We start from the raw sequence: 562,840 nt of genomic DNA on the forward strand, positions 1-562,840 counted from the left end.
TAACTGAAAGACGTTTATCCTTAGACCCGATGTATAAGCGCTCCTCACTGGGGGCAATAGCGGCTGCACCATCTCTTGATCAAACGAGCACACCCAGTCTTCCCATAGAAGTTGGAATAGCACACCAGCCAGATAGATTAGTCACTGTGGAGAGCATCGCAACGCCGACACCGCCGAGAGTCATTACCTGGCCATTGAAACCGGCAAAAGCTTCAGCCGCCACCGCCAAGAGTCACGAGGGCATCAGACTCCGCGCCGCCGCTCCGGGGGACCCCAACACCCGGCAGGCCTCGCGGCGGCGCGTGCAGGTGACGCAATACGCGCCAGAGAGCGCCAACAGCAGGGATAAAAGTAGAGGGATCCCGGCAGAGCAGGGGAGAGCATCGCAACGCCGACACCGCCGAGAGTCATTACCTGGCCATTGAAACCGGCAAAAGCTTCAGCCGCCACCGCCAAGAGTCACGAGGGCATCAGACTCCGCGCCGCCGCTCCGGGGGACCACAACACCCGGCAGTCCTCGCGGCGGCGCGTGCAGGTGACGCAATACGCGCCAGAGAGCGCCAACAGCAGGGATAAAAGTAGAGGGATCCCGGCAGAGCGGGGGAGAGCATCGCAACGCCGACACCGCCAAGAGTCATTACCTGGCCATTGAAACCGGCAAAAGCTTCAGCCGCCACCGCCAAGAGTCACGAGGGCATCAGACTCCGCGCCGCCACTCCGGGGGACCACAACACCCGGCAGGCCTCGCGGCGGCGCGTGCAGGTGACGCAATACGCGCCAGAGAGCGCCAACAGCAGGGATAAAAGTAGAGGGATCCCGGCAGAGCGGGGGAGAGCATCGCAACGCCGACACCGCCGAGAGTCATTACCTGCCCATTGAAACCGGCAAAAGCTTCAGCCGCCACCGCCAAGAGTCACGAGGGCATCAGACTCCGCGCCGCCGCTCCGGGGGACCACAACACCCGGCAGGCCTCGCGGCGGCGCGTGCAGGTGACGCAATACGCGCCAGAGAGCGCCAACAGCAGGGATAAAAGTAGAGGGATCCCCGCGTCGCGGGAGCGCGCGGGAGCGCGCGGGAGCGCCTGGGGCTAAGCCCGGGCAAAGGGCGGGCCCTCTACGGCCCTCATCGGCTGGAGGAGGCCAGGCTAGGCCATCTCTCTAAAATTCACCTTTGTGCACCAGGGAGTAGTTCCTATTAGTTCATAGATAGTGGGGGTGTAAAAGCTCTTGGTTGACCGCCTCCTAAATCCTAGCTATCCAGACGGGGGCCGGCAAACCGGCCGTATAGCTGACACCGATTCGCCCAGGAGCTCGGATAAGGAAGGGGTCATTGCTGTAAAGCGGATAGCGGATAAAACACTTCTACGAACCAGGAAACAAGTCCGTTGGAGATCTGCACAAGGCATTGAAGTAAGACTTCTGTTTTAATTCTTGAGAACAATACCTTGTTATTTTTATTGAGTTGTGGGTGCAAGACTATCACACATCTTGTATAATTATGCCTAAAAGAAATCAACATATGGTATCTGAAACACGAAAGAACACCATGGAAAACTATCTTGTCCAAGTGGTTAATAATATAAACAGTAAGCGCAGACAATCATTGGGTCTGTCCCAGTCACCTATTCTCCATTCCTTGAGCCCACCCACTTCCTCACAATCAAACGAGTCTTTGCTATTAGACTCCAACAACGATGTCCATGAAACAGCTCCCTCAGTAAATGTTAATATTGACACCAGTACAGCGAATGTGGCGGACATTGAGCAACATGCGGATAACGACTTAGATGCACAGGTTGTCATTGAGGTTGTAGATAATGATGATAAAGAAGAAGTGGAAGATGAGGCACCTGAAAAGCGGTCTTCAAGGGCAGTTAGAGCCTGCCGCAGATTACAAAGTAAACGTGGGGGGCCACGTTCAGGAAAAAGCAAGGTTATATCACCGCAAAAATCAAAAAGTACCTGCAAGAACAATGAGGAGAACAATCTGAGGGAAATATTGGACGAGGACCTAATGTCAAGAATAGCGGAGCTGTTAGAAATAAAAATTCAGACAATTATCAAGCCACTTATTAGCAAGATTGATAAACTTTCTGCAGAGATAAAGAAATTGGGAGGTACCCAAAATGTATTAGCGATGCCATAGGAAATGTTTTAAGTAATGTCAGTAAGGGCCACGATTGCCCAAAGGAAGACAATAAATCTGGGTCAACATCAGACATTACCCCACCAGGGCCAACTCTTCCAGAATGCCCACAAACTGGCCATATTATTAATGACCTGCCATTAGAAGCTCCAATTGTTCAATTAATTGATCCATCACATGCCACAGTGCCCCCTACTCTAGAAGATAATTCCACACAATTTGTAGTTGAAGCATCACCACTAGTGTTAGTGCTAGCTAATACACCAACCCTACCACCGGGTCAAACTGAGTCAGCCTCGTCACTAACAAGCAAGGCATTATACTGGCTGTCAAATAACATGCGGATAGCACAGGGGGGAGAACAACGTCTGGCTGATGAAATTAAAATGGCAAGGAGGGTCGGATGGATAGGAAATAAGCAAAAAAAATGGAAGGGCGACTGTGTGATACTAAATTTTGCTACTCCAACTGCTCTCCCTGATATTCTATCCAACATACTTCCACCACAAAGAAGAAGTAGTTCCATAATCCCCCTTACATTGGAATTTTTTTATAATGAATCGCAAAAAGCCAATAATTATAAGCCCCCAAAACCAGCTTGGTTAGTGAGAGATAATGGATGGGGCGGGGGACCTACAATGTGTGACATGAACCATGTTTCCAAAAATAGGGCTGGCCCATGGCAAGTCAACCAACACAACACCCCTCGTCACATTACTCCAGGACAAAACTTGAATTTAATGGGTAGACGAGGGCTCGGTATACCACCAAATAACCGTGGAATTTTAGGTAGTGTTGGTTATAACGGAGGATGGCCAGGTATGCAGCAGAATCTATTGTACCCTAACACCCCGGCACCCATAGGTAATGGCAACTATAAAGGAGGATGGCCGGGTACCCACCAGAATCCACCGTTTCCTATCACACCTGCACCTAGATGGAATGTACCTGTAAATGGTTGGGGTTTTGGGGCCCCATCTTATAATTGGGGAGTCAGCACCTCAAACAGATTTGAAGCTCTAGCTGGTTTAGCCGATTGTGATTGACTTGATGGAGGGGTTTCGACAATGTCATGTGGCGCAAATCATATATATTCTGGTTTGCTTTCTGAAATTGCACCAAAACAGATTGTACTTGTCGAAAATCCTCAACAGTTATTGCATCCTGTAGACACAATGGCACGAACACCACATCTAGATGTAATTGGATCAATGACTCCACAGCAGGTAACAGAGGAACTAGGGGTTTTGGAATTAACAAAAATTATCTGTTGGAACATTGCAGGTCTGAAAAAAAACCTTTCAGATCCGGCCTGGCATGATTATCTGGCTAGTGGGGATTTAATTATGTTCCAGGAAACTTGGGGGCTCGAGAACTATTTTAAAGTTGGTTATAGATCCTTTTTCATCCCCGCAGTAAATATAAATGGGGGAAGACCTTCTGGGGGCCTAACAATTTGGGTAAAAATTACAAGAGGCCTGTCCTTCAAGCAAATTGATACAAATAATCCCGACCTGTTATTACTTGAGTTAAAAAACATTACGGGTTGTAGCATTTACGTGATCAATATCTATAGTAGACCACATCGATCATGCAGAGAATCACCAGTTGTAACCCACCTGAGTAATATTGTGGCAGGGTTTGATCAAAACGCAAAAATGATTATAGGTGGTGACTTCAACAGAGGTTTTGAGCCTCTCATAGGTCTAGAAGACATCTATAAGGACGAGGACAGTGCCAACAATATCCCTTTAGTTGACACAAATTATAAAGCACCCTGTACAGCGAGTGCCTTACAACTATTGAATCTGACTCTAGAATCAGGCCTACGTGCCTGCAATGGGCGGTTGCCATCAGACTCCCCCAGCAAACCAACATTTACTAGAGGGGTGAACCACAGCTATTTAGATTATTTGTTGGTTTCCTTGAATTTATGGCCCATGACCATCGACTTAATGGTGGATGACCGCACAGAAAGTGATCATTATCCCCTGATCTTATCTGTCCAGACTCAGATCTTTAAAACCCTCGATAAAAGCGTTAGTAGCACAGTATCCTTGCCACGGGACCCTCTAGTGGCAAATAACCGTAGATCCCTGAAGTGGCCAGTGGTATTAGACAATACAAAAATCATTAGCCAAATCTATAATGTATTTGTGAGGCATATGTCTGCCCTGTTAGGAAACAGTACTGTCATCCAAAATCCTCGTCTGGTAGAATCCCATGAACATCTAATTAACCAACTTGGTGAGATCCTGACCAGGGCGGTAAAAAGATCACATAACGCCCGAAAGAGCAAACAAACCGGGATTACCTGTTATAACCAGGAATGCCGGAAAGCTAAAGCAGATCTAATCACAGCAGTCAGGGGGGATTCAGTGGATATTGTGAGAACTAAGAGAGTTCAGTACAAAAGAACCTTGCTAATGGCCAAAAAAGAGTGGGACGAAAGGGTTTGGTCAGATCTGCTGGACGCATGTAAGTGCAAAGACCAGACCTCCTTCTGGAGCCTCATTGCTAGAGGCACCAGGGGGGCGACTGAATGCAAAGATAAATTTCTAGAGGAGAAAACATGGGTCGAGCATTTCACCTCGTTATATTCTTGCGAAAGCCCAAGTGAGATTGAAAGCTGGGATAGTTTGCAGGCTCCTCTCGTAGTCCATGATACACCTCTTGTCTTCTCTTTGACAGAAACAATTCTAGCAATCAAGGCAGTTAAGACTGGGAAAGCGCCAGGCCCTGATAAAATGCCAGGTGATCTTTGGAAACACGAAAATTATATTTGGGCTCCTTATATCAATTTATTATCCAATGAAATCGCTTGTGGAGCTCCTGTTCCAGAAACCTGGAAGGGGGCGGAGATTGTAACACTGTTCAAAAAGGGTGACAGGTCTAATCCTTCGCACTATCGGCCTATCAGCCTAATTGACGTGTTGCAAAAAACTTTTGCCCGACAAGTTCTTGGTCGGCTCTCCTCTTGGATTGAAGAACATTCTATTTATACAAAATACCAGGCAGGCTTTAGATCAAAGATAAGCACTGTAGACCAGGTTTTTAGATTTTTATGTTTAGTCTGGAAATATATGATTATAAGAAGTTCCCACATATACGTGGCTTTTGTTGATTTGAAGGCAGCTTTTGACATGGTTCCAAGGGCAGCCCTATGGAAGTCACTAAGTAAGATGGGCGTCCCTGTGAATATCCTTCAAATTTTAATTAGACTCCATGAGAATAATTATGCACGAGTTAGATGGGGACCAAATGGAGAAGTCAGTGAGAAAATAAAAATAGCAAAAGGGGTAAGGCAGGGGTGTGTAATGGCACCTACCTTATTCTCCTTGTACGTCAATGACATTCCCGATACTCTTTTGGGCTGCGAGCATGACTCTCCCAAATTGAGCGGGCAAGCCGTTCCGGCATTGTTGTTTGCAGACGACACGATTTTAATTTCTCAGACACCTAGGGGGCTCCAAAACCTTTTAAACACTTTTAGTTTGTATTGTCACGACAAGGAATTAGAAATTAATTCCTCAAAAACAAAAGTTATGACAATCAACCCTCATAAAGGTTTTAAGATAAATAATGAACCCATTGAAGAAGTCCCCAATTTTAAATACCTGGGCATTATTTTAGACAGCCACGTTACATGGAAGACACAATTGGAGAACTCAAAACTAAGGCTGACCCAAAATCAGTGTCCGATTTTAAAGAGGCATAAGAATAGCCATTTTAAAGCAGTCTCACCAGCCATTGAATTATTCAAATACAAAGTACAATCTTCTTCACTTTATGGCGCGGACCTTTGGGCCTATGCCTCAAAGGATACTTTTCGAGTGAGGGAAAATTCCTTCATTAGGCAACTTTTAGGGATACCTGGGTCAACACCACTGACACCCGTATTATGGGATCTTAACTTTCGACGTACAGATGACTATGCTTCTCTTCGTCCGCTCCTTTATTGGATCCGTTTATGGTCCGTTGAGGAGCTGACTGATTATAGAGAAGCATTGAAAGAGATATTGGCCATAAGGAATATTACGCATTTGCCATGGTTAGAGTACGTCAAAAAATGGTTTGAAAAACTAGGGTTAAGTGACTTTTGGTTCGATCCTGATTCCCTCACAAATAGTTCAAAAAAGATCTTGAAGCAAAGGTACTGGGATTACATTAGAGACTCAGTGCTATCAAACCCCAGAACAGGGACTCTAACTTCGAAATTTTTCGAAATTAAAATTACTATGCAATTAGAGCCCCTTATGGATGAAATTTACCCTCCACTGGCCAAAAGCCTATACTTAAAGTTCCGGTATGGTATTTTACAATTAAAAGAAAGGACAACCAGCTGGAACTGTAATAAGGGGTTGGCCGGGGCCGCCGGCTCTAATATATGTGAGCTATGCGAGATGAGGCTGAAAGAGGATGAGTCCCATGTTTTATTCATATGCCCAGCATACCTTAGAGCCAGGAAAAAATGGCTCAAACCAATCTGTAAAAGGCTAGGCTTCAGACAAATTAAGGTTGGATTTAGAATTTTTAAGGGAGACACTGCACAACCGATTGAGTTCAGCCTAAGCCGTTTTCTCTTATGTGTAGCCTTGATTAGGAGGATGAAAAACCTAAAAACCTAATGAAATAGGCTACTTCACCATGTTTCTGAGTCATTGTCAGCTGCTAAATGCTGTTTGCTTCACTGTCCTGATGTGTATTCTTCTTTTTAACAAAAAAACAGATGTTTAATTAATTTTTTTATCAAATTTGTATACTCAGTGTTCTGTATACTAGAGGGGCCAATCATGATCTAGTCAATTTTAAGTGGATGACTTCAAAAATGAATTGAATTTTAGGTATTTTATGCAAAGGAAATGTGTTGATATTTTTACCCACTGCTACTGTATCATTATGTATTATATTATATTATGATGTATTATGATTGAATGTCTGTATCTTACAAGGTTTTTTAAACCGAATAAAGATTGAAATGAATGAAATGAAATCTCTAATCCTACCATTAGTAGAGAGATCAAAAATGATTAGCGATAAGTTAGAACTGCTCGAACAGGCAACTCAGGTAAACTCTGCACTTTTGAGCAAATTGATTGAGAGTAGACCAACTGATCTCAATAAGGGAACCACGGTTCCTTTTAACCATCAAACTAGACCATCTGAAACCTCTGTTTCACAAAATGAGTCACCACGAAGGACGAATGACATTCCAGTGGGTGTCAAACCATCACCAGGTAGATCTAAGCCCCAGGTAAGAGGGGAAGGTGAGGAAGGTCTGGGAGTTAGGGACAATATGAGATTAAAGGATATAAGGAGTATGCCAACTACTGCCACTCCACAGAGAGCAAAAGGTATTGGTAGTGGTCAAATATTGGACCTCCCCCCGGTGTCAACACCATATGTAGCTGTATTAACAGGTGTGCCAGAGCTGAACCGCGATAAAACAGAAACATATCATGAATGAAAAAATAAAACCATGTATTGGCTAAGCAGGAACAGACCCCTAAGATCGGATCTGCATGGCGAAATATTAAACGTTTGCAGAGTTAGCTGGGTGGGCCCTAGAATAAAGGACATGGATGGGGACTGTATCATCGTACATTTTAGAGATCCCCGTGTGGTACAGTATCTAAGTGGTACTTATCATCAAAGGAAAATGGGGGGTATTTGTTGCTTTGATTTAAGATACTTCTATCCTCCACCGTTTCCCACTTTTAAAGGCCCCTCCCGTTATAGTACGCAGCGAGATGGCTTCAGCTTCCCTTTGGGAAACGGGTTTAATGTACCAACGAGTAACCGTTATGATTGCCTGTCTGGGCAAGGGTGTGTAGATTGACCGATAGGGGAGAAAGATAATGAGAAACCCCCGGAAAAAATACCACCGGAAATGGCGATGGACAAATATGTAACTCCAGGTTTTATCCAGCAATTCCCAGGAACTAGAGCGGTTACTGAGGCGGTACATCTAGGTAGAGAGAATAACATTGAAATTACGGAACAAAGGTCTAATAAACTCCATAATGCTGGCAACTCAGTAGTTGAGGGGACCAGCAGCAATGAGACTAAGAAGGATACTTGGTCTATTTTGTATTGGAATGTTGCTGGTTTGAGGTCCAAGTTGGATAATTATAATTGGGTGAAACTTGTTAATGAATACGATATTGTCAGTCTGCAAGAGACTTGGATGGTAGATGCGCACCATTTGTTTTGTTTTAAAACCATATTTACTTCTGCTATTAGCTCATTACGAGGCAGAGCCAAAGGCGGGCTTTGCACTTATGTATCCAACCTTTTTAAATATGATTAAATTAAGGTTTTATATAATATTTGTTTTTATCATGTAGTTAGGATTCATATTGATAAAAAATTATGCTTATTGATCGTGGATTTTTATAATAATGTTCCCTCAGGAGATGTTCCAGTTGTACTGAAAACCCTAAGAAATTATATTTGCAGTTCGATAGGCAAGGATACTAAAGAGTCTATTGTTGTGTGGGGGGGTGATTTTAACTGTCCACCTTGCATGAGGGGAGAGAGGGGGGTTTGTGGCCTTACACTAGATAGAGACAAGAATTTGACACACTTTAAACATTCCGAAATTGGGGACCTCTTGAATGAAATCATTTTTACATGTGATTTGGGGTTCGCAAACAAAATGTGTCAACCGGAAATGCCATTTTCCCCTACTTTTAATGGCAGAGGGGTATCCTCGATAATTGATTTTATTTTAATTTCAACAAATCGTAAAGATAATGTCTTGAGATATAAAACGCTAGAGAATCCCCTAAGTGACCACTTCCCTTTAAGGGTAGAAGTTGTAAAACCATCTTCTGCTCTTGTGAAAGATCAAGAAACTAGGCGTTTCTCGCACAATGTCGCCCTGCAAAGACAGAATGGATATGCACTGAAGTGGTCTAGGGTGGTGCCAGAAGATTTTCTTTATAAATTAATTAAGACTTGTAAACCTAGTTTTGATGTTTGCTTGAGTGAGACAGGTGAGAACACTGATATAATTAATAATTTTAATATTATCACCGCACAAATAAAGGCCGGACTATGGGTTGAAGCAAAGAACTCAAAAGGGAAAAAACCTAGCTGGTTTGACACTATGTGTACCAAGGCCTATTCTAAACTTAAACGTGCCTTGAACTCCCCTGTCAGGGATACTTTTTTGATTAGGGAACTGCGGAGGGGATACAACGTGGCTCAAAAAAGGAGAAAAGATGCTTTGAAGAAGGAAGCTTGGGAAGCTCTATGTGATGCCTCACAATCCCGTGATATGACAGTTTTCTGGAAGGCAGTAAATGTTCCCTTTTTTAACGATAACTCTAGGGCTAGGATTGAGATTGTCATTACCAAAGATGAATGGGTAAGTTTCTTTGAAATTCTTTACAGCATACGTACCACAATTAAAGACATGTCTGACAAGGTATTAAAGCAGTGTGCGCCTAACTTATCAAAGAAAGCTACTGACTTGAATTTTACAGTAGAGGAAGTGATGTTGAGCATTAAATCTAGCTTGGGGGGAAAGGCTCCGGGCCCCGATGGGGTGCCAGTGGACATTTTTAAGAATAACATGAATTTATGGGCGCCACTACTTACTCAACTTTTTAATGCCTCTTGTTCTGTGGGATTGGTATCAATTTGGTATGAGTCTATTATAGTCCCATTTTTTAAAAAGGGCGACAGGACTAGTTGCGCGTGCTATCGCCCTATATCATTGCTAGACTCGACAGTTAAAATCCTTGGCAGAGTAATTTTAAACCGTTTACAGACATGGGCAGACGAGCATAAGATAATAAGTGACCTCCAACATGGCTTTAGGGAAGGTATCAGGACTGTAGATCAGTGCCTCAACTTATATATCCTCCTGGAAAAATACACTAAAGCCAAAGGTGGTAGGATGTTTTTAACTTTTGTAGATCTTACATCCGCCTTTGACTGTGTGACCCACAGTAAGTTGTGGGTAATTTTAGAATGTTTTGGGGGTGGTGGATTACATTATTCAATTCCTCAAGGATTTATATAACGGCACAAGGGCCTCGATTAGATTTGGAAAAAATGGTGAATGCACCAGGATGTTTAGATGTTTAGCATTGCTAGGGGTGTACGCCAAGGATGTGTCCTGGCTCCATTTTTATTAACTATTTATATTAATGACTTAGAGAAAATCTTACTGCAGGAATGTCAGGACATGCCACTGGCTTCCAACCGTCCAATACCAGCATTAATTTATGCTGATGATGCAGTATTGGTGGCCAGGACTCCACTTGCAATGCAAAAAATGATTACATCATTTGCTACTTTTATGACCAACTTGGATTTGAGAGTCAATTCCAGAAAAACTTTTTGTATGAATTGTGGTCACGTACACTTAAACTGAAGAAAACAATGTACATTGACTCCAAACCATTAGATCTTACTGAAACTTTTCCCTATTTGGGTATCTTGTTTGACTGTTCTGGTCAATGGTGCAACGCAGTAAAAGCTAGGCGGCTGCTGTTTTTAAAATCTATTGTGGCGCTTAAATCGTTTAGTAAGAAAATGGGAAAGAAACCTATTAAATAACTCCTACTTATTTATAAAGCAAGTTGCATTGCAATTGCTACTTATGGGGCGGGAATTTGGGGGTTTATTAATGTGACTATCCTTCAAGTAATAGAAAATAAATTCCTAAGATATTTGCTCTCAGTTACGGACAGCGTGTCCACTTTTAATTGTCATACTGAACTTGGACTGCCGTACCTGGAAGATATAATCAAGGTACAGTCGGTCCTTCTGTGGCATAGGGTTTGGTCCACAGAGGAATGCTCTTTTAATCATCTCATTCTGAGGGACGCTATAAATCTTGATTGTGCCCACAAGATGAGATGGCTACAGTATATTAAGACATTCCTTGGGAATATTGGCCTTTCGAAGTATTATGAAGAACCCTTGATGCTGAGTTTGATCTCAAGGAAAGAGTTGAAAAACTATGTATAAATTACTTGGAGGAATGTAGGGTAAACGTGGAATTCAATAAAAAATCTGTGACCCTACATCAATTGATATTGACCACATATGTCACCCAACCATACATTAATTTACAAATGAGAGACTTTGAAAGGTTTTTGTTAATCCGTCTTAGATTTGGTATTTTATTCAGGTTGTTAAGTTTCCCCATAGTGAACGATTGGTCTAGGCTAATTTTTTATTTTTTTTTGCAGAGTTTTATATAGCGCGAACTAGACCCGAACCGAATCAGGTATCAGAGCGCTTTACATATTTTTCCAGTTACGTTACATTTTTACGTTTTCCAGTTACTTTCATTTTAGGCACGGGGAGATTAAGTGATTTGCCCAGAATCACAGGAGGTTTTGGCGTCGTTACCGAGACTCGAACCCAGTTCCTCCAGGTCCGAGGTCGAGTGCCCTAGCCGTTAGGCCAAATTACTAAGTGTCCTTGAGACGACCTGTCTGATCAATCTGATATTCACATTTTATTTTTTTGTAAGTTTTATACAAACCCCAGAAAAAGGTGGATACTGCCCATTTTAAAGTATATGAATTTTAGACAATGCCGACCTGCCTTTTTAGCAATTCAGAGGTTAGATAACATTCTTACTGTCGCATCACTCTCTCCTTTTCTTAAAAATGTTTTTATTTCACGGAAAACAATAACTAATTAAGTCGTATTGAGTTATTTGTATGTCACTTATATGAAGTTGGATACCTTGATTTTTATTCCATATTGTATAGTTACTTGATGTTTAATAGATTATGTCATTTTATTGTACTTTCATGGTTATTGTGTATTATAACCAAATAAAGATATCTGAACTGTACTGACTGTCCTGCATCGTTCCAATTGCTGCTCTCATATTTTTAAAGAACGTGCCCTTTGCCATTTGTAAGCCTTGATGACTCCTAATAGTACTATTATACAAATGACAGCTATTATGATAGGTTTCAAGATGTATCCCATTATTCCTTGTCCGAGGCTTCCAAACCAGCTCCCAACCTTTCCAAATCCCTTACCAATTTGCTCCCAAAGTCCCTCTGCAGCCAGTTCACGTCAATCTTGATGTATCTCTGAAATGTTACTAATGTACTTCCTTATATCCCGACTATTGTCAGGAATATAAGTACAGCACTGTTGAACTTTCAATAATTTACAGACTCCTCCGGCTTTTGCTAATAACGCGTCTAATGCAAGACGATTTTGAAGAACCATAGCCCTTATCTAAACCATCTCTCCATCAACAAGTAATAGAATTTGAGCAGTGTTCACAGAGAGCTAATCTACCAACGTTGCCAACTTTCTAATTTTCACATAATTCAAAATCACATCCCCAACAATTTCTCCCACACTTGCACCACGTTGTCCAATGTGAGATCTTTTTCCTTCCAAAGGCCATAAATCATCTACATGGAAGATTTTTGGGAACACCACAGCCAAATAGCACGTACCATACCAATTCTTGGGCAATTTCACATAAGCACTTTTTCCGCACAAAGAAACCACATTTGGCACTATGGTTAATTTATCCAAGAGCGCCTTCCTTATTGATTCCTCAATTAAGAAAATGTGTTCACAATCACTCTCACCCACAAATATCTTGTCATAATATGTTGAAGGGTGTCTAATGCACAGTTTCCCTTTTTGCTGGAAATCTAAAGCTGTTGGACCAGAACTCCCCTTTGCTTTATGATCTAATTCTTCCTGGGTCCATGGAATAACTTTATGCTTTGGATCTGGTCTAAATAAAGTCTGCCTATGCCGATCTTCTATCTGATCTACAAACTTCTTCTCGATGCCAGATAACATACAGGTTAGATTGTGTCTATAGGCATAAGATGTATCTAAAGTAATAGTAGGCACGAAATACGTAGACATCCTCTCTACCTCCTTATAGTAATCATGCTTATTCATTTATTTGACAATTTGAACTTCTGAGAGTACCACATCATAATTAGAGAAGTAGTACTCAAAATGTGCTTTACTATAAAACATGCTCAACAACACACTACATGTGATGCCATACGTCAAGTGTAAATGATGGTATTGAATACCTTCTTCTACTGATGCTGGCAATTGCATACACACATAGCAGTCTTTCGCTTCCATTGTATCAACATATTCATACAACAAACAAGCATATGCATTCAACGTGAAATCACTTTTTGACAAATCTACATGTAACATTCGACTAGTTTCCCTAATCATATCTCTGTCTTTTGCGGATGCACTCTCTTCTACATCTAAGGCTGGTGGGGTAGATGTCCCCTGCTCCCCATTCTTTTCAGCATCTTGAGACCCAATCAAAGATGAAACAATTACCACAGTTATGACAATAAGCACCACAACAATAAGAGTACCGATTATGCACTTCTGCTTGAGACCTGAACTTCCAGGCTCCATCTTGAACCACTGTTGGATTTCTTGAGGCGCAAACAAAATCAATACAGTCTCTTTTCCTCTTTCTTTGCCTTATCCTATTATTTACAATCCCTTTTATGTTCTGTTTTCCATTCGATTATTGCAATTGTCAGTCCAATAACACTAACCCATTGAAGAGATTTAGTCAGTCCTAGCCCTTAATGCTTCTTCTATTGAAAGTCCCCAATTTACATCTTCTTCCACTTGGGCCTAGGTTATCTTCTTTCTAAAGGCTAATAAGTTCTTCTTTACAGTTCAAGCTTCATCGTTTATGATATTTGATCCAAGCATAGTAAGGACAAGCTGAAGAATTTCTGTGCATATCTCTCCCATTTCCTGTGAGGTGGGCTGTCATCCAAAGGTAGAATAAGCAACTTGGTTAAGGATCAAAAATCGCAAACCACTCAGCCTTGGTGGATCAGGGACGGTCAGAGTCAGGATTCCAAAAGCATCAACTCCGGGGACCAGTAACTGGATATCAATCGTCAAGGAGCTCCCTCCTTGACTCACGGTACCGGTCCCCAGCCTCCCGGAGCCCTCCGATCTCTGCATCTACCACCAGGTATGTCCACTCGGGAGATGCGTATTTTTGAGATGGCACTCTCTGTTCTAGTTCATCTTAGACCATCCGGTCTCTCTTCGGTTTCACTTTGATTGGATTCAGATTTTTCAGGAATAAGAGTGAAGTTCTTCTCATATGCAAGCCTTATGTTCAGCCTCTCTTTTCTTGCTGGCCACATTTCTGCTTCAGCACCTGCACTTCTCTTTTCCTCTTGATCTGATCCTTCTTTACTAGGTTCTTCACTCTGATCTGGTTCAAAGTTCACTTCTTCAATCTCATCTATCTCAGAATCTGAACGCAAATCTGGAGCAGTTTGATCTCTTCTTTCCTGCTTTGTTGATTGACCAGCTTCACCAAGTGTTCTTACGACTTGATCTGTTCTTTCATTTACTGTTGCATTTTCAGTTGCACTTCTCGGAACAAAGGGAGTCGTTTCCTCCACAGGCTCTGGAACTCAGTGGATATGAGAAGCGTGTATCCAGTTTGGCAATCCTCCGCACTTTAAAGGTGTATTTGTGACCAAAATCACCTGGTATGGTCCTCGCCAGCGAGCATCAAGGCAGCTCTTCCTCACGTGCTTTCAGACAAGCACCCAATCTCCAGGGTTAAGGTCATGTAGCAGGTCTCTCGAGGTAGGGGCAGTCGCAGCCTCGACCTGATGGGACACAAAATTAACCACGTCAGCCAGTCCTCTACAATAATCCAAAACCAAATCATATGTGATGTTTATCAATGCTGTAGCTGGCACCATAGGCAATCGCATAGCTCTTCCCATCAATATCTCATGGGGAGAGAGCCCTGTCCTCCTATCAGGAGTACTACACAGACTCATCAGTACCAATGGCAGTGCATCTGGCCAGTTCAAAGAAGTCGACGGACAAACCTTTGATACCCTCATCTTGATTGTGCCATTTATCTACTCCACTAGACCAGAAGCCTTGGGCCTATAGCTACAGTGTAATCTCTGATCAATTCTCAAAGCTGTATACAACAACTTCATTATTTCGCTATGAAAATGCGTTCCTCTATCTGTTTCCACTGAGGTCGGGAATCCAAACCGCGGACTCAGCTTTCTTAACAGAAGTTTTGCCACTGTGAGACTGTCATATTGTCTAGCCTCAACCCAACGTGAAAAGATACACACCACCACCAAAAGATATCTCAATCTATTGCACCCTGGCATTTCAATAAAGTCCAACTATATCCTATTGAAAGGACCTCCTGAACTTCCAATGTGACTTTTTGCAACCACAGTCCTCTTTCCCACATTCATTTGTTGACACGTAACACACCTGTGACACACTGTTTCCGCACACACACGAAATCGTGGGTTAAACCAAGTTTGCCTAAACACTCACCATTGCATCTCACCCAAGATGAATTGCTTTATGAATCTGCCTTGCCATTGGGCTCAGTAAACAATTAGGTAATACTGCTCTTCCATCTGTTGACACCCAAATGCCATCTTCTCTCTTTCCGCAGCCTGCTCTAACCCATGATGCAGCTTCCTCCTCTGAGACCTCATCCTGCAGCCGCTTCACCTCATCCCAAGTATTGGCTACAGCTAACATTATGCTGAGCTCGGTCTCTTCTGTGCTCTCTCCCATATATTCTCCATTGAAAACACAAGCATGTACAGCACAAAAACGAGCTACTTCATCAGCATAGCAATTTCCTTTTGTAACAAAGTCCTCTCCCTTTCCCTGGGCTGCACATTTTACTACTGCAATCTCCTTAGGTTTCTGCAAGGCATCCAATATTTGGCACACATAGTCTCCAATACAGATTGGGGATCCTGAGGACGTCAAAACACCCCTCTGGGACCATAACTGCCCGAAATCATGAACCACTCCAAACCCATATTGGCTGTCTGTATAGAGAGTCACTCGGACTCCATTCGAGATGGTACAAGCACGTATCAGGGCAATAATCTCGGCCACCTGAGCAGAGTATACTCTTCTCAAACATGCAGCTTCCTCCACCCCCATGATGGTGCACACACTAAACGCTGCTCTCAAACATCCTTCATTGTATCTTAAGCATGAACCATCAACAAAAAGGACCAAATCAGATTCAGGCATTGGTTCATCGACAATGTCAGGTCTGGGTTTGGTAGATAGCTCAGTAACATCTAGACAGTCATGCTCTTCACAATCCTCTCCTTCCTTTTGCGGAAGAGGCAATAATGTAGCAGGATTCAAGGTGGTACAGCGTTTCAAAGTGACATTTTCAGAAGCCAATATAATTTGCTCATACCGTGTAAGTCTGTTATTCGTCAAATACTGTGTCTTGGTTCTTGTCATTAACAGCTCTCCTGAATGTGGCACATAAACAATAAGTGTATGCCCCATCACTATGCTTTCGCATCTCTCAATGCTGACACCTGGTGCAGCAACGGATATGAGATCTCCGGGTAACACAGAAGCTACTGGATCTAATGTAGCTGAAAAGTAAGCCACTGGTCTATGGGCACCTACATGTGTCTGTACAAGGACTGCTAACGCACATCCCTCCTTCTCACAACAGAAAAGCAAAAATGCTTTGTTGTAATCTGGCATTCCCAGAGCTGGAGCGCGACATAGGCTCTCTCTCAGCACGATGAAGGATCTCAAACAATCGTCATCCCATGGTACCGGATCACTTACGTCCTTTTGAGTTAACTTCAATAGTGGCTTTGCTTGTAACGAAAAATGTGGTATCCACTGTCGACAATAGCCGACCATTCCCAAAAACATGCAGACTTCTTTCTGTGTTTTCGGAGTTCCCATTTGCAGAAACGCCTCCATGCGATCTGGTGACACTCTTCATTTTCTCTTTTCAATCCGATGACCTAGATACTGAACTTCAGCCTGACAATACTGAAGTTTATTTGGGGACACCTTATTTCCCTGCCAAATGATTCAGCAAAGTCACAGTATCAATCCTGCAAGCATCTCCAGTCTCTGAAGCGACCAAAAAGTTGTCTATATACTGAACCAGAATTGAGCTCTGGGGCATCACCAGCCCTTCAAGATTCTTTTTCAAACTTTGACTAAAGATAGAAGGGCTTTCTGTATATCCTTGAGGGATACGGCACCATGTTAACACACAATTTCCTATCCTAAATGGAAATAAATATTGACTCTCTTCGTGCAATGGTATAGAGAAAAATGCCTGACATAAATCTATGACTGTAAACTATTCTGCCTCACATGGAATCTTAAATAATATAACAGCAGGATTCGGTATCACAGGACAACCGGGAATCACAAGTTCATTAACCCTGAGTAAATCCTGCACTATTCTGTACTTGCCACTAGGCTTCTGCAGTCCCATATAGGTGAGTTACAGGGACTTCCTCTTATTTCCTTGAGAATACCTTGTGCAATCATAGACTCGATTACAGGTCTTATTCCAGCCACAGTTTCTGGAGTCAATTTAATCGGTGGAGTTCGTGGAAATTCAGCAATTGGTTCGACCTGTATCTTAACAGGTTCAACCGCTCAAATCAATTCTATCTCCTCTCCTGTAAAATTCCACACTTTTGGAGAAACCGAGTCTCTGAAATCATGTGGTAACTTCTCTTTCGTGAGAACCACAAACATTTCTGCACAAGAATTCATGCTGGCTATTTTAAAATCTGCATCGTCATCATAGGTTTGCAGCTCCACACCCATCGGAGTGCAAGACATGTTACAATTTAGTTTACACAAAAGGTCTTGTCCCACAGACTGGGCTTGAATCATACACTATAAATTTATGTTTGTCTCGCACAGTCCTATTGTCACAGGTAATTCGTCCGTTAATGGTTTAGTCATTCTCTGATTGGTAACTCCCACCACTAGAATTGATTGTCCTGAAAGGGATAAACTTGGAACCACTTCTGTCCTTACTGTGGAGCGCGCAGCTCCGGTGTCTAACTAAAAGGTAACAGGATGACCATTAACCTCTACATCTACAAACGGTCCACTCTGATCTGCTTCTAAGGTTGCACCCAAAGTGCATTCCTCCAGCACCCCCTCAGTCACTCATAAGGATCTTGAGTTTGGTCAAACCTGTCTTTTATTTCAAAATAGGGCATCTGATGGTACACCTGATGATTTGTTGGAATTCTCGGAGGCTGAGGTATCAGCATTTGCGGCTCATAACCTCCCTCATGCATGGACCTAGGTCTAGTCATGATGTTCAAACCCTCGGACATCTGTCCTGCTCCCTCATACTGCGTTTGATTTGCCGGATTTAATCAACACTCGCGCTTCCAATGCCCGATTTTATGACAAAATTGACAAGCAGTAACCCTCTTTTAATTCACCACCCAATCACCTCCTATACCTGCATCCATTCCTCTACTTCTTCCCTGTGCTGGTTGGGCTACCATATTTTGATTCATTCCCCTGCCACTTCCTCTTCCTCGAGCCATTGCTCCTCCAACCCCTTGCATCAGATCAGACCTTTCGGCATTCCTCACCTGCACCAACATCAACTTGTCTTTCATTTGTCTTTCATTTTCTTTTGTGCTGACTCTACCTGATCACTGCAGTATTTTGCATAACGCAGAATTTCATCCACTGACTTATTCTGCCAACATATCAGGTGTTGCTGTATCATCAAACTAATATCAGATTTGAATCCCAACACAAACTTCAAGACAAACTATTCCATATCTTTCTGCTCAATAGTATCCAATTGACTATGCTGTTTAAAAGCCAATAAAAGTCTCTCATAATAGTCATGTACCGACTCTTTAGGATCTTGAGTGGTGCGATCGATTTTAAGCCAATCAACAGTTTGAGGAGCTACTTTGGATTGTAACCATGTAATCACTTGCTCATGCTTCTTCATTACCTCAGGTGAAGGATCATGATTCACTGGATCTCTAGCAGGTTCTGTAGCGGGCCAGTCTATTGCAACTTTACATGCTGCCCACAAATCAACTGGGACCACTATATCAAACAAAGTGTTCAAATCAATCCATAACACCTTTGAAAGCTTTACAAACCTGTCCAATTGTTTATACCACTCAGAAGGTTTCTCCCTCAGCCGAGGAAAATCATTAGTGAATGCTGCCAAATCACCCCTGTTCCATGGCACATGTACATACCCCCCATTTTTTTACTTCTTCCAGAGGGAAATTTCCTATCACTTTCTTGGCACTTTTCTTTTTGGCCCACCTTTCTTCCCATTTGTCTAATTCCCTCCACGGTCACATCCCTATCATCAATTCTCTAATTTGTGCCTTTAATCCTGTTATTCTCTTGTCTTCCAAGTCTTTATCAGTATAGTTCAATCTGCAGCTTCCCTGTATCAATTTCGTCTTTGTCAAATCCACTTCATACCTTCGTGCCAACTGTATCAATGCTTCATGAGCTTGCTTTGCCTTTCCGGTAACATCTTTAGCTACAAATAACAACTTGCTTGGGTCATATGTTTCAATTCTGTCCACTGGCAGATTCCCTTCAATCACCTCATCCATTTCTGCTTTTAATCTTACCACATCTAACAATGGTACCTTCATTGCGACTTGTAAAATTCTCTGCCATCTTTCACTCCCTGATTCCTCCCTATCACAACTTTGTGTTCTCCTTTGAGCCCCACTGTCATCTAGTCTCAAAACTGGGCAACTTTCTCTCTCACAACTACCAACCACTACTTACTAAAATCAACCTAATCCAGAAGGAGCGTTTTAGTGTTACACAAAATCTTTGTTATCACATTTCAGTCTCAAAAGTCCAAAAGAGGATCTTCCAGATGTATGATGTGCAGTTATTTTCTTTATTCAGTCAAATCATCAATGTCAGCCAACTTGTAAAACAGTTAATACTTTTAACAACCAATCGTTTCGTCCCCATCCGGGACATTATCAGGGCTGTAAAGTAAAAAATGCAAAATCAAAGTCCGAACATAAACATCCAAACTGTACACTACGGATTAAAAACATATAAATAAAAAAGTGCAGATTGTATCAACTAGAGCATTAAATTCCTACTCTGCCTATATAACAATCTTTGAAAATGTCATTGATCTAAACAACTTAAAAAAGTTACATTAGTACCAATGACAAAAGCACATAGCGAAAAAAACATTAATTATAGCTGAAGGTGGGTTCCAAACATTAGATTTCGATCCTAGTTTCTCTCTAGCTATCAACTTCCCTGTGTGAAGCGGGTCTAAGAACGGATTTCTAAACCTCATCATTATAGTACGTATATGCACAGAAGGCATTCCCCTGTGTGAAAGGATACTCTACCAGTCACAAAAGTTGAGCAGTCTCACCTTCAAACAATTTGAATCCGCTTAGTCGATGTCTAATCTTGCACCTTGTTCTACTGCAACTACTTGGTATAAAAAAGTAATTTATCTGTCAAAACAATAAAAATAAAGTATATATAACTCCTATTACTTTGACACCACTCCAAACGTGTATACCTGAATAACCCTCAGCTCACCTCTTAGTCCCTATTTGTTCACTTCCCAAAAACTAAACCGTATCCCAGATAAACGGATTCCCTCTTAGCACCAAATACTGCTATCCATCTTCAATGTGCGCAACAATCCAACTGTATGCAAGAGGAATAAATATCAATATGTTGAAAACCTCTGTTTCTCTATTAGGATAAAACTAAAAATATATACAGCTCTATTCCCCATCTGCTCACCTTTTAATCAATTCTTATTCAAAAATCCGAAACCAACACCATTTCCCAGATGCTCAAATTCTTAGTGAGCTCAAATCCTGCTCACATTTCTCGGTGTATTTCGAAATTCAGCTGCATGCCAAAAAGAATATTAGTCATTTCTGTGAACGCCCTTATTTCTCTAAATATACAATGAAATATATAGATGTCAGAATGCTTCCATGCTCACTTCTTTCATAAGTTAGTTTCTATTTCTCATGCCATATGTCTGGAGAGTAATATTTCTAAGTTCCCAGATTCTTTACAAGAGCACGGTGTATCTAAACCAAAAAAAAAAATGACAAAAAAGCATTAATTTTGTCGCTCAACCTCACTCCCTATTTCTGAAAACAATGTCTAGTTTATAAAATCAAGCCAGTGATGCCTTGAAACCACCCGACCTCTTTCCATTTGGGTCCAAAATATCGCAAGACATCTCCCTTCCGGCTCGATAAATCCAAAATGAGTTATGAAGCCCGCCAAGCTCGACTTTAAATACCCTTTTGACCAGTCAAAACCATGTATATCAACACATGCTTCTGTACAGCTCATGTTTTCTTCGTTACTGGTGACCATCGTGAACGGGACAGGGGTGGGAACCGGGTGGGGGGTTGTTGGGGTGTTGGAGGGAGGGATCCGGGAGGTTAAAAGCAATACATCCTATGTAGGTTAACTGCCGATTGCGGCCATTATGATTCTTGGTTCTGTGCTTACAGCCTCTCCAGTGTCTGGAGCGCTGTGAATGTTTTCGCAATCCATATTTGAAAATGTCAATAAAATCTGGTTTTGAAAAAAAAAAAACATGTATATCAAGTATTGCAACCCAACCCTCCAATCACCGCAGTTCGTCTGTTGAGGGCCGAGATGTTTCCTATCTGGTCCACTAATGCCATCTTGCTTTTCTTGATCTGCGCAGGTCCAATGAGTATACCTGCGACCCTGCAACCTCAGGTCTTAATCTAAATACGGCGTCCCCTCTCTGGTCCGCTCGTGTATTTTTCCTTTCACCCAGACAATGTAATACTAGGTAATCAATTCTACTTAAAATTAGTTTTTAAACCAAGTTGTTCGACCCGTCATTCCTGCATAAAGCGAAACTGTATTCCTGTTAAGGAATCATATCGCTTCTTTTGCTGGCCGACGTCATGGACAGATTTACAATATGCCGAAAACCCAGAAATACTAGATGAAAATTGTGCAACCAATCAGCGTGTTTCTATCAAAACTAAAGACCAATCCAAAAGTGTTTACCTCACCACTTTCATGCTACCATATAACTACCGAGCTATTATCAACAACCAACGTCTATTGCTATACAGCTCTTTATATTGAAAGTGTTAAGCACAGTCACTCGACCCGAAATTGCTACAAACATCCAAACTCCAACCCTTTAAGGAATCGCAACGCCTATATTACCTGCGTGCATCACAAACAATTTACAAAGTGCCGAAAAACCGGAGATTGTGGAACCAATCGGCGTGCATCAATCCATTTCATAAAAACACTGCAAACGGATTTGTCTCTCCGCTTGAAGTTTCATGATTCGTCTCTCATTGCTCATATACATTAATATACCCACGTGTAGGTATTGTGCCTAAATCTAAATATCTGAATGCTGCTTCGTTGTTTCAAGACATCACTTATCCAAAGCCAATTGAATCATGTATTACTCCAATACTACAAGTTTTCCCAAATCTAGTTGCCAATAATATTCACCTACAGGGTGTCCTAAGACATCATGATATGTGGAACCAGTATCATCACCACCTCTGCCTAGCGAGTAGAATAATCACACCTTGCAGCACGCTCCTCTTGCGACTATTTCATTATGAAATATATTCATTCAAAAATCATGTAAAGTGATATGGGGGCTACTATCTTACTTTCCTCGCCAATATAATACATTACGTAACAAGCAATCAACTGATCCAATACATGGCTTGTTCTGATGTATACCTTAAATCATGCTAGTCCAAGAAAACACAATTCCAAACACACTACACATGTATTGCATATTTCCTCATTACCACTAGTAACTCCAATCCTGACAAACAAAGGAAAACACAGTTCTAAACCACTCTACACCTGTATTCCATAAATTCCTCGTTATCCCTAGTACCCATCACCCTAACCAGGGCAATGATCTCCCATTCTCTACTCAAGACAACTCTCAGATGAACATCGGTTCTTCAATGCCGCTAGTACCTGTCACCCTAACCAGGGTGATGGTCTCCTCATCACTACTCCACTTTTACAAGTTGGCTGACATTGATGATTTATCTGAATAAAGAAAAGAACTGTACATCATACAGATGGAAGATCTTCTTTTGGACTTTTGATATTCAAATGTGATAACAAAAGTGTTGTGTACCACTAAAACGCTCCTTCTGGATTAGGGTGATTTTAGTGAGTAGTGGTGAACCATAAGAAGTTGAGAGTGTCCATGGTAAAATGATAGGTTGCAGATAATTAACAAATAGCTTTCCAGTGCACACAGGTGTGGACCCCCATTATCTTGTTTAGTTTTGACTGTTCTACAATGGTTACCCTCGCACAAATTATGTGGTTCGAACAATACCCTGGGTGTTTTTCATCTCCTCCTCATCTCTTCTGTCCCTATTATTGACTCCCTTACCGGTGGACCCCACATTCTGATGTCCGACCTAGAGTTTGCCAAAGTTCCTGTTCGTCTTGGTTCCGATCCACCGTCCATTCCCGACTGATCAGCAGTAGCTGGCAGTGGAGTGCTAGCTTCCACTGGTATCTGAGCCAGACCCGTTCCACTCATTGTCAGACTCCCTCCAGATATAGTCTCTTCCCCTTCTCCTTTTTGCTGTTGACTTCCACTTGTTCTCTCTCTCTAGGGTTATATATTGAAACCACAGGCCCAATAGAAACTGGTACTGCGAGTGCTTCTGGCAACCTCATGGTACATGCATTTTCTCCTGGCTCCGTATCTGCACATCCTGGTCCTCCAGACCCATCTGGGATTCCTACTCTCACTGAAATCCTCCCTGTAACTCCTGCTGTCTCATCCTCTGAACCCATTCGTTCCACCCCTGAAGTTTCCTCTGGTTGCTGCGTCCTCCCCGTTTCCAACCTAGAGTCACAAGGTGGAGGACGTTCTGCTAACAATCTATCAAGAAAACTGTCATCTGTATCACTTTCCTCCTCTGTCTAACTCTTTCCTCCAGACCCTCCTTCTAACAACCGAAATGGATTCAATCGTTCTCCTTCTATAGGGTCTACTCTCCATCTCTTCAGCTGTGCATCCCACCTGGCATCTTGATATGCCTTCATTGCTTTCTTCATTCTTCTCTATGAAGCTACTCTTCTTTTCACCATTGCTGCTCTCATCCATGCATCTAATGCCTCAAATTGTATTGGTCTGGGCTGAGGTTTCAGAGAAGATATTACTTCCCTCAGCTGGTACAGCACCTCCATACAAAATGACCCATAGCGACGGAAAGCCAATTCTCCCTCTTTCTCTGTAATGTTATGGCAATTTTGAAGCCACACTATAGTATGGAGTCCTACATGTGTTGCCATATAATGTGCTGGGGTATCCTCTGGTGGAGCTTCTTCTCTTACCCGCGTCACCACCCCTGGATCGCCTCTACACAAATCTCGCAACACCTTAAAACATCTAATTGTTAAAAAATGAATTATTTGTAACCCAATATTCACTGTTTAACTTTGGATGAACTTACACCAATCCCAGCGCAGCGTTACACCAACCGACCAATCCCAGCACAGCACACACTGACATCACTACTCCCTCTTTGCAGCGGCTCACCCTTCTTTACAATTTCACCACGTCCATTCGCTCACACATTCATACTAACAAGTAACTGTATATCCAAAAGCTATTAAACCAACTAACTGCTCCTAACGCAGTCACAATAACTTACAGTTACGTAAAACAAGTAATTGTCCGTCTGCTAAAAGATCGATAGAACACTCTTTCAGGACCATTCATCCACTGTTACCCCCGACCTGCATTGGTCACTCAATCGCCGTAGTCCACCCTCAGTACCTGGAGCTTCCGATCCGCGACGGACTCCTACGTTCACACAAAGTTCCCTGTGACAAGTGAATCATTGATAGCGCTTCACGACACCCACAATTTTGATCAGACAATTCCAAATACAAAACAATTCCAGGATCTTGGACTTCTCTTGAGTCCACTCACCAAAACTTCCTGATCCGCACGTGTCCGGACCAGTAAACCGATAAACCCACACTCACTCAACTTGCATTCCAAATTCGCAAGACATCACACAATTACTTTATCACCGCAATCTAACACACCACACAGTTTCATACTCACGCTACCACTGTTTCTGCCGCACCATCAACGTTTGCACTGTATCCAAATCCCTATTGTTTTTCCAATCCTAATTCTAATTTCTCTTTTCCCCCCTCACCTTAAAAGGCTAAACCATCCTCTGCTACCATTTGATTACGCTACATTTTACTCCTTGCCTTTCCTACTAACGCCAACTCAGATGGTCTTTTTATAGCCTACGAAAAGTGTTTGAGTGGAGTAAAACAATTTCTAGTCATACTTCCAAATTGGTCATGCTTTTAAAGGACTACAGACTTCGACTTTCAGTTTGGTGGATTTATTATAAGGCCAAAAATAATTGAATATAAACACACCTCAATATCAGAGTATCCAGATACATAAAGATAAATACAGAACCAAATCTATGAATATAATTCATTCGGCACAAAAGGCATAGTAGGATGAACTCCAAAATCAGATTACAAGAAGAATAGAAACTGAGTCCAATTCTTTTTTCATTTGAGAGAAAAAAACAGAAGTATCTTTCCCTACTCTACTCTCGATGAGAGTCCTACCTATTTTCCCATTATCCTATCCCAAAGGTGTCAGCACGTGTTGACTTCCTAAGAAGTACTCACGTCAAAATGGGTCTGATTGCTTAAAGCTATGGAGCTCGCTCTAAGATGCTCCTTCTCCTCCCAAAAGTAGAAGTCCCCCAATCTGTCCCTGCACATCATACAAAAAGACAATGTTCAACTCACAATACGTCACATGATAAACTTTTCCATTTACACCATCTTTCAGTGAGTTTCCACAGTAGCTTTAATTAAGCCAACTTTTCTTCCAGTGCTCTTGGTTCTCAGATAGGCCAGGCACGGAAGGGGTCCTCCCTTCTCGCCTTTCAACCTTCTTCAAAGACATTCCTGGTATGTCTTAAAATCTAAGATTAACCAGGTTGAATTCCTGCACCTGCAGTAGGATGAGAACACACTGTCTTCGAGCAAAAAAAAGATGAATTTAATGACAATTCTTGAGCAACCAAGGAGATACGAAACTCAAAGCTTGAAGTTTTGGCCTACAATGCAGGCAACTTAAACTAGATCCACACAGCTAAAACGTGCTGCGCAGCCCAAGGTTATATTCCAAACAAATTTATTGTATTTCAATATCCATTTGCATTAAATCAACAAACACATGACATCAAAAAGGGACATCCTATCCATACAGTCAGTTCAAAAACATACAGTACTGTATGTTTTTGAACTGACTGTGTGGATAGGATGTCCCTTTTTGATGCCATGTGTTTGTTGATTTAATGCAAATGGATATTGAAATACAATAAATTTGTTTGGAATATAACCTTGGGCTGCGCAGCACGTTTTGGCTGTGTGGATCTTATTGTTGTGTAAATTATCCTGATCAGCTACCCTGTTCTGTTTATCACGTGTCGAGATCCAGGCTGGTCAGTGGTAGGATCCAATACCTTCATTTGTATACAGGCAACTTAAACTAGTCACAAATTACATTGCACGAGTAATATTTCATCCTGTAAATTATACACACAGGAATTATCGGTTTCCTTTAATACATACAAAGTCCTACTTAAATGTGTACACTACCTTTCAATGCTAATGTAACTTGAATAAATGCACCTTAATAATCATGAAACACTGCAAACGATAAAAATACATGTGAGTGCGTTTAAACCATGAGTATAGTAAACCCATACAATTTAGATTGCTGTAAGCGCTCTAGCACGTTAGTGAATACATTATTACACGGAAGGTGTACTTTAGGTAAATGCTATATATATATATATATATATATATATATATATATGCAATGTAAATGTGCATGAGAACTACATTCCTTAATTTATAAATTAAACATTATTATGCATATTCATGTGAATTTCTAAGTTCTACAATGAATACTCTTCAATCGTATATTTAGTTCATCATTTCTTGTTAATAAGATTAAAACACACAGTAAATATATTATGCTAATGCACGTAAATATTGCGCTTCAGTGACATAGAGGGGTGGGCTTAGGTTGCGCTGCTCCACCCATTATGTAATCGCTCTCTCACTCTTTCTCTTTATATATTTACACTAATTATCTTGTTATTGAGGTAAACTGCCTAACTACCCCTTTTTAACCATGTCGGAAATTGGGATCGGTACCGGTATGGAAGGCAGACAAAATGAACAAAAATGAAGAGTGATAGGGTTCCAAACTTTTATTTACTCTATGCTTGTGTCACAGTGTTCACACTACAGGCTTTCTGGTTGGGTTGATCCCGTCTTCACCAGGGCTTTTCTCAGACGTGGGGGTTCGAGCTTGGTTCTGTCTTCTCCCAGGAATCGATATAGGTTGGGGAATGCTCCGGATATGGGAAGAAAAGAAACAATATTGGGTTTAGTGATTAGGAAGTCTATGCTTCCTGACTCGGGGAACAGGAGTGAGGGAAGTAGTCACCGCTAAGCCAGCACCAAGTGGACCCTGTCGTGACTTCCCTCTATACCGCAGCCTTCCCTCCTCCAAGCCCAGTGAACCCCTGGACTCTCGCCTGTACCTTGGCAAGCCACCCCCCTCCTGGAGGGTGGCTGGATGATATGCGGTCCGGTTGGCCTCCCGGCTTGCTGTTCTCGTCTGCGGCAACGCCTCTTGATGGGAAACAACCTTAACAACGCCAGCATCACATCGCAATGCCATTTCTACGCAAGTCATTACATTGACTTGCAGTAGATGGCGTTATAACATTAGAAATAGTACAGTTACGATTCCAACACTTTCCCTGCTGTTACGTAGGATGGAGTTGGAATAGTAAATTATACATTTCTAATGTCAGCGTGCTATCTACTGCAAGTCGATGTATTGACGTGCATAGTAATTGCACGCTTTGTGATGACTCGCGTTGTAACAAGTCATATTCCCTCTCGACTTTGTGTCTTCCTCTACGGCAGCTCCTCCGGTCTCGTCAGGTATCCCGCGTCCTTCTTCCTTCACGGTCCACACCACGAACTCTCTTCCTCTGGGGATTCCAGCTTCCATATTCAGCCAGAGGCCCGGCCTTCTTGTCTCGCCTGCCTGATCCTCCGATTGGCCAGCTTTTGGTGGCGTCATGGGCCACGCCCCCAAGGATTCTTCCTGGTGTTTCCCCCTAAAGGGCTCCAGACCTGCCTGCATAGATGGCGACATGACGTTCGTAAATGTCCTGTCAGTGTCAAAGGGTAACAAGGTCTGCAGTTCATCATTGGACTCGTGACACACGCCCCCCTCCCCTGGATTTCCCCGATCGGGGGAAAGAGGAAACCGGGACAGGTAGTCCGCGTTGCCTTGTTCTGTGCCCTTATGGTAACGTACCTCAAAGCGAAAGGGTTAAAGAGCCAAAAACCAGCGAAGACCCTGTCATTAGTACCCTTGATCCTCTGGAGCCAAGTGAGGGAGCATGGTCAATATACAGCAAAAAGGACCTTCCCTTCAGATAGTACCTGAGCTTTTCTACACTCCATTTCAGGGCCACACATTCCTTCTCTATTATGGGATACACTGTTTGCATATGGAAGAGTTTTCTTCTGATATATAGAACAAGACGTTCCAACCCCTCACTATCTAGCTGGGAAAGAACGGCTCCTATCTCCACCCCGAGGCATCTGCCTGAAGAATGAAGGGTTTCTGAACATTCAGAGTGAGTAACACAGGTGATGTGGTCAAGGAAGTCTTCAGAGCCATGAAGGCCTGTAGTTCTTGTTCAGAGGGGTTTCTGATGCGGTTAGCTGTAGTGGACTTCTTGAGCAGATCAGTAAGGGGGGCAGCTGTCCGGGAAAATAGGGGAATGAACCGCCTATAGTAGCCGACCAAACCGAGGAAAGCCCTGATCTCCTTTTTCATGTTGGGAAAGGGGGTGTCTTGGATGGCCCTCACCTTCTCTGACTGTGGTTCAATCAACCCTTTCCCCAACAAGTACCCCAGGTATCTGACCTTCTGGAAGGCAAATCTAAACTTGTGGGCATTGATATGGAAGTTGGCCTCCCTTAGTTCAGTGAATATGGCCGAAAGGTGGGACCCATGTTCTTCCCACGTTCTGCTGAACACAACAATAGCAAATAGGCCGACAAACACCCGAGTTGCTTTTCAGGATTGTGTCCATAAGCCGCTGAAAGCTAGCGGGGGCACCATGGAGCCCGAAAGGCAATACTGTGAAGTGAAACAGACCATCATGAGTAGAGAATGCTGTCTTCTCTTGGTCTTTCGGGTGGAGAGGGATCTGCCAGTAGCCTTTAGTGAGGTCAATGATAGATATGTATTGAGCCTCACCCAGGCGCTCAATCAGCTTATCCACTCGGGCAGGGGATATCTGTCTTTTTTAGAGATGCAATTCACCGCTCTGAAGTCAATGCAGAAACGGGTACTCCCATCAGGTTTCCAGACAAGAACGATTGGTGAACACCAGTTGCTCTTTGAGGGCACCACCACTCCCAATGCTAGCATATCTGCCACCTCGTTTTGCAAAGCCATTCGACTGGCCTCGGGGACCCGATAAGGTTTTTGTTTAACCACAACACCATCAGGGGTAGGGATCGAATGGGTGGTTAAGGAGGTTTTGCCATGCTGGTTGGAAAATATATCGGAAAATGAGAGGAGAAGAGCCTGCAACTCGGCTTTCTCCGTCGTATTAAGCTCAGGACTATATATGGTTTCGTGGACTGTGGTTTGCATTGGGGTGGCAAATGAAACATACAGGGATTCTTGGGGACCGGACCAAACCATTTCTTTAATATATTAACATGATACATCTGGGTTTTTTGGGGGGGAAAGACGTAGCAGGTAGGTAGTCTTCCCGATTTTCCTTAAAACCTCAAAAGGACCTTGCCATTCTTTCCTTAGTTTGTGTGAGGAAGAAGGAAGAAAAATTAAAACCCAGCCACCGACCCGGAAGTCCCTCAACTTTGTTCCTTTATCATATTGTTGTTTGTGCTGCTTCTGTGCCTTTTCTAGATTGTCCTGGGCCAATGTCATCAGTTTATGAAGTCTCACCTTCACCTGGTTTGGGTAGTCCAGTATGGCTGGTGCTTCAGACACACCCTGTTCTTCCCAGTTTTCTTTTGTAATCTCTAGGAGGATGCGAGGCTGCCTACCGAATAAGAGTTCAAATGGAGAGACACCCAAGCTGAACTGGACTGTGCTTCGAATAACAAATAATGCCAAAGGCAGGAGCTAATACCACTTCCTCCCATCCCCCGACAGGAGTTTTTTTAACGTAAGCTTCAAATTCCCGTTATACCTTTCTACAAGGCCATCTGTCTGGGGTGGTACACAGATGTTTTTATGTGTTTAATATCTAATTGCTTACACACTTCCTTGATGAGACGGGGCACAAAAGATGTGCCTTGGTCTGTCAGCATCTCTTTCAAATTTTAGATATTGTGAAACTTTTATGGTTTTCTGCACGTGAAACCGAATAAAGATGATTTTAGAATAGACATATAATACACATTTACAAAAGTTGTGTCTCATGCTGGGTTTGGTGAGATCTGAATAAAGAAGGCAGAATACGGTTTTGGAGTAAGGATTCTTTTGCAATCAGGCTCTTTGGTGCTCAAAATGGAGAAATGTGGGCTTAAATGTATTCTTGAACAGAGGAGAAGCAGCTATCACAGGTATCCAGTACGGTGACCATCGACCATCTCCTTCCAGGTATGGAAGTAGCGAGAACAATGAAATCACCCCCAACCCCCATTTGCCCTATATTCCAAATAACAAAGAGTGAGCATGTTAGGCAAGAGAGTCCAGCACTCATTGCTTCCACATATAAAGACATACATCTGGCCAAATTGTGAATTTCATGCTTCGTCCGTCCATGTATCTATCTTGCTTAGTGCCCACACCATCAGTGCTCACTTCGCCCTGCGCGCATACACTTACATACCAAGGAAACCATGAGACATATTTGTGGGAAAGCAGTGGTGCAGGTTTATTTCGTACAACACAGGTACTGGTAGGTGGGTCATCTTACAGGCGATCCAAAGCGGCAGCCTCTCGCTGACCCGCATGCCCAAGGAGCCATCTTGCACGGCGAGTCGATGCTCAGACTGTGCAGTACATTATCACTTTATTTTGTTAGACTCCCGCCCCCCCTGTCAGGGCGGGAGATGAGGCACACCCCCGGTCGGTTCAGGCCCCCCGACCGCCCGAAGGACGAACGGGGCGCCAACGCTGTTTCCTGGAACCCCCTCGGCTCCAGGTTCTTGGCTCGGGCACCCTACTGTGCCAGGCAGAGGTATTTAGACTGTATCCTTCTGCCGCAGAGGTACCCCTACTGTCCATCTGCTTCCAGATCGCCCTGCAACATAAAACATGATCATTAAAGTATTCCAAACTGTGCCAACCGCTCTGCAGCTGGGTCAGGGTTCAGGGTGGGTTACAGCGCAGAGCAGCCACGGCGCGGGAGAGGAAGGCCGAGCCTAGCTGCTGGCCAGGTATATACCTTGGAAGCGCCCTCCCCCGTCCACAACGAGCCCTCCCCATTGGCTGTTGGCCGGGGGGGGCGGCACCGGGGGGCGCGCTGCAGGCTGCGCTCGCCAGATGTGTGGGACTAGGGCGCTGTCCCCCCATACTCCCCTTCGTGTCGTGGTACCAGCGGCATAGTGCCCACACCATCAGTGCTCACTTCGCCCTACGCGCATACACTTACATACCAAGGAAACCATGAGACATATTTGTGGGAAAGCAGTGGTGCAGGTTTATTTTGTACAACACAGGTACTGGTAGGTGGGTCATCTTACAGGCGATCCAAAGCGGCAGCCTCTCGCTGACCCGCATGCCCAAGGAGCCATCTTGCACGGCGAGTCGATGCTCAGACGGTGCAGTACATTATCACTTTATTTTGTTAGACTCCCGCCCCCCCTGTCAGGGCGGGAGATGAGGCACACCCCCGGTCGGTTCAGGCCCCCCGACCGCCCGAAGGACTAACGGGGCGCCGACGCTGTTTCCTGGAACCCCCTCGGCTCCAGGTTCTTGGCTCGGGCACCCTACTGTGCCAGGCAGAGGTATTTAGACTGTATCCTTCTGCCGCAGAGGTACCCCTACTGTCCATCTGCTTCCAGATCGCCCTGTACTCCGCCACAGCTCTGGAGGAGGCCCCCGTCGATGACAGAGCCCCCCCACCTACCCACTTACCAACACCCTGCCGCCGACAGGGCTTCATGTAAGTCTAGGAGAAAGACATCCATTCCCAGCCCAGACAAATGTACTCCGTCGCTTTCATAATATCCTTCAGTCCTTTCCTGTATCAGCGCATGCCTAATGAAACCCAGGCCCCTCCTTTCCATGAATTTCTGCATGGACCTGTTGACCCTCTTCCGGCCTTGCTCTATTGCTACTACCGACCGTGCTCCCCTCCAGGCCTTGCGGGGCACCATCTCAGACCATATTATCTCCGTAGCTCCCAATTTGTTAGTTATCGCTGTCACATCCTTCTGCATGGCCTCCAACAAGGCTCTCCTCCCCACCTTGACCAGGTCATTCCCCCCTAGATGGATAATCAGGATGCTGGGAGGACCGCCCCGTTCTGCTAGACATTGCTGCAGTCTGCCCTTTAGCTGACCCCATCTCATTCCCGGTAAACCCAGCCATAGAATTCGAGTCCTCGCTAAGGTCAGATCCCATCTCTTGCGCCTCGCCCACTGCTCCAACCTGGTAACGTAAGAATGGCCCATCACCCACACGCGACAATCAGCTGCAAGGAAAAGACACCATTGGCATTACTGTTTTATTTAAGTTTGACACTGCACTCCAAACAAATTTATTTTCACATCTACAAATCAATCGCTGCACTGCAAACAAATTCGTTCTCACATCTACAAATTAATCGCTGCACTTCAAACCAAAATCGTTATAGGGAATACTGACAATACTCCAATTACTGTACTTCCGACCGTTTTATGGAAACATGCCTGCTTCCCTAAAGCCCCTCTTCCCTACCCACGTGGAAAGCACGGCCTTCTGCGGCCACCGGACTCAGAGGCGGACATAGCGCCGGTAGCAAGGGGATGACCACCTTCCCACCCTCTTGACGCCTTCCTCACCCAGCCCAGCCCTGTAAGCAGCAGTAGCCGCCCCTATCCTAAAAGAATGACTTGAAAATTTTTGCCCTGTGTTGGTGGCTGACAACCCTGCTCTGGCCATCGCTGATGCCATCACTCGCTCTAACTGGAATTTGGTCAATGGTGTGCCGTCTGCATGAATTAAAAAGGTGCCTGCTAGCAGAGGCCTTATTTTCAAATAATCCCTAACCAAGGTGACCGGGCAATACCTGGGATCCTCAAATGCATGTAAGGTGATGGACACGCCCTTCCCTGCTTGATCTGTTTTGGATTTTCGAAGCCACAGTACCAATGGATCCCTGGCGCAGACGTCCATCATGGCTAAAGCCCTCCCTGATCTGTCAGATTTGGATTTGGCCACCAGTTCGCTGGCCCTAAAGGCCCCAAAGAATGCTAAACAAAAGGCTGTCGAGAAGAGCTGGGCCTCGAATGCCGAATTCGTGACAGATGGTACTGAGTCCAACATGCGTTGGAGAGCTGGGAATTCAATTCCAGTCCTTTTGTCGGGAATCCTCACTTGGTCCCTGGCCCACCCTTTCAGTGCTGCCCTAATCTGGAATGAGCATGTTGGCTCCTGTTCACCATTCAATTGAGTCTCGTGTTTCAGCGCTGCCAAGTGGCCGCACACCCAGGAGTGTGACTTGCCAGCCTCCCTTGCCCATACAACAAAAGTCTCGACTTGTTCCACTGTATTCAATGCTGATGCTCCCAGGGACCGGATCACATCGCTGAAAGTTGTCTGTTGGGCCGCATATCTTCTCCTAGTCGTAAGGGCCAGGGAACGTTGCCCCATCCTCTTCAACCGTTCCCCCACTGAAGGAGCCGCCAAAGGGTAGGCGGGAATGGTGTCATCTCCTCCCCCGCCTGCGGCCAGGCTTCCCGGAATCGTGACAGCTGAAAGCGAGAGAGAGCGTCAGCTGCCACATTCTTGACACCCTGAACATGCCGAGCCCTGAACTCAATGTTGCTTCCCAGCCCTGCCCTCACTAACTCCCTCAGCAGACTCAAGACTAACGGACAATTGGCACTCAGGCCATTGATGGCTTGGACCACCGCAAGGTTATCCGACCAGAACACTACCTTTTTGTTGGCCAACTCACCTGGCCATAAATGCAGTGCCACCACAATGGGGAATAGTTCCAGGACCGTTATATTTGCAGTTACTCCCTTCTTGCGCCACGCATTGGGCCACTTCATGGCACACCATTTTTCTCCAAAAATTACCCCAAATCCTACTCGACCTGATGCGTCTGAAAATAGACATAAGCCCTGGCTACTTTCCCAAGGGGCCCTCCATATCACTGTGCCATTGAAATTCTTCAGGAACTCTTCCCACATTCGTAGATCTGCTTGCAACCCCGGCCCCAGTCTTATGAAATGGTGCCCCTTTTTCACGCTGGCCGTCGCCTTTGCCAACCTGCGGGAAAATACCTTACCAGCCGGTATGACCCTTGCTGCGAAGTTCAATTTGCCCAACAGCCTTTGAACCTCCTTGAGGGTTGTCCTACCCTTGCCAATCATTGCACTGATGTCCTGCCTCAGATCATCCACTTTCTCCGCTGGGAGTCTGGATTCTCCTTTCATTGTGTCCAGTTCTATGCCCAGGAACGTCAAATTCTGAGCGGGCCCTTCAGTTTTTCCGGGTGCTAATGGAACACCTAAATGTTCCATCATGACTTCAAAGGCCTGTAGGGCCTCTGCGCATTCCTGGGAACCCTCCCTGCCAAAAAAGAGGAAGTCGTCTAGGTAGTGGGTGACTTGGAGAATACCATGCCTGTCCGTGAGGGCCCATTGGAGAAAAGAACTGAATGCCTCAAAGTAGGCGCATGAAACCGCGCAACCCATGGGCATGCAACGGTCGTAAAAGAATGCCCCCTCCCACTTGAAACCCAGCAAGTGTTGACTGTCTGGGTGAACTGGTAAGAGGCGGAACGCTGACTCGATGTCTGCCTTGGCTAACCACGCTCCCCTGCCTGTTCTTCTGATCAAATCAATGGCCATATCCAGCGAGCAATAGGAGACCGAACATGACCCTTCCTCTAACCAATGATTGACTGAATTTCCCTCCGGGTAAGATAGGTGGTGGATCAACCTGTATGCCCCTTGCTGCTTCTTTGGAACAACACCTAGTGGTGACACTAAGAAATTGTTTAATGGGGGTGAAGGGAATGGACCTGACACCCTCCCCATGTCAACCTCCTTCCTGATCTTGTCACTGACCACCTGTGGTAAATCCCTGGCCGATTTCAAATTCAAGGCGTCCCTGGGTCCCCGAAGGCCTTTATAAGGAATTTTAAAGCCGTCAACAAACCCATCGACCAAAAGCATTCGCTCTTTCGCTAACGGATATACTCTAAGCAAAGGTAAGATGTTCTGCAACACAATGGGGGATGGACCTTTGGTATGCTCTGTCCCCCTCCCTGGTTTCGAGAGTACGTCATTGCCAGGCACCTTGCTAACTTCAGTTCGTCCTCTTTCTTGTAGCTCTATGAAAAGGGGGTATTCAGCGGGAAAATTAGGGCCTATTTCGTTGGTATGATCGGTCTGTCCTGTGACAAGTGGGCTTTTAACGTGATCTGACCATTCTCTATGCTGTGAAGGGAAATTGAAGCCTGTCTCGTTGTTATGCTCATTCTGTCCTTTGTGCTGTTCGGGTAACCTATTGTCGTGCGCTGTCCGCTCCTTGGGACGAAGCGGGGGGGGTATTAAGTCCGTTGGTGCAGGCAATTGCTGCATGTTGTGCACCGCATTTGCTGCATTCATGGGCAAACTTACAGGCCCTACCCCAGGTACATACTCCATTATTGAACATTCTGCAGGTCCCCGAGTTGAAACGTCTTTGTTCAGCTCCGTGTCCCCTCCCCCGCCCCCCCCGAAAGGGCTGTTGAAAGGACCTCCTTGGATACTGCTCCCACTTTTGCTCCTGCTCCCACTTTTTTGTCTCGCCTTCGCTTTGCGCTTTATGCAATGTCTCCCTTTTGCTATTTCCAGTCCTGCACATATGTTTAAACCAGAGGTGGATGTCAGTGTGGTCCCACCCTATATCCGGGCAACTTGCCATTGCCTTCCTGAATTCCTGATCGTAAGAAAACCACCCCATCCCTCCGGACTCCCTTGCCCCTTGCTGAATGGAGTTTGCATACTCCATCAGGGCCTCGCTCTGAGCTGGGTCCTTCTGTACAATGATAGCTGCCAATATGTTGAACGCCTCTGTCCAATTTTCAATAGTTTTTTCCGGCCAACGCTGGAATCTAACCTTATCCTCCTCTTTCTTACCCATCCTCCTGGTGTCTGCACCCGCATTGTCATGCATTAGTAAGGTCAATATGTCGATATATTCCCTCCTCCATATACCTTCTTTAGCAGCCTGTGGTACCTGCCTGGCCAGGGAACCCCCGCCTTTTAGCTTTGAGCCAGGTTTCGCCATGCCCGCTGGTGAAGCTGAGGATGCCCCTCCCGATGTTGGTTGAGCCGACCCCCCTGACCCCGCCCCCCCCACTCGTAACCTTCGTCGTGCTAGGTGCTGCCCCCTCTCTGGCCGGTACTTGACCCGCAGCCGGCGGCATGGCCGGGGTGGCACCCTCGTTTATGGTGGGGGTACCACTTTGAGGGACGATGCTGGGGACACTTAGCGGGACAATGGGAGTGGCAATCTGTTGGGGTACTGCTGGCACACTCGCCGTATTGATAGGGGCGATACTTTGAGGAACAATGGTGACTGCACTCTGTTGGGTGACGGGCAAGACACCCAGAGTGTTAAGGCTGCTGACGACCGGGTTTGTAGGCGGCAGCACTGGTGAACCGGCCAGCAACGGTGGCCCTGCTAGCAGTGGCAGCCCTGCTGGCAAAGTCTGAGCCCATACTTGACTCACTGGATCCGCCACTGTCAGTACCGGAGGTGGGACCAACCCTTGTGCTGCTGCCATGGCGTCTAGACGTCTTTGAAACATAGTCATTAAACCCAACATATCATCCACTGTCTTACCCACTTGGGCCAAGGTCGTAAATTCTGCAGCTGTCTCGTGTACCACGGCAGGTACCGCGGGCATCTCCACTGGCAATTCTTCAGCGGGGGGAGGTGGTAAAGCCGTCCGACTGTTACGTGCTGCTACAGCAGCGGGGGGCGGTGGTAAAGCCGGCTGACTGTTCCGTGCCGGTGCGGCCGGAAATTCCTTCTGGGTGCCCTTCCGCTTGCGATTGGACCGACGTGTTCCCTCTCCCGAGGTGCCCGGTGCCTCGTCGTGGGCCCCAGGTCGGCCAGCCTCCTCAATCCTACGCGCTTCAATGAAACCTTGTGCCCATGCTGGCCCTTTAGACTGCGCGACCGCTAGGAATTCGGCCCACAGCCCATCCTGTGGCAAAGCGGCGCCACGGGTGCTCATCGTGAAGGCTTCTACCCTTTCGGGTTCCTACGGATGAGAAAGTACAAGGGGTGAGGCACCTATTACTGCGTCCGCTATCCCCCCCACAGCCTCATGCCTCCGTAGCATGGTCTGCTGACCGCGACCAGCCGTCCCGCTGGCAGCCACCTGTCCTTGTCTCCACGTTTATTTTCGTGCATTACCTGTTCTACTTTCAATCCTAGCCGCTGCCAATCCTTGACGCCTTCCCGAGCACAATCTGTAAAACAACACAGCGTTACTCAACATCTCGCACATCTGTAAGACACCTGCGTACAATCTGTGTAACAGTCCTCATCACTCAACATCAAGCCGTGTCACGAGCGAGCACCCCTGTAAAGAACCTGGTCAATCGTGTACTCCCTTGCATAACCCCGTGTGGTAGACCTGTGTTCCACGTACCACTGCCTTACATGCCACCTTTATTCCCTGGTGTGGCTCGTACTTCCTACCCTCCTACCCCGCCCAATGGGCTGGGCCAATGGACCTTGACCTCCGCAATTACCTGTAGATCTACGCCCTCCTCCTAGTGAGCTGCTATTCCTCGCGTCGTGTTCAAAGTTTAATCTGAAAGAAGAACAAAACCGTCAATTGTCCTGTACAATACCCTTGTCTCACCGTCTTTCACCGTTTAGTTATCCGGCACACCATGTCCTTAAAAAGATGACATACCATATGTACTATATTACTGTAAATTGACTAGTGTAGGCATTGCCTAGCTGGCACTTATACCCGCATGACCGGAGTTGCGGCGCGTTAACTCATTAATACACGAGTGAAAGGCCAGCCCCCGGGGACCACTAGCAGCACACATGACACCCAGGCCATCGACATAAATCCCCTCCTCGCCGGTGCCTCGACTTGTGCTGCCGCCTTTCACCACAGAACCAAAAGGTTCCCTCCCCTTGGGCACCGTCCTTGAAGGGGCTAAATATTCATATTTAGTAAGAGCAGGCGTGCGAACCCCCTGGCCGAGTGGGGTACACTGAATCGGTCATTAAGAGTGGGCTGACGCGCTGTCTGCAGTGTCCGGCGCCACGGGGCCTGGGAGAGATGCATAAAATGTGAAAGTGATCACTGTTCTTGAGTCTGCACAGTTAATTCACCAATAGTGAAGCACGCGATGTGACCAAACTAATAAACCCATTCCAATGGCTGCAGAAGGCTTCACCCCGTTCTTCAGGCGGGACAAGGAAAGAACGTCTGCTCAGCGTAAAGTACACCTCCACGCAAGGTGTAAACATCTTTACACCGATATTGACTATTTATATCGAGCACCGTACAAACTGAAATTTGTGTGGTACCAAATGCTGTCTAACTCAATGGAAGACGCGTTATCGCGCTCAGTAAAATGAACCCTTGAGTGAGCCCTACGAAGCTCTGCAGTATTGGGTCACATGTAGATGTCTCTAGCTAGCACCCTAACTCAGTGGTCAGCCTGAACAGGCCTACAACTCTGGGGCATAACGTGGTACCTGAAACTCTACAGTAAAACGCGAACCCACTGAACTGCCATACGAAGAATAGCCCCTCGGAACACAGGTTCGGTTTAGTGCTGTTTTTATGCTGGACCCGGGCTCCGGGCCCTGTACCCGCCCCTTCATCTCGTAGTTACGCACATCCCCCACTTCCATTGACCCTTTCTGAAGAGGGCACCAACCCCGACTTTCATGCGCGCCAGTAAAGCGCCGCCTGCAGTAGGCCACTGACGATATATTTACGAGGTTTTGAAACAAAGAACAAACGAGTGTGAACCTCGCATAAGTTAATAGCGGCTATAACCTGGGTTCTCCCGACGGCATCAGGGCTATTTGCCAATCAGCCTAGTGTTCGCACCCAACGCCCGAAAGGGAGAGACACCCGAGGCCACGCCACTAGATGGGGGGCCCCCGTGGGCCAGAGCCTAACGTGCGTGGCCCAGGGGGAGGCGAAAGCGTCGGAGCCCCGACCCCGGCCTCCATACACGCCGGTAAAGTGAAACGTGCAGGAGGCCGCAGAGGGCACTGCATTCACTGAAACGAAGCTCTTAGCCGTTCTTCAAACTGGCGGCGGTCGGGGGGCGGGGGGGGGTCGGCAGCTACTGGTGCTGGGCCGCGCGGTCAGTGAAGCATACCGGAGGCCACAGAAGGCACTAACCCGCATTCAATCAAGAGGCGGTAAAGCCGGAAATTAACGCTCTAAACGAGGAGCGACTCTCACCGCCCGCCTGGTAGCAACTCAGAAGTGCTAAGCCGCCCGCATGCCCATGCGGTCGAGACCGCCGCCTACAGCTGGATTCTCCCGCCTAACCCGTTCACCCGCCACCACTAACCTCCCCTGAGGGCAGTCACTTTAAATTAAAAGTAACTTCAATCTGGGGAACAGGAAATTGTTGCAAAATCTAAGTAGGGTCTGGTGCCTCGTGGCCGTCAATGGCGGCGCCCCGACGTTTCGCCGGCCAGTGCACCCTGCGTATCTCGTAACCTGATGGCAGCAACAGCTGTACGCACATGAAAGAAGACCGCATTGCACCCAGGGCAGTCACTTTAAATTAAGGCAACTTCAATCTGGGGAACAGGAAATTGTTGCAAATCAAAGTAGGGGGTGAGTAGGCCTTGTTCTGTCAGACTCACACTTATCCCGCGCGCGCAGAGTGCAACACAAAGAATGGGGCACGGGCCTATTGTCGCGATGCCAATCACAACTTGTTTCACGAGAGTCGCGCTCAGCAATAACAGCTCCCTCCAGAGCGGAGGGGGCCCAGACACGCCGCTAACACACCCACTGCAGCTACTGACCCTTGCAAGCAACTTCAATCTGGGGAACAGGAAATTGTTGCAAATCAAAGCAGGGGGTGAGTAGGCCTTGTTATGTCAGACTCACACTTACCCCGCGCGCGCAGAGTGCAACACAGAGAATGGGGCACGGGCCTATTGTCGTGATGCCTCATCACGACTTGTTTCACGAGAGTCGCGCTCAGCACTAACAGCTCTCTCCAGAGCGGAGGGGGCCCGGACACGCCGCTAACACACCCGCTGCAGCTACTGACCCTTGCAGTACAGAGGCGCCGACTTTGCTGCAGGCCGCGCGAAAGAAATCTGCCTCATAGCGGGCCAAACCAGGGACCCCTCTATTTCCACTCTAACGCTCTCCCACCCGAGCTGTTCCGGCCTCGTCGGCCGCCAAACTTTGTAACCCAGGATACCCCATTATGCAATAGACGTGCGGGCAAGGCTGCACCAACGGGACGCTGGACAACCCCTACCCTGCTCAACCCGCGCCAATTATTCGACCCACCGAGCGACAATGGCGGCGGGTGGCTCATGGCCGGCAATGGCGGCGTAAAAAAGCATGGCCGGCCAATGCGCAGAGCAGCCACGACGCGGGAGAGGAAGGCTGAGCCTAGCTGCGGGCCAGGTATATACCTTGGAAGCGCCCTCCCCCGTCCACAACGAGCCCTCCCCATTGGCTGTTGGCCGGGGGGGGGCGGCACCGGGGGGCGCGCTGCAGGCTGCGCTCGCCAGATGTGTGGGACTAGGGCGCTGTCCCCCCATACTCCCCTCCGTGTCGTGGTGCCAGCGGCATTCTCTCTCTTTCTTTCTAGCCATCCATCTCTCCACCCCCCCCTCCATCTTTCATTTTTTGATTTTTTGTTGCGTGTTCCCCCTCCACAATTCTATACCATATTATTGCCTTGCAGATTGGTTTTATGAGCTTTTGTTTGGAAACTAGTGCAAAAAAAGTAAACGAGATTTACGCAAGGTTTTAAAGGTTTTATATTACACATATTCTCCACTGGCACCGCCTCCGCCCCAGAGTTAACACCCCTCCTCCAACACCTTCGCTTAAGCTGGTATAGAGGGGCGGTTCATGACGCTCATGCTTCCAGGGCATTATGTGGACATTGTGGAGCGAGATCAATTAGGGATCCTAGACAGTAAGTATCAGAATCAGGAAGCAGCACAAGGGATATTTTGAGGTGGTGAGTAAGTTACACATGTTGAATCGGAGGTTCCAAGCAGGGATATATCAGGAAAGAATTTTAGTAAGCAATGTAATACTAGAATTTCGGTCTGCATTTCTAGTAGTAATGAATATAAAGATTTAACTGTGTTTATACGACTTTGGCTCCCTCTTGAGTCACAATAGCGTAAGTGCAGTTCCTGTTTGTAAAGAGAACAGGCATTTGCAATGCAATAGGTCTCGCATTTTAGAAACTTTGACCTATTGGCTTGTAAATGACAATGCATTTTTTTTGTACAGGTGTTTTTAAACACATAAATAAATGGCATTGTCATTTACAATGCCAATAGGTCAAAGTCTCGATGTTGCGAGACCTGTTGCATTGCAAATGCTTGTTTTGAAGATCGCGTCCAAGCAAATAAGAGTTCAGCTGGCAGTTTTGTTCCCTGAAAGATTAGCTTTCAATGTGTCAGTCTTACAGATTTCATAAAGACCTTTAGGAAAAGCTGGGCTATGCGCAGTGGCACGTTTGCTTTCACAGCCAGTCCCGCGGTTGGTTCCCAACACACAATCTCGCAAGCGGTCAGTCTAGTCCTCTTGTTCATGACTTCATTACACTGTTGGCACTGTCCCTTCATGTCACCCACCGCTCAATACGTGCTTGGAAAGAGGACAGGCAAGACTGCTGTCTGCGCAGCGCACTTCTCTAGCCCTTCGTGTAACTCAATTTACGCCACTGCTTGGTGAGAAGTAAAGAAGATGCGATATACTTGAGGTGTTTTAGTTCCAAATGTGCTTTCCAGTGTCCCTGTCTGAGCTGCAGTAATATAGGCAAGGTATCTGAGATGTGTCTATGTGCCACGTCGCGATCACTTTATTTAGTGCATTTTTATAAAGCGCAGACATTACCCGAAGGTGTCAGATCACTGTACAATAAAGCCAGTTGCGTTACAAGAGAAAAGTGATACATAATAGAACATTACAAAGATAACAGGTGACTTAAAATGAAGGGTGCACAAACACAAAATCCAACACAGCATGCAGGGGTGAGGAATGTACAGGAAAAAATACAAATTTACAATGAAGAGCGAACTTCGTGAAGGGGCCTGAGAATGAAAGTATTAGTTCTGAAAGTGTCTTTGGAAGAGAAGAGATTTGAGGTCAGCTTTGAAGATCCGGGATACAGGAGGTGGCACGGAGCAAGGGGGAAGCGAGTTCCAGATTCTCACTGCATTGCCTGAGAAGGATTTCACCATCAATCTTTCCCTTTTGAAGATGGGGCGCTCAAGCAAAAGCTTTTCCGCATTGCGAGAGCGTCGAGAGCCTCCGGATAATTTCAATTTATTTGCCAGGTAATGAGGGGAGGATATGTGCAAGGCTTTGTGTGTGATGCAGGCAGTTTTGTAAATAGATCTTGCCTCGATCGGAAGCCATCGAAGAGAGGACAGGATATGAGTGACGTGGTCGCTTTGTTTAGACCCTATAATGAAGCGAGCTGCTGAATGGAGGATGGATTTGAGAGGGGAGAGGTGGGATTTGGGTAGGCCCGTCAGAAGAGAATTGCAATAATCCAGTCTTGAGAGAATAGCGATTATACCAGGGTTTCTAAGTCTTTCTCCGGGAAGAACCGACGGATCCCCCACAGAAGGGGCAACTGGTAACGTGCATTCTTGGCAATAGAGTTGATGTGGGAGATTAGGTTGAGTCTTTCGTCAAGAATGACACCTAGGGATTTAGCGCTGTCGATAATGATCGGGTTGTTGTTGAGTAAGTTCAACTGATCCATCCACGATTGAACAGGAGGGGGTGAGAGAGAGGTAGCAAGGAGGAGGAATTCTGTTTTGGCGGTATTTAGAATGAATTGGTAAGATAACATCCAGTTGTGAATGGAGTTGAGAGTAGAGTAGTGAGAGATCGTGTCCAGAAGACACCTAGAGGTAGATTTGAGTGTCATCCGCATAAAGATGGTAATGGATCCCAGATTTGCTTAGGAGGTTCCCTAATGGTTCCAGGTACAGATTAAACAAAGTGGGTGCCAGAATAGAACCTTGAGGGATGCCTTGACCTACAGCCAATGACGATGAAAGACTGTTCGCTATCTTGATCATTTGGGATCTGTTCGAGAGGAAAGAAGCAAACCATTAAAGCACTGTGCCATCCAATCTCATTCTCTGTTGTAGAGTGTTGAGGAAGGTGCTATGATTAACAGTGTCAAAGGCTGCCGAGAGGTCTAGAAGAATCAGAAGACACGATTCCCCAGAGTCAAGTATATGCAGCGCATCATCAATCCCTTGCAGCAGGGCTGTTTCAGTGCTGCAATTTTGGTTGAAGCCAGATTGGAAAACTTCGAGGAAATTATTGTCCATAATATGTAGGGAAAGATGTTTCGCAACACATTTTTGGGTGATTTTCGAAAGAAAAGGGAGGTTGGTGATAGGGCGGAAGTTGTTGAGGTCGTTCGCATCAGTAGAGGTTTTTTTTAGAAGAGGGGTAACCTGTCCTGATTTGAGGGCAACACAGATGTATGTGACCCGAGGTCCCTCCCTCAGGTAATAAAGACAAAAATGTAACATAACTGTCACGTTGTCATCTGTGTTACATCCCAGGAGTTTATTTTTACTTAAATGCGCGGAGAGTGTATTGTCCTCAGGCAGTTTCGCTGCTTCTTTCAAGTGCCTCCTGTAAGTGTGGGGGCTTCTCAGTGCTGTGCGATGAGTGCTGCTGGCAGCTGTGTAGCAAGTGTGTGCATTTTTGTTGATGTAGAGGGTTTTCCACTTTATATACATACATTTAAAGCCGTGCTTACATACATCTATAGTTGCGCATATTTACAAGTGCACTTCGGTCGCAATGCACATAGATTCAGACACGTATTACTACAGTGCAAAGCACAGGTTTTTAGCACAGTATTGTCAAATAAACACCTTAATGACCTGCGCGGCTTCACACCAGGACCAGGCCTGAAATAGCAAGAGTTTTCCCAGCTTCAGCTTGAAGGCGCGTTTGAAACTAGTGCGAGTGAAAAAACTGTGTGACATACATGCAGATGGCCAGAGTTTAATAAATTGTTTATCACTAGTGTATCACCAGTCCAGACTTTGCTTCTGGTGAGTCGTGGCCCCCCCCCCCCCCACTCACTGATGTTACCGCTGTATGGCATGAAGTTAAAATGCCAGCTCTTCCTTTCAGCCTGAACTGGAGGAAGTGACGCAGGTTTGAGATCCTGTTCTGGTCCGGAATGGCCCCTGGGCCCACCTGGGTTACTCACTGAGGGTGAAGTGATCTTTGACAACAATAGAAAAATGCAAACACAATTCTGTACATCCTATCACACGGGTAGATAAAGATGTATGGATTCATAGTGATGTCATCAATGATGCGATATGGGATGTCACAAGTGATGTGTGACAATACTGCACTGCAGAGCGTTATGGATAAAGAGCTTAACCACATGCAGTGAATTCTAGCATTTTTGCCCCTGAACATTTTATCCATCACCTTCCTCTACCAGTGATTTCTTTCAGGGAGTTTGAGTGTTTTTTTTAAAAAACATGTTTAAGTCTTACAAACAAAATAATGAAAATGCGTTTTGTGTGGCTACTGAACATCTCATGGTGCCTTAATGACTCCTCTGTAATTCTCGTGTCCGTAGTTAACTCAAAAAAGCCAAGTGAGGGATTCACTAAACCTCATCTCCATCTGCAAATATTACATTTATTTCACCACTTTGTATCAGCCCCAAATCTCATTGTTTCTTTTATTCCATTTAAATCTCCACCTCAACAGTGCCCCAGTGAGTTTAAGGAAATAAATCGGGATATTGGGAAACCTTAAAGGTGAAATGTCAGCCGCCATTGCTGAGTTGGCATCCCGCGAGTAAAGAAAAAAGTGAAAGGGCACTCCAAATATCAAAAGCGACCGCCATTGCCGAGTTGGCATCTCGCAAGTGAAAGAAAACGCGAAAGGGCACTCCAAATATCGAAAGCTGTTGCCATTGCCGAGTTGGCTTCCCGCAAGTGAAAGAAAAAGCAAAAGGGCACTCCAAATATCAAAAGCGGCTACCATTGCTGATTGGCACCCCGCGAGTGAAAAAAGTGAAAGGGCACTCCAAATATCAAAAGCGACCGCCATTGCCGAGTTTGCGTCGCGTAAGTGGAAAAAAAGTGAAAGCGCGCTCCAAATACCAAAAGCGGCCATCATTGCTGAGTTGGTGTCCCGAGAGCAATTGTCCCCATCAGTGTCCATAAACAAAATAGTGCTCACTCCCTAAATAAAGTCGACCGTGTAACAAGCCAAGCAAAAGGTCCAGTCGTTATGGGTGGTAACAAATGGAGACAGGACGGTACCAAGGTGGGACTTAGAAGCCTTATAATGAATTGGAAGCCATCATTTACCAAGGACAATGACACCAGCCAATGAAAAATATGGGTGGTGAGTCAGCGAGGCTTCCAAAACCATACTCAACTACAGCATGCCTCGCCGAGTGAGCAGCGCATGCGTGCTGCCACAAGGCTCAACATAAAAAAGATCAAATGGGTCTGTATTTGAGAAAATCTAAAACAGATAAAATCTGACACAGGATACAGGACAGTGTGTGTGCCCGGTGAAAGCTTGGCAGATGTTTAGGTAGGCAGGAGAGTTAGGTCGGACTCGGTATTTTGTCACTGAGATGGGAGAAGTTTATCAGCTTCACAGATGCTAGTGGTCATGCAAAAAGCGTTGACATGCATGGGAGAGAACCAAAAGGAGTTTGGTACCCATTCATTTGGGATTAGTGAAGCATCAGAAGCGAATAGGTTAGGATATTCAATGGGAGAAGTTATAAGGCTGGGTAGATGATCACCTGCATGTTGTTTGCATTATATTAGGGATCTTAAAGGGTTGTACTTAGTTCAATCATGTGTAATATGTTTTGTTTTGATTCCAGGTTGTGTAGCGGGACCCAGCACAGCGATTTTTTCTATTTGGATTCTCAGTCATTCATTTATTAAATTGGAGACGAGGCAAGCTGAAGCTTGTCCTTTTGGGAAGAACTTAGGATATGATTGTCAGAGATTAAGACTGTATGGTATGGTGGGGGGTAATTGTTTCTGTGTTTACTCCAAATAGCAGATTGCCCTGCGGGTGGTGCGCTACAGCAGGACCGGTGGGAACCATGATCCTCGCCCCCCCCTCGGTGTGATGCCAGGGCATTAATAACTTCTCCCGGGACGGACGGGTGCCTCGCGGGGAGCGGCAGAGACTTTGTTTAGCCCTTTGGTGACCCTCCGTTGAGATGCCTACCTTGATTTTTGGGGTCCTCCTGTGAATCCTGTTGCGTCCTGGTATGCCCCGGCCCTGCGGTGAGATGGGGAAGGAGGAGGCCGTAATGGCTGGAATGGCGGATGGCGCCCTTTTCCGCGCCCCCCATCCGGGCAGAGAAACCGCTGTACAAGAGAGTCCCGGGGGCCGGAAACGTGAGGAAGGGCCCACGTCCAGAGATGTACTGGCTGCTTTAACAACCCTGCATATGTCCCTGATCCGAGCGGCCCGGGACCTGGGAAGGAGGATGGCCGCCATTGTTGTTCCACCGCTCCACGTCGACTTGGTTCAATCTTGTGTAGGCGCCGATCTGCCCGCCTCTGTGCCACTGACGAATGCCTCCGCTACGTTTACGTCGGTAGAGCCGCTGATAGACTTGGTTCATGTGATTACTGTGGGTACACCGATTGCACGTGTGATTGACTCATCGGGGCCATTGTCTGCTCGGCGAGTGACGGAACGACATCGATCTGTGTTTTGGGCTGCATCGGCGGCATTTCATCGCGTGCCGCATTGTGTGATTCTTTTTCCATGGCTGGCGAAACTATGTTCGGATTGGAGGTTATTATCGGTGTTGATATTGACACAGGCAGATTTCCGCCATGCATCTTCGGCGGGGTTCTGGTGGTTAATTTCCCATGGAGCAACAACAATTCTAGAACCTCCTGGAATATTTGGACCCTTCATTCTATTTTGTAGGCCGGTTGAGACCGAGACGTACGTTGGTGCTATGGATAGGCGAGGCCAGGGGTGAGACCGTTTGGGACATGGTGGGACTCATTGTTGGTTGATGGTGATTTAAGGGACACTCAGCGGGGTTATAATTGATTGTGATGTAAGTGGTTACTCTTTTTCGTAGTCCTTTTTATCATTGCTATCAGATGATTATTGCATGCGGTGGTGGGAAGGGGCCGGATGGCCGGTTCGATGGCCCTTCTCCAATAATTTTCCTCTCCTTTTTAGGTCTCGCTGGTAAACTGCATCCGAAGGATGCGTGTCCAGCTGGAGACGTATAGGTGCCTGTCTCGGGGGAAGGAAGGACAAGAGGGTGCCACGCGCTTCTCTTGTCCTGGATTTCACTGCGTGCACGCGCACCCCCACTCACGCATGCGCACATCACAGCCACACGCATACACAGCCACACGCATACACAGGCACACGCATACACAGCCACACGCATAAACAGGCACACGCATACACAGGCACACACCCCCCCCGTCGCCGCACCTACACACACACTAGCGCACCTACACGCACACACAGAGACCCCCCCACACACACACCAGCGCACCTACACACATGCACGCACACATACAAAGACCCCCCTCCCCCGTCGCCATCGCACACATACATACACACACCAGCACCGGACCCCACTCACCGGCTACACAGGATTTCTCTTCTCTGGGGCGGCGGTAGCGGGGCTCTCCCGATCCCTGGGAGCCCCGCCCGACAGCGCCTCTGTTCACCCGGTCCCCCATCTCGGGACCGGGACTCAAGGTCGGGACCGGGACTCAAGGTCGGGACCGGGACTCAAGGTGGGGCGGCCCCGGGGCTCTCCCTAGCTCACGGGAGCCCCGGGCCGCGGGAGGACTCGGCCTCTTTGCTCCATCCCGGCGGGCAGCCAATCATAGCCCAGCAGCAGGCGGGACTTCCTTCTCTCTTCTGGCCCGGCCCACGTCTTCTCTCCCGTTGCCAGGCTTCCTGCCTCAGGGGTCCGCCAATGGCAGCGCGGCCCCGAGCAGGGAGGCGGGCACAGCGTTTCCTCGGGAATCCCGGGCCCGTCGGCGGTGATAATTTATTTGTGTTTAATTGACCTGCCTTTAACGTGATATACCTGGAACGCCGAGTCACAGCTTAAGAGCACTGTTCCAGTAGTAGGGGAGGATGCTGAAATACGCCCAGCAGTGGTCAAATCCTGAAATTGCTCCCCGGTATCCCTTGGGGTGTCTGTCCGGCCAGAAATTATTTTACTATTAAGATTAGCCCTCCTACCACTCACTGTGGCCTTTTTTGATTTTTTCCCCCACTTCCTGGTAATGGTGATGGCTACGGCCGCTGTTTGTGATGTATTGACCACCTGTGTACTACTGGCGGTTTGAGTAGTTTGACTGGCAGCAGCCCCAATTACTTGCAGATGATCCTCCATTGGAGCAACTGACCTCCGGACCGCGGCAGCTACGGCCTTGTCAAGCTTACCGCTACCCTCCTGCACGGCTTTTCCTCTCTGAACCGGCTCCTGGCAAAAGAAACTGCCAATGCTGTGTTTCCCCCTAAGGTGGGCTAATGCGGCCGCCATACGCCCTCTTCGGAGATCCAGGGCGGCCTGCAGCCAGCAAGGCGGTACGGGCAGACGTTCCCCAGCCTCCTACCTGCACATTCCCAGCTGCGCGTCTGACACAGAATCCGGAACATGTCGCGGCCACGAGACCGCGCCCTCCTCACAGGTAAGGAGCAGCAGGAGCGCAACAGGGGTGCGATGAAAAGACGTCTCTTCATCTTCATTTTCGGCAAGTCCAGGCTTAGCGTAAGTTTCCTCCGTCCCGGGATTTAACTAATCAAGTGGCCTTGATGGGAGCTCCGGGTGCTAGCGGCTAACGTCCAGCCGCCATGTTCCCCCCGACAAGGGGTCCTTTTTGTTAAAAAACAGTCAAGAGCTGTGGTGCTCCGTTCTAGTTTTAGCATCGACTAAAGCGATGGGGCAAAACATTAGTCATTGTTAAAAAGCTGCTAGCCAAACCACTAATAGTGCAATTCTATTTGTAAATAAGTAGAACCCCTACATATGGTGATTAAAAGTTTCAAGGTCACACAAAGCACAGGACAATAAGTGAACAATGTGCAAAATGCCATATTCGGCCGCTGTCAAGTTGTGCTGCGGGGCAGGTAGCTGTGTGCCGGCCGGGGTTGCCGAATTAGGATATTCATGGGTTAAAGGTAGTTTTTCAAAATAATACACTACAGTACACTGGCTGTTGGCTGTGACTGACTGTGTGTGTGCCTGTCAGCCTGAGGCCTGCTCAGTGCCTGACTGACTGCGGCGGCGTCCACGCGTCAGCTGACTTTTATTAACACTTCATTTTAGTGCCCTTCCATTTCCGTGGCTTTGCAGCAGTTTGATCAGCTTCGAGTTTCTCCTCGCTAAAATGGGGAGAATTTGTGAGATTTATGTTTCCTTCCACTTTCTTGCTTGATTTTCCTCGGGACAAAGTTTCACTCATAGTCGTTGAAATGTCACTCATAATTACACTGAAATTATAAAAATGTCACTCGTACAAATCTGAAACCTTGGCAGCTATGGGCTTTCACTGAAGGCAGGCCTGGGGGCCAACTTGAATTACCAAGGCTCAAGCCTCACGCAGCCTTCAGCCAGCTGTAGGCCACAGACATCGCGGCCTGGAGGTCAACTTGAATTGCCATGACCCGCGGTGGCTACAGCCTGCCTTCTGCCATCTGTACACCAGAGTCTCCCTGCAAATATACAACACGAAACTCCAGAAATAGTTTAAGACCATACTTTCGAGCGCGGAACCAATCTACTGCTTCTGAAGGTGTACAGTGGACTCTTCAGCAGGCATTTGATGGCAAGATAATTTTTTCCTAAGTTGATATGGTGACGTGCATAGTACGATGTGCAAACCTATTACTTTGCAAAGGAAAGGTTGCTGTTTTCCCAGAATAGAAATCCCAAATACGGTGACTGTTTCATAAATTAATGTAAAGCAAGATCTGTATTACATTTTATTACCTCTTCTGCTTTTACATTCACAATCCTGAAGCACTATGGCATTGAAAATCGTAACCTGCATTAGAGTTGTTTGCCAATATCACTTGAAAGGTAATTCTTGCTAAATGCATGCACAAGAAACTATTTAAAACAAACAGTGCACATTATATTTTATTCCCCAGCATCAGTCCACAGACCTGCAGGTACCGAAACTAACTTTCTGTCGAGTGCTGCTCTCTTTGATACTCTATCTGTGATTGACGGTCATGCTGACAGCTCTTACCCCCGCAGCGAAGGGGCTAAGCTATTAGCATTGTAAATGTTTAAAAACAAAAACATAAATAAAAGGCATTGCCATTTACAATGCCAATAGCTCTAACTTTAATAATGCGAGACCTATTGCTGTTTTCCCAGAATAGAAATCCCAAATACGGTGACTGTTTCATAAATTAATGTAAAGCAAGATCTGTATTACATTTTATTACCTCTTCTGCTTTTACATTCACAACCCTGAAGCACTATGGCATTGAAAATCGTAACCTGCATTAGAGTTGTTTGCCAATATCACTTGAAAGGTAATTCTTGCTAAATGCATGCACAAGAAACTATTTAAAACAAACAGTGCACATTATATTTTATTCCCCAGCATCAGTCCACAGACCTGCAGGTACCGAAACTAACTTTCTGTCGAGTGCTGCTCTCTTTGATACTCTCTCTGTGATTGACGGTCATGCTGACAGCTCTTACCCCCGCAGCGAAGGGGCTAAGCTATTAGCATTGTAAATGTTTAAAAACAAAAACATAAATAAAAGGCATTGCCATTTACAATGCCAATAGCTCTAACTTTAATAATGCGAGACCTATTGCATTGCAAATGCTTGTTCCTTCTTCTTCTCTATATTTCGGGTTTCTAATTAGGGCGACAGGCACGCTGCTGGGGGGGGGGGGTAGGCCGTAACCTTCTGCAGGGGTGCAGGTGGGGGGTAGGGGGATGGGATTGTTATTTTGTCCTGTCTTTGTCTTTATGGCCCTTTGTCATGTCGTCGCCTTCTATGTTTCCTATAGTGTGTTTTGCTTTGTGGGCTGGGGCATAGCTTGCAACGAACTGTATGTGTTTTTATAACTGTCCTGACTCAAATGCCCTACCCCCATTACTTCGAATGCATGTGCACTGCTGGCGGGTTTTCTGCTTCTTGATTACTATTGTAGGAGCGTGTATGATTGTACGACATTGATTTAATCTTATTTTCCTTTATTGTAAAATTAACCTTCTTGGATCCTTATTTTCACATCGTGCATTTCCTCTTATGTTATATCCTGGATGCTCATCAGACCTCGATTTCCGTGCCGCTGTATTTTTCTATAATGTGTGGCTCTCTTTTAGATTTGAATAGCGGCCGGCCAGAGTGGTTGTAGGCCCATGGTTGTATTTCCTTGCTGACACAATAAAGGTTCTTTAAAAAAAAAAAAAACTGGCCTGGTCACTCTGCACCCTCTCACCCGAAACTTATCAGGAACAGTGAAAAAAGACTGGGGGGCAGATTTACAACAAAGTAACGCAGCACAGTGCAGCATGTCATTTTGCTGCGCTGTGCTGCGTTAGTTTGGAAAGCACAGAGATGCAACATATTTACAAGAATATGTCGTATGTCTGTGCTTCCCCTGCGCTGACACACAAACTGCAGCCATGTGCAGGCGCAGGCACCCTTGCACCATGGTGCAAGGATGCCTGTGTCATGGGGAGATTGTTTTTGTGCAGGAAGGAACACCTTCCTGCACAAAAACAATCACAAGAGTCTTTTTCCTCTTTCAATGCGCGCTTCAGAATGCAGCACGCATTGAAAGAGGAAAAAACAAGAAGAAATGAAAACATTTCTCCTCGTTGCGCCACGCTATGCCACCTCTAGCGTGGCGTAGCATTCACACGCATCTCCAGATTTACGATTTCTCGTAAATCTATAGATGTGCTTGTTCCATGGGTGTTGTGTGGGAACACCCACAGCAACACCCATGGAACGCCCCTTCCACGCACTGTGTTGCGTGTGAAGGGGCCATATTTACAAGGAGAGGAAAAGTCAAGCAGGGTGGCTTTTCCTCTCCTTGTAAATATGGAGAAGCCCCCTACGCCACCAGTACATCACGAAAAGTGACGTAGTGGTAGCGCAGGGGGCTTGTAAATCTGTCCCAGACTGTCTATTGTCTGACTGTCTGGGGACGTGACACGCTTCTGTGGTATGAACATCTGTGACAGAAATGAGCCAGGGGCCCTTAAACACATTCTGCACCCCCTTCACGTTACTGGTCCTGTCCCACCTTTCCTCCAGTATTTCTATAAACTGACGTTTTTTTCTAAACCAGGGCTCCAGGTCTACGCATTTTAATGACTGATTGCGTCCAGAAAGCTGGGTTAGATTGGAGGAAGGGGCTTGTTAAGAAACAGTGAAGCCTGTGTTTGTGCAATGTCCTGGAAGCGTGGCCACAAAACACTGTCACACAGAAGCAGGAATGATGAACAGCTCGTGAAGTGAGGTGTTGTTTGAAAGGTGTCGGGAGCGTTTAAGGAGGGGCTACATCTAAAGAGAAAAAAAACAAGAAAAGGCAGTGGCTCAGGTGGCGGCAGGCTCCTCGTGAGGCCTAAAATCATGTGAGGCACTTGGGATGAAAGAGGGCTCTTTCACTGGAGGAGCCCGAGACCCTCACATGATGAACTGCGCCGAAAACATATCAGGAGGGGGGTGGCTGAGATCTGAGATGAAGAGAGCTGACCAAGGTGAGCCAGGGATACAACATCCCTGTGGAGCGAGAGAGATTCTTGTGACAACCTTAATGGTGAATAGCCCTAATGGGGGGGGGGGGGTCTGCTGAACCCCTCACTTTTCCTGGGAGAGGAGGGGGAGATGGACCCTCACAGGAAGGGGAGCAGGAAGAACTATTTCCTGGAGGGGGAGGGATTCTCGACAACAAGAGACATTTCGTAGGTGTGTGGAGGCATATGAGCGTGGGGAGATGTGAAAAACCATCCGGCAATGGCGATTGCCAAAGCCGACTGAAAAAAAATAGTGCTACCGACTAAATTAAGGAGACAGTGTAACACCGTAAGTAAAAGATCCAGCCCTGATGGGCGGTCACCAAAGGAGACAGGGCGGTAACAAGGAGGGACTAAGAAGCCTCCTATTGAATTGAAAGCCAGAATTTACCATGGACAATGCCACCAGCCAATGAAAAATATGGGCGGGCTTCAACGGCACTTCCACATCTAAACCTACTACAGCATGCCTCGCAGAGCAAGCAGCGCATGCGCTGCAACACTAGGCTCAACCTAAAAATCAGGAGACCATGTTGAGCCAACAGCGATCCAGACACTCGAAGGAATTTGAGTGTTTCGTGCAGCATAGGGGGGCTTTAGATGTGGATGGACGCAATGTTGGATTGGGATTTAAAATCGGCCCGGGCATGCTAAAAGAAAGTGGCCCACATTTGCATATTCCGTTTCCCCAAAACAGTGCTTTGGCAAAGTTTTATAAAAAGAAGGGGGGGGGTCTCTGACAGAGGCATGTTTTCTTAACTTCACTAGGATATAAAAAATGCATAGATTAGTTCACATTGGTGAAACACACCTGAAAACAAGTGAGGCCACTTCTGCTCTGGCCCCCTTTCCCCACTCAATATGCATGCAATAATGAGCCGGCCCAGCGAGAGAAAGGAAGTGACACTTTTGCCCTTTGATAAAAGGGAGGTAATGGACGCCCATCTGCCTCCAGAAAGGCTACTCAGGAACCCACTGGGCCACTGGCAACATCTGAACAACACAGACACCGCCCAACTCGCCTCCCAGGCTGCCCAAAAAAGTAGCACACAGCTGGAACTCGGATACCAGCCCCTCGGCCATTGCCCGAGTACCCTCTTTACCAATCCGACCCTGGGGACGTACTTGAGTCAGTATTAGAGTGGTGCATTGCTTATGTTTTGTGAGACCAGACTACTCCATCCTGATAATAAGAGGGGTGGTAGAATTCGCCTTGCCACTGTGCTCTTGTTTTCCTACATTATCCAACCATAGAGATGCAGTAATTGCGCAATCTGTCACATATCCTAGTTTTAATCAGCTTTGGATATACATGCTCTATATTACTTCGTTGGTCTCAAGTGCCAGCATTTATCTGCTGTATTCTTCCTTATATTGCGACAGTACTAGCATCTCTTAAAATGTTTGTGAGTTGAGAGGTGAAAAGACAACTGGGGACATATTTACTAGGGTATTAGGCCACCGGAACGTCACTTTTTCTGACATTCTGGTGGCACAATGCCTTGCTCCATATTTACAAAGCGTTAAGCCACTTTGCGTGGCTTACCACCGCTTTTGTAAATAATATCCAATTTCACAACAACACCTATTGCACTTCCCTTTCATGCAGATACTGGCACGAAAGGGTACCATATTTACAAAGCGGCGTTAAGTCACCCAAAGAGTCTTATCACCACTTTGTACATATGGAGCGGGGCACTGCGCCACCTGAACATCGTTAAAAGTGATGTTCCGATGGAGCAATCCCCTAAGAGTTTCATTTAGTTAGTGTAGTCGTTTTGGGGACTTTGACGAATTGTGTCCAGCTTACTGAAATTAGGGTCCAGAGGAAGCAGCTGAAGTAGCAAAGTTTATATGTATGATGAATAAAGGCAAACCTGTGGACTGGAACCTATGGCTGGTTATCAAAGCATATAAACAGAGTTATTACTTGCTTTATTGGCCACAGTTTCGGTTGCTATACCACTTCATGAGGGAATGGGATAGTGATGGGACGGTTATGCTGATTGGCGATTTCACCTACTGGGCCAATGACATTCTCGGCGGCCCCCAATCGGCTGAGCTGACCGAGCTACTTTTAGGATTAAACCTAATCCAACACTCATATTAAGGGACACATTCTTGACCAGGTCTGGACTGTGAATATCACTATGTCTCCCGTCTCAGTCTCACCATGTACCTGGTCTGATCACCATATAATCCACTTCACTATTCAAGATAGTGTTGTGAATAAAAACCCTAGTCTAGCAGGATGTACTCGTAGAAACTGGAACATGATCAACAAATCTTTATTTTTTGATTCCCTCTCGAACTTGACTCTTCCGGGCAATCCCTCACTCGACGTGACTGATGCACAGCTCACTAGCTGATTACTTGTTGCCAGTGACAAGTTTGCCCCCCTCAGGAAGATCCCCGCCCCCCCCGCCATGATGCTCAGAAATGATTTTCCACTGAGTTGAAACACTAAAAACTAGCCCTAAGAAAACTGGAAAGAAAGTGGTGAGGCAACAACGAACCTGAAGACAAACAGTCCTAGTTAAACTTCTTAAAAATGTATAAAAAATCTATCTTAACGGCCAAAGTGGCGCATTTTTCTTCTAAAATTCTGTCGGCTACCAACCGCTCGAAAGAGATTTTTCATATTGTGAATGAGTTATCCAATCCCGAAAGAACCTTATTTAAACCCCCCTCAAACTTTTTGCAACACATTGAATCTCTTCTTTATTGATAAAATCAAAAAAATCAAGTCCAGTATTCCGGTCAGTCAAAGGTTGTCCCCTAGCCCCCCCCCCTTTACTAACCACAGCACATTCTCGCAGTTCCCCACAATATGTGGCGCCTCGGCCAGGGCGACTGACTCCGGAAGCTGGGGATCACGGTTCGATCCCTTGCTCCGGCGGCAGATTAGTCCAGCACCATGTGACTCTGGGCAATAGCTTGCTTAATCTTCCCGACGGCCCCCAGCGCCTAGAGACCCTAACGGGTGATTGTGCGCTTTACAAATGTGGATTATTATTATTATTATTATTATTATTATTATTATTATTATTATTATTATTATTAGAGCGTACTTTTATTAATCTTCTTTCAAAAGTCAAATCCGGCTCACCCACAGACTGTTGCCCTCCTACCATTTGAAGGAAATGTTTTACTGCCATTCCCAGTCCTGCTCTGAATCTCTTAAACAAATCTCTATCCCAAGGCACTGTCCCTGCAACTTTTAAAGAGGCTATTGTTGTTCCTCTCTTGAAAAAGATGGGCTCTGACCCGCTAACCCTGACAAATTACCTCCCAATTTCTCTCCTTCCCTACCTGGCCAGGGTATTGGAAGCTTATGTCACAGGCTGTCTCACTGACTTCTTGGAGGAATCAGAATTCCTTGATTCCCATCAAGCAGGCTTCCGCCCAGCGCACTCTACCGAGGCGGTAATCCTTACAGTATTGGATACCCTCCGTAGTGAGGCCGATAGTAGCTCCTCACAGGCCCTCACCCTGCTCGATCTCTCCGCTGCCTTCGACACGGGCGACCACTCTCTTTTGGTCCACCATGAGAGGGATGCTGGAATCTCAGGCCCTGCCTTAAGCTGGATCAACTCTTTCCTGGAAAGTCTCTCTCAGGCAGGTCGCACTGCTCAGTTCACTGCCCCCAGAGTTAAAATCTCTTGTGGAGTCTCTCAGGGCTCCTCCCTCTCTCCCCTGTTGTTTAATCTCTACCTCCTCCCTCTTGTCTGAGCCCTGAGGAGCACGAAGTCTGCACCTTCAATTACGCAGATGATTTTCAACTACATTTTGGCCAGTGGGGTTACATATGGCCTCTGTGTGACATGGCTGCGGCGTTCGTTCTGTGATAGAATTTGTCTTTGGCCCATGCCCGTCTCCCCCGACGGCGAGAAAGAAAGGAAAAGTGGGAAAAGAGAAATGAAGGGCTGTGATGCTGGGTGGAGCACAGTGCACGGATTCGATTGAGAAGGTTGAGGCCTACCTCACGGCTAGTGGCTTACGGTTGCTTGTGTGTGGACAGGTAGTTATCTAGGGAGAGCCACATTTCGCTCTTTGTGTGGGTTTTGGGTGTGTGGTTGGAGGTTATGGTGTCGGCTCCCCGAAGGAAGGTGATCCAGTTAAACCAGACCTTGAAAGACGCCTTCCCTGTGTCCTTCCAGTTGTTTAAGACCGTCTTAACCGCCGCTGTGAGTAGGAGGTCTATCAGGTCTCTGTCTTCTCTGGATTGGATTGTCGGTGCCATGAAGGCAGTGGCCAAGCTGTGAAAATCTAGCTGTAGGGAAATGCCCAGTGCGTTGTTCATGAATTCACTTATTCTGTACCAGAATCTTTTTACTTTAGGGCAGTGGAAGATTAGGTGGGCGAGGTCACCTCTCTGTTTATCACAGTTCCAGCATTTGTCATTGTCCCGTACACCTATCGCCGCCAGGCGGGCGGGGGTCAGTATGCCTTGTGTATGAGCCAGAATTTGGTTTGGGCTAGGGTGGTGGTGACTTTCTTGTGTGTTGTTGACGTCCAGAGGTTGGACTTTTCTCTCTCGCTGAGTCTCCTGTCAAGGGTGATTCCCAGTACTCTATGACTTTGTTGTTTAGTTTGGATGTTCCTGGGCTCAGTAGTTTGTAGAGGTGAGATGTTTGGTGTCCTACTTTATTTAGATTAGTTGCATATTGTAGGATTGGGGGGGTCTGCTTGTTTAGATCAGCCTTTGTGATTGCCACTTTTATCTTAAGGAAGTTGTATAGCTCGATGTCTTTTAGTTTGTATTCGTTCCTAATTGAGTCAAAGGTGGTGTGTGTCATTAGGGTATTCAGTTGGTTCGTAGTGGATATGCTGTGTTTGTACCAGGAGTGCATGTCTAGCGTTTTTTCACGGTACTTAATCTTAGGGTTGAACCATATAGATTCCCACTCAGTGTTCCTAATGCTTGTATCCATTTTCTTGCCTATTTTAAGGAGGGTGTTCCTGGTGTTCTTGAGTATGGGGTTATTGGCGATCTCGGGGTGTTTGGTCGCTGTGAGTAGGGCAAGGGGGTCGAGCCCCTTCAAAATTCTCTTTTCTAGTGAGAGCCATGCTGGGGTGTACTCTTGTTCGGGTGTTAGCCAGTACAGCCCTTGTTTAGCTATACAGGCTGTTTGGAAGGTTTTAAAAATTGTTAGGTTTAGGCAGATGATTTTCAACTAATTTTTTCCATAAGTAATTCTTCTGAGTCTGTCCACGCTTTGCAATCCACTATGCTGTTCATCAGCCAATTGATGAACGAGAACCATCTGAAACTTAACCCGGACAAAACGGAGTTGGTTCTAACTGGTGGCACTGATAAAAATCCTTGGGGACCCCAAACCATCCCTTCTAGCTTGGCTAAAAGCCTTGGGGTGGTCATCAGTCAGGATCCTACTCTGAAACCCCAGATTAGATCAGTGATCTCCACATGCTTCTTTCAACTCCGAAAAATAAAAAAGATCTGTAGATTCCTCACCCATGATGCTCGGATTCAGGCGATCATCGCCTTGGTCATGTCGCATGTCACTATGCCAATTCACTATACTTTGGCATCCCTCTCTCCCTCTCAAAATGTTTACAGATGGTACAAAACCAGGCCACGCGTCTGATTGCTCACCAGCCTAGGCATCATCACATCACTCCCCTCTTGAAGCAACTTCATTGGCTTCCGGTTGCTCAGCGGTGTGCCTTTAAGATTGGATGTCTTATTGTTAAGTCACTCAACAGAAAGAGTCCGAAATTTGTCAACAACATGATTAACAAATATGTGCCCACATGTAACCTTTGCTCAGCACATAAAAATCGACTCCTCATCCCCTATTTTAGACTGAAGTGCACCGGTGGTTCCAGGTTTTTCATCTTGGCCCCCACTTTCTGTAATTCCCTCCTCTCTGAAATCCGCTTCTGCACCAACCTTCTCGGCTTCAGAAATCTTTTTAAAACTTGGCTCTTCTGACAGGATTTCTAAATCCTCTCTCTGAGACTTGGATTTCAACCGAACTAGCGCCATGAAACCTCTGTGGTGTACGCGCGCTCTACAAATTTATATTGACATGACATGATCAGATAATTGATAACAAATGAAAGAACTCGACGGAGTGTAACTAGAAAATGTCCACATCACCTGGCAGTTCTGCCACATGATTAATGAGGTTCAGACACGTGTTCCTTCTGCACCCTCCCTGGCAAATAATGGTCATTGAGTAATCTTACTTGTGTTTTACTGCATGATGGCAGGCAACAGATCTGCTCACAGGCATGCAGTGAAAAGGTGTGCATCGGCAATGAGAGAAGACGTGAGCCTCTGTCCTAATGGTGAGTGAGAGCAGGGCACATTGAGGTGGAGGCCACTCCTCCTGAGTCCGCCCTAGAAATAAAGACTATCTTAGGCCGGGTGAAATTTCCAGGGCCCTGGGGCTAAAACCAGCTCAGGAGGGGGGAGTGGGGGATGCAGCCCCTCTGCCCTTTATTTCAAGTGATGGCCCGCAGGGATGTGGTTCCCAGGGCCTAATAAGACTCAGGGAGAGGAGATACATGGCCCCCCTCCTCTTTAATAAAAGAAAAATGTCCCTGAGGATGGGGTCCCCAAAGTCTAATAAGGCTCAGGGAGAGGGGACACGTGGCCCGCCTCCCTTTAATAAAAGAAAACGCCCTGGAGATGCGGTACCTAGGGCCCAATAAGGCATGGGGAGGGGGCCCATGCAGCCTCCCGCTTTAAAATGAATATGGCCTTCTGTGATTGGGTCCCAAAGAACGAAATGAGACTCAGGGAGGGGGGCCAGATGGACCCCTCCACTTTAAAATATATATGACCTGGGGGATGGGTCCCCCAGGGCCAAATGAGGCTCGGGGAGAGGAGCAACATGGACTTTAAAATATATATGGCCCTGGAGGATGGGGTCTCCAGGGCCATAATAGGCTTGGGGAGGGGGCAATGTGGCCCCCATCCCCTTTATATGACAGTAGGTAATAATAGGGTCTACCATAAACCGACAGACAAAAATTCCCTCCCCTCTTTTGAGAGCTTCCACCGCAAAGCCCTTAGGGAAAATCTATCAGTGGGGCAATTCTTCGGTCTCTCGTATAATTGCACGGACATAACTACCTTCAATCAAGAAGCTGATCTTCTGACAGAAAAACTACAGAGTAAAGGATACCCTACAAGAGTAGTAAAAAAAAGTTAAGACGAGAGCTGTCAATTCCAACAGGGACAACCCCTATTTGAAAACATGGAAAAAAACGACCATGAGCAAGCCAGTATGTGTAACCACCTTCAATACAGCCTCGGATCATATAACACTAGACCCAATGTCATAAAACCGACTAATACACAGCATCCAGGTGTACTACCCTCGGTCACAGGACATACAAGATGTGGCTCATGTGATGTATGTCACCTAACTAAGAACACAAAAAGTGTAGATGTGGGCTTACATTCTCCGTGGGAACAGAGGACACATATAAACTGTAACTCAGAACACAATATTTACCTCATCGCATTCCCCTGTAGAAAACAATATATAGGCATGACCACGCGAACGGTAAAAACAAGCATCATGGAGCATAGAAGCACCATTAGGTGTCAGAAGACAAATACTAAACTAACAAAACACTACTTGGAAAAACACCACACAGAAAATGACATAGCATGGACCATATTAGATAAACCGAGATTTTATTCAAACTCGGGTGACAAAAAGAGAGCACTCTTGTATCAATCAATCAATCAGGGCAATTGTAAGCGTGCTACTCAACCGTAAGGGTTTCAAGCAGATCAGTTAGCTGAAGAACCAGGTATTGAGGGTCTTCCTGAAGGTGCTCAGGGAGGGGCTGCATCTGATGTCTGCTGGTAGCTCATTCCAGGTCTTGGCTGCAATGTGAGAGAAGGATCTTTCGCGTGCTCTGGCTCTGTGGATGTGCGGGGTTTCGGCCAGTGCGAGGTTGGAGGTTTCCTTTGGGTATGTGGAAGTTGATTCTGTCATTGAGGTATTTGGGTCCATTATTGTGTAGGCATTTGTTGGCGTGAGTGAGGTTTTTGAAGGTGACTCTTTTCTCCACGGGGAGTCAGTGGAGACTTCGTAGGTGTTGGCTGATGTGTTTATGCCAGGGGATGCCGAGGACGAGTCTGGTGGCAGTGTTCTGTATTGTCTGGAGTTTGCGAAGTAGAGACTTGTTGATGCCTGCGTAGAGTGTGTTTCCATAGTCCAGTGTGCTGGTTATGAGTGCATGTGTGACTGTCTTCCTTGACTCAGTGGGGATCCATTTGAAGGTTTTGCGGAGGTTGCGGAGGGTGTTGAAGCAGCTGGAGGGGATGGCGATGGCCTTTCGGTTCCTGATGAGTGATGAGTGGAGTACGATGCCGAGGTTTTTGGGGTAGTCTTAGGGGGTAGGTGGGCTTCCGAGGGTGGTTGGCCACCAGGTGCTATCCCATGCTGAAGGGGTGGTTCCGAGGCTGAGGACTTCCGTCTTCTAGGCGTTGAGCTTCAGGCAGCTGTTTGTCATCCAGACTGCAACGTCCTGCATTCCTTTCTGGAAGTTGAGTTTGGCGGTTGTGGGGTCTTTGGTGAGGAAGAGGATAAGCTGGGTGTCATCAGCGTAAGATACGATGTTAAGGCCGTGTTGTCAGACGATGGCTGCGAGGGAGGTCATGTAGATGTTGAAGAGGGTCGGGCTCAGTGATGACCCCTGTGGGACTCTGCAGGCGATTTTCGTGGGGGCGGATAGGAAGGGTGGCAGTCTGATCTTTTGGCTTCTTCCGGTGAGGAATGATCGGATCCAGTCTAGGGCGTTTCCTTGTATACCTGCGTCATGTAGTCAGGCTACTAGTGTGCGGTGGCAGACAGTGTGACTCTGATCTCTCCATGAAGACACAGGTGCAGTCAGTGGCTGGAACTTGTTTTAGGATGTTAAAAATGATGAGGATTTTTTTGGTGTTGTTACCAGTGGGTGATAGAAAGACAGTGGTCCAGGCCTTGATATTGTCTAGGCTGGATTATGCGAACGTACTTTATTTGGGCATTCCCGAGTACTTATTAAACCGTCTTCAGATTGTCCAGAATTCTGCTGCTAGAGCAGTCTCTATGGTGGGACCTAGAACCCACATGACAAACCTTCTGAAATGACACCACTGGTTATCAGTTAGCAACAGAGTGGTCTTTTAAGGCACTTGTGTTGGCCTTCAAGGCGCTGAATAACAGTGGAGCCCAGTACATCAGGAAAAGAATTGCACCCTATTACCCTGCCAGGACTTTGAGATCATCTACCCAACATTTGTTGTGGGTGCCTAAATTCAGCCTGACCAGGAGGGGCGGTCGCTCCTTCCAGGTGGTTGTGAGCAGAATATGGAATAAGATCCCACTGTCTTTAAGGCAAGAAGGAGACCTGTGCTTACGCCGCCAGCTGAAAACGTGGCTTTTCCAGCAATAATTTAGAGGGAGTATTAGGCGGAGGAAACGCTGGGCTCTCCCTCTGGGGTCTCTTGCTTAACTGCTGTAGCGCCGGGACACTCCTTGGAGTAGCCGTGCGCTTGTATAAATACCCTATAATTTTAACATTAACATTAACAGTGTCGGAGGCTGCTGATAGGTCGAGTAGGATGAGGGCTGCGGAGTGGCCTTGGTCCATCAGGGTGCGGATGTTGTCTGTGGTGGCGAGTAGGGTGGTCTCTGTGCTGTTATTACTTCAGAATCTGGATTGGGATGGGTCGAGGACGGCGTTCTCTTCAATGAATCGTGTCAGTTCCCTGTTGACTGTTTTCTCTGCAACTTTGGCTGTGAAAGGGAGGAGCGAGATGGCCGATAGTTCTTGACGTCGGTGGGATCAGCTGTGGGCTGGTTTTGACTTCTGCATGCTTCCAGTCGTTTGGGAAGGTGCCTGTTTTGAAGGTGGTGTTGATGGTGCAATGTAGTTTGGGTGCGATGGCGGCCACGGCTTTGTGGTAGATGTGAGGGGGCAGTGGTCGGTGGGGGCTCCCGAGTGGATGCCTTTCATGGTCGAAGCGGTGTCTCTGGCCGTGATCGGTGTCCAGTTGGAGATGGTGGGCTGGCTGGAGTCTCAGGGGGGCGGGGGGCCCTCTGTGGCGTCTGGTGGATGGTCGACAAAGTTGTCGTAGAAGTTTTTGATCTTGAGGTGGAAGTGGGTTCCAAGCTTGTCGCAGAGGTCTTGTGATGGGGTGATGTCTTTGGCTTAACTGCATGGGTTGGTGAATTCTAAAATGACGCTGAAAAGTTCCTTGGAGTTGGTGGAGTTTGAGGATTTTGTTGTGGATGAAGTTCCTCTTGTGGCTCTGATTTGGTTGTGGTAGTCAGTCATGGCGTCCTTGTAGGTGGTGTGGTTTTCGATTGTCTTGGTGTTTCTCTAGTTCGTCTCAAGGCGTCTGCAGGTGCGCCTGGCTTCTTGGAGAGCAGTGGTGAACCAGGCGGCTTTCCTAGGGTGTTGTTTGTAGGGGTACATATCGGGCGAGCTCGTCGGCGCAGTTCGAGATCCAGGTGTGGAGTTCTATGGCTGCATAGTTTGCGTTGGATGCCCAGTTGTGATTGTCTCGGTGAGGGTGGAGTTAAGTTGCTCATTGGTATCCTTGCTCTAGTTCCTTCGTGGTGGGCGTGAGGCTGGTTTTGGGTGCCTTGGGTTTGTTGACGGCGAAGTGTACGCAATGGTGGTCGGTCCATGGCGGTTGTGTTGTGTTGTGTTGCTGAAGTGCACGCTGTTACCTGCCACGAAGAAGGGGTCGAGGGTGTGTCCTGTTCTGCAAGGTCGGTGTGTTAAGAGAACAGAAATGGATATATAGACTCAAGAGTCATGTTAATGGGTTAAATGATGACTTCCCATGGAACACCCTCAACAGTTTAGAGTGAGGGTGTCTCCGTATAGACACTGGACACTACTGTTTAAAACACTTGTGTGTTTACCCTACACCCCGTTGCTCCTGTACCCCATTAGACATCTCTTACACATGAAATGCACCGAATATTGCTATCACAGCTATACAACTAGTGTTTATTTCCATAGGTTTCTTCTGGACAATACCTCGTCATTCAGTTCGTTTTTGAGATGTGATTTCAAATAACAGCATTGTACAGGGTCACGTTGGGTCCCTGAACCACTTTGACAGCATGTATACTCGCTTAATGGTAGTGTATAAAGTTTTCCCCCCAACAGTGACCGGAAAAAAGTGCTGGGTCTTCGGTTGCTTAGCAACGAGGTGACTTAGGCATGAGACGCTGTCACATGACATGGCCACGCAACGCTGCGTACGTCATGTGACCGGCAGTCCTACCGACATGAGAGACACCTCAGACTGGCGTCCAGCTACCTCCATGGCGGTAACTGGACAACGGGTCCGGCAGAGCACCACCCTTGACGAAGTACAGAGGTGTAGGGGTGGGTACACGGCAGGATGGAATACTGACTTGGGGCCACTCACTCCATGAGCCAGACGGGCCCCGCAGGGATTAATCACACTTCTGCGTGCGGTGCCTTTGATCGCATATTGCACTATATACTGCTATTTACCACATTTAGGCTATCAGATATACCGCAGCATTTCTATACTAGCGTGGGTTCGAAATGAATAGATAACAACTAGCAGTTCTAGCAGCTTCGGGCCATGACTTTTAGGATGTTGTTCAACATGGCGTTCCGTAGCCACAATAGGAAAGCCTAAAAGGTCTAGGAATCTCAACGCATACACTTATCGATACAGACCTTTTGGGGCCGTACAGGCCAAAACTATGTCTCATGCTACTGCTTAACCCTTCTTCTCCATGTTTTCATTCTCCCCCAGACTTTGACTATAGGGGTCTCTCCCATTTACCCACCAGTTTTAGCATGATCACAAATAAACTCGGTGAGTTGGGCTTTTTGTTGCTCAGTATCTGTGGGCACTACAAGAGCGTTATTGACTTCTGTCCTACTAAGTACAACTTTCCTGCAAATATTCAGAGGGGAATTTTCCCCAGGTTGAATGATACGTTCTACTAGGTACATTTGCAAGATTTGCATAACCAATTGGGTCTGCATAGATACAGAGGTGAACATACGTGCTGCATAGTGTTTGAGAGTTATGTATGGATACTTGGAGTGCTCGAGGCACGTAACCAACGCATAGGTTACTTCACTCTCTGTGTCTTCCCCACAGATTAACGGATGTGAGTTACTCAGGGTGACCCTCCCTCTGGAAACTACTGGTTCCAGGGACACCAAACTCCGGGCACAGAGGGAAATAAGTTATTGGGATCAGAAAGGTCCTGAGGAATGCCAGTGTGACCCATCATTGTGGGCACTTGAAACACAGCAGAAACATATCGACACTTTGGCCGTAAGGAGGGGTGTAGGAACTCCTAGTTCTTTCCTATCACCACTATCCTTCACGTTTTTAGCTCTTGCGGGGCCAGGAATAAATTGTTGAGCGGAGACACCACCGTACTAGTTTTAACCTTCACTGCACTTTTCTTTCGGTGATCCCAGAAATATATCTGTATATCATTTGTTCCATGTTTGTTATGTCTTCCCCTCCCTTTGCTCTACCCCAGGCGTTGGTCTGTGCAGGAGTGTATTGAAGCAAGCTCAATGATGAAGCATATCACAATATTATGAGTGAGGGCAGTATTTCTTCACTGAGCACGTGCCACCTTCTTAAAATCACTTGCTACTCCTCCATGTGTGTTACAGTTGTGATTGGGTAGGCCGGAGTAGTGATAATTTGCCTTTCCCCCCCTTCCGTTTATGTGGCAAGTAATAGTTACGACCATGTCTCCATAGGAAAAGCATTTTTTGACTTGCCTATATCTTTGGCGCCGTTTGACAGAATTTTCCCGAAAAAGTGCCCCGGTGATTCTAGCTGTGCATGGAAAGTTGCAGGGCAATCTGTCAAGTGGGACTAAGAAAAAGAGTGTGGGGGGAGGGCAAAAAAAGCATTTTTCCCATGTCAGTTCCAATAGGTATTTTGAACATGACCACAAACCGAACTGCTGGACGGAATTACACCAAATTTGGCAAAAGGTTGGATCTTGGCCCAGAAAGAGTGTTTTTTGTTATTTGGTGTAAATCCATTCAGTAGCTTTTGTGTTATTAAAAAAAAATTGTATATATAGGTTTGCGGATCCTCCGAGGATTTGACAATACCCGTGCTGAAATCTGATTGGCTGCCAACTCTTAAACCAGGAAGTGTTGGCAGCCATCTAGGGCTTCAACCGAATCCCAAAACAAACGTTAAACAAAAAGTAAAGGGGGCAAAATAAGAATATTCTGACCCCTAGCACTGGTCAAGGGGTCCCCCTGGCGCCCTGACAGGGCAAAAAAATATTTTGTAAAAACGTTTTGCTGCAAAATCGTGACAGAGTCGCGAATCCACGTTAAAAAAAAACAAAAGCACTGTCTCCCACGCTTGTTTAGAGTATAGCCCCCGGATGGGTCACGTCCTAGAGGCATGTTGGAACAAAATAAATAAATTGACAAGACTAGGTTAGATACCCAATCTTGCAGTAGGAAACGGGGAGACAAGCAGCAATGTGCATAGAAACATGCGCAACAAAACGTTTACTGTTCCTATTTCTAGATGGCAGCCACAGTGATGTCCAACAATACAAAAGCAAGTATTTGTATTGTTTTTTTGTGAGGGGCTGAGGGCACACTGTACTGTGTTAGCTTTAGTTGCCCACTCTATAAGCCAATAAAATCTTAAACTTGTCACATGAGCCCCTACTCACTCATTGCACCTGGAGTCTCGATGAGATGGTCCAAGTCCTCCCGCACCGTCAGTCTCCTTGGGAGGAGCCGAGCCCTCATTCACCCGCCGTCCTGCAGACTCAAGGTCAGTTGCTCTTCTCCCCCATGGACCCACCTCCAAGGTACGATTATAGCTTAAAGTTTGTGAAGAACCTGCAAATCTGTAAGTGTACTAATCTCCCTATGTGTGCATTTAAATCAGTTTGTCCAGTTTTGTAGGTGTGTATAATAATTATATACCCCTTCCATCCCTTCGACCATGCTGTGTTTCACTTGTCATCATTTCTTTTAACTTGGAATCTTAATTTGTTCTTTCCCATGGACTTGTGTTATTCTCTAACATATAGTGGAGCAGAAAGCTAGGAAGGGCAGAGAGGTGGGTATGTGCCAAGTGGCTACCCTTGAAGTTACCTTTTTTTGGCACCCGAGGCGTTGAGTTGTCACCATGGTAAGATGATCTCGGTGCTTACATTGATGGACAGTGTTCTCCACTCATCTCCTTACAGGTGAGGCGCACCGGGCATCTCCCGCTATGGCAGACGCTATTCTAGTGGAGCGTCACACTAAGGAGTATCAATAATGTAGTGCAATTGTATATGTTTAACATCACACACTGTATTATATGTTCATCCTCAAGCGCTATGAAGTTGCATCCATGTGTTATGTTGGCACTATACGAAACAAAAAAAACATGTCTTTAAAGGCGCTATATCCTATTATGAATATCTCTTGGCACCACTGTCAGAAGCAATATCCTTCTTCCGGGTTAATAATGGGCAAAACTCTGTGTAAGCAAACATTCTCATGGTGTCAGTGAACAATGAACCACCCACTTGTGACCATCTGAAATCATTTTTCAATGACCCTCAATGTGATGGAGGTCTGATTTAAAAATAATATAGAACTGGATTAAATCTCCAATTTGTCAAACTTAACAATACACAGCAATAACAAAATGTGAATTGTGAGCTATTTTTGAGTTAATGTTGCCAAGAGGAATGACTATGCCCAATAAGGAGGTATCCAAAATTATGGTAGCCTGCAACAACGGAGGACTAAAGCAAAGACCAGCCAATAGGTAAAAGGCTCAAATCTCCAGTACATGTCTGGAATAACAGAGTTGTAAATCTGCACCGGACAAGAGAATCCCCTGTTGCGGCAGCCACTGCTTTCTCAGGCACAATGAATGATCCTCATTCGCCAACTGGAGTGCATCACCAACAGGATGCATGTGATCATCAGGCCTTAGAGGCATAGGACTTGCAGAACCTGTAATCACCAGGATCACATCCAAATTATCTGCAACCCTCTGACGCTCTAGGATAGAGAATAGATTTAATTTACTATCCAACACCTTCCCTACTATCCACGGGGACTCGAGTTGGAATAGTAAATTAAACTATTCACTGTCCAGCACCCCAAAGCGCTATGCGTTGTAATGGTATGCGTTGTAAAAACTGCGTTGTAACGGCATGTGTGGTAAAAGCATGCATTGTAACGTCATACATCCATTCAGAGAGGCTAGAGAATTTTGGTGGCTCCGAGTTTTGAAAACCCGGACCCCGAAATGCTGAATGAGTGGGCTGAAAGTAATTTAGCGGCCTCTGCAACACTTGTTCAGATCCTAGTTAAATATGCTGAAAAAGACTTAGGGCCATACGTATCAAGCAAATTAGCATTCGCAAAGGCCGAAATTCGCAGAATTTCGGCCTTTGCTAATGCTAATTAGCTAAATGGTATGTATGAAACATTTTCTCAGCAAAATAAGGAATCGCAAATTTTGCCATTCCTTATTTTGCGATTGCACTTAAGGAATCGCAAATTCTGCGATTCCTTAAATGCAATGTATCAAAGAAATATTTATGCAAAAATGCCCATAAGGATTCGCAGATTACCACCAACTTCAAGTTGGTGGTAAGTTGCGAATTCTTTTAAAAAAGCAATTTATTTAAATTCCAAAGGTGCCATATGACGCTCATACATGCCCTTAGGGCATGTATGTGCGCCATATGCCCACACATGTCATTTTCAGGGGTGCAGCAGGGTGTTCTTGTGACACCCCTGCACCATTGAAAATATTCGCAATTTGCGATTAGCAAATTGCTAATCGCAAATATCCCCTTCATTCCTATGGGCCTCCTGGCCCATAGAAATGAATGGGAAAATTGAGATTAACAATTTGCGAATCGCAATTTAGGAATGTTAAGGAATCGCTAAAAAGAAGCAATTTCCTACATACATACAGTTTTGCGATTTCTAAATAGAGATTCCTTAAAAATCGCTATTTAGGAATTGCTAAACGGTATGATGATACATATGGCCCAAAGCTCGTATTCAGCAACACATTGATGCACTGGGAAATGACTGAGCAAATCATCAGGAGCAGATCACTAAATATCGCACTGATATGGAGATACGCCTAAATAAACATGAAGACAGCATAAAACATCGATAAATACCGAAATTCACCAGGGATAGGTTGGACTATGAGAGAGGGCAGATTTTTAAATTTGCCAAACGATTTGAAAATATGAGGAGGCAGCAACAAATCGAGAGCAATCGAGATAAGCAGGAAAAATGACCTGAGGATACAGAAACAGAGCTAAGCTCAATGGAAACCGACACAGAGGGCAGTGTACAATCACTGGGAGCAGTGGGTGGTATTACTACAAGAACATCCACTATAACAGAAGAGTTGTTTTTTTTACGGCAAGAATGGCGCCAGGCTCTAAGACCAAGAGATCAAAGAGTGTAAAAAAAACAGAAAAGAAAAGCAGGAGGCGGAAACAATGGCAACAAAATGGGACAATACAATACAAGGAAAACATGGAAAGCAAAATAAGATATGTGCTGAATAGTAGGTTCATCATTAAATCAGCGAATATTAACCTAAAGAAATCAGAAAAAGAAAACCCGCTACTTGGCTTATCTTACTGTCCTGAATACCCCTAAATTATGCACAGACATGGATTGATGTCTTCAAATTTATGAGAAAGTTAATATTACTGAAAATGCACATTCTGACCAAGAAAATGAAACCCCCAAAGATAGAAGAAAACATAGATCAAGATGAAACGCTCGCCATTCCGTGGACACCTGGGACATTGTGAACCAGCAGCAGCAGGGGGCAATTGTGAACGCCGTGTCACTAGAGGCACCAAAGGCAACACATACTTCTCGCGTCTCCCGCTTCGCGGGAGACGCTCGCACCTCAAAGGATTGGATAAGCAGCAACAGCGGGCCATTTCACAAGGGAGGACTACGCGCCCCAGCAGGCAGCGGGGCTGAGAGCCGCATTGCCGCCACGCCCTTGACCCACAGGCAGATTTAATCAGCCCTCCATTGACGTCCCGCGGGATGCGCGCGGGCGCGCGCCGGGCGAAGCCCGGACCAAGGGCGGGCCCGTTTGAGCCCGCTCGAGACTGAGAGAGGCTGGGCTGGGCCCTATCTCTTAGCTCCTCATTCAAACTGGTCAACCCGACTCCTCAGTAAGTAAACATTTGTTTTGTTGTATGGGCAAACTGTTAGCATCACTAATTGAGTCAAGAAATAGCAACACGGGAGGGGCGCGTCAGAAAAGCCACTGGGGTGGGAATGGGTGGACGTTCCTTCCGAGTGTTGGCGGCCAACCAATGGAACACTCTTCCCATCGAAATTAGGCTGGCCAAGACTGAAACTATTTTTAGGAAGCTTCTAAAAACACATCTGTTCACCCAGTAGACCTGTCACTGCTTATCTGCCACTCTCTCCACAGCGCGGGGATACGCCGGGATGGCGTCACCAAGCGCTTTACAAGCCCCTTTATTATTATTATTATTATGTGGCAGGAACATTAGACCAATTTATCACAAGGGCTTCATCTGTCTTGGCTCATGAGATCGCTATTACTGAGCGGAGACTATCCATGGATCCCCTTTTTGCTAAAAGGTCATCTTTGGGAGAGATAATGAATGTCCGTTCCCCCCATGGAAATTCTCTGTCCTCTCCACCTCTAATCCCATGTACGTTGAGTACAGGTTTGCAGCAGAATAATACCTCAGTAAGCTCCAAGGAGGATCACCTACCGCACCGCTCAGTGCTGGCAGGTGACGTACTACAAAACTCTCCTGATAATACTGTATCATGTGCTGCCCCGGTCCATAACCAGCCCAGTAAGCCGAAGGATCATGCGCAGGGGGCAATTTCTAAGAGGAAGCGAGGAGGAACGCAGCAAAAGGGAAAGAACCCGAAAGTACCCAAGTTGAGCAAACCGGAGGAAACTCAAAAGATGGACCTTGTATCAGCTGAAGTGCCATGCCAAACCCCCGAAGTAGTAAATGAGGGAACCTCAGCTGAAAGTTCTACTGGTTTGCCAAAGCCCAATGATGAATATTGGCTAAAAGTGGGTACTGTAATGAATATGGCCTTGGACCCGTTATTAAGGAGATTATCGTCCATGGAGACAAGGCTTGTGGAACTGGAGTCCTCATTGACCTTTGTTGTGAGCTCTTTGAACTGTCATGCAGTGGGTGATGGATTAGGTGGAAAACCCCAGAGAGATGGGGGGAGTCAGTCTGTGGTATTGGCAGGACCCAAAGTAGCAACAACTGTTGGTGTAGGTCTCCCTCCAAATGCTCAAAAAAACACCAGGTTGGAAAAACCCACCACAGTAATATCTGATGGCTACAGAGCCTCAGGGCGGCCCTAGCATTGCTTATGGAGAACCCCAGAAACAGCCCCTGCCAAAGGGTTCCACCCAGAGTGGATACCAGAGTGAAAAGGAGACAGAAAACCTGAACTACCATTTAGATCTCCCCCCTGAGTGCTTGCTGTATGTTTCTGTTTTGACTGGCGTCCCAGCACTTAAGCAAGGGCAATATGAAACCTATGAACAACTAAAGAACAAGACAATCCATTGGTTAAATGTTAACAGACCACTCCCCCGTGATGTACAGTCAAAACTTGTATTTGTAAGAAGGGGGGGTTGGGTAGGACCAAACCAGAAAAACACCCGAGGGGATTGTATTGTGGTTAACTCTAATGATCCAAGGGCTGTCGAACATGTCTGTTGGGGTGAACAGCCAATCGCACAAACACTTATACAGGTTAGGGATTTGAGTTTCTTTTACAGACCACCACACCGTATGTATAACGTAGGGAATTTTGAGTTTGTGAGGGGTAGGAGAGGTCACCCACCTAGGAGGAGAATGTTCTCAAATGGAGAAAATGGTGGCCAACAATTCGTATTACCTCTGCATAATAGATTTGCTCGGCTCGATTCAGTGGATTGACTGACTCTGGTCGATGCTGACCAACCCGTACCTCTGGTTGAATCGATTATTGGAGGGGTAGCATTGTGTGGAGATTTATGGCAATCCCCTGGATTACTGGGGACAGGGGATCCCAATAAATCGGGAACACTGAGGCCGGAGGAAAAGGTGATGCCACGGATGATACCTGTCTGAGGTTGAGCGCCCATGACAGCGGAGAAGTAGCTTTTTACAATTTAGAAACTGGGCCGCCTGATGCAGAACACAATCATCGTGGAACTACTACCGAGATTGGTGACCCTGGGATTGCTCCCGACTATACCAACCATGGGTCCACTGATAGAACCCAGGTACAGGGAATGGGTGCCCTTAGAAATCTTTCGTGGAATATTGCTGGTCTCAACTCTAAACTGGAACAGGTAGATTGGGGGGAATACATTGACTCCCGTGAGATTTGCTTGTTCCTGGAAACTTGGGCGGTAGAGCCACAACACAGGGCTGGCTTTGTAACATATTGTGAGGGGGCTGTGAAGGGACCCAAGGGTAGACCTTCTGGGGGCCTATGTTTATGGGTGGCTTTACACATAGGATGTAAGGTCAAAAGAATTGAGACAAATTCCCCAGACCTAACGTGTATTCTCCTGTCACGCAAGAATTCATTCAAACTGGTCATCAGCAATATCTAGTCCTGACCGGTTCAGTATGGTGGGACTTCAACCACTATAGATAGCTTGGTAACCCTTTTGAATAATTTAGTGGGAAATCTAAATCTCATAATTTGTGGAGATTTAAATTGCCATTTTGAACCACTGAATGATATCATGCACCCAGTCACCAGCGAGGAGGACTCCATCTGGGCAATACCTGCCCCAAATATGTATCCAATTAAACGATGGACCCCTTTAATTATGCAGCTAACTTCCCTAACTCTGCGTTTTTCACTAAGGGCCTGTAATGGCCGGTTTTCTGGTGATAATCCAGGCCGGCCTACCTTCAAGAGGGCTGGTCAGGCCATGGTTATAGATTATATTTTTATTAGTGCAGAGTTATGGCATCTTGTTGGGGACTTTAAGGTAGGAGAACGATGTGAAAGTGATCATAAACCCCTAGTCATTGAGCTGCAATATCAGTGGGGCGACTCGAGAGGAGATAATATTGAGCCTCACCAAAATAATTTGGTTATTGTAGAAGGAGGGAGATGGGTCAGATGGGCTAAGCTAAATCACTCAGAGGAATCTATGGCAAATATCTATGCTAGTATTATACCTGTTCTGGAGAGATCCAGAGCTGTTGCGGTAAAGACAATACACCCCAGTTTTCATAGTGAAATAGGTGTTTTACATCAAGAATTGACCCTGGTTTTGGCTGGTTCCTTTTTTAAGAGCGGTACCCCTAACTACAAACCAGGTGGCACTAGGAAATCGTGGTATTCGAAAAAGTGTAAGGCAGGGAAATTAAGTTTGTTGGCCGCCCTAAAGGGGGCTGATCGCATCCGTATTAAGGAGGCAAGGGCGACCTATAATAAAACAATTGTAGATGCGAAGACTGAGAGGGAGACAGAAAGATGGTTGGAGATCAAGAAGGCTTTGGACCAAAAAGATAGCAAAGGTTTTTGGAACTTGGTTCATTTTGGGGATGTGGAAGGTAGAACTTCACTTGACCCCAATATTAATGAGGATGCCTGGTTCTCACATTTCAAGGAATTATATTCTAGTTCCCACTCAGATGCAAGTTTTAAACATGCTCCAGTGTGTAATTTTAACCTCCAAATTCTTTGCGAGGCCCCCCCCATTTTCTATGGCCGAACTGATGTCTGCTTTAAAGAAACTTCAGTCCAACAAAGCACCTGGACTGGATAGAATTCCAGGTGACCTGTACAAAAGAGAGCATACAATTTGGGCCCCATCTCTTTTATCATTATTTAATGCTATTAAATATGGCCTCCATGCACCGCCGACGTGGGCAGGCGCAGAGATTGTCCCAATATATAACAAGCATTTACAATGCAATGGTCTCGGCATTATTAAAGGTAGAGCTATTGGCATTGCTCATGACATTTGTTTTCATTTTTTTTTACATAAATAAATGGTATTGTCATTTACAATGGCAATAGGTGAGCATTAGAGAGTAGTAGAGAGTATTCGCGGACACAGAGCCACACACACACACACACAAGGTTCAAGCCCCCTACACTAAGAAACATAAAATCTCAGAGCTCTGCCCACTGCTTACGCAGTGCGACGGAGTCCTTGACCTAAAAAGGGTTCCCATTGAAACCCTCAAATTACAGGCCAATTAGCCTTATTGACGTCTCTCAGAAACTTTATGGGAGGCTGTTACTAGGGAGACTCCAGGACTGGATGGAAGACTGTGATATACTTACTCCACTCCAGGCTGGCTTTAGAGCCAAGATGTCAACAGTTGACCAGCTGTTTAGGCTGCAGATGATATATTGGAAGCATGTGGTTTTAGAACAGGGGAGCCTTTATCTCACATTTGTGGACTTGAAATCTGCGTTCGACATGGTTGATAGAAACCAGTTATGGTGCATCCTATTGACCATGTGGGTACCACCCCATCTTTGTTTCCAACTGCAACGCCTCCACGAGGGTACCTATGCCAGAGTGAGATATGGTAAAGATGCTCAATTAAGAAATCATTTCCCCGTCGATAAGGGAGTCAGGCAGGGCTGCGTGCTCGCGCCGACCCTTTTCTCGCTCTTCCTTAATGGACTAATAGATGACTTACTCCTTATGAAAGACCTGGACTTCCCGAAAATATCATCCCGCAGATTTCCTGCACTGATGTTTGCGGACAATACTCTGCTCCTCTCTAAGTCACCTATGGGGCTGCAGCGAGTCCTCAGGGAATTCTCTCAGTTTTGTGAAAGGAGAAAACTGCTAGTCAATATTATTAAAACCAAATACATGGTTTTCAATGCCAAACCAACCACTTATCCACATCCACTAATGGACGCTGTTCCGCTAGAGAGAGTCCACATTTTTTAATATCTTGGCATAACATTGAATGATAAAATGGCTTGGGCCCCACAAATCGATAGGGCGAATTTGAAGCTTACGCAGGCAATAGGGGGACTATGGAAAGTTCAGAAAGGCTGTGTCTTAGAAGCAATCAGCCCCCCCCCCCCCCTGGAAATTTATATGGTCCAAGCACGCTCAGCCTCTATGTATGGCGCAGAACTTTGGGGACATAGTAAATCAACCAAACTGACCCTCACAGAAAATAAATTTACTAGAAGTATTACGACCCTTCCAACAAATACCCCACTGGTCCCCCTTAGGATGGACCTGGGCATCCTACCGGTAGCGGACTTAATCTTGAGCCGTCCCCTGTTATACTGGCGTCGGCTATGGAGTACAGCTGAGTCGAGCCACTACCGGGAGGAACTCAAAGCTATATTAGTGTTATATGGGGCCATGGGTAGTATTCCTTGGTTGTCTTTTGTGAAGGACTCGCTCTGTGCCATCGGCAGGGAGGACCTCTGGGATTCTCCAGAGGAGTCGTGCTCAGCCACTTCAAACAAAATGTTATCCAAAGAAATTAGACATCACAATTTGGATAGCCTAATCCGAGCAACCAGTGGTTTGAGTTTGACCAATGGGTTTATGAACTTTAAAACCCATTATGAATTTGAACAGGTTCTAGACTCTATAAACCCTTTGTCCATGAGGAGGCTATTCCTTCAATTTAGATACGGGACCCTGCCACTATTTGCAACAACTGATAAGTGGTCAGATGAGGCCCGTTACCTTTGCCCCGGATGCCAAGTGGCAGAAGAAACAGAAATTCATGTATTTTTTTTCTGCCCGACATATAAGCGGGCTAGGTCCAAATGGACAATACAACTGTGTAGGAACTTGGGCATTAGGGATTATCATAAAAATTGAATACAATTCTAAAACTGTCTTACCATTTGAAAACCACTGATAGTCTGTGTGCCAAACCATGGTCTATATTGTAATTGGTCTTGAGCTTTTAGTTTTTATGAAAATGTCTAGTCGATTTTTACTAACTTCTGTGCTTTTATGACTGTAATAGTCGCAATAAAGTTATTATGAATGAAACCATGACTATTGCCGAACTGGCCACAATAAGGACGCTGATTGAGCTAGAAATTGAAGAGGCCAATGTGAGTGAACAAATCATAGACTTGGAATTATTACAGAAGCATGATCTTTATATATGGGGTACTATCCAAACACCATATAGACCACCATCTAAAACACTCCCAATCATTGCAAAGGATGCCATTGATATTTTTCATGATATAGTCACAGAAGGAATTAAGAAGATTCACACAGAAGCAAACAACAAAAGAACATCAACAACTGTGAAATACAGGAATGTAGTTAATAAATTACAGAAGAATAATCAAGTTGTTGTAAGAAATTAAAACTAAGGCAGGAATCTTGTACTTTGGCCACAAAATATGTATCTACAGGAAGCATATAGTCAGCTGAATGACACTAAATGCTATGAGAAATGCAACCGGGACATACTGATTCATAGCTAACAAGAATACAGCAAGGAACTTGAAGGGTGGTGGAATGATGGCCTTATCACCCATTATGAACTTCAGTTCTTATGCAGTGGTTACTGCTGTGATGCACATGATTACTAAGGTGCACAAAAATGCCACAACAACGCCATGATGTCCAATAATTTCTGCCCAGTGCAGTTTATTGGAAAACACATCAATATATATTGACCTTTTTTTCCACAACATGAAAAATCTTCCTTCTTATTTGAAAGATAGTAGAGACTTTCTGAGGCAAATATATGACATTCCAATGGAGGGCGATTATGTTTTAATGGCGTTATACATCACATCGCTATATACTAGCATACGCCATGAGGATGGCTTAAGAGTAATGGCCCACTTTTTATAGAGTAGGAGAGTGAGTTTATATAAGCATACACAGATGACCCTTGCAATGGCTAGGAGGGGTTTGGAATGCCATTTTCGTCTTGTTTGGGGGAGATTTGTTTAATCAAATCCAGGGCACTGCAATGGGTACCTGTTTCACCCCAAGTTATGTATGCTTGAATGTAGGCTGATGGGAGGAACAGGTGCTCCGTCGGGACCATGGAGGCATCTGGGATGCACATATAGTGTACAGTCTAGGTTTATCGACCATCTGCTTGTTGTGTGGAAGGGGTGTATTGAGTCTGCTGAGGGATTTGGAAGGATTATTAACATCAATGCCCTGAACCTGCACTTTACACATGGTATAAGCAAAACAAATGTAACCTTTCTTGATTTAGAAATATTTTTTCAAAACAAGAAGTTAGAAACATGGTTGCACAGAAAGAAAACTGTAGGCACTATCACACTGCATGCAAAAAGCTTTCACCCCATGCATAAAATAATGAGCATGCCATATGGGGAAATGCTGCGAGCAAGGATAAATTGCAGCACACAGAGTGACACACTAAAATGTCCGGAAGAAATTAAGGAGAGGTCACTACAAAGAATGTACAGTTTAAAACAATAGTGGAAGCTCAAAAATATGGAAACAATTTGTTTCCCAAACTAATGAAGAAGTGGGCCGGTGAGAAATCGGACATAGGATTTATAACTACATACAGTGTTCATGATAAGGAGTTGTCAGCTTTGATGAGAAAAAACTGGCACATAGTCAAAACAGATACGATAATAGGCACATTGGTACCAGAGACACCTCAGATGACATATAGATGAGCATCCTCACTGAAAGCTCAAGATGTAATGCTTGTACCATAGGCCAAAACACAATGATATATAAATCACTGTTTAGCACAGAGCAAATCAAAATAAGAGGAATATTTAATTGCAGAACATAATTTGCCATTTATGTTTTGACTTCCACATGCAATCTGAGATATACAGACAGTACTATACTCCCTGTATATAAAAGAATCCTTCAGCATATGTGTGCTATTGTAAAAGGAGACCAAACGTATTCAGTCGCAAGACACTGTGCAAAGTACCATAATAATGACCCAAATCAGATCAAGTACTTTGTGATCAATGCTATACCCCCCAGAAGAAGAGGAGGGGGTCGAGTCAAAATACGGAGGGAGCTATAAATGAGATCCATAATAAACCTAAACTTTAAGGTACCTATTAGCCTTAAAATGGATGAGGACCTGCACTCAAGCCTTTAGAGGAGACTGAAAAATAATTTGTGGAGGAATAAGCCCATGAGGGCTTTAGAATAAACCTTGACATCATGAATAAATTATGTGTAGGATGATGATGCAGTGATTTTTAATTGTTGTTGCCGATTATGTTCCTTCTTTTGATTAATAAACAGTCCTTTTAATTTAATTTTGTGTATATTTGCAGTTGTCATGTATTGAATCAATATAAAGCTTTGGCATAATTATATGAGGCCGCACACAAAAAAGATTCTAGAATGGTGACTCACATGTTGATTACCCACTTGGGGTAATAAATATATAGGACATATGCAGAGGAGAGGCATGGGAGATGCCCGCAGGATTTCAGAGTACTTGCACAATAATATTGTACACAGTAATGACCATTAGTCGGATATAATGTATTGAAATAATCCATATAGGCGAATAAATAGACAATAATTTCTTAGGAGCAATAATTGCAATTGAGTTTTATGCATGCTTTATCAGAGAAATGATTTTATCTTGAGGCACAGAATCATAGTGAAACAAAAAATGTATGCCATGACTGCACAGATGTGAAATATGAGGATTGTTTTAACCAAACTCGAAAGTAATAAATCAATTATGAGCTAGGAATGTAAAAGAAATCTGAAGGCAATAACGTGTAAAATAACAGAGGAAAACAGAAAAAAAAAGTAACTGACATAATGAATTGATCTGTAGTATTGCTTCCATGTCTATGCTCTGAAAATATATATATTTTTAAATGAATGAGAAGTATGTAAAAGCACCGTTAGTAGCATGCCCATGTCCTGTGATCAAGATGCTGAGTTGGTTGAAAAGCGTAATGGCAGATGGAGGAAAATAAAGAAACACAACTGCATTGTGTCTTCTAGAAGAACATATATATGTATGTGTGTTGATATATATATATATATATATATATATATATATATATATATATATATATATATATATATATATATATATATATATATATATATATATATATATATATATATATATATATATATATATATATATTCCACAACTACCTTCACAGGTAAATGAAAACGCACTCGAAGAATTTCTCCTTTCACAGTTGTTTATTGCACCCTCGCTCTTGCAGATACCAACGCGTTTCACCGCCAACAGACGGCTTGATCACGGTCAATACTACTTCTCTCCCAACCACCTATAAGGTGTCATTGTGCAAAGTCACGTGATTATCATTTTTCCATGTCAATGTTAGGGAATTCTGGGTGATGTAGTTTGCATCCCATATATATGTTAACAAAAACAATTTATTTTCGCACACATTACAGTGTATTTCTTTTGCTTTCAAATATGCCACACATAATTAAACCCCGCTCGCCCTCTAGTGGGCTAACGTTTACTATTTCAACCTATTTCATGCCCTCCAGTGGGCTTGAGGCCAATTTCATGTTATGCATGACTCTCCCATGTGTATAACCAATAAATGATTGCAATCTACCGTTGTCAACCCATTCCCCTGTGTGTTATAGGCTGTTACTGAATTCCATTGACATTACCTAGAAATCCAGCGAATTATTTTACATATATACAAATATACAAATGAAGTCTCCCCTTGCGATACTGCAGTGACACAGATTCTTATTTACAGAATTGTTTATAAATGAACATAAAGTTCTTCGCTCTGATTAAGACCTTCCGGATGCAATGTTCTGAAGTTTAGTATTTGTCGAGATTCCCTGCATCTCAATTTGCGTTCCCTGTCCCCACCTCTCACATGAGGGACAATGGTTTCTAGTGCATAGAATTTTAGAAGCTTCCAGTCCCCGTTGTGTGATGCTTCCATATGCTTTGCTACGGCGTTGGCTCTGTCTTTATTCGCCGTTGCTCTTATGTGCTCCAAAATTCGCAGCTTTAACTCCTTCTTTGTGCTGCCAATGTATTTTAATGCGCACGGGCACTCGATCACATACACAACGAATTCTGTTTTGCAATTGATTAGTTGTTTGATCACCCAAGTTTTCTTGTTGGGTAAAGTCACTTCTTTTTTATTCACCGCAATTTGACATGCCTTGCATTGCTGACATTTTTGAAAGCCTTTTGTTTTTAACCATTGGATGCCCTTTTTCTTAGTTTCTGGGTTTTGGTGGTGGCTGTGCACTAATTTATCCTTCAGACTCGTAGCTCTTCTGTATGTTACCTCCGGATGTTTTCCCATGATTTTTCCTACGGTCTCATCTAGATGCAAAATTCTCCAATTTTTCCTAAGGATAGTCACAATTTGTTTTGATTCCTTTGAATGGTCCATGATGAGTCTCACTTTTTGATTTTCGGGTTTCTTAGGTTTGATTTGCAAAGTGTCCTCCCTTTTTGTCTCATTTGCTCTTGTCCAGCATTTTTTGATGACACCTTCTTTGCAAGAGCGAGGGTGCAATAAACAACTGTGAAAGGAGAAATTCTTCGAGTGCGTTTTCATTTACCTGTGAAGGTAGTTGTGGAATGTGATTTCGGCAGGGCTCTGCCGAGGAAAACGCACCGGTGAGAGAGCGCCAGGGGTCACCTAAGCTGAGCCAAGTTGTGGAGATATATATATATATATATATATATATATATATATATATATATATATATATATATATATATATATATATTCTCGCTTCCTTCTGACCACAAATAGACGGAGCACTCTCCTGGGCGGGTGCAGTTGCGGTCCTGGTCCAAACCGCCATATATCGAGCTCACACCTTTTACTTCTCTTCAAAGGATACCGCACTCACGGGGATGCTATTTCAAATTACTTTATTTTGGGCAAAACAAACGCGTTTCGGCGTGGCGCCTTCTTCGGTGTTCACAGAGCCTGAGTGTTAATACATTTAAATACATTTCCTTAGGAGTAGAGATTGAGAAGGGACTACAGCGTTATGAGTGATCTCAGCGCCATCTTTGAACGGTGAAAAACGTACGTGTCTTATTACACATTTGTACATATTTACATAAAATATTTCCACTTACGTTCTGTTGTTATATTTACATTTGTATATACAATTGTACAGTTAGTAAGGCCGTGGATCGGCTTAGGTCCCAAACTCTAATCATTTTCGATCTCTCCTACTTGACCATTACTGCAATGTAGGGTTAGAGTTGACACCGAGAGGAACGTGGTAAATGCTCTTTGACTATCTGTCGATGTTAGCTATGTTGCAACAAGCCTGTTGCAATGTCCCAATCGTGGTTCAATCAGGCCGTGTATCGGCCACACGTTCCTCTTCAGTGGTCATTCACCTCTACATGACTAATGTGTCATATATTCCCTGATGGTTAGGGAATATAGTTTCTCGTACATGTATGAAGCCCTAAACTGTAAAAACAGAAACCCAAATACACAAACCAAAAAACAAAAACCAGAAAAATCTCCTATACTTTACATTTTTACTTTGTTCATATATTTACAAATCATGAATTTCAAGTCAATATTTACTATGTGCAGAACCATTAGATACTGCTTATGACCTCACATATTACATCACTCCCGACATGGTCAGTGACATCAATGATGACATCTCAAATGACATCACTGATAACATTATCCAAAGAATCTCTCACACCCCAATATAACCTTTCATTCACCCACTCCAACTTCCACACTACCATTCTCAAAACCATTGACACAATCATACCAGTACGTACACACACACTCACTGATTCATAGGTCTACACACACATCCACTCAGTCACACATGCAGCCACTCAAACACTGTCAGTCACCCATAGAGCTACTCACTCACCCGTAGAGTCAATCACACAGCCACTTACTCACCTATGCAGTTATACTACACACACCAACTCACTTATTCATACAGATACTAACACATACTCACTCACCTATACAGTCACTGACACAAGCACACACTCACAATCACTCACTCACACATACATTCACTTATATTCTCCAACACTCACCTATACTGCCTTTCACTTATGCAGTTACTCATCCATATACCACTGACACATCCATTCACTCACCGACATAGCCATACGCATACTCACTCACCCATACAGCCCCTCACAGAGGCACTCACAAACCCACCCATACAGCCACTGACTCACCCACTCACTCAATCATGTAGGCATTCACACACACCCTCATCCACCTACACAGACACTTATACACCCAAATAGGTACTGAGACTACCAATCAATAACCCATACAGCCACTTATGTATCCACCCACCTACACATACAGCCACTTACACACCAACTGACAGACGGATATAGACATACACACAACTTAGTCACTCACCCATACGTTCACTGAGACAAGTATAATCACTCACTTATACAGTCAGTCACGCACCCACTAAATCATCCAACAGGCACTCATACACCTACTAATTCATCAATACACCTTGGTGTATAAATATTTAACACTCATAAACTTTTTATAAACACTCACAGTCACCTGATGATGCCATCAGTAATGTCATTTGAGATGTCATCAGTGATGTTACTGACCATGTCATGAGTGATGTAATATGTGAGGTCATAAGAAGTGCATTGCGGGGGCACAAGTTATAGTTAGCTCAGCTAACTAGAAGTGCTGAATTTCTCTGATTTTGTATGAATGAAATATCAGCCTAACTATAACGTTGCTGTAACCTTTGTTTTTTTCAGGGAATTTCTAAGGTTTTTTAAATGCTAAATCCTAACTATAACTTTCTATAACCTTTGTTTTTTTCAGTGAATTTCTAAGGTTTTTTAAATGCTAAATCCTAACTATAATGTCCCTGTAACCTTTGTTTTTTTGGTAGGGCTGGATGAAAGAAACCTTTGCAGAACTGATGTCGCTTTTCCCTCACACTGTCTTGGTGTACTCTAATATATGCCAAAGACAGAAATGGAAGTGGTCAAATCAATTCTGTCCACAGACTGACAAAGCCAGGAAACATGTGAATAAAACTGTTTCCGCAATCCTCAGAGACCATCGCATGGGCTGTATCTGTAACAACATTTTAAGTTTTGACATTAATGGAATTTATAGAAATGATGAAGGCAACAGGGGTTTTCTAAGTAACCAGAAACTCTGCATCCAGTCTTTTATATATCATCTATATACACACAACTAACACAACAGCTCTAGTCAGAGCCACCTTAGTACCTGAAATATTGTGAAGTTTTTTTTTCTTTTTCAAAAATCAGTTGTCACAGTGAATACAACTTCATTTACATATCAGCAATGCACATTTAGACTTTAGAATAGATAGAAATTTACAATTCCACTGGTATTCCCAACATTCTGTATTACAAAAATCGAAAGGGCTTGTTTCAGGTTAAGTTTTTTTCTAAAGGCTTTTTTTTCTTTATTTTGTGACAATCTTCGTGACGACATCGTGATCCCCAAGGACACGACGTGAAAATCGGAAATCAAAAGCAGACATTCAATGGCCACCAACAAATCCCAAAAATTTAATTTAAAAAAATCCTTCCTGAACATTGCCCTACACATAATACTAAATATATATACTTCTATCAAAGCATGTTCAAACTCATATTTTTCCACTACGTTTCTTTAAAAACCATGTTTCAGGACGTCGCGATGACGTCTTTAACCACAACGATCGTGCCTTTTCCATAAAGTGTAAAACACATATATCCACACATATTAAAGTATTTTACACACTAGGGGTTTCTTACAGGGTTCTCTAAAGTCATGTTTGTCTAGAGAGTTTATATAAAAAACCATCTCTAAAACCTATTTTTCGTTTTCGCACTGACTCCGGAGACCGCGATGACGTCGGTAATCGCCATCCCCGCGGAGACATAGCAAAAACGGATAACAAAAGCAGACATTCAATGGCAGCCAACACATCCAAAAATAATATGTAAAGAAAATCGATTCTAAACATTGCCCTACACATATTACTATATAAATACTTCTTTCAAAGCATGTTTAAACTCATATTGTTGTACTAAGTTCCTATTTTCTGTTTTTGTGGTTATTCCGGATGTTGCAATGACATCGTTAACCCACCTTTTCCTTAAAGTGAAAAACACATATTCAGTATTTTACACACTAAAAGTTTATTACAGTGCACTTCAAACTCATGTTTTTCTAGTGTATTCCTAGAACAACCATCTCTAAAACCAATTTTCCGTTTTCACGGTGAGGCCGGAGTTCGCGATGACGTTGGTAATCGTGATCCCCATGGTTACGTCATGAAAGCAGACAGCAAAAGCAGGAATTCAATAGCCACCACCACATTAAACAAGCATTGGCATAGCCAATAGGTCTCGCCTTTGGGACCTTATAAGTGTTTAGCCATGCAACAGTTGATGTTGCACCAAGGATATTGTGCTGCATAATTAAATACTTATAAGGTCCCAAAGGCGAGACCTATTGGCTATGCCAATTCTTGTTGTTTTTTGGACTGCAGTTTTATTACATTCCATGGCCTGGTTCTTACCACGACAGCTGCCTCCCAGTTTAGCTGCTCTGCCATTTCTTTATTAAAGATAACTAGATACTTAAGAACTAGCCTATATTGAGGAAATTAGAGGCAGGCTTTTACACATGTGTTGCAGGGTCCCATGTGCTTTACTCACACACACAAACGTGCAGAATGTAATATGCATCTGATTACGACTGCTGGGCGTGAGAAGGGGCCATGGTTCATGAGAGGTGAATCTTTGAGTGGATCATGATCAGGGCCGCTGGAATTGTGTGATTTTGCGGCTTTTCACGCATTATTAAGGATTTGCCGCATCTACCACATAATCCATTATCTGACTCATAATCTGCAGATTGTAACAAAAAAAGTTGTTTTTATCTCTAGTCAAATCAAAGGTTACTTTAAAATTAGTGGCAACATGTATTTTCACGCATTGGAAGACTCTTTTCAAAGGTTAGCTGGTCCTCTACCAGATGCTTATTTACGCATTTGGAAGTAAAACTGGTACTAATGGGGTTAAATATTTGCCCAGACAGTGTAACCATGTAAACAAATTACAAAATAATGATGTAATACTGTAAGAATGTGCCCCATTATACAGTATAACTTGCCTTTTTTTGGTGCAGAATTTAGTCAACCCTGCCGCATAATATGGTGCTCCTGTGCCTCATAGTTTAAGTGACCCTAGTTTTGATGCCACTTCCATCCCCTAACAATAGTAAGCATTATCATATTATGGTGCACATCTGCATGTATAGTTTTATTTATTTATTTATTTATTTATTTATAGGGTGCAACATTCATCCCAGAGGATATCACGGCGCTAAGGATTACGGTGATGGGTAGGGTCCGCGGGATTGATGGGTCAGAGATCAATCTTTGGGGAATATGTGTGTTTTAAGTTTTGCCCTGAAGATGTTGTATTCTTTGGTCAGCCTGAGTTCAACTGGAAGCTCGTTCCAATACCGTGCTGCCAGATGCGAGAAGGTACGGCCTCCTGTTCTAGATTTGTTTATCTTTTTTGTTTCGGCAAGAGCGAGGTGTTGTGATGTTAGTGATCTGGTGGGAGTGTAGAAGCGTATTCTGTTCTGGAGGATCATAGGGCCTGTGTCGTGGAGTGTCCTGTGGGCATGTCCAAGGAGCTTGAATCATGCTCTTTGACGCATGGGCAGCCAGTGGAGTTGTTTTAGGCAGTCTTTTGCTGAGCTGTATTTGTCTTTGTTGCACACATGTTTTGCTGCCGCATTCTGCGCCACCTGTAGTCGTTTGAATAAGTAATCTGGCATGCCCACAAAGAGGACGATGCCATAGTCCAGTCTGCTGACTAGCAGGGCCTGTGTGACTGTATTCCTGCTTTCTAGGGGGATCCATGGGAATAGCCTTTTTAGAAGTTTCAGGGTGGCAAAGCTTTTCCCACTTAGAGTTCGTATGCGGGCCTGCATACATAGTTTGTCATCGATAGTTACGCCCAGGCTTTTGGCACAATGCTTGGGTGCAGGGGCGTCTCCCAAAGAGGAGGGCCACCAGGAAGTGTCCCAGATATGTTTGGCTTCCGCGAGGAGCAGGATCTCGATCTTGTCTGCATTTAGCTTTAGGAGGGGGTCTGCCATCCAGTTAGCCATTTCGGTGAGGCAGCTGTTAAGTTTCGTTTTGGTGTCTTCATACCCCTTCCCGATAGTGATTGTTAATTGCGAGTCATCCGCATAGGAGCATACACCAAAACCCCATTTTGTCCCAATTTGTGCAAGGGGTGAGACATAGGCATTGAACAGCGTGGGGCTGAGGGATGCTCCCTGCGGGTCACCGCATTACAGTTGTTTAGGTTTGGATGAGAAGGTCCCTAGCTGTACAGTTTGGGTTCTCTTGCTCAGGAAGGAACTGAGCCATTCAAGGGCTTTTCCGTTTATTCCTTTCTCATGTAGATTTTCTAGTAGAAGATGGTGGGAGAAAGTGTCAAATGCTGCCGACAGGTCTAACAGGATCAGGGCCACAGCTTTGCCTTGGTCCAGAGAATTTCTGATATTGTCCGTGACGGCTAACAGCGAAGCCTCTGTGCTACTGGTGGCCCAGAATCCCGTTTGAGAGGGGTCCAATAGGTTGTTATCTTCTAGGTATTTGGACAGCTGTCTATTGATAAACTTCTCCAACACTTTGGAGAGATACGTAAGTTGAGAAATAGGTCTGTAGTTGACCAGGTTCGTCACATCTGTGCCTGCTTTTTTTAATAGTGGGGTTACTATGGCTTGTTTCCATGTCTCCGGGAAGATTGCTGCTACTAGGGAGTTATTGAAAAGCTGCGTGATAGCTGGGGTGAGGGTGGGTAAGATCTGTCTGAAGATAAAATGTGGGCAGGGATCAAGGGGGGATCCAGATTTGATTTCATTCATGGTTCTGGCAACTTCTGCTTCTGAAATCGGAGCAGAGCTATTCAGTTTGGCGTTGTTATTGGAAGAAGGATCTGATTCTCCCCTGCTAGTAGGGACCACAGGGGTGTTTAGGTTAAATGTTGAGTACATTTTCTCTACTTTGTCTGTGAAAAAGTTACTGATCATTTCACAGTTCTCTGTTGAAGGGTGCAGCATTTGGGACATGCAGGTAGGTTTGCATAGCTCTTTTATGATTTTGTATAGCTCTTTGGTTGAGCTGCCATTTTCATTTATTCTTTGTGCAAAGTGTGTCTTTTTGCATTTTTTATGGAATGATTGTACATTTTGAGGACAGTTTTGTAGAATAGCTTATTGGCATCTAGTCGGGACCTTCTCCAGGTGTGTTCCCTAGTTTTGCATTTCTTTTTTAGTGCTTTGATTTCTGGCGTATACAATTTTTCAGAGGCGGTTCGTTTTATTGATTTAGATTTAATTTTGGAGGCACATAGGTTCAAAGTGTGGGTGATCTCTGTTTTGAGATTCAAAGCGCCTTTGTTGGTGTGGGGAGTATCTAGATGTTCTAGGTTGATGTTTGTTGGCCAGTGGAGTATGAATGTTTCCGAGGTGACAAGTTTCCATGGTCTGTAAAATTCGGGCGTAGGTAGAGAGGGTCTGGTGGGTAATGAAGGCCGGGCAAATGAAAAGGAGACTAGGGAATGGTCCGTCCATGTCACGGGTTGAATCTCCTCAATCGAAGTAGTTTCAATGTTGGAGAACAGTAGATCCAGTGTGTGGCCTGCATTGTGTGTAGGGCCTTAGATCCATTGTTTGAGTTGGCCGCCAAGATGGCCGCCATGTAGGAGCCTCCAGCTGGAGCTCCTGGTTTCTGGGATCACCTTTTGGTGGATATCCCTTGTTAAATCACACCAACACTGGCCTGCCTCCTGTTTGGCTCGGGTATATCGACTGGGCGCTTTCCTGGATGGATATTTTCAGTGAGGGATAGCTCCTTACCTGAAATGTTGTTGGGGACCTTTGAAGACCCTGATCTACAGCCAAGCGACCTTGTGACCTGTTCGATTTGATTCCTGCACGATTCCTGGACGGAACACTTGGTGCTTGGGGGACCTGCGAGCTGGACACATCGCTGCCGGTTCCACGTTGGGTCTCGCATTTCTGAATTGCGAGTGGATCCTGCTTTTTGTTTGATGGCTGCCAGAGAAAACAGTGGTTGCAGTGGACTCCTAAAATGGCGGCGACTTGCCCCTGGCTATCGGGATCCTGGCGAGCATTAATGCTAAGGATGGATCGTTCGATGTTCACCATCTATGCTCTAGCTGACTGCTGTTTCCCGTCTTGCTCCGCCCGCTGACCGTCTCACGCCACACGCCGTCTTCCCCCGCTCGCCGACCATCTCACTTCATTCGCAGCGGGGGGTGCCTGTGTGGCTGTTGATCTCTGCTCTGTGCTCGATCCTGTAACGTAATCACACATGGGGAATGACTGCCAATCTGGGATGTCGCGCTTGCCGCATTCATGCCCCGGTCTGATGAGGTTGTACGTTGCTGCTTTCCTTCCTCGGACTGGCTGCGGAGTGAGGTTGAGATCGAGCATGTTGCCCTGTCTGCATTGCCATGTGTTGCCCTGAATACGTTGCCGCTTTCCTTCCTCGAACTGGCTGAGGGGTGAGGTTGAGATCGAGCATGTCGCCCTGTCTGCATTGCCGTGTGTTGCCCTAACTACGTTGCCGCTTTCCTTCCTCCGAGTGGCTGCGGGCTGATCGTGCACATTGTCCTTGTTTCACATTACCGTGATCCTACCCTGGAGCCTGTTGCTGGCGGGAGAAGCAGGAGGGCTGATCGCGTATTTCACGTATCTCGCCCTGTTACTTTCCATCGTTTGATTTTGCACACTGCTTCAGTCCTGATCTGGATCCTTCCATGAGACGTGTGTAGCAGGAGCTGTCTGCTCCTCTGGCTATCCTTACTGAGGTGAGATTTTAGTTATTAAAAGTGGGTTGCTTTCTGCCATTAAAAAGACCTCTGAATTAGGCACAAGAGTCGGATGCCTGACTTTAAAATGGCACCTGCTCGTGACTCATCTCCACTAGTATTAAACATGGACACTTGACTAGAATCTACAATCAAGCTGCCTGGATTTAAAATGGTGCCTGTTCAAGACCTCAACTCAATTAAATTTGGTCTATCTTCACACTGTTTTCAACAATGAAACAGGTCTAAGTGTCTAGACTACTTCTTGGATATATTAAAGGCACTTTTTAACTTTTTAAGTTTTAACCTTTATTAATCTATATCCTCTGGACTAATGATATAATCTTCTGAATTAATAAAAAATAAAAAATAAAATGGCTTTAGACCTGGAACCCGCAGGCCACAATGCCTACACAATTCTTTACCCAGCTAACCTCACTAAAAATGCAACTAAGAAATTCAAACACCGGCTTATGGTAAAAAATACGGAGACTCTTATCTTAGACACTTACTTCTGCACTAACAAGGGCATTATTGCTAACGACCTTTTCTTCCACACGAATAAATGTGCCCAATGGAGAAATACCTTTCATGCTATGCTACATATTTCTTCAATGAAGAAATCCCCGTATGCCATCGAATTGACGGTTATTGCCTCGGACCTTTACCCTTTGAATGCCACCAATACTATTTCAATAATGGTAATATTCTTATACAATCCTCTGACGAGAATCTAGATATCTTAGACAGGCTCTTCCCCACTTTCAAGAAAGCAGTAAACAATAGGGATAACACATTCACTGCACCCTTGAATCGCCAGGACTTAGATGTCTCCTTAACGCCCCCTTTCAGTATACCTTATCAGACTCTCCCAACCGGACAAATGTCAACCCTATCTTGGTGCCTATCCCTCCAGACACCTCTACTACAGTTATACATGGGTCTCCTGACCCTTGCGTGTTAGGTTTGCTTTCAGCCCCTATCATCACTAGGACTGAAACCAGTAATCACCACCAACTAGTCCATCCGGCTGATACCACTCCTGGGTTCCTCAGTCCTGAAGATACAAGCTTAATCCTTGATACCGATCACATCTTGTCTAATACTCCAACGTTATCCTGGCCCTCCTCGTTGGATAGCACCAAACTGGAGGTCTCCAACACTGTCCCCATCCCCCCTCCTTCACACACAGGGGATTGCCTAGACTCCACTCACCTACTATCTGCTGCGTCTTATGGGGGAACTCTTACAACTGCTACACTCATTTCACCTATACAATCTCACATAGTGGATTGCCTAGACTCCACTCACCCACTACCTGTCACAGTATCTGAGGGAACCCTTACAATGGCTACATTCATCTCGCCTATCCAATCGCAGAATTCAGTGACCCTTCCCCAACCTCAAGGGAGAGACCCTAACGGGCTGCCTAGCGACTATACCACTCCTACAATGGATATGCATAATGACACTACGGGCAATTCGCCTTACCAAACAGTTCATACACCAACACCTTTTACATACTCTCCCATCTCTGTCCTGATCAATCAAATCAATGAGTTAGCTACGGCCTATCTCATTTTAAGGACGATATGCTTAATCTTTCAACCTTTACAAAAGATCTTCTTATCTTACACAGAGCCACCAATGACACTGTGAATCTTATCCGCCTCCAAACGAGAAACTACTGCTCTACGAATGCCCCCATTGACAACACTATTCAGCACAACCAAAACTATGTCCAACCTAGTAGACTCATACCCACAGTCACACTCCCTATAACCACCACTCCTGGTAGTTTATCCTCCCTCTCGGGGCCAAAGAGTTCAAGCGATAATCTTTCAGACAGCGACATAGATGTCCTTCTTACATCCCATGCCCTGGACTCTTATAATAGTAAGTCCCACTGCAACGTTATTCAAACCATTGTAACCAACCCCCTCAGAGAACCTACACTCAAAAACAGAGCTGTTAATAGAGTTAACCTCACAAATATCAATTTAGAACAGACTACCTCAATCCCCTCGATTAACAAGCTTAAGTGTGGGTTTTTAAACTGTAGATCTGCCACCAAACATGCTACTGATATTTTCAATCTCATTTTAGATGATGATTTAGACATTAAGGTCCTCACAGAAACTTGGCTAAATAGCTCCTCATCTCCCATTCTCGATTTATTGGTTCCTCCCTCCCATGATCTAATCCGACTTGATAGGATTGGGAAACTTGGTGGAGGGGTAGCCTGCATTTATCGTAACTCACTATCAGTCAAACAAGCGGACTCCATTGAGCTATCCTCGTGTGACTATCTATACATTAATATCTCAGATGCTAAGCGTATCACCAGTAAGTTACACATATTTTACCACCCCCCAGGTGACAATTTGACTTGTATTGATGAGATTATGGAGATCATGACATCCAATTCCAACTCTATAGTTCCTCATATTTACTTAGGTGATTTCAACCTCCATTGGAACAAAGCAAATGATCAAATTGAAGGTTGCTTTAAAGAATTTTTGTCAGAATAGGAGTTATACCAATTCTGTGACAGCCCAAAGCATAACAAGGGAGAGACATTGGACCTCATCATTGCAAAATCAAACATCATCCTACTGGAATCCATCACTCCTTGCGATTGGTCTGATCATTACTGCATCCTCTTCTCCATCAATATCGAAGCTATTCAAAAAAGGGGACAGCCCTCAAAATCAAGGCAATGGAAACTGAATCTACAAAATATCAATCCCCTCATGACAGTCATAACTGATGTACATGACCTTACAACCTTCTACAATGGCACGATACTCGAAACTCTGGACTCCACAGCGCCGCTACAGAAAAAGCAAAAATGTCTCCTCTAAGATTTCCAAGCCGTGGTTCAATGAAGATCTGAACTTGGAGGGTAGGCATCTCAGAGCTGCTGAACGTCTTTCGAAATCGGCTCCTAACACTGATAACCTGGAGCACCTTAGAAGGTTAAGGAATTCTTACAATAGGAAGATTCTTAAGGCAAAGGCAGACTTTTTCCGAACTCAGTTGAACCAAGCTAGCAACCGACCAAAAAAACTCTTTGAAATCTTCAAGCAACAATCATGCAATACAACTAACTATAGTGAGTTAAATGACCTGGTCACTCCTACATGTGACGTGCTTGCCAATTTCTCCCATGAAAAGACTAGGGCTATTGAGCAAGACATCCAATCAAAGTTGGGCCCCCCTCAACCTATGGTACAAGATCCCAAATTGGGCACTTTATTCGAAGTTCATTTTAATAACCCAAGGGATGTCATAAAAAATAATACCTCTTGGCACACCTTCTCGCCAATCTCTCAAGAAACTATCGACAACATTCTCCAAGTAATCAACCCCTCCAATCATTTCTCGGACCCCTTGCCTCCTGCCCTGTTCAAGATTTTAAAAACATCTATACTACCGTTATGGTCAAAAATTGTAAACGCCTCCCTGAGTCAAGGTGTCATTCCGGACTGTCTTAAAATAGGACAGGTCACTCCTATATTAAAGAAAGCTGACGCATCTCCATCTGATCCTAACAACTACCGTCCTATAACCAACATCCCCACCTTGGCTAAATTATTGGAGAAATGTGTTCAAATTCAATTATGCAATCACATTCACAACTTCCACCTCTTAGACTGTCACCAATCTGGATTCCAAAGAGACACAGCACAGAATCTGCACTCACTCACATTATGGATGATATACTAACTATGCTTGACTGAAACGAATCATACCTTTTGATACTTCTTGATCTGTCCTCCGCCTTCGACACGGTCAAGCACGACGACCTCTTGTCTCTATTGGAAAGAAGGATGGGCCTCTCAGGCACTGTGCTGCAATGGTTCTCCTCCTTCCTGAATAACAGATCTCAAAGATTCAAGATGCAGAATTCACTCTCGCAACCTTCCATGGTCACACTTGGTGTGCCTCAGGGATCGTCCCTCTCACCCATTCTTTTCAATCTCTTAATGGAGCCTCTGGCGAATGCATTGAAATCAGCAAACATTCTATATCACCTGTACGTGGGTGACACCCAGTTATACCTGAAAATCACCTCACCAGATGACTTCATTGCTCTTAACACTGCGCTCCTGAACACGCAAAGCTGGCTCACTAACAACCACCTGATGTTGAACACCCAAAAAACTGAATTCATTCTCATCTCACCTCCAAATCACACTCCAAAGATAGACCTCTGGTTAAAACACCTAACCTCCTTTGACTGTGTCCCTCTCATCATAGACTCAGCAAAATCCCTAGGTGTCTCCATTGACAAACATTTGAATATGCAGTCGCACATCTCTATTGCCACCAAGGGAGCTAATCACAAGATGAGTATATTAAGGAAACTCAAACCCTTCCTCCCTCCGGCTGCTCTAAAAATTGCAGTACAAGCACTAGTATTGCCAAGAATTGATTATGGAAGCACCACCCGCTCTGGTCTCCCTAAATACAGGTTTGCACCGTTGAGAGCAGCCCTGAATGCTGCGGCTAGACTGGTATCAGGAACCAAAAGAAACAGTCACATTTCACCAACCTTGAAAGCACTGAATTGGTTGCCTTATGAGGCAAGAATACACCTTAAAGTGGCGTGCATGACGCACAAAGCAATTCACAACAATACACCCAGTTACTTGGTGCTAAAGTTGGAAAAATCTGGAGGCTGTAGACAACTACGAAGTGCGAGCACTTCCCTTCTGAAACCCCAATCCTTCCAGAAGAACAGAACAGGCTGTAGAGCTTTCTCAGGGATTGCACCAAAGATTTGGAACTCTCTACCACCACTAGTGGGTGGAATCACCTCCTTTACTGTTTTCAAAAAGGAAGTAAAAAGACTACTAATGAACACATTCATGTCCTAAGTTTAAGTATGGGATGTATTTCAGTTTATGACTTTTCATCACAACCCTTGTTGCTCTATAATTGTATGCAATTTAATGCTAGCTGGATGTTGATCCGCTTGATCATCTATACTTTTTTATATCTACTATTAATCGTTCAAAGTTATAATATGTATGTCTGGTAGCACAATTTCCTTACGTTCAGTAACTGTCTAATGTAAAACATTCTGCAGAATCCAATTTTGGTCCTCTATGTTTTCTATGTATATTCTTTTTTATCTATATTTTCTTTACAAACTGGCAAATTTGTTATTGTGGACTGTAGACTACCTCATCCATTAATATTCTTCTATTGCAAAGAGCTCTGATACCCTCGTGGGTCACGTTCGCGCTATATAAAACTCTATAAATAAATAAATAAATAAATTGTTTAGATGTGTGGCCGCTAGGTTGTCTGGTTTATCAAAGTGAATATTAAAATCTCCAACCACCAGGAAGTTTTTATATTTGAGGCAGGCGGTGAATAGTTGTGTGAGCAGCTTTGCGCTGAAATCGGCATGGTAGCCAGGAGGTTGTAGATCACTGCTCCCCCTAGTAGGGTGTGATTACCTTTAGATACTTGGAATGCTAATAATTCGTACTCACCAAGCTGGGCTGCTGTAATGGGGAGGCAGTTGAGGTTATCCTTAAATATTTTGGCAAGTCCCCCTCCTCTTTTCCCTTGCCTATCTTGTCGTACAATTTTATATTTCAGGGGGAGTGCGTTAGCTATATCCGGGCAGTTGTTCTCATCTAGCCAGATTTCGGTTATAAAAACTAGGTCAGGGTTCAGTTCGTTAATAGTGTCCCAGATCTCAAAGGAGTGTTTAGGTAAGGATCTGGCGTTAAAGTATAGGCATTTGGTACTTAGGTCATTTTTCCCTGTTTTGGGTGTTAGTTCTACGTGTTCTAGGATGCACCATTTGCTTTTTAAACATGTGAATGGTCCTTTGATGTATTCAGGAGAGGCTTTAATGCATTTTGCATGGTTGCATGGGGCATATATGTTGAGCTCAATGAGGGCGTTTCTGGAGTAAGTTAGCGAGTTTCTGAGGTCTGCGCTGCGAGTGGCAGGGGTCCTGGCCCCTGGTCCAGGTTGGGCATTGACGGGGGCAGATGGGCTGGCCTCAGGCACGCCTTTGGTGCGCCAGCGGCACGCCCGCTGCGCACACGCCGGCACATCAGCTTAAGTAGCGTGTGAGGCAGAGGGACAGCTCCGCCCCCCTCTATGACCGGAAACCCCCTGCGCGTGCTAGTGTTTTGGGGCCAGATGTAGGTAGGCTCTTACCGGTCGGTACCGGCCGAAATCGGCCGTTACCGACCGGTAAAAGCCTTTTCCTATGTAGGAGGCTATTTTACCGATTCGGTAAATAACAAATCGGTATTTAGCGATTCGGTATTTACCGAATCATCATTTACCGATTCGGTATTTACAGGATCGGTAAATGAGATGTAGGAAGCACTGTAAACAGTGCTTCTGGGCTTTAAGAATTGGTTATTTACCACCAACTATTAGTTGGTGGGAAATAAGGAATTCCTATGTAAATGAATAAATGTGCATTTACACTTGTGCCATGTGACAGACATACATGCCCCTAGGGCATGTATGTATGCCACATGTGCACAAACATTGGTTCAGATGCTCCGTCCATCACCACCCCCTTTTGTACCGCTTTGGCCGCCATAAGTGTGGCAGGGTATGTTCAGACGTGAGTTCCTTGCTCACTTTGCCACTGGATTCAAGCAAGCCGGGCTGAAGACGGCTGGAATGCCAGAAACCGGTCCTCGGAAGTTTGTTTCCGGTCCAGGGAAGGCATGGCTTGGCAGTAAGGGCTGGACTGTTCCCATGAGGCACAGGGTCAGACTGATTTGCATATAGCCATGTCTGAACTGGGGTGGCAGAGTGGGCTAAAGAACGGTGATGGATCAAACCCAGATCTTTTGACTGGGTGTGAGTGTTTGATTGGTTCAGATGCTCCGTCCATCACCACCCCCTTTTGTACCACTTTGGCCGCCATAAGTGAGGCAGGGTATGCTCAGACGTGAGTACCTTGCTCACTTTGCCACTGGATTCAAGCAAGCCGGGCTGAAGACAGCTGGAATGCCAGAAACCGGTCCTCGGAAGCTTGTTTCCGGTCCAGGGAAGGCATGGCTTGGCAGTTCGGGCTGGACTGTTCCCATGAGGCACAGGGTCAGACTGATTTGCATATAGCCATGTCTGAACTGGGGTGGCAGAGTGGGCTAAAGAACGGTGATGGATCAAACCCAGATCTTTTGACTGGGAGTGAGTGTTTGATTGGTTCAGATGCTCCGTCCATCACCACCCCCTTTTGTACCGCTTTGGCCGCCATAAGTGTGGCAGGGTATGCTCAGACGTGAGTCCCTTGCTCACTTTGCCACTGGATTCAAGCAAGCCGGGCTGAAGATGGCTGGAATGCCAGAAACCGGTCCTCGGAAGCTTCTTTCCAGTCCAGGGAAGGCATGGCTTGGCAGTTCGGGCTGGACTGTTCCCATGAGGCACAGGGTCAGACTGATTTGCATATAGCCATGTCTGAACTGGGGTGGCAGAGTGGGCTAAAGAACGGTGATGGCTCAAACCCAGATCTTTTGACTGGGTGTGAGTGTTTGATTGGTTCAGATGCTCCGTCCATCACCACCCCCTTTTGTACCGCTTTGGCCGCCATAAGTGTGCTAGGGTATGCTCAGACGTGAGTCCCTTGCTCACTTTGCCACTGGATTCAAGCAAGCCGGGCTGAAGACAGCTGGAATGCCAGAAACCGGTCCTCGGAAGCTTGTTTTCGGTCCAGGGAAGGCATGGCTTGGCAGTTCGGGCTGGACTGTTCCCATGAGGCACAGGGTCAAACTGATTTGCATATAGCCATGTCTGAACTGGGGTGGCAGAGTGGGCTAAAGAACGGTGATGGATCAAACCCAGATCTTTTGACTGGGTGTGAGTGTTTGATTGGTTCAGATGCTCCGTCCATCACCACCCCCTTTTGTACCGCTTTGGCCGCCATACGTGTGGCAGGGTATGCTCAGACGTGAGTCCCTTGCTCACTTTGCCACTTGATTCAAGCAAGCCGGGCTGAAGACGGCTGGAATGCCAGAAACCGGTCCTCGGAAGCTTCTTTCCAGTGCAGGGAAGGCATGGCTTGGCAGTTCGGGCTGGACTGTTCCCATGAGGCACAGGGTCAGACTGATTTGCATATAGCCATGTCTGAACTGGGGTGGCAGAGTGGGCTAAAGAACGGTGATGGATCAAACCCAGATCTTTTGACTGGGTGTGAGTGTTTGATTGGTTCAGATGCTCCGTCCATCACCACCCCCTTTTGTACCGCTTTGGCCGCCATAAGTGTGGGAGGGTATGCTCAGACGTGAGTCCCTTGCTCACTTTGCCAGTGGATTCAAGCAAGCCGGGCTGAAGACAGCTGGAATGCCAGAAACCGGTCCTCGGAAGCTTGTTTCCGGTCCAGGGAAGGCATGGCTTGGCAGTTCGGGCTGGACTGTTCCCATGAGGCACAGGGTCAGACTGATTTGCATATAGCCATGTCTGAACTGGGGTGGCAGAGTGGGCTAAAGAACGGTGATGGATCAAACCCAGATCTTTTGACTGGGTGTGAGTGTTTGATTGGTTCAGATGCTCCGTCCATCACCACCCCCTTTTGTACCGCTTTGGCCGCCATAAGTGTGGCAGGGTATGCTCAGACGTGAGTCCCTTGCTCACTTTGCCACTGGATTCAAGCAAGCTGGGCTGAAGACGGCTGGAATGCCAGAAACCGGTCCTCGGAAGCTTGTTTCCGGTCCAGGGAAGGCCTGGCTTGGCAGTTCGGGCTGGACTGTTCCCATGAGGCACAGGGTCAGACTGATTTGCATATAGCCATGTCTGAACTGGGGTGGCAGAGTGGGCTAAAGAACGGTGATGGATCAAACCCAGATCTTTTGACTGGGTCTGAGTGTTTGATTGGTTCAGATGCTCCGTCCATCACCACCCCCTTTTGTACCGCTTTGGCAGCCATAAGTGTGGCAGGGTATGCTCAGACATGAGTCCCTTGCTCACTTTGCCACTGGATTCAAGCAAGCCGGGCTGAAGACGGCTGGAATGCCAGAAACCGGTCCTCGGAAGCTTGTTTCCGGTCCAGGGAAGGCATGGCTTGGCAGTTCGGGCTGGACTGTTCCCATGAGGCACAGGGTCAAACTGCTTCGCATATAGCCATGTCTGAACTGGGGTGGCAGAGTGGGCTAAAGAACGGTGATGGATCAAACCCAGATCTTTTGACTGGGTGTGAGTGTTTGATTGGTTCAGATGCTCCGTCCATCACCACCCCCTTTTGTACCGCTTTGGCCGCCATAAGTGTGGCAGGGTATGCTCAGACGTGAGTCCCTTGCTCACTTTGCCACTGGATTCAAGCAAGCCGGGCTGAAGACGGCTGGAATGCCAGAAACCGGTCCTCGGAAGCTTGTTTCCGGTCCAGGGAAGGCATGGCTTGGCAGTTCGGGCTGGACTGTTCCCATGAGGCACAGGGTCAGACTGATTTGCATATAGCCACGTCTGAACTGGGGTGGCAGAGTGGGCTAAAGAATGGTGATGGATCAAACCCAGATCTTTTGACTGGGTGTGAGTGTTTGATTGGTTCAGATGCTCCGTCCATCACCACCCCCTTTTGTACCACTTTGGCCGCCATAAGTGTGGCAGGGTATGCTCAGACGTGAGTCCTTTGCTCACTTTGCCACTGGATTCAAGCAAGCCGGGCTGAAGACGGCTGGAATGCCAGAAACCGGTCCTCGGAAGCTTGTTTCCGGTCCAGGGAAGGCATGGCTTGGCAGTTCGGGCTGGACTGTTCCCATGAGGCACAGGGTCAGACTGATTTGCATATAGCCATGTCTGAACTGGGGTGGCAGAGTGGGCTAAAGAACGGTGATGGATCAAACCCAGATCTTTTGACTGGGTGTGAGTGTTTGATTGGTTCAGATGCTCCGTCCATCACCACCCCCTTTTGTACCGCTTTGGCCGCCATAAGTGTGGCAGGGTATGCTCAGACGTGAGTCCCTTGCTCACTTTGCCACTGGATTCAAGCAAGCTGGGCTGAAGACGGCTGGAATGCCAGAAACCGGTCCTCGGAAGCTTGTTTCCGGTCCAGGGAAGGCATGGCTTGGCAGTTCGGACTGGACTGTTCCCATGAGGCACAGGGTCAGACTGATTTGCATATAGCCATGTCTGAACTGGGGTGGCAGAGTGGGCTAAAGAACGGTGATGGATCAAACCCAGATCTTTTGACTGGGTGTGAGTGTTTGATTGGTTCAGATGCTCCGTCCATCACCACCCCCTTTTGTACCACTTTGGCCGCCATAAGTGTGGCAGGGTATGCTCAGACGTGAGTCCTTTGCTCACTTTGCCACTGGATTCAAGCAAGCCGGGCTGAAGACGGCTGGAATGCCAGAAACCGGTCCTCGGAAGCTTGTTTCTGGTCCAGGGAAGGCATGGCTTGGCAGTTCGGGCTGGACTGTTCCCATGAGGGACTGGGTCAGACTGATTTGCATATAGCCATGTCTGAACTGGGGTGGCAGAGTGGGCTAAAGAACGGTGATGGATCAAACCCAGATCTTTTGACTGGGTGTGAGTGTTTGATTGGTTCAGATGCTCCGTCCATCACCACCCCCTTTTGTACCACATGTGCACACCAGCACTAAACAGGGGTGCAACAGGGTGTCAAAGTGACACCCTGCCACCCTTGAATTTTTCCCAATTTTACCGAATCGGTAATTACCGATTCGGTAATTGGCATTCATTCCTATGGGCCTCCAGGCCCATAGGAATGAATGGCAAATACCGAATCGGTAATTACCGATTCGGTAAATACCGAATCTTAACGATTCGGTATTTTTTCACGATTAATTACCTACATAGGATTTACCGATTCTAAAATACCGAAACTGTAAAATTCGGTATTTTAGAATCGGTAAAACCTATTTACCTACATCTAGCCCTTGCTCTCCACACCCCCCACACAAACAGCAATCAGCTGTAAGTAAAGGTATTTACAGATAACCAGGGTTTAAAAGATTAAATGAACATGATGAGATATAACCAGAATGAACATGCCTTGTCACCAGTACCTCAATTGTTCTCCTTAGTACTGTCACATGCGACACATGAAAGAATAAGTAGTGCGTTTTTTAGGTCAATTACGGTATACTGTGTTAACATTGAATTTGGCCCTTGCACTTTAGTAATAAATGTGTGAACGTGTTTTCTGGTAATTGCTCCAAGCAATTGTGCCGCTGCCAAGGGGTGGTGGATGTGTGCATGTGTGTGTTTCCTATAAAATCCCCACACACCACAGAAATGAAAACAAACGTGGCCTAATAGCATTAGTTGAAGCAAATGTATTAATAAACACACATTTTAACATTTATAATTAAAATGCAAAATTCAAATCTCATGAAATTACAACAATATAGCAAAAGTGATGTGGGGAGGTCACTGTTTATGGCCTCACAGATTACGTTACAACCGTGTGACACAGCATTCGGCCTCTTCAATGGGGGGTTGCCCATGGCACAAATGTAACCCTTTCCATCCTGGCACTGGTAAACACACATGAACAATGCCATAGCCTAAACCATTTATGCATATGTGCAATTAGTAATATGAAATTTTTGAAAGGGGCACGTGACCCACTCGAGGATTCATCTCTCGGGAGTTATGGCCTCTCCCCCACTCAACAATGGTAATAACAGCAGCTTACATTCTGTGCATCAACTGAGTGTGTGTATACATAAGACAGACCCACCGGCCATCAGACAAACCGATAGCAAGATTATCAAGATTGAAAGATAGAAAGCAGACAGACAAATATTTATTTACCGGTTTCAAAAAAGAAGCAAGACGGGTCCATCAGAGGCCGGCAGAATGGCGGAGGGGGTGTTTGTTATCTGAGGCAGAGGGCACGAGGCTCTGTGCACTACCCAAGACGCCAACAGAGCTGCCCGGGGTTTTTGCTGAAATTATTACAAATCATTGCACAAGGAGGTCGGCGTAGGCAGCCCCGGGTGCTGTGTGCTCCAGATTTGAAACACAAAGGAAGGTCCCGTGGCTGTGCACTGAAAGGACCACTTGGCAGTTACAAAGCCTCCTCTCCACAGCAAAGACACACATGCACAGAGGCAGCCGTGCACGCTCGCAAACCACATACACTCATTCAGAATCTCACTGATACAAGCAGACACACAGGCAGACACAATGACAGACACTCAGAGAGCCAGACACGCACTCATACACAGATACAGACTCGCACCTAGACATGCAGACACACAAGCAGACACATTTACAGACACTCAGAGAGGCAGACACACGCACCACACATACGCCCAAACACATTTACACACTCGCACCTAGACACACAGACACACGTACAGACACATACAAACACACATACAGACACTCACGAAGGTACACACACAGACGCACGCACATAGACACACATACACACACTAGCTGAGCCACAGACACACACACACACATACAAGAACACACAGGCGCAAATACAGACACGGGCACATGCACAGACAACCCACATACAGATACACATCCAGTCTGGTAGAAAGGCACAAACACATGCAGACACACCCAGGAGAGCCCGAGGGGAGTTCTGAGTGTGAAGGCTGTGTGTGAAACAAAAGAAGGACATATTAAGGTGCAGTTCTAAGGGTGAAAAATTAATTGGGAAATAAAGATTCGAAGTGTAAGAGTGAGTATATTAGGGAGAAAATACAAGGGTGGGGATGTAAGGTGGGAAGTATTTCATGCGAAATACAAAGTTGGAGAAAACTGAGAAAACAGAGGCAATAAACGTATGGAAATATAGCGGTGTAAACGTCACTGAGGCCGAACGGGGCTCGGGTCGGCATTGCGGTCGGGAAAGAAATACAAGGATACAAATCTAAACAAGGAAATCAAATGGGGCAAAGCCTACAGCAGAATTCTAATTCAGGGAATGGGAAACATAGGGGTGAAAATACAATTTATAAATTAAATATAAGTCGTGACAAGACGGCTAAAGGCCGAGAGGAAAGCCAGATGGCGCGGTGCGTGAAGTGGCTGGTGTGAAAGAGCAGCAGTGAAGGGGGCGGAGAGGAGGCTCTGAGGGAAAGTGACGGCTAAAGGCCGAGTGGAAAGCCAGATGGCGATTGCGCGCGTGCAAATGAGCTTAACTGCAAACGCTAGGCCAGCAAAAGCGTGTGGTAGCACTTTGAAAACCCACTTACTAAATGTCTCGCATGAGACAGCGCGTGCGCTGGCTCAGGCGAGACCGAAAAATTATAACTATATAATTAATTCTTATCAGCACTGTAGATAACTCACTGTATAAATAACTCTATAAAAACATTTATCAATATCTCAATATCTCTAAAACAATGCATATTAATGATTAATTGATTTTTTAAAATATTTGCAATGACGTTGGTAGTGGTGATATTCCTGCGATGGTACACAGGGGGTAGGCGCTGGCGGTGTCACTGCAAGTATCGCGCACGATAAAAAAAATCAATTTTGGACAATTAACTTGGGTCACTAACTCCCCATTTCTCAAACATGGAGTCAGAGTATCTCTGCCCTGACCCCTTATGTGGGCTTTCACACAGATGTTCAGCCTTGGGAACTAACCCTGATAGATAAAATGGCGGCCGCAAATTTCTATTCAGATTGCATCCAGCCAATCAGAGCATTCCCGTTGGCACATGTAGTCGTGATTAATCACAAAACCACTGCGAAATATCCATGGCCAGAGATATCCCTATAATTTAAACTTACATTTCTCAACAACTACTGAAAGAATTTACAACAAATAAGCAAAAGGCACTTCCTTGAACCAACAAATGCCCCCCTGCCAACTTTGGTGTAAGTCTGTTCAGCGGTTCGGGCTGTAGTTGTCGCTAAAGGTTCCTATCAGAATTAACATTACAAAAGCAACTTTATTTCATACTCCAAATCCTCAGTCCCCACTGCACAGATCACCCCCAAACTTTCCATAACAAAAGTACGCAATGTGACACTTGTGTGGGTAAATTTCATGCAGATTGGTCAACTGACTCCAAAGCCAAATCAGAACATGCTTTTCTTAAGAAAACTAGGTCTAACTATAACTACCTACCAGTGCCCGCCAGTAGGTAGTTATAGTTAGGACCTGGTTGCCTTAGGAAAAGCATTATTTTGTTTGCTAATAACTTTGTAACTGTTTGACGAATCTTCACGAAACTTTCAAACCTAGTTTGCCACTCACTTTAGCTGCTGTCTGGAAAGTGTTGGGGTGACTCATCAAGACAGCCATTTTGGGACTCAGACTCAGGCCAGTCCTCAAAAAAAGGTTTAAAAAAAGAGAATGGGGCAGGATAGGAATGCCCTGACCCCCTAGGCCTGGTGCTGGGGTCCCACAGAGAACCCGCCAAGGCGGAAAAGCATTTAAAAAAAAAAAAACATTTGCAGCAAATCTCAGCAAAAATTTGTAAAAATTAAATATGAGCGGTCCCGGGAACCACCACCTCCACGGGGTCAGGCCGATTTTGTGAATTGAGAGGGAGATATGCAGCCCCACTTCCACGCCGTTTTCAGCCCCAGGACCGACCACCTACCCAGGGCCAAGCCGATTTTGTAAAGGGGAGGGAGCAGCACAGCCCTGCTCCTGCTCTATTTTCAGCCCCAAGGATCACCACCTTCCTGGGGCCAGGCCGTGCAAATACAAAGGAGGGGGGACGTGCAGCCCCACTCATGGAGTCATTCATGGCCCTTGGGTTTGCCACCCCCACAGGGCCGGCACCCTATGTCCCTAGGAGCCCACCGACAGAACACTGATGTTTGCTTTCGATTGGCGGGAGCTTTGACAGCTCCCTCCAAGCAAGAGAAAACATAAGTCCACTACCAGCAGGCAGTAACAGGAAAACTGCTCTTGCACGCAGGGAGCAGCATGGAGTCGGGGAGCCGGCACAGACTGCGGGGGCATTCAAGCTTACCTGCGGTCCAAAACAGTGAACACTGGGTGCCTTGGGTGGGGCCAGGACACCCAGCATGAAGTGGCAGGGCCAAAGGGAAGGGGTCTCTAGGGACAAATTCTGCCCGGGGATGGGAGCTGCATGTTCTGTGATCCTAGGCATCCCACCTTACTTTACTATGTCTCGTTTTCTCTGCCCAGTCATTGTGAGATTATCTTGAGATCGTTTTATTCCATGTACCATCTATGTATACCTTCCATAGTATTTATTTTTACAGGCAATAATGTTGCTTGACAAATAACAATAGTGGACATGATAAATTCAGTTGCTTAGTTCACCCATGACAACCTCGTCTGGGCACTGAGAATTCTTGAATGTTTCTAAGTTCATGTTTAGAAAATATTAACTTTAATAAATGTTACTCATTTTTTTCAAATGTTAATGATTCTTTATCATTGCCTTCCATGAAGTTTGTTGTGATTTACTTGCCAAATCTTTAATCTTGGTTCTCTCTAAGAATTGGTTCCCAAACTTTTTAGGACCACGACCCATACTTTTAGAACAACAAACTTTCGAGGCCCACCTATCCTTAATGGACATAAAGTGGGCGATATTTTAATGTAACTAAGGCATTGTGTTTGCTGCTGATATGAAAAGCAGCAGTTTTTCAGAAGACATAGCCTGACATTTGACCCCTGTCTTTGAAGTGCAAAAAATGTGACGAAATACAGAATTTAAGGGCAGCAGACTTTCTAACCTCCTACTCCTGAAGAAATCATGAAAAGAGGCTGGGGCTAGATAGATCACACCCTCCACAAGCATGCATCAAACACCACCAGGCAAGCCCTGACCTGGAACCCTCAAGGGAAAAGGAAAAGTAGAAGGCTAAGAAATACCTGGTGCAGAGGCCTCGAGGTTGACTGCAAGGAGATGGTTTACACCTGGAATCAGATGGAAAGAGAATCCCCACGACAGAGAAGGCTGGAGATTCCTGGTTGATGGCCTATACCCCAGGAGGGGTAGTAGGTATAAGTAAATAAGTAAAGCATTGTGTGGTAGTGCCATTTATAGACTGCCCTTGAAACGATCAATACATTTGCACAGACATACAGTTTTACTGATAAAACTATATTGCACACAAATTGTAATGTGTGGAAATACTGTTTCAGTGAAAATTTATAATTTGTGCACCCCCAAGTAAAGTGTCTTGATTTGCAAGACCCCAGAAGACCACTCAGCCTTCAAAACCGCTGTCACTGCACACCACCACCTCATCAGAACAACCAAGAAAGTGGCCCTACAGGAAAGGATCAATGCCAACGCACTCAATAGCAAAGAACTTTTTGCTGTGGTCAAAGAATTTGCCAAACCCAGCTCACAGACAGCAGACATCCCACCCTCCAAAGATCTCTGTAACAACCTTGGCACCTTCTTCCACCGTATGATTAAGGATATCTACGACAGCTTGCACAGCTTCGATACCCAAGACCCTCTCACCTAACCTGAAACCACTGCACCCAATGACACCAGACCCCAGCAGACCCTGCTCAGCTGGACTCCCCTCACCACTGACAACACCCTCAAGATCACGAAGAGTATCCACTAAGGAGCACCCTCGGTTCCTTGCTCACACCACATCTTCAACAGATCCGGCACTGTTAGCACCCCGAACACTGCCACACAATCAACTCCGCCACTTTCCCCGAAGTCTGGAAACACGCAGAGATCAACGCCATGCTGAAGAAACCCTCTGCGGACCCAATGGACCTCAAGAACTTCAGACCCATCTCTCTGCTCCCCTTCCCAGTCACAGACGACATCCGCACCCTCCTCGACCGAGCAAAAACTGCAGCCCTCATCCTCCTGGACCTCTCGGCTGTCTTCAACACTATCTCTCACCTCACCCTATGCACATTACTCCAGTAGGTCTGCATCCGTTACAAAGCCCTGGAATGGAGCCGGTCCATCCTCACCGACCGAACACAGAGAGTCAGACTATCACTGTTCCACTCTGAATACACAGAGATCAGCTGCGGAGTGCCTCCGGGCTCCCAGTGGCGTAGCAAAGGGGTGTGGGGGGAGAGGCGGTGCGCCCCGGGTGGCACGAGTTCTGGGAGCAGTGGCCTCCCAGCGCTCTTACCTGCAGTCTCGGGGCGAGCACACTCCGAACTCCCCACTCTTCAATCGCCCGCCGTGGGGCAGAAAACAAACCCGAGATCTTACCAGCACTCACCCTCCCGGCTCTTCAGTCCAGCCACCATGGGCGGCAAACTCAGGGACCGCCATGGGCAGCCAAAGTGCTAGCTACGCCACTGAGGGCTCCTCCCTGAGCCTCGCTCGCAGCCATCATCAGGAACAACCACTGACTCAACATTGCCCCCTACACCAACGACACCCAGCTGATCCTCTCCCTCACCAACTAACCCACAGTTGCCACTAACAACTTCCACGATGGGATGAAGGCTGTTGGCACCTGGATGAAGGACAGCTGCCTCAAGCTCTACTCAGAGAAGACTAAAGTCCTCATCTTGGGCTCCACCCCCTCCGCCTAGGACGACTCCTGATGGCCCGCAGATCTTGGATCCCACCACACATTCACAGACCATGCACGAAACCTTGGCATCATCCTGGACTCCTCACTCACCATGAACCATCAGATCAACGCCGTCTCATCATCCTGCTTCCACACACTACGCCTTCTCTGAAAGATCTTCAAGTGGATCGCTACCAAGTCCAGAAAGACGGTCACCCACGCACTCATCAGCAGCAGATTTGACTACGGCAACGCATTCTATGCCGGTATCACCCAGAAATGCCTCAAGAATCTGCAGAACATTCAGAACGTCTCCAGCAGACTCATCCTCAATATCCCCAGCCACAGCCACATCACCGGCAACCTTAGAGACCTCCACTGGCTCCCAGTCAACAAAAGAATCATCTTAAAGCTCCTGATACATGCCTACAAAGCCCTACAAAGCCCTACTCAGTGCGGGACCTGTGTACCTCAACCACTGCCTCGCATTCCACGCACCCACCAGGGACCTCTGCTCCGTCCAACTGTCCCTGACTACCATGATCCCACGTATCCGCAAGACCCGACTGGAGGAAGATCCTTCACCAACCTCACAGCAAAGACCTGGAACCCCCTGCCTCCCTACCTCAGGCAATCACCGTCACTGCCTCAATTCAGGAAGGACCTCAAGACCTGGCTCTTCGACTGAACAACAGTGCCTTCGGCGGATCAGCAGCCCCATCAGCACCTTGAGACCCTTACAGGTGAGGAGTTGTGCTTTACAAGTCACTTGATTGATTGATTGGTTTTGATCCTATTAAAATCTTTGTTTCCATCACATTTAAGAATTACACAACATTTGCTTACGTTTTTGCTTTCCTAACTGCAGAATGTGTGCATTTAATTTAACCACAAAAAGAGGGCCATGTTAAAGAGGTCATTCCTCTAGCCCATAGAGCCAACACTCATTCGGGTGTCTGCCTCACTGAGGTCCCTGCTGCTTTCAAGCAGTTTGAGCCTGCTTAAGGGTGCCTGGGGAATTGAAGGGTGTTAGTATGCTGCTCCTACATATAAAGAATGACCACTAAAATAGGCAAAAATGTATGAGTGTTAGTGTGTGTACTTGAGGGTATGTGCATGCTTGTGCACATCAGTGTCTGTGAATGAAGGAATCTCACCTTGTGGTGGCAGATTCAAATCTGAGTAGGTCTACTCAGCCTTTCATCCTTCTGAAGTCAATAAAATGAGTAATAGCAAGCTGGGTAACAACAAACATGTTGCTCTGTGTCAAGATACCCCAAGTGGTGTACATGCTTTTTCACAAACATGTATGTTATGTGTGCATGTGAGTGTGTGTTTACACACAAGTGCCGTAACTGTATATATAAGCACAAGTATCTGTCAGATTGCGTCTCAATGGCTGAAACAGCACTCAGGATTTCAAATTGAGTGCATTGGCATTTGCATTCGTTTGTCAGTCGCAAATAGCTAAAGGAATGACTTCTCCAGGATGAGTTTTATGTGCATCTATAGGGTACCTCTTTGTTTGTCAAGTTTATGCAAAATGCAAATCAACTATTTCGTGCTACACTTTAGCAAGAAATGCGTTGCCTTATCATTTTTTGACACAAGGACACATTTTGCACTACAAAATAGCGCCAAAACACAAAACAGTGGCATTTGCCTGGCTTTTTGTATGGTTTACAATTTCTCTGGTATTCATGTAGGTGATATAGCATGTTATCACTTAGAGGTGTGCAAAGTTGTTGTTGTTGCTAGTGGATGATTCTATCTATATATTAATTCTAACAAAAATATTCATTAATTTTCCAAACTCCAAAATAATTTCCCTAACTTCATCCACACCATGTCCTATTTAGTTGGATACACTGTGTCGCTTGTTGGGCATTCTTAGACCCCCCCACCCCCCAACAATATTATTGATTAAGCAAAGTGAGACACGTTTGTAAACACCAAAAACCATGTTAAAAAAAGCAGCTTTTCAGAAAAACATTGCCTTACATTTGATCTCTCTCTTTGAAGTGCAGCAAATGTGATGAGATAAATACAGAGGGGAAGATTTACAAGCCCTTTGCGACACTTTTCTGCCGCCGTTGCATCACTTTTGTGACGCAACGGCGGTGTAAACCATGCGCCACGTTGCGACTTATTTACAACATGACGCATCTAGGCAGATGCGTCACGTTGTAAAGCCCTGCTCCACATGAAACCTGCGTCAGGTTTCATGTGGGCGTTCTGTCGCAGGGTGGGCGTTCCCTCGCAGGAAAGCCCCGTAAAACTGATGCAGTGAAATCGACAAGATTTCACTGAGTCCGTTTTACAACGCTGCTGCGTCAAATCCTTGCACCTGCTTGAAGCAGGCACAAGGAGTGACGCATAATGTTAATTATGGGCGGCACCTGTGCATTGCAGCAATGTGCCACCCATACGCCACAAGATGCGTCACGCACCTGCCCCTTATTGCACCATGGTGCGCCGCATTGTGAATGTGGCGCATCCGTGGTGGCGCAAGGGGGGATTGCGTGACGCATCTGTTCTGGCGCATCCCTGCTGATTTGCAGAGATACACCAGAAGTTGTAAATCTGCCCCAGAATGTAAAGGCATCTTTAGTGTTTTGACCTGCTCGAACCACCAAAAATAGTCTCGAGATCCCCAGTTTGGGAAACACGACTCTAAGAATTTAGCTGACTGTGCATCTCTCTAAAAATCTCTAGAGCACATAGTTTTACCTTTATAATGAAATAAACAAGAACACACCTGCATTGCATTAGTCACACACGGACAAACATTGGAAGGGCTGTATTTATATTTGCTCCTACGGTTTTTTTTTGGACCTTTGCTCTCCCGGTCACTTTCTCTACCATGCTCTCTGCCCCGACCTGTCCTCCGACCGCCCCAGCAAGTTCAAGTGAAAATGAAACTGAAAGCCCTGTCCGCCGAGCGCCCCAGCAAGCCTAAGTCAAACAGAAACTGATTGCCCAGTTACTGGGAGAATTCGGACGCAGCGGCCTTTAGATGCCAGGCGGCTCCGATATCGGGGCAGTAAACTGCGGCGTTAATTTCACTAAAACCTCCGCCGTCGCTCAGAGACCCCGGACCATGCTACGGGGACTCCTCTCCTGGAACTGGAAGTATCCTGCTGTTTGCACCCTCGCGGTTTTGCTGATTCTCAACCGCAGGAGATTTCGTGGCTGGATGTCTTTCCTTTTCGCCTGTTGCTATCGGTCAGTCCGTCCGGAAAACTCCCCCTCTCAAGGTGAGTCGTTTGCTTTGCTTATATATCTTTATCTACCAATCCCGTTTCCTGCTTTTTCACTGACAGCCACATAATGATGGTCCGCCTGCGAGAAACAGTTACTTTAATGCAAATATGATTTTACTGGGATCTCCTTGGAAGTAAGAGCGGATCAAATGGCAGTGCGCTGTTCTGTGAAATAATGGAAATCGGATTTTTGGAATGAGCAAACGAGTTCTATTTAATTAAGGTCCTCTCTGCATACTCGATCGTTCAAGCCTCTTCCTGGTTGGGTGGTGCTGAAGGTGCCGGGGCAAACACAAACATGTTTCAGTTTCATTTTCAGCGCATGAAAGGGGGTATGGTCAGATTAGTAAATAGGGCAACGTTATAGTCTACTAAATCCCACACAATATGCATTGTACCACAAGTATTCTGAACTCACATATTTGAAGGTACTTAAGATCACACAATTTTGTTAAGCGGGGAATCCGCGATTAATTCGGGCTTTCTTATTTCCCTTTGTACAAATCAGCCTCTAAAGGTATCTATTTGTCTCCTATTTTTACCTCAAGTGTTAATGCTTTGTTTTTATCTTTTTGTGCATGAGAGTGTAGCAAAGGAGGCATGCAGAAGCTGGTTATGAGTTGGAGGTCCCAAGGTGACCTCCAGCAGAACCAGGCCGGCCGTGGTGCAAAAACTAAGGAAACTTCACTATTTACATGGACACCATCTACAGGAGAGGTTGTGTAGGGAAACAACCTTTACAACGCAACTTTTACAACGCACTACCATTACAAGGAAACTTTTACAACGCAACATCCATTACAACGCATGCATTTGCAACGCAACCATTACAACGCATGACACTACAACGCACACCACTACAACGCATGTCATTACAACTCAGTCATTACAACGCATACCATTACAACGCATAACATTACCATCCAACACTTACCCTACTGTTGCACCCCCTGGAGTTAGAATAGTAATTTTTACCCCTTCACTATCCAACACTTACCCTACTGTTGCACCCCCTGGAGTTAGAATAGTAATTTTTACCCCTACACTATCCAACACTTACCCTACTGTTGCACCCCCTGGAGTTAGAATAGTAAATTTTACCCCTACACTATCCAATACTTAGCAAACATGCAATGTAATGTAATGCGTTGTAATGGTATGCGTTGTAAATGTAGTTTTTAAAATTTTGTTGTAATGGCATGCGTTGTAATGGATGTTGTGTTGTAAAAAATGCGTTGTAAAGGTATGCGTTGTAAAAGTGTGCGTTGGGACGTCATCCATCCGGTTGTGTACTATTTGGGTAGCAGTCAAGCAAACAAAAAAATACTTCACTTATTATCCACCTGCTGGCAAAAGTGCCGACCTGTGCATTGAGGTCAGCAGCCATGCAAATAAGCGTAATTGTTTATGTGGCTGCTGGTTATATATCATATATTTTATAACATTTAACCAGTGTCCTGGCAAGTAACAGGAAATTTAATTATTTACCCAGCAGCTGCTTAAATAGCAGAAATAAGGTACTATGTGGCCAGTGGCTTTGCAAAAAACGTAACAAGAAAGAGCATCATTTACATAGTAGTTGGCTATATAGTAGACAGCGTGACAACTTGGCCAGTAGCCATGCAAATAGCAGAGGAACTTAGCTACTTACACAGCTGCTGTCTAAACAGACATATTTTGTTGTATTATGCCTTATGCAGATTTTAACAGGTACTTATACCTAGTAGAACTGTAAACAAGGAGTGAACATAATTGGCATCCATCTCAATATGAACATGAGGGCCCTGTTGTATTATTATTTCATTTGCAAAAAGTAGTCGCAAATTCTGCACATAAGTTTTGCGAATGGGATAGTATTTTGCAAGCCGACATATGCACTGTTTGGTTCAAAAAGAACTGAACCGCAGGCGGTTGTAGAACGACCTGCCTAATCAATAATAATTAGGCAGGTGCCAATTTGCAATACTCATTGTTTGCCAATAATCACAGAGATGCCATTTTTTTCAAAGCAGTGCTGGCTAAAAAGAAAAGTTTTCAGTTTCGGAAAACTCCTCCCCTCTAAGGCTGCAAACATGACCTCCAAAGGGAAAGGGATCATAAGGGGACCACTTCCTAAATCAGTCACCACCACAACTCGGGGTCGCTATCTCACCAATGGTTTGAGACAGCACTTGCAGTCACAAACTATCAATAAATTCCTTTCCGAATTGGAAAATGAGGGAGGAACCCCTTTCATGAATCCTCTATTGCAATTTATAAACAAACGCAAAAGTCCTTTTACTAGGCTAAATAATTTCTAACTCATAAAAAGGATTTTGGACATAATGATAAGCACTTTTGTGGTCACAAACCGTGGAATTTGGCGACATAAGACCCTTAGTGCTAAAACTGGCTAAAGGGCCCCAATGTTTTAAAGTTTCCAGGTTATTTTGATACCTGGCCATGGTTTTGCTATTCTTGTACTTAATAATCCTTGTTCGTATCGAGATTAGGTGCCTGCTGGGCCAGATCCTTATGATTTGTTTTCTCCTGGGCTTAGTTCTCATGTACCTGTTTCACCAACCATCCTAGCCTTGTTCTCCTGGGTCCTGGTAATCTTGGTCCTTCTTGTCCTATTGTACTTGCTCTCATAAACCTTGCCTTTTGGCCATCCAGGCATTCTTGGTTCCCCTGCTTGTGGCTCATCCGGCTCGGTTCCTTTCTGGTACACTTGGGCTTGGTCACCTAGTCCTGGTTCATCTAACCCTGAACCTCCAAGCCCTAGTACCGCAGATTCATGTCCATTTAGACTGAAGTGTTTTGACCCTCTTGGTCTTTGTTTTTCTGGTTTGGGTTGCCCTGCTCCTACTGGATCTTTTCCTATTCATTTTAGTCCTACCGGTACTGCAGCCATTCATCTTGGACCCCTTGATCCAGGTTCTCCTGAGCCTGGTCATTTTAGTCCTGTCCCCTTGCTCTTCCTCACTTGGTAATCAAACTTTTCTTTTTCTGTTTTTTAAACACATTCAGTTTTCCTTTAGAGTAAATGGGCTGTTTTTACAATAAAAGTATTGCTTTAGTTAAAAGAAATCACAGACATAGTGGTCTGCTGACCCCAGCAGGCCACCATCCCTGTGATTTTGCGATTCCCAATGGGTCGCAAACTGCGACCTACCTCATTAATACACCAGAGGTAGGCCTATTTGAGAATCACTGGGAATCAAAAATAGTGTTAAACAAACTTTAGTACATTAGTGCTTGCGAATTGCCAAAATTCTCTTTTTGGTAATCACAAACACTAATGTTAGTACATATGGCCCAGGGAGTCTTGGCGCTGGCAGCACAACGGAAGGGAGATTAGGACACCTAGTCATGGAGGTGTGAATTAAAAAGCCAGTTTTGAGATTCTTTCTAAAAACTGACAGGGATGAATTGGTCTTTAAGTGGTGGGGAAAGGCATTCCACCGCTTGGTTGTACCATACACAAAGCTTCTGCCCCCCCAACATGTTCTTCTGAATTTGGGCACCTTAAAATTGACTGCTGAGGAGGATCGAAGTGGCCTAGCGGTAATGTATCTGACCAGTTTATTTTGACAGTAGTCTGGGCCTTCGCCATCTAAGGCCTTAAAAGCAATACAAAACGCCTTGAAGTCTATCCTCTTCTCAACTGGCAGCCAGTGAAACTCCACTAATGCCTTCGAGCTTTGTCTAGGTATTCCAAGCAATAGACGAGCTGACGAGTTCTGCAAGATTTGTGGTTTGTTCAGGAGCCGTTTCAGTAAGTTAATATATAGAGCATTACAGTAGTCTATTTTAGACAAGGTGAGGGCAGTTAGTACTAGTCTCCTTAGCTCCAAAGGAATAAAAGGTAAGCTCTTTCTCAGAACTTTGAATGTAAAAAAGGCGCCTGAGGTAATGCTGTTCACCTGTTTGTCAAATGACAGATGGCTGTCAACGGTCTTTGGAACTGAGGTTAGAATGAAAGCAAGCTCCTCCGGCCAACAGTCCAGAGACTAGAACAAGGTATTGTTTCCCAGCATTAAAACCTCAATTTTATCAGAGCGAATAAAACATTTATGTAACATTCTTTAAGACCATACTCCTTGTTTTCTCCAGATAGACAAATACTCCTAAGCTGCAGTGCAAAATATCTATGTGCCATATCCTGAAGCTCCTGAATAGAAACCTAATTCCTACATTTTTCTCTATATAGTACAATAACATAAATGTTTTTAATGAAAATTGATTTAGCTGTTTTTTCACCTGCAATTAATTCATGCACTTTTACCTTTGTACAAACTATTGTACATTTGTATATGCATTTACATTCAAAATGTCTCACACATATTGCACCCCCATTACAAGATGGCCACCACCCTAACATTGCCTGTTATCTCTTTAAAAAAAAAAATACCGGCTCGATATAGACCTCGTTCACACTATTTATCCAACTGCAGTCAACCTATACATCATTTCTGCTGTTTAGCCTGCAGCTGGCTAAACAGCACAGATAATGTACGTTTTTGCTGGCCACTGAGTAATTTGCAGAGTTCAAGGACCGCCTCAACTACAACGCACACAACAGCAAAGAGCTCTTAAACATTGTGAAGGAACTCTCCAACCCCAGCCCCAACACCAACGACATCCCACCATCGCAAGACCTGTGCAACTCCCTTGTCTCCTTCTTCCACCGCAAGATCGCAGACATCCACGACAGCTTCAACAACCAGACCAGCATGACAGCCAACAACACTTCAGACCCCACGGCCACCACCCACAGCAACCCCCTGCTCACCTGGACTGACATCAACAACGACAACACCATCAAAATCATGAGTGTAGGAGAGTAGGGTCTGCTTTCCTATGGTCACCCCGTTTTTTTGCTTTTTGCTTCACTGGTTTTCGACTTAATGTGGTTGTGGGCCTGCTAATCAGACCCACAGCCCTGATGTTCTCTCTCTAAATTCACATCATGTACTTTAGGTACATCACCAATTGGGATTTGGGTCACTCTTATGAGTCCCTGTACAGTGTACTATAGGTACGCAGGGCATAGGTGCACCCAAGGCCTCCCAGGGGCTGCAGCATATCTTTTGCCACCCCTGGCTGGCCATCCAAACTGACACAACTGGCTGATCACTCAGCTGGGGCAAGGTCGTGTAATCACCACTTGCTTAGATATGGTATTCCTATGTCTAACCTTAAATCTGGACACATATGCACCTATAAGAGCCTTCCTCCAAAACCGGTCTCAGAGATTCCTAATTAACGGCAACCTGTCCGCTCCCACTCCAGTCACGGTTGGAGTCGCTCAAGGATCAACGCTGTCTGCCACCCTCTTCAACCTTTACTTAGAACCGCTTGCCAAAGTTCTACGCACTGCAAATATTTCCTACCGTATGTATGCTGACGACACCCAGATCTATATCAAAATCTCATTCCTCAAGGAGATTCTCTCCCTGAACAAGACCCTGAAGCTAACCGTCCAATGGCTCGCCTCCAATCAACTCAAACTCAATGCAAAGAAAACATAATTTCTGCTAATTTCCCTTCCCAAAACTGACCCTGAGATTCCGAAATGGATTAAGGCCATCACAGCCTTAAACTGCCTTCCGACCATCATGGAGTCGGCCAAATCACTGGGAATAACCCTGGACTGCAAGTTGAACATGCAGAACCACATCAACTCAATGGCCAAATCAGCCAGATTCCATCTGAGCTACCTATGGAAACTGAAACCCTTCCTTGACGCTCTCGACCTAAAAATGGAAGTCCAAGCACTAGTCAACTCTAGGCTGGAATACGGCTGTTCAACCCTCTCGTGTTTACCCAAGATCTCCCTGGCACCCTTAAAAGCCTGCCTCAACGCGGCCGCTAGACTACTCACCGGCACAAGGAAATTTGACCACATTTCTCCACACCTGAAAGCGCTGAACTGGCTTCCTCTCGAGGCCAGAATACAGCTTAAGCTGGCATGCATCACATATAAGGCTTTACACTCAAACTCCCCTGCATATCTCGCACAGAAACTTGTGGTATCCGGAGGAAGCAGAAATTCATGGTCCGCCACAGATCTCCTACTCCAGCCGGCACTCTTTTGAGAAAAAAAAACTTACAATCGGGCTTTCGCTGAGGCTGCTCCAAGAATATGGAACTCTCTCCCACCCGCCATCAGAAGAATCCCCTCTCTTGCACGCTTCAAAAAGGAGGGCAAATCCTTCTTTATGGGTAAATTCCTCGCTTAAACTTGGCCTACTCTTGCCTCCTTCTGATGACCTACTCACCATGTAACTGGGACCTTGTCTTGAGTAAATGGATTGCAAAATGTCTATGTTATCCCTCCATCCCTTTTGTACCCTGCACCCCGCCCCCTCGCTATTGATGATACACTATTATTATTTCATGCCTTTACAACTCTGCGACTCTGTAAAGCGCTCTGATACCCTAACGGGTCAAGTTCGCGCTCTATAAAACACACAAAAAAACAAAAAAAACTCCTAAGGCAGGCCTTAACAATCCTGAAGGCAGAGTGCTTGGTTTTATGTGAGATGGTGCTCTAGCATGAGCTGAGCTTGTCTGCAGCTTTCGGAACCATGTCCTTATAGTTGTTCCAGGATATTGCCATACCATATACTCTTAAGTGCATTATAATCCTCGCGGTTATTACTAACTTTGGTTTGGCTTTATCAAAACATGTCGTGTAAGGTGTCATACGCTTTGGAATACTACCCCCTCGCCAGTTCTGGCGACGGGGGTAGCATTCCACCCTTCTAGAGGGAAAAGACATGTTACTTCCATTAATCCCGGTTAAAGTTAACCAGAGCCTCAGCATCACAAAATGGATGCTGCTGCCACAGACACAAGTCTGACCTCCTGCTGCTGGGAGTCCTTCCAGCGAGAGAGGCTTGGACAATAGGTTTCCTGTCACAGGTAGGTGCTAGCACCACCCCAGACAGGAGATAGAGGATTGGGGCAGGGAGGGCTGAATGAAATGAGACACTGCCTGGGGCACACAAGGTGTCCCATGCATAGTCCAGTTCAAACCGGTCCTGGGGCACTCCAGCCCCAGCTCTGGAACAAAACTGGACAAAGGGAAAGGGGTGTAACCACCCCCTTCCTGGGTCCTACCCATAGGAGGGACCTAGCAGGTAATCCAGCCCCTAGATTTGGTATATAGGTAGGAGCTGTGTCCTTAGACTTTAGATAATCCTGACTGAAACTCTGATCCGAAACTCAGGACCCTTCGACATCCTACTCGACGTAGAAGACTGAAGAATCTCCCTTGTGGTCAAGGAGTGACCACCCTGTGCAAGCAGGCACCATCAAGCGCTCAACGGTTTGCTTTGTCGTTGCTCCCGCCGGAGCTTGAACACAGAGCCTGACAAGACCCGGACTTCCAGACTTCCTTCAGCCAGATCCACAGCCACAGCAAAGCTGAGGCCCGTGGAGGCGACGCGAGAAGTGGGACCGGCCATCTTGGAAAGCCAGAGAATTGCTTTCCGTGCAACTTCTGAGGCACCCTCGAAGTTGTGCATTGGGGATTGAGAAGCTCCAGCTCCGAGCACCAACTGCACCGAAGATAACCCCTCCTCACTCACCGAGTGCTGCGTGGGGCCCTTTTGCATTTTCCTGCTCGACGCGTCTGTCCGGTCACTTGCCCATTGGCTAGTGGCCTCTGCGACTACGAAACTTTGAATTTCCAATGCTGGTCTGGTTGCTCCAGACTGGCCCTTGCTCCCCTGAAAAGGAGCAGCCCATCAGACCTTGCTGGTCTGATCCAGAAGCCATCTTCGATTCCTGCGTTGGTTGCATTTGCCAAGGCCTGTTGATTCCGAATCGAGAACCGTACTGCCATCAGCGAGAGCCTTCGTGGGACAGTCCGTGCCCAGCTCCTGGTCGTCGTCGACACCTCCTGGTCCATGTGGCAGCGGAGACGAGCTTCACGACAGCACCTGATCGCATCCCGACATCGCCTGGTTCCTTCCTGGTTCCTTCCTGGTCACTGGCTAGTGACCCAGACTCTGTCCCCTCTGGTTTCAGGTACTCTTCATCCTCGATCCACCCTTGGAACCAACCGGACTCTTCTCTCCTGGTCACCTGCAGCATCTTTTCTCCAAGGCTCCATAGAACTCCACGACGAAACCCGACACACTTTGACACCTATGCACCCGCTTCCTGTGGGTGAGGTAACGCGATTACTGCGGTGCTCCTGTGTAGGTTTACTCTCCTACTATCCTAGTTTCGAGTGGTTTAGTTCTAGTCCAGTCGGAGGACTCCTAACTCTTTACCTTTCTAACTTTACGCACCCATTGACTTCAATGTGTGCAGGCGTGTGCATTTAGACACTGCACCCGCATCCCGTGGGCCTCCTGCTCCCTAACTATTGTTAGTACAGTGTAGCCCCAGCGATTCCCAAGGCCCTAGGCCTTATCATTGTTTGTGATGTGGTTATTATACCACTATTTTAGTATATGGTTTAACGGGCCACCAGGGCCTATCCATATGTGTGCAACTTATTGTATGCTATATTAAGTAATTTGTTATGCGCTTGTGCTTTTGTTCTCATAAAGAGTACAGAGGGTTGTTTTAGAAATAAATACATATATATTTTGAATATATAACCTGTGTGGTGACCTTTCATTTGGTATTAAAGGGATTGCATATGGTAAAACAGCTGGCTTCACATGCCCTCTTGAGTTTAGCCTAAGACTGCTTTTTTCCATGCTACCACTAAGATAGCTGGCCTATAAGGTTGACTTTACAACCATCACCATAAGGGTTGTTTGGACTGGTGCAAGGTGCTCACTAGAATAGTGAACATCATATACCAGGCCAACTTCTCACAATGAGCACCAACTACTCCGGCTCCCCATCAGACCCGTGCCCTCACCACATCTTCAACAAAACCAGCGCCACCATTGCACCCCATCCCCCATCTCCGCAAGGCCATCAACATCTCCTTCGAGACCGCAACCTTCCCGGAGAGCTGTAAGCATGCCAAGATCAACGCCTTGCTCAAGAAGCCCAAGGCAGACCTGAGGGACCTCAAGAACTTCCGGCCCATCTCCCTGCTCCCATTCCCGGCGAAGGTCATCGACATCGAGAAAACCGTCAACAAAGATCTGACCCGCTACCTCTAGGAGAACAACATCCTGGACCCGTCCCAGTCCGGGTTCCATAGCAACTACAGCACTGAAACGGCCCTCATCGTCGCCACCGATGACATCATGGCCCTGCTGGACAACGGCAAGACAGCGGCTCTCATCCTCCTGGACCTATCAGCCGCCTTGACACGGTATGCCACTGCACCCTGCGCTCTCGCCTCCAGGACTCAGGAATCCGAGGCAAAGCACTGGACTCGACCACCTCCTTCCTCTCCAACAGAACACAGAGCGTCCGTCTCCCCCCTTTCCGATCCGAAGCCTCCAAGATCATCTGTGGCGTACCCCAAGGATCATCCCTCAGCCTGACATTGTTCAACATCTACATAGACCTGCTCGCCCACGTCGCCAGACTTCATGACCTCAACATCTTCTCCTACGCCGACGACACACAGCTGATCCTCTCCCTCACCAAGGACCCCCTCACCGCCAAAACCAACCTCCACAAAGGAATGAAAGCCGTCGCCAAATGGATGAAGAACAGCCCTCTGAAGCTGAACTCGGACAAGACAGAGGTCCTCATCCTCGGCTCCACCCCCTCTGCCTGTGATGACTCCTGGTGGCCGACCGCCCTGGGAGCAGCACTGACACCCACCAACCACTCACGCAACCTGGGGTTCATCCTCGATTCAACACTCTCCATGACCAAGCAAGTCAACGCCATCTCCTCCTCCTGTTTCAACACCCTCCGCATGCTCCGCAAGATCTACAGATGGATCCCAACCGACACAAGAAGAACGGTCACCCAGGTCCTCGTCAGCAGCAGGCTGGACTACGGAAATGCCCTCTCCGCGGGAGCCCCGGCTAAACTGCTGAAACGACTGCAACGCATACAGAACGCCTCTGCACGCCTGATCCTCGACATCCCTTGCTTCAGCCACATCACACCCCACCTGAGAGACCTGCCCTGGCTCCCCGTCAACAAGAGGATCACCTTCAAGCTCCTCACCCACACACACAAGGCACTCAACGACACTGGACCAGCATACCTCAACAGACTACTCATCTTCTACAGCCCGAACCGCCAGCTCCACTCCGCCGACGGCGCTCTGGCCACCGCCCCTCGCATCCAAAGAGTGACCTCCGGTGGCAGATCGTTCTCCTACCTTGCCGCGAAGACCTGAAACACCCTCCCGATCCTCCTACGGCAAACCGAAGACCTACTAACCTTCAGGAGGCTACTCAAGACCTAGCTATTCGAGCAGTAGCAGCAGCACCCCCCCCCAGTGCCTTGAGACCCTCACGGGTGACTAGCGCGCTTTACAAATGTCTTGATTGATTGATTGATTGTTTGGCTGGCAGCACGGTAAATAGCCACTTCCTTAGACCCCTTTCCAGGCAGTGCTTTAAATGTACTCAGTGCCTGACCTTCTTTAATTTGGAAGGGATAGTACTGGCACTTCTCAGCACAGCTCCAATGTTTTTAATTCAAGGTTGCTGACACTTCTCAGCAGCATACAGGGACTCTGGGGCAAGGAGTACCTGAACTTGTATATTTCCATTTCAAACACTCACTCTCGGCTAAAAACCATGTAATTTCAAGACACTGTGGCCTTATTAATAGACTCGAACAGTAATTCTGGCCCAGAAATTCCATTGCTCCGTTCTCCGTGCAACATGTCATTGGGCCTCTGGTAATAAAACTGCCTTGCCTCTCTCCAGTGTACTCCTGAACTTGACCTCTCTGGGTAGGCTAACCATGAGCAAGGACATGAGGGAAGTAGCAACTGGTAGGAATGCCAGTAGATGCTTTTTGTCCCATTTTTTTTTCTTCTGATTTTATGTAGCGCAAACTAGACCCGAAGGTATCAGGTATCGAGCGCTTCCCATGAGCACCAGTTTAATTACAGACGGACACATTCATTTTTGTTAGGCAAGGGGAGATTAGGTGATATGCCCAGAATCACAAGATGTTGAGCGTCGTTGCTGAGACTCAAACCTGGTTCACCAGATTTGAGGTTGACCACCCTAGTTATTAGGCCACAACCTCTCCCCATTGCTGCCATGCATCACACACTTCAGTCAGCCCTCATCTTTTATGTAAGAGCACATTGCATTCTGAGACATGTAGTTTCACATTCAACATTTTAAGGCACCTATCACAGGAAGCAATGTTGCCTAAAAAGCCAAATGACCTGACTTTTTTCGCATTCATGATCTAAAAAAACTTGAAAGATGCTAAATAGGGATCACAGCTCCCCCAAACACTTTCTATTTTAACCCTTTCGGTGAGCAGGAGGGTCGAGAGCTGTCCTGCGCCACGGTGCTTGTGTGCGAAGGACGGCTCCCGGCCGTCGTGGCACATGAAGCCACAAATCCCTCTGGTGCAAGCACCAGAGGGATTTCTTTTTCTCCCCTGTAGCCTTGGGAGCTGGGGAAGAGCTTCCCCGGCTCCAGAGGCCCCCCCACTTCCCCCCCCGTTTCTGTGAAATGATGATCAGCGCGCACGTCGCGCTGACGTCATTTCACAGAAACTGAAACTGAAATGAACCTTTAGGCTCATTTCAGTTTCCCTTTTGACGTGCTCAGGGGGCTATCTCAGCCCCCTCAGCACGTAGAAAGACGGGAGAGGTATCATTGGAAAGGGGAGAAACTCAAATGTAGCTGAAAAAATCACTTTTTTCTCAAATTTCTGTCAGGGAAAGTTCTGGAATCTATGTGGAGCCACAAATTTCCTACCACTCAGTGTTCCTCCAGGTTTCCCGATAAAAATGATACCTCACTCGTGTGGGTGGGTCAAGTACCCGCGACAGGCAAGGGCCCAAAACCTATTGAGGAGACATCAAAATAACCTACCACAAAACAACCTGGTTTTGCAAGGGGGGGTCACCTGGGTTTTTGGCCCCAGGCTCGGCGGCAATCTTGGGAAACTACCAAACCCACACATTTCTAAAAACTAAACACCTAGGGGAGTCCAGCGAGGTATGGCTTGCATGGGTCCCCCAACATTTTATTGTCCAGAATCCCCTGCAAACTTTAAATTTAGTTGAAAAAAATCACTTTTTTCTCAAATTTCTGTCAGGGAAAGTTCTGGAATCTACGTGGATCCACTAATTTCCTACCACCCAGCGTTCCCCCAGGTCTCCCGATAAAAATTATACCTTACTCGTGTGGGTGGGTCAAGTACCCACGACAGGCAAGGGCCCAAAACTTATTGAGGAGACATCAAAATGACCCATCACAAAACAAACTGGTTTTGCAAGGGAGGGTCACCTGGATTTTTGGCCCCGGGCTCGGCGGTAGGGTGACCAACTGGCATTGGTGCAAATTCAGGACGGTGAGTGTAAAAATTCAGGACAAAGGGTCAAAATTCAGGACACAAATTCAGGACAGGAGGTCAAAATTCAGGACAAAACTTCAGGACAATAGGTACGTTTTATAGACACATCAGAGGTCGCGCAATAGTATGTAAGTAAGCCCATTCATTTCCAAACATATTCAACCATTTGCAAACCTATCCATCATGTATCCTCCATCTATCATTTCACTCATCCATCCCTTCATCCATCCCCTCATCCGTCCTTTCACTCATCCTCCATTATCCATCCATCCTTCCACCCTTTCACCCTATCCATCTGTACACTTATCCATCCTCTCTTCATCCCATTCATCCATTCACTCATCCATTCAGCCATTTACCCTTTCACCAATCCAGCCATCCTTTCACTTACTAATCCTTCCACCCATCCACTCTTTTAGTCATCCATCCATCCTCCCTTTCTCTCTCCATTGACCCTTTCACTTAGCCATCCTTCCTTCCATCCATCCATCCACCCACCCATCCATCCATCTACTCATCCACTAATGAATCCATCCATTGACCCTATCATTCATCCATCTATCATTTCACTCCTTCACACATCTATTCATCCTTTTGTCCATCTACCCTCCCTTTCACTCACTCATCCATCCTTACATCCACCCTTTCACTCATATGTCCAGTCATTCACCCTTGCACTTATCAATCCATCCATCATTTCACTCATCCACCTACCCACCCATCATCCACCCAACCATCCACCCACCCACCCACCATCCACCCACCCACTCATCCACCCACCCACCATCCCATCCACTGATCCATCCTTTCACCCACCCACCATCCACCCACTCATCCATCCATCCTTTCACCCACCCACTCATCATCCATCCATCCTTTCACCCACCCACTCATCATCTATCCATCCATCCTTTCACCCACCCACCCTCCATCCATCCATCCTTTCACCCACCCATCATCCACCCATCCATCCATCCTTCCCCTCATCATCCATCCATCCTTTTCCCTCATCATCCATCCATCATTCTACCCACCCACTCATCATCCATCCATCCTTCCCCTCATCATCCATCCTTCCCCTCATCATCCATCCATCCTTTCACCCACCCCCTCATCATCCATCTATTCCCTCATCATCCATCCATCCATCCATCTTTTCACCCACCCACCCCCTCATCATACATCCATCCACCCTTCCCCTCATCATCCATCCTTTCACCCTTCCCCTCATCATCCATCCTTTCACCCACCCCCTCATCATCCATCCATCCATCCTTCCCCCTCATCATCCATCCTTCCCCTCATTATCCATCCATCCATCCTTTCACTCACCCATCCATCCTTCCCCTCCATCCATCCCCTCATCCATCCATCCCCTCATCCATCCATCCCCTCATCCGTCCTTCCCCTCCATCCATCCATCCTTCTCCTCATCCATAATCCTTCCCCTCATCCATCTTTCCCCTCATCCATCATCCAGCTACCCTTCCACCCATACATCCAGCTATTTACATTTTCTCTCCATCCTTCCCCTCACTCATCAATCCATCCATCCTCTCTCATTATCCATTTATTCAATCTTTCATTCATCCATTCACCCTTTCACTAATTCATCCAGCCATTCACCCATCCCTTCACTTACTTACTCGCCCACCTTTCCATATTAATTTTGAGCTGAGCCCTTTTGAGAAGAGGCCCATCAAGAACTTCACCCTCGCTGCAGGGGCCGTTCCAGGACTGGGACAGAAGCCACCCAGGGCGGAGACAGGATCCACCACAGGGGGGGACAGGAGGCATCACAGGCGGGGGTGGACTGGAGCCACAACATGGGGGACAGGAGCCATCACAGGCGGGGGTGGACTGGAGCCATCACTGAGGGGAGGGCAGGAGCCATCACAGGAGAGTGAAAGGGATCCACCAGGGTGGGTACAGGGGTGGGCATGCAGTATTCTAGTATCATCTTGGGTTCCTCGCCCCCTCTTGCACAAGACAACGAGAAGACAGGCTCTCTGTCCAAAATGCCACCCCCCACTGTGATGTACAGTACTTACAGGAGATACTCTAAGAGAACTGATTGAACTGATTTTCCTCCGTACTTTGTTATTCAGTGTGGGTGCGATTGCGCCATTTCTTTATTGTATTACATTATAGACAGCATGTTTGAAGAACCGAGGTTTGCATACAATTTAGTGAAGTAATTAAGCTCGGTGTCGAGAAGCACGGGCTGCTGCCTCGGTGTAAATAATCTGGCCGAGTCTAGGATGTTTGGGGCCCTGGGTAGAAATGGAATGTATAAGCCCCTCTCTAAATAGCAGAGACATGACACATTCAGAGCTGTTTGCATCTGAATGGATGCCCCTGATCCTGAACCTGCAGCCCCTCCTCTCAGTCACCTTCGAAGCACCTCTTAACAGGTCATCAAGGGGCTGGAGGTGTGAGGGTTGCCACCCCGCTGTGCCTCTCCAATGCTGCCGGGTATCTGAGGAGCTTTGGTGCAGCATCGGAGTGAAGAAGGGAGGTGGGTGCAAGCTGTGCCGGCTTTAGGGTGGGGTAACCGGTGCCCTGTTAAAATGACGGACAAATGGCGTCCGTTAAAGAATCCTTCACGGACAACGGACAGACGGACGAAATTACGGACTGTCCGTGAAATTTACGGACGGTTGGTCACCCTACTCGGCGGCTATCTTAGGAAACTACCAAACCCACCTGGAAACTAGACCCCCCGGGAGTCCAGCAAGGTACGGCTTGCGTGGGTCCCCCAACTTTTTCTACCTAGAATCCCCTGCAAACCTCAAATTGTGCTAAAAAATCACTTCTGTGTGAGAATGTTCTGGAATCTGCATGGATCAACAAATTTTCTCTCACCCAGCGTTCCCACAGGTCTCCCAATAAAAATTGTACCTCACTTGTGTGGGTAGGCATAGTGGCTGCAACAGGAAATGGCCCAAATCGTACTGTGGAGACTTCAAATTTACCTATAACAAAACCACCTGGTTTTGGGGGGCACCTGGGGTTTTGGCCCTGGGCACGGTGGCCATTTTGGGAAAGTACCCAAACCCAAACATTTCTAAAAACTAGACACCCTGGGGAGTCCAATGAGGTATGGCTTGCATTGATCCCCCAATGTTTTCCTATCCAGAATGCCATGCAAACCTCAAAGTTAGCTGAAAAAAGCACTTTTTTCTAAAATTTCTCTCTGGGAAAGTTCTAGAATCTACGTGGATCCACATATTTTTGTTTGGAATCAATGTGCCGTCACCTATGTCCTACCCCACAGCGTTCTCCTGAGTCTCCCGAGTAAAATGATACCTCACATGAGGGGCGATAGATAGATAGAGTGAGGGAGATAGATAGAGTGAGGGCGATAGATAGATAGATAGATAGAGTGAGGGCGATAGATAGATAGATAGATAGATAGATAGAGTGAGGGCGATAGATAGAGTGAGGCCGATAGATAGATAGAGTGAGGGTGATAGATAGATAGATAGATAGATAGATAGATAGATAGATAGATAGATAGATAGAAGGATAGAGTGAGGGCGATAGATAGATAGTTAGTGTAATTATGTGGCATGTAATTATGTGGCACTGAGTGGTATTTGGATTGTATGTTGCATGGAGTGCAGTGTAATTATGTGGCACTGAGTGGTATTTGGAGTGTATGTTGCATTGAGCGCAGTGTAATCAAGTGGCGTGTAATTATGTGGCACTGAGTGATATTTGGAGTATATGTTGCTTTGAGTGCAGTGTAATTATGTGGCGTGTAATTATGTGGCACTGAGTGGTATTTGGAGTGTATGTTGCGTTGAGCGCAGTGTAAATACGTAGCATATAATTATGTGGCACTGAGTGGTATTTGGAGTGTATGTTGCATTGAGTGTAGTGTAATTATGTGGGGTGGAATTATGTGGCACTGAGTGGTATTTAGAGTATATGTTGCGTTGAGCGCAGTGTAATTTTGTAGCATATAATTATGTGGCACTGAGTGGTATTATGAGGAGTGTATGTTGTATTCAGTAGAGTGTAATTGTGTGATTATGTGGCACTGAGTGGTATTGTTTGGAGTGTATGTTGCATTGTAATTATGTCGCTTATAATTATGTGGCACTGAGTAGTATTGTGTGCGGTGTTTGTTGCATTCAGTAGAGTGTAATTATGTGGAGTGTAATTATGTGGCACTGAGTGGTATTTGGAGTGTATGTTGCGTTGAGTGAAGTATTTATGTAGCATATAATTATGTGGCACTGAGTGGTATTGTGTGGAGTGTATGTTGTATTCAGTAGAGTGTAATTGTGTGGCGTGTAATTATGTGGCACTGAGTGATATTGTTTGGAGTGTATGTTGCATTGAGTGCAGTGTAATTATGTGGCGTGTAATTATGTGGCACTGAGTGGTATTTGGAGTGTATGTTGCATTGAGTGCAGTGTAATTATGTGGCGTATAATTATGTGGCACTGAGTTGTATTTGGAGTGTATGTTGCATTGACTGCAGTGTAATTATGTGGGGTATAATTATGTGGCACTGAGTTGTATTTGGAGTGTATGTTGCATTGAGTGCAGTGTAATTATGTGGTGTGTAACTATGCGGCACTGAGTGGTATTTGGAGTGTATGTTGCATGGAGTGCAGTGTAATTATGTGGCGTGTAATTATGTGGCACTGAGTGGTATTTGGAGTGTATGTTGCGTTGAGTGCAGTATAATCATGTGGCGTGTAATTATGTGGCACTGAGTGGTATTTGGAGTGTATGTTGCGTTGAGCGCAGTGTAATTATGTGGCGTGTAATTATGTGGCAATGAGTGGTATTTGGAGTGTATGTTGCATTGAGTGCAGTGTAATTATGTGGTGTGTAACTATGTGGCACTGAGTGGTATTTGGAGTGTATGTTGCATGGAGTGCAGTGTAATTATGTGGCATGTAATTATGTGGCACTGAGTGGTATTTGGAGTGTATGTTGCGTTGAGTGCAGTATAATCATGTGGCGTGTAATTATGTGGCACTGAGTGGTATTTGGAGTGTATGTTGCGTTGAGCACAGTGTAATTATGTGGCGTGTAATTATGTGGCAATGAGTGGTATTTGGAGTGTATGTTGCATTGAGTGCAGTGTAATTATGTGGAGTGTAATTATGTGGCAATGAGTGGTATTTGGAGTGTATGTTGCATTGAGTGCAGTGTTATTATGTGGTGTGTAATTATGTGGCACTGAGTGGTATTTGGAGTGTATGTTGCATTGAGTGCAGTGTTTCTTACCTTAGAAAAATGCAAAACGCAGCGGGATCACCCTGCAATAAAAATCCCACAAAAATATGACACCTGTTAAACTGATCTCCTTCTGCATTCTCAGGCCCAAACTTAGAGCTGCTGCCTGTGAAACCTGGAGAGCCAGGCTTGAGTCCTGGCTCGGCTCAACATCCAGTTATTCTGGGCAAGTCATCTAATCTCCCAATTCCTGGAATAAATGTGTCATTTGGAGAGGTTCTGTTGTAAAGCACGCTAATGCCCTTGGACCAGGTTCATGCATAAAAAACTGCAAAAAGCAAAAACATTTTTGCACACACTGTCATAGACATTTTAAGGCATGGTCAAAGTGGCCTTTGGCCCAGTGCCCCAGCCCTTCAGGGGGGCCCTGATAGATTAGAGCCAGTTCTGCTCTGCAGAGGCTTGCCTTGATAACCTTGTATAATTCTTAAACAGATTGTTTTAAATAACGTTTGCCTTTAATTTATTTTTTAATGTAAATGATATGTGAAAGTCTATTAGATGTAACAACATAAGAAATGCGGAGGAGTGTGTTTGTGCACTGTCAGTGACCTGGCCAAAGTGAGCATGAGAGAGCTGACACCGGATCATAAATTCAAAGCTGTCCCGAACAGGGGCCCCCAAAATACGTTCGGCCCTGACCCCAAAATCCTTAAGATGTCCCTACACACTGGTTATGCTGTGAGCCGGCATTGGCTCTTCATGGTAAATAAGCAACCACCAGCGGTGCTTCACTGCCCTGAACCGGAAGTCACATTTTTTTAGGGAAGAAGCTTAAATTACCCTCATGTGGATGTGGCGTAACGGCCAGAGCTGCTGACATTGGAGCTGGGGAGCCAAGAATTGTAATACTGAGATACTCACCCCCTGTATCTGCTTTTCATGAAGGCAGGGGAGAATAACGCTGCGTGTTTGTTGTTACACGCAGACACCCGGCTATGAAAGTCGGAGGGGGTGATGGGGCAGGCAGCAGCTGACTTGACACCGGTTCGTGATGGGGGTCGGCTGTTTGCCTCCCGTTTCAATGCGGCTCCCACGCGGCGGGGGTGGACGTGCTGTTCGAGCCCGGAGTTACGGGGATGTGACTGGAGGCAGGGGACCCACCGGGGCTTTATTAATACAAACAATGCCGCCTCTGGTAGGCCTACAGTAAGAGGGGGTTTAGTTCTACGAGACCATTGTCAAAATTGTCTGTGCTTTGGGGAGGGGATTAGACACGCGCAGGGCTCATTCTACAAAGTGTTTTGCAGGTCCAATAACATTTAACTTTGTATTGTTCTCGCGTTTTATATTAAAGAGCAATTTAAAAGATAAAAGTAATCGTGTTACTTTGGGCGGGATCTGGTACTTTCTTCTTCAAAAACTGTCCTTCTTGAGGGGAGGAGCTACGCTGCAACCAAGATGGCCACATAAGCTCCCGCCTCCGCCGATCTCCGCCAGGAGCTCATGAATCCTGATACTTATCCTGAACTCGAACCAGACTCCCGTACGGCTGATGGATTGCTGAGATTAAAGATGCAATCCCCAGATTTCCATCTTCTCGACAGATGAAGTTATGCCGTGTTTTTATTCTCGGCCTAACCCAGTGTGGAAGCCGGGGCCTCGCTTTCTCACCCATCCGGGTTGGAGTTGAACAACATCGGCTGCGAGACCAGGCCGGCATCCGGTCGCCCGGAGTGGAAGAATATCCCGACCGGATTGGATGGTGGTGCGCTGGTTGGGTTGCCTGCAGGGACACGGCGGCGAGATGCACTGGTAGCTGTGGGCGGGTATCCGTTGCCTGGTGGCCTGTTGGGCCCCGGGGCTGGCGGACTTGGGTCCTTGCTGGCGGCGATGGTGTTGAGACCGCGACATTGACGAGTGCCCACTGTTCACGTCGGCCCTGCTTGGGCCTGCTACACCGGAGAAGTCGACCTCCGGGATTAAAAAGATCTGCTCTGTCGCTTTGTGAGAGGAGATGGAGCGAGAGGAAGATGCGCCGTCGCTGCAGACCGTAATGACCGCCATTGGGACGCTTCACTCGCAGATCACCGCCGCCATCTATAAAATGGTCGTAACAGCCGAAACCATGTGTTTGAGACCGGACACCGATCCCTTGATGGCTTTGAAACATGTTGTTTTAACCGCGAAGCGTGAAATGCCTGACACAGAGGGCCCCGTACGGAAACCAGACCTGGTGTGTTTTGTCGGCCCCCGAACAACAGTCAGAGAGCCCGGAATTACCGAAAACTCGCCATACTCTATCCCGATGCCGCCCAAGATGGACACAGCCAACCTCATACTCCAGGACAATTTCCACGGCGATCTCCGTAGTGATTTCTTATTCTTTCCTCCCCAGTTGGTTCGAATATGCTTTTGTAATTTATTGTCGAGGGACAGACATTTCCATCTGATTCGAATATCATTGCTTTGGACTCGATCCTACTATACTGACTTTGACTCTTTTGAACGCTTTGACTTTCCTCTTTGAGATGGCGGCCCGAGTGGTGAAAACTCGCACAAAAAATCGTAGTGGCCAGGATTGAGTGTTATCGTCTGGGTCTGAAACAAAGGCTTTATTTGACACAGGACTTGTAACTACAATGATGCGGGAGTCAGACGGTTCTCTTGTACCCCCCCCCGTTTGTTTTTTAATTGCGGCTTCACATTGTCTGACTATATCTAGGGGGGTCTGCTTCTGGCGGGGAATATAGGGGACCGGGAGCCTGTATGACATCTCCTCCTCCGCTCTTTTCCTTCTTTTAGGGTTTAGTTGTTGGGCGACAGGCATGCTGCTAGTGGGGTTAGGCCGTAGCCATTGCAGGGGTGCAGGGTGGGGGGAATGGGGGGGGTTATTTTGTCCTTATTTAGTTCTATGCCCTTTTTTCTTTCCTTCCCCTTTTACGAGAGGCGATATGTCTATTCTGAGTCTATTTTTCACATGTCTCTGTGTCTACTTTGGTCCTATTTATCCTGTACACGTGGGTGGACGGGCCTTGCTAGTGCGAGCATAACGGGGTTGTTGATTATATTGATTGTCCGTTCTATGTATACCTGCTCATGTTGACGCCCCACGCTCCTTGTACTGATTGTGGCACATTGGCCTATTTACCTACGTACCGATGCAATGTATCCTATTGTGTGACTCCTGATATGTGTAATATTTCCTTTTGCTTTTTCTTCTTTAAATAAAAAGATACATAAAAAAAAACTGTCCTTCTAGACCTTCTCGTCAGAAAGCGACACAGTGTGTAAATTATACCGACCTCTTAGTGAATTGGATTTCAATTGAAAAGCCTCTGTGTAAGCGAATGGCCTGCTTCAAGCAGGGGGTGGGGCGGTCCTTCATAGATGGCCTGGATGGTCGTGGAAGATTTCGTCATAAGGTATGTACCCGCGACTGACTCTTTTAAGCACTGCAATCCTTTTGTATGTCTAACTCTGCCCAAAGTTTAGGAGTCTTTCATGCAGGGCACAAGTCCTAAACAAGAAGAGAGAAGTGAAACGGAAACAAGCTCTCGGCAGATGGTCCTGTTTATGACCTGCGGAGCTCGTGAAGTGGCTGGTGGCAAATGGAATCAGAGGGGCCGCGGTCGCTTTGATGTTCTAGTCTTGTCTTGCTTTGTGGGAGGGGAAGGGGGAGCGGATTACTTTGAAGTGTAAACCAGCATGAGTGCGAATGGTGTGCGATGTGCACGCGCTCGGACACATGCACTGTAGGCAATCCGCCTAAAAAAGCCTTTGGGAGCATTTTCTGAACCCACTACATAAGTCTCGCTTCGCGCTAGCGCATGCGCTAGCGGAGACGAGACCTAAAAAATGTATAGGTTTGCTAGGCTTCCCTAGGTGCCCGCAGAGCTAGTTTAAAAAACTACAGCTATGCACTTTGCAAAAAAAAAGGGTAATTTTTCACTGTGAAAATGTGGTGTGTCCACGTTGCAAAAAAAGAGTAATTTTTCACTGTGAAAATATGGTGTGTCCACGTTGTGTTTTGGGCCGTTTCCTGTCGCGGGTACTAGACCTACCCACACAAGTGAGGTACCATTTTTCTCTGAATACTTTGGGGAATGCGGGGAGGGTGGAAATTTGTGGAACCACGCAGATTCCAGAATTTTCCACCACAGAAATGTGAGGAAAATGTGGGGTTTTTTGGTCACATGTTTAGGTTTGCAAGAGATTCTGGGTAACAGAACCTGGTGAGAGCAGTCAAGTCACCCCATCCTGGATTGCCCTGGGTGTTTAGTTTTCAAAAATGTATAGTTTTGCTAGGTTTCCCTAGGTGCCGGCAGAGCTAGGGTTCAAAAACTACAGCTAGGCACTTTGCAAAAAAAGGGTAATTTTTCACTGTGAAAATGTGGTGTGTCCACGTTGCGTTTTGCACCGTTTGCTGTCGTGGGTACTAGGCCTATCCACACAAGTGTGGTACCATTTTTCTCGGAAGACTTTGAGGAACGCGGGGTGAGTGGAATTTTGTGGGTCCACGCAGATTGCAGATCTTTCAACCAAAGAAATGTGAGGAAAATGTGTTTTGTTTGACAATGTTTTAGGTTTGCAAGGGTTTCTGGGTAACAGAACTTGGTGAGAGCCAGTCAAGTCACCGCATCCTGGATTACCCTGTGTGTCTAGTATTCACAAATGTATAGGTTTGCTAGGTTTCCGTAAGTGCCTGCATAGCTAGGGCTCTAAAACTACAGCTAGGCACTTTGCAAAAAAAGGGTAATTTTTCACTGTGAAAATGTGGTGTGTCCACCTTGTGTTTTGGGCTGATTCCTGTCGCAGTCACTAGGCCTACCCACTCAAGTGAGGTACCATTTTTCTCGGAAGACTTTAGGGAACGCGGGGTGAGTGGAATTGTGTGGATCCATGCAGATTCCAGAACTTTCCACAACAGAAATGTGAGGAAAATGTGTTTTTTTTGGACAATTTATTAGATTTGAACAGGATTCTGGGTAACAGAACCTGGTGAGATCCAGTCAAGTCACCCCATCCTGGATTCCCCTGGGTGTCTAGTTTTAAAAAATGTATAGATTTGCTAGATTTCCCTAGGTGCTGGCAGAGCTAGGGTTAAAAAAATACAGCTAGGCACTTTGCAAACATGCATTGGCATAGCCAATAGATCTTGCCTTTGGGACCTTATAAGTGTTTAGCCATGCAACCGTTGTTGTTGCACCAAGGATATTGTGCTGCATAACTAAATACTTATAAGGTCCCAAAAGCGAGACCTATTGGCTATGCCAATGCTTGTTTAATCTGGCTACCAAATGTATAACAAGCTCTCCAGGAAACACTTCTTAGTAGGGTGCTGTAAAGCCAGCTTGTACAGCCTCTTGACAGTGGTGCTCAGGATTACAATGCTTACCTTAATTAGTTAGAGATTTGTGGCCCAATTTTTGGAAACAGGTTTAATTTACTCTTGTAAACGAGGCATCAGTCTTTTCTTAAATTATACCTGTTAGAGGTATTTACTAACGTTACCTTCACAAAGAGGCATGACATATGGCTGTCCGAGGAAACTGTTGTAGGTGTTTGAAAAATAGACACTGACAACAGTTTACCAAGACCAGTTTTGCATTTACTACAAATATGCGTAACATTCAGTGGTCTAGAATTTGAATTTTTTTACCTATTAAATTAAATTTGTAATTGGTTATCCATCACTTTAAAATGATTTCTCTTCCTTTTTTTATTTTTTATTTAAATTAATGTATTGGTCACCATCAATTATTAATTCATCATTACAAAAATGGAGAAAACAAAAGCCATTCAATTCCATTCAAATGTTCTTGATAATATATTACTTGCAGGAGTACATATTACATTAGACAATATTGGAAAAAAAGAAGTTAACAAAGCCCTCCAGAAACTGAACCATGAAAGAGCAAACAAACAACAATTCGCTGAATCTATATTACTCCCTATTCCCATCATCCCAATAAATAGCATGCATGCTATCAGAGCTGAAACAACTACCAAATTCAAAACCACTGATTATGGCTGGGGTCCCTCCAGTCTTGTCTTCCAGTCTATTACTGGGGCCCAGATGAGTTTCCCTAGTTTCCTAGCTTTCCACCCTTTCTTCTTATATAAGCCCTTTTCAAAACTATATATGGCTAAAAGCCGTGAAAAGTAGGAGGGTTAGGGTCCTTCCATGCGGATGCAACACAGATCCAAGCAACAACCATGGCAAGAAATATAAACTCACGATCAGCTACTTGAACTCCCTCCCTGGCCATACCTAAGACCACTAATTCATTGGTTAAGCTTATTTGGATCCTCAGAGTCTGTCCCATGAAAAGCTCTATCGCCCTTTTCAAAGGGTCCAACATGGGACAAGAGGCAAACATATGAATTGTGTCAGCCTCCACGCTGTGACAGCGCGTGCAACAGGTGCCCATAGTCCCACCCCATTGAGCTATTCTTGCTGAGGTAAAATAAAGTTCAAAAATAGTTTTAAAATGTTGGTCTTGAAGATTGGCCACCTTTAGCACCGTGCACCCTAGCTTAAGTGAGGCTTTGAACTTGCTCCCTTCAATGTTCAACTTCCCCCGCCATTTTTCGGAATTTTTTTCCAGATCGTCATTCTGAGATTGGTTAAGCTCACTATAGATCTGTGTGATAGAACACCCCTCCAGATCTTGCACCCTTTCCATAACTGTATCTCTACCAAATGCTCTGAGCCCCCATCTTTTCCTTACCAGGGTCAACCAGATCTGTAAGAATTTAAAAAACTTCCCTGCGCTCCTGATTGAACAAAGTAGTTATACCATCGGGGTCAGTGATATCCCCAATTGTTTTAACACCTAACGCATCCCATAGCCTCATTACACCATCATGAAAGACCTCGGGTAAAGATGGATTCCTAAATAAAGGTGTGTAATAATTCATTCTGCCCAGTCCCAGCTTCTTCCTGACAGTAGTCCAAACCGTTATTGCAGCTCCCAGAGTCTTACATTTTACTTTGTTATAATAGCTGGCCTCGTTAAACCCTAGAAGCCAGTTATGGGCTTCACCGTTTAAAAGGAACTCATATACATACGGTATAATATCATCGCTCCTCCACCAGTCAGTAATCCTGCCACCCAGTAGCACACGGATATATTGCAAAACCGCGGCCCAATAATATGCTCTTAAGTCGGGTACCACCCAGCCCCCTCTCTCCCTAGGGAGGGACATACATTTGAGTGCCCTTCTCGTCTTCCCTTGAGCCCAAATGAACCGATTTATAATTTTCTCCATTTCTTTAAACCAAATATTATCAAACTTCAAGGGAATCGTTCTAAACAAATATAATTTTTTGGGGAGGAATAACATTTTAATAATATTGCATCGTCCCACAATCGTAAGATGTAAATTATTCATCCTATCAATATCTCTCTTTGATTTCTGGATCACTGGAGCTAGATTCTTTTCAACTAATTTGGTTAAGTCCGATGTAATAATAACCCCTCAATATGTAGCAGTTTCAGTCACTCTTGGATCTACCAGGTTAGTCTTATCATTAACCACAATTTGTGTCTTCCTGCGGTTAAGTCTATAGCCAGAAACTGCCCCAAAGCATTCCGCCTCATGTTCTATTTCATCTAGAGCTGCAGAGGGGTTTGCGGACGTAATAACCCAAGATCTTTGTCTCAAAGCCATTAAGCCATATTGGAAAAATGCCTCTGTTCAGCTCAATTCTCCTGAATAAGGGATCAATGTAAAAGGCAAAGAGGAGAGGAGAACAAGGGTACCCCTGCCTAGTTCCTCGCATAATGTCTATTGGATCGCTCCGTCCTCCCATCACCCGGAGTCGACTCTTCGGATTCCTATACAGCGCCTGTATTGCCTTATGCACCCCATACCAATGCTTACATTCTCCAGGACAGACCAGAGAAAGCCCCACGAGACCTTATTGAACGCTTTCGCCGCATCAAGCAGTATAAGCGCCATAGGGTCCCGTGTGACTGAGGTGCCATCAAACAAGGTACAGACTCTCCCAATATGCTCTGCCGTACCCCTACCAGGGATAAACCCGTGTTGCCAGGACGAGATCACCTTCCCTATAATGGAGCTAAGGTGGTTGGCTAAAATTTTGGAATAAATCTTTGTATCACTATTCATAAGGCTGATCGGCCTGTACGAGCCAGGATCTTTAGGGGGTTTTCCTTTCTTTAAAAAAATGATCATAGTGGCTTCTCCCCATGACTGTGGAGGTGTATGTCCACTCTGGACCTGGCGCATTACAAAACACAAATCTTCCCTCAAAAGTGGAAAAAAGTTTTATAAAATCCTAATGGAATTAAATCCGGCCCAACTGCCTTGCCTGCTGGCAAATCTTTAATTGCTCCCTGGATCTCATCATCCAAAAAGCTAGCCTCCATGGCTGTAGAATCATCTAGAGAGAATTTCTCAACTGGAGCCAACTCTAAATAGTCCCCTACCTCTTTAATATTCCTGACAATATCCTCCCTATACAGGTTTTGATAATACCCATGAATCAAAAGACTCTCTGACTCTCTGACAAAAGTGATGAACCAAGTTAAATCAGGTTCTCCGGCGGACCCTTGCCCCCCGCAGATATTTAAACAAGCATGGCCAGGGCTGGAGGAGGATATTTTATCACTCCTAAATAGTTCCCTTACCTCGGGACTAGTCCCCTCTACTCTTAAAGAGGCGAGACTGATCCCCCTGCTAAAAAAGGCCGGTGCCGACACCAAGATTCTAAAGAATTACAGGCCCATATCTCAACTGCCTTTTTTAGCTAAAATACTGGAACATCACGTGCTGGCTACCCTCTCGCACCACCTCGAGAGTAATGCACTACTCGAACCCAACCAAGCTGGGTTTAGAGCCCACAACAGCACGGAACTAGTCATGCTATCAGTGCTAGATGACCAACGCCTTAAAACAGATAATAAAGATCCCTGTGCCCTGGTGCTACTCGACCTCTCCGCGGCATTTGATACGGTCAATCATGACCTCCTTCTGTCGCGGTTGGGGGAGTCTGGCATCAAGGGCACGGCCCACGCCTGGCTGACCTCGTTCCTTGGTGGACGGGTCCAGAAAGTACAACTGAATGACCTGGTGTCAGAGGCTGCTAAAATTACATGCGGCGTCCCGCAGGGCTCTGCCTTGTCCCCCTTGATGTTTAACACGTATCTGCAGCCCCTCATTTCATCGCTGAATCAGATGGACTGTAATATATATAATTATGCTGACGACACCCAGATCATCATTCAGATAGGCAATTCCCCTATGGCTGATCAAAAACTGAAGAATATTCTAAAATTTACCGTCAATTGGATGACGGCAAACTTTTTAAAAATCAACCCGGATAAGACGGAGGTTCTTCCTATCACAACTTCATCTAGCCCCTGGTGCGACCTCCTTTGGCCCTCAGAATTAGGTAACCCCCCAATACCGGCAACAGCAGTAAAAAGCCTGGGCATAATCATCGACACAAATCTCACTATGTCAGCCCAGGTCTCGGCGGTGGTGGGCACCTGTGTAGGCCTCCTGAGACAACTGCGCAAGCTAGCTCCCATTTTAAAGGCAGACACCCTCAGAAGAGCAGTGTCAGCCTTAATTCTGGCCCGATTGGATTATGGCAATGCCATGTATCTCGGCATCCCGAAAAAACTCACCAAGAGACTTCAGATCGTCATGAATGACGTGGCCAGACTTATTTACAATAAACCAAGAAGGACACCAGCCACCCCTCTTCTTCGGGAGCTACACTGGTTGCCAGTAAATCAACGAGCCAAGTTCAAAGGCCTATGCATTACGCAGAAAGCCTTATATGGGCAAGCCCCGAAATACATCAAAAAACGCCTTGTCCCGTATGCCCCCAACAGGAACTTACGCTCAGCCAACGCCGCTCTATTGATCTGTCCTAGGATCAAACGATCCACTATCGGTGGTCGGACATTTTCCCACACAATGCCTAAAGCCTGGAACCAACTGCCTGAAAATCTGCGCAAAGAAACCAGACTCCTGCCTTTTAGGAAAAAGCTAAAAACCGTGCTTTTCCAAGAGGCATGGGGTAATATCTAGTCTGTTTTCCCCCTGCCAGTATTCACTCGCCTGTCAAGCGCTTAGAGACCCCGGGGTGATAAGGCGCTCTACAAGTCTAAAATACAAATACAAATATATGACAGATATCCTTAGAGGTGGTAGCAACCCCCCGTCTACCGATATAATATCCGAGATATCCCCTCTGGTGGCTATCTGTCTTGTACTTACCGCTAAAATATGTCCAACTTGTTCGCTAAATTCATGGTGGGTTTGTTTCCAGGCCAAAAATGTACCTGCTGCTTTAGCAGCCATGATGTCCCCAGCCGCAGCTTTTGCTATATTAAGGCTAGAGCCATAATTAATCTTTGTATGGTCTCCATCTCCGATTTTTCCATCTTATTCCATTTTAAAGAGTAGCTCATGGTTTCCCCCCTAATGCCAGCCTTCAGGGCATCCCACACTACTCCAAAGTGAGCACTCCCCCTATTAACCTCAAGAAAATCTTTAAGCCATTTGTTCATGTGTGCAACATATTTTACATCCTGCAGTAAAGCTCGTTCAAAAGACCAACTCGTTGCCTGCGACTTACCAACCAAATTTTGAACCGCTAGCACCAAAGGGTTATGGTCAGAGGCCACTTGTGGGAGCTTTTTTACAAAAGGAAAGAAGAAATAGAGAGATCAAAAATAAATTAATCTAAGCGTGCTATGTGGTGCTGAATAGTATGTGCTACCCACCCCCAGAGGATTTAGCTGCTCCCAAACATCTTTGAGCCCATTGTCATACATCATTTGAACTAAAGCCCTATGGCCTTTCTTTTTCCGACTTACAAATTAAGTTGGATCCCCCCTCCACAACCCGTTTGAGCCATTGATATGGAAGTCCCCACACATGATAATAGGAAGAGGCCAATTATCTAATTGCATATTTACATGATTAAACATTTCAGAGTCATCCACAGTCGGTCCGTAAATTGTACAAAGCGTAATGTTAAATCATTGCGCTTGGCACTCCACTATAGCCCACCGGCCATAAGTATCAGATAGACATTTTTTCACTGATATCACACTTCCTTGAGCGAGTATTGCCACACCCCGGGTCCTAGTCCCTTGCAAGGTACATGCTATTAAGTGAAACCCCAAATGGTCTGAAAGACACTTTCGAGACCCCTCAATGTGCGTCTCCTGTAAACAGACGATATCAACACGCAGGGACTTAAGATATTTTTTCACCATCCTTTGTTTAGCGGCATCATATAACCCACATACATTAATAGTTGCTATTGGCATCCTATGTATAATTTGTTATACTGTTTATAGCCTAACACTTGGTGCTTAATTTGAACTCCCATTATTTCAGAAAAGTGAATTCCAGAACTGTTTCCCAAGATGGTGTTTTTTCCCCATTTTCCCCCACCCAAATCCCCCCTCTTAACTCCCCCCTGCCCTCCCTGTCCCCAAGCCCCTCCCTCCCTCCTCCCCCCACCTACAATATGAAGCAAGCAGACCTAAGGTATCTGTGATGGAGCCTGAGGGCCGACCCCCCTTTGTTGCCTTCCTGTCTATTTTACTAGATGCACCACTGTTCATTATTATCTATGCCCTCCTCCTCATGCCCATCTAAGTACCCCCCTTTCTTTATTTTAAAAGAACAGTGACTTAAAAATGCCCATTAAACCTTCCCTGTATCCACAATTTGTGAGTACCCCATTAAACCTCTATTTAAGATTTTAGGGAATCTATATATGCCTTAGCCTGAATCTCTGAGGTGAAGACTCTGGAAGTGTTCTTGTACATGATCTTTAACCTCGCAGGGTTCATAAGTTACGCTTGCGCACCCATAGCTTGGCAAGGCTGGATCAGCTCCCTTAGACGCCAGTGTCTTTCCACAGTAACATGACAATAATCTGGCTTCGTGAAGAAGGACTGATTCTCAAAGGACCGTTTAGCGTTCGGGCGAGCCTTGGAATAAACCTCTTTGCGAAGCAGAAAGTTTCCAAAGTAAATTAGGATTGCTCTTGGCATTACAGATCCATCTCTTCTCGATTGTGAAATCTTCCTAAGCATCATGGGAAAGCGATGGACGCGTTGTATCTCACCCTCCCAATTCCAGTGATGGAGTTCTGGAAAGGCTCCCTTCATCAACCTCAGAATATAGGCCCTCACGTCCTCTCCTTCTATACCTTCTTCAATCCCAAGAATCCGGAGGTTGTTGCGCCTTTGCCGATTTTCAAAATCCTTCATTTTCCATTGTAGATCTGTAAGCTGTTTATCATATGTTTCCGTCTGTACTTGGGTTTTTGCCAGGTTATCTTCTAGTGTGCTTGTACGTTCTTCCACCTGAGTCAGTCTAACATTTGAATCTGTACACGCCTTAGCCATTTTTCTTACTGTGCCCTGGAGTTTCTTTGTTGCCAGTCTGTTCTTCTTTCTGTCCATTTGAGTCTCCTCTTGCAGTTGTTTGATTAAGTCAAATATCATTTTTAAGGAGGGTGCAGCCTCCTCATTGCTACACCCTCTGTCCAGTATGATCCGGATAGACACTCCTGGTAGCTGAGTAATCCCATCCATTTTAGAGTGGGGTCCGTATTTCCTCTGCTTCCTCTACGGTGCCCCTCTCCACTTTTCTGCAAAGATTGAGCATCTCTTTGCTTTTTCAGAAGTTTCTTTTTTTCTAACAATTGTGTCCTTCTGTGGCGTGTCAGGGCTGGAGGTGGAGCTAGAGAGCTAGATGTTGCTGCTATCCTCTGCTTCAGATGGGCTAAATTCAGATCCATCCGTCACAGAAAAAAACTTGTCTCCCAAGTCTAGCGTATCCTTTGGGCCATTGCTAACTGCAATCCCCTGTATTAGCATACTCATGTTCCACTGATCGGTGCCTACTGGATCCTCCAACAAAGGGGATAATCCGGAGATTGTGCCCTGCTGTATTTTTTCCACTACCGGTGCCTGGCCTGAAACTGGGTTTTCTTGTGGACTACAATTTTCCCTATTTTGGCTGACCTTGGCTGCAGTATCATCTTGGGGCTCATTCCCTGGAGCAATTGCAAGCTGTATATCACAGGCAGGATCTACCGGGTGAGAATGTATTTGGTCTTGCTTGGACTTCTGCATCTCCTTTCGCCTGTTTTTCCCCCTTGTAGAGGAGTCAATTTTAGAAGCTGGCGGGGTAGTGGGGAAAAAGTCTATTATACTGTGACGCCTCCCCGGGTCCTTTAGCCCAGATTTTGTTCCTTTACCCCCCCATATGGCTGCTGTTCATTTCCCCCTTCTTAAAAGTCTCAATGCTCTCACCTTTCTTTAAATCGTTGTGAGTCCCGGTGCCTTTTACCTGGGCATTGATGCTCGAGCTTATTGGACCCACTATTCTGGCTCCTTTAGATAACACTATTCCAGTGTTATTCCTGAGTTCTGCATTTGCCTGCAAGTCGGGAGCCTTCCCTCGCCCTCCTCGATTGCCTTTGGGGGCATTCTGTCAAATTCTGCTGGTTTGGTGCTCCACACCGTCGCGAGCCGATCGGCCTCTCCAGACGTCTCAGCCTCGGCGTCTCCAGCACCTCCTCTGCGTCTGTTCTCAAGCGCGATGCTCCGAAGCTCTCTCAGCCATGCTCGGGCTGCAGCCAGCACCACTTTCAGGAGCTCCTCCGCCAGCACGAAGGGGTCAAAATCACCTATCCACAGATGGTAAGTCATGAGGGGGGGTCCAATCCGTTAATATCGCGGCTTTAATTGATCAGCATCCAACTCTCAGCCAGAACTTTTCACGGCAGCAAAAGGTGATCAAAGCGGCCATCAGTCAGGCACCATCTTGCTTCTAAAATGTTTTCTCTTCCATGTTCTTTCATCACACGTGAAATCTGGAGTTATTGGTCACACACTTTCTGCAGCAATTACATCTGTATCCTACAACTGTAACTTAAGTCTGCAAAAGAAGGTGTGAAAAGCACATAAAATATATGTATTTACCCAGTTACATCTGAGAGGATGAGCCCAACATTTGAATGGCATTTCCTTAGCTAGTCACTCCTCTGAAACACACCAGGGAATGTCCACAGGCGACACTTAAGAGAAAACTTAAGAGTACATAAGTTAGGCATACTGCAGTAAATTGCGCACTCTTAGTTCGCCAACATACCTACTTTTTTGTAACTTTTGCAAACACAATGTGACTTAGACAAGTGTAAGTTACGCCCATTTATAAGCACAATTCATCTGTAAGTCTAAAAAATGTTTTTCTAAATCATACCATTTGAGATTTTTAAATAAAAATTGATAAATCCTACTACTTCCTTCCTGTAGTCCACCAAGGAGCTTGTGGATTTGCACTTTGTTACTCACACTGCATTAGTTTAGCACAAGTCACATAAACATTGGGAAACTGTTTGAAAATTTACGGTCAACATTTTTTAATTGGTTATTGTTAACGAAAAATGTGGACTCACTAACTTTAGCCCTAAATATATGAAACGGAATAACACTATTTTAAAAAGGTATCTCAAATAACTATTAAAAAAAATTCTTTGATTGAAATAACTTCAAAGTAAAGTAGTCCTTAGATTCAAAAGACTATTTTGTACACCAAGAGAAAAACACTACTTTGGTGTTGCCTTTGTTGCTGCATGTAACAAAGACAAGAAAGTCAGGATAATTTAATGTCACAATTCAATATTATGATAAAAACAAGAGGTGAAAGTGTTCAACCTTCTCTACACTGAGTGAGTGTCTGGGGAACAGAGAACTGTATTTCCTCATTAACAGATCGTAAACTCAAATGACAGAGGGATACATGGTTTAACACAGCTCCATTGCAAATACTATACTGGTGCATTTCATTATTAAAAACAAAACGTGCGTTACATTTCTCTCCGCCGTGAGTTCTGTCACCATGGAAAAATAGGCAATTAAGGAAAACAAAATGAAGGCAAGCAAAACCGACAGCGTTCTGGTGACATTAGCCACGTGCACAACATTTTTACAGGCTCAATTAACAGTGACAGGTAGTCAATCATGAACAGGCAGGAAATATGTAGAATTAAAGTGAGGATGAAGTGTTCTGCAACATTCGGCCTCATTTCCAGGCACTACGTTATTTAACGGACTAATGCTAAATAATGTGAGCCTCTGCCACTTTTATAGTCATGATTTCTGTAAACAAACGTCCCTGCACCCCCAGAATATTTACTGAACTGTATATTCTAGCAGTACTAAGATCTTGGCACTCACTCAAACATGTTTGCTATGGGGGAAGAAACAGGTCAGGATGACACTACTTGTGGTCGGTAAATTTATCGAACGAAGAAAATAAAATGCTACGGTCTCGAACAGACTAGGAATAGAAAAAGGCCCTACCGTGATATCACACTAAATCACACATAGTAAAAACAAGCCCGCGAGTGGTGTCCGTGAGCAGCCCATCTCTCTTTCCTTCTTTCATTTAGTTGCTTCCCTGTGAAATGGATCCAACAATGAGAGAAGCTGATGAGAAGGGAGTGGGAGAAGAGAGGGGCTAGGGGAGGGGATTCACGCGCTGTAAGTCTTAATGAGTCATTACAGAAAGCCAGATGGCCTGTGCACGTCCACACGCTCGTGAGCGCAAGCTAGAGGACAGCAAAAGCCTTTGGGTAGGACTTTCCAAAGCCCATTACTAAATATCTCGCAGCGTGTGCAGCGCATACGCTGGCTTAGCGAGACCTAAAAAAGGGTCATTTGTTCACTGTGAAAATGTGGTGTATCCAAGTTGCGTTTTGCGGCGTTTCCTGTCGCGGGCACTAGACCTACCCACACAAGTGAGGTACCATTTTCCTTGGAAGACTCTGGGGAACGCGAGGTGGGTGGAATTTTGTGGATCCACGCAGATTCCAGAACTTTCTACCACAGAAACGTGATGAAAATTTATTTTATTTACAATTTTGTAGGTTTGCAAGGGATTCTATGTAACAGAACCTGGTGAGAGCCAGTCCAGTCACCCCGTCCTGGATTCCCCTGGGTGTCTAGTTTTCAAAAATGTATAGGTTGCTAGGTTTCCCTAGGTGCCGGCAGAGCTAGGGTTAAAAAATTACAGCTAGGCACTTTGCAAAAAAAGAGTAATTTTTCACTGTGAAAATGCGGTGTGTCCACATTGCTTTTTGGGCAGTTTCCTGTCACGGGCACTAGGCCTACCCACACAAGTGAGGTACCATTTTTATCGGTAAGACTTAGGGTAACACAGAATTGTAGAGCAGCTGTTATTGCATAATGACTTTCAATGCATTTCTGCCTTCCAAATAAAAGACAATGTGTAAAAAAGTAATTTTAAAAATGACCTATAATTCTCATGCTAGAATGGGTATTCCCAATTTCTGAAATGTGCAAACATCTACTGTTTCTAAACTCTATATTTTGTTCCCATTTCAGAAATACATAGATGTCTTTCATACCGATTTTTCCATGTATACATTTTCCCAGAATAATTGCTATGTACCCTGTACATAATAAAAAAAATTGCAAGTCGCTGCTCAGTTTTTGGCTCTGGATTCGTAGTGTTCTTAGTGAACCTACAAGTCCTATATATCCCATATATGTATTTAACCAGAAAGGTCCAGCGGATCAAACAGTGTATTGCTTTCAAACAGCTGTCATGATTAGAAGAAGTTACAGGTGAAAACGTTGACACAAATGGCTGCTTTTTTTCCAATTCATTTTCTATTTTTCATATATTTAACTGCTAGTTTCTAAAGAAACTTTGAAGGATCTACACAAATGACCCCTTGCTGAATTCAGAATTCCGTCTACTTTTCTAAAATGTGTAGCTTTCCAGGATCCATTACTGCTATCATACCCATTTCTACCATTAACTGGAAAGAGGTTGAAAGCACATTAAATACCACAAATAGGCTATGTCCCAGAAAAATGCCAAAACTGTGTCAAAAAGTTTGGTTTTCTGACAAAAGTCTGCTTGCCCCCGAAAGCTGGGAAGATGGTGATTTCAGCACCACAACCCCTTTTCTGATACCATTTGCAGGGAAAAAAACAGACGCTTTCATCTGTAGCCCTTTTTTCCCATTTCCCCTCTCCAACAAATAAAATGTTGCTGTATTGTGACTAATTTCTGGGTCCCCTCCAGGGAAACCCACAAACCCTGGGTATCTTGGAATCCCCATGATGCTGGAAAAAAGGACACAAATGTGGCGTGGATACCTTATGTGGTCAAAAAGTTACAGGGGCCTAAGCGCGAACTTCCCCAAATAGCCAATAGCCAAAAGAAAGGCTTAGCGCAGGGGGGGGGAAAGGCCTAGCAGCGAAGGGGTTAAGTAATTGTATGCAAGTTTGTCTCATGTAGATCCTTAATTGTAACAAGCCTCCAGCTTTTATAGGCCAAAGTTGAGCATGCCTTGTTTAGGGAGAGACATGATATCTCACTCTGAATAATGGGAAGTAACTATTTCAGTCCTCTGCTTTCATTGTGTTAATATTTGTTAGGCCAAGTGCTTTAATTGAACTGAGCAAATTCGAACATCACCTGAATGCCCCCAACTTGTTAAATAAAAGAGGAGAGTAAAATGAGGGACCCTTGTAGGATTGAATCATCTGGTATCCCACTGCTAGGTGGTATCACTTTTCTGTCTGTCTGGCATGGAGTGCAGGTAGAGACGGGTATATGTGGGACAAGAAGGAGGGACCAGAGTTGATTTATTGTGTAGCGGGTGATAGGAGAAAGCAGCAAGACAGATGCAATGCTGTAGACTACAATGTACTTGTAAAACAGTGGAGAGGACATCCGCCATGTTTGTGTGCACAATACTAAATAAGGCAGTAAGTATTTTCTTGTGGTGATTGTAAATATGCCTGGACTGGGAGACAGTTCAATACACCAGGCTGTACTACTGGGGAAAGTGCTTACAATATCCCACAACCTCTTTTAATATATATCCCCAGCACATAAGTAGGCCATCTAGCCTGCAGTTTACATTGCACCCTTCCATTTTTAATGGTGATTTTAATACTCTAGTGTCTTAGCAGCCCATTCACTGTGCTCTCATAGACATCTTGGCCAAATACATGTTTTGATTACTGTTGTGTGTTCAGCATCTTCCGCTCCTGCTGGTACCAGTAAGGTGAACAGTTAAGCCCACAGTTATATTAACCTGTTAGAGAACATCAGTAGATAAAATCTTAACACACTGTGGCACTCAAATACATCCTCTAGGTGCGCAGATCTACTATTGACGAAGATGGCACAATTATGTCTCTGGATGCACGTATGGTGTACGACATGGTTGAATGGCCATTTCTTTTTTCAGTCCTTTGCCATATGGGGTTCGGCCCCAAGTTCTGCCGCTGGATGAAACTGCTTTATACTGAACCCATGGCACAGTTGTTGGCAAATGGACCCATCTCGGCTGACTTTCCCCTGGGTAAGGGAACAAGACAAGGCTGCCCTCTGTCACCGCTCCTGTTTGCGATAGTACTAGAACTGCTGACGGCCTGGATACGGAAAGATCCGGTTATCTGTGGGCTCAAATGGGCTATGGGGTGGGAAGATCGCATCTCGCTTTATGCGGATGATGTGTTTCTATACTTGGCTTCACCTTTGCACTCGCTTAATTGCCTATCGAATATATGTGCAGCGTATGGGCGAGTTTCAGGCTACACAATAAATTGGGCAAAATCACTCATCTTTATACTTCATGGTCCCCCCGCGACTCCCGTGAAACTGCGAAATGCAGATAGCTGACAAGGGAAACCTTGGCATATATATAGCACATCAAGACACGCACTTCACTGAAGAAATCCTCATGCAGCCCCTGGCGCCTTTCCGTCGAGATGCCAGCCAATGGGGGTCACTGCCACTCACACTACTGGGTAGGGCAGCTCTCTTTAAAATGATGGCGCTCCCCAGATTCCTAGACACACCATTCCCAGTACCCCCGGCATACTTCACTGCGATAAACACCGAAGTAAATAAGTTACTGTGGGATGGAAAGTCAGCCTGTATAGCTATGCATAAACTGGTAAAGAGCTGGTACGACGGAGGCATTGCCCTCATTAATATAAAAATGTACTACTGGGCATGCTACATACACCACAAGATGAACCGGCCTTTCACATGGACAGGCATCTCCTTGGAACAGACGGGATGATGAGGGAGCTATATAATAGCACCAGAACAATGGCCCTTACAGGACCAACGGCGCATACAATCAGGATATGGCATGAGGCGCAACGGGCACTGGGATGGAAAGGGGTCACGACGCAGGCAACACCACTATGGGACACACAGAAGCCAGTTAAACTAAGAAACACCAATGGATTCAGATAATTGGACCTCATAGGTATCTTGAATGTGGGAGACCTGTGGAAAAAGGGTGAGGTCATCCCGTTCACGCACCTACCACACAGTTATGGCCTAGCATTGACAGAACCCTTAAGATATCTGCAGATCCGACATGCACTCATGACATTGATCCCACCGGGCACGCAATTGCCGGAGTCCTCGCCCCTTGAAGACAGATTAATTACAGACCACATGACTAAAAAAGCCATACCCCTAACATACAGGAAAATAATAAACAACCAGCCAGACCCCACGGCGGCCCTTAAAATAAGATGGGAGGCTGAATTGGGAGATTTGGATGAAGCGGATTGGCAAGAAGCAATTGCATCCCCCAAAGAAGTGGCGATCCCCTCTAGACTAAAACTAATACCACTTAAGATTTTACACCGCACCTACTATACACAAACACTGATGACCAAAATAGGTAAGACAGATACACCACTCTGCCTATGACAGTGTGGCACACCGGGCACGTTTTGGCACATACTCTCGCACTGCTCAGAAATTACATCATACTGGGAGGCAATCATGCACACAGTTCCCCAAGTTACGGGGGTGATGATTCAACCTGAACCAAAGAGATGTCTGCTTAATATTTGGGAGTCCACAGATCTTAACCATGCGGCTCAGGACTGGGTGGCATTGGGTATGACAATAGCGAAAACAAATATAACACAGCTCTGGGGCTCCAGATCAACCCCTACCCTTTGACGATGCTGCCAGGACATGGACAGTGTAATGATAACGGAAAAATCAGTATATTTGCACAGGGGATACGCCAAAAAATGGACCAGGGTGTGGGGAAAGTGTAATACGTTTCGGGGCAATATCTGTGAACCCCCACAAGAAGAATCGTTATCAGAGCACAGTGACTAGCTACTAAAATGAGAACATGTTTTTTTATTTCAAATCGTTATTATTGAAGAAAAAGAAATAAAATACAATACAATAAAATACAATACAATAAGGCATCGAATACAGAGATTAATCAAATGCGCTGTTTGACAACGATACAATACTGCTATAAGTCCAAGGCACAAGTGGCTGTTGATGCCTGAAAGCAGAACTACATGGAAGCAAATAAACAATAATAGAATAAAATAAATAAATGAATGTACAGTTACCCGCAATTAAAAGCTGCCAACAGGTAGAACAGGCCCAGGGGTCTATAATCTGTAAACGAAGCATAGTAGTAAACGAAGCATACCAGTAAGTAAGTGGGTCATACACTCGGTTACACGTTAACAGTGGTTCAAGCATGACATACTAGGGTGCCGAGTAAGGTTACAGTATTAAGTGTCATATCACGGGGGTCAAAATTAAATGAAGACACGTCAATTGCTGTCCATAGTCTCTTGTTGGATGATCGCCAGGGGGAGGAGTGTAATGCCGGATTATCAGCTCCTCTCAGAAAGGTTAGCCAGTCCTGCCAGATTTTAACCCCTGACGCTAAAATGAGAACATTTAACTGTACAGTTAATATTGAAATAGACAATGATGAGGGTGCAAAAGAAAACCCTAGACATGCAATGTTGGAATTAACAATACACTGCTGTTTATTTGATGTACTAAACTATGATGTATGCATTAGTGATTATTTGATGTAATGCATCACTGTTTTATAACACAAAATGCCAATAAAAAGTTAAACAAAATATATACATCCTCTATATTCTTTGCATGTCACAAAGAACATATTTCACATTACATAATTGAACTATGACGTAGCTAAGGACAACGCTAAGGGCAATGCCCCGTAAACACCTATCTTGGCACCCTTTGTTGTCCATGCAACGTTTTAAACCAACTCCATGCTGTGTTCTCTCCACTGTTCCGAACCAGAGTGTGCCAGGTTCCCACCTTTGATTAAGGCATTGGCCCACAAACTATGCACCTGCACCGAGTTTCTCAGTGGACATGCTACCCAAAACCTGGCCCACTGACTCTACATCACGCCCAACTCAACAGTGACCTCAGCACAATCAAAAAATGTGTACACCATAGGCAAAAATAACATACCCTTTTAAATATGTACAGTAGCTGTGAACCTTCCACAAGGGCCCTATTTTACTTGTTAAGTATGGCTCTCACTGAGAGCCATTAGTGTCAATGTCACTTTCTAAATGTGATAATTCACAGCTTTTATATAGCAATGGTGGGTTACAACATCATAAAGGAATTTGAGCCTGCTCTGGCTGGGAAACATCCTTTACCATGCATCAATTACAATGCGGTATGTTACATCGCAGTTTTGACTACGCAAGTCGTTATATCGACTTGCACTGGAGGGCACTCTAGACTAAGGAATAGTGTAAATTACTATTCCAACACCTTCCCTACTTACGTAGACTGGAGTTGGAATAGTAATTCACAATTTCCCTAAGTCAACTCCCTCCAGAGCAAGTCGATGTAACGACTTGCATTGTCAGGACCGCGATGTAACATACTGCGTTGTAATAGAACACATTGTATCTTCATACATCCCTCTGGCTGGGCTCTGTGCAAGCCTGTCAGAGCAGTTTGGAATGCGGGGAGCACAGCATCTGAAGGAGAGGCAATAGAAGGCACAGAGAGTGATGGGTGACAGGAGGTCAGGTATTTCTTTTTAGGTCGAGCCTAGCGGCAGCTCGCATTCACTGCTCACTCTGAGAGGTATGCAGTAGTCGAGTATGTTGTGGAAGCCTCGCCTTCTCTCTGCCCATATTTTTGATTGGCTGGTGTCATTGTCCTTGTTAAATGCTGGCTTCCGATTGATAATGAAGCTTGTTAGTCCCTCCTTGTTACTGCCCAGCATTATTTATTTTTTATTTGCAGTGCGGTCCGCTTTCACTTTAGCGGCCGCACTTGTTTATTTAATTAATTTGCCGCTGGCCGTAAGGGAGTGTTTCTACTCACTAATCTAACAAGCATTTGCAATGCAATAGGTCTCGCATTTACGCAAGTTTGAGCTATTGACATTGCAAATAACAATGCCTTTTATTTTATTTTTTTTTTTTTTTTTTTTTTTAAACCTTTATTGTACAGAAAATGCTCACAAATACGGGCCTACAACCCAGCGGGCTGGCCACCACATATCAGAAGCATAATTAGCAGTACAAGAGTACTAACAGGATATGACAATACGAACACAGGAGACATAGGCCGAGAGCCATAGAGCAACCAGCATGGACAGGATACGTGAAGGTTGATTTTCTATTATGGGAACGGGAAATACAGGATCATGACGGGCCGAGAGGCAAGCAAAAAAAAAGGGGGGGGGCCGTGGTGAGCCGGGAACAGGCGATCGCCGAAAGTACAGGATAAAGCCGACAAGGACTAAACATATTGGTAAAACAATTCCAACGGAAGTACCACTAGGAAAGACAATTGTGCACACCGCCCAGCGCCCACCCACCACAGCTACAACCTGACTGAACAAACAGACGTAAAAAGAGCCCATCGTATAAAGCAATACATTACACACCCCAATAAAAGGAAAGAGATCCCCCACAAAAGGGGGAGGGAAAGGGAAAAAGAAAAAGGAAGGGACACCTCCCCAGACACGTGCCCCCTGGCGAACTAAGTAGGAGAACATCAACCGGTACGCAGCATCCATGAGAAATCAGTGAAAGGAACACATAGTTAGCCGTAATCACAATAAGACCGGAAGGCCAATGAATCAAATACACCCCAGGGGAACACAAGATAAGAGGGAGTCCCGAAAAAGAGAATACTTAAGAGCCATAGAACAAAAAAAAGGAGGAAAAAGGGGGGAAAAAGACCCCCCAAAGTGACAGACCCCCCCACCCACCCCGCGAGCCCACCCTGCACCCCTGCAGAAGGCTATGGCCTACCCCCCAGCAGCGTGCCTGTCGCCCTAATTAGAACCCGAAATATAGAAGAGCAAAGGCGAGACGGAAACAAAGACAAAAAAGGGGGAGGGGAAAAGGGAAAAAAGGGGAAACAAACATACGGGAGAGGGCCATAGAACAGGATCATCAGCGCCCACCCACCCGCCTGAAAAAGGACAGAGCCCTCGGGAAGTCAAAGAAGTATAAGGATACACTCCAGGAGCACCACGAATGCAAACATAGTCATACCGTTACATGCCGATCATCTAACCATTACAAGACTACCGTACACAGAGGCAAGTTCGTCTCAGCCCTGTCCTTGTTTGTCCAAAGTTGTAGTCGTCCGATTCACCAAGAACCAGACCGCGAGGAACAGAAGGCCAAGAACAGGGAGAGCAAACGGCAGTCCAGATAAGATACGTGGAGTAGAGCCCGGATGATCCGGAAAAGTCAAAGAACATCGCAAGCAATGCAGGCACAGTGTCAGGGACAGTTCGAAGAAAGCCGACCCAGCGGGGCCGGCACAGGAGCCATGGTCGGTCATTCGAGGCGAAGAGAGGCAGAAAGAATCATCGAGTCCAGTCCGGTCGGGACCCGGCCCCCGGATCAGTGGCGCCGGAGATAGTACAGGACGATGAAGGGCAGCGGAACTCCGCACACCCACCGAAGCGGCAGTCGCCGGGCCCATACTTCCCAGGATAGATCCAGTCGCACCCAGCAACGGCGAAGCCGCACCCAGTTTAGGGGGCCCGAATGGCCCGGAGAGAGGATCCACCTCCAGGGTGACAGCGGGTGCGGCCACAGAAGCTCCCCAGGAGTGTAGGGCGGCAAGGATATCCGCAAGTGTAGGAAAACCTTTACAGTATCCGGCACCCGGGCCATGCGGCGGGCCTCCAGCGCTCGTCCAGGCCCGGCTGCGACATTCAGGGTTGGCCGCCATCTTGGAAGCCCGGGGGGGCCGCGGCGTCCGTCAACCCCCGTCCGGGCAGCAGCGAGGCAAATGAAGACCAGCCGACCGGCAGCAGGGCACCTCCAGAGCAGGAAGGAGGGCCACCAGAAGAAGGGGGATCGCTGGCTCCCCAGTGCCGCCGGCCCCGTTCTCCGAGTCCGGGCGGAGGGAATCAAAATGGCCGGACCGGGGAACAAAGGGGGAGCAAGCCGAATGTACGGTCAGCCCCGACAACGGAAGGCAGCGCCTCCACCCAAGGCCACCGGTCCGCCGGAGCCGGCCAACAAGTCACAGCCGGCCTATACGCGCAACGGCCTCTACGACCGCGTCCACTGCGCCATCAAGGGCCGATCATCGCGCTCCGCCCCGTCCGGGCGCCGCCGAGAAGATCCAGGCCAGCCCGCTCCGGAGGCCCAGAAGCGAGCGGGAGCGCCGTTCAGGATCCACGGCACCCCAGGACGACCAGAGCAAAAGGTGAGTGCCTGCAAGGTATCTTGAACGCTACAGCATAGCAAAGAGGACTTCCCGGGGCAGGATAACAGCAGGATAAACGATAAAAACAGGCAGGCGAGCGGAGCCGAGCTAAAGCGCGGCCATCTCGGACGCGAGCTTGGCTCCTCCCCCTCTGTTTTCATTTTTAAAACAAATATGAGGCATTGTCATTTATAATGCCAAGAGCTCAAATTTGCGTAAATGTGACACATATGGCATTGCAAATGCTTGTTTTATGTGGGACAGAGAGAAGGACTCCTCTGCGGAACAGTTGAAAGCAGGATAGACGATTTGGGAGGGCCATACATAACATAAAATTATACATGGGTAAAATCTGTCTTAGGGGAATGTTATCCACCTTTGGGTTCTGAGTCACATCGTAGACAACTCGAGCTATTAGATGCCACTCAGAACCCCTTGTTGTAAATATCACTGTAATTCACTGTTACCCATTTATAGTTCAATATATTCTGTTTGGGTATTTGTGTACAGTGCCACTGCACCAGAAGGTAATTTGAATGCCTTACACAAAACCGTAGTTCCATATGCTCAATATGTTAGCAAATAACAATTTAAATTCGACATGTGAAACGGAGGTGGGAAAGAGAAGGTTAAAAGGAATGTGACCCAGGAAGATGTATTAAAATAGAAAAGGAGAGAGGATATGAGGAAGGGGTAGATGCAGAGAGTGGGTAGGAAGAACCAGGAATTATGGAAAAGAAGAGGTTAGAAGAAACAGGGCAAGCAAATAGTTAATCAATAAATACCCAAAAAGATTAAAGTCAGACACATTGGCAATCGGAATGATAGAGTTGGTCAGATTGTTGCTTAAGTATCTTATGAATCAGGAAATTCTTAAATCCTCTTCAGAAAGGCATGGTGTCGGGAGTCATTCATAGTTTGATCGGAAGAGTGTTCCATAAGGTAGGTGCAGATCCTCAGAAGGTGTGTTTGGGTTAGCCTCAATCTGAAATTTGGTAATTCAAAAGTGGGGATGTTCTTGTTTCAAGAGAGTTTGTGATCCCCCAGAGACAGTCAGTAGGTCAGATAAGTTGCACAAATTGAATAAGCGAAGGGTTTCGAGCCTGAGAGAATAAAGCTTTAACTGAATCCAAGGTTGTTATGGGTTCTAGTGATATCAATTAAAATCAGAACGATGAAGTCAAACTTGCTTTTCTGTGTGAGAAATAAGGCAGTGGAATGAAAAACTGCTTTTAGGGGTGACAACATACACAGGAAGACAGATTTGGATGGTTTTACCAGTGTGGATTCTAAAATGATGGGCACATGTGCAGCTGCTTTCAATTGGCAGTTAGCAACATGGGCAATTGTGCTCACAACAGAAACTAAAGAAAGAACTTTATCAAACTGTAGCAGAGGGAGTTAGTGATTTCCTTGAGCTTGTTGACGAGGTCAAGGTTGATCCTTTTGTAAGATCTGACCATTATGCTAATGGTTCAGTGTAAATTTCTATTCAAATTCAATAAAATGGGGAAATAATTTTGAGGATCATATTATAATCAAAACAGGAAATCAGTTCTGTATAGAGTGAGGTTGATTAGAGAGAAAGAGCTTTATCAATGTGAAAATCTAGAGATTTAACTGTTATAGAGGGAGTTAGTGATTTCCTTGTGCTTTTTGACGAGGTCACGGTTGATCCTTTTGTAAGATTTGAACATTAAGCTAATGGTTCAGTGTAAATTTCCATTTAAATTCAATAAAATGGGGAAATAATTTTGAGGATCATATTATAATCAAAACAGGAAAACAGTCCTGTATAGAGTGAGGTTGATTAGAGAGTGATGTGATTGCAGAATGAATCTGCCAAATAAGTTGCACCACTGATAAAAAGAAAAAGAGGCATGTAGTGCTCTTTTTATCACGAAAAGTCCCTGTTAAGTTTTTTGTGAGCCATACATGTGAGTAATATAGTACTGTATGTATACTTTGAAAAATCTAATAAGCTGCAAATGTTTGCTGATGACTACTGTGTTCTGCCTGATAGCCCCAATTTTCTTATATAAACTGAGATGACCAACAGCTATCTCATGCTTTCTGTTGTCTCACCAAAAATGGTAGCTTGCACAGGAGTCAAGAATCATAGTGGCAACAATAAACTCTGTGTGCTAGCGAGAGGAGGAACGCAGGGCTTCCCCCTTTTCACCCTAGACCACTCATGCATGTTTAATTGCTAAGGACTGACCACTCTGATTTCAAAACACATGGATCTATCATCTTACAACTTACCGTTGCCATGGTTTAAAGGTATAGTGCCAACCCAACCTTAATCAATTGTCCTCTTATCCTGACTTGGGGCCAGCAAGGCCAAAGCATCCCTCAGACATATAGGTGTTACAGATGCCGGAAAATCCTGATTTTGGCCAACAACTGTTTCCAAGATATGGGTCCCTTAAGACTTTGAAAACCCTGGGTGGTCTCTGCAGGATACAAGTCAAGTCAAGTCAAAATGTATGTTTATTATGACCATAGTCTTTAAACAAGCAGTGAGCATAACGCAATATGGAGTATACAGTAACTTCATAAACTTATTTTTAAAATTTTGTCAGTTAAAAAAAAAAAACTTACATTTCATTTTCATAAGATACAGAGTCCAAACTACAAAATACAACTTCCAATAAAAATTACATTTACCTTAAAACTTAAGTATAGAATTTAAAACCTATTCACTTTCTTACCACCATAACAGTTTCGATCGGTTAAAATTCATACAGTACTACCTATTATTCCTTGGTTCTCCGTGTACTCAGGGCCACTTTTAAGAATTTCCCCAGAGCAATTACAGTATCAATGAAGGGTATTTCTGCTAGAAGGCTGGCTGCCTGCGACCTTGTTTTTATTCCATATTTTAGGAATACCGGGCACAGCCACAGTTTCCTCTGCTCTAGGAGTAGCAGACAGTCCAACAGGATATGCGGCAAGTCTCCCTTAGTTCCCAACTTACACCTACAACGCCCTTCTTGATCTAGCATTTTTGTTTTGAGATCTTTGTTTATTAGCCACGGGTTAATCCCAATTCGGTACCTCAGGATCTCTTGCCTAAGCCCGCGGTTAGGTAGTTTATCAAGGTTGGGGAACCAATCTTCATTGGGCCAAGCATTTAACATATGTGCCACTGATTTTTTCTTTGTTAAATAGCCTATATCGATTGCTTTAGAAACTTCTTTCCCTCTTTGCTTCAGCTCCCCTTTGGTACTTAGGACTTGAAACGTTTCCTGGTCCCAGTCAATCTCTAATGAGTTACAGATCCCTTTCAATTTATCCCTACTGACCTTTGCCCATTTTAGCTCGCTTCTCAGAATTTCTTTGCGACACCAGTGTGCTACTTTTTGGCTTTCGGGGTCTTCCAATCTCTTCCAAAATCTAATCACTGCCATCTGGGTTTGTATCTTCCAGGATTTTGTGCCTATTTCTGTCCTGATGGCTTGTATCATTGAAGATTGGGGAAGGGACAGGAGCCTTTTTAAGCAATTCCCCTCTATCACGTCCCAGGATCCCTTACCGCTCAAATAAAGGATCTCAACGCCATATAAAACTTGAGAAGGTATCATTGCTTCGAAGGCTCTCAGCATAGGTTGGTGTGACATCTCTCCATAGTCCCCATTAAACTTTTTTAGACCACATATGGAAGAGAGTGCCTTTGCTTTTTGGGTTTCCAGGTGGGAGTTCCAGTTTAAAGCCCTACCGAACCATAAACCCAGGTATCGATATTCATTAACTGTCTCCAGTTTGAGCTCTCCTATATACCATGTGAATTTGCTTATCTTTTTCCCGAAGCATAGGGTTTTGGTTTTATCCAAATTAATAGTTAAAAATTTGCTGGCACAGTATGTATTGAAGGCGTTAAGCTTCCTTTGGAGCCCCCTCTCAGTCTGGTCTACTATTACCAGATCGTCCGCGTACAATAAGCAGGGTATTTTATTGCCATCCATTTTTGGACTGGCACTACCCTCCACCTCTAAATGTGCCGGGAGATCTGACAGGAAGATCGAAAAAAGCTGTGGGGCCAGCACACAGCCCTGTCTTAATCCATTGGCAATGGGTATTTTTGGGGTCAAAGAACCCACCTTATCCTTAATTACTTGCCCCCAATTTTCCCTGTGGAGTTCTTTTATTATTGTAAGGAGATCCTTAGGAATATTCAACCTCTCTAATATCTCCCATAGACAGGCCCGATCCACAGAGTCAAAGGCTGCTTTGAAGTCGACGAAACAGCAGCATAACTTGCCGTTCTGTTCCGTCGACTTCATCGCCATCGCCCATAGGGCAAATCCGTGGTCAATTGTCGAGTGGCCTGCTCTAAATCCACCCTGTTCTGTGGGTATTATTTAAAACTCGTCTACCCATGCATTCAGTTGTTTCAGTACAATTTTAGAAAACACTTTCTCACCTATATCTAGGAGATTAATCAACCGGTAGTTTTGAGGCGCCTCTTTGCTCCCTTTCTTGTGGATTGGCCTGATTATGGCCCCCTTCCAGGTTGGTGGCATCACCCCATCTTTTAGGACTACCTGGAACATCTTGGCAAGAAATCTTGCCCACCAATTAACATCGGATTTCAGAATTATAGCAGGGAGATTGTCCGGAACTGCTGCCCTGGTTAACTTAAGTTCTTTTATTGTGAGCTCAACTTGTTCTTCCTTAAATTGAATTAATAGGTCATCTGAGATTTTTTGCCATATTTTGGTCTCCACCTCCTCTGTGGGAGTCCTTACTCCGTACAGATCCCTTATGTACCCTTCCCATGCAGCCTCACTCACCACACAGTTCATTTCTCCATCTGATGTTCCCGCTACAGACTTTACTAATCTCCAGAATTGCCTTAGATTTTTATTCTCTACGGCTTCTAATAGTTCTAACCAGCATTTTTCTCTATATTCCCTTTTTGCCTTGGTTACCATTATCTTGAATTCTTTTTTCTGCTTAACTAGCAGGTCCTGTCTCTCTAGTGTAAAGTTCTTTTTTTGTCTTCTTTGTACTGCTCGTATCTCCTTTTTCTTGTTTTGGCACACCACAGAGAACCCTTTACATCGGTTTATTTGTTTTACCCTTGTGGGTTTGTTCCCTTTTAATTTTATCTTTAGGCATTGAACCACCTCTTCTAATTTCCCTATAAACCATTCCAGTTTTTTATTCTCACAGTTTTCAGGTACAATTTTTATTTGCATGGCCTTCAATTTTTCTATATAATCCTCAGTAAGACGTGTCGTCACCCGTTTGGGGTATTCGACCTCCTGGGTGATCACCCTTTCTCTCTGTAATTCCCTTCCCCCTGATATTATTATATGTAGGAGTTTGTGATCACTCACTTCTTTTTGTTCTAACCTAAAATCCCTAATCTGGGTGAAATTCCAGGCCTGTAAGAAAATATATTCAATTGGGCAGTTCTGTTGCCCTTGGATGAATGTCTTTCCTGCTGGTGAGTCTGTCTCAATTCTCCCATTTACGCAGTGAAAGCCCCTACCTCCTAAGGTGTGCACTAGACCAAGGTCTTGTTTCGAGATTTCCCCAATTGGGAACTTAGCCGGGTTTATTCCATACACCTCTAACTGTTCCCTATTCCAAAGGTCTGCCTTTTTTGGGTTTAGTTTATGGTTAAAATCCCCCATTATTATTATTGTATCTGCGGGATATTTTTCTAGAGTACTGTCCATATCTTCTGTAAAACACCTCATTCCCCTTTCATACTCCTCCCCATTATCCCACTGCATGTATACATTCATTAAAATCATCATTTTATACTTCTGTTCCACCTTCATTAGTTCAATTCTGCATGATTGTACCCATTTACATTTTGTATTCAACAGTTCTATTTCCCTCGTAACTTTTGTTGACACCAATGTCAGCAGCCCCCCCGAGGGCCGTCCATGATTTTTCTTTATGGCTGGCTGCTGTATTTGGACGTATCCGTCAAATATAGGGGTGTCGTCGCATAGCCAGGTCTCTTGCAGGCAGGCAATGTCCACTTTGTTTATAACTTCCTTTAGGTATTCCCGTTTTTGCTCATTGCCTAGCCCATTTATGTTCCAGGTTAAGAGACCTAAATCTTGCGACCCCCCTCCATCCTATTCTACATCACTCAAACCTCCATCATCTTCCATATCCAACGAATTACCTACGTTACCTTCTCCCATTGGAGTACTATGTAACGACCAGTTACCCCATGAGGAGTCGTTCCTTGAGTTGTCTATTACGATGTTCAGGCAGCTTAAATCCTTTTCCGTTTCTCTATAGAGAATCACTTGTCTCTTCTGTAGCCCGGCATGCTGTTTTAAGAAATTATTATCGTTGGAGGATTTTATTTCTCTCTCTGGGATAATCCTTATTCCCTGTTGAGTTATCTCATTTGAGGCTTTCTGGATTGCCCTTTTTACCAGGTCTGAGTGAAGGGTGATTTTTGTTATTTCCTTTCCATACCTATTTTCTACAAAACCAACCTGCTGGAGGTCTTTAGTGCCGATCCCCCTCAGACTGCCGCATTTTTCAAATGCGGACAAAATCGATGCCCTATTTAGGGGTCTGGGTTTTCTTGTCGGCTTCTCTTTCCTCTCAGCTGGTACTAGGTCCAGAAATAACCAATTGTTCTTGTCTCTCTCATATAGATTCATGTTTGTTTCCTGCGCCAGTTGACTGGCGATTGTTCTCCCTGTTTGCCGACCATTCTTTCTCATATTGGGTTCTTCGTGTACCTGAGGTCTTACTGTCCTTTGTTCAGTAGCTCGTTCATCCATTAGCCTTACTACCTGTTTCGTCGAACGGATGGAGGGGGGATCTCAATTGCCTCCTTACAACTCTGCTTTTTCCTTGGTTTTCTCGGGGTCCTTAGGGTCTTTGGGTTTTTGCCTCTACCTGTGTGGGTCTATTTGTTATAAAAGTCGGTGCAGATGCATTTAGGTCTAACTGTACCTCCCCCTTCGTTGTTTCCTTCCCTTTTCTATTCCCTGCTTGTTTCAGTTGCTTGTTATTTCCTGTCCTGTTCGTGATCCCACGTGTGACATACCCCCGGCGCCTTTTTATCAGCATTGGTCTTCTTGATATGTATACATTAGCTGCAGGCTCTTCTGCCTCCTTTGCTGTTTGTTCAATAGGCTGGGGAGCTCTTTCCAGAGGTGCCCTACTTTCTTCTTCTAGTATTATCATATCACTTTTCTCCATTGAAGGGGTTGTACCCATTGTCATTACCTTGCTTGGCATTTTACTCTTTATTTCTCCTAGTTCTTCTTCTATTTGCTTTAGGTGTTGTTTCTGAGCTTTCATCAGTCCGTTATTTGAAAGACTCACTTCCAGGATTCCTTGTAGTGCCTTCTGGAGTAACAAGATTAACTCCATCAACGAAGATGTTGGGGTTTCAGAGATTACCGAATCCTGTATAGTGTTTCTGGCAGGATTTACTGGGATGCTAGACCTTATGCTCTCTTGATGAATTGGGGTTTCTTGCTGTGGATAGGGCTGCTGGAATTGATCTGGCGCGCCTCCCCAGATAACACTCTGATTCTGGCCTTCGTTTCCCCTGTGACCTTCGTTTCCTGGTGTCAGCTGTGAGAACAACTTGGGAGATGATGATAACCGAGGCGCCGAAATTTGGTGATTTTGGCTTTGCAGAGTCAGGTTTAGTGTTTTATGGTTCTCCCCTTCCCCTTCCTCTTCGATATCCAGATTGACTTCTTTATGGTATTCTCCCTTTTCTAGCCGTCTTTGACTTTCGTCCGGCTTGCCTGAAGTTTCACCAATTTCTCCACCAATTTCCACTATTTCTTCATCTATCTCCGATGTTATCGCTGGGTTTAATGATTTATAGTGTTTACCCACAAACTCCTTTATGGTCTTTGTCACTACCGTGTTCTCTTTTTGTTTGTTAGTTATTTGGTTGCCGCCTCTTTTTGCCTTCTGGGCGTTCTTCGTTGCTTTTTTAACTTTCCTTTTCTTTCTTTTCCCCTTACTATTATCCAAGGATGATACTTGACTTTCCTTGCTCTCTTCCAGAGAATTTGAGCCCTCCATTGATTTACTCCTCCCTTGTTCGTCCCCTGTACGTAATTTTGTCCCTTTTTTGGGTACCATTTCTACCATTTCTAGGTACAAAACTGTTGATCAATTATAGGTGAACACTTAATTATTGATTTTTACTTTCTTAATATTTAGCCACTTACCTCTGTTCTGCCTTAAATTGCCTTGGGTGCCTTCCGCCCACTTTCCTTGCCACGATTACACTTTCTGTTGTTTTTGGTAAGGACCTACTTCACTGTGGGTCTTAGGCTTACTTGGACTGGTGCTTAAATTCCAAGGTTTTCTTTAGTGTCTTTTGCACCTTTAGGAGCCTCCGTTACGCGGTTATGTCTCCCTATTTCCCCTTGCAGACTCTGCTGAATCTCTGATCCAGCAAGAAGTCCAAGTCTGCTAAAGGGGGATAATAGGGGCTAAGTGGGGTCTGGGTGGGGATAGCGTTCGTTGGCGTCCTCCGCTTTCACGTTTCTCCTGCCCTTTTCGTGACTCTCGGCAGCCCTCCGGCTCACGCCTCCTCTCCCCCGAAGCCTCCGCTGTAATCCAAGGCGGGGGCGAAAATTACAGCGGTTTGCCCTCTCCCCGCTCACCGCGGGTGAATTTTACAGCAGTATGCCCTCTTCCCGTTTACCGCTGGTAAATGACGGCGGTCCGGCGGTCCGGCGGTCCGGCGGTCGTCTCAAACGGACGCAGGCGATCACCGTGTCCTTCCTGCTCTTGCCCCTGATCCCGCTCGGCTACTCAGCTGCTCTGTGCTCGCTGCACTCGGACTGATGGGGCGTGGCGTGCTAAACTGAGATGACCAACAGCTATATCATGCTTTCTGTTGTCTCACCAAAAATGGTAGCTTGCACAGGAGTCAAGAATCATAGTGGCAACAATAAACTCTGTGTGCTAGCGAGAGGAGGAATGCAGGGCTTCCCCCTTTTCACCCTAGACCACTCATGCATGTTTAATTGCTAAGGACTGACCACTCTGATTTCAAAACACATGGATCTATCATCTTACAACTTACCGTTGCCATGATTTAAAGGTATAGTGACAACCCAACCTTAATCAATTGTCCTCTTATCCTGACTTGGGGCCAGCAAGGCCAAAGCATCCCTCAGACATATAGGTGTTACAGATGCCGGAAAATCCTGATTTTGGCCAACAACTGTTTCCAAGATATGGGTCCCTTAAGACTTTGAAAACCCTGGGTGATCTCTGCAGGATACAGTTTCTGTTAACAACCAGCAAACCTGTTCCAGTTTTGGAGTCATGAGTTCCTTTCTGTCTAGTGGATTCACTGGATATGTGGTCGGCACAGCACTGTTAGCTCAGGGCCAGTGAGCAAACCTTCTTGAACCCACACCTGGGGAAGAACAATCAGAAGGGCTGAGGGATGGAGTGTAAGCACCTTTATTGGACTAGCTATGAACTAAACTTAAAGAAAAATGAAGGGACCTAGAAGTCTGTTAAAGTCATCACAGTCGTATCCCAATAGATAACATTGTCAGAGACTCATATATTAACCGGAATATTACACTTTCATACGTAAGCCCAGGAATAATGTTTGGGGTCCTATCACAGTTCCTGAAAGCACAAGAACCTACTTTTCTGTGTATCTCTTAATTTTAACACTCGCAACCATTTTCTAATAAAGACATGTATCTTTATCAAAGAAAAAGCTCTTATGAATCAATGTTTTTTTTATAACTAATACTATATATATATATTCACACACACACACACACACACTCACATATACACACATACATATATTTCCTCCTAAAACATTGCAGTTTTGCCGACGTGCATCAGACCACTGGTGGTGTATGGAAGGGCACCACCACTGGCACCTTCCAAATGCCATTCTACCTCCCAAACTCCCATATGAGAGAGAGCCAGCACTGGGGAAAAGGAGAAGTTTAATCTATTTCTTAAATCAGGCCCCTCCAGACCCAGATAACAGGGGGACGCGTTTGAGCTGAGCAACAGCCTTTTAAAATCTAAAAATGTGCCATTTTGTTTCCCTACATATACTGCCCATAAAATAGACATAGACAATAATACCCTTTGGAATTTTTGTTTGCAGCAATTATACCTGCTTAACATGTAATGAATATTTGTATATACTTGGCCCTATTGCCGAGTATGGAAACAGTTTACAAGTTAATGCCGTTTTCAACATGTCACAGTATACGTGGTGTCCTAAATTTTTCCAACAGCCTAGGTCACATGATGTTGTATTTATTTATTTATTTATTTATTAACAGTTTTCTATAGCGCGTACAAGACCCATGGGTATCAGAGCGCTTAACATCACATGGCATGGGTTTCATACACAAACCCAAATGGGTTAGTATAAAACAGTAGATGAAAAATGTCTCCAAGCTCACAGGATCCGCACAAGTTTAAATAATTCATAACATTCAATTGACGTTTTTCCGAATGCAGTCCGATAAACAAACTGCTTGTTGGTCCGTAGCTGCAACTTGACACAATGTAACAACGGAACATCTTTGTATCCAGCTGCGCCTTGATTTTCTGTTGCCATTTCAAAACACCTCTACAGAAGTAGTTCTATCTCTGTGTTCACGGTAAGGTTAAACTTCATGGTAATGGTATTTAGCTGCCATACTGAGTGTTCTAAATCCTGATATGACAAAGTACATCATTAAAGGGACAGCACAGGTTATAAGCTAAATCAATGGCCCTGGCGAAGTCTGATCCTCCAAAAAGTGTCAGGGGCTGGAGCCCCCACTGCTCGGCATATCCCTAAGCGATGCCCAGCTCCAAACATCTGTAGCAATCCTTGAGCACGGAAGAGGGCTTACTGCAGAGGAACAAAGGCACCCACCAAGAGAGTTTCTCGACTCACAGCACTGAACCTTCACCTTTGCCTCAGCTGACACCTCATCTCTGATCACCCCAATCCGTGTTTGGGGGCGCGCCATCCTCAATGCTTCCTCCTATATTTATATGTATATTACCTATTGGCAGTCACCAGTTGGTAGTTATAGTTAGGACCTAGTTCTTATAGGAATAGCATTTTTCGTTTTGTTAATAATTTTGGCACCATTTGACTAATCTTTACGAAGGTTTAAAAGCTAGTTTGCCACTCACTTCACCTTCTGTCTGAAACGTTTCGGGGTAATTCCTCAAGCGGCTGCCTAGAAGAAGGGGGGGGGTCCCAAAAACACATTTTCCCCATGCAATTTCCATGGGGATTTTAGACAAGACTACAGCTCCAACCGCTGAACGAATTACACCAAATTCGGCAAAAAACTAGATCTTGGTTCAGAACGAGTGCTTTTTAGGTCTCGACTATTATATCCCGCAGGGATAAATAGACGAGAGTAATAGTAGGCAAACCAAGCTCTGAAACCATTGCGGATTTCGTACAGTTCATGTGGTGCACTCGTGCGAAACGCGCGTCCACATCAAACCCATCAGCCTCCCTCCCACAGGCATCTGAAGCTTCCTCAGCGCGCGCTCGGCCTCAGGCATTCACACCAGCGCGTGCTCGGCCTCACTTCTCCTCCCCCCTAATTCACCCCTGCAGTTTCACTTTCACGGCCGCAAGGCCGTGCTCTCACTTCAAAGGAATGCGCACCCCGCCCCCGCAATGCCGAGAGCATTTCCCGGCCATTTTTTATTTCATTCCCCCAAGCGGCATCTGGTTCCTCGCACACTCAATGGTGAACGTGCATGTTGCGTCTCTCTTGCCCCATCCTGATTTCCGCGTCATAAAGTACGTGCCTTTAACTTGGTTTTTTTTAAGTTTTTTATTAGTTTAGCACAGTTACTTAAAACCATTGCTATAAAAACAGCATTAGCACATATTTAAAAAATCAGCAGTAACACATTTGTCATGTTTAGGATAAAAGGAAGAAAACAGAAACACAAAACTGAGAAACAGCTCACTGAGCTTAGTGACCATTGTGCTTCTAAGAAAAACAGTCTTGTAGTTGCCGATATAAACATTTTGCTACGCAAAACCAAAATTAAAGATAATAAAAACGAAAAGTGCTAAACCACGGGGAAAAAAAAGTCTGTGATGAGTTTTTGAGGGGGAAGACGTGGGAGAGCGGGGGCCGAAGAAGGTGACAGAAGATTGTCCAAAAGTCTCACAAATTTTCCCGACCTTGCAAGCACTTGGATGTCAGTGGGTGCGAAACAAAGAGCTGAAGCCTCCCAGCATGTCCTAATGCCCCATCTTAAATACAAGGGTTTTAAGAGAAACATTCTTGGGGCAGCTAGGGCCGGGCAACAACACAGGAGATGCAGCCATGACTCAGAGTGGTAATTGCACAGTCTGCAAGCCCCCCCTCCCTTGTTGGAGCCCATCTGTTAAAAGCCGTTGAACGCAAGCCAAGAAGTTGCATTGAACATAATATTCTTCCGTGCCACTGCATTTAAGTTTTCCTGGAAATAGGCTTGCGGTTTCCCGGGAAGATACGAAGAGTTCAGTGGGAGCAAAATGGAAGATGTTTTACGGAGTGCAAATCCATGCGATGGGAAATTAATTTGACCTGTCTGTTGATGGTATTTTTCCAGGCCGAGTATGGAATGGAATCTAAAAAGAGGGATGCGTTGTCCATCTCTAGCACTCTTATGGCCTTTGCAATCTGAGTGTTCCAAGGGTTGCCAGGACTGGAAAAGGTTTCTTTTAGGTGGGATTTTAAAGTGTTGTCACCGGCTTTTAATGACCGTATGAAATATTTCAGGGTATCGGCCTCGCAGTGAACTGATTGTCTTTGTAGGCCCAGCTCCAAACGCAGTCTTGCTCGCTGAATGAAACTTGGGAGGTGGACATTTTTTTTATAGGTGGAGATTTGGGCGAGATCAAGACTGGCAGAGCATGGCCCGGGAAAGGCCTGATGCCCATAGGTTAAGGCAGGAAGAAGAGTAGCTTTGATCACCTTCAGAATGGCTTCTGCAGAGGGACTGCACAGGGACAGGTTCAACCGAGTCTGGGAGTATGTGATTGCTCCTGCTCTCTTTTGCAAGGCAGCTAGATGAGCTGCAGGTCTAGACGTCTCGTTGAACCAGACTCCCAAATAATTATATTTTACGGTTGTGTTGATCCTGGCAGGCCCGATGTTCCACCTTAAGCTTTTCTTATTCTTACATCTGCCAAATATCAGTACCTTGGTTTTAGCCTGATTGATTTTCAAGGCATTAGCGATGTTGTATATATGGAGCGTACTTAACGCTCGTTGGAAACCCGATTTGGCTTGGTCCATTATTACAATGTCATCCGCATATTGTAATATATGCAGAGACTTTTTACCAGGACTGAGTTTGGCGGGAGGAGATTGCTGTTCTCTAAAAATGTTCCAAGATCGGCTGTATAAAGATTGAATAAGAGAGGGGCGAGAACGCAGCCTTGCTTTAGCCCGTCAGCGACACTAATTCTTGAAGAGACTGTCTTTGGGCCGGTTTTGATTTGCACCCATGTGTTCTTGTGCAGTGAGATGAGTGCTCTTAGGAGGCTCTGCGGGATCCCCCACTTATTAAATTCCCTCCACAAGGTGTTGCGAGAATCTTTGTCAAAAGCCGCGCTGTAGTCAACAAAGCAGCAGTAAAGTGGAAGATGTTTTTTTTGGGCTGCTTGTTGACTCAGGATGGCTAGAGTGGTGATATTGTCTATTGTGGAGGCCGATGCCCGAAACCCCGTTTGGTAGTATGGTATTATGTTATTGTCAGCAACCCATTTTTCAAGCACCCTAAGAAGACATCAGGCGTATGCCTTTGCCTCAAGATCTAACAGTGTGATGAGTCGGTAATTAGCCGGGAGCGTGGGGTCTCCTTTCTTGAATATGGGGCATAAAATCGAGCCTAACCATGAGTCTGGTAGCTGGCCAGTCCTGAACACGTTGTTGTATAGAGGAGTCAAGAGGGCCGCCCACTCTTCCAGGGCACATTTAAATACCCCAGCCGGAAGACTGTTGGGCCCTGGAGCACCGTCGTTTTCATATTTTGCAGATGCTTGGAGACCTCGGCTGCAGTGGTCCACTCATGAGTTTCTGTTTGAGTGGATTCAACACGATCTCCTAGTCCGATCACCACTGGGTCCAAGGTATCACTGCGATATAGTTGGGACACGTGCAGGGCCCAATCTTCTTCACGAACCGCGTTTCCTCTCATCATGTTCGTGGAACGGAGTTTGTTCATGTAGGTCCAAAACTTGGACTGGCTATTGCCCTTAAGCAGGTTGAATATTTTTAGCCACTCAGAGTATTCTTTTAGTCTCTTGGTTTCCCATAAGGATTTCTTGAAGGTCTTTCACAGCAATGCCACATTATTGGCAGTATGTACAGTTCCGATCAGTTTGTGCCTCCGCACAGCCCTCCTGAGGGTCTTTCTTTGGGAGGCTAGTGCTGGATCATGAGTTTGGTTCGGACGTGGCCCAGATGATCTAGGCTGAACCACGCGGCCTACCAATAGATCCTGTAATTTGACAATGGCATTATCCCACAGGTGATGTAATTCTGTGGGGGCCTCTAGTCTAAAGCTAGGTATTTCGGCCTTAAGCCAAATTCCCACCTTGACAGAGCCTAGTGAATCCCATTTAATTCTTCTAGCCAAGGTGTGGAGTTCGGCCCGCGATGATTGCCCCACTTCTGTTGTTTCCGCGGCAACCGGCGTTTGCAAATGCAATGTTACCGTTAGGGGGTTGTGGTCGCTCTCCATACAATCTAGAATTTCCATCCTGGCCAGATTATTGTCCAAAAGCGGTGATAAGAAAATATAGTCAATAGTTGAGATGGTTCTAAACGTGGGCAGAAAATGGACACCCGGGTGCTGTTCCAGTATAATTTGCTGAGCTGACCGGAGGTTGTAAGTTGTTAAAAAAATGGTCATCGCTTCCTGCTCTTTGGTTTTCCTTGCTAGGAGACTATTAGTTGCAAGGTCTTTGATGTTAAAGTCTCCTAATAACAGTATGTGTGAATTCCAATAGAAGATCTTCCAGATGTTTTACCAGTAGATCAGTTGCAGTTGATTTTGTGGTTTTCGCTATATTATGGTAACAATTGAATAGGAGAATCGGGAGGGCCCTACCTGACAGTGAGAGGCCGGTGATAAGTACTATCTGCCCTGTTGTCAGGTTCCAAGGAATAGGTGTGACCGTTATCTTGCAGCTGTGCTTAATGTAAATTGAGAGGCCCCCAGAGGGTCTTCCGTAGGGGTTGGCCTGGACGGATCGTTGAAAAAGTTCGTGATAGCCAAGCAGAGGCGAAGGAGATAGAGACCAAGTCTACTGGAGACATATGATATCGCTTTTGTTCAGGAAATCCAGGGCTGATTTTGCGGCAAGAATTGACTTTAGCCCAGCCACATTCCAGGATGTGATGGTTAATTTAGGGTTGAACCGGCTGGCGCCTCTGTTAGGAAGGGCGCTGCTGGACTAAGTTAGTAAGAGGCTCAAGGGCAGAATAGCCGTGGCGGATATCGTTTGCGTAGAAGGCAGAGCAGTTAGGTTAGCAACTTATCAGACGTTGGTTGTTATGACATGCGATGTTTAAGAAATTGTCTATTTTCGCTTCCGGAAGCCAAGCATGGGTTGCGCCCCGGGACCCCTTCAGTACGCTAGTATGCTGTTTCACTGGGGCCTGGGGGAGGAGAACGTGGGGATATTTTTGATGGGTAGGAACCCACATTTTGATGCCCCAATTTTCAAATAAATTGGCTTCCCTGAGGATTGCATTCCTAATGGATTCCTGGGACCACGATGTAGTGGTGGCCTCTGAGCCCCCTTTTCCTGGTATTGTAAAAAACTTGACCGATATAAGGTCTGAGGAAGTGACCCCAGACAACGCTGGAACACATTTGAATAGACGGATGAGATTGCCTCTATTGAGGACGTCATATGAGCCCTTACGCTCGTAGTGAGGAAAAAAGACTAGTTCTGCTCCCTTTTCCAGGTTCTGGTGATTCTGGGTCCTAGCTGGGTCATTTGAAGGTGCTGGCGCCGTCAGAAGTTGGAAGCGAACTTCAGGTGGGTGATTGTTCCCCCCCGAGTGGCTTACCGTTTCTGATACTTGTGGCAATTGGGGCGGACAGGGCCTCTGCATGTGCACAGTGGAGAGCCAACCGACTCTAGATGGATCCTCAGATGGATGATAAGCACAGCGGCTTGTTGCGTCGCCCTCTATTGCACTTTGCGGGTCCGCTTTCAATGGTTTTGCCATTACCTGACAATCAAGTGGACTCTTCCGTGTTTCTGATGTTGCTGCAGCAGACTGTACGTTGATGGTCTGATTCCTAGGTCTTTGATCGTGAATAATTGATACTGTAATTTTGTTAGACAATGGATCATTCGCTCTTGGTGGGAAATTTAAGTCGATGGCTGTTGTGGCCCCAGGACCTCCCTGGGTTGATAGACCGGGCTGTTCACTGGTGGCCTTTAAACCCACGGCAGTCAAGCTTGTTTCAGTAATTTTTGTTTTGGATTTTGAAGGCAAGTTGAAAATAGGAAAATAAGGGAGGCCCCTTGATTTAGTGGCGGGCAAACTGAGTGCTGCTGAGCCTTCAAGCCCCGCTCTCCTTATCGCTAAGCGTTGTTTTTTGGATTGTTTTTCTCCCTCCTTGACAGTGAGGTTTTCAATGAGGCATTAGGAAAGCTGTGGGCCATGTCCATATGGACAGTGTCGGAGCAGACAGATCGTGTAGTTAATAATTGCGTTGATGTTTGACTAGTAACATCAGTGTGTTCAGAGCCCGCTTTGGGGGGGCGGGGACTAGTCCCCGGAGTAAAGCGGGCTGGACTTGTAGTGACTGGGCCGACACAGGGGGAAGTATTTTTTCTCTCTGGGGATGGACGGGGTACTATGGCTGAGCATGAGGGCTCTTCAATGGTGAGTGAAAGATGAGGCTCTCGTGTGGGCTTTAATGGTCCTTCTCCATTGTTATGGCACTTCACACTTTTCAAGATTGCACTCAAGATTTCGGGGAGAGACGAAAGTTTGTTGATTATTGGAGAGCAAGAGCAAGAATTCGGAGTGCCCGTTAGCGCCACCAAGCCTTCAAGAGAGGATATCCTGGAGCCCAGGTCCGATAGTGCTGAGGCCAGAGTTTGCATTAGATCGATCTGCAGCTCCATTTTCTGCGACTACCATAACGTGGCTTTAGCTATTGCATCTTGCTTTGCATGCAGGGATGTCAGTGAGACCAAGATAGAGTTTGTGGTGTCCGAGGAAGTAAACACTGGAGAATCCTGGTCCTCCGTTAACGTTCTAAGAGAGTTTGAGAGCGTGCTAAGGCCCGGTGAGTGAGCAAGTGAATCTTCGATTCGGCTTCTAAGGAGGCCAGGAATCGGTTGGATAGTTTGTTAGGTAAGGAAGAATCATCATAGTTGTAACTCTTATTTGAAGATGAATGGTCATTATGTCCAATTAAGGGAGCCCCTGAACATAAGATTGGGCTGTGTTGAAGTTGGGGCTTTAAAGTTGGATTAGCCGCGTTACAGTTATCAGGGTGATCTGGTGATGTCAGCTGGGCGCTGCCATAGACCTGGGCTTGGACTTGCAGCTTGGTTGAAGTGTTTAATACAGTAGTATTTAAGGGGTCAGAGCTCAAAACAGGTGAGGATGAGTTTCCCAGGGCTGCAAAGGAGGCGCTCAGTGAGGCAGAGAGACTGTCCTGGGTCGTAGAAGCAACCTCCTGAGAGAGCATATGGAGCTGGTGGGCCTCATGTGAGGCGAAGGATTTAGGCGAGGACAGAGAGGGTTTCTCCAGCATTGAGGTTTTAATGTGAACTGGGCTAGGAGAGCAATAGTTTTCGCTCTGAGTGGCTGCATTAAAATCCGCGTCGGGCCGTAGTGGATGAGTGGAAGGAGAGCCCTTTTGGAGAGGATGATCCGAGATTGCGATGATAGGCCGCCTGGGTGTAACGTTGTGTCTTGAGGTGGTGGCGACTCCTGTTGAACCTCCCCGGGAGAGGCGGAGTGGAGAGTGGTACCCTTTCTCCGTGGTAGTCTTCTAAGCGGCTTGATGTTTTCCATGGTGAGTCCACAAGGTGTTGTTTGCGGGCTAGGCGGGACGAATCTTAGAAACCTCCTAACCCCTCTCAAGAGTGTTGGATGCCCAGAAGTAATGAACTGGGGCTGCGAGGCTGCAAAGACAGCGACAGCCCGGGGGCGGTCTTAGCAGCTGGCAACAGGCTCTGGAGCGAACCTCCGAGCGACTGAGGTAATGCCAGCCTCAGCCAACAACCTGGTCAGCAGATTACACCCCCCCGTGCCTTGCCGCCTTGGTGCTGGCTCACAGACTCGCAGATGCTCTTATCCCTCACTCCTGGCTCCTGGTTTCCCCTGGTCTTTCTCAGTTCATCGGCGGTGAAGCTGGTAAGGGGGCCAGGCGCGATGAGGCAAAGCTGCTGCGGTGTTGTTATCACAGCGCTTAGCGTCACGCCCGCCAGCAGCTGCTGTTCCTCTCGCACTTGGCCAGTCGGCTATACTGCTGTGCTGCGACCAAAGCGGGTGCGGGATCGGCTCCTTAAACAGGCTGGTAGATTTTGGTAGGGGGACCAGGTGCGGCGGGGCAAGGCTACAGCGGTGTTGTTGTTACAGCGCTTGACTTAGCGCTCACACCCGCCTGTAGGTGTTGCTCCTCGTACGCGTGGCCAGTCCACGGCACCTCTGCCGGAAAAAGCGGACCCAGCTCCCCGTCGGCAGAGAGAGCAAAGCCAAGCCGACAGCAGATGGGAACGGATGGGAGCCAGTGTTTTTATTTTGGATCCATTTCACTCCAGTCTCTTGCCCCTCGTTCACTATCCCTCCTACATTTCCCCATTCCACCCCATCTCTGTCCTTCCCGTCTCCCATCCAATCCTCTTTCTCACCCTTCCGATTTTCTTCTCCTAAGTCCCGCCCACGTTTCTTCCGCCCCTCTCTCTCCTCCTCCCTACCTTTGCCACCCCTTTACTCCCCCGCCTTTCTTTCTTTCTTTCTATCGGCATTTCCCCCAATAGCTTTTTAGTTGCAGGCTGTTATATCTTATGCCGCTTTTACTTTGCCAATCCGCCAGGCTCCGGTTTTGGTTCGTGGTTTCTAAACGTTTAAATTGCTTTTGTTTTACCAGCAGCAGCTTTTGTCGCAAGTTCGCTCATGCTACTGCTCTTGCCAAAACAACTAACATACCATTACGGTTCGCAATACCTCGCCACCCCGTTACTCCCCTGCCCCTCTTTCTTTCTATCGGCATTTCCCCCAATAGCTTTTTAGTGGCAGGGTGTTGTATCTTATGCCGCTTTTACTTTGCCAATCCGCCAGGCTCCGGTTTTGGTTCGTGGTTTCTAAACGTTTAAAATGCTCTTGTTTTACCAGCAGCAGCTTTTGTCGCAAGTTCACTCATGCTACTGCTCTTGTTTTAGAATTGAAGATGTTGGGTTTACTTTTTGTGAGATTCATGGAGTGGTGGTAAATGTAAGAACTTTTGGCCAGGCTATATGACTGTTGACTTGAATGGCAAAGAAGTGATCTTTGGACAAGACTTCTAGTTTGTCACATATTTCCAAGAAGCTTCTACAGGAGGCAACAGACTTATTCTCCAACGAGACTTTGAAGTCCTAAGTTACTAGGAGGAGGTTGTGGTGAAGAGCAGGGATCTGAAGCTTCCCCCAGCTTGCGCTCTGCCTCACTTCTCCTCCTCCCTAATTCACCCCTGCTGTCGCTTCCCGGCCGCTTTTCATTTCATTATTCCCTTGTTTTTGGCACCACACAAATCTCAATATTCAATGACCTGGTGATTATTATTGTTTGTTCCCGTTACAACCGAACTATATTTACATTTTGCCATTAGGTATATAAAACTACAAACATCTTGAAAACGTAAAGGCAAGCAAGACTAGTGTTGTATAGACTAACGTTCTAGCACTTTATTTTAAGGCCCATATGTCAACTCATACATCAAGTGTATATCGTGTTGTGTGACTAATGGCATTCTGGGACCCCCTCCGTTATATGACTCACTAATGTGGTCTGATCTGTTGGAGGCTCCCTCTGTCTGCTGAAATGACACTTCACCACCACAGCACCACTCAGCACCACCACAGCACCACTCAGCACCACCACATTATCACTCAGCACCACCACATTATCACTCAGCACCACCACAGCACCACTCAGCACCACCACAGCATCACTCAGCACCACCACAGCACCACTCAGCACCACCACAGCATCACTCAGCACCACCACAGCATCACTCAGCACCACCACAGCACCAATCAGCACCACCACAGCACCACTCAGCACCACCACATTATCACTCAGCACCACCACATTATCACTCAGCACCACTCAGCACCACCACAGCATCACTCAGCACCACCACAGCACCACTCAGCACCACCACAGCATCACTCAGCACCACCACAGCACCACTCAGCACCACCACAGCATCACTCAGCACTACCACAGCACCACACAGCACCACCACAGCACCACTCAGCACCACCACAGCATCACTCAGCACCATCACAGCACCACTCAGCACCACCACATTATCACTCAGCACCACCACATTATCACTCAGCACCACCACAGCATCAATCTGTGCAACAATTTAACAACAACTGGTTCAAATATGTTCTCTCAATGTTTCAAGCTTTATTACAAATGTCACAAAAAGATGTTAATATTTCACTTCTGTTCTTGGATTTTCGTCACAATAAAATACACTGAACATAATCTTCACAAAAGTTATTTACAAAAGTTTAAGCTATTGCCATTATAAATTACAATCACTTTTATTTAAGTATTAATTATTTAAAAAAATTAAAAGCCATTGTTATTTGTAATATCAATACATCTAAGTCACGTAAATACAAAACATGTTGCATTACAAATTCTATAGGTGTCACATTTGCGAAAGTTATAACTATTGGCATTGTAAATGACAAAGCTATTAATTTAGCTATTTTCAAAACCAACACATAAATAAAAAAATTGTCATTTACAAGACCAATAGCTCAAACTTTCCTAATTCGAGACCTATTGCATTGCAAATGCTTGTTGTCATTAATCTTCTCATTAGGGCAAGAGGGAGGCAAATCCAATTTTGTAACTGGTTGGAAGGAGAGGAGAGAATGGAGCCATAATGAAAGTGTAAACATCTCTTCAATTGATGTGGATTTTTTAATCCCAAAGTATGTGGTTGTCGAAACGCATTGATTGTCTGTATTGTCTGCTTTAAATAAACATTGATTGAATAGGATTTGCATTTGCCTTTGATTAAGGTAATAACCTGACAGAGAGCCACACCTATGTGTTTCCTAGTGAATAGCTTTTTCTGCCTTGTGCAGATTCGAAGTGATCACAGCAACGTTGTCTGCATATTTGGCAATCTTACATTCAGCCCAATTCAATTCTGATGGAGGGATATCATTTGAAGACGTTAAATGCTGAAGAAATTGTTCTGAATATAAGGGAAACATTATAGAAGATGGGGTCAACCCTGCCTCGTCCCAAGGAAGATAAACATTTTACATGTTTAATAATGCCCATGTAGGTAATTTGAGCTGCCAATCACAAATACAGGGCTTGGGTTCTCGATAAAAAACGAGGACCAGACCAAACATCTGCAGTGTCGTACAAAGGAATGGGCATGACACTGTCAAGTTCCTTTTTGGCATTTAACATAATCATCACAACAGAGAGAACTAAATAAGAGGCAATATCGAAAATTGAGTTGGCAAGATAAGTATGTTGAGTGGTGTCTGTAGTCGGGATAACGCCATGTTGCATAGGGCAAACAAACTCACAATCATGGTTGGAAGTCTGTTAGCAAGCACCTCAGTATACATTTTAGAGTCACTGAAAGTCAATGAAATGGGACAATATGATCTGCACAGCTTCAAATCCTTGCCTTTCTTCAAAGAAATTAATATGTACTTTTTTTTACCAAGAAGAAGGTTGGGAAGGCCTGAAACAAATAAATCTATGAATTCCAAAACTACCAAAAGGAGAGGAAGAACGTATTAAATTCCAGAGGAATGCAGTCCATACCTGTAGCTTTTGGGTGGCTAGTCACTCATCCTTGCATAATTTGGTGTGGAATGTATGGAAAAATTGGCTTATGCTGTACTCTTTTTTTAGGACTACAAAAAGGGGGTCTCTGCACCAGCTCAGAGAGACATTTCTCAGAAACAAAACTCTCCTTTAAACTGTTTTTCGAAGGCTAGAGCAGGGCAAAAAACTAGAATAAGCCTTGCTGTCCTATAGCCTGCCTTAGTAGCTTGGCTTTTCAGTGTGGCGAGGGATGTATGACAGTACAACGCGATCATTTTGATCGCGGTACTGTACATCGCGGTTTTTACAACGCAAGTCGTTACAACGACTTGCCTGAGGGCTCTAGATTGAGGATTAATATGATTTTCTATTCCAACTCCAGCCCACGTAACAGTAGGGAAGGTGTTGTAATAGAAAATCAGACTATTCCTTAACCAAGAGCGCCATCCAGCGCAAGTCGTTGTAATGACTTGCGTTGTAATGGCTGCGTGTAAAGGTTGTGCGGTGTAAACACCGCGTTGTAAACAATGTTTCCCGTGGAGAGGGGCCGAAATCTGACTAACAGCACTGAATCCTGCATGGAGGTTGTCTCACTCAGGTGATATGAGGACTTTCAGCCCACTAGTCCACGAGATACCCAAGAACATTTGGACAATCTCAGTTGAGTGCATGCTGAAAGCATACCGGAACTTCGAGCATAGTGAGCATGCATTTTCTCATACCCCGCCATAACTATCACTGATTAAGTGGGGGCCATATTGGACCCTTTCCATTCTGAGAAAAACACAGAATATTTTCCCTTTAACCTATAGATTCTGTGTACTAGCAGCTGAGGATGACTGTCCTAATCCCCGAACAATTGGATTTGCATTTTACTCCCGTATGGTTCAAGAGTTATAATATTTTAAACACCTTTTCTAACACTAAGACCCTCATTAGAGTTGCCCTTTAATTCTAATGGGGCAGTACAGAATCTGTGGGAACACGTCAAATCTGTTGATTTTCAATAGGAGATTTCAGCTTCTAATTCCTTATTCTTTAATGGCCCTTTAGGGTCAAATTCGTAATGGGACAATTTCCCCTCCTCCGAGTTACTGGTACCCCAAGAATTGGTAACTTCGTGGGTAGAATAATACTGGCCTATTTCCTAGGACACTTGTAATGAAAACCTAAGTTGTATATCAAATAAAAGAGCTCAACAGCACATGATGAATGCTCAGTGCTCCTACCTATGATCATGAAAATCCCATTGCCAGCATTCAGGATACATAAAGAAATCACCCCTCAGTGACTCTCTTTATATCACAAGAAGGGATTACCCTACTCTCCAGGCCCTAGACACTGCCAATGATATACTTGGTCATGAAAAGCTGTGTTTTCTGTGTCTTTGTCAAGGAAAGTCATTGTAACAAAATTTCTCATACTGCCTGATCATGCAAATTGTATGGTTGGTAGATCAGTGCTAGGTATGTCATTGTAACCTCGAATTTGAGATACGGGCCCTTGATATTTCCTGAGGTACATATTATGGGTGCTAGACCAACTACGACTTTGACCGTCTGGACGCCAACTGGTCTCCACTGAACTGCCTGTGGTACCAAACGTAGGAGGCCAAATCTCAATTGGAGCATGGCAGTCAAGATTTTGAATGGCTTGGCCATCCACTGAACGTAGGACACACAATGGTTTACACGTTTCAATAGTTGGGAGTGGAAACTGGGAATTAGAATTTGTAGGGAAATGTCTCTTTTTGCATAATCATCCTCAAAGTCTTGGACCGATGTTGCTAGTTATTTGACTCTGAGAGCGTACTTAGGCCTCCTAACCAGACCTCCGTGCCAGTGTCTAACCCATTATAAAGTGTATGTTGAATTGGATACCCACAATTAGCATATGTTGACTTAATTATTAGTTTCATACTATATTCGACTAAACGTACCCATGCATGTAAGACAGTGTCCACCCAGGGCTGCGGCACTGATTGTGCCAACCTGTGCGTGACATAGTAAAAAATGGCTCCCTGTCTGCCACTACAGCCTGCAGTAGCAGTTTTAAAGCTGCTAGTACAACTTCGCCATGTAAACCAATGGCAAAGCCTCCAACTCACTTAACAGTATTTGTAAGTCTCCGCTAAGGAAGGCCTATGGTGCCCTAGGGAAGAGAGCTGTGTATTATTAAGTAGAGCATATACGTTTGATATATGACCTACCAGTAAAACTTCCAAAATTGGCAATTTTGCTTTGGAAAAGTTAGTTGTGTAGGAAAACACAAGGGACACCCTACTCACATGGAACCAGGGTACTTACAAATTAGACAAAAAAAACAATGGTTCATGTGGGCACTTAATGATTAATATTACAATATATATATATCAGCACACTCGCAGTTAAATGGGGCTTTAGAAATGTCAGAGAAAGGACATGTAACACAGAGTGTGTAGAGGAACAAACTGTTTTATATATGAAAATTCACATTTGTTATACATTTTTAGTGCATGAGTGTCCCAGTTGAAAAAAGGCGAAACCTATGAGTATCGATTGTGACTTTTGTGATATAAAAATATGGTTTCAATGTTGATACAGTAACGACCATTCAATGGATACACAATAAATATTAGCACCCTCCTAGTATAATAGTAGGGACTTGGAATTGGTTCGCTTCAAGTTGTCATCATGAACCGTAAATCAAGGTGATTATGGAGAAAGGACTTAAGAAGGACTGCCCTGCTTACCCTTAGATCTGGCAAGAGATGCTGCAGCGACTGCTGGACTGCACCTGCCACACCTTGGGCTACCAAAGAGAGGACTATGCCTGTGGGTCCTGGCTCATGGAAAGTTGCCCGAGACCTGGACCAAAGGTGTGACTCCAGTCGGCTGACCCCCTAGAACCAGCACCAGGGCCATCAAAGCTGAAAAAGCTCCATCTGGCTAGCCAGTAGCCACCATCTTCAAATCGCCATTGATGGCCTCTGGACAACCCAGGAGACTAATCTTCAACATCCAAAAGGAGTGTTGTCTAAGAGGAACACAAGCATTCACTAAAGAATACCACTGGACCTGCTCTGTCCTGGACCAGTAGCCCAGCCACAGCTAGCCTTCTATTGGCTCAAAGAGGACTTCGAGGGACCGCCACTGCTCTGGCCATGGTCTCCTCTCCTTACTGTGAACCAAGGTATAACCGCAAGGGCACCTTGCTGAACCACACAGCACCCAGAGCATCTTTCAGCATCCTGTTTCCCCAGTATCAGGACCACTCCATGGAAGTCTATGTTGTTCTTGATGTAAAGTGTGGAATTGGATCCGAGACTGCTTTGGTGACCAAGTAACTGCCCACATAATCCTTAGTGCTCCCATGGCGTTCTCCCTTTCGAATGTATTCACCCCACCTGAGCCAGAGTAGTCGAGCACAACTCTTTCAAACTTTTCAAAAGTTTCTAAACTTTACGGTTACCAATGCTTGTTTACGCTTTGGCCTAAAAAGGTTTGATTTACGGTTGATATAAAATTCTATATCTACAGACTGCTGTAGTGAATTTTGCTCATCTTGGTGTTTAAAAATTCATAAAATATCTATTTTCATAAATTGGTGTTGTTCTTTCGTGTTGTGTACCTTTCTTATTTAATTGTTTGGTCCTTCTAAACACTAGTCTCTTTGTTTCAGCCCTGCAGCTCGAAGCCACCGCTACCCAGGGTTGAGCTAAAGCTTTAAAAATGATCCTTGCTGGACCAAAGACAGTTCTGTGCGTGTATTATACGTTATGGTTGCACACCCATACCATATAAGGCAACAACACATTTGTCACAGGATCAGTGCGCAGCCTCAAATTAAGAGCCTTATAACCGGTACAGATAAAAAAAATGAAAACAAAACTCTTCTAGAATCGAGGTCCTGGCTCAGCCAAAAGAACCTGAGGGCAAGCCCTGGGGTCGTTGGAAAATCTTGGTGTCCATATGGTCCTTGAAAGAGACACATATTGTCTCTCCTAAAATCAAGCTTTATTACAGTTGATTAATATACCTTAAATATTCAGCACACTTACAGTCCTGGAATATGGTCTACAGCTCCACGACATTCTAGGAACACAGGTGCTGATTAAGTTGGTTCTGGTCTGCTCGACCACAAGAACCTTGTGGTTTATTGGTGTCTCTGTTCCTCCAGAATTCTTCAGTGTAGTCTACTGTCAGATGGACCTTACTTCTGGAAGTTCATGGTCATGGGCATTCAGATCTCCCAACAACCTCGCCTTCCTTCAGGTCACAGCTGTGATGGAAACACTGGAAACGTTGCATCTAACACAGGAGAAGCCATGCAGAGCCTTACATTGCTCCTTCCAGTGTTAGACATGCCTTCCAAAACTTCAAGGATTCTGCTGCACCCAGTCGGCCGCTGCAGTTAACAGCGGTGGGGATTTCGATAGACGACCACGAGGAAAAATTAAATAAATAATAAATTTTCCCTCGTAGTCGTCTCTCGAAATCCCCCCCTCACCTGGCCTCACCGCTCATGACGGCTGCACCCAGGATCCTTGAAGTATTGCAAGAAGCCTGCAGCTCTAGGGGTTGCACTGGGATCAGCAGAATAGGGGTTGTCCAGGGCTGCCTGCTTTTTGCATTTTGACTAGCCCATTATCTAAATTCAAAGATCCTGGGACATTGTGCAGCCACCTCTCTAGTGCACCCAGGGGGCTTTAAGAATAACATGTATGTACTAGAGGGAAGGGAGGTAGAGGCCAGAGGAAAGATCAGCTTTTTTCTGGTTGAGAGTCCTAGAGAACCTCACGCCAAGCCAGAACCAGACACTTGGTTTGAGTCTGTCTTTCTTTAGCCTTCAGTGGACTGCCCACCTCTACTCAATGGTTTGTGAATGCATTTGTGGTCCCAAACCATTGAACTGAAACTGACACACCCAACTTTGGTTGGTATCTGATTTGAAGTGGAACCAAAACTTATAAAACATCTGCCACTTTGATGAATGGATGTTTACTGATTGTAAATAGTTTTTTAGAGGCACAGTAGTTGCTCTTTAAAATGTGGAGAGATCTCCATTATCGATAGGCATCATCAATAAATAGTTCCATAGGTTGAGCGAGCCCATCGTATGTAACAAAAGCCCACCTACAAAATTCATATTTTAAATTACAGACCTCTTAATTCGCCCCGGGCTATATACTATGTATGGGTAGCTAATCCCATATTTTTACTTTCCATAACGTTGATCCCAACGTTTTAGAACGGGACAAACTGTAGATTAGAAGTCACAAAATGAAGAGCTAAAACGCGAATTGCACAAAACACGCATGGACCGCGGAAACGTGAGAGCTCTTCAGTGTTTGTGAAACGTAGGCTGGCATATTAATAAAATGTTACATATTATTAAAATGTTACTATTATTACATTCTCCTCACCGGCGCAGCACCTGCGCAACACGCATTGGCACACTGAAAGAAAACAGAAAGTAGCTTTATGAAAGTGACGTATTTGCTTCAACAACCATGTGTGCTTTGTAGCGATTGGCTGCTCCTCGGACAGCCTCCTCCTCCTCCTAACAACAACAGACAAACCGCCGAGTTAACTTGAAATGGCTGCTTCCCTTGTTATGGGTGGGCGTTATAGCAACAAGGTGCAACGCCGAGGACGCAATAACAGATTTTGAGGGGAGAGTCGAAGTGAACGCAGAGAAGAAAGCGTCAGCAGGACGGGAAGCTGTTTCTGTTGCTGGTCGGATAGGATGACAATGAGTACGTTGGGGGAGATGTCAGTGAGTGCGAGACATAGCTAAAATGAACAAAATACTCTGTAACAATTTTGTTGAACTTTCATTACAGATGATTTCATATGAGATATAATCCAAACACCTTGCACGAAAGATGCAAATAATTTGACGAGTAATGCATTGATCTGATAGGAAAGCTCAGTTATTTAATACAATCACTTCAGGTGTATGTATATAGTGCTATGAAGTTCCAGGTTGTGACCAGAAGCACTGAGATTAGCCAACTGCACACATTTGTTCTGGAGAGAAGGCTTGTTTCTTCTTCTTTATATCTGTTTCCATTCTGTCACTTCACTGTGCCTGAGACCCTCTTGTCTCCCTAAGCTCGACATTATCAAGAACAGCTGTTTCTTTAACAAGAAACACGGGAGCTGTGTTTCAGTGAAACTGGGAAATCACGGGATCGCCCGCCCTCACTTTGACTTTATTGCTGTTAGTGCAGCACTTGCATGGTGTATGGCATCATGGCCTGATTGGCAGTCAAGGGATCACAGCAGTGAAATTGCTCAACTCCTTCTGTTTTGCTGTATCTCTCTGTCAGTCTCTGCTTTATATTGTCCTTTAAGATGGTCTTAATACTAAGCTCTCAAGTTTAACAATTCTATGTGTGAGTAGATCATGTTTCAAATGTATTTTATATGAAATTTGAGACATCAGTCCTGGTTAATAATTGGATAAACACAACTAAAAATCGCAGCATGCAACACAACTGGACTAGAGGATCCACTTGCACAGGGAAATGGAAAATTAAAAGGTCTGTTAATAAAACTCAAACAACCTTGTATACTTTGCATTATGTATTCAAGTTCCTTTTGATCACGAACCCCAAATGTGGCAACTGACATGGTTCTTCCTTGTATAACACAATATTGGCACTCTTGAAACCATCACCTGGTAAAGAGCCTATAGCTCATTGTGGACACATGGTAAGCTGGACATCCATTCATAGGGTAAGTTTCCAGCACTCTGTGAAGGCTCTGCATAATTATAAAAAAGTTGTAAATTGAGGTATATCCATTATGCAATTTGATAATATTCACTTTACTGAAGTCCCAAGGATGGAAGGCTGAATTAGGCTTATGTGCTTTGAGTGTAGTTCTCATTGACCTTTTCTCCTGCTCTTAGATTGTGAAATGTATGCATAGGTATTCTGTGCATGAATACTTACTTTGATAGAATGAGCCCCGGCTAGTTGCGCTTCACCATGGAAATTGTCCATCAGAGGGGGCAAGAATTTTAACAGTGATGAAGTGTTAACTTTCTATTACCATTCTGACTGGTGTAATAGACACCGTTCTGGAACAGCTTCAAGCACTTTTCGACAGACCTGCAAAAATGTTAATGAAATTATGTTGGCTCTTTGTAGCATTGCTGCTTTACTTTCAGGCGCTTAGTACTATCGGAGGCCCCCTTTTCAGCAGGGCCACTTCACTTTTAGTGAGGTAGTTCCCGCGGTTGCATGTCAGGATACTGTAGACCGAAATATTGACTGACATAAATATAGTGTCCTAAATATTGTTTACTAACATATTTTCCCATTGGCTGTAGATTTCTCAGCACATCCACCATGATTCAGTTAGATGTTTTGAAGAGGGCTAACATGATTATTATCCCATAATACACTTATTAGTGCATTCCTTCTCTTTTTGCAAAACATAACAAGGACCTCTATGGTCTGCTATTCTTTTTAATGAGGTTATAAAATTATAGCTGTACATTGTAGCAATATTTTCACTGGTACAGTACCAACAATTCTCAGGTGGCAGAGGTGGCGGTGATCCTTTCAATGGGACGGTACAGCAATTGTTAGCAGGGTTGTGCTATATGGGATAAAGTATCCTTTACCATACATTATAAGGATATTGGTAATCCTTGGCAAAATAGAAGAAAAAGCATTTGCAAGTCAATAGGTCTTGCATTTGCAAGAGTTTAAGCTGTTGCCAATGTAAATGACAATGCCTTTTATTCATCTGCTTTCAAAATTAACACATAAATAAAAGGCATTGTGATTTACAATGCCAATAGCTCAAACTCTTGTAAATGCGAGACCTATTTAATTTAAAAGAGGCTGCCGCCATTGTCCCGGGCTGGTTGGAAAGTGAAAGTGCTCATGGTGTGCTGAATGTTGCAGGAAAGCATGTTGTGCCTGCAATAAGAGAAACTCACTAAAGAAAATAGTGCTTACAGACTAAATAAGATGTGCTGTGTAACAACAGAAGTAAAAGGGCCAGTCCTCATGGGAGGTTACAAATGGAGACAAGGTGGTACTAAGGATGGATTAGTAAGCCTATTAACGAATCAGAAGCCAGCATTTACAAAGGACAATGACCCAAGTCAATGAAAAATATGGGCGGAGAGTGGGCGGAGCTTCAAGTCCGAACTTGAATACAGCGTGCCTCATAGAGCAGCACATGCACTGCCCAGGCTCGATCTAAAAAAGCTTAGAGCGGAGTTTCTTTATAAGGTCATGTAAGCTTTAGGTGACATGCAATATCCTTTCACGGTACAGCTGAAGGTATTTCATGTCTTATTATACATGATCACAACATCACCTTTCCCACAATCTGTTTAAATCCTTGGTGTCTTGCTATGTCATCTGAAAGAGAGGCTATGTTTGCAGACATGAAGAATAAAATAATCTGTAGTTAGATATTATACACACCAAAAAGCAGTTAGTAATTTGTTGCAAACAGACATTTGAATTAGTTTATTGTAAGTCAGCTTAAAAATTATGTAGCTCAGAATATGTAGCAATATGCAGAGATTCTATCTTTACTGTGATTACCTATATGATAGAATAACTAAACACAAATGCTATAAATATCTCTGTGTTGTTAATCACTGTTTGTTTTAGAAAAACAGATGCGAAGAATGAAAAGATGTTTTTCCTTTTTAGGTCTCGCCTATGCAGCGCGCATGCGCTGCATAGGCAAAATGACCTATTGCTATCGCTTAGGCTTTTCAGCCAAACACTTGCACACGTTCCATTGCTTTCAATGGCAGCGCGTGCACGTGAGGCCCTTCACTTGCGGGAGCGAGCGCCGCCATATGGTAGCAATTATCGCTCCCGCAAGTGAATCACGCAGCCCCCCTCCTCCCCCCTGCTGCCACACACGCCTCCCCTTTCTGCCGCGCGTGTTAATGTGCTTACTTCCAACCATCACAGGACTGCGTGGCATTTCGCTTCAGTGACACCTAATGACGCATGGCCTGTCTGGCCCCGTGACAAGAACGTGCAGCTGGCTGTTAATTACCACTCGCGCTCTGGTCGTTGCTATTGAAGCCATTTGGCAAAGCCTGAGTCAGCATTTTCTTTCTGTCCTTCACCCTTGCCTGCATGCTGACGGACAGGCGCGTGCCGAGTGACCACAGAGCATGTCTTACCTATCTATGCCTGTCACGCGCTACACATTGAACAGCAGCAGCGCGAGGGCTGATTGCACCAATAGCCTCTGTGCGATGGCTCTATTGATTTTTTTAGCAGTGCTTGAATTGTGGTGTTTTGAGTCGTCTTTGAAACTGAGTGCTCAGAAAAAATCTTGGTATGATCATTGGCATGTCTAGGCGTAATTTTAAGGGGGCTCTCTTTGTTACATTTGCACTTTTTTTCTCCTCATATCCTTCTGAAACACTTAGTCTACCTATCTCACACCTCATCTCTTTCCTCTTCAGAACTCTCACACTCTGTCTTGGAGGTGCTTCCTTGCATCACCTTCAGTTCACCCCTCCTTATGCACCCGCTCGCTTGTATGCACTGCGCTGCATTGTCCCTATCACCCTGTCAATATTTTGACAGTTTTGTATCTTCTTCACACACATATACATGTGATCATAATTACAATCGACACTATGGAGGCTATTGTTATGTCACAGGAGAAGTGCAAGCATTTCCAAACGGATCTGCTGCAAATTCTACACAACGCAACTCAAAATCCGCAACCGAACCCAGCGCGAGAGCAGGGTCAGCTTTTAGTTTCTTTTCAAGACACTCTCTTCCATTTTGCCAAAAGCAATGCACGCCCTCGGATTCAAAGTTGCTTATGCGTGTTTGCATTGCGCCAGGGTTGCAGAGCAGCCTTCCGTCCCCGTAAGGTGCCTTCTTACCATCTCGCTGTTTATTTTTGCTGGCTCCTTTTTTCTGCCTGGTTCTGTTTTTCTACGAGGGGCTTTCCCCCCCCCAGTCCTCATCTCAAGAGGCCCTAACCTCTGACAGGCTGCCGGCTTGCTGGCTTCAAGCCTGTCCCTGCAGCTCGTCTCCCTGTCAGTCCGTGTTTCTTTCGCCCCATGTTTGCTCTGCAAGCCTGCGCCCTGCCTCCCAGGACCGCCACCGCTCTCTGTTTCCAACACCAGATGGGAGCCTGTCCTCGTGAAGCCCGGTCGGGAGGGCGAATCCCTCGCCTCAATTTGTGTTCTTGTGCCTCCTGCTTGCAGCCTTCTCAGGCTGCCTGTGCTGCGATCACCTCTCTTCTCGCTGCTGTGTATCCCAGCCCCTCTCCTTGCACTCCTGTACCCAGAAAAACAACTGTAACTTCCACACTGGTGCCATCCGATGCCCAGTTTGCTACAGATGAATGCCCTGTTTCCTTAGTTTGGAAGTTTGGGCATTTCTTTGCATTCTAACTCTTGCATGCAGTCTCCCACACAGGCGCTCCTGCCTCTCTGCATGCACTCGGCGATCTCGCTTCACAGGACAGCCCTTATAACTCCTGTTTTGCCCACTACCCTGGTCTTGTTTACCATGTTTTTGGCTGCCTTTTATTAGCCCCTACCAGACTTCCGCACCACGCGTTCCTGCATGCACAGCTATCCTCCTGTATGCTTATTCTTTCCACATAGGCACTTTCTCGTTACTGTACTCTTCTAGTGTAAAGTTAGTTTTCCGTTTGTGCTCCTTTTGCTAAGAACTGTGCATACCAAACTTAACAATCATCTTACTGCCTGATGTGCCCCTGGCATGCCTTGATGCCCCACCCCCTCGCAGCTTTTAATTCTCACATTTTAATCGCCTTGGTTCACATTCGCAAAGAAGACTGTTTTAGTTGTGGGTTTTGCAGTTTGTATTTTCTTTGTGTGGCCTAGAAGTATGTATGAGGCACACATTATTGGCACGTCTCATATCCGCTGAAACAGTGAAATACACTATGGTTGGATGCAAGCTTTTCCACGTTATGCCTATCACTACGGTGTGTGATATTTGGGAGATGTGATGCAGTGACTCATTTTTTTGTATCACACGTCCAACTTTGAAGGTGTAATGTTATTTCAAAGGGGTTTGAGGTGAAATGGTCGCCGCTTTCTCTCTCCCCCTCTCTTTCTCTCTCTCTCCCTATCCCTCTCTCTTTCTCATTCTTTCCCTTTCTCTCCGGGCCTCACGCACTACGGAGGCTATTGTTACGTCACAGGAGAAGTGCTTCCCATCACTTCAGAGCTCAGATGGGCGCTTAGCTTCATAATGTGTCCATTAATGTGCATGTTTCGATGTATTTTAGAGCATGGGGTCACACAAAAAAATAGCAGTTAGCTTACATCTTATTTCTCAGCCTGATACCTTGTGTTATTCAGTTTTTGTGCATACAAAAGATAAAAAAACACTTCAGAAGTCACTCACCTACCGTACGTACAGTCGGAAAAAAGCATGCTTTAGTACGTCACAGTCCGGCAGCCTATGAAACAATGTACAGGATTATGTTCTTTTGTTTGCAACCCACTTGGTTCTGGGCGCTTGAGAGGGTTCCCTACTACAGCTAGAGAGTTGTGCTAACGAATTATTCCTGGCTTGAGGATGCAGGAGGAAAATGCATTTGCAGTATAATAGCAGAGGGTGGGTGATTTATCAATGCAACTGCAATACCGTAAAAAATAAATTAACCAATTCAACAGTAAAACGATAGCAAATAAATTAATTACAGAAGTTACCGTCGTGGCTAGTGCAGAACTACGTTTGAAGGAATTGTGAGGGAGCATGTTGTTGAGTAGTTTGAAGTGGCTTGCTGAAGGGTGGCATACCCTGTTAGTCCAGCTGTTGTTAAGTGGGAGACTTGCTAGTGTTGTACAAGACTTGTTAAACCCATTAAACATAACATAAATAAAAAGCTTATTTACATAGGTACCCAGTGGTAAAATGTGTGTGCAAAATGTAGTCTTGTTAACGGGAAAAAGGCTGGCTGTTTCAAGCTGCAAGCATATGGTGGCATGGCCTCTAACTGAAACAAGTCTTGGCGTAGCCAATAGGTCTCGCATTTGGGACCTTATAAGTGTTTAGCCATGCAACAGTTGATGTTGTTGCACCGAGGATATTGTGCTGCATAACTAAATACTTAAGGTCCCAAAAGCGAGACCTATTGGCTATGCCAATGCTTGTTATTACTGAAACTGCAGCAGTAAACATTCTCTCCTACCTTCCTTTAACCATGGCTGCGAGCTACAGCGGGAGGCTCTATAATATCAGAGCTCGACTGTAATAACTTATTACATGTGACTAGCGATGTCATTGCTTACCTGTAAACAAGGAAATTAGTAACCTTTATACTGGGATTGCAGGCTCCGGTGTATTATACCTTCACAAGACAGCACTGACACTTATACGCAAGTATACTATACTTTTATTTGGAGAGCAGTGCGCTTCTCAGGTGGATTTACTTATAATAAAACTATATCAATACTGGTTTACAAGATAGGTATATTTGCGACAGACCATTTTGCAGTTGCTCAGTAGTGCTAAAATAATTAATTGTAAATTACTAGCATTTTTCAGTACTTGTATTATGATTTTAAATGTTACAGCACAATACCTATCAGTAGGCGTTTTGTGCTTTAAGACAGACAATTGTTGTATCTGCCCTTTACAGCATCATTGCTAGGTTTATAAGAAGACAGTGTAATCCTTGCACGGTGTGGAAAGTTTGGCTTTCACTGTTTCATCCCTAGTGGACTCTTAATCTTTGCACCCACTATAGATTAATGTACATGGTTTCTGATTATGTGGTGCTCATCCTACATTCTTTGTAGGACGCCAGAAAAATGTCAGCGTAGATGTTCAAATCTCTTATTGTCTGGGAATATAAACATTAAGGATGGCACAATCTCTGATTAAGACCCTGTTACCAACCAGTAGCACCCCTTTCCTTGTAGTAGGGGTTCGAGTTAGTTTTGTCAGGTGAGTTATTTGATTTAGGTATGCTCTTAAAGGTGGGTTAGTGGCATCCTATATGATGGAATAAGCAGCAGATTTTAGGTTCACATAGGGCTAGATTACATGCGTAGACAAAGCCCCATTGCAACAGAATGTACCTTTATTTTTTTAATTGTGTTTGAACATTGCCAGGGGTAGAACTCTACTCTCCAGAGCTGAAAGGCCTTCTACTTGAGTCATACCTGTCAGAGTCTCTAGTTCCACAATTCTTTTCTGTCTGTCTTTAGGTTGCCTCCTCACTTATATCCCCTTTCACTGCAGTATGAAGATTCCAGGAATATTATTTCCATGTAACCACTTATTCAGTAAGTGGTAATCCTTCACTCTTGGAAGTGGGGGGAAGCCCTGACTTCCAGATCACCACCAGCAAACTTGCAGATTTTACTAGTTGAAGGCCTACACTATGGCCGCTGTTAGCCTTGTTAGTACATGAAAGCACTAACCGGTTGGATACAAAGTTCTAGGTTTAGTTGCTTGATTATCTTTTGCTCTGAGGATGGCATAATTTTGAGAAGTGTGTTAGTATGCGTCTGTGATTATAGTTGGAAGAAGGCTCACAATTTGAGCTTGACTGCAATTTTCTGTATTAAGAACATTTTATCCCATGTGAGTTATATACACTGATTCACGGAGTAAGTTAATTGTATATTTTAGTGAAGAAACATTATCTACACAGGGATCCTGAGATTTCACAAAACCCTGAGTAAAGGAAGAATTTTGTCAGTACATTGTCCATTTAGGATGACCATAGGACGATGTCTAGCATAGTTCTATGTGCTTTAATTGAACTCACGATTACATTACAACCCATAAGCCATACAGAATCCTCCCCAGTGAATAACGGCTGGAAAGTATTGCTAAAACAGCATAATAAATATTCTTGCTCCAATAGCTGGGTGGATGCGGTGTAAAACATATAAGTCTGTAAGGGGCAATTATCCATTGGTGGTCTGGCTACCAAGCAGACAGACAGGGTGATAAACTTTGTGGACCTTTCTCCTATCTTTATCTTTAGCTGTAACTGGGAACTGCATTGGACGCTTTCTAGGGAGAGTGGGGGTGGCTGTAAAGAGGAGTTTGTATCATCAGTTGCCATGTCCATGCTGAATCTAATGCTTGGCTTCAGGTCAGACATAATTTCTAATCTTCCCTTGCAACAACCATCTTTAACTTGGCGATGAGTAGAAGCCACTCTGAGGAAAGAGCATGTTCCTTGTATTAGAAGTTGACAGTGCCAGCCCCTAGCACGTTAGAGCCTATAGAGAAAAAGGTTTTTTAGGGTACAGGGAAATACTAGGCGCACAGCACACGTTAGTGTAGATTTATAGGTGGGTCTGGGTGCAAGTAGGTGAGGGGAAAAAAAGCCCTAAACCCCTCCAAGAGTGTGCGGAGCACACGCAAACAAGGCAAACACAAAAACCAAATGCACTCCAAATACAGTAAAGAGAGAGATGCCTCAATGGACATGAAATGTACAATTGACAGTGATTGAAGCAGAGGAAAGATGGTTGTTGGGTGAATCCTCTTTTATTGCATGAATGGCCAGCCGACACGTGTTTCGTCGTCAAGCGGTAACAATGCTTGCACGACTCATCAGGGCTGTAGCGAAAGAAGGAAGGACCACAGGTCGCTTAGCCGGTGATACTTCCGACCCGGCCCTTGCTCGGGACCAGGCAGTCGAAGGTCAATGGATGTTGCTCCAGATCCAGTGGGAAAATATGGTAAAAAAGAAGCTCAGAGTAAGGAAAACAGTGCTCCAACTTTCTTAGTGCGTGGATGCCACTAATGGTAGCAAGCATTCACCTCTAGATACAGGAGTATCTCAGTGGTTGATTCCGTCTAAGTAGACATTAATCTTGAGGTTGCTCGGTAGTGGCGGGATCCGAGATCGGGACGATGGTCAGCGGGGAGGGTGCTCCCAACAGCAGTTCCGGGTACGACAACCATCTTTCCTCTGCTTCAGCCCCTAGCACGTTCTTCATAGGATTCTCACTGTAGCCCTGTTTATTGGAAACTTGGAAAGAGGTGAACTCAATGGTAGGATGTGGTGACTGAAAGTGGGAATTGATGGTACATGGCAGTAGTATTCAGGTATCCTCTTTTGCATGCACCTGATATTTTATTTTTTTTAAAAACATTTTTATTGGCATATTGCATCATGATAACAAACATCAAGCATGTCAATGTCGAGCTACACACCCATCCCCCCGCCCCCTTATGCACTTTTTCCTTTATTAGATCAAAAACATGGTCCACAGAGTCCAATGGATCAGGTAAGTCTTCAGCCCAAATCCTACTTCCGATCAACCTCAGCCCCCTCATCTCGTTCTGCCCCTTAGGAGCTTGGGAGTTCTCGCCCCCTTGTAACTCATAATCCTCCATCAAGCCCATGATAGCATCTCCATTTACCCCATACCCTGCCAAATTTCTTGGGGCACCCCCTCGCCTTATACGTAACTCTCTCAGCGGCCATGTAGAGGTCCATCCCCCTCCTCCACTCTTCTATTTGTGGTGTGTCTGGTGCCCCCCACTTCCGGGCCACATCTCTCTTGGCTACCACTAAAGCCAGTACCAGGAAGATCAGCAGCGGTCGAGCCAGATCCACATCGTTCGTCATTCCCAGTAGGGTCAGTTTGGGATCTGAGGGTAGTGTGGTCTCTAGCACCTCCCCCAGCTCTGTCAGGACCGCCCCCCAGAAGAGTTGAATATTCGGGCATGTCCATAGAGTATGAAAGAAATCCCCTATAGCATTGCCACACCTCAGACAGCCCGGGTCAGTTATTCTCCCAATCTTGTGCAGTCGTGCTCTATCAAAATAGGTCCTATGAATGACATTAAATTGGATGAACCTTAGGCGCGATTTAACCGCTACCTCCCTGGAATGCATGAGGACCGTGCCCCAATCCACTTCGTCCATTTCACCTACTCTCGCTCCCATGTAGTCCGTAGGTTCCCCAGTTTATCTGGCCTGTTATTCATTATTGATTTGTATGTGAGCGACACTGCCTTGCCGACTATCCTTTCCTGTAGGAGGTGTCCCTCCAGTGGCGCATATTCTGGAAGCGCCTCTGTCAATGCCCTCTCCGCCCTCCATGCATTTCTGAATTGCATGTATTTAAAGTATTGTGTGTGGTGGAGTCCATATTCATTGCGTAGTGAGGGAAACGACTGTAGCATTCCATTCTTCATTACATCCCCCAGAGTCAACATGCCTATATCATCCCAACCTTTAAATCCCTTCAATTTATTGAGTTCCTGCAGCCAGGCGCATTTCCACAGTGGGGTTTGTTTTGTTAATTTACGTTCCCACACTATCGCTCTCGTCACCCTCATCCATATCCCTACAGTAAGCCTCGTTGCAGGCAGCAGTCTAGCCCTACCCTTGCCTCCGTATAGATAATGCAAGTATGTGTGTGTATTCAAAGTGTGTCTTTCTAATGCAAAGGTGGGGTGGGTGGCAGGGGCGTGTATCCATTCATTAATGGCTATCAGGTGCTCTGCCCAGTAATAGGCCTCTAAGTCGGGCAGGGAGATCCCCCCATTATATTGGTGCCTTTGCAACGTCGAGAGCGCCACCCTAGGCTGTTTCCCCATCCAGATAAATGTTCGGAGTTCCGCGTGTATAGTCCCGAACACCCCGCTCTGTAAGGGAAAGTATTCATTCTGGAATGCATATAAAAACCTGGGCAGCGTAATCATTTTAAACATTGCCGCCCGACCGAGGAGCATGAGGGGAAGCAGTTTCCATCGTGCTCCATCATCAGTAAAGTTGCGTAGTATGCGGTGAATGTTCCTTTCAAAGGAGAGCGCCCTGTCAGTCGTAATGAATACCCCGAGATAGGTAAACCCCTCCGTTGTCTTTACCAGACGTTCTGGAAGCACGGACCCCCCCTTCCGTCGTTGGGGATTATATAAGATGGATTTATGCCAGTTGATCTGGTAGCCCACATGGGACCCATACCGCTCTAGTTCTGAGAACAAGGCAGGTATGGTAGTCTCCGGTTCTGTAACAAATAGCAGGACGTCGTCTGCATATAGGGAAAGCTTCTCTGTAGTCATGTCTGACGGTCGCACGCTGAACCCCCTAATGTTCTCGTTCTTGCGGATTGCACATGCCATGACCTCTATGGAGAGGGCGAACAGTAGTGGGGACAGGGGGCATCCCTGTCTGGTATCGGGCCGTATAGGAAAGTCCCTTGACAACTTGCCATTGACTCGGACTCTCGCCCTCGGATCTGTATATAGGAGGCCTACCATCTTTCTAAATTTGGGTCCAAATCTGAAGCGGTCTAGCACCCCCTCCAGAAAGGGCCAGTAAACCGCGTCAAACACCTTCTCGGCATCGAGGGAGAGGAACCAATGCGGATCCCCTTTATTGCATACCTCCATTAGCCAGTTATGGGTTCTCCTCAGATTGTATCTAGTCGCCCTCTCAGGGAGGAATCCCGTCTGATCTAAATAGACCAGTCCTGTAATCACCCGCCGAAGGCGGAGGGCCAATATCGTTGCATAGAGTTTTGCCTCCACATTGAGGAGGGAAATGGGGCGATAGGATGAGCATTCATCTGGGGGCTTGCCTTCTTTAAAGATCGGGATAATCGTAGCCAGCCGGAGGTCTAACGGGAATGTTCCCTCCGACTCAGCATCCACAAACAGACCCAATAAATGACGGGTTAAGAGATCCGCCATTTTCTTAAAGAATTCCGCCAGGAAACCATTGGGGCCAGACGCCTTACCTGCCCTGAGTTTAGCCAGTGCCTCTCTGAGTTCTTCCTCTGTTATGTCTGCCTCCAAGTCCTGTCTATCTGTGTCATCTAGGGCCGGCAGAACTATATGCGCCATGTATTGCAGGGCGTCTTCCTTCGTCCCCAGTGCTCTTGCCTCGTAAAAGGCCCCATAATAGTCTGCAAAGGCGTTAGCTATCTGGTCATCCGTTTGGGCCCAGTTTCCCCCACCATCTCTCACCCTCTCCACCCACCGTGCATCTCTCTCTTTCTTCCTCAGCCATGCCAAGAGCCTCCCGGACTTATTCCCCACATCGTATAATCGGTGTAGGGTCGCCAGAGCCTTTGCTTTCGCCTCATTCGTTACTAAATGCTTATACTGGACCCGTGCGTCCGATAGTTGGTGACTAATTCCAAGTTCTCTAGTAGTCAGGTGCTCCTGCTCTAAGGCCAGAATCTGGGCCTCTAAGGTCATTACCTCTGCATGTACTTTTGTTCTTATCTTCCGCCAATCGATTATGTGCCCTGTCTCGCATTACCACTTTCAGCGTCTCCCATAATGTCACCCTGGAGGCCACCGTCCCTTCATTTTCGGCTACATAGACCTTCAGGTAAGCCCGCAAGCCTCTTAGTATGTCCGCATTTTGGAGGTCCCAGGCCGTCAATCCCAATACCGCAGGTCGGTTTACATTCTTTCCTCCCACCTTGAGCAGCAGTGGTGAGTGGTCCGAGATACCTCGAGCCCGATATTCTGCCACGTCAGTGATGCACAGCGCCTGCCTAGCCATAAAGATATAGTCAAGGCGGGAGTACACTTCATGCACCCCCGAGAAGAAGGAGTATTCCCTACCTTCTGGGTGTAGCCAACTCCCAGTATCCACCAGGCCTACTGTTCCCATAGTGGCTGCCAGCAAAGTCGGACCAGGCGGCCTATCCCTGTCTCCTGTCCTGTCCGCCCTCAAGTCCATTACGTCATTGAAGTCCCCTCCCAGGACTTGGATTGTGTCAGACGTGTTGAGGAGTATGTCGACAAGCCCCCTAAGCGTGGCTGCCTGTAGTTTGGGTGGGGCATATGCTGATATGAACGTGTATTCCTTCCTCTTCCAGTGTCCCCGTACCCCCACGTATGTCCCCTGCGGGTCTATCCAGGTCTGCGCTATATGTATAGGGGGGACCTTTTTTAATCATGATTGCCACTCCTCTTGAACCAGATGTGAATCCTGCATCTGTTCCTGTGTCCCTCTCGTCGGTGGGGAAGGGGAGAGGCGGGTGTGGCCGCCCCCTCAGATGGCTCAGCTATCGCCCCGTAATGGCCAATGCTGGGTGGCGGTGTCCGGATATACTGCCGGTTTGTCCCTGGTGCACCCGTTGTTAGCAGCCTTCCCCCCCTGTGGTGCCAGGGTTCCATGTAGTGGTGGTGGGGGTGTGTGGGCGCATCCGTCCTGCGGTGTGCCCTTCAGCTCTTGATCTCCACAAAGGCAGTCTCCTTATAAGCTTATCGCCAATCAGGCCCTCAGGAGCAGGCCGCCCAATATGGGGCCTGCCCCGGGATGGTGGGGCGGGAGGGACAACTCATTGGGACCCCCGCAGGCCTCCCGGCTGGATCTCACCTCCCGAGGTCTCGCCTCAGCAGTCCCTGATACTCCGTCCTTCTGGCTCCCGCAGGATAGGTCCGAGCGGGGCAGCGGGCCTCCGAGCCCTGTAGCCCCGCAGGTAGCAACACCCCCGTCCCGGCTCTCTGCTGCGCCTCGCCGCACCCGGAGCTGGCTCTCAGCAGTGGTCTTCGCTTCGACCTCAGGGGCCCCGCCCGACGGGGCGCGGGACCGTAGATGGTGTCCTGGGGTGGGGGGGTGGGGGTCGGCAGCCAGTTACAGGATTCCGGACGACCGCAGCGCCCCTCGGCGATCCCGCCGGCCTCCCGAGCCTGCCGGGCTGATCTCCTCATTTCTGGTCTCAGGGCTCCGCCATCTTGCAGATCAGGCCGCGTTCTCCACGGTCCAGCGCGGCGCGTCGTCTCCCTCTCACCTCCGCTGCATTCAGGTTGCCGGTGGTTCCCCCAGCCTCACAGGACTTATGGCATGTCCCGGATCGCCTCTACGGGGTCTGCGGACTGGTTTTGAATGTCGGATTAGGGCGAGCTCGGCGGAGCTCACGAGAGGCACAACCTATTCAGCCACGTTGCTGGCCACGCCCCCCTGCACCTGACATTTTTGTGAGTTCAATTGTGAAGCTCTGTCTCTAACTGTAAACAGCTACAATTGCAAAAATGGTTGTTGGGAGTAAGAGAGCAGGTACGAGCTGTAGCTTTCTTATCAAGTGTCACCAATACCATATTGTAGGAAAGTGAAGTCTTATATAGTGATGCTGGTTAGACTTCACTATACAATACTCTCACAATTTTCCAAAGATGGTCCTTGAATTCACAATATTAATTCCTTAGCTCAGTTCTGGTAGAGTGGCAAAGAGCAGTCAGGCTTTACTAGGAGAACATGTGTTAAGCATTTCAGAGTACCAATATGGATGATAAGTATTTGACAAGATTCAAAAGAAATCCTGCACCACTTTATGAAAATAAAGTAGATTTTTATGTACATTTAGACAACAAATCTGTTGTACTTGAATGGGTGTATGGTGGAATTTACTGTAAAAACTTGGAGTGAAGGACTAGGACTGCCTGCATTCCATGTTCCTGATGACCTGCAAGTGTTCCAGTGAAGTCAGTTACTTGTGTGCTGGCTAAATGATAGCTGTGCTCTTGTAGGAAGCAACCTTGGACAAAATAAGTACTTTACCTCACCCTGTTTGCTGTGCCATCATTCGGGGTTACAAGTTACAAGAAAAAAGAAGTAAATTGGATAAGTATAACTGAAGTAATAGATTGTAGAAGCAAAATTAAATTAGTGCAAAACAATACTGCAACACTTTAGCGTTGCGGTCAATGGGAAAAAGCACTAGTGACAATCAGACACTTTACGGGTCGAGTTGCATGGAACCCACGGAGGGTTAAGGTTATGCGGGTCCCAGGACCAAGCCACGACAGTTGGTTTGATTTTACCCGGCTCAAGAAATCCGGGTGACGCTAAATGATAGCTGTGCTCTTGTAGGAAGCAACCTTGGACAAAATAAGTACTTTACCTCACCCTGTTTGCTGTGCCGTCATTCGGGGTTACAAGTTACAAGAAAAAAGAAGTAAATTGGATAAGTATAACTGAAGTAATAGATTGTAGAAGCAAAATTAAATTAGTGCAAAACAATACTGCAACACTTTAGCGTTGCGGTCAATGGGAAAAAGCATTAGTGACAATCAGACACTTTACGGGTCGAGTTGCATGGAACCCACGGAGGGTTAAGGTTATGCGGGTCCCAGGACCAAGCCACGACAGTTGGTTTGATTTTACCCGGCTCAAGAAATCCGGGTGAAGAGATGTCCTGGCTGTCCTGGGTGCTGAAGCGGGAGCCTCGGGTGAACTGGTTTTACTGCTGACCCGGTGCTGGTGAGAAATGGGGTGCAAACAGTCGACAATGGGGCCACGGCTGGTGTTAGATTAAGGTATTGCGGTGTTCCCTCCAGTTGCAGCTTTGAATTAAGGTTGTGGTTGCTGAGCTGGCTGCCAAAAAAGCCTTGGCAGTGGTAAGGTCGGCAACAAATAATTTCGACATCTGGTGGTCTGAGGGAAAACGGTAGCTTCCTTAAACGTGCTGGAGGTCAGGACTACATTTTCCACAATGCACAGGACCAACCACCTTTGGGCAATCCCTCGGAGGACCGAGGGATTGCTTGGTTCCAATACGTTGTTTTTACCTGTGGTATGCAGGGGACTAGTGCCACTAGTCCAGAGGAGTCTGGAGTGCCTTTAGCCCTCAAAGGGGTCCCTCATTCTGAGGGAGCCGGTCTTTGTTTCAGGACGAGTTGCAGTTGTGCTTTTCCAGGAATGTTGCCACAGGTGTAGAGTGTCACACCTTTGGTTGTGCAGCTCCTGTTGTTGCAGACTCTGGCTCTTCTGTGTTCTTTGTTGCAAGTCAGATTAGAACTGAGGTTCAGGTGCCAATTTTTTTACCTAGATTTAGGGGCGTTAGGGGTGTAGGTGGAAGTGGCCAATGGGCTTCTAGCCCCAGCGGCTAATCTGCCCCTGAGGTGACCTCATCTCCGGGGTGTGTCACCTCATCTACCCATAACCCTCAATTCTGCCACTTTTAAAAATGGCAGAAACCTTCCTTCTCTCTTCTAAACATGGGTCAGGTATAGGGTCATCTAATAAGGACCTCTAAATCGGGGGCATAAAAGAAGAAGCAGAAAGTGTCAGGATGATCAGGCTTCAGTAAAAGTCTAAAAGTAAAGTAAATACGTGTTTAGCATAAAGCTTCACACTTGCAAGATCAGGGCAAGCAGAGAGGTCTGTACCTATCAAATCTAAAGGGAATCTCTCCCTACCCCTAATAATGAGAACACCAATAAAAATAACAGAAGATTCAGAAACGCCTTATCTCCATTTGCACCACCAGGGACCAATCAGTTCACATCATATCGAACTAACACTTAGTTTCTCAACCTTGAACATGTTGCCATCCTGGTACATGATGAACAAAAGGTCTCTTTTGACCATTGTTCCTCCACGTTTGCTGCCCAGTTTCTCTCCAAGCCTCTCTATCAGCCGTCTAATACAAACAATAAGCCTTTCTCTAGCTAATTTAGAGCTTTATAATAAACCTTCAAGCAAAAGATAAAATATGTTGGCGAAACAAAATACATTTCAACTGAGGCCTGTAGTCAGGCTAATTTAAATGAGCATTTAATGTGCACTTTGAATACACGGTTATACATTCACACGTGTAGCTTAGGACAACTGCAAAACATGAGCAAATATATCTTGGTGTGTAAGTGTAAAACATGATTAAAGAAATACAGGGCTTCTTGTTTAAACTGCATATTAGTGCACACATATATAAATCTCTAGTCTACAGTCAATATATTTTAATAATGCATTTAAATGCTTCACACATGTTAGTAAAGTTAAGGTACACAGTCAATATAATGTGAAATGCATGTATATAATTGCATCTCAGTGACTTGTAAGGGTGGAGTCTAAATTGCGCTGCTCCGCGTCTTAGACCTTTCTATCAGCAATCCTCTCATCCGAGTCCAGGCTTCCTGGTTTTCAACCAAGGCTACAGACTGGTCAAAAGATTTTGGGCCAGATGTACAAAGGTTTTTTGCATGCGCAAACAGGTTTTAGACCCGTTTCCCCCCGCGACTCAATATTAGGAAGGGGTTTTCCAAGGGCATCCCTTCCTAATAGTGACTCCTTAAGCTACATAAGAATGTTTTGTGACCCCAATTGCGGTCGCAAAACACTTGCAGTTTACCACCCTTCTCAGAAGGTTGGTAAAGCATTTGCAAACGGGAAGGGGTCCCCAGTGGACCCCTTCCCATTTGTGAATGCATGCGCGAATATTTTTCAAGGGCAGGCAGTGGTCCCAGGGAGGACCACTGCCTGCCTTAAAAACATTAAACGGCTAAGTTTCATTTTTCTTTTTTAAATGCATCCTGTTTTCCTTTAAGGAAAACGGGCTGCATTTAAAAAAAAAACCTGCTTTATTTAAAAGCAGTCCCAGACATAGAGTTCTCCTGACCCCAGCAGGCCACCATCCCTGGAGTGCCAGCCATACCCAATAGGGTTGCAAATTGCGACAGCCTCCTTAGTGTGCATTAGGCATGCAATTTGTGACCCCATTGGGAATCACAAACAGTGTCTTAGACACTGTTATGCATCCCAATTAGCGAGTCGCAAATTGCGAGTCAACTCGCTAATTGGCGGGTCGTACATCCGGGCCTTTGTCTTTATGGATGAGACTATTATTTCAGTCACTTCTCCCATTAATGAGGTCGGAGGACCTTTCCTGGGGGTTTTCCCCCCTAAGTTCCCACCAGTTTTCTTCTCTGACTGCGATTCCTTCTTTGGATTTTCCTAGTCAATCCACGCAGACTCCTCAAATACCTTTGTGCAGTGAATGGGATGGCTTATCCCTATGCCCCCGCAATACTCCTTTTGAGTACTGACTCACCTGCAAGTTTAGCCTGCAGTTCAGCTTTCATAGCCCTATGCTGTATCTAGCAAACAGATAATGACTCAGCCACAGCCATTCTCTCTGCCCTGTACCTAAGAAATCAATTTGCCTTTGCAGCATTTGCTTGCTTTATAAAGTTCCCTGTCATATTCTGTTTTTCAGGGACTCTATACCTCAGCCACACCTCATTCACTAACACCCATAGCTTTCTCTTGCTATGCTATGAGCACTCCCACTGGTACTTTGAATTTGGTAGAGTGGAACTTGCAAACGGTTTTACCCTTAACTTATGAAAGAGAACTCCAACTCCAGGCCAACTCCATCTCTCGGTCGACAGATCTTTGCCACCGTGCTAGAATGGAGAGCAAATCAAAATCCTCAACTTACAACAGTTTGAAGTTCAGAAATGATGAGATGGTTGCTAAGTTTTAAAAGTTGTATTTTTCATTAAGGAATTAGCAATAGTTAATGTTTAAAAAAAATTCAAATTAATCAGAAATTCCCAGCTACAGAATTATCAAGAAAAATTGGTTAGAGGGAGCATAGAAAATGACAGCGTGTTACATGAGGGAAGTATTCTCTATCCTAAACTAACAGGACCTAACCTAAGATGAAACCCATAAAGAATTCCTTTTGGACAAGATCAAAGATTCGAAGCATCATCAAATAGTTGCAAAAGAGAGAGAACTCCTCATTAAGAGTAGTTAGAAAAAATCTGCAGAGTTCCCTGACAATTGCAGTAGCAACCATAAATCCAAGGAAAAGGACATTTAATCACTGAAGTAGCGATGATTTAACATAAGGAAGTACGTCTCCTCGCAAATTGTAAGGAAACAAAGAAAAATCACTGTTAGCAGTAGCTCACAGCAATTCAGGCAAACACAATAAAAAAACAAAGGAGGATGGCAGGGTAGGAGTGCATAGAAAGAATGCATTGATTGATGTATATATTGGTTTGAATAGAATTGTATAGCATTCCTTCTCTAACTAGGAACATGTGTTGCATAAAAATATGTTGCAAATACAGGTGATAAAATGATCTTTAACCAATGAAAAAGGATCTTCCTATGGTCCATCACCTCTCCTCTTTGTTCCCATGGAAAGCATGCGAGTTGACATACGGTTAAATTAAGACTTCTAAAGCTTTCCACAGTTGATACATTTAGTGAATGTTCTCACGAGAACCCTCAGTAAGCCTATTCTATTAGTTGTTTATAGTGCCACTATTCAATAGACTAGTCTAATAAATAGAACATTTTCTATTTGCAGTGTCCTGGTTAGATCATGAGAAATGTTTTCTACAACAAGCTTTAATTCTACTAAACATTTTATTAATTATTCATACATAGTAGGTGACTCGTTTTAATACGATGAATTCATATGGTGTGAAGAAAGAAAAAAATACATGTTCTCGAAGCTGCACATTTTCTGACAATGACACATATTACAGTTAAATCCTGGAATAGATCAGTAGTTCTAAAAGGCATTTTTATTGAAGGGAATTAGAAGGAGAGGAAGAAAATATATATATGAGGCCTAGTCATGTAAGCACGTTGAAAATAGGAGCTTTCTGTCGGCTAATAAGCTGCACATTTGTTTTTAAACATTTAAGAAATGCACATTTCTAACGTTTTGTTTTTGTTAAGCATTCTCAACGTTATTCTCCCACGAAACAAGGTAGAGATTCAAGTTTAGTATGCCTGAACTCAGAATGTTAAAATACATCTTTTAGTGAAGATGATTTTTACATTCTGTGTTTGAAAATACCACTTTTAGAAAGTAAGTATTTTCTTGCTCATTCATCCCGTGTGCCTATGCTGGAATGTGGATTGCCTGTCTGGGTTTCGGATGACAGAAGGCTTGGCAGCAGGCGGGCTCCAGATAGTCTAGGTAGGGTCAGGAAAGGGCTGCAATGGGGGAAGAGGGAGGAGATTTCCTTGCACCTCAAAGAGCCTGGTCTGCCTCTGACAATGCAGTCACCACCTCCTGCCAGGAAGTCACACCAGAGAAGCCAGAAATGGTTCTGGCTGGGCACAGATACCCTCTGCCTAGAGTATCAAAGGATTTTTGGATACAAATACTGGGGCCTAAACCCCTGAACTTTAGAACTCATCTGGATCAAGAAGACTCCCAAGAAGAAGAGCCGGAGAAGCTGCGAAAAGGAAGGACTGCTTTGCTGGGCTGACCTTCAGTGGCTGCTTCTGTCTTGGGCAGTGGAAGGCCTGAACTGGACTTTCTGCAACCCAATTTGTGAATCTCTCCAAGGGCTTGAGGTAGAGCTTGCCCCCTGTTCATGAAGTCTCAGGAACAACAAAAGACTTCAAGCTCTTCTGCCCGCAGCACTGGGGACTGTGTGTTTTGTGCTGCAAACAGAGAAAAAGCAACTTGACATCTACGACGACGCTGCCGACTCCGTGTCCTGAAGGCACTGCAGAGGGCACCACCGCAACACGACCTGGTCTCACCGTCGTTGCCTGTTGACGCCGCCACCGAGCCGCTGCTTACATCGCAACTTGTGGGCATCGCCTCGCTTCACGCTGAAGAGTTGGCATCGCAGAGAGCAACACCGTGCCATGACCTTGGTCTCACCGACGACGCCTGTTGACGCCACCAATGAGCCGCTGCTCGCACCCCGATCTGTGGGCACCGCACCCGCACCACACCGCCTCGCTTCACGCCGAATCTTTGGGACCGCAGAGGGCACCGCCACAACGCCGCACCACGACCTTGGTCTCACCGACGACGCCTGTTGACGCCACCAATGAGCCGCTGCTCGCACCCCGACCTGTGGGCACCGCACGCTGCACCGCCTCACTTCACGCCGAAGCTTTTACACCGCAGAGAGCACCGCTGCAATGCCACAACGTGACCTTGGTCTCACCGACTGCGCCTGTTGATGCCGCCACCAAGCCCCTGCTCGCACCATGACCTATGGGAACCGCACTCTGCACTGCCTCACTTCACGCCGAAGCTTTGGCACCGCAGAGAGCACCGCCGCAATGCCGCACCGCGACCCTGGACTCACCGATGCCTGTTGACGCCGCCTCCGAGCCGCTGCTCGCACCGCGACCTTTGGGCACCGCACTCCGCAGCGCCTTGCTTCATGTGGACGCCTCGGCCTGCCTGATGCCACTCCATGCCAAAATCAACGCCGCTGCTTGCACCGTGGTTCAAGGGCACCGCTCGTAAGTCACCTGACACACCGCCACCTTGGCCTACCGACGTCGGTACCATCGACTACAGCGCTTCAGCAACAACGATGCTGCTGCTTGCACCGTGACCCGCTAGCACCGTGGCGAGCACTGCCTTCATCTCGCACCGCGACCCTGGTCTCACCGACGACGCCATCTGATGCTGTCACCGAGCTGCTGCTCGCACCGCGACCCGGGGGCACCGCACCGCTGCACGTCGCACCGCAGCACCCGATGCCTTCCAGCGCCAGCGCTCTTGATTCCATCGGAGAGGAGCTCGACCTGCAACACGAGTGACTTCAAGGATCTCAACGCCCTGCATTTCTCACAGGTACTGTTTGCGGGTCTTCCCGGTACCGTAGCTGGCCCGCGACCCCGCGACTAGTCAGAATTGTTGGATTTGTTGTTCACGACGCCGTGATAGCCCCGGACAGAGCTATCGGCATCAAGGAACTGTGTTTGAAACTTATTTTGATAACTGCAGATTTTTAAGTATAGTATTGTGGATTTTTATTGTAATTGGTCTTGCCTTAAAGTATATATACAAATATTGGCTATTTTTCTAAACTGGTGTGGTATCCTTTTGTAGTGCGTACACTGTATTACTGTTGGTTATGTGCAAATGCTTTACACATTGCCTCTAAGATAAGCCTGACTGCTCGTGCCAAGCTACCAAGGGGATGAGCAGGGGTTATTTTAGGAGTGTAACTCCCTTATCCTGACTAGAGTGGTGGTTTGTGCCCCACTTTGACGCAAGTCTCAGCTAGCCAGAAATCCAATTTTTAACAGTCAGCTACAACTGTTCTGGATATGGAGGCTGCATTCATAAACTTTGTGTTGGAAAGGTTTTGAAAGAATCATAAAACATGGAGGGACCAGACTGCCTGGCTTACAAACACACAATTCACCCAGATGATAAATGCACTGCATAGTGTAGTTGAAAGTGTTTATTTTTCGCTATTGTTGTCGCAGCCAGTGCTGTTGATCTCTAGACATGTATTTCAGGACATATATGTCCTTCTTCAGTAGAGAGTAGCAAGTTTAGTTTTGGGGGTGTACCATTGTGTTGAAGTAGTGTGGTCAAGGAAAAGGGTCACTGTGCTCAGTATTTGATTTTGAATGTGCTTTATTATTGGCAATACAGGAAATCACAATAATTTTTCATCTCTTTCGTGTGTTCCTCTTCTTGTAGGGTCTTACTCTTCGGTCTCCTCTGTTGAGCCCCATTCGCGGTTGCCCCTCGAACACAAAGGAAAAGGCTCAGGTAAGTGTTTTCTTTTTACAATTTACTCAGGGGGGAAAGTGTGAGGGATAAATGATAGTTATGTAAAATGTGTAGAGAAGGGATGGAGGTTGGAGCAACCAAAGACAAAATAGAGGAAATCTGTTCCCTTTTTTTATTTATTTCTTTCTCACAAATGTTTTACTTTTCTGCATCCCTTTTACCACTCTTCCTTCCCTCTCGTCCCTCTGTGTCTAAGCCCCTTTTCAAATGCCCGTAGGCGTCCACGCACCTGGAAGAGCCACTTCCCTCCAGGGCAGTGGCGTGGTGATTCCACAGTTACAATCTGTTCTCTCTCTGCTTCGGCTTTTCTTCCTCCTCTGGGTGCGGGCATTCTGCTTGCCGACAGACTGCGATTCTCCTTGGACTTCGGTTCTCTTTCCTCAAAGGTTGTTGGGTCCTCTTCTTTCGTTTGGTCTTTTCCGCAGAATCCTTCCTTTTGCGATTCCGTCCCGTGCACAGTTGAATCCGCTATCTACTAACCCACGGGTACTCATAGTACGGCCCGCGGGCCAACAGCGGCCCGGCAAGCCTTCCCTGGCGGCCCGCGGACCTTGCACATATTGTACCAGCGTTTTAATTATTATTATTTTTTTTAAATAGTGTCTGCCAACACAAATTGCAGAAGCGCGACTCGGAGACTGCTGCTCTGTGGGGGCCGGCCGGGCGATTCCTGCCGTAGTTAGAGTGGAGCAGGGGCGCTAAGAGGTGAACAACAGAGCCTCATTAACATGTTAATGGTCTTTTAAAGACCTGTTAATGCGCTCGGTGCGGCTGTCTGTGTGTGTGTGCTCCAAAGCTGTCTCAGCCCGGGCTGACACAGAGGCAGGGTGAGATGACAGAGGGAAAGGGAGGGAGAGGGAAAGAAAGTGAGACAAAGGGAGGGAAAGGGAGACCGAGTGAGAGAGGGAAGGAGGAAAAGGGAAAGGGAGGGTGAGGGAGGGAAAGGGAGTGGCTTTACTGGCTACCCTCAACCAAAGTTAAAGGTTTGGAACAAGAATGAACTATAACTGGTATAGCCTGCAGGATTGGTAAATTAGAGCTGAAAGTAGGCGATAAAGTTATCATGGCAGCATTACGAATTTTAAAATGCTTATCTTTACTCATATTTAACTATGTGAAGTTTAGGAGGGTGCCATGTGCTTTACTGCAGAGTCCCTTGCACTTGAGTCTACTGCATTCAAGATCCTATTAGCTTTGATTCAAGAATAGTTTCTGCCTAATACTAATACACTGGTAATAAATGTGAATTCTTCTTACTGCAGGCAAATTATGGAACAAATCAAGGAGTGCGGAATCCCTGAAGTTGAGACAAAGTGAGGGAGGGAAAGGGAGACCGGGTGAGGGAGTGAGAGGGAAGGAGGGAAAGGGAAAGGGAAAGGGAGGAAGGGAAAGGGAGGGTGAGGGAGGGAAAGAGAGTGACAGTGAGGGAGTGAGGGAGGGAAAGGGAGGGAGGGAAAGGGAGTGAGAGAGGAAAAGGGAGACAGAGTGAGGGAGTGAGAGAGGGAAAGGGAGACAGAGTGAGGGAGTGAGAGAGGGAAAGGGAGACAGAGTGAGGGAGTGAGATAGGGAAAGGGAGACAGAGGGAGGGGGACAGAGTAAGGGAGAGTGAGAGAGGGAGGGAGAGGGAGGGAGAGAGAGAGAGAAAGAGAGCGAGAGAGAGAGTTGTCTGGTGGCTCAGTGGACGAAGGTGTCCGCTGCAGGGACCAGTGATCAACCTCATGGTCAGTTTTTTTTGGTTAGTCTAGCCCCGCCCCCGCCCCCTCCCCCACTGGCTCCGCCCCCACTGGTGCGGCCCTTGGACACAAACCACACTGTAAATTTGGCCCCCGAGAGAAAGTTTGTGAGTACCCATGTACTAACCCAACGCCCCCTCCGCCCCGCCTTCTTGAAGCATGTCATCGTCCCTGGCGTCTGCCCTCAGCTCCGTCTTAATAGGGCCGCCTGCTGTTTCCCCATTCTCCGCTTCTTGCTGACAATAAAGCGGCCAGGTGGAAAAAGGGGACTGTAAATACAGGAGGGGAGAGATGTATGAAGGAATGACATCGCGTTCCGTCTCCTCTATCCCTCTATCTAATACAGGAGCCATCTGACAGGGGGGTACTGGCAATGCTGCTCCCAGTTTTGCTACTTTTCTGTACCACTCCCAGAGCGCAGGTGCATCCCAGAGCACATCGGCCCCTCTACTTAACAAAGAGCCAGTCACAAAAGGGGGAGGGAGCACGCTGCCTGGCATATCAGCACACACTTTCTCCAGATCCACTGTGGGAAATGCAGTAATTTTTATCAAACTCGCTTCAGTTGAAAGTCTTTAGTGTTCACTATTGTTGATGCAGCTCCGTCTTAGTAAAGAAGGTACATTACTAACTTTTTGTACCAAGTGTATTTTAATATTCAATGAATATTGACATTTAATTCCTATTTAGATGTATTGGGCCAATTCACCAAGGCATGTCAGAATACTTTAAAGATCCCGTAGAGCAGGAAGGACTCTCTCCTCCATAATTAGAGCTATTACTTGCATGCGCAGGCTCACTTTGCAAATTTCTTGTACCACGCTATGCCTTTCCAACTGCTCATCTTGATCGAGATAGATATTGCCAGCCCAACTCCTCATAATACGATTCTGTGCATTTCCATCATTCGACCTGTGAATGTGCTGAATACTGTGAGATATACATTTTTGGTCTGGAACAGATTGGGACACCAGGACAACCCTTATGTACAAGACCATGGTAGGTAGGTGTTTTCAGCGCTAACTGCTGCAGATTCTTGGCGACCTTTATCCAGTAGATCGCTGTAACCCATTAACCCCTATTAATGGAGCCCACACACTGTTGGATACTTTTCTGTACTACAGACTTCATGGAACACCCAAAGCTACTACTTCTACATTTCCCTCCCTGCCTCCTGCACTCACGGCATTGATAACACTAATTGACTCCTCATCCTCCCCCCCAAAAAAATTGATGTCCCAGTTATACTCCGCTATGCAGACGTAGGCACCCATATGCGCTCATAGGCCCAGGGTGTAAAGCAGGCCTGGTTGTAAAATTCCGCTCCATTTGTGGAGTTTTGCCCTCCCGACGTAGAGCGCAGAGTTCCGTCGAGATTTGTCAACGTGGGCGGTTGCGGCAGGTCACTACCACTCGTGTTGAGAAGCCCGCTGCTCGCGTTGAGGAAGCTGATGCTCAAGCATAACATATACTCAAGTGGCATAAAGAAGCAGCGCCCTCTTGCGGTTCGTGCTGATTTTACAGTGCGGGACAAACTACTGGCGCTAAAAATCAGCATGAGCTGCATGACTTATAGCACTCCGCAGCTTGCAGAAATCCTTAGAGCGCGGAGCAGTTTTTTCGGCACTTCACGGAGTTCCACGTAGCAGAACTCTGCCCAGTTCTAGTGAAAAGGAGTGTCTACTTGCAAACTCCCTTGACCGTTGAGCAGTGACATTTCTGTTGTGCACAGACCTAAACTCCCTCCCCTAATTACAGACTGATATTAATTCACATCAAATTCTTGCACAGAATTGACCACACTCCTGCAGCGCTCCTCAGGTTGAAACTGTCTGATAATTCGAATTGCATTAGATGTAGAGATTTAGATGCTGCCTTTCTCCAACTACGGTTCGGAACCTCAATGCATTGACCGTGCTGCAAGCCGAAAAAGAGAGTGGTGATTCACCGATGGAAAGGCAGCCCCCCTCCGGTTAAGGGATGTCTTTTGTAGTGAACAGCTGAATATGTATTGGATTCTGATGCTGGCCAGATCAAGGCCCAGTGACATATGGACCCAGTTTTGTATTTATCTTCTACAGCACCCTGAGATAGTGACTGAGGTGACAGCGGCCACCACACATCATCATGATCCCCCGTATGACACAGATGTGAGAATCGACCTGCCCCATGAGGATGAGGCCCCAGTGAGCTTGTCACTGCCATTATATCATTGCTCTGCGTAGGGGTTAGCCGTGGTTTTTAGAAACAGCTGATGTTTAAGACTTGATTGTTCCTGTGTTTTATTTAATAGATATTGGTTGCTGATTAACACTGTCTGCAGGGGTTAGATGTTTTTCTTATTCCTAATTTGAAATGTCAATAAACAAATTAAAGCATACTTTAAAGAGTCCTGCAGGAATACTACTTGACATACTCCAAGGTGCCTTTATGACTAGGTACCAATAATTCCAATGATGGTGCTAGGTACAGTGCATTCATGCCAGGCTAAACAACGCTGCTTTTTTAATGAGCTAGAGAAGAAAAACTCGCAAATGTGAACATTTATTCAACTTCTGTGTAGGATTATGATTGAGGCGCAACCTACCTGTTTTCAGAACTGTACCCTTGTAGTGTGTTTGTAATCTAGTCATGCTTGTACTTCTTATACCTTGTGCCTGGGAAAGGGCTGGCACAGCTTTTAGTGCTCAATGTCTCCTTATAATGGAAAACATAAAATGTAACATTTTTCCATTTTTGTACAGGATACCGGGGTTTGCAAAACGAAGGCTCAACGTGCTACCTGAACAGCATCCTACAATGTCTCTTCATGACTCCAGAGTTCACTAATAGCATCCTCAGGTATTCAGAGTTCATTGCTACCTGCCGTGTGGCATGCTATATTTTTCAGTGTCCTCTTCACACACTGTGCCCTCCTTTTTGGGTGCATCGTACCTGGTCACACTGAAAAACAAATTCAAATTCAGCTTTATTCGATTTTTTTTTTTATACAATAAAAATCGTAAAAGCACAATTAAAAGAAACATTTCACTTTTATTGCACAGTAAATTAAATAAATATATATCAGGCAAACAAGAGTTACATAGCTTTAAATCTTTACATTGTATTCCTGTATCTAATAACAGTCTTTGAACATGAGGAAATAGCCATTATAATCCATTGATTTTCTAAAGATTGTAACTTCAGGTAAGCTATTCTGCATTGTCTTAAGTCCATACTCTTCAAAAGTGGTATTAAAAACCTTTTCCTAGGAGAAGTATAAAATTTACAAAATAAAATAGTATGCATCGTGGTTTGGGTTGAAATGTCATCACACGGACATGGGAGTAGGTTTCTCGACCAGTCATTAACTTCTGGAAAGGTAATCAATCTATGGAAAGTCTCAAAGCGAAAGCGGGTTAAAAGCATAAAAACAAAACTTCCCTGTATCTGTTCTAAATAGGGTTGTATACCTGGGCATATTGTCATCAAGTGGTTATCCATGACAGTTTTTTTTAACTCTCTCTTTGAGCCATTGCTTATTCTCTAGATAGGTCAAACAATCTGTTTTTAAGGTTTTACTAAGGATTGTTACCATGATCTCTGGAGTTTCAAAGAATTCAGAATGGCCAATTTCATTCGCCATATTTTTTGTTTAAAGTTTATTGAAAATGAGATTGTAGCATACATAAGGAGAATAATCGTATACATTATAAAACAAAAATACAATCTATTATTGATAAAAGGGTGGAAGGGAGAGGGAAAGGGGGTATATCTTAATAAACAGTATGAATAAGAAAAATACCTGAATTGTAAATCTATTACATCAACAAGAAACATTAATGAGTAAACTATGGGGCATAAACTCTAAAATTGCAAAACATTGAAAAGGTAAAAGGAGTAATAACAAACAGCATATCCGGAAATGAAAATAAAAAGACAACAAAGGATTTATGGAGGTTTCCGGACTGGGTAGTAACAAAGGTGGCTGAAGATAAAGCTATATCCGTTAGGTAGGAGGAAAGAAGAAGCCATAAAAGATCTCTCTTAATGGAAAAGATAAAGGAGTGACATTGTTCGTGTCTAATCTGTGATAGAAAAAAACGCATTCCACCAAGCTCTGAAAGAAACGTTATCAGCTTGTTTCCTATTTGAAGTTATTAAATGGAGGGCTATTGCTAGTAATAAGTCAATTAATGATGGGTTAGGGGTTGGAGGCGGCCAGGAAGGTGATAAGGAGCCTAAAAAGATGTTGAAAAAAGGGATTTGGGTGTTGAAAATGTTATTAATTTGGGACCAAACTAATTGCCAAAAACGAGAAAGAGAGGGGCAATCAAAAAGCATATGTCTTAGATCGGCTGAGGGACCTTTACATGACCAGCAGGCTAAGGAAAAGTCTCTGGAGAATGAGGCCAATCTGGCTGGGGTGAAAAGGAGGCGTTTGTGAATAAAGTAAAGAGTCTGAGAAGTATTAGCTGCTCTTGACGTTTTATGAATTTTTAACCATAATTTGTCCCAAAAGGGGGTAGACCAACATTCTGAAAGATCTGTTTCCCAGGCCAATTCAGACTTCACTTTAACCCTGTCAGAGGAGAAGAACAATTTTTTTTATTTTTATTTTTTTAAATTTTATTTGTCAACTTTTTTATTGAGCATACAATATTTATACATTACATGCATATCCGTAAGGCAAGTGTCAGCAAAGTAACGCTCAGTAAATTCCACCAACATAACAAAGCCAAAGGTCATGCTGATCAGTATAAGGATATGAGCACCATACATAATACAGAATGGAATGAACTTCTTTCAAGTGCATCAACCCCCCCACCCCCAGCATTCCAGAGTATGATGTTAATGTCCGAGCATAACAAGGAGTCCTGATAACAGTGTTCTCAGTTACGTGGCTCATTCAGAGTCTGTATCAGTACAGGTCAATAAGTACTCCCGCAGAGGGGCCCAGACATCCTTGGGACGTGACGAGAGTGGCAGCTCTTCTGCATAAGTTTCCAGCTGATCCCTACAATACACCATGTCCTTTAACCAGCTGTCCACTTTTGGGTGCATCCGACCATCCCACGTGAACAGAGTACGCCTTTTCGCCAGGAGCAGGGACAACTGTATAAACTTCCCCACCATACCTTGAGGCTGAGGACCGTGACCTAGCAGACACAGCGTCGGGGTATTGTGTAACGCTACTCCTGTCATATTGGTAATAAGAGCTAGAACTTTCTCCCAGTATTAAAAAACCTGCTGGCATTGCCACGCCATATGTATGAAGTCAGCCTCCCCCATCCCACAGCGTTTACACTCATCAGTCGCCCTGAGGCCAATTCTCCATAGCCTGTGTGGTGTATGATACGTCTGGTGGAGAAATTTGAGGTGAATAATACGGAGCTTACTGTTGGGTGTTAGGCACCTCGTTATCAAGCATATTTTCATCCATTCCTCCTCTGTTATGGGGGGATCTGCCTTAGTATTCCAGCGTGCCAAACTAGCTGCAGCGTTGTGCGGGGTGTCTTTCTGTATGGCTCTGTACAATTTGGTAACTAGCTTCTTTCTCGTTGGGGTCGTGAGTAGCAGTTGTAAAGCCGACAATGTTCGTGGTTCATCCGGGAAGCAGCGGTAGTGTTCCTTGATCGCTCGGCGCAATCGATAGCAGGTAAACTGAAATAGTAGTGTATGGTTGTGTATGTAAGATAAATCATCCCCTGTAAGGTATGTGCCCTCTGGGAACAAATCACTCATATGCTCAATACCCGCCTCACGTAGTGCCAAAATAGAACCCCGATCTTGTGCTATGGACAATGCGGCATGTCCCTCTAGGGGCAATGCCAGCGCATATAAGGGGAGTTTGTGCGTACGTCGGCCAATCGCCTGCCAGACCGCCGCCGTAACATCAAGCGTATTAATCTCTGTCCTGGGTGTACGTCTATGTATGTGCGTAAGGAAGCCCCGCAGTGGGATAGGGTGGGCGTCCCCTGCTTCCACTGCCACATGTGGAATGTAGTCGTGTGGTCTATACAAATAGTAGGCATAATGGGCTTGACAGCAGAGATAGTATAGATAAAGGTCTGGTGCATTAAACCCACCTCTGTCGTACGGTAGCGACAGCGTACGCCAGCTTATTCTCGGTTGCTTAGTACCCCAGACAAGGCGCAACTATTGCGTTTGAAGAGTTTGAAAAAAGTGTTTAGTCAATGGAACCGGTACATTGCAAAACAAGTATAAAAACTTGGGTAGGACTACCATCTTTATAATGGAAATCCGGTCCGATAGTGAAAGCGGCAGACGGAGCCATTGGTCTATCTGTGCGACCAGCACTGTATACGCCGAACCATAGTTATCGGCAACGACCGTTGCAGGATCCCTATGAATCCAAACGCCTAAATACGTCACAGGGTCCGCAGACCAAACCAGTGGGTACTCGACTGTGGGGGGGTGCGGTTGCTGCTGTCAGAGGTATGATGACAGATTTGTCCCAGTTTATATTAAGGCCAGAGAACAGGCCGAATTTCACATATTCACGGAGAACAGGGGCCAAGTATTGTTGCGGTTCGCGGATATATAGGACCATATTGTCCGCGTACATTGAGATCCCTACCGGTCGATTGTGAAAGTTGAGAGCAGCCGCTCTATGTACCTGCCGAATTTTGCATGCCAGAGGTTCTAGCACAATGGCGAAAAGGAGTGAGGATAGTGGACATCTCTGGCGCGTGCCCCGTCCAACATCAAAGGGATCAGATGTGTCCCCTCCCACTCGAACCCTCGCGGATGGTCCTGTGTACAGTACCTGAATCCAGCGCAAAAAAATTGGGGGGAAACCCATGCGTCGCAGAATGTGCAACATGTATCGCCATTCAATAGAATCAAATGCCTTGGCGGCGTCTAATAGGACCGCCACGGCTTGTAGATCTGGATTCAGGACATGCAGCAAGGCGAAAATGGTACGCAAGTTAAGGGATGTAGAGCGTTCAGGAATTAATCCAGCCTGGTCTGGGAGCGCTAGTAATAGGAGAAGAAAAACAAATTGCTATATAGAGAAGCAGCCGATGAATTAATCGATAATAAAGGAAAGAGATTAGAACATCTGGTAGGTATGTTAGGGTGAAGTGGTAAGAAAAGAAGATATTGTGAAGGAGGAGGGAGGAGTGAGTCATACTGAGATATACAGGAAGGTAAAGAGAATTTTAATTGAAGATCTGAGAAGAATAAAGGAGTACTATTAAATACCAATTGTGAAATCCATAGTAAACCCTTGAGTCTCCAAGTTTTCCAATAAATAGTACGGCGCTTGATGCGTAATAAGTGATTGTGCCGGATAGGTTGTTGTTCTAATGAGATAGAAGAAGGATAAGAGGGTGGAAGAAGGGGAATCAATATTTTACGTGTATGTTAGATCACGAGGGGACGGAAAGAAGAGATATTATTAGTAAAAACAAGAGCTTCATTAAAATGGAAAGGGGCTATTAAGTGTTTTTCAATATTCAATGAGAGAGGAGGATGAACACAATGATCCGGAGAGAGCCATCGAGAGGACTGTCGCAGAGAAAAAGCATAATGATATGATTTAAAATCAGGAAATTTGAGACCACTATAGATTTTGTCAGCTTTGAGAGCACTAAGAGCTATTAGAGGAGATTTATCTTTCCAAAGGAATTTGTTTAATATAGAATCAAGTTTTTTGAAGTAAAAATTAGGGATGTGGACTGGAATCATAGACAGAAGATAGAGAATAAGTGGGGAGAGCATCATTTTAATAGAATCTAGGCGACCCCACAGAGAGAGGAAAAATGGATGCCATCGGTCAATAGATGTAGATAGAGTTTTAGAAAGATTATCAAAGTTTTCTTTTAAGGTTTCTGGAATAGTGGGGGGAAACCATAAACCTAAATATTTAATTTTAGAGGTTTACCAAGAGAACCCAGTAGAGATAAAATCCTGTTTCAAACAAAGAACATTTAAAGGGGGAACTTCACATTTATCCTAATTAAGTCGATATCCCGATAATTTATTAAAGGTATCAACTTGTGAAAGAAACGCCGGAAGAGAAGTATAGGGGTTCGAACAATATAGAAGGATGTCATCAGCGTAAACAGACATTTTAACCTGGGCAGTGTCAATGTTAAAACCAGTAATTCTGTCATCTAATCTAATTTTCGTTATAAAAGGCTCTAAAGCACTAATAAATAAAAGATGAGATAAAGGGCAACCCTGACGAACTCCTCTGAAAAGAGGAAAATATTCAGAGGATTTCCCATTAACAAAAATAGAGGCCTTAGGGCTGAAATATAAACATTCGCCATATTTTTAATATAACTAAGCCAAGGTATATTAGCAGCCCTATCCAGTTTTAAACAATCCATAATGACATCATGATTAAAACCAGTCTCAATTGAAGCCCACACCTTGTGCCCTTGTGCAAAAGAGGGTTAATTCTAATGATATCGGAAATAAAAGGCAAACCAAGGTCGGAGTGGCAATTAAAAGTAGCAGAGGAGCTAGGAGCCAAGTAAAAGCATTTTCACAGCATTGTATATGTTGAACATCCGCAAATCCCCAAATACCTGCCCCGTAGATAGCTGTTGATAGACATTTGGATTTGTAGATAGCTAGTAACTCAGGGACAGGTCTGCAACCTAGTTTCCTAGAAAAATTAATCCTTGCACCTATTGCTCTTGAAAACATTAATTTTCTTGCCTGAATAGCGGCAGTCCAAGACCCAGTCCGATCAAAGTTAATCCCCAGAGAGGAGAATTTATCAGTGCTTTCAATTTTATTATTATTATTAATAAAAATGTCACATTTGTTACTCATTTTTTTCCACAATTCATTGTGTATGTCTTACTGATATTCACGTCTAGACCCCTATCTTGCATAAAATTAACAAAGTTAGTGAAAGTTCTTTTTAACCTTAATTGTGTTTGCGCCATTATAACTGCGTCGTCCGCATAAAGTAAGATCGGGACGGGAGTATTTTTAATGATCGGATAATCCTGCCGGTTTTCAATCAAATATTGGCCAAGACTATTCATATATAAAGAATAGAGAAAAGGGGCAAGTATACAGCATTGCCTCACTCCCTTTCTTATACGAAACTTAGCTGAGCACTCCCCCTGCCTCCCAAAACGAATCCTTGCCCCTGCCTTCCTATAGAATTCTTCATAACTAAAAGCAGAGGTGGATCAACTTCCATACCTTTAAGGACACGCCACAACTTTTCATGTTTTACGCAGTCAAACGCTGAACTAAGGTCAACGAATGACAAAAAAAGTTTTCCCTCCTTTGCTAATGTATATTTACTTATGATCAGGGTTCAATTAAGTCCTTGCTCTATCGTACCAAGCCCCGCTCGGAACCCATATTGCAGATTAGATAACACTCCTGTCTCTTCAGCCCATAATTGTAATTTATTTAAAATTACCCTCCCTACTACTTTCAGGAGGGAATCTAACAGGGAGATTGGACGATAGCACCATGGATCGTTTCTATCTCCCTTTTTAGGTCTCGGCCTGATCCAGCGCGTGCGTTGGTCTGGCCGAGCATTCAGTAGGTGCTCTGGGAAATGCTACTTTGCGGCTGCCGTCGGGTGCTCTCACTTTCTTAAAGAGCTCAGCAACAGCTCGCGCTTGTGCGGCGAAAGTGAGAGCACCCGATGGCAGCTGTGCACATCAAGTGCACGCACACAGCTCCCGTTTCCCCCCTTGATCGCGATCACTTTCACTTTTGCTGCCGCGCGCAGCTGATGCTTGTTTGACCCGCCTCCTGCTCGCGAGCTTTCTTGGTGCAGTGGACAGGCTTCCGGTGAGGTTTTAGATTCGGGTCGTTGCAGCGGATCTTGTTTTAAAAAAAAAAAGTCAGAATAGACCGGGTTCCAATGACGACCCCCTCAGGCACAGCATTTATTAATTTCTTGATGGCTTGCGGCTCTTACTCAGTACGGCCCTTTTGAGGTATTCAGCCGGCATCAGCTCTTCGCTCTCACTCCCGGATCAATGACTCACACATTTTCATTTTCAGGGGGCTTTAAAACGCAGCGCTTCCGCGGACTCCCTGTCCAGCGCAAATACAACATAGTGTGCAGAATATGTTATTCTGTTTGTTGGCATGTGTGCGAATCCTCCTCTCCCTTCCTACCCCTCTCGCTTACCCACCCCTTAGCTCTAAAAGAGATGATAAATAGATCCCTAAGGCATTATTGACTTTTACATATACTGCACTCCATGTGACTTTATCGAACTATCATCTAAAAATAGCTCCCACTTGCCTGTGTACTAACATTGCTATCTTTTTTAACCCCTTACCTATCAATCCACACAGTTATTGGCCTGGCAGTCATGGCAAAGTGCATTTAGAATCACTCAAAAAGCACCCAATTTGAGTTTTTTGTTTCAAATCTGTTTATTGAGAATACAAATCGAAAAAAAACAATACAGCAAGCAAGATTATCAGAAGACAGAAAAAAAGGAGAGGAAGAGAGGATCAAATAGAGAAAAGAGGAGAGGGCGAAGAGCAACATTAAGTATTTCAAAAGATCGGTGAGTGAAAGCTTAGGAAGCAAGGCCGTGGTGCGTCACAAGGCCATCATTGATCAAACGCATCGCCCTGGGAGAGGGCAAGGCTACCCTGCTTGTGGAAAGTGGTTAAGTGATGGAGGATTACAACTAAAGGAGGGAGCTGTGTAATGTATAGGCGTGGTGAACAAAACGTCCAGCATCTAGAAACTGACACCCTCTACGTAGAAATGGCATGGCAATTTCAGTTTTTATCCACATTTAAAAATCAATACAGACAAGAAAATAAATGGTTTTTTGTGTGTATTTATCTGTAAAAATCAGAAAAACGGAAATCAGGGAGCCTCAGTTCTGTTATGTTACGTTATTAGTGTGTATAGTGGAGTGAGAGCAGAGTGTAAAATAAACTAAACATACTCACTTTTACCGATGTTCTGCCAAGGTTAGGACTTGTCATGAGGGTGTCAAGGTCCACTCACCTGAAAACTAGGACCTCTGCAGGTACAACGTGACTCCAACAATACCCTGATCACATAGACATTCACCTCAGACTGAGCTCAGATGATTTTCAAAAGGAGAAAAACGGTTGGGGAAGGAAGAAACACTCGAATCTGGAGAGGCTTCTTTGGTTTCATCTATTCTAAGTAGGGCTCTGGCACCTTCAGAGGCTTAACTAACATGTTCCCTTTGTTTAAACATTCACGGATTCATTATACCACTCACTGCTCAGATTGCATAACAAGTTGAATATACAGGAAATAGTCGAATATTTAAGAATCAGCAATCTTTATTCAGTTTATAACAAACCATAAAAGATGAAGCAAGTACAACTACAACACAATGACTCTAGTTTCAAAATGGTAAGAGATTAAAACATAATAAAACGCCTACCATTAAAAATATATCCCTCCTTAAAATGCCTTCATTTCAATAACCATAAGTAAAAAAGCAAGAAAAATACACCACACGCCCAAATAAATCTTTACTCAGCAACGAAGAATTGCACTACATCACCATATCCTGCTTACAACTCTCCATTGTTTTCCTACTATATAATGCTTGTTTAAGAAAGGAACAAACACTGAAACAAACATCATGGCTAGCTAAAAGCTGCAGGTACAGTGATGCTTCATTACACTTCGCAATTTCTGGTGTACGAAACCAGATAAAATAATACCTATAAAATGTATCTGATTTGACTAAAGTGAGCGGTGTGCAAATAAATCAGGCAAACCTAATTTTCTAAAAGTTCTGTATACGTAGTTCAACTAAGGGATAGAGAGGGCTCTTTTAAGTTTGAGATAGTCTTGGATTACCTCTCTAGTAAAATGAGCCTTAGTGTTGGGACAGACACTTACACATAACAAGAGTGGGGCTAACCTTATCCTTTCAGAAACATAGGGTAGGTTCAGATCTAAGTGGAAGATAAAATAATAACTTGAAGGCAGGAGATTGAAAAGGCTCCTGCAAATACGCATTTTTTCAATGGGTTTTGATAACCCCGGTGCCATAAAAGGCCACTGGGCACATTGCTGATTATTTTAGGAAATAGCGAAACTGAGTCCTTAAGAATGCTCTGTAGAAGATTCAGAATGGCACCATCCTGTGTGCTCAATTTAATATGTGAGATGTTAATCTGTGGCTGGAAAGCACCACAGAGTTAAAAGTAAGCCCAAGATAACAGAAAATGATCACACAACTGAAGTACCTATTCCTGACTGTCAACGTGGCCATACTTCTCTTCCCTGAGTCACACACCATAATATAGGATTTGCGAAAGTTTGTTGCTAGTTCCAGACTTCCCATAAACAAGACAAAAAATTCCACTAGGCTGTGCAAGGTTCTCGGGGTCTAAGCCATCAAGATGGCATCATCGGTGTAGAGTAATGCAGGGACAGATAGGTTAGCAATTTTGGGGACGGCATCAGTAGAAGCTCCCAGGTGAGGACATAAATTGTTGTCATATAAGATGAACAAAGAAGGTGCCAAAATGCATCCCTATTGCAACCCCGGGCCAAAGGAAAACTATCAGAGGTATCACAGCCTGTACCGTAATGCACCTTGGCAGCTAAATTCTCGTGCAGAATACACGGGAAGTTTACAAGGGTGTCCTCAACACCCATATCCAGCAACTTTAGCCAGATCTTAGTCCTGTTAACAGAATCAAAAGCAATGAACAGTCCATAAATGCTAAGTACAGTATGTCTAAATACCTGACAACAAAATAAATGTACCAAAAACTCTCACCTGAAATCGTGAAGTATTTCATTTTCTAAGAGTACTGAAAAATGGAGGAGGAGGCACTCATATACTCTTAAACAGTAGACTGTGTCTGGCAATCGTATATTTGTCCATGATCAATTCCATATTCAGACACTATTCCACCATACCCAGCCCAGAGCAAAAACTGTAAGGAAAAGGGAAAAGGATATTATTCTGACAGGACCAGGTGTTGCAGGGATCCTGCTCCTACACAGAACTGTGCACAGAGACTCAGGACCTCAGTGAATTAGGGTGTGCAAACAACTCATCTTAGTACCCAAAATCCCCTACCAGACTAACATCAGTGTCACATTGGCTCTTCGTCCTATAACAAAAATACCAATGCTTAGACAACCCAGAACATGCGACTTAGGTTTCCTAAGGCAATGTGGAAAACAAGAACACTCTTTCGTTATACTCTCATACCAGTCCAAAACAGGGAGTAAAAAAGAGACACGAGCAAGTTCTCATGCGCAGCACCATACCTAATACAAGCAGACATATTATTAGAAACAAGATTTTCAGCATAGTTACTATTCCATAAAATACAAAGGGAGAAAGCATGTTATAATGCTAAATGGAAACAGGTTAAATATATACCTATATTTCACCCTCCATTGCTAGTAGGTTATTTTATAACTAAAGAAAGTCTCTTTGGGATTACATAGGCGGCCCCATACCTCTGGTATTTAGCAGAAGTGGATCACATCAAATTCTGCACAAGCTCTCAGCATACAAATGTTCTCCAAGTGTGTCTGATCATGACGACGTAGTGCATTATTAAATGCGCCAATATCAGAGGTGGCCAGCGCTGCACATGTGTTATGTCTAGAACGTGCGCTGATCAGTCCGAACAACAACCAGTGTTGAAATAACCTTGAAGGCCTCGGCACTCACTGTTCAGACTAAGCTTACCAAGCAAGGCTACTAATGTAGAAAAACATATTATTCTCGTGTGAAGCAAAACACTCTGCTAAACTCTAAACAATTAATAAAGTGTGTGCCGTGTGCAAAAGGCAGCAGAAAGGAAAAATGGCGTTTAAACTTCTAATAAGCTCATGTCAACTGAACACTGTGTGAATGCAAGGCTCAGCCCCACGACACAGGCTCTTATGCTCTTGAAAATTGCAGTGCCAATAATCTTGACTGTACTGTCAATGCGGGAGATCGGGCGGTAACGTTTAGGCAAATTCCGATCTCTTTTCTTAAAGTTAGGAACAATAACTGAAAGCACCCAGGACTAGGGGATGTTAAAAGTTAAAGAATTATTAAATACCTTTGTAAGCAAGGGGCCCAGGGGGGCAATGTTACATTAAAACAGGTCCATGGGTATCCCATCCGGCCCTTGAGCTTTCACACCTGGGCTTTGTCTTATCTTATCTTCAACCTCAGACAGAATGATTTGCAAGGGAGGTGTATTACCCAGCCTAATCCTCAATATGTCCGTTAGTGATCTGCCTTCCACTACTTGATAAATGGAACTAAAGTGGCCATAAGTGCACTGGGTAAGGTTGGGCTGTCCCCCATGAAAAAACTGAACCATGTCCACCAAATCATTCTCCAATACGTAATAGCTCTACACTACCCTTCTGCTCTCACGAAAGCCCTTATAAATAGTGGGACTCTCGGTTCCCAACTCCTCAGTGTTTTTAATGAAATTGGCATTAAAATCTCCACAAACAATGTATTTTGGTTGCACTGTTGCTAGAGATGTTGTTGACTTCAGATTACTTAGAAAGCTAAACAGTTCCCCAAAGTATACACAAACTGTGTTAGAGAAATCATTGTTATAGAAATTAATCAAATTAAATAAAAAAGACTCCAATTGTCCTTAATAAGCAAAAATTGGAAAACGGCTCAGCCCGAGTTGATCACTGTCACTTTAACATTGAGATTCCGTTAGAGCCAACCCAATACTCCAGTCCTGGCTATACCTTATATAGATGGTTCAGAAGGGCTCAAATAACAAGCAAAACTGGAACAAGAGAGTGATTAGGTGGTCCAAGTATCCTGAAAGACGATAATATCGTAATCAGTAATGAAATTGAGCTAGTCTTGGTCTGTTATCTTGCCCTTAAGACCTGCAACATTCCAACTTAGGAGAGAAAAATGGCACCTGGCACTTGTAGATGCCAAAGGGCCAGTCCTTATTGAAACAACAATCCCTTTGCTATGCACCGATGACAGTAATAATTACAAACTTGCTACTGGTCAGTCAATATCAGATAGAACTTCAAGGTTATCAACTGGCACCAAGAACTGATTCCTATTGCGCTCCAACAGAGTGGCAGGTGGTCCCGAATGCTGTGATGCTAAAATCTCAAAAGATTGGTTCTGCAGACTATTAAGGCCTCCTTCACTAGGCTTAAATACCTGCTGATTCTGATGCTAAGAAGTAGCCGAGTGCTACTAAGGCGATGGAGCTCCTCATAAGGCTATTACTCAAGTTGCCAAACAGAAGCCTTTGTACCAGCTGTGGGGATCTAAAATTAATAATGAGACAATCTCCATGAGCTTCTACAGATCCTGGACAATCTAACCAATCCTCCTGCTTAACAAAATATTTTCTACCTTATGAAATGGGAAACCCCTATAATGGACAAGCCAGTCTAAAACTTTGTTTGTCAATTCCTCATGGTACTCCACCTTGCTTTTCCGATAAGGACGGCAACATAAGGACAGGCTGCAGACTGAAGTTTGATGTGCACTTGACTGGGAATTCAATTAGACCTCTTACCCTCTGTGTCTCTCCAATCCTGTTAATCCAGTAACCGTTCCTCCCCCACACAACTGGTGAGGGCTTGTTAAGCTGAAGCTTGCAGAGTCACTAGATGGAATAGATCCAGGTCCCTGGAGCACTAAATTCGGCTGGTGACTGATTGCTGGAGCACCCTGGGCTTTCCGACAGTGAGTAAATATATCAGTGGGAACCCCAATATCTGATAGAGATGTCTAGCCGCAGATTCCTTACTTTAGAATTCTCCCCAGGTGCCAGACTGGATATGGAACTTTTTTCAGCAATACCCCTCTGTGTCAGATTAGGGCGTTGTGTGACTCTGTATCAATATCCCCATATGTAACGAAACCGAAGTCCATGTAAGCCCCTCCACGACGCACTGACGTCCGTTTCTTCTTTTCCAAGATTACAACGCGGAACCAGAGAAGCGGTTACATCGGGCTGTTTCAGGCCTACTTTGATGTTTTCATCATTGAAACAGTTGCTTTTCTGTTTAAACGTTGTGGGTCTTGTGGACAGAAAATGTCGTCCATAGACTCTCACTTCATTTGTATGTGGTACTTGGGAGAGCACCATGACTCCAAGAAATGCGCCTCCTGTCATCTACTTAGACTCAAGGCGATGTTGAAATGTGGGATAAAGCTCTTGTCGGTACATCTATTGAGTCACTATTGATAGAGCGCGCGAGGTCACCCAGCCAATGATTTCGCCGTTTCCGGCTTCGGGCCCATATACTTTCAATTCACACTATTCATTGACCAGGCGACTTCACGGGCTGCTACCAATTTGTGTGTGTTCCCTACCGTTATTACTCAGTGTACCCGACTTACCATCCACCGACACGGGTACCTATGACCTCAACGGATCAGGGGCCTAGCTGTAAAAGGAAAGGCAGCAAATGCAAATTCAAATGACATTCAATACTGTTGTAAATGACCACGGACAACTGGAAGTTTTAAAAGCTTTATCTAAAGTTCGTTTTCATCAAGCATTAAACTTACAAGAATAAGGCAATCAATAACCAAGATAATGAAAAGTACATAAGTATAGAGAAATAAAGTCAGGGTAATCATAGAAACACTAATATGAGATGCAACAAGTAACGCTATGCATTCAGGGCAATAATTCTTTAAACAGTTTAAGTAAGGCCGTTCTAGACCATATCAGGAAATGACAAACTGCAATGCAAAATATGATTTCTAAAAGGTAGGGTAACATGGGAACATATCAAGAAATATGCAAATGACTTTACGTTTCAATAGTTGCGGCAAAGCATGGACAAATCAACATATGCAAAGGTGTCTCTTTATTAAAGCAAAAGACAGAAAATAGAAAGGTGCAAGTTTAAAGAACTTAGAGCAGTATTTACCTAGACTGGTGTGGAAACCAAACCCTGGCCAAGGGTCAGTTAAGGACAGGAAACCCTCAAGGAAGGATACCCCTCAAAGGACAGCAGGTGCAGAATGGACACCCAGGACAGGACAGGATACCCACTGATTAGGAATCAGGACAGGACCTCAGGACAGCAAACCCTCCGGACAGGACCGCTCAGGACAGGACCGCACCCGCAGTTTGGAAGCAACGCCTGCGCTCCACCCTCTCTGCAGTTATCGATCAAGACCCCGATTGGGTCAGCGAACTCCCAGCAAAGTGCTTCGCCAGCACCTTTAAGGCTCAGTAGAACCTTAGTCTATGGTCAATTTCGGACAGAGTGCTCCGCAGCGCTCTGTATCTTCAGTCACCTATTGAGTACGATGGGTCAGTGACAGGTCAGCTAAACCAGACAAGTCGGACAAATTCCCTAGGTGAACCCAGGGTAGATATACTCTTTTGGGACGGTGTACCACCCCCCAATGTTGCAAAGTGTCAGAATCCCTCAATTTGGATTGGTCCTAAGGTAGGCTTTGGGTAACACACCAATCATAACACACTATTTGGATGCTTCATTTACATATCTGGGTACCGCCTAGCGAGATTGGGGTTCCCATGAGAAACTGCGCAGAAATACAATGACAATTGTACAATGTAGCGGAACAGGGACAAATGACTTCGTCCAGCCGAGTTCGCAGGTCAGTTCTCAGGAGCATCTTGCCCATCACTGCCAACTGGCGGTGTTCCAGCAGCCAAGGTTGTCGGTGCCCCAGAAAGTCGCACATGCGTAGAAGGGACCTCCAAGATGGCTTTTGGTGCCGTCAGACCCCCATTCCCCGCGGTACATGAAAAGCAAGCGAAAACAAATTAATACATAGAAATAACATTATGAAAACACATCACAGGGTTTGTACTTTCAACTTATTACTAAGAAATATACTTATGCAGTCTAAATGTTAGCTACACATAACAGGTACAAGAGCAGTGGCACGAGCAGCACCACGTTATAGGCAAAGCTATGTATTACGCATGCGCATAAATTTCCCTCCAACTCTGCAGACACGTCAGGACACGTGAGTGTGGCTGACGCATGCGCAGTAACTAAATACAAGCGGCGGCCATGTTTTAAGTACACGGATTAAATGCATTAGAAATACACATAGGCAAGCTTCATAAACTTTACTCAAACATAAAATAAACGTTAGTAAGACGTACAATTTATTACCTTGTTACACATAGACGAGGTTCATGACTTCGGCAAGGTCGCAAAATATGCGAAGCTTTGCTTCATCACTACACAATGCATTTGCGGGCCCGGACCAGTAGCCGTTCCCGTGGACATCACTCTCCATCGTCGCACCACAGTTGGTCTCCACACAGGCAGTCGAAGTTGAGGCTTCCCCAGACTTCACCGCACAGCATCCAACTTTCATTCCTCCTTCTGCTTGCCAGTTGTAGACTCCATGTGCAAGTTTGCCCGCATCTCCCTGTCTACGCTGGAACCAGAGTGACTCCAACCCAGATGCGGACATAATATTGCGCTCTGCATGCCCTCTGTGGGTCTTCACTTTCCCCGGTGTGCCTTCAGGCCCCAAGGAGGTGAGATGTGCCTCAACTGTGTCCACACCAGTGGGTTCACTCCCAGCTTCAGTTAGCCTTCGGGCTAGATGGTCGTCTCCGTCTCGGCACCTTTGCACAAGCCTTTGGGTCCCCACCTTTGGCGTTTGCATCTGATCAGCTGACTTTTGACAACGACAATGCTGATTGACACTGTGCAACTCCCCCTTTTCCGACTTCGATGTGTCGCCAACTCGGGGTCGATCGACGTCGAGTCCAGAGCAAATGGTGCTGCCTATCTTGGACACCCTTCTTCATCTTCCTGGGGAACCATTCAGTATTTTTCCTCCTGAGGAACACTGTCTGCATCTTCCTACCTCGAGTGAAATCACACTCGACCACTGTGCACTGTTGCAAAACTCTTTCAGTTTTATTTTTCAACTGTGAAAATATGTTCTATTTTCGAAACAATAGACACATTTAACTTGTGCAATTTCATTTTCAACAAATCAATACATTGTTTTAAAAAATTTTGATTGTTCGATATTTACTTTCTTGACATTTAACAGCAGAACTGATATTGTAAAAAGATTAACAGAAGGAAAACATGACTAGTTTTACAGGCATAAACATTATATTGCACTCTTTCAAAAATGCCCGATGCATTTCGAGCCTGAGGTGGCTCTACTTCCGGGGCCTGAAATCTGAACACATAAAACACATTGTTAAATAAAAAATGTAAATAAAAAATGTCAAATAAAAAAAGTACGCTGAAGGAGCATTCAAGGTACATGACAAGCCAAATGTCAAGAAAGTAAATATCGAACAATCAAAAATGTTTAAAACAATGTATTGATTTGTTGAAAATGAAATTGCACAAGTTAAATGTGTCTATTGTTTCGAAAATAGAACATATTTTCACAGTTGAAAAATAAAACTGAAAGAGTTTCGCAACAGTGCACAGTGGTCGAGTGTGATTTCACTCGAGGTAGGAAGGTTCAGTATTAGGCACGTGAGGACAAGCGTGCTACCACCGTTAAACGCATATGAGCAGTTAATCAAAACATTTTTGTTAAAAAATACCTTATACAGAGCCCATAGATAGGTGTGCTTCTCCTTTATATTTTTATTAGGAACACTGTCTGCATACCATATCTGATGCTGCTCACTCTCCTGTGGAGAGTAGCTGGCTAACTGAACTGGGTGAAGCTGCCCCAGTCCTTTTTCCCCATCCTGGTCTTGCTACAGAGGCATGCCCCTCTTTAGCTGATATACCGATCCCCTAATTGGCGTTCTCCACCAGGGTCAAATGGGTGGAGCCGGTGCTTCCCAATATTGAAGTACTATATGACATTTTGTGGGGCGTTGGGCTAAACCCGATACAGGGGCACCAGTGGATCGATCTATGTCTCACAGACACAGTCTGGCCCCTAGTGATCCGGCCTGTCTCCTCCTGCACCCTAATCCTCATAGTTTGGTGGTGCAAGCTGCTTCACCCTCGTATGATATTGAGTCTCTTCCTCGTGTTCTGTCAGACAGAGGTTCCAGGAGACAGGATGCCTGTGGCACGCAAATTCTCAATTTTTGCTATGCATGCCATTACTACATCTTGCATTCTTAGACACTTTTTCCATACATTGTGGGATTCTTTGACACAACTGTTGCCATTGCTTCCAGAGGACACCCAGAGCGAGCTTACCAAGCTGATCCAAGATGGGCAACAGGCGGCTCAATTAATGATTAGATGTGGGATGGATACCACTGATTAGGTAGGTCAGGGCATGGCTTCTTCAGTGACACTATGTCATCGTGCCTTGCTTCACACCTCCGCTTTTTTTGAGGCTATTGAGACCACTTTGCTTGCCATGCCGATTGATGACACCCACCTTTTTGGTGCTCATGCAGACTCAGCTTTGCAGCATTTTCGTGACAGTCATAGTGGAACGGAAATGAAGTTCTGCTCTTGCTCCTTTCTGTCTTCCTAAATCCAACCATTTCAGCTTGTGTGGGGGATGTTGGCCCTTCATTTCTTTATCAATTGAGCATTCCATGGCGGTGTCCATGATTGTCTATCCCACCTATGGTGACACCCGGTGTGGTATTCCTTCTTGTTGCAGGTATTATTCTTATCCTTCTTACACTGTCTATGACAGTTTATGGTTCCGCACTACTTTATCAGAGCCACTTGTGGTCTAGAGTTTACGAGCTCTGACTCACATCCTAACGGCTGATACTTTTTACCTCCGCACTTCACGTTGTTGAATAACGTTTAGTATCCCTTATTGGCACCTTTCACTTTTCTCCCCTTGGAGGGGTTTCTATATAGCTTGTTCAATGAGATTCCTTTCTCATGCATCTCTTGCTTCTCCTTGATCTATACAGGGAGCAGCACACTTTCTGCTACCCTTCTTGTGTAATTCTGTTTAGCTAAATGCTCTAAATTTCCACTGGAGCAGTGGGACGTGTGCCACATTCTCTACTCTGTTGGCCACGTTAATGGCCGGGCCATTATTTCCCACTCAGACTTTCTTTTCGCTATGTGTCCCTCATTTCTTTAGCAAAGTTCTCACTCTTCTTCAGCAGGGTGCACTTTTAATGGACTACTCTGGTGCATACTTTTCATTCTCTTTTTGTGAGTTTCATAACGGTGTTTTAAAAACAAAATTAGTTTTCTTCCCCTTGTCCTGCTGATCGACTCGTTTGGGGTTTCCTCCACATTCTTTATTAATGTGATAGTACTTAAGAGCTGCTTTTTTCTACCACAGGTCTTGCTGTCCTTGCTCTGATTTTTCCTGTCAGGACATCTATCACTTATTGCCCACATGCAAGTCTTTTTCCCTTATTGCCTCAAACACCCCCTTTTTCGGATTTCATACTGGCATGTGGCATCGAGGCATCAACATTTTTATCCTTGCAGAGACACTATGTGGTCTATTTTTGTGTGATAATGGCTCATCCACCTTTTGGTGGATTCCTTGTTACTTGAAACTGGTCCTAGAACATTATGGTTTCATCCTCTTGGACTTCATTTCCTTGTTTGCTTGCTTGTCCCCTTTGGTAACTCTCTCTTTGGACAACTCTCTTCATTTTGTTCTGAACGGTGTCCTAATATCCTACACTCAGGGGTTAGTCATTACACCCATGCGTTATCTTTTATTGCTGGGGTTTCTTCTTCATAAAGAATATCCCTCTCTATTTTGTATTTCACTTCTTAACCTTATTCTGGGGTTTCTTCACCCATTTGCCTTGGTATAATCAGGGCTGTAGGAGTGTTACCCTTATACTTTTGGTAATGTGGATGTCCCCTCTTTCCTGTAGGACATTTTTTCCTCTAATCAACAATTGTTATTCTTTATCTTGCATCTGTTCTGTTGCTTAGCTTTCAATGCTTGGTTAAATCTTTTGACCTGTTCCCCTTGTGGGGATTTAGCGCCCAATGAGACGGGAAACGGCGTTTACAACGCTGCTGTTACCACGCAGGTAGGTAACAACGCGGTCGTGAGAACGACCGCATTGTTACCACGCGCATCACAAGTTGTTTCTACAACTTGTGCTAGGTGGCGTGCAACACCAGGGAATGTGTTGGATTTTAAATCCAACACTTTGCCTGCTGTTGCGCTAACTGGAGTAGGAATAGTAATTTATACTTTTCCTAAGTCCAGTGCGCCATCTAGCGCAAGTCGTAGAAGCGACTTGCGATATAATGCCATGCGTGGTAACAACGCAGTCGTTTTAACGAACGCGTTGTAACCTACTGCCTGGTATTTGCTGGCTTAGTAACATCATACATTCCTTTGAGACTACGTGTTTTACTTTCGTCCGATCTTCAGTGGGCTCCTGCTTTATTAGTTATTCATTACCATTGGATGATAAGGCTCAATACCTTTTCTAGGCCTCTTTGGGGTAAAATTTTTATTTTCTTTGAATGTTTGTTTTTCAAATGCTAATAAAAAACTGAAACTATAAAGAAATATTGTAACTGATTAGGAAAAAACATCCAGTTGTGACAAAATGTTCATCTTTAACATTTTGTCACAATGGCTGATTTACAAAAGTATAATACCATTACATCCGGTAGACACTTCTAGTTGCAGGGATATGTAGGATTTGTAACTTTTTTAAGGATTCAAGGTACCCAGAGACAACAACTGAGCTTCACTTACAATGGTTTTTCATTGTGTACCGAGCATTAACAAATTCATATGGTGAAATATGTAGATTGAAAAATGAGTATCAAGGAAATCTATGTATTTCTGAAATGGTCCCAAGATATGGAGTTTAGGAGCAGTAGTTATTTATGGGTACTCATATTAGCATATGATTTAGAGGGTATTTTTAAAAATGTTTTCTTTCTTACAAACTGACTTAAATTTGGAAGGCACAAATGCAGCGAAATCCAATTGGTGATAACAAATGTTCTACTATTCTATGCTCCCACATGTCTTCCAATAAAAATAGTACCTCCGTTATGTGGGTAAACCTTGTGCCTGCAACAGGAAACAGCCCTAACTGCAATATCGATAAATCTACTTTTTTCCATTAAAAACTGAATCTTTTTTTGCAAGGTGAGTACCTGAGAACACTGGGCCCTGGCTCAGTTACCACCTAAGGAAATCTAGCAAATCTGCACATTTTTTAGAACTAGATACCTTGTGGAAACCAGGGTAGGGGTGACTTGCATGACTCTCACCAGCCTTTCCTACCCAGAATACCTTCAACTCTCAAACTTTGACTTAAAAACACAAATTTGTTCTCATTTTTGTGATAGAAAGTTCTGGAATCTGGGGGTAGACAAAAACTTCATTCCACCTAGCATACCCCCAAGTCTCTTGATAATAATGATACCTCACTTTTGTGGGTAGGCCTAACGTCTGTGGGAGGAAAGGGCCCAAAAGGCAACATGGACACAACACATTTTTCCACTCAAAAATGACCCTTTTTTCCAAACTGTGTAGTTGTGGATCTTGGGCCATAGCTCAGCTGGCACCTAGGCATACATGACAAACTTGCACATTTTTTAAAACAAGACACCAGGGGGAATCCAGGTTAGGGTGGTTCTCACCAGGTTTGTTTCTAGCCAGAATCCCTTGCAAACCTCAAACATTGACTAAAAAAACAAATTTTCCTCACATTTCTGTGACGGAAAGTTCTGGAATCTGCTCGAAGCCCCAAGTTTCCTTCTACGCAGCATTTCCCAATTTTCTTGATACAAATGGTACCTCAATTATGTGGGTAGGCCTAATGCCCGCGATACGAAATGGCCCAAAAGGTAGGATCGATGCATCACATTTTTCATAGTAAACAGATGCTTTTCATTCAATGTGGATAGCTGTGGATTTTGGGCCCTAGCTCAGCTGAAACCTAGGCAAACCTGCACTTTTTTAAAACTAGACAACTGGGGAAGTCTAGGATGCATGGCTTGTGTGGTTCACATAATTTTACCCAGAAGAGTTTACAAACCTCAACATTCTGCTACAAACACACATTTTCCGTAAATTTATGTGTGGAAAACTTCTGAAATCAGCAAGGAGCCACAAATGTCCTGCCACCCAGCATTCCCCCCAAGACTCCTGATAGAAATGCTACCTCACTTGTGTGGTTAGGCCTAGTGTCCATGACAGGTAAGGGGCCCAAGCACAACATAGACACATTACATTTTTGCATTGAAAACTGACCCTTTTGTTTTTTTGCAATGTAGGTAGCTGTGGATTGTGGGCCCTAGCTCAGCTGGCACCCAGGCCAACCTATTAAACGTGCACCTTTTTGAAAAACAGACAACCAGGGGAGTCTAGGGGTGCATGACTTGCATGGCTTTCATCATAAGCCTTTGCAAATGTCAAACTTTGGTAAGAAACACATTTTCCTCACATTTCTGCAATAGAAAGTTCTGGAATCTGCAGAGAGCCACACATTTCTTTCCACCCTGCATTCCCACACTTCTCCTAATAAGAGCGGTACCCCACTTTTGTGTGTTGGCCAAAAGATGACGACACAAAAGGCCCTAAAGCGCTACATTGAGAGATAAGCAATAATGGTAGCTACTGTATTTGGGGATTTGCTGTGGGACGACCCATGCAACCCTTTGAATCATAGACATTTGTTTAAACTAGACAACTAGGGGAGTCCAGGGTGGTGTCCTTGCATGGATCTCATGAGGTTTTCTTACACTAAATGCCCTGCAAACCTCAAACTTCGCCTGAAATGATGCATTTTTCTTCCATTACTGTGAGGGCAAGGGCTCCCATTGACCTTTGTTTAATCTGTTCCTTTTAAATAAAAAAATATATTTTTATTACAGAAATGACATAATAACAGAATCAAGCATGAAAAAGAATAATACAGTACATGATATCTATGTAATTACTCAAATTTACTATTTTCAACCACCCCCCACCCATCCCCTCCGCCCAAAGGATCGCTACAGGAGGATCGGAAAGCACAATAAATAAAAAAGAAAAAGAAGAAAAGAAAAAGAGAGACAAATTTGAAACAGCAACTTTAAGATTCAGCAGGGACTAGGTCAAAAAACAAAAAAGAAAGAAAAAACAAGAACCATCCATTTCATCAGAGGTTTCATCAGACTTCACATATCCTTAATTTTCACAATTCAGCCAATTGGTTAGAGGCTCCCATATCAGTTCCCCCTCTCTTCGAGCCCTCGGACCTCTCCTCTTAAAGACCAGTAACTCCCACTTCCCGACATTTATAAATTTGCTGAACCATTCATGTACTTTCGGGGGAGCAGGGTCTAGCCACACCGTTGCTATACACAATCTCAACGTAGCCATTGCTACAAAAAATAGCTTCCGCTCTGGTTCAGTCATATTTAGATCTACTACCCCCAACATTATAGCCTGAGGTGATAGTTGTATCATGTATCCAAACACTTGTTCTAACCGTTGTTCAATATTGTTAAGCAATGAGATCCAACAGGGGTAGGATGAAAACATATGAATACTATCTACAGCAAACTCCCCACATCTGGGGCAGTTAACTCCCACCACCCCGCCCCATTGTTGTATACGATGTGGGGTTATGTACAGATTAAGCCAGGTCTTAAAACATTGAACCTGGAGGTTTGCGGATATAGTAGCGGTATGACTAAAACCTAATGAATCTTCGCATGCCTCCTGTCCGGCATGTAATCCAGTCTGCCAACGGCTAAGGTGCTTAGCTAAGTTATCACTCCTTCTTTCATTTACCATTTTGTAAATCATAGAGATAGTCGATTGCCCCCCCCCCCCTTTCAACAAGCGGAATACAGGTCCAGCTAACAGTTTTTCTGAAGAAAAAATCTAGAATCTGTAAAAATTTAAATAAATGCCGATTACTAATACCAAATTTCTGTTTTATACATTCAAAGGTCAGTACCCCTGTTTCCGAGACAATATCTCCTATTATAGTAACTCCTTGTACAATCCATTCTCTAAAATAGCCATCCCCAAAAATTTCCGGTAGGAGAGTATTTCCTGTAACAGGGGTATATAAGTGTATTCTCCCAATATTATATAGTTTCCGCACGGGCGTCCAGACTTTGAAAGCCGCCAACAAAACCTTAAACCTCACCCGTTTGAAATAAGCTAAATCAATATGTCTGAATAAAAAACCCCTAGCCTCTTCCCCATAAATTAAACGATAAATTGATATATCAGACCCATCCAGATCCTCACCATCTAGTAATTCGGCAATATGACTCAGCGTTATTGCCCAGTAATAAATCTGGAACTTTGGTAGGGACCAGCCCCCCCTCTCTCTAGGTAGCGTCATGTATTTCATAGCTCGCCTAAGTCGTTTACCGGCCCATACGAATCAGGAGATTATTCGTTCCAATTTTATAAACCAAATTTGATCTAACACTAAAGGAATAGCTTTAAAAAAATACAGAATCTTTGGTAAAAAAAATAATTTTAACGACATTGCATCTGCCCATCAGTGTTAACTGCAGATTGTTAATCCGGCGCGCATCGGTTTCGATTTTGCCTAACAGAGGTTTTAGATACATCTCAACAATCTCCTCAGGTTTAGAACTTATCTCTATCCCTAGATATTTTGCCTTACCAATAGCCCGTGGATCCACCAGCGAGATTTTATCATTGCATATTATTTGAATTTTAGCATCATTCAAATGATACCCTGACAACCTACCAAACTGTGATGTCATAGTCTGAATTTCTGGCAATACAGTCCGCGGTGAATCTGTCAAGATAGCAAGGTCATCCGCATAACCAAGAATTTTAGTGTCTCCACCTTTGGATCTAACCGGATGGATCAAAACATTAGAAATACATTTTTTAATTGAAGGATCAATATAAATTGCAAATAATAAAGGGGAACACGGACATCCCTGCCGTGTACCTCTTAAAATATTAATTGTACCTGTCTGAATTCCCATAACCAAGATTTGAGCCATTGGTTGTTTATACATGCTCTGAATAGCACGGATGATTCTTTCCCCAAGACCATAATGCCTCAATATGGCCCATAAAAAAGGCCAGGAGACCCTGTCAAAGGCTTTCTCCGCATCTAGCAGAATTAAAGCCATAGGGTCTCGCGAAACCTGAGTAAAATCAAATAACGCAATTGTGCAGCGTATATGATCAATCGTTTCTCGCCCAGGCACAAATCCATGTTGTTGAGAGGACACAAGCTTTTTAATCACCCCCGATAACCTATTTGCAAAGATCTTGGCATATATTTTTATGTCACTATTGATAAGCGTGATTGGGCGATAAGACCCCATCTCAGATGGACTCTTGTCTTTCTTTAAGAATGTAACGATTCTAGCTCTTCGCCATGATTCAGGAGGGGCATCCCCATTTTGAACTCTACGGAGGTCGGAAGGCCTTATAAAGTTCGCCCGGAAATAATCTGGACCAACAGCTTTGCCAGCAGGGAGAGAGTCTATAGCTTGCCAGAGTTCATCAATTCTAATTTCTGCATCTAATATATCACGTTCTTCCGAGGATAATGCGTCGACCTTGATTTCCTTAAGATATTCCTGAATTTCGACCTGCAATGCCTCATTATCGCCAATATCCTCGTTATATAATTTTTGGTAACATTTTTGGAAAGCAAGAGCTATGGCCCCCTCCTCAGTCACTAGACCAACATCCGGGTCCAAAATATTTGTAATGCGTGTGGCAGACTCTCTTTCTTTAATTCTTACAGCAAACATATGTCCTGCTCTTTCGCTGTTCTCAAACATTTTAGATCGCCAAGCTACAAATTTGCTTGCCGCTTTAGCATGTGACAGTTCTGTTATAGCTGACTTTGCTATAATGGTCTGTGTTTGGGCTGCATCGCTATCCCCGCCCTGCCGTATCACTTGGGCCAGCTTCATCTCGGCCTCCTCTAAATCTTTATACAATCTCTGTAATTTGGTCTTTTCTTTCTTCTGACCTTCCCAACCATAACGAGTTGTTTCCCCCCTTATCCCGGCCTTAAGTGTATCCCAAACATTTTTAATACCTGTACTGTCTATATTTTCGGCTAAAAATCTTATAATCCATGGGGTCATAGATTCAATGTACTTACTATCCCTAAGCAGGCCACGATTAAACGTCCAAACGTCTGGTTTGTTCCTACAAGATTGTATATTAACCTCAAGCAAAAGCGGATTATGATCCGACATTACTCTTGGGAATCTGATAATACTAGAGCCTTGAGCGAGAGCAGATGAGATAAAAAAATAGTCAAGCCTCGAACAAATTTTATGAGGTTCAGGAAAAAAAGTAAATCCTGGGTCATTCCGATTAAAAAAAGCCCAGGCATCAATCAGGTCGTGAAGATCTATCATGTGTCGTAAGGCCCTATAAACTTTTGGCTTTCTGCCTACATATGCCATCCCTTATTGATTCATAAGTTCAAAATCCATATTGATATTGAAATCACCGCAGATTATAAATGGTGCCGGCCAGCCTACTAACTCGAAATTCAGCCATTTATATAATTCTGGGTCATCGAGTACAGGGCCATATATAGAGCATAGTGTGATATTTTTATTCTGGAATTTGCCGTGCACAATGACCCAGCGGCCAAAACTGTCAACAGAAGAGCAAATTTTTTTAACCTTCCCCCGTCGTGCTAAGATAGCAACTCCTTTGGTCTTAGCCTCCAATTTAGTCCATGATACCAGTTGATAACTCTCAAAATCTAGAAGTTTGTGCCGACTGGCTTCTATGTGCGTTTCTTGAAGGCAGATGATATCTGCCCGCAAGAATCGCAGATCTTCTCTTATCCAACGCCGTTTGTTCGGGCCATTAAGCCCGCAAATATTTATGGAGGCTATTCGGATGTTAGCCATGCCTCTGAAAAAATTTTCCTAAGAGGAAAAAAAAAAAACACAACCGGCCCTTTGTATTATTCCTAATTCAATTGGCTAATTTCGAAAAACAGACTCCAATCCTAACCTTCCCTCCCCCCATAGCGCATCTCCCACCCTGACCCCCTCCCCCCTCACCCCCCCATCCCCAAACACAGGCAAAACAGGTCCATAGGCCCATGTGATGCCTCCCACTTCTCGAGTGTCCCCCGGTCACTCCCTGTCTATATATCCTCCTAGCGAAGGAGCGAGAAAGAAAACCCCAAAAATCAATAAATCCAAGAAGAATCAGTGAAAAAACAAAACAAATGTGTAAGACATCTTAGCTTTTAGAAAATCAAGTCCCAAACGATGATGAAATCTGGGTTCTATACTAAGAGTCCCCAAGCCATTAGCCATCAGGAAGTTCTTTCAGGTATTCTTTGGCCTGTATTTCTGAAGAGAAAACCTGTATCTTGCCACGAAAGATGACCTTTAAACATGCAGGGTTCATTAAGAACACCTCGCATCCTTTCTTTTGAAAAGAAGTCATCAGTAGACCAAGTCGCCACCTCCGTTCCACTGATGTGTGGCAAAAATCTGGGCGCACAAAAAAGGTATGACCCTCTGCAGATCTTTTGGCATCTGGATGTGCTTTTTCAAAAATAGCTTGCCTCAATAAAAAATTGCCGAAGAATATCAGAATAGCCCTCGGCTTTGCTTCAGGATCGGAGTTCTTTTTCAGCATGAGAGGAAATCGGTGCACTCTCTGTATCTCAGTTTCCCAAGACCAATGAGAGAGCTCAGGAAAAGCAGCTTGAAACAACTTCAGAACAAATCCTCTGATATCTTGACCCTCAGCCTTCACCTCAATCCCTAAGAGTCGGAGGTTATTCCTGCGAAGCCTATTTTCGGAATCTTCTAGGTTCCACATTATATCAGCCAGTTTCTCATCATTAGCTGTAGTTTTCGTTTCGGTATTCTGTAGCCCGGACTCAAGCTCGACAATCCTTTCCTCAAGGACCGTGGTCATGGCTATAACCTCTGAGCATGCCTTAGTGTTCTCTGGATAGCCCCTTGTATCTTCATTGTCGCTAGCTGAGCCCTCTTATGCTCCTGTCGTGCCTCACTTTGAATAGATTTTAACATGGCATAAATCAAAGTGTTGGAAGGGGGTGAGTTGGATTCGCCCCTGGAGCCCTTCCGCTCTTTTTCATGAGTCCTTGGTCCTCCAGATCCCGCAAGACTGATAGCGGCCTGTGCATAGTCCCACTGAAGATTATTACTGGTCGGAGAGCCATCGCTATCATCATTCCTTGGTCCCTGTATGGCTGTCAGCCTGGATTTGCTATGGCGGGGTGTGGTCTTTTTCAGTGTGTCAGCTGTATTTGGGGGGCTTTCACTCTCTGCACCAGAAGTAAGATTTTCGTTAATAGAGTCCTCAGTAGATTCAATGTCAGACTCCTCGGCATGAGAGAAGAAGCTATCGCCATCTAGGGCCTCCGATATGCTGCCAGCCTCTAATTCAGGTTTCCCTCGAGCAGGGGTTGAGAAGATAAAGGAGTCCCCCTGCTCCAGTAACTGACTCTGAGGAGATTTTTCGGCCGCAGCATTATTAGACCCCTTAAACCCCTCAGCACCGCTGGATTCATTGCACGTAATAACTGAGGCCTCAGGTAGTGTCAACAGCGTGGTCTCGCTTTTTGCTCCTACAGCTATCTTAGCTTTTTCCTGCCCCCCAGAGTCTTTTCCGCCCCCGCCTCCGTCTCTCTGCACATCCGGGGCCATCCCATTTTTATCAATACCAGTAATGGTCATGCCGGCAAGAGGGGTTTGCGAGACTAATGGAATTTGTATACATTTTTTAATTGCAGTTACTTTCCCTGAAAACATCTCTGGAACGGTTACTACCTTCCCCCGTCCCATGCCTTCAGCTGCACCTGCCATAGTACCCGATTTTCCACAATCCTTTGCCCTGATATCATCGCTCTTGCTGGGTGGAAGTTTCTCCACAGGTTTCTCCACGGGTTTCCCTTTAATCAGCCCCGCTTTTTTGGCACTCACCGCCATTGCCCTGAGTACTGGTTTCTCCGGCTTGTCCTGCTTCCCCGCTCTCTCTGGTTTCTCCGCAGCCGGCGGAATTTTCTTTGTGCTGACAGCTGCCCCTTAGTTTTGGTGACTACTGCGGGAACATTCCCGTTCTTGCGGGGGGGCATTGAGTTTAGCTGACCGCCGAGCGCGGCTAACTCACTGTAAGCTTTCCGCGCTCTCTCTGCTAGCCACACCTCTCTACAAGCCGCACAGACCGCAGCCAAAACCTCTGTGTTTCGCGGTCCACCAACATAGATCTTCTTCGCGGACAAAAACTCCTTAACAACTTCCTTGAGCTCCTAGAAATGCGTCCAGAATCACTGATCCTTCACCGCAAGTAACTTTCTCCTTCTCGATCCAAAGACCATCCAATACTGCCGACTCGGACAGGGAGTGACGTTCACTCGATTCAAGTGGCCGCCATCTTGCCTCCAACTCTCTGTTTGTTTAATCTGTTCCTGTAGCGGGCACTAGGCCCAACCATTCAAGAGGCAGCGTTTTTATCAGCACAAATATAGTAATGCAGAGTGGTAGGAATTTTGATATGTGCATGGGCTTCTGGATAATTTACCTGGTGAGAGTAATGCAAGTCATGCACACCTGGACTCTCCTGGTTGTCCAGTTTTTAAAAATGTGCGGGTTTGCTAGATTTGCCTAGAGGCTGGCAGAGCTAGGGCCCACAATCCACAGCTACTCACATTGCAAAAAAGAGTGTGTTTTCACAGCAGAAATGTGATGTGTCTATGATACCTTTCGAGCATTTTCCAATTGTGGGCACAAGGGCTATCCACACAAATTGGGTTATTAGGTGGAAACAGGTGTGAAGGCTGGTTCATTGACAATTTGTGGATCTCAACTCCAACACAAAACGAAAATAAATGAGTAATCTTAGCCATGTACACATTTCAGGATTTGCCCACATTCTAGGAAAGTGAACAGAATCAATGCAACTTATATTACGCTGGACACCTGTGGGTGTTTAGATTGCATAAAAAAGAAGAGTTCTTAGTAAAGGCAAGATCCACATTTTGGCTGATAGACAAAGGCTCAGTCTCCCTGGTGGAGGACTTAACATCTGCCAGGTTGAGAGTACTCCGCCTGCCAAAAATGAGAAATGACCACCAAACTGGCCTTCAATCCCAAAACAGTGGCAGGAGCCTCCATCATTGTAGTTCCTGTCAATGCCTTTTTATGTTTGATGCACTGCTCCATCAAGAATCCCTTCCAGTTTCAGAAGCATCAAAGGTGTTTTGACCACACAAAATCAGAGGGTCATCTTTAGGACAGAAGCAATTTAATGAGCAAGACCTAATATCTGAAAACCAAACGGACAAAAAGAGGGCACTGAGTTTGTAAGAAAAAGAAGAATAAATATAGAGGAACCAAACCACAAATAGGCCTTGTAATACTTACGTTATTACAGTACACAAATTAGACTTGCAACATATCAAAAAAGAAGAATAGCTCACCCATAAAAAAACAGGAAAATCCATCAAAGCCATAAATCGGCTTGTTCCAAAGATTAGTAACTAAACACATGGTAAGTCACTTAAACGTAAATAAATCATCTAAGAAAACAAGAATCTACCACTTACTCACTCCCAAATCTCACCCTCAAAACATCAGACCACCAAACAATAATATGGATTAATTACTTAATAACTAAACACCGGATGAGAACTAATTTAGAGTGATCTGCCACCAAGATAAGCAAAGAAATATGCAATTTACTCAAGCCTAAGAAATAACCCTAAAAAAAATAAAGACATCAAACCATAATGTGTAACTAATCCTATAAAAGGAAGAAGGAAACAGCTGGTTGCAGCTTGTGGGGTTATAAAACCAAGCAAAATGGCCCGAAGAGCCAGACCTTACCAAGTAGCTCTCTAATTTAGCTATTCTAGTGTGGCCATGTCAAACTGGAGAACTCTACACACACAAAAAGGCCAAAGCCACGCGCCCCCCAAAATAAAGAGTTTGTAGGCAGTGCTGATAATAAACATAAAAGAAATATTACATTTACCAAGAATGCCTGAAAAATTGGTCCACAACAGCGAGAAAAAATAATAAAGACGTTAGCGTTTCCGAAGAAATAATTAACAAATAAGTAAAAAGACCTAAGAAGGTGCCGGACTTGCAAAATTGCCTCGCTCACAACGTCACAATAAAAGAACAGATAAGAATAGAGTATCAAAGAGTGAAATAAATCATCTGATGGTCGCTCTCAACATCGACTCATAGTTGCTAGTTAATAAAGCATTTTGAACAACATGTATAAGGATTTCACAGAAGTAGTTCTTATAGAAAAAGCAAAAAATAATAAAAAAGGCATGTCATTCACCCCAATTCAATTGAATATAGACAGAATAAAGATGTACAAATACTGCTCATACATGCTCCTTATACAAGTTCCTATGGCACCATCACAGAATTGCATTTCTCCATTGTATTGAGTTAATGTGTTAAGACGCTATGCTTAGCCTATGAAGCTTTGAATAACATGGGACCAGTTTTCTTAAAAAGTATTTTCGATTGGTATCATCCTGGTAGGCGTCTATGCTCTACTGACGCTAGGCTCGTGATGGTTCCTAGGATTCGCACCTCCAGTTGGGGGGGGGGGGTCAAAGCATTGGTTATGGTACGGCCAAATTGTGGAATACGCTTCCAATGCATATTAGGTCAGCATGTTCACTAGCCTCCTTCCGAAAGAGTCTTCAAACCTGGCAGTTCCAGATTTAGTTTCATGATCCCTTGGGCTTACTTTTAGTTTCAGAGCCAAGACACCTCCGCAAATTCGCACATTATCTCAACAGAGGATTAGGCACGTTAGAGTCTGTTCTCCCAAGGCTAAGAAAAAACTCTGTGCCCTGTATTGTATTTGGGATGGGGCAGGACAGGCATGTTACGCTTTGCATCTCGTTGTGAAAGAAAATCAAATTACCCCACTTTATCTTCTTTGGAAACTCACAACTGAGTGCTGCAGTCTGCTGTCAACATGCTTGCAATTTTAAATTTTCACTGCATGTAATCTAACGTTTTATTTATTATTTAAGCATCTTACGTTTTATTTCTTCTAGTGAATGTGATGAGCCTATGGAGATTGCTAGACCTGTCGACGAACTGCAGGCACTTTTTATTAAGTTGCGATTTGGAAATTGCCCTCCTTCGACAAGGAAACTCATGAAAAGCCTTGGGATAGAGAGTGGTAATAATCTTTCATTTTTGTAACAATTGATTTGATATACAACTTTCATGAGCTTTAGTTTTGTGAGTGCCTCTTCTCTGCACTGTACTATTCAATTTTCTTTTCCACAAATGATAAGGAGCCTTTCCACAATGCCATGCAAAAGACATTAATATCAAGGTGTCTAGTAATGTTCACACCACCACAGCACTGGACTCTCTACTAAGTAAGGCTAAACAATGGATAGGTTCCAGTGCTAAAAAAAGGAATTCTATGTCCGGACCGGAGGCGAGAATTATGCTTTACTTTCTTCGCTTTCTTTGTTACAGCAGCCATTTCTTCATTGTTTATCATTTTCAACAATAAAAAGCGAAAAAACTACCAATCTAATGAATCCCTAGGAATGGTTCAACAATAGCAGTCCAATCAGGCTTGTCCAGGTCGCTTATAGTCCCTTCTGTATGTTGTGACCTCCTCTTTCTTCACTGCTTGCAGCCACAGATAAGTCCCGCTTCTCATGCCTTCATTATTGCAGTGTGAGTTGTTTCCTAATTTATAAAGATAAATGTGTGTTTAGCTGCTGTTTACAAAAGTATGCAGCTCTTGTGTGTTTATGGCCGCTGGAACGTGTCTCGCATCCCTCCGTGGCCGCTGTCTTGGTGCGGGTCCGCGCTACTGGTCGGTCCTCTGCCCTCTAGGTAGGTGGTCTTAGCTGATCGGTGCTTGGCTCCCGATGCGCAATTCCTGTGAGTTTCTCGTCAGTCGGAGCACAAATCACGTGCCGGTAACTGTCAGCATTGGAGCCTTGGCTAGGGAGTAACCCCCAGTAAAAACTGGAGTCTTCTAAAATTTCCAAAATATATTTCTGACACCCTTGCAAGGGTTGGTATTGTGTGTGTGAAAAACGCCACCCTTGAGTCTGCATTTATTTGTGTGGCCATGCAAGCCTCTCCGAGGGAACACACTACTAGGCTACTATTCTCCAGTGATTTATTGGTACAGGGCGTAAGTGTTCTCAGGGTTTAGACCCCTAATCTTTGCAGCTCTGCCCACACCAAACCTTTGACTGGCTCCCCAGTCCCACATTTGCATCCCTCTGACTGCCCACATTTGCCCTAGCAAGTGCCTTGTAGCACTATTTGCGCAGATTTAGGCATAGTTCCCTGTCTAGTTACCTACCTGCTTTGCTCCCTTCAACTTCTATCATGGAAGGTTCAGGTGACATGTTTGAAGACTCCTTGTCTTACCTGCCTTGGGATTATAACTTCTATGAGGCCGTGGACACCTCCATTTATAGGGCTGTTGACAAGGCCATGGGTCCCATTGAGCAGTGCCTTGCGCAACTATTTGTGCCAAACGACCCCATGAGGCACAGAAAACTACCTACTCCATGACGCCCCAACCCTTCTGGATTTGGACAACATGCCAGCGAAGCCCCCATGAGGATGGCGTAGATCACGATGCATTCCCCCTCCTTAAACCACCTTTCATGACCCAGAACCTCACAGCCTTGACTTCTGACACAATGGAACTTCTGGAACTTGTGTCTCCCCTCTCACCCTATCAGCAGAATGGTGACTCGCAATCCAATGAGGAGGTTGGGTTTTCCAGACTCTGGTGACCTTCCCAGCCCCCTCAATCCCCTCCCACTGCTGAGACATGGACCAATATGTTGGACCCCAAAGAAATTCTTCAATCGGTTTAGAGGCAGAGGCTTCAAGGGGCAATCCAACCCTGCTAATTCCGGTGATTGCTCTTTCTTCTCCTTGGGTACAGGTGGGAGTAGGAGGCAGCCTATCGCTTTCCTCCACATTTGGAAGACTATCACAACAGACGTGTAAGTTCTGCAAACTGCAGGGTTTCCAGATAGAGTTTTTATGGTGCTCCATTTCAGGCTGTCGGCCCTCGACCAATCCAATTCTCTTCCCAGGAGGCTTCACTTATAGGTGCGGTGGGCCAGTAGCTCTTGGTAGAAGGCGCTATTCGGCCACCCCTCGGATTTGTCAGCAACCTTTTTCTAGTAGACAATACCGAGGGGGAATGGCGGTCCATAATCAGCCTATGAGAGTTCAAGGAATGGCTGGTATACCGCCATTTCAAAATGAAGGGTATCCACCTCCCGCGGGATGTGCTGTAGCCAGCCAACTGGATGGTCAGCTTGGATCTCAAGGACGGCCATCTGTCCTCCCCAATCTTTCCTCCTTACCGAAGTTTCCTCCAGTTTATTTGGCGGCAACAGGCATTCGAATATTCCAATCTTCTATTCGGGCTCTCCTTCACCCTTTGGCGTTTTACCAAGGTTCTCAAACCAGTGGTGGAACACTATCGGGCGCAGGATGTGAACGACATGCTTATCATGACCCAGAGCTCTTGTCAGCTGTTGCTCCAACTGCAGACTGTAATAGACATGCTGAAAAGTTTGGGGTCCATGGTCAACGAGTCAAAGTCCTCTGCAGAAAGCGATCTTCTTGGGGTTCGTGATCAACTCAACCACATCCACGCTGAGTCTACCATCTTGGAAGATCATGAAAATCAGACATGAGCTGAGGAGAACCCTGGTGAAACGACGCACTTCGTTTCAGCAGATCACCCACCTTGTGGGTCTCCTTTCATCTCCCATCCAAGCCACCTTCCCGGGTCCTCTACACTACCGGGCCCTTCAGCGGCTCGAAGCCTTCCATATGCGCAAGGGGCTCACTTACTCCCAAATGATATCACTCACGGATGACGCAAGGGAGGAAATCTCCTGGGGCTTTCTCATATGGGTGCCTGGAATGGAAGACCGATTTTTGGACCAGCCCCGGATCTCGTCAAAGAATCCAAGGCCAGCAGATCAGGCTGGGTCACACAATGTGGTGATGTGTCCACTGGGAGTTCTTGGTCCCTTCAGGAGCTGACCTTGCAATTGCTTGCAACTCCTTGCCTGCTAATTTGCAGTCCGATGTTGGAAGAGAGACGTAATTCAATCATGTGTTCTTCTCAAGATGGACAATGTCTCTGCAGTCTGATACATCAATCATCTGGGGGGGGGGGCAGACATGCCAAGGTTCTCTCCGACTTGACAAACAATTTTTGGCAGTGCTGCCTGGAACATCAGGTCTCAGTGACAGTGGAGTACCTTCCTGGCCAGGCGAATCAGGTGGCAGACTGGCACTCCCGGCATTTATGAGACTCCAGTCTGTGGAAGCTCCATCTGTAGGTGTTCGCCGATATCCAAGAACGGTGGGGCAGTTTTCGGTGGGCCTGTTTGTATCTCAGTTGGATCACTAGCTACCCAGGTTCTTCAGCTGGAGACCAGATTCACAAGTGATGGATACCTTTCTGCTGGCTTGGGCTTCAGAGCAAGATTACCTGTTTCCTCCTTTCGTAATGATCACTCGGGCTTCAGCCCAGATCCGGAGACAGCAAGTGGATGGGGTGATGATCACGCTGACTTGGAGGTCTCAAGTATGGTTTCCGGTTCACCTGGAACTTTCCTGGGATTCTCCATTCTGACTACCCCTGTTTCCTCAACTTCTTCTCAGTCTGGATCGGCTCCTACACCAGTTGGTGTTGGAGGTCTCCCTAGGGCTGATGTCTTGGCGGATTACAGGGGCCGCTGGTCAGTCCTGTGTTTTTTGAGACAGGCTAAGGCGCTCATATCCAGAGCATGGGCAGATAATACCATCAAGCGGTATAAGCCAGCTTGGACTAGATGGACATGTTGTTGTCTGCAAAGCAATGTAAATTCCATGGTCGCAGACATTGTTTAGGTCTTCAATTCCCCGCAACTCTGGCAACTGGTGGTTTGGCCCATCTGTCCTGTAGGACGTTTTGTTCTGCTATCTCCGTGGGTTTCATCCCAGTGGAAGAACACCCTTTTGTGTGCCGTCTTCTTAGAGGGATTCGGTTGTCTTTTCCTCTGGAATTGCACAATTGGGTGCTCTGGGACGTCAACCAAGTGCTCAATCTGTTTTTGTCCTGGCAACTCAATAGGTTCCTTTCCTATAAGGAGCTTTCAGTGAAATTGGCTATGCTTTATGCCTGGTATCCTATAGGTGGGTTTCTGATGTTAGGCACCTGGATATAGCAGGCAGAATCTTTTCCCCATCAGGGGTGTCCTTTAACATTAGTAGACGGGCAAAGTCCAACACCAGGTCTATTGTATATCCAGCTTTTCAGGTATTGTATATTCAGCTTTTCAGGATTCTCTGAAGTCATGTGTGGTACAATGTCTCAAACCATATGAGGAAATGTCTGCGGAGTTTAGACCTCCCGGTGAGAGACAACTCACATTGTGAAAACCACATAAGACAGCGTCCTCCCCCACCATTGCCCGGTGGGTGCGTTGGGTGATGCAGGAAGGTATTGACCTAATGGTCTTTGAAGCCCATTTGGCTGGAGGAGTTATGGCTTTACAGGCTTCGCTTGGAGTGTGCCTAGAGGACATCATGAATGTGGCAGATTGAACCTCTACCTTCAAGAGGTTCTATTTTAAGCCAATGCTAGATGTGGCTCCTTTGGTAACAAGGAAGCTTCGAACCAGCATAATACACGCCTCCGGTTCTGACATAGAATGAAAGTTGTTTCTAACTAACGTGTAGGAAAGTTTCAGTTCTATTAAGGACGCGAATGCGAGGATTATCCCACCGCAAGGTTTTTCTCTTTATGTGAAGTAATTTTACCAGTTAATGGTATTCTTTAGAATGATGTTTTGTGGTATGACTTATTGTACTGGGAAGAGATCTATATTGATGACTCTCTTTGCTTATAGGATGGGAGGGTACTAAACAGGATCTATGAAGTCAGTACTGAGGCTTGACTCACTTAACGAAAGAGGAGGTCACAACATAGAGAAGGGTTTGTAATTGACCTGGACCAGCCTAACAGGATATTGTTGGGACTAATGTGTTATATGATTATTATTTACAGAATTTGTTAAGCGCATTGCTACCCAAATCAGGCTTCCCAGCACTAGTCGTCCCTGCTGGAAACTATCCTAATTACATTTTAAAGATATATGTTTTTAATTGCTTTAAGGAGCTGGACAGATTGGTGTCAAGTCTAAGACTGATGGGCAGAGATTTCCACAGTTTTGGGGCGAGGTAGCCAAAGGACCGGCAACCACTTCTACCCATCTTAATTCTCGGAACAATGAGAAGGCCTAGCTTGGTTGATCTGAGTTCTCTGCATGTCTTGTAGGGTTTTATAAACTAATAAATAATCTGTAGACCTGATTTTATTTAGTCGGTTGCATCAAGCATAGTGCCTTGAATTGGACTCTTTTTGCCCATTGGCATCTAGTGCAGGATGACAAGTGCTGGGCGAGCTGATTGGAGTCTACGTACACCCAGTAGCAGTTGGACTGCAGTGTTCTGGATGATTTACAGCCTGTTGATCACTGTGATAGGGTTGCCTAGAAATAGAGAATCCCCATAATCAAGGCTCAATAATATCAATTCAAACACAAGGAGATGATGGACGGAGCGCTGAAACTTTTCAGACACCCACCACCAGTCACAGATCTGGGTTGAATCCATCATCGTTCTTTAGCTCACTTTGCCACCCCGATTCAGACAAAGCCATATGCAAATCAGTCTTGACCCTGTGCCTCATGGGTACAGTCTGGCCTGAACTGCCAAGCCATGTCTTCCCTGGACCGGAAACAAGCATCCTGGGACATGTTTCTGGCTAACAGCCGTCATCAGCCAGGCTAGCTTGAATCCAGTGGCAAAGTGAGCAAGGGACCCACGTCTGGGCATACCCTGCCAACTTAGTGGGAACAAAGCAAACACGAGGAGATGATGGACGGAGCGCTGAAACTTTTCAGACATCTACCCCCAGTCACAGAACTGGGTTGAATCCATCATCGTTCTTTAGCTCACTTTGTCACCCCAGTTCAGACACAGCCAAATGCAAATCAGTCTTGACCCTTTGTCTCATGACTACAGACCAGACCGAGCTGCCAAGCCATGTCTTCCCTGGACCGGAAAGAAGCATCCTGGGACCGGTTTCTGGCTAACAGCCATCATCAGCCAGGCTAGCTTGACTCAAGTGCCAAAGTGAGCAAGGGACCCACGTCTGGGCATACCCTACCAACTTGGGGTGAACAAAGCAAACACAAGGAGATGATGGACGGAGCGCTGAAACTTTTCAGACTCCCACCCCCAGTCACAGGTCTGGGTTGAATCCATCATCATTCTTTAGTTCACTTTGCCACCCCAGTTCAGACACAGCCATATGCAAATAAGTCTTGACCCTGTGCCTCATGGGTACAGTCCAGCCCGAACTGCCAAGCCCGACTGATGGTGAGTGCTTTCAATGTTCAACACTCCGTCTATCATCCCCTTTGGTTTTGCTTTGTTTGCCCTAAGTTGGCAGGGTATGCCCAGACTTGGGTCCCTTGCTAACTTTGCCACTTGATTCAAGCTAGCCTGGCTGATGACGGCTGATTAGCCAGAAACCGGACCCAGGATGCTTGTTTCCGGTCCAGGGAAGACATGGCTTGGCAGTTCGGGCTTGACTGTTCCCATGAGGTACAGGGTCAGACTGATTTGCATATGGCCATGTCTGAACTGGGATGGTGGAGTGAGCTAAAGAATGATAATGGATTAAACCAGACCAGTTGACTGGGGGTGAGTGCTTGCAGTGTTCAACACTCAGTCCATCATCCCCTTTGGTTTTGCTCAATAATATCAATCCCTGTACTGCTGATCTTCGTAGCTCCATTGGGAGCTATTTGATAGTCTTCTTCAAGACTCTAAGGAGGCCGTAGCAGGTGGCTTTGACTTTTTTCGCTTGCAGGGCCATGGAGAAATGACTATCCAAAGTAACACCCAGACTTTTCACCTCCATTTGGGGAAAGGACGGTTTCCTAAGGATGGAGGCCATGTAAGTTGGTCCCATAAAGAAGGGATATTACCAAACACCATGACCTCCGTTTTCTCCCCGTTTAATTTGAGGTAACTGTCTGTCATCCACTTGCTCTAGGCATTAATGAAGTTTTTGTGATACCATTAGGAGAGAGGGAAATATTAATTGAAGTGTTGTCAGCGTAGGAGACCACAGTGAAACCAAAGGAGCATATAATGTTGAACAGTGGACGGACATATACGTTAAAATGTGTGAGGCTGCGGGAGGACATCTGTGGCACACCACACTCTGGCTGATACATCCTGAAACAAAATGGCCCTTCGCAGACTTGAAATCTCTTCTTGGATAAGAAAGCTGTTAAGTTAAGCATTTTTGATTGGTTGGACTGGTATTGTTGAACCATTCCCTGGGATTCATGGGACTGTGTTTCTTTGCCTTTTTTTGTTGAAGATGATAAGAAATGATGAAATGGCTGCTTTAATAAAGAAAGTGAAGGAAGAAAAGTGTAATCCTTGCCCCTATGTCCTTAATAGAATTGTTACTTCCCAACACGTTAGTTAGGAACAATTTTCATTAATCACATTTGGTCATAAACGAAAAACACATCCATTTTCCACTAGCATTCCCACGGTCTTCAGGCAGACCCTACAGTCATAAAGCTGAAACCCTGGGCTTTATACTTGGTTCTAGCATGTTCTGACTCATCAAGTAAAATCAGTGCTTAGGCGTTTCTTTCTCCAACTGAAAAGGTTTTATAAGTCCTTCCATTCATTTGGCTGTCCAATAGAGCTGTATTGGTGGGAGCATTAATAGGCTGGCCTTCTGCAATACTGCAATGTCTTATTTGTAGGTCTTCGGGCACGTCTGATAGATTAGTTAAAGCTAGTGCAGATTTCGGCAGCTAGGGCAGTCTTCGCTTTAATAAAAAGAGATCCTGTAGTTGAATGCTGGCAATCACTTCACTAGCTTTCGGCGGAAGCATACAATAATTTCAAATTAGGTAGTCTGTCCTTTCAATGTCTCAGTAATTTAGCCCCTGCTACCTCTCATTCAAACTCAAAGAGTGCGTACCTGTCGGGGAGATGTGTTGAAACAAGTTCCCGGGTTTTGGCTCATGGCGTGAGTTGGCCGTTCTCTTTACTTCCAAGCCTCCTGTTTTACAACTGGTTTCCTGAAAGACCAAAGAGATATCACCCCACTTGCTGTCTTCCGCAAAAAGCGGAAGTACAGCTTGCTTGGTTACTAAATTCTTCACGGCCTGTACTAAGGGATCCTTGGTGTAATGAGCACTACAGTAGTGCCATCAGTCACAAGGATCTGTATGTTTGGGATAGGCCTATTTCCATAGGGAAGAGAGAGGACCATGCGTAACATCATTGTTAAAGTTACAATTGAAAGTCCTTTTCACATTCCTCGCCAACAGAGTTCTAAAGGGTGCAAAAGGGCAATAGTCAAAATGGTACCCCTTTTAATAAGGGTCACTACCATCCGCATGAGGTCGAAAGGGTTACACCCACAATTATAGTCCTTTCAAAAGTGTGCCATTAACTTCCCCATAACTAGGCTACAACAAAGTTAATGGTTGGAGATATCTGATAGGTGTTGTTGGGTACAGGCCTTATTACCTGCACCTCGGTAGGGTGATTGCTTACCAGTATAACACTGTGCACATGTTTGTTGTCTGTCATGACTTGCCCCAACTCCTTTGGATTGTATTTGGTGTGCATGAGAGAATCAATATTATTCAAGGAGGAGGCACTCCCAGGTAGTTATTGAGTGAGGTCAGCCCCCGTCAATAACTGCCTGCTAGTGCCCTTCCCATTGGACAATATTTCCATCGTAAGTCAGATGATAAAATTTGGGGTGAAATTAACAAAAATTTTGATGTTTGATGAATGGCAACTAATTTTGTGGAAGGTTCTACAAAGCCTACCTTTTTAATTTATTTTTTGTGCTAAGGCGCTGACATTTTTGTTGCATTGAAATGCATTGTAGTGACAGGTTGGCTCTGAGGGACACAAAAAAGCAACCGGGGGTTGTAAATTAAAAAAAAGAACAAAAACACTTCCCTACAGGCCGGCCAGTGGCTGGCTGCCGCCTCTCAGTCCACTCCCACTGCCTTTCGCTCCGCGGAAGCCGGAAGGACCCAGGCTCCTGACTCCCCTAGCCAACACAACGCTGAAGGGCAGGGTTGTGATTGCTCTGAGCACCGTGGATCGGTGCTTAGATGGATAATTGGGGTCTAGGCATGTTCTGCACCCAGGCTGTAATGCAGCCTGGGTGCAGAACCTGCAAAGTGCACATGACTCTTATGGTCGACCCGAGAGGACCAGGTAAACAGCTAGGTGCACTTAAGAGCGGTGCAACCACTCTTCCTTCTGGCCCCTTCTCTGGCAGTCTAGCCCTAGAACTGTGATGAGTTCCAATGTGATTTTAACATGTAAAAATGCTGATCCCTGGCAAGGATTTTCCCACTGGAATTATAGAAGTAGCTAAAATGAGGCCATGTTTTCTTAAATTCACAAATACCTTCCTCAGACATCAGAGAAAATTCTGAAAAGCTAAGTAAAACATGTACCTTCAACGGCTGCAGCAACGTGTCAGTTGATTCCCGAGCGTCATACTGCTGCTTCACCTCAAGAATTAATAATGAATGACTAGAGTGCTAACATTCTATATTCCTGACAAAGTGAGCAACTCCTGAACTCTATGTTGCTGGAACAGGAGCTGTACAGTCGAAATATTTGCCTACATAGGAGACCTTAGTAAATAAAGAACTAAATTAGAGAGTTTTGTGTTATCATAGAAATTATGGTTACATCTATAGAAAGCTAAATGTGCACACTTTTCTATACATTTTCAAATATCTTCCTCATTCACATCAAAACAAAGTATGGCATGCTGAGTGAAACATGTAGTTCAAACTCCAACAGCTGTTTGTTGGTTGACTCCAGTGTTTTACTGCAGCTTTACCACAGTGTTCTAAGTAACAACTAGAATGCTAACATTTTTTCTTCAAGATAAAAGTGAGGCAATCCTGAACACTGTTTTGCTGGAATAGAAGATGTAGAATTTACCGTCTCTCTTATGTAGCAGGTCGACCTGAATGAGCTTGAAGGTGTTAATGCAGTTATGAAACCATATGGCTTGAAACGTGAGGGAAAGTATTGGTTTTAGTCAGTTATGGCAACATATATTTTAATGGACTAAGCAACGTTATGAGGAAGATCCCTACCTAAGTCCAGCATCCCTTTTCGTATCTGTTTACTGAGGCTACCTATCCTCATTGTCGCTTAATACCTCTTCGGTTTAAAAATAGTAATATTTTTGGTCTTGTGTTGACTACGAATCTGGTCTGTGAGAATACTTGAGCCTTAACGAAATTCATTAGACTTGATTAACCTAGATAGAGTTGGTGCTACTCAATGGCTTTGATATATTAAGACATTGCTTCACTCTTGGAATTTAAAACCTCTGTAGGAAGATCATGTGTCTATTGTTGGTAGATTTAGCAGTACGTTGAAAAAGAAATACTGGTTATTGTAATGAATTGGTGAATTGCAGAAGCCAGTAGCAGAGGGATTATTTAACATTTCTGCTTTTCAAAGGTACTACAAAGTTTGAGCCTTATATGGATAATATCATGCTACTTGGAGCAAAAACCTGTGCATACGATTCAAGTTAAGTATATTGTATGTAAAAATCTTCACTTCGAAATGGCTTTTAGATGCTGATAGAAGGGATTTATATCAGTCAGTCATTATACTTTTATTCGACACATGTATCATAAAAAGTACAAACATACAATACATACATGAATATAAAAACCATTTCACCATTACAAAAGATACATATGAAAATCATATAGGAATATTGACTGAAGACACATTATTTAACAACTTTAACCTAATAATCCAGGCACATGATAAAAACTTTGCAACCCCGCAAACGGTAACCATACAGGAGGTATTGGAGATGATGATACGTAGGGCTGATTTGTAATCCCTGACTCCAAGGTTCTTTAGTACAGGTTATAACCATTTGTTCCTAGCTACGGTATATGCTTTGCAGGCAAAAAAGAAATGGCCTAATGATTCTTCTGGGCAGGTACAACCCGGACACTTTCTATCCTCTTCCCTCCTTCTACCCCATCTAAACGTAAAATTTTTGAGGGGCAGTGTGCCATGTCTAAATTTCAGATAAAGGGTCCTTTCCCGGGGAATCTGGATAAAGTCCAAAAACAATTCTAGCTTTGTGGTGCACTTATGGGATAAAAAGTTCTCAGTTAGTTGCCCCCAGTTTGGGTTATGCAAAGCCTTAGCCTCTATCCAGTCCCAATAAAGTTTTTTTACCATTTGTTTTGGTGGAGGGAATTGGGAAGCCCATGCATCGCTTAAGCCCACGCTAGCTGTAAGTTTTTAAAAAACATTTAGCCACTTAATCTTGCCCGAGGTGTTTAGTTTTAATATTTCATCAAACACTGTGGCGTAATTAGCTAATTCGGGAGTCCTCCTGAGGCGCACCCAATATAAAAGAGGACGTAGCTGGACAATGTCCCGAATGGACCTCCTACCCAAATCTGCAAATAATGGTTTCAGTGGGGTAGAGGCTGGAAGCGAAACCAAATCTCTCATGAACTTATTCTCAGTTAGCACATGGGTATTGGTATTCTCAATGCCCCATATTTCTGAGCCATAGACCGCTGAGGCTATTGCCTTTCCCTCATAAACTGACAGGGCGGGGGCTATTGGTCTGCTCACTGAGAGGCGCTGGTTCTTTAAAATAGTGCCGGAAACTCTTTTAAGATTTAAAATCATTTTACTTATATGGGGTTCCCATTTCATATTATTGTTAATTCTAACCCCAAGGTAGTCAAACTCTTCCACTACTTCAAGAGGTGATCCATTCAAAAACAAGTGTATATTCCTATGATTTCTCTTAGCGGTCATAACCATTAGTTTCGTTTTTGTAGTGTTTATTGTAAGTCCCCGTTCCTGACAAAAAACACTGAAGCGATCAAGAAGGATTTGGAGACCTTTGGGGGTTTTAGATAACAGAAGGGTGTCGTCGGCAAAGAGGAGCGATGGTGTTTTCTCCCCGGCAATAATAGGGGCATCTGCCGGTATCTCTTGCAGATGATTCACCACTCCATCAATGAAGAGAGAAAACAAAGTGGGGGCCATCACGCACCCCTGCCGCACCCCTCTGTTGACAGGAATACTCTTTGTAAGTTGCCCCTGCGTCCCCCACCGAATCCTAGCGAAAGTACCCTCGTGTAATTTAATAATGAATTGTAACAAATAGGATGGGAATCCCATATCCAATAAAACATCCCATAATTTGGCACGGGGTATTACATCAAATGCAGTTTTTAAGTCTATAAAGGCCAGATAAAGGCTCCCTCTGGCTATTGACACTGTTTTCCAAAAAACTGCACAAAATCTAAAAACCTGATCCATTGCTCCTACGTTACTTCTGAAACCTGCCTGGAAATGGGACAAAATGTTATCTTCCATTAGCCAGCACTCAATCCGATTTATGATGACCCTGCCAACTACTTTTTGAATGACATCAATTAAACTAATTGGTCTGTAGTTGGCAGGGTCCTCTCTCTCACCCTTTTTAAAAATAGTGACGACTTCAGCGCCTTTCCACGAATCAGGTACTTGGTGGCCGGACTGAATGAGATTCATGATATTTACAATAAAATCAGCCCAAACCGTAGGGTCATGCAACAATAAGTCCCCCGGGATTCCATCCGGGCCAGGAGCCTTACCCGGAGTTATTTTATGGATAGCATCCTGGACTTCACGGGGCGTAACCATCTCATTTATAATGTCTCCATTTGGTTGGACCAAACAACCAGTATCTAATACGGGAGAAGCTGGCACAGCTTCCAGGCTACCTTCGCCATATAACTTGGAGAAATGGGTTGCCATTGGCACTCAGTGATGTGGTTTGGAATAGGCTCAGCACCACGCCTGTCAAGGATATTTATTAATTTCCAGAACACAGTGGCGTTTTTCCCATGGGCTGCTTCCTTTAGTGCCTGCCAATGTTCCTCTTCTAATTCTTTTTTGGCTTTCGCAATGCTGTTGCGATAGTCTTGTCTTGCAATTCTAGCAGCTAGTGTGTCCTTGTTTTTTATGGCCAGGGAAAGGACCTTTCTTTTTTCCCTACAGGAGACTGTATACCAAGGGGTACCCTTCCTTTGGGTGTGTTTAATCAATGGGTAGCCCTTAGTTTTTTTTGTAAAAAACGTGCTAATCTCACATATTAGGTTCTTGTACTTGGCTGCTGTCGTAGGCCCCCGAGAATGGAGGAGAGTTGGGGTAACTGGTGATAAGTCACTCGATGCAGCCAGAACTAGAGCTTTAATATTTTCAAGTATCCCTTCATCACACCTGACTACATTCCATTTGAGCCTACGGTTGCAGTTGGAGGGAACTAATTCTTTAGTAATCAACTCATTAGGAACACTGTTACCAATATTATCACCCCAAAACATACCCATACAAAGGGGATTATGGTCGCTATCAATCCTCTGATAGACCTTCATATCCACAAGGTTAGCCCATGACCAAACATCTAAAAGGATGTAATCAATCCGTGAAGGGCAGCCTATTCGATTAAAGGTCATTGCGCCCAAACGATCTGATGTAGTACGACCATTTAGGGCCCATAGGTCGTGGGCAGAGACCAGGGCATTTAGCTGTATAGCTCTAGCAGACCACTTCTTAATTGGAGCCAAAGTTAAAGATGGAATAAACTGGTTCCCTACTTTGTTATGAGAACCCAAGAGGTCCTCCTCATCCAAGGGCTCAAAGGTGCAGTTAAAATCACCCCCCACTAGTACTGAAGATTTGGGGGGGAGGCAGTATAGCCTATCATCTAGCAACTCCAATATGGGTGAAGATTGACCACCCGGTAGACCTCTGGCGTAAACACAGAAAAGATCCAGGACATTTCTGCCAGACTGGCTTTTAACAGTGATGTGCAGTATGTCGTTGGAGGGGATATGGTTAACGATGACAACACAATTCAAATCTATCCTTATCCAGATAAGTAAACCTCCCGATGGACGCCCCTTCCCTGGTAGGATCGCGGGAACAAAAAATGTGGAATAACCATGCTTGTATTCTGGCTGAACACACCAGGTTTCTTGGAACATACAAATGTGATAATCCTCTAAGAAATTATTCCAAGCAGGATTAGACAGATTTTTCTTTAAACCTGCTATGTTCCAAGACAGGATTTTGATAGGGGAAAAGGACGATGGGGGGTCTTTCGAAGATGTCAAAGTATCAATGTCCCCTACCAGGGTGTCTAAACTGGTACTATCTAGATTGGGTGGTACCTCCCTGGTGTTGGAAATAAGACCCGTGCCCAGGGGAGTAAGCACCCCTCGCTCGTTGGGAACATCGGGGGACTGAGATGATGGTCAGTCCACCCCTTCTAACCCACTGAAACGGTTGTAACAAGGGAATAAGGGATAATTAAGCTGCGGACCCCACCCTTCCCCATTCAACTGGGAATCACCCATCCAATGATGCCCCTTCCTCCTAGGGACTAAATTCCAGCCTTCCTCAGCAGCCACTCCCCACTTTTGGGGGTTCTGGTAGATAGACTTAACGCTCCCATTACTCCCTCTTCCTGGCCCTTTGTTGGCCGGCTTCAACCAACTCCATCTGACATCCTCATGGCCCTCTTGAGCATAAAAAAAAAGACAGCGGTTTAGCTGATACCACCGACTTATTATCACATGGAGGAGAGGAGCAAATAAATTCCACCAATCGTGGATCCTCAAACGTGATAACGACACAATCGCCCTTTATACTTTTCTTCTTCCCACCTACCCAAGGGGCCCTTTCTACCATAAGTATGTTTTTATTTAGACCTGGAGGTGGCGGGTAATTTTTGTCTAGCCAATGGCATATTTTATTTTTAATTGCCCAGAAGGGCTCAGAAGTAGACGTGGGCAGTTCAGGAATACCAGTTAAAACAACCACAAACGGACATGCATCAGGGGGTAAATTGATGCTTCGTCGTGTGTTGGATTTTCTGGGCTGTGGCTGGGGAATAATAGGAGCTGGGATACTAGGAACCTTTCTCTTCACAACACTGGGACATGTGGAAGTAGGGGGTTTATTGATACTCTTTATATTGGTCGCCAGCAGTGGAGTATTGGGTGAACCGGTTGAAGGTACCGAAGTAACCCCCGTGGGTGGATTTTTAATGATGGGCACATTGTTAGAAACAGAGGATGTTTCCACAGAGGTGCGAAGGCCGGGGTGAATCAACTTGGGATCTTGTCGCAAAAGAATAGTATCTAGTTGATGTTCTATATTAGCGAGCCTAGTCTCCAAAGGCGAGAGCAATGATTTAATAAGAGTAGACATAGAATTCATTAAAGAATCAAGCCCGCCCTCAGAGTTAATTGAAGAGTCATTGCTTCCGCTAATATCCAAGATACTGGCCAAACTGCTATCATGCGTTATGTCATCTGGAACTGTGGTATATAAATAAATAATACCGGATCTAGGTTTGACTAGGCATAGCAATAACAGATAGCTCAATAAATAAGAGTCAAGATTCGAGGTAGTAGGAGTTTGCAGGTTTATTACAGCATAAAGGACAGGAACAGGACAACCTGCATAGGAATAGGATGGCAGAGCCCGGCAGCTGCCGGGGCTGGATCTGGGATGAGCGCGCTCTCTCATTTAATAACAATACACGATCATATATACTAAAACAGTTGCATTACAATACATACGGTAGGCGGAGCAGTGGGTGGAGCAAAGGGTGTGACGCGTAGTAGTCGCGAAAGATAAGGGTGAAAGTAGGTGTAACAAAGGCGTATACATAGACATGTGATGCAAACGTAACAGAATTTGTCATGAATGGGGCGGAAACATGGAGGGGGCTACCTAAGGAGCCGGGACCTCTAACCTAGTGGTGCGCGCAAACTGACAATGACGTGTTACTAGGAGAAGCTGGGGGCTACGAACTCTGTGCTAGGAGCAGAGACTGAAGTCTGGAGAGTCAGGGCGACATGTACCTAAACAGTATCTAGTATCTGATGTTTAGAGAACATGTTGATAGAATCCAAAAGTTATCGGGGTAAAGGCGAACAGACTCTAAGACTGGAGCATGCATTATTCTACATGTAGTGCGTGATGAAGAATATTAAATGATCATTAATACAGTATTTCTCCAACATGGAGACGTAAAGGCTAGACTATGATGGTAACTATTGATGCAGTTCAGTAGCTTTAGGAATGCAGAGAAGGAGGACTAACTGATAACTGGAATCATAACATACTCTTGGCAGACTCAGAGGCAGAGCCAGGCTGAACCGGGCACTGCAAGGCAGGAAGTAAGTGAAGGGTCGAGGATACAGGTGGGGGCTGTATCGCTCCTCAGCGAAGGCTTCAGGAGACAGGAGCTGAATCTGGTGTCCAGGCCCTTTTGAGGCCTAGAAACGGGAACTTTACAATGGAATAACGTGTACACTGAGAAACGTGGCAACGTAACTTTAAATAGGCCTGATATTCGTAGTATTCACGAGAACTGGAAACTGGCATACTAGGGATGGACACAACTGTAATTGCGTCTTTAATCGAACATGGGGAATACATATGCATATTAATCATGCACAGATAACATATGATGGATGACGCGTAGGGACACAGAACATGGCAAAATTTACTTTTCCACAGAACACCCAATGATAATATATGGGGGGTAGAATCCAACATATCAGACTCAAATTGATCGATAGGGGCCAGGAGAATCCCTTCCTCCGTCATCCCAACACCCGAGTTAGCCCCCCCAACATTTGGGCCCATGGCCTCTTGTGAAATTATAACAGGATTATCAGTTAAAATGTTCGAGGTATTTAAAGCTGGCATAATAATATCAGAACCACCCACATGTAAAGGTTCATTATCACGATGAATTACCACCACTGTTGCTACTGATTTATTTAAATGGGGATTAACAGTAGATGGTATACTCGTAGGGGGAGGATTAATAGGTAATGATAATAAGCACATAGCAGGGGTTTGGTCATCAACTGACTGGCTAGAGAGAGGGGCAGAATTATTTATTCCTTGGGGCGGGGAATGAATTAGAGCAATGTTGCCAAGTGATGACCTTTTCGCTTGAACAAGATCCATTGAAACCCTCCTTTCCATAAGGGAAATTCCCTGATCAATCAGAGAATTAGTACGCGAAATAAAGTTGTCTAGAGTGCCAATAACTTTTTTAGTTTTAGCATTACCAGCTCTCTGGCTGCGAGTTTTACAAGTGGACATCGCTAGAAAAAGGGAGACTGGCTGGAGATAGAAAAAACAAATGCTAGCCAAAAACCCAATAGCCAGATAACACTAAAATAAATAACACCAAGAGGCCAGCTGTGTGTAAATTAATACCAAACAAGTAAATGGTTTGTGAACTTACGACCCAAGGTCAATAGCCATAACTAAACAAATGCAGGAAGAGATAGAGGGGCATGCCCAGGCCAGGCACTGCAGGCCACGGAGGGCCACAGAGGGCCCGCCCTTGTCCCGGGCTTCTCCCGGTGCACTCCCGCGTGCTCCCGCGTGCTCCCGCGCAGCGGCACCTGGATGGTAAATTATAGGAGGAGCGCGAGAGGGGAGGAGCCTGCAGGGAGAGCGTCTCAGCTGGTGGTAATGGAGACGGGCAGGCGCTCCTGGGACTTGAAGTCCTGCGCCTACCCTCGCTCGCAGCCCTGCACCTACAACCGCCCCAAGGTGGAGTTTGGGCGTTAGGTAGGTTGTCCCCCAGCAGCGTCACAAGAAGCACAGTCACCAAGGTCCAGAACGAAGCGGGACCCGCGAAGCGGGTACCGCGAGTAGTGACGGTGAAGGGAAGAGCAGTCCGGGGTGAAAGTGCTCGCAGTCCCCAATCCTTGGCAGGTAACAGAAGAAAAACGATCCAACGAGGCCCCAGGCACAGGGGGATTTAACAACGCTGAGGCGGGGGAGGAGCCTGCAGGGAGAGCGTCTCAGCTGGTGGTAATGGAGACGGGCAGGCGCTCCTGGGTCTTGAAGTCCTGCGCCTACCCTCGCTCGCAGCCCTGCACCTACAACCGCCCCAAGGTGGAGTTTGGGCGTTAGGTAGGTTGTCCCCCAGCAGCATCACAAGAAGCACAGTCACCAAGGTCCAGAACGAAGCGGGACCCGCGAAGCGGGTACCGCGAGTAGTGACGGTGAAGGGAAGAGCAGTCCGGGGTGAAAGTGCTCGCAGTCCCCAATCCTTGGCAGGTAACAGAAGAAAAACGATCCAACGAGGCCCCAGGCACAGGGGGATTTAACAACGCTGAGGCGGGGGAGGAGCCTGCAGGGAGAGCGTCTCAGCTGGTGGTAATGGAGACGGGCAGGCGCTCCTGGGATTTGAAGTCCTGCGCCTACCCTCGCTCGCAGCCCTGCACCTACAACCGCCCCAAGGTGGAGTTTGGGCGTTAGGTAGGTTGTCCCCCAGCAGCGTCACAAGAAGCACAGTCACCAAGGTCCAGAATGAAGCGGGACCCGCGAAGCGGGTACCGCGAGTAGTGACGGTGAAGGGAAGAGCAGTCCGGTGTGAAAGTGCTCGCAGTCCCCAATCCTTGGCAGGTAACAGAAGAAAAACGATCCAACGAGGCCCCAGGCACAGGGGGATTTAACAACGCTGAGGCGGGGGAGGAGCCTGCAGGGAGAGCGTCTCAGCTGGTGGTAATGGAGACGGGCAGGCGCTCCTGGGACTTGAAGTCCTGCGCCTACCCTCGCTCGCAGCCCTGCACCTACAACCGCCCCAAGGTGGAGTTTGGGCGTTAGGTAGGTAGTCCCCCAGCAGCGTCACAAGAAGCACAGTCACCAAGGTCCAGAACGAAGCGGGACCCGCGAAGCGGGTACCGCGAGTAGTGACGGTGAAGGGAAGAGCAGTCCGGGGTGAAAGTGCTCGCAGTCCCCAATCCTTGGCAGGTAACAGAAGAAAAACGATCCTGCCTGTAAATGTAATGGCATAATGATATTTAAGGAAGAAATTAATTTTTTCTGTATGTTATAAAATGGGTGTCACACAGTACAGTGACACACTTGGGATATTTAAATGTGACACTGATGATTGATTGTTCTTGGACTCTCCAGATTTTACTAACCATAGTTTTTGAGTAAGCACTTTAGTACAACAATTATTAGAACATAGGAATTTAGAGCACTTCCTTGATGTCAATGGAGAGCTCTAGGCTTCTAATGACTGGTAGAAGCCCATAGCATCAACATTCCAATGTTTGTTCTCAGCTGTTGCTGTGAACAAAGACCTCACGGAGCCTGAGGGGATTTCATCCTACTCGGGCTCTGTGAGGCGTTTGTTTTACAAATTAGAACATTCTACCCTCTAGTGGCGGAATGTTCTAAAGGCCTTTGAGTCCTCCGTAGCGGGCTCTACCAGCCATTAACCCGTTCCGTGCTCGTGTCGGCCAACCACCGTCGCGAGCCCTACCTCGCTAGTGCTGCGCACATCCTTTTTGCCGAAGCAGCCTCGCCCACTCATTAATTCTCCCGCACTGTAGGAGAATTTGCGCAGCGGTTAAAGGCCTGTGAATCTTGTTAAAAGCCCTCGCCTTCAGCTCAGGCCTTTAACGCTGGGCCAGGCCTTTAATGGCTGGTACAGCCTGCTACGGCGGGTTCTAAGGCTATAAAAGTTTCTGATCTGATTAATAAATGAGCACAAAAAATAAAGTAGCAATTTTATCTTTGTTTTTTTTTTAGTTAGAGCACCTGGATTTGTATTTGCATTTTAACTTTTTATTACAGAAGTGATGAAATTGTATGTTTGATGCATTTAGAGGTGCTTGTTACAGGTAGAGCTCATATTTAAAAAGACTAGATCTGGGCTCCAGTCGGTAGTGAAACCCTCCAGGTGATTTGCTGTTTGGACATTAAACTTTGTTTTTTTCCGCACTTAAATAGTTGCATCTGTTTGCATGCATGTGCACTAGCTTAAAAAATACTTATTGTGAGTTAAATAGGAGAAAAGTAAAATTATATGTTTATTAAATATTATTTTTCCATTTAAATTGTGCTCCGGTTGCCTTATAATCAACTAGATAATTAAAGTATTTAAAAATAATTAACATTGAAAATCAAACAAAACAGTCAGGATGCGATTTTAAAACAATGACAACTTTCATAGAGTACAGTCTTCAGAAACACAGAAAAATGTGCATATGTAACACAAACAAAGAGAGAGGAATGTTTTCGGGGATTGGTTTATATCAGGAACTTGTAGCAGCAGAGGTGACAAACATTTTATTGTGCATTTTCTGATTATTTGAATTATGTAATCTCCATATGCAATTGTTATGGGGAGAAGGCGTAGTGATATAGGAGTTGATTCTATAATGAAGCTTGTCTCAAGTGCTCTCTATGAATCTCTTTGGTAATTGCCAACCCGCTTGGATCCAATCAAAATGGAGCAATTTTTTGTAATATAGTGCTGTCTGATTAAAGTACTGCTTAGGTGCATGAGAAATGAAATACCATTAGGTTGAATCCTCTTATATGTATGTAGCTCCGAAGGGGGTTATTTAGGATTTGGCGGTTGTCAGAATGACTGTCTCCCCTTCGCTCTCTTCCAATTTGTTCACTTCATTCCCCCAAATGCAATCGCATTCTTAAAACAAGAGCTTGTGTCTGGGTTGAAACAAGTAAACTCGGATACATCTATTTGAATACAGCAGAAAGTTTATTTTGTGTTAACCTTCCCTGAGCCAAACCAGTTCCAGCAGGTCAGTTTGTGTCCTGAGAGAAGCAACACTTGAAGAAAGGATTTGACCACGGTCATGTTTAAACTTGCACTGCACATTCCGCTTCCTGTTTTCTTGAAGATACTAGGGCCTATAAATAGCGTCTGACTGGACTAAGGTCTTTTGGTTCCCAATACAAAAAATGAGAGTAAAAGTTCTCTTGCTAGCTGGTTGCCTTATAGCTGTGACTCACCTTAGCACATGCACACTTGAAAGAAATATAATTTTGGCTGATTGGCTCCTTCCAAAATTGGGGCCAATTTCAAATCTGAGTAGCAAGTTGGTTGGATCTTAACTTTTACCATACTGGACATAATCTGAACCTTTTGAATTATTCAATTCTCACCTTTTACGTGGAACACCCTGGAGGGATAGGAAATATTCACCAGGGCTGAAGAAATGGCTCTGCTGCTTCATCGTGAAGAGGAAAAAGGAAAGAAATCGCCTGGTATTTACAGAGTCTGCTTTCAATAACTGTTAATTAATTTGGGAATGGCCCTGGGAATTTAGAACTCCCTGCCCCTTGAAATCAGATTTAACCCTTCAACTACATCATTCAAAGAAGAAGTCAACGTGCTTTTGATGAATACATTTCTACCCTAGAACCCATTGACTCTTATATCTGGGCACCGAGATGATGCGGTGTCTACATACATGGCTATTACTCTCCTGCTATTTCCTTTTTGATAACTTATTGGCCTTTTCCTGATTTACAATGTGCACTGTCAGCATATGTGTTTGTTGGTTGTTCTACCTGTTTTTATTTGCGTGACAATTTTAAAAGCGCTCTATTCTGTAGTAGGGGAATCTCTGTGATAATCATAATCATCAGAATAGTCCCGCCCATGTGTGTGGACCCCGGAGCACTTCATTAGATATTATCTTCTTAAGTTGTCAACTTCTGCAGACATGCATAGACACTTGAGAGATAAAAAGACAATAATGCAGCCAAACTAGCTAGGCTACACTGGCCATTACTTCATACTGAAGTGAAAAAAGATAGCCAATAGCCAATTAACTGTTAAATGTAACCATTTTACTGAGTTTCACACATAGAAAAACTCCCCTTCACAAAAACTCGTTGTTCATGATAGAGATGAAGGGTGGGACAGACAAGCCCCATAGGCTGCCATTATGTGTCTGTAAATGGATACCGTGCCTTTACGAATCCCTCCAGAGAATCCCGGTATCCCATGATGCACAGCCAGAGGCCAGTTACTTTCAGTTCTTTTTTCCGACTCCTGCTAGCTGGACCCTGGAGCATTGAGCTCTACCTTTATTGGTATTTTTCAATCTTTCTAGCTTTAAAGTGAGTTTTTTGAACTTCACTTGACATCTTTGACGTTTCTCTTTCTTCTGCTATACTTTTTGCTCAGTAATTCCACAGTTTGCTTGTCACAATGCCATCCTTATTTGACAAGTGCCCTGAATGTGGGAGGAAAAAGGCAAAGTCTGATTCACACAAAGTGTGTATTCTGTGTCTGCCTGCCTCTCATATTCCTGATATCTGCGCCATTTGCAAGACCTTTTCTAGGCGCACCCTGTGTGACAGGGAGAAAATTCGACTTAAAGGAATGGTGCAGAGACGACAGGCAACTTCTTCAGGGACTTCTGGGCCAGAGAGGGTAAGTCCTCTATCACGTTCCATGCGCCGGCCTCTGGGGGGCTCCCCAGTCGAAAACAGGCTGAAAAACGGCGCCTGTCCCCTTCAACGTTGAAAACTGCTACAACGACGTCGAGAGCAGGTATGACGACAATCTGCTCCTCGTCGACCCAGGGCTCTGGATCGAAGCGACGTTGACGCTCCGCGTCAAGGGGAAGGACGGCGAGATCTCGGCTGAGGTCACTGTCGAGGCATCGATCCACGTTGAAGTATCACCACCGTCGATCTAGTTCAAGGCATCGGCACTCGGCGTCGAGGCGACACGGCCGATCACTGACTACATCGACAAGAAGATCGCCGTCGACAAGGCGATTAACGTCGACAAGAAGTTCACCGACGTCGAGGAGACGCTCAACGTCGACGAGAGGATTGACGTCGGGAAGCCATCAAAGAAGCTCAACGCCGAGGTATCACTCCCAGATGTGCTCAATCGTGAGCCTGTCATCGTCGACAGGGAGTTCGAGACGACGCTGACGCTCTCCGACGAGCAATCCATCGAGGTTGAGCAGGAAGTCTAGGGCACAAAAAATAAGAAGGTTGTCCGCCTCTTCGGACTCTGAGTACTTCTGTACTTATTCTCCTTCGAGGACACCTCAACATACAGCACCGCCTCCACCACCTTCTCCGCCTCCTCCTCCGCCTACTTCTCCTCCTCCTCCACTAGTGTTACCTCCGTCTCTGCCTGGGCTGACAGCACCTTTGCCAGTGCCCCCACATGGAGCCCAGCAGATCAAGATCAAGACCTCGTCCGAGACGTCGTTCTTGTGAACGTCACCGTTCTTCCACGCGCTCTCGTCAGCCCCACAGCCATGGGAATTCACTCTCCCGGTATACCAGGGACACATCTTCTACGAGTACAGGCCTGTACTCTCCCACGCTCACTGACTTTCCTCCTCATAGAGTGTCACCTATTGATGATGTCACCACCTTTCAGGAGGTGTTGGTCAAAGGGGCTACTAAACTCAATATCCCCTTGTCGGCTCCAGTACCTTCAACTTCTGTATTATTCGAAACACTCCATCGGAGGCAGTCATCTCGCCCCTTACTTCCATTGGTACCTGGCTTGCTGGAACCAGCTATTGAGCTGTTCCTGACGCCTTCTTCGGTAAAATCTGCGCCTTCCCGGCTAAAGAAGAAGTACAGAGCCCGATTCGGATCCTGTCTTCCTCCGGATGGACCCCACCCCGGACTCTGTCATTGTGGTGGCAGCAAAAGAGCAACATGCTACGGCTCCAGCGTCTTCTGTACCACCTGGACAAGGAAAGCCATAAGCTGGATTCGGTGGGTAGGAAAGTCTGCAGCTCTGCAGCCACATCAATGAAGGCGGCTAGCTTGACTGCCCTTCTGGGAAGGTACGACTGCTCCCTGTGGGAGTCTCTCCACCAATTTGTAGATCTCCTACCCAGGGACAAGATGGAGGACTTTCAGGAAATACTAAATGAGGGACTGATGGTCTCAAACCAGGTCATTAGTGCGGCGGTGGACACGTCACTCCTGTCGGCCCACGAATATTGTCACGGCGTGGCTCTTCGAAGGCAATCCAGGCTTCACCTTACCTCTTTAAAACCGGATAATTAGCAGTGAATAGCGAACTTACCATTCTCTGGTTCGACTCTTTCGGTTCACATGCAGATGAAGAGATGGCACGGATCAAATCAGAGATGGAAACCATGAAGGCTGTCGGTTTGGAGAAACCAAAAGAACAGCATAAGACCTTCCACCCGTTCCAACGGCGATACTCCTCCCAGAGGTTCCAGCGTGGGCAAGGCCGTCAATATGGTCAACAACAGCAACAGTTTCAGCGACAACCGCTTCATAAACGACAGTCACAAGGACGGTTCAACCAGCAGTCTACAAGGAACAATGCCCCTGCTTGTCCTAAGTCCTGAAGGGTTACTTCCCCCTCTTCTGTTACCCACTCCGGTGGGGGGAAGCATTACAAATTTCCTGGCAGAGTGGCAGAACATAACTCAGGACAATTGGATGCTGAGTATTATTTGCAATGGATACTCTCTACATTTTATCAGCCCTCCTCCATCCATCCCTCCGAATCACTCCCGCCACATGCTACTCGAGTTACAGGTGGAGGCATACATCTTGTTAGAGAAAAGGGCAATAGAACCTGTTCCTCTTGCACAGAAGGGAACAGGACTGTATTCAAGATTCTTTCTTGTCCAAAAGAAGGGCAAGAACGAGTTCAGACCCATCCTTGACTTGCGACAGGCAAACAAGTGGATTCGCAGAGAGCAGTTCCTCATGTTATACTTACATCAAATCTACTCTCCGCTCCATCAGGGAGATTGGTTATGCCTAATAGATCTGCAAGACACATACTTTCATCTGCCCATAGCAAAAAAAAATCACAAGTTCCTGTGATTCACTGTTGGAAACAATCATTATCAGTATGCAGTACTTCCCTTCGGCCTGAAGTCGGCGCCCAGGACGTTTTCCAAATGCATGGCTGTAGTAGCAGCGCATTTAAGGAGAGACAGGGTGTTCGTCTAGCCATATCTGGATGACTGGCTGATCAAGGCATCAATGTTTCAAAAAGTGCAACGACATTTCAATCAAATTTCGGCTCTACTTCGGCGTTTGGGCCTTCACATCAACATCACGAAGTCTGTCTCGACTCCTGTACAGTGCCTGCAGTATCTGGGAGCCTCCATCGATACTCGCAAGGCAAGCGTGTGTCCTTCGGAGGAGCGACGCTTATCAATCCTACGGAAGGCTCAGGTTCTCATGACCATACTCTCCCGGATGTCTTCTCTCCTGGGTTCCATGGCGTCTTGTATCTTCCTCACTCCAAATGCACCCCTCCACTTGCGGCCTCTGTAGGAATGTCTGGAGGATCAGTGGGACCAGAGACGGGGGGATTGGGAGGACAGGATTCAGCTGTCGCAGCAAGCCCTACAGTCCATAAAATCGTGGTGGTCGCCTCACAATCTCCTCCGAGGGATTCCGTTACACAAGGAGATACTGACACAGACCATTGTGACAGATGCGAGGCGCTGCGAGGCCTCAGGGCAGTTATGCGCTATACAAATGCAATTTTTCATTTCATTTTCATTTCATTTCATTTCATTTCAGATGCTTTTCTCCAAGGCTGGGGAGCGCATTAGGACCACCTTCAGATATAGGGCACGTGGTCCCAGAAGAAGGTCACGTACCACATCAACTTTCTGGAACTCCGAGGGGTTCATTTGGCGCTGAAAGCCTTCCAGCTGTCCTTTCGAACCAGTTCCCTGCTTGTCCAGACGGACAACACAACAACGATGTACTATCTCAACAAGCAGGGGGGCTCAGGATATCGCCCGTTGTCTCGGGAAGCACAGAAAATCTGGAATTGGCTGCTGGCCAGGGACCTGACCATAACGGCAACTCACCTTCCAGGTGTGCAGAATGGTCAGACAGACGCTCTCAGCTGGCTCATTCAAGAAAATCACAAATGGGTCTTAAACGACGAGGTGGTGCGAGACATATTCAGAAGATGAGGTACTCCAGAGGTTGATCTGTTTGCCAATGCAGAAAATAGCAAATGCCGCAACTTCACCTCCAGGTTTTACCAACCAGGGACGCTGGGGAATGCACTATGGATCAATTGGTCGAACAGCTTTCTATACGCTTTTCCTACCATTCCCCTGATCCCTACAGTGCTGATCAAGCTCTCTCAATCGAGAGCCAAAATGAGAGTCAAAATGATCCTCATCGCTCCAGAGTGGCCGCATCCTACTCCACCGATCTTTTCTGCCGCATCTCTGCCTTCCGTGCTGGCCGGACCTTCTCACGAAGTTCGGTGGACAGATGGTGCAGCCCAACCTCTCGTCGTTGAATTTTCGCAGCATGACTCCTGAGTTAGTACAGTATGGGCACTTGAATCTCCCTCAGGACTGGATGGAGATATTGAAGGAGGTTAAACAACCATCTCCACGGACTTCCTATTCTTATAAATGGAAGAGATTCTGCTTCTGGTGTGCGTCTAAGAACGCAGATTCTACTTCCTGTAAGGAAGATGTCATCCTTCCTTACTTGCTACATTTGGCTCGATCTGGCCCCTAATTTCTTTCTATTAAAGTTCATCTGGCGGCCTTAACTGCCTATAGGAACTGCCCTTCACAAACTTCCTTTTTCAAAATCCCAGTCATCAGATATTTTTGCGAGTTTTTGAAGAAGGTGTTTCCTCTCATTAGGCTTCCTTCACCCCGTGGGAGCTTAATGTAGTGCTTTCTCGACTGATGCAGGGGCCTTTAGAACCCATTCATAAGGCCTCTCTCCAGCATCTGTCCCGGAAGGCAGCTTTCCTTGTAGCTGTAACTTCGGCCCACAGGGTGAGTGAGATTCAGGCACTCTGTTGTCAAGACCCTTACACAGTGTTTCATTCTTCTAAGGTAGTTATGAGGACTCACCCTAAATTTCTTCCGAAGGTGGAGTTAGAATTTCATGTAAATCAAACAATTTAATTACCTACATTCTTTCAGCATCCTTCCTCACCTGCTGAGATATCCCTTCACATTCTCGATGTTAGAAGGGTGTTGACGTTCTACTTAGATAAGACTAATGAGATCCGTAGATCGGATCAGTTGTTTGTGAACTATGGCGCTGTCAGGACTGGCCTTGCTACCTCCTAGCAATCCATCTCCAGCTGGATTGTGTCCTGTATTCAGTTGTGTTATCAGAAAGCCAACAAGTCTCTAGTTAGTAAGCCTAGGGCTCACTCTACCAGAGGTAAAGCTGCTACAGCGGCTTTACTCCGTAATGTCTCTATTGCAGAACTCTGTAGGGCTGCCACTTGGAAGTCGGTCCATACCTTCACTAAACACTACTGCCTGGATACGGATGCCAGGGCAGATGCTCAAGTTGGGCAGGCTTTACTGAAGAATTTATTTGCACAATAGTGGGTGTGTCTGTTTCTTCCACCGCTGGGGTTCGTTTTTCGGGATAGGCTTGCTATTCTATTCAGATGATTATGACTATACACAGGGATCCCTTACTACAGAAGGAGTAGTTTCTTACCTGTAACTCCAGTTCTGTTGTAGGGGTATCTCTGTAATAGTCATAAGCAACCCGCCCTCCTCCCAGGTGGCTGCAACTGTGGTACCCAGAATTCAGCAGGCCTTGCTGTCTATGCCTTCAAAAAGAACTGAAAGTAACTGGCCTCTGGCTGTGCATCATGGGATACCGGGGGTCTCTGGAGGGATTCTTAAAGGCACGGTATACATTTAGAGACACATAATGGCAGCCTATGGGGCTTGTCTGTCCAACCCTTCATTTCTATCATGAAAAAGGAGTTTTTGTGAAGGGGAGTTTTTCTATGTGTGAAACTCAGTAAAATGGTTACATTTAACAGTTAACTGGCTATCTTTTTTCACTTCAGTATGAAGTAATGGCCAGTGTAGCCTAGCTAGTTAGGCTGCATTATTGTCTTTTTATGTCTTAGGTATCTATGCAGGACTGCAGAAGATGACAACTTGGGAAGATAATATCTAAAGAAGTGCTCCAGGGTCCACGCACATGGGCGGGACTATTCTGATGATTATGACTATCACAGAGATACAGAACTGGAGTTACAGGTAAGTAGCTACTCTATACCCTCTAATGTCCTGTTTGCGCTATATAAAACTTTATAAATACATTACTTCATTTGTGTGCAGATCCTTCCCAGCACAATTTTTTATCCAAGGGATATGGAATTGAACCTGCTTCTTGTGTTGAACAAATTCCTACCATAAGGTCTGGCCCTGATATTTGATATTTTGGAAATTGATCGGCTGCTGTTTTAACCATTCATCGTCTTCTTCCTTCATCTCAGTAGCTGATTCTACAATGCTCCAGCTTTAAGCTGTGCTTGTCAATCCATCGACTGCTTGCAGCATCTAACCTGCTTAACCTCTGTCTCTTTTATGGGTAAACATTATGCTGTGCATGCCTGTTCCTGGTGTGCTTTTATCATGAAGAGTACCCCAATGAACTGCTTGGCTTGCATGTAGAGTATGGTTAGATGGGTCTCCTTGGAGACACTGCATTTCATAAATAGTAGGAACAGTCACATGGTACATGCCCATGCCACCGTCTCTAGTTTTTGGAGGAGCAGGAGTTGGTGCTGGTCACCGATTACTGGTGGACCATTCCCTGAGCAAATGTAAAAGACCTATTCTTCTGTTTATTTGAGGAACCAACATTTGGAGAAACTCTCCTACCTCCTTTTAGATCACACTGGGATTTGCCTCCATGGTGGCCACAGATTTTTTTCTCTGGTGTTCTGAGGGTGACACTGAAAGCAAGAGAGACTTCCTCAGTCCCTCAGACTACCAGCTGCAGAACAAGGGCATTTATGATTTGGTGGCTGCCTCATCTAAGCCATCCATGGCCATTGATCCACAAGTTATTAAGCAGAGTGAGGAGATTTAGAGAGAGTATTTTTAAGAGTCTGCAATTGCACAAGTCCTTGTGCCAGAAGTACTTTGTCTCCAGGGACAGTGTTGTCCTTGTGTCTGGGAATGACCAATGCTTAGCCTGGGATGTTGATGGTGGTTTTCCTGAAGGTTAAAACGATGACCTCTTAAAGGAATAAGGAATTCTGGAGATGGAGTGTAAGAAAATGTACCAGTCCAGTGGTCTCGCTCTAAGAAAGTCATAAGCCACTGCCATCGTCGGTAGCCACAGGTTATATTTCTGGCGCAAGTTTGATGATTAGCTCTTTTTGCTCTTGATTTCTACCAGAAAAAGTTGAAGTTCATGCTTAACATGCACAGGAAAACTGCAGGAGAAAAGCGGCTGATGTCTTGAGGCTTCATAGACTCTGATACCAAATCCTCGCACTGAAATACAGACATCCTAGAAAAAATAATCAACTTCTGCATTGATGTAAAAACGTATTCAATACCTTAACTGATGATGTTCTTCACTAGTGCAAGACAGGTTCAAAATAACTGAGAGACATCAAAGCGATATGTACAAACCCTCACCGTATCACCAAGCAAATCAAGGCCTTCTAGTTTTCAAGGCTAGGAAATCCTTTTGCTTCAATACACCACTTGGAGCCTCCTCATCCACAGGTAATGGTTAGTCGAAGAGTAGATATTCCGGAAGGAAGAGCAAGCCTACCCTCAGTCCAAAAGCCTTATTATAGTCCTTGAATTCCCAATGACTTCCCCAGGATCAGCCACCATCCTCAGCACCTTTTCAGAAGGTCATCAAATTAATAGGTGAGCTCACCTATAGATTTTACTTTGAATTTGGTCTCAGTCTTCAGTGATTTGTGTTTTATTATTGAAAGGAATTTATACTTTGTTGGTGGAACTACTTCTTCCACGAGTATCCTTGACATATGACTGGGTGTAGGCATGAAAGTTACCTCTTTGATTTGATGCACTTTGATGCCACTTGTGCTGGGTCTGCTGTCCATCCTACCTTGAAAAGGCTGTCTGTGGATCGTGTCTAGTTGTCTATCCTTGGGAATACATAAAAAGGCCTGTCCTGCTGTAGCATCCCCAGATGTATGTCACCCTGGTGTCTTCATTTTCTGATGGACTTCTTTGATCTTTGAGATGAACCAATATTGTCCATCAAAGGAAAATGTCATCAAATCAGTGTGAACCGCCAACTGAAATCAAGCTTTAGCATGGAGTCAGCACCCTCCTCACCACAGATAACGATGGCCCTTGCCTCGTGACAATGCTGCAGTTCTTGGTGACTTTTAACATCGTCACCTGTTCTAACCTCATCCTCTCCCTAAAGTCTTGTTTGCGATTCATCAGCAACAACCTTCACTGATTCTCCTCCCTTGCACAGGTTGAAGATGACAGAGGGCAAGATGGAACTATGGGGGTCTTTACACAATAGGGCTCTTTTGAAACTTAGAGGTGTCCAAGTAAACGCAATTGATTCTGTCATAGACTTCCATGCTGTGAATGATTTCATCATCTCGTGATGCACTTGGGGCATGCACGTTTAAAACAGAAACAAGATGTTGACCTATGGTTGAAGGAAAGTACCATTTTCTTTATCTCACATGCAAAACACTACACAAATTTGATCCAGAGAAGTCTCCCAGTTGCCCTAGATATGGCAAAGAGGAAGCAGAATTGTAATCACACGGTGTGGCAATGACTGATGACAATCTATGTAGAAGGAGGTAGGAGGTGTCTACTTACTTTTAGAGATTGTGACCACTGGCATGGGTAATGGATTAAAACACTCAAAACAAAGTCTGTTGATACATGTCTTGCGTTATCCAGGCTGTTGTGTTAGTGACTATTTGTATGGCTTTAGCCTCAGACCTCTGCTCTGCCTCTCCTACTCTGGCATGCTGATCTAGATGAATGTGTATCAGTTGAATATTTACCAACACAAGGGAGGGTTCTGGCAAGAGACAGCTGTACAACAATTAAACGGACTTCCTTAGGTCTTTACTTATTTTTTATTAATTTATTTTTGAAATTGAAAGTGACACAGTCTCAACGGGCGAGTGCTGAAGAAGGGTTAATCCTTCGAAGCAGACCTACTTCCAATGTTAGCTCTCTGATACATCCTGTTTAGTCCAGAGGCTTGCTACCTGGACAAGGGAGTAGGGCAGAGGGGCAGGGACTGAGCCATTCTGAAGATGCTTCCTGAAAGATAACTGCCCTAGTATGTCTAAATAAAGGTTGAATTATGGTCACTCGGGGTGACCAATATATAACCACGGGTAACCATGGTTGTTCCTTCAATATTAAAAATGAGGAAGGACTGCAAAAATTATATGGAACAATCACACATGTTTGTGTAAATGTGAACACATTTACTGTGGAATCAACACATCAAATTGTAAGAGTAAGTATGTTTTAAAGATGTTGATGCAAGTGATAAGAGTTCTTTGCTAGTTAGTATTGCATGTCTAAGAAATCGAAAACAAAGTTTAGAAGATTTGGGTTGTCCATTAAAATAATGCGCACTGCCCCTATCCCAAGAAAGTAATATGTTTTCAGCTGAATTGAGAAACATCTGAGGCAAGGATGATATGATCCAATAGCATACATTTCTTCTTTTTTTTAATTTTCTTTTTATTAAACAGTTGTGATAGTACAGTGGACGGCTGAGAGGTCACATAGAAATCAACTCCAATGAGAAAAAGACACATGACCTTGCTTTAAATAAAATACCTGCAATACACAGTATTAGGGAGGAAGGAGATCGATGTCTAATTCTGCTCTGTGCAGTTCGACGGATGGAGATACACATATTTCACCACGTGATACATTCCATTTAGCCCATTTGTGGTCCCATTTCGTGGGGCAGCCCCTGTGTTTAAAAACATCCTTCTCTGCGATCATCGCATTATCCATGTCGTTAGCCCATTTTTTGTATTTAGGCAGATCACCGGTCCCCCACATTTGGGCAATATTCCTCTTGGCTGGAACAAACCCCAATGAAGCCCATGTGCGATCAGTGTGAGTCAAATCAGTAGCCTCCCACAGTTCAATAAACAAAGTCACGGGGAGTGAGTATTATTCTTCCCGCATAGCCTTGTAAGTGTAGAAACAATTTTCACCCAGTATGGCTGAAGGGTTGGACACTCCCAAACCCAGTGGAAAAATGTACCCTCAGTTGTGCACCCTCTAAGGCACCCAGAATACGGCTGACTTCCCATTTTAACCAGTGTATGTGCCACTAGGTAGACTCTGTGTAGGATCTTGAGTTGAATCAGTCGTAGTCGCATTGGAATTGCAACTTCTTTGGGGGAGGAGAGGGCTTCATGCAGTCATCATCTACAAAATACCCACGGTCTGATTCCCACAGCTGCCGGAGACGCATGAGTAGGTCAGGTTTTTTGTTTATTAATTTGCGGTATGTAAGCGATATAGCCTTGGTTGTCAGGGGGTGGTCTGTTAAGAGTCGGTCTTCTAGCGGGGATGCCTCGGGTAGAGCCTCACCACTAGCCACCACGGAGGTCAGTGCATGACGGATTTGTAAGTAGTGGAACGTCTCTGACCCTGCCAGTTGGTATTCTGCTTGTAGTTCACTGAGTGGGACCATCTCATTATGCTTCCACAGATCGCCAATGGAAGAGATGCCAATTAAGACCCATGTACTGAGTTGTTTGTATTCCCACAGGGGAATAAGCAGTGTCAATTTCTTATGCCACCCCAGCGTTTTTTTCGCTCGGTGCCAAAGTGCAACTGTCTGGGCCGTGGGACCAGTGAGGCGTTGGCTTTTGGGATTTGGAGTAAAGTGTGCGTCGAAACTCCCCCTGAGTCATTATCCATTTGTCTGTGCGGTAATCCGGTTCAGACGGAGGGGCAAAGACCCACTGATTGACCACTGCAAGTCGGGAGGCCCAATAATATTGTTTTAGGTCGGGCAACACGATTCCTCTGTCGTACCCTCCCCTGTTCAGTTTGTGTGTAGCAATGCCTGGATTTTTCCTATCCCATAAAAGAGTTCTGACCTCACTCTCCACACTGACAAAATAGGCGTCTGGGACCTTATTGGGCGTATTTTGCAGCGCGTATAAGAATCGAGGCAGCGCCAGCATTTTAAACAACGCTGCGTTACCGAGTAAGGGGCAGTGACCACCAGTGGAGCATATCGCTGTGGAGTCTGGTCAGCGGGGCCTTAAGTTGGTGTCATACAATAGGGCAGAGTGCTGTGCAACATATATACCAAGGTTAAGGAACCCCTCGGTAGCCACTGTGATGTTGGTGCCCCTTGGCATCCATGGCACTGGACCCTGAACCATTAAAAGAACAGATTTTGTCCAGTTGATTGTGTATCCCTGGTTAGCGCAGAATATTGCAAATAAATGTAACATCCTGTGGATCGAGGTTGATGAAGCTGCTATGTATAACAGGACATCATCAGCATAGAGGGAGATTCTATCTTTGTGATGATCTGTCCATTTCAACCCCCTGATCATGGGGTCCCTCCTGACCCCGGTCGCCAAAGGATCTAGTATTATGGCGAACATAAGGGGCGTTAGGGGGCAACCCTGTCTAGTCCCCCTCTCTAGACGGAATTGTCCGGAGGTATGCTGATTAACGACTACTTGGGAAATAGCATACATTTCTTGGTTTTGGTTTACAAAGTGGTAGACTGAGACAAGCAGTTACATGATGGTGTTACATGAGGTCATGGGTATGGCAAAGTAGTGTACCAGAGGTGATAATGAATTGCACACTGATATGGGTAGATACAGAAAGGAATCCTTGAATTTAGTACAAGGAGCTTTCCCAGAGGCACTGCTGACCCTGACCTTTGCCCATTGTTTTTCTCTTTGCAATCCTTATCCTTTTTATTTTTTACTAGCAGCCCGTCCCAGCGTTGCCTGGGGCAGAAAGAGGCTGGGGGCAACATTTGAGGCTTGCGTGCACTAAGGGCTCCCGTCCGTCCCTCTGTGCACACCCGCTCCCGCCCCGACCCCCTCCCGCCCCGACTCCCTCCCGCCCGACTCCCTCCCGCCCGACTCCAATGTGCCTTTACCTTACCTGAGCCGCCGCTCCTTCCCGAGCTCCTCACTTCACCGTCGCTCCATGTCCGCCGCTCCTCTTCATCATGACGCACCTGAGCCGCCGCTTCTCCCCGCGCTCCTCACTTCACCGCCGCTCCTCCTCGTCATCACGCACGTCGCGGCCAGCGCTACGTCGCGCGGCCGGCGCTACTTTCAGGGCACTACTTTTTTTTAAAAGTTATATTTTTAAATTGACGTTTTTTTTTATAGCCTATTTCCATCTGCACACCCTGACAATTTCTACAATGTATCGGGTGTGTGGATTGGCGCTGTGGTTCCCGAGTTTACCTGGCTCAAAGGTTTGTGTTCTCTCTTTATAATAGTAGTATAGAGTACTAGCAGCCCGCCCCGATGTTGTCCGGGGCAGAAGGGGGCTGGGGGCAGCACCGCTGCAGGAGACGTGCAGCAGAGCGGCCATCAACGGGAGCAGCAGAGCGTACTTACCAGCTCCCGCGCCGCCGCTCCTCCCCGCATGTCGGGTGTGTGTCCCTTGCTCCTTCCTGCGCTCCCACCAGCATTGCCGCTCCTCCAGAGCGTACTTACCAGCTCCAGCGCCGCCGCTCCTACCCGCATGTCGGGTGTGTGTCCCTTGCTCCTTACTGCGCTCCCACCAGCATCGCCGCTCCTCCCCGCGCTGGGCACTCCAATGTTGTGTGTCGGTCCTGCGCCATCGCTCCTTCCCGCATGTCGTGTTTTGTTCCCTTGCTCCTTCCTGCGCTCCTGTCCGGACAGCGAACGTCGCGTTGACATGACATCACGTCCACACGCCATTGCGCCTCTCGCAAGCGTTGTGACGCCGCCGAACGCCGCGTTCAATCACTGTATCCATATGCCCATACAGACTACTTTTCCCCTAACGTCCCCCCCGCCCCCTAATGTATATGGTGTGGTTTTCTATAGCCTATGTCCATCTCCTGGACCTCCCCTTTCCAACGCTGTATTGGGTGTTGTGATTGGTGATGTACTTTTCGAGTTTACCTGGCTCAAAGGACACAGTTCTCTCTTTATAATAGTAGTATAGATAAAGATTCAGGCTACATTGAGTCAAAGACAATAGTACCTTTTCTTTGCTCAAATAAGAATCATATTTTCCTGTGATGTGCATAAAAACAACTAAAATGTTTTTGTATACCTCTTCCAAGGAAACCTGCCTGCTAAATACTGCTCCACCTAGTTATAGGTGACCAATGAGTAAATTTACAAAGGGTAGTAGTGCTTGCATAACCTTACAAACCGTCTGAATCTATAAATCATAGGGTTTGCAGATGCTAAACACTATTATCTATGTACTGAATGAATTTAGCGATTTGGAAAAGTGTTTACGTATTATTAAATGTGTTTAGAAATGGATACTGATTTGTTATTCGGAAGGGGCTTGTTGTATGGAATGAACTTCCCCTGCAACTAAGATGCATCAAAACTACTCTTCTATTTCAGAAAAAGCTAAACTCCAGAATTGGTATGCTACGTATCAGTGTTTTGCGACCGAAATCCAGTATCAAAATAGTGATATTTTACTAACTCCTCAACGACGGTGATGACTCCATCGCAGTGGGGAAGAGGTCACTTTGGGATTCTTTGTGCACATAATGTTTGTTTAAGAATAGTCAGTTTTCAGTGGGACCACTGCCTTCACTTAAGCTAAAAAAAGATTTGTTTAAAAGTAGCCTCAGAAATAGTAGTCTTCTAATGCAAGTATGGCAACCATCCCTGTGATTGCAGCAAATCACAGAGGATCGTAATATGCAACCTACCTCATTAATATTCATTAGGTAGGTCGAATTGCGACCATCTACGATTCGGTATTTTGTAAACCAACCTATTAGTACATGGGTTGGTTTGCAAAAATACCACACTAGTCGCCAAAACACTGGTCACAAATTGCAACCAGTTTATTTTAACTAGTGTTTGACATCCTGCCCCAAGTCTTACTATATCCAGCTTTCATAAACAGAAACACTGCATGCAATTTTACTGGCTGGAAAATCTGGCCTCTAAAACTGATTAAGGTCCAGTCTGCATAAGCAGTTCTGACTTAGCCCCTGCCTTACTCCCTACTAACGCACAGGGAGCGCATGCAATGCTCTCCACTGCTGGTCCACTTCTTCCCCTCCCCACTGCTACCTTACCCACCCCAACACTCCATCTGTCTCGCACCAGTCCTCCCACTCCAATTTATCACCAGCTTAAGGTGGGTGGTAAACGGAAGGATTAATCCCTTTGGAATTGTGAATTCCATGTGGAAATTTGCCTGGAAAAACTGGGTCTCTACAGTTATTCTCCTTTCAATGGAGATTAACTTGTAATAGCGTATTTATGTGTGAGGTTACTGTCCAGAAACTTTTCTGTCCAACTTTGAATTAGGGCCATTTTGGTCTATTCAAATTAAATGAGACCGCTATTTATTTTTATTTAAGCCAACATTTTTATTGCAAGCATATGGCCACTGTGTTATATGGTTGTAGTATATGGTTGTAATTAAAATAATTTGACCATTGCAGCAGTTTGCCAAAGACAACCCTATTGGTTTTGGAAGAGTCTTTTTTCCTATGTCAGTTTACGCTTGTCCTGACAACAACTACCTCTTGTGAAGAATGAAAGGAAACCATCTTGTACTCTGGACAAATTACAGACTTTGAAACGCTTGATTGATCTATCATTATGATCCATGGCTGCCAAGAATTCTTCTCCTCTATTTACTCACAACGTTTTTGCATGTTTTTCCAGGAAAACAGCAAGACGTAGAGGAGCACTTCCGACTCCTGCTGAACAGTATTCCTGAAAAGATGGAGGCCCAGAAGGTAAGTTCAACTTTCATGGTGAGGTTTGATTTAGTGCCTTTTGCTAGATGTTATAAAGAGGAAAAAATGGCTTCTTAGGTCTTGGTGGTCAGGAGAGTGGGCATAGCCTAGAACCCACTGCTCTCACCAGTGAGAAGGGGCCTTCTGAGAAAGCAAGGTAATGATAATAGACACGGGGTCTTTGAGCGGCGCACTGCCTGAGAGACACTCCACCCACCTCCCACCCCAAAAACAAAAGCATCTAAGGCTGCTGGTGATGTCTTGTGGATGTTGCAGAACCTTGATGGATTTCAGCTGAGCACTGCCTTTATGAATGTGCTGGAAACCCTTTCTGTGCATGTTTTCCACATTAGACATGGTGTCCCAATGCATGATATTTGCTTTTTAACAGTGTACCAAGGGAACTGAGCCAATATTTTGTGACAAACTGTAGAACCAGGTAAGTAGACATCTGAGATTAGCATCAGAGTTGATTAATGTGAGTAACAGCGTGTTCCAAATCCTCATGTACCACTGCCTTTCCTTTACAAAGTTGAGTTCCATGACATTATTAGTTTGTGATATGCTATGATCATCCCTAGATATAAATACCTATTTATATGCTTGTCAGTTTTGAAGTCTGGCTTGACAGCGCAGCTCACTATTGACCTATTGTTACCAATTCCTTAAAAATAGAATGAAATTTGGCTGTTTCCAGAACAGTACTGCACTTACCTCATGCTGTTGGATGTTTAGGTTATTATTCTGCCTCACGTGGCACTCAATGGTTATGAGACTATTTTGTATCTGAAAAGACACATAAGGTTCTTTATCTCATAGATACCCTGGATACAGAAATTTTTAGGTCTCGCCCTGGCAAAAGCGTGCGAAGCGCGTTCTCGCCGCGAGACCTATTGTCGTCAGGTCAGCTTACAACGAGGCAAGAGGAGACAAGAGATGGGCACGCGCAGCCTGCCGTAATCGGATCAGGTCGCGCGCACGTTCACCATCTCCTGTCTCCTTTAGCTTCCAACACACACAGGCACACCTCCCCCTGCTTTTGCACATGCACGCGCACACACACACACACACACACACACACACACACACACAGACACACACACACACGAGCGCACCTACACGCATGCACACACACGAGCACACACATACAGAGACACACACCACACCTCCTCCCCCCCGCCGCCACCTTCGCCCCCACACACGAGCGCACACGTACAGAGATCCCCCCCACCCCAACCCCCCCACAACTAACCCCACTCACCGCATCGGCGCCATTCCTGACTCTGCAGCCTCCGCGGGGCTCTCCCTCGGGCATGGGAACCCCACCTCACCACTGCTCCTCTCTGGGCCAGCCACTCCGTGGGCGCGGGCTTCAGAAGACAGAAGTCCCGCCCCACAAGAGGTTTCGGTTTCGCTTACGTCTTGTCTGAAACGTGGCTGATTTTAAGTGTTGCTTCTGAAGGGAGTGATGTCATCTAAGAAAGGGAAGGGGAGAAGGTGGAAATTCATCCTTTTGATAGAAACCCCTCACTCACCACCTAGTGGTGACATGCTTCATCATCGGGGTCCACCTTGGCGTCCTAGCGACACCAAGGTGTGCTGCGACACCTGGACTACAGTGGAGCGGGTTGTGGCTGTAGGTGCAAAAAAATGTTAAAAATTGTCCTGGTTGTACTCAGAAAAAGTAGTTTTAATTATAGAGCAACTGAACAATGTTTTAAAAATATATACAGGCGAGATCCTGGTAGGGAGGGTTACGACCAAGGGATCTCTATATGTGTTGAGTGGTCAACATGTTTCTACCATAAGGGCTATTGCCCAGTATTCGTCAGGACCAGTAAAAACAGGTGGACAGGGGGTGCGTGCTCCCTAAAAAGCACACCCGTCCTTGATCCCCTGTGTGCCTACTGGCAAAAATAGCCAGTGGTGGGTGCTGCTCAATAAAATAAGTGAGCTGGCGAATAAAAAAGAGACCTGTGAGGAGAGAAGGGTGGATAAAGAACAATCAGGTATTGAGTGATAGACTTACTCTCCTGTAACGTCTTGCAGTCTCTCAGTGCAATGGAAATATAGTGCCAAAAGAAAGGGGAGTGGGTCTCCAGATATACATAATACCGTGGTGAAGGAGTGAGATACTAGTCAACATCTATGCCAAAGGATAGGTGCACGCGAGTTGCATGCGGTGCTAGCACGACCCAAGGGGGATTGAGTATTGAGTATAAGATACTTGTGCTACACGGAACAGGTCTGTCACGTGGTGCCTAGGCTACTCGCAAGGTATTAAATGACAGGGCGGTACCTCTACCATTGTAGGTGAATGTACGGTGGGGTGATTTAAGGCATAGTTGTAACTCGGTGGTGCTATATACATTTGTCAGCATCCGACTCAAACGTGTAAGTGAATAACATTAAATTAACATACATAACGAACACACATGTAACACTGAGGGACACACTTGAGCTCAAAATGACATGGGACTGGGCTTACTCGAATAAGAGTACTCTGCGCTTCAACGGGCAGGGCGTAGGGTCAATGCCTGTATAGTAACATATTCTGTAAGAAACAAACAGAGCGCGAGCGTTGTAAATCTCTGCGCCGCTCAAGACGCTGTGTGGGTGGTGAGCGGCGCCCTCGTGGACCCGGTACTGGGAAGTGTACCCGGGACCTGGTATCGTGAATCTACTTACAGTTGCAGGCAGGAAAGATCATGGTCGACCTACTCCTCGCGTCCACTGCTCGGCTAGTGATTTCGAGGGCAGCTGGACGCGGTAAAGAGGAGTCGGCCGCTTCCGGGTTTGGGCGCGGCCTGGGCGGGTTGGGGGCGGGGCTAGCAGTACGCGGTGGCGTGCTGTCGGTAGCTAGGCTACCGTAAGGAGACAACCAGCAGGTTAGGTTGTGTCACAACACTGGGCAGGTTGGGTAGGCTCGCGGAGCTGCTCCGCAGTGCTAGTATGAATGAAAAGAAAAGAAAACAAAGCGTGAGGTTCACGTCAGGGCATACAGTGTAGAAAAAGTTATTTACACAGCATGGGGATTTCAGAAGGGTAAGAGAGTAGACAGTGTGGAAATTATTATTTGCACTGCGCGGTGAGGAAAAACATTGGATGTGTGACCAGTACTGGGTCAATGGTGGGCGAGATACCACAGTGTCAAAAGGCAGCCTCATTACAAGGTTCTGAAGGTGATACATTAGCAAATTAACAAATTAACAGTACTGGATCATGTGGGGAATGGCCCAATACAGGGGCGCCAATGCGGCGCAAAAGGGCCAAGGTAATTCATAAACAGGTCTATGGTATTTTTTAAGGGTGTGAGGAACACTAAGTTAAAAGCTCAGTAGAGCAAAGCTTGGAAATATATTAAGAGTACCAGGTGGTAAAGCTCTGTTCTTAATTCCTGGTCGTAGTGACCAGGGAGATAGAGTCTCACTTCAGCACCGAGTTCCATGGGATATTGTCGTTGAGCCCAATTTTGTGAGAGGAAAGACGATAAATCCATCGCTGCTCTTTTTCAAACAGTCGTGCTTGTGCATTAGGACCTGGTTGGATTTGCTCAATTACCGTCCATCTCATGTCGTTGGGGGTGTGATGGGCTGTGAGAAAGTGGTCAGTAAGCCTGGTGTTCGTTTTTTTGCATCGAATTGTGCTACGATGTTCCGCTATCCGTTGTTTGACCTTTCTTGTCGTCATACCCACATATGGCTTGTCACAGCTGCATCGAATAAGGTAGATTACAAATGTGCTGTTGCAGTTTGTGTGTGATCTCTGTTGCCAAATTTTGCCTTCCTCAAGGTTCAAAGTTTTAGTGTTGTTCGTGAGGTGACAGACGCTGCAGTCACCACATCTGGAATGTCCGGTCACTGGGGGAAGGCCCCAAGCGTTGGTGATGGTTTGGTCGGTTGTCGCCATGTTCATTCTTGGTCTGGTGTTGACCAAGGTGTCTTTTAGGCTCCGTGCTTTTTTGTAAGAAAAAAGTGGTCTGTCCCAATTGTGATTTCCAGTGTTCAGTATTTGCCAATGTTTTCTGATACTTTTACTGACCTGGTTTGACACCGCATTGTATGTGGTCACGCATGTAAGTGGAATCTCCTCCTCTGTTCTAGGTGTGTCCTCTAGCAGGGCTTGTCTTGGCTGATTTCTGGCCCTTTTCTGACATCTCCTTGTGATTTTTTCGGGGTATCCTCGGTTAGTTAGTTTCTCCGTCAGGTCTGCTGCCTGTGTTTTGTAGTCCTTCAACTCGCTGCAGTTCCTCCTAAGTCTGAGATACTGACCGTAAGGTAAATTCTCCCTCAGGGGGCGAGGATGGAAACTGTCAAATCTCAACAGGTTGTTCTTCGCGGTGGGCTTGAAGTGGGTTTTAGTCTTGAGCTTGTCAGTGTCTCTTTCGATCTCAATGTCAAGAAAGACCATTCTGTCTTTGTCTACACTATGTGTGAACCTTAGGTTAGGGTCACACGTGTTAAGCCACCTGATGAACTCCATTAGTGTTTCTTGCGGTCCTTGCCAGATGGTGAAGACGTCATCTATGTACCGCCTCCAAAATTTGATGTGGGTGCTGTAAGGGTTATTGGGGGTGATGACATATTTTTTCTCGAAGTCATACACGTAGAGGCCCGCTACGCTGGGAGCAAAGACACTACCCATGGATGTCCCACCTATTTGGAGGTATAGCTTTCCATCATGTTCAAAAAAGTTTCTTTTAAGAGCGAGGGTTGCACATTCTACAATGAACTCTGTTGGTGTTGTATGATCCCATGTGGAATTGTCCAGTGTTTGTTTTAGTACTGTAATGGTGGCGTCTTGGGGTATGTTAGTGTACAGGCTCTCTATGTCTAGACTCACAAGGATGTGGTCCGGTTCAATCCTGATGTCTTCCAGCATTGTCAGTAGGCTTTTAGTGTCCTTCAGATAGGTTGCAGTATTTTGTACAATGGTTTTAAGGAAGTAATCACAGAAGCGTGACAGGGGTTCCAAAAGCGAGCCTATGCCTGACACGATTGGTCTGCCAGGTGGTGGGATCTTGCCTTTGTGCATCTTTGGGACTATGTAGAAGTAGGGGATCTTACCCTCCGTTTTGCAGAGGTAGTCCGCTTCTTGTTTTGAAATGTGGCCTGAGGCCTCTGCTGCTTCCACCATATTGGTTATTTCCACCCTTAGGTCGTCAGTAGGGTCGGCTGTGAGCCTTCTGTAGTTGGTGTTGTCTCCCAGAAGGCGTTGGCATTCGGTGTCGTAGTCGGCCTTGTTCATTATTACCAGCCCCCCGCCCTTGTCGGCTGGTTTTATTATGATTGAATCGTCATTTTTCAAGTCAGCTATGGCTTTGTTCTCCGCTTGGCTGTTGTTATGGTATTGTTTGGTGACAGCTAGTGCTTCAACGTCATTAAATACAGCTTGCTCGAAGGTGTTGATCTCCACCGGGATTGAGTGTGGCGGAGGCGTGAAGGTGGACCGCAATCTAAGGCCCGTTTCATTTTTGGTTTCGTCAGATTCAATGGTGGTGGTTTTTTCAAAGTATGCTTTCAGTTTAAGTTTCCGAAAGAAAGCGGCCAGTTCACAATGTAATTTGAACTTGTCCAGGGCTGCAGTGGGCACAAAACCTAGACCTTTGTTTAGTACATTAGATTCTGTAGTTGTCAGTGTACGTGAAGATAGGTTGGTTACTAGCTCCTCGCTGTGCTGGGGCCCGCTTTGTTGGCTCCCGATTTGCTCCTGGTTACGCTGCCTGTTGTATCTTCCTCTTCCCAATGAACATTGTTTCCTCGTCTGTTGCGTCCCCTCCCGCGCCTGCCTCTGCTCTGAAAAGGAGGGCGGGACTCCGCGAGCCTACCCAACCTGCCCAGTGTTGTGACACAACCTAACCTGCTGGTTGTCTCCTTACGGTAGCCTAGCTACCGACAGCACGCCACCGCGTACTGCTAGCCCCGCCCCCAACCCGCCCAGGCCGCGCCCAAACCCGGAAGCGGCCGACTCCTCTTTACCGCGTCCAGCTGCCCTCGAAATCACTAGCCGAGCAGTGGACGCGAGGAGTAGGTCGACCATGATCTTTCCTGCCTGCAACTGTAAGTAGATTCACGATACCAGGTCCCGGGTACACTTCCCAGTACCGGGTCCACGAGGGCGCCGCTCACCACCCACACAGCGTCTTGAGCGGCGCAGAGATTTACAACGCTCGCGCTCTGTTTGTTTCTTACAGAATATGTTACTATACAGGCATTGACCCTACGCCCTGCCCGTTGAAGCGCAGAGTACTCTTATTCGAGTAAGCCCAGTCCCATGTCATTTTGAGCTCAAGTGTGTCCCTCAGTGTTACATGTGTGTTCGTTATGTATGTTAATTTAATGTTATTCACTTACACGTTTGAGTCGGATGCTGACAAATGTATATAGCACCACCGAGTTACAACTATGCCTTAAATCACCCCACCGTACATTCACCTACAATGGTAGAGGTACCGCCCTGTCATTTAATACCTTGCGAGTAGCCTAGGCACCACGTGACAGACCTGTTCCGTGTAGCACAAGTATCTTATACTCAATACTCAATCCCCCTTGGGTCGTGCTAGCACCGCATGCAACTCGCGTGCACCTATCCTTTGGCATAGATGTTGACTAGTATCTCACTCCTTCACCACGGTATTATGTATATCTGGAGACCCACTCCCCTTTCTTTTGGCACTATATTTCCATTGCACTGAGAGACTGCACGACGTTACAGGAGAGTAAGTCTATCACTCAATACCTGATTGTTCTTTATCCACCCTTCTCTCCTCACAGGTCTCTTTTTTATTCGCCAGCTCACTTATTTTATTGAGCAGCACCCACCACTGGCTATTTTTGCCAGTAGGCACACAGGGGATCAAGGACGGGTGTGCTTTTTAGGGAGCACGCACCCCCTGTCCACCTGTTTTTACTGGTCCTGACGAATACCGGGCAATAGCCCTTATGGTAGAAACATGTTGACCACTCAACACATATAGAGATCCCTTGGTCGTAACCCTCCCTACCAGGATCTCGCCTGTATATATTTTTAAAACATTGTTCAGTTGCTCTATAATTAAAACTACTTTTTCTGAGTACAACCAGGACAATTTTTAACATTTTTTTGCACCTACAGCCACAACCCGCTCCACTGTAGTCCAGGTGTCGCAGCACACCTTGGTGTCGCTAGGACGCCAAGGTGGACCCCGATGATGAAGCATGTCACCACTAGGTGGTGAGTGAGGGGTTTCTATCAAAAGGATGAATTTCCTCCTTTTTGCCAAGAACCGGTCCTCCAGATACGTCTGTTCTTCAGATTCATAGTGGATACTCCTCTTTTTGTTTTTGATATATTTCCTCCCAGGGGAATAGGAGAAGTCTCTAGTTCACTTTTGGGTGAACGAACTCCCTTACTCTCTTCTTTGTTTGGAACAAGGGGAGAAGGTGCACATCTCTAATCCTGTGATGTTAGAGCGGGTGGAGTATTGCAGTCTAATTTAAGTCACAATAAGAATTATTTTACTGTCAGAAAAAGAGAATGAAGTTCCCAAAGAAAAGGGACACATTGCAGCAGTTCTGCGTCCATTCTTACCGGCTGCCCAGCACAAATATTACAACACACAATTGCGGGTAAAGAGTCTTGCTTTAATTGGAGGCGCGGGTGACTGACGTTTTTGTGGTGTGATCGGCTGGTCGGTGCGTGGAGCGTGGCCGGTGTCTAAGATCCGCATTGTAGTTTAGTTGTCCCTTAACCTGTCTCTCCGGTGAGGGTGCACAACTCACCCGGATGACAGTAGAGGCGGCGCTCTCACCCTTCCAGCTCTTCAGGGGTTAATCGTGCCGGGGAGGGAGAGGGATGTGCTCGGCGCTGCCCCCCTGCCCTCTCACAGTCCACAGTATGACACACTGCGCTCAGAGCTGCTGAGTAAAAGGTCCCAGTAGTGTCCAGTGAGCAGCCCCTGACTTCAGCAGCCCAACACCCTGCCCACACAGGCATATTAGAGGAGAGATGAAGGTGTCCACATGCTACCTGACCCTCTGCCCCCTCCCCAAGACCCCCACTGGCACTCCCGACCTAGGAAGCCTCTGGCCCGGAGACGCCGCAAGGTGGGCATCAGCCACTTAGGAACCAACGTGTTTGACTTTTTGTGTGGATAGCGCTCCGTGTGCGTGGAAAATGCTTCAAGGCACTTATATGTGTAAATAGCCGAAATATCGCAAGGTTTCCCTCACTTATAGCAGTACTGATTTGCGATGCGAGAGAACTGCTGATAGATAGCTGCCCCACTCTGTTTCAGATACCCGTGAGGTAGGTGTTGCGTTTCAGAACTTGCAAGCCACCCCCATGCCAAAGAGAATAGCGCTGAGCATTGGTTCCCCTGTGTTCCTTTTGCATTCTGCCACCTATACATGCACCATTGTAAAAGCGGAACTACAAGAACCAGAATGCACTTTAAACACCAGGACTTCTAGTACCAATATTATGACTGGCTTATCTTCTCTGTGTAGATATCAGATAAGTTGTTTTTGTGTCTCTGCTTTTGTTCCTTCCACATACCTCAGTGGCAGGATGTAGGCAAACTACCCAGAGGGTTCTTCCATTCACCAGCGCTATTTTTGTGCTAACGAGGAGCTCAACACAATTACAGTATGGCCAGTGTGTTTATTTTAATGACAAAAGGCACATTTTTCCTGCCTCCAGCAGCCCCTTTGCTTTCTTCTGCTTTCCTGTGCCGTGGAGGTTTTTGCCCCTGTTCTTCTTTTACTGAGCGGGGTTTATTTACCATATAAATCCATGTGCACTGGTAACTCTGGCTTCTACAGGGGAGCAAACCGCCTTGCACTCTAGTTTGTATTTTTATAGCACGCTTTTGCAATGCAATGTGTCTCGCAGTTACAAGAGTTTAAGCTATTGGCATTGTAAATGACAATGCCTTTTATTTATGTTTTAAAAACAACACAAATAAAAGGCATTGTCATTAACAATGCCAACAGCTCAAACTCTCATAAATGCGAGACCTATTGCATTGCAAATGCTTGTCTTTAATATTGTAGTTAGGACTTAAAATATAGGTCAGACTTACTGTGCTAGTGACATCACTGGCTTCGCGCAAAAACATATTTAAAAGAAGAAGCTAGGCAAGAGTACTTTATTATCCATCCTCCATCTCAATGATAAGTAATATGACAGCATTTCCCGTCGTCAAACTAATCAGGAAGTGACATCACTGAGTTTTTGCCAAAACCATCTTTAAAAGAAGCAAGCCAGGAAAGAGGACTTTGTTCCCATCATCCATCTGCACCAGAAGTGGCATCACTGGTTTGTAACAAAAACCATCTTTAAAAGAAGTGACATCACTTCCTGCCTTCTCACTACATCAGTCAACTCTTCAGGGCGTCCCATTGACCAGGCAGCCCCATTGAAGAAGGAACACGATAAGGGCATTGCCTGTTTGGGCCTGGTAGGACAAGGAAAGTCCTTGGGCCGGATACCCTGTTCCAGTATAGTCATGTGCCTAACACAGCCAGTCCACATAATCACACTTAGCCATAGGGGACCCAAAACACTCACATAACATTCACGTAACACATAGACCCAGCATAGTACATATCCCACTAACTTCCACACACCCTCACACTACAGAATACACATCCCAATTCTTGCTCAATTATGTTTGCTCAGTAGTACTCCATGCATCAGACAGTGTAGACCTCATCACCTACCACAGGTGTGACTCATCTTCATGCCAGAAACATGGTTAACCTTCCCTCCCCCATCCATTGTTGATGTCTTTCATCTCACAGGCTACAGATTTCATCATGTGGACCATGCACTTAAGAAGGGAGGTGGCCTCTCCATCATCCCTAATTCATCAAGGTCATGCATTGTAAGCAGACAAATACAACTCAACTCCATGGAGCTAGAGATATGGCAATTCCTACACTTGAGAACTCGAAATGCCACCTTCTATCCCATCTACAGGCCTCCTGGGCAGAACAAGGACTTAATTGATTAATTCTCATATCTCCTCACCACCTCGTCTACCTAAATGCCCACACCACCGTCTTCAGTGACTTCAACCTCCTAGAAACACGAGCTCAAAAAAACATGACTTCTTCTTCATCCTCATTGACACACTCAAGGTGGTACGCCATGTCACACAACCAACACACTCCAAATGCCACATCCTCAAGCATGTGTCTCTACGCCATCAACAATCCAGTGTAAGTCACCCATACACCAGGACTGGACCAGCCGCTTCCCCATCTCTATCTCCCTGCTCAGTGTCATATGAACAAACCAAGGTGAACCCAGAAGAAAAGACCAAACCTTTAGATCCTTCAAAGACTTCTCAATAGACAATGTAATGCTTGAACTCCTCTCTGCACACCCAAAGCAAACAACCCTCTAAACAACTTCAACTCTTTTTGAGAAAACTATGTTAAAATCCACATGCCAATTGAAAAATGCAAGTGCAAGCCAGAGCCTTCAGCACTGAGGTACTCTTAAGAGCTTTCTGACAATAAAATGATCCATCCACAGACAAGAAAGAAAATGTAAGAAAACATCAATTCTGAACACCTCATGATACTAAAGTCCCTATAGGCAAAATGCCGACAGCTCATTACATCAACAAAGCAAAGTACTTTACCAATACCATCAGGGAAGCCACCAGCATAAACAGAACACTTTTCAAGACAGTTTAGCACTGCACCAACCCTCAGTCAGGCCCGCTTATACCTCAATCCAGAGAAAAGTTCAACTTCTTCACGCTCACAGGGTTTGATCCAATATGACTTGTGGGGAAGTATCAGGAAACAATCAAAGCAAAGAGATCGAAATTTGCCATAGATTCAACAATTCAATAGACACATCATGAAAATTCAATCATGTTGCACATTACAATAATTTATATAACATTACAATTCATTTACATTTTTCAAGCCCCGAAGAGAAGATTTAATATAAAAGACACTTATGACATACTCCAGTTATGCACATCAATACAGATACCAAATAAAAATCTATGTACATGACACAACTTATGAGTTTTAAAATATAAGTAAAACAAATGCTCCTATTCCTAACCCTTTGTGACCAGAATAATTAATAGAAAATATGTGTCACAGGCTTCCGAAAAAATATATATAGTTCTCTCCTTAGTTTGTAACAGTCAATGATATCCCAGGAAAGGAGAAGGGGAGTTCGTTTGGAATCTGTCACCACTTTGATAGGCACAGAAATTAATTCAGTTATTATTTCCCCATAGTAAGGCTTTTAATGTTTTAAGTAAAGGCACTTCTTCACACTCTTTATGAATTATCAATGACACATTCAGACCTCCATTAAGGCAGGATTTTGTTTATATGGGATCATCCTAAGAGCGTTTATCCAATTGCAAAAAATATATTTTTTAATCAATGTTAATTTAATTAGCTTTTTATATAGTATTTTTTAATAACCAAATGTTATTACATTTTAGTTTTACACAGCTGCATCCACATATAAGTACAATCATGAAATAACTTGCCACTGGGTCCGATCCAGGGCTCTGGCAGTTCCCCAACCACAATATAGCTTTACAAAAGCAGTCCTAATACGCACACCATTTTCCCCATGTCTTTTCAAGCTTTTGAGGGCAACCACAGGCTTTGTAGATGGGTTGCTCTTGGTGCACACACCAGTCGACACCCCTCCACCACACCTTAAGGGAGGGGGCCTCTGGGTACCTCCAGCTGCGGCCTATATCTCTATAGGCCACCAAGGACACCACCCCAATAAATCTCCTCTCGGCACAGGGCTCACTGATTTCCTCCAATAATCCCAGTAAAGCCTCTGAGACCCAGTTCAATGTTATGCTCCTCCAGGACCACAGAAATCTCCCATGTCACTCCCTCCCAGAAGGGCTTGAGTTGCGAACAGGACCATGTGATGTGGAGGAGTCCGCATTTGGGGTTTGACAGCGTGTACAATTGGCCTGCTCCCCCTCACCCATCCACTGCATAAGGGACGGAGTTAAGTATGCGGCATGAAGGTAGTTGACCTGAACCATTCGTAGCCTGGAGGCAGGCTGCGCAACACCCATTGGGCTCACGGGGCTTCAGCCCCCCCCCCCGTCGTGTGTGTCAGCCTGGGCTGACACAGCTTTGCAGGCTGGCGGCCATCTAATTGCAGCCGCACCGAGTGCTTAGCAGGTCTTTAAAAGACCATTTACGTGTAAATTAAGCGTTTGGTGTGTTTTCACCCCTTCTTTCAGTTACTCTGTCTATGGTTGGAAGGATTACCCCCCCGAAATATTTTTCAGCCCCCCCCCCGAAATTTGGCTCTAGTTGCCCGCCTGCCTGGAGGAGATAGCCAGCTTTCGCGTACCAACAGCCCCGGACTGGCCGCAAGGGTGGGGGTGGTTTTGTGCCCCTGGGGGCCGTTTTCGTTACAGGGACGTTTTTGAAGCGTTGCTGCAAAAACGGCTCTGTAACAAAATTGTCCGAAAACCGGCGCTGGCAAAGAGCGTGGTCGAACCCCCAAACCGCCCGGGTGGGAGGGGGGTGGGGGGGGGCGACCGAGCACTTTGCCAGGGCCGGTTTTGGTTCCCAGTCCGGCCCTGCGTACCAAGACCTGAATCTCTCCAGTCCTCCTCATCTAGTTGTCCCAGCGAGCACTCCCACCTATGGCGTAAATGTGTGTAGTTTTGCGGGCGTTAATTATCAGGGACCGATATTAAATCATTGAAATTGCTCCTTTACCCAGTTTTATATAGTTATTTTAGAAGTTTGTAGGATACCTTTTTCGTTGTGAATTGTGGTAGTAGCCGTAGGTTGATGGTTACCTCTGTTCATGTATTAAACTTTGTGGACAATGTATAAATGAAGTGAGTCTGTGCAAAGCCAGGCTAAGACACGGTGATAAAGGAAGGCAAAACGGCATTCAGCTTGTTACTTTGGATTTTCACAAATACTTTAAAATTAGATTTAATTCATGACATACAGTGATATAGCTCAAAGACCAATAGATCTTTACCAGGTTTTTAGCAACATATTTATGGAATAGGCTATAGTTAGAGAAACAGTCCTTGCTCAAGTTCCCCATTACAGTAGATTAAAAGATGTCCACGCCCAGGCAATTGTGGTTTGGGGATTTGTCAGGAATTACTTGATTTAATGGTTGCAGGTGTCTCATCCAAGGTAGGTTCCCTATCAAGGGTTTCGCAGAATTATTTTCAGGTTTTGGTAACGGAGCCGAGCCTATCAAGAACTCTATTTCTGATTTGGTTCTCAACAGTGCTGGACATATATAAATTTGCAAAAGGTGTGGAAGCTTTTAATGATATTGGTTTGGGAAGGAATGTCGTGATCTCAGGGACGAGGGAACCAACAACCGTTTTTGCCTCCAGGTTTAGCTACAGATGTCAAAAGGAGGCCCACAAACATAAAACCAGACTATCATAATCAGATTGACTTTTCCAATATGGATCTGAATTTGCAATCCAAGTAAGTCCATTTTAAAAATAGCAGGGCCCTGAACCGGTAGAAAGCCAGTAGACACCAAAGTTTCTATCCTGGGCTTCACTTTAACTGATCCAAGTGTGCACTAAACACACATCTATCATATGTAAAAAATATCCTTTATGGCAAGTCGCCTGTTGGCTATGTTATGTTAGGGGTTTTTTGTAAAGCGCACGTACGCCCGTGGGCTTCATGGCGCTGTTGAAGGAAGGAACATAACGTAACAAATCTACTGCGGATATGCTTGCTTATATAGCCAGGTCTTAAGAGAGAGCCTGAAAGTCAAAAGATCTGGGCTTTGCCTGAGAGTCAGCGGAAGAGAGTTCCACAAAACAGCAGTTGGTGGTGAAAACAGCTACCACCCTGGCGTTTCCTGTTGTAAGAAGGAACAATCAAGAGGTCTTTATTAGAGGAGCGAAGATTCAAAATGGGCTTGTATCTGGTGACCAGCTGAGTGATGAACTGTGGCCCTGTCTCCTGTAAGCTCCTGAATATAATGCAGCTGGTCTTAAACATTATTCTTTGGGGGACAGGCAGCCAGTGTAGTTGTTCAAGGCCTGGCCTGATGGATTGCCACTTAGGCTGTTTAAGAAGCAGCCTAGCTGCCTGATTTTGCACTAGCTGCAGTCGTTTAAGGAGACCGAGAGGAAGGGCCAGATAGATGCTGTTGGAAAAGTCCAGCCTAGAGAGAACCAAGGCGATGGTGACTTGAATAAGAGCTGAGAAAGTTAAAACCTGCGCTATTTTTTTAATCTTTCTTATCTGATAGAAGCTGGAAGAGACGACCGCGCCAACTTGGCCCCTCAGTGATAGGTCCGAGGTCAAAATGACTCCGAGACTTTTCACCGAAGAGGTGATGGGCGTCGGAGGTCCAAGACTAATAGGCCAACAATGTGGGCCCCAACTGATACTACTGGTCCCGGGGACAATTAGCTCGGTTTTCCCCGGGTTGAGCTTAAGATGGTTAAGGCTCATCCAGCGTTGTATCAGTTGCATTGTTGCTTGGAATTCGATAACAGAATCGGGTGCATTCAGGGGAAAGATAAGCTGCAAATCATCAGCGTAGTTGTAAACTGTAACTTTAAATTGCTTTAGGAGATGCAGAAGGGGGCGCATGTAAAGAATAAAAAGCAAAGGGGAAAGTGAGGACCCCTGTGGGACCCCGCATGTGGAACCAGTTCTAGAGGCGGTAAAAGAGCCCAGTCTAACCGACTGAGTGCGGTCCGAGATGAAAGAGGTTATCCACTCAAGAGCTGTGCCCCTAAGGCCGGCCTGCTCGACACAGTTGATTAAGATGGAAAAATCAACCGTGTCGAACGCGGCCGACAAGTCAAGTAAGACCAGGGCCTGGTGGATGCCCTTGTCTGCATTAGATCTTAATGCATTTTGGACGGCTAGGATGACCGTTTCCGTCGAATGACAGGGACGGAAACCTGCTTGGTTGGGTTCAAGATAGCCGCTGTCCTCTATGAATTTAGAGAGATAGGTAGAGGTATATGCCTCCAGTAATTTTGACAAGTATGGGAGCAAGGAAATAGGCCTATAGTTGACCAGGACTTGTGGGTCTGCACCCGGCTTCTTCAGCAGAGGGATGAGTAGAGCTTGTTTAAATCGAGATGGTACCCTGCCGCTGATAAGAGAAGCATTTAGTGCGGGAAGAATACTCTGAGGTATGGCTAGGCCTATGTCCTTATATATGTGTGGGGGGCAAACATCATCAGGAGAACCTGATTTAACTCGGTTAAAGAGTTTGGACAGCATTTTAGCGTCAATCGGTGGAAAAGCCTCAAGCGTAGAAGGGTTAAAAAAGGAATCATCCAAAGGAAGTGGGACTGGAGAGTTGATTATGCATTGTTTTATGTCCAAAATTTTATTGATAAAGAAAGAATTTAAAGAGCAGCACCATGCTTGGGTAGGGACCACCGGGGGGACCGTTCTGTCGCTGTCGCAGAGCTCATTCACCGTCTTAAAGATGTCTTTGGATTTATTTTGTGAGTGTGTGATGAGCTCAGAAAAGTAAGTTGTTTTCTGTGCCAGGATGGATTTCTGGTAGACCTTGCGAGCAGCACAGTAGGTCACCCTATCCTGTTGGGAATAGTTGGTCCTCCAGGTCCTTTCTTTCTTACGGACTTCTAATTTTTGCGCCTGAAGTTGTGGGGTAAACCATCTGTGAGTATTACTAGCGCGAGACCGAGGGGGCTTGACCCAGGGGGCATGGATGTCTGCAGCCCCTGTGATCCAATGTGAGATAGATTCCTCCATGGCATCCGGATGTTCTGAAACCGGAGGTAAAGTTACAAGTAGCGAGTCTAGAAACTCCGGGGAGCTAATACTTTTCCATTTTCTTATTTTCCCCATTTTCTGAGGCTTCTGGGCCTTATTACTACTGACCGTCAAGGCAAACTGTATTAGGTGGTGATCCGACCAGATACAAGGCTCCACAACCAGATTAGATTGAGTAAGGTTGTAGGACCAGATCTGGTCGAGGCTATGGCCTTTACGGTGAGTAGGGGAGTGGATATGCTGCTGTAGATTAAGGTCAACAAGAAGATCTTTTAATTCCCCTGCCTGAGCATCCAAGTCCATAGCGTCAAACCAAAGATTAAAATCCCCTACTAGAAGGGTTTTGGAATAGGTAGTTACTAATGGGGCAAATTGTTCCGCTAAGGCAGAGGGAAACATGGGCATGGAAGAGGGGGGACGGTAAATCAGAACAGTAAGGATGGCTCCGCAGTCCGTATCAATTTTAAAGGCAATGTTTTCAACGCCAGGTAGGATAAGTGAAGGCAGCAGCAGAGGTGTAAAAGATTTTTTTTAAATAACTGCGACTCCGCCGCCTTTTTTTCCTGGCGGACGGTTGACTGAGTGAATGTGATAGTCGCCGGGGAGTGTGGCCAGGATGTCGGGAAGAGAGTCCTGGGTTAGCCAGGTTTCTGCCAGTAATAATAGATCGGGTTTTTGTTCTGTCAGTAATAAAAATAGATCTATTTGGTGTTGTACCATTGAACGTGTGTTTAAAAACAAGCAGTGAAAGGTTTTTTCGATAGTGGTAGTCACAATTTTATGAACTTGTGGGGCAGTATCCGGGAGTGGCTCAAGGTCCACAGGAGTACACTTAGCAATGCCATAAGAAATAGTACGTTTAAACACATGTGCAGCTATGGTGGGGCATTGATGGTCAAGAGGTCTTAGGGCCATAAGTTGTAGGCCTGAGTAAAAGTATTTTTGGGCATGGTGACTGGCCCCTGGCTCCGGACGCTCGCGAACGAGCGCAGACGAGCTTACCTTATGCGCACCTTCGGCGCGCCATCGGCGCGCCCGCTGCGCTCCCGGAAGCACATGGCCTTATAAGCACTGCCTCTGTGGTGAGACTAGACCGCTAATTCCGGTCTATCCACTCCCAAGATGGCGCCTCCCCTCCACGCTAACGGCACCAGCCGCGGTGGTAGGGCGAGGTTACAGGTAATGTGAAGCGGTAATTGCAATTAGTATAAGTGCAAAATAAGGAATAAGTAAAAACTAGTAGTACACTTTAAAATTTTACAAATGCGCAGCCAACATTGCAATCATGCCAGCGCCGATATAAAGTGCAGGATAATAAGCACGATATCAACAGAGTGATTTTAGATGCAGCGTTCCGACCAACAGACCCCCAGGCACTGCCACTACCTGGAAAGCCTCCAGATCAATGCTGATCAAGTGACAGAAACCAGAGGTCAGAATGGATGGCACTGCAGTCTTCTACTTCAGGTTTGACAAAAATAAACTCTATAATTAATTTCTTTAAAAGCTGCCTTTGGCGAGCTCTTTACAAAGAAAGTTTGGGCAGGTTTTTTTTCAGTTTCTACAATGTAAGCAGTTGAGTCAGTCCACTGGGTGAGGAGATAAAAGCGGTGGAGAGAGATGGTCTACTTAGGTGGGGAGGGGAATGGTGTTGGTATAAAAGTTATGCCCACATGGTACTACTGTGGTGCTGGTGAAATGCTGAATAAAAGGTGGTGTGGAATCATTCTTCAGCGTTCCAATTGAGAACTACTCAATCTCTCAACATCTCACTTTCTTGAAAAACAGCATAGACAAACAGCAAATGAAAGGTGGCATCTGTTTTTATAGGTTTTTTCTTTTGCATGGACCAGGCCCCGTCAAGTGGGTATCCAACCACAATTTTAATTTTAACTTGGCTGAACTGGCCAATAGAGTTGTGGAAAGGGTTTAAACAAAAAGGCAAATAGTGCTCTAGCAGGGCTGACTAAAAGGGTAGCAAGGGTTCTGGGTGTCATTCCTAAGTCTTCATGAACACCTAAACTTTTCATTAGTGCTTCTTGCCAGGCAGAAAAGTGACCCCACGTACATTTGAGGATGCACTTTATGGGTGATATTGCCATAGGGCTACTGAACTTCAAACTTGTACTCCGAAGCTAGTCCATTACGTCTTTCCTTTTGCACTCAGTGTTTGTATATGGTCCAGCCCTCCTGCCATACTTTGTGTGCACAGCCTACTTCAGAGCAGTCCATTGCTTCGATCTGGTACAATAGCAGGATGTGTCTGGATCCTGAAAATATGGTTCTCTAAAGGGTTGTCGATAATGAAGCATCAATGCACTTTTTGTACATAGTAGGATAGGAATAGTATTATTACAATGTGATTGGATGCAAAACTGGTAAAACTTTAATAAAGCACCCTTAATTAGATATGCCAGATGTGAAACATAAAAGCTTAACACACAAAAGCTTTGGGAGTGCAATCATTTTTATGGGTGCTGTCTGGCTCATTATTGACAAGGGAAGATTATACCAGTTGTTGAGGTTGTTGGTGATTTGGGCAATTATGGGAGGAACATCGAATCCCATGTCAGCTGCTTGGAAAGGGCAGCAAGTAAACCCAAATATTTCAAGTGATATGTTCGGATTTCTTTTTGGTTGCCATGATGCGTCTTTGATTGTGTCTGTGAGTGGTACGATTTGTCCCTGTTTACCTTAGCCTGACGCATTCTCATACAGTTGTAGTATTTGCAAGAGCCATAGGACTGTTAGCTGCGAGGCATGTATAAAGAGGAGCATTTCATGAGTGGTGGCTGCTAACTTCTAAAGTGCCGTGGAATAATAGTGAATATTATAAAGCGACTTACCTTGACCTTGCAAGCACTGCCAGTCCCGACATTACTCATGCTGCTTCGTGACGCCTGCTTGTAAAGATGTAAACTAGCCAGGGAAAATAATCCCGAGCTCCCCAGCCAATCCAAGAACTGCTCTTATGCTGCATATAATACTAAGCAGCATAAGAGCAGTGCTACGATTGGCTGGGGCATGCAAGCACAACGCTCCATTGAAGACTGATGGAGATGTGTCTGCGCTGACACAGCTCCATGGTAGCCTTCAGTGTGGAAGCCTGAACTGCGAATGTCAGATTGGCCATAGCAAATATAACGGCCAATCTCACATGTGCAGCTCAGTTTCAGCCTCAGCTGCTGGGCCAACGTACAGTAAGCTCTGTAGCCGCACCCACAATGAAATACAATAAATGGAGGTACAGCCATAAGGGAGTAATTATTTGTCAAAAATAGCCTGGGACCGTAGTGGCTCATAGCAGTAGGAGGTCAACGACACTGTGCCACTATGAAGAAACCGCTGTTGCATGTCATCCACCTAGAGGGAGTCATGGTCTACGGGGAAACTGCCTCTTTTGAAGCTCCATATTTGCTCATCTTTGTGCAACCACACTCCCTAGGGCTCAATGGTCAGGACAAAGAAAAGATGGGAGAGATGTCATCCCTGTCTGGTATCTCTCTCTTTGGGAAGGGGCCGGATAAGAGACTCAAAATCTCACCCACCAGGACTAAGTATAAAGTTTTAATGTCTGGTAGAAAGTGTTGGCCAAAATTATTTTTTCTCTAAGACTTGGAACAGGAAGATCTACCGGATGGCATCAAAAACATCCTCAAATATCAAGCAGTAGGTGGGCGTGTGTACCAACCTGTTCCTGGTGTTGGGCCATCCTAAGGTGCAGTCTCAAAAAGCAATGGCAAGTAGCTCTTTTCAGCATGAAGCCATTTTGGTCATGGTGAATCATGGAAGTTATAACTTTTATTAACCAATTTTCTAGGACCTCACCATATATTTTTGCCTCAACATTAGAAGATCGGGTGATTGGATAAGAAAACCTCTTGGGACTTCCTGGGTTTGGGATTTACTACTATGGTGACCCTCAGCAAGTCTTGTGGTAGACAACATTTATGATTTGCCTATGTGAATATTAAATGGAGATGGTGGTTAGTCAAGGATAGAAACTTCTTGAAACCCTCGGCTTGAAAGTCATTGGGTCATGGGGTTTTCCCAGATTGTTGAGCGATGGGGGCTTCTTCTATTTCTTGTAATGACATGAGTCGATTCGATCGATGTGAATCCGGCATAGTGCACTTTGTCATATCCGCATCTGCATAGGAATTTACACTTAGTCCCTTTAAGGTGGGTCTCCTGGACGAAAAGTATGCTCGTGATATGTCTTTTGACAAACTGCATGATAGAAGTTCTCTTAATCTTATCGTTGAGACTGTTGATGTTTCCCATATAGGATCTTAATCATGCTGAGGTATGACATGACTTGAGCCAGGCAGGGTTAAGCAGCATTAAAGTGAGGTGCATCGCTTTGAGTTTTGGCGTGACCTTGGAGAAGAATCAGAGCTGTTGCTGGACCCTGAGGGTGTATCCCAGGAAGATCATAATAGCATTAGGATCAAAAGGTGGTATGCTTTTCTTCCAGGCTGCCCGGAGGATAGTGTTGCAGTCAATGTAGTTGTGGTAGCGAACAATGAAAGGTCTTGGTAGAGAGACCCTCGGGAGGGGTGAGATTGCTTTGCAGCCTGCGACCTCTCTACCTCAAAACATTGGGAGAGGTCTTCCACTGATTCCCAAGATAGACGCTATGTAGTAATGAATTGGGTAGGATGAATTCCCTCTATCTGCTTCGACACTCCTATTATCCAGATATTATTTTAGCGGGAATGCTGCTCTGTGTTTTCCACCGGATGTTCAAGTTTGCTAGTGATCCGTAGGAGTTGCATGACCTTGCCTGGAGCAATGCGTATAGCGTCCACTGCATCTGTCACCTTTTCAACAATATTACAGAGATCTTGATGGAGGAAAGTAGGGTTCAGACTAGTCCAGCTGAACTTGGTTTCTATGAGGAGTGGGTATCTCTGATAACTTGAAGGATTGTGGAAGCAGACTCACCCATCACTCACCTGGTCATCAAGGTCCAGGCTGAAGTCCACTGGTGTGGTGGGCTTGGTGAATTTGTCAATGTCAGAGCTATACCAGGAGAAAGTGTGGAAGTGGGGGTACCACCTGTGACATGCCATGACATTGTAATGTTCTGGTGCTTTCTCACTTGTGTGCAGTGCTGTCTCAGGGCAGTGGCTACATAAACTGACCAAGTCCATGGGCTCTACAGGCTTCTGGGGGTAACAGCACTTTCCATCTTGCCGAGCCATGCCTACCTAGACATATCTTTATACATATTGTACACAGCCTTAGGTAATGGTGGGATTAGGATATACGCTACAATGGATACCTTCTAAAAATTCATTCAGAAGTAGATAGAGCCTGCAAATGCCCATGTTCTTTTTGCTCTACAGTGACAATGGTTTTCTTTCTAGGTTCCTCAAACATAGCCATTCTCTTGCTTGCTTGATTAGGGTGCACCCAAAACCTTTACACTATTGACAATAGCTACAAAGGTTCTTGGGGGTAGCTGAGAATAATTTGTCACTAAAATGTCCACTGGCACACCAGCAACTCTGACTTGAAGAACATAACTAGGTGCAATACTGACTTGTCTAAATTGTTAGTCCCTGGATGTGGCTGTGTCAATGATAGCCACAAGGCTTCTTGAGTAGAGTCCCTTCTCCGATTATATGATTCAGAGACCGGTATCATTGAGTAACAGTCTCTTCCTTGACTTGGCAACCTCTTGCTGGGCCCAGCTAGGATGGTACCAAATGGTGCAACAGATCTGATGTCTTTTTCTGAACTGTGGATCTCAATCACAGATTAACTCTGCTTCTGACATCACCCGGCTCACTGCAATGTCCCAAAATGGGATGCCATCCTCTGTGTAACTTCTCACAGCTATTAATGTTGGTACCCTCTCATGGATGTTAATGTGTATAACCGACTAGCTATCAGACACTGTTTCTTGTTCCAATTAATGAACTCCTGACCTTCTTACACATTTGGGTACTTTCATCCGACACCAGTGGACTGCCAGATATTGCTTGTCAGACTCAAGTTGTCTCTTACCTGTAGATCTGAATGTTGCTGTGAGAATAACAGGAAACCCACCATTCTCCTTCCCTGTTGACAGTGCTGAAGGTATCCAAGACTGTGCTCAGCACGCATGGCAAAGAGAGAAATTGGGTATAGGAATAAGAGAGAAGGCACACAAGAAACGTCTGAAGTCCCACGGTACACCTGGTCAGATGAAGGTTTTCGCTGCTTTTCTGCAGTCTTTCACGAGTGACAGCTTATGTATACTAGACAGAACAAGCAATCACTGTTACTATCTGTTCTTACTACAACTTAAAATACACACACATATTAATTTAATTGGATTCCACAAGAAGGGTAACATATTATAGTAAATGAGACATACGCAAGATCCACTCTAGTAACTGATCCACTATGGTAAATATCCAAAATATCAATGGCATGATACCTTCATCTTCCTAGAGCCAAAAGAATAGTCATGAGACTGGACTTGTTCTGAGGTTCTGTAGCAATTGTTAATACTCCACAACTTGATATACAGATCTGAAACAAAATCCACAACTTGATATACAGAACGTTCACGTAGTATTTGCATATAACACTGTGGAGGCCTGAGAATGGGTTCTTACAACTCAACTTTGATTATGTGACAGAATCGGAGTATGTAGGTCGAGGGGACAGTACAGGGGCCCTACAGGAGTTGCACATTCCAAACATGTAATATCTAACACTTCATAGCTATCAGTAACCTTAGGCCTCTGAAGACAATGTTGTGAGAGGTCGACTAGCTCAAGAAGGCAAGGAATATCTTATAAATAAATCTACAGAAGAAATGTCAGGATGTGTTGCAAACAAAGAACTTTTGGGAATATGTTCTTGGTTCTTACTTTAAGATAATCTCAACTGGAGAGGCAACAACACAGGAGAAGAGCTGAGCCCAGCACTGAAACACAGGGGAAGAAGAGACCAAACAAAGGCATCCTATCATCAGTAGGGAGGAAAACCAACCACTTGGCCTCGCTCTCAGTATGGCTATTAAAGACTGCAGATTCTCAAATTCTGAAGTAGATCTTTGAATCCCATGAAACTTGAATACTACAGTTAAACCTAAATTCCACTCTAGTCTGCCTCTCAGGTGGGGCATATGGTTGTGGCTTTTGGGGTGCCTGTCTGGGGACAGGATCGGCTTGGCTGTGCTGGTGAGTAGGGGATCACAACTGGGAAGCACATATATCACACATGTGTGATATATGCATCCTGGGTGGTATGACTCCTGTTACACCACGGCAAACAAAATCCTGATTGGCAATGCCCAGCAATGGGTGGCAGGGCAGCTAATAATGGACATAACCACAAGTGGATGGAAGTGGGGGGAGCACCTTTGACATGCCATGACACTGTAATTCTCTGGTGATTCCTCACTCTCACTCGTGTGCAGTGCTGTCTCAGTGGAGTGGCTACATAGATTGACCCAGACCATGGGCTCTACATGCTTCTGGGGACAACAGCACTTCCATTGACTTCAGGATGCTGCCATTGTCTTCTTTCTCCTGGTAAAGATCCCATGTCTCCAGGGTAAGTGTGGTTTGAGGCTGAATTGTTTCGTTGTCTAAATTCACCAGTTAGGCTTACCAACACACTCAACTCAGGTCATGGCGTGTTTGTGCTGCACAGCATGTTGCTCTCTTTTTTCCCTCTTTTTTTTATGTACTATTGGGAAATTGGTGGTTTGAGCATGGCGGTTGACACAAGATATTCAGGGCAGAGATGTCTGCATTGTAAAGTATAGTTTAAAAAAAAAAAAATTATATTGCTAGAAAACAAATATTGAAAGTATTTCTATATTAATCTAAATTCATTTTAAATGTAGAACACATTTTGTTAAATGCCACAACACTATTGATTCAATTGTAAATTAAATCTTCAATTAATTGAAATACATTAAATTAAAATCTTTTTTTGGAACTTTAAATTAGAAAATGCATTTCCAGTTGTACATTTTTTTACATTAAAAATAGGATAATAAAATATTTTATTAAATAATAAATATGTACTATTTATATATACTTTTTAACATAAAATGATATTTATTTATATTTTTAACTTTTGTAAATAATATAATTTAATCTAACATTTCCTAAGGGATTTTATTTTAATTTGATAACTCCATTATTTTCTGTTGCACGGTATTTCATTTCCAGTGACTTGCCATGTGTCCTTCTAGCATAACTATTGTTTTTTGCGGTAGTAGTAGCCTACGCTCAGATTTTGTGAATAGCCAAAAGTAGTAAAGTTACTCAAAAGTGTAAATTTCTAAACAAAAAAAAGTGTGTTACCATGGTAAATCTGCCCACAAGTTTCAATGTTTTAGGATGTGGCTCTCCTAGCATAAAAGAGTTGCTCTGTGACCTTTCAGCTTTGCATAGCTTCGTGCTTCAAACCATCATTTCTTCATGATGCTGTTCTTAAGTGATTAATTTGAGCACCGCACCAGAGCCACGTTCTTAATGCATTTTTGTGTGATAGTAATTCGCAAGCTAGAAATGCTCAGGTGAATGACAATTTCTTCATAGCATTGGTAGCATATTGGTTGTTCCTAACCCAGGGTCGTCATCTTCTGAATCACCCGTTGAACAGCTCTTCGGACTACTGGACATTTATTTCTTGATTATTAGTCCTGCTATTAGTACTGCACCACCCGCTAGTATTAACGGAACCGATCCAGATAAAAAAGCAGATGTAAAGTGCCCTAAGATTTGTGAGGCTGATGCTAAATTGCAATGAATAACATTGAATATTCCTTTACCAGCCTCTTTAATATATGTAACTAGCCCTGTCATGATTGATGTATGCAGAACTGGTTCTAGGGTCTCAGTGAAACCTGGTGGATAGGCTGTATAATTTGCATTAACCTATTTGCTATTTCTAGAGCATTGTAATAATTTGCAGACATCAATGTTGCACCCTCCTTTAATATTAGTGAAAATATACTAGCCTGGATGTCAAGGCTCCTGTGGTTGGTAGAGCACTTCATTATCCCAGCATTCAACTCTTTTACTCATAGTAATCATAAAATATTATACTTTTCTTAAAGAACAACTTGTTTTCCCAAATCTGGCTCAGTGTGAACCATTTTTTTATCATTATGTATCTTTCAGCAATTTTGGGGGGGCAAAACCTCAGTTTATACTTATCATTTAAATCAGTTGAACTGCAATCATTATGTGTATTTGTTTGTATACAAGAGACAAACTGTAACCGGCTAAAGCCTGCTGGCCGGGGAGCATTGTAGGCAGGGCCAAGACTGTTGGCTTATTCAGTCCATTGCTGCTTTAAGGCGCCCTAATGCGTTTGATCAAGTTCTTGTCAATAAATGTAAAGTTCTGCTAGAACCGTGGGAAAGGCGTGGCACCTCTGGTTCTGCAGTTTTCCAACTCACTTTAAGGAGTGATACTTACTCACAAAGTGTTCTCATGCCTGATGGTCTCACAGGGCAAGCACTGGACAGGAGGCTTTTGTTTGGGCACCAATATCCTGTCACCGTTTGACCTTTATCCGCACAAAACAGAAGAGAAAATCAGGAACCCATCTGAAAACAGAAACGTTTACCATTGTTTAGGTCGAGCCTGGGCAACACATGCGCTAATCTGCGGCATGCTGTATTGGAGTATGGAATAGATGCCCCACCCACTCTCCGCCCACATTTGTCATTGGCTTGTGTCATTGTCCGTAAATGCTGGCTTCTGATTCATTAGTAGGTTTGTTAGTCCCTCCTTAGTACTGCCTTGTCTTAACTTGTAGCGTCCCACAAGGACTTACCCTTTTACTTCTGTTATACGGTATGTCTTTTTTAGTCTGTAAGCACTATTTTCTTTAATGAGTTTCTCCCACTGCAGGCGCAATATGCTTTCCTGCAACATTTGGCGCGCCATGCATGCTTTCACTTTCCGAGCAGCCGTGACAATGGCGTCTGCTTCTTTGAATAGGATTCGTATTTACGAGAGTTTGAGAAATGGGCATTATATATGAGAATGCCTTTTATTTATGTGTTAATTAGAAAAATAAATAAATAAAAGGCATTGTCATTTACAATGCCAATAGCTTAAACTCTCGCCAATGCAAGACCTATTGCATTGCAAATGCTTGTTAATTTTATAGGGGAACACTTCTTATTCCTTCTCTAGGGACAATAAAGCAAATTTACAAAGGACTGTGAGTATTCTCATGTTCTACTCAGGAAAATGTTGATACCCAGTCTTTTGCAAACTTCTTATATACTGAGATCAGGAAAGGATCAGTTTATCCATCACAATATTAAGATTAAACTGTGAGTGCATGGCTACAAAGTTGTGCGTGGGTCACAATGGTACTCTGAGATCTCCTGAGAAGTATGTGAGGTTCTTGTGTAGGAGTGATCATGGTATCAGTATCCCTCTTCCAACTGCTTCCTTAAATTGGTGTCATAATCACAGCAACAGAACTCCTTAAATGTGTGCTCTTGGGTATTCTCGTTCCTTCTGTGCCACTGTGTTATTTCAAAGCATACTAGAGGATAAGTGCAGAATATAGAAGAGTTTTGGTAAAAAGATATCCCTAGCTGTCTTCCTTAATATGCCACAATTGACTGTTTAGGAGGTTAAGTCAACTGCTGCCAATATCTCTTGGTGTTCAGGAAATGTCAAGACATATTACTATTAAAATTGCTCAGGTGGTTAACGCACTTGCTGGACAAGGTGGTATGTGTAATCTTTGGCTATTGACTTTGCTTCAAGATTTCCACAAATGTGCATCCTTTGTAAGATAGCTAAGTAGGTTAGTGCAACGTTTGGCCACATTTCTTTATCTTTTTTTTAAATCTTTATCATCTTTATATCGACAAGAATGTCATAAAAGAGGTCACAATGCATCGACAATAACATTTCAGCTCAAATCATTACATTTTAGCATGAAAAAACCAAGAATACATCGTGTCAATAAAACTATTTCATCATGATAAGATAGAAAAGCATTATAAACAATTAAAAAGAGAGTCGACTCAGAGTGCCTCCCCTCACTAATAACCTTCAAGCACCCTGAAGCTATACAAAGGTACACTAAATCTCATTTTACCACATAATTCCTTCTGATGTTCCACATAGCAGCTAAAAATGTAGTTACAGCAAAAACAATTACTGGAGATAAATCAGTTTTTAATATTCGGTAGGAGTGAAAACACTGCCTAATCCCCAAGTTTTTGCAAATTGGAACAATCCACTTCTTCCTGGGTGTCTGATAGGAGGGGCAGAAGAACATTACATGCAGATCATTTTCTAGCTCCGCGGTGCAGGCTGGACAATTTTTAGAAGTAGGTGGGCACCATCGGCTAGTAAGGGCTCTAATTGGCAGAGAGTCGTGTCTCCATTGGAGATACAACTTCCTAAGACCAATAGGACTGATATCATCAAGAACAGTCTCCATTTTGTGGTAGTCTTTCATTGCTAAGAATGTGCTTGATAATGTCCCCGTTTGGGCATTCGATAAGCGGGCAGACAGATTGTAATCATAGAACAAGTTAACCAGCTCTTTACGGGATATGCTTCTACAAGCTTGTTCCAGTAGGGGGCAGCCTAGCCTCTCAAATTCCTGCCTTATATATTTTAGGCAGGGAAGTTTCCATGCATTCGGGAGATTTAACAGCTCCGAAAGTTCTTGCCTATAACTGGCGAGTTCTGGGGTTACCCAGAGTCGCCTCCAAAAAGTTAAGGGCTTAAGGCCCAACTCCTCTTTTAATGGTCTCAGTCCCAGATCGAGCCTAAGGGGGAGCAGGGGTGTACTTGTAGGCAAAGATACCAACTGCCTAAGGAACTTATTTTCCGTGACGGTAATTGCAGGGGCACAGTTGTGACCCCACAGTTCGCCACCATAAATTACCGCCCCACGTGCCTGCATTTTGTAAATTTCAAGAGGTGGGCCAATAGGTTTTAGCATGGATTTATTTAGTAGTTTAAGAATGCCCCCCGCCTTTTGAGAGAGCTTTAATTGAGATTTAATCTGGTGTTGAGCCCAGGTCAGACCCAGATACTCAAACGTCTGCACTCTTTCAAGCCGGGCACCTCCTATAGCAGGGTTTGGGAGTGATGTTTTCGGGGGATTGAAAATAATGAATTTCGTTTTAGATGTATTTATTTCTAGCCCCCAATCATGGCAGAAGGTGACAAAGCCATCCAAGACTCGCTGTATACCCATCGAAGTCTTAGAGAGTAACAGGGTGTCATCTGCGAACATAATCGCAGAGATCCCCGACCCAGCGAGCCTTGGGGCATCTCTGTTGGGGACCGCATTCAGATGGGGGATTACTCCGTTGACGTAGAGGCAAAACAGGGTAGGCGCCAAGACGCAACCCTGCCTTACCCCCCTGCCAACGGAGAAGCTAGATGACAAATTGCCTTCTCTCCCGCACCTGACCCTTGCGAAATTCTGAGTATGGAGTCGTATTATGATGTTCAGAAGGGGGACTGGGATGCCTAAGTCCCCTAGAACGCTCCAAAGTTTCCTGCGTGGGACCAGATCGAAGGCCGCACGGAGGTCTACGAAAACAGTATATAATGAACCGCCCTCTATCTTGACCGTTTTCCAGAAAAGCATAGTTTATCTGAAAATCTGGTCTGTGGTGGATACGTTCTTTCTAAAGCCCGCCTGATACGGGCTTAAGATTTCAGAGTCCTCTATCCAGTCCAAGAGGCGGTCCAGAATCAGCCTTGCAAAGAGTTTCTGGGATACATCTATTAGGCTGATTGGCCTGTAGTTGGCTGGGAGCAGAGACGACCCCTTCTTGAAGATAGGGACTAACTCTGCTCCCAGCAAAGTACTTGGGAACGCCATACCTCCAAGGATTGCATTAAAAATCGTTAGTAGATAGGGAGCCCAAATCCCGGGTTCATGTTTGTAAAGATCACCCGGAACCTTATCCAGCCCTGGGGCTTTACCCGCAGGGAGCTTAGATATAGCAGCCCGGACCTCACCTAGAGTGAACCTAATCTCGGGTGAGCCAAGGACAGGGCTTTTCAATATGTCACCTGGAAGGAACTCCATACGGGAATTGTCCCCCTTATACAGGGTGCTAAAGTGTTCTTCCCATACCTCTGCTGCAATGTTCGGCACTACTGCCAACTCTGGTTCAACCGAACCAGTGCTCACAATCTGCCAGAACTTCTGTGCATCTTTAACCGCAAGGGCTGATGTTAACTTCGCCCAATTTTCATTCCCCCACTCGATCTTAGCATGATGGATTAGCTGCCGGTATACTTGGCTCCTGCGCTTTATAAGTTCCCTGTTGTTATTCTGTTTCAATGCGCCAAGGAGTTCTCTTTTCGCCAATCTGCAAGCCCTGTTATTCCAGGTTGGCTTCCTTCCAGCCCTTCTCCCACTAGGACCTGGGGGATTTAGGATATCTGAGAGACTGTTAAGTAATACCTTATTAAGTTCTCCCAGCCTTTCATAAAAATCATACGTAGGATGCTGTTCAATAAGAGCAACTACGTCAACTAGTACTGGGATAGCCCGGGCATACAATTCGCCTACTCCATCTGGATTTTTGACCAGCTTATCCCATCTTACCCTGCGTCTGTTACTTGACAGGATGGCCCTGTTAGGTGTGCCAGACTGTAAAGATGAGCTGCCCTTATAGATACCTGCAAAGGAAAAGTGCAGAATCAAGGGGTTATGGTCACTCTCTCCCCTGGGTACAACCCTAAATTCTAGTACTCTATTCCAAGCACTGCACTCAACAAAAATATAATCAAGTCGAGCCTGCCTCCCTGGTTTGTTAAAGGTGGACATAGGCGGGTTGTCAGACTTTGTACGGCCATTACATGCCCTGATAGAATGGGTCAGCGTCAGGGACGTAATTTGAACGGCCAGAGGAGCCCATGGCCTTGCCGAAGGGCCTGCCACTTGTGGAATTTTCCAAACATCATCCTCCTCCTGATTTACGCCATCCAGCAAACCCTCAAGTGGTTCAAAGTGGGAGTTGAGATCTCCTCCCACCACAAGCGTGGCTCCCTCAGGAATCTTAGTTAAGAAGGAGGATAACTCTTCAATGGCTCCCGACTCAGAGGTGGGGCTCACAGGTCTAGAATAGATATTGACCAGTGCGAGTCTGGAGCCATTCTGCCGCTCTAGAATCACACATTGCACGTCCTCTGATGCTGTGTCCATAATTCTAGCACTGCAACCCAAATGGGTTGCTATCCAAATTGTTAGACCCCCCGACGGTCTACCTTTTCCCCCCCACCTTGCGGGGACTGAGAATGAGGCAAATCCTAGACGGAATTGCTCCTCCCGCGCCCATGTTTCCTGGAAGAGACAGATGTCATTCAGGTCTATAAATGATCCTCAGTCAGGGCAGGCCAGTTTGTTACAAAGGCCCGCTACATTCCAGGAAAGGATTTTTAATACAGATGAGCTGGAGGGGCTGCCGGGAGGTTGCATAGAAGGTTCTTCATTGATAGTGCTCGCCGGGCCAGGGAGTAAGTGTTCTAGGGAAAGGTGACCACTATCAGGGATGTCCGTCACTGTCCCCAGCTGAGCTGAAATAGCCAGGGCTATTTCCTGGTTATTACAGAGATTTGTATGGGCCACCCCCCCCCCCCTTCTCTTCCCCCAGTACCTGTGTCCCACTGTGGTCAATCTATCTGGTCAAGGCAGCTATACCTGTTGATATATGAATAATCATCAGGGATAGGTGCATCATATCAGATAGGCCTGTGCCTTCTGCCTTGGAAACTTGTTCCCACCCTTGTCCATCCTTCATCAGTCCCTGGATGCAATCGGGTGTTTGGAGGTGGGTAGAAAAAGGACAATGGCAACGGTTGAATGGTTGTGTTTCCCGAACTACCCAGCCAATTGCAAATATGAGAAACGATCTGTGGATTCCTAAAGTTTACCAGGATGCAATCACCCTTAATTTTCTTCGTGGTGTATCCCACCCATGCAACCCTCCTAACCATCAGCAGTTCACTTCTCATGTTGGGGGGAAGGGGCCTATAGATGTTCAACCAACTGATCACTTTATTTTTTAGGGAATCAAAAGTTTCTAGTGCAGAGTTGGTAAGCTCAGGCACACCACTTAGAATTACCATGTGGGATGCCGCCTCTGGGGGTAGGTTAACTACATTTTTCCGACTTAAACTACTTGAGTCCTGGGCAGAACGGTCACCAGTCTCCGTGGGGATCCTTGCCGGCCTAGTTAAGTTCTTTGGAACTACCGACTTGGAGTTCTGTGCTAAGGGCAAAGGGACTGGTTGCCTAGGGGAAGGTACTAAGATAGGGATTGGTGGATTGGATGGAGGTACGGTTGCTAGAGTGGGGGGGTTAGGTTTCTTGGCAGTTAGCAGACTAGTTGGATTAGCTAGAAGGGGGATCCCCCCCGTTCGACGGAGACACTCTTTGGATGCTACCCATACTTCTCAAGTGATCCTCGATACCCCTGGTGCCCGTTTCTATTACTTGTAATCTAGTATCAATACGGTCAAGTCTGGCCATCAGGGGATCTAACAAATTCTTCAGAACATTAGTGCAAGCATGGTAAACTGTTCCCCCCCACCAAAGGACCCCTCCCCAAAGATAAAAGTAGCAGGCTGCGCTACCACCCGTGTTTGTAAGGGCTGGGTGGAACTGCCATTTACATTAACAGTTGAAGGGGGAGCACAGTCCACTATATGGGGCGTGATCTCAGGGTTATTAAGGGGTAGGTCTAATTTGGCCCTTTTTCCTCCCTTAAACTGCCTCCCTCTTTTCCTTTTTGGGACAGCCCCTTCCCTCAGTCCTCGTGAATGGGATACATTTGGGTCACTCCCCTCATCTGAAATCAAAACTGCCTCAAATGTTGAAGCAGGTACAACCTCAGGTATGGTCTGGAGTGAATCTCGATGTGAAGATGAAGTAGACCTTAGCTCTCGCAAGACAGACTCAATCGTTTGGTCAATACTGTCCAAAAGAGCTATATGAGAAGCATCAACCTTTTCAGGGGTTCTAGCGTTCGCAATTAGGCCCAAAGAGGATCGTCTAGCACTTTTCAATCCCATCCGAGAGCCGTCTTTCTAAAACAGTTAGTTCATTGTTCACCACAGAGTTAGCTCTAATGAGGAAACTGTCCAAAGTACCTGCAACCATGGAAGTTGATGCCGTGGCTTTGCTTCTCATTTCCCTTGAAGTCATTATTCTTATTCTTTATGGAAATCCCAGCCAGGTCTGTTAAAGTGCGTAATAATCCTCTGGGTAGGCTAGCCGCACGCCAAGAGGGGTGGCTCGGTCCGGTCTCGCCCGTGCTCGAACAGGCTTAAACGGGCCCGCCCTTGGCCCGGGCTTCGCCCCGGTCTTCGTCCCGCTAGCGCGTCAATGGGCGTGTCTAAAATTGTTGGTGGGAGGGATACGGGAAGAGGCCCCAGCTGCGGCCAATGATCTCACCGCAAGGCCCGCTGGACCTCGCAGTCCCGACCCGGCTATTCCCTTGGGATTGCTCTGCTCCTTCTGGCGCTCGAAATACCTTTCCCCGGTCCCCTGCTCCGTGAAGGGAAGGAAAGGCAAGATGCACAAAGTCCAAGCCTGCGAGCGGCTCCCGCGAAGCGGGGGCCGCGAGGCGTTATGTGCAGTAGGGCGAGGGTGCGGGAAGAGGCCCCAGCTGCGGCCAATGATCTCACCTCAAGGCCCGCTGGACCTTGCAGTCCCGACCCGGCTATTCCCTTGGGATTGCTCTGCTCCTTCTGGCGCTCGAAAGTCCTTTCCCCGGTCCACTTCTCCGTGAAGGGAAGGAAAGGCAAGATGCACAAAGTCCAGGCCTGCGAGCGGCCCCCGCAAAGCGGGGGCCGCGAGGCGTTATGTGCAGTAGGGGGAGGGTGCGGGAAGAGGCCCCAGCTGCGGCCAATGATCTCACCGCAAGGCCCGCTGGACCTCGCAGTCCCGACCCGGCTATTCCCTTGGGATTGCTCTGCTCCTTCTGGCGCTCGAAAGTCCTTTCCCCGGTCCGCTGCTCCATGAAGGGAAGGAAAGGCAAGATGCACAAAGTCCAAGCCTGCGAGAGGCACCCCACATTTCATTCTGTATACGATAGCTCAAAAGGCTAGTGCATTTACTACATATATTCGTTTGTAAATTGCAGATCACAGGTCACAGCCATGGTAAAGTAGCTCAGTGAATTATGCACATGCTGCAAACAATTACATGTAGCCTGCCAGGCTACTCAAACATGTGCTAGTCTAAGGTGGGAAGATGGTGACTCTTGCATAGTATTAAACACGTCTTATTACGTCCCCCCCAAAAAAACAATTCAGTCTGTAATCTCATACCATTTTTCATTGAATTGAACACTCTCAACTGATACATGTGTTGATCTGCATGCTACAGTTCGAATCCTGGTAAGCCATACCTAGTTTTCCATCACTCAAATGAAAGTAAATTGGATACCATTAAATTGGGTAATAATAAAACCTCTCCGTTACAGAATTTATAAACTACTGAGATGCAGTCTGACACCTTTTATAGTATGTTGTCTACATGCAAGTTTAATAATAATGCAATTGCACTCAGAGAAAGAATTACGTGGATTTCTACACTATACACAGACCACCATACCCTACATAAATATACATTGTGATATAGTTAAAAATCATTTGAATATCTCAGTGTACCTATTGAGAGCTTTTACAAGCTAAGATTGTTTCACCCGATGGCCTGCTCCTGGGCCTGAAGAGGAGGTGTTAGCCTCCAACTATGTTCCATTTGACCACTGATTTCTACTTCCAGTCCAGGAACAACTCGGCAACAAATATTACTGATTTTCTGCGAAGTCAATGCATTTGTAGCTTTTTATTGCTGGAAGCTGAACATATTTGTATATGCCTCCTACAGACTGCGCTGCAGAGCACATGTGGCACACAGTGAAGGTACAGGCATCAATGCATGGACATAGTGTTACCACAGTGAACTAGAACCCAGGCCTGGTGACTCGCTTAGCACCTCATTGCTTCTCTCAATGCTGCAAACAGTCGAGGTGTGTGCACCAAAGCACACTGAAATAAGAAATTCTTGGGAACATTGGTCCTGAGCATGGGATTTTCCAGGAATAAAATAGAGCGTTCGCCAGTTTATGTTTTCAATGAACAGTAATCAAACCATAAAACATTTAACAGCATTGAAATGTATCCATGGATTAAGTCTATTACACTTGATTATTCAAATACAGATTTATTGTGGACAATTCAAATTCCTGTACTGAGACCAAGTAGACTAAGTACTGTTTACTTTGATTTGTTGATCATTGGTGCCATAAGGTTTAGATATAATGGAATTGTTGCTAAGGTTTCTTGGCACTCAGTGCAATTTATTGAATCTCCAACGAAAATTGCAATGCAGATATAGCTTTGTATTGATCCTGTTCCTGCTTAAAGCGTTCCAGTGTTTCTTCCACAATTGTATAAGCAGACGATGTCAATTTTTTAACTGATATATTTTTCCTTTCAGAATTCTGAGTTTGCATCTGTTATTCTGAGTGTACCCTAGGGGGCATATTTACAAAGTTGTGGAGAATCGCAAAGTTGCTGCGATGCCTTGCTTCACCTGGAGAGAGCAGATCTGCACCATATCTTCAAAGACATGGAGCAGTTCTGCTCTCTCCATGGGCTGGTGTACTTTTGGCTGCTTATCGCCAACTATGGTGCAAGGGTGTCTCCATTTTGGCCAGGATAGTTTGTGTGTACGAAGTGGTACTTGCACAAAAACTATCCTGTGACGCTATTTCCTCTTTGTATATGTGCAGCAAAGCCACGCAAATTGACATTCTCATGGCTTTGTTAACACCAAAAAGGAATTGGCAATGGGCTGTGTGATGCAACTGCCATACAAAACCTTTGTAAATGTAGGCCAAAAATATTTTTGGTTTCTTTCTCCCTAATCCTTCTGGCTGCTTCCCTTTCATGATTAGCTGGTTTGTGCTTGAGTTTCATGGCTGTCCATGATGTCTTTGACCTATTCTTTAGTTGTGGCCACTCACATTCATTTGTTCATTAAATAATTCAGTATGTTGTGTTAGTTTGGCACAACTTTCCAATTATAGATGTGCTGACATGAACATTACCATACCTGGGATCTACCTTATTTGCTTGTGGTCTGCGACTCCTTTAGCAATCTTTGATGGCATTCATTTGTTTGCAGGTTCCAAATGCTTCTTACTTCAGTCAGTCAACTTCTTAAAAGTGTATTATGAATAGTTCTTACAGCACTCCTGGTGGGTAATCTTTTCATCAAAAAGTTGTGTTTTTGAAAATGTGCCCATCAGGCCGGCCTTTTGTTCTTAGGCCTTGGAACAATATAAAATGTAAATTATATGTCACTTGCAATATAATCCCAAGTCGCACTGTGTAGCAGGGCCGGCTTTAGCCGGTGTGGCCGCATGGGCACTGATCTGGAAGGGGGGAGGGGGTGCTGTGTTTAGCAATAACATCAAATTTAAAAGCACCTGCTGTAGAGATCCTTGTTCCTCCTGCTTTCAGACGGCAATACAAATGTCATAATAATTTGTGATTAATCTTCCTGCTAGAGGGAGGGATCTGAGTTTTGTCTAGTGGCAGTTTTGCCTCACCATAAATGTAGTGCAGAGGGTTACTACGCCTGCTGCAAAGAACAGCTCTGTTTTTTACGTAAATAGCTGAGTGAAATAGTAAAACTAGCCCATGCCAGTGCTTTAACCGCATGCGTGCGGCGGCTTTTCCCGCTGTATGCGGCATTTTTTAAATTACCGCGATACATGACGAGCTCAGCTCGTCATCAGCACATGGCAGGTAACGCTGATGACGAGCTGAGCTCGTCATCAGCATGGAAGGGGTTAAAAATAATGAAATGTATGTGATAGAGGGGCCATGGAGAGATGACGGGCCCTTTTGCCCGGGTGGTAGTGAGGGAATCCGAGGAGGAGGTCATGTGGTTGGGGTGCCAAAAGAGATTGTTGCATCGGGCGCAACCAGCAATAAAGCCGGCCCTGCTGTGTAGTAAAGGTAAAGCCTTGTAAAATAATAGTTTTATGCTTCAGTATCAATTATCAAAAGGAAATGTATCTAATCTTCCTGTTTGTTTCACACTCTGTTAAGGAATTATGTTCCAAGACTATTAATGTTTCTGTATTCTATATGAGGAACATCTTGGCCTTTGAATGCATTCATGAAGTTCCCACTGCATTTCGGATGTACTGTCCTTCATCAGGGTCAATACATCTTACATTCATGATCAAAATCTAAAATGAAACATAATATGAGTAAAAACATATAGTCACATTCAAAATGTATACACTTGTCATCTTGATAACTGAATTTAAGATCTTAAAATAACCCATGTAAAAAGAGATGCAATGAATGCAAAGTATGTTGCATATGACAATAGCCTGTGGTACCTATACTAACGGGAAATATTAGACCAGTAAATGCCATTGTTTGAGCACTATATAATTCTTGGGTGCTCCTGTGCATTAAATTAATCAGCAAAAAATAAATGTTGGGAAAAATGACCATGCGAGTATTGAGTGAAAGCGAGTATTAGTCATAGACAGTCAAAGTAATAACTAATAAATAAACAGACTACGGGTGGGCTTTCGCACCATCATCGGAATTAACCTGTAAAACAGAAGTGCAAGGGGTAGGGGTTAAGAGAAGTTAGTAATGATGGATAGTGTATTTTAAGTGGATATCACAAAAAAGTCCCAAAACAGTCATTCCAAATGCAAAATTATGCATTCACCGTATATGGTTGGATGCCAACACTGGGCAAAATCACTAGGTGAGGTCACTCCACACCAGTTGTTATTCCGTGCCCAAGTTAACGCTGTAGTAGGCATCTGTTTCACGCTGTTGCGTCTTCTGCGGAAATGTTTATTCTTTTTGTCTAGAGCTGCCAGACAACAGGTGGTTCAAGCCCCTAATATATCCTGGCTGGACTACGGGAATGGCTTCTATCTGGGCATGCCTAGTTATTTGCTGGACAGGCATCAGCTTGTCCAGAATGCAGAAGCAGCCCATACCGTCTTTGAGCTCCCTCGGAATGCGCATGTGTCCCACCTTCTGAGGAGCCTCCACTGGCTCCAAGTAAGTAATAAGACTCTACTCGTTAACCAGAAAGCCCTATATAGGACAGCACCAGGGTATCTCAAACGCAAGATTTCATTTTATGCCCCACGAAAAATTCTCCATTCCTCTAACCTGCTGCCAGCTAACATCCCTAATATTAAAAAATCTAGGACAGGGGGCAAGGCTCTCTCCTACCTTGGACCTTCTCTCTGGAACAAAATGCCCCTCCATCTGAGAAGCATTGACTCTACACTTCTGTTCCGGAAAAAAAATTGAAAACTTGGCTCTACTCATGCCCGTAATCCATCCTTCCCCCACTGCTACCCTTCTGCTTTTTAGCACCAGGACACTCCCTGGAGTAACAATGCGCTCTATAAAAACTCCCACATAGACATACACATAAAGGCCTGATTCACAAAGGTAAACTTGTACTTTTGTGTAAGTTTACAGTTGTTTGCTGTTCACAAAGGGCATTTTACGAGTAGAATCTTTACGACTGCTGAGTCTCATCACATAAAAAGATAGGACCGTTCTATCTTTTTATGTGCGGAGACTTGGCAGTCGTAAAGATACTACCGGTAAAATACCTTTGTGAAGATATTCTGGTACATGAAACACCAAAGATAAAAATATCTTGAACAATGAAAACACCTCTAAAACATACTTCCCGCCAAGAGCGACTCACCTTGTGGTACTTCTGGGAATTGTAGTTTTTATTTTTATTTTATTATTTATTTTTTTATTTTAGAAAATAATTCTATTACAATTTATCCATATTCTTTAGATATAAAAGAAAACACATTGCATAGTTTATCTAGCAGAGAGAGCGAAAAAAAAATGCAAGAAAAACGGATACGAATAGATTACATACAGGAAACGAAAAGATACTGATCCTAATGTTAACACTACATAAGTCGATCAAACACACTGACTCACGGTTCCTGGGGGAAAAAAATTAAACGAAGGAGAGCACATTAGAAAACAATACATGTCAATTAAACAGGGACTGAGTAGACCAGGCCTTGATAGGAGACCAGATCTTTTCCCCCCGCATCCTTGACTTAAGCCCCCTAGTAGCATAAATCGCGGTTTCATAGTTATAAACTGCCAGGAACCTAGCGAGCCAGTTTTGGAAACACGGAGCATCTTCCTCTTTCCAGCGAGTAGCCAAAATAATGCGATATACAGCAGGGACGATAAAAAGCATTACTACCTCACTGTGGTGCAGTCTCAAAGTGCAATCATATCCCAGCATAAAAATAGTAGGTGATTCCAGCAGTTCTCGTCCAAACACCTCCCTCCAAAACTCCCAAATAATTTTCTTTAAAAGCCCTAAGCTGTCACATTCGTAGAACATATGCACAAGAGTCGCAGGTCCACTTTTACACCTAGGACAGCTGTCGCTATCAGTTTTCCCCCAAGCATACAATTTGGCCGGTGTATAATAAAGATTATAAACTGTTTTGTACAGCTGGGCCCTAAGATTGGTGGAAAGTAAAAATTGGGAGGCCATTGCTAATACCTTGTCTAAGTCCACATCTGGATTGCCTAATTTGCTAGCCCATGTTGCTTCCGTACGTTCAATATCGTCTGGTGCGTTGGCAAGTAGTGCATTATAAAATGTCCCTATTCTAGAGGAAGATTTCTGAATATCTTCCAACAGGGGTATTCTGTTCCAGTTTATGTTAGGAAGCAAATGATTAATGCTTGATCTAACTTGAAAAAATTTAAAATAATCGCTGCTAGGTATACAATATTGAGTCTGGAGGAAACTAAAATTAAGTTTATTCTCGGAACCTAGAAGATCAAAAAGAGATGTAATTCCATAACTCTCCCAATTGGCAAAAGTCCCATCATTAATGTTTTGCGAGAAGAGAGACGATTGCCAAAGTGGGGAGTATCGGGTATATTTAGGTATTTGCAAATATTTTGTTATTTTAGTCCAAGCTTTGCAAGCCCCTGTAACAATCTTGAATTTGACTTTTTTATAATATCCAGGGTTGTAGTGTCTGAGTAGAAGTCCTCTGGCTTTAGAACCAAGGGCCAACTGGTATATTGATGGAATGTCCGCCCCTGCTTCATCCTGTATAGGACTAACCAAGGGAGCAAATTGCTGTATATATGCAGCCCAATAGTATAGGAACAGTTGAGGGATAGCCAGGCCACCACGATTGTAAGGGAGGGACAAGTATTTGAATGATCTTCTTATCTAGCCATATTGCCAGATGAATTTGGAGATTTGGGAGTTGAGAATTTTGATAAATTTATCATCTACTAATAGGGAAATGGTACGGAATAAATATAGGATTTTGGGGAAAATAGTCATTTTAATATAGTTCCCCCTACCTATGATGGTGAGATGAAGACTATTTACCCTGGCAAGATCCTGTCTTATTGTGTCGATAAGGGGTTCATAGTTAAATTTGACGATGTTTTGAGTTTCGGCAGTGATCTGCACTCCGAGATACGTGGCCTTATAGACCCGCCTAGGATCAGAGCAAAGCGTGTTTTGTGTACATAAAATTACTGTCTTATTCCTATTTAAGGAGTATCCTGTGTAAAACCCAAATAAGAGTGCAGTTGCCTCTATCTCTACTAGGGCTGTCTCCGGATCGGGTGTTAGAATGGCGACATCATCCGCGTAGGCAAGGACTTTAGTCTCAAAGATGCCTGTTACCACAGGGTAAACTCTGGGATTGGCGAGAATATTCAGAATCAGGGGGTTAATATACAAAGCGAAGAGAATTGGCGAGCATGGGCACCCCTGTCTCGTTCCTCTTGTAATACTTATCAAGCCTGATTCCTGCCCCATTAAATATAGTTTTGCTGTTGGATTACAATACATAGCTTTAATTGCTCTTATAAATAAAGCCCCAAAGTTATAATGTTCCAGAATGACCCACAAGTATTCCCAAGACACCCGATCGAATGCCTTCTCGGCATCGAGGAGGATCATTGAAGCTTGGCCCCCTGTTGCAGATGTGATGTCAAAGATCGTAATTGCTCTGCGGGTGTGATCGGTATTGCCCTTCGTAGGGATAAAACCATGTTGCCATGGTCTGACCAGTTGTGCAATGACTCTACTCAGTCGGTTGGCCAGGATCTTGGAATAAAGTTTAGAATCAGAGTTAATTATTGAGATGGGACGATATGAAGCAGTGGAGTCGGCAGGTTTGCCTTTTATAGCAAAGATAATAATACTGGCATCCTTCCAGGACTCTGGTGTTCTTCCACTCCATTGTATCCCAAGAAAAAGGTCTAATAAAATGGGGAGTATTATTTTACCTAGGACTTTATATAATTCCAGGGGGATTTTGTCGGGGCCAGCTGCTTTCCCGGACGCCAGTTCCGACAAAGCAAGTTCCAGCTCTAAGATGGTGATTTCGTTCTCTAGATCATTTTTAGTAAGGTTATCAAGGCTTTTATCTGGGCAGGATAGAAAACTAGTAAGAAAGGTTTTAACGTCTTCACTGTTGTGGTCCTGATCCTCTTGATATAGGTTCTGGTAATACCCCTGGAACACTTTAAGTATGTCTTCTGTTTTGGTGTATTCTACGTTGTTCTCTTTTATTGAGGAGATTGCATTCAGAGAGGCCTGCTGTCTGGTTCGTAGGGCTAATTGTTTCCCTACTCTTTCACCATTCTCGTATAAATTCTTACGCTGAGATCTATAGGATTCTGCCGATTTTTGTGTTAACACTTTATTAAGCTCTGTTTTTCAGATTAAAATCTGACGTAGTATATATGACCCATCTATGCTCCTATTCTCGGCGATTGCGGTTGTATGTTCCGTTTCTAGGTCAGCTAGTTCTGAGATTTTTCTATAGTGCTCGGAGGCTTGTTGCTTCTGTAGTCTAGCTACATAACTAAGGGTTTCCCCCCTAAGAGCAGCCTTATAGCTGTCCCAAACTATGTTTCTGGAGGCGCTAAATTGATTTATATCAAAATAGCCCTGGGTCCAACTTCTAATATACTTAATATAATCACTATTGGCCAGCAGTTTCCGATCGAATGTCCAGTTGCGAGTCTTCCGGGCTATAGGAGACATATTTACTGTCAAAGCCAAAATATTGTGATCTGATATCAGCTTCGGGTATTTTGTAATGGTGGCTTTATTTGAAATATTTCTAGTAGTGAAAATATAATCAATCCTGGTGTGTTTATTGTGAGGATGAGAAAAAAATGTGTATCCTGGATCTTCAGGAAGTTTTAGGGACCAAATATCTACAAGATTATGACTAGTTATTAGTGAGCTAATTGCTTTGAATACCCTTGGTTTGCGGCCAGAATAATTTGAGCTGATTATGTTGTTGAGATCTGAGCCTAATGAGATATTAAAATCCCCTGTGAGAATTAATGGGCTGGGCCATCCTGCTAGATCAGTTTCTAATGTCTCAAGTATAGATGAGTCATCCAGGTTAGAGCCATAGACCGAACATATTGTCACTCCGAGAGTCAGTTCGACTATTGCCCATCTACCATATTGGTCCTGGGCCTATTTAACCGGCTTGCCTAGAAACCTTTTACCTAGGATAGCAACACCCCGTGTATTAGCTGTATGTGTTGTGGTTACTAGGATATCATACCCCTGGATTTGTAAAAAAACTCCTATTGTTCCAAGTCAGGTGGGTTTCTTGTAGACATATAATGTCTGGTGAGTGTCGCTTAATTATTTCAGCAAGTCGGCCACGTTTATCCCTATAAAGGAGCCCCGCAACGTTCCAACTCCAAACAGTTATCCCCTCCATTGAATGCTGGATATTATTCCCTTGTATCTTATCGCTGAGTTTATGTTTGTTTTAAAAGAAATGACCTTATAAGAGAAGTGCTTTATTCTTTGCATTGGAATTATTTTCTGTTTTTTGTGTTTTCTCCCTTCTCCCACCCACCTCCCCCCCCAGCTCTGTCCCGCCCCCCCCCTCCCATCCCCTCCCTCGCTCCCACATTGAGGCAAACAGACTCCATCAGAGTCTTAAGAGCGATGTATGTGATCACAACAACCGAGCCCCCCCCCAACGTGCTAACAAAAGAAATCACTTATTACAAACCGAGAAGAAAAAATAAGATGGAGCTCGACTATAACACCAGACCAGCTACATAAACTTTGTTTTCGTTGTTGCTAACTCTTAATGAGCCACAATAAGCATACACCTTGAGGTGATAAACAGTCCACTTCATGCTACCCTTCAGATTGCTTAAGATCGTAAACTGGCTAACATTGAGCTTCAGTGTCATTCAAAAAAAAAAAAAAAAAGGCCACAAAATAAAACAGTGAAGGAAATGAAAAAAGGAAGAACAAAAACACAAAAATTGGCAATGTGGCCTATTAATGTCATGTAGTTCATCTGTACACAATGCTGAATCGGTACTTGCGTTACCCTAGGTTCCTAAACCAGCAATTCACTTTACCCCCTGCATCATTTAGGCTTCTGCCTATGTTAAACTATTCAAATATTCTTGGGCTTTGATTTCAGAATCAAAGAATCTTGTCTGACCCCCAAGAATGACTTTTAAGCGTGCGGGGTTATTGAGGTAAACCGTCGCCTTTTTATCTTGAAAAGGTTTGATGAGCTGGCGTAGCCTCCACCTCCTCTCGACTGTGGTGTGACAGAAATCGGGTCTCGAAAAATAGGAGATGTCATTCAAGGTACGTTTGGTCTCCGGTCTAGCTTTCTCAGAGACCGCCTGTCTCAGCAGGAAGTTCCCAAAATAAACTAGAATAGCCCTGGGGTAGGTGCCAGGTTTCGCGGGGGTTCTCAGTGTGAGTGGCATACGGTGTGCCCTCTGTATCTCAACATCCCAGTTCCATTTTGACAGCTCGGGAAGGGAGTCTCGTAGCAGGCTAATAACAAAGGAACGAACATCATCCCCTTCGGCTTTTTCGGGTACACCCAAGATGCGGAGGTTGTTCCTGCTTTGGCGATTTTCAAAGTCCTCCAGCTTCCATCGAATGTCCCCAATTTGTGCTTCATTGGACTCAACTCGTTCTCTGATGGCCACCACCTGTCTCGTTTGTTAAGGTTCTATTTTCTACTTCGGTTAACCGATCGCCAAATGATCCACATGTCTTTACTAATTTCCTCACTACACCTTGCACCTTTCGAAGTGCTGCTTGTGCTTTTCGCCCATCCTGGGAGGTCTCTTCCCGATGGGCTGCAATGGCCTGTAGAACAGCATCTATATATGGTGGGGCTGATTCCAAGGTAGGGGCAGTAGTTGCGCCATAAGTGGGGAGAATCAAGGGGGTTAGTTGCTCAGTGTTCAAATGATCCCAGTCGAGGCCTCCCCCATGAGTCTTGCTGGTCCGTTTTCTGCCTGCTTTTTGCTTGGGTTTCACAGTCTGGGCATCGTCCGCTTCAGATTTGCTATCAGATTCATCCGTGAGACACGATGTATCCCCCCATTCATCCTCAAGCTCGGCATCGTCAGAGAAGGAAAAAAAGTCTGTGGTCTCTTTTTCTGAGTCTTTTTCCAAGACCCCGCGAGTGGTGCACCCATTGCCAGCATCTATGGGGAAGTCAGTAGTGGTGTCAGAGAGCACCTGTATTGGGGTACCCCCTGCTGCTGCCGTATATGTAGCTTGCTCACTGGTTCTTCCAGCGCAGGGACTCGGGCATGCACTTTGGCCCACTGCAATGGCTCTATCCGGGATTGGAGAGCCGGGACTACCCCCAGGGTTTTCTTGAGCCTGTATTTGCACTTGGCCGCTACTTGTTACATCAGTTACGCCAGTGTCTTTTCCAAGATCAATAATGTCGTCAGCCCCCCCCCGAGCTGGGGTTAACCTCCGTTGCCTCAGGCCCCCCATTAACATACATAGTCACAATATTGCTGTGTGTGTGTAGGATTGGCATATTCGATAATTTGCTCACCTCAATAATCTCTGGTGACTCTGCTGAGCCATCCGGAGCTCCTTCAGTTTCAGTTCGAGGAGCAAATCCGGGTTCTGAATCAATTTCTTTGCTATACCCAGCCGCTATTGAGCTCTCAGTAATGGCAGTCGGAGTGGGGCTGTTGCTGCAAGGTACGGGTGAGCCCTGGCACTGCCTCTCATGACCCGGATGCAAACCCTTCCGCATCAGGTCCACGATTGATGGCCCGGTTGGTTCCTTATGAGCGGTTTTCTTCCGGGCCCCAGCCGGATCCGACATCACGATCTTCTCCGCCCTGGATGCTTGTGGAGGGGCAGAAACTACGGGGACACTGACTTCTGACGCCCGGCATCCCGCTCTTCAAAGCCGGCATTCTGTTTGCCCACGCCGCGGCGTTCGGCTGCCTCCCTCTGGGTTTGTCTGGGGGCCCTTGCGCGGGCGGCTGCGGAGGGTACTGGCGGAACCTTAGGAGCCATCCCTGTTGAAACTGGAGCCGATGCCGATGTTGAGACTGGAGCTGTGGCAGGGGTCAGGTTCGGGCCTGCGACTGAATGGTGAGTGCTACATATGCATATGCAGCAGGCAGGGTCTCTTGGCGGCTGCTGCTGGAGGCGTATTAGCAGGATAAAATGCTTTAAAACAGCACGCCCGATATAACTGTAAAGTGCAATCGCTGGATGCATAGGGGGAACCGGACCCGCTATGGCGAACCAGCAGGGTAGATTCCAGAATTCCAGAGTTTCCAAGGTGGTGAGGGCTGGTTAGGATTTTTTTTTTCTACTCCTCCTTTCGTAGTTCAAAGTGGCTAAGAGTTTAGCATGTTCAAGGCTGGCAGGTTACTTTGCGGAAGCCGCTATGAAAAGCAGGAAAACAGGAACTCCATAGCATGAGGGGAGAGGACCAGGAGTGTGATCACCGCGATCCTAGTCAGATCGCCATCTAGCCTCCCATAACTGGTATTTTCGTTCCTAATCCTTTCCTTCCCTTCGGGAATTGTAGTTTTACAGAGAAAAAAACGGAGTTTGACTTAAACCTTTGCTCCCACTGGGAACTTAGAAAATTCGCCAGTTGCAGTAGTCAGAAAGTGATATATGTATATGGTAGAATGTCCCTACAGAATCAAAACTGACTGAATTACGACACGTAAGGTGAAAACAAGTATCATCTGTTGTAAACAAATACAGCAAAACACACAGTCCATTTCTTAAAACACAAGCGCAGTCACAGCCGTTTATGTGCTAATTCACATGTTTATCAATCAGATGTAGCCAGTTATAGAGACTAAATTAATTATGTGCATCAGAATTATAGACAGGTGTTCAGCATCTGGCAGTAGCATTGCGACATAAAGTGATGAATTACTTTTCAACTGAGAGGTAATTATAAAATGAGGTGATGCAGCAGTGACAGATGCAAAAAGCCATACATTTGTAAGGCGCCCAGACATGAAGAGATATGAAGTATCTCAGCTGGTAAGTAGATTTATATTTGAAAGTGTTTTATCTGGAAAATGTGTTTCTAATGTGAAGTGACTTTACTGTGCCTCTAATCTGCAAGTAGAGTGGAATGGAAAGTGATGCCATGCCTCACAGCGTTAAGATAAATGTGTAATGCTGTGAGGCAGTTTCAGATGTTGTCATCTTTCATCGCATTTGAAATAAATATATTTTATTTACATTTTTAGATGTTCAACATACAAGTGGTCCATTCCATCATCTGTGAAAAATGCAAAGAAAAAGACACTATTCCATATACCTGGCTGAACCTCCCAGTGTCCATACAGAAGGAAAACCCATCCGTGGTAAGGCACATTTACTAACACATTAAATACATTGCACTCTATGAGGAGGGATAGACATTACGACTATGTCTCTCCTCCTCATAACAGTCGTTACATATTCCGTGGAGAGTGCATATTCTAGAAAACAAGTATCTCTGCTTACATTCTGGAATTTTGAAATATTTAGCTTTGATACTCTTTTAGGGTGTATTTATACCCAACCCCTCATGAGAAGTCTTTGTTTTCTATTCTATGATATGTACAACGCCTCACTGGAGGCTGTATATGGTTGAATTTTCTCTTGTGTATATCTAACTTCCATTTTGTTTTTTAGGTCTCGCAGAGAGACCTATTGCCACCCATCCACAAAGCTGAGTTTTACGATCCGGATTTGTAGAAGTGCAGGTGCTCGTGACCGCGCTTCTATCCCCCTGCCTTGCTCTTCAAAGGCTCCCCTTACCATTTGCTTGATGGCCGGGACTCTCTTCAGGCAGCTGATTGGCTGTCCTCAAGGAGGATTCCCAACAGTTTTCGAGCTCGTGGACGAGCTTGCCCGATCCTTCCCCCTGCCAGCAGCATTTGGCACATCAAAGGCTTCGCTGCCACGCCCCCCGCCGTCACTTATTCACGGCCGCAGGCCGTGCCTCCCTGTGCGTCACTTATTCACGGCCGCAGGCCGTGCCTCCCTTCTACTTCCCCTGCTCTCTTCCCCCAGTCATTGTTTGGTAAATGTTCCTCTTGCTCTGGTCCTGAGTTGCGTTTATGCTCCGTCTGCTATAAAGAATGCATGCACTCAGCGCTGCCTGTCATTAGAGATACTTGGAAACATGTCACCGCTCATTTCGGTAGATTGCCCTCGATTGAGCCAGCCAGTCCTGCTAAAATAGAGCTATGCGCTCTTTCTATCTGTTCTGGATCTTCCCAAACTCAGACTAGTGACCTTTGCTCTCCAACTAAAACGGATGTGCGTATATTGATCCCTTTACTCTTCAGCGATTACCCTGAATCGCCTTGCAGCCCGTTCTGCTCATAGCTTCTTTTGTGTGCAGATTTTATATAACGCGAACTCGACCCGCAGGTATTGGAGCGCTTCACATGAGCACCAGTTATGTTACACAAGGACACTTTCATTGTGTGGTAGGCGCAGGGAGATAAAGTGATCAGAATCACAGGATGCTGAGCCCACGCCGAGGCTCCAACTCGGTTCCCCAGCAGCATTTGGCACATCAAAGGCTTCGCTGCCCCGCCCCCCGCCGTCACTTATTCACGGCGGCAGGCCTGCCCTCCTCTTGCTGTCTGTAGTTCCTTTCACCCCCGCCGTCGTCCTGCTGTCCGTGGTAACTCTCACTCATTGCTTCTGTTGCATATGTTTAAACTTGCTGTTATATCGGCCCTTGTGTAGCACTAGCAACGGACTCCAACCTCTCATCGTGAAAATTAGTACAGAAGGAAAGATAGCTCAGAAGAGGAACGTTGACAACAGAGAAGTGTCACAGACTCAACTCAGCCGTTCACCCTCATGAGGATGATGAAAGGAGTACCCATAGTTATTTTCATAGCTTTCAAGATGTCATGTTTTGATGCCATGCCACATACCACTCACTTGAAATCATTTGCAATTTCTGCCAGGTATTGGAGCGCTTCACATGAGCACCAGTTATGTTACACAAGGTCACTTTCATTGTGTGGTAGGCGCAGGGAGATAAAGTGATTTGATCAGAATCTCAGGGTGCCCGCCCCCGCCGTCACTTATTCACGGCCGCAGGCCGTGCCTCTCTTCTACTTCCCCTGCTCTCTTCCCCCAGTGCTTGTTTGGTAAATGTTCCTCTTGCTCTGGTCCTGAGTTGCGTTTATGCTCCGTCTGCTATAAAGAATGCATGCACTCTGCGATGCCTGTCATTAGAGATACTTGGAAACATGTCACCGCTCATTTCGGTAGATTGCCCTCGATTGAGCCAGCCAGCCAGTCCTGCTAAAATAGAGCTATGCGCTCTTTCTATCTGTTCTGGATCTTCCCAAACTCAGACTAGTGACCTTTGCTCTCCAACTAAAACGGATGTGCGTATATTGATCCCTTTACTCTTCAGCGATTACCCTGAATCGCCTTGCAGCCCGTTCTGCTCATAGCTTCTTTTGTGTGCAGATTTTATATAACGCGAACTCGACCCGCAGGTATTGGAGCGCTTCACATGAGCACCAGCCATCTGTTCCACAGCCTTACTCGGATTTCTCCTCCCCCTCCCCAGCCAGCTTCCCCCAGGCCGTGTTCCCTCCCACCTTTCCTCCTCTGTCCCTCTCTTGCATTTAATATATATGAGACAAGTTTGATGCTTTTGTTAATTTTAATAATTTTTTAGCTTTACTGCGCGCAAACACGCCGACTACAACTTCTCTGTCAGTCAGCTGCACGTTTTTTATTCCACACCCCCCCCTCACTCTCATGGTCCGTGACTCTCATCTGTATCCGTTATTGCATGTAATATATATGAGACAAGTTTGATGCTTTTGTTAATTTTAATTATTTAACTTTAGTGCGCGCAAACACGCTGACTACAGCTTCTCTGTCAGTCAGCTGCACATTTTTTATTCCATCCCCCCCCTCACTCTCATGGGCCGTGACTTGCATTTCTTTGTACATTCTCCCTTCTTGGTGCTCGCCTCAGTTTTTACCAGACACTCTCACGTCACCCCCTGTCCCCCTGTTTTCCTACGGCCTCTTTCATTCCCTCTTATCCACGATTTTCTTCTCGACCACCACCAGAGCATCACTCAGCACCACCACAGCATCACTCAGCACCACCACAGCATCACTCACCACCACCGCAGCATCACTCAGCACCACCACAGCATCACTCAGGGCCTCCACAGCATCACTCAGGGCCTCCACAGCATCACTTAGGGCCTCCACAGCATCACTCGGGACCACCACTATCGGCCTCCCTCTATCTATCACCCTCCCTCTATCTATCTATCGCACTCACTCTATCTATTGCATCACTCAGCACCACCACAGCATCAATCTGTGCAACAATTCAACAACAACTGGTTCAAATATGTTCTCTCAATGTTTCAAGCTTTATTACAAATGTCACAAAAAGATGTTAATATTTCACTTCTGTTCTTGGATTTTTGTCACAATAAAATACACTTATCATAATCTTCACAAAAGTCATTTACAAAAGTTTAAGCTATTGCCATTATAAATTACAATAATTTTCATTTAAGTATTAATTATTTAAAAAAAATTAAAAGCCATTGTTATTTGTAATATCAATACATCTAAGTCACGTCAATACAACACATATTGCAGTACAAATGCTATAGGTGTCACATTTGCGAAAGTTAAAACAATTGGCATTGTCAATGACAAAGCTATTAATTTAGCTATTTTCAAAACCAACACAATAATTAAAAAATTGTCATTTACAATACCAATAGCTCAAACTTTCCTAATGCGAGACCTATTGCATTGCAAATGCTTGTTTACAATATGATGGTACATTTGTTGTTTTGTATAGAAGTCTGTGCTGCAGTTGCTATTTTCGGTCTGTCACTGACCAAGCCCATGGGTAGATCTACCTTTGGGTTTTTTAAGACTTGTTGTGAGGTTTTATGTAATGCTAACACCTCCTACCAGTTGCTTCTGATGGATGGTTCTAACTGCAGATTCCTCTCCTTAGAATATCCCCCAGGCACCAGTCTGTATCCGGAAAATTTCTTAGCAGTGCTCCCGTCATTTTGGTACAGTTGTAATCACAAATTTATTCTGTCGGATGTTTGTTTAGAGGAATTATTTAGGAGTGAGAAATAGGCCAGAAGAAGGTCCTCTTCCTGTACAACCCATGAAAATACAATCCACACATGTTAGGAATAGTCCACAAAGAATGGACTATGTATTACATCAGTGGTAAACAGCATTAACAAAGCAAGTGTTCCAAAAGCTAACATGTATATGCAGATGCATAGTGCTTGTGAGGAGTGCAAAGTAAGTGAACAATGAGTAAAAACAAAATGGTAAACAAAATGCCTAGAGAATATTTCATTTTAGTACAGCAAACTCTAACATTTTGAAAGTGTTCCTGAATCACACATATAACATCCAGGCATCAGTTAAATTTAGTGTTGACTTTTCAACCCTTGGTAATTTTATCCTTAGTAAACCAGGTCCTAGTGTGTATCTTTCAGTATGCTGTGTTATACCTTGCATGTGTAATAAATACTTTTTTCTTACCAAAAGTAAGTATTGGACTGGGCAATCCGATTATTTGGCTCACTGTTTGTATTTTGAGATTTGGTCCTCTTCTTATCGTGCATCTACCTCCCCCCAGAAGCCTTGGAATCCTCGACCCACGCTACCACTGAGAGTCAAGTGCTGACTGGGTAGTACTTAGCCCCTCTGGAAAGTGTCCAGCTTTGAGAACACGGTGGCTCCATTGAGACGAGCGATCATATCACTGATATGAGGTCCAGGATGTCTTTCCCTCTCGCTGGCGGTGTTCGGGGCACGCATGTCCACATAGAGGCGTACTTTGTTATTTTAACCTTTCTTGGGTACGACTACCACCGGAGACACCCATGGAGTGGGCCCTGTGGATCTTTCAATGATGTCCGTCCGCAGTAGGTCTTGGAGTTCTTCGTCCACTGCCTGTTGTAGGTGAAATGGTACTTTTCTATGGTGTTGTGCTACTGGGGGCACCCGATCATTAATGTGCAGTTTGACCTTGAATTGGTTAAGTTTCCCGAGACCCTTGAATAGGTTTGGGAATTTGTTGACGATGTCTGGGCAATTATCCACGGTGTATAACAGTTCAACAAGTTTGAGGCGCTCCCCTGTTGGCAAACTGAGGAGGCAGTCCGCTGCATCGGGACCTTCAATCACATGGATACGGGCTTGGATCTGTCGGTTTTTGTAAGTTAGAGTCGTGCGGAACTGTCCTAGGCAGGGTAGGGGTTTCCTGGACATCCATGTGTAGACTCGAAGAGCGGCTGGTTCTAATTTTGGCTGAGGCTTCATACTGTTATATTCCATGGCACAGATGTAGTTTAAAGATGCTCCTGAGTCTAGGACAAAGTTCGCCGGTTGACTTCCTATTTGAATGTTCAGCCGTGGATATTTTTTGAGTCTGTCGGGTTCTGACACCATGAAGACATACTCGTCACAGTCTTGTGACACAGGCGTGGGAGAGGACGATTCCTGAGACGTTGACCTCCGAGATTTCCGTGAAGCAGTTGAGTGAGTGCTTGACCTCGACGAGCTAGAAGAGCGACTTTCCCTCCCTTTTACTGCTCTGATGTGGTGTAGGGTTCCTGAACTTGACTTGGCTGTCCTTGTTTCCGACCGGCGGGTTTAGCAGTGATTTTCTCTCCCACAACGATGGCATCGTTGTCCTAAGGCAGGACATTGTCCCGAGTGTGGGTAGTCTTGACCGCATCTGTAACATTTTGAGGCGTATGATAGCTTCGGGCTCCATGGCGTGATGGGGTCGCTCGGGTCTTCTGCGTCAGTCTGTGCGACTTGCGGCGGTCTGAATAGCGTTTCGAGTCCACGTGTGATTGCATCCGAAAGGCTTGCTCTTTTTTCTCTGACTTGCTAGCTTCCATTCTCTTAGCGTGGTCTTCGGCCTGATCATTGATACGCGTGAGTTCTTTGATCTCTTCAAGTGTGTAATGTTTCTTCAGCAGTCTGCGAAGCAGTGATTCCGATTGGCATCCCTCGATGATACGCAGTCGTAGGGCGTCTTCCATGTTGAACGCATCGAACTCGCAATACCGTGCTAGGCACCGAATGCGAGCAATGAAGTCGCACATCGGTTCATCTTTTTCTTGGGAGGCAAGGTTGAACGTGTACCGTTCGTAGTCCAGGTTTCGTTTATGCATGAACTTCCGATCTAGGGCTCCTTTCACTTCCTCATATGAAATGGTCGTGGCGGCAGTTAATTCTTTGATAATCTGTGCAAAGTCTTTTCCTATCAGGTTTCGCAATGCTATGAGCTTCTGCTTGGAGTCTTGCACCTGGGACCCTGTCATAAAGTCCTCAAAATCCTCTGCCCAGCTCTTCCACATCGGCCCCATGCTGTTCCCAGACGTTAGCTCTAGGGGCTCTGGCGGGCGTAGATATGGTACTCCCATCATCATCGGGTGCGGTTGCGGGACTTGCTGGGTGGACCCTGTGGCTTCTGTGCGCGAAGTATCGGGTTCACCAGGCATCTTGAGTGCCTATTTGCGTTCACTTGACTTTGTAACGCCTTATTTCTGTGGATTTGAGGGTTTTTATGAGGTTATTTGCACTTGCCTGACCTCAAGATGGCTGCCGTAGTAGGGGCCAATGTAATCCTATGTCCAGCGCCGGACTTCAAAATGGCCGCCGATGGGGACACAGGTCTTCTTTTTTGCTCACAGGCTGCTCTCACTTCTGGCAATTATTTTTGGCAAGAGTAGTCACTGTTCAGACTCATCATTTGCGCGCTGCTGCTCGTGGCTGCTAGCTCTTCTGTGACTCGCCGTTTTAGTGCGATCGCGTCTTTTTTCGCGCCTTTTCCGCACTTTCGGGCCGGTTCCTGGCGTAAGCAGACACACGCTGCAGTCGCAGTGAGGGGGCAAGCGGTGGATCAGTGAATCCCACCCTCGTCGCCAGTGTCTTGTTCTGGCCCCCCCAATAATACTCGGACCCGGAGCTAGGGTTTCAGGCTTCTTTATTCTCACACTGCAATCCCCTAACTGACTTCCTGTCCTCCTGGTCCCTCCCTATCCGTTTCCGCCTGCCCTGTATGCAGACAGGGTCAGGCAGACGACACACTGTTCGCCTCATCATGTTAAAGTTCAAATACCTTGATTGTTGGGATTTCGCCTCGCCTAATGCTCTTGCCATGGTCTGCTGCAGTGTTTTGGTACTGATTGTGCGGAGGGTAGTGGAGCTATACTGTGTAAATCACTTCCTGCTGGGTTAGCAGGCTAGTTGTTTGGGGGGAAATAGCATTAAAGCCGATGCTGGGACAGACGCGCAGTGGGCATGCCGCTTGCGTGCCAAAGGCAAGCCCGTCTGCACCTTTCTGCGACCGGCCGGTGCCAGGGGCCTGGGCATCTGCTCAGTTCACCTCAGCTCCCCTACATTATAGCTCAATGGAGCTCAGGAACCTGGTCAGACTAACTCCACACCACCGTTGTGACCTGTAGATCTATTGCAGGCGATTCCAAGCTGTGGTGAGTGTAGTTTTATGCTCAGAGCAACATTGGAGCACAAGTCAACACGATCTCAGCATTTGTCTGCCCTTTTTTATTCTGTGAACTGCCGCTCATTAGCTAAACACAATATGGAACTACATGACTTTACAACCGACCACTCCCAAGATGCCATGTTTTTAACTGAAACTTGGCTGTCACAAACCACAGCCCCAGATGTCCTTACAGCCATACCACAGGAACATGCTATTGTCAGACCAGATAGACCTATTTATCGGGCTGGTGGGGTTGCAATAATCTATAAGCAAAGCTTCCAGTGCACCTTCTCAGAGATTGCCATATCAGGTTCTGAGGGGGCGTTCTTTTCGCTTGCAATAGTAGGCAACCTTACCTTAACAGGGTTATTAATATATAGACCACTATGTTGTACCTTTTTGCATTCTGATATGCTACTCACCACATAATACTTCGCTGGTCAGCCTTCCAATGCGCGCAGATGGACTAAAGTGAGCTTTTATGCAGCTTTTATGCAAGCACTGAAGAAGAATTATCTGGTGCTTGATCACAGCATCGACTCAGCACACTCACAAGTGACAGATTGGATGAAGGGTGCACTAGAGGAGATAGCAGGAGATACTGAACATACTCTTAGAAGGATGAAGCCATCATCCACTTGGTTCAATGAGGAGTTAGGTACTCCGAAGAAAGAATGCAAGCGCCTAAAACGCAACTGGCGCAAAAATTGTAATCCTGCTGAGTTACTGCTGTGCCCTAAAGAAGTACAACAGACAGATCAAGATTAGACGGTGTAATTTCTATGTAGCAAAAATAGATATGGCGCAAAACTCTTCTCGTGGACTATTTTCCATAGTTAAGTCACTCTCTTCTTTAGAACGGGTTTCGGCTGTGACCCCCCCCCCCCCGACCAAAGACAGTTGTAACACCATTGCTCACTTCTTCTGTTGTCTCCATCTATACCTTCTTCCCTGATAAAGCTATAAACACCCCATGCCTCCAACCATGATGTGAACCCCTAATGTTCTGGAGTATGGTACAGTCTGCTTAGCCCCTGTGCTATGTGATCTTTTAAACAGCTCTTTCAGGATCGGATAGGTTCCCAAATCGTGGTAACATGCTGCCATAGAGCCACTACTAAAGAAACCTTTGTTGGTCACCAACAAACCTGAGAATTTTAAAACTATCTCACTGCTCTCTTTTGTGTCAAAAGTAGCAGAAAAATACTTAAACTTACATCTTTCTGCATGCAGTCTGGCTTTCGACCTCAATACAACAAAGAGTCAGCTCTCCTGTTGGCCTCCTTTTCCATCCACCAGGCAGGTGATAGGGGAGATACCACCACTTTGCTACTACCAGACCTTAGCGCAGCATTTGACACTGTGTCATATAGGCTACTACTTGATTGGCTATACGATCATTGAATTGATGGCACACATTACAGTGGATAGCTTCTTTTCTACAACATCGATCTTTTCAGGTGACACAAAAAATTTTTTTGAAGGTCTTTACACTACAGCAGGGAGTACATCAGTTCTCTTCCCTGAGTCAAGAGAGCTCATATTGGAGGGCGTTCTTTCAACTACCTGGCAGCCAAGATGTGGAACTCCTTACCCCTTGGGCTCAGGCAAGAAAAATCCGAAATAGTTTTCCACAAGAATTTAAAAACATGGTTTTTCAGGTTCATTTAGAGTAGGATTCTCACATTCATGTTCTGGTTTATAGGACTGATACCCCCGCGCTGCGACACGTCACCTGACGTAGCTATGCGCTTTATAAATCTCAATATTATTATTATTATTATTAAAAGATGACTTATCACTTCTTAACCTTCAATTGAAACAGTTGCACCTTTCATATTGGACACAGATAAGCTGTGTTACGCAAAGTGACAGCCTCCTACTGAATACATTTTATTTCACTAGTAACTGTAAGAAAGGCTGTGTTTCTCTGTATTTATGTCTATAATTATCTATACCGTGGAAGCATTCTGTCAATGGAATAATACCACTCAAATCAAAGGGCCTTAGAAAAGGCTTCACTCTCGCAAACCTTTCTGTTCCTCCCTTCCATATCTCCGCCCCATATTTTTTCTCTTATGCTTGCTTAAGGGTTATTCTGATTGTTTATACTTGACGTTCTGATGATCACGAAATGTCTAATTGTTAAATCTTATCAGAGATTTCATTAATGTTTTAAACTTTGTTGTATCTAATATAAAACAATTTAAAAGACCAGTGACAACAAAGCTTTGGAGGTATTTTGAGGCAAAGGCTCATCAGCCTTCAGATCTTTTTTAAAGTGAACCTGATCATTTTTATGGGAAATGCGACCTATAATGCGACCTATATGTGGCAAGGTTTACGCCTCTCTTTAATTTCTGCGTTGCACCCACTGTAATTTTACAGCATTATTCAATTTGGATTTTAAAATATGCAAAGCATGACAGCCAAAGAGAAGCTGAAAAGGCAAAGTAGCATTTCCACATAGAAAATCTACAGCTCTGATGAGAGGGAGTGAACCTGCTCTAGAGTCATAGTCTTCATCTCTGTGTGATAACAAGAACATTACATCTCACAACTGTGTACTTCGACCAGATACATCGTATAAAATGGTTTGAGATTCATCATATTAGAGGTTAAAGAACTTCAAACATGTCTAAACTGATGTGGCCGCTTTGGAGTCAGTCTATCAGTTAACGTAATTGCAAAGGCGCACATCTGAACTTAAGCAATGAAACAGTCAAAACAGGTCTCCTACTGCCCAGTATACCTCTAACATGTTGTTTGCTCAAAAACTGACCAGCTGTAAGGTCTTGAATTTGAAACATACTTTTTCCTCTTACAGCAAGAAGCTATCAACTGTTTTCTTAAGAAGCATCGATTTGAGAGTGACAATCAGTGTTACTGCGAAATCTGTGGAAAGAAGGAAGATGCCATTTCGGTAAGTGTGGAGTTTGACTAATGCGAACAGAATCTTTGTTATTACCGCTGACTGGGAGGTGCAGCCAATCCTAAAGGGAGGGTGTCTAACTTCCCCCTTGGGCGGCAGACAAAGGGCACAGCAGCAACATGGCGCAAGAGTGCGTCAAGGAAAAGGCCAGTGAGTGACCAGGAAGTTTGTGTTCAAAGGGCCCAAACAAGAAAGAAGGGCGTGGTCGCAAGCAGGGCCTAAAAGGCGACCGGGACAAGCAGTCCCCAGCTGCCCGGACAAGGTCCTTGGGATGCTTCAGGGCAGGGATCCTTGAAGGCAGACTAAAGGGTAAGAAATGGTCAGTATTGAGCGGACATGGCACTTACAGTCCAGGCATGGCCATGGGGCCACACACGCCAGCCATTCGATAGCAAGTTGAAGCTTCGAAGCTGCGACCCACAGTACCACGTAAGTGACAGAAATAGAGCCGTCATGAGAGTTGGAGAGTGATTTATGACAACCTCGAAGAGACATCAGGACTTGAATGATGATGCATAGCAGAATTAAGCAAGTTATGGTTATTAATAAGTAATACATTATAGGATTTACACTGTATAACCTGTTATGAAAATGCCTTATGTTTAGTTCAAGATAAGCCAGAATGAGCATGTTGATGACCGATGTCATCATGACAAGTGTGTACCAAATTAGGATGTGAATAAACTGCGGCCATTCTAACACCACAAAAAGGTCTTGGTGTACATAATTGATGGGAAAAAGGACCGGCTCAAGGGCCTGTGAGTTGCTCGCGCAGCTGGGAGGAGGAGGGGGGTTACCTGTTGCATGAAACAAGTCAGATCAGCTATGATGTAGCACCTAGTGTTTTTTGGGCAGGTCTTAATTTGAGCTGGTGGTTGTCGGAGGGGGCCACCATCACTTATTTTTGGGGACCAACACTTATTTTTCCTCATCTGCCTTTTCCCGAGAGCAAGAGAGGAAGACACAAACAAAGAGGAAAGAGGGGGAAAGATAGAAAAACTGTCACAAAGGGAGAGAGCGGGAACCTGCAAGAGTGATAAAAGGAGGCAGGGAGAGTCTTGCATTGATTTAAAGGGGCCTGAGGTGGATTTAAAACTATCAGCCTTGGCAGGGCTTTAGGTGGGATATCAAAATTGGGGGAGGGGTCTCTCAAAAGGGACTTGACTGATGTAATTAAGAGTGTGGCTTAAAAACACTTAAGCTAAAAATCTGTGCTTAGCATTGTGTGCCGCTCGACTGGTATTTCGCTGCTTCTGTCATTGAACCCAGATACATAATACAACAAGTAACATCACAACTACAAGCCAGGACTATTGACTTTGTCAATGGTTGGTACTTGCCTAAAATCAAAAAGCAGCACCTCTGGCTTCGTTGTATATAATATTGAAAAAGCTTCAGTTCTGACAGGATGAGACTGTGAAAGAACTATAACAAGTTTCTTTGAAGTTACAACAAAGGCAGTGAAGGGTGGTACTGCTGCAGAGGCAAGATTTTGTTTTTCCATCGATGGTGAGGGTAAAAATGATGAGTCTGATAGGGACCCCTCCCAGCACCTACTTTTTAGATCTGCTGGTGCTGAGCACATCCAGGACCTGGCCCACGTAAAGCCCTGAGCCTTGGTATTCAGTGCACTGTTGATTAAAAGTGCTGGCTGTGGACTTCTAAACAAAGCTATGGGCACCAACACTCTTTCTTTTACAAATTAAGCACTGCTTGTGAGTCTAGTATTGATCCATGTTTGGTCCAATCAGACCCCAGATGTTCATCAACTGGGCTGATATGCACTGATTTGGCATCTTAAAACTAGCAGTAACTTGTTTCAGGCACTAGACTCTGGGCAGGGTTGGACTGGGCAAAAATTGTCCTGGGCACTAAAATGACAGTGGCACCAGGTAGCTAAAAAAGTGGCCCACTTTTGTAAATCAGGCCAGTTTTGAACTTGTAAAGATACACTACATGACTATTTTGCAAGGTATGGAAGACTACATGCATTTGGATTTTCTGCAGACAATTTTGTTTTAATGTCAGAGAAATCAATAGTTAAAACCGGCCCACCTAAGTTAAGCCCACAAACTGCTAATAAATACCGGGCCACATACTGATCTGTAAACTTTTACAGCAGTGTGAGAAAGACTATCTTCCTCCATAAATGGACTGGAGGAAGAAGGCAGAATTAAGCCACAGAGGAAATACCATTTCCTACCCATTGTGGTTCTGTGCTCCAAGGGATCCTAATTTAGTTGTAGATTGCCTTTGTTTACATTTTCATCCCCAATGATGTCCTTCTGTACATGGTGCATGTGCTTCAAGCATCCTGAGCCTTGTCACAGTTGCTGTTGTCCACCCTTTCCAGTTCATCATTTCCAGTTCATCAGACTGCAAGCTGTCTTGTGAAGAGCACTGTACATCTATATTAGGACGTACCTGACAGCTGCAGACATTGGATATGTCGAGCTTTATCACTATACTATTTATTATCAATTTTATTAATTTATTTTGTGTGTATTTATTTGTAAAGACTTTCACACCATTACTGTGGTTTCATATAATAACAATAATTTTCCTTTAAACATTACAATTGACTTTACTTTGTTAGAATATCTAATTCTCCTAATTGGTGATTCGACCCTGTAAAACTATGAGAATGAGAGCCTCATCTCCTGTGATTTGTCCCACTTAGAACTATTGCATAAGTTAAAGGTAAAGGGCTGTATGTATAGAGGTTAGCGAATTGCATTTCAGCCTTTGACCTCAAGGTACATTTTAGGTCTTGCCTAGGACAGCACACATGCGCTGTTGCTTGCGAGAAATTTTATTTTATAAAGAGCTTGGAGCCCTTCCATTACTTACCATTCACTTTTTTTATTCTGACTCCTCTACTAGGCCTCCTAATTGGCCTGATGTGCCAGCTTCACTCCCTCTTTTGAGAGGAGCATGGACCAAGTACTGATTGTTTCATATTGATTAGTGTACTACTGCTGCTGCGATTGAGGTGCTATTTTTAATTCTTCTTCCCTTGTGCTTGTCGGTATTTCTCTTTCCCCTCCCACACCCTGTTGTCCTTGTTGCCTCTTCCCTTGGCACCCCCTTTTCTATGTTGCTTCCTCCCCTCCCACCGTCCCTGTCCATGTTGCTTCTTCCCAACTCCCACCCTTATCTGTTTTACTTCTTCCCTCTCACCAATGCCCTCTAGTTGTTCGTATTGCTTATTCCCTCCCACCTAAAAGTTGTTTGTGTTGCTTGCTCCACCCACCATAAGAAAAGAAAACACACAATGACGTGGTTAGCGAGGACCACACCATAGCACTTTCTTTGAAACGTTTACCCATGCTGGCACCTCAACTGTCCACCTCTACAATATGGCTGAAAGACATTGGCAAAAGCCAGTATCTGTTGCACAGGTTAGACCTATTGGCTTTGCCAATGCTTGTTATACATACGTTGTTTCCGAATGGTCTCATTGACCGTTCGGTTCTATTTTCACTGGAGCATAGTATGGCTACATATTCTGTGCTCCGTTGTGCCTGAGCAAACAAGCTGTGGAAATACTGTTACAGAAACTAGAACTGCAACTTTACAGCAGAGAAACGAATCTGCAGTTTACAGATACAGAAAATGCTACAGCCTGAGTTGGTTTGTGCTTGTCGGGGGTCGGAGGTCGCAGAATGTAAGACTAGTGGGAATGGGTTACAGACTTACACTAGAGTCACTGCCTGCTAGATATAGGATTTCTGCCTTTCAGATATTTTGATAATGCTTCTTTTTCACTCAGTGTTCATGATCATGTCTTTTCTAATCTTTCATTTGTCCCAGAGTAAGTACTTTGAGTCACTCCCCAACGTTCTTGTCATACTCCTGAAGCGATATGAAATCTACAGTGGCCGTTTTCAAAAGATGTATACTTTGGTTTCTGTGGAGAACTCCTTGAAAGTTCCATTGGAAAACCAAGTAAGTGAAAAAAGAACACTGTTTTCACATGAAGGCATTATTAAGACTTTGTGATGTTATTACACCTGTGCTCTTTGGTGGTGTTCAAGATACAAACAGTTGTTTCTTGGGGTTGCTCTGAATGTAATGCTTGTAGGAGAGAAAGTGAAGACTGGGTTTAGTCAAAAGTCAGTCAGCCAACCAGCTGATCCTTTCTGTGGTAATTCTCAAAAACTCTGATATCTTGCATTATGTTTAGAAAGAAGAAAATCATGCATACAAAGGCCCAAGAACTGCAACGATTAATATTATTTAAGACTGATGCATCCAGGCGTTTCAGATTAAGAAGTGTGTCCGTGAATAACAGTACATTCAGCTTGTTGTCCACTGTCATTTTAAGTACTTGGCATATGCTTTGTATTTACTAAAGGTTTTTTAGTGTTTGTTTATTTTTAGATTTTTTTCTTCTAAAAGACATGTACAATAAAAACAGTTCATCTGAACTGTTTAGAAATCTCCCCCTCCCTTTCCTGATTTCATTAGCCACCGCTCCTCGACTCAGTAAATGTCTCTGGATCATAGTCCTGACCACTACCCTTCTACAGGGCTCCATTATCCCTGGTCATCTTGGTGGTTTCTAAATATCCATACATATACATAACATAATAGATAATATGGACATCGGTCTGTCAGGTAAATTAGAATATTCCTAACTTGTAATTGTAAATGTATTTTGTATAGCACTAACGATCCCTGACGAGGCATAGCGATTTTCCATGAGGATTAGTTGTGCTTAGGTTTGTGATCTTAATTTGAGGCGTGATTAGTAGAGTTTTGAGTAGGAATAGAATGATAGGAAAGGAATTGAAAAGGGGAAGTAGTAAGTTTTTCTGTAAGTAGTGATTGTGTGTGCTTGTTAGTCAGTGGCATGGCTAACAAGGAGGGATGAAAGTTTGAGATGGATGTTTGGGAGTTCTTAGTGGTGAGAAAGGTTCGGGAGGAGACAGAGGGAGGAGGAATGGGAAGGACGAAAGTTTTTTTTATAGCAAAATGTAAATCTCTCTCCCTCTTGTAAAATGATGTTTGCTTGCTTAAACCCCTCTATATAAATACAATGATGCAGTAATCTCCTATATCAGGTCATCTACACATTAGAATCATAGGTTTTATCACACTAGTCTGTTCCTCGAAAATCGTCAATGCAAGGGATAGTAAAATGGAAGTTTGTGCTTGAGGGCGGCAGTCCCACCTGAGATATACAATTAAGCTAACATTACAAGAACTGTATAATGTCGGAGATCTAAACTCGCAAGTATTGCCGTTCAAGGGCCGGTTTTGTGCCTCTTGATCTACATTAAACTGAAACGTAGGCGCTCTGATCCCTGTAGTCTTACAGTAAAGGTTTTCGGTATTTGAAATGTATTACATTCCTTTTTGTTTCCCATATTTTAACATATTTAATATCCATATGTATTTTCTGATAATTAAGTCATTGTTGAAATCAGATTGGGATTGTCCACTTTAAAATGAGGATTCAGGGTTAGGGTGTTGATCCCCTTGATCAGTTCTGCTTTGCCCAACCATCCATTCAGCAGTGCGAACATTTGCAGCTTTCTTGCAGAGGCCCACCATTATGAATTAAGAATTGAAATTTAATGTATGGGGGGTTGCTCTACAGACAAGTAGGGGGATCCTGATTAAAATGTATGCCATCCTAAGGAAAGACTTGTTCAATGTTTCATTAACCATACAGGTTTCGTTGCTTCTCCTATTAGGCCTTCAGTTGGAAACTTACTGACATTTACTTAGTGGATTTCCTACTGTTATATCCTGCTGTTAGTTGTAATGCATCCTCTCCATAGATTCCCTGTTCCTAGGTGTTCAGCCATGATTGATGCCATGGACTGGTGATGAGTGCTTGTAGAATGGTCAGTTAAAGAGAGTGGGCTGAGCAGTGAGGATGCTGCTGCTGGTGGGGTATTTACTATGTCATTTCTAACCTGTAACCTAAGCTATAACTTCTTCAATAAACCTACAACCTGTTATTCTACAAGAACTGCCCACCTAGCTCCTACTTACCAAGAGGGTATCTTTTATTTATAACACCTAATATTTCTCTATTTGGTCCTGTGGGCAAATGAGTGCTAGTAATTATTTCATAGAAATCCTCAAATTTCATTTAAAATTTCACATGAAGAGTACGGGCAGGTTTGGAGTGGCATGCTACCTTATAGACTTCTCAGTTTCTGGTTTTTCACAGCACAGCATGTCAGGATCCTACCCCGTCTGCAAGCCACAAACGTAGAAGGTGAGCAAACAAATGTGTCCTTTTTATTACTTTCTGACATGGTTAGTTGACGAGTATATCCTGCCACTTCTTTGAATCAACAACATAAGAACCTGTCATCACTAGAGTCAATTTGTTCCACAGATCCAGTCATATCCATGCTGTACTGCAAACTGTTGCAGTGTCTTCTCCATTTCAGCTCTCCTCTTCACATTGCATATCTACTTGCCATATCTCACCCTTTTCTTTCTGGGTTCACCTTGACTGTCTAGACGTAAAAGGGCGATCAGCCCTTCCCGTGTCCTTGAGGACGTTTGAATTTGTCCATTTCGCCACAACATGCAACAAGCATTTACAATGTAATAGGTCTCGCACTGACATTATTTTGAGCTATTGACATTGTAAATGACATTGCTTTTTTGTTTTGTTTTTCTTTTGTAAAACATAAATAAAACGCATTGTAATCTAATATGGCAATTGCTAAAAAAAAGATTAAATGTGAAACCTATTGCATTGCATTTACTCTAGTGTGAGCAGGAAAACAAACACCATCAGAAAACCAGTGAAACGCAAATAACAAATGTGGAAACAGCATTAAACGGAAGAACACATACACACAACAGTTTCTCCCTCTCTCACTCAGGCACACCCAGATACACAGGCCAGTGCACATAGGTAGGCCCATGGTGACTTCATTTTTTCCCCACACACATGTACAGATGGCCACAAAATTGTCAGTCAGTCCCCAGCTAAACACTTCTAGCCAGTTCAGACATGTTGCAGGTCTACTTTAGAAAAGTGGTGTTTGTGCTAGCCGGCGCTACAATAGGAGCAGTACTGGAACTGAACTGCTGTGCAGGGAAATGACAACATGTTTCTTGAAAATAAAGCAGTTCCTGCACCTCACAGGATCAGAGCCTGTGTTGGGGAGAGTAAGTTGGTAGTATGGAAAAGGAAACAAACATCAAAGAAAGCGGCGAGCGGCAGTGAAGAACAGCGAAGGTGTTCACCGGTCCTGGGCTTGGGATACTTTTTCTCAGATGTGAGTCAATGCAACTGATCGATGCACATCTATCTGAAAAATTACCAAGTGCAATATAAAAATATAAAAGAAGTAACAAGGAACCCATGGAATGTAATTGGTGCCCGCGCCAAAATGATCTAACGGAAATAATACGGTCTGAAAGTCAGGGGCGCATGGGAACTTACAAAGTATTATCACACATTACGAATATGTTCAAGATTTGAACATCGGAATTCTTATGGAACTTTGCACCCAGCACATATTCGTTATGAGTTCAATAACTTATTTAAACTCTCTCCTGTGTGCTATTTCCCAGGTCTTCCTGTAGCCGCTTTGAGTCAAACTGGATTGGTTCATCTGAGCCTGTCCACAGATGCTTAGTTATAGAACTGCAGTCATTTGTTCATTGACTGAAATCTTTCGAGTTGGAACGCGGGATCTGCAGCTTGGCTCCAGATCTGTTAAGCAGTTATACTATCTTTCCTGATATACCAGTGCCTCTGCTGTACTGTAGGGCTGGGGCAGTGTCCGTCGGCAATGAGTGGATCCCAAGTCAGAGAGAACCCTCCGTGTGGACCTGCAGGAGGCACGCTGACGGAAGGGGCGTAAAACATGTACAGTGGCCGCGGTCTCCTGACTGCATAATGCAGCAAGGCCCTGTCCCCCACCCAGTGTCCTCGAGTTGGCCGACCCAGTCTACTCTGAAATAAAATTGCCGGCGAACGGCATTGCCATTATTAGTTCCTGGGCTTGTCCTGTCTCAGCTTGAGCCGGGGAAGCAAATAGGAGTGGCATTGAATGAAAGAGGAGATAGTGTAATTGGATTAATCTAAGCCTTGCAGACATCACAAGCACCCGGGCCGCCATGCACAACTAACGCCAAACCACCTCCTCCAATTCTCCTACCTGTCCCTCCCATCTCCGTCTAAGTGGCTACAGTGTCACTGGGACATTACTGACTGGAGAGCGTTATATCTGGGAGACATACCCTCTACCCAGACTCCCCATCAACAATTGCACCTCCAGTGGGCTAAAATCGGGTAAGTCTATTAAACTAGTGCGGTATTGACCAAAGGCATGTCTCAGATGCAGGTATTTTTTGGAATTGAGTATGTTTGTAGATCTGCCATACATCGCCCATCACTGTAATCCCAATTAGCCCTCCAACCATGCCGTATGATCTAGCCAACGTCCCCTCCAAAGAGGGGTTTGTTAGGTCAGTCACCCATCCCTGCTGGTGAAACTATTGTCTGCACTTCACACAATGAATATTACTCTGGTAACCTCTGGGACACAGAAGGGGACCAGCCGACCGTACATGTGATATATCACCCCATCAAAACGAAGGCCTGACAGCTTGAGCTGATCCACGGGTCTCTCCAATCACCAGTTAACTAATCATTGATAACCGGAAAGGTGAGAGTCCCAGTAATATAGGTGGATCACCACTGCGCTCATCCCCCTTGCCATCATACACCCTGTGACAACACTAAACCTGAGCGATGCACTGGGATGATCCCGCCACAGAAATGATCTGAGCACTCCAGCCAACTCAGTGAACCAGATATTGGGGGATTGGAGCGGGAAGTTCTGCAGAATATAAAGAAAGCGTGGGGTGTATCATCATCTTGATCAATGCAATGCAGCCCAGGATGTTAAGAGGGAGATTGTTCCAGGTGGCTGGTCTAGTTTTAGTCCCTTTAAGAAGGGGACAAGATTTAGTCCGCTCCGGGACTTTGCTATATGGACCCCTAAGTACTTGATGCTCAGATGGCAGATTGGTATGTCAGATTGCCACTCGTGACGTGTTATACAGTTTAAAGGTATCAGAAGGGACATCCCTTTGTTGACTCAGAGACCCCAAGGCCTCTTCGAAAAGTTAAAGGATTTCAAGGAAGCTCAGGCCCAACAATGCAGGGTCAGTTAGGAAGAGGAAGACATCATCCATATATATAACGCAGTCTTGTCCTCCCGCATCCTACTCCATCTCCAGCCCCGCATCTGGGCCTCGCAACGGATCACACTGGTTAAGAATTCAATTGCGAGGAAGAAGAGGAGCAGAGACCGGACACACACCTGTCAAGTCCCACGACGGATTGAGTATTCACAGGAGAGCAGGCCATAAATGGGGACCACAGGCATCAAATACAAGTGCGAAGGGGGCGGGCCAAAACCCATATGGAGCAGCACCGACTCAAAATACGTCCAATCAATGGCATTAAAAGAATTTTCGCAGTTGATGAGCAATAAGGCTGCCACCTCCTTAATGTTGCTAATGTTAGCAAGTGCCACAATCACAACGGATACAATGTCTGGTTCTTCTGTTAGGCATAAAGCTGCACTGATCTGGGTGGATCAAGGAGTGAAGGACCGTTGCAGCCTAGCTGCCAGGATTTTAGCTTCTACTTTGATGTCTGTGTTAATTATGGAGATAGGGCGATAGGAGGCATAGTTCACCAGAGGGTGGTGCGATATGTCGAAGACTACGGTAGTTGCAGGGTAAAGCTCTGGAGGAAAGAACCCGTGTTTCTCCCTGTCTGTTTATAGGCGGTGGACATGTGGGGTGACAGTGTCTAGAAATTTAGAATAGTATTCGAGAGGGAAGCCCTCTGGCCCTGGAGTTTTAACACTCTTGAGTTCCGGGATGGTCATCTGAATCTAGTTGTAGTCCTTGTTACACTACCCAGGCATACATCTACTTACGTTAATCAGTATATTTTTCCTCTTGTATGTCTACTATTCACAAACTATTCTAGTGACGGAAAACCCAATATTTGCTGGTATACTAACAAGGCTGAATTCTAAATGAATTCATTCAAACATACTCCAGTCTGTCTGTGCCTTGATATCTGTAATCTGCTGACTTTCAATCAACCCTTAGGAGAGTCAGACTGTTCATAGTTACAGTGTAGCTATCCTTACCTAAGAAGGGCAAAATTAGGGTTAACGTGTATTTAATTACCATTTTTGGTAAATATCTGTTGATTACCTCTATAATTATTGTGTGGGAAATCTTCTAGAAAAACTTTCCCTTTTTGTTTTGTCATTCAGCCCTTTTGTGTGTAAAATGTAAACTCTTTTCATCCAGCAGTATTATGGTTGTTCCAGCGTGTATCTTCATCACTCCCACTGTCAGAAGAGTCTGCCACTTTTGAATTCTGGAACTGTTGGACTTGGCCCTTTTTGCAGGGTCATCTCTGAACTTTTTGCCTTCCTCCTGTATTTTGTCTGACCTGTTTTTGTTGGTTTTATGACTCTGGGCACTTTACCGCTGCTGATCAGTGCTAAAGTGCATATGCTCTCCCTATTGTAAGTTAATGTATGGATTAGTGATTCCATGATTGGCTTGTTTGGTTTACTTGTCAGACCCTAGTACAGTGCTCTGAGAGTGCCCAGGGCTTGTAAATCCAAATGCTACTGGTGGGTTTGCGGCAATGGTTGTGCCACCCACAGAAGCAGCCTTGTAAAATGTGTCTAAGGCCTGCCATTGCAGAGCCTGTGTGCAGTCTGGTACTGCCATGCTGACTGGGCAAGTTTACCCACTTGCCAGTCCCTAAACCTTTCCTTTCCTTCATATCAGACACCCCTATGGTAGGCCCAAGGGCAGGGTGTATTATAAGTATAAGGTAGGACATGCCCTGGTGTGTGTGGCATGTCATAGTAGTGAATTACAGCCATTTTCGTTTTTTACTATTGCAAGGCTACCTGTTCTCCATAGGCCAGAATGGGCAGTTAGATTATTACATTATATAATCCTAACTGACTCAGGGAACATGGCAGAAATTCGAGTTTAGTATGCCTGAACTCAGAATGATAAAATACATCTTTTAATGAAGTTGCTTTTAACATTCTGTGTTTGAAAATACCACGTATAGAAAGTAGGTATTTTCTTGTCTAACTATCCAAACCTGCCTCTGCTAGGTTGTGTATTCCTTGTCTAGAGTTTGAGTGACAGGGCTAGGGGATTCCAGGAGACAGGGTGAGGCCGCCCAGTGGTGAATAGAGAGATCAGCATCTAGATGGGAGGAAGGAGTTGCACCTGGGACCTGAATAGGATAGTGCCTGCCCCCCAGAGGGCTGGCTCAACCCCCTGTGGTTCTTCTGATGTCTCTGCCCTGCACTGTGAAAGGAGAGAAGGAATCATGTCAACAAAGTGCTCCAGGGCTGTGCTTTCCCTCCACAATGCTGGCTCCACCTTCTGTGGGGCGTCTGATGTTTCTGCTCTGCACTGTGAAAGGAAAGAAGGAGTCATGTAAACAGAGCGCTCCAGAACTGGCCTTGGACAAGGCAAAGGCACCTCTGCCCTCACAGGACAAAGGAGTTTGGGGTATAAATATTGGGACCCTGATCCCAAGAAATTAGATCTCTTTTGGACTACAAGAAGAAACCTTTGCTGAGGAGAGGAACCTGAAGAAACTGAGGAGAGACTATCCCTAAGCTGAAGTGCTGCTTGGGGGATTGGCCTGCAGTGGTTGCCTGACTGCCAAAGAAAGGAGAACAAACTTTGTGTGCTTTATTTTCAACTAGTGAAGGATCTCCAAGGGCTTGGAACAGAGCTTACCTCCTGCTGAAGTCTCAGGGACAACAGACTTCAGACCCCATCTCCCCAGAGTTCTTTGGAAGTGCCTGCTGCTGTTTTGGGCCTTCTGAGGGACTGAGTGTCGCAAGGAGCTGGAAGCGCGATTCAAGAGGAAGAAGCTTGTTGCAGCCGCTGCCGTCGCAACTCTGAAGGAGGGTGTCGCCGCTGTAGCTGGCGCATTGCACCGCATCGAGAGAAGCTTCTCGCAACGAAGAGGAAGCGTGTCGCTGTCGCTGCTGCCGTCGCATGTTGGATGTCACCGCTGTAGCTGTCGCACTGCACCACATCAAGAAAAGTGTCTCGCATCCACGGAGAAGCGTGCCGCCGTCGGAGCTGCTGCCATCGTATCTTGGATGTCGCCGCTGTAGTTGTCGCATTGCGAGGAAGCGTCTCGCAAACGTCGGAGAAGATTGCCACAGCCGAGGCTGTTGCCGTTGATACAAGGGTGTCGCTGCTGCAGTTGACGCATCGATCCGAGACTTCTAGCATCATCGGAGTAGCGTGCCGCATCTGGAAGATCTTCACGTCTTTATTTCTTTGCAACGGAACTTTGCCGCATTTCCATTGCTGCAACACTTTTGTTGTGGAAGCGCAACGCATTGTAAGGTATATTGACGCAAAGTGTCGCATCTGGAGAACTAAACTGAACTAAGCTAAAACTACCATTTTAAGTATAGTATTGTGGATTTTTGTTGTTTGGGGTCTTGTGTGAAGTCTTTCTAAAGAATACTTATTTTTAATATACAACTGTGTGGTGTCCATCTGTAGTGTTGTCACTGGGTTACTGTATGTGCTCACAAATGCTTTACACACTGCCTCTGAGATAAGCCTGTCTGCTAGTGCCAAGCTACCAAGGGTTGAGCTGGGGTTATTTTAGGAGTGTACCCCCTTACCCCGACTAGAGGCAAGGGCCCCTATTTGTCACAAGTACCTACCTGCGCCAACTAGAGTCCCCCAAATCTAACAGGAACCTAGTTTAATTCATTTGAATGTCCTTGGCAATCATGATAGAGCCATTGGAGCTTTTTCAGTTCACTTGGTTTAGGCCCTTGAGTTCTGGACATCACATGTGCAGTAGGCAATTTCTTCAGAAGTGGTTTGTAGCTCCATGTTGCACCTTTACGCCAAACAGCCTCATGATTCGACTCTTGTTTAAGACAGAAGATTTATGTTGAGTACATTAGAAATCATGTTTACAGAAAAAGTAGAAGGACTTAAATTATGTGTAATTTCTTGAGATGTATACTGCTAGGTAAACATTTGTTGACTTGATTACATCAAAGCCAGGGATCAACAGAATATTTTTGCTCTTAACATTAATTACTACTCTGCATAGTGCTGCTAAGAAGTTGATCTATGACTTGTTCAACATTCTAGGCTTCTGCTGAGTACGAGCTCTTTGCGCTTTGCCACCATTCCGGTGGACTTACTAGTGGTCATTATACGTCAGAGATAAAATCATTTGAAGATGATAAGTGGTACCTCTTCAACGATAGATATGTGAGGGTAAGAATATTATGAATTACTTTTTCTTGTTTTTGATTTGTGTAACATTTTGCAAGTTATAATGCCACTATACAAATTGCCCTTTGTTCCTTTATGTGTTAGATTTAATTGTGAAAGACTAATGCGCATTTTCAATCAAATTCTATTGTCCGAGTCAAACGAGCAAACTAAACTTTGGCTCCAATTTGTGTGAACGTTTTTGCAATACAATGAAGGGTTGTACAGTGTTCTGTGGGAGGCAACTCTAGTGCTGAAATCCCTCTTACCTCATTAAGTCTTCCCTATCAAAGACAAATGAGCTCCTGCTTCTCAGTAAATTAGAGCGAGAGCAACGCACGCTCTTCCATCAGCGATTTTCCTTAGCATTGTTGTTGGGCAAAGATCAGTTCACTTTGGCGTGTTATTATTGTTTCAGTGAGTCCAAATCCTACTAGTGCACAGTAGGTGCAAAATACAACCACTAGTTTCCGACCTTAGTGAGCAAACTAATTTCACACCATGGGCGACCATCACATTGTTTGACGATGCCATTTGAATTCCTGCAGATGGAGATAAGGTGTTCCTGTACCAATGCCGATGTAAATTCGACCATCATTGCTCCTAGAAAATATTTAGCGATCTTTTAAGCAGTCTTCTAATTTGTGGTAGCAGTTGTGTACATAGCTCGTCGATCATAATAACTTCTGCAGTCCCTCTTCACATATGTATATTGAGAAAAACCCTCTCCAGCAGGATTTAATTGATTGATGTTATTTTATTTCCACCTAAAATGATTTTAGAATAATAAAAATACTGTGGAGTCTCGTAAGGAAATTAGAAAAAAGTATGCAATGGTGTGGTAACTTGTGAGGTGAATTTTTGTGTTAAAAATGGCTGACAAGTAAGGCCAACTGTGATTCTTAACTGCAGGAGCCAAAGAGAAACATTAAAGACCTACCCCCAAGAAGGATAAGAACTAGACTAATTTCAATGTTTAAGGCGTCCACAGGAGAGGATAGGCTAGGCACTTGAAAAATGGCCAAAGGAGGCAGTCCTGGTCATGCAGCCCAGAAAAATAGGTGGAAAACTGGACACTTAAATTGTTGAGGAAGACTCCAGACAGAATCTCAAGCTACCTCAAAATCTAAATTTTTGAGATACAGTTAGGTAAATATGATTCATTGCAGATTAATACAAAACCTTCAAGAATCATTTGAAAAGTTATTTATTTTTATATATGATCTTAATCTTAATACGCCCTGAGCCATGAAAGAAATTCTTACAGAATCTGAAATGATGACTAAACTGAATAAATATCTGGTAGAGGCAGATGACCAAGGCTTGGCTGAGGGCAAACTTTGAAAAGGCACTATTGGCCTTATATTTCTGCTTAGAAACAGATTATTCAAAATAAAGCAATTGAAGTGGCAACCAGTTTTAACGGATAAGTAAACTGTGCTGTTTTCTTTTTTTTTTTTGCAGAGTTTTATATAGCGCGAACTAGACCCGAACCGAATCAGGTATCAGAGCGCTTTACATATTTTTTCCAGTTACGTTACATTTTTACGTTTTCCAGTTACATTCATTTTAGGCACGGGGAGATTAAGTGATTTGCCCAGAATCACAGGAGGTTTTGGCATCGTTACCGAGACTCGAACCCGGTTCCTCCAGGTCCGAGGTCGAGCGCCCTAGCCGTTAGGCCAACTCCTCTCCCCCTGCTGTTGAGATAATAGAAGCCTAATCTTTCAATGTCATGGTTGGGGCAAACATTTAAAAAATAATTATTTCACACCTCAAGCCTCAAAATGAACTGCAGATCCCACAGTACAAAATCTTAGAGTAGCAAGCAGATGTCCTTAGCTCTCATTAAAGTTATCTTAACTTCCCCACTACTATTAAAGGGGATATTTAGCTTGGAAGGAATAACCTTTGTTGGAAAGGTGCAAAAATTAACCAGACTGTGGTTTGTACTTTTACATCAAACTTTCATATTTTCGGAAGTCATATCCACTATCATGGGAATTCCGGCATGCTAGTGTCCCTTGTAGTCATAAATAGTTTTTGTGGCCATCATAGCCATGAAAAATATGTAAAAGCAAAAACCGAAATGCCTTAACACACCAGTGTGATAATAATTCATTATATTCAACTTACTGTCACTTTGATGAGTTAATTCATACAGTGCAGCATTTAACATACATAACATTCCCCTAAATGGGCAATATGTAGCCTTCCCCAAATAAGCTTGACTCCAAAAAGTGAAATTACCATCTCCCTTCTTCCTTATGTAACGGTATGCTAAACTATCTCTGATCCTCCAGGTAACCCTAGAAAATGTACTAACATTAGGACCTGTGCACGGTATACTTAAAGCCAATAAGGTCTGAAAACCATCTCTAAAAGCTGTAGCATCCTCCCCAGCCCAGGTACATGTAAATGATCAGGCCACACTCGGAGCTTGATATTACACAACTTTATTTTTCAGCGTATAACCGTAAACTGAACATTCTACAGCTATCACCACACCCAAGCACTTGCGACACTGTTCTATGGAGTCTGTCAGGGACCTAAAGGGTCCCGTCATCTCTAACTCACAAGACACTACATCTCTCCCTTTGTTAAATAAAAAGTACAAATAATACATATATACATCACAACTCTTCAATAAGTCATTTTGGTACACAAATCAAACACCCAGATCTTGTCATGTTAGGCTGCGGAAAAGACAGGTGCTTGAAATACGAAGAGTCTCTCTTAATGTACTCTCTTGAGAGTGCTCATAAATCTTCAGACAACACCATTCGCCTGTGGCCAGAGAGTTGTCCTTTTCTGATTTTTGACATGTAGATGAGTGATAAAATGTTTAAATTCTTGACTATGGAAAGGCGAGCCATTGTCATATTTCAAAATTGGAAGAACACCCCAAGTTGCAAAAATACCATCTAATCGCTCAGTGACTCTGTCATGAGTAGTGTTATGTTCCATAGAGGTGCCCCAATATAGGCTATGGGAGTTACCTAACCTTTCACCTATATTCTCCCCTATCATTACACAACATAACAGTTCTTGGGACTGACCTTTTACCCAGTTACGGCACTGCTTACAGGATGTAGGGGTTTCCCTGAAAACTAGCCTCATCCATTATGCATGAGTATTCTTGGAAACTCAGCAGGGCTACCATCTCCTGCATAATAACTATGTACGAGCGCCATTCCTTCTGTTATCCTAGTCCGTTGTGACACCTCAACGTATATCCCCTGAGGGTACCACTATGGGTATATATACACCATATCTTGCTGAGGTAGTGAAAGGAGAATAAGGACTTCCATGGCGACACAATTGATATGAGACGCTGAGGTTCCTGCACGCAGACCCGCCAGCTCGCAGTCGTCTAACATCCTTTGCGTGCTGACTATCTCGAGACCAAGACAGGGTCCCACAGTCTCTTACTTCAGGTAATGGGGTTGACTTAATCCTAGAGGGATTCTTGGCTTCACACCCACATAAAGGCTAGGTACACTTAGGTACATCTAGTTAGGGTTGCATCGTAACTGGCCATACCATGAAAGGATAGCAGAATAGTTACATCTTGTGGGGAGAAGTGGATGACAGTGCTAGTAATTTATTTGGATCTGAAGTGATTCCCCCATCAGAAAAAATATGACTGAAGAACTTGAGCTTTCTTTTCTGAAAATCACACTTTTCTGCATTTAAGGTGAGACCTGCATCAGCTAATAAACAACACACTTGTCTGAGTGCTTTATCATGTTCTCTCTTGTGGCCCCAAAAACGAATATGTCATCACTGTAATTAAAAGCATTTATAACTGGCTGTATTATGTAGCTAAGGGTACCCCAAAACTAAGTGTTTTATATCTAAACAACCTAACTTGAGTTGAAAAGATAGTAATGTACCTGCAATTTTCTTCCAGTTCGAGTTGGTGATACCCTTTGTTCAAATCAAGGCGAGAAAATAATTTAGCTCCATTCAAATGCATAATCATGTCAGCAGTGTTGTGACCTGGATGTCTAGGTCTTTCAATCACCTTGTTCTCTTGGTGCAAATCAACGTAGATGCTCACGGGTCCCCCACTATTCTTCTTCGGCACTACCACTATGGGGGACACTTATGGCCTTGGACCAGTGGATCGCTCAATTATGTCATGTTTGGGCATATCTAAGTAGGCGAAGGACACTGTTCACTTACCGTCTGCTCCTGGTGCTTCTCCGTGCGGTAGACCCGAAGAAATGCCCCGATTGTTTGGCGGCCTCTACTGTGCCGAGACCGGGATCTCGAGTGGGAGGAGTATCCGGCCCCGACTGCAACAACAGCGGCCTCTGGCTGCGGAGGGGAGTCGGTCAGCGGGAATCTGAGATCTGCCGGCCAACGACGACAGTGCCGGCCTCCTCCGAATAGCAGATTGCTTTGCGGGAAGTGCGATACCTCAGGACCGGAGGGAAACCATGATCTTCGACCCCCCCCTCAGTGTGATGCCAGGGCATTAACAGCTTCTCCCGAGGCTGACGGGTGCCTCCCCGGGAGCGGCAGAGAATTTGTATAGCCCTTTGGTGACCCTCCGTTGAGATGCCTGCTTTAATTTTTGGGGTCCGCCTGTGAATCCCGTTGCATCCTGGTGTGGGGCCCGGTCCTGAGGTGAGATAGAGAAGGAGGAGGCCGTAACGGCTAAGATGGCGGATGGCACCCTTATCCGCCCCCTCCACCCGGACGGAGAAACCGCTGTACAAGAGAGTCCCGGGGGCTGGCATCATGAGAAAGGGCCCACGTTCAGAGATGTCCTGGCTGCATTAACAACCCTGCAAATGACCCTGATCCGGGAGGCCCGGGAACTGGGAAGATGGATGGCCGCCATTGTTGGTCCGCCGTTCCACGTAGGCTTGGTTCCTTCCTGTGTAGGCGCCGATCTGCCTGCCTCTATGTCACTGACGGATGCCTCCGCTACGTTTAAATCTGCGGAGTCACGGATAGCCTTGGTTCATGAGACTGCTGTGGATACACCTGTTGCGCAGGTGATTGACTCATTGGGGCCCTTATCTGCTCGGCGAGTGACGGAACAGCGTCGATCCGTGTTTTGGGCGGCCCCGGCAGTGTCTCAGCGCTTGCCGCATCGAGTGATTCCTTTTCCATGGTTGGCGAAACTGTGTTCGGACTGGAGGTTGTTATCGGTGTTGGTGTTGATACAGGCAGATTTCCGCCATGTGTCTTTGGCGGGGTACTGGTGGCTGACGCCCGATGGAGCGACGACACTTCCCGATTCTCCTGGAACATTTGAACCCCTCATGCTATTTTGTATGCCGCTTGATAGCGAAATGTACATTGGTACTATGGATAGAAGAGGCCAAGGGGGAGATCATTTGGGACATGGTGGGGCTTATCATTGTTTGACGGTGATCTAAGGGACAATTAGCGGGGATATCATTGATTGTGCTATACATGATTACTTTTTCTTCGTAGTCCTTCTACCATTGCGGTCTGACGATTATTGCATGCGATGTGGGGGGGGGGCGGGTCGATGGTCCTCCTCCACCATTTTTTCTTCTTTTTTCTCTCTTCTTCTCTATATTTCGGGTTTTTCTTAATTAGGGCGACAGGCACGCTGCTGGGGGGGGGGTGGCGGGGGGGGGGGTAGGCCGTAACCTTGTGCAGGGTGGGGGGTAGGGGGATGGGATTGTTGATTTGTCCTTTCTTTGTCTTTATGGCCCTTTGTCTTTCTCTTTTCGATGTCGTCGTCTTTTATGTTTCCTACAATGTGTTGCGCTTTGGGGATGGGGCGTAGCTCGCACTGCACTGTATGTGTTTTTATAACTATCCTGACCCAAAGGCCCTATCCCCCATTACTTCGAATATATTTACACTGCTGGCGGGTTTTCTGCTTTTTGTTTGCTTTCGTAGGAGCATGTATGACTGTACGGCATTGATTTTATTTTATTTCTCTTTGTTGTAAAATGGACCTTCGTGGATCCTTGTTCTCATAGTCGAAGTTTACATATGTGTTCTATCCTGGACGCTCTTCAGACTTTGATTTCCGTGCCACTGTCTTTTTCTGTAAATGTATTGCTCTATTTCTGACTTGTTTAGCGGCCGGCCTGACTGGTTGTAGGCCCATATCTGAAAGAAACAGGTTAGTATTAGATTCCTTACCTTAGAATATCCCCAGGCGTCAGTCTGGATCCGGAAACTTTTGCGTAGCAGTACCCCTGCGCGTCGGTAGGCGTCGTCGGCAGGCGTCCCCTGTGGCTCCGCGTCGTCGGCGTCGTGCGCCGTGATGACGTCGCTGGAGTATATAGACGCCGCCTCCGCGCGCTGACGTCAGTTCTTATTTTTTCCGCGCCAGTTAGCGCAGATCCGAAGAGCAGTACTCCGGTCTTTTGACCAAGTTTTTTGATTACTCTAACTCTTTAGGTGCCGGTAGGATGCCCGGTTTTAAAAATTGTGACGGGTGCGACCGCCTGATGTCGGTCACCGACCACCATCGACTCTGCCTCCGGTGTCTGGGCGCCAACCACGACGTGGAGTCCTGCGTCGACTGCCGGGCCTTGACGGGTAAGGCTAGGCGGGAGCGGTCCCGCAAGCTACTCGAGCTCCGGATGTCGGCCCCGCGTCGGGAGCGGTCCCGGTCCGGCCGGAGGTCGAGGGAGCGGTCGAGAGAACGGTCGCGGAGCCGCCACGAGCGCTCCGGAAGTCGTCACCATTCCTCCGGTTCCTCAGGTAAGCGAAACAAGAAGTCGGGGCGTCGTCATCGCACCCCCGACTCCCCCCGACGCTCGCGCGATGCGGCCGGGGGTTCGGGTGGCCTCACCCCCACGGCTCCGCGTGGGTCGCCGACGCTGCCTGCTCCATACCCGCCGGTCCCTGGGCAAGGCGCGTCGCGTGAGGAGGTAGAGGAGTTCCTCATGGCCATGAGGGCGCTGTCTCCTCCGGCGGGGCCTACGGCGCCTGCGGGCCCGGTGGTCCCGTCCGGGGGCACGAGCGGTTCGGGTGCTCCGGCCCCGACGCCGCCGGCGGCTCCGGCCCCGGCGCCGCTGGGCCCTTCAGGGTCGACGCCGGCTGGTCAACCGGCCTCTCCGGCACCGATTCCATCGGGGCAACCCGTGGTGCCGCCTCCGGGCGGCGCCGTGACTCCGACGCCGGTTCCGGCCGGCGTCGGGGCTCCGGCGCCGGCTCCGGGCGGCGCCACTCCCGTTCCCTCTCCAATTCCGGACGCGGAGTCGGACCGGCGTCGTCCGACGCCGAGTCCGGCGCCGATGGGGCCCATTGACCCCGAGGAGCCGGTCTACATCGTTGAATCCGTATATGGTGATGATGAAGATTATGGAGAGGGTTGGGAGGGGTCTGAGGACCCTCTGTCACGCGAGTGTCAGTACGACGTGGACTGGACAGGTGACTTGGGTGATGCCAGTGGTCTGGACGAATCTCCTAACCCTGGTTTTGTCTCGCCTCCCACTGTGGCGTCGGAGGCTGGGGCTGCTTATTCTGTGGTGTTGATGAGGGCTGCCAAGGCCTTGAGCCTAGAGCTCCCCGTCGCAAAAGTGAAGCCTAACATCCTCACCGAGGTCTTCAAACCGCAGTCATGCCCACAGGAGCCTCTGCTGCCGTTCAATGAAGCCTTGACGGACGTTCTTTTGGGCACGTGGTCCAGGCCCGCTTCAGGTTCGCCTGTTGATAGGAACGTTGCCAGGCGCCACCGTCCGTGTTCGGACGACCCTAAGTTCCTGTCCACCCATCCCACCCCTGAGAGTCTGGTGATCCAGGCCTCAACTTCCCAATCCGCGTTCCCGTCTGCCCCGCCCGACCGGGAATCTAAGAGGTACGACCAGTATGGCAAAAAGGTCTTCTCGTCCCTGAGTCTGGGACTGCGGTCTTGCAACACCGCATGCCTCTTGGGCCGCTACACCCACTCTCTGTGGGATACGGTCGCGGAGTGTCTGCCGCAATGCCCGCAGGAGGTACGGGACAAGCTCGGCCAGGCTATGGTTGAAGGCCGAGACGCGGCGAGGTATTCCATCAGGTGTGGTCTTGATACGACCGACTCGCTGGGCAGAGCGATGTCCACGACGGTGGCGATTCGTCGCCACGCCTGGCTGAGATCCGCCAATTTTTCGACGGATGTCCAAAATGCCTTGATGGACATGCCGTTCGATGGCAGTCACCTGTTTGGCGACAAAGCGGACAACGCGCTTGAGCGCTTCAAGGACTCCAGGGTCACGGCCAAGTCCTTGGGTCTTTCGACCCAGCGCCAGCAAACGGGTTCGTTTCGCTCCTTTCGTGGCCAAGGAAGGGGCGGTCCCACACGTGCTGCCAGCCACGCACCGCAGAACACTTCTCAACGCGGTGGCGGCCGTGGATTCCGCCGTGGTGGCGGTCGGGGACAGCGGCGAGGTCAGGCCACACCTCCCCCCGCAGCAGCCTCCAAATCCTCCTAGTCCGAGCTTTCAGGCCCATGTGACGCCAGTGGGTGGCAGGGTTCGCCATCACCACTCCCGCTGGCGCACTATCACATCGGACAGGTGGGTGCTGCAGCTCGTCCGAAGGGGCTACTCCCTCCCCTTCGAGACCACTCCTCCAGCCATGCCACCGCAGAACCACCGTGTGTCGGGGGACCACTTGACACTTCTGCAGGAGGAAGTTACGGCCCTCTTGGCCAAGGGGGCCATCAAGCGCGTTCCTGGGCCAGAAGTAGGGTGTGGTTGCTATTCCCACTACTTTCTGGTACCCAAGAAGGACAAGGGGGGCCTGCGTCCTATCTTGGATCTACGGAACGTCAACGGCTTCCTCCGGAAGGAGAAGTTCAAGATGTTGACTTTGGCTCAGGTCTTGGCTGCTCTAGACCCGCTAGACTGGATGGTAGCGTTGGACTTGCAGGATGCGTATTTTCACATCCCCGTCCTGCCGGCCCACCGGCGTTACCTACGGTTCACGGTAGGCCACGAGCACTTTCAGTTTATCGTGCTCCCCTTCGGCCTTACCAGCGCCCCACGAGTGTTCACGAAAGTGATGGCGGTGGTCGCAGCTCATCTGCGCCGGTTAGGGGTTTCAGTCTTCCCCTACCTCGACGACTGGTTGTTGAAGGCGGGCTCGCCCCAGACAGTCGTCCACCACCTTCAGATGACGGCAGACCTCCTGCACGAGCTGGGGTTTTCCATCAATGTGCCGAAATCACACCTGTGTCCCTCTCAGAAGCTCCTTTTCATCGGAGCGGTTCTCGACTCGGCGCAGTTTCGGGTTTATCCTCCGGAACGGCGGGTCCTGGATATACAGGCTTTGATTCCCATCTTTCAGCCGTTGTCCCGGGTCTCGGTCAGGTTGACGCTGCAGCTTCTGGGGCTGATGGCCTCCTGCATCCTTCTGGTGCATCACGCCAGGTGGCGGATGCGGGCTCTGCAGTGGGACCTGAAGTTTCAGTGGGCCCAGCATCAAGGCAACCTATCCGACCATGTCCTGATCTCGGAGGGCACTGCGAGACAGTTGCAGTGGTGGCTTACGGACCGCGATTGGGTCAGAGGCAGATCCCTCTCCCTTCCCCAACCGGAGCACGTAGTTGTGACAGACGCATCCCTCCAGGGCTGGGGAGGCCACTTGGGAGAGGCGGAGATCAGAGGCATCTGGTCTCCGGCGGAGTCCCGGCTCCATATCAACATGTTGGAGCTGCGGGCGATTCGCCTAGCACTGAAGGCATTCCTCCCCTTTGTCAACGGGAGTGTGGTGCAGGTGTTCGCGGACAACACCACCACCATGTGGTACTGCAACAAGCAGGGCGGAGTGGGGTCGTGGACCCTTTGCCAGGAGGCTCTGCGCCTCTGGCAATGGCTGGAACGTCAGGGCGTGACTGACGGTTCAACACCTGGCAGGTTCTCTGAACGCCAGGGCGGACGAACTCAGCCGTCGGTGCTCGGTGGATCACGAATGGCGTCTGAACTCGGGCGTGGCGAAAGGCCTCTTTCTGCAATGAGGAGAGCCTTGGTTAGATCTATTCGCCACAGAAGAGAACGCGCAATGTCATCAGTTCTGCGCGTTGGAGTTTCCAAGACGGCACTCGCTCGGCGACGCCTTTCGGCGCGAGTGGAGTTGCGGTCTGTTGTACGCCTTCCTGCCTATACCACTTCTGCCCAGAGTGCTGAAGAAGATCAGGCGCGACCGGGCCCAAGTTATCCTTGTGGCTCCGGACTGGGCTCGAAGGTACTGGTATCCCGAGCTACTCAGCATGTCAGTCGGTCCCTCGATCCACCTGCCCCTTCAGGAGGACCTTCTGTCGCAGCAGCAGGGGACGGTCCTCCACCCGAACCTGTCCAGTCTCCACCTCCATGCTTGGAGATTGAGCGGCGACAGTTGAGGCCATTTGACTTGCCTCCTGAAGTCTGTGATGTGATTCTGGCAGCCAGGCGTCCCTCCACAAAGTCGGTATACGCCTGCCGGTGGAACAGATTTGTGGCATGGTGCACAGCAAAGGCTGTGGATCCCCTTTCTGCCCCTCTCTCCGAGGTTCTCCTCTTTCTTCTCTCTCTTGCCCAGCAGGGCTCTGCTCTGGGCACTATCAAGGGCTACCTTTCTGCCCTTTCCGCCTTCTTAAGGCTACCTGATCAGCCATCTTTGTTCAAGTCCCCTATTGTAACGAGATTCTTGAAGGGCATCACGCACATGTATCCACCTGTTCCGTTCGTGATGCCTCAGTGGGACTTGAACCTGGTTCTGACTTTCTTGATGTGCGCTCCCTTTGAGGCGCTTCATTCCTGTCCTCTCTGTCTCCTGACTTTAAAGACGGCCTTCCTGGTTGCCATCACCTCTGCCAGGAGAGTGAGTGAGCTCCAGGCTCTTTCTGTCAAACCTCCTTTCATGTCCATTCATCCAGACAAGGTGGTTCTGAGAACTAGACCTTCTTTCCTGCCCAAAGTAGTTTCTGCTTTTCACATCGGGCAGTCCATCACCTTACCCTCCTTCTTCCCGCCTCCGCATCCTTCAAAAGATGAAGAGCGGCTCCATCGTCTGGACCCAATACGTGCGCTTTCATTTTATATGGATCGCACACGCCAGTTCCGGGTGAATGACCAACTGTTTGTTGGCTACGTGGGTGAGAAGAAGGGAAGGGCGGTACAGAAACGAACCATCTCTCGGTGGGTCGTCCTGTGCATCAAAGCATGCTACTCTTTGGCTCGGAAGGAGCCTCCTGTTGGGCTGAGAGCCCATTCCACTCGGGCCACGGCGGCTACTACTGCCCTGGGCCGGGGAGTCCCCTTGCAGGACATTTGCCAGGCGGCTACGTGGGCCTCGCTGCACACCTTTGCGAGGCACTACTGCCTGGACAGTCAAGTCCGGAGGGATGGCTTCTTTGGCCGTTCGGTCCTCCAGGACTTTCTGGTGTAGGATTGTATTGGTTCGCAGACCCACCACCGGGGTTGGTATTGCTGGGGTATCTATTCTAAGGTAAGGAATCTAATACTAACCTGTTTCTTTCAGATGAACAAGTTACTTACCTTCGGTAACGATATATCTGTAAGAAACAGTAGTTAGTATTAGATTCCTTACCGCCCCGCCCATCCTCCCCGTTCTGCGAACTGATACCTAGGGTTAAGGACATCCCTTTCAGGGCCCTAGTTTCAAATGGCACCAGTGTTAGTTCTCACATGGCTCTGCGTGTTCTGGCGCGGAAAAGCTGTGTGCAAAGAACGGACGTCAGCGCGCGGAGGCGGCGTCTATATACTCCAGCGACGTCATCACGGCGCACGATGCCGACGACGCGGAGCCGCAGGGGACGCCTGCAGACGACGCCTACCGACGCGCAGGGGTACTGCTACGCAAAAGTTTCCGGATCCAGACTGACGCCTGGGGATATTCTAAGGTAAGGAATCTAATACTAACTACTGTTTCTTACAGATATATCGTTACCGAAGGTAAGTAACTTGTTCGTTTGTATTTCCTTGCTGCAACAATAAAGGTCCTTTAAAAAAAAAAAAAAAAAAAAAAATATATCATGTTTGGCTAGGGACTAAATTTGTTTCTTCAAAGGCTTTTATATGTAACGCAAATCAACGATGTCTTTAAGCAACAGGACGGAAGTCCTCGTTTATGTGAAGTTGCACTTTCATTGTCTTAAGGCTTTTGATTTCATGAAGCAAGTTTGGAAATTGATTCACCACATGGTAGGCGTAACTGTTGTAGTTAACAGAAGTTAGTCCCATGTCAGCATCAGTGCTGAAACTGAGTAAACATGCATTTGATGCAGTGCCTTGCAGTACATGTATTGGTGCGTGTACTTTAGTCTTTTTATGGTTCAAAGTTGCCATAAATGAACCTTGACTTTGCAGGAGCGTCAAAGCAGCGCATGAGTACACTTTGGTTTTCAACAGGGTTAAACGGGGCACTGGAGACAGTTCATTGTACCTTTCAACTGGCATAACGTTTATCGATGCACCACTGTCTATGATAAAGAGTATCTAGTACCCTTTCACCTTTAGTGTGATTCTGGGACAGTGTTCAAATTCATTTCACACTTACACTTGTCGATCTCATTTTGAGTGCACTCTTCCTTGCAAGAAGCTAATCCTACATGCACACATCGCTCAGTGGTAGACATTGACATCAAACACTCCTCTTCCTCACTGTCGTTGACAATGACGGTGGCTAACTTTTAAACAAGGAATTTTACGACAATTTACATTGTTTCTACTTGCCTCAACTGATGTTGTTGCCTGGCCTTGTGGGTGTGGTTGGAACATCTCTGGAACCTGCTGGCATCTATTTTGTTTTCTTGACATGACGCACTTAATCCTGCCTCCATTTTGTTTTCTCGACGTGACGCAGTTGATCTTTCCCTCACTTTGCACACCACTGCAAAAATGATTCTCTTTCCCACGTCCTTTACATATCTGTCCAATGGCAGGACATTTACCTTCATGTGTAAAGGAAAATCCCCATCAAAAACACAACTTCTTTTTCTTTGGAGATAGTACTTTAGGCCTTCTACCATGTGTTTCGGCTTGCTTTTCACACTCAGTGCTAATTTGTTTTGGGCTGCTTGCCTGTCAGCTCTTCCGCTCTAGCAGACATGTGTAGTCGCTCCAGGTTGAGTGTCTCTTTAAGTATTTGTCCTCTGAAGCAATCAGAGAGACAACCATCTGAGACGCATGGCCTCTTCATCATTAAACTTGCAATGCTTCATAAGTGAATCAAGTGCATCTACAAACACATCCATCATTTCAACAGGTTACTTCCTTTCCTGACTGAAAATGTACCGTTCACAGTCAACATTTCGCATTGGATGTAGCTTGGTGTTTAGTTCCTCTTTGATTAGACTATATGTCACTTCACCACCATGTGGTATGTTATTTATCACGTTTAACCCTTCACCAGCTACATTCTTCAGATATCTCTTGATCTTTTTGTCATTTACTTCTTGCAGTGCGTCAGTGAAATCATTAAATGTTTCAAACCAGCCATCCATCTGTTGCCAATATTTTGCTTTTTGGTAGTATCAAAGGTAATAGGTGTTTTTAAAAATGTGGTGGCGTCATAACCTGTTATGGACCTTACTGGCGAGAGTATCTGCTGTTCACCTGGACTTGCACTATTCATATCAACTGTAAGTCCTTGTGACATGCTGGCTTCAGGCTCATTGTGGCCAATTTGTACTTGTATGTCTTCCTTTCTCTCTCTCATTGGAGCCTTTCAACTTCTTACCAACTTTAGAGCCATGCGAAACACACTCTGCACCTTCTGTGGTGTCCCCTTCAGGGATCAGCAGCTACGTATTACCAACCCCTGGGCTTCTATGTAGGTTGCAGCGCCTGGTGCGGAGGTAGGATGGCTTTCTTTACTCCGGCTCTGGTACGCATAATTGTATTCTCTGTATTTATCTGCTTCTACTTGCAGCGTTCTCATGCACCTGGCTGTCACTGCTTATTGCACTTTCTGTGCCTGGTTTCTACTGCCTTTAGCTTTTCTTGAGGTTAGAAATGTTTTCACTAATAGTGCTTCTTTGCACTTTGCTATCCCTGCCTTTAGCACTTTACTGTACCTGGTTATCGCTGCCTTTGTGGTTGTCATACTGCATAAATGACGGCTCTGTGTTTGGCTGTGGCGCAGTATCTCTTGTCTCAACTTTATTTGCAAATTTCTAGCCAATGACAAAGAAACTTTGGTTAGGCTTTAAGTTTTTTTCAAAGGCCTTTCAGTTGTTGGAGTGGTGTTTTTACTCCACATACACCTACCTTAGATGTTCACTTCGACTGAGGCACATGTGGCACACATGAGCAATTTGCTGGACCATGGCAAACTGTCCAGGAGAGCACTCTCGCTTCTTCGGATTGTGGGGTTTACGGAAATCCTACTCGTTGCCAGTTGTAGCATCCTCCCCAGTCTGAGTACATATAGTGGATCACACTACACATTGAGCTTGATATTATGCGTCTTTATTCCTCAGCGTGCACCCTTAAACTGAACATTCTACCGCATGAATTCTGTCACTCACACCCAAGCACTTATGTCACTGTTCAACAAAGTCAGTCAGGGTTCAAAAGGGTCCTGTCACCTCAAATTCAAGAGACACCACAGAAGCCACAAAGAAAGCAGTACAGGGCACACAAATTGCCTTCTAGGAGGATTGAAGAGTAAATGCATGCATGATTAATTTTGAAATCAGATCACAAGAGTTTTAGGGAAGTTGAGAGTCCAGATTAAGTGCTTGAGAGCATTTATATTCATAGGTGCTAGAGACCCGATCTGAGTATAATTCTATGTTAAAGAAAATGCACAACCTTGACCTAGATGGGATAAAAGCTACAGATGAAGTTATTGAGTTTGGTTAATTTTTGCCTTAGAGAATCAAACAAAGGTATCCATTTGAACTTTACCCTAGAGGTATGCTCAACCCACCAAAGGTATTGCTTGTTATACCATACATATGTGATCTTTAGTTTAAAACATCCCAATGATATCACCTTAGATTTTGTTTTTTTATGCAAAATTGTTATTGATTCTAACTTTAACATATAAAGCAGCACCACATGGGAATTTCTTTAGTCAAGCATCCCTTCCGCCTCAGAACTTTGTAATTGTTTTTCCAAACCTGGACTACCACCATTGCAGCCAGGTAGAGGGACTTAAGGGAAGGGTTTCCATAATGCTGATGTAATAGGGGTGTTTCTTTCATTGCCAGTTTCACCGATGCAAACGCAGGGTCTCCTGTGGCACAGAACTACCATTCTTTGATGACCATAATGTAGGAAGCTTTATAGTAAGAGCCAGTGTCTGGAGCAGCAATGCCACCGGTCTACATCAACTTGTAGCTATTAGATAGCGCAATTCTTTGAGATTGGTGGTTCCACAGGAAGTCCCACAAGTGCAAGACTATTTTCATGAACAAGGAGTTTGGCGGGGGAAGGATTCCTTTTGCATGAGGTATAGAAGGTGTAGCAGGACGACCATTTTAATGATGGAAGAGTGGCTCAGAATAGACAGGTGGTGGTGTGGATCATAAACTAAGGTCCCGGGTCAGCTGTTATAATTGGGGCTGCATTTGTCCGTCCAATGTCCTCTGTGGGTAACCTGTAATATAAATGGGCAGGTATTTAAGCCATCCACTAAAATCTGTAAACTAGTGGGTCATTCTAGAGCCGATGGGACACACCGAAGACTTGGATTTGTCAATAGTGAGCCCCAGGAATCTACCCAAAATGTGAAGTATCTTAAGGACCCAAGGCCCAGATTCTTTTGGATCATGCAGAAATATTAAGATGTCAGCTGCGTATAACGATATCCTATTGAAGATTTCTGGCGCCCCTTTCAGCCCCCTGACAAACACATCTAGTTTCAGCCAACTCGATCACGAGGATGAATAGTGAGCATACCAGGAAAGAATAAGGAGGTAGATCCCGCTCACACTAGTGCTGTCAGGTCGGTATATAAAAGCCAGTCTTTGCTGATAAGTCTAGGGCCAAAATTGAGCTTAGTCGGAAGATAGAACAAAGAATCCCAGTGTATAGAAGCAAAGGCTTATGAAAATCAGCCAGAAGAAGAGCATGCTTCCCAGGCAAGTTTTCACCCAAGACCAGCGGCGGCCGCCGTAAATGAAGAGTGGTAAGGCAGGTGGGAGAGGTTGTGCGGGGGGGCTTATACATTTTTTTTTAAAACAGCAGCGCGAGGATTGTTCTGAGTAGGCAGGAATGATGCCCTGCTCAGACCAGGGAGTCTGTTGGGTTTCTCCAGCCAGGCTGCTCAATGCAGCTGGGCTGGAGAAAATCTAAGTGTGCATGTGTGTTTTGGTAGGCATGAGATGGCCAGCCAAAACACATATGTGCACTTGAGTGGAGTGCACTGGCACTCCTCCTACTCCCTCCTATACCTAGGCCCTACCTCTCCCAACACCACTGGCTAAGCAAATGTAAAGTAAAACGATGTAAGGGCAACATTTTATTTGATATTTGCTGGCTCTGAACCAGGTAGTGAGGCAACGCTCCTCTGCCATTGCGGAGGAGCCGCCACTGGCCAAGACTAGTGCATTATGTCTATGGCAGATATTGTGTCTCTTAGCGCGGTAAGGTATGATGCCGACTGATCTGGGTAACCAAGTAGCAAATATTCGGAGCAGACGATTGGCTAGCACCTTGGCCGAGGTTTTAACTTCAATGTTTAGAAGTCATATAGTGCAAGATGAGGAGCGGTCCGGTAGGTGTACGGGTTTTATTATGACCACAATTTCTGTGGAACGGAGGTCCAGAGGGAGCGGCTCCATTTGCTGAGCTAATGTAGATACCACAGAATGCTGGTTGAGGAGTTCGGAGTGATTTGTTTTAAAGAATTCAGGCCGGAGCCCGCTGGGGACCAGGGTCTTACCAAACAGACGTTGTCAGCCATTCCGCCAGGGTTGTGGGTGTGTGTGTATATTTAGATATCAGTTGAACAATACATTTGAGGCCCAGTAAAACAATCGTTCTGTAGTATAGACTGCAGTACAATTTCTTAGCACAGCTCTGCCTGACAAAGAGCAAAATAGTATCTAACTGCTGGCTTGAGAAGATCGCTGTCACAAATAAACAGCCACCGTGAAACAATTGTTTAAGGGGAATACTCCCAGAGGAAAACAGGTTACTATGCGTTACAAAACATGATGACAATTTCCAGAAATAATTAATTCACTGATTGAAGCACTTAGTTGTGGGTACAATTTGTAAAGTTGTATTTAAAAGTTTGGCAGTTTATCAAAGTATGCAGTATGTTTATTTTTTTTAAATCCTGTAAAAAGTTTTTTTTTTCATGGGCTGGTCAATAGATCGGATAGGGTGGAGGGTACTTAGGTTCTGGTTTACAGAGCAATTCATACATAGTGTTAAAAGTTATCAACAGAATTGTAATTTGCACCCCTCCCTCCTCCTAAACAAAAGTGCCCTATCCTAACTTATGGCGGTTTGATTCACACCTAATGATGCCACATTTAAGAGATCACCTTTACTCAGTAACTGTAAAGCATGTTAAAAGAAAATAATCTGTTGTGTTCCATAGTTTGCCATTAACCAGAGATCCAGTCTCCAGCATCTTTTGGGTGCTAAATTAAAGTACACAATGTTACTGATTAACTGTTGTTCAGAGAGGTAACAAAAAGAGTAACAGCCTAGATTCTAGTGATGACTTGCTGGAAGAATATTAGGGAATTTGTAGCTACCAGGGTAGCTACAAATTCCCTAATATTCATGTGTTAGCCCTTATTATGTGAGCCATGTGTTAGCCCTTATTATGCGAGCCATGTGTTAGCCCTTAGTATGTGAGCCCCAGAGGAAGGTGTGGTATTTATCGCGCTTAATAAAGTCTCATTCTGCAGTGGTAGAAATTTATTAGGTGCAGTAAATACAAACCTTTGCACGTTTTGCACCAAAAATGGCATATAAATTGTAGATGTCGATGGTCATCACCCCAGAATCTGAAGGTTTCCTTAAATACTGCATCTTTTTTCCCTGTTTAAATCAAGCAGGCTTGATCTGCAGAAATTTAACGGGTAGATGTACTTTATCAGAACCAGTCATAGTGCGGCATACAGCATCACACATTAAATATCACACTGAAATGCCATGTGACCATTTAAGCATGAGGCCAATGAGTGTTGAAATAGATTATTATCAATATTTATTCTGCATTTTGGGTTTTGGATAGAAATATTGCACTTAGTGTTGTGCTACCCTAATTAAAACTGATTACCACCAAAGTCATCAGGAACTAAAACATGAATGATAGGTTCTGCAAATTTGGAAGGTTACACCATGTGAAATTTTGTTTTCTCCTTGTTCTCCAACACTGTTTTCCACTAACAATGACCTTTCTTGTAGAAAGATGAGAGCTTAGTATTGGTTATAAGGTAATAAAAATGTTGGTAATGTCAGAAGACCATATAAAAAAGAAAAAGCTTTCAGGGCAGGCTATTGTTTTCTTTTGTATAAGGTTTTTCTTGCAAAATTGTTGTCTCCGGTAAAATATCATATTGTTGTACATACTGTCCAAAGGAAGCCGCTACCCTGAATACCAGATTTGAAATCTGGTTAATCGCTGAGTCGATGTCACTTTAATGACGTGAAAAGCATAACTATTTTTTGCTTTGATATCACATGGGACATCTTCCCCTGCCTCACCTGGAAAAAGTGGTGGAAGAGCAGACCCAGATCCACTGCTTCCACTAGGTCCCAAATACTGAATGCGACAGTGGAGCAAAACCATGGCAGCCAGGGGGTTTCTCTCCTCTCCAGCTCTCCAGCCTGGTTAAGACTAACAGCGTGGCACCTGCATTCTGCTCTGTCACTGGAGGCGAAGGACACAAGACCCATACCTAAAGTGCCGAAGGCGGCAATGGAGAGTGGCAGAATACTATGTTGTGGAATATATGGGCAGCAGCTGAGAGGAGCATCCCGAACTGTGTTGGAGAGGCTGCCATGACACCAGGGACTGCATTATAGGAACTTCCCTAGGGGAGCAACAGTCATGCACCCCAGTTGTTTGCGCCCCCAGCCAGGGCACTTTGGTATTACTGAAGGGGGAGCAGGAGCTATCATAGGAGCAGTTTGTATGGCATTTTCAAGTTTTATACTTGTGTCGGATATTGATGCATAACTTTTATTCACATGGAAATGACTGTATTTTTATTTGTTTTTCAGGAATTGCCTCCAGGACAAACAAAGAGCAGGTAATGTTAATTCATGTCATCTCATATGTGCCTAAAGGAGGGACATACCCTCGTGGGAATCCAGTGTGTGTGTCAAGAAGAGAGGATGTGACTGTAGTAGGTAATAGGAAGTGATGTAAGGGGTCAGAAGAGCGCTCTGAAAGACAATGTGCCACTTGAGCTTTGGAGAAAATCTGTGAGTTACGCAATGGGAAAGAGGTCACAATCTTGATGTGAGCTGTAACTGATTTCCCATAAGGCCTAAGCAATCTAACCTACATTTAACCGTTTTTTTTTAAAGAATTACTTTAGCTCGCCTTCTGAGCATCTATGAAACCTCAGAAGAAGGATGGCTTGTGTACAACAGATAGCCACAATAACAGTCTGGATTGCAGAAATATTCAAGCAAGTTATAAATCAAAGGGCTAATTAAAGAAAATAAGTTAAGTCACATGCTAAAGAAAATGGGTACAATTAAAAAACAATATATGGCTAAGAATACCAAAAATAACCAGTGAATTAAATCAGGTTTAAAACAGACCTAAATCACTCAAAGGTCTTAAAGTACAGTCTCAGACAGCATATTTGCGACCGTTGAGTCGGTTAGTGGGAAGCAAAAAACAAAGTTGGTTCAAATTTGTCATCTATGTGGTTCAAAGTGTTTTTTAGTTTGATGGCCATGGCTTGGCCTGAGCTTGTCAACAAGCAGCACCTCTCTTTGGTCCCAGGCTCTTCTCAGGCCCCACAGCACTCAGGCTTCTCAAGGTAAGTACCTCTGACCCAGGATAAATACCATGAGCTAATATAAATTCAGACATGCCATCCATAGCTTTTTGTATTTCTCAGCTAGTTGTTAGTGCATGCAGGTTCTTCTGAGGAGAGGGGTCTAGAATGTCATTGTGAGCCCGTGGCAGGAAGCTTAACTCTCCTAGTTTATGGCGTAGGAGATAAGTAATGGAGGCACAATTTCTTTTTTTTATATGTATAATTTGTGTCCTCATATCACCACAGATGTACCTCAGACCCTTTTGTTTTGTTACCACCAGTGTCTTTTACCCATAATACACCCAGATCTCTGGAGTCAATTATCAAATCTGAGTTGTACACAACTCTCCTAATGTAGTTAGGCAACTTTGTGTTCTACATAAATACAACACATTCTTCTTTTTATATCCTCTTAAGCTCCAAGCAGCTTCTGTCCTTGTGGTGGACCAAGCAACAATGTTAAAAGTGTGTCTCTCTTTTCTCATTGGAAGTGATTTCTAAATTAGTCCCAATAAAACTCTGGTTTCCCATTCCCCTGTGTGCAGGGGCAGCCATATTGAATGGCTAAGTTAGAAGTAGGCGGATAGAGTAGAGGTCATCGAGGTGATGGAGGACTTCATGTCTGCTATCCCAACTTTATTCCACCCACCAGACTTAAAGTTCACCGCCGTCCCTGCGGTGAATTCTGTGGGTTTCTATGAACTGCTGCCATGGCAGTTCCTGCAAAGGCATATTTATTTATTTATAAAGTTTTACATAGCGCGAACATGATCCCGAAGGATACCAGAGTGCTTTACACTTTGGGGGATAGGATGGTAATAGTAGCAGTACAATCGTCATAGGGGGTACAAACCTGGACAAATCACATATGCATATCAAACAGGAGGTTACAATCGAAAGGGATAGTAAAGGTAAGAAAATAATACTAGAACATAGTGAACTGGGAGGGGAGCAAGTAAAAAATGAAGCAGAATAGCACCAAACACAGTATTTAGAGTGTATGTCCAAGCATTAGAGCAGAGGGTCCGAGACCCTTTTAAGGTAGGAACTTGTTCATGAGGAATCTTTTCACTTCCAATTTGAAGGTAACCATTGAGGAGATTCTGAGTATTTCCGGTGGGAGAGAGTTCCAGGTCTTTGGCGCAGAGCTGGGGAAGGCTAGGTGGCATGTTCTCTTTTTGCGAAAGATCTGAGGATTCAGGAGGAGAGATTTAGCACTCCGAGAAGCTCTGCCCCCTCCTGATAAGTCTAGGTTTTGCGCTAGATAAGTGGTAGTTTTGAAGTGGAGGGCTTTGTGAGATAGACAGGCAATCTTTAGCTTAATTCGAGCTTCATAGGGCAACCAATTTAGGGATTTTAAGACTGGGGAGATGTGCTTGTTTCTTTTGGTCCCCGGACCAATCTGGCCACCGCATTAAGTGAAGCCCATAGGGGGACCAAGGCATATTTGGGGAGGCCACAGAGTGTAGCACTGCCATAGTCTAGCCTTGGCAAAACAAGTGCTTGGACCACTTGCTTGAAGTCAGCTTGTGGGAGGAACGGTTTGAGATTCCGGAATATCCTCATAAGGTGACTCACTCCCTTACACACATTGCTGAAATGAGATTTCATGTTTAGATGCTTGTCTAGGGTGAGTCCGAGAGATTTGGCTGAGTCAACAATGAGGGGGGAGCAATTGAAGGCAGTGAGGTGGTTCATCCAGAGGTCCATCTTGGGGATGTGATTCGAAGGAGAAATGAGAAGGAATTCTGTTTTGGAGGTGTTGAGCAGGAGGTGGTTCTCAGTTAACCAGTTCTGAGTCTTTATTACGGCAGAGTTGAGTGCTATGAGGTTATTCGAGGATGAGATTTTCAGATAAAGTTGCGTATCATCCGAATACATATGGAACAGAATGTCCGCGGGGTTTAGAGCATTAGCTAAAGGTTCCAAGAATAACTTGAAGAGTATAGGGGATAGGGCGAACCCTTGGGGGACCTCCATGGAAACTAATGATGGCTGGGAGAGAGAGTGGTTCGCCTTAACTCTTTGGGATCTGTGGTGGAGGAAGGACGAGAACCATTGCAGCACCACACCAGAAAGGCCCATCCTGTGCTTCAAAATGGATAGGAGGCTGTCGTGATTAACAGTGTCAAACGCTGAGGAAAGATCCAGGAGGATAAGGAGGCAGGATTCATTTTGGTCGAGCATATTTAAAATGTCATCCATAACATGCGTGAGAGTCGATTCTGTGCTGTGCCCACTCCGGAAACCAGATTGGTGTTGATCCAGGAGCTGGAAATTCTCGATGTGGGCACAGAGTTGAGATTGGACGCATTTTTCTAGGAGTTTAGCAAGGGTGGGAATGTTAGAGATAGGACGGAAGTTGTTAAGGTCCGTACTATCAGCTGTAGGCTTTTTCAGGATAGGTGTTACCTGAGCAGCTTTTAGACAATCCGGTATCGTACCTTGTACGAGAGACGCATTGATAATCTTTGTCCTTAAGGGGGTGAGGAACTCCTTCAATTCTTTGAAGATGGACGGTGGTAACGGGTCGCTAAAATGATAAGAAGGGTTGATACTCTGAAGAATCTTGTTGGTGTCTTTTTCGGTGAGGAGAGTGAAGGTGTCCCAAAAGGCATTGTTCTTTGTGCTCAGGCCAGTCGGTTCGAACTTCTTGGATAAGGTCAAAGGGGGCGCCGATGACCCGCTAGCAAGAGTGTTTTCCTGGAGTCAAGGTCAATATTGATGAGTCTGGATTTCTCATTACAAAAAACTTGTTAAAGTTTTTTTTCTTCCAAAAAGAAACTCCCAGAGCGAGATTTTTTTGGGGAAAAGAAATAAAACAGGGCCCCACACACCATGGGTGTTTTCTCCCAGGTTTTAGGGGTACTTCCCCCCCCCTTTTTTTTATATATACTGTAAACCGCAGAGATATTCTTCGCAGTGACATACAGTTGCAGGGAAAAATAAGCCATCCGATCATCCACTTTAAATAGAGAGGATGGTCAGATAGTTCACCTCCAATGGCCCATACTCCCTCGTGCTGTTGGTGAAAGGTTTAAGCGACAGAGTAAACTTCACTCTGTCGACTTAACCCTAGAGATACGCCCGACTCAAAATACAGCAGGCCAAACTAGAGTTTTGCAAACTGGGTACTCGTGTCAGTATTGAAATGGAGTACCCTGTCCGCCAAACTCTAAATCAGCCCTAAGTGCCAGTTCTATGGTAGTTGTTTGTGCCTGATAAACCTCTGACCTGGTAGCCCATCCTCTAAGCGAGGCATGATGGACATGGCCAGGTAAAAAACAGAATGCCCCCAGATGCAGGGAGACCACTCTCTGAAATTCCCGGCCATTTTGTTTTAGTTTAAAGAAAACAAACTCCTGCTTTTCTCAAAACAAAAAAACCAATTACACAGCTGACAGTATATTGGTTACTTTTCTCAGTGGTTGGTTTCATCTGTTGATAACCAAGAATCTAAGATATTTTTTTTGTGCTTCAGATAATAAATGCTCTGCTTGATTCAATCCAGTCAGTCAGTCAGTCAAATATCTTTATTCGGTTTATGAGCAAACCATAAAAGCAAGAAAAAAGGGTATATATAAACAGTTGTAAGTACCTAATCCATTCAACACAATCAAGACTCATAAATATATATAAAATCAATCAATAAAACCAGTAAAAACAATTTCATTTTAGACTCAATGTTAAAAAGGGAATGTACATGATATAGTGTTTAAGTTAATTTCCTCAAGATTCTTACAGCTGCTGATAAAAAATTAGCAATGTTAAAAGTTTCCCAGACATCAGTCAACATTTGCAAATGGAGAAGGGCTGGTCTCACTTGCACAAAGCCCTTGTTAATTAGAATTGGGAGAATAAAACATTTCCTAATGACAATAAGGTGTTCACAGAAAAAGAGGAAATGTATGGTGTCTTGTTGCGAAAAATTATCGCAAGTACACGGGCCAAGGTCGTCTGCCCTCTTCCAACCTTTCTGTTCACCAAGAAGAAAATGGAATTGGTTAAGTCTGAATCTGGTCAATAAGAAACGATGATTATTGTTTGTGACATAGCCTAGATACGGTTCCATGGATAGTGTTGTTTTACATAGCTGGTGGGCCCTTACTGTCACCTTTACCAGCTCTCTCTCTTCCCTATCCATGGTGGCTATGCGCAAGTACATTTCCTTAGACCATTTTATATCTCCCTTCACTAAGGTTTCTGGGGAGTGATATAGTTCTGGTCGACCCAGTTTACCTGCAAGCTTCTGAATGTATTTGAGCCAGGGTATGCTCAGCCCGCGGTCGAGTGACATACAGTCTTTCAGGATGGTGTGGTTAAGCACTAAGTCAGGGTTTAACCAGGTGGCTATCCATTTCAAAAGAGGTGCCACAGCAATAGCATCTTCCACAAATTCCAAGCTCCTGATGGACAATGTAATTAGCTGTTGTCTTAGGGACAGATAAAAGGTTCTTTAAAAACCTTTCTTCAACCGTCTGTATGTTCTTAGTATTTTTTATGCCCCACAACTCGGCCCCATACATAGCTAGTGAAATGCACTTGGCTCTGTATATTTGGATAAGGGCCTTCATTGGTCTAGCTCCTAACTTTCTGGCGAAACCCAGTACAGCCAGGGTAGCCCTTATCAATACGATTTTTTTCGCTGTGATTTGGGTTACCCAGGATCCTTGGTCGTCAAATAGTACACCCAGATAAGGGAATGACGTCACCCTAGTTAGTATGTGTCCCTCGCAATAAAACGTTTTAACCTTTGGGGATTTCTGTCCATTAACCATTATGTGCGATTTTGAGAAATTTACACTAAAATCTAATGATTACATAAAGACAGAGAAAGAGTCTAACATTAACTGAAGTCCCACCGCCGTCCTTGCTAGGAGGGCGGCATCATCCGCATATAGAAGTGCGGGAATCAGGCGTTTCCCTGCACGAGGGATATCTTTACAGGAGGCAATTAGGGCCGTATCTAGGTTATTGATATATAAGGTAAAGAGCAGGGGCGCCAAGATACACCCCTGCCTAACTCCATTAGATATGGGTATGTCTTCTGTACAATTACCCTGTTGGTCATACCTCACCGTTGCAGATAAATCCCTGTGCAGGTCAGCTAGGAAATAGACGATGTTTTTGTCTACACCACAGGTTAGGAGCATGGACCACAGTTTCGACCTATTTACTCGGTCGAAGGCCGAGGACAGGTCCATAAAGGCTACTAATAGTGGACCTTTCTTTGCCACCGTATATTTACCTATTAGTAGTTGCAAATTTAAACATTGATCCGTGGAGCCCATCCCTTTTCTGAAGCCATACTGGGTCACAGAAAGCGTTCCAGATTCCTCCAGCCAACCAGTCAGTTGGCCAAGGGCCACCCTACCAAGCTCTTTCACCGAGGAATCGATTAGGGATATCGGGCGGTAACAGCTCGGGTCATTTCTATTTCCCTTCTTATATATGGGTATAATGACAGATCTTGCCCATGTAGAGGGCAAGCCCAATTGACAGGCATTTACAAAGACAATATATAAAATCTTCGACCAGGTTTTTACATCAGATTTAAAAAGGTCTGCCGGGACTCCATCCGGCCCTGGGGCCTTGTTACTCGTCATTTGCATAATAGCCTGTGTTACCTCTAACTCTGTAAAGGACAAGGAATATTTCTCCATGTTTAAGACTGGGCCTTCCAGCATTCCATTTCCATCATAAACTTGTTTGAAATGACTGTGCCATTCTTTTTCCTGGATACCACAATCAAGCTCACTATTGCTTTTATCCTGGAAAAAGGGCTTATTCACCACAGTCCAGAATTTGGCACTGTTTTTGATTACATCTATTGATAAAAGCTCGTTCCAAGCTTCCTCCCTGATTTCATTTCTTCGCTTTTTTTGTACTTTTTTATAAGTGTTCCTAAGGGCAGCAATTTCCGCTTTATCAGGCGGGACGGCTTTCAATGCTACCATCAACTCCTGATGGGCTATTGAACAGTTGTGATCAAACCATTTTTCCCCGTTCCTGGGTTGCCCCTTAACTGTTTTTTTGAGGTCACTATCGACCTGGGTGCATATTCTGCCATAGGCTAATAGGACCTCGTCCCCTATGACACCATCTTTCAAACAAGTGGTCATATCTTCCCCAACCTTTCCCCATCAAATTTCCCTGAAATCTATCGGCACCACTCAGCACCATTTCAGGCGTCGAGCTTGCTCGATAGGTCTTATATCATGGATTCCAGCTGGCTGGTTGGATTTAACTTTTTTCTTTAGATCGTCTGTCAGAGACACCTTGACAGGGTTATGATCTCCATAGGTAGACCAACTCACATTATACTGGCTGACCCTACTTGCTATATTTACACTCACAAAAATATAGTCAATTGTTGACCCGGAACCTCTTCCTTTATAAGTTGGGATGTCTCCTGTAGACTTGGTAGGGTATATCAAATCATTACTTGCCACCAAGTCTTCCAAGTACAATCCCTGCGGGGTGTGTTCAAAATGGATATGATCTTGGTTCGCTGGACCTAAACTGTCCCGTACAAAACAGTTACCATTACAACAGTGAACATTAAAATCTCCAAGCACAATAACCGAATAACAATTGGTACTGTTAACATTATACAGCTCCAAGAAATCGTATAGACTGACTAAGTGTTCATTTAAAATACTGTTTTAAAGGAGTTATAAAAATTGACAATAAGCCAATTCCCAGAGGATTTAGTAAGAATTTCCACAGCTAGGCAGTGCGGTGTACCTGTCTCCACTTTAGTATAAGTCCCCTCAAGTTTAAGTGAAATAAGGGTTAAGAGACCCCCCTTCGCCCTCCCCATAGGGTAGGCAACTGCTGCCAACCAGAAAGCCACATACCCATCCAAGAAAAAGGTATTCCTTGTGTCCCAAGTTTCCTGGAGTCCAATGATGTCACAGTCAGTCAAACAGTCCCTCCACTTTCCATCATTTGCTTTGCTTTTCAACCCGGCGATGTTCCAGCTGAGGACCCTCGTTCCTGGACGTGGGGCCCTCTCTACCACCATACCATCAAAACAATCAGCTTGACCGTCCCCTACAGTGTTCATAACATTGAGGTTTCCACCCCCACAAATGCTCGCTGAAATTCCATTTAACCCACGTTCCTCCTCCACAGACAATGGAGAAGCTACAACAACAGGTATGGAGTGGTCCCGGCCGTGTTCAAGTCAATCATTTGAATCTAGATCGCTCAGGGGTTGGTATCGATTGAATGTGGCAACCCCGCGGCCGGTGAACCCTTCAGTGCCAATTCCTCTGCCCCTACATAAATCGTTAACGGGCTGCTGAGTTAAATTTCTATAAAAGTACCCCAGTGAGCGAAGTGTAATGCCCTGATCGGACTGTGGCAGCGAGGAAGCTCTTAGCAAAGCATTATTGACAAGGAGTGGATTACTAAAGTTTATAATGACACAATCGCCACTGATGTTCTTTTGGGATTGTCCTATCCATGCGACTCTCCTGGTGGTTAATATCTCATGTGATAAAGCTACTGGAAACCCACACTCTCTGTTTAGCCACGATACAGTTTTATTTTTCAGAGAATCGTGGGATTCTTGCTTATTTAGATGACCAGCCTCTATAAAGGGTGGTACATTTGTCAACACTGCGACAAACGGGGCACATTCAGGAGGTAAGTCTGGCTGTGCACTAACAGTGCAACCAGTCTTTACTTCTGCCGGCCCTCTTTTACTCCCTAGACATGGTGCTGGTGGTGTATTTTTGCATGCAGTTTCCAGGGATACAGAGACTGCTTTTTCTACTGTACAGGATCCCTCATTTGTGGGCTTTGTTGTCTCTTTAATAACCCTAAGGCCCTTTTCAACAGTTTTATCAGCTTTATCAATAGGGGGTCCCAGGAGGCTGCCTAATCTCACAATTTCTGCAGACAGAGTGACAATTTTGGCCATTAGAGGTTTAATTAACTCAGTGATTTTCGCCTCCATAATGCCAATCAGGCAGTCTAATTGCTCTGTATCTAATTTAATCATGGCATTATTAGTTGCTACCTCATTTAGAGTTTCCACACTAACGAGTGGCGGGTCAGCTCTTTTATTGATGGTTCGGCCCCCCCGTTTAATCTGGGTGTGCTTGCGGGACCTCAACACTCTGTGTTACCGGTGCCGTGGAGCGCTCGGCTGGAACATCATTTAATTCACCCGTGTTGACCTGAATCTGCGATAAATCTGTGAGTGGGAGAGCCGGATCTGCCATATTTACTGAATCATTTTGGGCAGCGTCACTACTATCACCCTGAGTTGAGAGAGACAATTCCGTGGGCGAAATAGGCGATGTAAGAGGGCTGTTTCCCTGGCCTAGTGATTTTCGTCTTTCACTGTTTATTTTAGTCACAACTTTCACCAAATAATTATCTAGTGTCGCTACTGCAGGAGGTGTTTTGCCTATTGCGGATTTCTTCATTTTTAGAAGTTGGAAAAAGGCCTTTAGGGGATCTGATGTAAGGCAGAGGTAGAAGAGATAGGAGCACAATACAACAATTTGAGGTATTTCCACTCCTTATCCTGAGTAACCCACACAAATACTCTATTGGAAATGGAATTCTCACACAACCCGTAATGACAAGGGTCAGTTACGCAATACAGGAACCGAGGTCCATGGCCCAGCCCTGCCTCCTTAGGCCTCTGAGGGCCACAGAGGGCCCGCCCTTGTCCCGGGCTTCTCCCGGGGAGCTCCCGCGCGCGACTCGGGGGGCGAGTGGTGTTCCAGGCTACTTGTAGCGCCTCCGGGCGCGCTGCCGTCGTCAGGAGTGCGCGTCACAACCCCCAAGCCTGCCGGGAATTGTAGTTTGGCTGCAGGCGAGTGGTAGGTCCAGCCGTTCCCCTCACGGCGTCCGGTGGCGTGTGCTGTGCCGTTTCCCTCACGGCTGCCAGGTAAGTTCTGTGCCCCCCATTTTAGACACTTTAGGTTAAAAATAGTGAGTGCTATTTATATTGCCCATTCAAGGTGTTTTTCCTAAGGTAAATGTTCACCTTCTATTCTCGTTATTTTCGCCTGGCAGGCTAACTAGTTAACTAGTGATAAGTAATTACCATGGGGAGTCAATACAATTTAGTAGCAATTGCCATGGCAGGTAAAAAAGAAAATTCAGGCATGCATCAAATAAGCAAATACCACTATATTTAAAAAACAACTTCTAGACAGAGTTTGGGGGCAGGTACCACAACCAACTTAATAAGCCCACTGTAAAACACAGTTTAAAGTTTTAGTGTGAAAAGCACCAAGAAAAAAGTAAAGAACCAATCAAAAGTCTCTGTTCACAAGACTGGGACCTAGGTGTGATTTCAGGCCAATTGCAATGGATTTGAGGCGGATACACCAAGTTGGTTGTCTCGTCCAAAGGTTTTACCTTCTGACATAGTCTTTTTACCGGAAGTCAGAATCTTTTAGTGGGTTACGGTCCAAGGCTAGGCCCAGTAAGGGTCCATCAAAGTTGGATAGATCATAGTTTAGCTCCCCCAACCAAGTTTGCTTTTGACACTAAAAGCTCAGAGCATTCAATTTCTCATCCAGCGAGATCGCTCCACAGGTAGGATAGATTCAACACTTTTCTCCGATACAAAGTCTTACCTTTGAACTTAGTCACTTTTTTGAAATTCAGAATCCTCCAGCAGGGCAAGGCTAGAAGTTGTAGCTAGGCAGCGCTCCCGAAGGTGAATACCTTCATTGAGCGGTTCCTCTGAACGAGGTTTCAGTGTGGTAACTTCTGCCTACTTTGGGTGCAGCCTGCCTGGGCACACTTCAGTACCTTATACCCGGGTCTGGTGTCTTAGTGGACTCCTTCTGAGGTCAATAAAATGAGTACCATTGACTTGGGAAACAATAAACATCTGTTATTCAACGCCAAGATAGCCTTCTGGGTGAAATGTGTGCTTTACAAATACACATGTTATGCTATGTATCCTGGTCCTCCAAAGGTTTGAAAAATGACTAGTTCCCAACTTTTTCAGACTTTTTGCACAGTTCCGTGCGAGGTGGTAGAGGTGTCCGATATAATTTGTGCACTAGCTAATCCTAACTCTTTTCTCGCTGTTCCCCTACCTCCTTTTGCAGTATTTCCTTTTTGTGTTACTGTCAAATTACCCAGGAGCCCCTGTTTCAAGATGGAAAAATGTCAGCTGCCATCATGTAGGCCTGTCTTTCACTCCTAAGCCACTCCCATATTTGGTTGTATGACGGAACAATGAGTTTCTCAACCCTGCATACCTAAACAATGCAGTCTGTATAATGGCCGTGTCTTAACCATTCATTGCTTTACCACTCATGCCTTTACCGCAAATGTTCATAGTAAACCCATGCATGGTAATGAGGTATGCATGGTTAAGGTTACCACTCCCCTACCCACCGCCCTATGGTCAGACCCCCGCCCTGAAGTGCAAATGTCCCTACCCCCTCGCAACCACCACGCTGTGTCCTCCCCTAGACCTAATGCCTTAAACCCTGTCCTAAATACAGCCCTGCCCTCCCCTAAGCCCAAATAATTTACCCGACCTCTCCCTGAAAACGTCCCGGCCCTCCCCTAATCCCTAAAAACTACCCCCCTCCCTGAGCCCTACAAACAACCCCCAAAAAATACCCGAACCCTCCACCCCTGAAAACTACCATGAACCTCCCCACCCCTGAAAACTACCCTGAGCCCCCCTCTACCCCTGAAAACTACCCGAACCCCCACCACCCACGAAAACTACCCTGAACCCCCACCACCCACGAAACCGACCCCAAACCCCCACCCCCCCCTTAAAACTACCCCGAACCCCTACCATCCCTTAAAACTACCCCAAACCCCCACCCCCATAAAATTATCCCAAACCCCCCCCCACCCTTGAAAACTACCACAAACCCCCCCCCCCCCGACCCAACCCCACTTACCTGTCCGTGTCCGTTTCCCTACGCTCCTGTTGCCCCGCCCATTCAGAACACTGGAGCACATTTGCCTTAACAAAGCATGTGCGGGTTTAAGGCAAATTCATTGTTCAGGCAAGTGTGGTTACACTTGCGGGCTTCCGGAACTCGTGGCTCTTGCATCTTAGTTCCGGATGTTTCTCCCATATTTAGATAAGCTCTCCTCCCACATGACAGGTGAAAGAGGTTTTCCTCCTACTGTGACTAAAGCCTGTCTGTTTAAGAGTAAGGTCTTGGGGAATGATTAGGAGATGCCCTCCCTGGCATCTTCAATTCAAGAGGCAGTGCTAAGGCTTCCCTTTGTTCTGCCAATTTTTCTGTTCACTCCCCTCTGACATCAAATTTCTGATAACTGGTCAGCAGTTAACACCCACCCCTTTCCTGGGCTGAAAGTCAGGCCATTATAGTGTGAGGGAGGTTTGTTAACTCCCCCAGTCAAGGATGTGTATTCCTGGTTTGGAGTGGCACAACTAGTTTTAAGACCATTCTTGTTTCAGGCCGCTTAAAACATTTGTATAAAGTCACTTTTTTGCTAATGTTATCAATATCTGCATACTTCCGCCAAAAGATCTGTCGTAATGAGATGGAACCTCGCCTTGCCCCTGTACTTTGATGCTTGGGAACAAACCCTCATCAAAAGTGCAAGGGCCGAGGTTACGACCCTTCACCGAGAGGAAGTGATGTGCCTGCACAGCCATCCTGCAACTCATGAATGGGAGGACTTGCTGTCCTGATTGACTAACTGACTGACCTTTCGGCATCCACCGACTCCTTGCCTTCTGGTACTAGCCCCAATTCACCCCTCTCTGCAGCTGTTGCTGTTGCTGCTTTCTCCCAATAGGAAGTAGTAGGAGACTACAAAGAACCCCTTCAAACCACCACCCTTGACGATCTTTCTTCCATCCTTAGACTCCCTCAAGGGAACAGAAGACTCCTGTGGCATATCTCATTCCCCGGAATGGTTAAGACCCACCCTCCCAACCACTCTGCCCCCCTAGACACTCCCCTTATTCTGTCCCTTATGGTTGACCCGCTGTTCCTACCTGTTTGGCAGATTCAACAATTTGGGCCCCTTATCCCCCAAACCATTGTGCCTATCGGCGCCTTTCATTTCTTTGCAACCACCTAACCCCTGAAGACTTTTACTTTACCTTGCCCGTTGGTCATTAGTGTGTTGTTGCTTCAAATTTCACTTCTATCCCGGTTCTGTAAATTTCATGATTGGGATGCAATGTGGTCTGTGTTGCTTTTTTTGTGTTAAAAAAATGCAATACAAATTGTTTTAACAAATGTTATCAAAATCTGATTTCCACATTAAATCATATTAAAAATATTATGCAAGAAATAAATGTGAAACATTTTTGTAGCCTTCTCCTTAGCACTGATATGGAAATACCATTTTAAACCCATCTAAACTTGCTTAGAAAACAGTGTACAAGGCCTACACAGTGAAATAGTTTTTGACTTTTATTTAATTGTGCCGGCGCACTGATCCCAATATGTGGTATGTTCTGTTTTCATATATTTGCAAGCGGCTGTGTGGGATTTCAAGGTAGAGTTTCTGGGTGTCTTAAAAATATAAAAAACAATCGGTTTTTCCTGTGTAGCAAATGCATTTTTACCTGGCATGTGTCTCCACAGTGCATTTCAGTTGCATCCCTGCCTAAGTACAGCAGCACTTTTGGCAGGCATATTTTATGACAAATATGTGGGTGGTGTAAATATATGCATCTACTCATGTGTGACATTTAGCCTTCCATTCCATGGGTTCACTTTATGCACCATTTACAGTGGACATATAGGGAAGTTATATAGGCCAAATAGGAAGCTCCAATGTACTGCACATTTTAGAGGATTAGCACAGCCCTTTACTATGGTTTAGTACTTATATAGAGTCCAAAATAAATTTGTTTGAGATAGTCCCTACAAGGTTGAAAATCTGTTGTTTTGGGAAGTGATATTTCCCTTTCACACTGTTAAGTTTTTGGAGTTCTAAAGCCAGCAAAATAGGAACCAGGATAAGGTGAAAAATCTTTAGTGACTGTGTGAAAAAGGTACATATATTACAAACTGTTTCGACCAGTATGTTTACTTATTTTTGTCAGTGTTTTTTCCTGTAGCAAGAATGAGTAGTAATTGTAATGCAGCAGAATGGCTTTTACTGGCAGTAAATATGTATTTTTCTGTAATAGATGGTATTAACTGCTGGTGTGTTAATACCAATTGCCATAAGAGGAAAGTCTACCACCTCCAATCAATCAATGATCAGGGTTTGTATAGCGCCACTGCTCACCAGTGAGGGTCTCAAGGCTCTGGGGGGCTGCTGATCCATCCGGGCACTTGGGTTCAGTTGAAGAGCCAGGTCTTGAGACACTTCTTGAATTGGGTCAGCGACAGGGATTGCCTGAGGTGGAGAGGCAGGGTGTTCCAGGTCTTGGCGTCGAGGTAGGAGAAGGCTCTTTCTCTGGTCCTGGTCGTGTGGATCTGTGGCACGGTGTCAAAATGGACGCAGTTGTGCTAGGTCCAGAGGAGTTTGGAGGAGTGCCTGAAGGTGACATTTTCGCTGGCGGACAAGACTGGGTCAAGTGTGTTGTTAGACCTGGCATCTTTGGCGTAGTTTCCCCAATCTTTTTGCCTCTACCTCCTGTATTTTTGATGCTGTGCTGGATTTCGTTTTTGCTGGTTTAGATGCTTTGGACACTCTGCCACTGCTGATCAGTGCCAGAGTGTAAGTGCTCCCTATGTAAATTGTTATTCTGATTGGATATACATGTTTGGCATATTTGTATCACCATGAAGTCCCTAGTAAAGTGCACTGGGTGTGCCAGGGCTGGTGATGACAAATGCTACTAGTGGGCCTGCAGCACTGATTGTGCCACCCACAGGAGTAGCCCTAAAATGATGTCTCAGGCCTGACACTGCAGTGCCTGTGTGCAGTTTAGAACTACCATGTCCTCCTGGTCAGTGTCCGCACTGACCAGGCCTAACCCTTCCCTTTTTGTGCACATCAGTCACCCCTATGGAAGGCCCAAGGTACCCCCCTGGGCAGGGTGCAGTGTATGTAAAAGGTAGAGCATGTACTAGTGCAGGTGACATGCTCTGGTAGTGAATGGCAGCCATTTTCGTTTTTTACTACTGTAAGGCTATCTTGCTCCATAGGTTAACATGGGGGATGCTGGCTACAGTGTTAACAGCATTTCTTCCCTTAGGAACAAGATAGGACATAAGTATCTAGTATCCCTGAACTCAGAATTTAATAACACATCTTTCAGGAAAGGTTGTTTTTAAATCCTGAGTTTGAGAACAGCACTTTTAGAAAGTTGCTGTTCTCTTGTCTGACCCTTCTGTGTGCCTGGGCCTGTTTGTGCATTGACTGTCTGGTTTGAGAGTGACAGGGGCTGGGGATTCCCCAGGAGGCTGGATGAGTCAGCACTAGGCTGAATGACTGCAATTGCAACTGGAGTGGTGGGAGGAGTTAGCACCTGGGCCTGAATAGGGCTGTGCCTGCCTTCCACAATGCTGGCTCCACCTCCTGCTGGGCGGCTGAGGACCCTGCCCCTCACTCTGAAAGGAAAGATGCAGCCAGCAAAACAAAGTACTCAGGATCCACCCAGAATTGGTTCAGACCGGGCTCATGGCCCACATGCACCAAGAGAACAAAGACTTTAGGGGTATAAGTACAGGACCCCTGACAACAGAAAATTAGATTATCCTGGAATCAAGAAGGAACCTCTGCCAAGGAGAAAGCTGAAATTGGAAAAAGGAAGATTGTCCTGCTGTTGCTCTGCTGGACTGACCTGTTGCTTTGCTGCCAAGGAGAGGGGAAGGACTTTGCTGCTGAGCTGTGTCCCCTGTCTTGAAGGAATCTCCAAGGGCCTGAGTAGAGCTGGCTCCCTGTTCTGAAGTCCCAGGAACAAAAGGACTTCACCCCCAGCTTCCCTGAACTCTGCTGAGAGAGTTCTGTCCTTCCTAGAGTGCTTGATCCAGTTGTGGGGCCTCTGGAAGTTGTACCTGTGCTGGGAAGCTTGAAACTAAGCTTGAGAGACTTTTGCAATTGAAAAGTGTCGCATCGCTCGCTTGCGGAGCGCATCCCCGCATCCCCGACAGTGCGAGAAGATTCCTGCCGCTACGAAGGCCGAGATCGTCGCAGCGCCTTACGCCGCTGCCAGAGCCGTCGCATCCTTCGTTTGCGGGACGCACCAGACCAGTGCGGGAGAATCGAACATCGCTGCGAGTATCGTCGCAGAGCCTGTCGTCGCTGGGTAAGATCACCGCACCGCTTGCTTGCGGACCGCATCACGTCGCTGCGAGCATCGTCGCAGAACCATCGCGTCGAGGAGCTGCGAGAGAGAGGATCACCGCTGGACTGCGCATCGTGGCCCCGGAGATCGTCGCAGCCCCTACGAGAACGTTGCATCGTGCCTTTGCGAGAACAGACTTCCTACGGAACCTACGCACCGGAATCCATACAAGTGGCCTTCCTCCCCATACAGACCGGATTCGTCGCAACACGCCCGCTGCTGCAGCGGGGCTGTCGCAAACGCCTCCCCAGGGTCTCAGGAGCAACGCATCGCTTGTTTTCCACCGCGCCAGCTTCTGCTTTTGGAACTTTGTTGCAACTAAAAGGTACTGTGAGTAAACGTGCCGCAACCGTGAACTTTTCACGCATCAGTAGAGAATTCTATCGCAACGTAGAGAATTCTATTGCAACCTAAAGAATTTTAACGCAACCTTAAGTACTCTTTTGAAACCATATTCTTGAACTGTGTATGTTAGATTTTTGTCGTTTTGGTCTTGTGTAGTTTAGATTAAAATACCTTTATTTTTCTAAACAGTTGTGGAGTCAGTTTGTGGTGTTTTCACTGTGTTACTGTGAGTGTTGGTACAAATACTTTACGCATTGCCTCTGGTTAGCCTAGACTGCTCGTGCCAAGCTACCTAGAGGGTGAGCAGGGGTCATCTCAGAGGGTTATCTCCTTGCCCTGAATAGAAGCAAGGGTCCCTATTTGGACAGTGGTACCTACCTCTGCCAACTAGAGACCCCCAGATCTAACATTTGTGTCCTGCTGAGTGTGTAGGAGAGGTGACTAGCTGCTTGATTCTTACATTGGTGAGGTTCTCCAAAAGGGATGCAGCTACCTGTTAAGTAATATTGGTCCTTAACAGTTCTTTTGGATGATAACATAAGGAAATGTGTCCATACAGAGGCCACACAGGGCTTACATGCTCAGATGCCATCTGGGATACATTAGTTTAATACCAATTGGTCATGCCATTTGATTCTTATTCATACTTCGGCAATAGAGCTGGTATTCTTCTAGACTCAGATTCCTCACCTGTTGACTATTCCCCAGGCATCTGAATGGATCCGAAAGTGCCTGTAGGTTGCACTGTGCGTCTCAGGACTGATGATATTCCACTCCAGACATGACATGCACAGCCTATATAGGCTCCCCTTCCATACGCTGATGCCGGATTCTTTCTTTCTATGTCACAAGATGAAGGTTCTGTTGCTCCCTCTTGTTCTTTGAGGCTCTTAATACCTCCAAAAACTTAAGTGTGGAAGGGAAATATCACTTCTCAAAACAACAGCTTTTAAACCTTGTAGGGACTATCTCAAGCAAATGTCTGTAACAATCCTTCATCAGGTTTACCTGTTGCACTTGGGGTTTTCTAAGGCATGTATTGAGTGCGCCTTTGTGAACCAAAAAGCCATATGAGACTGGGAGGCGCAATTTTACATCACCAAGCACTGGAAGACTCAATGACAGGACTGCTCCAAGACAAAAGATTGGTCCCTATCTACATCCAGAAGTCTCAGGAGTCCTTCCAGAGGTAGGTCTTCATCTCAAAGTTGTTGGGTAAGTGGAAGAAAAAACACAAGAAATCTAAGTTGGACTCGGGCCCTTCCTGCTACCCTCCCTCTCCTGAGACGCCATGGGGGTGGCGCAGCACTTCTTGATCTCACTCTGCAATTCGATTGATGTAGCAGCCTATCGGGCACAACACGAGTTTCCTGGGCTGACTGCCGCTCTAAAACATATCGAAGAGTTCAGCGAGGCCTTGCTCAGACTCTTTGGATGCTTGCCAACTCCCTCTGGTGTGCCCTTGGGCCCAATGGAGCCAAGACGTCCTTCATCTCGAATAGCGTTGACACGTTCGCCCTCAGCGCCAGTTAGACCCCCTGAGCCCACAACCTGGTCACCTCCAACTCCATCTCTGGCGTGAAATCCATGCCAGCTCCTGGAATTTCGAACCCGATGCCGACTCCCATCGATGCATGAAGACAAGGTGCCTATTGTACTCTCTGACTCCAAGTTGGCACCTTTTCGACCTTGAGGCGCTGCTTCCTCCACCTGAGCCATCACAAGGGAGAACACATACTCTGCATTCCAGATTTTGCATGGATTCGGACCACCATTATGATGCAGGTGGGATCACTGACATAATATCGACGGACAGAATATCTACTAGCAAAAATATCGATAACAAAATATCGACAGACAGAATATCGAGTTTGTATCTACCAACAGGTAAGTACAAAAATATCGAGTACAAAATATCGTTTGCAAAAATATAGTTGATAAAAATATCGGCTTTATTCAAAACAGTGTTAAATTAAATTAATAGTAAAAATTAATTACTAAAATATACTTAAAAATACTTAAATTAACTTATAATATTTAAATAATTAATGAAAGTTATAAAAAAAATGTTTACAATCATATTTGTTAAAACATATATATATAGTAACATAATATAATTAAATAATATCCAATATTATTACCGTACGATAGCAGAGAGTGCAACAGTAGGGAAAGGGTTGGATAGCATAGGGGTAAAAATGACTATTCCCACTCCAGTGGGTGCAACAGTAGGGAAAGCGTTGGATAGCGTAGGGGTAAAAATGACTATTCCCACTCCAAATAGTGCAACAGTAGGGAGAGCGTTGGATAGCGTAGGGGTACAAATTACTATTCCCACTCCAAATAGTGCAACAGTAGGGAAAGCGTTGGATAGCGTAGGGGTTAAAATTACTATTCCCACTCCAGTAAGTGCAACAGTAGGGAAAGCGTTGGATAGCGTAGGGGTAACAATTACTATTCCCACTCCAGTGAGTGCAGCAGTAGGGAAAGCGTTGGATAGCGTAGGGGTAAAAATTACTATTTCCACTCCAGTGGGTGCAACAGTAGGGAAAGCGTTGGATAGCGTAGGGGTAAAAATGACTATTCCCACTCCAGTGGGTGCAACAGTAGGGAAAGCGTTGGATAGCGTAGGGGTTAAAATTACTATTCCCACTCCAGTGGGTGCAACAGTAGGGAAAGCGTTGGATAGCGTAGGGGTTAAAATTACTATTCCCACTCCAGTGGGTGCAACAGTAGGGAAAGCGTTGGATAGCGTAGGGGTAAAAATTACTATTCCAACTCCAAAGAGTGCAACAGTAGGGAAAGCATTGGATAGCGTAGGGGTAAAAATTACTATTCCCACTCCAAAAAGTGCATCAGTAGGGAAAGCGTTGGATAGCGTAGGGGTACAAATTACTATTCCCACTCCAAATAGTGCAACAGTAGGGAAAGTGTTGGATAGCGTAGGGGTTAAAATTACTATTCCCACTCCAGTGAGTGCAACAGTAGGGAAAGCATAGGATAGCAGAGTGGTAAAAATTACTATTCCCACTCCAGAGAGTGCAATAGTAGGGAAATTAAATACTTCATATATTATTTCAATAAATATAAATTAATATCTATAAAAAATGTATTGAAAGTAATTGCCAATTTAATATAATATAATAATTAATCAATTAAAATTACAAATTAAAATAAATTATTACAATTATTTACCTATTCATACAAATTATTTACAAATTAACAATTAATAATTTAACATTTGAAAATTAATTAACAATTAATTCAAATTAAATACAATTAAATAAATTGATTTATTTAATTAATTATACATAAATTACTTCCCACCCTATTTCCCTATAAACCCACAACCCACTACAGAAAATAAATTAGTAAAATTAACATAATTAGCAATTAATCAATTAAATAAAATTAATTGGCCATTCAAATTTAATTAATTACCCATAAAAAATGAATTAACAATTATTTCTAAAACCATACCAATAAATATTTTAACATATTTAATTAATTATAAATAAATTACTTCCCACCCAATTCCCCTATAAACCCACAACCCGCTACAGAAAATAAATTAGTAAAATTAACATAATTAGCAATTAATCAATTAATTAAAATTAATTGCCAATTAAAATTGAATTAATTACCAAATATAAATGAATTAACAATTAATTAAATAAGAATACCAATAAATAAATTGACATATTTAATTAATTATAATTAAATGACTTCCCACCCTATTCCCCTATACACCCACAACCCGCTACAGAAAATAAATTAGTAAAATTAACATAATTAACAATTAATCAATTAATTAAAATTAATTGCCAATTAACATTTAAATAATTACCAAATATAAATGAATTAACAATTAATTAAAAAAGAATACCAATAAATACATTTACATATTTAATTAATTATAATTAAATTACTTCCCACCCTATTCCCTTATAAACCCACAACCCGCTACAGAATTAAATTACGCAAAAATTAAAAATACAAATTTCATTAATTAAAATAAATTATAACATAAATACACACTTTTCACACATATAATAACATAAAAAACACTATAAAAAATTCGATATTATTAAAAATTCGATAATTTTAATAACCTATATTATATACTTCGATATTTTAACTGTCTATATTTTTAACATTCGATATTACATTAATTACCTTAAAAACGATATTTTTGATGTCTATATTCTGTCTAGTCGATATTTTGTCCATTCTATATTTGAAACTCGATATTATGTCCATTCCATATTTTGTAGTCGATATTTTGACTGTTTACCATGCAGGTGATGAGATAGGTCAGCCATACCTGAAGGAGAATTGGTACGATGAGTTACAAGAGGTTAGTGGCCTTCTAGCTCCCCCGAGTCGGGGCACCTCTCACTCCCTGATCCTGCCACTGAGGAGACCACTTCGTACAACTTGGTAATGCGTGGGATGGCAGACGTCCTTGACCTTCAACTCCTCACCTTATAGGTCAAGACCAATGTTCAATCAGATGTCCTTTGGCGGGACAAACATCCACTGAGACTCTCTTACCCTTCAATGAGGCGCCCTTATAAATACTTTGTTGGGGGGCATGGGTCAAACCTTAGTCTGCCCCAGGCAACCTCCAGATTGCACAACGCCATTGTCCAGTGACAGGTAACCATGCAGTTTTATCTCAGCCCTGAAAGATTGGTGGTGCAGGCATGTGGGCATGCAAGACTTACCCCCAACATGATTCCAACTACACCCCCCTGATTGGAAGTCTAAAGGGTGGAGATGTTTCTCATCTGGGCGATACAAAAGGGGATGATGGACGGAGCGTTTGAGCAAATCAAACACTCACCCCCAGTCAACTGATCTGGGTTTAATCCATCACCATTCTTTAGCCCACTCAGCCACCCCATTTCAGACATGGCTATATGAAAATCAGTCTGACCCTGTGCCTCATGGGAACAGTCCAGCCCGAACTGCCAAGCCATGTCTTCCATGGACCGGAAACAAGCATCCTGGGACCGGTTTTGGATTCATAATCCTCTTCAGCCAGGCTATCTTGAATCCAGTGGCCAAGTGAGCAAGGGACTCACGTCTGAGCATACCCTGCCACACTTAGGGCGAACAAAGCAATACAAAAGAGGATGATGGACGGAGCGTTTGAGCAAATCAAACACTCACCCCCAGTCAACTGATCTGGGTTTAATCCATCACCATTCTTTAGCCCACTCAGCCACCCCATTTCAGACATGGCTATATGCAAATCAGTCTGACCCTGTGCCTCATGGGAACAGTCCAGCCCAAACTGCCAAGCCATGTCTTCCATGGACCGGATACAAGCATCCTGGGACCGGTTTCGGATTCATAATCCTCATCAGCCAGGCTATCTTGAATCCAGTGGCCAGGTGAGCAAGGGACTCACGTCTGAGCATACCCTGCCACACTTAGGGCGAACACATCGATACAAAAGGGGATGATGGATGGAGCGTTTGAGCAAATCAAACACTCACCCCCAGTCAACTGATCTGGGTTTAATCCATCACCATTCTTTAGCCCACTCAGCCAACTCATTTCAGACATGGCTATATGTAAATCAGTCTGACCCTGTGCCTCATGGGAACAGTCCAGCCCGAACTGCCAAGCCATGTCTTCCATGGACCGGAAACAAGCATCCTGGGACCGGTTTCGGATTCATAATCCTCATCAGCCAGGCTATCTTGAATCCAGTGGCCAAGTGAGCAAGGGACTCACGTCTGAGCATACCCTGCCACACTTAGGGCGAACAAAGCGATACAAAAGGGGATGATGGACGGAGCGTTTGAGCAAATCAAACACTCACCCCCAGTCAACTGATCTGGGTTTAATCCATCACCATTCTTTAGCCCACTCAGCCACCCCATTTCAGACATGGCTATATGCAAATCAGTCTGACCCTGTGCCTCATGGGAACAGTCCAGCCCGAACTGCCAAGCCATGTCTTCCATGGACCGGAAACAAGCATCCTGGGACCAGTTTCGGATTCATAATCCTCATCAGCCAGGCTATCTTGAATCCAGTGGCCAAGAGAGCAAGTGACTCACGTCTGAGCATACCCTGCCACACTTAGGGCGAACAAAGTGATACAAAAGGGGATGATGGGCGGAGCGTTTGAGCAAATCAAACACTCACCCCCAGTCAACTGATCTGGGTTTAATCCATCACCATTCTTTAGCCCACTCAGCCACCCCATTTCAGACATGGCTATATGCAAATCAGTCTGACCCTGTGCCTCATGGGAACAGTCCAACTCGAACTGCCAAGCCATGTCTTCCATGGACCGGAAACAAGCATCCTGGGACCGGTTTCGGATTCATAATCCTCATCAGCCAGGCTATCTTGTTTCTCATCTATCAGCTTGGCCCTTTGATTTGTTACACGTCAGCTGCTCCATGGGGCACTCATCCCATGCCCTTCGGGATTCTGTGGCTCAAGTTCTCCCAGGTGTTCCTGAAGATCTGCGACCTGTCTTCACCCAGGCCAGCTATGATGCGAGCAAGTTCCCAATTTGTTGTGGTTTAGACACCAGCAATTTCATCAGGCGGCCCATTGGTACTAGTGTTGCCTTTTCCCCCCATGCTTAATGGTGGTCCAGCAATTTTTCAGTGTATGTTTAGTCATTCCTCATGGACATGCTCTTAAATTGAATTCACTGGTTTGGGGACAAGACTGATTCCGCTCTCTGGCAGTTCAAGGCAAGCAAGGCAACGACACACTCCCTGGGCCTGTCCGCTTCAACTCACCAGTTGCATTAGCCCTGCCACTCCTTTTACAGCTTCAGCAAAGATGCCCCAGCCAGCCTATCCAACCTCCACAAACTGCCCAGCAGTTTTGTGGCCAAGGCCATGGTGCCCATGGCCCCAGCCATCAAGGGAACTCCCAGTCAACTAACCCAGCAGTCCAATCTGCCAAACCCGTTTAGCGTACCCTTAGTGGAGCACAGGATTCAACCATTCTTGCCAGTTTGGGAGGCCCTAACATTAAAGAGGTGAGTTCTTCAAATCGTTTGGCAGGGATATGCTCTACCTTTCATTCTTCCACTGTCATACCTTCCACTGTCCCCCCCCCACCCCCAGCAACTGAAGGAGGACCTTATCTCCATTTTGTGGTAGAAAGTGCAAGCCCAAAGAGGCTATTGAGAGAGTGCCCACGGGATGTCTATTTCGACATACCCATCCTGCAGACACATCAGACCTACCTGCGGTTTGTGATGGTACAGGAGCTTTTTCAGTTCACTCTGCTCCCCTGTGGTCTCACTAGTTCCCCTCAGGTGTTCCCAAAAGTGATACTAGTAGTGGCAGCACACCTTTGGAGGTTAGGTTCACCAGTCTTCCACTACCTCGTTGGCTATCTGTTGAAGGTGGACTTGTCCGAGACTTTTGTCAACCACCTCCAGACTAAGATGAACCTCCTGTCATCCTTTGGGTACAGTATGAGCATGCTGAAGACACACCAGACTCCTTCTCAGACTCCTCCCTTCATCTGAGTCATTCTGGACATGGTTCAGTTTTGTGTCTTTCACCTGGGAAAGAGAGTCTAGTACATTCAGACTATAATCCCGGTCTTTCAGCATCGGTCCTAGATTTCAGTGAGGGTGACTCTGAGGTTGCTGGGACCGAAGTCCTCCTGCATTCTGATGGTGAAGTACACCAGGTGGCATAAACAGACTCTGCAGTGAGATCTAAAATCTCAGTGGACCCAACATCAAGCACACCTCACCGACAACATTCCGATTTCGGAGGAGATTGCAAAAGATCCACAGTGGTGGTTACTGTACCTCCGTTGGGTCAGCAGCAGACACATCTCCCTTTCCCATCTAGAGCTGACATTGGTAATCGATTCATCGCTTCTTGGTTGTGGTGGCCATCTGGGAGAGGTGAGGAACCGAAGCTGCTGGTCTCAAGCGGAGTTCCAGCTCCATATCAGCCTTCTGGAACAAAGGGCCATCCGCTTGGCATCACAAGCTTTCCCTCTATCCATCATTGGGAAGCTGATACAGTGCTTACGGACAGCACCACTGGTACTACAACAAGCAGGGTGGGGAGCGATCACGGACCTTGTGCTAGGAGATCTTATGCCTCTAGAAATGACTGGAACACCAAGGATTTTCCTGGTGGTAGACAGGATAATTGAATGCCAGGGCAGATGAGCTCAGCTGTCTGCACCTTGCAGATCACGAGTGGCAGATACATCCGTAGGTAACACAATGTCTATTCCATGCATGAGGGGAACTTTTGGTGTTTTGTCGCCGGCTGGAATGCGGAGTGTCAGTGCATCTGTGAGTTGGCGTTTCCATGACTTCTCTCACTCTGAGACACGCCTTGCCTCAATGACTCCTGTATGCCTTTTTGTCAATGCCACTCCTGTCCCAGTTCTCAAGAAAATCAGGACCGACTGGGTCCAAGTCATCCTAGTGGTCCCAGACTGGACACCCAGAGTAGGGTATGCAGATCTCCTTGGCTTGAGCATCTTACCCCGATTGGCCTGTCCCACTGGGAGGATCTTCTGGTGCAGCAGCAGGGCAGGGTTCTGTCTGGGCCTTCTCAATCTCCACCTTCATGCTTGGAGAATGAGAATGGACAGCAGAACACCTTTGGCCTTTCTCCAAAGGTGGGTGATGTCATCTTGGCAGCCAGGCATCCTTCTGCAAAAACTGTATACGCCTGTGGTTAGGATACATTTGTGTCTTGGTGTGGTACTCCGCTGATGGACCCCTCCAAGCACAGTTATCTGACGTTTTGTTATTTGTTTTGTCTCCAGCTTGGCAAAGCTTAGCTCTGGGCACAGTTAAAAGATACCTTTCAACTCTTTCGGCTGCTTAATGGTGCTGAATCAGCCCTCACTGTTTAACTCTACAGTTTTTATTTTATTTTTGAAAGGTTTACAACATTTATTTCCTCCCTCTCCCTTTATCATGCCACAGTAGCACCTTAACTTGGTCCTCACATTTCTGTGTGCACTCCCTTTGAGCCAGTTCACAGCTGTTGCATTCGACTTCTCACCTTCAAGACTGTTACTAATCTCTATAACATTGGCAGCATGTAAGTGAGCTTCAAGCTCTCTGTGCCAATCCGCTGTACACAATGTTCTTCCCTGACCAGCTGCTTTGTGGACACAGGCAATTTGTGATGTTGTTCCATGCCAGTCAAAACATCACCTTTTTGGGATTCTATGCTTCACCACACCCCTCTAAGGAGGAGCGATTCCACCATTTGGTCCCCAACAGAGCTCTAAGCTTTTATATTGATTTTACCAAAGAACACTGAGTGGACAATCAGCTCTTTTTGGAGTTCTCTGGAATGAAAAAAAGGCAAGGCTGTGCAGACAAGAACCATCTCCCGCTGGATAGGGCTCTGCATTAAGTTCTGCTACACACTGGCAAAGAAGCAACCTCTAAAAGACTGTATGCACATTGTACCAGGGCCAAAGCTGCTACCACTGCATTGGCACACGGAGTCCCTGTCCTGGACATTTTCCAGGTGGCTTCATGGGCGCCCATCTATACGTTCATGAAGTACTGTTGTCTGAACAGTCAGGTTTGTTGAGAGGGTCCTGCAAGACTTTCCGGTTTTAGTTCATTCCCAGACCCACCACCAGATAGGTGATACTGTTTTGGTATCTATACAAAAAGTGAGGAATCTGTTGCTTGAAATTTGTATCAGAACAAAAACGTACTTACCTTGGGTAAGGCTCTTTCTGGTAGAGACTGTATCTAGCCGCAGGTTCCTTACCAACACTCACATTCTCCCCGTTCTGTGATTCGACTCTATCCATTAATAATAACCCAAGTGTAGTAATCTGCACAATTGTCACACTGCAAAATAGATATAAAAATGGGAACCCAAAACCCATTGTTGTTTGTTGTTGTTGTTTCTTCTACCATGGAGGGGTATTCTGCAAGTAAGTCATGGATCACTGCACAAAAAGGGTTGGTTTCGCACTGACTGCCAACACCCCAGAGGCAAGGAAACAGTACCTGAGTGCGATCTGAAAGAGGAATTACGAGGCAGTCCTGGGTGCCAGGACATTCTGCCTATTAGAGAGGAAAGGAAATGCCAAACCTGCAAGAGGAACATATGTAACTGACCGTGGTGCTGCCAAATCGGGAATGCGATTTTCACCACTTAAATATGTTGTACCTGCCAAGGCACCTGGAGCAGTGTGCTTCAGAGGTTGCACCTGCTTGTGGCCTGTGTACACTGTGAAAGCAGCACTGTCTTTAGGTCAGGACCAGACCTGAAGACTTGGGGCCATTGGTATAAAGAGTTGTAATGTTTGCAAGCCCTCTGAATCAGCAAATCATGGGGTTTACAACTGCAAAATCTAATTTTCCTATGTACGCCTTTAGCAATTCAGAAATGTTTTTCTGATTCACTAAATGTGTTTAGAAATGGATACAGTATTTGCAGTGGGCATGTTGTAGGTGTCCCTTCCAAATACCAAATTGGTATGCCATATTTCAATGTTTTGCGACCAAAATCTGGTCACAAAACATTGATAATTTACAGACTCCTCAAAGTAGTTGCTAACCCGTTTACAAAAGGAAAATGGTGGCCTTGTGCACACTTCCCTTTTGTGAATGTAAAAAAAAGTTTTTTTAAGAGGAGGCAGGGGTCCACCTTGCCAGTGTCAAAAAAACGTTTCTTTTTATCTGGATCCCACTTTCCTTTAAGGAAAGGCTGCATAAAAAAATTAAATATATATATATATATATATATTCACTGAAAAAACCATAGGTTTCACACACGTTATAGTTAGGAATTAGCATTTAAAAAAACCTTGCAAATTCATTGAAAAAACTATAGGTTTCATATCAGTTATAGTTAGCTGGACAATTTACTCATACAAAACCATTGAAATTCCCAAGTTATAGTTAGTTGTACTCACTATAACTGGCGCGCCCGCAATGCACTGCTAATGACGTCACATATTACATCACTCATGACATAGTCAGTGACATCACTCATGACATCACTGATGACATCTCACCAAATGACATTACAAATCTCGCAAGGGTACGTCGCACGTGCACGCATCGTGAGAGCTCCGTCCGCGCACCGTAAATGCTTCGAGCGCTTACCCCCAAAAGTTTTATAAACTTAAACACGTTATATCTACGTATTTATTGTACAATGTAAAAGTACACATTATGTGGGATAATAAAGAAAATGTTTATTTAAAACTTATAAAGACTGTATATTACTTTATTAAAGCAATTACGAATCTCGCGAGGGTGCGTCCCACGTAAGCGCATCGTAAGATGACGTAAGCGCTCCGTAAATAAAACGTAAACGCATCGCGAGATTACGTAAGCGCTCCGTAAACGCTCCGTGAGCGCACCGTAAGATGACGTCCAACCATGTGACCTCAAAACAAGACATTTGATTGGTTTATAATACTTCCTACTCCAATTGTAGAAAGACCCCTCCCATGTTCATCATTCTTCTTTGGCTTTCAGAGAAGCAACATCTTTTTTCTACAGCTCCTGGCTTGAGAAAATTCTTTGCAAATGGCTCAAAGAGAAGAGTCTGAACATTCTTCTTCAGAAGAATTTGTTGAAGAGGACCCCCGCCCAACCAAGAAAAAGGAGTCCATAGTGTGGAAGTTTTTTACCTTTCCAGAAGGTTTAAAGAAAGTGAATGCACCGCATGTCACATGCAAAATCTGTGACATGGTATTGTCTAGAGGCAATCCAAATAAAAAGTACTCTTTTGGGAGTTATAGCATGGAACGCCATGTCAAAAACATGCACCCCAACAATTGGGTTAGAGCTGTGGTGTGAAGATCACAGGAAAACCAGGACTCTGCTCCAAGCACATCAAGGGCAGCACCACCACCACCAATACCAACAAACCTGATTCCAAATATACAGCCTGAATTTAAGAATTTAGTGGTTCGTTGCATGCATTGCAACCAACTAATTTCTTATGGTCAAGAGTCCATAGAAGTCATTCTGGAAAAGAACAGGAGGCACAACTGCTCCAAATAATTTTTTATAATTCCTTGTTCCTGTTGAACAATTGTTTAAAAAGTTCATTTTTTCTTCGTTTTTCAAGCAAACCAAAAACAAACAAAAAATAGTTATTTTTAGAACTACCTCTACTGGTCAAAAAAAGAACTCAATTTCTATGTTTGTATGTAAAAGTTTGTCATAGTGAATGTCTAGTGCAAAACTATAAGTATGTGGTACAGCATGAATCTATAGGGTGTTTACCTATAGTATACTGTAGTACTTCCAAAGCACTGAAATGTAGCATATGTATATAAATATGTTACAACTCTATGCTTCAATTTGCACTATTAGTGAAAGTGCATGGGTGAATTTATATGTATTAAGGGCAGTTTTATAATCCCCTTGTGTGTCTTTTACACAACTGTTGCATCACATTTGTGATGCAGCAGTGCTACAAAAGATGCACCATAAAGTATGGTTTTTACAATCTGATGTACTTGCAAGGTGCATCATATTGTAAAACAATGCACCAAAAGAAGGATTTCCTGCATACATGGGGAATGTTCAGATGCAGGAACGCCTTCTAAAAGTGAATAAGTAAAATTTATAATATTTCATTCAGTCACTTTTACACTTATACTATGTAAAAATCCTGCACCTGTTGGCAAAAGAAAGCAAAGGGGAGTAAGCGAAAGTCAGTAAAAAAGGGAAGGGGTGTGAGAAACACAGGAGGAAGGCTTAGTGACAGTTAAGAAATGGATAAGAGGGTGAGGGAAGGGGAATAAGGGCGAAGAAAAAAAATTAAGAGAGAGGGAAAGTGAGTGAGGGAGAGAGGAGGAGTGGTAGAAAGAGAGAGGAAAGAAGATGAAGTGTAAGGAAGAGACAGGGAGAGAGAGGGAGAGCAAGGCACTGAGAAAGAGTGAGGCAGGTATTCAGGCACAATAAGAGAGTGATGACAAACTTTTTTTGTTTCTCATACTTACCTTATAAATAATGAAAACTAAGTAAACGAGAGACAAGTATTTATGGAAAGAGAGAAAAGAAAATGAAAAATAGACAAGAGAGACGTAGACAGTGAAATAGACAAACACAAGAAGACTGAGGGAGTATGAAAGAGTAAAACACTTAAACTTACTAAAACAGAGGAAGAGATTTAGAGACGGATGGAGAAAAGGAGAGTGATGGAGAGAATAAAGGAAGGGGACTGAGCAAAAGGGAGTAAAGGAGTGAAAAAAGTGGAGTTACTGAAGATCAGCGAGGGATGATGTAATAGAAATATAGTAATGGGGGAGTGAGAAGAGATTGAGCGGTAAAGCAACACAAGGTAGTGATTGAGGAAAAAGAGACTTAGAGAGATAGATGGAGGAAAGAAGAGTGAGGGAGGTAATAAACGAAGGGAATTGAGCGAAAGAGAGTGAGGAAGTAAAATAGGTTGAGTGAGTGAAGGTGACTGAGGGATGATGTTATGGAAAGAGAGTAAGGGGGAGTGAGAAGATACTGAGGGATAGAACAAGACAAAGGTAGTAATAGAGGAAGATAGGAAAGATAAGTAAGGGACAGAGAGAGAAAGAGGTAGTTGGACAAGGTGAGTGAGAGTGAACAAGGGGTACTGATAGTGACAGAAAGACTGTAAAGAAAAATGAAGGGAAGTAATGAGAATGAGTAAAGGAGAGTAAAATGAGTAAAGTAAGGGGAATAAGAGAGAGATTAAAGAATGAGAAAGAGAGAAAGAGAAGTAAGAGAGTGATGAAAAAGTATTTTTTGTTTGTCACACTTACCTTATAAACAATGACAAATTAATAGTATATTTCTTTAAAAAGTATACTACCTGTGGAAGAAAAGAAAAAATTGAGTTATAATATATATTTCATAATACAAAAGAAAGTAGGAGTGAATGAAACAGAAAGTGAAAGAAAGGAAGGGTGAGGGAGAGAGAGAGAGGGAGAGAATGTGTAGTGTATAAATGAATAACTAAAATGACTGAGTGAAGGAGAGGAAGGGACTGAGGGAATGAGTGTGGAAAGGAGAGTATGGTGAGTGAGGAAAGGAGAGAATGATGAGTGAGGAAAGGTGAGACAAACGGTGACTAAAAGAAAGGGACTAAGTGTAGGGGAGTGAGTTAAGGGGAGTGAAAAAGTAAGGGACGGGCACTAAGGGAAAGAGAGTGAAGGAGGGTGAGTGAGAGAAGGGGAGCGGGGCAGAGACAGGGAAGGAGTGTAAGGGACGGACAGAGGGACATAGAGTAGGGTAAGGGGAGTGAAGGTTAAGAGAAGTGGAGTGATGGTGACGGAAGGGGTATGAAGATGATAAAAGGGAGATAAGTGAAAGTGAGAAGTGGGGAGTGAGGGAGAGAGAAATTGAGTGAGGGAATGGAGGGACTTAGGAAAGCGTAGTTAGGGAAGGAGACTGAGGATTTAAATGAGTGAAGAAGAGTGAGGGAGAGTGAGGGAAAGAGAGTGGAAAAGACAAGAGGGGTGAGATAGAAACAGGAGGAAATGTAGTGGGGGAAGGGGAGTGACGGTGAGTAAACGGCAATGACAGTTAGAGAAAGGGTATAAGGGTGAGGGAAGGAGAATGAGGGAGAAAGACAAGGACAGCAACTAAGTGAGAGGGAGTGAGGTGGTTAGACTGAGTGATACAGAAGAAGAGAGGGAGGGAAAAATGGAGTGAAGGGGAGTGGGGGACTAAACGAATGGGAGTTACCAAAAGTGAATGAGGAAAGTGAAGTAAGGGAAGAGGACTGACGGATGGAGTGAGGGAAAGAGAGTAAGGGGGAGTGAGAGAATAGATACAGGTGAAAGAGAATAGGAGTGATGCACAGAGATGAGAATATGTAGTAGGAGAAGATGAGTGAGAGTTACTGAAGGGCAGTGACAGGGAGGGGAAAAGAAGCATATTAGGAGAGGAAACAGTAGTGAGCGAGAGAGAAGGATTTATGGAAAGAGAGAGGAAAGAAAAGAAAGAGTGGTGGAGAGAGAGGGAGACTGTGAGAGATAAACAGAGGGAGAGTAAAGAAGTGTGAAGGAGTAAATCAGTTATACTGACTGAGATAGAGGAAGAGACTTAGAGACGGATGAAGGAAAGGAGAATAAGGGAGAGAATAAAGGAAGGGGAGTGAGTAAAAGGGAGTGAAAGAGTGAAAGCAGTGGAGTGACTGAAGGTCAGTGAGGGATGATGAAATAGAAAGAGAGTAAGGGGGAGTGAGAACAGATTGAGCGATACAGCAACACAAGGTAGTGATTGAGGAAGATAGGAAAGAGAAGTGAGAGACAGGCAGTGGAAAGAGAGAGTTATACAAGGTCAGTTATGGTGAGGGAAGAGTACTTTTTGAGAGAAAAGGAGTGTAGAGGTGAATGAAGGGCAATAATGACAACGAGAATAGGAGAGTAAGATCAGTAAAGGAAGGTTAGTAAGAGAGAGATTAAAGAATGTGAAAGAGAGAAAGAAAAGTAAGAGAGTGATAAAAAAGGATTTTCTGTTTGTGAAACTTACCTTATCAATAATGACAACTTTAGAGTTTATTTTCTTTTAAAAATATACTATCTATGGAAGAAAAGAAAAAATTGAGTTATAATATATATTCCATATTACAAAAGAAAGTATGAGTGAAAAAAATAGAAAGGAAAAGAGAGGAAGGATGACAGAGAGAAATAGAAAGAGAGTAAGTGAAATACAAAGAGAGGTAGAGTGTGTGACTGAAAGGAAATGAAGTGGTTAGACTAAGTGAGAAAAAGAAAGAGAGTAAGAGGGAAATGGAGTGAAACAAGTGAGAGACTCAAGGTATGAAAATTAGCAAAAGACATTGAAGAAAGGGGAATAAGGAAAAGGGATTGATAGATGGAGTGAGCGAAACAAAATAAGTGAAACTTAGGAAATAGGAGCAGGAGAAAGGGAATGCCAATGATGAACAGAGAAGAAAATATGAAATGATAAAATATGACTTAGATTGAGTGAAAGGCAGTGATAGTGACAGAAGTGATAGAAGGGTGAAGAAAGAGAGAAAGATAAGTAAGAGATTGTTAAAAAAGTTTTCTTTGTTTGTCGTACTTACCTTATAAATATAATATCTGTGGAAGAGAAGAAACAATTCAATTATAATGTATATTTCGCAATATAAAAGACAAAATAATTTGTACAATATTTTAATTATTTTATTTTGCTGTTCTCAGAATGTATTGAATTTCACTTAAAACAGTGAGTGCAATACTACTAATCATATGACAGCGGGCAAAAAAACACAATCAAAAAGATTGTGTTTAACAAAACCCATACAACATTTGAATACATAATGTAAATATTCGAAAAAAACATATCTTAAATGTTTTTCTCTAATTCGCAATTTCTTGTTTAAGTATGCTACATCTCCAACAATCACAAAGTAATAAAACAATATCACTTATTTTTTATACCGTCTAAATAAACTTCCATACAAGCATGTTCTAACAACTTATCCCAAAGTAGTCATTTTGTTCTGAGATACTTCTCCTCACGGCCAAATAGTATGTGTAAAGTCCTTAGTTTTCAAATTACTTAATTGTACTCTTAACCTTTCTTTTCCCGACCTTTAGAATCAAAAGTTCCAACGTGTTCTCTACCATGTAACATTAGTAAAACCTCTACCTGATGCTATCACTATCTCAAATACAAGTTTTTTTAAATAATTTGGTCACCCTCACTCACAAACTAATTCTGAACAATAGAGTATTCTTTGTTTAACAACAGTAATCTTCCTTTTTTTTTTGTAAGACGTTTATTAATATTCCAAAGTGCAGTACATATAGCGTAGCCTACAACCCTTAGGGCCGGCCGCAACTTGAGGATGCATGTGAAGGACATAGGAGCGTAAGTGTCAAATATGTGGTCACACATCGGTTACCAAACGTTGCAGGTCATTAACAGTAATCTTCGCTTTATAGGCGCTCCTATGTACAATGTGTCTTCAAAAACCGTCTTGTTTTATTAAGTATAAGAAAAACATTTCAACTCTGTAAACTGGACATTTCTCATCGGTGTGTCCCATTTTGTCGGCTGTATCACCAAAGAAAATTTCAGCAGCTGTGTTTCCGAACCCAGAAAGATCGCGCATAGACCTTAGCTGCATGTCAATAGTGTGGATGCAATTGAAATTCGTGTGCGGCCTACCTTTGCCACGAGGTACTCCACCCACTAAGGGACAGCAGAGCCTCACATCTCATCCCTCCATTGTGTGGTGTTTCGCGCGAGTAGCGTTATGGCCTGTCAGTTAGCTGGAGAGATGTGGCCCACATTAGTCCTCTTGTCTGAGTCGGTGTTCATGTGTGCCTCCTGGCTTATAAACTATGTATGGGAGGCAAGAGTCCCTAACAGTTAAACGGGGGTGGTTGTATGGGAGGGGGGGTTGTGGGGAGGGAGAGTGCATCTAAGGGAGCAACGCCGTGAAGGGCGGCCAGTAAGACATTGCAACAGTTCGGTTCGTCGTTGCGTCTGTAGGTGGACATCTATCCGGTCCACCGGGTAGCGTATCGGACGTGTGGTGTGTGCAGTTGTCAGTTTTCTGGGCAGCTGAGGAGGTGGCAGTCCCCACTGTTCTAGAAACGCCTCACATCCAGCGCTCCTAATGTGCGAATGTCGCTGGGGGGGGGGGGGGGGGGGGGGGGAAAGCACTATCTGCGCATCTAGCGTACCGTCCCAGAGCTGCGCAATTGGAAACTGCCGAACAACAGTAATCTTCCTAGGCCAATTAATTTTCCTAAAATTTGGGTTGCAAAAACACTAGGTAAGAATTTGGTAAGTCAAAAGGCAAACGTTTTTTAAAAGTCAATTGAGTATCATTACAGTGTGTCCAGCCCTTTGGAGATTTTAAATAAGCTGTGTAATGTCCTGATGTCGTAGAAGGACCATCATGGAAGATAATTGCTACAGTTACAAAAGTTCTTTCAGAAATTGATAGTTGAGAAGCCACAAAATTTGTTTCTGAGTTACATTGAGAACAGACCATGTTTTGATTTGCTTCTCTAACTAGATTATTGAAAGACACTGCTTTACAGTCTGGTAATGTTAAATATATAAATCTTTCAGTGTGTATGTCAGTACTACTTGAAAACGAACAATTGTCGCACTCTTATTGCCATTTATAAGAAAGGCCAAAAAGACTATCAATATCTACACCTTCATCTTGTAAAACAGCAAGCATATACATTAGAAATTCCTGACAATCTTGCTGAATATTCTGAGAAAATTGATTTAGTCCAGCACATATGTCTAAAACATTTCGAATATCAGAAACATTTTCTATTTTAGTGTTATCACTGCTACATTTCCCAAACACAGAATTCAATAAACAACAAAATGTTTGCTCCCGATTTTCAACAATCTGTTGCTGTAAAGATTCAAGAAAAAAACATTAACCACTACATTTGCATAGCAGTTGACACCAGAACTGTTTTCAAACTGAAATCCAACAACCTCTTCAGTAGTATCCTTTTTCTTTTTGCTTCCAATCACAGGTTCATCTACTTTTTTTCTTTTCTCTACCACTTCACTACGTTTTTTCTCATATCTTCTTTTTCGTCCTACCACACGCTTTTCAATTAAAGGATATTGAGGTAAACTTGGAACATATTCTCTTCCTAACCTGTTATACTCCTTCACACAATTTAGATCTGCACTAATCTTTGTCTCATCAAAATCAATCAGATACAATCCAGGTAAAGTTCTAACTCAAGATAAAGCAACATAGGCCATACCCTCTTTGAACACAGTACTTCCAATATTTACCAAACCACTATCTACACTTAAACCTTGAGATTTATGAATAGTCACCGCATATGCCAAACAAACAGGAAACTGTTTTCGTCGAACATATAAATCTTTCACAAGCAAAAATCGATTTGAACAACGACTGACTTGTTCTACCTCTTCAATTCCATCAAATTTGATTTTTAAAAATTCAATCTCATCTCTATTTGGATAATTCACAAAACCAACAACATTACCCATTGCTCCATTCACCAAACCTCTTTCCACATGTAAATTTCTTCGTAAAATAATCCGACAATTTAAACATACATACAGATTCTTTTCTAAACCAGCAGTTTTAGATATTGATTTCTCTAAAGAATCCAATTTTAACTTCAACCTTTCTGACAAAATAATAGTACTTCCTTCATGCTCTATTCTATCTTTAGCTTCCAGTTTCTTAATTTCTTGATTTTCTAACTTTAACATTTTTTCATTGAAGATTGAACATTCTTGTAGAGTTGGCATCAAGCATATAACTGACTTATCTTCTGCCACTTTACTATATATATTCTCTGCCACATCACTTTCATTTGGAAACAAATTTGAAAGTAATCGTGCCTGTAAAGTTTCTTTGACATGTTCACTTAGTTTTCCAATTCTTATATCTTTAAGAATATTTCCATAATCAGCATCCTTTGCCTGTCGCATATTTTGAATGAGTTCTGTATATTTGAAATGCGACCATATATTAACATTTCCAATACTTCCCAGGCACTTTCGGGTGTCTTCATGTGTAACTGTTTTACATACTGGCTGTCCTTTCACAGGAGTTAGCTGCAGTAGATGTCCAAAAACAATGACGTGTTTCCCTCCAAATAACACATCATACTCTGTTTTAAGGATTTGTTGCATTCTTAAATGCACAAAGGCAAGCATTACATTTGATACCATGCTTACCTTATCAATAATGAGAAGTTTAATTTTTTTAAGGACTCTGTAAACTTCACAACAAGCTTCTCCAGATAGCTTGTGGTATTCTAATTTATTTTCATGTTCTACTGGCAGCATCAATAAACGATGTAAAGTAATCCCTTTAATGTTGTGTGCTGCCAATCCAGTTGGAGCAGTGACAACACAGGAGAGTGACGACTCAGTTCTTTGCTGTAGATATGTTGCAATTCCTTTAATTAGAAAACTTTTACCAGTTCCGGCTTCTCCACTCACGTATAGTCGGACAGGTTGAAATGACATACATGAGCATTCTTTTTTGTCATGACGTAAACCATGCTCAATCTGCTCTGTCACTTCATCATATATTTGTTTTTGCTCAAGATTTAGTTGTTTTTCCAATTCTTCTAAGTTTATTACATCCTCTTGAGCTTGTTCCATGGCTCTTTCCACCTCATCCATGGCAGTGGTGCTTCATTTTGGATAATTGGTTGCCCTAGTGGATCTTGACTCAATGAAGCAGAACTTTGACTGTCTTGAGAACTGTCTCTAGCGATCTCCACTGCAATTGTTGCTTCTTGCTGTATTTCGTCGTTCTACATTTGCAGATACTTACTAAAAACAGGACATTCTATACTATTTTTAGATGCGTTGAATGAATTTTCATAACTGTTAAAGTCTCCAAGTAGTTCCTCTTCTGTACGCCATGGCTTAAAGAGTTGCAAAAGAGCTAAATAGTAAAATTCCCTTTTGTCAGGAGTTTCGCAACTCAGTTTTTGGTGATTAATCAAATGTCCTTTTCTTTGTTTCACCAGACATCCTTCACATCCAAACACAGCATATACACCTTTATCGATATCTTCTGTAATATTCCTTTTAAAAGTGTAGCTTTGCAGTACTTCATACAGACAAACGTTTTCAAGCTGATTACTTCTATTTGTATAGTATGTATCCAACATGTTTGTCTTCAGAATGTCTGTACTGTTTGGTTCTTTCTCTGCTAAATATTCAATTTCTTGAACAGGTTTCAAAACTCGGTTTCGTGTTTTTGCAAGACCTAAACTCACCCAAATGATTGTTCTAGATTTCGCATATAGACTTGCAGATGATAATCGATCAGAACATTCATATGCTCCAATTTCTCAACAAGACAACATCTTTAAACTGTAGCTATACAATTTCTTACTTAGGCTCTTTTCATGAGAAATTTCTTCCCACATTTCCTTTAGTTCCGTCTTTTCAGATTTGGTGATGTAAGACGTTACATATCGAGCCACAGCAATAGAGTTGTCTGCAACATATTGAATATCCATGTTAGCATTCCACATGGACAAAATGACTTGGTTATAGTCATTTATGTATTTGGACTCTTCACTTCTTAAATTGTATGTATTTTTGGTGATCTTCTTGTAACAGTATGTCGCAAAGATGACATAAAATTGTTCACTCTTCCTTTTGAAATTACTGGTCGTGGAAATCCAAAACGACATTTGGTATAGAATTTATCCTTTGATTTGAACTTTAGTCGACAGTATTTGCCACAACGATGGCTTTGAAATCGTAAGACTTTTCCTCTTAAGTCCTTATCTTTTGTACTTTTGGGTATATCACATGTTGCATATTCTTCAATGAAAGACATTACAGTGTCATCTGAGTCTGTTCCAAATTTGGGAGCATCTTTGATCCATAATAGCATATGAATATGAGGAGCACCTCTCGCTTGATACTCTTTTCTCCAGAAGAAATCCAGAATCTCGCCAAGAGGAGGATTTTTTTTGTTTGTTATAAATGAAATCATACCTTCAAATCTATGATTAAAATACCTGCATACATTAACTGGATCCAAAGAGCACAGTTCTCCAGGTGTCTTGTACACTATATTTTCTATGTTTGCATTTGCCTCTCGAAGAAATTCAAGTAAATCTTCCCAAGCATACTCAGCACAGCTTAGAGTAAGAAACCATGTAGGAGCTCCTAAGTTTCTTAGCATACATTTCAAATCCCCATGACGACGGTACCAATACTCATTAGTACCACGCTGACATACCATGAGATTAATTAGCTGAGATTCCAAAACAGTGTCTTGCCGCAACATTCTGGAGATGTACTCCACTTTTTAGTATATGGTTCACTGGTTAAGAAAGTCCAGACAAGTCACTCTCAAACAGAAGATGAAACAAATATGGAATACATTGACGGAACCTGGGATCTTCTGCATATAATCTTGATGTCCGGTATTCAGATGCAGGAATCTGCACAGGTCGGTCATCATATCGTGCACCTTCACCTGTTGGAAATAACTGAGGAAAACAACGAGCTTCCAAGCTTTCTTCCCATACACTAATGGGACTTCCTTTTGCTTTTTTCATCTGAAATAATTCAATAGCATTCCCCATTGCCTTTTTGGAATGCAGTGGATGAACACTATAATGTTCATAAATTTCTTCACTTCTGGATACATCCACTTTTTCAATTTGTCCAGCTGACAAATCATTATCCTCTTCTATAATTGTTTCCTCTTCTCCTACATATACATTTTTATAGTGTTGATTGTTTTTGACCAAATACAACGTTGCCTTTTCGACTTTTCTAACATCCACTAAATCTTGCCAGATTTTCTTACTCTTTGTAGGCACACCATTAACTAGAATAACTAGAGGTTCCTCTTCCACATTTTGAAAACACATATTGTGTCAATGTTTTTCTTTAAATCAAGAGGCAAATATACAACTTTTCTCTTTAATGCTCTCTGTAAATCTGAAGGAGGCAATTTCCCTGTCTTAGGCTCCATACGAACAATAGCTTGAAATGGATGCACACATTGAATCAGAATAGTCTCATAGCTATTTAAATCCATCAGTTCAGATGGAATATTTACCAACTCAAGATTAGTATATACAGCTCTAGCAAGCATTCTATTTTTCATTTAATTTATTATAACAATATTTATAAATACGTTGATCACAACCCAAATCAAAACAATTTTCTGCCAACAAATAAGTTGCTAAATCTTTCCATTCACTATTATTTTCCTCTTCACTTTTTAAATATAAATCAACTAACCTGGTTTGATTTTTGTAATGAGTGCGTCGACAACACACACAAGAAAAGTTCGGCTTTTCACCTGAAATGACCTTAAACTTTGTTATTTCTTGTTCAAAATGTTCTGTATTAAAATTCTGTACATTTTCTACCACATTTCCTTCTATTACTGTATCAGTTTCTGCACTGTCTTCTTCTGGACCAAAGTAACTAACCTCAATTTCATCACAGATGTTCTTAACATCTAATTCAGATCCATGCAAAAGAGCACTATTTAACTGTTTGAGCTTAAGTGCTGGACTTTTTGCATAATACAACCTTCTCACTAATTTCCTCACTTCGGTATGATGCACTGCTAACATCCTAAAATGGTGAAAAACACTCTGGCATACTTTTTTAGAAAGACAAGCCAGAGAATGCCCTTGCAGACCTGTTTTTTCTCTCACTCTGCAAGGGTCTAATTCTTGCAACATTTTAACCTTTTGTTTAAGACTTTTGTTAGCATACTTACGTAAGAAATTGCGAAAAAAATCAATTGAATCCTGTCGGACACTACAAATTCTACTACAATTCCAAGGGTACACTGGAGCCTTATAACGTCACCCTAAAACTTCATCAGCTATCACCTCTTCTGCAACAAATCAATACTCTGAAAGAAACTCTCTTCATTAAAAAATGGCTCTTAACTTGAACTATGCTTCCATTTTCCAGAAAAAACATTACAAAAATTACTTCTATTTATTTCTCTTTTCCATTTACTGTTAGCTTTTAAGACATTGATTGCCTTATTGAGTGTATTTATTCTATTAATTACTAAAAACAAACAACTTCTTTTTTATATCAAACGTGCGTTCAATAATATTCTCAATATATATTTTTTTCTTATAAAAAGCAACTTTCCTTTTAGAAATCTTTAAATTTTTTTAATAAATTCGAAACAACTCTGTTATAAAACATACGCTTCCTGATTTGTGCAAACAGATTAGTACGTCTATTATTATAGACTATTTGATCACCACATAGTTGGGAAACATTTTTCTTTTTTCTGTGATTTCTCCTTGTAGATACTGACAAGTGTTTTTCATTTTTCAAAATATTCGAACTTTTTTTCTTTGAGTTAATTTCTTTATGAAATCCTTGGTTGTCTTACCAGGAGCACTCTTCTTTTTGTCCGTACTTTGTTGATTACGTAAATCTTCTAATTGTTTTTTCTTCGAAAAGTAAGTCTGTTTATATTTTTTCCTTTTTTCATTCTTGTTCGGCATTTTGATTTTTCTTTCTGTAGAAAATTACAATCTGATGTGAAGAAAGAAAAAAAATGTTATAGACCACTACTAATATACTACATAAAAATTATAACCACTAAATAATGTAAAAACTGCTTCACTTTATAAGTAAAATTAAGGCATAGCAACAGTCTCTGAACAGAGTAGGAAATCATGTAGTGAGTACTGTTTCTGACTTTATGGCAGTGCATTGCTGTTTCAACATTATAGAATTATTTGCTGAGAATAACATTTCAGAGTTAAGAACAGTACAGTGGTTTTCAGGCAGTGTAGGGGGTCATAGTGGGATTAATATTTCTGACCCTAAACCCTAACACACTTCATCAGAATTTATATTCTCATTTTTATTAAACACATCAACGATTCAAATTATTACAATACTACAAAAAGATTCACTCCAATAATTTTTACTTATAAATTATAAACTTATTCATTAAACATTTCATATTGCAATAAAACTTCCAACATGACTTCGTCCGGTATTTCATTTTCATCAAATACAAAATTTACATCTCCAAATTCAAAATTTTCTACCGCTTCCACAAAAATACTGTCCAACCTCTCATCAAAGAAATCTTCAGTTTCAGTATCAATTTCCTCTGGAAAAGGTCCATCTTTGACATCCTCTATTAATTCGCATGAGCTCTCAAAATTCAAAGCAATGTTCTCTTGATGCTCTTCCATTGCACCAATATGATAATGTTGCTGGTCCTTGCAAACAAATATAAACACTTAATTATATTGTTTTCACTAATAGATAATAAAAAACTACCTTTATCAATTTTATAAGTACATATATTCCCATACTTTTAAACACACTAACTACGCAAATTAATCAGCCACCTTCCTCTTAAATGAAAACAGACTCACACTGTGATCTTAGACACATAACACTATCTCTTGCAATTTAGCAAAATAATTACTACAGTCAAAGGGGGTCTTACTGTGAGTGTTGTTTCAGGGTTTTCAGGACTGTAAAACTTTTGAAAGAGTTTATAATTTGTTTCTAGGGATGGAATTTCTGGGTTTAACACAATAAACTGATGTTCAAGCTGTGTAGAGAGTGAAGGTGGGACTCAGAATGTACACATGAAAATTCACTGAAATGATTAGTACTTGCTACAGAGACAGTTGCTTTTGCATTTCAACAGCACACCCAGCATCTAAATTGCACAGCATGAACACAATTTGAAAATTAAGAGGCCTGACATATATACTGCATTGAACTTTCTTCAACTATCTCTCCTAAGTCATGACACAGTCCATGGTTTACGTGATTCAGCCCACAGAGGGACAGATAATAGAAATAGAGAGAAAATGGTACAAGCAGTGGATGTGAGACTACCGACAGAGAGGGAAAAATTTTAACATGATAGCACTGTCTAATACACACAAGCAACCATATCATAATAGACCTCTGCAAATGCATATGAAAGGGTGCAGACAGATAGTACAGGCACAGATAGAGAAATGTTGCAGATAAGAAACGAAATAACGCAGGCAGAGACTAAACTGTTAGAGACAGAGGATAGATGGTGCAGGGCTGCAAGCAGAGGAACAGATGGAGCAGTCACAAAAAAGATGGTGCAGAGAGACGGTGAGATGGTATGAGCACAGACACATATAGTGCAAGTAGACAGACATGGTACACACAAAGGATAAAATGATACAATAGAGAAGAAATGCTAGAAACAGACATTGAAATATTACATGCAGAGACTAAATTGAGCACACAAAGGCAGAGATAGAGAAGACAGAGAGAAAATAATACAAGCAGAGAGGGAAAAGATTTATCATGGTAGCACTATGTAACACACACCAGCAACCATATCATAATAGGCCTCTGCAAATGCACATGAAAGGGTGCAGACAGATGGTACAGGCAGAGGTAGAGAGATTATGCACATAAAAAATGAAATAACGCAGAGACTAAACTGTTACAGGCAGAGGATAGATGATGCAGGGCTGCAAGCAGAGGAACACATGGAGCAGTTACAAAAAAGATGGTGCAGAGAGACGGTGAAATGGTATGAGCACATACATAAATAGTGCAAGCAGACCCAGACATGGTACACACAGAAGATAAAATGGTACAACAGAGAAGAAATGCTGGAAACAGTGCGATTTTTTTTTTATTATTATCTTAAACTGCACAAAAATAGATCTCCTTTACAAATTAGCAACTCACTTTTATAAATGGTTTCGAAGATTCAAAACACTCTCAACCACACTCCAGGATCTTTGTTTTGAGCACCAAACACTAAAAAAACCATAAAAGCACTAATTTCATTACCATGCTACATAGAAATAACTTATACTACATGTTCTAAAACCTTACTCAGTTCCAAAATACATCATTTACAGATTTTTAAACACAAATTATTCAGATACATTCATCTAAAAACAAGCTTGACTCATAGTGTGATCTTACACCCATGACAGTATGCCTTGCAATTCATTAAAATAAATACTATCTGCTACTAAAAACACAAACAAGAAAGATTACAGAAAAACGTGCAAATACATTCCTTCATTCAGAGAAACACTCACTGTGATCCTGGTCAAAAACTTTAAAACCACTCATTTTAATAAAACACATTTACCACAATCATTTCTTTAAGACAGACAACACAGCCCATGTGTTGAATATTAGACAGATTTGTTGACATGCGCTGTAAGCTATTTTGTATTTCTGGCAGTCATTTTTTTTGCCATGTGCTCTCTCCTACCTTTCTGTTAACTGTCCTTGTAGCCTGCCTAGAGACAAAATATGTTTAACATACTCCACTTCACATATGCCCAGAAGGGCCTAACTAACAGTATGCACCTACTTCTCTAGTATAACTCTCAGATTATTTTGACCAGGATCACAGAGAGTGTCTGGGTGAAAGAAAGAATTATATTTGCACGTTTTTCTTTAATCTGTAAAGATGGTGCAGAGAGATGGTGAAATGGTATGAGCACACACACACATAGTGCAATCACAGACAGACATGGTAGATTACATGTAACATCCTGGTCATGTGTCTAAAATCACACTGTGAGTCAAGCTTGATTTTAAATGAATTTAAGACACAGAATATACCCCATGTATATCACTACAACATTACAATGCAGAAAACTGACTCATTTCCCAAAAACATTTTCAGGAGATAATACAGACAGACACTGAACTGCATAAAGCAAACAGTATTATTAAGAAAGCAAAAGAGAAAATCACCCATATCATAAAAAGGCCTCTGCAGATAAAAAAAAGTTTATTCTCAGAGACAGCCATACTGCACACAGAAAAGGAGATGGAACAAGCTGAAACTATGTTTAACTGCCAAAAAGCAGACCATATATATATATATATATATATATATATATATATATATAAGCAAGACATAACATTCTCTTTTCATTTCAACAGCACACCCTGGATTTTTATTGCACAGCATGGAGCTTATTTGGGAATTAAGAGACCTAACACACATACTGCCTAAGATTCTCTAGCAGTACATATCGTAAAGCCTAAATGTCCCGTGACTGAGATGCATCATTAGAGCTGTGTCAATAATAACTGCATCAGTCCCGTACATGAGGTGCATCATCAGAGCTGTGTGAATAATAACTGTCAGACCCATATCTGAGTTGCATCATCAGAGCTGTGTAAATAATAACAACTGTTAGCCCCGTGCTGAGGTAAGTCATCAGAGCTGTGTGAGTAATAACAGCCGTCAGCCCCGTGCCTGAGGTGCATCATCAAAGGTGTATGAATAATAACTGCTGTGAGCACCGTGCCTGAGGTGCATCATCAGAGCTGTGTGAATAATAACTGCTGTGAGCACCATGCCTAAGGTGCATCATCAGAGCTGTGTGAGTAATAACAGCCGTCAGCCCTGTGCCTGAGGTACATCATCAGAGCTGTGTGAATAACAGCTGAGAGCCCCATGCATTCTTTTAGTTAGGACCTTCTGGGCATGTGTGAAGTGGAGTATGTTAAACATAGTTTGTTTCTAGACAGGCTACAAGGACAGTTAACAGAAAGGTAGGACAGAGCACATGGGAAAGAAAATGTCTGCCACAAATACAAAATGGCTTCCAGCTCATGCCAACAAATCTGTCCAATATTCAACACATGGGCTGTGTTCTCTGTCTTAAAGAAATGACTGTGATAAATGGTTTTAGTAAAATGAGCACTTTTAAAGTTTTTCACCAGGATTTTACATGTAATCTACCATGTCTGTGTCTGCTTGCACTATGTGTGTCTGTGCTCATACTATCTCACTGTCTCTACTGGCAAAAAACAAACCATATATATATATATATATATATATAAGCAAAACATAACATTCCCTTTTCATTTCAACAGCACACCCTGGATCTTTATTGCACAGCTTAGAGCCTATTTGGGAACTAAGAGGCCTGACAGACATGCTGCCTAAGATTCTCTAGTAGTATATATCCTAAAGCCTAACTGACTTCAAGAATACATGTATTCCCATATTTTTAAACACATCAACTAAGCAAATTATTCACCCAGATCCATTTCAAATCAAGCTTGACTCACAGTGTGATCTTAGACACATGACGAGGATGTTACATGTAATCTACCATGTCTGTCTCTGCCTCCACTATGTGTGTCTGTGCTCATACTATCTCACTGTCTCCATTGGCAAAAAACAAACCATATATATATAAGCAAGACATAACATTCCTTTTTCATTTCAACAGCACACCCTGGATCTTTATTGCACAGCTTAGAGCTTATTTGGGAACTAAGAGGCCTGACAGACATGCTGCTAAGATTCTCTAGTAGAACATATCCTAAAGCCTAACTGACTTCAACAATACATGTATTCCCATATTTCTAAACACATCAACTAAGCAAATTATTCACCCAGATCCATTTATAATCAAGCTTGACTCACAGTGTGATCTTAGACACATGACCAGGATGTTACATGTAATCTACCATGTCTGTCTCTGCCTCCACTATGTGTGTCTGTGCTCATACTATCTCACTGTCTCTTGGCAAAAACAGACCATATATATATAAGCAAGACATAACATTCCTTTTTCATTTCAACAGCACACCCTGGATCTTTATTGCACAGCTTAGAGCTTATTTGGGAACTAAGAGGCCTGACAGACATGCTGCCTAAGATTCTCTAGTAGTACATATCCTAAAGCCTAACTGACTTCAACAATACATGCATTCCCATATTTCTAAACACATCAACTAAGCAAATTATTCACCCAGATTCATTTAAAATCAAGCTTGACTCAACGTGTGATCTTAGACACATGACCAGGTTGTTACATGTAATCTACCATGTCTGTCTCTGCTTGCACTATGTGTGTCTGTGCTCATACCATTTCACCATCTCTCTGCACCATCTTTACAGATTAAAGAAAAACGTGCAAATATAATTCTTTCTTTCACCCAGACACTCTCTGTGATCCTGGTCAAAATAGTCTGACACTTATACTAGAGAAGTAGGTGCATTCTGTTAGTTAGGCCCTTCTCGGCATGTGAGAAGTGGAGTATGTTAAACATAGTTTGTCTCTAGACAGGCTACAAGGACAGTTAACAGAAAGGTAGGAGAGAGCACATGGGAAAGAAAATGGCTGCCAGAAATAGAAAATGGCTTCCAGCTCATGCCAACAAATCTGTCTAATATTCAACACATGGTCTGAGTTCTCTGTCTTAAAGAAATGACTGTGATAAATGGTTTTAGTAAAATGAGCACTTTTAAAGTTTTTCACCAGGATTTTACATGTAATTTACGATGTCTGTGTCTGCTTGCACTATGTGTGTCTGTGCTCATACTATCTCGCTGTCTCTACTGGCAAAAAACAGACCATATATATATATATATATATATATATATATATAACATAACATTCCTTTTTCATTTCAACAGCACACCCTGGATCTTTATTGCACAGCTTAGAGCCTATTTGGGAACTAAGAGGCCTGACAGACATGCTGCCTAAGATTCTCTAGTAGTACATATCCTAAAGCCTAACTGACTTTAAGAATACATGTATTCCCATATTTTAAACTCATCAACTAAACAAATTATTCACCCAGATTCTTTTAAAATCACGCGTGACTCAAAGTGTGATCCCAGACACATGACCAGGATGTTACATGTAATCTACCATGTCTGTCTCTGCTTGCACTATGTGTGTCTCTGCTCATACCATCTCACCGTCTCTCTGCACCATCTTTACAGATTAAACAAAAACGTGCAAATATAATTCTGTCTTTCACCCAGACACTCTCTGTGATCCTGGGCAAAATAGTCTGACACTTAAACTAGAGAAGTAGGTGCATTATGTTAGTTAGGCCCTTCTCGGCATGCGAGAAGTGGAGTATGTTAAACATAGTTTGTCTCTAGACAGGCTACAAGGACAGTTAACAGAAAGGTAGGAGAGAGCACATGGGAAAGAAAATGGCTGCCAGAAACACAAAATGGCTTCCAGCTCATGCCAACAAATCTGTCTAATATTCAACACGTGGGCTGAGTTCTCTGTCTTAAAGAAATGACTGTGATAAATGGTTTTAGTAAAATGAGCACTTTTAAAGTTTTTCACTAGGATTTTACATGTAATCTACCACGTCTGTGTCTGCTTGCACTATCTGTGTTTGTGCTCGTACTATCTCACTGTCTCTACTGGCTTAAAACAGACCATATATATATAAGCAAGACATAACATTCCTTTTGCATTTCAACAGCACACCCTGGATCTTTATTGCACAGCTCAGAGCCTATTTGGGAACTAAGAGACCTGACAGACATGCTGCCTAAGATTCTCTAGTAGTACATATCCTCAAGCCTAACTGACTTCAAGAATACATGTATTCCCATATTTTTAAACACATCAACTAAGCAAATTATTCACCCAGATTCATTTAAAATCAAGCTCGACTCACAGTGTGATCTTAGACACTTGGCCAGGATGTTACATGTAATTTACCATGTCTGTCTCTGCTTGCACTATGTGTGTCAGTGTTCATACTATCTCACTGTCTCTGCTGGCACAAAACAGACCATATATATATATATATATATAAGCAAGACATAACATTCCTTTTTCATTTCAACAGCACACCCTGGATCTTTATTGCACAGCTTAGAGCCTATTTGGGAACTAAGAGGCCTGACAGACATGCTGCCTAAGATTCTCTAGTAGTACATATCCTCAAGCCTAACTGACTTCAAGAATACATGTATTCCCATATTTTTAAACACATCAACTAAGCAAATTATTCACCCAGATTCATTTAAAATCAAGCTTGACTCACAGTGTGATCTTAGACACATGACAGTATAGCTTGCAAATCAGTAGAATAATTACTATCTGCTCTTAAAACATTTTCTATGGCATTTCTACAGTACACCAAAAATGGCTACAAAACTACAAGGCGACAAATTGAAAATTCTAACAGTTGTAAGGAAGAAAAAGAGGGAAAAAGTAAAGAGAACGAATAAATGAAAAGGAATAACTGAGATGAAGTGAGGAACTCAAGAAAGAGAGTTAATACAGTATCCTGGGTGTAGATGTGGCATTGAGGAGACGGGATGTAAGTGTTTTGCTTATTGAATGGCATTGCCCGTCTCTGTGTACCTGGCCAGCTGTGTTCTTGCTGGCCGCAATTGTATTTGCTTTATGAAACAATAAAGGTTTTTAAAAAAAAAAAAAAAAGAAAGAGAGTTAAAGGAAAGAAAGTGAGGAAGGAGAATAAGACTGCGAGTGAATGAAAGCAGTAACAGTGAGGGATTAGATATCAGGATGAGGGAAGAGGAGTAAGAAAAAAAACATAATAAGAGAAAGTAAAAGTAGTAAGTGAGAGGAAATCATTTATAGAAAGAGAGGAAAGAAAAGGCAGAGTAGTGGAAATAAAATAAAACAGTGAAAGAGAAAAAATAAGGACAGTGACAGACTGTGAGGGATTGAAGCAGTTATAGTGACTAAGGCATAATAAAAGGAGAAATGCAGTGAAAACAGTTATAGGCTCACCTTTAAAAATGCTTTTGAAGATTTAGAACAGTGGCAGTCACAAACCACATTTTCTTATGCAGCATTTCTGAATAATGCTTCTGTCACTGCAGCCTCACAATAATGGCACAGATTCCCTCTCATTTCAGACCCATATTCAAGTACATAACCAATCAAATTTCTTCCCACACAAATTCAAAATCAAACTAACATTTCAATTGGTTCTAACTTTCAATATTTTCAAAGTCACATAAACTTCAACCATCCCCTTCTAACCCTCTCTGTCTGTTACCATGGTAACACCTCATACTGCACCTGGCTGAAGACACAGGTCAGAAGTTCATATCTCAATGTTGCAAATTAAACCAGCAAGGCTGTTTGACCTTCAAATACACCTGCTTATCCACTGCTTTGTTAGTATTTATAATTTTTTCTCAACCAATAGCAATTTTCCTTTTAAAAAAACATTAGCATGCACCCTAGTTTTCAATCTTGAATTGTAAAAAACAACCAATCATTTCTAGTTATTCAAGTGCACTGAACCTCATCCACATTTTTTTCTAAACTCTCAGCTTCTAACTGCCGTTTCACTTACAGAGCCCATCTGAGTACTACTGGATCTGCCTTCAAAATGCTAAAAACTGTGGGTTATAGGACATAGCTATATATACGGGAGTAAAAGGTATGCAGCAAATAGATGCTTTCTCAACCTTGATTTACCAAATGTGGATATTATGTGGATTGGCCAGAGAGGATTAAAATGTCACCAATTGATGCTATTGGTAAAATCCTTTTTACATCTGCCACACCCTGACCTCATTATTGTGCACTAAGGTGGAAATGACCTGGGCACTTTGACTGGGGTAGGTCTGGAAATGCTTTTAAAGGACACCTTTGGGCAATTGATGTCACTTTTTCCACAAACTGCCTTTGTATATTCAAATATATGCCAAAGACAAAAATGGAACTGATCCAACCAATATTGCCCATGGATTGAGAAAGCAAAACTTAAACTTATATCATATGCCAGTTTGTACAAAATTACAATAGAGTTCCAGCTTCTTTGCCAGTACCCGCGTTGTGTGGGCTTCCGTCCAGAAGGGGACCCAGCGCTTGTGGTACAACACACAACGCGGGCACCGGCAAAGAAGCTGGAACTCTATAGTAATTTTGTACAAACTGGCATATGATATAAGTTTAAGATTGAATGTTGGAAATAAGTTGTCAATGTACACGCAATGTTCAAATCGTATAATAACTACTTCATGTACTTTGTTTTACCTTTTACAAATGGCGGATCATTGCAGTTATTTGGTCATGTGACCTTAAACCTGTTTCCCTCGTTCATGTTTAGTGTATTTAACATGTCGGCAATGTCAGAACGGTTACCGTGTGATCAAGACACAATTTAGTGTCGAAACGCGTAGCGTTTTCCAAGAATAAATTCTTGCAGCGAAATCCTACTTCTGAGTGCGCACTACTTACGAGTTGTTTTGGAATGGAAATATATATAGATATATATATAGAGATATATATATATATATATATATATATTTTTTTTTTTCCGGTTTCCCCGTTCGGGGAGTTAGTTCTCCTTGCACTCCCAGGTACTCTTTTCCAATTACAGCCAAACACCAAATTTAGTAGATCGGTTTGAATTTATTTTTCATTTATCAGCAGCCAGCAACACCCTACGCGTTTCGGTCTCTACGGAGACCTTGCTCACAGGAAACCATCACTAAATTTTTTTGCAAGTTTTAAATAAAGAAACATCCTCCATGTCAAAACATCACTTCCTGTTAGTCGCACAGGAATTTTGGGATATGTAGTTTTTTACCCTATGTTGTGTTTTTCTCCACATTTAACATTAAACAATTTATTGGTACATGAGGATATGATGTAGCCCTCTGGTGGGTTTTCTTATGTACATGATTAAAGATCATTGCTTTATATTCATAAATCATTATCATCAAGCCCTTGATGATAATGATAAGTTTATTTAAAACTTGCAAAAAAATGTAGTGATGGTTTCCTGTGAGCAAGGTCTCCGTAGAGACCGAAACGCGTAGGGTGTTGCTGGCTGCTGATAAATGAAAAATAAATTCAAACCAATCTACTAAATTTGGTGTTTGGCTCTAATTGGAAAAGAGTACCTGGGAGTGCAAGGAGAACTAACTCCCCGAACGGGGAAACCGGAAAAAATTACTCGCGGCTTGGTTCTGCCGCACTCCGTTTGCACCGCCTTAGAGCACCTGGAAGCCCGCTCTGTGGACTAAATGGAAAAGAATATATATATATATATATATATAGTTTCCCAAACGCTCTGCAGCATACCGCCATGTCAAAAGAATAAATATCATCTTAAAAATCTACGTATCATAAGAGGCTACGCCCTGAAAGGAGCTATAATAATCCTCCAGGTCTGGCGAGTGCTTGAGCCTTCGCCACAACAATAGTGGTCTAAGTTGGGCCTTATGAGTCATGGGCTTTAAGCCAGGTCTCGTCTGAGTGGGATCAATGGAGTGCTTTTCGGGAGGTTGGTTAAGGCTCTTATAAACGTATTCACAGCCACCCCCAATGGAGCATGGTTAGCTTTGCCCCATACTTCAGCCCCGTACAGTGCTCTTCCCTCTGCCTTAGCTCTGTACACTTTTAGGGCAGGCGATATCCTGGCTCGGAAGGCCTTAAACAATCTTAGGATGGCAGTAGAGTGTTGGTTAAGATTCAGACTTCTTCTCTCGACCATGGGCAAACAAGACATCGATTTAGTTAGCTTGATCCACAGGTAAATAAACTCAGTAACCCTGTCTAGCAGTCTGCCTCCCAGGGTCATTGAGCCCCTGAAAGACTTATGCGGGTTGATGACCATAAACTCTGTTTTGGAGTGATTGATCACCAACCCTCGCTTGCTGCAAAAGGCCGGAAACATGTCCTCTAGAAGTTGAAGGCCACTCTGGGTCTTTGATATCAGAAGGGTGTCATCACTGATTGTAAGAGGGGAGTCTTGTGACAAGCTAGTTGAGAGGCGTCATTTTGGATATCCTCTAAAAACAAAGCGCCATCATTAAAATGTAGAGATAATAGGGTCAGGGTAAGGACAAATCCGTGACACTCTATTTTGGATGGGTTCTCGTTCATTCAGCTCCCCACCCCTTCCTAATTTAACTTGTGCATATGTATACTCATGTAGACAAACCAGAACATCCTGGAGGCAGTGCTTAGCACTGGCACTTATTTCTCAAGGCCAAGTCTACATGTGATATCAGCTCACTAAGGTCACACTGTCTCCCCGGTGAAGAGCTGATATTGCATGTAAATTCAATCCTGCCTGGGTTCAGTGTTGCAGGATTGGGATTTGTGCGTAAGATATTTACATTTGGACGCCGCCTGTCTTAGCAAGAGGCACACGGCCGGCACTCACCCACTGCCAGAAACTGCCTGGGTGAAGTCCCTGCCTCAGCATAACCGCAATCATAGTAGTGCAAGAGCGCTACCAATGACTGCTTGAAAATGGATTCTAAGCCCACCCTGTTCCTACTTGACGGTGTTGAATCGTCAAGTGCTGCCTTCTGAATTGGACTAATGCAGAGCCGTGTCCCCAAACTTCACTCCCCCATCGTATTGCGCAGCTGAAGCGCTTAGTCGGCTGAACAAGAAAGCAGCGTGGCGCGCAGCAGCAGGCTTCTGTTTTAAACCAAATTTCAGTAAGTAATGATTTTGTTCTCGTAACAGGCCCTAAGTGTAGAGCTAATCTTTTGGTATTTTGAAAATAAAAGCATTCAATACTTGTCAAAGTGCTAAAAGGAAAGTGAAATCACCCATGTCTGACTTTGGTGGGCTGCATCAGAAAGGACGCAGCGCAGACTTAGTGGTGGGGATGACCCTCTCTACTTCTCTGGGTTTGGGAATGCCAACAATCCCATCTCTAGCTTAAACAGCCACTAATTATTCACTGAAGCCCACACTGAGAAGCATTTCAGAAAACGTCAAACAGCGTCTGATTAAGATTCATAAAGAATGTTGCAAATGCCAATAAAGATATATTTAAATAATTGCCCACTGATGAGCACAGACCAGGCAAAGTGCACATGGGGTTCACAAATGCCAGTGCCTGCTCGCCCCCTCTCTTGAGGTTGATTTGAAGAGTTGTACACTCATTTTGCTCCTAATGTACACAGCGCTCCGTCCACTCTGTCTTCTTTGCCCTCTGTCATCCGAAGGCAGTCGGCCCCAGGGGAAATATGACAGCTTCCCTACAGCAAGCACCTCTGAAAAGCTAGAGGAGCTGGGAAAGAGTCAGCCAGGGTATCACACCTCCCGTCATACAACTCAGTGCTGAAAAAGGAATAAAGTGGAATCAAGAATATGCAGAATTCAGTGTCGGATTGGAACAGAAAATATGCTCAGGCACCAAAGTAAAAGTTGCTCTCATTAGTGAATTAGTCAGCTAGAAAATAAACCAATGTTTGCAAATTGAGACAACTTTGAATTTGTACAGGACCCTGTATAAGTTCTTTCAAGATATGGAAGTCCTCGTGAATTTGAGCTTTCTGTAGATAATGTTTGGTACAAAACCCGGTAAATCAACAGTAAATACCAGCCTAGTAGACCTAAAACACGCCCACAAAAAGCCCAAAAAATGGCCCATACTCTGACTTGTCAGAGCAGCCCATCATTGCCTGATTGCCCAATAGGCCTGTCCGAGCTTGGCAGCCTTGGCATTCTGCACGCTGACATTCAGTAGCATCGGCCATTCTCTTCTTAGTAAAACTTTGAGCCCTGGCCCTTATTCTTTTACAAATTGAGCGCTGCCTGGAGGTCATGTTGAACCCCTTTATTCTTAAGGACCTCCCACAGCGTTCCTCTTTGAGCGAGATCAAATGAAGACTTTAAGTCTACAAAGATATAGGAACGCTTTTTAGAGGAGTACTATCTTCCAGTATATTAATAGGAACGTAAAGACCTGGTCAATCTCTAGGATTTGCCTCGCAAAGACTTTTTGGGCAACATTAATAGGACTGATCAGCCTGTAGTTTAAAGGGGAATCTAGTGGGCCCTTTTTGTGAATTGGAACAATTTCAGCTGCCTTCCAGCCACAGGGCCCCTTGAGGATTGAATTGGATAACGTATTAAAATGTGAATCCCAGCTTTCAATGTGAGATCGCCTTGGATTCCATCGGGCCCTTGCACGCTGTGCCTTGCTATGTCTTTTATTGGAGTAGTGGTCTCACTCAGCTCCAACTTAATGAGCTTGGGGATAGATTGTCTGCCGTTAGCTCTAATGTTCCATCAACGTCTGACTCCTTTTTGTAAAGGTCGAGAGAGTGGGAATGCCATATCACAGGAGAGCTGGAGTCGGCCAAGAGCTTAACTGGTCATTGATCACCATTGGCTACTAGCTTCCAAAATGTCCTATTATCAATATAGGCAGCAGCTTTTAATACATTCTCCCTTATATGTGTTTCTTCCTATCCTTGCGTGCTCTCCTTTGAATGAGCTTATACTCTTTCCTTTTTGCACGTATCAGGGTGGAATCGCCACAGACAAAAGATAGGCGTAGCTCGTTTTTCTTGTTGTTGCAAGGTTTATTATACTAAGTGCGCTCAGACATTGGGAGTGGAAGGGTCAGGATCATGACTGTGCACAGAGCGCTCCCCTAGCAGCTTAAAGAGGTCCATATTAACCTATACAAAATTGAACTACCACATTTCATCCCTAAACTGGGCTGAGACTAAATTTTCTATTTTCAAGGCAGCATCCCCTAGGGGATTTTAGTCATGTGGTCTCTGATACCTAAATTTGCTGCTACTTTATCCCATGTGATTCTACGCTTCTCATGTGAGGGCACAGTATTTGTGCTTACAGAAACCGTGATATTCACCATGAAATTAAATGGGTCTTTTAGAGAACAGGGCAGGGCACTATGATCGCTATCCTCCCTCCCTAATACCTTCAAATCAACTTAGTTGCCCCACAGATGAAAAGAAATTAAGCAATAGTCAGTTCTACTTTTATGACCCAGGTAGTTAAAGGTGTGGACAGAATGCGGATCCAAGTTTGTGCGGCCATTGCAGGCCCTCAGACCATACGATAAAGTAAATGATATAAGCTGATAAGCACCACTTGTCCAGCGTTTCACTGTGTTGGTGTTAAGTATAGAAATTCACTGTACCTCATCTTCTTCGCTTACGGGAACTTCAGCCCAAATCCATCGATCACATGTTGTATTAAAATCACTGCCTATAATTAGAGTCATGAGGGTCAAGGGGGGCCCTGTGGAGGCTCAGATCACATATTACCTGAGTCTCTCCCCTTCCTCCAGCCACCCGATTATATACATTATATATTTAATAAGTAGGGGTGTCTGCCCTAGAAATGGATATGCCCGGAATGTCACGTGAAATAAAAGGTAGCGCAGATATTTTAACATCAAGGGCTGAATTAATGCAGATAAGGAGGCTGCCCGTTGGGTGGACACTCCCTCCCCAAAAAGTAGGTATGTGGTATGTTATATATCCAGATCTGTGCAGTGGATCACATGACCAGGTTTTCTGCATTGATTAATCTCATCTGCTAAAACTAAACCAATGGCATTCAAATACAAAGATGTATTTCTCTATCCCAGACTCTGGGCAGTAGTGTGATAGCAAATGTTTATGTTCCGAGAGAAAGTGCAGATGTGTCCTGATGTTGTGCAAAATGGTGTTTCTTGTTCCAGTGATAGATGTGCTAAGAAAACACATATTGTCTGTAACTTCTGTGAGTAACAAAAAACTAGAACATTATTTTTTGCCTGATGTTTTACAAAGCATTAATGATTTTTGCAGCCATTATTGAACATTAGCTGCACATATGCCTTGCTTGTACATTTGCTTTCCCCTAAACGTTAGTGAGTTTGATTCATCCAAACAATTCCCTTGGTGCTATTTTCTACTTTCTGAGGCTGAAGGAGGGTAGGTTTCTACCACCATAAACAAACAGTATCTCCCATTAGTTTGCAAGAATGACAGGCACATCTTAAAAGGTCTATGACCATCATGCGTTATAAATAAAAATTTGTTTCGGTTATCAAAAATGCAGTAATTACCCAATTCTATCATATATATTTTAATGTAATATTTAGTACTCTTTTCCTCCCAATTATTTGCTGCATGTAATGTTAATATTTTAAGGTTTAGTCAAATGTTTTTGAATTGAGAAAAATTCAAAATTTGAGAATTCTCAAGATAGAATTTTAATGCATTGATTTTTTCAAAGTGAGTGTAACCTTGTGCAACATACTATCTCACTTTAAAGCATCCATGTTGATTTTAAGTTAAACAAACAATTTTAAGTTGGACAGTATAGGTAACTCAGTCAGCTTGTATCTGAATAAGACATTCACGAGTTTGACGCATCAATTTGCGTGACCATTTTAGAAGTTTCACATCTGAAATATTAGGGGATTTTTTAAATTATACCCACTGTTGGAACTTTTCCAAACTGTTTGTTTTTTCCTCCCCAATAAAATGCTTGCATTTTCTAACCACAGCAAGCAAAAGCAAGTTTATGAATGACTCGCTAATCGGAGCAACCTCAATGTATATAACTAGAATGGGTTTTTCTATATTTTCATGTGTGTATTTCAGAAATAAGGTACAGGTTGGAGATAAAAATGCAGCATAGCAAGGAAGGCTGTGCATAAGGTTTGGGGGTCCTGTGGATGTTTTGTGCAATTTGGAGATCAGTGGTCACTCAAATCCCATTATGTGACATAACATTTTACACTGACACCTTTTCCCACCAAGCTAATTTTTTAGGTCTCGCCTAGGCAGCGCGCATGCGCTGTCTCTCCAAGACATCTAGTGATCTATATGCGTGGGTAAACTCCACCTATTAATTAGTAATTTCTCGCAGCTTGCCATTAGTTAACTTTTTTTATTTTTTTGTTAGCAAGCTTATTATTGTCTCTTCTGCCGACACGTAACTTCCAGTTATTCCGGAAGCAGCACCTCCTAACTATAGTCTTGTTACGTTCTCTTTTAAAATAGTGTGCATTAACATGCGCACGCTGCCTCCCTACAGTCTCGTTACGTTCTCATTCTCGGTTATAATAGTGCGCTTTGTCATGCACGCGCTACCTTACATAAATGCGTCTGCCAGGACATCTCCATTTATGTGGCCAGGACGGCATCCAGTTTCTCGCAGAATTGCGCCCGAGACCGCAGCCATTTTTACGCACGTGAAGCGGTGCTGATTGCAGCAGTTTCGGATTACACCATGAGTAGATTTTGATGGTGAAAAGTTATGTCGCAGGACATTGGTATGTAATAAGAAAGCACACGCAGATAGGCATGTGCAGTGCATAATGAGGCTGTTGCATGAGGAGGAGTGGGCTCACACCCACAGCTGTGGTGGTTGGTGATGTTCTGTGTGTGTGCGCGCGCAGTGGTACAAAGGCAAACATCTCAGGCTGTCTACAGTGCATTACAACCGTCTTGTTTTGATACTCATTACGCAGTGCTTGTGTACCCCCTCATAACCCTGCAGTGGCACTCTGCTCTGCGCATTCCTCATGCCCCTAATAACCTGGCGATGTGAAAGAACGCTTTAATCCAGAACTGCCCCAACCCTTCAAAAACTGCCCCTTCATCTCTCCCTCATAAACACCCATGCTCCAATACGTGTGTCTAGCTGGCTTAAGGAAGCTGTTCGTGTAAGGGTTATCAGCCTTCATCTCTATACATTTGTGCTCTGATTATTTCTAAAGTGTTCAATATATCTGTAGTCATTCATCACAATGGGTCAAGTCGTTAACTAGTCGATACTCATTTATTCCAGTTCACGTTCATAAATACAGATTACACACCGTAGAGTCTCTTGTACATCTAGTCCTACTGCCTAGACAAAGCCTTCGCCCTCTCCATGCATGATATGCCCTGGGAAGTAGGGAAGATGAAACAGAACATTTCAAAGAACAGTAGCTAAAAACAAAAAAGCTTGGGCACATGCAAAAACCTAATAGGACTAGGGTTATCAATTATGTCTACATTTAAAATGTTTTTAGGTTTAAAACACAGTCTAAACTATAATAACGCTAAAGACGAGGGAAAGGAGTTGAAAATGTGTGAAACAAAATACTTGGAACATTATATATGCTACTTCTTCCTGCTTCCAGCAAACTTCGCACAGGATTTTATAGTCTCTGCGAGCACCAGTTAGACATGTACATGCAGAGCACAGATCGTTGACATAAACTTAAGAACTTAAGAATTACAAGCCTCACTACACTTACATCTTGACTTTGGTCTAAAATGAACCACCACATTGACTCACCGGACAGACTGCAATTAGCCCATCAACTCTGGGGTCGGGAAGGGGAAGCATTGTGCACAGTGATAGGTTTAGTTATTTTCTCCCCTCCCTTCGAGTCTGAGGGCTGCAGCTCTCCGAAGGCAGCATCCCATGGCATCATTGCACAGAAGAAGGGGTCTGCACTCTGCTTTAACACAACGCCACTCACATAACAGTATGTACTGAATGATAATATCTGTCAGTGAGACTTCTCTTTCATGCAGCATCACAATTACACACGAAAAAGGCCCACTGCTTACTCAATATAACGACGTGTCTTTATTACAGCGTGACAAGCAATAAAATACTTCACAATAACGCATGAATTTGGAACTCTACACCCGGCGTTATAAAAAATAGAAGTTGATATACACACCCCAATGGTTTGCTCTGCCTCACCCTTGAAAGCATAGAAACCAAGCATTTGCAATGCAATAGGTCTCACATTTATGCGATTTTAAGCTATTGGCATTGTAAATGACAATGCCTTTTATTTATGTTCTAAAAACGAAAACAAAAATAAAAGGCATTGTCATTTGCAATGTCAATATTTCAAACTTGAGTAAATGCGAGACCTATTGCATTGCAAATGCTTATTTTCTTTGGTTTTCTTGACCCAGGTTACCAGGTGGGTACAACATAATCTACTTTCTGTGTGTAATTATACAATTGTGACATCATCGATTTGCAATACCCAGACAGCCCCAGTAAATAAATGTGTTTGTGACAATTGTGTAGCACATGTATCTATTAATAGAATTTACAAAAATCATTGCAGTCATGTTTTCTAATTTCAAAATCAAGCAAGATTCTAAAAGTAAAAATATCCTCTCATAACCAAAGTATTTTTTGTTTCCATTGCAGCAAAACAGCGTACCTCTTAATGTATCACAAAAAGCAAAAGGAGAAGCCAAGTAAGTAATTTGTCTGTGAGTGGGCGTTTATCCAAATAGACCCACTAACTTCTTGTAACATTTTGGTTTTCCAAAAGAGCTACCTGGTGATTTACAAGTGCCATATCTGTAGGATTATCTAACTGGCCAGTTTGTGGGGAAGGAACTTGAGGGTGGAAAGATGTGTGTTGGGGTTTCCCCTGAGGTCCTAGGCCAATTTAAGACGACAGGATGACTAAGCGGATATAGAAAGGCCAGAGGAAGTCTGCCTTATCTTCTGAGGAAGTGTTCTCTGGGGTAAAATATCTCATGTTGAGAATATTAGTCAGATTAGAAAGGATTCTAGAAGACTGACGCTCTCTTCAATTTAATAATGCTGTCTTTTTAGATCTGTCACTTGTCTTTTTCACAAATCCACATATGCTAAAAGGAGCTTAATCAGATTGGCTCAAAAAGGCTTGTTAACACGTTTTTAACAGACCCCCAGATGCCTCCCAGGCCCATATTGAATGCACCACTGTCCCCCAATCTAGACAGTCTCACATCTTGTATGTCTGATTCACTTCCTGCATGTATGGTACACTTTAAGTAAGAAGATCTCTATATGTTTGAGAGGTCAGTCGAGGTTTGATTCCCACAATCGCATATCTAATGGTGACCTGAAAAATCCCGACCATCATAGGATGAGGGATGTCTACAACCCTACAATATTTGAACACCTTAGATGTACTTGCACTCTGCATCAAAAAGTGTCATAGAACATATGAGATACGTCTAAGAATATGTTACCTCCTCCAAACAGGCCATTGGGTTTATGGTACCCCCTAATTAAAGGAAGTCCCTGACTAAGCTACAGTATTTCATGAAGTCACTCTGGCCTGATTCTGATAGCAGTAGAATATGGTGGACAGTGAGTATTTTTGCCACTAAAGTTATTCAGGATGGACAGTCTTGCACAGTATGCCTTTCTGTTCATGCTATTGACGTTCTCAAAGCATGATTATGTTGTTAGGAAGCAACCAACTTTTTCATGCTGGTGAGCTCATTGTCCTGGTCTTGCAACAGTTTTCATATGGATTTCAGCAGTGAATTAAAAAAACTATAGTACCCAGTGAATTTGTTCCCAAAATGGATCCTTTGCCTGGGGTTTTGCAAAGGTGTGTTTTTTCTCCTTTCAACTGCAGTTTATAATAACTGCAGAGTGAGAAACTGAAGCTAGGCGGTCTGCAACAGGGTTGAATTGCAATGATTTGTCTCAGAGGCTGTAACCAGAGAATATCTTTAAAGGGACCTCAGTAGCCTCACACTTGTAAGTGAAGGTAATATACTTATATATCTCCATCTCCTATTGTCGACTTTGGTTTGCTTTTCCACAGAAAGAGCGTTGTTTGGTTTAATAAGAACTATAGCCCCGTTTGATGAATCTTCACAAAACCTATCCACCCTTGCAACTTCATAGGGATATCATCAATGATGACATAAATGATGTCATATAACATGTGATGCGTGATATAAGATGTAAGGTCATAAGCAGTGCATGGCGGGGATGCAAGTCATAGGTAGTGCTGCTTACTATAAATGGTGAATTTATGTGCTTTTATTTGTTCAAAACATTAATGTTGTCACTGACATATTCACCTAACTAAAATGTTACTTTAACCTTTGTTTTTTTCAGTGTGTGTGTGTGTGTGTATATATATATATATATATTTAATCCCAAAAGTGCACAAAGATGTTAACAAACCCCCGGGGAGACCTATTATTTCCGCCAGGGATGGTCTTTTGGAAAATGTCACCAAATATATTGACTTTTTTTTACAAGACTTTGTTTCTGCATTGCCATCGTTTGTGCAGGATTCAAGTGACTTGTTGAGAAAACTTGAGACTGTGGAGTGGGAGCCTGATTATTGGTTAATCACGCTTGATGTATCATCTTTATACACCAGCATTAGGCACCTTGACGGACTAAGGGCTATACAGTTTTTCCTGGGCAATAGATCTGTGCAATTTGTGGAACACAACAAAATGTTGATTGCTATGATTTCATTCTGTTTAAATAACAACTATTTTTCATTCAACAATCAATTCTTTCAGCAGATCAGGGGTGTGGCCATGGGGGCCTGCTTTTCTCCCAGTTATGCCTGTTTGCATATGGGCTACTGGGAGAGGCAGGTCCTCATGGGTACACACGGTCTGATCATGGCTGAATTTGTGGCCCACTGGTATCGTTATATTGACGATATACTCTTGATATGACGGGGCACAGGAGGCAATCGACTTCATTGCGCAGCTCAACAACAATGTATACAACTTACAGTTTACCCACAGCATGAGCCAAACTTGTATTGATTTCTTGGATGTTAAAATCTTGGTTACTGACAACAAACTACACACTACATTGTTACGCAAGCCAACTTCGGGCAACACTGTGCTCCATGCCAAGAGTAATCATCCGGCACATCTGATCCGCAGCATCCCCTATGGGGAAATGCTGCGCATCAGACGTATCTGCAGCACAGAAGATCAGTGCACACTGGTGCAACGAGATAGCAAGGCTCGATTTCTGGCCAGGGGTTACTCTCCCAGCTTAGTTGATTCAGCTATTCGTAAAGTGAACGCCATGCCTAGAGAGGTAGCTTTGCAACACAGGAAATCTACAAACAAAGAAGAATACAGCGCCAACCAACCGGTGAGACTGGTATTGACTTTCAAACGCCAGTTTCAAGCCCTGAGGAAAATTGTTTCCAAAAACTGGAATCTCATTAGTTCTGATCCAGTGATTGGTCACCTCATGCCAGGGAGACCTGACATTTCCTGTAAAAAGGCATATTCGCTTGGTGAAGCGTTAGTCAAGTCTAGTCCTGAGGTTGTTACATCTCTACCCTGGTACAAGGCAATTAATGGATTCAAAAAATGCTCGGTTTGCAAGGCTTGCAAACATGGTGTTAACATGACTAAGTATTTAACACCTTTTTCGGATGTTCTCCGCTTGATTACTAAGCAATTGACATGTAAAACTGAGTTCACAGTGTATGTGCTGGAGTGTCCCTGTGCCCTGCGATATGTCGGTAGCACGAAGTTGCAGGTGCACAAGAGGATACTCCATCACATTAGGGCCATCAACACTGAGGACCCCACCTATCCGGTGGCTCGTCACTTTAAGGAACATCATGATAAATAAAGTCATTTACTCAAATACTTTGCGATCGATTCGGTCCCGCCTCTTCGTAGAGGTGGAAACCGTGAAGCTATTTTGAGAGCCCTTGAAACTCAGTATATCCTTGATCTCGACACCAAGACACCACTTGGCTTGAACACCAGTGTCGATTTCTATACCCATCTGTAAATTCCAGTCAGTCAAATCTATCATATTTTTCTTTAGTCAACGTAATACTCTGATATCTTTTATCAGTATTGCTAATACTTAGACGTTGACATTTTTATGAAAAGATTTTGCTCAGAAACAGAACTGTCACTGAAAGTTTCCCCTACTGTGATAAAATGATTCATGATGATCAATCTAACACACTCCCATCATCCATCTAGGGAGGGTTTTTAACATTTAGAATTTATTTTTTGTCATCACTGCTCACGACACCCTTTATTTTATGTTGTTTTTTGCATTTGACACATTTACATTTACGTAATTGCGATTACAATCATCAAATATGTCACAAGTGATTCGGAAGATATAATGATTGAATATGACATGTGGTATTCACCCACTTGGGTAATATTAAAGTTATACTCATCATAAACAGCAGGTGTGTAGAATTGTAATGGTGAAAGCATGGATAATAAGGGAATTGAACACTGTGTCTACCCCTATTTTTTCGCCATATTTCTTTGTAGTGAAAAAACCAAAAGTTTTGCTTTTTTTTCCTCCTACACCCTCATTGTGTAGACAATATGACAATGTTTTTGTACGTTGGTTGGATCTTTTTCATTGAAAATTCAGTCTTGCCTGTTGTACATATGTAAAATTAGTTTTTTAACACTTTTAACATTGCAACTCTACTGGCTTGTCTAACGTATAATATAAACATGTTTTCTATGTCTATGACCAGAAACTTGTGCCAAACCAATAATGTGTCTTTGTAACTATGCACTAGCACTTTAAAAATAGCCTATCCCACCCCTAGCGTCATGTGACCAAGGCCTCTGAGTAGGCCGAAACGTTATGCTGGTGGCGATGCAACGAAATTGAAATAAAATATTCTCTTCACCTTGTGGCTGGGTCAGCTTTCGTTTATTCAGGATCGGTGGTGCCCCGGGACATTGGGGAGTGCTGGTTCGAGTTGGACGAGTGCAGTAATATATATATATATCTATATATATATATATATATATATATAGATATATATATATAGATATATATATATATTACCTACTGGCGTTCACCAGTAGGTAGTTATAGTTAGGACCTATTTTCCATAGGAAATCCGCAACATTCTATTTGGATTAACTTTGGTGCCGGTTGACGATTCTTTGCGAAATTTTCAAAACTGGGGGGCGCTCTGGTCCACTCCTATCCTGGAAGTCTTTATGTGACAATAACCGGAATAACAGACAATAGGGCCACCACCATGGCCTACACCAATGACCAGGCGGATCAAATTTATTCACTGATAAAAGAAGTGAAAAGTATGGATGTCCATGGGGGCTCAGTCACTCAACAACTGAAACAGCTTGAATACTTAACTCGACGCCAAGTTAATCAAAGGATGCATGCCTCTACGCTCATACAATATCATAAAGCAAAACGTATTCCAAGAGGCCTTCGCTTATCTATAAAACCTATGTTATTTCGCTTCAACCTCAATTCAAAATTCATGGACAAGTGGTTCAGCATATTGAACAAATGTTCATTAGACCTCATTTTGCTTATAATAGAGGAATTAGCTAAAACTATACGGGAATTAGAGGAAGAAATCTACACACTGAAGTCTGAATTAGAATCAAGGTTAGAAGCTGACACCTGGAAGATTAGTTTGGATGGCATCAACTTGAAACTTGATAAATATGAGAAGGAACTGCAGGAAGGAAAGTTACGTAAATATAAACGGGACACTATAGACTACAAACTTAATGAGGTGTACACGTGGGCGGACATTTACGCCCGACGACAATACATTCCCAGGAAAACAACAACTAATGTACACTCATCTGAAGAAAGTTTAGTCACAGATAAGGAAACATCTATCCAAAGAGGACCAGTAAGAACCACACAAGATGGTATAGTAGTGACCACCGGAGAAAGTCAGCAAGCATCAGGAAGCGGGACAGCTGCTTTTTTACCACAGGGACAGGATCCAGGGCAACCTCCCACGAAACAAACAGAAACATTAACTGGAAGCGAAAAACAAGGCGAGGGAGTGGCAGGAAAATCTCTACGGAGCGGACGGAATGTGGTCTTATCGTCAATATTTCATCCATAGAACTTACACAACATCAAACTTCAGCCCTAAACAAAGGCCTTTCATTTGTACCAACCACAGCCACTAATGACTTAGAAACTGAAGGAGCCTTCTTTAGGTTCATGCGAACATTAAAACTTAGACACTACTTCGAAAATGTGGCAGAACCTATGGAAAAAGTCACTGACAGAACGGAGAAAGAATTCAAACCCAAAAGTGTATATCAGGCTCCAACATCCCACAAGATGTTAGACACATTTGAAATAATGGTGAAAAAAGACCTAAAATCATTGGAGTACGGCAAAATACGACACAACAACCTGACTAAAAGTGAACAAAACATCATAAACAACTTGGCCAACGATAAATCTCTAACAATACAACCGGCAGATAAGGGTGGAGCCCTGGTAATAATGGATACGCATTTTTACGAACACAAGATTGACCAACATGTGGCTGACACAGATACGTATTTATTACTACAATCGGACCCCACAACTATGCTTCAAACAATGTTGAATGGAATTTTACAAACAGCCAGAGCGAATGAATGGATTAATGACTCAACGGTTGAATATTTAACGGAAAAAAAACCCAGGAGACCCAAACTGTATATGATCCCGAAGATTCACAAACATCCTACTAACCCGCCACTAAGACCTATTGTCTCAGGGTGTGGGTCAATATTTGACCCCCTCGGGCGATACATTGACCACTTTTTACAGCAATTTGTTCAAAATTGGGGGTCTTATATAAAAGACACTACGGATTTTTTGAACCAATTAGCATGGATACAAGAGGGCTACCAAAATCATTGGATTATGTGCACCATAGACGTGGTCGCGCTATACACGTCGATACCACATCAAGCAGGCATTGAATCAGTAGAATGGGCATTGCTTAAAATGGAGAATTTACCCAATGACAAAAAAAAATTTGTGTTACAATTAATCAAGTTTTGCCTCTACAACAGTTATTTCACTTGGAAAGATAACTACTATGCACAACTTAATGGAACGTCGATGGGCTTTGCAGGGGCTCCTGCCTATGCCAATATATTTATGGCTCAATTTGAAGCACAAAATCTAATGAGCATGAGAGAATGGCCACATGTGAAAATGTACTGTCGTTTCATTGATGACATCTTTTTAATTTGGGATGATACCCAAGAATCACTGGAAACACTCAACACATTGAATCAAGTGGACGCCAGAATCCAATTCACGTACAAAATCAGTAAACAAGAGATCGACTTCTTAGATGTCAGAGTAACCAAATCGGAAACTGGCTTTGAGACAGAACTATACACAAAACCCACTGACCGAAACAATGCCCTCAAGGACACGAGTTTTCATCCTAGGAGTTTAATTAGGAACCTCCCGTTGTCACAATTCATACGGATTAAACGAATATGTTCCAACTCACAGGTGTGTCAAAAGACACTAGCTAAACAAGCAGAGAAATACAAGGACAGAGGATATCCACCTGAGACACTACAAGAACAACTGGAGAAGGTATCACAAATGGATAGAATGGCATTACTAAAATCCCAGGAAAAAATTGAACAAAACAGGATGGTATTTGTGACTAAATACACAACTCAATCACAAAAAATCAAAAGTATCATCAACAAACGATGGGAACTATTGTCCACGGAACGAGACTTCAATGGATTATTCAAAGAACTGCCTTTACACGCATACACGAGAGGGTCAAACCTCAGAGAGAGACTGAAACACAGACCAGAATTAGCACCATCATCAACAAATAGAGGAACGATCCGATGTCTTAATTGCACAAACTGCAATAACGTTATAACAGGAAATACTTGTCCACACCCATGTACAGGCAAACTGATACAACTAAAACACACCAGCGACTGCAACACGCAAAATGTTGTATACGGAATTAAGTGCCCTTGCGGAAAAATGTACATCGGCAAAACTGAACGTAAAGTTAAAATTCGAATAACAGAACACAAAAGCCGAATCCGCAATGAGAATCTCACATCACCATTGGTTCAACATTGGCAACTAGAAAAACACAGTATTTCCCAACTCAGATTCTTAGTAATTGAGCAGGTACCAATAAAAGTAGGAATTGATAATCACCAAAAATTGTTGCAGCGAGAACTGTTTTGGATCAAATATTTGAATACAATGGTACCCATAGGGCTTAATGATAAATATGATTTAGCTTGCTATCTGTAGAAAGTACAACATTGAGGATAACATTAACATTGTTTATGATTATAGTATCAGAGCTACTAATCATATATTAGTTTGTAATGTAACTGACTTCAAGATGTATATCAGTTAGAAATGCCAAACACAATGAACAACATGATGTATTATGAGGTTATGACAACACACCTAAAAACGTTTTTCATCTCACATTGGCACGAAATTGATATTACGATGCATACCAGTTATAACTGTTAAACTGTTTTGAAATGCAATTGACATTATGATACACATCAGTTAGAAATGTTAAGCACGTTGAATAACGAAATGTATTATGAGGTCATGATAACGAACCTAGAAATGTTTTTTATCTCATATTGGCACGAGATTGATATTACGATGCACACCAGTCACAACAGTTAAATATAATGCACACTGAAGTGTAAAATGTGGCAATGATAATACGCCTAAATATGTTTTCCAATTGTTTCTCATCTCATATTGGAACGTAATTGATATTATGCTGCAAAAGTATTGTATATGATTTAAAACACAGGATATCAGATTCTGAGGAGTCATGAATATCATGTCTACATAAACATATGCATATATCTACATATATACATGCAATCACATTCCCACACAGTAAGCCAACTAGACATCGTAGTCCAAAATACCACTGCATAAATTACGCGAAGCGTGTTAGGTTCCTACACAGGAAGCCAATTAGATATCCTAGCCCAGGATAACGTTGCATAAATTACGCATAGCGTGCATTGTATTAACACAGTAAGCCAATCAGATATCCTAGTCTAGGATAACGCAGTATAAATTACGTGATGCATGTCATGTTGCTAGGGATACGGTCAACACGATGTATTGAACACACTGTAAACACATATATACGCAATTATTACACTCCGACATAGTATGTTTATCAGACAACGTGGAATCACATTTTGGGTCAATCGCTGTATTAACCACGTGACACATGTTACGTTACTGGGGACATGGTCAACATTACGCATTTATGGTTAAAGTAGCGATAGTAAATCAAAGGCAAATAAACATCTAATGAGATTTACGTTTATGTGAGGAAGAACCGAGTTAAATATCAACCTCCACAGTAGGTTTTATAACTAGAAGTATCCGTGAAATACCGGTTTCTGTCACACCAAGATGGCGCTTAGGAAACCGCACTTGGATTTATTCCCCTTTCCGATATGTCCGTCTTCCATTTCTATAACTCCGCAATCACCACGAGGATGCGGAGTTTATGTATTACTCGCGTAGGCCACGGAGGTAACACGGCGACAAGCACAGGGCAGCGGTTGTTTCGGTCGAAGGAGAGAGTTAACCAGTATCAGGTACGCCAGCGGCCTTAATTTCTAATGGTTACCGTCATAACTTAAATACTTGACATTAACCACGTGGCATATATTGTTTTGTAGAGCAAGAACATAAGTGAAGCCAAGGTACGTTCTGATTACACGTGTTGCATATATCTAACATTTTTGTGGCATCACGTCGTGTACAATAAAGCACATGCACGTTTGTTGTTTCAGATAACAGTTATACAGATTGCGAGGTACGTAACTAGTTAAGGACTTTACAATTCGTTCCATCTAGAACCCGACAATTAGTCATAGTGGATCTTTCGTTTTTATTTATGCAGAGTACTCATCAGACGCATTGATACCCGTAAAGGTATACCGTCATAAAGCTGATGCGCAAAGGTAGGCACTAAGGAATTTAGAAATTAAAAAAAAAAACCCATGTACAACACATAACAAAAACTCACAATACGTTTTTATTTTTATTTTTTTTCTCTGCAGAATTGCCCCTGATGAAGGCAACAATGGTTGCCGAAATGCATTGGGCTTCACAAGATTAAATGATCAAATGTATAATGTTGAAATGTATTAAGGCTAACAAGTTATTTTGTGAAACAAAATGTACAAATGAATGTTGTTATGAGGATTATGAATAACACAATGAGAAAATATGGGTACAAATTATGATTCAAAATATGTGTTAACAACGTCAAACGTAGTCATTTGAAGAGGTGATAAACAGACTAAACGAATAAGGTGCGGAGCACCACGTGAACAGTGCGCGATTGGGTGGGTTTTGACACTCATCATAACTTATTAATAAGGGAATTGAACACTGTGTCTACCCCTATTTTTTCGCCATATTTCTTTGTAGTGAAAAAAACAAAAGTTTTGCTTTTTTTTCCTCCTACACCCTCATTGTGTAGACAATATGACAATGTTTTTGTACGTTGGTTGGATCTTTTTCATTGAAAATTCAGTCTTGCCTGTTGTACATATGTAAAATTAGTTTTTGAACACTTTTTAACATTGCAACTCTACTGGCTTGTCTAACGTATAATATAAACATGTTTTCTATGTCTATGACCAGAAACTTGTGCCAAACCAATAATGTGTCTTTGTAACTATGCACTAGCACTTTAAAAATAGCCTGTCCCACCCCTAGCGTCATGTGACCAAGGCCTCTGAGTAGGCCGAAACGTTATGCTGGTGGCGATGCAACGAAATTGAAATAAAATATTCTCTTCACCTTGTGGCTGGGTCAGCTTTCGTTTATTCAGGATCGGTGGTGCCCCGGGACATTGGGGAGTGCTGGTTCGAGTTGGACGAGTGCAGTAATATATATATATATCTATATATATATATATATATATATATATAGATATATATATATATTACCTACTGGCGTTCACCAGTAGGTAGTTATAGTTAGGACCTATTTTCCATAGGAAATCCGCAACATTCTATTTGGATTAACTTTGGTGCCGGTTGACGATTCTTTGCGAAATTTTCAAAACTGGGGGGCGCTCTGGTTCACTCCTATCCTGGAAGTCTTTATGTGATTCGTGAAACGGGGGCTGAGAAAAAAGGGGGCTCCCAAAACATGTTTTTCCCATGCAATTTTCCATAGGTACTGTTCATCGCGGCTACAGCCCGAACGGTTGAACGGAATTACACCAAATTTGGCAAAGTAGTAGTCGTTGGTTCAGACTCGTGCCTTTTGCTTATATTGTGTATATCTGTTCAGTAGTTCCTGAGAAAATGACAATTAAAAGTACATATATATCTATGGCCTCTGTGGATCCGCGCATCTTGCGCAGATTATAAGTGCACCGTCCCGATCACACGCTGAATGCTGATTGGCTGTCAAGTGGTTGTCAACATTCGAAACCAGGAAGTGTTGGCCGCCATTTTGTGCCTCGGTCGAAGCGAGGATTGAGAAATTAATGGAACAAGTGTTCAAAACTTATAGAGGGGGCAGGTAAGAAATATTTTGACCCTCTAGACCTGTTTAGGGGACCCCTAGGGCCCAAAAAAGATATATATATATGTATATATTTTTTTTTAATTGAGAAATGTGCGCTGGGTGCATGGAGCTGCCGTAAAAAAAATCAAAATGAAGGCCGGCTCCTGTGCTTGTTTAAAAATTAGCTACGTGGGAAAGAGAAATCCCGGGGTCAAAAAAATTGCATTTGAAGCGGGGGGTGAGAAAAAAGGGGGTCCCAAAACGTGTTTTCCCCATGCAATTTTCCATAGGAACCGTTCATCGCGAATACAGCCCGAACGGCTGAATGGAATTACACCAAATTTGGCAAAGTGGTAGTCTTTGGTTCAGACTCGTGCTTTTTGCTTAAATGGTGTAAATTCGTTCAGTAGTTCCTGAGAAAATTACAATTAAAAGTTCATTTATATCTATGGCCTCGGTGAATCCGCGCATCTTGCGCGCACTGTAAGTGCACCGTCCGGATCACGCGCTCAATGCTAATTGGCTGTCAAGTGGTTGTCAACATTCGAATCCAGGAAGTGTTGGCAGCCATTTTGTGCCTCGGTAGAAGCGAGGATCTAGAAATTAGTGAGGATCTAGAAATTAGTGTGACAAGTGTTCAAAACGTATAAAGGGGGTAGGTAAGAAATATTTTGATCATCTAGACCTGCTTAGGGGGTCCTACAAGGACCCCTAGGGCCCCCAAAAATGTGTTTGTTTGTTTTAAAACTGAGAAATGTGCGCTGGGTGCATGGATCCGTCGTAAAAAAAATTAAAAAGCACGGTCTCCTGTGCTTGTTTAAAAAACGTAGCTACCTGGGAGGGCCAAATCCCGGGGTCTAAAATAATACATTTGATGGGGGTCCAGAGGGGCCCTGTAGCCCGGGAACCGTCATTCCTCTGTGCTACAAAATAAATGGGTGAGGGAGTTCAAAGGTCCTTCTAAGCCCCGGGGCTTTTTATATTTTGGGAGGTGGGCTGCGTGGTCTCCTTTCTGGAGCAGTTGAAAGCCTCGGGGAACACCACCCTCCAGGAGCAGCTCCTGGTGGGTCTCGGGGTGTCTACCCCCGGGACACTGCTGTTTGCAATGGCAGGGCGGGAGTCGAGGTTTCCGCTCCGTCATAGCAAACTTGAGGGCATATTTACAAGTGCCATTTCGACGCAATTTTTTAAAAAAAGCCAAAAATGCTGTGAAAATGATATCGCCCTATTTACTAGGCGACGCTAAGATGCATTAATGCATGTTAGCAGCCGGTTTGCTAAGGGCTCGCCTCGCATCTCCAATGAGTTGCAATGTAGGCGTTCTCAGTGGCAAGGTAGGTGTTCCTATGACAATATAAAAAGGAAGAGGAAGGTATGACAACAGCGTTGTATTTACAAGGGAGCCCTGGATTTGAGGACCAATAGCAAAACTCTCGCTAATTTCGGTTTATGTTGGATCCTAACATCTGTTCTGAAGTAGACTTAAGCATGTTTAATATGCGAGGTGGATTGGTATGTGAAGTCCACAGTTAACAAGCTTTTTACTTGCGAACATAAATTATCGCTGTATTTCCCGCGATATTGGGGGCATATTTGCATGGACAGGGTTAAAATTATCATCGCTTTAGCATTAGGAAAGTGTTGTTAAAGCTGCCATAATGGCTTAATAATAGGCTTTTGAGAATTCGTGAGAATTCCAATAGAAGCCCAGGTTTACAACAGAACATTTTAACGCTGTCCTTGTAAATATGCTCCTAAGTTTTGTAATGTCGACAATCCCGTCTTCCATTTAAATAGGCACAAAGTATTTAGTGAAGTGCCTTATGATTCGTGAAGCAACATTGTCTAATTGTGATCGATAAAGAATTTGAAGTGTTGTGTACTTCTTTTGCTCGTAATGTACATAGGGGCAGATTTACAAGTCCCTTGCGCCACTATTGCGTCACTTTTAACATGGAAAAAGTGACGCGAAAGTGGCGCAAGGGGCTTGTATATATGCTACACAGTGTTCTGTCGTCTTATTTTGCTTTCCTCTCTGTCATGTAGAGGATCCTGGGTAAATATAACGGTTTCTGTACAGCCAGTACCTTTCAACCCTACCCCCAAACTGCTTACTGCCTGTTACCATAGTAAAAGTTCATGGAACACTGAAGTGAGCACACAGGTCACAAGTTCACCACACAATGTTGCTAATCGGAACAGTTACTGTACTGGAGTTTTTAAATTTTCCATAGTAACCGTTAAGTGCAGCTACAGACTCTGGTAAAGAGCTAGTAAAGAGTTAGCCTCAGTATTATACTTCTAGTTATAAACATCATTTATACTTTAATTGTTAAATCTTCTCTAAGCATAAGATTATCATACTAAATAATAGTGAAATGTCCGAAAAAGAAGATGTATGCACTTTTTTAAATTAACTTTTATTACAATAAAAATAAATAACTAGAAACATAACTTTGAGATAACAATATAATAAATAACTAGAAAGGTAACTTTAACATAACAATATAATAAACAAAATGTGAGATGGACTCCAATGGAAGGAGGGTAGGTAACCTGCAAAACAAAACTGAAAATAGGTTTTTAAAATTAGATCGATGTGACTGAATGAGGTCAAAGATCACAAATTAAGGTAACGCTTGGCAATATTTGGTTATTTGCACGTCTGCAGTGTGCCTGATACATCCCACCCCTCTTATAGGCCCGCGTTGAAGAGGTGTCCAAAGGGAAGTGCTTACTGCATCAGATTTACAGTATGGACCAGCAGGTCTTTAAAATGATTCAGAGATGAGACAGAATTAGGTGAGAGATCACGTCATTATGCAGGACAGTATCATTTATTGCGAACGCATTAAATTGGAAGCATTGTGTATCTAGGCCACTCTGCTTACCTTGTGTGGAAAACAGAGTTTACAACTTAAAGTCTGCTTTGTTACTACACTGCACTCTGATTTATTTATCTGCAGAGTGGACAGCAGCGTCTATAACTTTAAAAGAGAAAGAGAAACAATGTGAGGGAGAGAGAGAGAAAGAGAGAAAAAACGACATTGAAAGTGTGAGAGAGAGAAAGTAATAGATGGAGCAGGAGAGGTAATGTTAATACTGGAGAGAATCTTCATAGCTCACCATTTTGCCTCCGTTGTGTGTCCAAGCACGTGCAGGTTCATACTGCACCCTCAAGTTTAGTGATCTGAAAGATAGTATAGAGTTAGTAATAGCAGAGTACATAGAACTGCACAGGTATATTTCAGAATGATGCCTTTGGACACTCAGGATACTGTATTTCATCAACTTCTACTGCAAGGTGGTATCTATGTGCTCTTTTTCTCCCAGAGTACTATACCCCATGCACTCCCACTGCATAGCGGTGAGTTCTCATTACTGCATACCCAGACTGTTGCACCCCATTGACTCCCAGAGTCCAGAGGTGAGTGCCTTTTCTTGCTTACCCAGACTGTTCCAACCTATCCATTCTCACTGCCCGGAGGTAATTGTACATTCCTACGCAGTCAAGCTGCTGCACACTACCCGCTCTCTCCGCCCACAGGTGACTTCTCATTGTTTCGGAAACAAGCTTCTTTGCTCAACTTGTGCCATTGGCGTGATTCAAAGAGGGTGCACCATGTGTCGAAGCAGCCTACTCAGGCGTTATTACGATTGCCACGCATCATCGCAGAATCCTCAAAAGTTGAGCTTTGAAGGTGTTGGGGAGGGGGACGCCAATTTGTGAAACACAACCTGTTAGATAAAAAGGAAGATAAGATTGTGCGTCATTTCTTTATCAAAGGAGAGAGGAAGTGAGAGAGAGACTGAAAAAAATATTGGCAGCTCACCTTTCTATCACTGGTGTGTCTTCCACCACGTGCCAGGACATAGTGCATCCTGAAGCTTTATATCTAAAAGATTGTAAAAGAAAGATGTTATGATTGGTAATTGTCACTATCTTAATATGGAGTAGAATAACATCGCTCTTTCACACACCTTCCCTTCCGCATTAAAAATACAACTATTTGTACAGTTCCAACTTGTTTAATGGGCTTCGATTTATGAAGAATTAGTAGAGTAGTAATGTTTTCCATCCGGTTGTGAAAGCAAGTGGTGCGCAGTGATACACGTGGTTTCAATCATCACGAGCGACAGACTTTTGATCGACTATAAAAACTTTCCTGCTATTGGAAAAAAAATACAAATGCAATAAGATACGGTATATAGGACTGCGTACGCCTAACTTGATGCGTCTCCTTTTTCTATCCAGTCTGCTGCACCCCATCTACTCCCTCCGCTGCACACCTAGGCCTCACTGCTCACCTTTTCGTGGACAGGGTACGTTCTACATCATGCAGTCCCGCTCTGCCACCAAGAAGTCTCACATTTGGTGCTGAGTCTTGATATCACTATGACAAAGGACATACTTGTGCACCCATCTATATCGCAGGTTCCTCACCTGCTCAATCCTTGCGGTACCACTACCTCAGTGACCAAAGAGGCCACGCACGTGCTAGAGGGCCCCCTTGTTCGGTAGTTCAGGCCTACATGAGGCGTCCGAACCACTAGGACGGGCCACCACAGCACTTGCGATGGGAGCAACTCTAAAATGCCGTAGAGTACGTGAGCCCCGTCTTTTTTATTGGTAGGGTCATGTGTGTAGTGATGTATGTGCTGGATGGGTGTGGTGTGGGTGTATACCAGTCATGAGGGAGTGTGTGTATGCCATTCCGACAACTAGACCTGGAAGTAAGAAATGACTACAATGGAAATCTGGGCCATGTAGCGTTGTTGTGTTTTCCTGGTAGCGTAAGCGGAGTGGGCTGGACTGACGTATGCCAGTGCTGCGCGAGGCTGTGAACAATGACTCCGGAGCTATGAGTGTGGTTCTGTCGTGAACTATATGAGAAATCAACGGATTTGGGTGTCCGTGTTGTAGTGCTGCCGTCACCCGGGTCTTAAACGCAAATGTGTCATTATGTCTGTAAAGTCCCGTAACATGGCAACATGGAAGGTACGGGGTATCACTGACCTTATATTCATCCATAGTTGCACACATAAAAGATGGTGGACATGACGCATTTCTGCGAATATGAATGTTTGTTGTACATTCAGTGGAGTGTTGTAGCTGTAGTAATACAGGGCTGTGAAAGCTTTAGGTTGCAGTTTTTTTTGGCACATGAAATGTGGTATACAGGGTATATATACGTATGTGGTCATCGAGGTATACTGTCGAACTTGGTGCTGGAAATCAGTGTTCGGGGCGCGTCCACATCCTGTTATTGTAGAGAAATGGCGTAATCTACGCATGCCTGAAACTTACCATGTCATCAATGATGTAATATGTGACATCATCACCAGTGGATTGCGGGTGCGAGAGTTATAGTTAGTACAACTAACTATAATGGAGGAATTTCAATGGTTTTGTATGAGTGAAATGTCCAGCTAACTATAACACCCCTGAAACCTATGTTTTTTTCAGGGAATTTCTAAGATGTTTTAAATGATAATTCCTAACTATAACCTGCCTGAAACCTATGGTTTTTTCAGTGAAAAAAATAAAAAAAGATATATATATATATATCCACACAAGTTGCTGCACAAAAGAACAACATGGAACAACAGCGGTCTGCAAGCAGGTAGGTAACTTTATTGGGTCCTCGGCATGACGCGTTTCAGCATTTAGCCTTCATCAGATGCCGAACAAGAAATTACTGGCGCTGTTTTGTAGTCCCTCTTTTGAATGCTGCCTGCATCCCCCCATTGGTGGAGGCCTGATGGCCCGTAGGAACTGCAAATCCCAGCATCCCCCATCTTGGGACACTGGGGATGGCTGCCAGACAACGGAGTCAGTGTGTTGGAGACTCCGCGATCCCCACCTGCTGCGACCGACGTCTTCTGCAGCCTGCCAATGCAGACCTGTTTAGGAGTTGCCGGTTAATACTCAGCGCCTCGCCATGAGCTAAGGCCCCTTGCTGGCTAAACACAGTCCTCTCGTGGCCGCAGCGTTTCCAGAAGGAATTCGATCCCTCGAAGAGCATACAGGTGTGCCACTAATTTCTGGAAACATTAGGACGGGTTCCCTGAGCGTGCAGTGGCCGCACGCAAAATATCCACACAAGTTGCTGCACAAAAGAACAACAGGGAACAACAGCGGTCTGCAAGCAGGTTGGTATATATATATATATATATATATATATATATATATATATCCTATTGTCGGTTGGCCAATGGGCAGTTATAGTTAGGACCTAGTTTCCATAGATGAAGTGTTTCTGGTTTTGCTAATAACTTTGGCGCCGTTTGACGAATCTTCATGAAATTTTCAAAACTATTGTACTGGTCATTGCAGCTGCTGTCATCAAAGTTGCGGGTTGATTAGTCAAGTGGGGGTCGAGGAAAAAGGGAGGTCCCAAAACACGTTTTCTCCATACAATTTCCCAGAGAGATTTTGGTTAACTATGTTATGTTACGTTATGTTATTTTATTTTGTAGCGCGCACAGATACTCCAAAGAGTGTCCTGGCGCGAACCAAGAGGGGTGAAAGAGCTAACACTACAGAAAAAGATACGTTTTCAGATTTTTCCTGAAAGCCAAGGGGCCTTGAATCTTTCGAAGAGCAAATGGATGGGCGTTCCATGCCAAGGAAGCTTTCAGGGTGAGAGAGCAGCCACCCAGCCTATGCATTTGAAGCGGGGAACCTGGGCTAAAAGTTGAGACGTAGAGCGCACTTGTCTCACCGGGGCGTAGAAGGAGAACCGCTTCTGCAGGTAGGTAGGGCCCTGTCCATGGAGAGCGCGGTGGGTGATAACTAGTGATTTAAACTTGACCCGTTCAGCCAAGGGAAGCCAGTGAAGGGAGCGCAGATGTTGTCTCACACTACTTCTAATAGGGATATCAAGGGGAAGTCTGACTGCTGCATTTTGAACCACCTGAAGCCTCTTCAACAAGAAGCCAGGGATGCCAGCATACAATGCAGTGGCATAGTCCAACCTAGATAAAATAAGAGTGCGGATGACCCATTCTTTCGCAGCCCTAGGAAGAAGAGATAGAGATTTCCTTAGCATTTTAAGGAGACCAAAGCAGTTCCCGGCCAGCTTCTTAACCTGAGTAAGGAAAGAAAGGTTTTACAGCTCGAACTTCTGGACGGAATTGCACCAAATTAGGAGAAAGCTAGAAATTAAATGAAAAAATCAAACGTCAAATGGACTTTATAGTTGGGTTCACATCTTAGCCACACAAAACCATAGACTTGTAACAGTTTTAGTTATCTTAAGTCACTAAAATTTGTGCCAAAAGGTAACTATAACTCGTGTATTCGCCATGCGCTGCTAATTACCCCACATAATACATCCGTTTTTACATCTTCTATGGCATCATTGATAATATCACTGCAAAATTTGCAGTGGAATTATTGATGAGAAAACTGTCCATGGCGGGGTTGTGACTTATTTTTACCTTCGGGCACAAGTTATATTTACTTGAGATAACTATAACTGCTAAATTTCCATGGTTTTGTGCGTGTAAAATCTGAACCTAACTATATCGTCCCTGTGACCCATGGTTTTTAGTGAATATCTAAGGATTTCAAATTCTATTTCCTACCTATAACGTCCCTGTAAACTTTAGTTTATATATTTTTATTTATGTGTGTGTGTGTGTGTGTGTGTGCGCGCGCGCGGGTGGGTGTGTGTGTGTGTATATATTTGGAGAGAGATACAGATACACACATACATATATATGTGTGCGTGTATATGATATATATATACACGTGCCTGTCAATATTTTGGTTCTTGATATTCGAGCCTCAAAATTCCAGCCTCAGATTCCCTAGTCTACACTGTAAATTACAAGTCAAGCCATTTATTGGCACATTTGTAGTTTGGCCACTTTCACACCAACATAAGAAATAGCAAAATTCTCTGTCTACACTTTACACTGTAGAGTGAGGTATACAAGTTATTTAACACATGGGCACATGGGTGCCACAGTCGCACTATTCATTTCCTGGTGTCATGAATTTAGGTCTAGGTTATGATAGCACAGCCGTCAAACTGATCTATTGCTAACAATATACTTACAGGATGCTTTCTCTGACCAGCCTTTTTCAGCCTTTGGTTGACACAATGTCACTTACATCTTGGCTCATGCCAGTGGAGCTTTTACTCTGACATAATGCATTGGCTTTTTGTTTGCAGCCTTCTGCCTTGCTCAAGTGCTTGCATTGAAATGCATGAGGGACTACTTTACAACTATAGCCATCACTATCCACTCCTATTGGCTCCCTCCAAAGTTTCTTGCTCTCATTTGTTAACGCCGCATGCAGTAGCACAGTAAACCAAACCTATTGGCTTTGCCAATGCTTGTTTTAACTGTGCAATGAGACAGTCTGTAGTCCTAAAACCAGTCAGAAGAGGTTCCCAAAAGTGTTTTAAATCAATAGTAACCCATGAGTTTTTAGCGCCAAGACGCCCAAGGGCAAATGTTGCGCTTTATAAATTTTAAAAATAAATAAATAAATAAAATAAATGCAACACACTTATTTTTTAAGGGGATGCAAAAAGTATACCTTTTCTACACATTATCTCTTTGTGGCCAACCTTCAGAATTGACTACCAGAGCACCCATTCTCTTAGGACTGATACTCATGTGAAAGCTATGAGCTTGTTACACTGGGATCTCTCACTTGTCAAAATGCATTTGAGGACTTTAGGACTTGTCTTGTGGTGGTTCCCAGTATATAGTAAGATGTGAAAAAAATAGATGGTGTTCCACTTATTTTAAAATGGCATCTTGCAATAGTCACTTAGGGCCTGATTACAATCTTGGCTGACAGGGTTACGCTATCACAAACTTGACGGATATTCCATCTGCCAGATTACAATTTCATTATATCCTATGGAATTTTTAATACAGCAGACGGGATAACAGTCACGTTTGTGACAGTGTGTACCATCTAACTAGATCGTAATCGGGCCCTTGTTTTGCTAAATATTTTTTTTTTAACCACGTCATGTTTCTGTGCTCCATTCTTGTAAGTCACTACTGTAGCACCATTAACAGGGCTGCATTTTCTTATTTTTAGGATGCTGTAGTAGGAGTATCAGAAGCTTTAGACTTGTGGGGGTGGTGGTACTCCAACAGGGTGGATCTGCTTGTGGGGATGCGCCATGCTCCTGCTCTTGTAAAAGTTCTGGTGGCACCCAGATTAACAAGATAGCAGCTGTGGGCAGTAATGCCTGCCATTTGCACCCATGTCTGCCGGATACAGAGACTTGAGAACCTACAGTGAGCCTGACGCCATGTGTGACTCCAGTCCCAAACTGAAGTGAGAAGTATTGCAGAGTTAAGAGTGGAGAAGTGAGACTGGGGATATGCCAGCCCTCATCCCCTCTGAGTAATGATGGTCCCAAGACGAGCACAGCCAGTGCAGTCAAACAAGAGTGTTTACTAACATTGTGATACACCTAAAGAGCATAAACAGAGGGCTAAGGGGAAAAGTGGCATATTTTCCTGCACCACTGGGAGGCAGTGAGGAACAGCAGCGGGAAAGCACATATAATATTATTATTATTTATCGATTTGTTGAGCGCGGTTGCTGCCCGGGGGCGTCCAAGCGCTGAGTTTAGACAGAGACGTGACGGAGCAGGGATGCAAGAACTAGAGCGGTTTGGCAAATAGTACTGTTTTCAACTTCTTACGGAATGAGAGCAGGTCAGGTGTGGATCGAAGAGCGAGGGGGAGGGCATTCCAAAGCTTGGCGGCGTTCAGCGAGAACAGCCTACCCCCAGACCTAGCTCTCTTCACTCTGGGAACAACTGCCAGAAAGGCACCCGTAGACCGGAGGTTCCTGTTAGGGTGGTAGGGGGTGACAAGGCTGTTGTTAATTGCTGATCCGGTCTTCCAAAAGGCCCGATGCGTGATGCACAGTGCCTTGAATGCCACTCTTTGCCTCACTGGCAACCAGTGTAGGCTTTTCAGGCCATGTCTGGCAGATTGGAATCGTGGAATCTGGAGTATGGTACGTGCAGCGCAGTTTTGTACCACCTGCAGCTTCCGGAGGGTCATCTCAGGTGCCCCTAGGTAGAGAGCATTGTTTGAGTCCAGACGGGACTGGATGAGGCCTTGTACCGCCACCTTCTTGGCATCTAGGGGCAGAAGTGGAAGGACCTTCCTCAACGTTCTAAGTAGGCCAAAACAGGTGGCAGACAGCCTAGTGGCCTGAGTGGAGAAAGAGAGCTTATTGTCTAGCCATACTCCCAGGCTCTTAACACTATCCTTGGGAGTAGGGGGTACACCAAGACCACCGGGCCACAAGGAGGTAAAGGGTACAGGTGAAGCTGGACCTAGGAGCATGAGCTCTGTTTTTCCTCCATTCAGTTTGAGGGAGGAGTTGGTCATCCACTCCCTCACGTTCTCCAAACAGTTCAGCAGGCCGGCCGAGGATTGCCTGTTGTTCTCTTGGGCCAATGAAACCACTAGCTGGGTATCGTCGGCGTACGACACGATCTTAATGCCGTACGGTTCGACTACCCCAGCCAGAGGTTTCATGTATACATTGAACAATACAGGGCTCAAAGACGAGCCCTGCGGTACTCCACAGCTGAGTGGCCTGCTGGCAGATGTTGTGTCGCCATCAAAGATCTGAAAAGATCTGTCAGCTAGGAAGGAACTGAACCACCTTAGTGCATCTCCCGAGATTCCGATGTTCTGGAGCCGGTTCAGCAGAGTGGCATGGCTGACCGTATCGAAGGCAGCACTTAGATCAAGGAGGATCACTGCCACTGATCCTCCCTGATCCAGTATCCTTCGAGATTCTTCGGTGACTGCTAACAAGGCAGTTTCAGTCCCATGTTTAGGTCTGAAGCCTGTTTGGGACGTGTGTAGTAGGGAGTGATTCTCCAGGAACTGGACCAACAGGGCATTTATGTATTTCTCCAGCACCTTGCCAGCCCACGGGAGGAGTGAGATGGGGCGGTAGTTGGAGTGATTGTGAGTAAAGTACCCAGGCAAATATGTAAACCAACTACCACATGAAATTTACCTCAAAACATATTAAAAAACGAAAAAACACTATGACATGTATATATCCGGATATAAATTTAATAACATACTATTCATTAAAATTGATACATAGTTTTACACAACAGATAAAAAAGCATTTGTGGCATACAATGTATGCAAATTTTCAATCATATAGATAGTTCATTGAAATAAAAGATTTAGATGGTTCCTTGTTTTTTTTGTCTTGTATTTTTGTCTACGCGTTTCGACACTGTGTGTCTTCCTCAGGACTGTACCATCACACTGTAAAAAGATTATTTAAAAAAATGATTTTACAATTTTGTTTTGGTATATACATAACAACTGATATCATGTGCTCAGAGTTGGTTATCTTTATAACTGATAATGCCGCTTTATACATTGTAACTTTTGTCATAGGGCTGCTACTATATTGCATTAGAAGAACCTGATGATTATATATTCTCATTTGGTAATTATTCAATAGGTCTACTTTCATTCCGAAACAGAAATATACTATACATTGCATCGTTATGACAACTTTTCATGTATGTTCAGAACATATCCTATAGCACAATAAGGATCAGAAGAGAGACAGATACATAGACTGAAGGCCTATTTTAGATGGAAAGCAGATTACAAGAAAAAGACTGTGAATGTGTGTCCCCTATATAGCCTATTGGGAAAGCTGTGTTTGTATTGTGTACTGATAGAGGGGGCTTACCTATTTATACGCAAAGAACTGGACTGATACGGGAGAGTATAAGATCAGTATGCCATCTAGGTCCGCTAGAGCATTGGTGAACGTCGTGCCTACATAATAAGTACAATATTTAATTAATTAGCCCATTTCTTTTGATTTGGTGAGTAGCACCACCACCCTGAGAGGTGTGCTTACCTGTTAGTGGTCTGATGTTTCAAATGATTAAATTATCTCCTAAATAGTCTGCTTGACATAGTTGGCTACTTCGTTTCCAATAACCACGGTCACTGTAGCTCTGTTTAAAAAGGAACCGCTAAAGATAGATAGAAAAAGTCCAGTTATTTAAAGCGAAGATATCTTACTTATTGAGTACTATGCTCTAGTTGTACTCAAAAACGCAAAGGCGGTTATCTCTTTGTTGATCTATTTCCTATTTTATTAATTATTTTATATATTCAATGTACAATGTTATTAATTGTATTCATGGCTCTGTGCTTATAAACAGTCCCAGTTATCACGCTTTTATCTATATAGATCACTAGATGTGCATTAGCCTGGCCCTAGACGATGTATGGTTTGCTCTCTAAATTACCTATTATGGAAACCGCTGCTATCCACGCATTCTTTTCCCAGATATATTCAGTTATTTTCGATACCAAAAGCGGTTCTTGCAGTCTGCAATCAACAAAAAGATGCTAACATTAGCTACTTGTCTATTTTTACATGATTTCTTATATATTTTGCACAGTTTGGTTTTCGACTCTATTCAATTTAAACGCACCGCTTTTTTACCTGAATTATCTTTCGTGCTGCAGAGAATTACTTCTGCAGTGACTGCATGCAGGTACAACGGTCATGCGGTTCCTGCAGTCGGGAAAGAGACCAGTAACACTAGCGTTACCATTTGCTTTTACTTTTTTAAGAAACTTATGGAGGCTTCGCACCAATAAGGTTTACGGCTGCATTCAAATGAAATGGCTTACTTATTTACCTGGTTAGTTTCTTGTACTGCAGAGAAATGTCTCTAGGGTGTCTGCAGGCAGGTACAGCGGTATAGCGGTTCCTGCAGTCGAGAAATAAACCAGTGATAATGGCGTTACCTATTGTTTCTATTTATAGAAAACCAGGCAACATTAAGTTATCGCTATTCTCTATAACGCTCTCACCTATGTTAGTTGAAATCCGGACGGACCGTGCAGCAACGGCGTTATCCTGAACTTGATTTCCGGCAGTTTGACAAAGAATTTGTTAAAGGGTTTTCTATTGGCTTTTATATTGAGGTGGATCATTGGTTCATAGCACAAATGCATGTGTCTTAAAGGGGTATAGCTCTTTATTAGCTGGGTGTTCTGGTCTATCTAGTTTTACATGTAGATCTTCCTGCAGATTTAATTTCAGAGTATGGCATTTATCCATGGAAGATCATTATTTAACCCATGGGTATACGTGTCCAGAGTAAAAATCCAGAACACCTCTCTTTTTTTCCTAATTTTATCTCCACCATTTTTACACGTTATGTGGATCTTTTCTAAAATGCGCCAGCGGATCTGGGATGGGGAATGTTGGAAATCAATGAAGTAGCGGTAGTTGGAGTGGTCATCGGGGTCTAGGTTAGGTTTTTTTAAGAGCGCCCGTACCATGGCTTGCTTCCAAGCACTGGGGACTGTACATGTGGATAAGGACAGATTTAACAGTTCCAGGATTACAGGGAGGGTGACTTCACCTGCCTGCATCAAGATTTCTGGAGGGGCTGGGTCGCGAGGGGAGCCCGACTTTACTTGACGTGCCACTTTGTCCAGAGTGTCAAGGTCCAGGAGGGGGAAATGATCAAGCGTAGGCTCAAGAGTCGGCTGGGCTGGGGGGGGGAAGTTTTCCGGATGGAATGAATCGGACGCCTCATGATTTGAGGCCGTGGCTGAAAAGGTGGAGTATATGTTTAGTACCTTATTGTGGAAAAATTCCGCCAGTTCGTTGCATTGCTCTTGAGTCTTGATCAGAGGGGGAACAGTGACGACGCTGGTACATTGTTTTATTATATTAAAAATTTCCTTGGGCTTAGATTTGGCTTCCATGATTTTGTCGGAGTAATAGAGTGCCTGGGCTGTCCTGATCCCTTCTTTATAAACTCTGATCGCCTCTCTATAGGATGCCTTTTTTCCGGGAGGAAATCTAAGCGCCAAGCTCTCTCTTGTTGTCTGCAAAGGCGTTTTAACTCTCTTAGCGAGTCGGAGAACCAGGGAGCTGATTTCTGCACTCGCTTTGAGGACGATCTGCGAAGAGGCAGGAGTGGGTCCAAGGATTTAGTGATCCAGCTTACATAGTTTCCGTATGCCACGTTGGGGTCTGGGCAGGGCGGCGGGCGGGTGGAATCTAGCTCACGTCTCCACGGTTCCATGGGGAGTTTTGACCAGTTTCTCCTCATTGTAGTATGAGGGGGTAGTTGGGGGACTTTATAGGTGACCCAGGTAAACGGGACCAGAAAATGGTCTGACCATGGAAGGGGGATGGGTTGATCCGTAATTAGATCCGAACAATTACTAAAGATAGGGTCCAGGAGGTTGCCTTTTTCGTGGGTCGGGGCAGTAACCAACTGGACCAGTTGAAGGGCTCCAAGGTCATCTATTAACTCCGTGGCGGTGTGGTCTGACGGCGAGTTGAAATGCAGGTTAAGGTCTCCCAACACCGTGTGATTGGCCGTCGATAGAATTCTTTTTGCTGTGATCTCTGGGAGAGCTCTAAGGAATAGTTTTGCAGGTTCGGGGGGGCGATAAATCAAGGTGCCTGAGAAGGAGTTATTTGCGTTGAACTCTATACAGAATTCCAGACTCTCGCAGCCAGGGATAGTATCTGCTGTAGTGCGGCAGTGGTACTGGTCCTTTGTAATGATGGCCAGACCACCCCCTCTCCCTTCCGGTCTGTCGAGTCTGAGGATGTGGTAGCCAGTTGATAAGGCTGCGACTATATCAGGCTCTGATTGAGCCGTGAGCCACGTTTCTGTCAAAAAGAGCACGTCTGGCTTGTGCTCCTCAAGCAGCATGGCAATTTGTGTGCAGTGCTTAGGTAGTGATCGGCAGTTTAGTGCATACATGCTGTATTTCTGAGCTGAGGCCAACGGAGTGTTCCGAAAGGAGTGTCTGCAGTCTGGGCAGCGGAGGGGAAGCTCTGTAGGGGCATATATATGCGTGCACTGGACAGCGACAGTTCTTCCTATGCTGTGTAAGGCTGTCGAGCTATAAGTCCTGCCCTGGGGAGTGGGGGAGCCAGGGTTTGTGGCCCCTGGTCCCGTCTGGTCGCGGACGGGAGCAGACGGGCTTGCCTTTGGCGCGCCTTCGGCGCACCGCCGGCGCGCCCGCTGCGCCCGTCCGCTGCGCCTCCGGAAACAGCACATTCTTAAATATCAAAGAAGAAGGGCGTGGCCTAAATCGGTGGGCGTAGCCCGGGAGGTCGCGGCGGTTGCCTGCTGCCTGCTTCAGCGCCTCACTCGGCTGAGCGGCGATTCAAACAACCAGGTGAGCAGAGTGCAAGTTTTGCAAATAACACAAGTAAAATCACGTTATACAGTTTTTAAAATCAACTTTTTAAGGTAGAAGGTGGTTCCTAGCTCTCGGCTTTCCGCCTCAAGAGCTCCGTCTAAGCAGCGCTGGTCACAGAGCGCGCCTAGATATAAGGGGGGGGGCGTGGCCTAAATCGGTGGGCGGAGCCCGGGAGGTCGGGGCGGTTGCCTGCTGCCTGCTTCAGCGCCTCACTCGGCTGAGCGGCAATTCAAACAACTAAGTGAGCAGAGTGCAAGTTTTGCAAATAACACAAGTAAAATCACGTTATACAGTTTTTAAAATCAACTTTTTAAGGTAGAAGGTGGTTCCTAGCTCTCGGCTTTCCGCCCAAGAGCTCCGTCTATACATGTCATAGTAAATGTAGAGACTGCACTCAGACAGGTTAAATCTCTGATTATGTTGATGCTTCAAACTCTACAGGGAGAGATGCAATGAAATGTGGTTAAAATGTTATCCTTAGAGGCATCCGTGGAGGAATTTAAAGGTTATATGCCTACCGCAGAACAGGTGATTAAGGTACCATGGGTGCCTTATTGTTGGCCTCTTCTTGCCTCTTCCTAACCCCAAAGTTTTGACTGTGTTGGAAAGAGACAGTGGAATTCTTGAGGTGGTGTATTGGGAATGAGCCATAATCATATACATTTGCAGCTGGGTGTTGTTTTGATCTACATTGATTGTTGTATTTTCTGGCATATTGCGTCTCTTGCTACAAGCTGGATTGGTTGCATGGCTGCATAAAGATCTAAAACAAAGTTGTCTTGCAGTTTTGCATTTTTTCTGTTTTCTTTTTTTAAATGGTGTATAGCTTAAGAATTTTGTGCAAGTGATTAGATTTATTTTAAAAAGACATGGGCCTTCTCTATACGCACACAAAGCACACTGCATTCCTCTTGTGTAGCTACTTTTATGACTTTTCCACCTGTTTAATTCCCCCAAATAGAATACATGTGACATCGAACATCCAGGTAGATTCCGAATATCCAGGTAGATTCCTGGCTCTTTCCCCTACCTCAGCATAATAATAACCAACAGATAATTCCAATTTTATTTTGGGCTCTTGTCACACCAACTTACCTATCACACTGCTAGGCTCTGTGCCCCAGGACAAGGTAAGAGCACCTTTCTGGCTACTTGGGAACAACACCAAAACGCTTCACACATAGGGTCACAACAAATACAACACTACCAACAACTCACTTCCCCTCAGTGTGGCGTGCTATCGGTCCAAAATGTGCTTTGGCGCCCCGCAGTGGGATATGAAGCACTATAAAAATGCTACAGTACAATACAATGCAGTAGAGTATATATCCTGAACATGTTTTGAAAGCGTAAAATCTCAGTAGGACAAAGTTGTTGTGGAACCCACGTAATCTAAACATTCTAGCGTAAGGTGGTGCAGACAGGTCAAATGATATGTATTAAATGAAACATTTTTTATATCTGGAACACAGTGTGACTCATTTCTGTGTATACTAGTGTTACATTTGCATATCCTTCATCCTGTACACTGACCTTTTCTTTGATTTATTTTTAGAGTTTCTGGAAAAAGAGCAGTTGCCACTACACGTTCAAAGCCGCATTGAGGAACCTCTCAAAAGTTCCGTCAGTAAATCTTATAAAGAGTATGTCTAGGATAACGTATTGCTTGGATGGCTCTTCCATTCCTGGAGACGCACCCACCTGCTCTTGCCTCTTCTGGTGATGCATGGTGATCTCTTCCTGAGTACTGAGAGCCCTGGAAGTCTGGTTCAGAATTTGTTTGGACTACCTACATACAACATCATTTTAGCATTTTCCCTGTTTGTCAGCTCTGAGCCCCGCCATGAAGAGCATCAACGCCTCATGGGCATGCAGTAGGTTCTATCACTGCTGGAAGGGAGGAGGAGGCATCTACATGCATCCAGTGCAGAAGGGTATCAGGGGCCTGATTCACAAGGATTTTTGTGAGTGTCTCCTACTCTAGAAAATGTATGAGCTGGCCAAACGTAAGGCACAACCAATCACAGGCGAAGCTTTGTGAATCTGATCCTCAAAAAGCAAAGAGAAATATCATGGACTGTAGCTCTCCTGGGGGCTTGCACATTGCATCTCACTTTGGCTTTGCTGTGCCTTTTACCACTGTTTGTCCCCACATTGTGCAAACATGTATATAAGACTTAGCTTGATGCATGTTCCATATGGCATTGACATGTGTATAAGTCGTAGAGGCATTTTGGGAACACCTTTGCATGATGTACACAAACATCAGGAAGGCGTACTGGAGTAACAATAAATAAAGTGTATGTAAATGGCATTAGGACAGGAAAAGAATTAAACATCAATCCAAGGGGCTTTGAAAAAACGAGTGTGCATTACCAGTGATTTTTTTCAAGAAGTCACTGGCATTGACGCCCAAGGACTCTCAGGAGCCCTGCAGCTGGTGTTACTCTAAGGCTAACACAGAGAAAGAATACAAGCGATCCTGTGACATTCACTGACCTTGACAGCTACCAGCTTTATGCAAAATGTGACTAGTTATTGGGGGCTAAGAGAATTATGGGAATGTGTTTTTTCTATCTATATTTGTTTAAAATGATTAAAAATCTATTGAAACATAAACATCATTTATACAGCATTTTTGACTGATCTGCTCAGTGTACTATCTTTATTTAAAATGTGCTGCCGTTCTTACAAGGTTTTTCTTTGATATTCTCTTTAGCTTACGGTACCTTTTTTTTTATGCCTAAACTATTTAATATTCTTTCAGCAGTTTTTAAAAAAAAAACTTTAGCTTGAATTAAATTGACACCATTTTGATTTTAAGCTTAAATAATTATGTTGAAATAATTATGTGATTAATAAAATCTAAACATATCTGTTCTCGTTGTCAAGTCAGTTATTATTGTGTTCACGTTTCTTTTTCTTCTCGTTCTTGTTTGGCTTAGTCCTGAAAGGACTGGACCTTGAGCTACAGCAGAAGAGAATTGAAACTTTGTGGTAAATTTACAATACTCCCAATTCCCCATTTCCAATTCTGACTTTGCCTCTTCTCCTCATTCTCTGAAACATTCCCCCAGCACTCCCCCTTTTCCACTTGCAGGAACAATTGGACCACAGCTGCACCCCAAGACCTAAGAGAAGGAGATACCCCATAATAGTGCAGGTTATGTCTGCAATTGTGTGCTACATTGGTTGTGTGTCTGTGTGTGTTGGGGCAGGGCAATTCATTCTGGGGGTGGAATAACAGTAATTTCATTTCTGTTTATGGTGACATTTCTCAATCTATACAGGGTGACTAAAACTCTCGTCCTAGAGGATGCATCTGTAATAATACATCGCTAATCTCTGAATCTCTTATTCTCTGGCTAATCTCAGACTACATGTCTGGCTCTTGTTTATGCTGTACAAAGAGAATTTCTGAAGCGAAAGTGGCCATTGCAATGATATGTCACCGCTAAATCTCCTGATAGAAAATTTATAATTAACTCAGTTGTGGAATCTGCACAGAATTTTTGTCGGAGACAGTAGTGATCTGCTGATACCATTTGGCCAATGTACACAGTAGTATGACCTCCTCCAGGAAGCGAGTTGCCTTTCTGATTCGCAGTGATGGTTTTACCATGGTGTTCTGCATGTCAGACTTAAGATGATTGAGACTTGTCATCTGCAGCAACCCATTGTTAATATCCTGTAGATTTATACCCTTTCAACAAATCTGTCTCACAGAAATAGCTCATAGCTGAAATATTATCCCAACCAAATTACTTACTCAGACCATGCAGTACAACCTTACAAATAACCCTATGCCAACAATTAAACATTTTATTGTTTAAAACACTGAACCAGATAAGATAGTTAAGAATATCAATATACTTGTATATGCTCTAGTAGTTGTAGCGTCTTCAAATTATGAGTGCTAGGACCCTTGAAGTTCTGGGCAGACTTTAAACAGGAATTATGTGAACTGTTGGGCAGTTTAAAGGTGTGGTTATAAAAGTTATGAAGCACCTGCTCTAAGTGTCTGAGGAAGGAAGCGCAAAGTACGATGCAGCTAAATTCCTGAAGATGCCACCTCCATTTCACACTGTGAAGAAACAGAATATTGGTGCTAGATTATCTGCATGGATTGAAACGTTCGATGATTTCATAGATAAGCTAGAAGAAGAAGAAAATGATAAGAAAATCATTAAATACTTGAAAAACCTTGCCGGTGATGGAGTGAAAGAAGTGATAAAGAAAGTCTCACAAACTGATGCAATATCATATCGAAAGATAAAAGAAGCATTTGAAGTAAAGTTCAATCATACGCCGAATATCAATTATGAAAGGTACATCTTCAACCAAGTCCGACAACAGGATGGTGAAACGATGGATGAGCTTGTTGAGAGACTTGACGCAAACACTGTAAGTTCTGAGATTTTAATGATGAAGTAGCTATGTGCCTCAGAGTCATTGATGGTTGTCTATCGGACTCTTTCAGAAGACGTATGCTGAGAGAGCTACTCAGTTTAGAGAAAATACTATTGGCTTCGAGGGTAGACGAACGAGCCGATGGACAAGCTAGTGATACGAAAGATACAACAGCGAGAAATGGTTTAGCTCTTATCAGGAAAAGTAAGCATAAACTCAGAACAGATGCGCTCAAGTTAACTTCTCCAAAGAAAGAAAAAGTATGCTTCCGATGTGGGTTTTCATTTCCCATGAAGGTAAATGTCCAGCCATAGACCAACTATGCATGGGCTGCATGATAAAAACCCACTTCCTAACCATCTGCAAAGGGAAAGAGAAACCAAATGCATCACAGCGAGAAGAGAAAATGGCCACCAGAAGGTTCCAGAAGAATTCTCACTATGCCCAGAAGGCCAAAAGGCAACATCAGTTACGACAAGTAGAGACAAAACAAAGTCAATTGTTGTCAAATTCATCATACTAAAGTTCTTCAGTGTCATCCGGTGCCAGTGAATAAGATAGATGTAAGTTGATTTTATCTACCAAAGAACGGCATGCACATGTAGGATTAGCTATTTGCAAAAAAGATCAAATCAAAGTCAAATGAGAAGCACCAAACAGAGTAAAAAGTTTCATTTGGACACTGTCCTAAAGTTATATTAAAGGTGGAACGGTTGCCCCATAACCTTCTTTTAGACAGTGGTGCTTTGCTTAATATATTGCTGAACTGGGATGGTGCAGTGAGCTAAAAAACGGTGATGGATCAAGCCCTGATCTGTTGACTGGGTAGGAGTGTTCTGATTAACTCAGATACTCTGTCCATCACCACCCCCTTTTTGAAATTATTTTGGCCACCATAAGTGTGGAAGGGTATGCTCAGACATGAGTCACTTGCTCACTGCACCATCAGGATTCAAGCAAGCCGGGCCGAAGACGGCTGTAATGCCAGAAACCGGTCCCCGGAAGCTTGTTTCCTTCCCAGTGTAAGAATTGGCTTTTGTAGTTTGGTTTGCCCTGTTCCCATCATGCACTGGGACAGGAACAGACTAATTTGCATACAGCCAGGTTCTGAAACTGGGATGGTGCAATGAGTTAAAAAACGGTGTTGGATCTAGCCCTGATCTTTTGACTGGGTGAGAGTATTCTGCTTAATTCAGAGACTCTGTCCCTCACCACCCCTTGTTGTAAATATTGCTTAATATCATGCCAGTAGAGACATTTAACAGTTTATCTCCTGTGCCATGCCTTAGTCTATCAAACACGAAGATATACACCGGGGTTGTGTCCAAACCGTTACATAGTCAGAGGTCATCTACTGCAACCATGTGACCTAAAATGACGTCAGTGCAAGCGCTGATTCACGTTCTTTAGGCAATTTCATCAAGTGCCTACCTACTTAGCTTTACCACTGGTGCTGACATGGGACTGATATCTCACAGCTACAACATCTATGCTCAATCTGCAATTGTGAGTCAGTTCCCACAATGTTTTCATGGCCTAGGAAGACTCAAGACAATGAAAGTGCAACTTCATATTAGTGAGGACATTCGCCTAGTTGCCCAATGGCACCACATAGTTGCTTTCCACTCAAAAGAAGCTAGAAGCGGTGTTAAAACATAACATCATTGAATGCTCCTCTGTTCCTATGCAGTGAGTTTCAGCCACAGTTGTTGTGCCAAAAAAGGACGGTGGAGGTGCAGTGCACATTTGCTTTGACATGCTCCAGTCCAACAAAGCAATTGAGCGAGAAAGACATCCTGGTCCCCACATCGCGGATATGATGATACAGTTGAACGAAGAAGCAAAAGTCTTCTCCTGTCTAGACCTGAACAAAAGTAAACATAAACTCATGATGGAAGACAACTGATGACATACTGGTATTTGGGACAACACAAAAGGAGCATGACAAAGCCTTTGTATGTGTGCCAATTGCTTGCTGATGCAAGTTTCACTTTGAATGAGGCAAAGTGTGACCGTCACAAAACCAAACTCAAGTTCTTTGTGCACATATTCTCTGAAGGGGAATGGCTCCTGACCCAGATAAAGTGCAAGCATTGTCATCTGCTTACCCCCTACAAGATGTAACCATGCTGCGATCCTTCTTAGGCATGGCTAGTTATTGCTCAAGATATATTCATGACTTTGCTACAGTGAGTACCCCATTAAAAGGCATAACAAAGCAGAATGTCCAATACCAGTGGCCTCCTGAATGCGACCAAAATTTCAAGGACATAAAACAAGCGATTGAGAATGCAACTGAAATTACCTACTTTGACCCCAATTTACATACTGAAATCGGGGTAGATGCGAGCCCAGTGGGGCTGGGGGAAATCCTTGCTCAACATAATGACCATCTGAATGCCCAGAGACACATTGTAACATATGCCAAAAGAAGTCTGTCTGAAACAGAATTTGCCCACTCAGCCGGAGAAGAAGAGTCTGTAGTGTGGATCTGCAAACATTTTCATCTGTTTTGAACCTACTGTAACCTGCCTTCCAACTACCCCATTTTAGATCCTAAAAAACTTTATTATCCTTCCACACCCTGCGGTCCCAACTGCCGTTTCCTCAAAGTTAATCATAAATCATCCCGTCCCTCACTCACCAACATACATGCGGCTTTGATAAAGGGCCCGCTACCGCCCAAAACATAAATATGACAATCAGGATTTTATAGAGAGCCACAAAGAGGATATCCTTATGATAACTGAAACCTGGGGCGATGCGACTGCTGGCCCTGGTTTTCACACAGCGACTCCAGATGGATACTCCGTTTGCAGATATGACAGACAAGATAAAAAAGGTGGAGGCCTTGCCATTATCTACCGGGAAATCTATTTTCTCAAATCAGAACTGGTCCCCTCTAACACCTGTGAAGCCTGTTGCTTCTCCATCTCAATTACGTAATTCTCTCCTTGTAAAGGTATTCTCCTATATCGTCCCCCAGGATCTCGCCCACAATTCCTGTCCTCCTTAAGCAACCTATTAGAATCAGTTGCAGGTGAAAATAATTTCTCCATTTTAGGTGACTAACTTTCACCTGGAGGCACAAGGCAATCAAAACACTATAGCATTACGGGCCGAACTAGAGGCGGTAGGCCTTACACAAATTGTCACCTCCCTCACCCATATCGCTGAACATATTCTTGATGGAATCTTTTCCAACAACCAAAATCTCGACTTAAGAAACATTACACCTTTACCGTGGACGGACCATCAAACAGTATTTTTTGACATTCATCACAAAAATTATTCTGCTCCCCTTCCTATCACTTCACTCCCCAAACAGTTCAAAGCATGGAGCAACATTGATCCCCTCAAATTCCATATCTCGCTACACACAAATCAACCTGACCTTCCCCCTAACGATCCTGACTTAGCAGCTACTTTATACACCAGCTGGATCAATGAAGCAGTCAACAAGGCGGTACCCATCAAACATAGATCCAATAACAGAAGCACGCCCTCTGCGCCATGGTTCAATGAGTCCCTTAGGTGCGAAAAACAGAAATGTCGAAACCTAGAACGTAGCTGGCGCTTAAACTATTGAGGTTCCGTGAATTCTGAACCTGGGCCATAAAGGTCGTGGTTCTGTTACGATTTTGGTAACAGCGAACCGTAAACAGTGAGCTCAGCAAGTATGAGTGTTTTCATCATGTTACACCGATGGATTCACTGTGTATTTGAAGATTTCGTTCTGAACCCTTGGGTTCCATTTTGTGCATGGCAGCCATTTTGTGGTTGCCCTCACATAGGCCGATGACTTTAGCTGACTTTTAGATGACCTGAGTGAACTGACCCTGTTGCCTGAAGCTGACCTTGTTATTTTATTTATTCAAGAGGTTTTATATAGTGCTGGCTGGACCCAGGAGTATCAGAGCGCTTTACAACGTGTTTCCAACAGGTACAGTGTGTATAAGCAAAGACAATGGAATAATAAAAGAGCAAGTCCACATAGGATACATGACATCTAGATAAGAGAGTAAAAACAAATTGCTAGACACTCTGATTAATACAAAATAGCGGTCACAGTTTGGCAGGAAGCCTCACTTAAGTATACAAAAAAACAGGCAAGAGAAATGAGGGTCATGAGGAGGGGAGTAAAGGTGATCAGATAGACGGAAAAGGAGTTGGCCAGGCGGGTGGTCACAAGTCATATGCGGAGCAGCTAGGCGGGGTGATGCAGAGGGGCGAGGCTACCAGGGAGCGATTAGAAACCCCAGTATTTATTAAGGAGAAGAAGTTAGAGTTCTTTTTTGAAGCTGGGGTAGGACTGGTTACAGCGGAGGCCTTTTGGGAGGGCATTCCAAATAAGTGGGGCATTGCCTGAAAAGGAGCGTGACTGAGTGGAATTCTTTTTCTGTAGGGGGGATAAGTAGGAGGGTGTTGGAGCTTCTCAGTGATCGCGTGCAGCCTGCTTTAGTCAGTTTGTTGGAGAGGTATGTTGGTGTGTTTTGGTGGAGGATTTTGTGTGTAATGCAGGCTGTTTTATATGTGGATCTACCTTCAATGGGGAGCCATTTAAGGGCGGGAGAGATGTGGTCAAATCGTTTGCAGTCCGTGATAAGCCTAGCCGTGAGGTTGAGCACAGATTTAAGAGGTGCCAGGTGGGTTTTGGGAATTTCGGTGAGGATGGCATTGCCGTAATCAATGCGCGATAGAGCAAGCGATTGGACTGCCAGTTTAAAGTCATCAATTGGGATGAAGGGCTTAATTTTCTTAAGGTTACGGAGGGTAAAGAGGGCTCCTTTGGCAGAGTTGTTGATGTGTACGTTGAGAGTTTGGCGGTTGTCAAGGGAGATGCCCAAGGATTTGACTGAGGTGGCTAGGGACAAGGAGCAGTTGAGGGCGTTAAGGTCTGTGATCCACTTTTGGATGGGGAGCTGGTTGTTTTTTGGGGAGAAAAGAATAATTTCAGTTTTTTTGGGGTTAAGTTTGAGATGGTTCGAGTGGAACCAGGCTTGAATTTTGATGAGGGTGTTGTTGAGGTGGAGGATGTCAGCATGGGTTTTTATCTTATGGTAGAGTTGTGTATCGTCAGCGTAGAGGTGATAGTTAATCCCTGCTTGTTTGAGAATGAGGGTGAGAGGTTCCATGAAGAGGTTAAAGAGAGACATGCTACAATAGTCACTTAGGGCCTGATTACTCCATCACAAACTTGACGGATATTCCGTCTGCTAAATTACAATTTCATTATATCCTATGGAACTTTTAATACAGCAGACAGGATATCAGTCACGTTTGTGACAGAGTATCCCATCCACCAAGATCGTAATCAGTCCCTTATTTTGCTAAAACAACCATTTTTTTTAACTACGTCATGATGCTGTGCTCCAAGATGGCAGCATTCTCGTAAGTCTCTGCTGTAGCTCCATTAACAGGCCTGTATTGTCTTGTCTTTAGGGTGCTGTAGTAGGTGTATCAGAATCTTTAGACTTGTGGAGGTGGTGGTACTCCAACAGGGTGGGTCTGCCGGTGGGGATGCGCCGTGCTCCTGCTCTTGTAAAAGTTCTGGTGGCACCCAGATTGACAAGGTAGCAGCTGTGGGCAGTAATGCCTGCCATTTGCACCCATGTCGCCAGATACAGAGACTTGAGAAACTACAGTGAGCCTGGCGCCACGTGTGATTCCAGCCCCAAACTGAAGTGAGAAGTGTTGCAGAGGTTAGAGTGGAGAAGTGAGACTGGGGATATGCCAGCCCTCATCCCCTCAGAGTAATGATGGTCCCAAGATGAGCACAGCCAGTGCAGTCAAACAAGAGTGTCCACTGACATTGTGATTACACCTAAAGAGCATAAACAGAGGGCTAAGGGAAAAAAGTGGCATATTTTCCTGCACCACTGGGAGGCAGTGAGGAACAGCAGCGGGAAAGCACAAGTCATAGTAAATGTAGAGACTGCACTCACACAGGTTAAATCACTGATTATGTTGATGCTTCAAACTCTACAGGGAGAGATGCAATATAATGTGGTTAAAATGTTATCCTTAGAGGCATGCTTGGCGGAAATTAAAGGTTATATGCCTACCGCAGAACAGGTGATTAAGGTACCATGGGTGCCTTTTTGTTGGCCTCTTCTTGCCTCTTCCTAACCCCAATGTTTTGACTGTGTTGGAAAGAGACAGTGGAATTCTTGAGGTGGTGTATTGCGAATGAGCCATAATCATATACATTTGCAGCTGGGTGTTGTTTTGGTCTACATTGATTGTTGTATTTTCTGGCATATTGTGTCTCTTGATACAAGCTGGATTGGTTGCATGGCTGCATAAAGCTCTAAAACAAAGTTGTCTTGCAGTTTTGCATTTTTTCTGTTGTCTGTTTTTTAAATGGTGTATAGCTTAAGAATTTTGTGCAAGTGATTAGATTTATGTTAAAAAAACTTGGGCCTTCTCTATACACACGCAAAGCACACTGCATTCCTCTTGTGTAGCTACTTTTATGATTTTTTCCACCTGTTTAATTCCCCAAAATAGACTACATGTGACATCGAACATCCAGGTAGATTCCGAATATCCAGGTAGATTCCTGGCTCTTTCCCCTACCTCAAGCACAATAATAACCAACAGATAATTCCAATTTTATTTTGGGCTCCTGTGACACCAACTTCCCTATCACACTGCTAGGCTCTGTGCCCCAGGACAAGGTAAGAGCACCTCTCTGGCTACTTGCATACAACACCAAAACGCTTCACACATAGGGTCACAACAAATACAACACTACCAACCATTCACTTCCCCTCAGTGTGGCGTGCTATCGGTCCAAAATGTGCTTTGGCGCCCCGCTGTGGGATACGAAGCACTATAAAAATGCTACAGTACAATACAATGCAGTAGAGTATATATCCTGAACATGTTTTGAGAGCGTAAAATGTCAGTAGGACAAAGTTGTTGTGGAACCCACGTGACGTAATCTAAACATTCTAGCGTAATGTGGTGCAGACAGGTCAAATGATATGTATTAAAGGAAACATGTTCTATATCTGGAACACAGTGTGACTCATTTCTGTGTAAACTAGTGTTACATTTGCATATACTTTATCCTGTACACTGACCTTTTCTTTGATTTATTTTTAGAGTTTCTGGAAAAAGAGCAGTTGCCACTACACATTCAAAGCCGCATTGAGGAACCTCTCAAAAGTTCTGTCAGTAAATCTTATAAAGAGTATGTCTAGGATAACGTATTGCGTGGATGGCTCTTCCATTCCTGGAGACGCACCCACCTGCTCTTGCCTCTTCTGGTGATGCATGGTGATCTCTTCCTGAGTACTGAGAGCCCTGGAAGTCTGGTTCAGAATTTGTTTGGACTACCTACATACAACATCAATTTAGCATTTTCCCTGTTTGTCAGCTCTGAGCCCTGCCATGAAGAGCATCAACGCCTCATGGGCATGCAGTAGGTTCTATCACTGCTGGAAGGGAGGAGGAGGCATCTACATGCATCCAGTGCAGAAGGGTATCAGGGGCCTGATTCACAAGGATTTTTGTGAGTGTCTCCTACTCTAGAAAATGTATGAGCTGGCCAAACGTAAGGCACAACCAATCACAGGCGAAGCTTTGTGAATCTGATCCTCAAAAAGCAAAGAGAAATATCATGGACTGTAGCTCTCCTGGGGGCTTGCACATTGCATCTCACTTTGGCTTTGCTGTGCCTTTTACCACTGTTTGTCCCCACATTGTGCAAACATGTATATAAGACTTAGCTTGATGCATGTTCCATATGGCATTGACATGTGTATAAGTCGTAGAGGCATTTTGGGAACACCTTTGCATGATGTACACAAACATCAGGAAGGCGTACTGGAGTAACAATAAATAAAGTGTATGTAAATGGCATTAGGACAGGAAAAGAATTAAACATCAATCCAAGGGGCTTTGAAAAAACGAGTGTGCATTACCAGTGATTTTTTTCAAGAAGTCACTGGCATTGACGCCCAAGGACTCTCAGGAGCCCTGCAGCTGGTGTTACTCTAAGGCTAACACAGAGAAAGAATACAAGCGATCCTGTGACATTCACTGACCTTGACAGCTACCAGCTTTATGCAAAATGTGACTAGTTATTGGGGGCTAAGAGAATTATGGGAATGTGTTTTTTCTATCTATATTTGTTTAAAATGATTAAAAATCTATTGAAACATAAACATCATTTATACAGCATTTTTGACTGATCTGCTCAGTGTACTATCTTTATTTAAAATGTGCTGCCGTTCTTACAAGGTTTTTCTTTGATATTCTCTTTAGCTTACGGTACCTTTTTTTTTATGCCTAAACTATTTAATATTCTTTCAGCAGTTTTTAAAAAAAAAACTTTAGCTTGAATTAAATTGACACCATTTTGATTTTAAGCTTAAATAATTATGTTGAAATAATTATGTGATTAATAAAATTTAAACATATCTGTTCTCGTTGTCAAGTCAGTTATTATTGTGTTCACGTTTCTTTTTCTTCTCGTTCTTGTTTGGCTTAGTCCTGAAAGGACTGGACCTTGAGCTACAGCAGAAGAGAATTGAAACTTTGTGGTAAATTTACAATACTCCCAATTCCCCATTTCCAATTCTGACTTTGCCTCTTCTCCTCATTCTCTGAAACATTCCCCCAGCACTCCCCCTTTTCCACTTGCAGGAACAATTGGACCACAGCTGCACCCCAAGACCTAAGAGAAGGAGATACCCCATAATAGTGCAGGTTATGTCTGCAATTGTGTGCTACATTGGTTGTGTGTCTGTGTGTGTTGGGGCAGGGCAATTCATTCTGGGGGTGGAATAACAGTAATTTCATTTCTGTTTATGGTGACATTTCTCAATCTATACAGGGTGACTAAAACTCTCGTCCTAGAGGATGCATCTGTAATAATACATCGCTAATCTCTGAATCTCTTATTCTCTGGCTAATCTCAGACTACATGTCTGGCTCTTGTTTATGCTGTACAAAGAGAATTTCTGAAGCGAAAGTGGCCATTGCAATGATATGTCACCGCTAAATCTCCTGATAGAAAATTTATAATTAACTCAGTTGTGGAATCTGCACAGAATTTTTGTCGGAGACAGTAGTGATCTGCTGATACCATTTGGCCAATGTCCACAGTAGAATGACCTCCTCCAGGAAGCGAGTTGCCTTTCTGATTCGCAGTGATGGTTTTACCATGGTGTTCTGCATGTCAGACTTAAGATGATTGAGACTTGTCATCTGCAGCAACCCATTGTTAATATCCTGTAGATTTATACCCTTTCAACAAATCTGTCTCACAGAAATAGCTCATAGCTGAAATATTATCCCAACCAAATTACTTACTCAGACCATGCAGTACAACCTTACAAATAACCCTATGCCAACAATTAAACATTTTATTGTTTAAAACACTGAACCAGATAAGATAGTTAAGAATATCAATATACTTGTATATGCTCTAGTAGTTGTAGCGTCTTCAAATTATGAGTGCTAGGACCCTTGAAGTTCTGGGCAGACTTTAAACAGGAATTATGTGAACTGTTGGGCAGTTTAAAGGTGTGGTTATAAAAGTTATGAAGCACCTGCTCTAAGTGTCTGAGGAAGGAAGCGCAAAGTACGATGCAGCTAAATTCCTGAAGATGCCACCTCCATTTCACACTGTGAAGAAACAGAATATTGGTGCTAGATTATCTGCATGGATTGAAACGTTCGATGATTTCATAGATAAGCTAGAAGAAGAAGAAAATGATAAGAAAATCATTAAATACTTGAAAAACCTTGCCGGTGATGGAGTGAAAGAAGTGATAAAGAAAGTCTCACAAACTGATGCAATATCATATCGAAAGATAAAAGAAGCATTTGAAGTAAAGTTCAATCATACGCCGAATATCAATTATGAAAGGTACATCTTCAACCAAGTCCGACAACAGGATGGTGAAACGATGGATGAGCTTGTTGAGAGACTTGACGCAAACACTGTAAGTTCTGAGATTTTAATGATGAAGTAGCTATGTGCCTCAGAGTCATTGATGGTTGTCTATCGGACTCTTTCAGAAGACGTATGCTGAGAGAGCTACTCAGTTTAGAGAAAATACTATTGGCTTCGAGGGTAGACGAACGAGCCGATGGACAAGCTAGTGATACGAAAGATACAACAGCGAGAAATGGTTTAGCTCTTATCAGGAAAAGTAAGCATAAACTCAGAACAGATGCGCTCAAGTTAACTTCTCCAAAGAAAGAAAAAGTATGCTTCCGATGTGGGTTTTCATTTCCCATGAAGGTAAATGTCCAGCCATAGACCAACTATGCATGGGCTGCATGATAAAAACCCACTTCCTAACCATCTGCAAAGGGAAAGAGAAACCAAATGCATCACAGCGAGAAGAGAAAATGGCCACCAGAAGGTTCCAGAAGAATTCTCACTATGCCCAGAAGGCCAAAAGGCAACATCAGTTACGACAAGTAGAGACAAAACAAAGTCAATTGTTGTCAAATTCATCATACTAAAGTTCTTCAGTGTCATCCGGTGCCAGTGAATAAGATAGATGTAAGTTGATTTTATCTACCAAAGAACGGCATGCACATGTAGGATTAGCTATTTGCAAAAAAGATCAAATCAAAGTCAAATGAGAAGCACCAAACAGAGTAAAAAGTTTCATTTGGACACTGTCCTAAAGTTATATTAAAGGTGGAACGGTTGCCCCATAACCTTCTTTTAGACAGTGGTGCTTTGCTTAATATATTGCTGAACTGGGATGGTGCAGTGAGCTAAAAAACGGTGATGGATCAAGCCCTGATCTGTTGACTGGGTAGGAGTGTTCTGATTAACTCAGATACTCTGTCCATCACCACCCCCTTTTTGAAATTATTTTGGCCACCATAAGTGTGGAAGGGTATGCTCAGACATGAGTCCCTTGCTCACTGCACCATCAGGATTCAAGCAAGCCGGGCCGAAGACGGCTGTAATGCCAGAAACCGGTCCCCGGAAGCTTGTTTCCTTCCCAGTGTAAGAATTGGCTTTTGTAGTTTGGTTTGCCCTGTTCCCATCATGCACTGGGACAGGAACAGACTAATTTGCATACAGCCAGGTTCTGAAACTGGGATGGTGCAATGAGTTAAAAAACGGTGTTGGATCTAGCCCTGATCTTTTGACTGGGTGAGAGTATTCTGCTTAATTCAGAGACTCTGTCCCTCACCACCCCTTGTTGTAAATATTGCTTAATATCATGCCAGTAGAGACATTTAACAGTTTATCTCCTGTGCCATGCCTTAGTCTATCAAACACGAAGATATACACCGGGGTTGTGTCCAAACCGTTACATAGTCAGAGGTCATCTACAGCAACCATGTGACCTAAAATGACGTCAGTGCAAGCGCTGATTCACGTTCTTTAGGGAATTTCATCAAGTGCCTACCTACTTAGCTTTACCACTGGTGCTGACATGGGACTGATATCTCACAGCTACAACATCTATGCTCAATCTGCAATTGTGAGTCAGTTCCCACAATGTTTTCATGGCCTAGGAAGACTCAAGACAATGAAAGTGCAACTTCATATTAGTGAGGACATTCGCCTAGTTGCCCAATGGCACCACATAGTTGCTTTCCACTCAAAAGAAGCTAGAAGCGGTGTTAAAACATAACATCATTGAATGCTCCTCTGTTCCTATGCAGTGAGTTTCAGCCACAGTTGTTGTGCCAAAAAAGGACGGTGGAGGTGCAGTGCACATTTGCTTTGACATGCTCCAGTCCAACAAAGCAATTGAGCGAGAAAGACATCCTGGTCCCCACATCGCGGATATGATGATACAGTTGAACGAAGAAGCAAAAGTCTTCTCCTGTCTAGACCTGAACAAAAGTAAACATAAACTCATGATGGAAGACAACTGATGACATACTGGTATTTGGGACAACACAAAAGGAGCATGACAAAGCCTTTGTATGTGTGCCAATTGCTTGCTGATGCAAGTTTCACTTTGAATGAGGCAAAGTGTGACCGTCACAAAACCAAACTCAAGTTCTTTGTGCACATATTCTCTGAAGGGGAATGGCTCCTGACCCAGATAAAGTGCAAGCATTGTCATCTGCTTACCCCCTACAAGATGTAACCATGCTGCGATCCTTCTTAGGCATGGCTAGTTATTGCTCAAGATATATTCATGACTTTGCTACAGTGAGTACCCCATTAAAAGGCATAACAAAGCAGAATGTCCAATACCAGTGGCCTCCTGAATGCGACCAAAATTTCAAGGACATAAAACAAGCGATTGAGAATGCAACTGAAATTACCTACTTTGACCCCAATTTACATACTGAAATCGGGGTAGATGCGAGCCCAGTGGGGCTGGGGGAAATCCTTGCTCAACATAATGACCATCTGAATGCCGAGAGACACATTGTAACATATGCCAAAAGAAGTCTGTCTGAAACAGAATTTGCCCACTCAGCCGGAGAAGAAGAGTCTGTAGTGTGGATCTGCAAACATTTTCATCTGTTTTGAACCTACTGTAACCTGCCTTCCAACTACCCCATTTTAGATCCTAAAAAACTTTATTATCCTTCCACACCCTGCGGTCCCAACTGCCGTTTCCTCAAAGTTAATCATAAATCATCCCGTCCCTCACTCACCAACATACATGCGGCTTTGATAAAGGGCCCGCTACCGCCCAAAACATAAATATGACAATCAGGATTTTATAGAGAGCCACAAAGAGGATATCCTTATGATAACTGAAACCTGGGGCGATGCGACTGCTGGCCCTGGTTTTCACACAGCGACTCCAGATGGATACTCCGTTTGCAGATATGACAGACAAGATAAAAAAGGTGGAGGCCTTGCCATTATCTACCGGGAAATCTATTTTCTCAAATCAGAACTGGTCCCCTCTAACACCTGTGAAGCCTGTTGCTTCTCCATCTCAATTACGTAATTCTCTCCTTGTAAAGGTATTCTCCTATATCGTCCCCCAGGATCTCGCCCACAATTCCTGTCCTCCTTAAGCAACCTATTAGAATCAGTTGCAGGTAAAAATAATTTCTCCATTTTAGGTGACTAACTTCCACCTGGAGGCACAAGGCAATCAAAACACTATAGCATTACGGGCCGAACTAGAGGCGGTAGGCCTTACACAAATTGTCACCTCCCTCACCCATATCGCTGAACATATTCTTGATGGAATCTTTTCCAACAACCAAAATCTCGACTTAAGAAACATTACACCTTTACCGTGGACGGACCATCAAACAGTATTTTTTGACATTCATCACAAAAATTATTCTGCTCCCCTTCCTATCACTTCACTCCCCAAACAGTTCAAAGCATGGAGCAACATTGATCCCCTCAAATTCCATATCTCGCTACACACAAATCAACCTGACCTTCCCCCTAACGATCCTGACTTAGCAGCTACTTTATACACCAGCTGGATCAATGAAGCAGTCAACAAGGCGGTACCCATCAAACATAGATCCAATAACAGAAGCACGCCCTCTGCGCCATGGTTCAATGAGTCCCTTAGGTGCGAAAAACAGAAATGTCGAAACCTAGAACGTAGCTGGCGCTTAAACTATTGAGGTTCCGTGAATTCTGAACCTGGGCCATAAAGGTCGTGGTTCTGTTACGATTTTGGTAACAGCGAACCGTAAACAGTGAGCTCAGCAAGTATGAGTGTTTTCATCATGTTACACCGATGGATTCACTGTGTATTTGAAGATTTCGTTCTGAACCCTTGGGTTCCATTTTGTGCATGGCAGCCATTTTGTGGTTGCCCTCACATAGGCCGATGACTTTAGCTGACTTTTAGATGACCTGAGTGAACTGACCCTGTTGCCTGAAGCTGACCTTGTTATTTTATTTATTCAAGAGGTTTTATATAGTGCTGGCTGGACCCAGGAGTATCAGAGCGCTTTACAACGTGTTTCCAACAGGTACAGTGTGTATAAGCAAAGACAATGGAATAATAAAAGAGCAAGTCCACATAGGATACATGACATCTAGATAAGAGAGTAAAAACAAATTGCTAGACACTCTGATTAATACAAAATAGCGGTCACAGTTTGGCAGGAAGCCTCACTTAAGTATACAAAAAAACAGGCAAGAGAAATGAGGGTCATGAGGAGGGGAGTAAAGGTGATCAGATAGACGGAAAAGGAGTTGGCCAGGCGGGTGGTCACAAGTCATATGCGGAGCAGCTAGGCGGGGTGATGCAGAGGGGCGAGGCTACCAGGGAGCGATTAGAAACCCCAGTATTTATTAAGGAGAAGAAGTTAGAGTTCTTTTTTGAAGCTGGGGTAGGACTGGTTACAGCGGAGGCCTTTTGGGAGGGCATTCCAAATAAGTGGGGCATTGCCTGAAAAGGAGCGTGACTGAGTGGAATTCTTTTTCTGTAGGGGGGGGATAAGTAGGAGGGTGTTGGAGCTTCTCAGTGATCGCGTGCAGCCTGCTTTAGTCAGTTTGTTGGAGAGGTATGTTGGTGTGTTTTGGTGGAGGATTTTGTGTGTAATGCAGGCTGTTTTATATGTGGATCTACCTTCAATGGGGAGCCATTTAAGGGCGGGAGAGATGTGGTCAAATCGTTTGCAGTCCGTGATAAGCCTAGCCGTGAGGTTGAGCACAGATTTAAGAGGTGCCAGGTGGGTTTTGGGAATTCCGGTGAGGATGGCATTGCCGTAATCAATGCGCGATAGAGCAAGCGATTGGACTGCCAGTTTAAAGTCATCAATTGGGATGAAGGGCTTAATTTTCTTAAGGTTACGGAGGGTAAAGAGGGCTCCTTTGGCAGAGTTGTTGATGTGTACGTTGAGAGTTTGGCGGTTGTCAAGGGAGATGCCCAAGGATTTGACTGAGGTGGCTAGGGACAAGGAGCAGTTGAGGGCGTTAAGGTCTGTGATCCACTTTTGGATGGGGAGCTGGTTGTTTTTTGGGGAGAAAAGAATAATTTCAGTTTTTTTGGGGTTAAGTTTGAGATGGTTCGAGTGGAACCAGGCTTGAATTTTGATGAGGGTGTTGTTGAGGTGGAGGATGTCAGCATGGGTTTTTATCTTATGGTAGAGTTGTGTATCGTCAGCGTAGAGGTGATAGTTAATCCCTGCTTGTTTGAGAATGAGGGTGAGAGGTTCCATGAAGAGGTTAAAGAGAGAGGGAGATAGTATGGATCCTTGTGGAACTCCTAGAGAGATGGGGGAGGGGTTAGAAAGGCAAATGTGGATTTTAATTTGCTGAGTGCGGTGTTGCAGGTATGAGACAAACCAATTATGAGTCATGCCATTAAGGCCGAATCGTTCTTTAAGGACTTTGAGAAGAACAGAGTGGTTAACGGTATCAAACGCTGCGGAGAGATCGAGGAGGATCAATAGGCTAGATTCGCCATTGTCGAGGGAGTGGTGGGTGTCATCTATAATGTTAAGCATGGCGGTTTCGGTGCTGCAGCCTTTCCTGAAGCCGATTGGAGGGGGTCAAGTAGGTTAAAAAGTTCAAGGGCTTTCGAGAGGAGGGGCACGTTGGAGATAGGGCGGAGGTTGTTGAGGTCATTAGGGTCAGCCGTAGGGTTTTTAAGAATGGGGGTGCTTTGTCCCAGTTGAAGGGAGGTGGGGACACAGCCGGTGGCTAGGAAGGTCCAGGCAGGTGTGATGATATGTTTGAGGTTTTGGACGAGTTTAGAAGGGAGGGGGTCTTTAGTGTGGGAGGAGGGTTTAAGTTTTGCAATGATGTCAAAGACATCTCTTTCAGTGACTGGCTGGAAATTATGCCAAGCTGCGTTATTTTTAGGGCGAGTGTTAGGGGTATTGGAATCTTGGAGGGTGGCGGGAAAGGAGGAGGGAGTGAGATCAGTATTATGGAGAGTCGTGGAGGGGGTGAGGGGGAGTGGGCAGGAAGCAGGTGCAGTAGGGGGATGTGTAGTATGGAGGTAGGGGTCAGAGTCGGCAGGAAGGATTGCTCTATTTTCGCAATTTTTTCAGAGAAAAAGAGGGCTATTTCTTCGCATCTGGTCGTCAAGGCCATAAGTACAGGTGGAGCGGCTGAGGTTTGATTGCGAACAATGTTGAACAGTTCTCTGGGTCTGTTTTTGGCTTGGTCAAGTTGTGTTCTGAAAAAGGATGCTTTTAGTTTAAAGATGTGTTTTTTGTAGGAGGATCTTGCAAGTCTGAGGCGAGCTAGGTGCAAGGGGGAAGGGTGTAGTCTCCATGTTCTTTCCGTCTGTCTCAATGAGCGTCTTTCATTGTTAAGCTCTGTATTAAACCATGATTTGGAAGTAACGGTTCTTTGGTTTTTGAGCTTAAGCGGGGCCTGGAGGTCTAGGGTTTCGATAACTGCTTTGTTGTAGTGTTCTGTAAGCTCATTAGCGTTAAGTGAGGGCGGGATGGCGAGAAATTGGGCATGGAGTTTGGATTCCAGTACATCCGTGGGGATATTATTCAAATTTCTAGCCAGTTTCGAGGGTTTAGTGGTTTTCGTGGGCAGGGGAGTGGCAGAGACCGCTATAGAGAACAGTATGAGATGGTGGTCGGACCAGTCGATGGGAACAATGTTGGATAGGAGGGCTAGATCTTTGCTAGTAATTATGGCATCTAGGATAGCTCCTTTGGAATGGGTCGGGGAGTGACAGAGTTGCTATAGTTCATTGATCTCGAGAAGGTTGGAAAGGAGGGTGATAGAGGGATCGCTGGGCTCATTCCAGTGGAGGTTAAGGTCTCCCAGGAAAATGTTGAGGGAATTGGAAAGTGAGGATTGTGTAAGAATGTTGGATAACTCATCAACGAAGGGATGAGTATTGCCGGGAGGGTTATATATGTTGTGAAGGCGAATGGGTTGGGAGCCGTGATTTTTGAGTTCAGCTTCAAGGTATTCAAGGGTGGAGTAATTAGTATTATTGACAAGGGAAATTTGTAGTTCCTCTTTGAAGATGATGGCAACACCACCGCCAATTCGGATGGGCCGGTCTTTCCTGAGAATAGAATAGCCCGGAGGGACTAGGAGGTCCAGGATGTTTGTTGAGTGGTCTGTGAGCCAGGTTTCAGTTAGGAACGCAATGTCGATGGATTCACTAAGGATAGTTTCTGATATTTCAGTGGCATGTCGCACAGCGGACCGACAATTAACGAGCATGCAGTGAAGAGGTTTCGGGGGAGTTTTGGGGAGTGGATGGCTGTGAGTTGGGGAGGAGGTCTAGGTGAGCGGGGAGTTCGGCTAGTCCCCAGTATGACAGGGATGCAGGAGGCCGGGGGAGGTTGGATATTAGTGGGTGAGCGGTGAGGGTAGGATTTGCAGAAGTCGATGATCTCCATGGGGGAGAAGGAGCAGGAGGTGCGGAGAGGTCTGTGTGTGCGGCAGTGTAGAGGAGTCGTGCAAAATGGTTTGGGGGTAGCGGGATTAATATGTCTAGTACGAGCGCAGTTTAAACGAAGTGGGAGGGCTCTATTTTTGAGGGAATAGAAATCAGATCTAAGATGAGCGAGATCTCTGGTGAGAGTGGCGAGATCGTGTTCAATGTTGCGAAGGGAGTTAGATATAAGACTAAGGTGGGATATAGGAGAAGGGGGAGGGAGCGGCACAGGATGAGCGATGTTCGTCATAGGGGGTGGTTTGCTGTTGGGAGGGAGGGTGGGGTTCCTAGAAAGGGAGATGGGAGGACTGTGGTAGTAGGGCAAGAGGAGGGGCAACTGAGGGGGAAGGTGGGTATGTGGTCATCGAGAGCGAAGAAGGAGGAAATGGAGGGGCAGGAGTGTTAGGAAGAACGGTGAGGGACGGGTCGGGAGGGGGGAGCCATGATAATCAAAGGGAGAGAGGATGGGAATAGGGGGGGTGAAGGGGCGGTTCTGGAATAGAGTGAGTGACGGTTCGGGTTGGTGGGTGGATTGAGTTTCGGGGGGACAGAGGATGGGTGTGGGTGAGGAGGAATAGGGTGGAGTAAGAGTAGGAGGGGAAGGGCAGTGAGAGTCAGAAAGGGGGTGGGGATAGCACACGTGGCGTGGGGAATGAGGGGAGGGGGAGGGCAGGTCGTATGTGTGGGGGATTGGGAGCTTTGGGGAGTAGGGAGGAACAGGGGAAGAGGGGGGTCCATGGGAGAAGCTCGGGCCGGGGGTGTATGCGGGGGGCTGGGGATCATCAATTGTGAGGCATTGTTAGACGTGTACAAGGCCAGCAGTTGTAGGGCATTGTTGGTTGTGGACATATCTGCAGAGGGGAGTAAAGGATAAGGGGGAGGGGTTAAAGTGGAGGGCAAGGGGAGAGGGGGGGGAATGTTGGGGGAATTATGAGGTTGGATGGTCAGCAATTGTAAGGCATTGTTGAATGTGGGCACGTCAGCAGAGGGGAGTATAGGATGAGAAAGATGGGTAAACGAGGAGGGCAAAGGATGTGAGGGGGGAAGGTTATTAGCGGAATTGTGAGGCTGGATGGTCGGCAATTGTAAGGTATTACTGGACATGGGTGCATCAGCGGAGGGGAATAAAGGATGGGGGAGAGGGGTTAAGGGGGAGGGCAAAGGATGAGAGGGGCGAAGGTTATTAGCGGAGTTTTGAAGTTGGATGGTTAGTGATCTGAAGTGTAATTCAAAGGAGTTAAGGTGGGGAACGGCCGCTTGGATGAGGATGTTACCGGTTTTAAAAATGGAGATATTGATTTCCCCAGGAAAGGTAGAAGATGGAGAAGTGGATAGTTTATGGCTATGGGGGATTTTGAGGGACTTCGTGACTGGGAGAGATTGTAGGAAAGTGCGTTTCCATTTAGAGGGGCGTTTGGAATAGAAAATGTAGTTGGTAATGATAGGGGCGGTCAGGCTGTAATAGTTGTCCACGATGAGAGTTTCAGGGTTAAGGACGAGAAGGTTGTGTTAGAATTTTTTTCTTGCGTATTTCGAGAGATTGGGGGGGTAGAGAATGGACCAGGAGTTCGGGCCATGTTGGGATAACTGAAGAGGAGGCATAGTAGGGGATAGTGGTAGGTTATGAACAAAGGTGCATGTAAGAGGACATCGGGTGATAAAGGCCTATCGGGATCATGACAAGTAAATAACAAAGCTGGTCATATAAATAAACACATTGAGGGGCGAAATTCAGGATAAGACCACTAGGTGGCGCTCAAGGCTAGCAGGTCTGAAAGGAATAAGACTATGGCTGGTCGTATAAAATAAGCATTGAGGGGCGAAATTCAGGGTAGGACCTAGTATGACTTAATAAAATAAGCATTAAGGGGCGAAGTTCCGGATAGGACCACTAGGTGGCGCTCACGGCTAGCAGGTCTGAAAGGAATAAGACTATAGCTGGTCATATAAAATAAGCATTGAGGGGCGAAGTTCAGAATAGGACCACTAGGTGGCGCTCAAGGCTAGCAGGTCTAAATAGGTCTGTATAGGGTCATTGTGGTTCAGGAGGAAAAAGATAAGTGGTCAGGACGTTTGTTGTTGGCTGAGCGTCCATCTTAAGGGGTCAGGGAGTAAAGATCATGGATTCCACGCCATTTTGTCTCTCATGAGGGACGTGGTATAGAAATGTCCCCATCGGTCAATGTCGCTATTCAACTCAGTCAGATCACATCAGCCCAACTGGGATCCCAAAGTTAGACTCCAACATCGGTGATGGACAGGGCAAAATAGACCAGTGGGGGGGTCGAGCGCTGTCCCCCAGCAACGGTAGCTCCGCAATCATTCACACTGTGCCCTAGCCAGGAAGACCCATGGGCAGCGCGGCTGGTACCGGGCCGAATGTCTGGGCAGGGGCGTCGCTCCTCACCAGGATGCAAGGCAGTCAAAACATGAGAAGCGGAGCGCGTCGGTCCTCTGCAGCCGGCGCAAAGGCATCAGGGGCACCACTCGAAGTGTACAGAATACAAGGCAACCATCCGCCACATGAACCTCAGCCACACACCCTCCAGAAGAAGATCACACCCTCATCAAATGGGGCCGTGGTACATGCAGCCGTCCACGCAGGCAGGGTCCCCAGCCGGGCCCCCCACACTCGAGTCCGGAGGGAAGCACCCGGGACCAGTCACCCGGCCAGAGAGGGGACCAGGGAAGTCCAGAGTTCACTCCTCGCCTCGAGGAGACCCACAGCCGATCAGTGCAGCGGCCGGATCTCTGCAGGGGCGCCGCGAGGAACCACATCAGGCGGCCAAAAGGCTGAAGGCGGGCTCAGCACAGGGCCGATCTCCTCCAGACGGCCCGGGCTCCACCAGGATCGCGGGCTGCGCAGCAATCCAGCACAAACAGGCCCCTACTCCCAAAGCCGGGGTCAGCACAAGAAAGATTTTAGCAAACAGGGACCCGGGCAATAACTTACTGGGCGCTGTGCAGTCCTGAAGCCGTCCAGCAAAGGATGCCGTGGCTGACGAGGTCGATCTCTCACCGGGGCACCATGAACTGACTGGAAACTCGCTGGACAATCCCTCTGCACGATCGTCACGAGCCTCGAACCTCTAGCAAGCAGACAGAAGGCCCATCTCTCGCCAGGGCTGGAAGTGACCAAGACAGTCGGCGTCAAGGCGAATGCGGCAACCTCTTCACAGGGTTCTCCAATGCAGGCGAGCCAAAAATTCTCTAGATTAGTTTGGTCCGGGGTCCACCATTAGCATCCAGCGAGGGGGGGCACGAATCACTCCGCAGGTCTGGGCCTGTTGCAGGGAGAAAAACCTGTGGCTTAGCCTGTACACCATGTCCCTTAAGCAGACTCCCCGGTTTCGGTGAGGGGGAGACCCCTGGGGAGCTCCTGCGCGAGCTGAAACGGTCCGCTCTGGCATGCAGTCAAGAAACCCACACACACGTTTTGGCTCACGTTGGGACAGTTGAAGTCCGAGCCATAGAACCCAGCCAGGCCGCCGGGGCTCCGAGACGGTCGCAGGAACCTGGGAGAACAAGTCCCAGAAGTCGATCATCTGGTTAAGGGCCCAAGCAGAGGGCGCGAACGACACCACAGCCCTGCCTACATCAAGGGTCTGAGCATGCGAGGAGCTGCCACCGATTCCACGAGGGAAAGTCTACGCCGCCCTGAGAGCCAGGACCCAGGGCGTGGAGTGGATCGGGCACCACAATTACGGGACCCCGGAGAACCAGCTCCACCAATCAGCCCCAGCAGACTCAGGCAGCAAGAGCCCACAGTACGGCAGACAGTTCAGCCTCGAGATCACAGGTGGCGTTCTCGGTCCGGTCCGAAGGCCAGGATGTGAGGAAGTCCGGAGTCCGGGCCAGTCGTCGACGAGTCCTGTGGTAAGTTGATGCAATAATTTTTCTTTTTTTTCCCAGTTACACTCAGGTAATTGTAGTTCGATAAAGTTTAAGTTGGTGATGTTCGGAGGGTCAGATGGGTAGGTAAAACAGGGGATAAATACTGATTAGGTAATCCCCAACCCAGGAGCTCGACGAAGGAGCTCCTACTCGGCAGCCATTTTAGACCTTGTTAGGCCAGTTCCTTGCCCAGTAGCTGATCAAGATTAAGGATCAGAGCACAGGAGATTGTAAAGTTTGGTATGCACATACACACCGCTTATCCTACTTCTCATCTGTTTCTGTTCCTTCTTTTATGACCTGTTTACGATATGGGTTGTGGTCTTTTATGATGGGTTTGGCCGGCTTGTGTAAGAAGGAATGTTAGGCATTTTTGCATGCTTGCAAAAGCTAGGACTGCCCCTTACTTGTATGCTGAAGTTTGTAACCCTAAACATATAAAAGGCCTCTGCTTTCTGTACTCTGGAGACTACCTCATTCAGTTGCTACGGCTTCTGTGTGATGTGGCCTCACTTAATTAAGTTTAATAAAGATGTCTTTTCATATTTCAGCTTCTGTGCCAAGTTCTTTGTTATATTAGTAAGTATTCCCTGAGAATGAAGATTACAGTTCTTCACTATGATCCCTCCAAGAAAGCCATTTACAAACATTCCCTTGTTATCTACAAATGCCCCTTAATTACAGCTAGAAGTAACTTTTACTGTAACCAAGTCAACATCTACATCCCCAATCACCGCTACTCAGAAACTCTGTAACACTTTAGCAACATATTTCCAAGAGAAAGTCTGCACCTTCTACAATAACTTCGCACCTACTAATTCCTCTGCCACACCCTCAGCGGATCTTATTGATCCTAGCACACCCATTGGTTTCCCTGCTCAAAAAAAAAATAGCACCCCACATGCTCTCCAAACCCTGACCTTTGACGAATTCATCTCAGTCTCCCCCGACATCATCTCACATCTCATCCTCAAAATCAGGATCCCCCAAGGATCCTTGTCCCCCCGCTACCCTGAAACTTAACCCTGACATCATTGGATCTAATATGGCTACCATTATCAACTCAATGTTCAAAACTGGAATTTATCCTGCCTTATGGAAAAGGACAGTCATCAAGCCCCTCATCAAAAAAGCCAACTTAGACCCAGCTGACACAGCTAGCTATAGACCCATCACATCTCTGCCCCTACCAGCAAAAATTGCTGAGAAAGTGATGAACATCCAACTAGCTCAGTTCATCGAGCAACATTACTTACTTGATGACACCCAATTCGGTTTCAGAAAGGGACACAGCACAGAAACAGCCCTCATCAAAGCTTCGGATGAGATCAGAAAAATAATGGATACTGGAGGAGCCGCGGTCCTCGTCTTGCTCGACCTCTCAGCAGCATTTGACACGGTCGATCACACTACTCTGATCGACCGTGTCACTGCCTTAGGTATTGGTCACAAGGCCAAGGCCCTTGTATTATTATTCCTAGCCAATCGTTCACAATCTGTAACGCTAGGCACCTTCACTTGCCCCCAATTTTCCTTCCCATGCGGGGTGCCCCAAGGATCCTCGCTAGGTCCGACACTATTTAACATCTATGTGTCGGACTTGGCGAGGGTCATCAAATCCTTTAATCTGGGCCTTACCTCCTACGCTGATGACACCCAACTTGTTTTAGCTATACAAACGATGGTTTTAGGGTTGCAACCAACTTCCAGAAGGGAATGCTTGCCATAAGTTCTTGGATTGCGGACAACTCCCCGAGGCTGAACTCTAGTAAGACAGAAGTCATGATCTTTGGTAACCTCACCCCGGCCTGGTCAACTCTCCGGTGGCCAGCCAACCTGGGAACCCCCCCTTCCCCAATTACTAAAGTTAGAAATCTAGGAGTCATCTTTGACACCAAACTTTCCTTCACTTACCATGCAAATTCGGTAGGCTCATCCGCATTCCATACCATCAAAATCATAAAGAAACTTCTTCCATACCTCCCAGCCTAAGCCACCAAAACATTGATCAGTACACTCGTTATGTCCAAAGTGGATTACTTCAATGGACTATTTGTCAATGCACAAGAAAAAGTGCTCAATAAACTCCAGCTAATTCAAAATGTGGCAGCTAGACTCCTGACAGGCATCCCCAAATTTAAACCCATCTCCAAAGTAGTTCGCCAACTTTACTGGCTACCAATCAGAAGCAGAACCAAGTTCAAGGCGCTCTGCATTGCTTACAAAGCCATGCACACTACTGGTCCCAATTTTCTCAAGCAGTCTCTTTGTCCTTACATTCCCCCCAGACAACTCTGCTCCTCCAACACTAATCTTCTCATTGTACCTCGTACAAAAAAAGCCTCCTGGGGCGACAGATCGTTCCTATATGCCACCACCAAACTTTGGAACAGGCTTCCCTCCAACATCAAGACCAGCCCTTCCTTGTTTGCTTTCAGGAAACAGATAGAGACCTGGCTCTTTAATCAATGATCCATCTTGTCCCCTCTGCTCTTGTCAATCTGTAGCACCGAGACACCGTCGGGTATTTGTGCGCTTTACAACATGCATAAATAAATTTATATGAGATATGTTTCAATATCATCACAAACCACAAGGCATTGCTCACTATCTTCAGAGATCTGAAAGCTAAGATGCCCTCTCGTATTGAGAGGTGGGGGTTGAGACTGCAAGGGTGCGACTATGTAATTGTACACAAACCGGGGAAATAATAAAACTCTACCGACTACTTTTCATGAGTGTCACTACATCGCCACAGTTCAACATCCAAGGCGGCTGAAGAGTATCTCTACTTCATTGTGTGGTCTAGTACGCCAGCAGCTCTATCCATTGAACCAATTATTGCTGCTATGAACACATAGATAGACCTGCTCATCCTCAAAGACATCATTACAATGCAATCTTGGAAGACAAGTGTTCAACCTTTTGTTGATGATGTCGAATTTAAAAAATGTACAGGATGAGCTATCTCTCATCCGAAAATCATACTGAGAGGCTGGAGAATCGTCAAACATGAGAGCCCGAAACAGCAAATCATTGAACTAGCCCTAGACAGACATTGTGACATTGTAGCCACCAAAAAAGCCCTAAGAGACCGAGTGGGGTTCCCTCACCTAAAAGAACGAGTTGAGAAAGAGCTGGGAACTTGACACCTTTGTAACTGTTTATCCACCAAAGTGACACAGCATCCATTGACAATGTCTGATCTTGCACATGCCTGAGAGAGCGTTGCAGTTGATTTCTTTGGGCCTTTAGGAATTGGACATCATCTTGTGGTAGTCATTGATGAGTATTCACGTTTTCTTTTGGTGGAAGACTTGTCATCGACAACTCATGACAAAGTCATCAAGCGGCTTGATAACTCCTTTACAGTATGGGGCATCTCAAATCTGACAATGGCCCACCTTTAAGTAGCAAAAAATTAAAGACGTTTCTTGTTCGACTCGCTGTCAAGCATCAAAAGAGTATACCTCTCTGGCCCCAAGCCAGTGGGGTTGAACAAATTCATAGACACCCTCAAAAAGTTAATTCAGCGAGCATCGATAGAGAAATTTGATCTCAACCAAGCCCTGTTGGTCCAGTGGGAGATGATCAGTTGATAGAGAACATGTGGGCCCACTTTATGTTTTGCCCGATGTCTGATACATAGTGCCTTGAACTGTACGCTACAAATTATGGGCAACCAGTGAAGAGTTTTGAGCTCTGCACGTACCTACTGCGTTTTAGAAACACCTTCCAGTATTTGAGTGTCCGCGTTCTGAATGACTTGGAGTTTTTATTGTGACAGGCATTGGACTGCTCAAGTTAAGTGGCTTGCAATAGTCAAGGGGGTAAAGACTCAATCCTTGAATCACAGTTCTTCGTGACTCCATTGGGAGCCATTTTAAAGTCTTCCTTACAGCTCTCAGGAGGTCAAAGCAGCTGCCTGCCACCTTCTTTACTTGGGATGCCATGGAGAGATGCTTGTCCAGAGTAATCCCTAGGCTCCTACCTTCCAGCTTGGTGGATGGACGTTCTCCTTGAGAGGGAGACCAGCTAAGCTGGTCCAATGTGTTGGGTTGTTGCCATCCACCATGATCTCTGTTTTATCCCCGTTTAGTTTTAGGCAGCTGGCTGCCATCCATTTGGAGACCTTCTCTAGGCAACTGTTGAGTTTCATAGATGCAAAGGACATTCCTTCCCAAAATCCAATTTGTGTTTTTTGATGTATTTACTTTTCTGACACAACAACATTTTAAAAGCTAATGTATGGCTTTTCTGCTTGCCACATTGAGGCCTAAGATGTCAGAAAATATTAACTACTCGACCTTCTGAGTTCATTCAGTTTACTTAACTATCAAGATAACATTGTTGGATTTACCGATTTTTCGTTCACAAAGTAAAGAGTATACACACAAAGGCTTTTAGAAGTTCAATGACAATATTGGCTCTTTGTCAAAAGTTTCTTCTATGAAATATTTTTGCTTATATGTCTTTTAAGCTCACCATGTACTGCTAACGCCATCATCTGTCTCAATTTGACAACACTCTCTTTATGAGTACATATAAACTCTGCGAATGTAATCTGCACATCTAAGGGGCCCTTTACAATATTATTATTATTATTATTATTATTATTATTATTATTATTATTAATCATCACCTTGCTAAAAAGCAACTACATACAATTCTTCTTTTTATTTTCTTCTCCTTCATAGCTGGATTTGTTTTATAGTTAATGCTATTTAGGGGTTTCTACAGAAAAAGACAAATAGGAACTCACTGTATAAATATTTTCTGATTCCATACCAACCTTTTTAGGTCTCGCCTGGAATAGCTTCCGAAGGAAGCGTCCAGGTTGGAGACTTATAGTTATCTGTCTCGAGGGAAGGACGGACGAGAAGGTGTACGAGCTTTCCTTCTCCTGGATTTGACTGCGTGCACGCGCTTTGGCTGTGTAAGCGTGATGTCAGTTTCGTTTTCTCGAGCGCGATCGCTTTAATTGAATTCTTTCGTTTTTGTAGACTGAATGCTTTCGTTCGTTTTTGTCAGACACTCGCTCACACACACACACCCCCTCCCCCACAGTCACACACACGCACTCCAAGACACATACACACACACACGCACGCACACACACACACATACACAGGCCGCCCCCGCGCGCGCGCACACACACGCTTCCCCGCCCCTTCGCCCGCCCGCCCGCAGCTCAGCAACGCACTCACCGGCTTCCTCTCCTCAGCTGCAAGGCGGCAGCAGGACTCTTCTTCCCTCCTTCGGCACCGGGGCGCAGGGTAGGCTCCTGCCTGCTCCGGTGCTCCCAACACGGCTCCAATCGCGGCTCTTCCGTGGGAGGCGGGGTAGGCTCCCGCCCTCCTACTTCCTGTTTCCGGTTGTCGCGCCGGCCTGCCTGACTTCCTGGTCGCAGGCCGGCAGAGTGACGAGGATGTTGGATTTGCGGTATTTATTTATTTAGTTATTTATGCATTTTTATATAGCGCGGACTTTACCCGAAGGCGGTATTTATTTATTCATATATTTATGCATTTTTATATAGCGCGGACTTTACCCGAAGGCGGTATTTATTTATTCATGTATTTATGCATTTTTATATAGCGCGGACTTTACCCGAAGGCGTCGGAGGCTTCACAACAGGAACAGAAATGAAACATAATGAGAAACATTACAAAAGAACAGGTTGCAAAAACATACGTTACTTACATAAGGTAATAGTGACAATTGTGAGCAACCAAAATACATGAGGTAGTCAAAAGTGCACAAGAGGAAATGAAAGTGACAAGTGTGCAGTTATAAGAGAAAACAGAGTATGATTAGAGGTATGGTCCTGCAATAAGTGCTAGACACTCAGGCTCAGGAACAAGCGTTACTTGGGCAAGGTGGCACTTGTGCAAGTATCAAAGGTAAAGACATGTGAGAGGTAGCAGCCGTGTGTTGCAAGGGCAGAGTGGTGTGTGCATGTTACAAAAGGGCACCGAACACCAGTACATGGAAAATACTGCAAAAAGGCAGACCCTCCAATCACAGGCATACACTGGGAAGGCACTTCCATGGTCATGGAAAGTAGAAATTATCAGTAGTGGGAAGTCTCCCTCACAATAGCAAGAGGACGTGAATTACTTTTGGAGGTGTCTCTGGAGGAGGAGAACTTTGAGGTCCCTTTTGAAGAACAGGTTATGCATTGAAATGTACACACCTCGGGGTGCACAATGCTTGTCTCAGGAAGTTCCCGGTGTCTCTGGAGAGCTCCCGTGCCCTGCAGTGTTCACTGGCAGCTGTAACCTCTGACGAGTGTTCAGCTTCTCTTTCGATGCTGCCGGTTGGTTTGTGTTCCTGGATGTCTGGTTTCGGATGCGCTTCTAGCGCCTCGGACCCGCTTCTAGCGCTTCGGACCCTCTGTCTCTGCTCCAAAACTCAGCTGCGCTTGGTTTTGCTGACAGCTCGTGACGTCATGCAGATGACGACTGAAAAGAGACACCTTCATTCCTGCACCTATATTCGACTGACTTGAAATAGGGCGGTTAATGCCTCACTGTTCATTTGTGGGCACAGCTGTCTGTCACAGAATAAAGTCGTTCTTAGACAGCTGCTGTTCCACTTAATGTTTACGGATAGGTGACGTTTTGACATTAAAATAAAATGCTGCCTATGTAGCACTTCCCTTCACGCTCCTGTAATTTCAAGATTGCACTTCATGTATTATTACCCAATTAAATGGCACAAAGCTTAGAATTAAAAGCGGGACAGACTAATAGGATTTCATCTGAAGCTCAAGTTACGCCGCTCGCCTGTCTGGCGCTTTGACCGCATAATTAACTATAATTGGTCTGACTGAACTAGCTCGGGTGAGTCAGTTCGTATCGTTTCCTCCCCCTCGTCACATTTCACTTGCTGAATGGTGTGTGTTGAAGCGTTCGCAGTCCTTTTCTACAAGTGTGTGCAGCAGGTTTTCAACATTGTGAATGGCCCGCGCAGACCTACCAAGGACCTTTACAGTAAAGCCAGCATATTGGTACGTCCCTGGTAGCACCGTGGGCCCGTCTAGCCCCAATTAACCTCTTCTTCATTGGTTTCCAATAGGTTTACTGCTTTCAAGTCGCGCCATCCCACCTCGCCTTTCCATACAATAACTGATAATTGTTTTATACAACTTTGTGGTTTTTATACATTTGTTACCACATAATTTGGCCTCTTTTTTTTATTTTTATTTTTTATACCCAACGCTGCCGCATACTATAGCCCAAGCTCTCTCTCTCTCTCTCTCTCTCTCTCTCTCTCTTTCTCTCTCTCCCTCCTCCCCTCTCTCTCTCTCTCTCTCTTCCCCACCTTTTCTTTCTCTCTTTCTCTCTCTCTCTTCTCCCCTGTCTCTCTCTCTCTCTCTCTCTCTCTCCTCCCCTCTCTCTCTCTCTCCTCCCCTGTGTGTCTCTCTCTCTCTCTCTCTCCTCCCCTCCCTTCCCTTCCCTCTCTCCCCTCTCTCTCTCTCGCTCTCTCGCTCCTCCCCTCCCTCCCTTCCCTCTGTCTCTCTCTCCTCCCCTCCCTTCCCTCTCTCCCCTCTCTCTCTCTCGCTCTCTCTCTCCTCCCCTCCCTCCCTTCCCCCTCTCTCTCTCTCCTCCCCTCCCCCCAGCCCGGAATACAGTACCACTGTGATCACAAAATTCTTAAGCACCCTGCAACACTGGGGATTTACAGGAATCCAAACACCAGCGTAAAGTACTTGAACAACAATGACGTCTGTCTTATAAATGTCACAAAAAAATGTTAATATTTCACTTCTGTTCTTGGATTTTCGTGAAAGTACAACACATATTGCATTACAAATGCTATAGGTGTCACATTTGTGAAAGTTAAAACTATTGGCATTGTAAATGACAAAGCTATTACTTTAGCTATTACTATAGCTATTTTCACAACCAACACATAAATAAAAAAAATGTAATTCACAATACCAATGGCTCAAACTTTCCTAATGCGAGACCTATTGCATTGCAAATGCTTGTTCTAATGCCTGCAGTTGTTATTGTTATTGTTATTGTTATTTTTGATTTATAGCGCGCTCAATCACCTACAGGCCTCTAAGCGCTCGGGAATCGATGGTAAACAACAACCTTGACAGTACAGAGGGCATCCACTGGCCTACGTGGCTCACAGGGCTCTCCTGAACAACAGCGTTTTCAGCCCCTTTCTGAAACGTAGGAGGTTTCCTTCCTTTCGTAGTGGCTCAGGTAGTGTGTTCCATAAATGCGGAACCAGCACCGAAAAGGCTCTACCGCCCTTGGTGGCAAGTTTGTACCGAGGGCAGACTAATAGCTGAGAGTCTGAGGACCTAAGAGCTCTCTTTGGGCTATACATTACCAGGCGATCTTTGATGTAAGCAGGTGCCATGCCATAGATGGCTTTATGGGCGATGCACAGATTTTTAAATTCCACTCGCTCCTTAATAGGGAGCCAGTGGAGGCTTTGTAGCAGGGGGGATGCTTTAGTGTGTCTTGGCTGTCTGAAGATAAGACGAGCGGCATCATTCATCACCACCTGTAGCCTATTTATCAAGGTTTTTGGTAGGCCAAGGTAAAGGGCATTTCCATAATCTATGCGTGAAATCACAGTAGCTGCGACGATGGAACGTAGCATAGATTGGGAAATGATAGGCACTAATTTCCGTAGCTGTCGGATGATATTAGTACAGCTGCCCACCACTGAAGAGATTTGGCTGACCATAGAGAGGTCACAATCCAGTTTGATCCCCAGGCTCTTCACGTTTAAACTGGGTTTTGGTGCTGGACCTAACTCTGCGGGCCAGTAGAGGTCACACCATGGTGAGGTGGTAGATGAAATAACCAAGACCTCAGTCTTGTCTGGATTGATTTTTAGGAGGTTTCCTGTCATCCACTGGACCGTGTGTCTCAAAATATTCTGAGTGTGGAGTTGGGCGGTGTTTGTATTGTCAACACTCAGCAGCAGCTGCGTGTCGTCTGCATAGTTATATACTGTGCAGCCCATACTCGCCAGGGAGGCAATCAGAGGCTGCAGATATAGGTTAAACAGCAGTGGGGATAGGGCCGAGCCCTGAGGTACCCCACATTCTATTTCTCCCACGGCGGAGATTTCTTCTCCGAGTTGTATTCTTTGTGTCCTTCCTGACAGGAAGGACTGCAACCACTCGAAAGCCCGGCCTTTGATGCCAAAGTCACTCAGCCTTTCCAGTATCAGCGCATGACTGACGGTATCGAACGCCGCTGAAAGGTCTAATAAAATCAGGGCGCTCGGTTTTTTACCGTCAGCCAAGCCTCTCAATTCATCCAGCACCGAGAGCATCACCAACTCGGTGCTGTGGTGTGCTCGGAACCCTGCTTGTCGTTCGTGAAGCAGGGAGTGGGACTCCAAGTACATGGACAAAGATTTTAATACATGTTGCTCCAGTACTTTAGAGAGAAATGGTAGCTGAGAGATCGGCCTATAGTTTTTTAGTATTGCGGGGTCTGCGCCAGGTTTTTTCAACAGCGGTCTTACCCGCGCTTCCTTAAGTGCTGCTGGTAGTTGTCCTAATTCCAGGGATCTATTTAGGAGATGGATGACATGCTCCTCCAATAGTGGACGGGCTGCCTGAAAAACTTTAGGTGGACAAGGGTCCGCTGGAGATCCAGATTTGATTCTGGCCATCAACTGCTGCAGGCTCAAGATGTCAATCTCTGGAAACAGTGTGATGGCACAGTCAATTTGATTTTGGGGGATTATAGGTGTAGCCATTCCATTAAGCGGCCCATTTTTTATGTCCTGGATGATGGTTCTTACTTTCTCCAAGAAAAAATCCTGAAAGCAATTGCAGTTTATGGGAGACTGAACGCTGTCTGGTTTTTTGGTCAACTCCGACAGGATTTTAAAAGTCTCTTTCTGCACGTTGACTGCCTTACTTAGACGGGATTCGTAGTACTCGGCTTTGGCAAGGATGATGTGTTTTTTGTATGCGTTCAAGGAGGCACGGTAGAGGTTCCTGGCTGAGTCCAGTTTAGTTTTCCTCCAGCTTCTTTCTAGGGCTCTAAGTTTCTTTTTATGGTCCCTCAGTGCTGGCGTGAACCAAGGGGCATCCTTACCCGGGCCTTTTAGCGCCTTCATTTTTATTGGCGCTATCTGATCAATAGCTAGTGTCAGGGAACGCGTTAAATCCGCGTATTGCTGATCTAGACTATGATCTAAGTTCGGGGGGCAATCTCTGGGCAGGAATACCTCGGTCAGGGTCCTCAAATCGACCTCTGCCCATTTGCGGGTTTTCCTAGCCTCCAATGTTGGTTTGACTATTTGGCCCTTAATACGTAGCTCACAGGAAATTAGGTAGTGATCAGACCAAATACATGGGGCAACTTCTTTCAGCGTTAGTGAGGGGTCTGTAGTCCATACCAGGTCAAGGGTATGACCTTTGGTGTGCGTGGGGACATTCACGATCTGTTTAAAGTTTAGCGCTGACATCAAAGTGTCCAAATGGCGCATAGGAGCGTCCCAGTGAGGTTTATCCCAGTGCATGTTGAAGTCTCCTGTGACTAAGATTTTCGAGTAGCGAGTACAAAGGTCAGATATGATGGGGGCAAATAAGTCCTGAAAGGTTGGGGTTGCGTTGGGAGGGCGATAGACCACTAACACCACCCAGCATGAGCTGTTTACTGTGACTTTCACCCCAAGCAGATCAGCCAAGTCGACTGTCTCTGATAGTAGGATTTCTACTGACAGCATCTTTTTGAAAATCACAGCTACCCCTCCTCCCCGTGTGTTTCCTGGGCGGTTTTGCCATAAAGCATCATAGCCGCTGGGGAGGGCGGCCAGGATGTCTGGCATTGAGCTCTCACTCATCCAGGTCTCTGTTAAGGTCAGTATATCAGTGTCGTTGTTTTGCAACAGGTTATAGACCTCGACGTGGTGGCAGTGGAGTGATCTGGTATTTAGATATGCTATTTTCAGGGTGGAGAATGCATCTTGATGTATAATGTTCAATGGTTTGTAGATAGCATGTGTTCTTAGTATCTTCAGGGTGTTGTTATCAAGGCAAGCCTCACCCTTATCCAGATTACGTAGGTCTTCCGAGGTGTAGGAGCGCATTAGTCCAGAGATCCCTGCCCCCGAGCCCGTCCGTGCGTGGACGGGCGCAGACGGGCTGGACTCTGGCGCGACTCCGGCGACGCTCCGGCGAGCCCGCCGCGCGTGCCCGCTGCGCGTCAGCATGGCTGTCTTAAATACTGTTCTAGCGTCCTTCTGACAACTAGAGCATCCAATCCTTGCTTTGGATCCTTGCCCTCACCAAAGATGTCTGCCGTTCAGGCAGTGTGGTGCCCTTCCCTGATAGAAAAGCTCAGCTCTAAACACAGTAATGTGGCGAAAACGGGTGCAGGTATGCAATCACAATGATTTTTAAAAGCAGGGTACAGTGCCTAAATAATACAGCAAAAAAACGGACAAAACGGGGATTTTAAAAAATTCAGTATTTCGCTCTCATTAAGTGTACAAGTAATATACATTTAGCGGAAACACCTCTGATCTGTCCAAGAGGCTATTCCCAAGTAGTTGGCCGCCTAATTTGCCTGTCTTAAATACTGTTCTAGTTGCAGTGTTTTGCCACATGATAGAGCCAAAACACAGTACGAGTAGGAAGCCACTAAAACGTTTTACAATCTGTCAATATTTTATTTAATAAAAACATTTTATTCTTTCACGAAATTTTACATTTTAAGATATTCGTGTTTTTCTTTAAAGGCAGGAATCTTCAGGGCTGCCTGGGTGAGAATTAAATGTGTCCTCTCGCTTTCACTTAGAGATGAGGTTTCGGAAAGCACAACAAACAAATACATAGTCAAGAACGAATACAACATTTCTAAAGACCGCATGCCTCCAGAGAGAACCCTAAGGGCAGCCAATGTCATGCTATCAGCCTCGGAAGATGAGCCACCTGGCAGCAGCGTGGTGTGAAACGGGGGTAAATCACGACCAGCAGGAGCTGTGGTTAAGGGAGTGTCCATCACTTTCCGTCTAATTTTTAACCTTCATTCCCTCTCTGCTACAGTTGTGTTTTAACCTTTATCTTGAAATCTGTAATTGTTAGTGTATGTGACGGTGCGTTGTACTATTCACTGTTTGCCGAATTTGTTGTTACCTGGGAGGTGGGGACTGTTACTTCCGGGATTTGACCAAGCAGTTCTGACTTTCTGTACTCGGTTAGGACTTGACTAGACTTTTCCTCCCCGAGGGTTTTATGCCTCAAGAAATCTGTTATGGGAATCATGTGCTGAAGTGGCGAATATAAGATACGTATAGACAAACATATATATATATATATATAACCCTGCAACTATATACTCTTATATATATATATATATATATATATATATATATATATAATCACACCTTTTTTTTTTTTTTAGGGTGGGTGGGTGGGATTTCGCTAGAAGAGCAAAATCCCTGACTCTAACCTGCCTGCGCCTAATCTCCTCACAACCTACGCGCTGACAGCCTGCCCTGACGCTCCCTCCCTATCTCGCACCTGGACTATTCCATTGTGCGCGAAAACCGCAGGGGGAGACGTCTCGCGCCGCTCAAATTAAGACCACTCGCTTTCTCATAGAATAAAAGGCCACTTTATTCAGGATATATGAATTTCCCATCAGATAACCGCTCATTGATATTATAACATGTAATTTGGCAATTGAACTCGAAACCATTTTATTTTATTATAAATCTGAATTTATACCGAAACCATCAAATATATATATTTTCTTGTACTGAAACTTAACAAAACTTCCCCAACATTTTCTTTCCATCTTCCCCCTCAATTGTTCTCTAGAAGTCCCCCTAGCTAACTAATAACTGGAGAAGCCCGCTCTAGACTTTTCCTCCCCGAGGGTTTTATGCCACCCAGGAAAACCCAGGAGTTTTCCTGGCCCCACCTAAGTACATAAACGAAATCCCTTCACAATTTTGAGTTGCACCACAAATCAACCTGCAATTCCTTAGCCAGCATATCCCGAATCTCAACCAAATAGTAGGCCATGCCTAAATGTGACAGATGTACCCCGTCATCTCTAAAGAGATGACCTTCACTGCTTGTGATTTTCTCATGTCCAATAACCCCGATCTGCATGACTTTGCAAAACACTCTCATGGCTTTGTTCAACTTACGACGAGCCTTTTCAACTGCAGCATGACACCTGGCCTGTTGCCATAATTGTCTATAAATTAATTCGGTCCATATTAAGCGAGTGGTCGGCCAATTCGATTTGAGGACCGCTAAGTCCAGTTGCATCTGTTTGATAAGTGTGAGGCCCGATAATTTCACCAAATCGTTCTCTCCTAAATGGATAAGAAGATAGTCCGGGCAACCTCTTACATGGAACATCTGCGTCAACGTTGGGAACAATTCAGTCCATTTCATTCCTCCTTTTCCTTTCCACACCAATTCATGCCGGGCGCTAGGAATACCCAGTGAGCGTCCATAAATCTGTTTTTCGGCAAACAGGGCTGCCCATTTTACAAATGAATAGCTCACCATCCACGTCTGCCTTTTAAATCTCGAATTCACTCCCCGGACAGTACCTGAAAGAAAATAGAAATTAGACTGGTACAAACAAGCGCGCCACCATCCCAACACAGTTATTTTCGCACATATCGCTTGTAACTGCTAGACTTCCATCTGCCAATACGCTTCAGGACATCTAAACCCAGCCCCAACCTAGCTGCCTCCGTTGCTGCCCCTATACGAAATGAATGCATGGCAAAACCCTGCGGGTTCTCTCCCAAAAACATTAATGCTCTCCTCAAAACTGCTAAGAATTGGGAACTCGTTATTTTATCTCCAGACTCATGAATGAAAATGTGCCCTCGTTGAAAAGTATGCAAGGAAGAAAATTGAACCCATTCTTGGACAGGACAGCAATATGAAATACCACTGCTATTTAGAAAGACCCATGTACCCCGGCCCAACTGGTCAGTTTTGGACTTCCTAACCCAGATGCCTATCCTGTGTTCCATAACTAAAATCTCTGTGCTGCATAAACCTCTGTCTCGCCCCGCACCCAGTACTTCAGAAACCCTGAACGCACCAAAGAACATCCAAATCATTGCTAATCTGAAACGCCCAACTTCCCAGAGATCATAACAAAACAATTCTAACTGCTCCAATAATCTTTGTAATAGGTCAAAAGTAATGGGCGCTCGCGGCTGCTGAAACTCAACAGTCCTCCTCTGGAGTCCCCTCAACATTCTCTTAACCAAGCTATTATCAACTGGGTCGAAACCCCACAACAGTTGACCATAAAAAGATAAACCTGACAACTTTCCAGCAATGGTCGTGTGAGATAACCCTTTATCTATCAACGTAAGAACGAAATCACAAATGTTACCCCTCTCCTGCCCCACATGTCCTGACCCGCCTACCACTTGTGTATAGTGTAAGAACTCCTGCCATGCTTGTACATAACTTCTTCTAGTCGAAGGGGCAACCAACTGTTCGACTAGCTGTACAATCCTCATTCCCCTAGGGCCCAAAGGTTGAGTGGCACTTTCGTTTTGGTGATATCTGCCCCTGGCGCCAGCTCGCGGAACCTCTGCCAATGAAAGCGGGAAAGAGCATCAGCAATGGAATTGTTAACCCCGGGGACATGCTTAGCTTTAAAGATCATGTTGAAACGCAAACTCAAAAGCATGAACATTCTCAACAATTGCAACACTCTGACATCCTTGGCCTTCTGATTGTTCACCAAATTGACTACGGCTGTGTTATCTACGTGAAACAACACAGATCTGTTTTGGAACTCATGACCCCAAACCAACAAAGCCACAATTAGGGGAAACAGCTCTAAAAAGGCAATGCTACGGCCTTGATTTTTCCAATGCTCTGGCCAACTCTCGGCGCATCACTTTCCTTCCCAGAAAATTCCAAAACCACTCTATCCAGCAGCATCGGAATAAATTTGGACTTGCCAAACAACATTCTCATCCAAGAATCGCAAAGGTATGCCATTAAAACTGTCCAAAAACACAGCCACACTCTCAAATCCTCTTTGATACCTTTAGTCACACAAACTCTGTGGTGCGGGAGACAGGCACCCGATAAAGACATGCCTAAACGTCTACAAAAAGTCCTCCCCGCTCTTACCACCCGACACGCAAAGTTCAAGTAGCCTAACAATCGCTGCACTTGTCTTAATTGAATCTTGCGTGCATCCAGAACCAAGAGCAAAAATGCTTTGATCTCACTAATCTTGCTCTGTGGAAGGCGCGCTGTCATCTGTATGGTATCTAACTCAATGCCTAGGAAAGTCAGAGTTGTAGTAGGTCCTTCAGTTTTGTCAGGCGCTAAAGGAACCCCTAAAGAATCAGCAAGCATCTGAAAGTGTGTTAGAGCTGTTGTACATTGTCCCGTCTTAGCCTTCCCTATGAAAAGGAAATCATCTAAATAATGACAACTGACACCTTCTGGACATATCTGAGAAAAACCCCACTGTATGAATGTGCTAAACATCTCAAACAGCGCACATGAGGCCGCACAGCCCATTGGTAAGACTTTGTCAACATAGTAATGTCCTTGGAAAAACATACCCAACAGTTCGAAATCAGAAGGGTGAATGGGTAGCAAACGGAAGGCAGATTGGATATCACATTTAGCCAGTTCCGCTCCTTCGCCCATTTTTGTGACTAAATCCATCGCTTCATCCACTGTCGTGTACGACACGGCGGTATCTAAAGCTGATATGAAGTCATTGATGGAACCCCCTTCGGGCCAGGAGAGATGTTGTATCATCCTATATTCGCTAGTAGCCTTTTTGGGAATGACGCCAAGAGGGGACACTATCAAATTCGGCAAAGGACAATGCTGAAAGGGGCCCGCTATCCTGCCTACCTTGATCTCTGCGTCTAATTTTTTACGGACCACCTCCGGCAATGCCTTAGCCGAACGCAAGTTATCAGCCCACCTCTGTTGACGGGGGCCCTGATATCCCAGCTTAAAGCCTTCTCGAAACCCCCAAAACAAACGAGCTGCTGCCTCAGTGTCAGGATATTTCTCTAACCAAGGTGTCAGGCTGGGTAATCTAACTGGTGTAGGCGCCTTTTGGAAAAGTAGGGAACGAGGCGCCCCTTCCTCTAACTGCCCAGCCGCCCTGGTCTTGAAATCGTTGTTGCTCACTAAATCTGTGGCCGCCAAAACCACCCGCTGAGGAACCACATTGCGTGAGCGGATGATGCCCCCCGCACTGGGAACAATCGTGCTTAAATCGGCACATTGGTCTAGTACACATTCCCCGGTTGTAATTCCAGCAGGCTCCCGTACCCGAGGTGAAACTCCTTCCCCATGCACACGCTCCAGAATGAGCGGGATGCCCTAGTCCAGGCACTAGTGATTAGTAGATTGGACTACTGCAATGGCCTTCTTCTGTCAACTAATGAAGGCCAATTAAAAAAACTGCAAGTAGTCCAAAATACGGCGGCAAGGTTATTACTTAATGCTCCATCTAGAACTCCCTCCCGTCCTCTACTAGCTAATCTTCACTGGCTGCCAGTGCGACAACGCACGAAGTTTAAAATTCTGTGTACTATTCATAAATGCCTGTTAGGCAAGGGCCCCAAGTATCTTACCAATGTTTTCCAACCCTATGTTCCAACCCGATCCTTACGATCTAGTAGTCTTCACTTACTACAGGTTCCTAAAATAAAAAAGGCCCGTCAGGGAGGTCGTGCTCTGGCGCACACAGGACCCGCTCTTTGGAATTCCCTTCCCCCTAAACTTAAAACAATCACTAACCACTTATCCTTTCGTAAAACCCTCAAGACTTACCTTTTTACTATTAGTTAATCTGCCCATGGTTTTGTGTACCCTAGAAAGTGAACTGGTGTGATGTAGACCTCCCTTAGCAAGCAAAAGCGCGGAGATATCCCTTCGGGGATCTATTCAGGCGCTATAGAAGCATATAAAATAAATAAAGGGCCGGTAAGGCACTGGCAAACCACTTGCCGTGTGCGTTGTGGCCGATGGGTGAGACGTGGACATCCATTGGAGCCAAAGTTCTGAATCCACGTCCCCCCATGGTTTCTCAGCACATATGCTGATACGGGCTTGAAATCCCTCATCATAGTTCAACCATGAGTATCCCCCAAAGTGCAGCTGCACCTTCCTGACGATATCCATGTATTTATAAAGGGCAACAGACCTCTCCGGATATTTTTCGCAATAAATACTTGCATATATCAGGAAGGCTGACGTCCAATTCTCGATCGTACGAGGCACCCTGGAACGTCGCGCTAACTCCCATTCCTCCTCCTTCGAACCCTCTTTGGCTTGCACGTCACGATAGAGTAATTTGAAGATGTCAACAAACTCATAGTTCCAAATACGTTGCTTGGTCTTATCTGATAAATGTGACCCCAAGGGCATCGCAAGGCCCATATAAGGAAGCCTTTGTCGAACATTAATAGATACTATCTGATCTGACACCGCGCCCTGTGTATGCCCTCCCTCCAGAGTGGCTAGCCCTTGAGGGGACTCTCCTTTGCCTAGCGCACTAAGTGGTGTCAGCACCCCAGAGGATATCGAATTGTCTAACGACACACTCTTCCTACCTTCCCTCTCTCCTACTATTTTCACCACAGGTAAAGTTCGGACATTCGCCCCTCCATCCCGTCCATCGTCCCACACTGCCCACCAATGAGGCTTAGCACATGGTAGCTGTACCGCTCATTGCTGCAACTCCGTTGGAGACATCCGCTCTTAATAGTCTCTAGGCGTCAGCTCCACCGCAGAAGAGTCCGCACGTGACCTCTGAAACGATAAAGAAGAGTTTGTTGCCCCCCCCTGCCCTTTTTTGCGTTTTACCAGCTGTACCCAATACACTTTGTTTATTATGCACAATGTTTTTGCCCTTTATCGATTTCCCATGCTGTCCTTTTTTGGCCTGACTAAACTCGCCCCTCACCTCCGACCCCCCACTAGTACCAGGACAAGCCCCGTCCCCTACCCCGCCATCAAAGGTCGACCAAACCAGATCAGAACTCCGCTCTAGAGGTCTGTCTGACCGTGGAAAATCCGCTCTGGATTCGCTAGGATATACATTACCAAGCCCCTCAATGTACGGTGATGCAGTAGAGGCAGCCGCGGGAACAGATGGCATATTCCGGAAACAAACCATCTGCGCATCAGCAATGTCACGAGCACCTCGCGAAAAAGTGAAGTCTTCTGCGGGAATATGTCTCTCTGCATGGTGGTCAGCAGAGCTTGGGTGCTCGACCCAAACCCACTGACCGTTGCCGGTCCTGGTTTGCGTGCTTCTCATGTTTGGTGCGGCATACGGTGAAGGGCGAGCACGCGGAAATAAGTATTCGGTATCCCATCTCTTGACTTCCCAACCAGAAGAGAATGTGTCATGTCTTTGCTCAGGTTCCCCGTCGTCCTCTCCTTCAACGTCGCCGTCAGAATCATCGTCCAACTCAGAATCGCTCTCCTCTTGTGTCTCCTGAGGTACACCAACTTGCTGATGGGCACCGCCCCCCCGGCTTAGACGGGGGTGGACCTCCAGAGCGAAACTCCGCTGTGCGTGCCAAACCGCTACCATTCTGAGGGAATTTACTGGGCATCGCGGGTGGGGGGGTATCCTGAAGGGCCTGTGCTGGAAAATCCTCCTCATCGTCACTGTCACTGGAGTAAGCCACCAAAGAGCCCGTCCGACCCTCACGATAAATTTCTGATTGACATTAGTTTGTCCATTGTCTATACCAGCCTCATCAAAAACGGGCAAAAAACTCATTGGTGGGGGTAGCAAAGGTAATCCCGGGCCACCCGACCTGTCATGGGTAACTGCCAGCTTCTTGACGACCTTTTCTTTTCCTTTTCTCTTGAGGGCGACCTGTGTAGTACCCTTAGAGGCCCCCATGTTTGTGCCCACAACCTGCACATTCACCTCAGAAATGTTTTGTGTGCCATCAACATCACTCACCGCTTGTGGACGCGTGAGGGAAGTAGCCCTGCGAACGGCCGCAAATTTTCCTGTCACACCATGTCTTGATGACGTGTCAACACCTGCACTCAAAGAGCGAGCTCTCCTACTTCCTTTTTTGACAGAAGCCGGCTGACAAGCTTCAATGGCATACTTCACTCCTTTTGCCGCTTTTCTCTGTGGGGGGCACTTAGGTGGCAGAATCTCTTCAAGCGCCGACTGCGTCAGCATGTCCTCTCTCCCTTCCTGCTGAATAACTCTTAAAGCTGCCACCAGCTGCTCACTCATCTCCATGCTAGAAGAAATCACTGCTAAAACTAACTCTGCTTCAAACAACAGACTCGTAAATAACCTTTTCTGACACTCGATTTCGCTAGAAGAGCAAAATCCCTGACTCTAACCTGCCTGCGCCTAATCTCCTGACAACCTACGCACTGACAGCCTGCCCTGACGCTCCCTCCCTATCTCGCGCCTGGACTATTCCATTGTGCGCGAAAACCGCAGGGGAAGACGTCTTGCGCCGCTCCCCCTGCGGGGCCATTTTGGTTGGGCGCGCTCTAGTCCTCATGTGTAAAAGCAGAGGCGATGCGCGGACACGCAGTTGGCCTCTGTCAAATTTTTTATTTTTATTTTATTTTTCTATACTGTATACAATCACAAATACTATTGCGGGGTTAGCCACAACTGGCATAGAACGATTGTACAATGCTGTAGTTCGTTCGTTTTTGACAGTGAAGAAGATGTAAGGAGGAAAGGACAGAAAAGTTAGAGATGAAAGAAAAAGGGGGATAGAACAGGAATATAGAAAGGTACATTTTCTTGGCTCTACATTAGCGTCAGTTTAAACAACTGCATTTCGGCTTACAGCAAATCAGGGTTCTTGAGTCCGTCTTCGAGCCCACCCAGGCTCTGCCTTGTGCTGTGCCTTTGTTCCGTGGGTCGGTACACTAGGAGTGAGGGCCAGTTGTCTTATGGAGGTTCGTAAGGGTCTAGAAACTTGTCCAGAGCTTCCCACAGTCCCTTTGAGGACGCTTTCCAGGGCGAGTACTGCAGCACCATGCGGTTCGCTCCTCTGAGGTGTGTGACCCAGTTGATCTATCCTTTGTAGCTATTTTTGCTTGTGTCTTTCCAGTTGGTTAGCACTAGTTTAACCGCAGCTGTTAGTAATAGGTCCATTAGTTCCTTGTCTCTCTCAGAGGAGAGATCAGTTCGCATAAACGCCGTGGTGAGGGAGGAGAATTCCCTCGCTAGTTTGCATTTAAACACCTGTCTATGAAATCAAATACCATACTCCAGAATACCTTGAGTGTTGGGCATTGGAAAATAAGGTGCGCTAGGTCCCCCTTCTCTATGTTGCAGTTCCAGCAGAGGGGGTCCTCCCTGAGGCCTAGTGTGTGTAGTCGGGCTGGGGTCCAGAAAGTTTTATGGAGTAGCCAGAATTTTGTTTGTGCTAAGACTGGGGTGATCTTATTTCACGTGGCCGAGGTCCACAGCATTTTCCACTCTTGTTCGTTTAGCGGGGTGTGGGTCTGTTTGTCCCAATATGCAGTTGTTTTGGCATTAAGTTTGGTGGTTTTTTGGCGTAATAGCTTGTATAATTGAGAGACTTGGTGACCTAGTTTATTGATGTTTGTTACATACCGGAAGATCGAGGGTTGGGTACTATTTAGGTTCCTATTTGATAGGGCTGATTTAATCTTTAGGAATCTGTATAGATCCATGCCTTTCAGGTCAGAGAAGGTAATGGGGAGTTTACCGTCCTCGAGTTGGTGCGGGTAGCATATACATTTTTCTATCCATGTCTCGTAGGTAAGACTTTTCCCCTTGTATTTGATCTTGCTATTCGCCCACAGTGATTCTGACTTTGACCCTTTGACTCTAACCTCCATTTTCTTGTCGATTTTTAGGAGTGCGATTTTTGTAGTTTTAAAGATCGGTTTAGATGTGTGGGGGTAAGAGTTTGCCGTTAGTAGGACTAGTGGGCTCAGGTTGTTCAGAATGGCCTTCTCTACCTGTAGCCATATTGGTATGTAGTCGGGCACCGTTGCCATCCAGTACGTTCCCTGTTTTGCTAGGAAGGCTAGTTGGAAAACCCGGAAGTCTGCTAGATTCACCCCTCCCTGGCAATTCGCTAATCTCAGTTTCTTAATACTAATCCTCGCCTTCTTCCCGCTCAAAAGGAATTTGGTGAACATGTTATCAATTTTTGGGTGGAAATCATCTGTGAGTAGGAGTGGGAGCATGCTTAACAGGTAGTTAATCATCAGCGTGATCATCATTTTTATTGTTTCTATTCGCCCCCACCATGTTATGAATTTCGGGGACCAGGCCTCCAAAAGGTTCTTAACTTTTTCTAGTAGTGATTTTTCATTGTGGTGTAGACTGTTGATTAGGTCAGTACCAAAATATATTCCTAAGTATTTGATGTGTCCCATCTGCCAAGACAATCCCGAGTCCCCTAGAATGTCTCTCGTGCAGTGGATGTTTAATGGTTTGCATTCAAATTTTTCGTTATTTAGTTTATACCCTGACAACCTGGAGTATTCTGCTATCGTGGTCATCAGAGCCCTTATCGAGGGCTTTGGTTGCTCTGTTATTATCAGAGTATCATCTACGTGAGTGGCTAGTTTTACTACGGTACCATTAATATTGACCCTTTTCATGCTGGTGTTTATTTTTATGTCCTAGTTGAGGGGTTCAAGTGCCGGTGAGAGTGGGCATCCCTGACTGGTTCCTTGCTGCAGTTTGAACGGGTCAGAGAGTGAGCCGTTAACTGTGATACGGGCTGACGGGGTCTGAAAGAGGGTCATGATCATCCACATATATGCCTCCCCTAGCTTGAAGGCCTGCATACATTGCTTTAGGAAGGCCCAGGAGACCTTATCAAAGTCCTTTTCTGCATCCAATGCAATAGCTACTGCCGGCACCAGTTTAGTGGAGACTTGTTCTAGTATATATGGCAGAAAAGCTGTGTATTGTCGCTAGATATGCGGTTGCGCATGAATCTGACTTGGGAGTTAATTATTAATTTGGAGAGGACCGTGTTCAGTCTGACCGCCAGGATTTTGGCGTAGATTTTACAGTCCACATTGATGAGGGAGATGAGTCTAAAAATATTTGTAGTTGGTGGTCTTTGCCCTCCTTAGGGATGACTATTATATTAGCCTCTGTCATGGATTGGGGTACTTTCCCTGTAATTGCCTCATGGTTTTCGTGGTTGGGAATAATTGAGTTAGAAAGGTCTTATAGAAATCAGCAGTGTGTCTGACTGGCCCGGGGGCCTTATTTTTTTTTAGTGACTTGACTGCCATTTCGATTTTTGTGCAGTTGATTTCCTTGCCTTTGCTTACTGTGTCTGCTGTGTCTAACTTTGGGAGCCCTATTCTGTCGAGGTATCTTGTGCATTCTTCTTGGTTAAGGGTCTGCTCTGTCCTGTACAGCTCTGAGTAGAACTCCTGGAATGTCTTGAGGATTTTGTTGTGTTGTGTGTGTGTTTTATTGTTTGAGTCTGTGATTGTTGAAATCGCAATCTGGTTGCGTTTGTGTTATAGGTATGATGCCAGTAGTTTCCCCGCTCTGTTGGCTTCGCAGAAGTTAAGTGCTTTGCACTTGTTGAACCACAGCCTTGCCCTATCGCTCAGGATTTTGTTATACTTGTATTTGTGCTGTGTTAGTATCGCTAGGAGTGCATTGTCGTTTGTGGTTTTTACGTGGTCTAGTTCTAACCTTTTTATCTCTTCCTCAAGTTGGTTTATTCTCATGTTTGTCTTTTTGTTTATTCTTGCCTTAATTCCAATTAATTTACCCCTGATTGTTGCTTTTAGGGCCTCCCAGAGTGTGCTAACACTAGTCTCTGGGGTATCATTGTGAGTTAGGTAGCCTGTTATGGCTTCCTCGATTTCTTTTTTTGTTTCCTGGGTCTGAAATAATTTCAGTGTTAAAATGCCATCTTCTAGGGACCGCTTCATTGTGGCAGCCGCTTAGTTTTAGACTGATGACTGAGTGGTATGAGACTAGTCTTGGTGCTATTTCAGAGTGTTTTATCAAATGTGTGTGTGTCCCCGAGATTAAAATGTACTCTATCCTGGTGTAGAAGTTGTGTGGGTTGGAGTATAAGGAGTCGTCTCTAGTGTCTTGGTTTTGTCGTCTCATGCGTCTTTGAGGTTGAATTTGGTGCAGATGTTTTGGAGTGCGGCGTGAGAGTTGTTGGGGTGGTATTGGCTAGAGGACTGTCTGTCTATTATGTGGTCTAGTGGTATGTTGAAATCCCCTGCCACGATTGTGAGTTCGTCTTGAGGGAGTTTGTCTAGCGTGTCAGATACTTCAGCCCAGAACGTAGGTTCGTCTGTATTAGGGCCATATATGTTCGCTACGTGGAACCGTTCTTCCCCTCTCGATAGGTGTGTTAATAGGAGTCTGCCCTCTTTGTCGTGGGAATGGGAGTCTATTGACATTTTCGATCTTTTGGATACTAGGGTCTGGACCTCCAGCTTCTTTTTGTCTGCCGGTGAGCACGCAGTTTGCGCTATCCAGTTGGCTCTGACTAGCTTGGTATCTTCCTCTGCTAGTTTGGTTTCCTGTAGCAGAATTATATCGCCGTTTGGTCTTTGCTAGGTAGTTCACTATCTTTCTGCGTTTAATGGGATGGTTTAGGCCCTTTTACATTGAGGGATATTATATTGAGGTCAGAAGTCAGGGTGAGTGTTTTGTTAAGAACCATCAGGTGAAGTGTGGTGTGGCGGATTTGTGAGCTGAACCCTCTAGATTCTCTGGTGTTGTCTGTATTTCTGTATCTCTAAGTGGTCCCCTTCCATTATGTATTGATTTGCAGGGTTTGTCAGATAACGTGCAGTGAAAAAGAAGGTGTGGAAAGAAGAAAAGACTGGAAAATAAAGAGGACAGAAAACTGATAGATCCTAGTGTGGCTCCCCCCTTCTTCCCCTCCCCTCCTTCTCCTCCCTCCCCCCCAATTTACTGGTATGTCAGGGGTGCGACGGCCGAATCGCCATTCCGCCTCCCAGGGAAAAGTTGTCGGGTTTGTAAGCTTGCATACTCCATTGTTAGCATAGTTCCTTAGCGCTAAGGAGTACATATTTGGAGTTGTGAGCAAGGAACAAAAAAAAAAAGAAAAAGAAAAGTTGTTTCGAGGTAGATCCTGGCATCTATGAGGTAGATATGTTTGCGGAGTCATTGATGATTCTTTACTGAGGCCGTACTATTCAAATGCCTGCTCACCCAGTGTTCGGTTCTGGCGAAGGTCCTCTCTTTGCTGAGCCGTGTTGTGAGGCGTCCATGTTCTGAGCTGCTGGGCCATCTAGAAAGCACACCAGGTCTCTTGGGTTGGTGAAAAAGTGATTTTTTCCTTTATCTATTATCTTGAACTTTGCGGGTGCTACAAACGAGAATTGAATGTTTTTGTTCCTAAGTCTGTGGCGTAGGGCTAGAAAGCCTTTCCTGGTGTCGACCGTGGGTTTGGAGTAATCCTGCACGAGGATGATCTTGTGGCCTTTCCAGTTGATCTGGTGGTTTTTGCGGGCATAGTTAAACATATCTTCCGTGTGTTGTGATCTTAAGGGTTTGCACATGATAGGCCAAGTGGTTTGGAATGTTGAGGGTTTGAAAGCGGGGATTCTGTAGGCTTTGTCTAGCTCGAATTGGCGGGTACATTTTAGGTTGGTGAGCTTGGGGATCAGGTCTTCGAGGAATGCTGAGCAGGACCCCGCAGCGCTCTCCGCCCCTTCCGTGATCCCGAGTATGCGGATGTTCCCTCTGTGGTTCCTGTCCTCCATCTCCGGTGTCTGTTTTTGGAGAGCGCCTGCTATCTCTGATATTGACTTCACCTCTTTGCTCGCATTGTGAGTAGTCTTCTATGTCGCTGATCCTTTGCTCCGCCGCTGCTAGTCTAATGTTCACTGAGTTCAGGTCGGCTCTTACTGCCGCGATCTCTAGTTGGATTGTGTCTGTGGTGAATTTTGTGGTTTTTGCCAGGTCGTGCACCTCCGCTAGTTTTTTTAGCATCATTTCCAGGGTGCTGTTTATGTCCGGTATTTGTTTGATGAGTGAGTCTGATGTTGCTGGGTCCCCCTTGCTCTTCTTTAGTTGTTGCTGCTGCAGTCTCATTCCTCTGTCTGCCATGTTTACCTTGATCTCCTGGTGTTTCCCTTTGTGATTCTCGTCGTGCTCCCTTTTCTGTGGAATCACTGTTGTTTCCTCCCGTGGTTCTCTACTGTCCTTGTTCCTCTCCTTATTGTCCCGCTCTATATGTGAACTTCCACTTTTTTTTTTTTTTGGCAGAGTTTTATATAGCGCGAACTAGACCCGAACCGAATCAGGTATCAGAGCGCTTTACATAGCACCAGTTACGTTACATGAGGACACACTTTAATTTTTTAGGCACGGGGAGATTAAGTGATTTGCCCAGAATCACAGGAGGTTTTTGGCGTTGTTACCGAGACTCGAACCCAGATCCCCAGGTCCGAGGTCGAGCGCCTTAGCCGTTAGGCCAACCCCTCTCCCCACTTTCTTTTTAGTTGTCTTCTTGTTCCCCTCAGGCCACAACTGGGACCTTCCCTGTGGAGAACTGCCTCGATGCTGTGGTCTGGGCCCCCGCCTGTCTTTGTTAACTTTGCACCTATGGCAGATTTTGGTCGTGGTCAGTAGGCTGGGGGCACTACGATCTCAAACACTCTGGTCTCTCTTTGTTTGAACCCAAGTTTCTCAAAGTTCTGGCCCCCTTGCCTACTACTAGCGCCGTTGCACATTACTGTCTAGCAATAGGCGGGCTTGAGTAGATCACTCTGGGTCGAAGGAAGGGGGAGGAAGGAGACACAATGGGGAGACAGGAAGAACTGTGACAAATGTCCAGCTGGCTTGGTGACTGCCAAGGTGGCTCCACAGGGCATCAGCCATGTTGCTCAGGTGTCAGCGGTCAGGGATAACAAGAAAAACTGTTTTTCATGCTTACATTAGTTACAGTTGCATAGTCAAACACAGAAAAACAAGTTCCCAATAGAGGAATAAAGGGAACGGGGGAGGGGAGTGGAAACAGGGGGCTGGGAAGCGGCTCAGTTCTGGCAGATTGGCAGTGGGAAAAGTACCTTGTGGTGGCCCAAGAAGTTAGAGTAAGCGGGACCATAGCTCAGATGGGGTCACATAGTCACTAAGGCCAGTGCCAAATGTAGTCACCTCGTTAGGTCATCTCGGCAATGTGGGGTACCGTGCAGCAGCACGTTCCATGCCTCCCTCAGTAGTTCCTGTACTCCAGTGCGATCCATCAATGCAATGAGAGATGTTTGGCAGGCTTCTGCAGTATTGGGTCTGAAGTGCGTGGCTGCGGAGTGTTTCCCAAAAAGGGAGCTTCATAGGCTGATGACCCTCAGGCAAATTCTGGCATTCCCATGTGCAACGGGGCAGCCCACCTTTAGGAGGCTCGTAAGGTATGGGATTTCACGAAGCAGTTCTGACTCTCTACTCGGTTAGGACATTGAGCGGTGCCAATTTTGGTTGGGCGCACTCTAGTCCTCATGTTTAAAAGCAGAGTCGCTGCGCGGACGCAGTTGGCCTCGGTATAATTTTTTACCTGCACTCCCTCGCTGCTCTACTTGTATTTTAACCTTCATCTTGAAATCTGTAATTTTTAGTGTATGTGATGGTGCATTATACTATTCACTGTTTGCTGAATTTGTTGTTAGCTGGGGACTTTTACTTCTGGGATTTCACCAAGCAGTTCTGACTCTCTCTACTTGGTTAGGATGTTGAGTGGCGCCATTTTTGGGAGGGCACGCTCTAGTCCTCATGTTTGAAAACAGAGGCCCTGCACGGACGCAGAGCGGACGCATGGAGCAGGCACGCCGCTTGTGCGCCTAAGGCCGGCCTGCCTGCGCCCGGAAATGTCCAGCACTGGCCATGCTGCCTGTTTGGCTAGGGGATCTGAGCAGCGCATACAGTATGACGGAGCTAAGCTTCTCAGACTAGGGACGGCTCAGTATTGCATGGGTAATGTCGCGGTTTTGGGGAAGGGAGTTGTTTTCAAATATGCACGCTGTAACTGGGTTTTAACTTGTGGTGACAAGAGTTCCCCAATGGGGGCAGCTAATAGTGTTACGGGCTGCGGCAAGGCAAATCATGCGGGGAAATTCAAGGCTCTGCTGCTAAACACACACACACTCCCGGCAGAAACACGAATGTCAGGTCTTTGACCTTCTGTAAGACTAACTCCCTGAGCTAATGTTTTTAGAGGAAACTTGGCTTATTCAATTCTCGAATCCCACCCAGCGCATCAACCCTTGGTGGGTGCACTTATATACAGGCCCCCTGGCCCTGCAGGTTCATTTCTGAAATCCATTAATGAGGCGATTCACCCCAAGTTCTTAGATACAGTCACTTTCTGGTGTTAGGTGATCTCAACATCCAATTGGATAAACCCACAGTGCGAGGTAATCCTCCTGACTGAGTCTCTCTCAGTCTTTAATCTGGCATCTTGACTAGTGACTGTTGGGCCCAAAAATGGTTTCTCCCATTTAGCCATTATAGCCAAGGAGCCTTGTAAAATTTCTCACCGAATTTTCAACTTAACCTGCGCTGAAGTAAGTCCAGGACCTCTGCTGCCTTCTAAACAACTGTTGTGAAATTCGAGAGGCAGGGTGAGATGTGTAAGAAATGTCCACTTCTGGAGAAGTATTTAGGCCACTGGCGTTTTGTGAATCTAAATAAAGGCCATCATTATCATAAAGACCTTATCCTCCATAAGCAAGGCATTTGAATCTGAGCCACAAATCTTCTCTAAATGGGGAACCTTTGGGCCTGGGGAAGGGAGTTGCATAGTAATTTATTGTTGAAGTTTGACTTACTTTTTCCCTTTCCATATGGATGATACTCTCTCTTATCTATACCCTGACTGAAGCAAGATCAGTAGGCAGTGGCTATTTCCACTTCAGGGTCAGGTCTAAGGGAGGCCCCAAAAGATCTACAAGGATAGTGCCTTTGTTGGTCTCAACTTTGCCTCAGATGATGAGGCCAAGACCCATGAATGCCCACCTTGATGTGGTATAGAAAAACAGGAACTGACGTCAGTGCACCGGTTGTTAAATAATATACCCTTTTGATATCTCAACCTGAGAAATCGCCGCTACAGCTGTGTTATAGTTTTTGTAATTGTATGTGTGTTACCTGGATGGATAGAAGTGTAGCCGTGTGCATGGGCAGAGGCTATCACAGCTGTGAACATGTTCCTCAGGGCTTTTTATCTAGGTGTGGGGTTACTTTGTGCTGTCAATTAACAGGAGACCACACTTTGTTTCATCTGTAGTACAGGAATTCTGCAAGGATTTAGGAATTAAACTGCATTCCCACTACACCTATCACTCAGAATCCTCTAGCAAACTGGAGCGATAGAATGTGAAGGATAAAGCTCAAATTTGATCCTAACTATCTCCACCCACTGGCCATATTATACCAATCAGGAATCTTATCTCTACCAATTACTATCAACTCACTCAATTTGTGCCAAAAAGACTAAAATGTAGAGGTAAATCACTAGGCAGCTTTTTTAGCACAAGGGAAAACACAGGGGTTTGCGGTATTTTTTGTTAAAACAGCACATCACTGCGTTTTTTAAACGATGCAACGCCCCTCTATGTAATGGGTAGTGGGGTGGAGCGGAGGAGTAATATTAGGATTAGATGCTCACTGCTAAGAGAGGAAGCCATCATAGCTTCTCATTGTTGTATCACTCATCTTATTTTTAATGAACACTTTTGGTGCGCATGACAGAATGGTTCCATCATGCACCACAGGCTTGTGTGTGTGTTTTATAGCTAAATTTGAGGTTTGCAGGGGATTCTGGGTAAGAAAATGTTGGGTATCCACGCTAGCTATACCTCCCTGGATTCCTCTGGGTGTTCAGTTTTCAGAAATGTCTGAGTTAGGTAGGTTTCCCTAGATTGCCGCCGGTACCAAAAACGCAGCTGACCCAATTGCAAAAATCAGGTTGTTTTGTAATAGATAATTTTGATGTCTGAACAATAAATTTTGGAACCTTCCCTGCCGCAGGTACTTAGCCCACCCACACAAGTGAGGTACCATTGTTATTGGGAGACTTGGAGGAATGCAGGGTGATTGGAAGTTTGTAGCTCCCCACAGATTCCAGAACATTCACATCACAGAAATGTGAGGAAATGTGTTTTTTTGAGAATGTGTGAGGTTTGCAAGGGATTCTGGGTAACAGAACATGGTGTGAGCCACACAAGTCACCCCACCCTGGAATCCCCTGGGTGTGTAGTTTTAAAAAATGTACAGGTTTGCTCGGTTTCCCTAGGTGCTGGCTGAGCTTGTGTCCAAACTCCACACCTAGGCACATTGCGAAAAAAAGGGTCAGGTTTCACTGAAAAAATGTTATGTGCCAACTTTGCGCTTTGGGCCTTTTTCTGTTGTTGGCACTAGGCCTACTCACATAAGTGAGGTACCATTTTATTTAGAGACTTGGAGGAATGCTGGGTGGGTGGAAATATGAAGAAAATTAGTTTTTGGAGAAGGTTTGAGGTTTGCAAGGGATTCTGGGTAACAGAACCTGGTGAGAGACACACAAGTAACCCCTTTCTGGGTTTCCCTGGATGTCTAGTTTTCAAAAATGTATAGGTTTGCTAGGTTTCCCTCGGTGATGGCTGAGCTAGGGGCCAAAATCCACAGCTAGGAACATTGCAAAAAAGGGTCAGTTTTCACTGGAAAAAATGTGATGTGCCCACACTGCGTTTTGGGTCATTTCTTGGTGCGGGAACTAGGCCTACCCTCACAATTGAGGTACCATTTGTATCGGGAGCCTTAGGGGAACACAGAATTGTAGAAAAGGTGATATGTCTAAATTTACTTTCTATGCATTCCTGTCTTCCAAATGTAAGACAATGTGTAAAAAATAAGTCATTTTAAAAGATGTCCTCTAATTCACATGCCAGTATGGGTACCACAATTTTGGAGATGTGCAAGTAACTACTGCTTCTAAACTCTATATTTTGTTCCCATTTTGGAAATACATAGGTGTCCTTGATACCTATGTTTCACTCTTTGTATTTTACCAAATGAATTGCTAAATCCCTGGTACAAAAAGAAAAAACATTGCAAGGTGCAGCTCAGTTATTGGCTCTCAGTACCTCAGGTTCTTGGTGAACCTACAAGTCCTATATATCCTCACAACCAGAAGGGTCCAGTGGACGAAACTGTATATTGCAGTGCAACATCTGCCATACAAGTGAAAATGTTGGCAAAAAAGGCTGTTTTGTTCAACTCAATTTCAATATATTTTTATTTCAACTGTTAATTTCCTAAGGGAAACTTTGAAGTATCTACATAAATGAGCCTGTGCTGAATTCAGAATTTAGTCTACGTTTCAGAAATGTATAGCTGTCCAAGATCCATTATTGCTTTCATACCCATTTCTACCACTAACTGAAAGGAAGTTGAAAGCACACAATGTAGGCTATGTCCCATAAAATACCAGAAATGTGTAGAAAAGTTTGGTTCCCTTACAAATGTCTGCCTGTTCCTGAATGATGGGCAGATGGTGATTTTAACCCCACAAACCCTTTGCAGGGAAAAACACTTTCTTCTACAGCCCCCCCCCCCCCTCAACAAACCCTGGGTATCTTTAGAATTCTCAAGATGTTGAAGGAAAAGGTCCAAAGTAGGCATGGATACAGGCCCGGACTGGCCGTTGCTGGCACCGGGCAATCCCCCGGTCGGCTGCATGGGTGGGGGCCGGTTTTGGGCCCCAGGGGGCCGTTTTTGTTACAGCGCCGTGTTTTATGCAGCTATGCTGCAAAAAACGGCGCTGTAACAAAATCGGCCGAAAACCGGCCCTGGCAAAGAGCGCGGTCACACCCCCAACCCCCCTCTGGGAGGGGGGGCCGGCCGAGCACTTTGCCAGGGCCGGTTTCGGTTCCCAGTCCGGCCCTGCATGGATACCTTATGTGGACAAAAGGTTACAGGAGCCTAATCCAAAAAAAAGGCTAAGCACGTGGGGGGAAAGGCCTAGCCGCTAGCCGCGAATGGGTTAATAAATATGTTCACATTTGGAGTAGGTATGAAAAGCTTATTTGGTTTTTTCGACAATACCTACCTATTTATCAAAGCCACAAACAATGCCTACCTGCCTTATTTACCTACCATACTAACCCATTTTACCTGATGTACCATATGTTGAGCACTATCCCTTCCATGCCCAAATTATCATGTCTATCTTACCTCTTTTATCAAACCTGTCATACCTCCCACCCAAATCATACATTATGAATGGTGAAACTTTTGTAAGGGCTTACAGTACTGCAGCATGCTATCAGAATGCACTTTTTTTTTTATATATATTTTTCTTTTTCTTTCATTACACATTGTATCAGGTATATTATACATACATTATAGGTTTGTCAGTTGATAATTTTACAATAATACTTAACCACGTCTGATTTGATGAAGCATCTCCAACTATACAATACCAAAGAATATTACAAAGGAAAAATACAAAAACAAAAACAAAAATACTTTTACATTGTTCGGTATCCCCCTGGGCTTTTGATTTACAAGTATATCTGCATTTCCTACTCTATATTCAAAACAAGTAAATAACTATAATATCATGGTCTCTTTCCATTTCGCAATTGGCTCCCATATTTTTAATCCTAACTTTCTTCCTCTTTTCCCCTTGCGTGCATATATTGCCTTCTCCAAGTTTTGCATGCCTAGTAAATTAGACAGCCAAGTTTGAAGTACTGGAGGCGTCTTATCCAGCCATGCTCTTGCTATTGATAATCTTAATACTGCAGTGGCAATAAACATACATTCTATATGGGTATAGTCTTCCCCCATATCCCTTCCCAGCAATATTAACAACGGTGGTAAATGGACTGGTATTCTTAACGTATTACCCAAAAATTCTTCTATATTTTTAATCAAAGTATGTAGCTGCGGGCAGGTGGCAAACATATGGACAATATCTGCATCTACAGCATTACAGCGGGGACAGGTGGTGCCAGTCGAGCCTCCCCATTTAGCTATTCTAGCCGGGGTGTGGTACAGCGAAAATAGAGTTTTATAGTGTTGGGATTGGAGAGGACCTGAACATAGGATGGTACGCCCCAACTCAAGTGATTCCGCAAAATTTCCAGACTCTCCCCCCAGCTTTTCCACCCATTTATTACTAAATTTATCTAAATCATCCACCTTCCCTTTTACAAGACTTAGATAAAAAGATCTTATCGTGCAATCCCCTCCTAATACTATTTTCTCCAATATTTCATTTCGACTGAAGCCTGCTGCCCCACCCTGCTTATTGCTGAGAAAACTCCTTATCTGTAGGAATTTTAAAAAATCCCTACTTGCAACATCATATTTTCGGGTTAGCTCTTCAAATTGGACAATCCCGTCTTCATCCATTACGTCCCCAATCTGTTTTATCCCTTTTTGCACCCAACCAGCCATTATTAAGTCAGCGAAAACTTCCACCGGGAAAGATTTGTTCTTGTACAACCTGATATACCTATTATATCTTCCTAGGTGCGCTTTCTTTAAAAAAGCGGTCCAGATCTTAACTGCTGCTTCTATGGTCTTGAATCTAGTCCTTTTGTAATATCCAAATTCTACACAGTTTAAAAAACAGTTTTCTGTCTCGGCCCCCAGTACTGCTGAGTACACTTCTGTGGACATGATCGTAACTCTTTCGTCAAGTCCACCACCCCCGATTAGCCCCTGCATGTACTGTAGTGCTGTTGCCATATGGTACATTCGGAAATCGGGGGCCCCCCCACCCCCCTCTCTCTCTTGGAAGGGTCATGTATCGATATGCGCGCCGGGTCTTCCCGTGTGCCCAGATAAATCTGTTCAATACATTTTCTAACAAATTAAACCATTTAACATCAAAAACCAAAGGAATAGTTCTAAAAAAATAAAGAAATTTGGGCAGTATCAACATTTTTATAACATTAGTGCATCCCATCAAGGAAAAGTGAAGATTGTTCATTCTCTCTAAGTCATTCTTTACCTTCGAAATTAAAGGAGCCATATTACTCTCAACTATTACTGTGAGGTCCGCCGATAATGAAACCCCCAGATATACTACCGAGCTTACCACTCTATTATCATCGCACCTAGTATATACATTCTTTATAATTTGCGTTTTGGCTCTGTTCAAACTATACCCAGATATCTGCCCAAACATGAGGGCCTCTGCTTCTACCTCTTTTATCGCTAAGGTAGGGTTTGATGTTAAAATTGCTACGTCGTCAGCGTATGCTAGTGTCTTCACTATACATGTTGTTTACTTTTATTGGTTGTATATCCACATTAGATTCAAAACGCCTCAGTAACGGCTCCAAATATAGTGCGAACAGCAGAGGCCAGGAAGGACACCCCTGCCTGGTCCCTCTAGCAATACTAACGGCAGCTGAGAGCTCTCCGTTAACGCTAATTCTAGCAGTGGGGGTGATATATAAGGCCTGTATAGCTTTTATAAACCTATCCCCCAGCCCACACCACTTCATAACATACCACAGATAATCCCAGGATACCCTGTCAAACGCCTTCTCTGCATCGAGAAATAGCGCTGCGACAGGGTCTCCTAAGACATCTGCGGCATCGAGGATGGTAACTACAGTCCTGACGTGTTGGGTTGTCCCTTTCCCAGGTATAAACCCGTGCTGCGAGGGGGTTACCAGTTGTTCAATATTTTTTGCCAGTCTTTTTGCCAATATTTTGGAGTATATTTTTACGTCCGCATTCATTAGTGTTATGGGTCTGTAGGACCCTGGTGCTTCTGGTGGTTTACCTTTTTTTAAAATAACTATAATATTAGCACCGCCCCAGGATTCCGGAATAGATACCCCTAGTTGTGCTTGCGTCATTATATAAAACATATCTGCAAGTAACACCTCCCTGAATATTTGATAAAATTCAATTGGTATTAGGTCTGGTCCTGCTGCTTTCCCCGCTGGTAAACTTCCGATGGCAGACTCTAATTCTTCCAAGTGGAAAGGGCCCTCCATAGTCTCACGGTCCTCTTCAAGCAAAATCGGTGGTATAATATTCATAAAATAATTTTCAATATTTGCCGGACTTGCTATATCCTCCCGGGTATATAGATCTGAATAGAATCTTCTAAAAACTTCCCTTATTAAATTAGGATCTATTACCACATTCCCCTGTTCATCCCTTATCTCCTTTATTGTTGCTGTTGCAGTTTTCTATCTAGTTCTTATTGCTAATACTTGCCCTATTCTCTAGCTATATTCATATGTACTTTCTTTTTTCGTCAAATACTTGTCTGCCGCTTTCCTGGCCAGTCCTTCAACAGCTTCAGCTTTTAATGCTATGATTTTAAATAAATGTTCTTCCAGAGGTAGGTTCCGTCAAATAGCCCTACTCAAGCTATCTTCCTCCCTTAGTAGCTCTCTTTCTATTTGTTTTCTCTTATCGCTTACCCTCTTCTGCCTTGCCAGAAAAAACTCATAGTTTCTCCCCTTACTCCAGCCTTAAACGTGTCCCAGACCACCCCTGGGGATGCTGTCCCTCTATTAATTTCCCAAAAGTTTTGAATCCAAGGGGCCATGTGCTCCCTGTATGTAGTATCTTTTAGTAAAGCTCTCTCGAAGGACCATTGCGAGGGTGTTCTTTGTACTTGGGTAGTTTTAAATGTGCAGATCAGTGGACTATGGTCCGATATAATCCGTGGAAGTTTTTCTATATATAAACCAGGAAGTAGGGTAGTAGACGTTAAATAATAATCCAACCTAACCATTACTTTATGTGGTGCGGAATAGAAGGTGCTCCCATCCAGGTGTGGGTGTAGCTTAATCCAAGGATCAACCAAGGCATTGTGAGTCACCATAGCAGCTAGTGCCTTATGTACCTTCCTTTTCCTTCCCCAATAGGATCCCCCAGACTGTGTAAAAGAACTCTCTGGATCGTGTATATTAAAATCCCCACAGCACACTATAGGCTCGGGCCACTGAGCCAACTCAGTATCTAAGAATTGGAACACCTCTGGATCATCTGCTGTCGATCCATAAACTGAAGCAATAGTTATTGTCTGTCCCCTAAATTTTATTTCCGCAATCACCCATCTTCCCCATTTATCTTCCATCCTTCTCACCATAATCGTGTCCCTACCTTTTCCCAGGATTGCTACCCCTCTAGTCCTAGTGCCCTGTTTAGTACTTGCGAGAACCTTGAACCCTAGTTGTTCCAAAAGATAATTCTTGCTCTCTTCTATATGAGTCTCTTGCAGACAGATCAGGTCCACACGCAGGGTTTTTAAGTATTCCGCCACTTTCACCCTCTTGTTCTTGTCATTGAGACCACAAACATTAATCGTTGCTATCTTACACGTCATTGCAGAAGAGTTGGAGAATATACCTACTGAAACTAGTTCTTTTTAAGTTCATCATCCAATGTATAGACATACCATCAATTCTAAACAAATAACAATGTGTTAAATCATATGTTAAAACAAAAATTATAGTTGCTGTTTTTTTCCCCCTCCCACCCCCCCTGAGCCGACTCCCTACACCCCTTGGCTCCCCACTCCCCCCCCTCCCCCTCTCTCCCCCTTTCTACAGGCAAATAGGTCAAGAGATCTATGTGCGCCCGCATTAGGTTGCGCTAGTCGCGCCCCTCTCTCGCCTGAATTCTCTTTGTATGCTGTACTACTTAATCACCCTTGTGGCCCTCTACCAGCGCTCTACTAACAGTGACTGATGTAACCACCCATTCTAGCCTTCCTTCTTCTTTTTCATCTCTTCCAAAAATAGTTGTGCTTTGATCTCCGATGTGAACATCCAAGGCTTACCCCTCACAATCACTTTAAGTCTAGCTGGGAACAAAAGGTAAGCCTCCACCCCTAGGGTGTGAAAAGGGGAGATCATCTCCCGAAGTTTCCATCTCCTCTCTATAGTGGCATGGCAAAAATCAGGCCTGGCGAAGAAGGTTACGCCTTCGAATGTCCTCCTATTATCAGGTCTGGCCTTGCTAATAATCTCTTCCCTGCGCAAAAAGTTTCCTACATTTATCAGGATAGCTCTCGGGAGGTTTCTCTGCCCAGCACCCCCTTCTCCCCCTTCGCCCCGCGGGCCAAGGTTTTTCTTCACTGTAAATGGGAACCTATGTGCTCTCTGAATCTCCCTGTCCCACTGCGATTCTGGGAAAGCCCCTTCAGTAGGTTAACCACAAATTGCCTGACGTCCTGCCCTTCTGTCCCTTCTGCCACACCCAATAGCCTGACGTTATTCCTCTTCTGCCTATTTTTAAAATCCTCCATTTTCCAGCACATGTCCACCGATAGCTTCTCCTGTTCCGTTTTAAATGTCTGCCAGGTTCCAACGTCGTCTTCCAATCTTCCTGTGCGTTCCTCCACCTCCGTTACTCTTTCCGCTATCCCTTCGTAGAGATTGTTAACTTTCCTCAGAGTGTTCTGTATTTTCTTTGTAGCCTGTCTTGCTCTTCGAGATTCTATCCTGGCCTCCCCTTGCATCTGTTTGAGAATACTGAACAAGCTTCCGAAGGAATCCTGCTTGGGGGATGGACCTGTAGCACCCTCATCGCACAATGTTGCACTGTTGTTTCCCTTATCATTAGCATTATCATTATCTTCCTCCTGGTATACCTGTGAAGTCGCTGAGTAGTCCCATATCAGCTTTTCCTCCATGCGCTCAGAAAGACCAGACTTCTGACTCCTTAGCTTCCTTAACTTCCCGCGTCTCATCCTCGCTGTAGATTCTCTTCCTGAGGTGGTATAGTCTGTGCCAGATAAATCCTCATCTTCCACCTCGGAACTAGTATCGGTAGAGACTGCTGACTCAGAGTCCTCATTTACCGAATAAAATTCTGGTTCCACTGAGGCAGTGTCGCCTCCACCCGCAGGTTGGATGTTTTGCATGATGATATTAGCTTCAAGGCTAGCACTTGTGTATAATTCCAGCAGCCTCTAGTAGTGATCTAAGGCACTGCTGCAACCCGCACTGGAAAAATGCTGGCTGCAGATTTTGAAGGGATTGAAAATGTAAATGCCATTGCTTCATTAAATATTGTGAGCATGCCAATGCTTGTTTCTGCCGCCAAAGGATGATCTTGCTTAACAGGCACAGACATTCCACAGCAATAGACAAAGGCAGCCAACCTTATGGGGAAAGAATCAACCTAGGTACCTGGTGTTTCACTATGAAAAATGAGGTACGAGATGCAATTTATTCAAGTGTAATTAACTGAAGTATTTTTATGGTTTGGCTTTGCAGTGCAGCTGTTGCCGGAGATTTATGTGAGTGTCACTAGAGAAGGGCTTTGACTCCACTAACATGTTGGAAGCCAAGAGTACATGTTTTAATTCGGTAGTGTTGTGCTCCCTAAAAAATTTGCTCATCGTGAATGAGCTCAAATCATGCAACATCTAGGGCTTAATTTGGAGCTCTAGAAAACAAGATTAAATGTGTGCCATCATTTGCTCTTTTTGCTTTTCGCGCCATAAATGGGTAGGTTATGTCTTGATGGGTGGTCGTGTGCTCACTGTGTCACTGGATTCAAACTAGCCTGGTTGATGAGGGGTGATACTCCAACCGGTCCCAGGATGCTTGCCTCCAGTTCAGATGGAACCTGACTTGGCAGTTCGGGCTTGACTATTCTCAAAAGGAGCAGGGTCAAGACTGATTTGCTGATGGCTGAGTCCAAACAGGGGTGGCACGGTGAGCAAAAAAAACATGGATTGGATCCAGATCTTTGTAACTGGGGGTGAATGTTTGCATTGTTCAGCTTTCCGTCCATTATTTGTTCTTTTTGCTTTTGTCACCCTACGAGGGAAGGGCAGGCACAGATGTGGGTCTTGTGCTCACTGTGCCACTGGATTCAAGCTAGCCTAGCTTATAAGGGGTGTAACCCCAAAACTGGTCACAGGATGCTTGGAAGTTGGGGCTGGACAGTTCCCATGAAGAACAGGGTCAAGACCGATTTGCATATGGCTTGGTCCAAACTGCAGTGGCGTGGTGAGCAAAAAAACAATGGATTAAACCCACATATTTGGGACTGGGGTGAATGGTTGTATTGTTCAGGATTCCGTCCATCAGTTTTTCTATTTGCCTTTGTCATCCTAAATGGTAAGGGTATGCCCAGATGTGGGCCACGCGTTCACTGTGCTACTGGGTTCAAGCTAGCCTGTCTGATGAGGGGTAATACCCCCAAACCAGTCCCAGGATGCTTGAGGAGGACCTGGCTTAGTAGTTCGGGGTGGGCTGCTTCCATGAGGAGCAGGGTCAAGGCTGATTTCCATATGGCTGGGTCCAAACTGGGGCGGCGTGGTAAGCAAAAAAATGATGGCTTAAATCCAGATCTTTGTGACTGGGGGTGAATGTTTGCATTGTTCAGCAATCCGTCCATCATTTGTTCTTTTTGGGAAACATCCTTTTACAACGCAACTTTTACGACGCAACTTTTACAACGCAAACCATTACAACGCATAGCGCTGGGGGGCGCTCTAGGATAGGGAATGTATTTAATATACTATCCAACACCTTCCCTACTATCCACGGGGACTGGAGTTGGAATAGTAAATTAAATAAATCACTATCCAGCGCCTAAAAGCACTATGCGTTGTAATGGTATGCGATGTAAAAACCGCGTTGTAAAGGTAGGCGTTGTAAAAGTATGCGTTGTAACGTCATACATCCGTTCTTTTTGCTATTGTCACCCTAAGTATGAAGGGTATGCCAAGACGTATTTCCCTTGCTCATTGTGCCGCTGAATTCAAGCTAGCATGGCTGATGAGGGGTCATATCCCGAAAGCAGTCCCAGGATGCTTGTCTCTGGTCCATGGAGGTCCTGGTTTTGTAGTTCGGGTTGAACTGTTTCCATGAGTAGTTAGGCTCAAGACTAATTTGCATATGGCTGGATCCAAACTAGGGAGGGGTAATGAGCATAAGAACAATGGAATAAACCCAGATATTTGTGACAAGGTGAATGTTTGCATTGTTCAGCATTATGTCCATAATTTGTTATTTTTGCTTTTGACGCTCTAAGTGGGATTGGTATGCCCAGTCATTGGTCCTGTGCTCACTGTGTCACTGGATTCAAGTTATTCTGGCTGAAGAGGAGTGATACCCCGAAACCTGTCCCAGGATGCTTGTCTCTGGCCCAGGGAGGACCTGGCGTGGCAGTTTGGGCTGGACTAGTCCCATGAGGAGCAGGGTGAAGACTGATTTGCATATGGCTGGATCCAAACTAGGAAGGGGTGGTGAGCAAAACAATGATGGATTAAGTATAGATCAATGGGACTGGGGTGAATGTTTCCATTATTCAACATTCCGTCCATCATTTGTTCTTTTCGCTTTTTTTGCCCTGAGTGGGATGGGTACGCCCAGATGTTGTTCCAGTCCTCACTGTGCCACTGTATTCAAGCTAGTCTGGCTGAAGAGGGCTGATACCCAAAACCTGTCTGTTGAACTTGTCCCTTTTTGCAGGGTCATACCTGAACTTTTTGCCTTCCTCCTGTATTTTGTCTGACCTGTTTTTGTTGGTTTTATGACTCTGGGCACTTTACCACTGCTGATCAGTGCTAAAGTGCATATGCTCTCCCTATGGTAAATTGATGTATGGATTAGTGATTCCATGATTGGCTTGTTTGGTTTACTTGTCAGACCCAAGTACAAAGCACTGAGTGTGCCCAGGGCTTGTAAATCCAAATGCTGCGGGTGGGCTTGCAGCACTGGTTGTACCACCCACAGAAGCAGCCTTGTAAAATGTCTCAGATCTGCTATTGCAGAGCCTGTGTGCAGTCTGGTACTGCCATGCTGACTGGGCAAGTGCACCCACTTGCCAGTCCCTAAACCTTCCCTTTTCTTCATATCAGACACCCCTATGGTAGGCCCAAGGGTAGGGTGCATTGTAAGTATAAGGTAATACATGCCTTGGTGTGTGTGGCATGTCCCAATAGTGAATTACAGCCATTTGTGTTTTTCACTATTGCAAGGCTACCTGTTCTCCATAGGCCAGAATGGTCAGTTAGATTATTACATTTTATAATCCTAACTGACTCAGGGAACATGGTAGAAATTCAGGTTTAGTATGCATGAACTCAGAATGATAAAATACATCTTTTAGTGAAGTTGGTTTTAACATTCTGTGTTTGAAAACACCACTTTTAGAAAGTAGGTATTTTCTTGTCTAACTATCCAAGCCTGCCTCTGCTAGGTTGTGTATTCCTTGTCTGGGGTTTGAGTGGCAGGGCTGTGGGATTCCAGGAGAAAGGGTGAGTCAGCCCAGTGGTGAATATAGAGATCTGCATCTAGATGGGAGTAGGAGTTGCACCTGGGACCTGAATAGGGCTGTGCTGCTTGGGGGATTGGCCTGCAGTGGTTGCCTGACTGCCAAAGAAAAGAGAAAGGACTTTGTGTGCACTTTATTCAACTTGTGAAGGATCTCCTCCAAGGGCTTGAGAAAAGAGCTTGCCTCCTGCTGAAGTCTCAGGGAGAACAGAATTTTACCCCCAGCTCCACAGAGTTATTTGGAAGTGCCAGCTGCGGTTTTGGGCCTTCTGAGGGACTGTGTGTCGCAAGAAGCTTGAAGCACGACTCAAGAGGGAGAAGCGTGTCGCCATTGCAGCCGCTGCCATTGCATCGTGGATGTCGCCGCTGTAGCTGATGCATTGCACCGCATCTCAAGAAACGTCCAGCAACCCTGAAGAAGCATGTCGCCATCGCAGCCGCTGCCATCACATCGTGGATGTCACCGCTGTAGCTGATGCATTGCACCACATCAAGAGAAGCGTCTCGCAATGAGGAAGAAGCGTGTCGCCATCACAGCCGCTGCCGTTGCATCACTGAGTAAGGATGTCGCCGCTGTAGCTGTCGCATTGCACCGCATCACAAGAAGCACCTTGCATCCACGGAGAAGAGTGCCGCTGTTGTTGCCGCATCACAGAACAAGGGTGTCGCCGCTGCAGTTGTTGCATCGAGCGGAAGCGTTTTGCATCGTCGGAGAAGAGTGTTGCTGCAAAATCCGCTGTCGTTGCATCACTGAACAAGGGTGTCGCCGCTGCAGCTGACACATCGAGTCAAGACTTCTCGCAACATCGGAGAAGCATGCGCATCAGGAAGAACTTCACGTCTTTATTTTTTTGCACCGGATCTTTGCCGCATCTCCATCTCTGCAACACTTTCGTTTTGGAAGCGTGACGCATCGTAAGGTACATTGACTCAAAGTAGTGCATTCTAAGAACTAAAGAGAACTAAGCTAAAACTACCATTTTAGGTACAGTATTGTGGATTTTTGTCGTTTGTGGTCTTGTGATAAATTTATATAAATAATACTTATTTTTTATTTAAAACTTGTGTGGTGTCCATCTGTAGTGTTGTCACTTGATTACTGTATGTGTTCACATATGCTTTACACACTGCTTCTGAGACAAGCCTGTCTGCTCGTGCCAAGCTACCAAGGGGGTGAGCAGGGGTTATTTTAGGAGTGTACCCCCTACTCTGAATAGAGGCAAGGGTCCCTATTTGTCACAAGTACCTACCTGTGCCAACTAGAGACCCCCAAATCTAACACTGTCCCAGGATGCTTGTCTCTGGTCCAGGGAGAACCTTGCTTGGCATTTCGGACTGGACTGTTCCCATGAGCAGGAGGGTCAGGACTGATTCGCATATGGCTGGTTCCAAAATGGGAAGGAGTGGTGAGGGAAAACAATTATGGATTAAGCACAGATCTTTGTGACTGGGGGTGTATGTTTCCATTATTCTACCACAGTCCATCATTTGTTGTTTTTGCTTTTGTTGCCCTGAGTGGGAAGGGTATGCCCAGTCATTTCTCTTGTGGTCACTGTGCCACTGGATTCAAGCTTTTCTATCCGAAGAGGAGTGATAGCCCGAAACCTGTTCCAGGATGCTTGTCTCTGTTCCTGGGAGGACCTGGATTGGCTTTTTGGGCTGGTCTGTTCCCATGAGGAGCAGGGTGAAGACTGATTTCCATATGGCTGGGTCAAAACTGGGTTGGCGTGGTGAGGAAAAAAAATATGGATTAAACCCAGATCTTTGTGACTGGGGGTGAATGTTTGCATTGTTCAGCATTATGTCCATTATTTGTTATTTTTGCTTTTGTTGGGTGTGCAGACAAAATATTGAGTTAGAAATTTCGAACTACAGAAATATCGAGTCCTAAATATTGTTAATGAGACACATCAACAGCAAGACTATCGTGGTCAAAAATATCGATTTGAAGATAAGAAATATCGTTTTTTTAAAACATAGAAGTCAATATTATCGTTTGCAAAAAAGTAGTTGTTTAAAATATCGATTTTTTTATTAGTGTTATGTATTTTAGTATATATTTTAAATGCATGTGATGTATTTTTTTTAAATAAGTATAGTTTTTTAAATATATGTTTTAAATTTTTAGTAGTTATCAATTTTACTTTAATTAAATTTGGAGTTTTATTGTTCCATGGCATGTCGTGAGTTTATAGGGGAATAGGGTGGGAGGTTATTTAATTATTATAAATGAATTATATATTTCATTTATTAATAGGTATTTGATATTTTATAGTGTTAATTGTGTAAAGTAATGTATTAATAATGAATTATTATTTTTTTAATTAATGTTAATTGATTATTTAAACATTAAATATGGAAATTGTGTCATTAATTTTAGGGGAAGGTGGTGCGGTGTATAGGGGTAAAGGGTGGGAAGTAATTTATGTTTAATTAATAATTCGTTTTTAATTATTATTTAATTGAAAATTAAATATGGAAATTGTGTAATTAATTTTAGGTGCAAGTTGTGGGGTTTATAGGGGTAACGGTTGGGAAGCAATTTATTTTTAATTATTTAATCATTAGTTGTTAATTAATATTAATTAATTATTGAAAATTAAATGTGGACATTGTGTCATTAATTTTAGGTGTGGGTATCAGGGTTTATAGGCGTAAAGAGTTGGAAGTATTTATTTTTAAAGTCTTTATTAATTAGTTGCTAATTAATTAATTAATTGAAAATTAAATATGGAAATTGTGTAATATTTTAGGTGCGTGTTGTGGAGTGTATAGGGGTAAAGGGTGGGAAGTACTTTATTTTTAATGAATGAATAATTAGATGTTAATATTATTTCCTTAATCGAAAATTAAATATGGGAATTGTGTAATTAATGTCAGGTGTGGGTGGTGGGGTTAGGGGTAAAGGGTGGGAAGTTAATACATTTTTGTGTTTTCATTTTTTTTAATTACTGATATTCATTTAATTGATAATTAGAATAGCTACAGTAGTCTAAAGTGAGATTAGTTCTCGTGATTGCAGGGCTCTCAAATTTCCCTGTTCCACAGCGTGATTGAACGGTGGTAGTCCAGAGTTTTTCCTGTGCTATCTGGTTGATCAGGTTTTCACGCTTGACCGCCAAACTCAAACGCCAGACTCAAACGCCAGTAGCAGAGGGGGGGTTTGGGGGGGCTGCCGACCGCAGTCGGCAGCCCCCCCCAAGCGATTTGGGAGGGCTTCGGGGGGGGGGGGGGTTTAGGGGTTAATTTTCCAGAACCTTCCAGAGGTTTCTTTTTGGGCTCCTTTTTGGTAGGTTTTTCAAGCCCATTATTATAAGTCCCCCTGTCCCCGCCTCCCAGCCACCATTTTAGGTTTGGTGACCTGGTGGCTGGGGGTTTAGCTAGGTTTTTTGTCTAGGATTCTGTGAGGTAATATTTATACAATTAACTTTATAATTTAGGGTTAGTGTATTTTACTGTTGTCTCACTGCATCGATGGAAGATCACCGTGTGCTGGAGGCTCAGCGCTTGCTGTCCGAAGCCGGCCGGATGGATTTGGTGATTGGGGGGGGCCCGGCGCGTCCCTCGCGCCAGGCCTCTGCTGGCGTAGCTGCGGTGGTGGCAGCCTGTTCATCGCCGAAGAAGCGCCGGTCTCAGGGGGTAAGTGAGCGGGGCTGCTCCTGTACTCGGAAGTCGGCCCCGTCTGCAAAGGCGCGTGCAGGGAAAGAGGAGGTGTCTGGTGTTTCACGCGACCCTCCGTGTGCAGGAGCGGAGGTCGCGTCAGTGCCGCAGGTAACCGGGCGCTCATTGGAAGGCGCCTGTGTCGATGCGCGTCTTGGTCTTGTGGAAGCTTCCTCTGCGGCCGTTCATGGCCGTGGAGGCCGTAAGAGGAGCGCGAATCGCTCTTCCTCATTGACGGGTTTGGAGCGGCGGGAGGGGTTGGGAGCCGGTGCTCCACAGCGTGGTGCGCGTAGAGGCTCGATTGCTTTGGGTGAGGGGAGGGGTGGTTTTGGAGAAGGCAGGGAAGTTTTTTCTTTTCCTCCTGTGGCTCCTGGTCGTGTGCATTTCGATCAACACTTGTTAGATGCTGTGAATATGGCGGTTTTTGATGTACCTCACGACGATATAGGCCAGGCTTCTTTTAATATAGATATCACACATGAAGAAGGAGCATATGAATGGGCAGGTTTTGTGCATAGCCCCTTGTTGTTTTCTGGCCCTCCTTCGGAGCACAAAGAGACTGTGTCTGTATTGGGAAGCTCTAAAGGTGAAGGAGAGTGGGCTCAAGTTGGGGAGGGGGGTGTCAGTGCTGGAACTGTTTTTGATGTGGGGGTTAACAGGTCAGGGGCTGGTGGTTCAGTTGTGGGTTTGTCTGATGATGTTATATTACATGAGTTGGAGGGTAGGGTTGAACAGTGTGTACCTTGTTCCCTTTCTCGTGTTGGCAGTGTTGTGGGGCAAAGTGATGTTTTTCCTGTCAAGGGTTTGGTTAGTGTAAGGGGTGAGAGTGAAGAGGCTCTTGTGGGAGAAAGGTGTGCTGCTAAATCTGGTTTTTCTGAGCTGGGTGTGGGCCAGGTACGTGTTGGGGAGTCAGCAGAAGCAATTTTTTCTGAGGCTTGGCAAAATGTTTCAGATGTTGGTGTTAGCAATGTGGTTCCTCCTACATTTTCACAATATGGTAGGGATTTTGGGCAGGTGGGTAGTGTTTCAGTTCGGGGTCTTCAGATGCTGTTCCTTATTTGTCAGAGGGTATGGGTGGCTCCCATTTTGAGTATCAGCCTCCTGGTTGGGAGCGTTTTGGGAGGGTGTGCATGGATAGGAGTGGGCTGCAGAGGGAGGGTGGGGAGCAGGGGTTGGCTGAGAGGACTTTAGGTAGGGTGTCTTCTTCGGTGGTTGCGCCTACTAGAGTGGTTTTGAGTGAAGATGAGGATGTGGTGGGTGATTCTCCTGTGAGGGGGGCGCCTTTGAGGAGTACAGGTAGGGTTTTGTCTCTTGATAGGTTGCAAGGAAGGTCAGTTGGTCCAGTTGTTTTGCAGCAGCCTGGGGCTGGAGCAGGTTTTGTTATGAGGGGTCCCAGCACACCAGTCCAAACTTTTTCTTTTCAGGTGGTAGATCGGTGCGGCGATCCAGACTCGGTAGGGCGCGGTCCAGTCCATGTTCGCCGAGGTGAAGTGAGGAGAGAGCCTAGCGCGGCTATCTCTGTTCCACCGAGGGAACCCGTCGCGGTCAGCGCACGAGGGTGTGGCGCAACCCCGCTGGCCCCAACGAATAGCAGGTCTAGGTGGTCTGCCTTACCGTCGGCTATGGAGCTACAGAGTCAGCGCAAGGGGAGGTACAGGCGGGTACAGTCTGCTCCCCCTCAAGAAGGTCTTTCTAATCAGTCTGAGCGTAATGTTCCTAATGTCGGGTTGGGTAAGACCCGAAGTGTTGGTTTTGATAATGTGGGGCTTCTGGAGATGGAGCCGGTGGTGTTGGACTATGACGAGGATAGTCCTGAAGAAGGGGAATTGCGTGAGGTAGAGGGGGGGAGCCCTCTCATGTGTCGCATAGTGTTTTTCAGGCACAAAAGTCAAAGGAGAGACGAGAGCACGGCCCATCCAGTAGGGCTCCTCGAGGAAGGACCATGTTGGATTTATCAGCGCCACGGGCGGAATCTGCAAGGACAGTTCCTTTAGTTCCAGGTGAGAAAATACTTACACAGGCCAAACCTAAAATGGTGTCTGTGGGAACGGCAGTGGAGGGGGTCGGGGGGGTTGGGGAAGGGAGACTGTTGAAAGGTAGATATGTTAAAGATACAGGTGTAGGTACTGATGCCGGTATTGGGACAGTTGATGGTAAGATGGAAAGTGGTACAAATACTGATGCTGCAGAAGTGGTTAAGGAGCCACTTCAAAGTAAAGAGTTGAAGATTAAAAAATTGCCCTATATGGGAGTCACTAAACCTTTGGGCGCTCATTTAATGTTGGCAACAAAAGAGCACATTTGGAAGGGGGAATATGTGGAGATCTTGAAGCTCCTTCACCGTGAGGTGAGGTCTAAAGAAGGTTCGAAGGGAGAGGAGTATGAGCTAGCTAAACGCCCAAACGTACCATTAACTATTGAGAATTGGACAGCGGCTTTTCTCATATAGGCAAGTGTTTACTGCGAAACATTTCCAGGCGCTATACACCTCCATCCCCCAAGATCAAACTTTAGAAGTTATTCAGTCATTACTAGAGACTAGAGATCTCGATAGTATTACACCTGTGCAATTCATCATGGCTTGTGCCACTCTAGCCATGAAACGCAATTTCTTCAGGGTTGAGGAAACCATATATTTGCAGGTATCGGGGACCAGCATGGGGAGCGTTTATGCCCCCAGCCTAGCTAATTTGTACATGCATTCCTTCGAACAAGAACATATCCTCACGGACAGCAACCCATACATCGGGCACCTAAAAATCTGGAAGAGATACATCGATGATGTGTTGGTTGTTTGGCGGGGCTCAAGAGATACATGTATGTCTGTTCTTCAGTGGTTGAGTAGTAGGAATGCCATTGAGATAGGGGTCCACAGTTTGGCTTTTCTTGATTTAAAAATCCAGGCAACTGCCAATGGCCTACAGTCTGAGCTGTATAGGAAATCAATGTCAAGAAACTCCCTTCTCATGTTTGACAGTCATCACCCCAGATCCCTTAGGGAGAATTTACTGTTTGGTCAGTTCCTCCGAGTACAAAGGAACTGTTCCACTACTCAAACCTTCAAACAACACTCTACTGTTTCATGTGATCAACTGATTTCACGTAAATATCCACCCAAGTTGGTACGGCGCTCAATGAAACGGGCAAGTAACAATAATCGCCTAGCATTGCTTGAACCATCACCAGCAAAACCACCAGTAGAAAGACTCACCTTCGTACATACATTTGGGACCCTGTCTAATAGAATTCAGAAACAGGTCAAGAGACATTGGCCCATCCTCAATTCAGGACAAATTTCAATCCAGACCCCCCTTTCTTCTTTTAAGAGAGGTCCTAATCTGAGGGACAGGATGGTCCATACGAGACCCCGAGAAGAGCCGTCTAGGGCGGTAGGTTCCCTTTGGAACCTTCCGCCTGTGACTGGACATCATCCATGTGGTTTCTGTCAGGCCTGCCCGCAGACCAAGAAAACCACTGAGATTGATATAGGTTCATCTAGACTGTGGAGGCAGACCAAGTTCACAAATTGTAACAGCGAAAGACTTGTCTATTTAATAACCTGTCCCTGCGGGTTAAAATACGTAGGAATGACCACCCGCAAAATTCGATTGAGGATATCCGAGCATAAGAGCACAATTAGGTGCAAGAGACAGGCCACCAAATTAACTACACATTTTCTAGAGGCACGTCATCCCTCCACTGCTTTTCAATGGACTGTTTTGGAACAGCCTTTTATTCCAGCACACATAACAGATGTGAGTAGATTCCTCCTATTGAAAGAACAGAAGTGGGTCCTGAAGCTTGACACCCATCATAGAGGCCTTAATGATGACATTCCTTGGTCCTCTCTGTGAACATTGTTAGTCTCTTGATAGTCTTTTCCAAAAATACGATGAGGCTTTTAAATTCGCCTCTTCGGATACATCACACTGCCTTTATTACAGACGTTATAACAGTACCATACTATTGTGTTAGTAACATGTAGACACATCTTATTTACTGACAGTAAGGCGACAATATATTAGACTGATTTTTGATTAATCCTTCTTGGTGTTGGCAATATTGCCTCTTTGCTGAACATATTTTTGATATGTCTGCATCAATAGAGCTATACATCTACGTGACATGTTGCGAACAAATAAGCTAGATATCTATCAGTCTTAGGTAGTGAAACCACGGTGCCTCGATGATGTGATTCTGTGTCTGTTTAACGAGTATTTTACATCAGGTGTGCCACATATATGACAACAGATTCCTGCATTCATGTGGTCATGTTTCACTGACATTGACCGCAAGGCGACGTTGACACTTTGTCATTTCAGAGGGTGAATAACATTTAATAGCACTTTGCTATTCGATCTTTATAGTAATAACGAACATGTGGTGATTACGTCAAATGCAGCATTCAGACATAGAATGTTTGGCGAGTGTGTTAACATTTTCAACCTTAGCTACTTTAACACCAATGGGGGCTTTCGTTTCAAAAAGGTCACCGGTTAGACCAATTACAAACAAGCTGAGGGACCACATGACTCCGTAGGCGAATTCGATTACGTCTTTTAAACAAGTGCACTCTGTCGCGTCGGCCCCTCCCCAGTCGGTTCAGAAGCCGGCGTTGGAGTACCGACGGACAGGTGAGCACGAACCGGTGCATGGTTCGGTCAAGTGTTGGGCTGCTTTTTTACTGGTAGGATCTTTTTGTAAAGCGAGGTGATAGATCAGCAGCGATCCGCCGTGTCAGTTCACGTACCTTTGAGCACTGGATCTAGCTATTTGACTCTATGAGCCGAGTCATTTGCTAGTTATCAACTGTTAATTTGCCGTGACTAATGGTTGGGCTTATGATCCAGCTTGGATTTTGACGGGCTCTTCGTAAAATTGAGTAGGGATAGTTTCAACCATGCCACGTATGTGTTACATATATTCCATCATCATGGCATAATGGTGGTTTTTAGTTCGAGAGCTGTGTGCTTGTTAGGGTGTAGTGCAGTGTTTTGTGCTTACTATGAAGAGGGGCTTGTTTTCAATTCTTGTTTGTTGACTTGCCCTGATACAGAGCGGTGCTTCACATCATTCCTGAGTCGCTGCCAGGTGGGGTGAGGTCTTCACTTCTTACAAACCTGGTAAGATTTGCAGAAGTTATGTTCATGTGGGATATAAGTGTATACCCCTGAATGTTATAATGGAAGCATACCACTATGGGTATTTATAGCACTCTTATGTTGGCTAGACTAAGGTTTACAATCTATAACCTAGTAATGTTTGTGCATGAACTTGTGTTTGAGGAACCACGGGCATTCATCTTCTTCTTTCTGACTCCCCTTTTCTAGTGAAAAACACACGATTTGTAAGAGCAAGACATGAAGTGACACCTAGGAACCACAGGTGATCTCTGTATCTGTCTTCACTTTTGATTTTTCACTGTTCTTTTACTCACTTTGAACTTTGCAGTTGCAATATATTTGTTGTTAGGTCCTGAAGAAAGCAAGGATAACTGTATCCACTATTGCTGAAACATGTCGACCTGGTACCACATCTAGACAGCTATTTTCTAACCTGTCTTGGCAAATTTTTAAACATTGGTAGGGCGAGTATCACCTGAATAAAGTTGTTCATTACTCACCAATCCAATTTTAATTGCACTTTTTTCCCCTTTTTTGTATTTAATTTCCTTTTTCTTGCACTGCACACTATCAGCTACCATATGACTTGCCACTTATCTTTTTAAGGAAGTATAGGACCATACTACTTTCTATTCCGGTCAAAGGAACCATTGGACCATCTTGGTTTTCTTTGTTCATGAGAATAGTATGTCTACATATATGGCCTAAATAAGGAATCCCAGATGATGAAGGGCGGTTCCGAGTGGTGACTGATGGGTACCTTAGACCATCTGTTAGGGTGTCTCTGTTTACCATCTTTTGTCAGTTAGCTGGTTGATATGCTTTTTGGTGATTTGCACGGTTGATTCACTATTCCTCTAGACCTTCTGGAACCCTTTTTGTTGTTGAAGATGGAAAGTGGTACAAATACTGATGCTGCAGAAGTGGTTAAGGAGCCACTTCAAAGTAAAGAGTTGAAGATTAAAAAATTGCCCTACATGGGAGTCACTAAACCTTTGGGCGCTCATTTAATGTTGGCAACAAAAGAGCGCATTTGGAAGGGGGAATATGTGGAGATCTTGAAGCTCCTTCACCGTGAGATGAGGTCTAAAGAAGGTTTGAAGGAAGAGGAGTATGAGCTAGCTAAACGCCCAAAAGTACCATTAACTATTGAGAATTGGACAGCGGCTTTTCTCATATATGCAAGTGTTTACTGCGAAAAATTTCCAGAGCGCAGCGTTTCTATATTTAAATATATGGATGTGATTCGAAAAGCGCAGCTTACTGGAGGGGGCTATGCATGGGCTCAGTATGATGAGAAGTTTAGGGCAAGGATGGCATTGGATCCGGAAGCAAAGTGGGGGGAGTTGGACACGGATCTATGGCAGCATACGTTAGGGGCCGCCTCAGGGGGCAAGACTATTTTTACGGCCAGCGGCCTCCCATTAATTTATCAGCCCTTTCAGGCCAAGCCCACCCAAGGAGGGGTGGGGAGTAGTTCAAGTACACAGTCAGGAATTGGTGCTTGCTGGGATTTCAACAAGGGGTTGTGCACCAGGGAATACTGCAAATATAGGCATGAATGCTCCGGCTGCAGAAGACGACACCCTTTGTTTAAATGTTGGGGGCCCAAATCGGGAGGTGGCCAACAGGGAAATCAGTCAGGTACAGGTGCGTCAGGATCGTCACAGCAGTTTAAAGGGGGTCGGGGAGGTAGAGGCGCGCAGGGCTCTTAGCCAAAGGGCTCATACGCTAGTTAAGCTGCCGCAATTACAGCAGGCCCTCCAGGATTATGAGAATGTAGATGTTAAGCAGAAGTTGTTGGAGGGTTTTCAATTTGGTTTTCATTTGGGCTACTTGGGACCAAGGCAGAGGCGCTGGGCAACCAACTTAAAGTCGGCTTTTGAGCATAGGGAGGTGGTGCGAGAGAAGTTGAGTAAAGAAGTGCGTGAGGGACGAGTGGCAGGCCCTTTTCATGACTGGCTGATCCATGATTTGATCATTTCACCCATTGGTGTAGTTCCTAAAAAAGAGCAAGGACAATTCAGACTTATTCAGCACTTATCGTGGCCGGAGGGGTCTTCTGTGAATGATTTCATTGATGAGGAGGCCGCTTCGGTTTCATATTCCTCAGTTGACGTGGCCATGTCACTTGTGGTGACCGCGGGCGCAGCTGCTGAGATGGCTAAGTGTGATATTAAGTCTGCATTTTGGCCGCTTCCAGTCCATCCAGATGATTGGTGTCTTCTGGGTATCCATTTTGAAGGGAAATTGCACGTGGACAAGGCATTGCCTATGGGTTGCTCCATGTCATGTGCTCTTTTTGAATGTTTCAGCACCTTTTTGCAGTGGCATTTTACACACCATTCTGGTCATTCTCTGGTAACGCACTATTTGGACGACTTCTTTTTTGTTGGTTCCCCGGGCTCCGCGGAGTGCCAGACAGCTCTGGACACCTTCCATGGGCTCATGGAGGATTTAGGTGTACCTTTGGCTCCTGAGAAAACTATGGGTCCTGCCAAGATATTATCATTCTTAGGCATTGAAATTGATTCTGTGGCAATGCAGGCTCGCCTACCGGAGGATAAGAAAACAAAGATGCTGGAACTGTTGAGTGGTATGTTGTTGAAGCAGAAAGTGCAGGTGAAAGAAATTCAGGTGTTGCTGGGGCACCTTAATTTTGCGTGCAGGTTGGTGAGAGCGGGGAGGACTTTTTGTCGTAGGTTGGGCAGGGCTCTGGCTGGGCAGCATTTGCCGCATCTTCGTGTACGTCTGTCAGCCGAAGTCAAAGAAGATTTGCGGATGTGGCAAGTTTTTCTCACTTCCTTTCATGGTGTGCCATTGGTCAGAGATCTGGATTTTCAGTGGGATGTGCAGATGTTCTCGGATGCTGCGGGCAGTGAGGGTTTTGGCCTGTACTGGAATGGGAGATGGTGTGCGGAGCGCTGGCCGGAAGATTGTTTGAACGGTGGAAGGAGTATCACATTTCTTGAGCTGTTCCCTTTGCTGGTGGCATTGACTCTTTGGGGGGAGGATTTGGCACACAAAAGAGTACTTTTCCGGGGGGACAACATGGCCGTGGTCGAGATTGTGAATAGGCAGTCGGCCAGAGATGAGCAGGTACTGAAGCTGATGAGAGTCTTTCTGTTGGGTTGCTTGAAACATGACATTGCCTTCCGAGCCTTACACATTCCTGGTGTGGACAATGACATAGCGGATGTCTTGTCTCGTTCACAGTGGGGGAGATTCCGTGGACTGGCCAGGGAGGCGGACAGATCACCGACCCCAATGCCGATTCATCTATGGCACGTAGGCAACGTTGGGTATTACAACTGGTGGTAGGTTCTTTGTCTGTGTCCACGCATTCAGCTTATTCTTTGGCATGGAAGGAGTTCCTGGACTCGGGGGCGTGCAGGCGTGAGGAGGTTTGGCGCCATTCTGAGGATGTGATTCAGTTCATCCTGGACCTTATGGACAAAGGTCTGTCCAGAGTTACCATCGCAGGCAAGTTGGCAGGGATATCCTTCATGGGTAAGCTTTTTTGGGGTTATTCCCCCTCGGCTGGTGAGATTGGTAAAAGAATGCTTGAGGGCTGGGTCAGGGAGCGGGGAGGTTCAAGAATGTCTAGAGCCCCTTTATCCTGGCAGACACTGGCTCAGATATTAACTGTTCTGCCTTCAGTTTGTAGTGACGATTTCGAAGCTTGTTTGTTTGCCATGTTGATGGCTTTCATGTTCTTTGGGGCTTTTCGAGTCTCTGAGTTGTTGGGTTCAAAAGCTAAAGTTGGGATTTGCTGGCGAGATATTTTTTGCACGGATGAGGGTGTTCATGTGTGGCTCTCCAGTTCTAAGACTGACCAAAGGAAATTGGGTAAAGGGGTGTGGTTAGAAGCACGTTCTCCTAAGATTACTTGTCCTTTGCTGTTGGCTCGCCGTTGGCGCATTCTATCTGGGGGATCTGATTGTGATCTTGTTTTTCAACACCTTAACAAAGCACCTGTTACAGCATATCAATTGCGCATGGTTTTGCGTAAAGCTCTGCAGCAGATTGGTCTGGACGGGGACCAATTCGGAACACACTCGTTCCGGATTGGTGCTGCGACAGAAGCGCATAATAGGGGCTGGTCTCAAGGGGACATCATGAGGTTGGGCCGCTGGTCATCTAAGTGCTTTCAGCGTTATGTGCGGGGAGACGCGGGGGAGGCGCATGCGTCATCCTCTTCTCCTTGAGTATTCACTGTTTTCTCTTTTACAGGTTCAGTGGCTGGGCCTCGATCTCAAGCGGTGACTGTTTGGATAGTGGGGCATTCGTTCATCAAATGGCCCCGGGTTCAGGCGGCGCAAAGTTATTTTGGAGAACTGTTGGGTTTTAATGATAAAATGTTTAATATTGTTTGGAAAGGAAAAGGGGGGATGCTTTGGAGTGAATTAGTCCCATGTCTTAACAGAGGAATAACTGGGGGTCGTTGCCTGGATATTTTAGTAATTCACTTAGGTGAGAATGATCTTTGCGCAACTAAAGGGGTGGTTTTCCACATTCAATTTTCTTGGGTCTGCTTTACCCCCCCCCTCGACCTCCCTCCCTGCGGTCGGCAGCCCCCCCCAAGCGATTTGGGAGGGCTTCGGGGGGGGGGGGGGTTTAGGGGTTAATTTTCCAGAACCTTCTAGAGGTTTCTTTTTGGGCTCCTTTTTGGTAGGTTTTTCAAGCCCATTATTATAAGTCCCCCTGTCCCCGCCTCCCAGCCACCATTTTAGGTTTGGTGACCTGGTGGCTGGGGGTTTAGCTAGGTTTTTTGTCCAACCCTCCCGCCCTTTTCTTAATTGTTTCTTATAGTTTAGCTTCCCCCTTAATTTTTTGTTTTCCATTTTTGGGCGTTTTGTTTGGAGCAGGGGTGCAGGGGTTTTTTGCAGTTGTAATTTGTCGCTTGGAGCAGGTGCAGTGCGGGGTCTAGTTGTTTCAGGGCAGTTTGTGTCAGATTTTGGTTGATTAATGGTCAGTTTTGTGTTAGCGACAGGGAGAGGATAAGTTGGTCCTTGGTTGGCTGATTATACGTTTTGGGGGGTTTGACAGAGGTGAAGGGGCAGGTAGGTGATTGGTTAATGGAGGGCCTGGTATTTGTAAGTTATTAGGGTTGATATGACGTAATGTTTATAATGATGATGTAATGTTTTATAATGTTGTTTTAATGTTTGATATGTTGTATTGTATGGGTGGGGGAGGGGCCATGGTATTTTAGGGGAGGGGGTGGAGGAGGGGTTTAGGTTTAATTATTTATTTAGTGAGGTTTAGTTTTGGAAGGCTTTGCTGAGGTTGTTAATTTGTGATGTGCACCTGTTCCTAATAAAGCGGCCTTTTCCACATTCGATTTTCTTGGGTCTGCTTTAATCCCCCCCCTCGACCTCCCTCCCAACGAGGAGGACGCTGCCTTGCTGTTTCCCGTTCTGCTGCCTCCCGCGGTTACGGCTCCCGCACCTTCAGTGCAGTGCGAGCAAGGAGGAGGACGCCGTATAGCTGCCTTGCAGCCTCCCGCTGTTTCCTGGACTGCCACCTCCCGTGGTATTTTCGGCCTCCTGCGGCTCCTGCAAATGTTTCCGAAAGCCGGGCGTTACCGGCTTGTTATACTGCTGAATTGAATACCGGCGCCCTGCGGTATACAAGAGCGTGTCGACCGGACTTAACACAGAGCCCAGGGTCAAGAGCCCGCCAGCGCCATACTGCGGATGCACAGGCGCATTGGTTCACAGCAGAAAAAGGCAGGAAAAGACCGGGGGCGAGAGGAGCGTGATAGAGACCGTGGACTATTTAGCCCTTCGCCCGCCCTCGCAACTCACTCAACATCCCTGGCACCCCTGAATCCTGCAAGGAGGAGACTGAACAGAGAATTGTCAATACCTGCTTCTAGCGAGGGGTGTAACAGCCGGTCAGCTGGTTGGCGGCAGGTTACTTCCAGGCAGCTTGGACAACGTAGGAATTGAGGGGACTAGTGGAGAAGAATCAAAGAGAGCGTGTATGAGCAAGCAAGTGAGAGCAGTCACAGCAAGTAAGAGAGCGCTGCCGCCACTATTGGCGGCCGATGAGTGCAAGCCCGGTGAGTCCGTGGAAGCGGCCCAACTAGGTTGGGAACGGTTAGCGGTTTGCCAGTGTGCCCTGCTCTCGGTTCCTTCGGCTCTCCTGCTCCCCGGCACTCCTTGCCCTTCAGCCCCCACCCTCTTGGTCCTTTTCCTGTCCAGCTTCCTGCCCAGCATACTGCCTGCTATCCGCCAGTCACGCGCCCATTTGTTTATTCATCTTCTCCTCTTGCGCTCTTCAAGCGTCCCTTTCAAATTCATTCAAATTTCTTCATCACCAGTAGCTTTTAACATCTAAAGCCGATTTGAAGCGGCTTTGGGAAATTTCGAGCTTGGGGATAGTTCAGCTTCTTCATCGGGTTCAAGGCAATCTCAGGCATCCTCATTAAACAAAAGACGCCTCAGCCACAAGTAAAGTATAAGAAGCTCGCCTTATACCCGAGCCCTAGTAAAGTCCTAGCTGGGCTTCAGAGAACGATAGTAAGATTAGCCAAAAACGGCAATAGCATAGCATTGCAACTCGAAATAGAGGAAACAAAGACTCTCAAATACACTTCCCAAAAACTATGCAAATAAGAGAAAGTCAATAAATTTACAGAAGATGAGATCAGAAAAAATCCGCCAGGTGGCAACAAGGAAAGATACAAAAAATACCCCCCTAACAGCTCAAACCCCTCCATCAAGTAAAAAAAGGAAGATACCCAGGTCAAGCGCCTACACTCTTCAATTTTGGCAATAAAAATGGAAAACAGAAATTCTTCATCCTAAAGGACCCAATGGCTGCAATATAAGATCCAACAAAAGAGATATCAGGATTTCCCAGCCCCATAATGCCAAAAACATCAGAAAAAAAAGGCTGTTACAGTCCAGGGGCCAAACAACTGGACACATCCATCTTCATTAAAAAGAGTTGTATTTCCCCCGGGGCCGTCCGAAGCAAAGTTCAAACAGAGAGCCAAGCCCCACAGGGAATAATTGCAGCAAGCAGACAGCTAACCACAACAGCACAAGTCCACCTGAATATATCTCCCCGAAAAATAACAAAAAACAAGAAGAAGTTTACAAATAAGCAGCAACAATGCTGCAACCGAAGATCAGCCCAAAAACCCCTGGCAGCCAGTTAGCCAATCCAGATGAAGCTTGGACCTGCTCCTTCTCTTTTTCCTCTGGCGCCAATCTCCTTCAAATCTTGGAAATTAATACAATAAAACCAAATACAACTGCCTCTGCCAAGAAAGGGAAATTTCCATCAACTATTTCCCCCAAGAAATGGACATCTGGTGGAGAAGTGGACGGTAACCTCAACTACCCTAAACCTGACTCCTAGAAACTTCCGAAAAGAGGAAAAGTCAAAAGAAGGAAGCTTCTTAAAAGAAACTAATCTCAGCTCTGAAACACGTAGAGTTGCCAAAAGAAAAATAAACAATTGATTTTTCAAACGATTTGTGTCCATGGCATGCTGTCTATGAACGGTAAAAACAGCAATTGGATGAATATAATATATATATATATATATATACGGCTAGATTGAATTTCACCTCTGTTTTGTGATATGCGGCGAATGGTTATTAATTTATGGTATTTGCATTTCTATTGGGGATTTAGCCAGAAACATGCCGATCCATGGCGAAATTGTATCAATTTTCGTGCATTTAATTTGCATCTGGCAGTGGTTATCAGTCCATATTGTTTTAAGCACTAAGGATACACGCAATGAATTATATCATTTAAGTCTGTTATAACATTATGGCCGCCACGTTCCACCAAGCGCTTTCAAACAAACATCCTTGTATGTAAATTAAGTCCGCTCTCACCTTTAGTGAGGGCGTCCACAAAAATGAGCCGTGCGCAGCACATCACTGACACTGAGGAAGGACTTTGTGTTTGAAACGCGTCTGTCACCTTTTCGCCTGCTGTAAGCGTCAATAAAATCTTATCACTGTACCCGGAGTGCTTGAGTTTTCCTTTGGATATTAGGAGGACCACGGAGCTTCAATATATATATATATATAGAGCAGAAGCGAGGAAGCCAAAGTGAGCGTTGGAGGCTACCGCGTCAGGCATAGAACTATTCCAAGATAATCGGCAGGTGAGGAGGTGTGCTGTGTCAAGCCCCGTAACAATTTAAAATCTGTTGGAGTGCAAGCAATTGTGAACGATACAGCGGGTGCTAGAGACACGTAAACCAAAGTAAAAGAGCCACCATGTCCGCGACAACATTAAGGAACAGAGAAAGTGCGGCAGCAGATGGATTCTCGGATGAGGCATCGCAGCCGGTAACCACCAACAAGACGGCTGGTGTAAGTAGCAGTACCGTGGGAGCAGGCTTGAGGGACAAATATAAGGCATTTGAGAAACTCATACGCCGGGAAACAGCAAAATGGTGGGAGTCAAAATCATTAAGAAGGTACCTTGATGTGGGTCGCATACCAAGGGGGCTGAGGATAATGATTGCCCCAACTTATGACACACCGAAGCCCAGGTTAATGGCGGAATGGGCACAATGCAATTTGGACTCTTCGCGTAAGCTAGTAGAACAGCTGGTTAAATACGCGGAGAGCGATAGAGAGGAGTTATTGTCCAAAATTGAAACTTTGAGAAATGAGATTCAGGCCATGAATGACCCACAGGAGCAAAAAAACAAATTTAACGATGAAATGGAACAGAAACTGGAAAAGGAAGAGGAAAAAATAAAAGCACGCAAGGCATACAAGTTTAGGCGGGGCAAGCAAGATTACGAAAATGGAAAGATTTTCACCTTCTCGAGGAAGTTCGACACAATGCGAAAGTCAGCAGCAAATAAAAACCAACGAGGCATTAGCAAATCATCTACGCCAGCAGAGGAATCGGAACCTGAGACTTCCTCAGTGTCAGGAGCTAGTGCAACAACGGAGAATGGCTCAGATGTCGAGGGTGAGGCAGACACTGAAAATGCGGTGAAATTAACGATGGCAGAGGAATTGGAGTATGTGAGGCAAAGTCAGCGGGAAACACTTCGTTCCAGTACCATGCAGTCGGCAAAAAACGGCGCACAAAGAGGAGGAGGGCGAGGAGGGCTGCCAACAAACAACGTGACAAAACGAGGAGGTTGGGGCAGGGGGTCATGGAAAAACAAGAAAACCAAGTAAGTGACTCAATAACCCTCCAACGAAATGCAAATACAATTATAATCTTAGCCCAGATAGACCTATCAGCAGCTGAGACTCAACTTTTGTCATTAGGGCTATCGTATTGCCCTGAGTCGAATTTTCAGTATACCAGGACTAGAGCGGATGTATACCAGTATATACGAAAATTAAAGCTGCGCAAATATCATGAACAGTTGAAAACAAAAAATAAATCAGGCGCCATGTCTGCTGATGTGACTGCTTTGCCCAATTTAGCCGCAGGTGACTATGAATTACTATCAGACTTGCAATCCATTGTTAACTTGCCGTCCAGCTCAAAAGATGGTATTCCCTCTCAAGAAATGCAGGGAAGTTAAAGGGGGATTCCATATTTGAGTACCCAAGATATAAATAATATTGGAAACAAAAAACCTGAAACCCCTTTTAAGAGGAAGTCGAAGTTTGTGCCTATAATGGCTAAAGATGCCATAGACGTGTTTAACGATGTTGTAGTATCACAAATAAAAAAACTGAATACTAAAACACAAGCGACCAAGAGGAGACTAACTAGTCAAGAGAGGAGCTAAGGAGCATTAATGGAAAAATCCAAAAAACAGAATAACATCGTAGTAAGAAACTCGGACAAGGGGGGGAATATTGTACTGTGGCCCCTAAATGACTACCTAGCCGAGGCAGAAATGCAACTTAAAGATGTTCAATGCTACCATCATAGCACCCCCCTCTGCTATAAACAAATGCAAGATGAACTATGCAGTATATTACTGGCTTGGAAGAGCAAGGGACTACTAAGCTTAGAAGAGTTTAAATTTTTGAAGGAGTTCCCAAAAACGCCGGTAATCTATTTTATACCAAAAATCCACAAAAACAGAGAAAAACCACCCGGCCGCCCCATCATAGCGGCCTGTGACGGACCCCTTGAAAATATGTCTAAATACATAGACTTTTTCCTTCAGGAGCACGTCCAGAATTTAGAATCATATGTAAGAGACACAGGGGATTTTCTGTTAAAAATTGGAAAGGTGGATTGGAAGGAGGGGTATCAACTTATTACTCTTGATGTTACTTCCTTGTATACGTGTATAAAAAATCCAGATGGAATTAAGGCAGTGAGTTATTTCCTAGACAGAAGACCAATATAGTTTACATCGCATAATAGGATGCTTATGGATATGCTGGTTTTCTGTTTGAAACACAATTTTTTCCTGTTTAAGAAACAAATGTTCCGTCAAGTACAAGGTGTTGCCATGGGGGCCAGCTTCTCCCCCAGCTATGCATGTTTATTCATGGGCTGGTGGGAGGAGCTGGTCCTCAGGAGGCAACATGAGGACACATACAATGACAAGGTGATATCGTGGCTGCGATATATTGATGATTTAATGATTGTATGAAATGGAACTAAGAAAGAGGCAGAGGAGTTCATCGCCTCTTTGAATATGAATAATATGAACTTAAATTTTACATCACATATAAGCAGCGAACAAATTTCATTCTTAGATGTTCTAGTTAAAATAGAAAATTTGAAGATCTGTACTACACTGTATAGAAAAGAAACCTCAGGAAATACATTACTACATGCAACTAGCGCGCATCCATCACATCTCATCCACAGTATCCCCTATGGGGAGATGTTGAGATTGCGCCGAATATGCAGTAGTGAGGCTGAACTTGTCAAAAATCAGCAGGAAAGTAAATTGAGATTCTTGGATCGGGGATATAGAGCCAAGACTATTAAAAGCGCACTTCACAAATCTAGGATGAGGACCAGGGAAGATCTTCTGGAATCAGCCAGTATACTCCCGAAATCTCAACAAGGTATGTTACCGACGATAGAAGAGGCCCCGAGACTTATACTCACCTATAATCGTCAGCATAAAATGTTGCGCAAAATAGTCCAAAATAATTGGCACATAGTGAAAGATGACCCCGTTATCCGCAATTCACTTCAGAAAATCTATATCTATGGCACATATACTGGTAACAAGCAGCCCTGAATGTAAAAGTACTACAGACTGGCTTAAGGCAAGGAAGGTTTTTTTTAAATGCATTAGCTGTAAAGCGTGCAAATTTGGTGTTAATAAAACATCGTTTTTGACTGCTTTCAGCTCAAAACCCCAATTCATTAAACAACATTTAACTTGTAAAAGTGAATGTGTAGTATACGTCTTGGAATGTAGCTGCAATCTCAGATATGTTGGAAGTACTAAATTGCCCGGGCATCAACGAGTATTACAACACATTAGGGCAATTACCAACAGTGACCCTAGTTACCCGGTAGCCCGCCACTTCAAGGAACATCATGGGGGAAAGCCAAAAGATCTAAAATACTACTTGATTGATAGTATCCCTATCCAAAGAAGAGGCGGGGACAGGGAGGGAATGCTGCGCCATCTAGAGACCCATTATATTTTACTGTTAGATAGTAAACAGCCTAACGGCTTGAATATGGGTGAAGATTTGCTCACATACCTAGACTAACGCAGAGCAACCACATGAATACATATATATTCCAAACATATCCAACTAAGTTAACATTAGTTCCACTCATTAAAACACCGGGAATCAGAAAGAAAAAATTAGGTGTTTAGCCATATCACAAATGATCATAAATAGGCATATATGTGTACCTATATGAAATTTATAAAAATGGTTTACTTTGCTCAAATCAAATTATGGGATTTTAGGAAGGTTATGTATTTTTAGAGAAAAGATAAATTAATTGATACCTTTTAGAGAATGATTTCAATTGGTTATTTATTCATTTTTTCTATGTAAATAGTTATGATATATGGATTTTAGAGCAATTTATTTAAGACGTGAATTAGTTTTTAATGCATTTTTTTAAATACAAAGAATGTTTTTTAGCTAATTGTGGGAATCATGTTCTTGATTAAGATAAAATTGCTGGTTTGTCCATAAGTACTGCGTTCCTAGTTACTGTGAAAACTATTAACTGACATTAATTAAGGCGATATATATTGTGAATGTACACCAACGTATAAGGGTGAAGAAATTATGGAAATTTTGTTCTATTTGCACTTTATTAGCTATGCACTTTAAGCACTTTATATATATAGGACACCAATAGGGTGATGTAGTGGGTTTTCCTTAGTAGACGCACAGCACAAGAAATTAGAGAATATACATGTACGAGGGGTATTACTCAGTGATTTCAGTGGTAGATGGATATGGTCACGAAGTGTTCTGACGTGAAGTATGAACACTGTATATACAGATAAGAATGGCAGGGTGCCTACATCAATATAAAGATGTAGGCCACATTGAATGAGGCTGCCTATACGAGCATGCATTTATGCAATTATTGTGTAAAAATGTATTTTACAAAGAACATCACATATTTTTTTACTCAACTGTCACTTTAGGTTGAAACAGTATTTTACAATTAGTTGGCTTTAAAAGTACTTTACAAATATTATCTACCCTCTACCTACATGTAATAAAACTGAGGTTACAAAACTGTATTTTACAATTATGAAAAAACTGCAAAGTGGATTTAAATTGAAAAAGAAAGACAAACCCAGCACATGTAAATATTTCTTTTATGTTTATGTTTGCACTGGCACTTTAAAAAGGTGTGTGCTTCACGACTATGGGCCATATGTAGGTAAATGGCATTTACCGAATCGTAAATACCGAATTTCACCGATTCGGTATTTACAAATCGATAAATGCCATGTAGGTAATTATTCTGTAACAACTATCGAATCGGTAAGAATCGGTAATTACCGATTCGGTAATTACCGAATCGGTAATTGCCATTGATTCCTATGGGCCTTGAGGCCCATAGGATTCAATAGCAAATACCGATTTGGTAATTACCGAATCGGTAAAATTACCGATTTTACAAGGCGGACAGGGTGTCACTTTGACACCCTGTTGCACCCCTGTTTCTGGCTTGTGTGCCATGTGACACAAATACATGCCCTTAGGGCATGTCTGTGTGCCACATGGCACAGGTGTACATGCACAGATGTGCATGTACACAGGAATTCGTTATTTACCATGCAATAATATTTCATGGTAAATAACGAATTCCTAAGGGCCTGTGGCACTGTTTCCAGTGCCACCTACATCAGATATTACCGATTCTGTAAATGTACCGATTCGGTAATTTACAGATTCTGTAAATTTACCGATTCGGTAAATATACAGAATCGGTAATATTTTGGCCACCTACATCTGAAACTCAAAATACCGGTCGGTAACGGCCGAAATCGGCCGTTACCGACCGGTATTTGGCCACCTACAGATGGCCCTATGTTGTCATGTGATCAAGGCAGGGATCTGCCGAAACGCGTCGTGAGGATTTTGGTGGCGTTTTAAGAAATAAAAGTTAAAGCACCAAATTGGGTCTGCCTCGTCTTCTGTGCGAATCCGGCTGGAAGTTGCGGTTGGAGCGAGCATTGTTGAATATATATATACATATTAGTAAGTAGTATATATCGAGTGAACTTAAAAAACAATCACATTACTTTTTGCACTTTATTAAGGAAATTCCTGCTGGATGCTGCTAAAAAACAATGAAAAATTGCATATGGTTTGCATTTTTGCACATTGCGTATCTTTGCACATAAATTTACCAGATTGTCAAGAGTTGATGATGTTCGCCAATAATGAAATCAAGATTTCATTCTGTGACAATTGTATAGAATTTTAGAGTGTCAATATATTTTTTATAGCCTATCACTATTTTTATATTGCATTCTGTACATATGTAAGTTTCTGTTTTTACCAATTGAAGGATAAAATACATATATATATTTTTTGGTATTATACATTTTAGCGATGCATATATTTATTTATTTATATCCATTGTGAAATATATGGTGAAAAATTTAACCAAAACATCAACTGAAACACCGACTAAAATGAAATCAATGAAATTGGTATTATACGTGCATTTACGCTGTCTTACACCGTACTGCATTTAGGCTGTAATGTTTTGCAAATCATGTGCAATCTATTGGATGAGGTCTTTGAAACTACAAGTCCCAGCATGCATACCTGACAAGTATTTCCTTCATTTCTATATATCACATGGAGGGGGTGAAAGCATCACATTTTGAAAAAACTGTATAAAAACTAAAAGTGGACTACGTGTTTGTAAATTGAGAAAGAATACAAAGGTATTCGAAACGCGTCTGACTAATTTGAAAATAAAGACCTGCATCTCCACAATATTTGGAGTCTGTTGTTCATCCTTTGGCGGGGGTCCGGCTGGGCACTGCAGAGAGGAGTGAAGGTATCGATATATATATAGATATATATATATATATATATATATAGATATATATATATATATCTTGAAAAAGAATTGCCATGCAAGGAGACGTCACTAAGATGATAACACGACCTTCATTTAATGTGGGCAACAGACACGTTGCATTCAACCCCACCATCAGTTTCGCCAAACATGTTTCGGGCATTGAGCCCTTGTTCACTGGCTGCAGCGCAAAGTTCCGACAGCTATGTGGACTTTCATATCCTGCCCCGCCCAAATGGGACTTCTCCATGCCCGATGGCATTCTGGGGTAGGTAGTCCTACTGATACCTGAATAAGTGCTGTGCGAGGCTTCGTGCTCAAAATAAAATCCCAAGTGGGTTCCAAGGTGAGGGAATGGACCAGTGTCTGCTGAGTAGAGCACCCCACAAAAGTTCGGCAATTTATCAGCTCCTCCAGGCACCCCAATGTCAGGCACCACGGGTCCACGAAGTAAGTGGCAGGGCGTCTCCGCGGCGTGGCATGCCGCAGTTCCATATCTTGAAAAAGAATTGCCATGCAAGGAGACGTCACTAAGATGATAACACAACCTTCATTTAATGTGGGCAACGGACACGTTGCATTCAACCCCACCATCAGTTTCGCCAAACATGTTTCGGGCATTGAGCCCTTGTTCACTGGCTGCAGCGCAAAGTTCCGACAGCTATGTGGACTTTCATATATATAACGATCGTTTTTACATCTATATTTATGTCATCATTTTTTTTTCTCATAATTTTTGTACTTACCTTTATAAATATAAGATCTTGGTATTTTTTACATCAATATTTATGACTCTATATTGTGCTATGGGGATGTTTGGGGTGTCGATGTTTTGTCAGTGAACCCTTTTGTCGCCCTAAGTAGGATGGGTATGCCCAGTCATTGGTCCTGTGCTCATGGAGTCACTGCATTCAAACTAGTCTTGCTGAAGAGGGCTGATACCCTGACATCTGTCCCAGGATGCTTGTCTCTGGCACAGAGGCATGGTTTAGGGTGACCAACTGGCATGGGTGTGAATTCAGGACGGGGAGTGTAAAAATTCAGGAAAAAGGGTCAAAATTCAGGACAAAAATTCAGGACGGAGGGTCAAAATTCAGGACAAACATTTGGAACAGAGTGCAAGTTTTACCGACACTACAAATTAGCTTGTGCAATAGTATGTAAGTAAATAGACAACAAACATAAGTACAAGTCAAAATAAATTTATATTAGGTTAAAAAGTAGTACAGCACACCAAGCGAAATTTGACCACGGAAATAACAGAGTTTTGACACCGGTAATATTAGTTTTGGTGCTAGTGTTTGAAATTATATCCCTAGTAGATTATAGGGATGGGGTATTAAACCTAAATATAAGTCCCTAGTATATAATAGGGCCTGCATTATGGTAAACTATATAAAAGGGTGCACTTACATTTGGCATGACCTACCCTATAAATCCCTAGTAGATTATAGGGTAGGGGCATTAAACCTACCCACAAGTCCCTAGTATAAAATAAGGCCTGACTGTTTTGAGGCCAGCAGCCCTTTCTGCACTTGCTTGTGTGCACTGCTGAGTGCCTGAGGCCAAAGTACTACTGCACTTTTCATAACTCACCACCCCCCCAAAAAAAACACACCCCACAAACGTCCACCTTGCAGGCTCCGTTAACCTCCCATCTCCTGCTCACTGCATCACCTTTTGTGTAAATGGCATGAAATAGATTGAGCGAATGGAAAAACGGACTGCAGCCCCATGTTTACGTCAAGTCCACAATAAAAAAATATTGTATGATGCTATGCACTGAAGTTTGAAGGGAATCACAGCGGTTAAGGTGAGGTCGACAAGCAGCAGGATGAAAAAACATCCTTAGATGTAAGTAAGAAAAGTTCAGGGCAAGACTCAGTACTATACAAAGGAAGAGCATGCTCTCCCGCAATACATCTTTGAGATCCAAAAATGCAACTTTCTGAAAGCTTAGCAATCCATAAATAACATCCACTTGTAATGCACCTCACCACAGGAGTATGTATGTTGGGTTTATAGCAAATAAATTAAGGCATTCAGGACACAGTTTAACGCTGGGTTGTAAGTGGCATGTTCATATGTAACATTAGTGACCTGCTGCTGAACTATAATATTGAAAACACACACCACTATCCTGGCCTGAACATTAGCTGTAAACTCATTTACAGTTTGTACCAGCCTGCCTGTTTCAGTGACCTCGGCAAATAGGGCATCAAAGAGCTGAAATTGATAATAAATTCAAAGGTGTTGTGAAGAGTGGCTCCACAAAATCCTTAAAATGCGGCTTGGAATTGTACAAGGGAGAATATAGTATGACAGCATATGAAAATAAAAATTATCTCAACTGAACGTATTGTAACTCAACCTAAGTAAAAGAGTAAAAAAAAAAAAAATTAAGCATCACCAACAACGTTCAACGTGTCACCTCAACCAAAAATAACTCCACATACTGAGTTCCTAAAGTAATGCAACTTAGCACTCTAGTGAGCACAATGTAAGGAGTTTGATACAGCCATGCTATGCTATATTAAACTCATTAAATTGCGCTGACTAGAGTGCTGAGTTGCCTTACTTTAGGCACTCAGTATGTGGAGTTTTTATTGGTTGAGGTGACAACTTGTGCATGCTGCTATCACGCACCATGATTAGACCTAAACATAATACTGTGACCGGAGAGTCAGACGTTTTTAGGCTGATCTGGTCACCGAAGACTGAGGCATAGGAGAAACACAGCATTTGTAAAACTTAAATGTTTAAACAAACTTAAACAAACGTGGGATAAGAAGTCAGAGGCGGACTTGCCTACAGGGACATTTTATGTTTTCACCTTAATTGTGCCAGTATCTTAATATATTCTTAATTGAACACTGCCTCCTCTATTTATAAAACCTGCCCGAGTTCTTCATACATTGTCTGATCTTGGGCATGTGCAATTTTTTTTGTTTTTGTGACTTAGTGCAGGTACAGGTACACCAGGGACCTAATTTCCTAATAGTGGGAGGATAAATTATTAATTTGACACTGTACAACTGTATCATCCAACTGATTCCCCAGTTGTAACATTTGAAAGATGTGCACCAAGATCTATGGAAATGAGCACAGATGAAGAATTGTGTACAGTACACATTCCATTCATGAAACCGAGCATGTTCTTTATCCTCCTCTACCTTTTGAAGGTCATACTTGTCAACGTATGTACATAGACACATAACCCAATTTGTAGACATTTTAAAGATGCTCACCCTGTGAGTGACACTCTACTCTGAGTAACACCATTTACAATCTTTCAATTCTGCTTGCACGCTCATTGTGGGAGTAAGAAATGGCAGAAACTATGCAAAAGCAATGCTATGGATTAAGTGGGCATCGACAATGTGCCAAAGCTAAACATTTCACTCATGTGAAGCTCACATGGGCCTATAGTAGGTAGGAGAGACTGATCTCCTGTCTCAAACCTATTTTAAACTTGAGGATCAATTAGCTTCAGCTCATACCATCTTCAATATCTGTCCCTTGAAACAATTCCTAAGGGGACGAAACACATTTTGGCTGGTTGCTGTACAAGTTAAAATTATCTGAACATTCCAATTTGACACTGCTATATGCACTGCTAATGCACATTTTTACCACAGATATGACTGGCTGATATACTGTCAGACTGTTAACAACAATGTCAAGAGCCTCTCATTACAACACTACGACTACATAATTATTTAGCAGTGTTCACAAATAAACATGTACACTTCGTAACTGTCTGATCTGTGCACTACTGGAATTTTATTAAACTTGGTGTGTGCTACCATTATAGCTTTAACTCACCTCATACAAATCCCTATTCAATTAGTTGACCTATGGTGTCCCAAAGGGATCATCTGTTCCCCTATATCTGTGATAGCGACATGACACTGTTTGAAAACATACTTAAAAGATTCAACATGGGTTAGCACATGTATGTCTATGACACTCACGTCAAAGCCTAGGTGATCTTAGGTAAGTTCTGAATTGTCTCCTGGGCATGTAAATCTAGATGCACCAAAACTGACTTCATGTAAAAGCTTCCAATACACAGATAATTAAAACTGGGATGTTCTGCTCAGCCATCAAGACTGCAATGCCCTTAAGACTGAGCTATCGCAACTAAGACCTGATAACGGTTTCACTCTGTTATTCAACTGAAGAACTCAAAACTCCTGCTCAGGGGTCTCGCTGATACTTAGTCCTTTTAAACCAACAAAGAAGAAATTGGCACAGAAGCTGAAATATAAAAGATCATTTTTATTAACCTCAAACGAGGTGAGACTACGTCACACAGAAGCCTTAGCAACTGAATGAGGCAGTCTAAGGAGTATAGAAAACTGGGGCTTTATATATACCTAGAGTTACATAGTAAGCATAAATGCAAAGGGCAGTCCTGGCTCATGTAAGCATGCAAAATGACTAAGTTGGGCATACAAGATCTACTTGCTCAACAAAGTGGGAGGAGAGTTACTTCTCCATACATCAGCAAAAATAGCCTGACAGTTATACTAGAGAAGCAGGTGCATTCTACTAGCTAGGCCCTTCTGGGAATGTGCGAAGTGGAAGATGCTGAATATAGTTTGCCTCTAGGCAGACTACAAGAGCAGTTAACAGAAAGGTAGGAAAGAGCACATGGCAAACAAAATGGCTGCCAGAAATACAAAATGGCTTTCACAAAGCGGATAAGATAACTTCTAAATACAAGGTGGCTTCAGCTAAATGCTAACCCATTGCTGTCAATTTAGGACAGACAACCATTTTAGCATTAGCTGAAGACATTCCCATGATCCAGTAGGAACATTGATAAATTTATGAAAAATTAATGTACAAATATTTTCTATTTCCTAATTCATTGCTAGGTGGGCAATTTCCTGAGCTATAAGCAGGAATACAAAGAGAACAAAGCATTGGGTCATAATTAACATTCAGATAGCAGAAGAAAGTAATGACCACTATTACAAATAGAATTATCATTTTGCTAGTCCTAAGCAAAAGCAAATCCTAAAATCATCTGGTAAATGTTTTCAAGTCTCCTATGTATTTTAGTGACTATTATATACTCAGGTGAGACAGTGACGATCCTTATCAATGCTCTCAGGTGAAATGGGAATACCCTTTATCAGAGTACAGACAGAACACTACTTTAAAACGATGCCAGCAGGACAGTAAGAACAGTCACACAAATTTACTTATGGTGGACCATTTTGGATGCTAGTGGCGGAGCCACTAGAGGCTATTCCTCTTCCATGGCAGTTCAGTCAAATGGGAACATATTCAACACCCAATTTATACAGTGGCACTGGAAAAACTTGTGCAACTATGCCAAAGTCCATTCTAAGCCTCTTTGGTAGGCTTCTATCGTCCATCAAATCTGCTTCCGTTGCCTTCTTCCGCGTTGGGCCTCTTGATTCAGGCCTTCCATAAAAATAATGCTTCTCAGTATCTGTTTGAATGCCCTCCTGGCAAACACTCACAGCTCACTCGAAAGTCTCAATGTCTCAATGCAGTGCATCAGTGTCTCTCCTCTGCGGCAAGCACCACAGATATTGTGCTCTTTGTTGGTCGTGGGCACAGATCATCTCGTGCCTACCCGGGTCTAAATTCTCAGGCTCCAACACTCATTATTCAGTGTCAGAGGATGCTCGGGCTGCTCTTTCATTTTAATATTCCTTTTAACATGGGTACCACAATGTAGTGCCTTTTGCCAATCTTGGATCCTCCGGTGCACTGCCTTTCCGTTGGAGCAAAGAAAAGGGGGGTGGCCAAAATTCAGGCCAAGGGGCTCAATGGACCGCGAGCTGTCAGAGGTTACCAGCACATGACAGGTAGAAAACTAAAGCCTCAAACCAGCCCTGCCATCAACAATAGGGATCCTTCTCTTTCGCTCTTTTGCACTGAAACGCTGGTTCTGTGGCAAACAGGGAACCAGCTCCTCCTTCTTGTCTGATGTCCAACGCCGTCTGATGGAGCAAGCACGATGCTTTGGAGATGCCATTGATGAAGCGCTGGCGATCGCTGTCCAGCCTTGCTACTTTCTGGGTGCTGGGACTGTAGGTCCAAGACGTCTGCACTTCATCTGTAGCTGTCACTGATGGGAATTAGGACTCAGCTTAAATCAGTGTTCTGCAGGTTATCATGACTCTTCCTTACACTCTGGAAGATCCCGCAGAACCTAGTGTTGTAGGAAATGTGACACAGTTGTTAGTTTCCTTCAATTTAGTACAAACACAGTTAATTGTATTTAACAATGGGACTGCAAGCAGGTGGCCTGCAATCTGCGAGGGAGTGGCCAGAAGCCGTGGGACAACTCTGGTCCAAAATGCACTGTCACTCTCAAAGGCAAAGGCAGTACTTCTAGTCTCTTCAATTGGGTACCCTTCATTATTCTTACTAACTTTAATGTGGGAGCATATCCTCTGCCATCTAAGGGTAGATAGCTACATGGGCAGTCTATCCAAATGTGTGTCCTCACACATAGTGGCAGTGTCTAATGGGGTAAACATTTTTTTTGAATGATTACGTCTAGGTGTTCCTAAATTCCTTATCTAGAACACCTCAAAAGGGAAATCGCATGATACAGATTATCAGGGATATGTAGATACCTCCCTTTAATAATTGTGCATCAGGTGCACTATACAATACACAGGCTAATGATCAAAATGTGGAAACAAAAGACAAGAACTAGAGAGTCCTGGTATTTCCATGATTAGAACACATCTGATCCCACCAAAAATTAAAGCAGCAGGAACAAAAGGGTAAAAACCCAAATTATAATAGGCATTGAAAATTTGTCATGTTCAAAAAATAAACGTAAGGTATCTCCTATTGAGGTGGAAAACATGTCTTACTATAGTATTGAGTCAGTTAACCAGTCCATCACTAACCTGACAGTCAGACTGGAAAACATCATAGTGGGCCTAAAGAAAATTCTTGAAAACCAGTCTGGTCATACAGAAGAGAATTATACATAATATGGGGTCCCTGGTACATCACTGCAGTCTGGAAGTGTGAACTTGAACAATACACCAACAATAATAAAAGGGCTGACTGGTGAAAGGAATACGGAAAAGGGAAATGGGACTAGGACACAGCTAAAATCCCCAATAACTAGGCACAATGCGACATCGATCAGGGGAGAAGCGGCAAAAGAAAAATCTATAGGAAGAACAAGAAATTACTTGGGTGATAGTCAGGCATGTGACACAACACCAAGAGTACGGGTGATACACAAAAGACCAAAGTAGTACACACATTTTAACTCTACCACCGGCCGCTACACCATATACTGTAATCTCGGCTACTGTTCCAGGTCCTTCCCCGGGGAAAATTAAACTTGGTTTCCTTTAAGGAACAAAGCCATACACAACCTAGGAAGCAGAACAGGATTAACTAGTGCAATATTATGAGAAAAGTTTAGGTCACCTTTAGCAAGAGCCGCAGATTTATAGTTCCTTCTTAGGGTCCAATCAGGGAACATTTAATCAAAGGCTGCCCATCCCTTAAGGGAAGGGGCAGTAAAATGGCTAACTGCAGGCGACACACTTTTAATCCTGTATATCTCTTTTTCTTTTCTTCAATGCCATTATAGCCAAATAATATTATTTACAACAAGGGGTGGTGATGGACAGAGTCTCTGAATTAAGCAGAGTACTCTCACCCAGTCAAGAGATCAGGGCTAGATCCAACACCCTTTTTTAGCTCATTGCACCATCCCAGTTTCAGAACCTGGCTGTATGCAAATTAGTCTGTCCCTGGCCCAGTGCATCATGGGAACAGGGCAGACCAGACTACAAAAGCCAATTCTTACACTGGGAAGGAAACAAGCTTCCGGGGACCGGTTTCTGCCATTTCAGGCATCTTCGGCCCGGCTTGCTTGAATCCTGATGGTGCAATGAGCAAGGGACTCACATCTGAGTATACCGTTCCACGCTTAGGGTGGACAAAATTATTTACAACAAGGGGTGGTGATGGACAGAGTCTCTGAATTAAGCAGAGTACTCTCACCCAGTCAAGAGATCAGGGCTAGATCCAACACCGTTTTTTAGCTCATTGCACCATCCCAGTTTCAGAACCTGGCTGTATGCAAATTAGTCTGTCCCTGGCCCAGTGCATCATGGGAACAGGGCAGACCAGACTACAAAAGCCAATTCTTACACTGGGAAGGAAACAAGCTTCCGGGGACCGGTTTCTGCCATTTCAGGCGTCTTCGGCCCGGCTTGCTTGAATCCTGATGGTGCAATGAGCAAGGGACTCACATCTGAGTATACCCTTCCACGCTTAGGGTGGACAAAATTATTTACAACAAGGGGTGGTGATGGACAGAGTCTCTGAATTAAGCAGAGTACTCTCACCCAGTCAAGAGATCAGGGCTAGATCCAACACCGTTTTTTAGCTCATTGCACCATCCCAGTTTCAGAACCTGGCTGTATGCAAATTAGTCTGTCCCTGGCCCAGTGCATCATGGGAACAGGGCAGACCAGACTACAAAAGCCAATTCTTACACTGGGAAGGAAACAAGCTTCCGGGGACCGGTTTCTGCCATTTCAGGCGTCTTCGGCCCGGCTTGCTTGAATCCTGATGGTGCAATGAGCAAGGGACTCACATCTGAGTATACCCTTCCACGCTTAGGGTGGACAAAATTATTTACAACAAGGGGTGGTGATGGACAGAGTCTCTGAATTAAGCAGGGTACTCTCACCCAGTCAAGAGATCAGGGCTAGATCCAACACCGTTTTTTAGCTCATTGCACCATCCCAGTTTCAGAACCTGGCTGTATGCAAATTAGTCTGTCCCTGGCCCAGTGCATCATGGGAACAGGGCAGACCAGACTACAAAAGCCAATTCTTACACTGGGAAGGAAACAAGCTTCCGGGGACCGGTTTCTGCCATTTCAGGCGTCTTCGGCCCGGCTTGCTTGAATCCTGATGGTGCAATGAGCAAGGGACTCACATCTGAGTATACCCTTCCACGCTTAGGGTGGACAAAATTATTTACAACAAGGGGTGGTGATGGACAGAGTCTCTGAATTAAGCAGAGTACTCTCACCCAGTCAAGAGATCAGGGCTAGATCCAACACCGTTTTTTAGCTCATTGCACCATCCCAGTTTCAGAACCTGGCTGTATGCAAATTAGTCTGTCCCTGGCCCAGTGCATCATGGGAACAGGGCAGACCAGACTACAAAAGCCAATTCTTACACTGGGAAGGAAACAAGCTTCCGGGGACCGGTTTCTGCCATATCAGGCGTCTTCGGCCCGGCTTGCTTGAATCCTGATGGTGCAATGAGCAAGGGACTCACATCTGAGTGTACCCTTCCACGCTTAGGGTGGACAAAATTATTTACAACAAGGGGTGGTGATGGACAGAGTCTCTGAATTAAGCAGAGTACTCTCACCCAGTCAAGAGATCAGGGCTAGATCCAACACCGTTTTTTAGCTCATTGCACCATCCCAGTTTCAGAACCTGGCTGTATGCAAATTAGTCTGTCCCTGGCCCAGTGCATCATGGGAACAGGGCAGACCAGACTACAAAAGCCAATTCTTACACTGGGAAGGAAACAAGCTTCCGGGGACCGGTTTCTGCCATTTCAAGCAAGCCGGGCCGAAGAGGCTGAAATGCCAGAAACCGGTCCCCGGTAGCTTGTTTCCTTTCCAGTGTAAGAATTGGCTTTGTAGTTTGGTTTGCCCTGTTCCCATCATGCACTGGGACAGGAACAGACTAATTTGCATACAGCCAGGTTCTGAAACTGGGATGATGCAGTGAGCTAAAAAACGGTGTTGGATCTAGCCCTGATCTCTTGACTGGGTGAGAGATTTCTGCTTAATTCAGAGACTCTGTCCATCACCACCCCTTGTTGTAAATTATTTTGTCCACCCTAAGCGTGGAAGGGTATGCTCAGACATGAGTCCCTTGCTCACTGCACCATCAGGATTCAAGCAAGCCGGGCCGAAGAGGCTGAAATGCCAGAAACCGGGGGGGACACAGCGCACTCACCAGGGGCGCAGCGTTGTTGTGTTGTTGGCGTGAGGGGTCCGTGAAGGGACAACAACCATCCAGCTTGAAGCCGCGGTGCTCTCTGCCATCGAGCGCCGCCGCCGTGCACACAACACCGGGGGCAGCAGGAGCAGAGACTACAAGCCCCAGCAACCAGTGCGGACGGAAGCCGCATACCGCGATTTGGCGCCAGGCGGCGCATAAACACCAGCGTCTCCCCCCGCGACGCGGGAGCGCGCGGGAGCAGCCCGGGACAAGGGCGGGACAGTCTACGGCAGTCCACAGCAAGACCAGGCAGGGCTGGGCCACCCATCGTACATCTTCTGCTAACATGAGTAAGCGGAAATGCGGAGCTACCGCAGACGATGGCAGGAAAAAGGCTAAAGTGGCAAAACAATCTGACTCCATCTTGTCCTACCTTACTTCTGCGGTGGGGGCTCTAACTAAAGAAATAGCTACAGCACAGCAAGAACTGGGTTTAATAGCTAAGTCCCCCTCCTCAGATATACTACCCGAAGCACAAGCCATCCCTTTAGAGCCTGACGTTATCATAACAAAACCCATAACTGCTACTGTTTCCACTTTACCTCAAGCTTGTGCATCCCAAACCTTGCGTCCCACTGTAAGTTTGGACCCTATGGGAACTTTAAAATCACCCTCGAAAAAACGTAAGAAGAGGGAGGCCCCCCCTCGAGTTACTCATGGGATGGAGGAGTCTCTAAAGGACCTTATCGAGGCTCTTTTCGAGGAACGGATTGAACCCCTCTTAGTGGGAATTGCAAAGGACATAGTAGATACTATGAACACTTGTCTCGACGGCTTGCTAAAAAAATGTGTCTTGATAGATGATATAGCAAAAAAAATCGATAGCTTGCATCTTAGTGACAAAAAGGCCGTAGATTGTCACAGAGCACAACATTCACCTTTACCACTTTATGAGGCCACCTCCGAGCCCATGGAATCAGATATAGTGGGTTTACAGGTCCCCCATCCACCCATACCTATTACCCGACAGGAGGTCCCCTCAACACCAGGGGAAACTAACTACATGGGAAGTAAAATTCATCTAAATCTGCCCCCTGCGGTAGTACCCTATGTAGCCGTTTTCCTAGGGGTGACCCCACTAAGGCAAGGCGAGGAGGAGTCAACTCCCGCACTTATTGGAAAAGCAAAAAAATGGTGTGATGATTTAAGTAGCGGTGACTCAAATACATCCTCTAGCATTATAACCGCAAGAAGGGTAGGATGGGTGGGAAAACGGGCTAAAAATGTGAAAGGTGATTGTGTGGTGATAAACTTTAATAACGACCATTGCCCGAGTACTCTGTTCTGGGATGGATCAGATATTAAGGAAAGTGATAGCCTCAGGGCAGTCCCATTAGGCTTCTTTTATCCCCCACAGCCCCATTTCAACTCACAGAGGAGGCCCCCCCCAAACATGGTCCCAGCAGTTAATGGGTGGCAAACCGTAATTAGGAAAGTGAGCCGAAATTCACCAATGTACCACAACACAGGCCCTATTATGGATTTGGTTAACCGTTTTAATCCTTTAAGCGATTTGAACACTAACGATTGACTACCTATACCCCTAACATCACCTATAATAGCCATGCCTGAGAGGGTAACTCACCTACCATGTACATTTATGACCTGGAACGTCGCAGGAATAAGAGCTAAAAGATCAGACCCTACCTGGATACAACACATTTCTAAACATAAGGTCATAGCTCTGCAAGAAACGTGGGACACTTCACTTTCCTTCCACTTAGATGGCTTCCTAAGTTTTATAATACCCGCTAGTACCAGTAACGCGGGGAGAGCAAAGGGGGGGCTTATTACATTTTTTTCATTAGATCTAACAGGAACTTTTAACCTACTGAACTCAGGTTCCCCAAACATTCTAGCAATAGAATGGACAGTCTCCCCAGGCTGTATCATACTAGTAATTAATTTCTACAATGCCTGGGGCGGACCAAATGAACTTGAACATGTGCATTGTCTGGCGAACTTGATTAATAAATACAGTCAAAATTTACATACTCCCTTCGAAATTCTTTTAATGGGCGATTTTAATAGCCACAAATGTCAATTGCCTTGTCAATCACTAGATGCAGATTCTCCCGACGGAGCCTGCATTCCTCACTTCGAACACACCAAAATGGGGGAGTCACTTGACCTATTGTGTGCCAATTTTAATTTATACGAATCATTTAAAACTGCTATTAATGAGAAGGTCCCCACCTTTAAAGGTACAACTACGGGGACGATAATTGATTACATATTTATGTCCGTAGGCTTAATTTCAAAGACAAGTGATTATAAAGTAACTGTCTCACCCCATAGTGATCATAACCCCCTGTCAACTGCAATACACTGGAGTGACTTATGGCGCAGCCAGATGGACCAGCCCCGGGTTTGCGCCTTGACGGTGCCCAGTGATCAGGGCAGACGACTCAGATGGGGTATGGCCATGGAGGAACGGTTTATGGAAACCTTACTTCCCAAAATCAAGGGACCGATAGAAACTTGTCTAGATCAAACTGCCTCGAACCTTCAGGTTGTTGCAGCTTTTAATAGTATCTGTGCACAAACCGTCAGGGATCTTACAAAACCCAAATCTAAGTACCCCACAAACCCCCACAAATGGTTCGATAGGAAATGCTCGAAGGCACATAGAGAATTGAAACTGGCTCTTAAGGCCAAGGAAAGGGATAAAGAACTAATCTCTCATTTAAGACGGGCCTATAAAGCCAATGTGAGGGCAAGGAAAAACGAGATTAAGAACAATGCTTGGACTGATCTACTCAATGTAGATGTTTTAAAAAACAGTAAACAGTTCTGGGAAATTATAAACCACTCCTTTTTTACAGGGGAGAACAACCTGAACACAGATTGTGTAATTCCCGATGAGAGATGGGTACAGCATTTTAGCACCATTTATGGGGATGAACCATTAGCCTGCCTAAGTACCACTGAGGTGGCTCACTGTGCAGCCACAGTGGTATTTACGGAAGAGCAGGTCCTTAAAGCCATTAGAGATACCACAAAAAATAAGGCACCAGGCCCTGATGGTGTCCCGGGAGACTTTTTTAAATATTGCCCAGTACTATGGAGTAAAGTACTGACTAGAGTGTTCAGAGCAGCAGCCGAAGGATACCTACCTCAAACATGGGCAACATCCATAATAGTTCCCATTTTTAAGAAGGGAAATCGGGAGGACCCCGGGTGCTATCGCCCAATTTCCCTCATCGACTCTACTTTTAAAATCTTAGGTAGAGTCCTTCTGAACCAACTAAGGGAAAATATAGAACTGAATGGGGGACTCTCGAATATCCAATACGGCTTTCGCGAGAATAGGGGGACTTTGGAACAATGCTCTAATCTCCACCTTTTAGTCTCCAGGTATACGGTGGCCGGGGAGGGGACAGCTTACCTGGCCTTTATGGACCTCTCCTCGGCCTTCGACCTGGTGAATAGAAGTAAGCTATGGACCATTCTACTAGACCTAGGCATAGAGGAGCCCTTGGTGGCATTTATGGCAAGGTTACACCAAGATCTCAAGGCAAAAATAAGAGTCACTAGGGACGGAAGGTGCACGGAAAGTTTTAAATCTGAAAAAGGGGTGCGCCAGGGTTGTATCCTGGCCCCCCTTCTTTTTACTATTTATATAAATGGTCTGGGGAAATACCTAGAAACAGGATTGGTTGATGTTCCCCGTGTAGGAGGTGCTCCGATCCCAGCCCTCCTATACGCGGACGATGCCGTCCTGATAGCACGAACAGGGATTAGTCTACAGATTCTTCTGGACCGCTTTGGTTCCTTTATGGGGAATCTAGACTTGAAAATCAATGTTTCCAAGTCCCACACTATGATCATCGGTCGCAAAGTAAATATGTTGCAGAAAAAATCTTTTATTTGTAAAGGGGAGATCCTTTCTAGGGTTCCAGCCTTTCCATACCTGGGAGTCCTTTTTGACCAAAGAGGGTCCTGGGTCCCCCAGATCAAAGCTAAAAGTCTCAGCTTAGCACGATCTTCATCAGCCCTGCTGGCCTTCACAAAAAGACTGGGAGCAAAACCAATGGAGGCGGTGATTAAAATATACAATAGTAAGTGCGTTCCAATCGCTATGTATGGATCTGCGATTTGGGGCTATGCAGAGACGGCAAAAATACAGAGGGTAGAAAACGGTATCATCAGGAATATTCTATCTGTCCCTGATTCCACACCCACCTTTTCTATCCATGAGGAAATAGGCTTACCATACATCTCTGATAAACTAAAATTTGCCCCCCTCCTTTTCTGGGTCAAAACATGGTTGAATACCGAGCTGACGCTAAACCATGCCATCCTTAAGGACGTCATTGCAAGGGATAACGCCATGAGAATCCCCTGGCTAAAATTCATTAAATCTACTTTTTTAATGCTGGGGAGACCGGAACTCTTTAATGACCCTTCTAGCATCAGGAGGGAGGATGTCAGATGGATTAAGCAGATATTCCTGGAGAGGGTTCGGATGGATAGAGAAGATTTGGAACTGAGGAAACCCATGGTGAGGGCACATATTGTTTTAACCACTTCGCCCACCATGGAACCCTATCTTAAAACTGTGACCAATCCTCTACATAGACTCCTACTAACCAAATTCAGGATGAACTTAATCCATTACTCTCTAGGAAATTTTCCGGTGTGGTCAAAACCTGATGATGGGCCGCCATGCGGATGTGTTCAATTTTCAGTTCAAGACACCCTTCATTTTATATTTTTTTGTGACTTTTATAGCAGTGAAAGGAAAAAATATCTATTCCCTGTCTTGAAAGCGGCGGGCTTTACTCAAATAAGGCCAGCCTTAATCTTCCTTCAAACATTAGCAGATACTTACACCATGTTCAGTGTTGCTTGCTATCTAACCGCGGCATTTAGAACTAGAAAGAAAAGACTACCCCAGATTGACCTGTTTTAACTTAAATTTGCTTTTAAAGGAAAATTTTTAATGTTTGTAAATAGATTTGTATTTTTGCGTGTAACAATCTGATGAAATGTAATCATTATGCAGAAAACCTTTTTGTAATGAGATCAAGTGATGTCTTAAATATTGTATTTGTGTCTGCTTTTTGCCTTTTATGATTTTAACAAAAATCGAATAAAGAGTATTTTGACTGACTGACTGGCCAGAAACCGGTCCCCGGTAGCTTGTTTCCTTTCCAGTGTATGAATTGGCTTTGTAGTTTGGTTTGCCCTGTTCCCATCATGCACTGGGACAGGAACAGACTAATTTGCATACAGCCAGGTTCTGAAACTGGGATGATGCAGTGAGCTAAAAAACGGTGTTGGATCTAGCCCTGATCTCTTGACTGGGTGAGAGATTTCTGCTTAATTCAGAGACTCTGTCCATCACCACCCCTTGTTGTAAATTATTTTGTCCACCCTAAGCGTGGAAGGGTATGCTCAGACATGAGTCCCTTGCTCACTGCACCATCAGGATTCAAGCAAGCCGGGCCGAAGAGGCTGAAATGCCAGAAACCGGTCCCCGGTAGCTTGTTTCCTTTCCAGTGTAAGAATTGGCTTTGTAGTTTGGTTTGCCCTGTTCCCATCATGCACTGGGACAGGAACAGACTAATTTGCATACAGCCAGGTTCTGAAACTGGGATGATGCAGTGAGCTAAAAAACGGTGTTGGATCTAGCCCTGATCTCTTGACTGGGTGAGAGATTTCTGCTTAATTCAGAGACTCTGTCCATCACCACCCCTTGTTGTATATTATTTTGTCCACCCTAAGCGTGGAAGGGTATGCTCAGACATGAGTCCCTTGCTCACTGCACCATCAGGATTCAAGCAAGCCGGGCCGAAGAGGCTGAAATGCCAGAAACCGGTCCCCGGTAGCTTGTTTCCTTTCCAGTGTAAGAATTGGCTTTGTAGTTTGGTTTGCCCTGTTCCCATCATGCACTGGGACAGGAACAGACTAATTTGCATACAGCCAGGTTCTGAAACTGGGATGATGCAGTGAGCTAAAAAACGGTGTTGGATCTAGCCCTGATCTCTTGACTGGGTGAGAGATTTCTGCTTAATTCAGAGACTCTGTCCATCACCACCCCTTGTTGTAAATTATTTTGTCCACCCTAAGCGTGGAAGGGTATGCTCAGACATGAGTCCCTTGCTCACTGCACCATCAGGATTCAAGCAAGCCGGGCCGAAGAGGCTGAAATGCCAGAAACCGGTCCCCGGTAGCTTGTTTCCTTTCCAGTGTAAGAATTGGCTTTGTAGTTTGGTTTGCCCTGTTCCCATCATGCACTGGGACAGGAACAGACTAATTTGCATACAGCCAGGTTCTGAAACTGGGATGATGCAGTGAGCTAAAAAACGGTGTTGGATCTAGCCCTGATCTCTTGACTGGGTGAGAGATTTCTGCTTAATTCAGAGACTCTGTCCATCACCACCCCTTGTTGTAAATTATTTTGTCCACCCTAAGCGTGGAAGGGTATGCTCAGACATGAGTCCCTTGCTCACTGCACCATCAGGATTCAAGCAAGCCGGGCCGAAGAGGCTGAAATGCCAGAAACCGGTCCCCGGTAGCTTGTTTCCTTTCCAGTGTAAGAATTGGCTTTGTAGTTTGGTTTGCCCTGTTCCCATCATGCACTGGGACAGGAACAGACTAATTTGCATACAGCCAGGTTCTGAAACTGGGATGATGCAGTGAGCTAAAAAACGGTGTTGGATCTAGCCCTGATCTCTTGACTGGGTGAGAGATTTCTGCTTAATTCAGAGACTCTGTCCATCACCACCCCTTGTTGTAAATTATTTTTTCCACCCTAAGCGTGGAAGGGTATGCTCAGACATGAGTCCCTTGCTCACTGCACCATCAGGATTCAAGCAAGCCGGGCCGAAGAGGCTGAAATGCCAGAAACCGGTCCCCGGTAGCTTGTTTCCTTTCCAGTGTAAGAATTGGCTTTGTAGTTTGGTTTGCCCTGTTCCCATCATGCACTGGGACAGGAACAGACTAATTTGCATACAGCCAGGTTCTGAAACTGGGATGATGCATTGAGCTAAAAAACGGTGTTGGATCTAGCCCTGATCTCTTGACTGGGTGAGAGATTTCTGCTTAATTCAGAGACTCTGTCCATCACCACCCCTTGTTGTAAATTATTTTGTCCACCCTAAGCGTGGAAGGGTATGCTCAGACATGAGTCCCTTGCTCACTGCACCATCAGGATTCAAGCAAGCCGGGCCGAAGAGGCTGAAATGCCAGAAACCGGTCCCCGGTAGCTTGTTTCCTTTCCAGTGTAAGAATTGGCTTTGTAGTTTGGTTTGCCCTGTTCCCATCATGCACTGGGACAGGAACAGACTAATTTGCATACAGCCAGGTTCTGAAACTGGGATGATGCATTGAGCTAAAAAACGGTGTTGGATCTAGCCCTGATCACTTGACTGGGTGAGAGATTTCTGCTTAATTCAGAGACTCTGTCCATCACCACCCCTTGTTGTAAATTATTTTGTCCACCCTAAGCGTGGAAGGGTATGCTCAGACATGAGTCCCTTGCTCACTGCACCATCAGGATTCAAGCAAGCCGGGCCGAAGAGGCTGAAATGCCAGAAACCGGTCCCCGGTAGCTTGTTTCCTTTCCAGTGTAAGAATTGGCTTTGTAGTTTGGTTTGCCCTGTTCCCATCATGCACTGGGACAGGAACAGACTAATTTGCATACAGCCAGGTTCTGAAACTGGGATGATGCAGTGAGCTAAAAAACGGTGTTGGATCTAGCCCTGATCTCTTGACTGGGTGAGAGATTTCTGCTTAATTCAGAGACTCAGTCCATCACCACCCCTTGTTGTAAATTATTATAGCCAAATAGACATACACTGATGAAGTGTTGTCTGTCATGTTCACAGCATGAAGTATTATATCAGTGAAATTTAGTAACCAGAACAAGTCCAACCAACTGTTGCGTAGCGATGGGCTTCGTCATGACCATCCCCTCACAACACAGAGGAGCTTGTAATAGTATTAAACAACAAAAGCATAGAAACAAAACATGCATAACAGAAAAACACACATGCCAAGCCATCAGGTATACTTGCTGTCTACCAAGCACAGAAAGCATAGACAAATTACAATAGCATATGTGAATGAGCGGTGACGCACCACACCATGTCATGCACTTTATGCACAGTGAAGGTGCAGCCCAAAACCCAATTTTCTGGCCTGCTTAATTTGTCACGCATAAAATTAATATTCAAGTTCCTTACTTTCCTCACCCCCCTTTGACAGTAGGTCACCTTAGTGGTGATTGGCTGCCAAATACAACTTACTGTGTCGCTTCTGACACACAGGACCAGCAGGAACAACATGTAATCATGTTAAGCCACCTTAATTTTGACTGTTCAAAAGTAAAACTGTTTCACAGACACTCTGTGTGTCCCTTGCGCCACAATTATTCCTGCAAAAAATAAATCTGAATTTGCTAATCATTTGTAGCCCACAAAATTCTAAGAAAGAGCTTCATCTTATTTTCTGTCTAAAATTAATGCAACATTTTATTTTCTGTTAAATGAAGGCAACTACGTGGACACTATTTTTCAAGAGCAGAAGCAGTGTGCAATATACTTCTCTAACAATCCAGAAGTCAGCTATTTGTATTATACCTAAATGTATGCATGAAGCCTTAGGCACTTTAAAGCTACTGTAAATGGCAAGAATGCCGTTTAAATAGTCTATTTTACCCAATTTCGACTTTGATATTTGGGGCACTTAAAAATGAATATACTATAATTTTGTTCCATATAATCATCCTCAAAATGTTCTCTACAAATTGCAGAGATTGGACTTTAGACATATCTCATGTATATCCTGAGAAAAATTTGTTTTTTACGCCTGCGTCAAGTAAAATTCCATATGCAAATGTCCTCATTATGCGGTACAACACAACTTAAATTAAATTGTAATGCTAGGAGGTCATAGTATGAGTATTAAGCTTCATAAATATTAAAAAACGAATTTAAAAGCACTTATTTTTTTTAAATAATTTGTCATAATTAATAATCTTACTTTTAATAAAACCAATCATTTTTGATAATTCCACATATAAATGCAAGCAGCATTCCTTGCCTATCATATTTAGACAGATTCATTCACAAGCCTAAGCACAGAAGCCTAACTTGAAACATGACAAATTTTTGTGCCACTTTTTTTTTAAATGGACAATTATTATTTAGCAACAGAACCAAGAATATGCTTATAAAAAAACTTTTAAGAATGGCATCCCTACCTTAAACCTTTTCCTCATATCTAAAATAATGAACCTGATTTTTGTAACCTTTTTTTAAAACAGCATTCTGAAATGCAACATTTTGCCCCGTGTTTAACTGAGAAAGTCCTGGCCGAGTGAACATTCCTGTCTATTCGTGGCCTACAAAAACGACAGCTGTTTGCTTAGCGGCAGTAAAAGCTTTTCCTCAGTGTTTAAACATAAGCACGGTGGCAGTCTATTTAAAACTAAGACATTTCTAGTTTTAATTTGCGTGTGCAGTACAGCAAAATCCAATTTATTCAGATGATATGTTTGCCTGTTAATATCTAATACAATGTATCTAAGGAAAATGTTTTATAAGTGTTTATTTATTATAAAACACACAATTTCGTTTTTGAGGCCTTTAATTACTATTGAATGTGAATTTTAATTTTATCTTTTAAGCATTTAACAGTTTGTACATGTCGTAATTGCTTACTCTATAAATTAAATAGCAACATATAGCTATTGTAGCATATCATATGGTTCATTTCTGAATTTTTATTTAATTTCTACTTAATATTAATTACCTAACATTTTGCATAACAGACTGAAGACAACAAGAAAGACCACAAACACACATTGAGCTCATTTCAGACATATACAGAAAGGGGTCAAACACTCAGGACACACAATACAGTGCGCCTAATAGCCATTATTTCATAAATAGCGCAATCGCTATATACTTACAGAAGTTGTAATGTAAAACCACAAACCACATAGACATTTGAACACACATTTAACCCACAGATCAACACTTAGGACAGAAACAAAGGACAGTCCACAGACTGTACTTAAACCAAACCATTTGTAAATACTAGTTGTAAGTCATATTTACAAGAAACGCTTCTCAATAGTATTCAAAAAGACTGCAAAAACAGCCTAACAGACTGTTTTATTTCCAAGAAGCCAAAATACACTCAATTCACTAGCTTTGTCTGGCATAACACCCAAAAAAAAAAATCGCTCTGCATATCTCCATTCATAAAATTGCGCAGAAAAGGATCCTTGTATGTATTTTGTCATATTTTAATTCCCTGGGGATACAGAATCACAAAGGAAGAAATATGTTTTTATACCTAAACCTATTTAGGTATTCCCTCAAGGGAGCCGGCTAATTCAATTCACATCTCACTATGGTACCGTCAAAAAGCAACACATTCTTCGATGTGGGCTTGAAACAGGCATGCCAAAAATAGTGCAAAATATGCAGTATTATAATCAAAGTAGTTCTTAAAGTACTCTTCGTACGTTGAACCGTTCAAATATTCTTAGAACTAGAGAAAAATCTCCTCATTACCTGCCTATATGTGTTGCATCACATACATTTACATATTCATAGGACTAACTCAATATTTGGCCAATACATATAAAAAATGCCACAGTAAGTGTTTCTGCCAAGTTCTAAATGACCTAACAGTCTTTTTTTTTTTAAAAATACTCACGCCAAAAAAGGTTCTCAGTCAGGGGTGACATCATGTGGAGGATCAAAATCAGGAAGATCAGAAATATACTGGGCTGCAGAGACAGAGAATCCCCAGAATCTCCGTGCACAGAGTACCTCCTTAGTAGAATCCTGTCCTGTCCTCCTCAGTAGATTTCTGTCTCCTGACAAGATCACTCCCTCAGATAGCCACTTCTGATGAGGTCCACGTTGGAGAGCCAAACTGAAGACATCAAAACTTCTGCTCAGGGGTCTCACTGATACTTAGTCCTTTTAAACCAACAAAGAAGAAATTGGCACAGAAGATGAAATATAAAAGATCATTTGTATTAACGTCAAATGAGGTGAGACTACGTCACACAGACGCCTTAGCAACTGAATGAGGCAGTCTAAGTAGTACAGAAAACTGGGGCTTTATATATACCTAGAGTTACATAGTAAGCATAAATGCAAGGGTAAGTCCTGGTTCATGTAAGCATGCAAAATGACTAAGTTGGGCATACAAGATCTACTTGTTCAACAAAGTGGGAGGAGAGTTACTTCTCCATACAGCAGCAAAAATAGCCTGACAGTTCTACTAGAGAAGCAGGTGCATTCTACTAGCTAGGCCCTTCTGGGCATGTGCGAAGTGGAAGATGCTGAATATAGTTTGTCTCTAGGCAGACTACAAGAGCAGTTAACAGAAAGGTAGGACAGAGCACATGGCAAACAAAATGGCTGCCAGAAATACAAAATGGCTTTCACAAAGCGGATAAGATAACTTCTAAATACAAGATGGCTTCAGCTAAATGCTAACCCATTGCTGTCAATTTACGACACAACTAGTCTCAATCCACCGGCTAACACAAGCGCTTTAGCAAGATGTCCACGGCCTAGGTGCTGCCATTGACTCCAAAAGTGTGAAAACAATGCCTAGTATTACCCAAGTGTCCTTATAGGAATTCTGCTCTTTTTGCACCTGCAACGAATTGCTCTAATGCTTGACACACTGATTTACAGAATGGAGTCTAGCATCACATTAAATGCCTTCTAGCCAAGTCAACATCAAACATTAATAGCTTATAAAATGAACCTACCTACCTTATCAGTTTGCTTTATCTATGCCAGCAAACAAGAGCAGCGAGATTCTGACACTTTCATGGCGGAACTTTCAATGCGCAGGTGTCACCACTGAAAGGGTTTATTCAGACCCCAGCGTTAACACCAAAACATTAAATTAATCGAGAGCAGGGTGTGCTTTTAAACTCCATTATCATTTTGCTGGTAAATAATGGAGAAAATGTGCTGTAGCTTTTTCTGGGAAAAAAAATGTACATACTCCAATACCACATTTAAAAAAATGTTTGCATAAACAGTACCACTGAAGTAAAATCGAAATACGCTCATGATAAAAGTCAACACACATTTGGTATCTGTTTTTGCGCTTTTATTATGATTTTATAGAACATTTAATAATTCAAACAAGTGTTTCATCATCACCAAATCGGAATGCAGTGGTGTTTGCTGGGTAATGGCGGTCCACGGTAGACTGGTGATTCCGGTCCGGGTCTTCCTACTCTGGCAGAGTGGCAGTAGCGGCACACAGAAGCCTACAAGTCAGAAGTCGAGTCCAGGTCCCGCCATTTTTTAAAAGGGAAAGGCTCCCGTGGCTGGGTACCCTAAAGATGTTTTCATTGTCCCAGGGCCAATGATAACACTCCTGCAGTGTACCAGCGAGCTCTAGGATTGGCCTGTGGCTTTCAAGCCAATCCTAGATCGCTTTGTTTGTTCTCACAGCAAACATTGGAGCAATGGTGTGAAGAAAGGCACATGATTGGCTGTCACCCAACAGCAGGTGAAATTACGGACAAATGGCATCCGTTAAAGAAACCTTCACGGACAACGGACAGACGGACGAAATTACGGACTGTCCGTGAAATTTACGGACGGTTGGTCACCCTAACCTGGTTTGCAATTTCGGCCTGGACTGTTCCCTTGAGGAGCAGGGTCCAGACTGATTTTCATATGGCTGGGTCCAAACTAGGAACGGGTGGTGAGCAAAAAAATGAAGGATTAAGCACAGTTCTATGTGACTGGGGGTGAATGCTTCCATTGTTCAATATTCTGTTCATCATTTCTTATTTTTGCTTTTGTCACCCTAAATGGAAGGGCATGCCCTGATGTGTGTTCCGTGCTCACTGTGCCACTGGATTCAGGCTAGCCTGGCTGAAGAGGGGTGATACTCCGAAACCTGTCCCAGAGTGCTTCTCTCTGGTCCAGGGAGAACCTGGCTTGGCACTTTGAACTGGACAGTACCCATTTGCAGAAGGGTTAAGACTGATTTGCATATTGCTGGGTCCAAACTGGGAAGGCATGGTGAGCGAAGAAACAATGGACTAAACCCGGATCTTAGTGACAGGGAGAATGTTTGCATTGTTCAGCATTGCGCCCATCATTTGTTCTGTTCCCTTTTGTGGCCCTAAATGGGAAGCGTGTGCTCAGGCATGGGTCCCATGCTCACTGTGCCACTGGACTCAAGCTAGCCTGGCAGATGAGGGGTGATACCCTGCAACCGGTGCCAGGATTTTTGTCTCCAGTACACAGAGGACCTGGCTTGGCAGATTGGCCTGGACTGCTACCATGAGGAGCAGGGTCAAGACTAATTTGTATATGACTGGATCCAAACTGGGGAGGTGTTGTGAGTAAAAACACGTATCTTTGTGACAGGGGGTAAATGTTTGCATTGTTCAGTATACCGTCCATCATTTGTTCTTTTAGCCTTGGTCGCCTTAAGTGGCAATGGTCCTGCGCTCATTGTGCCACTGGATTAAAGCTAGCCTGATTGAGGAGGGGTGATATCCTGAAACCAGTCCCAGGATGCTTGTCTATGGTCCGGGGAGGATGTGGCTTTGCAGTTTGGGCTAAACTGTTCCCATAGGGAGCCGGGTCAAGACTGATTTGGATATGGCTGTGTACAAACTGGGGTGCCGTGGTGAGCAAAAAAACGATGGATTAAACCCAGATGTTTGTGACTGGGGTTGGATGTCTGTAATGTTCAGCATTCTATCCATGATTTGCTGTTTTTGCTTTTGTCGCCCTAATTTGGAAGGGTACGCCCGGATGTGGGTCCCGTGCTCATTGTGCCGCTGAATTCAAGCTAGACTGGATGATGAGATGTGACGCCCCAAAACTAGTCCCTTGATGCTTGCCTCTGGTCCAGTGATGACCTGGTTTGGCATTGGCATTTTGGGCAGGACTGTTCCCATTAGGAGCAGTTTCAGGATTGATTTGTATATAGCTGGTTCCAAAATGGAGCGGCTTGTGAGCTAAAGAACAATGGATTAAATCCTGATCTTTGTGACTGGGGTGAATGTTTGCATCGTTCAGCATTCAGTCCAGCCTTTGTTCTTTTTTCTCATGTTGCCCTGAGTGGAAAGCGTAAGCCCAGACATGGGTTCTGTCCTCACTGTGCCACTGGATTCAAGATTGTCTAGATGAAGAGGGATGATACCCATAACCTGTTCAAGGAGGCTTGTCTTTGGTCCAGGGAGTAACTAACTTGACATTTCGGGCTGGACTGTTTTGCATATGGCAGGGTCCAAACTGAAAAGGGGTAGTGATCAAAAAAATGATGGATTAAGCACAGCTCTTTGTGACTGGGGGTGAATGTTTTGATTGTTCAGCATTCTGTCCATATTTGTTCTTTTTGCTTTTGTCACCCAAAGTGGGATGTGTATGTCCAGACGTGACTCCTATGCTCACTGTGCCACTGGTTTCAAACTAGTCAAGCTGATGAGGGGTGATACCCCGAAACCTTTCCCAGGATGCTTGGTAGTTTGAGCTGGAACTGTTCCAATGAGAAGCAGAGTCAAGATTGATTTGTATATGGCTGGAACTAAACTGGGGTGGCCGGGTGAGCAAACAAACAATTAATATAAGCAGATCTTTGTGACTGGGTATGAATTATTTCATTGTTCAGCATTCTGTGCATCATTTGTTCTTTTTGCTTTTGTCACCCTAAGTGGGAAGGATATGCCCAGATGTGGGTCCCATGCTCTCTGCGCCACTGGTATCAAGCTAACCTGGAGGATGAGGGGTGATACCCCAAAACCGGTCCCATGATGCTTGTCTCTGGGACTGGGAGACCCTTGCTTGACTGTTCGGGCTGGACTATTCCCATGAGGAGGTTGGTCAAAACTGATTTGCATATGGCTGGGTCCAAAGTCTGGGCGGTGTGAGCAAACAAACTATGGATTAAACCCAGATCTTTGTGACTGGGGGTGAATGTTTGCATTGCTTATGAGGGGTGGTACCCTGTAATCGGTCCCAGGATACTTGTCTCTGGTCCAGGGAGGACCTGGCTTGACAGTTCGGGGTGGATTGTTCCTAGGAGGAGCAAGGTCAAGACTGATTTCCAGTTAGCAGGGTCTAAACTGGTCCGGCGTGGTGAGCAAAAAAAGAGGGATTAAGCCCTGATCTTTGTGACTGGGGGTGAATGTTTAAATTGTTCAGTATTCTGCCCATCATTTGTTCTTTTTGCTTTTGTCATCCTAAGTGGGAAGGGTATGCCCAGACGTGAGTCAAAACTGATTTGCATATGGCTGGCTCTAAACCGTGGAGGCGTGGTGAGGAAACAAATTATGGATTAAGCCCAGATCTTTGTGACTGGGGTGAATGTTTGCATTGTTCAGCAGTTCGTCCATCATTTGTTCTTTTTGTTCTAAACAAGTTTTGCACTGGAAAGTTAATTAGGAAAAAAAATGGTGCTGGTTTGCGTCACTCTTCTGACACTAACCCAGCACAAAATATTTGTAAATGTACCCCTAAGGGCCTTATTTACATGAAATGAGGCAACGCTGCGGTAATGTATAGATGCGTCAAATGTACTTGTACCTGCGGCAAAAATCTTTGCAACGCCATGGATGCACCTTATTTACAATACGGGGCTCCAAGACACCAGGACCCACAGATGTGTCTAATATACTGACCCACATGCGGGAAAGCTGATGTAAGGCATGAGGTCCAAAAGGGGCACATTGCTATAGTTGGTCATAAGACTGACACAACTACAGCAGTACATCAAAAAACAGAGGCGATGTATCAGTATTGGCTGACCTATGTAGCCTAGGGACACATCTATCAACATTGTATTTTGAGACTCCTTAATAGCGAATTTTACTGATTCGCTATTATGGACTCGCAAAAAGCAATGTATGTAGCTTTCAAAACTAAAATTGCGATTCCTACGCATTCCTTATTTGCGACTCTCAAATTGTGAGTTGCAAATAAGGAATGGCTTCCCATTCATTCCTATGGGCCTATAGGCCCATAGGAATGTATGGGAATGGCATTGCAAAATTTCAAGGGTACAAGGTTGCCAAATGGACACCCTGTTGCACCCCTGTAATATGCATGTGTGCACATGTAGAGCACATACATGCCCTAAGGGCATATATGTATGCCACATGGCACCAAGAAAAATAAAAAAAAAG

General features: G+C 44.6%; 1 protein-coding gene across 2 annotated transcripts; it reads left to right on the forward strand.

Moving 5' to 3' along the window:
• Positions 1 to 109,606: 109,606 nt before the first annotated feature.
• On the forward strand, positions 109,607 to 450,426 carry LOC144791492 (ubiquitin carboxyl-terminal hydrolase 47-like). Of its 2 annotated transcripts, none has more exons than XM_078666187.1 (12): positions 109,607 to 109,946; positions 202,343 to 202,414; positions 206,913 to 207,009; positions 238,054 to 238,181; positions 274,695 to 274,768; positions 320,160 to 320,276; positions 330,297 to 330,392; positions 334,215 to 334,349; positions 343,596 to 343,724; positions 362,849 to 362,877; positions 421,376 to 421,425; positions 449,103 to 450,426. In XM_078666187.1, exons 1-12 carry the CDS (start codon positions 109,706 to 109,708, stop codon positions 449,198 to 449,200), a joined length of 1,266 nt encoding a protein of 421 aa, XP_078522313.1. In that variant the 5' UTR covers positions 109,607 to 109,705; the 3' UTR covers positions 449,201 to 450,426. The 2 variants fall into 2 exon arrangements, with proteins under 2 accessions (XP_078522313.1, XP_078522314.1); XM_078666188.1 differs by lacking the exon at positions 109,607 to 109,946 and adding an exon at positions 179,780 to 179,942.
• Positions 450,427 to 562,840: the final 112,414 nt, after the last annotated feature.

The sequence above is a fragment of the Lissotriton helveticus genome, chromosome 11, assembly GCF_964261635.1.
Source record: "Lissotriton helveticus chromosome 11, aLisHel1.1, whole genome shotgun sequence".
Taxonomy (NCBI): Eukaryota; Metazoa; Chordata; class Amphibia; order Caudata; family Salamandridae; genus Lissotriton; species Lissotriton helveticus.

Coding starts and splice junctions, on each gene's coding strand:
- LOC144791492 (XM_078666187.1), top strand. CDS start 109,706: ATGCCAGGCGGCTCCGATATCGGGGCAGTAAACTGCGGCGTTAATTTC. Junction 109,947..202,342: donor GGAAAACTCCCCCTCTCAAG/GTGAGTCGTTTG, acceptor CTCTTCTTGTAG/GGTCTTACTCTTCGGTCTCC. Junction 362,878..421,375: donor CCAGGACAAACAAAGAGCAG/GTAATGTTAATT, acceptor TTTCCATTGCAG/CAAAACAGCGTACCTCTTAA.